The sequence below is a fragment of the Heteronotia binoei genome, chromosome 2 (genome assembly GCF_032191835.1).
Source record: "Heteronotia binoei isolate CCM8104 ecotype False Entrance Well chromosome 2, APGP_CSIRO_Hbin_v1, whole genome shotgun sequence".
Taxonomy (NCBI): domain Eukaryota; kingdom Metazoa; phylum Chordata; class Lepidosauria; order Squamata; family Gekkonidae; genus Heteronotia; species Heteronotia binoei.
In genome coordinates, this window is record NC_083224.1 from 76803251 (window position 1) to 77379966 (window position 576716).

Consider the following 576716-nt stretch of genomic DNA (forward strand, 5'->3'; position numbering starts at 1 on the left):
TCGATTTATATCCCGCCCTACCCCACCGAGGTGGGCTCAGGGCGGCTTGCAACATAAAAGCTAACAAAGTCAGTTTAAAATACATTAATAATTATACAATAAATACATAAAAACACATAAAACTCACTTCAATATGTACTATGCTACCTTTCCTTAAATCAGTTCTTCAATATTCCAGTATTCAATAATCTGTTGTTCGAGATTTGAATATTCAGGCATTCCGATAACAATTAATTATATGCCAACCGGAAGAGGGCTGTTTTGCAGGCCCTGCAGAACTGTTCAAGGTTCCGCAGGGCCCTCACCTCTTCGGGGAGCTGATTCCACCAACAGGGAGCTGCGATCGAAAAGGCCCTATCTCTGGTCGCTTTCAGACGGGCCTCCTTTGGCCCAGGGATTATAAGGAGGTTCTGAGACCCCGATCTCAGCACTCTCTGGGGAACATGTGGGGAGAGACGGTCCCTAAGGTAGGCAGGTCCCAGGCCATAAAGGGCTTTAAAGGTCATAACCAGCACCTTGTACCGAACTCGGTATGTTATCGGCAGCCAGTGCAGTCCCCGAAGCCCCGGCTGAATGTGCTCCCGTCTAGGGAGCCCTAACAACAGCCGGGCAGCGGCATTCTGCACTAGCTGCAATTTCCGGGTTCGGCACAGGGGCAGCCCCATGTAGAGGGCATTGCAGTAGTCCAGCCTCGAGGTGACTAGGGCTAGTTTTGACTTTTAAAGCCTTATGCAGCCTGGGACCAACATACCCACGGGACCGTCTCCTTCCATATACTCCTCGGAGGTTCCTTCGTTTGGTCTCCCAAGATCTTCTGATAGTTCCCGGCCCAAGGGATGCCCATCTTGCCTCTACCAGGGCCAGGGCTTTTTCGGTCCTGGCCCTGAGCAGAGCGGCCATCTAATCATGTATTAGATCGGCTGGCCTCCCCCTATACCCTTACGGCCCGCTGCACCACTGTATTGTGGTACTATACTATCTTGCTTCATATCATCATGTTGAACTAATCTATTGCACTTTGCTGATTGCTGAAGTTGATTTTATTATGATTTTTTTGTGATCTTAATTCAAATTGTTGTACTCCGCTCTGAGCCCCCCAAAAGGGGGAAGGGGCAGAATATAAATAAACTAATAATAATAACTCCAATGGTAAAAATATAAGTATAATTTTTGCAAAGTCCAGTAGACAATAAAGACTTCCATAATTTTTTCCAAAATCTTCCACATCGAGAACTGTAATATGGGTACTCCCCAATAAACATTGCTGATTGCAAATACGAGAGTCTGTCTCAGTTATTTCATCTGCTGTATGTGTATATCTCTCAACAAAGTTTGATATCCATTATTTCAGGTGTTCCTTTCTCAAGAGATGTAGGAATGATCAATTGACACGGGTATTGGGGGCGGAAAAAGTTCTGCTCTCTCTCTGAGCAAGGTTTATTATATCCATGTATCAGTTGTACCAAAAATACACCAGTTTACAGCATCGTAACGGTCAGGGCATAACAGGAAACATCTGCCCAGTTACAAGGAGGTCGTGTCTGCAGTGGTGGGATTATCCATTCACACTGGCACATCTCAGGATCGTTCCATCTGGAGAAAATGTGTGTGTGTGTGGAGGGGAAAAAGTCACTCAGAGGCATGCCTTGACTTTGCTTCCCAGCCTTCCAGAATGGAGTTTTCCTGGTCTCCATCATGGGGCCTTTCTGGGCACACAGACTAGCTTGAGAGGGCCCCCATGTCTTTCAGGGCTACCCTTTTTATTTGGCAGCGCTCTGGTATCAATTCCCCCCTTTTTTGTACTGCCTAATCCTTGGATGATGTGTGCCATTTTTCATGATACGCTGCCATTCAGATTTAAATGAATGAAAAACTGGGAAGCGGTTCAAAGTAAGATAGAAAACTGTGTTAAATGTAAAACTAATAGCCTTGACAGGAGACAAAATACATAAACACAAACAACAAAAAATCATTGTGAGCTGCAAAAACAGCAGCCACCAAATTCTCTGGAGAAGGCTCTTGCCCAGCCTCTTCCGTTTGTTGAGATTGATTAGTTAGACGCTTCACATCCCCCCATGTGATATCACGAGCTGTCTGGGTGTGTGGGCGTTGCACAATCTCTCATTTGAGGCTGAGATTGAAATTGGGAATCAGATTTGGGAGACCCTGATGCCATGCCATGTTTAGCCGGGTGAATGCAACGTGCCAGAACCCACAAAAGACCTGCAAGAGAAAACACAGCAGCATACCTGCACCCCCAGGTAATAAGGGGAACTGGACCATGCCAAGTTAATAAGCCGAAAGACCAAATTCAATTGTTCCTGAACCTGCATTTGGGTAGGAACCTTCATTTTCACTCCTTTTAATTGTTTCTGAAGAGTGGTTTTCAATGTCTGATTAGCATGTTCCACAATAGCTTGACCTGTGGAATTATATGCAATGCTATGCTGGATTGGAATGTTCCATTGTGTACAAAAATCAACAAATTCAGAAAAACTATATGCTAAGGCATTATCAGTTTTCAACAGTTGCAGACGACCCATTACCACAAAGGCAGAAATAAGGTGAACCATGACATGTTTTGTGGCTTCACCACAGTGAGCAGTAGCCCAAAGATATCCAGAGTACATGTCTATGCAAACATGGACACAGTACCAGGGTTTCAGGGAAACTATATGGTTAACATCCATTTCCCAAAGTTTGTTAGGGAACACTTTCCCATTGAAGGAAGGTTCGCACCGGTTCGCACCGGTTCTGCCGAACCGATACCTAATGTCTTATCAATTCGGCAGAACCGTTTGTTGGCCGGCGTCTGCTATTAATTTTTATCTAGAGCGTGCAGCCTGCAGCGGTAGATAGGAGGAGGAGGCGGAGTTTGCCGGTTTGGGCGCGCAAGCTTGGGGGCGGAGCAGAAAGTGCAGAAGCGCCGCTTGGCCCAGCCGGTCCCGCAGCTCCAGCTGCAGTCGGTCGTCCCACGAAGGGTCAGTTTCCAAGCCCAGAGCGGGAGACGCGGCCTCTCCTCCTCCTCGGTTTCGCCTTCCCTCTCCAGCAGCCACGGCCCCTGCTGAGCTCCAGCGCAGGCGACGATGCCGGTGAGTCCCGCTCCTTTCTTCGCGCCTGCCCAGCGGTGGGGGTGTGACTTGGCGGCTCTCTCGCCGTCCTGCCCTGCCCTTGCTCCCCCGGGAGGAATCGGCCGCAGAGCGCGGGGGAGGCACAGCGAGCTTTGCAAGGACTTGGCGACGACCGCCCTCCGTGGCTCAAAATGAGAATGTAATTTGCTTTCAAATCTCCCAGAAGAGATCACAATCCAAGAAGCAGACTGTCTGGCACCCTAGGTATGAAGGAGGGCAAAATAAACTGGGGACACTCAGTACCAGCTTCTTATCACTGAAGTATGTGTGTGTGTGTCGGTGTGTGTTTGGTATAGTGGTTAAGTGAGCTGGTTTGGTGTAGTGGTTAAGTGTGAGGACTCTTATCTGGGAGAACCGGGTTTGATTCCCCACTCCTTCACTTGCACCTGCTGGAATGGCCTTGGGTCAGCCAGAGAGCTCTCTTATCTGGGAGAACCGGGTTTGATTCCCCACTGCTCCACTTGCACCTGCTGGAATGGCCTTGGGTCAGCCATAGCTCTGGCAGAGGTTGTCCTTGAAAGGGCAGCTGCTCTGAGAGCCCTCTCCAGCCCCACCCACCTCACAGGGTGTCTGTTGTGGGGGAGGAAGGGAAAGGAGATTGTGAGCTGCTCTGACACTCTGTCCTTGAAAGGGCAGCTGCTGTGAGAGCCCTCTCCAGCCCCACCCACCTCACAGGGTGTCTGTTGTGGGGGAGGAGGGTAAAGGAGATTGTGAGCCACTCTGTGACTCTGAGTGGTGTAGAGCCAGTTTGGTGTAGTGGTTAAGTGTGCGGATTCTGATCTGGGAGAACCGGGTTTGATTCCCCACTCCTCCACTTGCACCTGCTAGCATGGCCTTGGGTCAGCTATAGCTCTGGCAGAGGTTGTCCTTGAAAGGGCAGCTGCTGTGAGAGCCCTCTCCAGCCCCACCCACCTCACAGGGTCACTGTTGTGGGGGAGGAAGGTAAAGGAGATTGTGAGCCGCTCTGAGACTCTTCGGAGTGGAGGGCGGGATATAAATCCAATATCATCATCATCTTCTTCTTCTTCTTCTAACACACACACCTATACACACATGCATAATTTTTTAATTTGGAAATTGAAGAGTTTGCTAGGTAGCTTTCCAGTTACCTGGAAAGACTATGAATGAGAACCCATAAACCAGTGTGTACCACTGAAGTGGCTGTTCCCCGCTGTGCTTAAGACCCTCTTTACTGTCTCTAATTGGCTATTTTCCCTTCTGCTCAGTCCCCTCCCTCCAAGTGTTGGTTGTTTCTGGCTTTCCATCCAAGTTGACAGGGTACAAAGAGAATTGGCAGGTTCAGGAAAAGGGAACTGTAACATTTTTCTCTTCTCTGTGTGACCCCTTTATGACTGATACCTCACTAGCAATTGCTCTGCCCCTGGGCTACTGCTTTCCCCAACATTAAGGGAGCTTGGATTCTTAAAAGCTTATACGTTAAAAAATCTTGTTGGTTTCTAAGGTGCTGCTGGATTCAAATGACTTTTGATAGACAGGGATAAGGAAGGACATAGCAGTAAATTATGTATTGGGGGATGAGTGTGGGAAGTTCACTAAACAGACAAGCTAGATGCAATGAAGATCTAGGTGGACTTCAGAAAATGGGGCCAACCATTTTCCAAAGGCCATTAACCATAATAGAAGAAGAAGAAGAAGAAGAAGAAGAAGAAGAAGAAGAAGAAGAAGAAGAAGAAGAAGAAGATATTGGATTTATATCCCGCCCTCCACTCCGAAGAGTCTCAGAGCGGCTCACAATCTCCTTTATCTTCCTCCCCCACAACAGACACCCTGTGAGGTGGGTGGGGCTGGAGAGGGCTCTCACAGCAGCTGCCCTTTCAAGGACAACCTCTGCCAGAGCTATGGCTGACCCAAGGCCATTTCAGCAGGTGCAAGTGGAGGAGTGGGGAATCAAACCCGGTTCTCCCAGATAAGAGTCCGCACACTTAACCACTACACCAAACTGGCTCTCCTAATAGCACCTTGGTGTTCAGAAGAGGAATCCCTCTGATAACCTACTCCTACAGTGCAAAGATGGTTAAGGGTAAATCACACAGCTGATGATGCTCGGATAAAAGCAAAGAAAATTGCAAGTGAGGATGCCAATCAAACAGCAATATGGAAATATCTTCAATAACTGTCAGGTATTTAATATTATAAATCTTTCTTTAAACATAATCTAGTTGTCTTTACCTCTTTTACTGTTCTTATTGCAGTATTTAATGCGTGAATTATTAAACTACCTTTTGGTATATCTTTTGGTATAGTTAAAATGGTCATTAGGACATAGAACCTGTTGTTAATTTATTTGAATCCCACCACTGGTTAAAATGCTTGGGGCTCTTTAGCTTGGAGAAACATTGACTGCAGGGTGACATGATAAGAGGTTTACAAGATTATGCATGGGATGGAGAAAGTAGAGAAAGAAGTACTTTTCTCCCTTTCTCACAATACAAAAACTTGTGAGCATTCAATGAAATTGCTGAGCAGTCAGGTTAAGATAAAAGGAAGTACTTCTTCACCCAAAGGGTGATTCACTGCTACAGGAGGTGGTGGCAGCTACAAGCATAGCCAGCCCCAAGAGTCTCAAAGCACCTCACCATCTCCTTTATCTCCCCCCCACCCCCCCACACAACAGACACCCTGTGAGGTGGGTGGGGCTGAGAGAGCACCGACAGAAACTGCTCTTAACCAGAACAACCTCTGAGAGGGTTATGACTGCCCAAGGTCACTCCAGCAGTTGTAAGTGGAGGAGTGGGGAATCAAACCTGGCTCTCCCAGATAACCACAACACCAAACTGACATATTGGTCACTGGATGACACAGAGTGCTGGACTGGATGGGCCACTGGTCTGATCCAACACAGCTTCTCTCATGTTCTTATGCTGGTTTGCAACCATGCAGGTTAACAGCATAATCAGGAGTATGATTAGTAGAGTCACAATGTGAGCACAAGTAAAGAATTTGCTGAGCCTGATCAAAGGCAACACAAACTGTCTGTCTAGTGCTTTGGCATTTTGGTGAAAATAGCTTCGACTGAGAAAGGGAAAGGAAATAGAGAAGTAACATCTTTCAAAGTCTTTTAGGTTAAAACTATTTTATTTGGTAATATATGGTAACAAATTATATTTCTTGCATCATTAATAACTTCTTTTATCTATCCCATATACTACTTTCTACCCACCCCTCCCCCCGTTACTTGACCCTCGCCGGTGTTATTTACTTAAAATACTAATATTTAAAGGTAACCTTAACTAATAAAAACAAAAATTAATATTCTTCTTTTTTCTAAAACTTAATCATTATCAAAAATTGTCCAATGTCTTTTTATTTTCCACTCTTTTTCTACATATCTTCTGAACTTTTTCCACTCCATCTTAAAAACTTCTAAATCATAGTCTCTTAAAATTCTTGTTAATTTGTCCATTTCACTCCATGTCATAACTTTTACAATCCAATCCCATTTCTCGGGTATTTTTTCTTGCTTCCACAACTGCGCATATAATGTCCTAGCAGTTGAAAGCAAGTACCAAATTATAGTTCTATCTTCTTTTGGAGATTTTTCCATTTATAATCCCAACAGAAAAGTCTCTGCAACTTTCTTAAAGTCATATCCCAAGATCCTAGAAATTTCTTGTTGAATCATCTGCCAATACTTTTTTGCTCTTTCACAAGTCCACCACATATGGTAGAAAGAACCTTCATGTTTTTTACATTTCCAACATCTATCATCTTTGCCAATTTTTTAGGAATCATATACCATCTATACATCATTTTAAAACAGTTCTCTTTAATACCATGACACGTCGAAAGCTTCATAGAATTCTTCCACAAGTATTCCCAAGTTTCCATCTGTATTTCTTTATTTACATTAATTGCCCATTTAATTATTTGAGATTTCACTACTTCATCCTCTGTAGACCATTTTAAAAGTAATTTATACATTTTTGAAATTAATTTTTCATTGTCTCCAAGCAGAACTTTTTTCCATTTCTGTTTGTTCTTTTCTTACTCCTTCAGTTTTGATATCATTATCCACCAAACTCTTTATTTGTTGCGTTTGGAACCAATCATATTTATTATTCAGCTCTTCAGCAGTTTTCAATTCTATTTTGCCACTTTGTATTTTTAATAATTGATTCTATGACAACCACTTTTCTTCACCTATCTCAGCCGTTATCTTTATTACTTCAGCAGGCACTATCTATAACGGTCTTCTCTCATCTCCATATTTCTTATATTTCATCCATGTATTTAGCAAATTATTTCTTATATAATGGTGAGAGAGAAAACCGTCCATCTTCTTTTTTCATAATACATATACGCGTGCCAGCCAAATTTATTTCTGTGACCTTCCAGCGCTAAGAGTTTTTTGTTTAACAGCATTATCCATTCTTTTATTCACACTAAACAAACTGCTTCCTGATATAATTTTAAATTCGGTAATTGAAATCCACTTCTCTCTTTTGCATCTGTCAAAATTTTCATTTTAATCCTTGGTTTCTTCTCAGCCCACACAAATTCTGAAATTTTTCTTCGCCATTTATCAGATTGTTTACTATCTTTCACAATAGGAATAGTTTGAAACAAATACATTATTCTTGGTAGAATATTCATTTTAATTGCAGCTATTCTACCCAGCAATGACAAATTAAGTTTATTCCATTTTAACATATCTTCATCCATTTTACGCCATAGCTTCTCATAGTTATTTTTGAACAAGTCAATATTCTTCATTGTTATCTCCACACCCAAATATTTTACCTTGGAGGTAACTTCACAGCCCGTCAGTCTCTGCAAGGCCTGTTGCTTGTTTGTTTGCATATTTTTACATAAAAAATTAGATTTTTCTTTGTTAATACAAAGTCCCGCTAACTCCCCATATTCTTGTATTTTGGCTAACAACAATGGTGTAACTTGTATGCGATTTTCATTTATAAACATTATATCATCAGCAAATGCTCTGTATTTGTGAGTAAATCCTTCTATTTTTAATCCTTCTATTTCTTTATCTTCTTGAATCTGCATCAGTAATATTTCAAGAGTCATTATAAACAACAATGGGGAAAGTGGACAGCCTTGTTTTGTACCTTTGCTAATTATCATATCTTCTATAAGATCTATGTTTATACATAGCCTTCCACGTTGTTCAGTATATATTGCTTTTATCATTCTTATAAAGCTTTCTCCTAGCTCCATTTTCTCCATTACTGCAAATTGTCAGTAAATGAATTGTCAAATGCTTTCTCTGCATCCGCAAAGAATAATGCTCCTTCCTTTTCTGGATGTCTTTCATAACATTCTACAAGATTTACAACAGTTCTAATATTGTCTCTTATTTGCCTTTTGGGAAGAAACCCCGCTTGATCTTACTTTATAAAATTTATCAAATGTTGTTTAAGCCGTTCTGCCAAGATTCTTGTATATATTTTATAATCATTATTTAATAGCGAAATTGGTCTGTAATTTTTTACATTCGTGACATCTCTGTCTTCATTTGGAATCAACGAAATAACAGCTTCCTTCCAAGTGTTTGGTATTTTCCCTTTTATTCTTATCAAGTTCATCAACTTCTGCAATTTCGGTATTAACTCCTCTTTAAAGGTTTTAAAATATTTAGCTGTATATCCATCTGGCCCAGGTTCCTTTCCATTTTTCATTGCATTAATTGCTGCTTCAATTTCTATTTTTTCAATTGAATCATTCAAAACTTTTCACATATTTTCTGTTAAAGGTTCTATTTTTATCTTTTGTAAATACTCATCCATTTTTTCTTTCTTTATTTTAACACCTTTAAACAACTTGGCTTAATACTTAAAAATTCTCTTTTTATTCCCTCTTGGGTAACCACCTCTCTTCCATCTACCACAATTTTATTAATAATTTTATTTTCTCTCTTTTTCTTCAGTTGCCAAGCCAAATATTTCCCAGGTTTATTTGCTCCCTCAAAAGATTTCTGCTGCAATCTTTTCAGATTCCATTCCGATTCTTTATTTAACAAATGTCTCATTTGAGTTTGTAGTATTGTAATTTCCCTTATAATTTTCTTTTCCCCTGGCCTTTTTCTCAACTCCCCTTCTTTTTTCTTTATTTCATTTTGAATGTCTGACAACTGTTTTTCTTTTTCTCTCTTATCTTTATTATTCAAAGTAATCAATATTCCTCTCATTACTGCTTTATAGGCATCCCAGACTGTCTGAAATTCTATATCCTCTTTGTCATTAATTTGAAAGAAAGCTTTAGTTTCATTTTCTAGGGATGTCACTATTTCTTTATTCTGTAGTAAATCTTCATTCAATCTCCATCTTCTCAACTTCTTAGACAATTTTGTAATCCACATTATTGGGTTATGGTCAGCCCCAATTTTAGGTAAAATCTCTATTTTCCTTGTTATAAGACCTAAATCTTTAGTGCCCCACAACATGTCAATTCTGGAAAAAGTTTTATGTCTTGCTGAAAAAAAGGTGTAGTCCTGCATTTCAGGATTGAATTTCCTCCATATATCCTCCAAATTTTCTTGTTTGACCAATTCAAAAAAAGACTTTGGCAATTTTCCTTCTTTATTATTATTTTTCCCCAAACCTATCCAGTGTATTCTTAATTGTTCTGTTAAAGTCCCCCATTATCAAAACTTGGTCATAGTCAGTTCATCAAATTGTTGTATAATATCTTTTTAAAAAGCAACCTTTGCACCATTAGGTGCATACAGTCCCAATAACAACATTTTTTTTCATTTAATATTATTTCTACTGCTACAAATCTTCCATCTTTATCTTTAAGCAATAATTTTGGCTCCAAATCTTGTTTAATATAAAAAGAATCACTCCCCTTTTCTTCTGTTCAGCCAATGAATAAAATTCTAGTCCCAATTGTTTATTCCATTAAAATTTGTAATCCTTTTCTTTAATATGTACTTCTTGTAAACAAACTATATTACAATTTTGCTTTTTAATTCAATGAAACGTTGCCCTTCTTTTTTGTGGTGAATTTAGTCCATTTACATTCCAAGACAATAATTTGTAATCCATCATGGTGCAAATTCTTTATGTTCTTCATAAAATCTACGCAGTTCCTGTGCATTTGTAATTGTGATTCTTTTCCCCTGAGCTCAAACCTTTAGGTATTATTCATCTAAACCTCATTTCATTGTCCTGTAATTTTTTCTTTCAATTTTTATATGTTCTTCTATCATTTATCACTTGCCTTGGCAACTCCTTCATAATTCTTACTCTGCTGCCTCCCACTATCAATGTCTTTTTAAAGTGTTTGTTCATGATCTTTCCCACCATTTCTTTTGTCATATACCTTATGACAACATCTCTTGGTAAATTATTTTTTTTTGCATAGAGTGAGTTCACTCTATACATATAATCATACATATTTTTAGTCCCTTCAGGATCTTCCTCTAAAAATTCTGCAATTATTTTTATTATATATTTGTCAGGCGATGGAGACTCAAGGCTGTATTCATTGAGACAATGTAATACTTTATTGGAAACTCATAGCTGGAAACAAAAGTTGAGACTAATACCTGGGAATGGGTGTCTCTTAGTCTTATGGAATCTACATCAAAGCGATATCTAAACAAAGACACTATTCTCAAAACAACAGGGAGTGAAGGTGCAAACTTTCACACGAGAGCTTCTGCTTATCTCGTTGCCTCTGGGAAGATGCTGGCCAGCGGTGGTATCTATTAACAGTCACATTCCTTTGCTCCTTTTACAACCTAAACAAAGTTAGCACTTCAGACGTCCCCCCCCTTTGATATGCATGCTAGCTACAATATAACAGTATAACAGAAGGCTGTTGTTAGTATGGAGAGTCCATTTGGTTAGTATTCTATAATTTCTGTATGATAAAGTTACAGAGCCTGACAATATTCTTTCAAGTCGCCATCTTCCTTTTCAGGTACTCCTCTTGGACGTATCTGAGTCTCCATCAATTCACAGTCATGGATTGTCCCTTTTTCTTGTATTTTCAACAAGGTGGAGTCATGTACTTTCATTCTCCCTTCTACCTTCTGCACTTTCTTAGATGTTTCCTCTGTCTCATTTCTGAGATCTTCCATATCTTTTTAAATCTCTTCTATAATTTCTTTTTTAGATGCAGTTATCATCTCTTTCATGCCTTTCATCATTCTGGCCTCCATTGCCTCTAATTGATCCTGCATTTTCTCCAATGAAGTAGCCCTTGCACAGGTTTGCTTGTGTTCTGTCATTTAAAAACACAGAAAATTTTGAACTGACCAATTTCAAATTTGACTATCAAATTCAAAAGATTAGAGCTTGCTTTTTACAACAAGCCTAATTTCACCATCCTTAGAGCTTCCCAAACCGAGATATTAATTTTTAAAGCTTTTAAATCCTTCAAAATGGCGGTCACAACTTTCTGCTCCTCTCTAAAAAAAATTTTTTCTTTTAAAGGCTTCTAAAGTCCATTATAAACAATATGTCCAATAGTATTTATCTTCTTATCATCACCTCAATTATTTCCAACAATTTTTAATGCCCCGAAAACTTTAAAAATATTATTTTAGTTTTAACCTTGCAATGGCCGCCGATGTTTCTTTATGGTATTATAGTCCTAAAGTAGGCTTTTCATCTGCTAGTTCCTGCTTTACTTGCCACCAACTCTTGTTTTCACCGGTAAAGAGATTCACGATACTTGACGTACTTCCTGTGTTGATTGTATATGCTGCAGGTCTGTGACGATGGTGCTCTTTTTTCAAAACCGCAAGTAGACCAAACAATAAATTCCTTCACACTTTTTAGCACTGCCCTTTAAATTTACAGAGTCCAAATTTCACATCTTCCTCCCTTCTTCTTCCAAGCTTTCTAGATTTCCATTTCCCACCTTCTGAATTTATTCTGTTTAACTGTAAATAGTCCTGGAATGAAAGATAGTAATCTATACCTTTTCTGCCAATTATCCAGATCCACACCAGTCTTGCGTAGCTTTAGATGTTTAACAATGTCTAAGAAGGTTAGGATTCTGTTGAGCTTATGTCAACTAAATGACTCTGACAACTTCTGCAGATGATGAAAATGCAACTCTTTTCTAGAGACCCCTCAAAGCCTCAAAGGAGCCCCCCCCCAGGACTCCCTTTTAGCCAAGGTAAATCTCCTCACAGTTTTCTGTGCATATCTTGGACTAATCTCTATCTGAGAAAAGTAGGCAGTAGGCATTAATTTGCCTTCCACTACCCCGAACCGAAGTTTCAGCCTGCTCCCGTTATGCAGCTCAGCTCAGCATTTTCCTCCCCCGGAAGTCCACATCTTTCAAAGTCTTATCAGCAAATGCATTGCCCTGAGCAATCACACCAGGAAGATTAGAATGGCTTCAAATAGTAACAGCAAGAAATTAAAAGCTGCAAGATTAAAAATATAGCCAATCCAATCAAGATTAAAAATATAGCCAATCCAATCAAGGACAATCTTCGGAGAGCTGGCTTGTGTTAGAAACGGGCATAAATTTCTCTACTGCATACCTGCATTGATGCCAGGCTTGAAGCAGTTCAACAGAAGCTCAGGGCTCTGTGTGAAAGGTCTTCCCTATCTTCTCCCAGTCCTGAAATTTAAGAGAACCTCCCTCTGGGTACCAGGGGCATTGCTTACTGATCTCTTGTAACAGAGTCTTAAGTTGGCTAGAAGTCACGGACCCACCGGACTTTTGGATCAAAAACTTTAACTCATCTAAATGTTTCTGCTCATCCTGTGATACCTGTCCTCCCATACTTACCAATGAAGGGGATGTGAACGACAGAGTGTGCACTTGGGGCCTGTGCCAGACGTTGATAATCAGGAGCTGAGTTGGCTGGGCTGTGCCAGGCGTTGATACCTGAAAGCAGGAGCTGTTCCTTGTTCCGGGAGCTGAGCAGTCCCTGTTCCGGGCACCAGTTGTAGGAATGAGCAATTGACACGGGTATTGGGAGAGGCAAAAATTCTGTTCTCTCTCTGAGCAAGGTTTATTATATCCATGTATCAGTTGTACCAAAAATACACCAGCTTACAGCATCGTAATGGACAGGGGATAACAGGAAACATCTGCCCAGTTACAAGGAGGTCGTGTCTGCATAGTCTACAGAAACTAATACCAACTCAGCAGTTGTCAGGAATGGATTTAGATGAGGAAGCAGAAATGCAATTGAACACGGGTGTAAGGATCTTGTGCTCTTGTGTTTGCAGAGTATAGCTGAACCAGGTGGCATGCTGAATGCATGATCCTCCCACAAAGAGATTATACAGTTTATCCATTTATTTCAGGTGTTCCTTTCTCAAGAGATTATACAGTTTATCCAAAAATGGAATCAGGGTTGTGGTCTTATGCAAATCACAGTAATAAAATGAAAACCCAGCAAACATACTCTAAATAATTACAGCTATTACAATCAGGGGTCTTTCTGTAGAAAAATAGGTGGTAGAGCTCATTAGCATAACTCATTAGCATATGCTGCCCCTGCTTCCCAGTCAAAAGCAACCCAATACGAGAAAGGAGAGCCCCAGGCACGAGAGGCATTCTTGGGCTGGCTAGAGATCCATCCAGCCCAAGCAGGCCTCACTCACCTGGGGTTCTCCTGGGTCACCCCCCTCCCCAGTCAAAAGGCCAGCAAGCCACCCACCACCAAAAATCGCATAAGTAGAGAAAGAGTGGTGCAGGCTTCTCCAGGGGTTAATGAGGGCTGCTGGGGACATGGCAAAGCTCCTGGTAGCTGGCTGACTGCCCACTCTCCTAATCCAGGGATTGTTATGCAGTTGCACCTACTATTCAATGGACAAGGTAGGTGAGGAGGAAGAGGGGGAACTCTCAGAAAGGCTCAGGAGCTGTGCTCCTGTGGGGTCCTGCTGAATACTTACTGTATCCATAGTCCAAAAAACTATATAGAAATTCATAGCAGAATGGCAAACAGTACATCAGGCTGAGTGCTCTAATAAGTATTATGACTAGCAAAGGAGCCCCTAAAGGTTCTGTGACTAAACCAGCCTCCAATATAATCAACACATTTTCATTGAAATTTATAAAGGAAACATAAACAACCACTTAAAGCAGTGAATTGTACATAAGGTGAAGTCATACAGTATGCACAGTCCTTTATAAGGACAAAATTAGGTGAAGTTATATAGTATGCACAGTCTTTCTTGGGCCCAATAGGCCTCCAAATGGTTTCAGCCAAAAGCTGGCAAAGTAGAGTCTTCTTCACAAGTCAAACTGCTGTAGGAAAAAAGCCAACAGTAGCAACCAGAACATGTAGTAATAGACCTCAACTTGATCTTAAATCCTGTTTGTGGATGCACAAATTCAGTGATGTTTAAAGACAAATAGCATACCAAACAGGTCCCACGTGGTCATCATGCACCATTATCAACTTTGTAATCTTTTGCATTAAGGTAAAATGGTTCATTTGTTTATTTGAAACTATTTTTGTATGGATTATTTGTATACTCAGTTTGTATTCTTCTTCACTCAGCCTGTGGAAGCTTCAGAGAAACGGAAGCAGAGAGGCGCCACCTTCGTAGCTGGTTGCTACTGTTGGCTTTTTTTCTACAGCAGTTTGACTTGTGAAGAAGACTCTACTTTGCCAGCTTTTGGCTGAAACCATTTGGAGGCCTATTGGGCCCAAGAAAGACTGTGCATACTATATAACTTCACCTAATTTTGTCCTTATAAAGGACTGTGCATACTGTATGACTTCATCTTATGTACAATTCACTGCTTTAAGTGGTTGTTTATGTTTCCTTTATAAATTTCAATGAAAATGTGTTGATTATATTGGAGGCTGGTTTAGTCACAGAACCCTTAGGAGCTCCTTTGCTAGTCATTTATCTGTGATTCTCTATTCATATTGGGTTACTTAATCTAATAAGTATTATGGCAACAAAAAAAGGCTTAGACGATCTTAGGGTGTATCAACAGAGGCATAACATCCAAATCACAAGAAATCATAATCCTGCTGTACACTACATTACACTGCTGTACACTGCACCTGGAGTATTGTGTGCAGTTCTGGAGACTTCACTTCAAGAAGGATGTGGACAGAATGGAGCAGCTCCAGAGGAGAGCGAAGAGGATCAGGGGCCTGGAGACCAAGCCCCATGAGGAAAGACTGAGGGACTTAGGAATGCTCAGTCTGGAGAAGAGGAGGTTGAGGGGAGATAGGATTGTTCTCTTTAAGTATATGAAGAGCCGTCACTTAGAGGAGTACAGGGAGCTGTTCCTGTTGGGCGCAGAGGAGAGGGCTCGCAATAATTAAGGGTGGGAGGGTACTGGCTGGGTATTAGGAAAAACTTTTTTATAGTAAGAGTTGTTCAATAGCGGAATCAGCTACCAAGGAAAGGTGGTGAGCTCCCCTTCACTGGGAGTCTTTAAGGAGTGGCTGAACAAACACTTGTCTGGGATGCTCCAGGCCAGGGATATTGAACTGGGCCAGGCTGGGCCATGTCGGGCCGGGACTTGTGTATACCTATTTAAAATTAGGAAGCAGAGATATAAACTTTATAAACACAATTAAAGAATTAAAAAACAAACAAACCTTAAAACATGCTTAAATTTTGGCACCCTTTGGTAATAAAGGTGTTTTCTTTATATTTCTCCCATGGGATCTAGGGAACTGGGCAAAAGAAGCTCTGACTCTTTGCTTCTTTCCCCAGACCAGGAGGGAGAGGAGCCTCAGGCAGTAGATGGAAGAAAGGCTTGGCTCAGTAGTTTTGCGATCGAGATAGCCTGGCAAAGCAAGCTCTGTCTCCCTCCCACACTTCCTCCCCAAGGGAGGAACCTTAGCCAATGGAGAAAATAGAGGTTTTGCTCTGTAGCTCCTGTAAGATTAAGCAAACCTTGCAAAGCAAGCTGTAATGCAGAAGGAAGCAAGAGAGCGGGAAAAGGAAGCAGACAGCCAGTAACTCGGAGGCCTGATAGCCCTCCAGGGGCTGGATTCGGCCCCTGGGCCACATGTTTGACACCCCTGCTCTAGGCTGATCCGAGATTGTGTTAGCCTTTTTTGCTGCTGTATCACACTGGCTGCTCATTTTTAACTTATGGTCCACTCATCCCTTCAAGATCTTGTTCACACAAACTGCTACCAAGGAGGGTATCCCCTTTTCAGTATGCATGTTCCTCATTTTTATTACCTAGATGTAGAACACAGCACTTATCCTTGTTAAATTGTATCTTGTTCACCTATAGAATCATAGAGTTGGAAGGGACCTCCAGGGTCATCTAGTCCAACCGCCTGCACAATGCAGGAAACCCACAAATACCTACCCCAAATTCACAGGATCTTCATCGCTGTCAGATGGCCATCTAGCCTCTGTTTAAAAACCTCCAAGGAAGGAGAGCCCACCACCTCTTGAGAAAGCCTATTCCACTGAGGAATCGCTCTAACGGTCAGGAAGTTCTTCCCAATGTTGAGCTGGAAATTCTTTGATTTAATTTCAGTGCATTGGTTCTGATCCTACCTTCTGGGGCCACAGAAAGCAATTCCACACCATCCTCTAGATGACAACCCTTCAACTACCTGAAGATGGTGATCATATCACCTCTCAGCCTCCTCTTCCCAGCACCTTCAACCTTTCCTCATAGGACTTGGTCTTCAGATCCCTCACCACCTTCGTCTTCTTAAAATGTGGTGCCCAAAACTGAACACAATACTCCAGATGAGGTCTTACCAGAGCAGAATAAAGTGATACTATCACATCACGTGATCTGGACACTATACTTCTGTTGATACACCCCAAAATTACATTTGCCTTTTTAGCCACCACATCACACTGTTGACTCATGTTCAGCATGAACACATACTACTGCTAAGACAAATCTCCCCCATCCTATAACCATGCATTGGATTTTTCCTACCTAAATGCAGAACTTTACATTTATCCCTGTTAAAATTCATTTTATTGGTTTTAGCTCAGTTTTCCAGCCTGTCAAGGTCATCCTGTATCCTGTTTCTGTCTTCTACTGTATTTGCATGATCAATGCCAGCAGATCCATCCACAAGTGTTAGCTCCAGTAGCTCTTTAAGGCAAAATAACCTTCCACATTCTCCTTTGACCTCAGTGTACTCCAGTGGGAGTTTGGATTGATTCCAGGTCTCCTTTTAATTGCTCTGGTACAAAATAAATAGGTTATTTGCCTTCATTCTCCAGTCACCCATAAGACTGTTCTCTTGAAGCTGCTCCTTGCCCCCATCTACCTTACTTTACAATCAGTAAATCATAGCATTAGATCTAAGATTGCAATTATTTGCACAACTATTTGAAGCAGTAAGGTTTTTGGTTCTGAACTGATGCTTTGAGGCTACCTGAGGTGGCTAAGACAGAACAAACTGAAGCTGAATCCAAACAGGACGGGGTAATGCCGGTCAGGAAGGTTGATATTCTAGAATCTAGAGGGACTGAATCCACTTGTCCTAAATAGAGTGACATTGGCTTTTTCAGAGCAGGTTAAGAGATTGTGGGCGGCCATGATCCCTGCCTTATTAATTGAAAAAGCAGATTGGCATGGTGGGCAGGAGTGCCTTCTATCAGCTGCACCTGATTCACCAAGTCTCTCAATACATAGACTTGGCTGATCTGGCTATGCTGATCCATACTTCTTTAACTTCATAGCTGGATTACTGCAACATGCTCTACATGGCATTGCATGCAAAGAAAACCCAGAAACTAAAACTGATTCAGAATGCAGCAGCCCAACTATTGACAGGAGTTAGCTGTCAAGAACATAATAATGCCCATTTTGAAGCAGCTACTATTGCTGTCAGTCTGTTTCTGAATTCAATTCAAGGTGCTGGTTATGACCTTTAAAAGCCTTTCACAACCTGGGACCTGCATATTTGAAGGACCATCTTGTCAGGTTCCACTGGGGTTGGGTTCAAGTCCAGGGAACTTGCCAAGTTCCGCAAGTCCTGCAAGATATTATTTCAGTTTTTAACTGAATGATGCCAACCGCCAAGATATTAGATCTAAATGGATGTTTAAGAACACTAATCGCTATCCTTAAACTGCATGGAAATTAGCACCAAATTGTTTTACAATTGTTTAATTCTAATATTTAGTTTTACTGTTTTTATTGATACTCTAAAGAGCCCCATGGCACAGAGTGGTAAAGCTGCAGTACTGCAGTCGTAGCCCTCTGCTCACGACCTGAGTTCGATCCCAGCGAAAGCTGGTTCAGGTAGCTGGCTCCAGGTTGATTCAGCCTTCCATCCTTCCGAGGTTGGTAAAATGAGTACCCAGCTTGTAGATGACTGGGGAAGGCAATGGCAAACCACCCCGTAAAAAGTCTGCCATGAAAAAGTTGTGAAAGCAACGTCACCCCAGAGTTGAAAACGATTGGTGCTTGCACCTTTACTTCTTTCCCTTTATTGTTACTCTATTATGTATTGTGAGCCACCCTGAGCCTGCTCGTTGGGGAGGGCGGGATATACAGTATTTTTTGCACCATAAGACTCACTTTTCCCCCCCAAAAAAGTGGAGGGAAAAGTGTGTGCGTCTTAAGGAGCGAATACTGCAAAAAATTCACACAAATGCCTCTAAATTCACACAAACGGCTCTAAAAACTAGGTGCGTCTTATGTTCAGGTGCGTCTTATGGAGCGAAAAATACGGTAAATCAAATAAACTAAACAGGCCTATTTTACCTTCCAGGGCTGCTTTTGTTGGGCAAGTGTCCCATGGTGCCTTCGGAGCATCTCCTTGTGCATTCTCCTTGCATTTCAGGCCATGGGTAAGACTTTAAGGGCAAGATATCACAGTGGGCCAATTTGCTGTTTGTATCCCTAGTCTAGAGAATTGCAGGAGACTGCAGATTTATATGTGCATGGCAAAAAATATAAATAAATAGTGGTGTATGAGGGGGTAAAAGCCTTTCTGGGACTGTAGGTAGAGACCTCCATGTTCAAATGTTTCTCATACAACTTACATACACACACAGAAATTTAGCAAGGTTAGCTAAAAATGTCTGCAGTGTCATTCTAGTTTTCCCTTTTATAGAGAGTGGTAAATCTAGTAATATATTAGAAAGGAAATCTCTTTAAGATGAAATCTTCTATTTTTTCATTCATAAATGACAATGTTTCTCCATACTATTCTTATTTTAAGCTACCAAAAAGTTATTTTGAAACCTATTCTGAAAATCATTGTAACATTCATCCTTTAAATATGGAAGATAGTTAAAACTGTAAATTAATCTGGTTAACAATGTCTTTAAAGATAATACAACTATGTAAATGTTGCCTTGTTTCTGATAAACTCCCTACTCAACACCATGAGTTGTCTTATAAAAACTGGGCTTCTTATTCCTCATAAATTTCAGCATCTGATGCTGAGCTACAATTTGCTACCCTGTATTCCAAAACTAAGCTAATTGGCTATGCCTTGTTCAGGACCTATGTGCTTAGTGCAATTGATCGTCTCTTTGAATCCAAATGGACTGACTTCCTTCCACTACATCATAGAACTTGCCAATAAGCAATCATCATTAACAATGATTAACCACTTGATCTTTCTATTCCAGTGGTCTTCAAACTATTTTATGGGAATCCTGGGGCTTATTGGAAGCTTTTCAGGGATCCTCAATGAGATCAGCAAAAGCTGATCAATTTCTGAAATACAGCTTTACCTACCACTATGAACCTCCCACTGTGAACTGCAGAAGAGCATTGGGTATACTCTACTCCAGGATGCATTCAGTTCACAAAGGACAGCTTTGAGGTTGAATAGATTTTACAAGTGCTCCCCATCCCCAATCTTCTGCAATATACAGGGGTTCCTCAGGAGAAATCAGTATGGAAAAAAAAATTGGAAGGTAAAAGCCTTGGGAAAAAATCCCTTGTGATCTGTACACAGGGACTATCTGTTACTTTCTGAGGGCTGCCAGCTTTCCTGAAGTCAGTGTTTGAAATTCAGAAAGCAGAGCCTGGTGGGTAACCTACTGATACCTTATAGGCAGAGGGTTGTTTTTGGTGGATTGGGGGAAGAATCTGACTGTGCCAGAAAAGAAATAGGGAGTGTGTGTGTGTGAGTGTGTAAGTGCCATCAAGTCACTTTCAGCTCTTTGGCGACCCTATGAATTAATGTCCTCCAAAACATTTTGTCATTAAGAGCTTTACTCTGGTCTTGCTAACAAAGGGCCATGGCTTGCTTTATAGAGTCAATCCATCTTGCATTGGGTCATCCTCATTTTGTTGATTATGGAGCCAAGGAATAGAAAATTTTGAACAATTTCAATTTCTTCATAATCAGCCTTAAAGCTGTCTCCTACAGTAGTCATTACTTTTATCTTGTTGATGTTCGGCTGTAATCTTGCTTTAATGTTCAGCAGTCATCTTGCTTTGGCACTTTCTGCTTTAATCTTCATCAGGAGTGGTCTCAAGTCTCACTGTTCCTATCTTTTATTCTGTCCTGTTCAGCTAATGTATTTCCATGCTGATCTTTCAGCATGTCTAACAGTGCTGTAAATTTCCTTTTTGTTTCTTGGATCTTGTGTAACAATTCTCTTACTCTTTCTTTTTTTGCTATTCTCTTCTATTTCTTTACATTGGTCATTATAATAGTTATTTTTGTCTCTAGAATGCTGCATTTAAACTTTTTATTCTGTTTCTGACACCTTTTACTACTTGCCTTCTTTAGCAATTTTAAGAGTTCATCAGTCACCCATCGAGGCTTTTCATTTCGTTCAGTTATAGGAATAATCTTTGCATATTCTTCCTTGATAATATCTCTCATTTCAATCAGTAGTTCTTCTGGTTCATGTTCACTTGAACTTAGTAATGTCAAATCTGTTTTTTACATGGTCTTTAAACTCTTAAAGAACGTTCCTTAGATTGTATTCTGGCACTATGAATATTTTGGTGTTCCGCCCCCCAGCTTTATTCTGATCTTTGATATCAATGTGGTCTGTACCACAACTGGCTCCTCTTCTTATTTTGGCAGAGTGAATAGAGCTTCTCCACCTTCTGCTTCTGATAATGAAATTTGATTTCTGTATTGGCTGTCTGGTGATGTCAACATATACAACTGCTTGGTTATTAGAAGAATATGTCTGCAATGAACAAATAACTGTCTTCACAGAATTCTGTGAGTCGCTGTCCTGCTTCCTTTTGTGCTCCTAGCCCAAATCTTCCACCTATATTTGATTCTGCTTTGTCTCCACTTTTGTGTTTCAGTCACCTATGATTATCAGCACATCTCATTTAGGTGTGTGATCAATTTCTTCCTGGATACATACATAAAAGCTTTTAATTTTTTCTACCTCAGCATCTGTAGTTGGTGCATAAAATTTTGAATAATGGTTATACTTATAGGCTTTCCAGGAAATCTTTCCAGGCTTTCCAGGAAATTCAGTTATAGCCCCTTGCTGCTTGCGCTACATCTAGCTTCACTATTAGAGCAATCCCATTTCTTCTGTGTTTGTCATTTCCTGGGTAACTTTTAGTGATTTTTTTGACTGAAAATGTCCTAACCCAGTCCACTTCAAGCATACCATGATTAATATTTTTCACATTCCATGGTTCTATTATATGCGATGAACAGCTTTGGTCAGTCTTTTTGCATCCATTCACATCCAACAGCTGAATGCTGTTGGAATTGCAATGTTCTAAGTTCCAGTCATTATAGGGTTAAATGTGTTTACCTGTTTCTGTATTGTCTGCCTGACCTAGGAAGAGGATCTTGGCTCCCTGCCAATAGAGAAGCAGCCCTGGAAAAGGACTGTTTGTTTGTGCTATTGTCAGTTAGTCAGGTGACTTCTTTGTCTAGATAGGCAGAGGTCAAGAAGAAAGAGGAAGTATCCTCACTCTTAGCCATGTGTCCTTCATAGAGATAGGATGTAGTTCTTAGTGTTTCTTGTTTTCCATCCCAGTTCCCCATCCCCGTAGAAATAAAATTATGATTTTGCTTTTATACTAAAAGGCTCTCAAATCTCATTTTGATCCAATGATCCATCAAACTGTTTGGGATATAAAGTTGACTTGCCAAGCAGAAACCTATAACAAATGTTAGTCCAGTTGTGTTATTAAGAATAGTGCTAGTTGTAATTGTCCTCATCTTTTCCCCAGTAGTTGATGGGGTGTCATCTGACCTGAGGGTTCTTCCACTACTATATCTGTCCTGGACCAGTGGTCTGCCCCCACATTTCTCTGCTGGTCCTGTCCTTGGCAAGCCTGCCTACTCCCCCATGACTCCGCAGACACCATCCTTGGTGAACTCACCAAGCCCAAGTCACAGGTCCTGGACACGTCTCAGCATAGAGAGCAGAGAGAAATGGTTAGGGCCCCCCAGAATTGTGTAACAGTGCAGACAGTGGCAGCCAAGAGGGACACCAGAGCAGAGATGTTGAGAGAGATGCCGCAGCAGGTAGCAGGCCGAAAACAGCCCATCGAGCAATCCAGCACCAGCACATTCACCTCAGCTGTGGAAGACTCTGACCAGAGCTGGTGCTATCAAAAAATGTTGGATGCAGTCTGGAATCAATAGTAATGTAATACTGCATAGTGCAAAATGTCAAACCCCTTATATGTCAGGCAAAAGGATAATGTAATCTGAATGGAAAAAATTACAGTGTGCATGTGCAGGTTTCAGGAGGGGTGGAGGGAGGGGAGAGATTTCAAATATATCAGGAAAACCAAATATTGCATCACAGAATTTATTAATTCTAGAAGGACAACATACTGTCAAACACATAACCAATCCACTTCTTCATTAAGGCCATGTGGGACAGAGTGTAAATCCAATAAGTATCTCTTGCTTTCAGACACTGTAGAAGTTGCAAGTTGGAAACTTGGATCTTTTAAAAAAAAACAGAAGTGCAGCTCTATCTGTATGTCCCAAGGTCTTGAAATGCTGTCAAAGCAGTGTTTCTTCTTTGTAACCTAATGCAGCTTCTGTGTTTACAGATCTATTTCTTAACAGCTCTCCTAGTGAAGACAACACACATCAGCTTGCAAGGACACTGGCTAACATAAATTACATATTTGGAATTGCAATTAACAAATAATTTTACCTATTCTTTCGGGATGAGTCATAACAAGTGTCACTGTGAAGGCAAAAAGAACAAACAGAGCAGTTCCCACAAGGGTAATTGCCAACTGGCTTAGTTTTGCTGTCAATCCCAATCTTATCTGCAGGGGAAGATTTCAATCTACTTCTAACCAGTAATATTGTTTAACCACTGAGGAAGGGCAATTGGCTGAAATGTGTTTGCTCAGGATCAATAATGGCCCATCTGTGGGATTAATATATGATTTTATTCTGAAATGAGACAATTACTAAGGCCTATATTTGTTTTTGATTTGTGATAAATACATGTATATTTTCATATATTTATAATCTTTTATGTTTTCAGTTTAGACAAAGAACTATTGGGTCCCTATATTTTGATGTCCTTAACCTTTTAAGTAATGTGAAGAAAGTTAAGTAAAAATTCATTTTTGTTAAGTTCCCCTCTCCCCTCTTTTGTTGCCTGGGTATTGCATAATCCTAGTATCATTGGGGTCATGCTGATACAGGCCTCTTGCCTTACAGTCCAGATGAGAAGAAGGCTGCCAATAATGATGGCTTCTGGGACATTCCTCTACTATCCAAAGCAAGCTCCCCAAAGATTCTCTGCCAGTGTCACCTTCTGCTACTGCTGCTGCCCCATCAAGGATTCCTCCACCCCTGGAGCTGTCCGTTCTCTTCTGCTGATGTAGCTGTTGATTCCTGAAGTAGAGTTCAGCATCTAGGCAGAGTCTAAACTCCCTACAGCAGGGATGTCAAATGTGCGGTCAGTGGGCTATATCTGGCACCTGCAGAGCTGGTATCTGGCCTGGGAGCAACTGAACATCTCCTGGGTCCTTCCTCCCAGCAGCTACTGTGCTGTGTGGAAAAGCCTCTCTGAGAGGGAAGGAAAAAGAGAGCACACACATGCACAGATAAAAGCTTCCCCAGTTCTCTTCCTCCTTCCTCCGCTGAGGCTGCTCCTGCCTTGCCAAACCTGTCTTCCCTTATTTGGAGAGGGAGGGAGGAAAATGGAAGAAAAGATGCAATAAAAGAGTCCCATGGCACTTTCAAGAACAACAAAGTTTGTATAAGCTTTCCTATGCATGTACACTTCGAGGGGGTGGGATTCTTCTGACAAACCCTGCTCTGCTGTTTTATTTGAGTCTTGATCACGCACACATGCCCATTAAAAACGGAAGGGGGTAGGAAAGAGATGCATTTGGGATAAAGGGGAATTTAAGGTAAGTTATTTTGGCTTAATCTGAAAATATTTTTTAAAAATATTAGATTTCTATGTACATAGCTGGGATATTATTTTCTTTCAAAAAGATCCTGTTTAGGAATTACAACATTTGGATTGGATTGTATGGTTTGATAACTGAAAGTACATAGCTAAATATTTAAAAATACACTTATAGTGCCATATATTCAATTTCAACAGGTGGTCTCCCTCTTTCCTCTCCCATCTCACTGGCTGCCTTTCTTCACATTAACTCCCCCCCTGACTTTTAAAACTTTTTATTATCATCACTAGCAGTGAGTGGGTTTTGTCCAATCTGAAAGCAACACATTATTTCACTTGGAGAGATCCCCCCTTCCAGTTCTAACAGATAAAAATAATAATAAAAGAAACCTTAGAATAAAGAAAGCTTGCAATCTTTATTAGTGAAAGGGACCAAGAGTCCAATAGCACCTTAATGACTAACAAAATTTGTCGCAGGGCATGAGCTTTCATGAGTTACTGCTCACTTCTTCAGATATAGCTAGAATGTGAACCTATCTGTCTTTATATATTGGAAAGTGAAGTGATTTCAGGTGCCAAATAACAATAGCAACCATTGGTAATATGAAAAGAAACTAGGTCTCCATTCAGTCCAGGAAGATGCATTTAGCTTTATTATCAGTTTCAATTCAGCAGTCTCTAATCTCCCCCTAAAATTCCTTTGTAAGAGAACTGCTACTCTTAGGTCAGCAACTGAATGTCCTGGAAGGTTAAAATGGTTTTTGAATGTTGTGGTTTCTTATAGCTGTAGAAAGAGTAAGAGGCTAGTAGCACCTTGAAAACTTAGACTTTTGTCCATTTATCCTTCACATCCTCCAGGACTAAACTGAGAACTAGGTTTCCTGTCTCATTACCAATGATATAGCCACGCGTACTGCCTCTTTGAATATCACACCTAATCCAATCAAACCTATTGCCATTTGGCACCTGAAATCATCTTTATAAAGTTTATATCTCCAGTACCTCATATTACATGTTATGGTATAATGGCCCAGCCCAACAAAGTGACATTTTTGTCAAGTCCAGCCCTCATAACAAATGAGTTTGACACCTCTGCTTTACAGTATTACTGTTAGCTTGATAAACATAAACCCTTTCACACCATATTAAGGTGTGCATCCAGGATAGTTTCCCTTACAAAGTACATTTTTTCTCAAGATTCAGATTTGTACCAAGGCTGTGACTTACATCATTTTTGTGACTTGAAATTACCCGTGGACTGTTTGTCCCAGTGGGGCAAACATGCTGGTCCATCAAGTACCTGATAGACATAAGGAATGAGGGAATAACAAAGGGTCCCCTATGAAGCAGGAAATAGCTCTGACCTCTTGACTCTGGCTCCTCATTCCTTAGATATGACTTTTCCTTGGCACCCTAAAAAAAAAGCAGTACCTCTGAAACTTCAGGCAAGACCCTAAGGCCTGGCAAAACTCTTTGCAAGGGTATCCAAAGAAGCATGTGTAGAATTTTAGAAGACAGCAATTAGCTTTTGGAGGAGAGTTTTTGCCTGGGCATCTGCAAGAACTGAACAGAGTGTAGGAGGCTCTGATATTTTCAATCCATTAGTAAGATTTGGAGCAATTATGACTTCATTAGCTAACAGGCTCTTCTGTTTTCAGCCCTCACCAAAGCTTTGCCCCAAAGGGATCCTACTACTAAGAGTTCTGTAGAGGGATGCCAGGGAGAATGAAAGTATTGTGTTGGCCAGGAGGGAAGAAGAAGAGGTATAGCTTGTTATTCATCTGCCTGAAAAGGGAAGAGGCTGGCTTTTTAAAAGACCCATTCCCCCCTTTAAAGTGTTAATAACAATGTGGGGTGGAAATGAATTTGAATGGGTGTTGAAAGATTAAACCTCCTTTTTACTGCCTGTGTAGATCCAAATTAGGACTATACATACCTACAGTTTTCCTTTTACAATTGAATGGAGTTTGTGAACTCTCACATCTATTTTGGCCCCAATCTGGATGGATGAGGTTAATGTGTACAAACTACGATAATAAAGGAGTGAAACTACCAGGATGTGGATCTTTCCCCTCATTTGGTACCTTTTTGTAGTAATTTTTTGAAATATGGTGTCACTGTGTAATTAAATACAAGACAAATTAAACTGTTTTAAAACATTATGCATATTTTAAACTAGTATTCCCCCTGCCCCAGCAGTTTACATTTCAATTAGCAGTTGTACGTTGGGTGCCAGTAGACAGAATTCAACCAATTCAGTCACTACTGCAACATTGACCTTGATAATAGTTTTTAAGGCTTTTTCTACAGGTTCCCCCCCTCCCTGGGAGTGATAAACACTTCTTGGTGGTGTTTGTTAGCCATTCTGGGAAATTTGCAATGAGAGCATATCATTAGTAAAATATAGCATCATATACAGGAATCAACTTGTCTGTTACTCCAAATTACTTTAAGCAGCCTACATTTTAGGGCTCCAGCTCATAATGGCAGATTACTCCTCACGTGCCAGGAGTGCAGAAGTCATATTTATGGCTGCTCTGAAATTTAAAATACTGACAGTCTGTTTGAAAAACACACTTTCTATACTCTCAGATCTTTGTACATAGGTAAGACAGTAGTGTAGCAAGCAGGAAGTCTGCTCTCCCTTCCCTACAAATTCTGCTTTTGTGTGATTGTGTAATAGCATAATGTGTGAAATGCCTGGACTATTGTGCCCAGCTATGGGGATATGATCCTTCTTCTCACTTTGTTTATCTTGTAGGTGATACTGGATCACTTGCTTTTTTTATTTCTGTAGGAAGTTGCTAGCTCTTAATCTGAGCAGAGATCTTCTGTTCCATAATGTTTTAAGTTGTTGGTCTCTTGATTTGTGAACTCAGATGTTAATTTCTGAAATGACACTAAACTGTTAAGCTACTCCCTAATTCATGTCAATGCTTTTAAGCATCCACCTGCCTGGCTCCTAAATGTAGTCTTTGAGTGTTAGAATTATAGCACTCAGGGACTGAGTTGCCTGATCATATATTATCATTTGATAATGGTAGCTATCAGGCAAGAGCTTCCTTTCATAAAACAGGTCTTATGGATCAGCTATCACAGCCAACTTTCTAATCACATGAGTGGGCTAATGGCCGTCCGTGGAGGCATGCTTACAGAATGACAGAATCATCCATTCAATTCAGTTATGGGCACTGGCTTCAGTCATCTGGAAAACTACCATTAGTTGGTAAAACCATTAGCTAATGTTGGGTGAATTGCATGCATTCCTGTATTAGAGAATAGCATATTTAGACAACTGACTCAATGGTTAATTTACCAATCACACAAAAGCCAGATTTAGTTTTTGGCTCTGGATGAACCTAAGCTAGCTGTGGGCAAGCCAATTCTGTCCTGTTTCGATCATGTCTTTACCAGAGAGAAGAGGCTGTTGTGCCTGCCCCTTTGCCTGAAAGATTGATCACTGGAGGCGAATGGTTTATACATGGTTTACTTTAACCTGCTTCCACCCAAGTGCAATTAGAATCAGTCTGTAGTCTGAAAGAGCCCTCAGAGAAGTACTTGTTATCTGGGGTGGCCAAATAAGAGCTGCCAGCTCTCCTTTGTTTTTCCTATTAGATTATTGGTATTAGCAGCAAAGGTAATAGGACAATATAATAGAATGGTTCAGTGAGATTCTTTAATAAAGGGGATGAGACTGTGGCCTATACTGCTATGTATAGTATGTATTATCTTGCTTCCCCTGCACTGTATTTCTGCTTAATACCATTTTCTGTTTTGTGTAACTTATGCTTTGTTTCAGATTTATGCAATTCTAGTCCTATTACACTGTTTATTAGATGTCTCATCCTTTTGATTGCATTGATTTGCATTGTGTAATCCACCTTGTGTCTCAGAGAGAAAGGCAGACTATAAAGAAAATAAATCAGCACTGGAATGGGAACAGTTGGCCTCTGCCTTTTTGGTGGCCAGTAATAAGAAAAGAATAGCCTGGTGGGATCAGATCAGCGGTCCATCTAGTCCAACATCCTGTCTCACACAGTAGCCAACCAGTTATTCTGGAGAAACAACAACAAGTTTTAGAGACCAAGGCCTTCCCCAGTCAATATGCAAGTTATCCACCAAAGTAACAAAATCATCAGAAGAAATCAATGGATTAAACCCTGTGGACCTGTTCAAGTAGTGGGTGCTCTTACTGCAGCACTAAGAGCCTTCACCTGATATATGAAGCCAACATTACCAGAAGGGATCCCCAGGAAGAGCCGATATAGCTTGATTTCTTCAGGAATTCGTGTTAAATAGATTGTATACTGATGCTCAGAGAAACAGAATTGTACACAATTTGTTGCATTTCTTACTGTTGTAAATTAACAAGTTCTGGTAACTACATGGTGTAACTCTGTTTTGGTATGGCAATATTAGGAAGGATAAAATCTCTCATGAGCAAATGCTCATTGGCCAAGCATAAGTCATCTGTGGCTGCAAGTGGGGATGCTCTCCAAATAGATCCATGAGCTTAGTGACTGAAAAGAAGCTGACAAAGGTTCACTGGAGCAGTCAAGAGATGGACAATTACATAAGTAATTATTCAAAACACTTATAACCTGCACTCCCGGTGCAATGCTTTTTGATCAAATTGTGCTGTTTCTGAAACTGAGACAAGCTGAAAGCTGCCTGAATTGTCTTGGGGAGCAAAATGATATTGAACTGTTATGGTAAGATGACACCTCTTGAATAAGTCATCATCAGCAGGGAATAGACTGGGGTTGGTGGATGGGGAAATGTCTCTGCTAACAAGTGCAGAAAGGAGCCTGCTCTTCTTGAAAACAGGTTCCATTCTGAGATCTTGACAAAAAACCTCCCCTCCATTTGCTTCCTATCTTCTAATAACCCATAACAAAGGATCACCATTCCCAGCCAGTTTTTCACAGAAAAAGGAACCTGTATTGGGAGCTGTAACAGCTGAATATTGAAAGCTCTAAAGAGAGCCACAGCATGGGAGGGGGCAGAAACCCCATCTACTATGACGCCAGGGACCTCTAATCTTTGGGCTGCTCCATCTGTTAATATAATTTTCCAGAAGGTGAAATTTAAATCAGACCTTTCCTTGTGCTTGCACATTTATTGCCTGCTGGGCTCACTTCTTCCTAACCAGCAATACATATGTATGCATGCATATGGATCATCCATGATTTCCCCTTGCTGTTATTTGTCAGGCAGCATAAGTCATTTTGAAATGGCAGAAGGGCTGTTATATGACTCAACTCATATAGATAATGGCACTTGGAAACAATTCTCACAATGTTACAGATAGAAGCAATGGGCTTGCCTAGCATCACCATTGCTTTGGATTTTCTATACAAATTTACTCCAAACCACCCAAAGGGCATCAGGAGACTGCCAGACTGGGTACATGCTGCAGAAAGCTGCAACCAAATGATTGTCTTACACAGACTATGCATTTAATGGTGGAGCTGTGAAGCAGGTATGGGACCCTATGAATTGGATTACAGTCATTATACCCTTTCCCTGCTTCATTTCCCCAAGTAAAACTGCCTCCTCAGCCATTTTGGGTCATGGCGAGACGAGAGAAAAATAGCTATTCATGCGCAACTTTTTCTTCTTCAGAAGCTAACAGCAGCTTTGTGTGTGTGAGAGGCAGGTTTTTTCAATGAGGAGACAGTGTCAGGGGATAGAGTTAATACGAGTCAATAGTGTCGATAACTGTTTTGATGCAGTCTGACTGTACAACTCTTGTTTAACTTATAGACTTCATGTTGTATTTTGTTGTCTATAATTCTGTGCCATTTTTGATGACCAAGGGTACAGGTTTACTGTAAGGATTACTAAGATAGTGGAAATGAAATACCTTGAATTCTTCAGCTTTTTAGTTTCAGTACCTAGACTGATTGAATAAAATTTTCCCGTATGGAGAGCCAGGGCAGAGGGTGCACTTTGCATGCAAAATGTCCTGGAGGAGATTTAAAAAGAAATACCACAAAATGAACTGGCAAAGAAAGCTTTTCTTAAAATAGATGCCAAAGTCCAACTAACTATTCTTATGTCTATTAGTGACAAAGATAGTCCCCCTTGTAGAGATAAACAAAACTGCAAAACAGTTTCTTGATGCTCTGAAGACTAAATATGAGCATTGTTTGCAAAAGATCATTCTTGTTCCTAAAACAGAGATTGTACCCAAAGAATGAGGGAGGCGGACAATGTTGGAAATCATCGCCACAGTATTACAGCATTAGTTTTAGAACTGGAACTTGCTAGTGAAGATGAAATGAACATGGCTATATTGATAAGTCTCCCAGCCTCATTTGCCACACATAAAGCCACTTTTGAACTGAGAGAAGCAGTCCCTTGAATTTGCACTCATTTCTGAGAGATGAGGGTCTGTAAAGGGCTGTTAATGATGCCACTAGAGCAATGTCTGTGCTGAAATTGAATTGTGCAAATGAAAAGCCATTTGCTTGTTTTTGCTGCAATAAAGCTGGGCATTCTATAGAGAGAGGAGGGGCATTGAGCAGCGTGGAGAGAGGCGTGCTCCACCAAGCAATGGGACTCAAAGCAACAGGAGAGATGAGAGGAAATAGAAACCATCAAAATAGTTTGCTTGTGCCATGTCTAATAAGGAATCTCTAAAGAAAAATATGTGGTTACTTGATTCTGGAAGTTTTTCTGTAATAGCAAAAGCTATTTTATTAAACTGGATGAAAGCAGAAGAGAGAATCTCCTGCAGGCAGACACAACTCTGTTAATTACTGTTGGTTCTGGAGTTGTATAACTCACAATGCTAGCTATGGATGGAGAGGCTGTTGAAATATTTATTAATGAATGTGCGTGTGCACCACAATCAGACCACAATATTTTATCTATTTCAAGGCTTGTAGAAGGGAAAAAATAAGTTTGTGATAAAAGAAGACACACATCATATCTTTAGTCCAGAATCTGATATTAAAATAGAGGCAAAAAGAATGGTAGGATTTTATCTGAGACATGATGGTGAACCTGTCACACAAGACAAGGGAAATGTGACCACTGAGATGGTCTTTTGGAATGGCATTCTAGGCTTGGGCACAGGTCATTTTGCTCTGTGAAAGAATTGTTGCAGGACCACGGCATTAAAGTGACAGAATGTGAGCAGATGGAAGCAGATTGTGAGATTTGTTTAAAGGCAAAATCAACTGCACCTAGCTATGGGAAGCAGTAGAACATTCCCAGTGAAGAGGTCTTAAAGTATATTGAGATTTGGTCTGGCTCTTCTGTCCTTCTCTTGGTGGAAATAAATATTTCTTGATGTTCCTAGATACTAGGACTCATTACAGTCATGTTTATTTAGTAAACTCCAAGATTCAAGTGCTGGAGAAATTTAAATGCTATGTTGCACTATGAAAAATAAATTCAATAAGGCTTCAGAGATTCTGTTTACAAACAATGGGACTGAGTACCGCAACAGTGAGTTCGAAAAGTTTCTGGAGCAAGAGGGGGCTGAGCAGAATAAAGTGTTATATATTCTCCTCAACAAAATGGTTCTGCTGAACGCCTTAACAAGACCATTCAAGAAACAGCACATTGCCTGCTCATGCAAGCCAGCCTGCCTGACCACTGGTGGGCAGAAGCTATAACCACAGCAACTTATCTGTACAATGGAATACCTTCCAAAGTGATTAGAAAAATCTCCTTTTGAACAGTGGTTTGGAAAGTAGCTGGGTCTAAAACATTTAAAGCTATTTGTTTCTAAAATTTTTGCTCGTTGTAAGGCAAGGGGGCTGCCAACTCTTTGGGTTACTCAGGGTAAGAGTGCACAAAATGACTAGACAGTTACTTTTTATATAAAGGATCTTTTTTATTTTAATCTAAGCTAATAAATACAATAGGCCAGTGAACATAAAGGCAGACAAGCAAAATACAAAACAAAAAAGATTAACTTCACTAGTCTTCAATCAAACCTATCTATGGGGTGGGGTAAGGGTCCATCATAGTTAACTTATTTACCTTTCTAAAGTCCACACACAAACAATATTCATTAGGAGCATCCTCAGATATTCTCTTGGAGACCATAACAATAGGCGCACCCCAATCTGAGTGAGACTCCCTAATGACTCCTCATTTAAGCATTTGCTGGATCTCTGCAGCCACAATTTCTGTCATGAGGCCATTTAAAGGATATGGACTGAATTTGATAGGCAGATGATCCCTAACATCAATACAATGTTATATCAAATCAGTAGTGCCTGGCTTACTGGTGAATAGAGGCTGAAAACATTGCAACACTCACCTCAATTCCTCCTGCTGCTGAACCATGAACATATGAAGCTACCTTATACTGAATCAGACCTTTGGTCCATCAAAGTCAGTATTGTCTTCTCAGACTGGCAGCGGCTCTCTAGAGTCTCAAGCTGAGGTTTTTCACGCCTATTTGCCTGGACCCTTTTTAGTTGGAGATGCCAGGGACTGAACCTGGGACCTTCTGCTTCCCAAGCAGATGCTCTACCACTGAGCCACCGTCCCTCCCCTAAACCATTAACATAGATTCCATTGATATTTGCTCCAAACCTTCCTCTCCTTCCACAGCCATATTTAGCTCTGGCAAACCGACTTCCCCTTCCTCCATAACTTTTACAGAAAATGACTGCACCTTTTTTGTATCATCCAGGGTATAAGGCTCTCCCTTATTTTCTACTGGATGTAACTTAAACAAGTTTTCAACCAAAACTGGGGGAGGGTTGACATTCCTCAAGGACTCAGCTGGCAATAACTCTTTCCCTGATAAGCTTCTCTGGTGCCTTTTTCTCCTGACTACAAGGATCTGGCACCCCCCCCCCCCCGCCCCCGCTTCTTCATAATGAATCAGAGTTGTTACTGGAGTTGTCACCTCCCAAACAGGAGATTTCTCCACAAGAGGGAAATCTATTAATTGGTGCAATAGATGTAAAATTATGATCCCCTCTAATTCCCATAAACCTTTTTCTTTCCTGCTCTATGGTCTGATTACACATAACAGCTTTCTGCTGACTTTGAGACTCCCCTTCTTCTGTTGTACCCAGTTGTTGCCTCTGACAACTGAGTCGGCTTTAATAAGGGCCCCTCCTGAGTCATTAATCTAGGGCAGGTTGTTTTTTTTATATATATAAAATGACCCTTCTTGTGACACCAAAAACATTTGCTTCTAGAAGTACATATAGTCCTCATACTACCATCCTGGAAGGGTGCCAAGTTCTGTCCTGCTGAAGCCACAAAAGCTTTAGTGCAATTACTCACATTTAAACCTTTAGGTTGTATTCCCTCCCGTCTATCAACCAATGGCCCTTGGGTCACCTCACCATGCCATCTAAAGAAGCCAGATTCGTGCTTGCACAAGAGCAGCAATATCATAATGCAAAGCTTGAAAAAATTGCTCCCTAATAAATAGTTCACTGAGTAACTGATGAGTATCAGCCTGAGTTGCTTCAATCTAAGAGGCTAAAAGTCTTTTCAGGTGAGCCATAAAAGCAGTGTTAAGTCTCTCTGGGCTTCAGGGCTTGCCTTCCAGAAGCGATATCTAAGCTGATCTTTTGATAGCCCAAAACACTGTCTCACCAATCTTTTGAATTGTTGATAGTCTTTTGATCCTGGGGTTAACTCCCCAATTAAATCACTTAATTCCCTCACACATGGGCCAAAAGAGCCCCCAAGTACTCATGTGGAGGCACTTGATAATCTTCACAAGCAGATTCAAAAGATGCAAAATACAACATTGGATCAAGGCCATCCCAGAACACTGGGGACTTTTTCCTCTCCCCGTTCCAACCTTGATTCTGACTCATTAGATTAATCTGCTGCATTTGTAAATCCACAAACACCTTAATCAGGTTTTGCAGATCTTCAGGCTGGACTCCACTGGCCACATTCCCATTGCTTGGACTGGTTTGTTGTGCCTGGTTCTCACCGCTATTCAGCTTCTGCTCCTGACCTTCCAGGATTTCTTGGCCACTGTCTCTCATCAGGATCCTGGGCTGCTTTTTATTCATACCAATACCCCTCTCTCCCTGGACTCTGCATTGACTTTTGTAATCTCTGGAAGCCAAGGAATGCCAACTGCTTTCACAGTCCATCCACTTGTCTTTCCCACCTCTGTCCTGCTGGAAGTATTTATAGCTGCTCCATTCCACTTCCACATCTGATTCCATAATGTCTACCTCTTAACATGCTAGGAGTCATAACAACTTCTGTTATGCTGATATCTGCTACCAACATCATCTGGTCTAATCTACATCTAATCCAGAAACATAAAGATGCAATTGGAAAACCAGAGCCAGTTCGGTGTAGTGGGAGAAACAGTTCGGTGTAGTGGTTAAGTGTGTGGACTCTTATCTGGGAGAACCAGGTTTGATTCCCCACTCCTCCACTTGCAGCTGCTGGAGCTAAGGGTTAGCTATAGCTCTCGTAGGAGTTGTCCTTGAAAGGGCAGCTGCTGTGAGAGCTTTCTCAGCCTCAAGCACCTCACAGGGTGTCTGTTGTGGGGGAAGATGATAAAGGAGATTATAAACCACTCTGAGACTCTGATTCAGAGAGAAGGGCGGGATATAAATCTGCAGTCATCATCTTCTTCTTCTTCTACTACTCATCCCTAACTAGCAAAATAATAAACACTTTGTTGTCTGTATTAATATGCTGGCCACTCTAGTCACTTGTACATTGGCCCTGATCCCACAAGCTACCACCATGTGAGGCAAGGGGGTTACTAACTTTTTGGGTTACTCAGGGTGAGAGTGCACAAAATGACTAGACCAAGTTACTTTTTATATAAAAATCTTTTTTATTTTAACCAAAGGTAAATGAATACAATAGGCCAGCAAACATAAAGGCAGACAAGCAAAATCCAAAACAAAAAATACTAACTTCACTAGGCTAAAACAATATCTCTATCTGTGCACAGACAACAAACTAACATTACTTCAAGTTTCAGAGTAGCATGGCCCTGCCACCATCAAATTACCTGGCATAAGTCCTAGGCATCAGCTCCTTGATGACTCCAGGAGGAAGCCCAGACTATGGAGGATTGTACCCAGATATACTTCTTGCCCCTCCCAATAATCTGACAACAATATCCAATCAGTCTATTCTCCTCCTTTGATCTTCTCAGGATCTCTCCCATTAACTAGATGCTCATGACTTTAATTCTGATGTCAATAAGTACAGTTGCAACCTGTGATTGACATCAGCTGGGCAGAACTCATACTTGATCTTACAGCTTCACCTTGTGTGGGCAAACTTGTGCTTTGCCTTATACTCGTGTACCCAAAAAAAGAAGGGGGAAATTGGAACCCAGAGCTGAAGTGCAAATTCTTGTTAGGCATGCTGGAGGTGGAAAAGTATACACAGTTATGAATCCAAAAATGTTTTGGGTTAAATAATGCAATGTGGTACATATTGGTAAAGGATATGTGTTGAACGCCACAAAGCAATCACGGTCCACTATAGAAATGAGCCAGGAAGCTGAGGATGGAGTCTCTTTTTGTGATATAACCATTTGGCTCCCTGCGGAGACCACCTGTCCACAGGCAAGTTAACCAGAGACTCCACTGTCAGAAGGGGAAGCTGGGCCAGAGAACTGCTGTGAGATGCTCACAGAAGAGCAACTGGGCCATACCTCCTCAAAAGTATACCTTGCATGTAAATGTGCAACCAGAGTGGAAACCTCTAAACTGCAAGGAAGTGATGGAACAGCCTACATGTGTTGTCAAATACATCACCCTCTGGACACTGCTGAATATAGCAGCATCAAGGAAAATGCATGTTCAACATCTGGCTATTGGGACAGTGGTTCTCAATGGAGATCTATCTGAGGAACAGAAAGCCACAGCATGGACAGAAATTAACTGTGCTGCTGAAAAAAAAATCAGAGCTCTCAACAAGCTGATTGTATATTTGCCAGATTTAAAAATGGACTCTAACAGTATGCAATAACATCATTAGATGGACTGTTATTTTGTTGCCAAACAAACCAAGAAATTGCTGATAGCCTGAACAAAGAAATCGAAATCAGGCAATTGGGAAAACCAAATCACTATTGTGGATACAAATCACTACCTTTAATGCAAATTAAAAGAACTGAGAATGGGGGGGGGTTTCTTCTGAATCAAAGGCACAAAAATTAAAGAGGTGTAGAATTCCTAGGCCTAGAGAAAGCCAAAGGAGTCAGTACTCTGCTTAAATCAGCTTACCTCAGACTTGAAGATGGAGTGTTATTAGAGAGCAACAAGAAATATGAAGAAGCGTAAGAACATAAGAAAAGCCATGTTGGATCAGGCCAATGGCCCATCCAGTCCAACACTCTGTGTCACACAGTGGCCAAAAAATTTTATACACACACACACACACACACACACATATACATACATACATACATACATATATATATATACATATATATATATATATATATATACACACACACACACACACACACACACACACTGTGGCTAATAGCCACTGATGGACTTCTGCTCCATATTTTTATCTAATCCCCTCTTGAAGCTGGCTATGCTTGTAGCTGCCACCACCTCCTGTGGCAGTGAATTCCACATGTTAATCACCCTTTGGGTGAAGAAGTACTTCCTTTTATCCATTTTAACCTGACTGCTCAGCAATTTCATTGAATGCCCACGAGTTCTTGTATTGTAAGAAAGGGAGAAAAGCACTTCTTTCTCTACTTTCTCCATCCCATGCATTATCTTGTAAACCTCTATCATGTCACCCCACAGTTGACGTTTCTCCAAGCTAAAGAGCCCCAAGCGTTTTAACCTTTCTTCATAGGGAAAGTGTTCCAACCCTTTAATCATTCTAGTTGCCCTTTTCTGCACTTTTTCCAGTGCTATAATATCCTTTTTGAGGTGCAGTGACCAGAATTGTACACAGTATTCCAAATGAGACCGCACCATCCATTTATACAGGGGCATGATGATACTGGCTGATTTGTTTTCAATTCCCTTCCTAATAATTCCCAGCATTGCGTTGGCCTTTTTTATTGCAATCGCACACTGTCTTGACATTTTCAGTGAGTTATCTACCACGACCCCAAGATCTTTCTCTTGGTTAGTCTCTGCCAGTTCACACCCCATCAACTTGTATTTGTAGCTGGGATTTTTGGCCCCAATGTGCATTACTTTGCACTTGGCCACATTGAACCTCATCTGCCACGTTGACGCCCACTCACCCAGCCTCAACAGATCCCTTTGGAGTGCCTCACAATCCTCTCTGGTTCTCACCACCCTGAACAATTTAATGTCATCTGCAAACGTGGCCACTTCACTGCTTACTCCCAACTCCAAATCATTTATGAATAAGTAAAAGAGCATGGGACCCAGTACTGAGCCCTGCGGCACCCCACTGCTTCCCGTCCTCCACAGCAAAGACTCCCATTTATACTCACTCTCTGCTTCCTATTAATTAGCCAGTTTTTGATCCACAAGAACCTGTCCTTTTACTCCATAACTCTCGAGCTTACTAAGGAGCCTTTGATGAGGAACTTTATCAAAAGCTTTCTGGAAGTCAAGGTAAACAACATCTATTGGGTCTCCTTTGTCCACATGCTTATTCACCCCCTCAAAGAAATGTAACAGGTTAGTGAGGCAAAATCTTCCCTTACAGAACCCATGCTGAGTCTTCCTCAATAACTCGTGTTCATCAATGTGCCTACTCATTCTGTCCTTGATAGTGGTTTCTACCAACTTTCCCGGTATTGAAGTCAGACTGACTGGCCTGGATCTCCTCTGGAACCCTTTTTAAAGATGGGGGTGACATTTGCTACCTTCCAGTCCTCAGGAACGGAGGCAGATGTCAATGAAAGATTACATATTTTTGTCAGAAGATCCACAAGTTCAACTTTAAGTCCTTTCAGAACTCTTGGATGTATGCCATCCGGACCTGGTGACTTATTAGTTTTTAATTTGTCTAGCGTAGGACCTCCTCTCTTGTCACCTCAATCTGACTCAGGTCTTTCAACACCCCTTCCAAAATAAGTGGTTCTGGAGCAGGCAAACACTTCTTATCTTCCACAGTGAAGACGGAGGCAAAAAATGCATTCAGCTTCTCAGCCATTCCCCTATCCTTCAGTAATCCTTTAACCCCTTGGTCATCCAAGGGCCCCACTGCCTCCCTGGCTGGTTTCCTGCTTCTAATATATTTGAAGAAATTTTTATTGTTGGTCTTTATGTTTTTTGCAATATGCTCCTCATAGTCCCTTTTTGCCTGCCTGATCACAGTCTTGCATTTGATTTGCCACAGCCTGTGTTCCCTTTTATTAATCTCACTTGGACTAGCTTTCCACCACTTAAAGGAGTCCTTCTTACCTTTTACATCTTCCATTACTTTGTTTGTTAAGCATGCAGGCCTTTTCTTATACCTGTTTGTGCCTTTCCTAACTTGTGGTATATATTTTACCTGAGCTTCTAGGATTGTAGTTTTAAATAGTCTCCAAGCTTCCCCAAGGGTTTTGACTGTATTTACCTTTCCTTTCAGTTTCCTCTTCACATGCCTCCTCATTTCAGAGAATTTACCCCTTTTAAAGTTAAATGTGGTTGTGCTGGTCTTTTGGGGCAACTCTCTATTTATACAAATGGTGAAATCAGTAACGTTATGGTCACTGCTCCCAAGCGGTGCGATCACTTTTACATCTCTCACCAAGTCTTGGGCATTACTTAGGACCAAATCCAGGATTGCCCCACCCCTGGTAGGTTCTGTTACCATCTGCTCCATAGCACAGTCATTGAGCGCATCTAGAAACTCAATCTCTTTCTCTCGATCTGAACACATATTGTCCCAATCAATCTGCGGGTCTGGAAGTCAAGGTAGTTACATTTCCTTTTGGGCCCTCTATTTCGACCCAAAGCATTTCTAGAAGGGAATCTAATTCTTTAACCCTTGAGAAACTTCTTTATCTAAGCACGGTATTGGAACCTGATATCTCTTCCACTGTTGAAATTCTCTGCAGAAAGACCAGGTCACCAAATCATCATGAACTGTGTTGAAAACAGACTGGCAAGATACCTCATAAAAGCTGCTGACCTGAAAATAAAGATCTCAGCTTGTGACAACCTGAGACTGGTTGGATACATAGGTGCTGTGTGGGCTGAAGACCTGACTGACTACAAGTGGCTATCTAGTCTTCTGTGGGAACAGCCTGGTCAGCTGGACTAGCAGGAAAGCCTTTGCTGGCTGCCATTATTAAGATCAGCTGCAGTGCAGAAAAGAAAAAGGATCTCACATGTTTAGTTTAGATGACAAATCAATAACTGAGACTGAATACATATCTTTTTCAAAAAAAAAAGCCCAGAGTATTTTAATTTGGTTTTAAATTGGGTAAATGGCTAAGTGCAATTTTTTTTTTTTTGCAAATGCCTGTAGTGAACTAGAATGGATCATCATCTGTCTACTAAGGCACTTTAGAGTAGATGAGCCAACACCCCTGCAAGTCTTTGAGGGTTCTCTACTGTGCAAGTGGGTCTGGAATGAACTTGCTTTATATAAGGCCACATAGTATAAGTGTCAGATGTTTGAGAGCCGGAAGGAAGCAAGCAAGCAAACAAATAGATGGGGGCAGGAGGAAGGAGAGGTATGAAAAAAAGCAACTTTAACTTTAAATGCATTCCCCAAGCCACTGGCCAGCTTGACTTGGTGAAGTGTTTTAAAGAGAGAAATGCCTTCTCCAAACTAGCTGACATAGTTGTGGAGATTTCAAGAGTCACACAGTATGTATGAAAGAGCCACATGTGGCTTCCGAGCTACAGTTTGGCCACCCCTGGTCTGGAACAACAGCCAGCATTCTACAACTGGGCCATAGCTTTCCTAGGTAGAGGCTGCTGGGGGAAGGGGAAGCTGAAGCCTGAGAGGCACATAAATATAGGTTTGCTATTGGGCAGAAAGGAGAAAAGAAGGCAGAAAAAGAGGAGAGGCTGGGGAGGAGGCTTTCTGTGAAGGAAAAAGTGGTTAATTGTTGACCAACTGGCTGATTGTTAACCAGTTAGAAGTAAATTCTGTAGTTTTCAGTCTTTAGCAAATCAGATGCATATTGCAGAACTAGCTGATGGCAAATGTATATCATTATACAGTTTTGTGTTCTGTTAGCATTTGGTTTAATAATTTGTTTCATACTTTACAAAAATTGACTGTATGTACTCATCAGTTATGCTAGTAATATGTAACAAAATGCAGGCAAATGGCAATCCAACTTAATCCAGTCCCTCTTCCTCTGCTATTTCACTGAGAATGCATTAATTATCCTTTCAACCATCTCTGGCAGATGTTTGCATTTGCTGTTCTTGTTTTTGTTTTTAAAAGTCCTTGGCAATTTCCAGTAATAGAAGAATTGTGGAAGCTGCTTTCTGAATTTCAAGAGCACTGCTGCAGAGTCATAAAGTAAATTAATCCAAACTTTACAACTTCCACCTACAATACTAGCTGTGGGTCCATTTCCTCTCTTTTGTGTAGGAGGACAATGACTGTCATAGTTAGCATCTTTTCTGAACGGTATTTTTATTATGTTTAGTGTTCTCCATACAAAAAAAATCAGGTTTTTTTATTTTTACAGTGATTCAAAAAGATTTCAGAATATTTTGGCCTTCTTTTTCAAATCGCTTATGCAATCCATATATTAAACATGTCTCCATAACCTGAAAATCTATTCACTGTAAATCCTTCTTTACAGCCTCAGATATGCATTCATCTATTGGAAAGCAAATTAACACAATATTTCCTCTCTTTCCTTTTTCCATAGAAGGCAAATAAATACACAGAATGTATTGGAACAACTGAGGAGCCATTAGGGAGATGGTCATATACGTGTGGATATTTACAAATTAAAAACAGACAAAACCAAAATCACTCCAATAATTTCTCCTGGCTTTTTTGATTCTACATGAGGGGTCCAAGACTGCCTTCTGACATGACTATCAAAGCATGATGCTTACCGGAAAGGGACATACTCTGAGACACAGGCACTCCTGGGCAACATGGAGAGCCAAATGGCATTCTGCAGTTTATATTAGCAGGAAAGCCTTTGCTGGCTCCCATTATTAAGATCAGTTGCAGTGCAGAAAAGAAAACAGATCTCAAATATTATTGCTTAGCTGATATCTTTTGATGCTAGTACAGAATTAAGATAAATGCAATGGACATTTATTTTGCAGATCAAAGTCATGATTCTGTTTGGACCCACCTTTTGTGTTCACAACCTTCCAGGAAATGAAAACAAGGATTTCTTTTTCCTTCAGCTGGAAGCTGGGATGGGGAAAGGCCACAGTAGGTCATATGAGTCAGGTAAAACACGCAAATAAGGGGATAAGTCCTATTGGAAATCAATAATGACCATCTCCTTTCTCACTCCCCTAAGATATTTCTGACAGGTAGTGCACAGCATCTTGTTTAGCTACATGAATCCAGGGTATTAAAAGCAGATCAATTGCCAGGGTCAGGACTTTGTTATGCCAGTTGACCTGTGAGTTATTTCTGCAGGGTAGAAATTGAGTGGAAGAGAAGGTAGTGTCAGGATGGTCCTGGTCTATATGCTTTTGCTCTTGGTTTCATCAAAGTGAGCTGCCTCTGTACAATCCAATCCATCACCCAGCCAACCACTGGAAAGGAAAATCAGTCATTCTCGCATCACAGGCGAGTAGGCAGACTCTTTCTTCCCACTATAACATTCCACAGAAGGAGAGGGAATGTGTGTCCCTTCCAAGCCCCAAAACACTAAACTAATCACAGTTTGTGGTATAGTGTCAGACTAAGTTGTGGGATACTCAGGTTCAAATCCCCATTATGCCATGGAAGCTTATTTAGTGACCTTGGGCCAGCTACTACTCTCTCTCTGCCTAATCTACCTGATAAGAGTTGTAAGGATAAAATGGAGGAGAGAACCATGGAAGTTACTTTGGATCCCTACTGGAGAGAAAGGTGTGACATAAATGCATTGAATGAATGAAGATGTCTTTCCTAGTTTGGGTCAGAGATTTTTGCCTCATGTTTGAACTCAGTGGCTCAGCTTGTTCACAGCAAAGGAGCCCAGTGATGTCTGAATCACTCTGCTTTCCCTAGAATATGGAGTACATGTTTGAGGTGCAGATCAGATATCTGTTATGTTTAAAAACATGGAATTAAACAGAGATGCTTATATGAGTTGGTATTTTAATTACTTCTGTAGTTCTGAACAGATAAAATGTAGAAAGTTAAGCCATTTGGTATGCCACAGCCATTGCACTGCAGATGGTACACACAGGGGATGAGCATAGGTGATCAGGGCCAGTATCTGTGCTTATAAGTTAACAGGTACATGAAGAGCACTTGAGCTATCCATGTGCAGCAGGGGCTAAAATCTCAACCGGCTTCTTAGTTGGTGGCCTGGACTTGGATTAGGGTTGCCAATCCCCAGTTGGGGGCAGGGGATCTCCCGGTTTGGAGGCCCTCCCTCAGCTTCAGGGTCATGAGAAAATGGGGGGAGGGGAGGGAAATGGCTTGCTGGGAACTTTATTATTCCCTATGGAGACTTATTCCCATAGAAAATAATGGAGAATTGATCAGCGGGTATCTGGGGCTCTGGGAGGGCTGTCTTTTGAGACAGAGACACCAGATTTTCAGTATAGCATCCACTGCCTCTCCCCAAAATACCACCCAAGTGTCAAAAGAATTGGACCAGGGGTCCAATTCTATGAACCCCCAAAGAAGGTGCCCCTAGCCTTCATTATTTCCTATGGAAGGAAGGCATTTAAAAGGTGTGTGGTTCCTTTATATGTGATGGCTAGAACTCCCTTTGGAGTTCAATTATGCTCATCACACCCTTGCTCCTGGCTCCACCCCCAAAGTCCCCAGATATTTCTTGAATTGGACTTGGCAACCCTAATTTGGATAGAGCCATGATGCATTGCTCAACAGTGGCTGATTGTTTTGCTTGCTCTGCATGCAAAGAAGACTTTTTCATACTCTTAGTTCTGTAACTGGTGTGATTAGTTAGTATATCCATTGGCAGAAGCCCTGTGTGGACAATTCGTTGTTAAAGGAAACCACTTATCTGCTAGTATCATGAGCATAGAGTTTATGACTGAGTTTATCAGTCATAATTTTGCAAAGTGGAATAGATCAATGTATGCCACCCGGAGCTCTTTGCAGGAAGGACATGATAATCTCACTCTTTGGAGTTATCCTGTTCTGTTTAGGTCAGGCACTCAATTCCTTGGCTATAATAAATAAGCTGAGTGATGCTAACATTACTGAGCATCTTGTTCTGTGTTGCTACAATCTAACATGCTACATCCTACCTAAAGATTTTTCCAATCTGGGTATTAACCAGGCCTCATTCTAATTAGCTTTCAAATTCAGGCAAGGTTGTTCATATCCAAAGTGATATGGCAAGAGATCTTTTAAAGCTTTGGTCATTGTCATCTGCAATAGAATTTGCATTGTATGATTGTTTCTTCAGATGGTGTTACATGAATTTTATTGTATAATAGTTTTGTTGTTGGAAGCCGCTCCAGACACTGCAGATGAGACAGGATATAAATATTTTAAATAAAATAAGTAAAATAAAGTCTACCTATGGCTGCCAACTTCCCTGTTATGTAAATGTTAGCTTCCAGTTCATAACACACCTTGCTATCTGCTTTGTTTCTTCAATACCCAATAAAAAGCATTTCCAGGTGTTTTGTTTTTGTGCAACAAAGACAATTCCTATTCATGTGTTGTCATATCCACATTTTTTCTTTGAAAGTGTTGGGACGTTGCATTTTACCTGGCAACTATAGTGTTTGAAATGTGGTTGTGCAAGAGTTGTAAATATTGACTAGATAGTGCCTGTAACAGGTTCTCTTCCTTTGCCCCATGGTCCCATCACTTTGTGGTCTTTAAGACATTTTAAAAAATAATTATTTCAGAGCTGAGCATTCCATGATAAGCATGTGACTGCTCATATTCCCTTTTAAAATACAGCCCATGCCAATGACATCACCTCTTTCTACTACTGTAATATATCATTCTGTGGAATTCTGGCTATTTCATTCTTTGAAAACTGTGGTGCTTCTGCTCTACTTTACAGAAAAGTTACACCCCCTATTTAAATAACAAAAGCACTGCATAGGGATTAGGCTACGCTTTGTAACTAAGGTCCTTTCCTATCCATTACATAAAGATGGAATATTGAACTATTGGCAGTGGATTACAACTAGGAAAAGTCCAGTTTTTTGAATAATTGGAAAATCTTCCTTGGTACTTTGCTGGCATATACTCAGGTGCTTTTTTAGTCAAATGCTTGAAGCAATTTCTCAAGGATGCACAACTCATTTTGTACTGGAACCTACATTGGCACCACACACCCAGACATACCAGTGCAAACATAAATGCACACATTTAAGTGAGTAGGATTTTATAAAAAGTTTGTTGGATGACCAGTGGTATTTGTCACTTACAGCCCAATTGTTTGCATATTTACCTGGCTGTAATTGACTTAGACCCAAAAGAGTGCACGCAGAATGACAGTACAAAGTCTTTAATATTTGATGCATATTAAAATAAGATGCTAGAGACTGCTGAGATTTAGTTTCATCTATATGACAAGGAATGAGTTAGCCACTGGAAATTTTGGGAGAACAACCTATTTTTTTGAGTTCATCCTTATCAGAGAGACCATGACAGTCGTACAGCAAAGTGTAACCTTCTCTAGAGCTTTTGTGCCTAGTAAAGAAATATCTTAGATGATTTTTGGTTTAACTGATCAGTATTACATAGGCTTGAGCCCTATGGATTGATGTAAAGATTCATGACAGACAAAACAAAGTACGTCTTGACTCAAAGAGTAATTTACTTATGGATTTCACTGGCACAGGCTGTAATGAAAGTTGCTAAATTAGTTGGCTTTAATCAAGGATTAGACCAGGGACCCCCAATGTAGTGCCTGTGGGTGCCATGGCACCTACCAAGACCCCTCCTGGTGTCCTCCAAGCACTTTAAAAAAGTGGGTAGGGCTAGATCAGGCTTTCGAACAGCAGGGCTTCTGATTGGCTCTGCATATTAAAAGACATTCTGTTAAACAGAGCTTCTGCCTAAAATGTTGAAGAAGTGCTATTAGAGTTCTATGTAACCTATTTTCCTGACATTTTCTCGTTGGCTCCACCTCCTGTGGCAGCCATTTTGTGATTGCATCCACTGCTGTGCATCAGAATTCCAAAGATACCTGTAGGCTTAAAAAGGTTGGGGACCCCTGGATTGGATAGATTAATGGAGGACAAGTTCATTGCTGGCTATTAGCTATGATAATTAAATTGAACTTTCATGTTCAATGGCAGTAATGTTTGGAATATCAGTGCTTCAAGGAGGATTTAGCTTCTGTGCCCCACTTGAAAGACTTCTGTGGGTATCTGGTTGGCTGCTGTGTGAAACAGGATGGTGGACTAGAAGGACCCTTTTTCTGATCCAGCACAGATGCTCTTGTATTCTTCATAGTAAGCTATGTTATCTCTTGAATTCAGATATTGTCTGTCAAACATAAATCCTAGGATAACTTCACTGACTGATATAACAGATGTCAACATTATTTTCTGAGACCTCACTTTCTTCTAAAATCACAACACAAACCTGGTGTCAGGGTCAGCTTTCTTAATAGTGTTACAGATCCCTACTGCCTGCTATAGTCTGAGAACCAAAGAATGCAGCAGCATCTAGTTTTTAAAAAGAGGTATTTTTCTAATCTTTATTAAGCTCCTGGAATGCATCCCCTACGTTATCTGAAGTCATCACTTAAAAGCAAGACACAAACCTCTTATTGCCAATCTTCTTCAGACAGATGGTAGGTCAATGGCTTGAGAGAGAAGAAAATAATGCATAGCTCTAGCACGATTAGGCTAGGTACAGCTGAAAGCCTAAATTGGGCTTTCAATAACACATCCTACATAAAAGTAGCTAACTGCTGAACCCTACACATCTTTACTTGGAAGTACATTTCACTTTGTACAGTGTAACTTACTTCCAAATAACTCTGCGTAGAATTGTAAATATAGGGTGTCTGGTTTTCTCTAATTAATTACTAAAAAGTCAAAGTTACATCATTCTATCAGTGAGAGTATTCCTTTACATTTAGTGACAGGAGCCTCTATACATAATACGGAATGATTCTTTGCTCTATTGACCTCATTTTAGGATTAATTACTGCCCTAGAATGCTGTCAAATTATTGTTTTGCTTCATGTTGTGGCTCATTTAGTATCATGCCTTGAACAATTCCACATTAGCTCATTATGGACCAGGTTCAATCCTAGATAGTTTATCCTGCTAAAGGGGAGGGGCAACATTGACAAATCCACCATGAGGGGTGACTTGTACTGCAGCTTGAAGCAATTAAGCATGTAACCACTCTGGGTTTATGAGATGTCTTGGCCATACTCTTAACAGACTATAGTCTGACGGGGGGTGGGGATCCAGTCCAGTCAATCAACACAACCATCCCATCTCCACATTCCTTTGTGTGGCTTCTGCAGAGGCTCCACTTGAGTAGTTTTGCAGTACAACATGGCTGCATTAAGGCTTTAGCTGAATTATTGAGCCTTACAGTAGCCCTGTTCACAAGTGACAATGAATGCATGTACAATCCATGTACAGTGTACACTTTTAAAAAAATATGCATTAATTCTCATGTAATTCAACCATGTATAGTTGAACATGTGATTTATCCAGGTACTGGTCCCCAGTTTCATTTGTACAGTGAATGTGCAATGGCTCTTTCTTACAATAAATGTACATATAGGGCGTACATGTGTTTACTGTTAACATGAGAAGGCTAGTTAGTGTTCAGACCTCTTACTTGTAGTGTTGAACTCCTTTACTGAACTAGTTTGTACTACCAGAAACACCCTAGTTAGCAAACCAGTTTGCAAGTTGTATCAAACCAGCTGTATCACTCCTAGCATACTAAAACAGATCTTTTGAAGTTTCTTGCAAAATGCCATCAGTTTACAGCTGTGAACCTGGCTATAGGCTTCCAAACTCTGTTTTGCTAACTTCAATGCAGTGAACAAAGAGAACATATACTGTAGTGCACTGAACACTGTGTAGTCTATAAAACTCTACCTTCTACTAGGATCCATGCTCTGTCTGCTTGGCAAGCTGCAGAAGCCTCCTTATGTGTACTACATGGACAGATTACAGATTATCACACCAGGGGCTTAAATCTATGGGTAAATATTCATAGTTTATTAAGCTTCAGGGAAAGCATGAAGCTGTTTAAGGCATATATGGAAGAACAGTGTAACAACAGAATCTGTATCTGAGGAAAACAGGTTTACTGGGTGTTAACATGTTAGCTTGACTTGAGTGCCTTGTGTGTGTAACTAACAAGATAGTGTGAGCTCCATGCTGCTGCTTATTTAGTACTGCAAAGGCCTTCTTTAGGCTAACTGACTGAAGTGAGTGGGTGTGCATGTTTGCAAGAGAATAAGAGGCCCCTGCAAACGGTGAAGTGTAGATTTTACCATAAAATGATAGAAAGATGGACTAGTTCAGATTGGTTCTGAGTGCACATGTACTTTTGCATTGAACATAGTTAAGGACAGGGAATCCCAGCTGTTTTCACAAAAACTACTGGCAGGGCCAATGTCAGGTTAGTGAATTCTTAGTAGGTACCATCTTTTTAGCAGTAGGAAACCACACATCCTCCCTTTCCTGAGACATAAAGGTTTATGGGATGGTAGTTAACACCATGTGTCTGTGGAGGGAGCACTGACTGCTTTTAGAAAAAAGAAAGAGATCAACCTCCCTGCCCACAGTGGTTATTCAGAATCCACCAATTCTGCCCTTGATTAGCAGTAAGATGCAACTGTTTCCATTCAGCTCTTTCTTTGAAAAACACAACGACAAGTAGCATGGGGAAAGTGAAACTTCACAATGGCACTTACATCAGAACCCATATTTGAATTATAGTGCTGAAATCCGAGACAATTTTGGTCAATGCACCATCCACCCTGCCACCCCATTGCCCTGCACATGGCTTCCATACTGAAGCCAAATGCAATACCATTTTTTCATATAAGAACAAGTGCCATACAACTTGCTTAGTGAGGTTTATAAGCTAAGGCTTGGTTGAAATGACATCCAACAGAAATGAATCACCAGAAGGTTTCCTGTTTATAAAACAGCTGGTCATTTTTACCAATAGCTAATTGCTTCTTCAATGTGGTTTCATGCTATTGTTAGCCTATGAGGCCCTGCTATCATCTCCCCCATCCTCACTTCAGATTTTCCCCATGTTTGGGTATCCTCCCCCCCTTTGACAGCAACTTTGAATCCTTTAAAAAAATCTCAGCCATGTGCATTATTAATGAAAGGAGTTGCATTATCTCACAAAGTAAATATGGGGGTATAGAGGGATGTTTATTTCAGTCCAAGTTCTGAAGCCTGGGGCATAGAATCTGTGCATCCTGCTCTCCTGCTGATTTCCTGTGGGTCAGCTCAGATTTCAGCTGCAGTACGATCACCTCAGCAGCTTGTCTTTTGATGTTATTTGCTTTGTTTCCTAAAGAGATCATGGCGCTGGTGACCACCTGGTCTGGTTTTGTGTTTGGTCTTTGTTGTCCTACTGTTACCATTGGTGACTTTGCTGACCCACATCAACTATGTATCATTAAGCTGTTCCTGTTTCAGTGATGTTGCATTATGCCAGGGAGTAGATAGCATTAACTGGTGATGTAGCTTCTGAGCTTTCATTGCCTTCTGTCTCTTCTTTGTCCTTCTTGACTGTGTACTGGCCAATAAAGGAGCCATCCTCATTGAACTGCCCTTCACCGCCTTCACCATAGTCCACCAAGCTGTCATCACTTTCTTGTTGCTTTATCGTGCCATCTAATGAGGTCTGACTGCCTTGTAATGGCTTGTTGTCTTCATCACTAGCATCAAAAGGAAAATAAGTGCCATCAGTAGAACGGCATGGATGGTTTCAAAGGAGCAGTATAAAACCTTAAACTTGTGAAAGGGGTCATCCACCTGCAATTTTATTCAAAAGTAGTTAAAACAGTGCTGGAGATTCTGAGGAAATAGAATTCCAGGTGTCTTATGGCACATTATCTGGTAAGATCTTTGCAGTAACTGCTTTAATATATTTAGGTATGGAACTTGATTATTTCCAAATTATCTAAATAAATTAGGAAGAATCAAATTCCTTCTTCAAAGCAGTGTTATGGTAGAAGCCGTACTGAAGTGCCTTTGCTGGCACCAAGTGCTCTTTTGGCAGGAGGCTAGAGAGATAGTAGTCACTGCTGAGTTAGATCCAAATGGGACATAGATGTTTAAATGCTGTTTTGACCTTTAAATTTATTCTTATACCTGTGCAACTTTTAAAAATGATATGGACCTGCTTACAAATTTGCAGGTTTACTAAACTGGTTATTTCAATATTCTTTCTGAAACATGGACTTTAAAAAACATGCAACTACACACATTGTATCACACCAATAACTCCATACATACTACTAGATATCTTCTTTTCAGTATTGTTGTTAACCCTCAAGATAGTTGGCAATATTGAATGCATACTTACTGAATTTAAGAGGCTAGGTTAACAATCCTGTAGCTTTTAAAAAGGCGAAGGCAAATTCAAGGTACAAGCTTATCAATGGTTATAGCCATTGTGGCTAAACTGTGACTTCCATGATCAGAGGCAATTAACAATACAAGGGATGACCATTTTCACCATATGCTCCTGTGAACTCCCCAAAGAAATCTAGCTAGCAAGAGAGATGGTCTAGGAAATGCTTTGGGTTAACCTAACAGGATTTTTTTTTGTCCGATAATTAAAGCAGGGGTATTTGTATGTGTATATAGATACAGATGGGTGCCCCTGGCTCAATGGTCGTCTTCCTTTTGCTCTACATTAATGTAGATATTTATCTTCCTTTGCCACTGCTATGAAGCTAACTTTTTATCCTAGTCAGCACTGAATAATATCATTACAGGATCTGTCCCGTCACCACCATTCCACAGAACAGTGTTTTGCCAAAAGAACAGACTTAGTAGATAAACAATCCCTTTATCTTGCCTGATAGTGGCCAATACAAGCATTATTAGGTGGTCACATACAGCAGGCATAGGAACAATGCCAGAGTGTTCAAACTGTGCCTCATTCCTTCCCTTATATTCCTTGGAAGGCCTGAACAACCAAAGACAAAAAGCTCACTAACTACATATGGTGGCCCTTTAGGTATTATACACATTGGAGATGTTCATGAACTTTTGTGTCCTCACATTCTTTCACCCATTAATATGCTTGGCAATCAGTGCCTCTTGTAATAGCAAGTGTCATAGAGCAGTTATGGACCATGTAAAAGAAGCATCCCCCTTTAACTCTTTCCAGCCAGCCATCTGTTGCTATCAGTGGGTGGCTGTTCCAGGTCACTTGTGTTACACAAGTTTCATTTATAATGTTACCTCCCTTGTTTTTTTGAAAGAGGTGGTGGTGATTACACCTCTAGAATTTTAGTTTGGTCTCTCCAGCAAAAACATAAAACTTATGTTTGGCAATCATGGTTTAACCTGGGTTCTTAATACAACCATGCATGTTAATTTCATAACCAGCGGCTTTTGTAAGGAATTCACTCAAAACTAAGAGGAACTATTAGGATAAAATAAATAGTTGCATTATTTGTTAGTGCAAAGAGGCACAAGACAAGAATGGCAAAACCAAGGAATGTTTGTCTGAAATCAATTTTTTTCAATATTTAGGGAGTCATAAAACCAGAATGTGCCCCCAATCCCCAATCCAGTTAGACTAGTAAATACTTCTGTTGGTGTTGATCTTCCACAGGCTACAGTCCAGAGAACCACATAACCATGGGACTTTAGAATTCATTTCCCCCCTCACTCCCCACCCCCCAAGCAGCAGCACCTCATACTGCTTTTCACAGAGAACCGCTGTTAAAAGTGTCAGAAGCTCTTTTCGGCATGTATAAGCCCATCACACCTAATGTTGCTCTCTGGATTGTGGACCAACCACTGGATTTTGGTGCAGTTAGTCCATTAGGTGAGTACATATGGTCTTTCACATACAAACATTGTTAAAATTGAATATTTGCTGCTTTTCTGAAAATATTAAATAAAGGAAGCTCAAGTTTAAACTGGTTTAGAGGCATCATGTTCAAGAGTTGCATATGTCAGAGCGGATATCTTGCCAGTGAAACGTTTGCACAGAACCTTCACTCTGAATTGACATAAAACCTTCCAGAACTGCCAGCTTTGCCCCCCACCCCCAATTTTGCAGCACAGCATCTGAAATCAGGTGAATCTAGTTTTTCAGGAGCGTAACATACAAGTAACTTACCTGAGAAACTGGAATGGATCAAAATCCCAATCCAGAAGTCCCCTTTTCATGTGAGTAATCCAACCTCAGTTGTGCAACTAGCAGATGGCAGTCATTGCATAATATAAGGATTAGTCACAGAAAAAAGGATGAAGTTGAAGGCCATGATAATTCAATTGGTTGTGGCAATGGTTCCCAATCTGCAGGCAGAATGCAACTCATTGGACAAAGGGTGCCCCAAATCTCAAGGTAAGGGATACAAAAATGATTATTTAATGGTGTTAGATGAAGGCTGGTGGTGAAGAGGCAGGGAAGGGGAGAGGGCAGAAAGTAAGGTGTGTTTTAGTGATGGAACTGCTGAAAGAAAAAAGCTGTGAGTGCCAGACTTTGGGGCAATCCACAGTCCTACCTTTCAAGAGACCTTCATGGTCCATGTAGAAAGACAAGGTGAAAAGGAGAAGGAAGAATGGGAATAAAACAGAGAGAGAAGCAGAAAGAGCCTGATCAGAGAGCAAAATGGTGAGGTATGCATTTCAGGGGGTAGTGTTCAAAAACACCACTTTTTTTTTTCCTAAGAGGACTACCACTTCATTATACCAAGGGAAGTCAGCACCTGAAGAATACTCACATATTGTTGTGTACACATAAAACCCCCTCATACATCAAAATATGTATATTATGAGTAAATTATTTCTGGATGAACCATTTAAAGGGAAAGTAGAGGTGATATCTTCTAAGCTATGCAGTGAAGGGCTCACAGGATAGTAGTAGCTGTTAAGCAGAGCTGCCAGCCTGCATTGCCTTGTACTATGTACCAGTGAAAGGCAGCTGAAAAGCCACTGGGTCTGAATGCCTGCGGGTCTGTCATGCTATTTTGGGAATTTGAAGCAAATTAAGCATTGATTTGAAAAACTGACTTCAGAGAAGGGAGGTGTTTGGTTCCCACTTAGCAAGGATTGCAAATGAACACCTGTGCACATGAGAGGGCTGCATTTTGTATTTCCCTACATGAGTGGGCTACATTTTTTTATTCACTTCATTTATAGCTCACCTTTGATAGGATGGGACACACACTCACTCTGCAGTGATATAATGATACATTAGTGCTATTATTCACAGATTATAACGGGCATATTTTCTGACAGAAAATTGCCTTACTATAGTAAAAAGGTATGAAACATGCTTTCACTCCTTCAGTACTGACTGTAATGAGTACAGAACAAAATCTGAGGTTGCTTAAGGTCACCATCATGAATAGGAATCCTATTATCAACTAGAAATATCAGAAAACTGGCTGAGAGCAGTTCTACCTTCAAAGTATTTTCTGGTATCATGAAATAGTAGCACAAATGGCCCCATGCAACAAAATCATCTGTGTTCATGTGAAGCTACTTTCCTGAGATCACTAGGTAATAGTGTTTTAGTTGTGAGCAAGTGCTCCTGATTTTTAGCAATCAATTGCCAACTTCCCAGTCAAACCTCCCACACTTATTATTGCCATGCTCTATAGAAACACCACTGATTTGTATTTTGGAAGTTTCGTCCTGCTGCCTCCTATATTAGGCTGATCTGGAGCCCAATAATGCAGGCAGCAGCAAATTTGAGTAGAACGATTATCTTAGTGTTTTAGTATTCTAGTTTTGTTTTATCCTGTTAGGCACCCTACCCTCCTCTTTCCCTCTGAAAACCAATCAGTCGGTACAGGAAGGCATAGTTATGGGAACAAAATGCTATCTAAGGATAATGGTTTCAAACTGACTTAGTTTAGCCTTTGCATGAGGACACCATTATTCTGTCAGCAGAAAAGAAAGAAGTGACAGCAACTCTTAATTATAGCTACAGAGATTGGAATTCTGCATGCACAGGGCACCAAGGATGTGAAGGGTATGATGAGAGCATATCAGGCATGCTTCTGTGAAGGAAGAAAGTAAACCAATAAAGAAAGCATGTCAGCTCAGATCCTGTTCACCTTTCAGATTACAACGGTCTGGTCTAACATCCAAGTTCTGGTTTACCCAGGCAGATTCCCTCCCCTCCTCACATATCCCAGTAAGCCAGTCAGACAGTTGGTACAGTAAAGCGTGGAGACTGGAAAGAAATAATATCAATGACTGCATATCTTAATCACCCTGCCCTATCTCTGTGTTAAGTATTCAAGTTCATCTTCATTTCTGGACACTTGAGGGATTTGTCATTTCTCTGTGTAAACTTGTACAGTAGCTCACAGAGGAAACACCAGGGCTTTTCTTGAGAGGAACTCACAGGAAGCTTGGCATCAGGGGCTGGCCTAATATGCAAACAAATTTCTGATGGGCCTTTTCTTTAAAAAAGCCCTGTGTGAAACAATGGTGACATCGGGGTGTGTGGCCTAATATGCAAATGAGTTCCTGCTGGGTTTTTTCTACTAAAGTAGTCAACAATATAGCTATATTATTTATTTTCATGAGCACTTAAGCAATCCTTTTGAAAAATAACAGAACCATTCGCAATGCTTCTGATGCTATACTGTTTGGAATTTAAATTAGTATATTTAACTCATTCTTTATAGATTATACTTCTTTTCTTCCCATCATGTACATAGATTAGAACTGGCCATTCACACATTTACTAAACAAGGACATAATGGAATAAAAGCCTGATAAAAGAGCATGCTGTTCTTTTAATCTTTGCTAATATCCAGGCAGCAGTATAGGATTGAACTGCAAGCACATGGCAGGTAGTCATGTGACATGAGGGGCCAGTTATGTAGTCATCAGTGGGAAGAGGCTCCATGCCACAAATGCATGTGGACCACTACATGACCATCTGATGGTGATGTTGGGTGACTGAGATGTAGGAAGAGGGAAACAGCAAAGGAACATTTTGCTTATATGTAGAAAATTGGAGGACTGACTGACAGAGCATATGGAATGGCCAGGGGAGGGAAGACAAGCAAGAAAAAGCTTGAGAGAAGTATCTCAGAATTTTCCCATAAAAAATGGAGTACCCTTCAATGCTAATTTTGCCTAGCCATCCGGTTGCTCTGCTTAGTGTGCACGCAAAAAACCCCAGAAGCTTGGTGCACCTTTGGTCTCTATGCTTGTGCATTAATAATAGGCCCTTCCAAAGAGCCTAAACATGGTGAATCTATAAGTGCTTGTGACCAAGCAAATGAGACCTTCCAATGTGCATGGGCCCATTTTAGGTTAGAACCATGACACATTTGGAAAAGAGGCTTCAGCCTCCTATCCTCAACATTTCAAGTTGGAAAAACAGTAGTGTGTATAGGAAGGAAGCTTAAGTCCCTTCTCCATGCTTGCCATGGTCCCAATGTAAATTGGAACCATGTGCACTTGGGAAACACAGAACTCCCAACACACATGTGATACTATGCCACAAGGATTTAGTATCATATGAAACAGCCCTAATGCTCTGCATCCCCTCTGAAAGTCATAAGCCATGTATTGAAGATCACTGCTTTAAAACATTTTAGAAGAGCATGAGAAAAGCACTTGCAATTCCTTATTTATGTGTGCACATAAGAGAATGATTACAGTTTACAGAGCAACAAATCAGAGTGTTAAAAAGTGTCCTAAATGGCTAATATATCCTTTTGAGGAAAACAGTCACTATTGGAATACAGTGATCACAAAAATGCTAAACAAGCTCAATCCTCAAACAATCCAGTCATTTAACTTTTGATCATATGGCTTTATGTTGCAAGACTTACATGTTGTGCTTCCTTCAAATTGCTGTAGGGAACTGTTTCAGCAACTTGGTATTCATGAGACCAGATCTCACTTGATGTTTAATTATATTTCTTTTGCTTACCTAGTAATTCTGTGAACACATGGCCCGAATTTAAATCCACAGTTAACTGAGCAAATTATCTTGTGAGTTTTGAATACCTTGGCTTTTTTGTGTGTGTAACACTGCAGAACAAGGTCCTGATGTACCAAAGAGCAGGTTTGCTCTAAGTCATTTATAGTAACAAAACACAATCAATTTAGCAAATGCTAACAGTGTTACCTGTTTCCATTCCTTGGAAGCAATGGGGAAACAAATGCAAACCATGAACGCAGGACCCATCTGTGAACAGCCAAAGAAAACAGCTTGCTTTGGGAAGCTAAGATAAAAGTGGCTGCTGTCCTTAAAAGGATATCATTAGGTCTGGGGGTAGTGGTAGCAATGAAACAAGGTCAACAATTATAAATGTCTATTAAGTGGGTTTGCTAGGCTGCATAGAGGCTATTGACAAAATCAGTTATGTTGCTTACAGTGCAACCCTATGCAGAGTTACTCCAGTAGACATCCAGAGAATTCAGTGGAGTAAATCTACACAGGAGTTGTCTGTTATGGTCCTTAGTGAGGAATGTCTGGAATTTTTCAGAATGCTTTTTGAAAGTACAGGATTTTTTAATTTTGTTTTTAGGTCTAATCAGAGAAATGTTGGGTTGCCCCTTTATTGAATATGGAGACAAATGTTACTGAACACTCTAATTTGGGTACACATGATAGACCCACAAAGTGTCAGTACCATAGCATTTGTATTGTGCTTTCTTATCTGATATTGTGGCTTCCACTGAAGCAAAATCCACTTTAAGAAAGAATTTAGTCCTCAGTAAAGACATGTTATCCTTTCAAATTTAAAGAGAATATTTAATTTTTAAGATAATTCAGTTGGTTTGTACATCTAAATAAATCATGTGATGTGGTCCCTGTGGTGATACTCTTGCAGGCTGCTGAGGAAGGACTTCTCATGCCTTCCCCCCCCCCCCCCATCTGCTCCAACAAGGTTAGAAACCTTTCTGTTGATATGCTATTTTTTCCATGGGCAGGGAGATTATAAAGGGAGGAAAAATTCTAAAATCGAAATTCTGTACCTACAGTCTGAAATCAAATAGGTCTAGGGAACAAGTCCTATGATTTAATAAGATTAGCCCTTTATGGTCCTTTGCAGACATCTTGAAGCAGTAGGGACAGGAGGCAGCTGAAAATGTAGATTTATGAGATGGTAGTATATGATGACTTTTGAATCAACAAAGGAGCAAGTGAGAGGTAGGACACACATGTTTGTTAAACATGCTAAGAAGGAACCTACCTGTAATCAAATGATCCGTTATCTACCTTCTGGTCATCAGGGTCCAGGGGCACATCTTTATTTTCTCGCACTGTGAAGACACAGGCAAACAATTACACACATAGAAAATGATTTTATAGGCCTTATTTTCAAGCTATGTATTTAATTGTTTTTGCATTTTTATGGAGGAAACCACATGAGAAGGATCTGAAGTAAGAACAGTAACTGATCTGGAAGTCTGAGCATGACTTATATAAAACAGAGCTGTGGCAAATATACTTGTAAAGCTACTGAATGGTTCATGTTTTTAAGTATTGATGCACATAACATGGAATGATTTTATTAAAGAGACAAGAAAAAAATTAACCATGGGCCAGTGGATAAATGCGATGCATATAAATCCCAGGTCAAGCAGAATTCTAGCTCAAGCCCATTTAAAGTCCTGCCTGCTGTCACTTCAATATTTATTACAACTTGTTTTTTTTCTGTGACTGTAAGACTCAAAATTGTTACGTTTGTTAAACATTGGAAATAAACTGGAATAAGCAAATGGTCATGTGATACAGTTGGCACTTGTACTTTAATTACTAGAAAACTGTTCCATGAGCTCAAAGAGTTATACAGCAAGTCCATTTGCCTTATTATAATCACTTTTATTCCAGTATTGTTTCAATGAAGTCCTTAAAAAGCCTATACTTTTACCTATTAACATTCCAGGGTTGGGGAGGGAAAGAGATTTGGTAGTACCAGAGGAAACTATAGCATGGAAGTTATAATTAAAGAGTGATTATTATAGATTATGAAGAGTAAACCTTGGTATTATTAATGGAGCTTCTAATAAACTGTTTAAAATGATATGCAAATTCTTTATCTTTGTAAAGGTATTTAAGCATTTCATTACAAAAATTCTCCAGTGTTTCCCTGAAACAGGTAACTGAAAAAACAAAGGTATTCCTATCTAAACATGGTGGCCAGATAGAGAATCTAATAGGTTCATCCTGGAACCATGTAGCACTTTTCTACTGTTGTACGTATTCCTTTTCAAATTACCCTTTCTCTAGGATATGTTCTGCATTGACACATAAATATGGTTGCAGTTTTGGCAAAAGGCTCAGTGAAAACAATACAAAAATGCCTTAAGCAAATGGACAAAATCAGAAAAGAGGTAAATTTCAAATGTCTCTTACAAAGAAAAGGCAAGTCTTGTTATTTCCTTCTAAACCATATGATTGCCAGTTACCTGCTCTTGTATTATGCATATACTGCTTGTCAAAGCAGGCAGAAACCCTCATATGTACTCTAGTGTCCCCACCCTTGATTTTTAGTTCTTCCTGTTGATGTTGTAAGGAGATGAAAGACTGGGAGAAGTCATGCCTTTGCCTTACATCCATCACAATGCTCTTTACAATGCATGTTCCTTTTTGTGTGTGTGTGTGTGGGGGGGGGAGAAGTTACATGAAGGACTTTTAAGTGTAACCATAGCTAGTGTATTGCAAAACACTGCCTTTCTAAAGAGGCAGAAAATGTACTCAGATAAATTCTTTCTTGAAAAAGTTCTATTGAATGCACTGAAGGAGCAAACATATTGAGCAAATGTGGGGTCAAGTCTTAACAAAGGTAATGGGATCTGTAGCATTACCTTCTATCTGGCAAGAAATCCTACTTGTCTTGCTTCTAATGAGATTATTTCTTTTTAGTGCCACAGATGTTCAAAACACAGAAGTATAAATCCTTCTAGTGGGAAGGCTACAGCTAAGATCTTAAGATCTAATTAGATGCAGAATTAAATACTTAAAACAAACACTTATCCTAAGAGACTGCTTTTCTCTTACCTGGATATTTCCCTCCTCTGCTTCTCTTAATGAAGCAAACTATCAGCAAAATCAGGACCAGAAGAGCGATGGCACACATCAGTCCAATAAACCAACCCTGAGTTGCAATGTCCCCTTGGTTCTTAGTATATGCTAGTAGGAGGAGTCAAAAGAGATAAGGTGAAAGTAGAATTGAACCATAAGTATAACAGAAATCTCAAACCGAGGCCAATAGATTCATTCTTTCCCATCCACTGGCATCCTTCAGGTTTCCAGTCTGCTTTATTGGTGCTCATATTCCTGCATTCTGTTATTGTGTGTCAACAAAAACCCTATTTTTAACTTGAAGCACAATGTTGAACCCCCCCCCCCCATTATAACCCAAGTTTCTAAAAGGGACAATGCAGATAAAACGGTTGCAGTAAACATTAAAGGATAGCAGTGGTGTGTGGAATGGAATGGGTGAACAAAACATTGCCTAACACAGGGGGGTATATAAAATGGGGAAAATAAAAGCAGAAGAAGCTGGGCAACAGATATGATCTCTTATTTACACTAATAGAAAATATGCAGCTCACATAGCAAAAGTCCTCCAAGAATCAGTTGAGGGCTTATATCTCTGTGGCACACAGTTCAAATATACTAATAAGGACAAATAATTTCCCAGGACATTATGCACTGCCTTCACAACTGTGTGTAGCAACAGAACTAAAAGCAATCCATATCAAAATGAAGAGTTTGGTGTGTACTTTATATTTTCAGTTTTTGCCCATTCTGAGTTGTTGGAGGGAATTAAACATATTTTCACTAAAATATAAGTAGCCATAAGAATAGCCTGTCAGCTTAACACTAGCCTATTAAGACACTAATAAATGATGCTAATGGTTTTAGAAGAACTCAGAAAGATGCTAGTGAAGCTCTGAAGGGATTTACAATTTAGGAATGATGACTAAGGTTGCTTTTCTCCCTTTTCATAAGGACCTGGTATATGGAAGACAAAAGGTTTCGTCCTTTCTCCACTGTTTTTGCTTTTTCCTTTGTCAAATAAATGACAGAGGATTCTTAGATTACTGGAAAATCACCCCCAAAAGGAAGAAAGATGGAAGGTGCCTGGGTGATTCAGTGCTTCATGAGGAGGGGGATAATTTTTAATACAATTTTAATTCAGCTACATATTTATGATGGGGAGAAAACACATTCAGCTTGAATCGTTTACTGTGATAGTTTCTTCTGAAAAGCAAAAAAGATCTGTTTTCCTATTTCACTATGAGAATACCAATGGCGTAATGGATTTGTGTAGAAGTTATTTTTCCCCACATCATGCATAAATAATAAAGTCTTATGTGACCAGAAACTTAAAGTCAGTCTGCAGCTTAAGTAGCTGTCAGGGGTAGACTGCAAGGCAAAAAAGGCCCTGGATAGGGCCCCAACCCTCCCCCCCCCCGGTGGAGGGGGAAAGGAAGGAGCAGACTTGTCACAGTTTCCACGTGGCTCAACTGCTTTTTGTAGGGCATGAGATGCTGGTTTGCAGTGGTCGGAATGCCTGCCCCCTTGCAGTACCCACCAACCCAAGGCTGGCAGTGGTTTTCGTCCATTTCAGTTGGGGTGGCCAGCCCCAAAAATGATCATCCCACTGGAACTTTGTCCGGTGGCCTTTATAGCCAAGCAGTACCCTACTAGTAGTTGATTTTAGTAGGCAAAGATCATTTCAGCTGACACAGACATTCCACAGCACTTTAAAAAAAACACTACTACATTTCAGAGTTCATAAAAAGCAAAGCTCTTCAAGACTGTGTTCCTTCCTCATTGTAGGAATAATTAACTTGGACTAATGTACAAAAGGATGTTGAATTTGTGACTACTTAATCAACGAGAGCCCCCCCCCCCCAAAAAAATCATGTGAATCATCACAGAGCTGTGCTATAGCCTAATGGTTTCATCAGATCAACGGTAGTGAGTACTTCATATAAGCACCTTTCAAGTTATCTATGATAAATATTTTTGAATAGCACTAATGGAAGATTATCACAGCCATACAGAGTTGAATTTCTGCCAAAATTATAATGAAGATACACTTTACAATAATGGCTAATAGACCTTTCCCAGTCTCTGTCTGGGTTTCTTCACATAGTAGCTTTAATGCTTCAGTCTGCAAAACTCTATATGGGAGGCTAGTGATTGGCTCTTACAACATTTGTTGCTAATGTTAAAAAGTAGTGGTAGGGTGAGGAGATATTTGGGTTTACAGCAATGGACTGGGGGAGGGTTAACCTTTCCTTCCATGCTGTTTCCCCAACAGAGGTTGCTGCGCTCTAAGCTACTGAGTTGCAGTATTCAGTATGTGTGAAGTACACATAGGCTGATAACAGATGGCCAGTTCGGGGCGGCTTGCAGCTGCCCCGAAGAAAGCTGCCTAGAAGAAGACTGCCCCGGAGCTTCCGGACGGCACTGGAGGAAGGGGTGGGTCTTGGGTGGCCGGGGAGTGTCTGGAATGCTCATATGTCCCGATCATGGCTCCCCAGACGCTCATAAGGCGCTCTCTGGCCTTCCAGATGGCCGGCCACCACCTCAGAGCCACCCCAGCGAAAAGGGACCACTTTCCAAGTGGTTCCTTTTTGAGGTGGTTGCAGCGTCTTTCAGGACGGGGTAAGTGCGGGATGGGGGCAGGTGGCAGATGTTGCCATCTGGCCGTTTTTTGGGGGTCGACTTCAGAGGCATCTCTGAGTCGACCCAAAGTGCTGGTCTGCAATCAGCCATATTGTACTTGTCTTTTTTATTTACAATCAGTAACAGCAGTTCAGTGGAGGAATTTCTATCAGGGAACAAGGATTAGCTTTTCAATCTACTCCTGCTCTGCAGCTCTAGTTTAAAGTTCCTTCTACCCAGTTCCTTTCTACTATGATAGAAAATGTCATGATATCCTACAACTAAGGTGTAGATTGGTCCTGAGTATCCATTATCAATCAGTCAATTAGAAAAGAAGGCTCAGTTTAAAATTCCCTGCATTAAGAGTTGTAATTGTTTCTCATGTCATCATCCTTTGTCTTCATTTCTTAATGAAATCAGGTTGAGGAAGTTAACTACTACTACTAATAACAACATGAGGCTAGAGTGATTTCCTTCCTGGCAGTCTGAAGAGTAGTTTACCATCATCACTAGATCTAATTTTTAACATGGCCAAATCTGTAAATATCTCATTCCAGAAACTGGAGACAGGAACTGCATTGGTCTCAGGTTTGCGGAAATATCTGAAATCTAAAGAAAAGGGGGGGGGACCCATAGTCATCACTGCTATTCAACCACAACAGTATCACCAGCCTTTAAACCTTGATTTCTGTCAGTAAAAGGCAGGAGAGGGGGCAGGGCTTTTTTGGCCTTTGAGGGAAATTTCCTGGAGCTGGGTACACTGTATGACTTGCTGACACAAGACTTGCATGACTCACCCAGGGATGGTTTCTTGCCACTGTTCAATAAGCAGCCACCCCACAAAAGCCAGTGTGATGTAGTGGTTAGAGCAGTAGTGTTGAACTCATTTGTTGTGAGGGCCAAATCTGACATAAATGAGACCTTTGTTATGAGGGCCAAATCTGACATAAATGAGGCTGGGCCATGTCGGGCTAAGATTAGGTAGCAGAGATATAAACTTTATAAAGGACACAGACAAACACAATTAAAGATTTTTTAAAACAAAACTTAAAACATGCTTAAAATATTAGCACTCATTGGTCTTAAAGGTGCTTTTTTTGTATCTCTCCTGTACAATCCACGGAACTGGGCAAAGGAAGCTCTGGCTCTTTCCTTCTTTCTCCAGGGAACTAGGAGGGAGAGGAGCCTCAGCCAACAGAAGGAAGAGAGGCTTGGCTCAGAAGCTCTGCTGTGTGATTGAGAGAGTTGGCAAAGCAAGCTATTCCCTCCCCCCTTTCTCCCCAAGGGAGGAGTCTCAGCCAATGGAGAAAACAGAGGCTTTGCTCTGTAGCTCTTGTGTGATTGAGCAAGCCCAGCAATGCAAGCTGTGATGCAGATGGAAGTAAAAGAGAGGGAAAAGGAAGCAGACAACAGCCAGTTGCTCAGGAGCCTGACAGAAGCCCTCTGGGGGCCTGATTTGGCCCCTGGGCTGCATGTTTGATACCCTGGGTTAAAGTTTCAGCCTAGGATCCAGGAGATGTAGGTTCAAATGCCTACTCTGCTATGGAAGTTCACCTAGTGACCTTGGGCCAGTCACACAAGGTTGTTTTGAAGATAAAATGGAGGAGAGGATGATGTAAGTTACTTGAGGAGAAATATGGGGTATAAACAAAGTAAATAACTATAAATGAAGATGGGGAGATAAAAAGTAGATCAGTCGGTGGGTAAGAAGGAGAGAAGGAAGGGAGAGGATGTGAGTGCTGTCAAGAAATAGAAAAGAGGAAATAATGTAGGGAGAAAGCTCCAGGGGAAAGTGGAGTTCTCCCCTCAAATCCTTGTTGGTTTCCCACTTGTTTTATATGATTGGAAGAATCTGCCATTGTATCTTTTTACATACTTTCCAAAAGATATAAGTGGCTTTAATTGACTGAAAGAGTGCAACCTGCCCCTTCTAGCCTTTGCACTTTAATTGTTCCCTTTTTTTCTAGATAGTTGATTTACAATGCATTTTCTTTTCCTGTTATAAAAACCTTGTGGGAGGTAAGCATATTTTGAAACTATGACATTCTTCTAATAGAAGGGGCAGGATACTAACTGCATGGACCTGAGAACTGCATTAAACAAAGAGAATTTACAAACCAGGGTTAGAGGGAACAGAATTATGAAAGAGGATTATTTGGATTGAATGGTCATTCTATTAGTGGCACTAACATGGAAAAGCTTTTTATTTGGATTGAATGGTCATTCTATTAGTGGCACTAACATGGAAAAGTTTTCAGTGGAAGAATAAAATCTCGAAAAAATGAATCTATGGAACTGTGAAAACGAATTCAAAACAATATAAATAAAAAGAAGTAAAATGGCAAGAGTGTTTTGGACACTATGATGTCCAAATAATTTCTTATAGCATCTTTCAGTTCTTAACATGGACCCAGAATGGGAGTGGGATGACTTCTACCCCCCCACTCCGGCTTGCAGAAAAATCTAAAAAGATGAAACTAATTATAAAAGGAGGGTAGGTTAAACCCCGCGCCCTCCCCCCCCACACAAAAAAACCACGCCAGTTGAGATCTTGAGAGATTCTGACTGCCTTCTGGGACTGCTTAGCAATTGAGATACTGGAACCCAGGCCTAGGCAACACTGGCAGAATGGAAGGCTTGGAGAAATCAGCAAGGGCCCAAGAGGGAAATTTTTGCCTTCTCTCTGGTGTACTGGCTGGTCACAAAATATAACTGTTTATCTACTATCTGATAAAGATAAATATTCCTTATAAGATTGCAATATTTGCAGTTACAGCAAAGAAAATTCAAACTAGGTTTCTGGGAGAAGAGCCCCCAAATGCTGTTTTTGTTTTAATGTGATACATCTGACTGATATGACTCATATATATGTACATAATTAATTTGTTTGTACCTGGAATGCTTAATTTTTACCATCAATTTTAGCATATTTTGTAATGATCTTTTACTATTGTGATACATTTTTACTAACTCCCTTATTTTTGTTGCAACAGACATAACATTGCTACAAGAGAATATACTGAGAATACGGAATCTAAAATAGGTGCCCAAATCAGTAGATTCATGGACTACTGAACAATGTTGGAAATTAATTGAAAACAAAATGTTCCAAACACTCTCCTCCCACCCGATATTGGAATTTCTAGACCAGTAATAGGGTTGCCAATTCCCAGTTGATGGCAGGGGATCCCTGGTGTGGAGATCCTCCCCCGACTTTGTAGTATCTCGTTGATTGTGATAAAAATGTGTGATAAAAATTGTTGAGTAGTCAGACATGACCACCAGACATGCAGGTAAGTAGCTATTTGACCACAATTTCTCAGGCAATATGGGGTTAACTAGATGAGTCAAAACGATGTTGTATAGATTTGGTTAAGTACCATTGTGTAATCAATTTTATTGATTGTAGTTTTACTTTTGTAATCTTTGATGTAAAGCTAGGTGATGACCAGATGTTAATCCAGTCTGCCTCAGTTAATTGATTTGCCAGATTTAAATTCTTTCTTGTCTAGTTCATTAAAGATATTGTAAAGCACCGTGATCAGTCATGGTTGTTGTTCTCTATCCTGTTGTAATACTTGCTTAAATGGGTTTAGGTCCCATTTATGTGTTTGTTTTATCTGCTCTGTGTTTAGGCAATATACCAATGGATGGGTGCTTTGAGAATTTGTTCTATCTTAGCTTTGTCTAGTATTTTGTCCTTTTCCCATAACTCAGCTAACCAAGTAATGTCAGCTGATTTCCACTTTTCAAATACACTAGAGTTGTGGCCTGGGGGAAACCACTTATGATAAGTAAATGAGGCTCGGCTTGAGATGTCTGGGGCTAATTTTGGCCTTCTACGATGCCATGTTCTAGTAGGTTAAATTTTTTGTTTGTTATATTTTTAATTAGATCTGTGTTCCACAACAGGTCATATAAAAGATTTCAATACCAATGGGCTGTTTCAATACCAGCCCATTCTGGAGGATTTGCAGCTGTTGCTGCTGTAATAAGATTCCCAAGAATTGCTGCTTCATAGTGTGTCTTTATATTTGGCAGATCTATTCCACCTCTGTGTGAAGTTCTGGTAAGTGTCTTGGAGTTAACTCTAGCTTTTTTGAATTGCCAGGAAAAGTGATTTAATTTACTTTGCCAATTCCATAGGCCATCATTTTTTATGTGTATTGGTAGGGCTCTAAATAGGAATAAATATTTAGGGAGAATAAAAGCTTTTATTATATGAATCTGTTCTAGCCACGGGTTTGTTTTAGCATTCTATTTATTGAGTTGTTTAAAAAATGTTTTTTGTAACTGCATATAATTTGCTGCCAGTAAGTCTGCTGATTTAGGTGTTATAAAAATTCCTAAATACCTCCATGGTTTAGTGGCCAGACTATATGGGTACTGAGCTATTATAATTTCTATAAGTGAGGGATCCAAGTTTATTGGATGCAGTATAGATTTTTGATTATTAAAAGACAGGCCAGAAATTTCAGTGAATTGCTGAAAATGATGTTGCAGTGCTGGAATTGATTCTGGTGGGTTAGTTAAAAATAAGTGTCCCGCCCAGCCCGGGCGAGGACTACGCAAGGGGGACCCCCCGGTGCCTGCCAGCCACTCCCGGCCCCCGCCCCGAGAACCTCCCACACCTTCCCAAGCCCCTGCAGTGGCCCCACCCCTCACCTGGGCTGACGGAGTGCCAACAGCCGCCCGAACGGCGCCTCTCAGCCAACGCGCCCGTCTCCGGGTCCGAGGAGCCTGGCCAGAGTGAGACGTCGGGGAGCAGGAGGGAGAAGCTGAGCCCAGCACTGGGCAGAGAGGAGGAGAGCCTCCTGACCCATGGTGGCGAGAGACGCCACACCCCAGAACGCTGCAGAAGTCCGAGACGCCCGAGGCACGCCCAGGCAGCCCAGCCCCGGCTCGCCTCTCCCGGGTGTCTGGGGCTTTGAAGGGGGGAGGAGCCAGAGAGGGGCAGAACCCAGGAAGGGGGAGGACTGAGACGGGGGGATAAAGGGAGGGAAGGAGGAGGTCGGGGAGGAAGCTGGCCGGTGCTTATTGAGGCTGCCTCGCGCGAGAGAGGGACAGGAGCTGCAGCACGGCCAGGAGGGGAACGGGGGCCTGCGGTGAAGTAACCTGGCTCCCACCCCTGTTTCTGAGACCTCCGGGGAATGCCCCAGAGTGCCCGGGAGGGGCGCCGGCGGCGCCGGGAGACCGGGAGAGGTACCCAGAGCGTGACAATAAGACTACATCATCTGCATACAGGCCTACCTTATGCTTTGTTTTTCCTACTTGTATTCCTTGAATTTCTTCCTGTAATCTTATTAATTCAGCTAATGGCTCCAGGGGGGTAATAAATAATAACGGGGATAATGGGCATCCCTGTCTTATTCCCCTTTGTAACGAAAGCCAATCTGAAGTTGAATTATTGATTTTTAATTTGGTTACTGGATTGGCATACAGAGCATTAACAGACTTTTAAAAATTGTTTCCAAAGCCCATCAGTTTGAATACTGCTTTCAGGTATGTAATATCTACGCTATCAAAAGCTTTATTGATATTTAATGATAATATCACAGCTTTTTAATTTTTTGCTTCACAATGGGTAATTAGACTGATTAATCATCTGGTATTATCAATTAGATTTCTATGAGACAAAAACCCTGTTTGGTCGGGCTTAATGTAGTCTTGTAGAATTAGTTTCAACGATTTGCTAAGATTTTTGTAAATAGCTTACCATCAGCATTAAGTAAAGTTATGGGTCTGTAGGATGAAGGTGAGCAAGAGTCTTTATTGGGTTTTGGAATTAAGATAGTTTTGGATTGTAACTATGATTTGTGGAGTTTCCTGTTTCGAAGATTTTTTTACATAATGTTTCAAAGGGGCCTGCCAGTTCATTTTTGAATAGTTTTAGGAATTTTGGTGGGAAACCATCTGTACCTTGTTTTAAAAATTGTGACATTGCCTCTAGTATTTCTTTTGAACTTACTCGATTTTCTAGTGCCTTTCTGTGTGTATTCGTAAAGTTACATATAATCTTATGTTTTTGAAAAAATTCTGCTATTTTTTCTTATGGCAAATTTTGAGAGGTATATAACTTAGTAAAAAATCGATGTAATTCTTGAATAATTTGACCTGTATTTGTGAGTTTTTCCTGTCTGTGTTTTGATAGCATGAATTAGCCTGGCATTTGATTTTTCTTTTATTTCCCAAGCTAATATTCAATTTGCCTAGGGGATTTAAGCCAATATAATTGTTTTGTGTATAATAAATCCTTTTGTATTTTGGAAGTTAGTAATGATTCTAAAATTTTTCTTTCAGCTTGTAGTTTCTTAAACATTTTTTTACTTCCTGATCTTTTGTGGGAAATTTCTAGTTTACTGATGTTTTCCTGCAGTAATTTGATTTTCTCATTTTTTTTCTTTTTTCAGGTAGGCCAAAATTGCCATTAGTGGCTCTCTAATAACCGCTTTCAAGTATTTTGGACTGATGTATCTTCAATTTTGTTATTTTTAAAATAATTTAAAATTTTTGCTATCTGTTCTTTAATATCCATTTTCAATAAAATTGATTTATCTAGAGATCATCTTTTTTCTTGGATTGTTTGAGTCGAAAAATGGAATGCACAAGAGAATGGGGAATGATCCGACCAGGATTTCTGCTCTATGTTAACCTCCTTGACTTGTTTGATAAGGGAAGCAGAAGTTAAAAAGTAGTCAATTCTTGTAAAGGAATTGAATCTATCCAAAAAATAAGAATAGTCCCTTTCTCTGGGATGTTTTAATCTCCATATACCATGTAAACCTGCTTTTTGAAATACATAAGATAGGTCAGTTGGGGAATCAGTCTGATTTTTTTTTTCCTTTTAAAATTGGATCTGTCCCAGAATTTGTTTAGGATGTAGCTGAAGTCCCCTCCCAGAAGTATTTCTCCTTCTTGGACGTTTTTCAATATGTCTAAAGTTTCTTTAAGAAATTGAACCTGATTCGTGTTTGGGACATAAACTGATTCAATTGTCATAAGTTCCCCTTCTAATTTACCCTTAATGAAATGAAATCTGCCTTAAGAATCAGTAAGCTCAGGTAATAGTTCAAATCTGATTGATTTGGCTATTAGTATAGCTGTGCCTCTGGATTTAGATGTACCTGGAGATGAATATTGTGATGTATACCAATTTGTGGAGAGTAATTTTTTGGAAGCATCCTTATGGTGAATTTCCTGCAAGAGGAGGATGTGTGGTTTATGTTTTAGTATGTATCCTGTAATTCTCCTTCTTTTAATACTGTTATTCAGTCCTCTAACGTTCCATGACCATACAGTAACCATTCTTACACTTTCAGACACTCTATGCACTTATAAGATACAACACTTTCTTATGAATTAAGTTAAAAACCTACTTTTCTAAGATGCATTTTTACCTCATGCTAATATTCTAAACACTAGCCTATGCTCTAATTTATTTACTACCTTATCCTACTTTGTTCACTATCCTAAGAGAAATTTAATGTAATAAATAAATAATTTACTGTTGCCTACACTACTCTAAATTACCTTTAACTGCCTTGTGCTCTTAACTAAACTACAAAACATATACTATAGACTGGCACTAAATATTATCTTTCTATGCAAACTTATAAAACTGATTTTCACACCCTACTTCCCCCTTACCCTCCCAATTGGCCTTCTCTGTGGCCTTTGTTTTTCAACCTAAATTGATTGCTTTAATTCTGTACCAACTTTTTGGTAGGAGCTTACTATCCCTTTCATGTCTCCCCTCCTTCCCCCTGCCCACAGTTGAATAACTCAAATGATTATAACAAAAATCTCAGACATTTCTAATCATAGCATACTTAACAATATTTTGCGGTTAGTGTTGTGACACTTTGCCAGCTTTTGCACATCGTTCTTATGTATGGTCTTTTTCTGGGGTTTCAGTTAGTGATAATTTTCTTTTAGCTGATTTTCTGCTCTGCTCTGTGACTTTCTCCAGCTTTAATGCTTGTAAGAGTCCGGTCCCAGAGTCTTCATCTGTTGTGAAATAGCGTACATTTCTGTACATCATCAACTTTGCGGGTATGGTCCATCTGTATGGGATGTGTGCTTCTCTCAGTTTTGTAGTGACATGTTTGAATTTTTTCCTTGTTGTCAATGCTTCAGTGGGTAAATTCAGAAATACTTGTATTCTGATAGCTTGGAAAAAGAGGTATCCCATCTCTCTTGACTTATTAAGAATCAGTGTTCTTTGTCTCGTATCTGCAAACACTACCAGAATGTCCCTGGGTAGCTCTCTCTGAGGGTTATTAGGTGCTCCTATATGATGGACTTTCAATAGGGTAGGGTATACATCCTGTTCCATATGAAGGATTTGAGCTAGCCAGATACTCATATTTTGCAATAATGTGTCTGCTTCTTTGAATTTCTAAACTTCAGGTGATGGGAACGAGCTTGCATTTCTAATATTATGACCCTGTCCCTTAGGTCCTGTATTTATTTTTGTAGTTGCTGGTTTTCCATTTGAAAAGTCATTCCTAGAGTCATTACTGCTTCACTTGAACCTCTTGCTTTTGTACTTTGATAGATTTTTGGTTGGTCTGTTATCGGTTGAATTTTTTTGTTGAGAGTAGTGTCGATTTTTGTCAGTATAGAGCTTTACATGTTCTGCAAAGAGTCTTTTATAATTTTTTGTAATACTTTGGTGGTTATAGGGTCGTCTTGAGCATCTTTCTTTTTGACAGAGTTTTCTGCCACCATTTTCTTTTGTGGTGTTGTTTTTGTGCCACTGCCAGGCTCTCCTACTGCGTTTGCTGGCATTATTTGTCGCTTGGTGCTGGGTCTGTGAGGTGAGTTCTGTGGGGTTTTGGTTCCTCCAGAGATTTTTTTTGCATAATCTCCAAATGCGAGTATGAGGGGAGCCCTGTCATTCAAAGTTATGCTGGTAGCAAAGCCTTATGGAGGACAAACTTTGAGGATACAGAGTTCTACCAAAAAAGAAAAGGGGGATGAAAATGTTATCTCCCATTTATTCCAAAATGATGTAATGCCTTTCTACAAAAAGCAGGTGAAACAGCTGACAGTACATCAGAAGTGGATGTTACACCATGAAAGGCAACCCCCAATTAAAAATAATAAAACTTGTGGGACTTCCGGGATTTGGAGAATGCTGAGCTGACCTGCCTCTCTAAGGGGGGCAGACTGGAGCTTCTGTTCGGGGTAGTAAGGGGCAAATTTTTGCCTTCTGCCTACTTTTCTCAGTGAGAGATTAGTCCAAGATATGCACAGGAAACTTTGAGGTGATTTACCTTGGCTAAAAGGGAGTCCCTGGGGGGGGGGGGGCTCCTTTGAGGGATCCCCGGAGAAGAGTTGCATATTCATCATCTGCAGAAGCTTACAGAGTCATTTATTTGGCATAAGCTTGACAAGATCCTAATCTTCAAGAATCCCAGCTACAAATACAAGTTGATGGGTGTGAACTGGCAAGAGACTGACCGAGATCTTGATCTTGGGGTCAAGGTAGATAACTCACTGAAAATGTCAAGACAGTGTGGGTTTGCAATAAAAAAGGCCAACGCCATGCTGCGAATTATTAGGAAGGGAATGGAAAACAAACCAGCCAGTATCATAATGCCCCTGTATAAATCGATGGTGCGGTTTCATTTGGAGTACTGTGTGCAGTTCTGGTTGCCGCACCTCAAAAAGGATATTATAGCATTGGAGAAAGTCCAGAAAAGGGCAACTAGAATGATTAAAGGGCTGGAACACTTTCCCTATGAAGAAAGGTTGAAACGCTTGGGGCTCTTTAGCTTGGAGAAACGTTAACTGCGGGGTGACATGATAGAGGTTTACAAGATAATGCATGGGATGGAGAAAGTAGAGAAAGAAGTACTTTTCTCCCTTTCTCACAACACAAGAACTCGTGGGCATTCAATGAAATTGCTGGGCAGACAGGTTAAAATGGATAAAAGGAAGTACTTCTTCACCCAAAGGGTGATTAACATGTGGAATTCACTGCCACAGGAGGTGGTGGTGGCCACAAGCATAGCCACCTTCAAGAGGGGGTTAGATAAAAATATGGAGCAGAGGTCCATTAGTGGCTATTAGCCACAGTGTGTGTGTGTGTGTGAAATTTTTTTTGGCCACTGTGTGTCAAGTCGGCAGATTCAATAACGAGTCCTTGTTGATAACAAAGTAACTAGTTTATTGATATCATGGCTCTCGACTACAGTGAGATTGAAAGACTAAAGATCATACAGTAGAATGCAATCATATAAGGTGTACTTCAAAGGGATTCTTGAGGGAGGGGTACTATGCAGGGCACATTCACACATTGATGTTACAATTTCTTTCTCAGGCCTGCTTTGGCCTTGAGCGTCTCTTGGCTCCAACCTCCCCCGATGCCCAGCCTGAGAAGGCCCGATAAACTCTTTCACATATTCCCATTTCAAAGCAAAACTACATAACAAAGGAAAGAAGGGGGGTGAGGAGAGTTCAAGCTAGCAGCATTGGAATACATTGGAATACAGTATGGCTTTACCCAGGATGCTTCTCTCCTGAACCAAAGATTGAGTGCAGACCTGACCAAAGTTAAAGCAGACTTGACACTGTGTGACAGTGTTGGACTGGATGGGCCATTGGCCTGATCTAACATGGCTTCTCTTATGTTCTTAGAGACTGCTAAACATCTGATGCTGTACGAGACCAGTGTTGATCTGGTTAACCTTAGAAAAAGGTACTGATTGCTATCTACCATTCTGGGACTATTTTAAAGGAAATAAAATAATATTAGAAGGTGGGAAAGAGAAAGTTTGAAAGCTTGGAAGAAGAGGAGGAGAAGAGGTGAATTTTGGACTTTGTTAAATTAAGAACAGTGCTAAAAATTGGAAAGGAATTTATTGTTTTGTCTACCTGCGGTCATGGAGTGAAAGCACCATCATCAGAGATCTGCAGTTTCTACAGTCAACACAGGAAATACGTCAAGTATCGTGAGACTTCGTTACCAGTGAGAACGTGACTTGGGGCAAGCAAAGCAGGAAGTAATTATTGAAGAAGTGGACCTACTCTAGGATTGTATTACCATAGAAAAACATCGGCGGCCATTACTGGGAGGCTAAATTTAAAAAAAATAATAATATCTGAGCCTGGGAAGGTCAGAGGACGGCGAAATTAGGCTCATTTGAAAGGGCAAGTTCTAATCTATCAAACCTGATAGTTGAAATTTAATTTGGTGATATCAAATTTTTTGCTGTTTTTTTAATGTCAGAGTCAAAGGTAACCCGTGCAAGGGCTGCCTCATTGGAGAAGATGCAAGATCAGTTGGAAGCAATGGAAGCTAGGATGATGAAAGGGGTGGAAAAGATGATAAATGCTTGCGAAAAAGAACTTAAAAAAGATATTGAGGACTTTAAAAAAGAGATGGAAGAGCTTAGAAATGAAACAGTGGTGGTGTCAAAAAAAATACAGGAGGTAGAAGGGAAAGTTAAACTCCAGGATTCCACCTTATTAAAAATGCAAGAAAAAATAACAATCCTGTAAAACAAAAATAACATGACTGTAAATTGATGGAGACACAAATACGCCTGAGAGGAGTACCTGAAAAAGAAGGGACAGACTTAAAAGAACATGTAATAAAAATAATTGCTGATTTCTTGGAGGAAGATCCTGAAGGGACTAGAAATATGTATGATTATATGTATAGAGTGAATTCATCATATGCCAAGAAAAATAACTTACCAAGAGATGTGGTTATAAGATATATGACAAAAGAAATGGTAGGGAAAATCTTGAATAAAAATTTTGAAAAGACATTGATAATGGGAGGAAGCAGAGTAAGAATAATGAAAGAATTGCCAAGGCAAGTGATAAATGACAGGAGAACATATAAGAAATTAACAGAAAACTACGTGACAATGGAATGAGATATAGATGGCTAATACCTGAAGGTTTGAGCTTCGAGCTACAAGGAAGAAGGATTACAATTACAAATACACAGGAGCTGCGTAAATTTTATGAAGAGAATAAAGAATTTGCACCATGATAGATTATAAATTACTATCTTGGAATGTAAATGGACTAAATTCACCACAAAAAAGAAAGGCAATATTTCATTGGATTAAAAAACAAAACTATAATATAATTTGCTTACAAAAAGTTCATATTAAACAAAAGGATTATAAATTTTTATGGAATAAACAATTGGGATTGGAATTTTTTTCATTGGCTGAACAGAAGGGGTGTGATTTTTTATATTAAACAAGAATTGGACCCAAAAATAATATTTAAAGATAAAGATGGAAGATTTGTGGCAGTAGAAGTAATAATAAATGCGAAAAACCTTATTATTATTACCTTATAAATGGTGCAAAAGATTTTTTTAAAAGACATTATAAAACAACTTGATGAAGTGACATATGAACATATGAACCTGCCTTATACTGAATCAGACACTTGGTCCATCAAAGTCAGTATTGTCTTCTCAGACTGGCAGCGGCTCTCCAGGGTCTCAAACTGAGGTTTTTCACACCTATTTGCCTGGACCCTTTTTTTGGAGATGCCAGGGATTGAACCTGGGACCTTCTGCTTCCCAAGCAGATGCTCTACCACTGAGCTACCATCCCTCCCCTATGACATATGACCAGGTCATGATTATGGGAGACTTTAACGGAACAATTCAGAATACATTGGACAGATCTGGGGGGAAAAAAATAACAATAAAGAAGGAAAATTGCCAAAATCCTTCTTTGAATTAGTTAAACAAGAAAACCTGGAAGATATATGGAGAAAATTTAATCGTGAAGTATGAGATTATACATTTTTTCAGCAAGACATAATACTTTTTCCAGGATTGACATGTTATGGGGTACAAAGGACTTAGGCCTTATAACTAAGAAAATAGAGATCTTACCGAAGATAGGTACAGATCATAACCCAATATTATGGATTACAAAATTGTCTAAAAAAGTGAGAACATCTTAAATGAAGATTTACATCTTAAATGAAGATTTACTACAAAATAAAGAATTAGTGACATCTCTAGAAAATGAAACTAAAGCTTCCTTCCAAATAAATGATAAAGATGGTGTAGGATGCTTATAAAGCCGTAATAAGAGGAATATTGATTACATTAAATAATAAGGGCAAAAGGGCAAAAGAAAAACAGATGTTGGACATTCAAAATGAAATAAAGAAAAAAGAAGGGGAACTGAGGAAAAGGCCAGGGAAAAAGAAAATCATAAGGGAGATTACAATACTACAAGCACAAATGAGACATTTGTTAAATAAGGAATTGAAATGGAATTTGAAAACATTACAACAGAAGTCCTTTGAGGGAGCGAATAAACCTGGAAAGTATTTGACCTGACAACTGAAGAAAAAGAGAGGAAGTAAAATTATTAATAAAACTGTGGTTGATGGAAGAGAGATGGTAGATCAAGAAGGAATAAAGAGAGAATTTTTCAAGTACTATGCTAAATTATTAAAGGTGTTAAAGTAAATAAGGAAAGGATGGAAGCGTATTTGCAAAAGATTAAAATAGCACCCTTAACTGAATATATGAAAAAAATTTTTGAATGATCCAACTGAAAAAATAGAAATTGAAGCAGCGATTAATGCAATGAAAATTGGAAAAGCACCTGGCCAAATGGATATATGGCAATTTTTTTTAAAATTTTTAAAGAAGAATTAGTACCGAAACTTCAAAAAATTGATGAATATGATAAGAATAAAAGGGAAAATACCAAATACATGGAAGGAAGCTGTAATTTCTTTGATTCCTAAGGAAGATAGAGATGTCATGAATGTAAAGAACTATAGACCAATTTCATTACTAAATAATGACTATAAGATATATACAAGAATTTTGGCAGAACGACTTAAACAACATTTGATAAATTTCATAAAGGAAGACCAAGTGGGATTTCTCCCTAAAAGGCAAATAAGAGACAATATTAGAACTGTTGCAAATATTGTAGAATATTATGAAAGACATCCAGAGAAGGAAGTAGCATTATTCTTTGCGGATGCAGAGAAAGCTTTTGACAATTTGAACTGGGACTTTATGTTTGCAATAATGGAGAAAATAGAGTTGGGGGAAAACTTTATAAGAATGATAAAGGCAATATATACTGAACATTGTGCAAGGTTATGTAAAAATGCAGATCTTACAGATGAAATGATAATGAGCAAAGGTACAAGACAAGGTTGTCCGCTTTCACCTTTGCTGTTTATAATGACTCTTGAAATTTTATTGATGCAAATACAAGATGATAAAGAAATAGAAGGGTTGAGAGTTAAAGGATTTATTTACAAATATAGAGCATTTGCAGATGATATAATGTTTATAAATGAAAATTCTACACAAGTAACATTTTTGTTGTTAGCTAAAATACAAGAATATGGAGAACTGGCGGGATTTTATGTTAATAAAGAAAAATCAAAATTTTTATGTAAAAATATGCAAGTAAATAAACAAAAGGAGTTGCAGAGACTAAGAGGATGTGAAGTCACCTCTAAATTAAAATATTTGAGTGTGGATATAACAATGAAGAATATTGACCTGTTCAAAAATAACTATGAAAAGCTATGGCGTAAAATGGATGAAGATATGATAAAATGGAATAAGCTTAACTTGTCATTGCTTGGAAGAATAGCTGCAATTAAGATGAATATTTTGCCAAGAATAATGTATTTGTTTCAAACTATTCTGATCGTGAAAGACAGTAAACAACTTAACAAATGACAAAGCAAGATCTGGAATTTGTGTGGGCTGGGAAGAAACCAAGGATTAAAATGAAAGTTTTAATAGATGCTAAAGAAAGAGGAGGATTCCAATTACCAGATTTAAGATTATATCATGAAGCAGTTTGTTTAGTGTGGATAAAAGATTGGGTGACGCTGTTGAATAAAAAACTTTTAGCGTTGGAAGGTCATGGAAATAAATTCGGCTGGCACGCTTATATGTATTATGGGAAGAAAAAGATGGATAGTTTTTTCTCTCACCATTATATAAGAAATAATTTGTTGAATACATGGATGAAGTATAAGAAATATGGTGATGAAAGAAAACCATTATGGATAGTGCTAGCAGAAGTGATAAAAATAACAGCTGAGACAGGTGAGGAAAAATGGCTGTCATACAATCAACTATTAAAATACAAAGTGGCAAAATAGAATTGAAAACTCCTGTGGAGTTGAATAAAAAATACGATTGGTTTCAAATGCAACAAATAAAGAGTTTGGTAGAAAACGATATTAAAACTGAAGGAATAAGACGGGAGCAAACAGAAATGGAAAAAGTTCTGCTTGAAGATAATGAAAAATTAATTTCATAAACTTATAAGTTACTTTTAAAATGGTCTACAGAAGATGAAGTAGTGAAATCTCAAATGATTAAATGGGCAATAAATGTAAATAAAGAAATACAGATAGATACATGGGAATATTTATGGAAGAACTCTATGAAACTTTCAGCATGTCAGAATATTAAAGAGAACTGTTTTAAAATGATGTATAGATGGTATTTGACTCCTAAAAAATTGGCAAAGATGAATAACAAGATGCCAGACAGATGCTGGAAATGTAAAAAACATGAAGGTTCTTTCTACCATATGTGGTGGACTTGTGAAAGAGCGAAAAAGTATTGGCAGATGATTCAAAAAGAAATTTCTAGGATCTTGGGATATGAATTCAAGAAAGCTGCAGAGACTTTTCTGTTGGGATTACAAATGGAAAAATTTCCAAAAGAAGATAGAACTATAATTTGGTACTTGCTTTCAGCTGCTAGGACACTATATGTGCAGTTATGGAAGCAAGAAAAAATACCAGAAAAATGGGATTGGATTGTAAAAGTTATGACATGGAGTGAGATGGGAAAAATTAACAAGAACTTTAAGAGATTATGATTTAGAAGATTTTAAAAGGGAGTGGAAAAAATTTAGAAGTTATGTACAAGACGAGTGGAAAGTAAAAGGACATTGGACAATTTTTGGTAATGATTAAATTTTAAAAGAAAGAAGAATATTAATTTTAGTTCTTAGGAATTAAAGGTACCTTTTATTGTTAGTATTTTGAGTAAATAACACTGGCGGGGGTCAAGTAATGGGGGGAGGGGTGATTAGACAGAAGCATATGGGATAGATGAAAAGAAGTTATTAATGGAAATTGTTACCATATGTTATCAATAAAATTGTTTAAAACAAAAATAATAAAACTTGCAGTTCAAATCCAAGATACAAAAACATAATTAAAGCAGATAAAAATCGCACATCAGCATACACCACCCAAACATACAGGATACAACTCAAAAGGACAAAACTGCCTTTTGCTTTGGGCAAGCAATACACAAACAGCAGCATAAAACAACTCATTTAGAGGACAGTGTAATCCTCACCTTCCTGGAATGCAGGAAGATGGTAAGATGACCACAAACCATTTAATGTGAGAAGTGAAAGTAGGCTGCTGATGGCAAATGCTTGAGGCATGACCTAGAACATGTGGACAGCAGCTGTGGTTTGGTGCCAATCTGTCCTCTAATCAAGCTAATGCATATACTGCCATACACAAAATGTCTAAAAATGGATTTGCAAAGACATGAAGCTATGATCAATAATGCCCTGCTCCTGGCCAACATAAAAGGCATGTTCCTCCAGTAATGTCTGGAACAGCTGGTAAGGCCCACTGTGAGCCCTTGCACAAGCTGCACGGGGTAAAAGACATCTTTTATTATCCTTCACCTCCGCCCCCCAGTCTCTCGTTGTACAAATGCCAGCCATGTGTAGTTTAGGACTAAACCAGAGTGTGGCCTGGAATTGTACAGTAAAAACCAAGATGGAACAAATCTGACTTGTTATTTTGGGAGGTAGTTTAAGGGCATCTGTCAGGCTAATGGTTTCCACCCCCCCCCCCCCCATCTAAAGCAAACATATATTTCTCTGCATTGTGGAGCTCACAGGAAAAACATCCTCCACCCTATTGCAAAACCTGACACCACTCAAACAACTGAGTAGCCTTTTCTCTCCATCCATCTAGGATCATCAGCAAACATTAGGATCCTTACCTTCGTGGCTAGATTGCATCAAGACATGGTAGCAGTTCCTGTTTACACCCAGAAACCCATCCCTGCACATAGATGCAAATATGACATAATCTTTGCCTTTTCCTGGGAACCCCATTCAGCAGTTTCCAGCACATTGTTTTAATCCCAGCTAATCCCATCACTGCATTGTTCCAAGGAGCAATCATTTCACCTGCCCCAAGACTCATTTTTTCCGATAAAAATAGCACCCCAAAATAGTCTCTCGGTGTGTGTTTTCCTGGATCCAAACTGCACACCCAAGATGCTGGACATCTCGCCCTTCTCCTGAATAGGTAGCTATAATTCCCTCAAACCCCTACTGTATTCCATCTAACCCCTGTATTTCTGCTAAACTTGTGTATTTGTCTCCAGTGTGCATTTATTCTCTGTATAGTTGCTTAGTATTTCCCCTTTTCCATAAAACAACCTCTTTTGATTAAGCAACAATCTGGTTAATTTTTGAGAGTTCTCTATGGAAAAATTCTGGTATACAATTTGTGGAAAGATCTCACTGTTGCCCACTCTCACTAGGCTTAAGGTCTCCTTCAAGAGCTAATATTCCCCCAAATATTAGGAGACCACCCCTCTGGGTAACATAGCTGGCTATCTCCTGCTAAAATGCACAACATCCAAGAATGAAAAATTATCCAATTTATAATTTGCCACACATATTCTAGATTCAGACAGTGCTAGTTTGCACAAAATAAATTATGGTTGATGGTTACGGTTGCAACATTACAAGGAAAAAAGTGAACTTAAATATGTATGCTAGAAGATTATATTATTCCAAACATGCGAATGCCATAAGGAATAAAACCAACAAAATAGGATCACAGTTTACATAACAGGCAAAAAGAGAAACAAACACTGTGATGTACTGGCTGAGAATGTTTAGTAAAAATTTTTAGAAAAACCTTTTTAGAATCATATAATCTTTTGTACATTATAACAGCACAAGAAAGGTCCATTTTCATTACAATTTTAGGTCCATTCTCACATTACAATAAAACAAGGTCCAATGAGCTTCTGGATATAGGCTCATTTTGTCAGTGAACTTCTTCAGGAGTAATCCTTCCTATTTCTTTCAGGGTTGTCAGCCTCTTGTAACAAATTCAGTGTAAATGCTCTTCTGCAACATCTTTTTCTTCAAGTACTTTTATCCTGGAACAAACCATGGTAACAGCAACAAAACACACCTCAAAGCTGAATGGAAATAAATAATTCTGTTTTTTAAAATTTAAAGATATTATTGTTAAAAACTTATCTCTGAATATATATAGCTTAAGCCAGTCCTGAATGACTTCTTTAACCAGATGCAAAATCGTTCTGGAGTTTGCTGGCTAATAGCTCTCTACAATATTTTTATAGAAGCTGTTCTTTTGAAGGAGGCAGGTAAGTTTTTAACAATATCTTTACATTTTAAAAAATTGAGAGTTATTTATTTCCATTCAGCTTTGAGATGTGTTTTGTTGTTGTTACCATGGTTAGTTCCAGGATAAGAATACTTGAAGAAAAAAATGTTGCGGAAGAGCATTTACACTGAATTTGTTACAAGAGGCTGACAACCCTGAAAGAAATAGAAAGGATTAATCCTGAGGAAGTTCACTGATGAAATGAGCCTATATCCGGGTGCTCACCTTTCTTGATTTATTGTAATGTGAGAATGGACATTAAGTAGTAGAACTGTAATGAGAACGGACATTTCTTGTGCTGCTATAATGTACAAAAGATTATATGATTCTACAAAGGTTTTTTCTAAAAATGCCATAAGGAAGGCATACATACTAGAACCTGCAGGTTCTTTGGGGAGGGCGTACAGCAAAAATACCTAACCGATAGCATTCAATTGATAAAGTATGCATCTCCAATACATGTTAGACAAGAAGAATTCTAATTTTAGCCTGGTGTACCCAAATGCAGTAAGGAGGAAGAACTTTGCCATGTTTTTCAGTTGTACATTTCTTGCCCATCCAATAGAACAACAACAAAAATCACAGTACAATCTACAGTTTTTGTCTACATTATAATTTGTAAACCTCCTGAAAGGTAAAACCAGGGTCATAGTAATGGACCTTATCAGCTGCAGTAGAGAGATATTCACCATGCATTTCCAAATGTGAAGGATTTCACTTGACAAGAGGAAGGAGAAAACCATATCACACACTACTCAATAATACAGACAAACTGATATCTAGGGACAGCATAAATGAAACTCGCCCAAGTCAAGCGCTTGCGGTTTTCTTGCCTCCATCTATTAGCAGGAAGGATGTCACTCTTACCAAAGATTGCTAAAACTGTATCAAATCTGTGCCACTATTTACAGCTACAACAAAAGCCCTGTATCTTTCAGCTATCAAAGTGTATTTTTGTTATTAGTGTCTTTATTCATTCATGAATAAATTCCCTGTACCTTTCCCTTGTGGCTCAAAGTGTCTTATAATTCCAAGATTAAGAACATATAAAATACAATAGAATACATGAACCCCAGCCCTGCCAAAGTATAGCAAGAACAGTATATGTACTAGTGATTTCAGCTTCACGATAGTGTAGTTCAGATCTTAGTCACAAACAGAAATATAGGCACAAGGAGCTTCATACTATTTTAGTCTGAAGGGTAATAGAGGGTTAGTGGGTATGGATCATGTTTTCACTAGTTCTTATTCTTCTCTTGGTCTCTTCTCTCCCCATTAGCTCAGTCTCATTATTGTCAGTTAAAAAATATCACTAACTTTGTTCTCTTCTTTCTTAATTCTACCCATACTTTGGTTCATTCTTTAGTATCTCTTATTTATCATTATAAATAGCTAACATAGCTGGTGGAATGAGTTGCCAGAGGAGGTTAGGGCGCTGCGAGAGCTTTCACAGTTCTGCAGGGCCTGCAAGATGGCATTCTTCTGCCAGGCATTTACATGATGGTACCATCTGCAGCAACGGGACTGACTCATAAGAACACCACCAATGGCCTACCTCATCACACTGTGGCAATCTTGAGACCTCTGAGTACAGCTAACCACCAGAATTTAATCGTTGCCTGAAATCATGACAGTAGCACATGCAAATGTTTTAAAATTGTTTTTATGTCTTATGTTTTTATTGTTGTTTATTTTATTCAGTCACACTAGTGTGCTTGTGTTGACCCTTGGTCTGTGAACCGCCCTGAGCCTGCCTTCGGCAGGGAGGGCAGAATATAAATTAAATAAATAATAATAATACATTGAGCAAGGGTGTATTTTATTAGTGTTTTTTGTATAGTGTTTTGTTTTTAGGCACTTTACTCACAATAAATGTCATTGCATTTTCTTTCACAAGGCTTCATATTAGAAATCAGAGCGGTATAGAGAGTCCATATGTTTTAGCATTTTATATTTATAAAACTCCCTTGATATAATTTAGCTTACAGCTTGCTAAATAACGTTTGTCCCATTCCTCTTGTCGGGCTTTTATTGAGTGGGTTTCAGACATTTCTTACACAAAAACTGTACATAACTGCTGACTTTCTTCTACAAAAAGAGCCACCATTATGGATAACATACCCACCAAAAGAAAGTCAACTGGGATATTATAATGTATGATTAACTACTTCTTGAGCTAGCGTCTTGAATATTTCAGTACAATCCTAACCAAAGTTATACCCTTCTAAGGTATAAGAGTTATACCCACCTAAGTGTAGATGACTGGGGAAGGCAATGGCAAACCACCCTGTAAAAAAGTCTGCCATGAAAATGTAATGATGCAACATCACCCCAAAGTCTAAAACTACAGGTGCTTGCACGGGGGACTACCTTTACCTTTTCAAGACTCTTAAAGTCAATGGGCTTACAAGGGTATAACTATGCTTAGGACTATACTGTTTATTGAATATTTCTTAAAATATGGAAATGGAAATTCAGAAACATGAATGTTAACTTAGCAGTTGCTGAATTTAGGGTCCCTTAAGGATGATACACAGCAACATTCTGATAACTTTTCCCAGATTGCTATATATCACTTCATTTATTGGTATAAGCTTGACACATCTCTTCATATTATTTTCTGCTGTTTAAAAAAATCCTTCACATTTCCCCACAAATGCTCAGATATGAAACTTTTCATATGATTACGTGTCCATGCATCAACTGGCAACATGACAACGAGAATAAATGGTGGCAATATGACAATGGTTACCATTAAGCAGGTGGACACAAATACAATCCTTCTCCTCAACACATAAACATAACACTTAGCAACAGGATTGCAGATTTCTTGACTGGAGGGTTGATCTTCAGGTCTAAACAAAAAACCATTGTTCTCTGCCTTTGTTGTAAGCATCATGATGCAAAATCATGCTGGTTTGCTAAAAGGCCATGCCAAACATCTTCAGCAAATAGCGCATAAAATGAAGGAGGGGAGAACATGCACACCACCCTAAGCTTCTTAGGAGGAGGATGGGATAACAGTGAGATAGATATGTATTCAGGTAACTTCAATAGAGACAAAACATTTCCATTTGTTAGCTTTATAAGAAGGGCAGCATGTGTAATGTCAGCAAAAGAGTGGATGAAGTTTGTTCCATGCATGGCTTAATTCCTCCATCCAAAGAAATGGCAAAAAAAAGCAATAAAATCTGGGACAAAATGTTTCCAAGATGTTATCACACAGTGGGGCTGAACCCCATCTCACCTGCACTTGTGTTAAAGGTTATGTTCGAGCTGGTGATGGTATCATTCCCTTTGAGAAAAACCCGTACTATATACTTCTCCCCAGGAGTCAGGTTAATCAGCTCCATAAAGGGTTTATCAGTGGCAGATTTCATTGTTTTGTTACCTAAGAAACAGAAACCTCACATCAAAGGCAGCTATAAGAAAAATCAGAGATTGCCATACTGGCAAATTCCACCAAAGACATATTGGTCTACTAAAAAAGACACATGTTCCTGATGGGTTAGAGAGATGTTTCATAGAGTTAATATCCATGGTTTCAATACTATCAATTCAGAGTTCAAGAATTAGTGTACAAAAATCATGTCATAAATTCATGCTACCCGTATGTATAAAAATGAATGTTCAAACCAGCATTTAGTCTAATGAAGCACCTATTTCAATATCCTTACACTGTATCCAATTTAACCTTCTCACACAGTTTCAATAATTTAGCATAAATTCAGGAGTACAAGACAAAAAAATAAGAAGGCCCTCACACAATCTTCTTTGAATACCTCTTGTTTGGACTGGAAGCAACTGGCATCACTACTTAGGTTAGTGGTGTTGTATTGAATCTGAAGGGTACATCACATCTGAGCAATCCTCCCTCTGGAAGCAACCTGACACTATATTAACAGGACTATCCTCAGCAGAGTTACACCCTTCTAAGCCCATGGACTTCAATGCACTTGGAAGGGTATAACTTTGCTTAGGACTGCAGTGTAAAAATACATTTTCTGAGCTAATTGCTGAACAGCATTAAAGAGAATTCACTTACAATCTTTTATAAGTAACATGCGTGTGGATTAAAATAATAAGGTTATATTAAATTTAAATAAATAATAATTATTTAATTATTTTAAAAAATTTAAAATAATAAGGTTATATTAAATTTATGAGGTTAAAATAAACATACATTAAAGAGATACAACCAACTTTGTTACAAACCCTAATATAGGTAAATCCTATGAAACTAGAAGCATTCTTTGTATAAGAGTTTTAATAATCCTGTCTGGATGGTGAATTTACATGTTAGCAAATCAATGGCAAAAATATCCCCAACTGATGTTACAAAACTGCTGAAATCCAGAGTAACCCTTTTGCTGGTAGTGGCTGGATTTATCAGCGCATTATTGGCATCCCTTAAAGACACATTCAAGAAAGATGTTTTTACACTTCTGGCTTATCAATGGAGCACCCAACAAGACACATGAAAAGCATCTCATACAAGATAGATACTGCAGAGACTAACTTAATGGCTGCATAGGGATCCTGAATATTTTTTTGGCTACTGTGTGACAGAGTGTTAGACTGAATGGGCCACTGGCCTGATCCAATATGACTTTTCTTATGTTCTTAATATTAAGCCATGAGCTTAATAAGCCATTTGCACAAGGCTGTTGACTGATATTTCTGTGAAGTGATAGGCATTGTATCAAATACTTTTTATTCTGTTATGGCTAGGTAAAAGTCTCACAAGGGTTACTTATTATTGTGAGTAATGCAAATGTTGAAAAACTAACCTCATCTGCTACAAGCAACCCCAAGAATAAAATATGGAGGTTGTCCCAGCAAATTAAAACAGTGAAAAGCAAAGCTGTAAATATACAGTTTGAATCAGAGAAAGGCAGATGATATTTGAGTTTAACTGCCAAACACATACTTTATTATACACTTCATATAATGTCTGTTTAATGTGCTCAGTAAGTTAGGAGAAAACAGTGTGGGACTGCAATGGATTGTGAATGAAGGATATGTTGGTTACTTTGATAGCTACTTACTAAAACAAATGTTCAGAACAGAAAAATTGGAACAGACCTGGAATTTTAGAGATTCTAAACCAAAATGTGGTTTTATTATTGATTCCCAAAGTTCTTCTGTTATCAGTTGGACCAGTTGCAGACTCCAAATGCTCTTTTCTGATGGTTGTGTGTTTTAAACCTATATCTCTCTTCACTCATAATTGGTCTCATTTTCCAAACCTCGCCTAAGAATTTGCTGCCAGTGTAACATGAATAGATTTCTATAATTGTTTTATTCTAATGTGCAAATACCTGCACATTAAAGTTTATACCTTGAATAAAATTTTGTTGGTCTTAAAGGTGCCACTGGACTCAAACTTTGGTCTGCTGCTTCAGACGAACACAGCTACCCACCTGAATCTCTTTTATTCTATGAAATCTTGTAGCGACCTCAAACAACTTGGATCCATTTTTAAAAGCAATTGAATCAGGATGCGTTGTTCTGAATCCACCAGCAAAGGGATGGGAGGGAATTAAATTCCATAGGATACCAGCATAAAAAGCACATTTGCTCTATAATCTGATTTACAAATTAAATACTATGCCTTCTCCTTGCCTTTCCTCTCCTCTAGATTAAGCAACAGAGGTAAAACGCGTTGAGAACCATGAAGATCTGAACAGCTCTCTAGAATGTTTCTAAATTTTAAATAGCAGTTGCAGGATCTGTGGCAGAGGGTCCTCTATAGCTGCTGTTCACCTCACCAAGGGAAATATTCAGGTAGCCTATATGGTTACTTAATGGGACAGTTCTAGGAGGGCCATTTGAGGCTGGGAAAGGGAGGAGGGAGGAGTTAAGCCCCTCTTCCTGTTTCAGATCCAGGACCCAGCAGCTTTTAACAATAAAAACATGCAGTAAATGCATTCATGGATCAACCTGTATTTAGTCTAGTTTGAGCCTCAATTACACTGTAGTTAACATCATATAACAATCCATTAACCCCCTGAGAGAATGCCAGGATCTCTGGTGGCATCAAGGACCCTGAAGTATTCCCATGCCCCAATGCTTACTGTTGATATATTCAACCACAAACTCAGTTTCAGGATCAAACTTGTGGTTCCAGGTGATGTTTGCCCAGTTACTGGTAGGTGAAGCTTTTACATCCCAGATGGGCTTTCCATCGCCAGCTAGTGAACAGGTTAGAACAGAAGTTAGTATACTGGGTTGTAGACAAATGTGCATTCTAATTTCTCTTCTAAATTAACTAATCACTTTAATATTAGGAAAAACTTAAAAACATAGTGTACAACAGGATTTGGATGCTAGAGCACTATTTCATACAGGAAATCCATGAGAAGGTTTTGCATTTCCATTTCAAATGATATGTCAAATACTGATAAGCAACTTTTCTGTAAACACATTTTTTGAAATGTTGAAGTTATATATAAATCTCTATCACACCAGATAAAATCACTCACTGAAACGTGAGACTATGCTAAAACTCTGATCAACTCAACCCCTAATTATTCTGTAGTGAGCAGTTTGGAAGATGTAAGCTTCCTTTTTTAAAAGAAAAAAATATAGAGAGCAGCATTTTCAGAATATCCAAAGAGGAAGTCATTTTCTGTGAAAGCTTATGTTGTTCCCATCCATTCTTATAAGCAGAATAGTGAACCAAGGCACACTGATCTCAACTTTTAGGCCTTGTAAGGGTAAATTTTATTAAAAATTAATGTATCTGCAATTTCTGGTTCACTTGACTGTCAAAAACTAAAAGACCCCTCTAATGTTTACTTTCCTAGAATTCAGGAAATTCAAATGTTTCTGCTCCATACATTTGACTTGTTCATTTGCAGAGTATCGAATAAATGCAAATATTGTTAATGCATAGATGACCCTAATTTTGGAGGATCAAGGGAATTAAATCAGTGTTTCCATGGCGAACCAGCAAAGAACATATGTGGAGTCTGTATAATTGACTTCTTGAACTGAAAGGTACTTTTTTGGGGGGATAGCTTGGCTTGGGAGACTTAATTCACAGCTAAACACTGCAGAGGCTGATTGAGAGAGCTGGAAGCTGTTGTGTGGTTGGGTCTTAAATTATCTTGAGACTCCTCCCAAAGACTCTGAACAACCTAGCAAGACTTGATGCATGAACCAACAGGAAAGGCTCTTCACTGAATTGCTAGCTTGTAGTGAAAGGCTAATGGATAGCATGCACAGTTTGATTTTTTTTCAGGTAAACTGATTACTGAAGCTTGAGCCTGAATGGCTTGGCCTTTTAGGGTCTGAAAACTCACTTTGGCTTTGTGCATCAAAGGTGAAATTCAGTCCACAAGGTTTTTAATATTAAACAGCCTGGGAAAGAATTTTGTCCATTATCTGCAAACATTACGCTAGGTAAGAAAATAAGTTATCTTTTATGCAATTGTTTAATTGGCCTGAAATTTTTATATCAGAAACTTTAGCTATTGCTTTGGTTATCAAACAAAAACAGTTACTTGGAAATGAGAGCACATTCTTCAACAATAAGCTACTATAGAGTGCAATTTTGAATTCTGCATTTCAGAGTAGTAGTTCAGTACTCAACAAAACCAGTATCATATAAAAATGCATATAGTGCGGGGCCTTCTTCTACCAGCCACTTATCACTGTGAGGGGCATCTGATTCCACTGCATGATTATCCATGAGGCATTTAGCTTTGGGCAGTTACTGAGAAATCCTTCCTTAAATAAATATATTACAAGCAGAGCACCTAGTTTGTATACCTACAATGAGCATTGCTAGTGATGCCAATGAGATTCTGTATGTGGAAGAGTTTTTAAGCCAAGTTCAAAAAAGAACTACAATGATCTGCTTTAACTTTGATGTATGTTAACAAGAAACTGAAAACCACGAAATGGCTGCCTTATTAAATGGCTACTTTAAAAATTAAAAACAAGGGGCTGTGGCCAAAAACATCAGAGGTGACTTTTTCTTCAAGAATCAAGATTTATCACATCACACATTCAGATACACTTTGAATTCTCTGTACAGTGTATCAACATCCAGCATCTTAGTTTTGAATTTTAAAAACAAATTTGAAGGAAAATAATTTTATGCGGAGGATGTTTTAGAAAATGATTTCCCTTGACCAAAGTGAACATTTGGATTTACACAAGGTCAGGTACTGGGAGCCTGGCAAAACTGATCCATACTATGAAAAGTAGTTCTCTTAACTGGACTAACTGAGGGATTCTTGTTACTTAGAAACTTAGACAGCTGGCTTCACAAAGCCAGAAAGACCATGGTTCAAAGTTTTCCTTTGCCATAATCTCACTTGACAGCATCTCTCAGCCTCCTAGCCAGCATCTCCTCAGCCTCAACTGCCCTTCCTTATCTACAATGGCTGCATTCCAATGCCATGATAAAGCACAGATTGCACAGTAAATGATGGTTGAGCCATTGGATGTAAATAACAAAAATTCTGTTTGTACATAAACGTCTTGCCTCTGTCCTCCATGCCAAAGAAGATATTCTCCTTATATTGTCATCTCTGCAGCATGATGGTGCTATAAAAACAACAACTGTGGTGTGAAAATTCAGACAAACCACAATTAGCACTCAGCAGCTACAAATTCTTGGTTGAATTCCTAGTATGGTGATAATTAACCATCTCCATTTGATTAAACCAAGGTTTATTGTGATATCTGAATGCAACCAATATGAGGATAGTAACCCACTAACTTCCTTTACAGGGCTGTTGTAAGGATTATTGAAATCAGGTATGTGAAGTTATTTGAACTCTCTACAGTGCTATGCAAATACAACAACAACAACAACAAAATATTGTATACAGTGGGCAAGAATATCAGGTCAATCTCTTTAACCCTCTGTGGCTATAGACCACCCCCAACTACAGTCCCCCCTCCCATGTGCTAAATCAACAGCTGCAGTATCTAGTGCTGGGTAGCCCAGTTTATTAGCCAGAGAGCTCCCCAGGGTACACGTGTAACAAGTAATCTTCAGAACGTCTTTTCTATTCATTATGAAAAATCCACAGCTGTCTCTTGTTAGCAAAGATCTTAGCCTTTCCCCTGGAATTTTTAGCATGAAGGGCATTATGCCCTATAATGAATCAGATCCATAATGGAGTTAATCACATTACTGATTCTGTCACATTCACATTAAGAATTTTGCTGACCAGAGCTTCTTTAATCCACTAAAATCATCTGTTCTAGTCTGTTTTTAGGCTCTGCAAGGGAATAGAATTCTCCAGATCTGAATCCGAAAACCCTGTTTTCTTTTCTTAGTGAAAGATGCAGTATTTTCAATTGGTATTTCACTTGATTTTTGATTAAAGGTTATTTTTTCTTCTGAATGTTGCAGTCTGATAAGGTGCTACTGCCATTGCTGTATTTTAAGTGTTTTATTATGACTGATCCATCCTGAGCCCGTATGGAAAGGGCGGAATATAAATCAACCAAATAAATAAATAAAATACTGCTAAGTTTTCTGTGCTCTAATGAATGCAAATAAAAACTGGAATCCAAATAATTGAATTCCCAGTTCCTTCTTCTTGGTCACAGTACGTCATGCTCTGTGTTATTAGCTATGCAATCTGGGACAGCTGGAAGCTCTTGAGGGGCTGATCTATGTTAAATGTGCCCTGAAGAAAGAAAAGTAATTTGGAAACTGCAGATAATCATGAACTGCATCTATATAACAAAGCTGATACTATTTTGACATTCATTTCATTATAATTTATGAGACTGATACCATTAACAAAATACCATTTGTGGTGCTCAATATTCAGTGATTGGTGATGTATACAGGACATCTTGGAAAAGGGGATCTATGCATTTATCTAAATACTCTGGGTCAATCTTATAGGTGCTGATACTAATGTCCTCTACAACTAACTTCAATATAGTTATATAGGGCAGTGGTTAGTTTTTGAGGCAGATGGGTCTTTCTGAAGAGTCACTCTAAAGCAACTTTATCACAACTACCTTGGGAGTACACAGCCTAAGTACTTCATTTACTGTTAACTAATTTCCATATTACTGAAAAAATCTCTATGGCTGTATGGCTTAAAAAGGCATTCATATTTTAATGTTAGGCCTTAATTAATTGCATAAAGTGTTTTAAAAAATCTAGTTAAGGTTTAGATAGCTAATAGAAAGGAAAGCGTAGTACCAGAATCATCTGTTGCAATAGCTATCGTGCTAGCAACAATTGTGGTGATGGTAGTTGCTTCCGTAGTAGTTGTAGCTTCTGTGGTAGTAGTTGCTTCTGTAGTGGTGGTTGTAGCTTCAGTGGTGGTGGTAGTGGTGGTTGTGGCCTCTGTGGTGCTGGCTACAGTTGCAATGGTAGTGAGATCAATTGTTGTTGAAGGCCACCATGTTGGAGCTAGGAGGGAGATGCAAAGACTGCATTTTGAGAGGTATTTGCATGTTTAGTCCTTTGGATTTGCCATTCCCTGAAGTGAAACGTGCATGCGAGAGAAGGCAAAGTGGATCAAGACACATGCACAGAAAATTCCAGGATTAAACCAACCAAGCACACTGCAAAAAGAACAAAGCTCCACTTTCACTTTCTTTCCTTTGTAGATCTTCACTATAAATAGCTATGCCATTCAGCTACAGAGTGGGCAGGTGTGGGAGAGGTTTGGAATCTCTCAAATAAAAGGGTCATGCAAAAAGCCTGGTAGGCAAGCACAAACATGCAGAAAAGCAGCAGGAAGTGGGAGACCTTAGCCAAAGACAGATAAGTGCCTACAAGCATGCTGTTTGTTTTTAGACTCCATTCACTGACTCAACAGATAATGTTGGTTCTTGTAAGAGAAATATGCTACTCAAAGTTCTTGTGACTGTGAACCACAAAGGTAAATATAACCAGACTAAAAAAACAAAAGGAACAAGAATGCTCTGCAGGAAGATATTAGAAGTCTTACTTCTCAAAATGAAGCCACTTGTTAATATAGCAAGTAAACCTTATGATCAACTCACTGAAATAGGAAGCTCCAAGAATGTGGAATAATTCATAGCACAACAGTGTGGAATGCTATGAAAAAATCCCAATTTAGCTATTTACTGTTTTGAGAAAGGCAAGTGCAATGTGTGAATCCTTAAGAGGCTTGAAAACTACCATATTTAACAAACATCTGTATTTTAGAAGACTGAGATGCTAGTCAAAAGTTTGAAAAGTCATATATACCTGCACGTCTGGATATATGTTTATAGTTTCTTGTGTGATTTCATTCACGTAATGCAGGGGTGTCAAACTCATTTGTTATGAGGGCTGGATTTTACATAAATGAGACCTTGTCAGGCTGGGCCATGTGTAATAAAATGTAATGTCAGGTAGCACAGATATGAACTTTATAAAGGACGGAGACAAATGCAATTAAAGATTTTTTTGCTTTAAAAATGCTTAAAACATTAGCACACTTGCAATATTTTATTTAACAGTCTCTGATAACTGACACCTCTTGCTCTGAATTATTACATCAAAACCTGGAGACAATGCCTGTGCTTTATCAATCCTGAGTATGCTGTTCAGGTGTGCATCTGTAAGTTGCAAACCTATTTTTGATTTATTGAAATTCATTACAGAAATCTTATGGTCAATGCTTTGAGCCTAAGACCCAGAGGAAAACATGAAATGGCTGGGTACTGTGAGCTTTTGCTTCATGTACTGTCAAGAAAATACGAAGGCACCATGACACAGACTGAAGGCTATGTGTTTGTCTGCAAAACTATAGTCTTCCCCAGAAAAATGACAACTCCTATGTGGCAGTGCAAGAACACAAAGACAGCCATGTATAGTTGTGGAAGAATCACGTGCTCGGCACACCAACCTGATTCTCCATGCTCCACAAAGTCTGATGACACATAAAGTGCAGGCTGCTTGCACTCGTGTTTAACCACATCCCTGTTCCCACAAGGTCCAGACAAATATATCCCTGGCAACTGCTAGCTTGCATTAATTCTTGTAGACTATGTAAATGCCACTGCCTTGTGCTGGGCAGATGTTTCCTGTTATGCTTTGAACTTGGTTAACTGCAGTGTAACTTGAGCATGTATAAATAAAGACAGCTTGCACAGAAGGCAGGTTCTTCTACCCAGTACACATGTCGAATGATCATTCCTACAATAGTGGTCAGTATCAGCCTACTATCTGTGAAGTCTAAATTCAAAATCCCTAGTCAATCAAAGAAAATCAAAGGAAACTGTGAAATGAGAATCAAAAATAAAAGGAAATGTGCTAGGTAAATTTGGCCTGGACAGTCTCAGCCTAATCCTGGTTGCTCTTATTCCCCTTCTGGATCATGAATAGTTAAAAAGAGGGAGGCAAATCCATTTGCACTCAGGAGTGCCCTGGCATAATGAGCCAACAAAACACACACATACAAACACTGTGTGTGTGTGTGTAGCAAGGCAAAAAGCTCATACCTTGAATAAAATGTTGTTGGTCTTAAAAGTGCTTTCTTTGTATCTCTCCCATGCAATCATTGGAGGGAACTGGGCAAAAGAAGCTCTGGCTCTTTCCCTCCCTTCCTAGGGTATGAGGAGGGGGAGGAGCCTCAACCAACAGAAGGAAGAGAGGCTTGGCTCAGTAGCTCTGCAGAGTGACTGAGAGAACCTGGCAACCCAGGCACTCTCAATCATACAGCAGAGTTACAGAGCCAAGCTCGTCTATTGGCTGAGGCTCCCCCTCCCTTTGGGAAGAGGGAGGGGGGAAGAGGAAAAGAGCGAAGGGCTGCTTTGCTCCGCTGCCTCATCAATTAAATTAAAAATGGCTACCAAAGCAAGCAAGCAAGGGAGAAGTAAGCAGGCGATGGCCAGTTGCTGGCAGACCTGATTGGAGCCCTCTGAAGGCCTGATTAGGCCCGTAGGACAGACGTTTGTCACCCCTGACTTAATGGGCATGTGAATATTTTCAGACATATCAGAAATACTGTACTTAGAACACCCTTAAGGATAATGCAAAACAGTATAAATTAACTTCTAAAATATTCTCATATTAGTAAACTGAGAATTCTCTTAAAACAAAGCACTTCCTTTCATTTATCACATCTGGCAGGTGAAAGCCAGGGTCTTCTATTTTTACGTATGTTAGCTGGGATGGAGAGGGGGCAAATGCAATCCCCATCCTGCCAGCTACATGACTGGAACAGATGGAAGAGGAAGAAGGGCATAATTTTTCCACCTCTCCCTACTGACTCATTTGGCTATTACTTCACACATATGTCCTGTGACCCTAGAAATCAATTTTCCTTGAGTTAGAAATGGCTGGGGTGGGGGGGAGGGACTCAAGGATCTGTGCACAGACTTTGTATGATCCCTGAGCTGGATTCAACTCATATGATGGCCTTGAGAGACCCTCACAGAAGAAAGCATCAACATGGGTGGGGTCTGCAAAAATGAGAAAGGCAGCATGCTGCTAATGCGCTTGGACTGCATTATTTCTTCAAAGATTGTAGCAAAACGGGAAAATCTGGAAACTGGATTATATCATAGAAAAAGTTGTCATATGGAAGTTAACCCCCCCCCCCCCCAACAACTCTCTCCAGTTTAGAAACCAAGACAGAGCAAAACATCTGTGTGGCTGGAGCTGTAATGTAGCATACTTTGCCTTCTATGCACAACATTGCAAATGTGACATTCTTATTGCCTTGCTGATCTTTCTACACATGCCTAGTATATTGCTGAGGAATGGAGTATGCTGAACTACCGGCAATGCTGAACAGAAGCCGTTTAGTTTAGAGTTCAAACAGTGGCAAGATGGGAAGAGAAGGAATGTATCTCATCTCTACCCACCCGTATTTTTGTAGGAAAGATATTTGCTAAATGGGCAAATGGTAATGATAAAGCCTATGCCTTTAAACAGACAGAATTTTCCTTAAGTAACCAAGTCTCCTTTAAATTCACAATTAGATTTAAAAACTTTTAACAAATAGAATGATCCAATTTGCCATGGAGCAGGCAAAGCAAAATTAAATTAAACGGTTGCATACTCTGAACTGTAGCTAGAACATTTCTCAGTGAACAGTTCTCTGCCAGCAAAGTTTTCTGCAAATCACACATTAATTTGTTTTAAGAGCTGCAGAAATAGGAAGTGCTCATGACACCACTTCTCAGACCTTGCAGTTTCCAAACTATTTCACACAAATGAGATTTGCATTGCATGAATTAAAAAAAAGAACAAAAACATTGAAGCCTGCTTCTCCCCATCTCTTGCTTTATGTTAGTTATAAAAGTAAACAGGAAGAAAGGGTGTATAGGGGTCTCTTCTAAGAAATTTTTGATACTTTTCTGAGGCAAATATGCAGGGGATTTAACAGTTTAAATTCATTGTTCTGCCATGAAATTGGGCTGCATGTTTTGCTTGGAAAATATGAACAAAATTTGTTCTTGCCAAACAAACCCCACATTCTTCAGCCCGTAAAGTCTACTCTTTCATTAAAAATAAAATTAAACATAATCAGAATACTGACAGTTTCTCAGAAGTACCAGAGATATGCCTCATTTGGAGCCCAACTAAATGTGACCGCAAACTTACGGTGCCCATGAATTGTCATTACATTTAATTGGGCTCTTGGTGATCCAGTATTGTAGCATTTTATAGTTTTGAAAAACTATGCTAGTGTCTTAAGGCTCATAATGTGATGAAATTAGGACTCCAGACTTCAAGATGCAATTCTAAGGACACCCAGCAGATAAAATGGGATTTACTTCTGTACAGACTTGCTTAGAATTACTTTTTTGACAATTAATAATAGAAGATGAATAAACAAGTTTTAATTACAGACTTTACAAACTGAAAAATGTTTACTTGGTACAATTGACAAGTAAAACTTTTTGAGCAATCCTCAGAGGGACATCAACTCTCTTTCCTTCCTGCAACAAACTCATGAAACAAAGGCTTGCTTTTTCTTCTGGTTTGTATACAAAGCTAGCAGGCAACCAACCTTAACAGGTGTCTACTTTTTTTTATAACAATGGGAACAGACAACTGAAGCTGATAGGTCTCTCCCAAAATCTGCATGCATTTTACAACTGGATCTTACACAGACCTTGGTCTTGTTTCCCTCACTCCCTTTTCAAAGCTATTTTGGGTCTGGTGTCTTATTACAGGGAACAATCTACACTTCCAAATTTAATGAAAAAGGAGTGATTAAAGGCAGCCTTTCACAGTAATGATTTATGGACACTTTCATTTATTAAATAGGAGACCACTAATCAGCACAGATTCTGCCTCAAGTGTGGAGGGCAATTTCTTCAGTCTTGCCACCATCAATTATATCTATATAATGAGCTGTCTTAAAACTATTGTGTCCTTTTTATTTTCCATCTTCCTTTATAAAAAAAAAATTATCTGGGAGAGAGAGGTCTGAAAAATGGCTGCTCCATTATATGAAAGCACCCCCTCCCCCAATTCCTATCACAACTAAGGATTTGGTTGAAGGATTAATTAAATACACTTATGATAATCACAAAAGCTGGCTTGACTACAGATGGGTCTCCTGCTGCTGAAGACTCACAAGGTCCCCCAGCAGTACCTACAGGTTCACAGAAGCAGACATACATATGGCAGTTTGCCTTTGAAATGGCCTGAACTATATATATATATAACAGTTTATGATAAAGGACAGAAAAGCAAACAAGCATAAGAATCTGGACTGGTATTCTTTGGGAAGCACCGACATCAGAGATGGATGAAAATTGTCAAGCTACACAGCTTGTCTTCCTGCTGCTTTTCTCTGACAACAATAAGTATTTCAATGGGCATGGAAAAACAGCAAAACACAGAGGCCAGCAGTATCATCCTAATTTCAATATTTTAACAACAAAATGTATATTCACTTTAGCATAGCACAGCAGACACAGTGGCACAGCAATAGCATTCCATAACATCATGCAGTCACAATAAAGCTGTCATGTATTCTAAATTGTGTAGGTGATACATGATGACACTAGGAATTTGAGACAACACTAATGTAAAACCCTGAGAAAGTGCAATGTATATTCAAAGATCATATGTGGATGAATCCCAGCATGTAAATTTCACAGACAATCACTAAATATGACTGGGGGGCTGGGAACTTTTTAAAATTTGATTTTTCAGTCAATAACTGCAGCAGTGTGCTCAGGCACTTTAAAGTCTAAATGGTCACAGTGCCATGAGCTGGCATAGATAAAAGCTTTTTATATTTGATACAATTTATTTTCTATACTGAAAGAATCACCCAAAATCCTTTTCTGGGCCTTGGGAAATAGTCAGTTTGTTAAGAGATTCTGATACTGAAGTTCACAAGTCTAATTGATGCTTAAAATTTTGTTTAAATACCTGGACAAAACACTTATCATGGAATTCCTTAAATGATCAATCAATGTTTCTTTTAATTTGTGTTATTCCAAGATCAGGAAAGGTTTCTATTCCCTGTGAGTTAAAACTAACATAACAGACTAATAAGTATTGAGAAAAGTTGGACTTCAATACCCTCTCAATCCTTCCACTCTTTGTAGGCTAAGGGATCATCATGCTTATTAGCATCAACAATTGGGTTAATCTAGCTCTAGCTCTGTTTACCAAGTGAAAGATGAAAAAAAATCAAGTCACATATGTTCATCTATTGGTCAGTACATATCTTGTGCATAACTGCAACTAGACTATGGGTTATAAATATGTTTTCATGTGCACCATTCACAGTCAGTCATGTTTAAACGCAGCAGATGGGTGTATTTTGAGGCATATAAAACTAGTTGATCCCAGGTACAGAACACAATACTGTTGATGAGTGGCCCTAAGAAGCTGTGGAACATTCTGCCAAAGGACAATCAAGAAGCAAGTCTGCCTTGAGCAAGTCTCTGGAGAGGTGGCATATATGTTCCCAAATAAATACGATATTATAAAATTGCAGCATACAATACGTGATTTGCAAGATCACACATCCATGTGTTTGCTGCAGAAATGGCACTATGAAACTGGTTTAGTTTCAATACAATAGTAAACAGCTCATTTCTAGTAATCTTATGATGTTTCAAAGTGCAAGTAACACGTTATTAAAGAAGGGCATCTGCACATCTGAAAAAAAGATGTAAAATCAACTATATTTACTTCATGTGTGAGTTAATCCACACTTTTCTCTTAAACAAAGGCTCTGATACAAACAGCTATAGCACCAAATTATCAGTGCTAATACTGCATAAAGCACTTACTAAGTCTGCTTCTGCTCAGAAAAATGGATAAGCAAGGAACCAAATCATTTTGCACAAAGGGAGTTTGGAAGTATGGGAAAGGGAACTCTGAATAACAGACGAGAGAAGACAGGTAAGCAATAGCTTTCTGCATTATGATCAATTTAGTCTTTCTCCAGCATGAGTCTTTTCAAGCACTGATTCTGAATTCTTCTTTCAAGGTATCAGTTATAATAGAATTTTGCATAAAGAATTGCTGTTCTCTCAAAAAGGAATCCTTCTTCTGAAAGACAATTCTAGGGAAAACCTACTGGTTCTAAAAGGGGCAAGCCAGGCCAACTGCTGATTATGATATCTATATACAGGGAGCCTACAATATTTTATGAAGAAGTTGAAATGGTTAATTGTCAATCAATAAAATTTCCACACACAGAAGGTGTTTTTAGTTCAGGCCAAAGTCCAAAATCCCTCTGATTTGGTAAAATGCAAAGCCAATATTCTTTTTTTTTTTAAAGTAGAAAAGAATATAGAACAAGATCATGGTGGGATTAACTATAGGATAGCATCCTTGAGAGTCCCACCTTTCTTCTACAAGTTGTTCTTTTAACAGCTGTACAAATGCCAGATGAGACTTCTTCATCACTGCACATCCATTACAGGAAAAGAGATTCACCTGGAGAGCTGCCACATTTTTTCTAGCGAGAATTTTTTTTTTTTTTTTTAAAAGCTGCATAAAAGGCAGAAATTAAATAGGTGAAGTTTCTCCATCACTACATCCAGGGGCGACTCTAGGGCGAATAGTACCCTAGGCAGGCAGACCCCCCCCTAGCGCCCCCTGTGCTCTGCTCACCCCCACCTCCTGCCACTGCGGCGCTCCGCTCGCTCACCCCTCCCCCCACTCTCTGTGACTAAAACTAAGCCCTGCCACTTTGCAGCCTGCACGTTTTGTTAAGAGTCTCTTAAAAAAACGTGCGGCCATGGGATGTGAAGCCAGCAGAGCTTAGTTTTAATCTCAGCAAGTGGGGGGAGAGGAGCGAACGAGCAGAGCATGGGGGCAATGGTGGCAGGCCGAAGGGAGCTAGTGGTGGTTGTGACAGTGGCGGGGGGGAGGGAGGCAAACTAAGTGCTTGCCTGGGGCACTGGGGGAGGGAGAGTCCAATTTGACACCCCCACATCTCAGCACCCTAGGCAACCACCTAGTTTATCTAGTGGGCAAGCTGGACCTGACTACATCTCCACACTAGCAAAATCTGAGCCTACTGAATTTCAGTCCATTATAGGCAAGACACTTGCTGGACTGGACCAAAGCTACAACTAGTCCATTCCGTTTTCCACGTTGGCCAGCTGAATGCTTCTAGGACGCCTACAAGCTGTGCACGAAGGCAGCAAGATTCATATAAGCACTTTACAAAGGGCACAAGTTTATGGTCCAGAAAAAAGAAGCAATTATATACATACAGGCAACTGTTCAATTCTACTGCCTCCTCCCTCTGCAATTTGCCCAGGGCTGTTTGCCCCGCTCAGTCAGGTGGAAATTTGTGGGGTGTTTTGGTCGGCAATTGGGGCTCTCCTGCGTTGGAGGCCTTCACCGCTCACTCCCCCCTTTTTCTTCTTTGCCTCATGGCTTGGCGGCCATTTTAATTAATTTTCCCAGGTGGCCATTTTAGGTGGTTGGGAGGCCATTTTAGGAGTGTGTATATTTGGCAGCCATTTTGTGGTTGAGGGTGCAGGTGTCTAATTCATTGGCCCTATAAGAGTTTTAGGTTGTTTGGGCTTTGGGTACCCCCTTTTGGTTTTGGAGAATGTCGGGGCGGAAGGGTACAGGGAAGTCAAAGGGCAAACAGCTGGCACGTAAGGCTCCCAAACCCCCACAGAAGCATCCTCCGCCGCCTTCATTGTCTGATGAGGAGGGGGAGGATGAAGTGAATGAGGCTATTCTTTTAAGGCTGCAGGCCCTTGAGCAGGCGTCTGGGTTGCCACCTTCGTTGGTTTCTAAAAATGGGCTGGTTTCCATGATGGCTTTTCAGGCCGACATTTTAACAAGATTATCTATTCTTGAGGGCAGGTCTGCTGCTGCCACTGGAGGAGTCGTGGGTCTTGGCGCTCCGGATGCCGGATCGAGCCCTTCTTCTGGTGTGGTGGGTGCAGGTACTGCCTTGGTACCTGCTGGATTGCCAGGTAAGTCGGGTGATGGTTCTGCTGCCCTCTTGGGGCTTGTCTGGCCATGGGGTCCTTGGGGACCCGCTGCAGTTAATGGTGCGGGTGTGGTTCCCAGGGGGGTCAAACACTCCTTATACTTCGGGTGTGGGACCTCAGGCTAGCTGGGTGTGGCTGCAGAGCCAGTTTGGACCATTTGGGAGTTGGCCAGGGGCTGGGCAGCAGGGGGTTGCACCTTCCTTAACTGGGGGTTGGGGTTTACCCTCCCCATATGGTGCAGTCCCTTTTGGTGCCATGCCCTTTGGTGATGTCACCTTACCTTTGGGTGACCACCTGTTGCCGGCCACAAAAGACAAGATCCTTAAGGGAGAATATGTGGATATATTCTCCCTTTTATTTAGGGAGCTAAAAAAAAAAAAAAAAGACAAGGAGCATCTTGAAGAGAAGGAGAAGGAGAAGTTAAAAAAGCGGAAAGTGGATCGGACCTGGGCTAATTGGCTGCCAGGGTTTTTTGTGTATGCTGGAGTGATAGTGCGTGCTCAGCCCTGGCGGGCGGCAGAGCTGATTCAGTACATGGACATTATATACAAAGGGTACACAATGTTTAGCGGCCCGACCTGGATTCAGTATGAGGAATTCAGGATGAGGGCCGCTTTGTACCCTTCCCTCCCATGGGATCGTATCCATCAGCAATTGTGGCTGCAAGTTCTGTCACCGGCTCGGCCCAATTTGGGCGACCGCTCTGACAGCGGTCATTTAGTTGCTAAGGTTTCCTCTTCTCCTTCTGCTTCGTCATCATCTTCCCACAGTTCAGCGGGGCAGGCGGTTCAACCCTGCTTGCTTTGTTGGGAGTTTGGTTCATAGGGGGTATGTAATTGGAAAGCTTGCCAGTTCAAGCATGAATGCCCCATATGTGCCGGTCCGCACTCCTTCAGCAACTGTCCCAGAGTTCGGCTACGTAAGGGCCAGAAGAGACAGGGAGGGAGTGGGGGCTCTTCCCAAACTGGAAAAGGGCCCCAGCCCGATAAAGGTGGGACCTCTTAAGCGGTGGCTACGCAGGTACCCACGCAGGGCTGATAGTTTATATTTGTTAAACAGTTTTACATTAGGTTTTAGAATTCCTTTTCAGGGTTCTCGGGTGCCAACTTGGTCTCGGAACCTTAGTTCTGTTAATGGTTTAGAACATGTAGTGGAGGCCAAGATCGCCAAGGAGCTGGTGGAGGGCAGGATTTTGGGTCCATTTCCTAATCCTCCGGTGGCTAACTTTAGTGTTTTCCCTTTGGGCGTGGTACCAAAGAAGGCGCCTGGTAAATTTCGTTTGATTCACCACCTTTCTTACCCCAAGGGTTCTTCTGTTAATGACGGGATTCCTGAGGAACTATGTTCAGTTAGGTATACTACCTTTGATCAGGTCGTGGGCATCGTTCAACGCTGTGGTCAGGGGGCTGAGCTGGCCAAATGCGATAACAAATCTGCATTTCGTCTTCTCCCTGTCCATCCGGATGATTTTGAGCTTTTGGGTTTTTCTTTTGCAGGTCAATTTTATATGGTCAGGGCTTTGCCTATGGGCTTCTCTGTATCATGTGCAGCTTTTGAGTGTTTCAGCACATTCCTTGAATGGGCTGTCCGCGAAAAAGTGGGTTTACAGCAGGGGTCCTCAAACTACGGCCCGCGGGCCAGATGCGGCCCGCTGAGGATGTTTATGCGGCCCACCGGGTTATGGCAAAATCAGACCAGAAGTGACGTTCGACCTAAACTCACGTTAGCAACGCACACTTCCGGCACTGGGCTGAGGCGGCGGAGACAGAGTGTGAGGTGATACCGAGGTGAGGTGAGTTCCCAGGCCGGGGTGTGTGGTGTGGGGAAGGGAGAGAGATGCAGAAGACGGAGAACTGACGGCCCGCGGCCTTGTACAGTAACGGCAGTCCGGCCCTCCAACAGTCTGAGGGACAGTGAACTGGCCCCCTATTTAAAAAGTTTGAGGACCCCTGGTTTACAGGATATTGTCCATTATTTGGATGACTACTGTTTGTGAGTCCTGCGGGTACTGGGCATTGCGCTCAGTTACTGTCCGGCTTTATTGAGCTGGCCGCTGAGTTGGGTGTGCCATTGGCCGAGGAAAAAACTGAGGGCCTGGCCCAATGCCTTGTCTTTTTGGGAATTGAATTGGACACCTTAGCGCAATCGTCCAGAATACCTTTTCAGAAGCTGGAGGATTTAAGGAATAGGATTAGCACTTTCCTCCTCAAGAAGAAGGTCACACTGCTTGAGCTTCAGCAGTTGGTTGGGCATCTTGACTTTGCTTGCAAAGTGGTTGCCCCGGGAAGGGCCTTTCTTCGCAGATTCTTCGCAGATTCTGTGATGCTATGGCGGGCCTTCGCTTGCCTCAGCACAGGACTAGGGTTACCAGCAGCATGAAGGATGACCTGCGGGTGTGGCAGGAATTTTTGGAATCTTTTAATGGGATTTCTTTCTGGAGAGAGGACATGAGACGTGAGGCGGAGCTTCAGGTCATGTCTGATGCTGCTGGGTCGTTGGGCTTTGGGGTTTACTTCTGTGGACACTGGTGCGCAGACGTTTGGCCGGGTTCATGGGTGCAGGCTGGTGTGAGCCGGGATCTCACTTTTTTAGAGTGCTTCCCCATTTTGGTTGAGTTTGGTTGTGGGGGAGTGATATGGCCGATCGCACCATACATTTTTGGTGCGATAACATGGCTGTGGTTCATGTTATTAATTCCTTTTCATCCAAATCACAATGGGTTATGAGGTTGGTGAAGGCCTTCACTCTGCGTTGTCTGCAGCTTATCATTGTTTTTGGCCAAGCATGTTGCTGGGGTGAATAACGGGGTGGCTGACGCTCTCTCTCGTAAACAGATGGAGAGGTTTCGACAGCTAGCCCCGTATGCCAATCAGGAGGCAGCGCCAATGCCCTAGGAGCTATGGCTGATTGGAGAGCCGAGGCCTGCAGAGCGATAGGCCTAGCCATTGCGCCTAGCACCAGGAAGTCTTACAAATGTGCTGTGCGGCAGTTTGAAGACTTTAGGGGCGAGGTAGGGTATCGCATTGTTTGGCCCCTCCTGGTGGAGCCTGGTTTCTGCATTGGCTGATTATTTGGTGGTACGGGGAGGCTGTGAAGGGTTGTTGTTTTGTCATTCTAGAGGCAGCCCTCTGACAAAACATCAGTTTTGGGCGGTGACGCCTAGGGCCTTAGCTCTGTTGGGGTTGTCTGGAGTGAGGTTTGGTACCCACTGATTTAGAATTGGGGCGGCCTCTACGGCCGCAGCCTTGGGATATTCTGCTTTGTCCATTCACCGCCTTGGCCGTTGGCGGTCTCGGGCTTATAAATGTTATATTCGCCCTTTGCTCCACTCTTAGCTTTGTTTTCCGGAGCTGGGGTAGTTATGGTTTGGTTTTATAACTTGTCTGTTTCTCTTTTTAGATGCTGTTGTTCCTGGCCGGAGGAGCCGAGTTTTCATCTGCAGGCACAGATATGTGTTTTGGGCAGCACATCAGGCTCGGAGAACTTCTGTGGGCTCTCAGCCAATATGTTACTGTTGAATGGCGGGGGCACCAGGGTCTTCAGTGGCCTGGTTTGCTTATGCTGTTATTTCTTGGGAATGTTGTCCCTCCTCCTCAAGTTTTAATCATTCACCTGGGGGGGAATAATCTCGGGCTGATTAAGGGCAAGGCTTTGATCTTGCAGGCTCGAGATGATTTTAAGTACATTAGGAAGAGATGGCCCGGTACCATTATAGTTTGGTTGGCCATGATTCCACGCTTGGTGTGGTGCAGTGCTTCGAATCCAGCAGGGATAGAGAGGGCTCATTATAGAGCAAATAAGGAGATTCGTAAGGCATTGGAGGGTGGTTTGAGCCACTATTTGCCCCATCCGGATATTTCTACAAAATATCCTGACCTCTTCAGAGGGGATGGGGTGCATCTCTCTGAAAAGGGTAATATACTTTTCTTGAGGGATATTCGGCAAGGGCTGGGGTTGGCTCTGGGCCTTCCGGTGGGTGCTAAGCCCTAAGCACAGACTTGGCCTTAGTTGTGGCAGGTTTTACTGGGTTTATGGTTATATGCAGACTGGGGAGGACCGGTAAGCCTCCTCCTTTTGGGGAGTTAGGGGTCTGGCAGGATAAACCTTTGGGTAGTTGTGACCTGAGGTGGGAGAATGCAGACTGTCCTGGAGACTCGATTGGAGGGTGCCTTTCACCGAGACGCGCGTCTGGTGGCTGGGCCCTCTGGTGCGTGCCTTCCTGCTGGGCCTGCCTGACGGGAGTTGTGACACACAGCTCCGGCTGGGGGGCCGGGTCTCTCGCCCACTAAAGGCAGGGGAGTGGTCTGTGAGACCCCTAGCCCTGACCTGGCCGCAGCTCTGGTTGCCCTTGCCGATTCTGTTTAATTTAATAAAGTGGCCCATAGTTTTACCAATTCATTGTGTCCGCCTCTTTATTCCGACTTGGAGGGCAATGGAATCTCTGGCAGCCGGTTGCATTGCGGCTTGGCTGTCAGGAAAATTTTGCTGCCCTGGAGGTGAAGAGCGGACCTTGCGTGCCCGCTTGCACGTGCTTTTGTGGGGGCGGGGCTTGAGCGTGCTAACAGACAAGCCTCCACCCCCTCTCTTCAGTCCCTTGGTGATGCTTGGCCCTCTCGCCTGCCCTGTTTGTTATGTAGACAAGTACTGGTCGCCTCATTTATTGAGGGGCCGGGTAGGAATTTTTTACTCCCCAGCTGTTTGGCTTATGACTGGGGAGTGTTTTTTGCCTACCCTGCATAGCATATCAGTGGATTGTGGAACTGGCTACGGGTAGGTGCCTTTATACAGGTTGGTCACATTTGTGGGAAGGTTTTACTGAGTTTATGGTTATATGCGGCCTGGGGAGGACCGGTAAGCCTCCCCCTTTTGGGGAGTTAGGGGTCTGGCAGGATCAACTTTTGGGTAGTTGTGACCCGAGGTGGGAGAATGCAAACTGTCCTGGAGACTTGAGTGGAGGGTGCCTTTCACTGAGACGCGCGTCTGGTGGCTGGGCCCTCTGGTGCGTGCCTTCCTGCTGGGCCTGCCTGACGGGAGCTGTGACACACAGCTCCGGCTGGGGGGCCGGGTCTCTCGCCTGCTAAAGGCAGGGGAGTGGTCTGTGAGACCCCTGGCCCCAACCTGGCTGCAGTTCTGGTTGCCCTTGCCGATTCTGTTTAATTTAATAAAGTGGCCCATAGTTTTACCAATTCATTGTGTTCGCCTCTTTATTCCGACTTGGGGGGCAAATGGATGAATCTGAGATGGAGAGGCCATGGCAAATGTAATCTATAGACCAGCCTGTAGAACTGAGTTTGAAGATCGTGACATATTTCTTCACAGCTAAATTGTTTTTCCAAAGGAGGAACTAATTAAAGAAACCTCTTTTCTTAAGATACAAAGAGAATGCATAATGAAGTTAGGGTCTGTGAATTCTTGTCTGGGTGGGTTTGCCTTCAAATCTATCTCAGCGGTCCTCGGATCTGGTGTGTAAATAATGCTAATTTAACGGCAGTGGTTTGAACTGCAAAACTGGTATCATTAGAAGGGCCTTGCTGTTGAAACACGGTTAACTCTGTACCTTGAAGTGCTGCTGTGTATTTGATGCCAACCTGAGTTGCATGTCTCAACAGCAGTGACACAAAAAGCAAAAAGAAAACAGGATCCATTAGAATGATCTCAGGAAAGCATAATTACATTGCATGAGAATACTGCAGACATAGTAGTTAAATTAAAAGTCAAAAGAATCAATCCATCCTGCTTTAACATTAGATAAATATAGAATCCTGTTACTTCATGACTGGAAGAATATAAATTTGTATTAGCAAATGCTGGCAAATTCCCCACTGTGGCAATAGTAAAATAGAGAAATAAATTAAAGGTCCAGATGGAGGAGAACAGGACCACAGAGTAGAGGGTACACCACACATTTGGTGTGCTTAGACCTAATCCTCCTCTGATGTCTGTTGTGGCATAAAGGTATATCCTCATTTGTATCTGAATACAAAATGTGCTATTAGAGACAAGCTCAGCTGCTAGATTCAGAAGGAAGAAGGGGAATATTTTCTCATTTGAAATCTAACCCCATAATGAGAGAACACTGCAGGCCTAAAGATAAAGGGAGTCTTTGATTTGGAGGCAGAGCCTCATTGCCTATCAGGAGTGACAAAGGCACACTGTGAGGGTTGATGGACCCTTGGACATCTATCAAATGTGTTGTGCAGATGAGGCATATGCAGTGCTGGAAACAGCAGCACTTAAATAATAAGCCATGCTATGTCATGAGGATTCTGAAGTACTGTGCCTCTTGAAATTATCTCAACCCATTTGAGTGATGTGGCAGTAAATTTTATCTACACTGGAAAGCTATAAACGTATTAAAATGGAAGAGCTGATTTTTAACTTGATCCCAATAAGGGCTCTGTTTTGCACACATTACATAAAGGACTGTAGCATAGTTATTGAGGTCATTTTGTCATGTAAGATTCCAATTGACAAGCACAACCAATCTATCAGTTGAACTCAGACTAAATTTTCCATCAGCAGAACAGAACTTTCCTGCCTCCCATTTCACTGTAGCCCAGAGAAAGCCTCAAAATGTTAATCATGGAGGACAGGGGACCCTAAACAAGGACATGGGGGTGGGGTGGGGAGGCTGAAGCAAGAAAGAGGCAGATTGGAGGAAACTGCCCATTTAATCTGGATCCATCTTTATATCAGTAAGCAGTCTGATTACAGGACACCATTGTGCCTCTGGAATTGTAGAAGCCTGAATATCTCTCTCAATGACTTGTTAAAGGATCAATTGATTATAAAGAAAGAACACTGTCCCTTTGTCCTAACTGTTACTGTGCACAACATACACTTCAGCAAGGACTAATATTGTTGGGAAGCTAGTACTTTTATCTGAAATTGCATGTGCTCTGATTTTAGGCAACAGAAGAAAGCTTAGCCACAGGCTCTTCTCACAGCAATGAAATAAGATGGCTGAGGTTTATTGCTGTGGCCAACAGCTAGAACACCAGAGCTCAGCCAAAACAGATTGAGGCACACAACAGATGTGCTGCTCACTAGATGATTAGCCAAAAGTAAATACGACTGCAGGAGCCTCTAAGTAATTATCTTCCCCAGGGTAAAGCCTTCCACTTGCACTCATTGTCATACACAGATACAAATGGTATCTATTTTCATTAACTGAGAGAAGCACAGAGTAGTGGTACTTTCACTAAATGGAATATTCTGTAACTGGGATATTAAGAAAATTCCGAAACAATGCAATAAAGTAAAATTTAAAATATATGCAAGCATTTAGATTTTAGTTTCATTTTGACCATGTATAAGTGACATTAGGGCATTAATGTCATTTCGAAATTTCTCCATCATTGGAAGTTTGTTTTCTCCATCACTGGAAGTTTTTTTTTTTTTTAAGCAGCCATGCAGGTCTGAAATGCCAGACCTTTCCTGGGCTATGGAACCACACATCACATTGCACTCATTCTATTATTTTTAATTATTCAAAGAAAATTCTAATGGGTTGCTAGATTACAACAACTGCTTTCCTTTAGTGTGCCTACAGTGCAAGTAGTCTTTGGAAGGACTGGGTTAATATTTTATGAACCCTGATGGAGAGCCAAACCTATTTTCAAGAGGTTTATTCCTTTGACAACAGGAGGAAATTGAATGAGAAACAGTCCACTAATTTGATCCAAATCTAATGACTGCAAAAGATGCATTTATACAGTCATTCAATAAGTGATATGATACTGCCAAATTGAATGAACCACAAATATGAACAATGAAATATGGTCCTGAAGAAGAACTAATCATCTTAATTTTCTTTCCTTGTCAAGTTGTACTATGAATGCTAAAGCAATTTCTCTCTCTTTTTTTGGTGTATAATTTATGGGGAAAGAGACAAAATATATCATCTATCAATGGACATCTAATCCTTTTCTTCCCAACAAGACTTCTTGTTTTAATAGACAGACATAGTCTGTAGTTTATATAGCAATATCCAAAGTATTTTCTGGCCCAGTCCCACTTCGTGGAAATAACCAGATGCTTTTTCTAGGACACAGATTGTGCAAAAGTTGCTTGGTGAATGCTGTAAGCCTCTCCTAAGGTTTTAGGATAACAGTCAAATATTCACTAGCTTTTCCTCAGAAGAAGAGCTAAGAGCCTGGAACTGACCAATGTTATGGACTAGTTTTACTGTGAAGCAAGAAATGTATAGAACTTTGCCCTTAGGAGGAACATCAAGCATGTTATAACTTATACCATTGCTCGATGTCCCTCCTAAGGGTAAAGTTGTATACATTTCTTGCTTCACAGTAGATCTACTCCATAACATTGGTCAGCTCCAGGCTCCCAGCTCCTCTTCTGAGGAAAAGCTAGTGAATATTTGACTTGGTATAACATAAAGAGACATAACAGTAATAAGCTTTTTAAAAGAAGCATTCTGCTAATTCCTAAACATACATGATAAGGACATACTTTATCTGGCTCTAATGCAAATCATAGGTTTTGCACATGCAGTAGCAAACTCTGCATCCTAAAGAATGGCGTAAAGGATCCTTTGAAAATGGTACATGTGTCAATAGTTGTTGACCATGAGCATGCATATGTTGCCTGTTCACACACTTATCCATTAGGAGTTGCAACACATTCATAAACACATGTTAGTTTGACATCCTTCCAGGTCAGCTATGGTCAAATTAGACAGGACAATTTATTTTTTGCCATGTAAGTTCTCATAGTTGGTTCAATAAAGTCTGACTTTTTAGTTATCACTCTTTTCAGAGGACAACCATGGGAAGGGACCCAGGTTGTACCTGCTGTTCCTGCTCCTCTTGATGTTGAAACATCCACCTTAAGCATATTGATTCTTGTTATAAATGACTGGGGACTCTGCCTGCGGTAGGGTTCTTAGTGGCTCAGAGAAAGCCTATGCCCATACAAAGGCAAAGACTCTTTCTACCTGCAGCATAGCAATCAGGAATGGGGACAGCTGGTGCAGATCTGCTCCCCTCCCTCCATATGCTCCACTGAAGATGTATTAAAGAATAAAAAGCTTTGTTCTACTGTGTTCTACATCAGTAGAAGATGGGCTAGATTAGAAAAGGTAAAAGTAGTCCCTTTTGAAAGCACCAGTCGTTTCCGACTCTGCGGTGATGTTGCTTTCATGACAACGTTCTCAAGGCAGACTTTTTACGAGGTGGTTTGCCATTGTCTTCCCCAGTCATCTACATTTCCCCCCAGCAAGTTGGGCACTCATTTTACCGACCTCAGAAGGATGGAAGGCTGAGTCAACCTCGAACCAGCTATCTGAGCCCAGCTTCTGCCGGAATCAAACTCAGGTTGTGAGCAGAATTTAGGACTGCAATACTGCAGCTTTACCACTCTGAGCCATGAGGCTCTTACTACTAGAGATTAGAAGGTAATGCTAAGATCTGCAATATATGAGAAAAATATTTTTATGTCTAGAAATATCAGACATGAGTTTTTAAAAATACTTCCCAGTTTGCACTTGTTAGCATTATTAAACCCAGTATTCCTTTTCTTAATCCCTCTACACTGTACAAATCAATCCACAACTTTTTGGTGTGTTTTCAAGATCTCCCATGGGTGCAACTAAACAGCACATTATTCAGTTTTTATTAAAAAAAAAAAAAGCTATTTATGTGTCTCTTCTGGAGGGGAAAAAATCCTATGACGATTCTTTTTTCTACTGATGAATGCACCTGACTTTAAACAACAAACATCAGCTGCAAAATAGTGCTGGAACTGATTATGACTGAAATAATTAAGTTGGGTAATACCATAATTGTTAAAAGGCCTGTATGATCTGCAGCCACAAATAAAACTGGCCAAGCTGAAACTGAGACAGAATCAGTTTACATAGACAGCATTTGTGTTTTGAATGGAGATATACAGAGGCACCTATGAAACTTGCTGGTTAGTCAACAATCTCCCAGTCTTCACCTGGTGACTCGAACCTACACATAGTTGTTCACAGATGCTAAATATCAGATGATAGTGTCCCATTCAGTTCTTGGAAATACAGAGTGATATTGTCACTCTATTCAGCAGACAATGTGAGGGCCTTAAAGAACAAAATTCACCTACAGTGCCAAAACATCTTAGGAAATTCTGGTAAGCCAAAATGTGTGGACCCATGGTTACTACGCATCATAAATCATAAATTCTTTAAGACTAAAAGCAGATCAATCTGCTACCCTTTATACTTTAGGAGATAAAAATACAGTAAATACACAAAATTAGACTTGCAAAGTAATATCAATAAACAAATAGCTGCAAAAATATGGTGAGGAAAAGCATTTGTAAGTAAAAGGAAATCCTATTTACAAAATGCTCAAACTCAGTAAGAATGATATTCTAGAAGACCAGGTAGCATGGAAAGGAAATCCTTTGTTCCTTCAGTGTGTGCAACAGACCTCTAAGCTCAACAGGAGAAGACTTCCTTTGCTGGCCAGGAGACAGCCAACCCAGAGCAGCAAAGACTAGAAAATACATTCTCATTCTTCAGTGCTCTCTGTGTTGTATCACTGGTCAAGGGACCTTGCTCTGTCTTGCCTCATGAACAGCAATTCCAGAACATGAGAAGCACACATCATAAGGAAAGATATTCTCACTGTCCATTGCTTTCTGGTTTGGGAAAGGGAAGGTTCTTGACTGATATGCACAAAGCAGTACGCAATTACATTTTCTGAAAGTTTAGACAACATCATTAGGCACAATTCCTTTGCTAAGAGGTACTAGGGAATGGTGGGTTTCATTCACAAATCTGCATTCTGTTCTTTCCCACCTGTCCCATTGCGCTTAAACAGATGAGACATCTAAGTGTTGTTAAGAAACAGCAATAGCAAAATATCATCAGAAGCCCATCATGCACACATGCACAGCAGCAGTTCAAGCAATATGTACAACCATCTCAATGAGCCAGTTCTCCTCCACAGAAGATACTGAACAATTCACCCCCCCCCATTTCCCATTGAAAGGGTTCACATGGTGCATGCCTCTAAAGTGCCAATATGCCCCAGGAGACAAGCTGAATGGTCAATATTGCTGCATGCCTGTTATCTCTGCCAGTTGGTACAGTACCTGAGGTTGGAGAAACTTCAGAGAGTGCAGCGCCGGATACAGGGAAGGGAAACATGAGACGCACATAGGAAAGAAAGGAAAGAGAACACAGGAATATATAAAACCACAAGCAAATATGGCACATAAATATGGCAGGCTGAAGCTGTGACCTAAAATAAGATGCATTCACACTCAGTCTCCCACTGCCACTCCCAGGCAGCTCCACAACAATAGCAATTCAAACCCACAGGAAATGAAAACACATAAAATCATAAAGTTGGAAGGGACCTACAGGGTCATTTAGTCCAACTGTGTGCACAGTTCAGGAAATTCACAAGTGCCCCCCCCACCCCAATGACCCCTGCTCTATGTCCAGAAGATGACAAAAATCCTCCAGCATCCCTGGCCAGACTAGCCTGGAGAAAAAAATGCTGCCTGACTCCAAAGTGGCAATCAGCATTTCCTGGTCTTGTAGAAAAGGGCCACGAGAACTAAGCAGTGATGCAACACTTCCTGCCCTCCTTCCCATGATCTTGCTGTCAGATGGCCATCTAGCCTCTGGTTAAAACCGCTGAAGAAGGAGAGCCCACCACCTTTTGAGGAAGCCTGTTCCACTCAGGTAGTTCTTCTTAATGTTTAGTCAGAAACTCTTTTGATTTAATTTCAACCTGTTGTTTCTGGTCTGACCTTTGGGGTAACAGAAAACAACTCCACACCATCCTCTATATGGTAGATTCTTTTATCTTCATTGTGGGGGTAAATAATCTGCAAGTTTTAGTTAAGCAAAATACAATTTTTAACATCTTGTTGATTTCACCAAACCCAAATCAAAACACCTTCTTATTTATTTATTTATTTAGTTAGTTAGTTATATCCCGCCCTCTCCGCAAGCGGACTCAGGGCAGCTCACAACATTATACAATACAATCCTCATTCTAAGGAAAGGAAAGGAAAGGTCCCCTGTGCAAGCACCAATCGTTTCTGACTCTGGGGTGACGTTTTCACAGCAGACTTTTTATGGGGTGGTTTGCCATTGCCTTCCCCAGTCATCTACACTTTCCCCCCAGCAAGCTGGGTACTCATTTTACCGACCTCGGAAGGATGGAAGGCTGAGTCAACCTCGAGCTGGCTACCTGAAAACCCAGCTTCCACCAGGGATCGAACTAAGGTCGTGAGCAGAGCTTAGGACTGCAGTACTGCAGCTTTAACGCTCTGCACCATGGGGCTCTTTCTTCATTCTAAAAGGCAGGGCAAAAAATACCCCTAGTTCAACTTTTTTTCATACCCTTGTATACGATAAATAACATCCAAGGCAGAGCAACAAAGATGATGTTTTATTTCATTCAGATCCTTTGGCACAAATGGTGTTTGTGAGAAATTGAAGCTGCAACTTGGATACTTCTATCTCTGTTTAGAAATACCTCTCCTTCATGTGTAGGGGTGGGGGGAAAAAGCCTGGTGGGGGGAAAAAGCCTGGCGTACCAGTCATTAATAACCTGAGTGATGAACACCTCAGCTTTTATTTGAAAAGCCTGCAAAACCTTACTCAGGAGACTCCATTGAGAGCTATTCCCTTGGGCTTCTTGGTACATGGCAACAGCAGGGCTTGCAAAATCCTTGTCAATTTCCAGCTATGTTGCTATACTCTGAGGCATTCATAGAAATGCAAGAATTCAAACAGTGAGCAGAAAGCAGCATAATATGGCTTTTGCACACAGCTGTGAACACCTGCATAGCTATGCTCATGAAGCTGTGCAAAATGTTTTCCATGATGTCAACATAAATGCAGCCACATCAACTCATGACAGCTGACTGCTTCCACACAGGGATTTGTGTGTGTGTGGACAGCATGAAGTCACCTTTATATTTAGGAGAATCCACACAACATTTTGCCTAACCCAGGCACAACTCATATAGCTCTTGTATTTTTCACTGATCAGCTGGATTTTTTTTTTTAAAGATCTCATTTAATCTGACTCATTTAAGAAACTGGGGCTGCTGCAGATTGAGCATCCATGATGTGGTGCTCACAGCCAGTACAGGATGGATGTGGAGTTAAGCTTCACTTTCAAGATGGTGGAGCTAAGCTCTGCCTTTCTTCTCCCCCCCCCCCCTTTCAGCCATTTAAAGGGCATTTTTACTTTCCTAGGTGAGCTGTGGTACACCATTATAACAAGGCACAGCTTGAAAGAGGAAAGGGAGGCAAGAAAGGGTTGCCAGGCTGTGATGGGCACTAGTGCAAGTGACATAGAAGGAAAGGAGAAAAGAGGCAGTGACCACAGGGTGTGGTGTAGGAATAGGTTGTATGGATACTATGCCTGCCTGTTTCCTGCTTTAGCTGGGTGGAAGGAGGGCAACAGCCCCATAGCCAGAAAATTTTGGTGGGGGGGCCCAGGGGATAAAATTTTGGGTGAGGGGGCTGTGGGGCTTGGCTGCTTCTTCCAGCATCACAATTAGGTACAAGGGAAAGCCCCATTCCCTTGGCTGCTTCTTCCAGTGGCCAGCCACACGACCCCAGCTCTCTCTCTTGCATACAGAAACTCTCTCTCTCTCTCTGTCTCTCTCTTGTGCTCTCTCTCTGTCGCTCTCTTGTGTTCTCTCTCACACTTGCTGTCTCTCTCTCCTGCTCGCTCTCACTTTTGCTCTCTCTCTCTGTCTTGCATGCTCTCTGTTGCTCTTGCTGTTGCGCTCTCTCACTCGTTGTCACTCTCTCTTGCTCTCTCTCTGACCTTGTCACTTTTGCTGTCACTCTCTCATGCTCTCTCTCACTCACTCTTGCTGTCGCTCTCTCCTCTCACACTTTCTCTCTCACTGTCGCTGTTGCTCTCTTGTGCTCTGTCTTGTGTTCGTTCTCTCTCTCTCTCATGTCCTCTCACTCGCTGTCACTCTGTCCCTTGTACTCTGTCTCTCTTGCTCTCTCTCTTGCTTTTGCTGCCTCCTCTTGCTCTCCTGCTCTCTCTCTCACTGTCACTCTCTTGCTCTTGTTCTCTCTTGTACTTTTCACATGGGGGGGGGAGAAATAGCATGGGAATGGAGGGGACCTACAGAGGGAAGGGGGGTTTACATAGAGCGGCCTGCCCACCCTCCTCCCCAGCTCTGGGCCTAAAGGGCAAGTGTTTTCACAATGCAATGCAGAAACAGCCAAAGTAACACCTTACAGATAACAAAAAGAATTTTTAGCAGAGGCCTATTTCAGCAACTTGCTATGCAAATTTTCACATACATTTGCAGGTAATCCTAAATCACTGATGCAGTGCTGGTATGGTGCTGCTAGTTGTTATCTGATGCTCATTTAGCGGACTAGAAATACAGGATGAAATGAGCTGCAGAGAGGACAGCAATTGCCCCACAGTCCATACCAATCTTATGGCAATCCAATCATGGAGTGGTGTGCTACTGCCATCACCATGTGACAACAACACGGGGAAATGTTGCAATATCAAATATGAAGAATCCTCCATGCGTAACTTTCACAGAAAAAAGTTAATGCCTGAAAGACTTTCCACAATGAATCTCTATTAAATATGCAAAAATATGTCTCAGTTATGAACAGTTAATCACAATACTATACCATAACATCAACATTACCAAATGGTAATATAAATTCATCAAAATGTATACAAATTTAAATTATTATGAACCTGGAAGACTATGAAGTTGAGAATGAGACAACTGAATGATAACAGTTACTATTCACAGACAGAGGCAAATCCTATGGACTGCATTAAATATACTCTAAGAATCCCTTTACAAGATGCCTTGAGCCAAAGATACATTGGCTCTTCATTGTTTAAATTCCATTATGATGAGTACCCTAGAGTCCTGATTTTTTTATACAGTCCCCAAAATCCATAAATCTATCAGATTCCCTCCAGGTCGACCAATACTACTGGGATATGGCTTGATTCTGGAAGGTCCAGCTAAATATTTAGATACTATTTTGAAACAATTTGTGGAAGGTATGGCTTCATACCTGTGTGATACTATGTGATAGGTATGGCTTCATACCTGTGTGATATCTCAAAGTTAGAAGGTCTACCCCTCCCCAAGGGGGCTATGCGGATGACCATGGTAGCTCTCTAACCTAACATCTAGGCTTCCCAAACCTCCCGCTCTGGCGGGAGACTTCTGGGTTCACAGCCTCATCTCCCGCTCTTCAAAACTCTGGAAGCGGGGGTGGGGGGTGGAGGGGGGGGAGAACATACCTTTAGGCTTCATGTTGTAGAGCTCCTGAGCCGTTTGCAAAATGTCTGCCCCTTTAAGGCTGGGCAGGAAGCAGAAAGGGCTTCTGAGAACGGCCCCTCCCTTTCTTTTGCTTTCGTTTTCACAGGAAGTAGAGTTGTCCGGAGGAAGATCTGGTAAGTGTGTGTGTGTGAGAGGGAGGGGGCAGGGGATTCCCTAGTTTGGAGGCCCTCCCCCCCTTTAGAAAGCGTGGGGGGGAGAGAAATGTCTACTAGGCACTCTATTATTCCCTATGGAGAACGATTCCCATAGGGAATAATAGGAAATTGATCCGTGGGTACTGGGGGCCCCGGGGGGGCTATTTTTTGAGGTAGAGGCACCAAATTTTTAGTATAGCATCTAGTGCCTCTCTCCAAAATACCCCCCAAGTTTCAAAACGATTGGACCAGAGGGTCCAATTCTATGAGCCCCAAAATATGGTGTCCCTATTCTTAATTATTTCCTATGGAAGAAAGGCATTTTAAAAGGTGTGCTGTCTCTTTAAATGTGATGGCAAGAACTCCCTTGGAGTTCAATTATGCTTGTCACATCCTTGTTCTTGGCTCCACCCCCAATGTCTCCTGGCTCCACCCCCAAAGTCTCCTGGCTCCACCCCCAAAGTCCCCAGATTGTTCTTTAATTGGACTTGGCAACCCTACTAATATCCCACATATTGAGGCAAGATCAGTTTTGGAAAATGTTTTTTTATAAGAGAACTAATCAACATCCACCTATTCATTTCTTATTCTATGTTAATTTTGGAGAACAATTATTTTATTTGAGTCAAAGGCAATGCTAATTAGCTTATAATATTTCAAATTCACCAGTTGATCAATATGAAAATAAAGTGATAGCAACATGGTGTCCACTTTTAAATTATATGATATAGTTAAAAAAAACCCCAACCCATATTATACAACCTTAATATATTTTAAATATATTGTTGTAACCAAAACTGTAATGTAAAAGTACCAGATTTCTTTTTTTATTGTATTATTTTAGCTGTTTCAATTAAAATATATATTATTTTTAAAAAGTGAAAGGCATTGCTATGGGGAGCCCTTGTGCCCCTATCATAGCCAATTTATATGTGAACTGTGAGACAATCTGGATACTAGACCCTAATATAAATATGTTCTTTGAACAAATTTTGCACTAGGAGGTTTATAGATGATCTGATTATAATTTTTTGGGATGGGCCCAAGATTGAGGACTTTGTCACATGGCTAAATCACGTCCATAATAGTATAACATTCACAAAACACTGGGACCCCCAAGAAATCCCATATTAAGCCACAATTACTTATAAATCTGCACAGAATACTATTGCCTTTAAATTATACAGGAAAAAGACTGACTGTAATACCTATCTGCATTTTTATTCATTCAATCCAGTACATTTAAACAATAATTAGCCCTTTGGACAATTTCTAAGACTAAAAAAGAATTGTACTTTTGCACAAGATTGTGATAGGAAAAGGGAACTGTTGGAAGATCAGCTAAGAAACAGGATATCCTAGGAAAGTACTCACACAGTATAGAGATAAAGCACATCAGGTAGCAAGAGAGACACCACATAAACAGACAACCAGAACCAAGAAGAACCATTTGCACTGGAGTTTAGATTTTTCTATTCAAAAATTGGTAAACAGGCATTGGCATTTGGTGTCAGAGCTACCAGGACGTGAACAACCACCATTAATTTAATTTAGAAAAACCAAGAATCTTAAAGAAATAATCTCAATGTTAGATATATTTCCTATGGGATTGAAATCACATGTTAAACATACATTGGGACAATTTAAATATTTTAAATATGCAGCTTGTAGGTTTGTATGCGAGACCAATCAGGTACAATTCACAAACGGGAGACAGTTTAACATCAGAGGATTTTATAACTGCAACAGCAAGAGGGTCCTATATGTTCTAAGGTGCCCATGTCCAAAATATTATATCAGGTGCACCACCAGAATGATTAAAACTCGCATTTTGGAACACATTGCGTAAATTAGGACGGGCATTTCTGAAGCTCCACTGGTAAATAATTTTCAGACCCATAATAATCTCCCTGAACAACTGCAATTTGTAGTTTTATGCAAGATAGTGAAACACCCATATAACAGGATGGATTCTCTGCAAATATTATTATGGCAGGAAGCACACTATTTTTTAAATATAATACTCTAGAACCTGAGGGGCTTAATCAGAGCTTAGAATTGGGCTCATATAAGAAACTTTCAGGTGGCTATTTCTGTTCCTTTGAAGGTAGAATATTTTGTAATAAAAGTTTTTATTATCTCTATTATATAGGTATTGGGTTACAGGGGAAAGGGGGATATTATAATCAGCAAATCATTTCTCATCAACAGCTGTTACATTCAATTTCTTATCAAGAATTTCTCAGTGTCAATATTCTATTTTTATTTTTTAAAGGAACAAGGCAAAAAAAAAACAAACAACCACCACCAAGCAAGGGAAATTATAGACAGATTAAGTAAGAATTTCAAAGTAACATATATTATTCTTTTTTTGTAAAATATACCCTACACATTGCTTATTTGATATTATTAAACATAGATGTGTAACATTTATACATAATTATTAAATGAACATTTTACATTAATAGTGAGTATGATTTCTCCCTCTCTATATAATTTTTCCAGGAGGTGTTTTTTTTTGGGGGGGGGGGGGATAGATAATACAGGTTAGTAAATCAATTATTAATCTTGACCATAATATGCACAATATGCTTCCCACTTCTGCTGGAATTCTTCAATTAGTTTGCTTTGCCATTTCAGCATATTCAGCTAATTTATCACTCCAGACTTTTTCATTAGGCAATCTTCTGTCTTTCAAATAGATGTAAACTATGTTCTTGCTGCTGTTAACGTGTATCTAAGTAATTCTTGTTTTGTTTTTTTCAACATTATCTGGAATCATTCCCAATAATATTGTCTCTGGGTTCAATGGGAATTTAAAATTTTTCTGAATCTCTGCATGAATTTCAATCCAATATTTCTGCAGTTTTTTGCAGGACCACCACATGTGGTAGAATGTGCCTTCTGCTTCTTTACATTTCCAGCAAAATCTTTTATAATTCTTGTCTATTTTGTCTATGTCCATTGGAGTAAAATACCATCAAAAGAACATCTTGTACCAATTTTCTCTTAAGGCCTGACAGGCTGTAAATTTAATACCTTTCATCAATAGATTTTCCCAGTGTGAGAGGGGTATCTCTGTCAACATTGTGCATCCATTTTATCATGCATAGTTTAATTTGCTCCATTCTATCATATTGATGTAAAAATTTGTAAAGCTTTTATATTATGTAATTATTTTTCAAACTCAGTCAAATTCCTTACTCCTCTTACTTCAGACAGTTCACTTCAGACTTGGGGGTTGTTAAGAAAAAGGATATCTCCTATGATGTCACCACTATATGTACAATATGATAAATGTGAGAGAAGAAATAATGATTTCTTAACCTACAAAGACATGATAAATGCCAAAGGTGAAATCAAATCTTGGCAAAAGATTTAAAAAAGGAAAGATGATACAATGACTAGTTTACCTTCAGTTAATCTCCAGACTGGAATATTTTGTGGGTCTGTGTAGGTACCTTTAAGACAGCTGGGTGCAATCTGTGGAGTATGCTATTTTAACTGTAGACCAGAGACAGCTACTAAGAATGCCGTGCCTGCTGGAAATTGACCAGAGAATTTCACAGGGAAGGCAGGAGGCTTGGGTGTTTCATTAAGAAAGTTTTCTCCTCGACTAAAGACAGTGTGAGCATATGGTCTTCTTATGAGGATCACATAGGCAGGAAAGCTTGCAATAGAATTGTACTAGTGTTGTATTTTATAATATTCAGTTGCAGATGAGGATATTGCTCTTCTATAGAATCATCTGTTGAACAAGACACTGAAACTAGCTCCAGTACTGATCAACCGATATCATTGCGATAATTAGTCCTCCAGTAGCATTAGACTGGAACTGTATTTTATCAGGTACAAAGGAGGACAGTTGAATTTTTTTGAGCAGCTCTGATATTGTATCTCAATGTGTGTATGTTTTGATGAATTTATATTACTACGACGAATAAGGCCCATTGTGAGGAAAAATACAATGGGCTTTAGAAAGAGGCTCTGGGTGAGTGTTCTCTCACCCTTGCTGTCTTCCCATCCACCCACCCAAGTGAAGGCATTCACTCCACCCCACCCTTGGTGTCTTCCCATCCACCCCCCCCCCCAAACACCTCTTCCTCTCAACGCCTCTTCCTTGCAAACACCCCACAAATACCTCTTCATCTCAACTACCACTGTACCCTTGCCATGTGACACCACTGCTGTCTTCCCAACCACCCACCCACAGCAGAAACAGATGCTGGCTCCCCCCCTCCATGTGTGTGTCCCCTTGTCTGTGGTGGCTGAAAGCCCTGAAAGAGGCCCAGAATGGGGATAAGGAATAATAATTATGGGAGGTGTGAGGGGGCATGATGACAATTGTACAGATGTGGAGCTCAGCATTTCTTGCATTTGCAGTGCATTTTTGCTGCCTTTTCCTGTCATATTCAGCCTTGCAGTGTTTAGCATCAGCGTGAGCTTGTGGTGTGACCTGGGTTTTTTTGCATGGCTTGGTTGTGTTATGGTATACCATGGAGTATGTACCTCAAGGTGACTTCAGCTTTCCATCTCCCCGTCCCCTGCAACCTCTACCTAGGAAAAGTATAGTCTTTATTCACAGTATGGACCAAAGCATGAGGGAAGCAACTTCAGCAGGGTGTAATGACACAGAGTCCACCCTGCAAAGCAGCTGTTTTCTCCAGGGGAACTGATCTTTGCCATCTGGAGAGCAGTTGTAATTCTGAGTGGTCTCCAGCCCTCACCTGAAGATGGGCAATAGTGGTTCCCCAGGAGGAAATGACTGGTTTGGAGGGTGCACTCTATGGCATTGTTCTTGTCTGAGGTCCCCCCTCTCAAACCCACCCTCTCCGGGCTCCACCCCTTAAATATCCAGGAATTTCCCAACCTGGAGTTGGCTACCCTATCTCCTTCCCAGCAGTAGTAGCCAGGCCTAGGGTAGCCAGCCTCCAGGTAGAGCCTGAAGATCTCATGGGATCACACAACTGAACTTCAGGCAACAGATATCTCTCCCCCTGGAGAAAATAACTGTTTTGGAGGGTGGGCTCTATAGCATTTTATGTAGCTGAGGCCTTTCCCTTTACTGACTGATGCAAGCTTTTAATGTTTTTAATTGTTTTACTGTTATTTTATTGATTTTAATTGTTTAATCTTATCGTACTCCACCCTGAGCCCATTCGTGGGCTCTGAGTAGGGCAGAATAAAAATCAATAAAACCTTTTTTTAAAGGGGAAATTTTTTAAAAAAAATTATATCTGGGCCTGGGAAGCTCAGAAGAAGATAGAATAAAGTTTAATTAAAAGAGTAAATTTAGATCTTTTGAATTTGGTAGTTAAACTTGTAATTCGTGAGACTGAAATTTTTGGTGGTATTATTATTATTATTATTCCTTCTATCCCTTTGTTGTTTTTTTTGCCTAAATGTCTGAACCCAAGCAGACCCGACAAAGGGCTCTTTCACTAGAGAAAATGCAGGATCAAATGGATGCCATGGAAGTTAGAATAATAAAAGGAGTTAAGAGAATGATAGATGATTTAAAGGAAGAAATTATTACAGAGATTAAAAAAGAAGTGGATGATCTCAAAATAAAAACTGAGGAAACAGATAAGAAAGTGCAGGGGATGGAAGAGAAAGTTAAAGTACATGATACCACCTTGTTGAAAATTCAAGAAAAAGTGACAATCCATGACTGCAAATTAATGGAAACTCAGATACGTCTGAGAGGAGTACCTGAAGCAGAGAAGGGAGATTTGAAAGGATATATAATAAAATAATTGCAGAATTTTTAGATGAAGACCCTGATGAGACCAAAAACATGTATGATTACATGTATAGAGTTAATTCACTCTATGCCAAGAAAAACAATTTACCAAGAGATGTTGTTATAAGATATATGACAAAGGAAATGGTAGGAAGGATCATGAACAAAAATTTTGAAAAGTCACTGATAGTAGGAGGCAGTAAAGTGAGAATCATGAAGGAGCTGCCAAGACAAGTGATAAACGACAGGAGAACTTACAAAAAGTTGACAGAAAAACTGAAAGACAATGGCACAAGGTTCAGATGGATAATACCCGAAGGTTTGAGCTTTGAACTTCAGGGGAAGAGAGTTACAATTACAAATGCTCGGTAGTTGAGTAGATTTTTTGAAGAAAATAAAGAATTTGCACCATGATGGATTACAAATTACTGTCTTGGAATGTTAATGGTCTAAATACACCACAAAAAAGAAGGGCAACATTTCATTGGATCAAGAAGCAAAATTGTAACATGATTTGTTTGCAAGAAGTACACATTAAACAAAAGGATTATAAATTTCTATGGAACAAACAATTGGGAATGGAATTTTTTTCATTAGCTGAACAGAAGAAAAGGGGAGTAATTTTCTATATTAAACAAGAATTGGAGCCAAAGTTAGTATTTAAAGATAAAGATGGAAGATTTGTAGCAGTTGAGATAATATTAAGTGGGGAAAAAACGTTGTTATTGGGACTATATGCACCTAACGGTGCAAAGGATGCTTTTATAAAAGACATTATACAACAGTTAGATGAGTTGACTTACGATCAAATACTCTTAATGGGAGATTTTAACGGAACAGTCGAGAACTCATTGGATAGATCTGGAGGGAAAAAAAATGATGGGAAAGAAGGGAAACTGCCAAAGTCTTTCTTCGAATTAGTTAAACAAGAAAATTTAGAAGATATATGGAGGAAGTTCAATCCTGAAGTGTGGGACTATACTTTTTTTTCTGCAAGACATAAGACTTTTTCCAGAATTGACATGCTGTGGGGAACTAGAGACTTAGGCCTCATAACAAGGAAGATAGAGATTCTACCTAAAATTGGGGCTGATCATAACCCAATAATGTGGATTACAAAATTGTCCAAAAGATTGAGAAGATGGAGACTGAATGAAGATTTGCTACAGAGCAAAGAAACAGTGACATTTCTAGGAAAAGAAACTAAGGAATTTTTCCAAGTGAATGACAAAGAAGGTATTGACTTTCAGATGGTCTGGGATGCTTATAAAGCAGTAATGAGAGGGTTGTTGATTACTCTGAACAATAAAGACAAAAGGAAAAAAGAAAAACAATTATTGGACATTCAAAATGAAAAAAAGAAAAAAGAAGGGGAGCTGAGGAAAAGACCAGGGAAAAAGAAAATTCTAAGGGAAATTTCAATATTACAAACTCAATTAAGACATTTGTTAAACAAAGAAGTGGAATGGAAACTGAAAAGGCTTCAGCAGAAATCGTTTGAAGGGGCAAATAAGATGGGAAAGTATTTGGCGTGGCAACTGAAGAAAAAGAGAGAAAACAAAATAATTAGTAGAATTGTGATAGATGGAAGAGAAGTAGTTACTCAAGAGGGAATAAAAAGAGAATTTTTAAGTACTATGCCAAGCTGTTTAAAGGTGCTGAAGTAAAGAGAGAAAAGATAGATGAATATCTACAAAAAATAAAAATTGAGCCCCTAACTGAAAATATGAGAAAAGTTTTGAATGATCCAATTGAAAAAATAGAAATTGAAGCAGCAATCAACGCGATGAAAAATGACAAAGCTCCCGGGCCAGATGGATATACAGCTAAATATTTTAAAACTTTTAAGGATGAATTAATACCAAAATTGTAGAAGCTGATGAATGTAATAAGAACCAAAGGGAATGTACCAAATACATGGAAAGAAGCCGTTATTTCTTTGATACCTAAAGAAGATAGAGATGCCACAAATGTGAAAAATTACAGACCAATTTCGCTTTTGGATAATGATTATAAAATATTTACAAGAATTCTGGCAGAACGACTTAAGCAACATTTGATAAATTTTATAAAGGAAGATCAAGCTGGTTTTCTTCCCAAAAGACAAATAAGAGACAATATTAGAACTGTTGTAAATATTGTAGAATATTATGAAAGACATCCAGAAAAAGAAGTAGCATTATTCTTTGCGGATGCAGAGAAAGCATTTGATAATTTAAACTAGGACTTTATGTTTGCAGTGATGGAAAAAATGGAGCTTGGAGAAAGTTTTATAAGAATGATAAAGGCAATATATTCTGAACAAAGGGCAAGGTTGTGTGTTAATGCAGATCTTACAGATGAAATGAAAATCAGCAAAGGTACTAGACAAGGTTGCCCGCTTTCACCATTGTTGTTCATAATGACTCTTGAAATTTTATTGATGCAGATCCAAGAAGAAAAAGATTTAGAAGGGTTACAAATAAAAGGATATATTTATAAGTACAGAGCATTTGCTGATGATATAATGTTTATAAATGAAAATCCCATACAAGTTACACCTTTGTTATTAATGAGAATACAAGAGTTTGGGGAGTTGGCGGGACTTTATATAAATAAAGAAAAATCAAAAATTTTGTGCAAGAATATGCAGGTAAACAGACAACAAGAATTACGAAGACTAACGGGGTGTGAAGTTACCTCTAAGGTAAAATACCTAGGGGTAGAGATAACAATGAAAAATATTGATTTGTTCAAGAATAATTATGAGAAGCTATGGCGTAGAATAGAGGAAGATATGCTAAAGTGGAACAAGCTCAATTTGTCATTGTTGGGCAGAATAGCTGCAATAAAAATGAACATTCTACCAAGGATTATGTATCTGTTTCAAACTATTCCTATTGTGAAAGATGCTAAACAGTTTGATAAATGGCGAAGGAAAATTTCAGAATTTGTGTGGGCCGGGAAGAAACCAAGAATTAAAATGAAAATTTTGACAGATGCAAAAGAGAGAGGTGGATTCCAATTACCAGATTTGAAATTGTATCATGAAGCAGTTTGTTTAGTATGGATGAAAGAATGGATAACGTTGTTAAAGGAAAAACTTTTAGTGCTGGAAAGCCATGGAAAAAAATTCGGCTGGCATGCATACTTGTATTACGGAAAAAAGAAGATGGATGGCCTTTTCTCTCACCATTATATAAGAAGTAATCTACTAAATGTATGGATAAAGTATAAGAAATATGGTGATGAGAGGAGACCTTTGTGGATAGTGCCAGCTGAAGTGATAAAGATAATGGCTAAAACAGCCAAAGAAAAACGGCTATCATACAACCAGTTACTAAAAATACAAAGTGGAAAAACAGAACTGAAAACTGCAGAAGAACTGAGTTACAAATATGATTGGTTTCAAATGCAACAAATAAAAAGTTTGGTGGAGAATGATATTAAAACTGAAGGAATAAGGAAAGAGCAAACAGAAATGGAAAGAGTTCTGCTTGGAGATAATGAGAAATTAATTTCAAAAGTATATAAATTACTTTTACAATGGTCTACAGAAGATGAAGTAGTGAAATCTCAAATGATAAAATGGGCAATTAATGTAAACAAAGAAATAAAGATGGAATCTTGGGAATATCTGTGGAAGAATTCTATGAAACTCGCAACATGTCATAGTATTAAAGAAAACTGTTTTAAGATGATGTATAGATGGTATATGACTCCAAAAAAAATTAGCAAAGATGAACAACCAGATGCCAGATAGGTGTTGGAAATGTAAAAAGCACGAAGGCTCTTTCTACCATATGTGGTGGACTTGTGAAAGGGCTAAAATGTTTTGGCAGATGATTCAGCAAGAGATTTCTAAGATTTTGGGATATGAATTCAACAAAGTGGCAGAGACTTTTCTGCTGGGATTACAAATGGAAAAATTTCCAAAAGAAGATAGAACTTTAATATGGTACTTGTTCTCAGCTGCTAGGACATTGTATGCGCAGCTGTGGAAGCAAGAAAAATACCAGAGAAATGGGATTGGATTACAAAAGTTATGTCATGGAGTGAAATGGACAAATTAACAAGAAAACTAAGAGACTATGATTTGGAACTTTTTAAGTTGGAGTGGAAGAAATTCAGAAGATACGTAGAAAAAGAGTGGAAAATAAAAGGACATTGGACAATCTTTGATGATGATTAAGATTTTTAAAATAAGAATATAACTTTTGGGGTTTTTTTGTTTTTTCTTAATAGTTAAGGGTACCTTTAATATTTGCTTTCTTTAAGAAAATAACACTGGTGGGGGAAAAGTAAGATATGGGGTAGAAAGATCTTTCTTTTATTTTAAGCTTTTATAAGTTGTAGATATAGTTCTGCTACCATATGTTACTAAAATTGTTTATACCAAAAAAATATCCAGGAATTTCCCAACCTGGAGTTGGCTACCCTATCTCCTTCCCAGCAGCAGTAGCCAGGCCTAGGGTAGCCAGCCTCCAGGTAGAGCCTGAAGATCTCATGGGATCACACAACTGAACTTCAGACAACAGATATCTCTCCCCCTGGAGAAAATAACTGTTTTGGAGGGTGGGCTCTATAGCATTTTATGTAGCTGAGGCCTTTCCCTTTACTGACTGATGCAAGCTTTTAATGTTTTTAATTGTTTTACTGTTATTTTATTGATTTTAATTGTTTAATCTTGTCGTACTCCACCCTGAGCCCATTCGTGGAGCAGGGCAGAATAAAAATCAATAAAACCTTGGTTACCTAGCAACAGCCTCTGACTAGCAGCTTTCCCAGTGGGCCAATCCTCAACAGTCCTGGGGCAAGGTTGAGGGGAGAATGGAGGGAGTGACAGGAAAGAGGTAGCTGTCATGGCCTCTGATGAAATGCTCCTGGGGTGGGCCAGGCCTTGCCATCCAGCTATTTCAGCAGCCTTTGGAGGCTGCGTGTGCTGGGAGGCTGTCTGTGTGGGCTGTTGATGGAGCGGCAGAGGTCTGTTGCAACTGCAAAGCAGCCGGTAGCAATCACAACGCCTTTCATGAGGCCACAGTAGAGCAGCAGCCCTTTCTGAGGCTGGTTGACAGAGTGGATACAGAGAAGTACTGGAGATGTGTTTGTCTGTTTTGGTGATTTGTTCAACATTCCTGGGCCTGCAGTAGGTGGGGGCAGGGGAGTCAGCCAATGGGAGGCCAGAGATGCTGACTGAGCTGTGATGGACCTATGGTTTATGGAGTTCAGGGAATGCACCCCTAAGCCAATGGGAGAACTCTATTTGGCCACCACCACAAGGCTTTTATTAGAGAAAGAATTTGGCTACTTTGATGTATGGAGGGTATAGTATTGTGATTGTTTATAACTGAGACAAATTTTTGAATATTTAAGAGAGATTCATTGCTGAAAGTCTTTCAGGAATTGACTTTTTTCTGTGAAAGTTACACACAGGGGATTCCTCATATTTGATATCACCATGTGACAGGCAGAAGCAACTAACCAGTGCATGCTGACATGGTCATGCTTCCCTGGCATCAGGGCTGCTTCTGCTCATGCAGAATACAGCAAAGGAGGAAACAAAGGGAACACAGCACCCACCACTGGAAGAAGGATCATGGCATGACCCAGAGCACTCCTGGACTGAACACACTCCAAGGAGCTCTGTAGATGCTGATTCGAGTCCCCTCCTGCAACCACACACTCTTTTCCAGGTGCACACATGTCGAAGGAAACAGGGCCACTTCAGACAAAACACTCACATTCTTCTGTAGTTCACTCAGAAGAGGCCTAATAGAATTCCCAAGATCTCCCCAACAAAGGGGTTTTGGGGGGGGGGACAGCATCATCATCTAAGGAGTACCAGCCTTTTGCTTGGCACGAGGGAGACAACAGCAGTAACAAGGGAACACATAACTGTGTTCACAAAAGGCATTCCTGTCAGTTTGCCAACAGCTTTTAGGGAAAGGCATCTATGTGTCAAATTTTAGGGATCTGCAGCAAAGACAGCAACAGCCCTGGGAGGAGTCCCAGTATATCTGGGATTTTGCAACATCATATGCAGCCACTGGGTATGGACTGGTCAGCTGATTGGCTGCCTCACATGTCAATAATTTTGACAAGTGATCCCCGATGTATCATCCCTCCTGTTGCACTCAGAAAGCAACACAATTCCCCCAGCAATCTTTGTGCTCTGTCCTTCCCTGCCCCATCATAGAGGCTACTTATCAAAGGTGGCAATAATCTGGATGAGTACAGAATATGAGGAACCCTTCCTTTCCCTGTGCAAACACTGGATGACTCCTTCAGCCCTTTCCTAGTGAAAGCTGCCTGTTGAAGTAAAGAGGCTAGTAAAGATCAAAGGGTGAGGGATCTCTGTCTACCAAACCCCAAAACAGATACACAGCTGAAAAGCAGTCCACTCATTTATTGAACAGCATCAGGCATATTGGAAGCAAGGCAGGTGAATGGATTTGCCAAACTCTTGTTACAGCAAGGCCCTTGTGACTTTGCAAGTTGCACTGACAGGTAGAGCCGCATGCCTATGAAGAGGACAACTGTGGGGACAACTGCGCCAGTGAAACAACTGTTAAGCAGCTTGCAGTGGTGGAGGAGCTAGGTCAGAACAAGAAGCTGGCAACCCCACAGCAAGACAGCTGGAAGAACACTGGTCACTGCAGCCACTGGATGTCCTATAGGCTTGATAGATGGCTGGCACTGTGCTATAAATGGAGTACTTCCTCCTGTTAAAGAGACACAAGGACAGTTATGAGTCATGTTCCATAGCAGCAGCAAAGAACAAATGGTTCTCATAATCCTGCATGGTGGTGCCCCCTCAGCCTCCCTTTCCCCTATGGAGGTTTCCTCATGAGAAACACAGAGCAAACACTTACATTCTGTTTAAAGTTTCACATTGGAACTGTGTCCGCACTTTCTGCAGCTCCAACGAATGATTCTCCAATGATTCTGCAAGGAAACAGGTTCTGTAACTGTTTGGGCAATAGCAACAAAAGGCAGAGTAGAAAGGCTGGTAGCTATCCAGCACTTTAGCTAGGTTTTTTTTGTTCTCATTTCAGCTGAAAGCATTGTGAAGTAATGCCAGCATCTCTGCAATCCGCCCCCCTCCTATCTGTATTGTATATACCAGGGGTGGCCAACGGTAGCTCTCCAGATGTTTTTTGCCTACAACTTCCATTAGTCCCAGCCATCAGCCATGCTGGCTGGGGCTGATGGGAGTTGTAGGCAAAAAACATCTGGAGAGCTACTGTTGGCCACCCCTGGTATATACTTATTTCTAGCCATTTTGGCTTATTAGGGCAATACAGAGAATAGGTACATATTGGGGCAGGGAAGAATATTTGCAATAATCACAGTTTGAGGCAGAGATTCTCCTTCCCTTGCTTACCTGTGTCATGTGCATTGTCCTTGAAGCCCTAGTTGGGAGAAGCAGAAGGTCCAGTTTGGTGTCTGTGCTTAAGGTGGAGTATCTGTAAGTGATCTGAGCACAGCAGGATTAGCAAAGTGCAGTTTCTATGGGGTTACCATCACCAAAGCCCAGTGTGTGTGCGCTATTTCTACTTGCCATGAGGCCAGATAGATATGAACCCATTTTGTGTGCCATATGCTCTGACCTATGGGTGTCCTGTTTGGGCTTTATATATTGCTTTGGAGAGCTGTGACTGGCTGCAGACTTAAGCTGTTCCAAAACATTGTAGTGGAATGAGAGGAAACAGTTTCATCCTCAGTGTGTCGAATGGGACTTTGAAATGGTACTCCAAGGATTTCATTGGTGTAACATTGTGCTGGTGCTGGGATGGGATACAGATTGGGGAGGCTCTGATGCCAACTAAGCCCTTCTCCACCACTGATGCTGCCCATTTTTATGTTGGCATCATGATTACATTGACCTGATGTTGGCTTAGTGGCAGACATCATAAAGATATGTAAGAACATAAGAAAAGCCATGTTGGATCTGGCCAATGGCCCATCCAGTCCAACACTCTGTGTCACACAGTGGCCAAAAAACCAGGAGCCATCACGAGGTCCATCAGTGGGGTTAGGACACTAGAATCCCTCCCACTGTTCCTCCCTCCTCCAAAGCACCAAGAATACAGAGCAACACTGCCCCAGACAAAGAGCTTCATCCGTACCCTGTGGCTAATAGCCACTGATGGACCTCTGCTTCATATATTTATCTAATCCCCTCTTGAAGCTGTCTATGCTTGTAGCTGCTAACACCTCCTGCGGCAGTGAATTCCATGTGTTAATCACCCATTGGGTGAAGAAGTACTTCCTTTTATCCATTCTAATGATTGCTCAGCAATTTTATGGAGTGTCCACAAGTTCTTGTATTGTAAGAAAGGGAGAAAAATACTTCTTTCTCTGCCTTCTCTATTCCATGCATAATCTTGTAAACATCTATCATGTCACCCTATCATACACCATCAGTTGTCATCCTAAGCCACTCAGAGCAGGTCTGAGGAAGCACCAATTAATATAGCAGGACTGCAAAGAGTTTTGGTTAATTGTTGCATTATGAGAGCAAGGTCTTGGGAAAGGGGGGTGGGTGGAAAGTACTCAGCAACAGAACCACTGTAGTTTTCACTAGCTGAGAATTATTTTCTACTCCATATGGTTGGTTTCAAGAGAGGCATTTTAGAGGGCTTATTGTCAAGGTATAGTACAGATTATTAGAAACTATTACAAAAGCACAGTGGGTGACATCTAAAAAAATTGGTTAACTTTTTTTTACAAACAGCATTCAGAACTAATAATTACAACTGTCCACCTGTTTTCTGTACTGTTCTGCACATTCTCAACAAAACCCAAATTTGGAGCTGCTTGTAGCTTTAGAAATCAAGCTACATCAAGGTGATTTAGACATTTCTCTTGCCAGACAATCCTCAGCCATAGCCAACCTGAATGTACGTTCATTTCTTTGTACGGCATGGGAAGAGATACATGCTAATGTTGTTGCCAACTGCCATGAAACATACCCAGAGTTTGCCTACTTAAAAATGCAGGAAGAGCAATTCAGTTTTTGAAATGTATACACAAGTAAATGTTTTCCCACGTTTTACAGTACAGAGGATGCAAAGTAAAAGCCTATTTACTGAAGTAAGAGACTGAACTGAATTCAGGATTTCTTTTTTTTTAAATTACAGCATATAAAGAGCAAGCTTTGTTTCCATCATTCTTCCCTGAGGGCTACTGAACTTTCACTTAGTTTGATGGATCTTTCTCAGAGAGTATTTTTATCCTTTTAAGTTGTGGCTCCCCCACCCCACCCCCAGTCCTTTGTTGATTTCAAAGGGGATGGGAAAAGTGCCCATCACACATCCCCAACTTGTCTTTTGCACTCTAGTGGGGCATGGGGGCTACAGGAAACAGTTGTTTTATACCTCTCCATGCACCAATAAAAATAATTGTAAACTTGCTTGATAATATATGGGCATTGTAGAGATGCTTTAGAATGGGGAAGTCAATTGCCTTCAATGCCTACTTCATATAAGGATGACAGCCACTAAGATATTTTATTAGGATCCACTTTTGGGATCAGAAATGGTTCATCCAATATCTTAATGTGTACATATTATTTTTGCTTCTAGTTTAAATAGATATTCCTTTAACACTCTTTCTTATTGTTAGTGCCAAAAGTTCTATAGCCGCTATGGATAATAAAGCCACCAAAAGGGCAGCCTTGTTCAGCAGATATTTTGCTACTCTTACGAAAACTTTCCCCCCTCCTCTTGAAATTGTTCAGAAACTTTAAACTAGATCCAAATACTGGATAACATTATGTGAAAAGGTTACAGATCTATGTCAGCAACAGTGCAGTAAAGACAGAAATATCTCAGTCCCAAATAACACGATTGTCCTATTTACAAGGACAACACAGAATATTTACTGCTAATACTTCTAAACCATGTTTTGCAAAAATGTCCCTTATTTTCAAGCATTATGGCCACATCCATCATTATTACCATCATTATTACAACCCTCATCTACGGCTCCGAATCGTGGGTTTTATACCGTCATCACCTGCGACTCCTTGAGCGCTTTCATCAGCGCTGCCTTCACACCATCCTCAACATCCACTGGAGTGACCTTGTGACCAACACTGAAGTCCTCAAGCGGGCGGAGGTTACAAGCATCGAGGCATTGCTGTTGAAGACGCAGTTGCACTGGGCAGGGCATATCTCCAGAATAGAAAACCACCGCCTTCCCAAGATTGCCCTGTATGGCAAACTTTCCATCAGCCATCGAAATAGAGGGGCACCAAAGAAGAGGTACAAGGACTCCTTGGAGAAATCCCTTGGTACCTGTTGCATTAACCATCACCAGTGGTCTGACCTAGCCTCAGATCGCAAAGCATGGAGGCACACCATCCACCAGGCTGTCTCTTCCTTTGAGAACGCACGCATAGCTGGTCTTGAGGACAAAAGGAGACTGAGGAAGAATCGTACTGCTACAGCACCAACCCCAAATCAGACTTTTCCCTGCAGCCACTGTGGCCGGACCTGCCTGTCCCGCATTGGTCTTGTCAGCCACCAGCGAGCCTGCAGCAGACGTGGACTACTGCACCTTTCTTAAATCTTCGTTCACGAAGTCAAGCCGAGAGAGAGAGATTACATACTAATACTGAATGTATTATAAAAGCCCTGGTACTTGGAGCTGGTTTTATAATTCTGAAATTTTGCCAAGTGTTAAAAAAACCCTTTAAAAAATTAATTTAGAAGACATTCATTGAATAAGCTAATTGCCTTTGTTTGTCATGTTTTTTTCCATTATTTTCAATGAGACAATACTTGCATTAAATGTTGGGTAAAGAAAAGCAGATTAATGCAGAACAGGGACAGAACGGAAGTGTCCTGTGAGTTTTATGTCTGAAGCTTCCAACGATTAACCCCCCCCCTAAATAATGACACCATTTTTAAAAATCCAGATATGTTTGGATGCCACAGGAATTTCAACACACACTGCAGTATTTTACATCTGCTCTACAGAGCACACATGCCTCTCTCACGTCCAAATTGCACTGGCACCATGTTTCCACTTACCTTCATTCAATGGAGACGGTGACTCTCCTTTGGCAGGCTCCCCTTCCCCAATCTGTGTCCTGCCACGCAGGTCAAATCTATAGCGCGATATAGGATCTGTCCGCTGGAGTAAAAACTTTGTCTGATTAGGAGAGAAGTTCTCTAGAATTGTTCTGCCAGCTTTGGATCCGTTAACTGGGGAGAAAGGCAGTCTGTGTAGGCTTAAGTCTTGTTTTGAGAAAAACACTCAGCTAGACATTTCACCACCTCTCATCCTTGCACAGAACCTGACCAAAGCACGAGCTTCATTAAAATGAGACATCTTAGTTTTAAGGGATCATTTTAAAAATCAGCTAGGAAAACTAAACACATGTCTGCTAAAATTTAACTCCCCTGCATCCTACAGGCTACGCACCATGTTAGTCCTAGAGACACTTTCATGTAAGGGACATAGCCAGTGGAGAGCCTAACTCAAATTCTTTCAGCAAACACATTTTCTGTCCGTGTGGTGACAGTTATTGATAAGACTGCATTGGGTCCCATCAGAGAGAAATGCAGATTATAGATGTATTTTTTTAAAAAAATGAAGGCTGGAGGTTTTAACAAGTAATGGAGTGTGGGCAAATTGATCTTTTCCACTACACTCAAATGTAATGTTCCAAAATTATTTTTTTTTTCAGTTGCCCATGTCCACATTCTTGCAAACCTCTCTCTAAAGAACACACATTGCACACTTAAATGTAAATTTATAGTGAGCAAATGCCCCATATTTAATTAGGAACATATGTTTTAGCGACTTTTAAGAAATACCACTGCACTAGGATAGGCTATTCAACTCTCTGATTACATTCAGATTAAAGATCATAAAAACAAAACAAAAATGACAAAATAACAAACAAAATTTCCATAAAATGAGTATGGAACATACAGGCTTGGTATCTAAGGGTGTATCCAATAAGAATGCCATTAGGATGTTCAGGATGTTCCCATTCCAAAGTGATGGTATCCACGTTTGGCTGGCGGATTTTGAAATACCTTGGGGCACTGGGTACTTAGGGGAAAGGTAAGGGCAAGAAAGAAAAAGGAGAAGAAATCATAAGATAACATTGCTTATATGCACACTGTTCAAAATGATATGCACACAGAAAGTTTGGAGTTGGCAGAATGGGAAGCCACGTGGTTTAACACAGTCATGATCATATGCAGTAATAGACATGTATGCCAATTTTTGATAGCTCTGTGTTTGCATAGAAATCCCTTGGATTTAATCTATGTGAAGAGAGGATGTGTTGCTGCCCTCTGTTGGCTAAACGACTTAACTGTATCAGATAGTTTATGCCAGAGCTCTCTCAGTTCCGCAGGGCCTGCAAAACAGCACTCTTCAGGCATGCATTTTCATAATAGCAACACCTGCAGCAACAGGACAGGCCCATAAACTACTACCAATGGTTCTATCTCATCATGCTATGGTGGTCCAGGGACCTCTTAGAACATCTAATATTGACCATCTAGCTACTTACCACCATTAGAATTCTAATCGTTGTCTAAAACTACTGTACTAGCACTCGTGGATGTTTTAATAATTGTTCTTATGTTTTTACTGTTGTTTTATCTTGTTTGGTCATGTTAATCTGATTGCGTGACCCTTAATCTGTGAGCTGCCCTTTGCCTGCCTTTGGCGGGGAGGGCGGGATATAAAATAAATAAAGGAAATAGTTTATCATTTGATGTAGTAGTTTACATGAGAATCAAAAGCTTTTTAGTGCATTTTGCAAAACTATTCAGATAAGGTACTGTGTAGATGGATTTTATCACACCATCCTTAAAGGTGGCACCCCAATCTTCCATTTCCTTTCATCAAAGAAAATGCTGCATGTGTCTCATAACCAACAATGTTCCCTAGCCTCACAATACAGAAATATACTGGAACACCTTTCACAGTATTCTTAATTTTCATCAACAGAGATTGCATTATTTTCACGATATGTTTGCTGCAATCAAAGCTAGTCACTTGAAGTCCCAATTGTTTTGATGAGAGTGATAAGCCTGAGTGGCACACAAGGTAGTGTAACATAACAGAGGAGACTGCAGCTGCTGAGTGGGGAAGGGTTCCATATGCAATGATGCTGGATCAGTATCATGTCAGTACAGAACAGACTGACCACACAGTGCACACTGTTAAGGGGCATGGAATGGACTTCTTTCTCCTTATACCCTCAACCAGGGGCTGCAGCCTTTTCCCCATCCATCACATATTTATCCTGCCTTTCTTCCGAGATGCTCAAGGTGGTATTACATTTTTTCAGCAACCCAGTGAGGTGGTGTAGATTGAAAGAGAATGACTAGGTCACCCAGTGAGCTTCAAGACTGACCAGGGATTTGAGCCCAGGCCTCCTCACTTCTAGTATGACCTGCACTACTTTTACCTGTTGTATGCTTTTGTGAGCTGCTACAGGATCCAAGTGTTTGCTTTAATACTATCCTATTAAAATCAACAAAGCTTAAAAGTACTGAATTTTGGCTTGGATAGCAAGTGTTTTTAGGGGGGGAAGGGTTCAGAAATTGAAAGGAGACCCAGGACTGCTTTGTCAAAAGTCGTTACATTACTGATATGTCCTCCGAAGTTTTTCTTCCCAGAATCTGGGTGGTTTTCTATATCTGCAAGCAGTACACAGAGTGCTGTACTCATCCTGTAATATGCACTTAAGAAACAAACTGGTTCTGATTGTGTTGCTGCCCTGGGATTTACAGCAGTAACTGGTTCTTTATACTCATCACAATTAAGCAGACATAGTTTAAAATCCCTCCAGAAGCTGTTGCTGGCCACTTTCACACTGAAACTGAAAGAACCCACTAGTTCATCTGTGCATAGGACTAGGATACAGTAGAAAAGAAAAGTAACAACAGACTCGGTTTAAACTTTTGTCAAACAGGAGTGATGCAAGAATCGACTCAGTGGCTGTGGAAAAATCAAACAATTCAATTTAGGGCATGAACATGTCTGTTGGTCTGTAATTAAGATCAGAACTCTGCAAGGAGGAGAGGGGATGTAATCCTTCAGCCCCCCCACCCCCAGTTTTGCTAGTCAAAACCAAGCTCTACATGCCATTATTAGCATTTTAGCTTCAAAAAGAAGATGAAGCCAAACCAGGATTTCACTGTTTGGAAGATAAAATCTAGAAGAAATTCCTGGTAAGAAGGTACTAGTATGAAAACTACGGTATGTCTATTGCGCAATTCTGTCATTTCTCAATTCCCTACAACCATTATAGACCCTGTTGTTCATCAGCTTAGTACAATCCATTAAAATGATACAGCGACCAGAAACACTAAAGAAGCTTTAATTGCCGGTTATGAGAAATGATGAAAAGCTATTGATCCAGCTATCAAAGCAACCGGAAGTGGTAGTCTCCACTCTACAATAAAATCCAGAGTTCATCCTTTAACATGTTAAGACTAAGTTGGATCATGAAGAGATTTAGGCAACAATTTCAATACAGAGTACTTCTTGGATACGGGGATGGTATTCATTTCATAGAAAGGAGAACACATGCAAAATGATTTGTCAGAGAGAAGATAAAGAGAACAAGCAATAGCAACAAATAAATAAAAATCTGCTACCAAAGGGTCATTCTGCCTTTCCTAGGCTGATAGCAGACGGCCGCTTTGGGGTTGCTTGAAGCCGCCCCAATTACAGTTGGCTGGAAATAGAGCACCCTGGAGCTTCTGGATGGCGTTTGCAGAAAGGTGCGGGCTGTGGGTGCCACGGGAGCATCTGTAACGCTCATGTGGAACTGTTTGCGGCTCCCTGGGCCCTCTTCAGGCACCTCCGAGCCTTCCAGATGGTCGGAAGCCGCCTTGGAGGTGCCCCAGCAAAAAGGTACCACTTCTGACGTGGTGCCTTTTTGAGGCGGTTGGAGCGGCTCAGAGGATGGGGTGAATATGGGATTGGGACGCCCCCCCAGATGTTTGCGTGCAGAGGGGTTTTTTGGGGTCGCCTCCTGAGGCATCCCTGGGTCAGCCCGAAGTGGCGGTCTGTTAGCAACCCTAGTGTATTTTCAGTTATTTCCATTTCTAATGAATTCATTTACCTATTACAATCCATTATCCCTTATGGTGAGTGTCTGTGTAGCCTGATCTATGAAGTTTTATGCTATATCCTCTTTGTATAATCCACTCTTTATGCTCATTCATAACTCAGAAGGACATAGAACACTGGCAGGAGAAGACAAACTAGGCATTTCTAGTGCATTAGGAAACTAGGACACCTATGCCAAAATGCTGGAAATTTTAAAGAGGTCTTTATCATAATCAGCAGCCCTCTCCTCAGAGTCCAGGGAAATTTAAAACTCTAAGGGTCAAGAGAGCTCTAGTACAACTTTGTGTTTCACACACAATGTAAACTGTGCAAAACCTTCAAAAAGTTATGCAGAAACCTACCTCCTTCAGGCGTTGTGAACTCCTTAATTTCACTCCGAGGCCCATCTCCTCTCCCGTTGACTACAACCATCTCCAGTTTGTAGTTGCTGTAAGGAAACAGCCGGGACACTATGCCCCGAGTTCGGTCTCCAATAAAACTCTCAGACTGCCTTTTCTTGGAGACCCACAGATTCTTCAGCAAACTACTGTCTCTCCAGAAATAGGCCTTCAAGAAACATGTAAGGCAAGTGAAACTTTTCCCTGTTTGAATGTTACTGGATTTCAAGAACAAATTCACTGCATGCATTTGCTTCTTTTACACAAGGAATGTTAGTTCACACTTGCCAACTATTCCATGAAGTGAGGTGGAAGTCAGTATTGTTTATTATTTTACAGATGGGAAAACTGAGGTAATGCAGGGGGTTAATGAGCTGGCCAAAACCAAACCGGCCAGAAGGGACCAGGCTCTCACGATTCACACTGTACTTTTCCAGCTCCGTGACCATTAAGAGACTTCATTCCAGAGATGTTTAAGACCAATTGGTGTCTAAGAACAGGCAAACAGGGAGCTTTATATCCTATGAAACAAAGTTGGCATATCTCAGAAACATGAACACTTGTCAGATGGGATGTTCCCTCTAACCTGCAGAGCCTTGTGAGCAAAAATTCTACTTTGTGAGCTACTGGTATTAAAGTTGTGAGCTACTGGCGTTAAAGTTGTGAGCTACAATATAAACTATTGCGCTCTGGGGCCATTTTCCTGAGTTAAGACAAAAATGTGTGAGCTGGAGTCTAAAAATCTGTGAGCTAGCTCACACTAACTTAGCTTAGAGGGAAAACTGGGTAGAATACATTTTTGCTGAAGTGTTAACTATTTGCTGCTTGTTTGTTTGTTTTTCTTATGAACATATGAAGCTGCCTTATACTGAATCAGACCTTTGGTCCATCCAAGTCAGTATTGTCTTCTCAGACTGGCAGCGGCTCTCCAGGGTCTCAAGCTGAGGTTTTTCATGCCTATTTGCCTGGACCCTTTTTTAGTTGGAGATGCCGGGTATTGAACCTGGGACCTTCTGCTCACCAAGCAGATGCTCTACCACTGAGCCACCGTCCCTCCTTTAGTAACAATTTTCTTTTTAGTAACAATTTCTAGACTTTGGTATCTATCCTGCAACAACATTTTTGGAAAGGGATGGGAGAAAGAGAGAGAGAGCATGATCTCAAGCACAGAAAATACTTAGTGTTCTTTCGTTGTTGTTTTTAAACTACCTTTTTAAAATGTAACAAGGCAATAACGGAACAGTGGTACACAGATTAATAAAAATGACAAATATACACTAGGAATGACGCAGTAGTCAGGGGAAGTGTCTGAAAAGTTACTTTTCTTATCCACAGTGAAAATTTGTGATGGAGGAAACCAGCTTAATACTGATAGAAAGACGGGCTTTATAAATCAGCAACTACTCAGAACTGCCCTTGGCAAGTGACTTATCATTGACTAGATGAAGTCACAACCAAGCAATGTTATATGTATTTCAATATGATTGCTCTGAATATTATAGGGGTTTTTTTCTAAGAGAAAGAAAAATTTTAAAGGTTGCGTAAAAAACTTCAGCCCCATAAAATCTAAATTACAATTAACATGGAGAGATGAGTATTATACTTTATGAAACAAAGAAAATTTTGAGCTATCTATTCCAGAATAAATTAAAGCTAATCATTTTGAATCAGTAAGAAATCAAGTATCATTCAAAATACTGAACAGAGAAAAAATGAGACCAAACTGTTTCATTAGAAATTTTTGAGTAAAAATGCTATAATTGATAAAGATTTGCCCCTGTAGTGAAAAACAGCATTTTACAAGCTGGTTTGCCTGTCATGACTTTCCTTCCAAAACCTCAACATAGAGAATTTACAATGAAGAAGTTACCAAAAGCACAACAGTTTAAAATTGTCTACAACAGGAACTGACCTCCTTTGAACTCCAGTGGGAGAAAATATATGCCCTGTTCACAAGAAACTTTGTTTTATCCAGATCTTAAAAATACAAGGTTCAGATATTTATGGAGGTTTTTCTGCAGCTGTAAATATTTGGCTGTATAATATGGGTCTTCAGCTTCGTGTAGCAGTTTCTGGATTTTTTGTGTCATCCCCATTGTATAAAGCCCATGTGACTAGTTATCATTAGTGTCAGGGTTAGCCATATTAATAATCAAAATTATCTAGTTTGAACTGTGCTCACTCTGTACTCCTTAAGCTGTCCCTGGATGGTATCCGGGTACACTCTAGTCCACTGCAGGCTGATTGCCGTACTGTTTAAAACTCTGAGTCTAACATCTGTGGGAGCAGCCTTGGGATCTAATTCATCAGGAATAAAGTAAAGCAGAGATTAAGAAAACACATACATTTGAAGAAAGGCTTCATTCCATCTTGAAAATATCATAGGGTTTGGCCTAAAGCAAAAAATAGCTTGCTCCTAATGTTGTCCCAGCATCTCAAGAAACTATATGCGAAAGTACATCTGCTGCCATCTTGTGGAAAGAAGAAGCAATCTCACCTACACAAATATTGCATGTCAACATCTACCCTACACTACTGTCATTCCTGTCTTTCTCTTCTTCCCACCCTGTTCCAAATTAAAGATACAATGTCCTCAGCAGATTTTCACAGCTAACCCAACAGGCACTACAGACAGATAAGACTAGCAGCCTAAAAAAGAAAGAAAAAACACTCATAACTCAGCTATGTTTAATCCCTAACACGTTCCTGCTATATTCTTAACACCATTTCCATGATATCATGCAAGTATTTTACAATTCAAAGTCCTCAGTAAGAGGACCAGAAGAATGAGAAACATCCACCCTTTTTAAAAATTCACAACAGACCCATGCAGCAGAAATTTAGCTGAATTGCCTCCTAGTGATATGCTCATTAATTAATAATTATAACTATTAACACAGATCAGGGCTTTTTTTGTAGAAAAAAACCCAGCAGGAACACATTTGCATATTAGGCCACACCACTTGACATTAAGCCAGCTTGAACTGCATTCCTGTGTGTTCCTGCTAACCCCCCCCCCTCCACACCCGCTGACAGAGTAAAGTAGCATTTTCCCCACAAAATGAAGCAACACATTTATTCACACAGTTGCTTTTAACTTAAGAGTACAAATGGAAATACGAGCTGTATGATTTTGTTACTTTTGCCCCAGGGAAAGAGTTTCTATTGCCAGTTAACAGGAAAAGAGGCCCTCAAAGCATTTTAAAGTGCCATTGGACTCATATTCTCCTGCTACAGTAAGGAATGATCAAGCATCCCAGTGTCTTAACAGTAAGGCAGAACATAACACTGTGGATTACCTTGGGAAGCCATTTCCTCATTTTGCACTGTGACTCAGATAGAGTCAGATAGAAATTTTGAGAGGGTAGTGTGAAAGAGGCATCATTGTCTATTATATATACCCTCATTTCTTTGGGAACTTGTTGCCTTTTGTCTATCAGAGATGTCAGCAGGATGAATGTCCAGGCCATGAGCAACAAAGTCAGTTCTAGACTACTCCCTAGTAGCAAACTCTCCCTAGTGGAAGAAAGAGGAAAGGTGATTTCAGCCCCATCACCATGCATTTTGACTATGAGACTCCCATGAACCCCAGCATCAGTTTTTTTGAGGTTTCAGAAGAATGCTTGGGGAAAAGGGATTCAAGAAAAATCTACTCTCTGATGGGTGCTTCAGTGCCCCCATTGTGTGCTTCCAGTCTAAATAATGCATGAAGTCATTAATATGGCTTGAGAAGAGGGAGGGTTTTACTTATGAAAATTTGAATGCCTCATTATCTTCTATGCTGCAAGGCTCAGTGGTGTTATCCATGCTGAAATGTCTTGAAGTCTAACTTTGACTATTGTAAATTATTGGAAAGAATCATTGCATTTTGACTTCATTTTGTTGTTGTTCTAAGAACATAAGAGAAGCCATGTTGGATCAGGCCAACGGCCCATCCAGTCCAACACTCTGTGTCACACAGTGGCAAAAATTTTTATATATACACACACACTGTGGCTAATAGCCACTGATGGACCTCTGCTCCATATTTTTATCTAACCCCCTCTTGAAGGTGGCCATGCTTGTGGCCGCCACCACCTCCTGTGGCAGTGAATTCCACATGTTAATCACCCTTTGGGTGAAGAAGTACTTCCTTTTATCCGTTTTAACCTGTCTGAATATATCCTCCTTTAAATCAGAAACAGCAAGAAGCCACCAAGATTTGGCTGCCGACAACCAGACTGTTCTTGAGAACTGAGTCTTGCAGAATGACATGCATATCTGGGTGGTCAGGAAAAACTGACATGTATGCAATTTCCCAGGGGATGAGCTACAGTGCTTGGGATGGTGGCGTTAGCAACAGCAATGGGTGCAAAGAATTTCCTATGATCGTGCCCCATGTGATGCAGATACGTAAGGGAAGACTGAGAAATTTCTTTGCAGTTACATTCCCTGCATCCAGGGCTCAATGGGAGGTGAAGGGTGAGAACAGCAAAGGGTAGAAAAATTAAAAATATATATAAAATTTGCAAAATGTAGGAACTGGATCATTGCGTGAATAATACTTCACAGGGAACACATATAAGACGTTTTTATTTTTAAAAACCAGAAGACATGATGCTGTATTGTATTATACAAAAGGTGTTCTTCAGTCTAAGACGGGACAAGTTTGCTGTTCATTCCATCAAACTAACTAACAACAAATTTTATCAATTAGGCAAAATTTCACCAAGATTCACCAAAATTCCAGTGTCCATACTGATTTCCTAGAACCTCTGGAACACCATTCAAGGAGTTGCTTTTGACATACTCATGTTTAAGAAATGTTCTGCTTTTTTACATCTTGCTGCAATCTCTAAATTCCCTGAAGAATATCACAGGAAAAAAAATCATTCATGTACCAGGTTCCTATTGCACTGATGGGCAAAATAACGTTTTCAATTACTCCTTTATAAGTGAGCCCTCCAGCAGAGTTCCTGTCTATTGGACCTTATTCAAATCTCACCAATGTACAAACATCTTTCAGAAGCATTCATGATCCTTCATCTCAGCTGCCATTCAATGGCCAAGCTACCCACTGTGTCCTTAGTCTGGTGATGAGAGGAGGAGAAATGGAGGAGGCTGGAGAACTCGGCAGTACTCTCACAATTTTCTGTCCTTACGGCCCCAAGATCAGACTACAGACACCATCACCATTCTTCCTCATTGGAATAGCTACAATGACCATGCTTATCATCACAGAATCATATAGATTAACAGTATATAACTAATACTTTTTCTTGAGAATGCAGCAAAATAAATAATGCCTTACAAATCTCATACCACTGGATTAAGTGAACAAGAATACAGACTGAGGAAAATGAATGACCTCTTGCTATTCACAATTTAGCCAAAACAAAATGCTGTTATGTCCCACTGATTTCTAAGAAAAGATTTAAGAACATGCTTGCTTCTCTCATTGAAATCAATGGAACTTAAAAGTGCTTTAATTTGCAGCCTAACGATAACCAAAGGACTAAGAGCAACAGAAAGAAGTTACACACTAACACACATATGCAAACTATGGGAAAGTGGCACATGTACTTGTATTCCAGAAGGAGTATAAATTTTAAGTGCCAAAGTATTAAAAATTATGCAGCCTTGGTCTTGCAGAGCCATTCATCAACAGGCAGGCTGTGGATCACTGGTCAACCTGGGGGTCCATGCAGATGGACCAATCAGGTCATTTGTTTTCATATGATTTGGGGGTTGGACCTGGATAGTGGGAGAGGGGGGCAGAGGGAGTCTTTGTTTGGGAGCTCCTGGGGCTTGTGGCAGCCCAGAATTTAATGCTGTCTCCCAAAATGACAGGCAGAAAACTAGATTAATTAATTTGGCAATTAAGCTTGTGCTAAAATTTAGATGGTAAAGAAAAATTGTCCAAACATTTTGAATTCTCAAAGACTGTGGATCAAAGATACTGGGTTTATTGCATTTGTGTTCCACCCTTCCTCCAAGGGGCTCAGGAAGTCTTTCCATGTTATCCTTAAAACAACTGGGCTGAGTAAAAAACCGAAAGCCACCCCATTTGTCCATTAATTTATCTGTGTACTGATACTGGTTGTTCAAGTACCTACTTATCTGTGTAAGTTACACAGGCAGTGAAACCAAAGACCATGGCTAACTCATTAGATGTCTCTGAGGTTCAGTGCTATATTCATAGGGTGGACATAGTTCTTTTGCTTAGCCTTAATATCGGCATTATTCTACAAAATGTATTTCTTTATCCAATCTCAACATGCTGCCCCAGTGGTATAGGAACATTTACTACAGAAGAAAAACGACACTGGAATTCAATGCTTTGCTGAAAAATGAGCTGGTTATGAAAAAACTTGAATGGCAAGGAAGCCCCTTAACACTGGCAAACGTGAAGAAGTGACGCAGACCCGTCTGTGTACCCAAATCTCTTTAACTAAGAGAATACTCACAATCTTCCCCTGAGTAGCCAATGACAACATCAGGTTCTGGAGCCCTTCCAAACTCATTTTCTGCCTGCACTTTGATCTCGTAGGGCACATAGGTAGGTGTCTGGGTAACAGTGTACTTGCTGACATCACCGTTGACAGTTACATTGCTCCAGCTCTCTCGTGTGTCCTTTCTCCTCCATTTCACAATATATTTGAGTTTGGGGCCATAAGCTTGAGTTGCATTTAGTGGCTTAATGAATTTTTAAAAAGAAAATGAAGAGAAAATGGTTACCTTTGTCAACTTCATAGTACAGCAGCTATATAACACCCCATCTCTCCCCTTTGCCGTTTAAAACTGGACAAGAAGTTGCAAGATCCACCATCAGATCTTCTCACTGTTTTTAAAGCTAAGCCATCTCCACAGGCAAAAATGCAAAACTACATGCTGAATATCACTATCTTCTTTCTGTCCTTCCACGGCCAACAGTAGTGCATGCCAGACCATATCAAAAGGCATAAACCATGCAGGGGTAGAACATTAAAGCCCCTCTCCCTGATCCAAGTTGGGAACATCTAGGGCTGCAATTTACCCTTAAAATGCTGGGAAGGCCTCATTGCAGCTCTCCTGGTGTCATGTTCAGTTTCACCTTAGCACTCCCACACATTCATGAACAGAGAACACAGAAACAACCAAGAGTCCTATCGCATCTCAGAGATAAACAAGCATATTGTGGCTTAAGCTTTTCTGGACCAGGTTAAACTTAGGTAGACAAATAAAACATTATCTTCATATGGCTGCTATATGCACGCACATGGATACTGAAAAAAAATGACAAACAAGCTTTCAAGATCCTCAGAACTCTTCTTCTATACAAAAAGCGAAACTGGAGTGCAGGGAGGGGAGAATAATGTTTTAGGACATGATGGAAAAGGCCCAAGTCTGCAGCAGGTAGCAGTTTTACAAAAGAACACAAGACGACTTACAGTTCTAAGTAAATTAAAGGTGCTAACACCATCTAACCTGCTGTTGTTCCACTGAAACACTATTATGAGTTTTGGGGCTTTTCCACCACATTTTAAGCGATCTCTCATAATCACATTCCTTTCCCCTTTTGCTTTTTGTATTCACTCAAAAGCATTTCATGACATTTTCATTTATCCTAAGAAATTTTTGTATGTTACTGCTATTTTGGATTAACAACAGATCTGTCAGATGCCTAAAGATGTCCTAACTTAAGATAAATGCTCTACAGAGAAAAAGGTTTAAGGGCCAGATCAAGATATTTTTTGAGTGGGGACAAACCCAAAAAAATGGCTTCCCAACTCAAAAAATGGGAGGCAGGCAATCTCCCTCCCCCCAGTGGGGTGTTTTTATGGGAAGAGAAGCCAGGGGCTGCCTTTGCAGCCTCCGTGCCTTGTGAGGAGACTGCAAAGGCAGGCAATCTGCCTCCCCCTCCCCATTTCAACACCCCGTCGAGGTGTTTATATGGGAAGGGAAGCCGCAGGGCTTGCCTTTGATGCTGCCCCGCCTCAAGGAGAGACAGCAAAGGCAAGCAAGCTGCTTCCCCCTCCCCATTTAAACACACCATCTGCCAACCCCCCATCCCATTTAAACACCCCATTTAAACACACCGCCCCGCCTTGCGGGGAGACAGTAAAGGCAAGTGATCTGCCTCCCCCCATTTAAGTACATCAGCGGGGTGTTTAAACTGGAGGAGCCACAGGGCTGCTTTTGCTGCCTCTCCACCTTGCTGAGAGGTGACAAAATCTGCAGATCTTTCTCCCTGCTCCAGCCTGCCCTGGGGGAGGGTGCCCAATACAGTGCCCCCCACCCCCAGCAGCACCTGGGGCTAGTGCTCCCTCTGACCCCCCCCCCCCCCCCCGATCTGGCCCTTGTTTAAGTAGAGTATGCTTGAAAATGTCAAAAGTGTAAGCCAGTATATAGGTCACATATCTAGGTGGAGAAAAATATATACAAGATTATGGGTGTGCAACTTTTTTTCTCAGTAGCTTTTTGTTTGGGTCTATTGGACCTGAAAAAAATTAGGGATTCCTCAGGAAAAAAACTTGGATCCCCATACCCATTAAGTATTTGGATCTGGATTTTTTCCCACACCCAGGTCCAGTAGACCCAAATTGAAAAATACAGAGGAAAAAAGCAGCAGAAAAACCTGCAAAAAACCAGCAGAGAGGTGGCTCAGCTGGGGCTCTTTTGGGCTGTCTCTTTTAACTGGAATGCCGAAAAGAGCTCACAAAGGAGCTGATCCTGTGGGGAGAACTCTCCCCACAGGCTCAGCTGGGACACTGCTGGGCATCCCAGTTTAAATCAGGCTGCCCAAAAGGGCCAGGAAGGGAGCTGATCCTGCAGAGAGAACTCTCCTCACAGGCTTGACAGCCCAGTTTAAACTGGACTCCCAACAGAGCTTGCCAAGCAACAAATCCTGCAGGAAGAGTTCTTCCTGCAGGCTTGGCTGGGGCTTTCTTTGGCTGTTCAGTCAAATGGCTCACAAATGACCCAATCCTGCAGGGAGAACTCTCCTCAGGCTCTGCTGAGGCTCTCTTCAGCTGTTCAGTCCGACAGCCCAAAAGATCCCCAGCTGAACTGGTAGAATGTCCCCATTTGATTGTTTTGTGCAGTCCCTTTAAACAACCCTGTTTAAAGGGATGGCAGAATAAAACACAAAAACAGCTGAGTGGCAGAAACAATCTGCTCTAGCCCCTCAGTTTGCTGGTAATTCACAAATATATCTGGGATTTTTTGGGGGGGATTTTTTCCAGTTCTCCCACAAAATCCTGTATACATTTGGGATGCCAAAATATACTCAAAAATATTGATAAGGTGTTTTTCAGGAGCGATATACCTGAATGCACATCCTTAAACAAGATGAGAATAAACTGATCAATTTTATAGACTTACTGTAGTGCTTTGCATTCCATGACATTTCTGTTTGTTTGAAACACTGCCCACCCCATACATACAGAATAACTCTTTGTACATCAGATAAAGTAGACTCTAGTCCATCACAGCATAGGCCACAATGTTTATTTTGTTTTGTGTCCCATGAGAGATCCTATGTTGTTCTTGCTATACTTATGAGAGAAAAGTATGCATCATAATTGAGGAGACACTACAATGTTGGCTCACCATCCATGATATAACCATGTTATTTTTTGATGTTCCTGCTCCTTGAATACCCGTGGGGTTAATTTCTGGACCTGAAATCAATAAACACAAATTTTGTTTTAGATCACTGATTTCAAGAAGTATACCATGCTGCATCACTAAAAACCTGTGTCTCCTTTATTATAGAAAGGAAATCAAAAGCAGAAAAGTGACACAAGAGTCCTTCTGGAAGACTGCAGAATCTACATAAGTGATGAACAAAAAGACCCCAAATTGAATGGCAGAATTATTCAGAGGCCAGAAACAAATCTATGGATATGGTTTCTAAAGAAAGAAAAGATAACAAGGGCATTTTTGTATGGCTAAAGGCTATTTGTAAAGTAAATCTTTTAATTAGCAATGGCACTCACATCAATAATATCCAGATGCAAAGCAGATAAGACTACCCATAGTGCAAGATGGTTTATGAATCAACCAAATTAAAATATTTATAAAATAGATTTTACAATGTTTGTGCAGCTACAAAAGAGTAACAGTAGCATTAAAGGTTCAGGATGAAAGAAAGAAATAAGGTCACTTGAAATGTGCAAGAGCCTTCTTGAAGCTGACATTTCACCCTTGAGGTTCTGCAGAAGAATAACTGCATCTACCGAAAAGTGAAATGATAACTTCAACACTTTATTAATTTGGGAAAAGAAGAATATTGCTTCAATATCATCTGTACCCCTCCCCCTGGCACCAGCCTGCCATTCCTAAACCTCAAACTCCAAAACCACTCTCAGATATCATAATCATGCTCTCAAGAAATCCTGTCTTTGAAGGCTAGTTTTAGACATAAAGCAAAAAAAAATAATTTGGCATTATGTGAATGAGCCTTGGTTCTCACATTGCCTCCTTACCCCATTCTACCTATACTCATTATTTAAGACTAGCAAGCTGTGGTTTGCTTTGGTTCTCCAAAGTAGAAATCAGAAGTTCTGGCTTGACTGCGGTCTCCAATTACGGTTTCAGGGCAAATAAAACCTATAATTTGCCAGATTAGGAGTGTTGCAAACTATGGTCTGCTTTGAAAGTGAATGCTTGGAAGAAAGAGAAAGTGGGAGAACACAAATCCAAGGTTCAGTTGTGGTTTGGCTTTTCATATCAACAGAGCCTGAAATTTCTTTGATTTACAAAATGGGGCGGTTCAGAGATAATATTGCTTCTGCATCTTGTTCTGTGAACTCTTTACATACACATTAAATCTCAACTTTGTATTAATAGGCATTATTAATAAATGAAAATGGAAATCTTGATTCTTGTGAAGTTGCAACCTAGATTTCCATTTATCCTGAAGATGCACTGTCATTTTGCTATAAAAATAATTACACACATAAATATTTACACTGGCATCAGATTACATCATTTGCAAAACATAATGCTCAAGCGAGGTAGAAATTCCAAGGCAACTAATCAGTGTAGTCCTAATGCCTGTTAGTAAACTGCTTAGGATAACAACTAAGCCTTACACCAGTGTAACTCAGATACAAGAGTTTATTTGTAGGTACACTAGTGTAAGGACCAGAAATGGGAAGTGCTGGGGGCAGTCAGTATCTTCCCTCAGTGCAGCAGCTGTTGGGCAACAGTTTTTTAAACACACACACACACAAGGAGAGCACAAACTGGCTTAGAATAATGCCATGGGGGTGGTGGGAGGAAGGGCTCCTGCTACTCCCAAGCCATTTTCCTACATGAAAACCATGCTGTGGGGAGTTACTTCCCCTATTTTACTGGCCCAGGTGAAGGGATACCTCACATGGAGCAGCAAAATCTGTGAAATAAATTCCCCCTCTGCACAGCTTTTTGTGTAGGAAAATAGCTTGGGGGGAGGGCAGGGAGCTATGCACACTGTGTAGTATTCCACTGATGGGTTAATACTATCCCCACATGCCCCAACATTACACCTTTACATCTAGAAGATTCTAAATATTGCTCTGTATGCCTGCAGGAGCCTTATGTGCCTGCCCAGAGACCATAAAGAAGGGGATCTTTGTGCTCCAAATGCATCCTGGACAGCACTTACGTGCTCCGTTTGTTTGGTATCGCTCAGAAGGCAAGCTGGGATAACTGCTTCCTACTTCATTCACAGCTATTACTCGAAACTGGTAATTGACATAAGGTGCAAGGCGCAGGACAGCAGAGTTCACACTTCCTGGATAACGGGAATGGTTGTGCCAAACTCCTGGTTGGAATTTATCCTCTTCAAATTCCACAATGTAATCTAGAGGACAAAATTAGGGAGGGCTAGTGAGACATAGCTTCTTAGACACTGTCTAGTAGGCTTAAGAAGATTAGTAACAGTAATAATCCTCAGGATTTCAAGGTAGAGGAGCATGCCCTGACCTGTGATGGGGCTGTTGTTGTCATCACCGGGTATCCATGTCAAACGTACACTCCTTTCAGCAAGATCTGTTAGCTCAAGGTCACGAGGACGGTCTGGCCGTGCTACCAGCAAAGAGAGAGACATAAGGTCTGGGGTTCTCTAATTAACACTGAATACTGAATTTAGATCTGCCTAAAAGCTAGCTATTAATGGATCTGAGATGGAAATGAGAATAAGGGCTGGCCTGCACATGCAGCAGAATGTGGAGCATCCTCACAGAATGAAAAAAAAAAATGCAAAGTCCTGAGGTGGAAGAATAGACTTCAGACTTCAGGAGAAAGATCACAATTTTGAATGTGAAAACTATCAATCAGATTATGTGTTAGGTCTCTCCGCCTAACTTCCTAGGTTTTTGTTTTACGTGAGAGAGCTTTTAATGTGGGGGAGCATTATAACACACACACCCCGCCACAAGTAATCTGAAGAAGTACAGGCCATTCTACCACCTCATTCTGACGTATGTGTAGACCAAGCATAAAGCTCCTAGCCATCGAAGAGTAAAATTTTGAAAAGTTTCCTTGGAGTAGTTGCAAGAACAAATATCCCCATTGGATTCCAAATGTAGTGAGATAATAAGACTACCTTAAAATTGCAATTCTAGTGCTTAGAAGTACTGGTGAAATTATTTAAAAATAGACAAGTCAGCATGGCAGTAGTGATATGAGCACAATAAATTAAGAGGCATCAGAAGATTAAAATACAAAATTCATGATAGAGTGAACACAAGGCCCAGAAAGAAAAATGTAGATATCCTGGCTTTTAAAGAGGGGTGTAGAAATACTGATGATCTATTTTCAAATAAGACTTTTATATGTTTAAAAATAAGAATCACTTCACAAGATATGTTTTCAAATTATCAATATGAATTTTTGGACACCTCCCTACAATATGAGAACCCTGCAATTCCAGCCATGGCCACCGATTGCAGCAGCTACTGCTGGCTGTAACTGTTTGCTCAGTTCATAATGCTTCTTCACATCTGGGGACAGAGGATAAAGTATTGTGCAAACTGACTTTAAGCCTGCACAGAACTGGCGTCAAATTGAATAGCAGAGGTGTGAGGCAAAGCACCTCTGGCCTCCCCTCAAGGGTTAATGTGAACAGTAATGGGCCTGGCCCATCCTGAAGGTGTTACTAATTGGTCTCTTGGCCAGCACAGTTCTTCTCATCTTCAAGGTCAGAGATAAGAGTGCAGTGATCAGCTTCTCATGAGAACCTGCAGTCCATGTGATGGGAGGGAAAGAATAGGTGATAAAGGCCTGAATTATGATGTGCTTGAATTGCAATTGCTATCAGCATAGAGAACACCTGTGCTTTGGTCTTTGACTCTTGAATTTAAGGTTTGTGCCATGTAACACAAATTCTAAAACATGTAGATAGGTAGCTTGTCTTTTTGGTTTCTTCCTGCATGATTTCAGAGTAATATGATGGCTATAGAATACAAAAGTAAATGGCACAATGAATATTAGCCATCTCAGTTTTACAAGCAAGGAAGCATAAATACTGCAATTTTTAACACCTGGACTCGTCTGTGCATCCTAATTCTACTACTTTTCATCTTCAGGAAGGGGCAATATCATTCCTACACCACATGGAGCATGTGATATGTCTAACAGAAACCTATCTCACAGATTTGTTATGAGGATAGAATGATGCATACCACGTTGGGTCCCCACTGGGGTGAAACAAAGGATATAAATAAAGGAAAGAAGTAAATAAATAATAACAGAGCCTATCCCATTGTGGTCCTGATGCTCAAGACTATTCAACATATTTTGGGCCATCATATGTCTGCAAACTTCTAATGGTACTTTAATTCCACACCAAAGTTAATGCAGTGATCAAACAAAAGCTGGCAATTTTAAAAAAATCAAACAGGTAAAATGGATTAGTAGTGATTACCTTTGGGGAAAGTTGTCATACGGTTAACAGGAGAAGCTGAGACAGCTGCAAGGTAAGATATTAGTTATTTAGAGGGTTAGTTCAATTCTAAATCACAGCTTGTTGAAGAGAAACAGGAAATGGTAGGATACCAGCCCTTATAACATTTAAAAGATACTTTTTGCCAGCATTCTAGGTATGTTTCTTAAAGTGTTTCAGTTGCCTTCAGGGTTCCCAGTCCTATTGTCAGCCAGTCACCTTTACTGGTATGTAACCCAATTCTATTGAGCCAATGGGCATTCTGGGAATTTTGAGAATGAGGAGTGGTGTCACCACAAAATGGCTGCCATGGAGGCCAGACCCAATCATAAAGTGGCTGCCATGGGGTACTGAAACTAATCACAAAACGTTGGAAGGTTGCAAGCCAAGCATTCCTCCACAAAGATAGCAATTGTTTCTGAATTTGTGCTCCCTGAGGATGCAAATGTGATGCCTTCTGGGGATTCCCAAAGCATCCCCTGCTCTAGTAAGCTGAAGGAAAGCCAGGACTGGTTATTTACTTTGGGCAATACGTATATTGGGGGGGGGGGACCTATTGGTGGCCATGGATGCCATGTTGGGTATCAATGTGCTAGGTACTAGAATGTGCAAAATAAATTGGTATTTTTTGGGTTTGTGTACATTGAACCCTTTTTTTTTTTTAACATTTCTGGATATTTCCAAATCCTAATACCAGTATGTTATTCAGATGTGGTAAATATCCAGGATTGCTGGATTTTTCCAGCTCTATTATACCCTATGAGGACAATTACAGTCAATGGTCCCCATAGGCTATAATGGGGAATCGATCTAGGAGCTCTGGGAGGGCTGTTTTTGAGACATAGGCACCAAATTTGCAGCCAAATCTGCAGCATAGGTGCTGATTCCTCTCTTTTCCTTTATACAAGATCACACCCCTATTAGGTACTCTTCAAATAGGACTGGCAAACAGAAGGGTTGCTCATTGTGTGGTTAGTCTTGGGGAGTTAAGAACAAAAATTTCTTTAATTCTGGATTAAGGAAAAGTTTGTTAGTGACAATCTCATGCTATTTCCTCCAAATTATGCTAAAATCTGGCTAGAAGCACTAATCCAGATGAAAGCATCAGTGCAGTACACCTGCCGCTAGAACTCACTGAGGAAAGGAAAACTTTGTTTTACAATCATCATCATCTCCATGTGCCAGGAGAATGCTGGGTACATAGTGGTGACAGCAATAGACATGAACATTTCCTCCCCAAGGTGTTAAGGTCTGTTCAGATATTTATGCTCAAACAGAAAGGTTTTTAGAGATAGACCACTTAAATGATCTTGGCTGACCTTCTAATGACAATCAGGCAGTTACAAATTCAAATTGTTAATAGTAACATGTCAGCTTCAAACCATTAGATGGTTAATTAAGACATGTGGCACTCCATATTTCTTTCCAGATAGAACAATTTGTTGAAATAAGCTAACCAGTATTAGCCCTGTGGACCAAAACTCATAAATTGAGTAAACTTGAGAGGAAGATGAAGTTACCTAGAACAGTAAGATGGGCTCTGGCAGTGTCTCTATCTAGCTCAGTGCTGGCTACACAAGTGTAATACCCTTGATCTTTCTCAGACACTCCATATATTGTCAAGCCATCTTCATCCTTCTTCATCCTTTCAAAACAGAAGCATTGGAATTAAAAGCACAAAGTTTGCTGCAAAACATAAGGCCTGCTTAACCCCAATCGCAGTTCAAGCTATAATGCCTCCTCAAATCTACTGAAACAGTTTCAAGTATGTGCAACAAGTGCAAATATTAGAACAAAATAGGAGTCGATTGCACCTTTAAGACCAACTTAGTTTTTATTCAGAACATAAGCTTTCATGTGCTCTTAAGCACGCTTCATCAGACAAGGAATCCGGCAAAGTGAGTAGAGCCATACATAGCTGGTAGGCAGTGGCCCAGAATGCAAAATGGTACAGATTAAGAACCAATGACAGAATAATAAAATTATCTGGTAGGCAGTGGTTTAGAATGTAAAATGGTACAAATATAAGATCCAATGACAGCTCCACCCTCCACTCCCTTCCTTTGATCCTTGTTAGCCCCAATCATTTGTCAAGCTATAAAATGGCTTAGGTTTGTCAAGCTATAAAACTGCTTAGATTTTAAAGCCCAGTCTATTCCTTGTAGCTTTTAGGATGCACTTCAGAAATCAACATGCATACATATAGAAAATTTCCAATGTTTTTCAGTAGCTAGTTCAGAATGAAAATGGTTTAAATAGATCTGTTCCCCATTTAAGTAAATGGATCAAAATTCACAACATTTAAACAAAGTCAATAATAATAATAATTTTTAATTTAAATCCCGCCCTCCCCGCCGAAACAGGCTCAGGGCAGCTTACATGGCATAAAATGCAGACATTACAATAATACAATAATAAAAATATACTAGTTACATAGCAATTACATCACTCAATTAAAATGTACTATTACATTAAAACCATCTAATTAAAACTATCCAATTTTAAATCAACAAATTAATTCGGTGCTACAATCTTGATGTTACTCACCTTGACACAATTTTACGTGACGACGGTACAATAAATTCCACATTAAGAAAAAGCCAGCTGAAAGAGGGTAGTCTCGCAGGCCCTGTGCAACTGGTTAAGGCTCCGCAAGGCTCGCACCTCTTCTGGGCGAGGCAGTTGGCTCCTTTCCTGGAGCATGACGATCTAGCAACGGTGATTCATGCAACGGTCACCTCAAGGTTGGACTACTGTAATGCCCTCTACATGGGGTTGCCCCTGTGCCGAACCCGGAAGTTGCAGTTAGCCTAGGACCTACCTTAGGTACCTACCTTAGGGACTGTCTCTCCCCACATGTTCCCCAGAGAGTACTGAGTTCGGGCTCCCAAAATCTGCTTGTTATCCCTGGGCCAAAGGAGGCCCGTCTGAAATCCACCAGGGACAGGGCCTTTTCTGTAACGGCTCCTTACTGGTGGAACCAGCTGCCGGGAGAGATGAGGGCCCTGCGGGACCTTGGCCAGTTCCGCAGGGCCTGTAAGACAGCCCTCTTTCGGCTGGCCTATAACTAACTGGCATTGGAAACTCTATAGAAGGTTGTAGTGTAGTATTCTGATAGATCGCTTCTTTTTTATGTGTTTTATTATTTTACTGTTTTAACTGCTGTAACTTGATGTATTTTAAATGTAAAATTTATGTTAGATCTTATATGTTGTGAGCGCCCTGAGCCACTTCGGTGGGAAGGGCGGGATATAAATTGAAATAAACTGAAACTGGTAATTGGTTTCACCAGTGGGAAACTGTGATCGAAAAGACCTTTTCTCTCATAACTTTCAGTTTGGCCTCCTTCGGCCCAGGGATTGTCAATAGATTTTGCGAACTAGATCTCAGTACCCTCTAGGGAATATATGGGGAGAGATGGTCCCTAAGGTAGGCAGGTCCTCGGCCATATAGGGCTTTAACGGTAATAATCAGCACCTTGTAACGAATCCGGTACACAATTGGCAGCCAGTGCCGTTCCCGTAGCCTAGGCTGTATATGGTCCTGTCTAGGGAGTCCCATTAACAGCCTGGCTGCCGCGTTCTGCACTAGCTGCAGTTTCCGGGTTTGGCACAGGTGCAGCCCCATGTAAAGGGCATTACAGCAGTCTAACCTCGAGGTGACCATTGCAAGGATCACTGTTGCCAGGTCATCATACTCCAGGAAGGGAGCCAACTGCTTCACCCGCCTAAGATGAAAAAAGGAGGATTTAGCAGTGGCTGCTATCTGGGCCTCCACTGACAAAGAAGGCTCCAGTAGCACCCCCAAACTCTTGACCTTGCATGCCGTTTCCAATGGTGCACCATCAAAAACTGGTAGGTGGATCTCCCTTCCCAGGCCGCCACGGCTCAGGCAAAAGACCTCTGTCTTCACTGGATTCAACTTCAACCTACTCAGCCTGAGCCAACCTGCCACGACTTGCAGCTCTAGGTCCAGATTTTCTGGGACACCGCCAGGCCGGCTGGCCGTCCATCAGTAGATAGACCTGGGTGTCATCAGCATACTGGTGACAACTCAGCCCATACCTCCGAGCAATCTGGGCAAGGGGGTGCATGTAGATGTTGAACAACATCAGGGAGAGGACTGCCCCCCGAGGCATCCCACAATTAAGTGGACACCTCTGGGACAGTTCTCCCCCAATCGCCACCCTTTGTCCCCGACCATCAAGGAAAGAGGAAAGCCATTGCAAGGCCAGCCCCTGAATCCCTGCGTCAGCGAGGCGGCAGGTCAGTAACTGATGGTCAACTGTATCGAACGCAGCCGATAGGTCTAACAACATCAGCACTTTCTTGATCCAAATGCCGCTGGAGATCATCCACCAGGGCGACCAGCACTGTCTCCGTCCTATGGCCCGGGTGGAAGCCGGACTGATGAGGATCTAGGATGGGAGCATCATCCAGAAAACTCTGCAATTGTAACGCCACTGCCCTCTCAATAATTTTGCCCAAAAAGGGCAAATTTGAGACTGGCCAGTAATGTGCCAATTCGGTCGGGTCTGATGTAACCTTTTTCAGGAGGGGGTGGACCACAGCCTCTTTAAGAGGCATTGGAAAAAGTCCCTCCGAGAGGGATCTATTTACAATGTCCCATATAGGACACCTAAGCTCCCTCTGGCAAGCTTTAATTAGCCAGGAGGGGCACGGGTCCAGATCACAAATTGTTGGACATACAATAGAGAGGATTCTGTCAACTTCCTCCAAGCTGAGTGTGTCGAAGTAATCCAGGACTGAACCAGAAGACAGGCATGGGGCCTCGAGTTCACATACTGTATCCAATGTGGCAGGTAGGTCGTGGCGGAGCGACGCGACCTTGTCTGCAAAAAATTTCACAAAAGCCTCACAGCCTATCTCTAATTTCTTAGCATTTGGCCTGCCTTGCGGCAGTGTTGTAAGATTCCAAATTGTCCTAAACAACTGCACCGGGCGCAAATTTGCAGACACAATCTTGGCCGCAAAGTAAGTCTTCTTTGTGGCTTTGACTGCCATCTCATAGGACTCCATAAACTCTCTATAAGATGTGCTAGTCGCTTTGTCTCGAGTACGCCGCCATTGCCTCTCTAACCGTCTGAGTCCTCGTTTCAGCTGTAGCAGCTCCGGGGTATACCACGGGGCCAGCTTAACGCGAGGGCACAGAGGGCGTCGAGGTGCTATCTCATCAATGTCTCTGGAGAGCCAGCCATGCCAGGACTCAACCAGATCATCGAGAGAATCTCCAGGGGGCCAGGGATCCCGTAGAGCTATTTGGAACCGCTCAGGATCCATCAGACTCTGCAGGCGAGCCAAAATAAGCTTGCCGCCCAAATGGGCTTGGAGTGGAGCATCCTCACGAGCCTTAAGGGCAAAGTGCTCCGACCATGGCACCACCTCTGCAGTTATATCGTCCACCATAACCTCGGCTGCAAAGATCAAATCTAACATGTGCCTTGCCTGGTGAGTGGGCGATGTAACAAATTGGGAGAGTCCCAGTGTTGCCATGGATGGCACTAGGTCCATCGCCTGACTAGAGGCCGTGTCATCAGCATGGACATTGAAGTCACCCAGGATCACAAGCCTTGGGTACTCCAATGCCCAGCCTGTTACGGCCTTGATCAGGGATAGCAAGGTGATGGCTGGTGTGTTAGGCGGACAGTACACCAGCCAAATCACCAACCCCTCCCCAACGTCCCATGCCAGACCGGCATATTTAATGCCATTGATCTCCGGGGTCGGGAGAGCCCTAAAGGAATAAGACTCTCATATGAATAGAGCCACCTCTCCCCACCGCCCACTAGTCTGTGATTGGTGAAAGACTGAGTAACCCAGGGGAGCCATTTGGGAGAGGGCCACTGTGTCTCCCTCTCGCACTCAGGTCTCAGTCATGCAAGTCAGGTCCACATCCTGCTCGAGCAGAAACTCTCAGAGGACGGAGGTCTTATTATTTATGGACCTGGCATTGCATAACACCAATGACAAAGGCGAGTAATTCAACCTGGTCCTACTACCTGTCACTGTCGGGATGGGACACAGACTGGAAGGTGGTTGAGCACTACCTTGTCTCAGTCTCCTTCCCTTATATCGTTGTCTGTTTCCACCGTCATACCTTCCCCTCCCCAGGAGTACTGGAATCCCCAGGCCTGTCATCTCCCACTGGTCTCTACTTCAGCCGGAGCCAATGCAGAAAGCACAACTCACACCCTACAATTAATTAACTCTCTGATCCTCTCCAACCTTGCCAGTCAATTCCCTTAATTTACCAACCTGCCAATTCTAAAAGTTAACCAACCAAATTAAACCCAACCCACAATCTCCCTTATAAATTAATTAGCTAAAATACTTAAATTAATTCTGATGGCATTATTAATTATAAAAAAATCCCCAACAGTAAAACACCCTTAATTAATTTGCCAAAAATATATATACTGTCTAAAGCCAATCAATCCAACAATAAGTTTCTCTATAAATTAGTTAACTAAAACAATTAGTCAATTAACAGTTTAAAAATTCAATCATTAAAAACTAGCAGCTCGGAGATAATTGAAGGTAGTTGTTGTAGCAAATAAAGTGCTGCTGTGCTTCTATAGGGCAGATGTTGTGCAAAATATCCTCAAAGTGCGGTTGTGTGAAGGCAGGGTCCCCAGTTTCTCAAAGTGCGGTCGTGCAATAAGGTGCAGAGCTAGGTGCAGCAGTCGTACAGCGAGGTACAGAGTGAGGTCTCCAATTTTTGTCCTTTCGAGCAGAGGCTTTAGCCCGTTGACCCCTCTGCACAGCCTGGCAGACCCGGGGGGGTAAAGTCCCCCCCTCGCACCTCCCTGCCACGCAACCAAGGACTCCAGAGCTCCAATAGCTTCGCTCGTGGGGCCGTGTACCGCCCAGGACGGCTGCCGTAGCACTCCGCTCTGCTCGTGGGCTTGTTGGCACCCAGGACGGCTGTTTCAAAGCACTCCTCGCTCAAGTCAGAAGCACAGCAGCTGCAGCAGACCACCACCGCCAATGCCCCGCTCTCTGGCATCCGACTCTGCCGGAGCCCAGTGCTTCGCTCGTCGCACGGGCCCACCCGGTTCCGCTCGCCACTCAACTCTGCCCAGCCTCGTCCACACACCAGACCACGGTCACAGCGGCCCTCGACGTCAACACCAGGCCCGACTTGCCGAAACAGTAGGCAATTATAATTCATTTGACTCTCTGAAGAACCCTTCAGGTTCTTAAACTTTCGCTCCTCACCTTTCCCTAGAAACAAGTTACTAGGTCCGCCCTTAGAAGCAGCTATTGCAGGCATGTGGTAGGCATAAGGTTTCAGTTTTTCAGCAGCCCTAGCACCAGAGCTAGGTTTCTAATGATTTGTTTTTAAACTGCAGATTAAAAGTTTTGTGAATGCAAAGTCTTACTGAATAATCAATAGCACATTTTGGAATTTTTAATTTCATCTAAGAGATTACATATGTCAACTGTTTCTAACTGGTCACATCCCTTATTATCTGAGAATGATACAGCAACAGTTTCCAGAGCAAGTTTATTTCCACTACAAAAAATTTAGTTCATTAATATGATCCAGAATGGTGGGTGCTTCTTTCTGGCTAGCCTTGCTCATCTAATCTTCTTTAAACTCTAAGAGGCCAGCAAAGGCTACTATAATGGCAAACTGATTTATTCATTCCTTGCATTCCTAGATGTGGAGTAAAATGTTAGGCTTTCCATTTGTTAAGGCTGCAGGATAAGAAAGGTAAAGGTGGCACAAACCTGTTTCCTATATATAGGGTGCTATCATCCTTGAGCCAGGAGACTGTAAGTTTCAGTGTAGGATCATATTTTACTCTGCATGATAAATGAATTGTAGAACCCTTCTTTGGCACTGCATCAGTTGGTCCAGTGATTATTCTAGTTTTATCTGTAAAGAATTGTAAAAGTACAACCTTTTGAGGTATCAGGGCGGGAACTGAAAGAGAAAACTACTGTCTTTGTGTGAACAGAAATAAATTAACAGTGTGTTAAAGTCCAGAATTTTTCCAGATTTCTAGCACTCACAAAGCCAGTGGGTATAAAAGAGGGTAGTTTTGTTTAAGATTGCACTGTAATTCTCAACAATACTTACAGTCACATGAAGAATAATGAAAAACTTTGCAGTCATTCTTATATTCACAAATTGGGTCTAATTCCCACGCACACTGAAGTTCTTTCACAAAATACTTTTGTGGCTGTGTGAGGGTGATAGTGTATGCCAAGTCATAAAAACATAAGGACCATTTTGCTAGAGAAGACCAGTAGTCCATATAGTCCAGCATCCTGTCTCACATAGTAAACAACCAGTTAATCCGGAGGGACAACAAACAGGGCATAGAGGCTGAGGCCTGCCCCTAACGCTGCCTCTTGGTACTGGTATTTAGAAGTTTACTGTCTTTGAATGTGGAGGTTCCCTTTAGTCATTATGGCTAATAGTCACTGATAGAGTTATCTTCTATACATATGTCTAATTCTCTTTTAAAGCAATCTGTGGTCATGAGTTCATTCTCTGAGAGTGAATGAACTCACATCTGCTGGTTGCACCCAGTGCCAGGAGGCAATCAGCAGCATGGTTAGACTTAAATCTGTATTTTTTCTTTATTTGATTCACTTTTTTGGGGGGGGAAGCAGGGGTGGATTTCATTGGGGAGAGCTTTGCAAATATGAGTTTTTGCAAATACGAGATCAGTTTGGTGTAGTGGTTAAGTGCGCAGACTCTTATCTGGGAGAACCGGGTTTGATTCTCCACTTGCAGCTGCTGGAATGGCCTTGGGTCAGTCATAGCTCTTGCAGTGTTGTCCTTGAAAAGAGCAGCTGTTGTAAGAGCTCTCTAAGCCCCACCTACCTCACAGGGTGTCTGTTGTAGGGGGGGGAGGTCAAGGAGATTGTGACCGCTCTGAGACTCTGAGATTAAGATTATAGGTTGGGATATAAATCCAATTTCATCTTCTTCTTTTTTGCACCAGCAATGCCGGTTCCCACTGCTGGGAGCTGCTGCCTGCCCCCCTCCCCCCAAAAATATGGTTCAATGCAGAGCTAGAGGCAGAAGGAGGAGGGAGTGAAACATCTACTTTTTATTGTACTCTTCCTGCAATTTGAAAATCTCTGCTCTCCATAAGTGCTTCTGCTGGAAAGATTTTTTCCCAACCTCCAAGCTTGTGTCCTTCTATGGGTCACCCAGGCCTGGAGAAGCTCAGGGGGTGGGATCAAACCGAAGGGGGTGGGATCAAAGATAAAAGGGGAGGCTGTGATGTGCCCCATTACTCATACACTGGCTCAGCCAAGTCAGTGGCTGTTTCCCTGTGTCAGTTTCGTTCACAGAACTGAATAAGGAGGAATAAATGAAAGGCACTTATGTGTGCTTACTGGAGGCTAATGCACAGCTGCTGCAATAGGGCAACTGGACTCTTTCACACATGTGGCAAGAGTTGTGTCCACCTTAATTAAGCAATTAAACAAATACCACAAGCTTTGGTTGGTAGATGCAGATAAATAAACTGGAGAAAAAGAGTGGTGCAGCATGCAGTCACACAAATGTGAAGTCAACTTAAAGAATCAACTGCTCTGATTCTCTGGAGTAAGCAGTGAGCTGTGCATGCAGAAAGGGCCTAACTGGCCTGTAATTTCCAGGTCCTTTTGAGTAACATTTGCCACTTCTGGTACAGTGGCTTATTTTAGTGACAAATTACCTATATGAGGTGTATGCCATCAGGACCTGGAGACTTACTGGTTATTAATTTCCTCAATAGGTCTAGAACTTCATCTCTTGTCACCTCAATATGATCCAGTTCAGACTCCCTTGCTGAAATTTGTGGCTGTGTAGCAGGTACATGACCCACACTTTCCATAATGAAAACAGATGCAAAAAATTAATTTAGCTTCTCTGCCATCTCTCCATCTTCCTTTAAGCAAGCCTTTTATTCCTTGGTCATCCAAATGTCCAACTGCATTTCTGGCTGGTTTCCTGCTATGCATATATTTAAAGAAATTCTTGTTGTTTGTCTTGATGCTTTTAACAATCTACTCCCTATATTCTATTTTGCATGCCTAATTATTAACTTATACTTTTTGCCAGATCCTGTGCTACCTTCTATTCATTTTATCAGTGTAGACCTTCCACTTTTCAAAAGAAGCTTTTGGTTTTTTATGGCTTTGTTGACTTGGGTTATTAACCATGCAGGCATCTGTTTAGACTTTCCTAAACTGAGGAATGCATTCTATCTGGGCTTAAATTAGTGTAGTTTTAAATAGCTTGGAAGCATACTTCTCTGGGGTTGGTCTCCCCCCCCCCCAACTTACTACTGCTGGGATCCCAGGGGCACCTGTCTTGAGCTGAGGAGGTCAGCCAGCAGTTCTGCCTTGGGAGAGGGCTGCAGTGTGGCAGAGCTGAGTGACTGTGAGAAGACACTGGAGCAGTAGTTATCACAGGAAGTAGCAAGGTGGGAGGTGCTTGCAATGGTGGTGACAATGAACTCAGTGCCAGGGACTCCTGTGGAACTTTATTATTGAATCTTAGTACTCTATTTGGAAAATTAAGAGACTGTGAGGAGTCCTCCTTGAAACACTGTATTTGAGACTCTTGTTTGGCTTTAATTTCTGATTGTATGAATGTATGCCTACTTTTGTAGGCTGTTCATTATATGACACAATACAATTTACTTAATTTTGTATAAACTATTCAAGAGTGTGTGTCTTGCACAATATTTTTGATATTTTTGCAGCACACTGGAAAAGCTGGGAGTGCAGGTGGTGGTGTGAGGGGAAGAACAGCTGAGCATGGAAGGTAGGGAGGGCTTCTTTCATAGCCTTCAAGAAGATGGGGAAGGTGTCAATCAGGGAGATCTTGACTCTCATGAAAAGAGTAGCAAGTGAATCCAGGGAGGCTCTGCTCCAGGGAGAAACTTTAAAAGGTAGTTTTCAGGTGGTCTGGGGAGGCAGATCATGGGCACAGACCAGAGTGGACTGGGTTGTTCTGGAGTGAGCAGAGGAGAAAGAACTGGGTGTGGTTGAACCCCCCACCCCCTGGCGTTCTGAGGCCAGCCAAGGAGTCCATTGGAGGAAAGGAAAACCCTGGAGTGCCCAACCCCAACAGATTCACCCTGGAAGCCTCCAACCCCTGATAATCCTCTAGGGCAGGATTATCAAACATGTGGCCTAGGGGCCACATTAGGCCCCCAGAGGGGTCCTATCAGGCCCATGAGCAAATCAAAATTAGGTTTGCAACTTACAGATACACACCTGAACATCTGAACAGCATACTTAAAGATTGCTGTAACACAGGCATTGTCTCCAGTTTTTGATACAGTAATTCAGAACCAGAGGTGCCAGTTATCAGAAACTGTTAAATATTGCAAGAATGCTAACATTTTAAGCATGTTTTAAGTTTTTTTAAAAACTTTGTTTGTCTGCATCTGCTACCTGGCATTGCATTTTATGACACGCATGGTCTGGCCCAACAAGGTCTTATTTATGTCAGATCTGGCCCTCATAACAAATTAGTTTGACACCCCTGCTTTAGGGATTTGACTCTCTTGTGTTTCCATTTCAGCTTCCTTTAACTATTCCCCTCATTTTTATAAAGTTTCCCATTTTGGACTTCAGGGGTAATTTTCCATTGACAAGAATGTAGAATAGTGTTGTAGTCACTGTTCCCAGTTGGTGCAACAGCATCTACTTCTCTCACCAAGTTTTGAGCCCTGCTCAGAACCAAGTCTAGGACCACTACCCCTCTGATCGGCTCTATGACCAACTGTTCCAGTGCACAGTCATTTACGATGTCTAGGAATTTTATTTTTACAGCGTAACTTAAGCACATGTTTACCCAATCAATGTGAGGGAAGGTGAAGTGACTCAGTATCACAGCATTATTTTCTTCTGCATCTCAAGATCAACCTCAAGGGTTTGATCAGGTAGGTGACAGTATGCTCCACTTTTAAGTAACCTTTAGGGCTCAGTATTTCTTCCTATATTGCTTCTGTTGGGTAGTTAGTTCACCTAATGTCTTCTAAAGTATTTGATTCCATGTCCTCTTTGATATATAAAGCAACTCCTCCCCTTGCCCATCCCTTTAATGGATTTTCCCCATTCCATCATGCTTCTAAGACACCCACTACATTTAAATTGTCACTGAGCACCAAGCACTCCATCTCCTCCATCATGGCTTGGAGGCTTCTAGGTTTGGTATACAGAAACCTCCAGCAACCCTTACCTCCTTTTGTGAAAACACCAGCCATCTTACCTTTGATTTCCAGGCGAACCTGGATCTCTGCTTTGCCCAGAATATTCGTGGCCACACAGGTGTATGTTCCTTGGTCTTCTCTTCGAGCCATAATAATTTCCAAAGTTCCATTCTCATACATCTTATAGTTGCCACCATCCAGAGTGTTTCCCTGGCCATTCTTGAACCTCACAACAACACAAGAAAGCATTTGTAAGAGACAGAAACACAAGGCATGTTTTGCTGGAAACAATGCTGCAGAAATTAGTTACAGCTCTTACCACCGTGCTGTAGGGATTGGGGACCCAAAGAATGGACAGTCCAGAAGAGTCCTGTTGTTTTGAATCACTTTCATCAGCTGGTTACGAGGAGCAAGAATACGAGGAGAAACATCTTAAAAAGACAACAAAATGTTGTTTATAAAGCCAGTCAGAAGTTATATGTTTACAAAATAACACTGCAAAATTACACACTGCTATTTTCACATCTAGGGTTGCAATCCAATTTTGGCATGCGTATTTGCGTTTGTGGGATAGTTTTCAATAATAGATTTTCTTCCAAAAAGCAAATTTAGAAGTGGAGCTAGTAGAAATTAAGAAAAAATGCAGGACAGATGAGGTTTCATATTTTCAAAAGCTGTTTTGAATCATGCATTGCTTTCTCTGCCCCAGCATTCATTCATTTTTGCCAGACGTTCAAGCAGCTTTTGGACTCCCTTGAACTTCTAAACCTTATAAACTGATTCCCTCACCTCCACTGAGTTTAACTTCTACTATATTTCTCAGCTTTTAGTTCAGCACCTATTCTCATAAGCTTGGTCACCTATCATTGCAACCTGTATCTTCATTATGCATACAGCAGGTATTCTTTGTCTTTTACAATATGGATAGAAGGCTGGCTCAAGGTTGACTCAGACTTCCATCCTTCCGTGGTTGGCAAAATGAATACCCAGCTTGCTGCGGGTAAAGTGTAGATGACTGGGGAAGGCAATGGCAAACCACCCTGCAAAAGTCTGCCAAGAAAACGTCATGATGTGACGTCACCCCATGGGTCAGTAACAACTTGGTGCTTGCACAGGAGACTACCTTTACCTTTTTATTTCTTTATTGATTAGGCATTCACTACTTTATGAAGTCATCCTATACAAGGAAGACAAGTGCCTCTGTTGTTGCCTATCTACATAAACAGCCAGATGCTGGAAATTTAAGGAAAAAGAAATCTTAGTTTATCACCTTTCATAATTACTGGGTTAATTTTCAAATCAAACGGGCATACATACACATTATTATTATTAAACACTTGCAGCAAATAAGTTTATAAGAAACATTTACACATGGTATACTCCTCTACGCAATCATAGCAGAATAAACATGGGTAGGGTGGGTTACTTTGTCATGAATAATAAAAGAGGAAATTCTGATGTGGAAGCTAAATGCTCTGCAATTGTTGCTCCTTTGTTCATTAGGATGTGGGTAAAGGAGGAGAGTGGGCCAAAGTAGACTTGCTGTCTTTTAAAGAGTTGGGTCCAAGTTCCCAAGACCCAACTCTATTTCCCTGTAGTCACACAGCAGCTGTGGGGAATGTCTGTTAAAAAATAAACAAGAGCCCCTTTGGGCTTGAAACACCACTATGCGTGCGTGAGTGGTGGAACAATGGTTCCTGACCGTCTCCCCCACCATTTCCCCATCAAATGTTCCTGGGTGGGGGAATTATTTCTCCATTTTTGTTTCTTCATGTATACAAAAGAACAGCAAAACCAGAGAAATATCCCCTGCCCCCAGCACCTGTACCACAAAAGCATGTTTGAATTGTGTGTTGACTCTTTGAGATTGAAATAAAAATGTTACTTTTGCATAGGGGAGAAATGCATGAATTAATACATATTTCCTTTCCCCCCTGAATTTAACCAGTGAGTGATCAAGAAGAAGCAGCAATTAGATTTATACCCCGCCCTTCACTATCTGAATGCATCTCAGAGCGGCTTACAATCTTCTTTCCCTTCTCCTCCTCACAACAGACACACTGTGAGGTGGGTGGGGGTGAGAGAGCTCTCCCAGAACTGCTCTTGTTCTCAAAGATTTTTATTTTTGTTTTATAGGATACAAAAATAAAAAGAGGGAAAAGGAGAAGATAAATGAAAAAAAATAACAAAAGACATGTATACATAAAAGTCCACCTCCCCTACAATCTCTAAACAGCTCATACTTAACCCTAACAATAGATTCAACTAAGATTTTCACATCAACCCCAGTCTTCTAACACATTAATTTCTTTTAAATACAGTTATTCCCTTAATTCTTATCAAAATTTTCTTCTACTATTACTATTTATCCCCAAATCCAGCATGCATTAACTGCTTAAATTTGAATAAATTTAAAGAAAAAGGATATACTAAAATACATTCATTTAAACAAACATACTATCAAAATTACATCTCTTATATAGGAATAATGGTATTTCAGAAAATAATCATGAAATAATTAAATTTCTATAATTACTTTCAGAGGAGACATCATTGTGTTCATTTTATATTTTCCCTCTTTACTTGTAGTAAGCATAATAATTTTTCTATTTTTCTCATATTCTTTAATCTGCCTTTTATTTATGTAGGTAGTTAATTTCGCCATAGTCGCGTATTCTGCCATTCTGTCTTTCCAACTTTCTTTATTTGGGCATTCCTCAGCTTTCCACTATTCTGGCTGCAGTCAAAATATATCTGAACAATTCTTGGAGTGTTCATCCATCATATCTGGTGGAATTCCCAGTTGCATAGTCTCTGGCTTCATTTCAAAATTGATTTTTAAAAATGTTCTGCATCTCCTCTTGTTTTTTTTGCAAGTTCACCACATGTGACTAAAGGAGCCTTCCGCCTCTTTACATTTCCAACAGACTCCTAAATAATTCTGGTCCATCTACTTAATGTCTTTGGGAGTTATATACCAATGAAAAAACATTTTGTACCAATTTTCCCTTAATGCCTGACAAACAGTAAATGTAATAGCGCTCATCTACAAATTTTTCCATTGTTGGAATGTTTTTTCTAATCCTCAATTCTGGGACCAATTCACCATACATGATTTAACTTGTTCCGTTTCTATATCATATTGGCGTAAAAGTTTGTAGATTTGTCCCAGCAAACGATCCTTGCACTGAGTTATTATCTTTTCAAAGTCAGTTAAGTCTCTCATTCAGCCTCTATAGTCATACATAGCTTCCTTGAGTCTTGAAATTAGTTGAAGATATATCAGTCATTTAATTTTTTTCCCTTCTATTTTTTGCCATGATTTAATCTCCCCTTGGGAATTCAACATCCCTTGGTAAATTATGAAGTCATTAAGTCTTCTCTCATATTTGCCATCAAATGCGTTTATTGGAGACATGACTGGTGAAGTTAACGGACTGATCCAAATTTTTAAAGAGTCCCAAGTCTTAAGTAAACTGTCTCTGGTAACATACTGAACTTTTGAAATGTGTGTTCTTATTTATTTATTTTATTTATTCATTTATTTATTACGTGAGATTTATATCCCACCCATTCTACAAAGATTCAGGCATCTAACAACATAAAACAAACAATATTAAAACATTTTAACCCATAAAATATGATGTATCCCTTCTGTCAGATCTTCCACTTCCCATTTCATAAGTCTATCATTTGGGTTTTTAATCCAGTCAGAAATCCAAATTAAACATGCTGCTTGATTATATAACTTTACATTAGGTACTGCTAGACATCTCTTTTCTTCTCATCTTGTAGCACTTTGAACCTAATTCTTGTTTTTTTGCAATTCTATATAAATGTATTGATTTGTTTTTGCCAGTCTTTCAAAGTTTGCTCTTGTATGCTGATTGGCATCATCTGAAATAAAAGGTTTACTTTCGGCAATTATATTCATTTAACTGTAGAGATGCTTCCCAACCAAGATAAATTTAATTTTGACCACTTTGCTATATCTCTTTGTGCTTTCTTCCAGACTGCCTCATAATTAAGTTCAAATAATGTTTCATTTTGTCCAGTTAAATTTATTCCCAAGTACTTGACTGGAGCTGTTAATGTTTCACATCCTGTAGTCTCCTTAATATCATCTTCCTGCTTTGTTAAAAATTTAGAAATTATTTTTGTCTTTTTCAGGATTTAAAATCAGCAATAAAAGGTGAATATCATTATTTGTTCCATCACATGGGAGACCGCTGAGGATTAGAAATGGTCATAACAATATCAGCAGAACATTTCCGTTTAAATTCTTCTCCATCTGCTTTCAGTCCTCTTATATACGGGTCCTGACTCTCCTTAGCAGCAAAAACTTCCATTGCAAGAATAGTGGAGACAAAGGCCAGCCTTGTTTAGTCCCCTTTTCAATTTGAAATCCATCTGTTAGTACTCCATTAATTAAAATTTTCGCATTCTGTTTAGAGTATATTCCATGTATCCAGTTTCCACATTTAAGTCCAGAATCCAAATACTGCACAACATTTTTGGAGAAAATTCCAAGAAATATTATCAAATACTTTTTCAGCAAGAAGGACAAATGCAGTTTTTTGTTGTTTCCCCCCCACAAGTTCTATTGCATCAGTTACAAAACGAACATTATCTTTCATGAACCACTTAGGTACAAAATCCATCTGATCTGGATGCACTATTCTTGCTATGCACTTTTTAAACCTATTTGCCATTACTTAAATAAAAAAAATACAGTCCACATTTAACAGGGAAATTGGCCTATAAGATTGAGGTAGTGATGGATCTTTCCCTTCTTTGTAAATCAAAGTTATATGGGCCTCTTGCCAGGTCTGAGGCAGTAACTTATCTTCAGATATTCTATTAATTACCTTTTGCAATGGTATTGTTATTTCTTCTTCTAAACATTTACAATACACTAGGAATAAGGACTGTTGTGAAGGAAAATACAACGGGCTGTAGAAAAATGATCTGGGCAATTGCCCCACTTTGCTGTCTTCCCACCCACCCAAGTCAAGGCATTCACTCCCCCCCCCCCCAACTTGGTGTCTTCCCACCCCCACTCCTTGTTCTAATACCACCCACCCCAACCACCTCTTTCTCTCAACTACCCACACCCATAACATTTAGTCACCTGCACCCTTGATGTCTTCCCCCTCCCTCAGCCATGACATTCATTCAACACCCCTCCCCTGCTGCCTTCCTACTCATACCACAGCTGAAATGGATGCTGGCTTCCTCACCCCTATGTGGTGAGGTCTGTGGTGGCTCAAAGAATAATTATGGGGGATGGGCGGGCATGATGACATCACACAGATGCTGAAGCTCATAATTCCTTTTGTTTGTAGTGAATTTTTTTACCCTTTTCTTGTCATATTCAGCCTTGTGGCATTTAGCATCAGTATGAGACTGTGGCATGGTCTAGGGTTTTTTGCATGGCTTGGTTGTATTAAGCTATACCATAGACTAGAGAATGCACCTTGAGGTGGTGTTTTCTGAAAGGGAATTGATCTGACTTCAGTTTTCCATCCACCTCTCTGCAGCCTCTATATAGGAAAAGAACAGTCCTTCTCCAGAGTGGAGACCAAAGCAGGAGGGAAGAGACCTCAGCAGGTTATAATGACGCAGAGTCCACCCTGCAAAGCAGCCATTTTTCTCCAGAGGAGCTGATCTCTGCCATCTGGAGAGCAGTTGTATTTCTGACTGATATCCAGCCCTCACCTGGAGATTGGAAAAATGGTTCCTCATGAGGACATGGCATTGTACCTGTCTGAGGTCCCACCCCTCCTCAAACCCCACCCTCTTCACGCCCCACCCCTTAAATCTATCTTTATCTTCCCCTCTGACTTCAGCTGATTATCACCTTCCCCTTCCCTGCAGCCTCTATGTAAGAAAAAGGCAGTCTTTCTCCACAGTGGGAGAGGGGACCAAAGCAGCTCATATCATTCTCCTCCCACACAACCATGGGCGGTGGGTTAGGCTGGAAGTCTGTGACTGTTCCAAAATCAACCAGTCAGCTTCCACAGCAAGAATCTGTGTCTGGCAGGCCCCGGTCTGAAGCCCTGACTCCTTTGCCCTCCTCAAAACTCCACTACAAAATGTCCACCAACCTGGAACTGGCAGCCATAGTCAGGACTCATAGTCCAATGAGTGCACCCTCAGAGGCCTATAGTGATACCTTTTAGACCAAGACTCTTTCTGATAACATTTTTCCCCTTCCAGAGGAGGGCAATCAAGAAAAGTGTCTCTCTGGTTGTTTCCCTCCTCCTCCCTCTTTCAGTAAATCTAGGTCAGGGTTTCTTTCTCTGCTCTGTGAATCAGTGCAACAGGTGGTTCAGCCAATGGAGGAGTAGTGAGAGCCAGTAACTGCCAGAACTAAGGTTGGTTGCGTTTCACTGACAGAATCAGCTTTGCTGGCTAGCAACAGCCACTCAGGCAGGAGAGAGGAGCAGACTGAACCATTGGCATGCAAGTACTCTTGATTAATTGTTTGATGGTCCAAAGGCTGATACCGTACAGTCCCATCAAGCTCCAACCAATCAGGATAGTCAGATTTGTCACCACGTCAAGAGAATTATTATTAAAAGATTGCTGTTAGTCTATCTGGTCCTGGAGCTTTGTTCTTTTTTAGTTTTGATACTGCTTGTGAAATCTCTTGTACTTCTAGAACTGTTCTTGAGCAGAACAGCTCTGAGAGAATTTGTGGCAAACCCAAGGTCACATTAGCAGGTCTATGTGGAGGAGTGCAGAATCAAACCCGGTTCTCCCAGATAAGAGTCCGTGCACTTAACCACTACACCAAACTGGTTCTCAAGGATGTTAGTTTTGCAGGGGAAGGGAAATAATGGATTTATGACCACTTCAAAGCAAGGATAATTAGAAATGCTATGAAATAATTGTAATGCTTCCTAAAAACTGTATATAATGTACAGAAATCAGAAGTTTAAGTACTCCATGTGATGCTCACCTAATACACTGACAAAGGCATTGGCCAACAGGTACCCATGTTCATTGGAAGCGTTGCACTGGTACACAGCACTGCTGCCAATCTGGGCATCCCGGAACATAACAGTGTCTCCATTTACTTCACGGCTTGGATTAGGAAGAGAACCTTTAAGACAGACAATTTATTTAACAAACATGTTATCCTGTACTCTATTCCAAAAGGAATAATCAAGGCACCTCACACTGACACAGCTGAAGTACGATCCCTATAAAAACAAATTAATCCATACAACCATCATTAAAAGCAGCAGATACTTAAGAACGATTAAAACCAACAATGCTGGCTAAAAATATAAAATCACATATATAGAGAGAAGCAGCATAAAACAAGGTAAAATAAACAATATAGAAACTACAAAAATAAAAACATGATCTAAATAATCAACGTAGTCTAAAAATCTACAGAAACTCAGGACACTAAAATATAAAATTAAAAAGCCTCTCAGAAATGGGAAATCTTCAGATTCTGCAGGAAGAGCAACTAAAAGGGATATGTACCTCTGAAAGGAGGGAATTCTATAATGGGGGGGGGGGGGAGGCACTGCTGAGAAAGCCCTGAAAAGGCTGCTCACCAAATCTCATTGTTGATAGTGCTGACTTCTGCAGCAGAGTCTTACTGGCCAATCTCATGTACCAAACAAACATATTTTAAATGGAAACTTATATCCCTCATTTTTGTCTTCTGTCTCTCAAAACGGTCACCAAGGTGGTTAACAATCAAAGCATACATAATAAAATCGCATTTTGAAACCACTACCCTCCAGTCATTAAAACAATTAAAAACAGAGCTAAACTAGAAGACATAAAAACAATAATTGAAACAGTGGTCAAGAAGGAAGGATCACTGAGGGAATGCTGAATGAAACAGAAGTCTTTACCCACTTGGTGGCAACAGAAGGGAATAGACAAATCTCTCTGGAGAGACAATTCCAGGTTTTGGTGCCATGACTGAGAAGGCTGTCTCCCGGGTGCTACCTGCCTAATCACAAAGGCAGGGGCATCAGAAGCAGGGTCCCCAGAGATTACTAGTGGTAGGGCAAGTTCATAAGGGAGTAGGCAGTCTTTCATATACTTATGGAAGAAGGTCATCAGTCTTTCAATATTTTTTTATTTAGGTTTTTAAAGATCAACATCAGTACTTCAAATTGAGCTACTAGCAAATGTCATCAAGCCCACTTTAAGAGACAACACTACCACCTCATTGCTGTGATTTATGAAGATGTTATATGTTTAGGAAAAAATGTCACTAGAATTCTCACTGTATGACTCATGATCCTGGACAAGCCCTTTGTAGAATTCAGAATACTGTACTGAACACAAAAGATGCATGGGAAGGTAAGGAATTGAGAGAAGGCCTGGAAGAAAAGCTACACAATAGACTATGCAACAGAATATTTAATTTTTCTCAGTAACACTTGAAATTCTAATGGTCAGATTCTGTAACACATTCTTCAATATACGGCAACTATTCTTCAAGGGTAGCAATTGTTACAAACTAATCCATATGCCAACATGGAGGCATCAAGTTAACATGAAAAACAAAATCCAAATGTCTTACATAGGATATGAGAAATAAACTACAAGAGAAAAGGGAACTGAATCTAGTGCTCAAGGGCTCTCTTTTTACTGCGAACTGGTGTGAGAAATTAACAGAATAATCCTTCATATATGTTTGTCTATCTGCCAAGTGGGGATCCTTTTAGAAGAAACAGGGGTCTATGTCTATCCTAAGGACACTGCAGATATGAATAAAAATATCATGTTGTAAATTAAGAAGAAGCAAAACACCCCACAAAACAGCCTGATGAGAAATGAGCATGTTCATTACCTTGGAGGGAAAAAAAGAAGGAAGTGGAGAGGACAGAATGAAAAGACTGCTAAACCTTCTAAGCAGTTACAATATCCTGGAGAGGAAACTGTAGATAAGGGGGACATTTCCCAATCACTTATCCCTCTGTGACTTCTCATGGGCCTCCAACTTGTTCATGAAAAATCCCATGTTTCTTTTATCATACCTCATGCACACAGTGTGATCATTGTTAATACCATCATTACTGAAAATATTTGTGTATTCTTATCTAGAATCATAAATTCAAGAAACACATTGTTAGGGTTGTGAGACATTATTGTCTGTTCATAATAGAAATGCTTACTTTCTATAGGTTCTCCATTCACCAGCCACTGGATTGAAGGCTTGGGGTTACCATTGGCTCGGCAAATAAGTCTCCCACCCTCACCGGGAGCCAAAACAAGATTCTCTGGTTCATCTAACCAGTAAGGAGCAGCTTTAAAGAAAGACAAAGGGATATTAGAGCTAATAGGACTGCTTGCTCTCCTTTCACAGTATATTTATTTAAATTCAGTTTACAGACTGCTCTTCCCTGTAATACAGGGCTCAGGATGGTGTACAACAGTAAAAACAAAATTCATACATAATTTCACAATTATGAGCAGCAAATACATTAGTTAAAAGCAAAAGCACATCAGTTATACTAACTAGATTGAACTAGACTTCAGTTTTGTTACTGCCTCATGGCGGAGGCAGAGGATAAGAATACCAGCCAGGTAAAAGACAGGAGTGCTAGCCAGATGGAAACCATCGCTGTCCCCAACCAAATGCCTGGCAAAACAATTCTGCCTTACAAGCCCTGCAAAACTGCACTAAGTCCTGCAGGGCACAGATGTTGTTCGGCAGAAAAGTACCTGGCTCTGATCAAGGACAGCCAGATGTCTCTCAGGCCGGAGACCACCAGTAAGTTCTTATCTGCTTAGTGCAGGATTTTATAGGGGGTATACCAGGGGAGACGGTCCCAAGGATACATGGGCCCCAAACCATTTAGAGCCTTAAAGGTTAACACAGAATCCTGAACCTAATCCAGTACTCCACTGGAAGCCAGCGCAGCTCACACAGCACAGGTTGAACATATGCTGTTCGTGGGGGTCCCCGTAAGGACCTACACACTGCCACATTCTAGACCAATTGGTGTTTCCAGGTCAACCTCAAGGATAGCCCTATGCAGAGTGAGTTACAGTAGCTCAATCTGGAGATGGCTGTTGCATGGATTACTGTGACTAGGTCAGGATGGGACAGGTATGGAGCCAGTTTCCTGACATGGCACAGCTGGGAAAACGCCAGTCTGGCAGCATTTGTGATCTGGGTCTCCAATGATAAGGACACATCCAAGATCACACCAAGCTCCTGACTGTTAGTGCTGGTAACAAGGGCATGCCATCAAGAGACAAACCTGAGCCCCCCTTCATCCAGCCACAGAACCTCAGTCTCAGATGACTCTTTTTCAACCATCCCATCATGGCCTTCAGTCCCTCAACCAAATTTACTGGGTTGGAATCTGCTTGCCCGCCCATCAACAGATAAAGCTGTGTGTCATCAGTATACTGGTGACACCCCAACCCCAAAACTATTCACCAGTTGGGCAAGGGGGCTTACAATGCCAAGACCACAGCCATACAGCCTGAAAAATCTACAGCCACCAATGGCTCCGGTCATGAAAGCCTTTGACAACAACAATCTGATTGCCTTTTCGTTGAGTAAAACCTACCTTCATGCTAACAAGAAAATGAATATTTTCATTTATATATTTAAAATATTCAAATACGGCAGAAGATTAAACTGGTCTTGCTAGGATGGGTTATTGAAAAGTGGTTCTCTTCAGCTGCAACAATGGAATTTTCACCTCATTCATTACACGACAAAGACACTAACGGACAAGGGAATAAGGAAATTATAGTAAATAAGACATACCCTTTACTCTCACTGAGACTGTGTGGCGGCTACTGCCCACTTTGTTGGATGCTAAGCAGAAGTATTCACCAGAATCTTCCTCGGAGACGTTAGCAATTCGAAGTGCTTTTCTGAAGTTCTCATAACTGATCCTGCCTACTGGAAGCTCCCCTCCCCTCTTGTGCCATATGATGTCTGGTGTCGGACTACAGGAAGAAAGAGAACAGGATTTGGCCACTTGAGATGAGGACTGTTGTAACACAAGATGTACTTTAGAAAAGGAAAGGCAGTAGTTCCCCAAGAGGTGGCTTGTTAATAAGAATAGGAATCTCACTGCATAGACTCAAGATCTCAGACAAACCTGCCCAAGGAAACAGAAGGCTTCACTGACAAGGGGGCAATAACTTTATGATAAAGTATTTTCTTAGAAAAGTATAAGCTTCTGTTTGATATACCAGGCTTCTGTAGTAAACAAATTTCAAGTAGCAATGCAAGATTCCCTGTCCTTCCCGCTTATGATGCACCTTATTTTGTTCTATTAGTTTGCTAATTTTATTGTATTGTTTCAAAATTTAAATTGTAGGTTTTTATTGTTGTTCAGTTTACGTTGTGTTCTGCCCTGAGCCCATTATGGGAAAGGGCAGAATATAAATAATTAAATAAAGATATTTGAGCCACTGCCAGAATAAGCAATAGTAAACTACTAAACAGTAAACTAGACAGATGAAAATATATGCCATGGGCTATGCAAAAACCTGTGCATGACTGGCTTCCACATTCCACATGCAGTAATAACAATTCTGAAGTTACTTGCATGTTGTGGATATAAAGTAGTTGCTTAGTAAAGGCAAATCATGCCTGTTACATGACCTAAGAGAACAAACCTGGGAGAAACATGAGGCTTGCTTCCCTCTCCCTCATGCATGGCTGGAGTGAATTAGTAACTTCCACTCTTGTAGCAAACCGCAGTTTTGCCATTATGTCAAACCCCATCTGGAACATTTAGTTTATATAGAAAGCACAAAGCCTAGTTTGGGTGCAACATCACATTACAGTCTGCTGTGAATGTGGCTGCTATTATCCCCCGTGAGAAAGGTGGGAGAAGGGACAGGAATTGCTCAGGGAGGGATGAGGCTCCTTCTAGTCTTCTCTTCATAGCAGCAGCTATTACATCTGAACCATGGTAACTGAGATCTATAAATTATATGCACGTTATATCATTCTTGTATGATACATTGAGTATACATGCAAGTAACTGCAAAATGAGACTGAAACATTGCCATAACCACAGTAGTTATCACTTATTAATAATAACAGTGTTGGATCCTCTATGAACTGGTGGCTGAGTCTCCAATCACCCTAAGGGAGACACTGTTTTATTTACTAACATTGCTCTCAAGAGGAATATTTAATGAGATTTCATTTTAATCCTATTAAAATCAGCAATAAAATAAAATCAGTAGTACATAAAATGGAACTGGGTGGGAAAGTATTCAAGTACTTAACATTACAAGAGTCCACCCTTTTCCTGACACCCTGCGGTACGTACACTCCTGAGGCAATACATTCCAGCAAGAGATCCTCCCCTCTCAGAACCATCTGACTGCTTGAGGTCCCAGTAGGATACATGAAGCTGGGGTGCCTTTCCGTAACACCTCGGGCTGAAATCAGGACATAAGGGAAAGAACACAGAGATTTGTAAATCTTTTTATCTACAGGGTTTTCAGCTGTAAAAAACTGAACTTTTGGAAATGAAAAACAGCCAACAGCAGAAAAAATGCAAATATTTCACAAGACGCAGTAACTCTGAATGTCTTCCCAAAGTCTGATGTAGAAATCATCAGACAGGTTGAGGGCAGATGCTTAAATGATGCAGGGCTTAATCAGAAAAACGAGACGAGGAACAGAAGTCATATAGCATGGAACAACAGAAAAGTAATGTTTGAGATGGATAAGTTTATTTAAAGTGAGAACAGATTACATTATTATAATTCTTAGTGTTTAACAATGTATAAGTTCTAACTTTGAGAAGGCATTCAAGATTTAAATTCCTAAATTTCTTGTTTTTTCAAAATAAAATATTTTTGTTTATCTCTGTACACTTTTTGTACTCTTATTAGAGGTAAAAATTCTGTCTTTAATTTGAACACAGTCTACTGACATTAAAACTCTCCTTTGACTTTTCACAGTATGTAATGAAGAAGAAAAAGAAATTGGGAAAGGGAAGCTATCTTTGCCAGACAGAGAGAAATTGTTCCATTAACTTCTACTTGTTGTACAAACGTATCAAAAACCTTCTTACTCTGGGAACAGCCCAGCCAGAATTATCACAATAGTAAAACATTTTGGTACCTAGAGGGAAATAAGGGATTGTACTACAGACAACAATAATTTAATAAATTCAAGTAACCAAAGTGAGGGTGCACTTGAGACCCAATTCAACAATGCACTGAAGGACTCCAACTTACTTTCAGCTGCACTGCATGCAAAACAAAATTATGTACTAAGGCCTCTGTTAACCCTGCTATTTCACCATTGTGAATGGAGATAGCGCTATTTGTAAACAAGTGCAGAACTCAACACAAAACAAGACAAAATATGAAACTTGCAGGAATCCTGATGTACCTATTGAGCTCTCTCACGTGGAAGAGCTGTCCCACTGCCTTCAATAGTACAAACAGCTCCAGGGCTGGGTTCAGGGACGAGCAACCCAAGAGGCTACCTTGAGTGCTAGACTTGGAGGGTATCAGGCTTGAGGAGTGCTTGTAATAAGCTACATTCAATATTGAATAAACAAAAGGGGACATCAAAGATGCTCTCTACCCAAGTCATCATTTGGATCAGGACCAGCACTAGCTTCAGATGTCTTTCTCTATTGTGCAGGTAGGGCTGCTGGTAACATATAGTTCACTGGAGAAAGTCTGGCACAAAAAAGAAGAGTTCCACAAATACGCTGCTGAGCATTCAGACGTCTGGACTGTAATATGTACCAGTGATATCAAAACAGTAATCTGAACCCCTCCACCCTTCCACAAAGAGCATCTTGTGTATCATTTTATGACTATAAAGAGGTGAAGCAGCAGTGAAAATAGAGAACTTGGCAATGATTTGTTCAGCAAGTCTTGAAATACCACCTACATTCTTATAAGGGCTTTTTTTGTCAAGAAAAAGCCTAGCAGGAATTCATTTGCATATTACGCCACATCTCTGACACCAAGTTAGCCAGAACTGCGTTCCTGTGTATCGTGCTCCAAAAAAGCCCTGATTCTTGCTGTCCGTTCTTGGTGTTCCAAAGGCAAGGGAGGGAGAGAGGGCAAGGAGGGATTTGAATTAGAGTGGGGAAAAATAGGCCACAGCTTTTATTGAATACAGCTGAAAGAGCGATGGTGGCAATTGACCTGCCTGCTGCCCAGGCCCGTAGCCACGGGGGGTCCGAGGGGGGAAGCCCCTCCATTCAACCCCCCTTAGTGCTCTGTGGCCCCTCCATTGGGCGAGACCTCCCCTTCCCTATGTAGGCCCCTCTATTGGAGGGCCTCTAGGACCTATGGGAAAGGGTGGGCTGTAGAGGGCTTCCTGGAAGCACCCCCCCGAGGGTGACATGGGTGCACAGTCCCACCAAGGCAAGCCCTCTCTTCTTTGTCGGACCAGGCCGTCCCTCTGCCTGCAGCAGCAGCGGGGCCTTTCCCTCACAGTGCTCCTTCCTGTTTGCCAGTTGCAGCAGCCCCTCACCTCTGCCTTTCCTTCCTCCCTCTCAACGTGGGCCTCGACAGGGTGGACAGGGCCGGCAGTGCAGGTGAGGAGGTGCGCCTGGCTGGGTTGGGCCTTATCATGCAACTTGGGCCAAGTTCGTGCATTACACCAGCGGGGTCCCTGCCGGATAGGGTTTTGGAGGGGAAGAGCAACTGAGGGTTGCGGGAGGGTGAACGTCTCTCTCTGGGAGCCTTTGTGCCCCAGGGAATTGGGTAGCACGAAGGGGTAGAAAGTGGAGGTGACTGCCTCGGGTTCAAAAGGGGGTACAAGCAAGTAGGAGAGGGAAGGCAGGGGGAGAAGGTGTGGGTAGCTCGATGGGGCAGACCAGAGCAGGGTTCTCTCTGCAGCTGGTGTTGCTGCTGCTGCTGGTTGGAGGGCTGGAAAGGCTGGCTCAAGATGCTCTCAATGGCGAAGGAGCTGCTGAATTTGGAGCCGGAAGGCGGGGCAGACGAGGTTTCTGCCTCCCCCGATCCGCCTCTCCAAGTGAGGCAGTTTCCAGTAGCGCAGCATGCCTCCACGGTGCTGTAAAAGGACATTTGGGGTGGAGAGGGCCATCAAATCGTAGAGGACCCCCACTGAGTTTTCAAGGCAACAGACAAGAAGGAGCAGCAGGGGAGCTGGCTGGAGGTGGGTGGCTACAGTGGTTCCTATTAACACCTGAGTGTTTGTTGCAGTTGCCCCTCCCCCCCTTTGGTGGCCCCCTCATCTGAACTTTTATCGCTTGGGCCCCTCCATCCAAGATTTTCTGGCTACGGCCCTGCAGCTGCCCTATATATGCACACACACACCCAGCCGCTGGAAGGGGGAACCCCCATGGAACAGCAAAAGCTTAGATGCCACATGGGTGCAAGTTGTTGAGTGGTTCCCTTGTCACCTGGTGGTAAGAGCCACTGGACAGCTCCTGACCTGTACATGCCACTAAGTGGCTCTACCCTCAAGACCCCTTTAGGGAGTCCACAAAATGGGGGACAGGGAATGTAGGCACAGCCTTCCCCCCAATGGATCCACTCCAATGCTCAAACCACCAACCAGTGCTGTGACAAATGCAGAGACACAAATGCAGCTGAATACAAGGAAGGGCAGGTGGGAGAGCTGGAAGAAACTGAGAGCAAGGGGGCAGACACAGCATGTCAAAATAGCAACGGCAAAATGCAAGAGCTCCAGGGTTGCCCAGAACATGCCCTAGCCAGCCCACAGAAAGATGAGATGCCCAGCTGACTGTTTTCTTTTGAGAGAAATGTGCCTTCCCTGACATTGTTGCAGCAGGCACTGTGGTTAGAATGGGTAAGCTGCCATCAGATATTTTAACTGATCTGTTTATATGATTTGGTTGTTGTTTTTATGAATTATTACTTATTGTTTTACCATATGTTGTGAGCTGCCCTGAGCCCACTTGCAGGGTAGGACATGATACAAATTGAATAAAATAAATAAATAAATGAAACATGAGCCCTGACTCCTGGGCTCCATGCCACAACTGAGCCGCCAGGATGGCCTCCTTGGCTTGCCCCCAGCTCTGAGGCATCAAATACAGCCTCAGATAAGTCCGGGGCCATGGCTTCTTCGACCACTTACATTCTCCTAAATCTGGAGGTTTATTAAACTCAAAGGCCACAGTAAATTTACACCATTATCTGAAGCTGCAGCTAATTTAGGCTGGGATCCAAAGGCCTAGTCCCATGTGCCTAAGGGAGCCTGAGTGTGTTCAACAGCAGTCTTCCATTCTACCCTGCAACAAAACACTTTGAAAACTTAGGGATTTTCAAAGACGTGACATGTTGAGTCTGTTGTTCAAATAAAGTAACCAAAGTAACCAACCAATTAGATCCAGTCCTTACAACTTGAATAGCTAGATGGTAATCTGATAGCAATTACTTTGCACTTGGCCACAATGAACCTCATCGGCTGCATTGATGCCCACTCACCCAGCCTTAACCCTTTGGAGTGCCTCACACTCCTCTCTGGTTCTCACCACCCTGAACAATTTAGTGTCATCCGCAAATGCAGCCACTTCGCTGCTTACTCCCAACTCCAAATTATTACTGAACAAGTTAAAAAGCATCAAACCCAGTACTGAGCCCTGCGGCAACCCACTGCTTACCATCCGCCACTGCGAAAATTGCCCATTTATACGCACTGTTCCCTATAAATTAGCCAGTTTTTGATCCACAAGAGGACTTGTCCTTTTATTCCATGACTCTCGAGCTTACTAAGGAGTCTTTGATGAGGAACTTTATCAAAAGCTTTCTGGAAATCAAGGTAAACAACATCTATTGGGTCCCCTTTGTCCACATGTTTGTTCACCCCCTCAAAGAACTCTAACAGGTTAGTGAGACAAGATCTTCCCTTACAGAACCCATACTGAGTCTTCCTCAATAACTTTTGTTCATCCATGTGCCTACTCATTCTCTCTTTGATAATGGTTTCCACCAACTTTCCTGGTATTGAAGTCAGACTGACTGGCCTGTAATAGTACCCCAGCTTTGGAGGCTTAGCTCAAAGGGGCAACCATGCACTGAGAGGTGAAGAGAGGCAGGAATCCAGCTGTACTGACCCATCATTCCTTACCTGTCTCCTTGTTCCTCTCACACAAGGCTGGGTGCTGCCTCAATAGTGTTGGCTCCCACACTGGAGGTCAATGGGTGTATGCATACAGGGATGATCCAAGCCAAGCCCTTCCAGCAGCACACCCCCATGTCATGGAATAGGACATACTCCCAGGAAAGTATATTCAGGACATTCACTTATGATTGTAGCAGGGATCCTTGCAGCCCCAGACGAACTGCTAGCACACTTCCTTGTTAGGGTGTCCCCACCTATCAGGAGGTGGACACGAGAAAACTGTGGTTTGGGATGAATGGCAGCTGTCCCACTGTGTTCCATGGATCAGTTGGCCAAGCAACCATAGGACACACTGCCTTTCAGGATTGAAGCCCTATGCAGCAGTGGCAATAGCAAAGCACTTCCTCATGGGATCAGTAAGTGTCATCTGAATGGCTACTACATGTGCCCTGCAGGTGGTTTTCTCTGGCAACTGGAGCCCCTCTTGGGGATGGGATCACGGATCCTGCCAGAGTCTCATAGGCATAGCTGTAGTTGGGACAGCATTTGTTCTGTTTGCTGCACGTTTCTGTATAGCATCTGTGCAGGTGTTGATTCAACAGGGAGACCCGGGAGCAAGACTAATGCAGTTCCTACCAGTTCCAGCACAGCTCCTGGAGCAACCTGCCTCAGGCATTTCCAACCAGCAAGTGCAACCAGCAAGTCTGCCTCATTCACATTTATGGTTTGCTAGGAACAACTCAGCTAGTATCTCCATGGCTCCCAGGAGCAGTTCACAAAGGCAGAGGAGTTATACAGGACAGTTGGCAAACCCAATAATTGGACTTCATGATTTGTTGCTCAATAAAGTCAGAAATGTTCTGCATCTCTGTCCCTGTCTGTCTGTGAAAGGATGAGATTAACTCCATGCCCCTCTCTGCCCCACTCCCTCCACCCTCATCTGTGACTTCCTTCCCGTGAGAGACTGCAGCAATGGTGGCACTGCACACATCTGAGAGGGTGGTCTTCTTGGTGCCATTCGACTTCTGCTTTGTTCAGCTCTTTTAAAAGGTAAGATCTACTATTTTGGTGCATCATCCAAGATGATGCGTGGCTCCTTTAGTACAGGGGGCATCTCTGAGTTCCACGCTCTTCCATAGCACTGGCCTCTGACTTTTTTACTTTTTCGTAGGAGGGGCATTTGGCTCAGAGCAAAGTTGGTTGTACTGTTGCTGGGTCTTTCCTCCCATCCACTGGCTCTCTATGGGGAAAATGACATTGAGAGACTGTGGCCAGATCAGCAGGTGATATTGGCTGCATCTGTGTCTACCACTCACTGGGGCATCATCAACTGCCATTAGTTACTTATTTAATTCTATTTTTAGCCCACCTTCTCGTAGAACAAGTTCAGAGCAGGTTACAAAAGATCAATTTAAATATATATCAAATCTATATATAGATTGCACCCCCTGCCAGAGCGTAGCAGGGGGTGCAATGGACTGTGGCGCTGCATTGCAGAGCTGGGGGGGCAACATGCCTGCCTGGAGCGACATGTGCCCTTGGGCCAGCGCTGTTTGTAAGAGTACAGTTACTCTTAGGTCAACAACTGAATGTTGTAGTTTCTAATGTAAGACTTATGTCCATTTACTCTTTGCATCCTCCTGGACTGAATCCTCCTGGATGGAACTGAGACCTAGGTTTCCTGTCCCATTACCAACACTGGTATCTCCACATCTTCTACCCCTCTGCATATCACACCTAATCCAATGAAGCCTGCCATTGTCATTCAACTGCTTTTGACATTTGACATCTAAAATCACCTTTATAAAGTTTATATATCTGATACCTCATGTTACATTGTATGGCATACACAGCCTAGCCCAAGAAAGTGGCATTTATGTCAGATGTGGCCCTGACAAATGAGCTCAGCATTTTTTTCCATAGACAGTGATCACGAAAGATATGGATGAGGGGCACAGATGCAAACATCTGAGATAATCATCCGAAGAAGTAATTATAATGACTATAATTAAGAAATACAAGAGTATTCCACAGGTACACAAAAGCTGCTTGCAGGGAAAGCAGACCAGTCACATACATGAAAAACAACTAACAGTGAACAAGTAAGATGCAACTGGCTCAGATCAGCAAAAATAAACAAAACAATATTATTTTTTTAGCACCTGAAGGCCATGTTAGCAACACTGCTAACTTCGATAAACATCTGGCATTAAAAGACATTCAGTGCCAAAACAAAAAGAAAATTGACTTAAGCCTATTGCCCCTCAAGCAGAATACTCTATTAATCATCAGGTCAAAGATTTCTACACTATGGTTGTATCATCCTGAATCAGCAGTTCAGTAACAAGGCTTTGTTCTGTTTATGGGCATGGATAATGAAGCACCTTTTGATGTGCATATGCACAAAAGGAAGATAAGAGAATAAACAAAACATTAAGCTAATTTCAGGACTGCCAAAAGACACATACTAAGTGATCAAGAACCTCTTTAGGAAAACCTAGAGATGAAACTTTTAGACTTGTTCTAAAGGTTATGGCAGCATTAAGTGGGATGACAATACATTTGTAAAAATTTGGTTAGTTAATTATTTAATTAATGGATTACCATTATAAGTCCACGTGTGAGTACCTGGAAGATATGTTCACCACATTATTGAAAAAGTTCCTCCATTTTTAATGAAAGTCTCTATTAACATAGTTTGCTCTCTCATGGCCACAAGTCCATGACAGCTTACATAACATGGAGACACTTCACCAAGAACGTCTTGGGCACAAATGCATCAGAGAATACTTCTGCATTTGTACAACTCCTGTTTACTTCAATAGAACTTATACACCAGATGTTATCAGTTGATTATGCTGACTTTGATATAATCAGTCTTAATGTGATTTCTTCCTATAGCACATCTGTGAATCTATTGCTACTTGTTCTTGGAAAGTAGGCAATGCAACTTCTTCAGGCTTTTTAATAGATAAATTACAGATCTAAGTCCGGTGAATTTGGCAGTGACCAACCAGCTGCCCTGAGCCTGCCTTTGGCGGGGGAGGGCGGGATATAAAAATAAACTTACTTACTTACTACTTACTAATGGTAAACTACTAGTAGGCTTAAGTTAATTAAAAATGTATTGGTGAACTTTTAAAAAATAAATAAATTTGTAAAGCTTTTCTAGAAGGATCCACACTCTTAAAGGTTCCACACATACTCACAGTAATGTCAACTATAGGGTTTACCTTAACAGAAAAGACAAACACATTGCTATTTACATGTCCGCCAGTGTATCTATAATTAACGGAATGAAACAAATATAGGAAGGCAGAGATGTCAACATGGATTTGATTTACAACAAATCCATGCTCTGAAATCATATGTTAACATAACTCTATGTCAGAACAACCAGGACAACTTATTTCACCTAAGTATATTAGATCAGTAAAAAGACAGTCTTTCATATCTATTTTACCCAACAAAACTGTCCTACTTTAATACCTCTGAAGTTGGCTATGTGAGCCAGCTGTGTTTTAACTGTTTTTAAGCCTGTGTTGTGTAATCCCAATATGTAAGTAACAGCACCTCTTGTAGCAGTATAGTTCTGTTCAATTTTCTACCTGTTCAATCAACAACAGGTCAGCTGTTAGAGCTGTACTATAGCCAACTGGTCATCACAGAATGTTAATGCAAAGTGCCACTTAGCTCCATGGACAACTAGTTGTGGTAACAAGTCCCATCACTGGCTTGTTTGAGGACAGGCGATACCCATTTGTCCTGGAATGTATCTGTGCACCCAGAGTCAATGTGTTGCAGTGACTAGAATATTGCAACAATGACTAGGGAGGCCTGGACTCAAATATTCACTTTGTCATGAAGTTTACTTAGGTGTCTTGGTAGTCAGTCTAACCTACATCACAGGGCCATTGTGAGGATAAAATGGGCAGGAATTACCTACACTGATTTGTACTCCTTAGAAGGACAGGATAAAAATATAATAAAAATAAATAAATGGCTGGTATAATGCCAGTGTCTCTACTAATCTCTTATGTACTCTATGTACACAAAACTTTATCCCTCTTGCTAAAGCAAACCCTGTGACATTGGAATAATGAAGCTTAGCCAGATGTTAGCTACTCATCTATCACAGCATGCAAGAGATGAAGAGTTGACCATTTGGCAAAAATCCTCTTAATGGGATTTACAAATGCATAACGGGAAAAGGTTATATGTTACTAAATTTCAAGGGAGGGAGGCAGACGCGTAGTCTTTTAGCTCCGATATGATAAGTCTCTTTTAACTTGGTTTTATCGGTTTTAAATCAGTTTTTAAGGCGCATACTGGCTCTCCCTAGGGGAACACCGGCTGCCCTGATGAGAGCAGAAACTGGCCTTCCTTCCCTAAGGGCACGGGTACATCTTGCTGTTCTAAAAACCTGGAAAAATAACAGATCGCTCAGATCTGATTTGTTTAGTCAACTGGCTTTTAACTCAATGTTATCTAAAGATCCAGAGTGCCTTAGCTTTTTCAACAACTTACTTGTAAAATATTCCATTCCTGATGACCTTCTTGCTGTCTCAGTAGACAACAGACATCTCAGAGATTGGGTATTCAAGTGCGATGCCACGTTAGACAACTAATTTTAAAATGTCAGTCAGCACTATGGTTTAAATTATTTATCATTCTAGGTCTCCCTACCTGGTTGGTATAGCTAACCATAACCTCAGAGTTGCCTTCACATCCTTGCGATTTGAAACAATGCCAATGGCAGTGCTCGCTGGCCATTACAGTAAAATACCTAAGGAACAGCATGTCTGTATCTGTAGCATTTCTGTTAGTGAAGATTTACCTCATTACATTCTTAACTGTCCATTGTACGCTCAACCCAGGGCAAAAATTCTCTCCAGGAAATTAACTAATCTACACGCCTATTCAGATTCTGAGAAGATTGTATTTCTGTTAGCTGATTTTGATGCCAATATATCTCATAGTATGGCATTGTATGCCTTAGCAGCGAAGAAATTACGAGCCAAAGCTGTTTGTACTGGTGCTAATTAACTACTGTTTTTGTGGTTATTCTGTGATCGCAATATTTGTTCTTATTTTATGGTGTATTTTGCCCTGGTTTGTTTCACATGCGGTTTTTTGTATTCGGTTATATCTTTTGATGTCTCAATTTGTCTCATTTATATATATATATATATATATTGTTCCACCTGAACATTTTATCTGTGTGATTTTCTTTTTGTTTGTAATGGCCTATGGCTTAACACAAATAAATTACTATTACTTACTTATTTACTAAATTTTATGGTTCTGTGCCATAAGAAATCATGCATATACTTCTGCGAAGAAAATATTCCCAGAGAACGCCCAAAGAGTGTGGAATAAGGCACCTACAGTATTTATATCATCCTGTAAACACAGAATCTCAGTTCCAGAATAACTTTTAGTTTAATTTAAAAGAGTGTTATCCAAATTTTTGATACTAGAATCAAACTTAATTCTACATTCTATAAAGATCATATCTTTTTTTCCTATCAGCTTCTAGAACAATTGGCAGGTATCCTCCTTGTGATGGTGGATAGCTAGTTAATATTCTTGCATGAATACCTGTTAGCTGCTGCAGAGGTTGCATCAGAGAACCCCAGTGCATTCTTTCTTATTTTAGGATAACTACAGAGCCCATATACTGCTGCCTCCACATTTCCATGGTAAGTGGGGAAGATGGCTTAATTTTTCAGAACAATGTCTACCTCTTTTGTAGAATACCAATGTGCATTAGCACACATTTTTGAAATCACTCAGCATTCTCATAATTTAGGGCCAAATGACACAATATACAGGGCATACCACAAGATGCTCTAACTCTGTTTAGATCAGTAGTGCTGGGAGAGGAGTGTTCTCCCATCTAAATCACCTCTCTGAAGCTGCATCCAATCAACTGGAACCCCTCTTTGAAGTATTAGTCTCTGCTTCCTTTCCTGAAGAGATGCTATAGTTGATGTCCTGTACTCATTGATACCATTTGTAAAACATATTTCTCCTTCTACATTTGGCAATCTTTTCTACCTTGTTAGCACATCTTGGCAGTACCAGGCAGTTTTTATAACAGACCGCAGTGGTGTGAACTTGTATGCCATTTGAAGGGCATCAGTAGATTCAGAACAGGCAAAAGGAAATATTTCAAGAGACTAAAATGTGGAATTCACTGCCAGACGATGTAGTGAAGGTCACAAGCACAGATGGCTGTAAAAGGGGATTAGACAAATTCATGATGGAAATGTTCATCAGTGACTATTAGCCATGGTGACTAAAGGGGTTAGTAAGCCTCTGAATACTAGTGCCTGGGCCTCTATGTTCTACTGTTGGCTCTCACACTTGTCACTGTGTGAGACAGGATGCTAGATCAGATGGACCACCAGTCTGATCCAGCAGGATTCTTCTTATGTTCTTATGAGGGTCAACAGAGCTTCACAGAAAATGATGTACAATCACTTTATCCATATCCTAATCCCTCTCCTCATGCTTCTACATGACCTAGTTCTAATCTCTGAACTTCCATAGCCACTCACTTTCAGTATGTGGCTTTCAGCTTGTTCTAATTTTATTTGGTATCAGTTTCTATAAATAAGGATAGGCCTGTACATCAGTGTTTCATCCAGCAATGAACAGAAAGCATGGGAAATGTGCTTGGAAGCTGGAAGTATGTTATTCCTCTCCAGAATAACCCTCCTTCCTAAATTTGAGAGACTCAGATAATGAACATTCCCTTCCAATGTAGGGTTTGTATTAACTGAAAGCAGGATATCTGACCCCCCATTCCAAGTTAGAGATATGTATAATCACCTTTATTGCCTTGTTAGAGTATCTGAAATTGATAAACATGTTAACCATTAAATTGTAGAAGAGGGAAGACAAATTTGAGATAGGGGGCATAGTTCACTCATAGAGTGCAAGCAGACACTCTCTTGTTCAATTCCTGCCACCTCCAGCTGGAATTGGTAATACTAGGCTAGATGGTGCAAAGGTAAGTGCCTAAGTATAAGGCAACTATAAATTCTAATATGTTTATGAAGAAAAATGAGGTCAGTCCTTGCCCACTGCCCAGTGAAAAGTTTCTCTTTAACAAAATTATTTCAATCTACAGTTCTTTGCCTATGTCTGATCAGTAAGAATCTGGGTCTGACCAGCATGCAAAATGGACAGTTGATTGATCCATCACTGAGGTCTCAAGATTCACTGCAGAACTCCCACTAGAGCTGTTGAAAATAGATAATGTAATAAACATTATCAGATAAAATAAGCCAGTAAAACACTATTCCTATACACTTTAAATCACAATAAAACATGTTAGGCACATAGGAAATGTGTTTAAAATTAAGTCATTTGGACATTTTTTTTTGCCTGAGACAACAGAGACATTGTCTTGCCTGAGACATTAGACCATTCCACCAACATGGTGGAATGAGCTCCCCCATTGAGATCAGGACCCTGTGGGATTTGCTGCAATTCCACAGGGCCTGTAAAATGGAGCTCTTCCACCAGGCTTTCAGTTGAGGCAGCGGACATCTGCTAGGATCAGCCCCTCCCTGTCTACACTGGCTCAGACCTGCTTAAAGTTCCTCACAATGCTTAAACTGTCCACTTGAACTGTGCAGACTATTTGGTAATTCATCTCATTAGATCCAGGAAATAAATTGATATATTGTGGTTTAACGATATAATTTTAATGTTGTAACTGATTTAATCGATATAATTTTAATGAATTTTAAAGAGATAATTATTGTACTACATGTTTTTATGTTGTAACCCACCCTGAGCCTGCCTTGGCAGGAAGGGCAGGATAGAAATCCCAAAAATAAGATATAAAATAAATCTTAAAAAGACATGTCTTCTTTTAGCATAATGTGCTCCTTGTAAGAACAGAACTCTTTTCTAGATGCATCATCCAGACACTTACAGTCTATGTTCCAAAACAAACACTTCTAGTTAGATTAAGTGTCTGGATTATGTGCTGCCTCCCCTTCAATATCACAAGGGCATCTCCTGATTCTAATTAAAGAGAGGGGTACTGGTTAAAAATTCTAAAGAAAACACTTATAACCCCATTGATTTCAATCGAACTTGTTTACAAGTATATAAAACATCAAGCAATCCACTAACCTCCTCCTGCAGTAGCTTAACCATGCAAAGTCATTGCCTGATTTGACATTTGTATTTGTGAGAGCTTCCACAAATAGAATTGTAGAATCACAATTCTACCATACATAATGGATGTCCTCTTATTCACATATCAGACCTCTGTAGTCTCTCACCATCTATGACTTGGCCATTACATTCAGACAACCTGACTTGAAACCCAACCCCACTCTAGCATGGAAGCTTGCTGGATGATCCTGGGCCAGTGACATACTAACCACCTGACAGGATTGTTGTGAAGTTAAAATGAAGGAGATCAGAATAATGTAAGCCACTTTGAAGATAGTTTCAGAGGGTACCCATGTTGGTGTCCAGAAGAGCAGCTAGATTTGAGTCCAGTAGCACCTGAGAAACAGGTCTGCCAGATCCCCTCATCAATCTGATGGGGAGATTTGGGGGGCATTCCAGGGGTGGACAAAGACATTGCATGGGGAACACTCTTGTTTTTGGGGGCAAACTCTGTGGTAAAATTTAGCTTAAACCATAGAGTTTTGTCCAAAAACCAGAGTGTCCCTGTGCACTGTCCCTGACACAATGATGTCACTTCCAGGTGAGATCATTGCATCTGGGAAATCACTGTAGTTAGGTGCATGGTTTCTCCTGTTGACCAGCTGGTCCATGACAAGGAGATGCCCCTGAAACTGGGGGATCCCCTGCCGGGACCTGGAGGCAACAACTCCCCGCCCCCACACAAAACCCACTGCTCCAGGCACAACAAGAACTGTTCAACAAGAAACAATGTAGTAATTGCCAGTCATTTGTGTATGTGTATGTACACATACACACAAACACCATACAAATCTCAGATATAAAGTATGGACTATGGTAGTTTGATCCAATACACCATTTCAAATCTTCCTCAGGTTCAAGGATGAATAAATTAAATCAAAATAAGTATAGTCTTGTTTGTTTCTATCACTTTGAAATGAGACCAAACTGGACTCCAAAGAGCTTACGATCTTAATAATTGTTATCACTTTTGGAATGGAGCCAAACCAGACTCCAAGGAATTTACAGTCTTATTTGAAAGAATTTGTGTTTATGTGGAAATCACCGCAAACATTCACCAGTAGCTGGAGCCTACAATGATTATACAAGTTCCTTGGAGTCTGATTTGGCTCCATTACAAAAGTGATAACAATTGTTAAGATTGTAAGATCTTTGGAGTCCGATTTGGTCCCACTTCAAAGTGATAGCAACAAACAAGAGTATAAGTTTTTTGGAATAAGTTTATTCATCCTTGGACCTGAGAAAGATTTGAAATGGTGTACTGGATTGACCTACCATAGTCCATACTTTATATCTGGAATGTGTATGTTGTGTTTGTGTGTATATATATTTGTACACAAATGACTGGTAATTACTTGTTGCTCTTGTTGTGCCTGCAGCAATGTATTTTTTTAATTTGTATTCTCGACACTACAGTCCTTTGACTACTTACCCTTGGGACCTGGGGGCTGGCAACCCTATTTAGAGACCAACGAGATTTTTTGGGTGTAAGCTTCTGAGAGTGAGTCGAAGCTCTCTTTGACAGATAGCTTGTATCTGATGAAGGGAGCTTTTGGACTCTCAAAACTTTATGCCTCAAAAACCTTCTTGGTCTCTAGGGTCTTACTGGATTTGAATCCAGCTGTAAGCCACTTTGGGTTCCCACTGGGGAGAAAGGTGGGGTATACATGAAGTAAATAAATAAATGCAGAAGGAGAGTTGGTGAACAATGAGAGCAATGTCTTACATCTCAGCTGAGCTAAACCCAACTCATATTATTAATTACTATCTAATAAATTTAGATAATTGGAGAAAATGACATTAAATTATTATGGAACATCTAGTTAGTGCTTCTTAGTGGCATCTTTCTACATGACATGCCACGAAGGAGAAAAATGCAGATGTTCATTTCAGAAAATACTGCAATGCAAGAATACTTGTCTCCTCACAGTGGGAACGTTGGTCCCAGAAACTACAGAGTTGGACTAATGATAATTGAATTAAAAATAGAATTGGAATATAATGTGTATATGTTGTGCAACAAACTGATTGCATGCATCCTTTATTAAGAGCATAGTACAACTTGCTGAATTTGTGTTAGAGAGATCAGCAGGAGTCTTTTGGTTTATGCCCCCATCCAAGATTTTTAAAACAGTCTGATTTTATTTTCTGAAAACTCTCCTCCATCTCATTTTCCCTTGGAATCAATCCCCCTTGCCACAATTACATTATCACACAATTTTCACACCACTTTCAACCGACTGCAAAGAATGATTGTGCCCCAGGGGAGCTAAGTGACTGTATATCTGAAGCATAATTTCTAATGCACGCTTTCTTCCCATGTTGTATTCTCTAGAGGGAGTCAGATGAAAAGGAAAGAATGGAGAATCTTTTGAAACATTTACCAACCTGAGAAGAAAAATCAAGCATTGTTTTCCTTTATACATGCCAGTATTCAATCATTATTATAGGATATATCCTTTAAATGGAACCACAAAACATATATAGCATTTTTCTTTGTATTAAGTGATCTTATTGTCAGTGAGGATTTCATAAACCCTTGTGGGACAGTTTTGCTACTGTCATTTAGATTGTTGCTATGAAAACATGACCATCAGATAACATGTTTCCATGACATTAAAAAATCTAGCTACTGTGTCATGTTGGACAGACTAATTGTTTTTGTTTTATACACACACAAACCCCCCATTCAACACTGCATGAATAAAGTGCAAATTCAGAGGCATGAATTGCTTTAAGGATATTAATTCAAAAGTTCCAGTCACATCTGCTGTTAAAAAAAGACAAACTGCATGTTCTGAAGACTAAGAAAATGTGTTTGGTGAATTCTGCATTATCAAGATCCAGATGTATAGTCTCAACAGGCCATTCAAAACTGCCTTGCCAGGTTTCACTGACTGACCAACAAGTGATGTTAACACAATAGTAAGTCAGGTTAGATACAGAGGAGTTAGAACATGAAGTTCTCCCGAAGTCAGTGTTGACTCACCACTGTATATGTCAGTGTGATTTCGAAAGGACGTTTCATTATGGGGATACTCTGTAATAAACAAAAGAACATGAGCGTACCAAAGGTAACAAAGCATGCACTGAGTAACAAAAAGTATAATGAGGAGAGGGACACAAAAGGAAATACGAACACACACAACAGAAAATTCTAATAAAATGAAATCAAAGCCAAAGGCAACATAACACACAAATCATTCCAAAAAAACTTCAACACAATTTGGAAAAAACAACAAAGCAGCAACAGAAAACAGCAGGAGGAAAGAGCTTATTCCTCTAAAACAAAGACATGTGGTTTCTTTTTTAAAAAAACTCATAAATTATCAGCTGACATTTTCAAACATATTGGATTGTTGAACTGGACTTCCAAATAACTGGAAATTCTCATAATTATGTAACATCCAACACACTATTCTTATTTTCTAGAAGAGCAATAATTTTGTCATTAGACCTTCTAAAGTAGGTGATGAAGCAGAGAAATAACGAGGTCTGCACACATTACTGGTATGAAACGAGATTTACATTGGTACCAAAGCAGAACTTAGCCAGCCATAAGCCCCAAAATGACTAATTTAAAAATATCCCATACAGCCAGTTTTATCCACATTCAAAACAAGCAGGCCCCCCAGGCTTATCTGATTCAACATTCTTCACCCTCCTGTAACTTCTAGTACTTTTCCATACCTCCTGTCTCCATGCGTTATCAGCTCCAGCAAGAAGCTTCTCTGAGGCCCCTTTGTTATCTAATACATATCCAGAGGCCTCAATGAGATCACTGTCTCTTTATCTAATATACAACCTTGAATTCACACTCACTTGGGGCTGTGTGGCCTCTAACAAAGGGTTGCATCAGACATCTTCTTTTTGAAGGCATAAGCATGCTTTTATTCATTATTATAGGGGTATTCATTAATTATTCAGGGGTCCCCCTTCAGTGAGAGAAACAAAGTCAAACTTCTACTTTGCCCTAAGTATAAAATGATAGATAAGGCTCAGCCAAGGGATAGCTTTAAAACAAAAAGCATACCAGGATCTATATTAATAGTATAAATAGTATTGAATTGTGCTTCACTTAAAAACTTAATATTTCCAAAGAGAGATGCCTACATGCTATGAACTTAAATCTGTACTAAATGTCTAAGAAGTGTGGTGGGAGGGGGGGGGCAGATCAAGAATCTCAAAGTTTGCTCCACAGGCCTATCCAGGCATGTTTCCAGTGTTGGTTTTTCATTCAATCTTCTTCCAATCTGTAAATGTCACTTTCAGGAATTCTGTGACATGGCTACTGTATTGGCTGAAAGCTCATAGTTCAGAAATTGTCATGAGATAATAGGCACTATACTTCACATTGGTACATTCAACAAAATAACCCATGGCCTCAAATCATTCTGGATTTCACTCAGGCCTCAGTGTGTATGGAATCAATAAGTACAACCAGAATTTTGATAGATGTGAACATTTTCAAGAGTGTGTGAATTTTATATTAATTTAATAGAAAACTGGTGCTGAAGAGAGACAAAAAAGTTAACTAAATGCAACTGTTGAAATTATTTTGTTACTAAGGAAGGGGATAATACAGACTGCTAATATTAATTGTTCAAAGATAAATGCATAATTATATCCTAACTGGAATGTCATGTATCCTGACCCTTTGCACTACTCTAAGCTAGGATCATTCAGAAGAAGGATTAAAGAATAACTTTGGAAGTTAATTTATTGAAGCTTTTAAAATGCTACATGTATGGTGAGTAGTGACAAGAGGTGTGGGACAGGGAAGTGAGCTGAACTGGGAAGGGGAAGAGAGCTGAACTGGGAAGACACAGATGGGAACATCACTGTTATCTTCAAGCACAATGACCATGTTTTGTACCTGCCTCCTAAATCAAAGGGGCTTACTATATACATAGAAGGATGTCAAGGATCTTATGAAAAAACCTAATACTAGAACTCTACCAAACGCAGCATGATACCCAATGTCCTTTGGTTTACAAGCAAAACTCACTGATCAACTAAATTCATTTCCAAGTTAGCTTGCGAAAGATCACAACTTTTCTCCTGTGTCATTGTACATTTTTAAAATATATATTATTTTATTACATGTATCCTGCCTTTTTTCATCCTGTAACTTAAGGTGGCATACATAAATTTCCAGAAACTCTTTCATCCAGGCACTCATCAGACACAGACCTGCTTAGCTTCAGCAACCTTGCTATATTATTATTATTATTTTCTCTTCCACCCTTCCCACACGCGGGCACAGGGTGGGTTACAACATAAAATTCACATTAAAACCAACTCTACTGCTATAAAAAATGACCCTTTGTACTGTATCTTGCACCAAAACTATGCCTTTTGTTTTCTTTTCACTATGAATAGTGGGTCAGAATAATGGAGCAATAATCTGCAAGGGATGGACAAATTTGCAATGCAAAATTGCCTCTCTTCAAATAATTTTTCTATATCATGAGCTAGTGGGAGGACACTGTTCTGTCTTGGGGAGGGACGGTGGCTCAGTGGTAGAGCATCTGCTTGGTAAGCAGAAGGTCCCGGGTTCAATCCCTGGCATCTCCACTAAAAAAGGGTCCAGGCAAATAGGTGTGAAAAACCTCAGCTTGAGACCCTGGAGAGCCGCTGCCAGTCTGAGTAGACAATACTGACTTTGATGGACCAAGGGTCTGATTCAGGGTAAGGCAGCTTCATATGTTCAATACAGGTAATGAACTCTGATTTTAAAAAAAGAGTTCAAACTATTTGAGATACAGAGGGTATTTCATTTCCTTTGAATGCAAGAGACATGAAGAATCGATTTAATATCCAAAAAGTCATCCTTCCACATAAAGGGCCTCCAGGGAATGTATTTGCATGCTATTATAAAGCAGAGATGTCTAAGAGAATACTTAAGAACAAGTATAGGTAATCAGATTCAGGTGGGAAGCTGTGTTGGTCTAGAGGCAGTAGAATAAAATTTTAGTCCAGTGGAACCTTTAAGACCAACAAAGTTTTATTCAAGGTATAAGCTTCTGTGTGCATATATTTAGAGAAGCGTGCATGCACACAAAAGCATGTACCTTGAATAAAACTTTGTTGGTCTTAAAGGTGCCAATGGACTCAAACTTTGTTCTACAGGTAATTAGAGTATGACATACAGTAGTCTTAATGAGCCTTTCAAACACCATTGCTAACCAAGAGATCATGTCTCAGTGTGAAGAGCAACCATAGCATATGTATCAAGGTTTACACATCTGCACATACAATTTACTACTCATATTCTTCCAGTTGCTCAGTTTAACATTTTTCTACAGACAGAGATTCTCATCTGACAGAGCTATAGTAAACTTTTTTGGAACTAAAGTACCCACCTAATGAAGTCAAGGAACAGATTAACCAAGCCAGAATGGTACCCAGACAAAACCCATTGTAAGAGCGGCCCCAAAGAGACAATAGCCAAACACCACTAGTGGTCACATACAGCTCTCAACTCAAATCAATTATATGAATCAGCAACTTACAACTTCTAGTGGATAATGACAATTCTCTTTTGCACAGACAGACACCCAATCTCAAACAATGCCTCACCCACAATAATGTAACATCTAATTTGAACATGGATACCAGTACCAGAGCTTGTAGTAGACCCACATGCTAACTTTGCTGCCAAGTACACCCAGATGGCACAATCAACAGACCTAACAACATCAGCTTCACCATCTCAGGCTTATTCACTTTCTCATCTTCTGACACTGTATATGTCATTAAATGCCAACAATGCCCTTCAGTTCTCTACACAGAACAAACAGGTCAAACCTTACATCAAAGGACAAATGGACACAAATCTTACATCAAGAATTACAAGGCTGATAAACTTGTAGGAGAATACTTCAACATTCCACGACATTCAATGGGTGACCTCAAAGTACCTTGTTTTATTGCAAAGGAACTTCAGGAACAGACTAGAAAGGGAAATTGCTGAGTTACAAGTTATTACAACATTCAGAACAATGGAATCCACAGAACTTAACAGGGATATTGGTTTCTTATCTCACTACATATGCTACCCTCATTCTGTCCTGACATGTTTTCTCACCAACCCCCAGAAGGGCCATATGTCCTCTTTATTTCTTTTCTCTTTTTTTGTATTTTAAGAGAGTGTGTGTGTGCACATGCATCTGAAAGTCACGCAGCTTCTGGTGACTGACCCCCTACTAGGGGCCTGGAGGATATTCAGAGAGGTGGCTGAATAAAGCCTGCCCCGTCCTCCTGACTGCTAGTATTTTGAGATCTGACAAGATTGGGCTGGCCTGGGCTATCCAGGTGAGGGCTATTTTATTTTATTCCTTATTTGAAATAACAAATCAGAATAGTAGATTGTAATGCAACATAATGAATAGTAGAATACAATGTAATTTGGAATGATAGAATGGAATGTATTTCTTTGGTCTGGGGACAGGGAAGATAACTCTACACAGCTAATTGCCCCTCTTCAAATAATAAGATGCTGTAAGGTTGCCTCCATGCTTGAGAGGAGGTGGATGGAGCATAATGGCAGGGTCTCAGTTAAATACTCTCAGCATTTCTGCTCACCAGTCTCCAGTTTTGACATATTTATTTCACTGTTTTCCCCTAGAATTAAATCCAAACAAATAGTAACCATATAAAGTAAGCTTATTATTCCTGTTTGGTTCTTGCATCTGTTAAATATCCTCATTATGTTGTATGCTAATTTACTGCTCTCTACATGTATGGACTGATAATTTCCATTTCACTGTATCTGAAGAAGTGTGCATGCACACAGAAGCTTATACCTTGAATAAAACTTTGTTGGTCTTAATGATGCCACTGGACTCAAACTTTATTCTGCAATATTCTTCTATGACATCTGACAGATCAATAGTTTCACCTGGAATAAATAAGCTTGCCTGCAGTGACATCACAAAGCATGGACCATAAACAGGGAAGGTTTTTTCCTGAGAACTTAACAAAGTTATGCAGTGTTTGACTGAACACACAAGTGTTGGGTGGCTGGACCAGTAGACAAAATCCCGCTTCTTTTGAAACATATTCAGTGAACATGAAGCCAAAGTGGCCTGAGAAAGCTCACATTCCTAACGTAGCTATAGTTTGCTCTACAGATCATTCGCACACATTTTGGGGTTCATGGCAATATTTTCATACACTGCTTGCTGGATTCAAAACCATTCAAATGCAGCCCACTGTTAAAATGAAAGGTAATTTACATCTGAGCTAAACACCACTGACAGCAAGGCAGCCTTTTATAATGATACTGAGCACCACCACATTGCATTCAAACATGTCAAAGTCATACTGTAACCCACACCTATCTTTCCCAGATTATACTCTTTCTGCTGTTGCTACTTTCACACACAGAATATGCTGGCAGCAGAGATGCCCAACTGCTGGATGCCTGTAGGGCTGGCATCCATGGCATCAGTATACTCATACTTCAGCTGGCCTTGAATGGAGATTTTATGAATGTTTCAAGAGTCTATAATTCCATGACCAACAGCTGCCAAAAATGTACCACTAACATTTGAATGCAACATTTTCAAAATAAATGGAGGCTGAGACCTTATGCTCTACTTTCAAACAGAGCCCAGTGAGCAGACAGAGACAAACTATTTGCACTTAGTTTAATTTCAATTGACATTCCCTGGGAATCAGGTAAATAAGGCCTCATTCTCATAAAAAGCTGGTACAAATTAATTCAGTAATTAAAACATTTATATCCCACCTTTCCTCTTGGTTCAAGGTAAATCATGGAATCATAGAGTTAGAAGGGACCTCCAGGTCATCTACTGCAACCACCTACATAATGCAGGAAATTCACAATACCTCCCTTTCTGGGGCCATAGAAAATAACTCTGCACCATCGTCTATACGACAACCCTTCAAGTACTCAGTCATCTCCTCTCCAGGCTACATATACCCAGCTCCTTCAGCCTTTCCTTGTAGGACTTTGTCTCCAGACTCCTCATCATCTTCATTGCCCTCCTCTGGACATGTTCCAGTTTGTCTATATCCTTCTTAAATTGTGGTGCCCAAGAATAAACACAATACTCTAGGTGAAATCTAAACACAGCAGAGTAAAGCAATAACATCACTTTACGTGATATGGACACTAAAACTCTGTAGATACAGACTAAAACTACATTGGCCTTTTTCACCACTGCAACATTCTGCTGACGCATCTTCAGTGTATGGTCCCAGATCCTTTTCGCACATACTACTGCTAAGACAAGTCTCCCCCCATCCTATAATTATTCATTGCATTTTTCCTACCTAAGTGAAGAACTTTACATTTATCCCAGCTAAAATTCATTTTATTTATTTTAGCCCAGTTTCCCAGCCTGTGAAGATCATCCTGTATCCTGACTCTGTCTTCTACTGTAATTGCGATCCCTCCCAATTTAGTATCATCTGCAAAGTTAATTATTCCCTCTATTCCTTCATCCAGATCATTTATAAAGTTATTAAACAAAACATGTCCCAGGACAGATCCCTGAGGCACTCAATTTGTCACTCTTCTCCAAGAGGATGAGGAACCATTCACAAGCACACTTTGGGTGAGATCTGTCAACTAGTTACAGATCCACCTAACAGTAATAGGATCCAAACCACATTTTATCAATTTGTCAACAAGAATATTATGTGGAATCCTATCAAAAGTCTTAGTCAAATCAAGATAAACAATGTCTAAAGCATTCCCCTGATCCAGCAAGCTAGTCACTTTCTCAAAAAAAGAGATAAGATTGGGCTGACATTTGTTCTTGAGAAACCCATGCTGGCTCTTAGTAATCATAGGCAACTTTTCTAAATGTTCCAGGACTGACTGTTTGATTATTTGTTGTAAAACTTTTCCAGGTTGGTAGTTACCCAGATCCTCCTTTTCCCCCTTCTGGAAGAGGCCCACTTCCAATTTTCCGGCATCTCACCTGTTCTCCAAGAATTCTCAAAAATAATGGTGGCTTACCAGAATAGTTAAAACATCCCCAGCTAAAACCAAAGACAAAATGGTGAGCCCCAAATCTCCCCTCCCTCCCTTAAAAGATGGCAGTCATTTAAACATCCTCAAAAAATCTGACAAACAGGCAGGCCTTTCAGTATCTCCTCAAGATCACCAGGAAGGAGATTCCTTCAGGGAGACTATAACACAGAACTGGAGCCCTAATGGAAAAGGCCCAATCTTTGGTCAATGACAGATGGGCAACCCTAAGTGGTGGGTAGCCAACACATAGCTGCCTGATGACCACAGTTGCTATACAGGGGCACTTAGAGGAGATGGTCCTTCAAATATGTGGGTCCCAGGATGTGAAGAGTTTTGTTGCCACATTCTGGACCAGTTGTAGTTTTTGTTTTCTTCAAGGGCAGCCCCCCACATACAGCATGTTGCAGTAATCAAACCATGAATTAACAGAAGGATAGATTAGTGTGGGCAGATCAGATCAGTAATTAATACTGTACAGTTTCCAAAGGCTTCTTTCTGAATGTTCCTGCAAACAGTAGATGATATCTGGTAGTAAGGACTGGGCTTCTGAATACCAGTGGAAACTGCCACTGAACTGAAATATCCAAAGTGAATTCAATATATGTTCCTCTGGTAATAGTTAATAAAAATAGAAAAATAATCATGGTCCTGAAAAATAGGTTCATCATTATGTTAGCAGTGATGTCCTATGTCCTTTGACTCTTGGCATGTATCAGTAACATCATGAGTGCACCAGAAAGAACTGACATGCTTCTAATAGCACTAGAAAATACCACTGAGCACAAAGAAGGGGTAAACAGAAAAAAGTAATGAATTAGATGAGCAGACTCAGGTGAAACACAAGAGTTTATACAATACCAAACACATGGGCATAACTATTGGATATGTAGAAATGTATAACATGCAGAAAAATTGGGAAATATTGAAAATATGTTGCTATTTTAACAAGCTATAATAACAATTTCAGAATGATCATTGTGCCATAAATACTTCATTAATGTGAACAGTAGCTCAAATAACTTTTTGAGAATGGTGTGGACCACAGGACTCAAGTCTGTACATGCAATGAGAAATGGAGTGCAAATATTTGCAACGAGTCCTGGGAGTGCTCTGATATTAATGCCAACTGTAGAAATATTAATGTGTCACATCCAACGTTTTTATTAGGTTAATGGAGATGTTTTCCTCTAGCACCTTCTTCGTGTTGGAGGAAGTGGCCTGCATTAGCTGAACTGAATAGCAGCACAGAATCCCATAGATTTAACTTTTTTTTTAAAAAAAGGAAGGTAGATATGTAGAAACTAGCCAGCATGGATATGTGCTAGAAACTTGTTCTGTAGATACATCTTATGTACTTCCAAGTCCCTAAATTTTTTTCAAGTTAATGTTGAAACTATAAATTAAAGAAAACTTCAGAGATTTTGCTGTCCATCAAATACACATATAAACAGAGCTTCTAGCATGTGGCCAGTATCCATATATCTATCAAGTGTCTTCACAACAATATAGCATATTGCAAACACATTTTGGCCATCACAACTACATTATAATGCCTGGCTCCTTAGAGGAAGGACACAGCACCTACATGACAAATAAAGTAAATAAATACAATTTCATGTCTCTCCAAACATGTAGCTAGAAAACAACATCACTGGGGCAACACAACCCCACCCCCCCTTAAGTCTCATGTTTGTAAGGAGACTTTTTCCTCTGAATATAGCCAAAATAGTAAGCTACAGAGGAGATCTTGCTTCAGCATTTCTAATCCAGCAGGTCAACATAAATACTTACTGGTCAAGACCTTGAGGGTGTAAGGATTTTTCTGCTGAATGGTGTGGGTGAAGGCAAAGCGAGCATTACAGCTGTAGTCAGTCAGGGCATCCTCCTGCATGACATTGGAGAAATACAAGTCACCATTCTGTCCCTGGGAGACACGTTTGTCTTGGTGGATTGGCTCCATGGCTGTAAGAAAGAACAATAATTCTTGTTGGAACAAATGGTCTTCCACCCTTCCATTGGAAACTAAGGGCATGTATACTGGCTAAATACCTGAAAAAGGCATACAGTGATTAATCCCAGCTGGAAATGCTATATCACTAAATTCAAAACATGACTGTTAAAGCCAAGCTAATTACCATAATTATTGCTAGAGATAAAAAAATTCCAGAGAAAGCACATTTGAGTAACATCTAACACAATGATTCTTAATGGGAGGGGGTCACACAGCCCCGGTAGGGGCAATCTACAAATCTTGCAGGAGCATTCAAAACTTTTGGGGGATAGATTTGGGCAGGACTTTTTTTGAGCAGAACACACAGGAATGCAGTTCTGGCTGGCTTAGTGTAAGGGGGTGTGATCTAATATGCAAATAAGTTCCTGCTGGGAACTTTTTAATAGAAAAAGTCCTGCACAAAAAGATGGTGGTGTCAGGGGGTGTGGCCCAATATGCAAATGAGTTCCTGCTGGGATTTTTCTACGAAAAGGCCCTGGATTTGGGATTTTAGGCAGCCAGTTCTCCTCATTTTCAATGTCTTGTGACAGCTACTGGAGAGAGTTGTTTTATTCTGCTTAGCCTGCGATGAAACCCCAGATTGTAGATTTCTCTTCCAGTTTCTTAAAGAAGCAACAGACAGCAAACACAAAATTAAGGAGCATACATCTATTGTATATCTGATATCTACATACTTACTGCGTGCATATCATAAATACACCTGTACAAATGAAGGACCCACAAGGACTTGTGAGCGGCATATCATTTTCTTTTGACTATGGTGTCTCCTCTTTTCTTTCTACCTTTTTTCCTTCCCATCCACTAGCCAACTATTTTTTTTTCTCTCTCCCACCCCTGTCTTCAGTTTTCCCTCCTTACCTTCACCTAGCAGTCTCTCCTTGTAAAAAGTTGCATGATGAGGAAATTGCAAGAACTTGCACAGGGCATCTCCTTTTCCTCTGTAACCCCACTCTACTCTCCCTGGGTGAGTTATGCTATTCAGTGGTTGTTGCTGGGCCTCCCCTTGAAGAGTGCTCCCTCAAAGGCCAAAACACTCCTGGAAAAGGCCCTGCTTTTTCCCTGCCTCTTACTGACAGAAACCGACACTTCAACTGGCAATACTGCTGTGATTGCCTAGCAATGTCCACAGAGGGCATTTGTTTCTTAAGACTACAAACTTTACTTCTATTATTAAAATCCCCCACCCCTGATTTTTCTGCAAATCTGTTGGTTTTTTCCCCTTAGATTTGTAGAAAGATTTGTCTGTTATGGCTCCAAAGTCCAGATTTAAGAATCCATAAATTTGGCCAAGTTGAGAATTAGATATATTGATGATGATCAACCAAGCTGTCCTGTTTGGAAAGTAATTTTGATTTTCTACTTGTGACTTCAAGACACTCAATATTAATACTGCATATTAAGGGGAACTAGTGGATTAAAGGTGATGAACCACTGATCTAACAAGTTCTCTCCCTGCATTTCCCACCACTTACAGTTTTCTTAGTACCTGATGTAGTGGATGATGTACTTGGAGCCAACTAGAATTTAAAGACCCATGAATATAATTCAACAATTTCCCCATCTGTTTTAAAGGCCATATACGTATTGGTTTAGCTTACTGTAGTATCACTTAGAACTGCATGCAGAGCACAGAAAGGCCCTCAGACATACTAGTTTTGTACATATAGGGAGGGTTATTTGGACAGACAGACAGAGAGGGGTGTGTGCTGGACAAACATTTGACCCCATACCTATAGCCTGAAGTGGTACAGCCCAACAAAAGATGCACCATATTGATTTACTGACAGTGTTGAGGACAAAGACAGACAAGATATCTGGCCACTGAATAGTTTTGCGCAGCCTCACAATGGGTCCCCCACTCCAATCATTTCAACTTAGGAAATCATTATGAGCAGAAGGCTAATGCCATTTCTCCACCCATGCTGTATGATATGAATCAGGCCTGGGGCACTTGGAAACTTTGGTTGGGGGAACCTAACCTGACTTATAACCAACTATCTTGTCTAGATTGGCTCTTGGCCAGTGGTATGAGGGATAGAATTAGCCAATTAAGGTTATTATTTGTCTCCAGACAACAAGTCAAATACTGAGGACTCCTGAAAGAATGATGATCATGAGATTCAAACCCAAGAAATGGGTAGGGGGACAGAATTAAATGTTTCAACAGAAGAAAGAAATGTATCTTCTGATACCAAAAATAATGAAGAAATTGCTTGTTGGATTTTGGAGAAACCATTTTTCCATACCCTACAACCTTCACTATCCCCCACCCCATTAACTTGTCATTTCAACTCACTGTAATGAATGCATAATAAGCTTTGAGAAAATGCACATAATTTGTGTACATGGTATTTTTTGTGTGACTGATTAACACAATCATTTTACCTAACTAGTTCACGTGGAAAGGAAAATCTTTATAGACCAAAAAGGAAGATTCCAGTTTTGTTGTGTGGAGCACCTCTCACTGGCACCTGCCACGAGGGCCAACTATAAAGTAACCCAGTAACTTCTTCTGGTGGAATTTGTTCAGGGCATAAATGTAACAGCATGTGATCTAAATGCTTCTTAGTAATCTAGATCCTCTTTGACACTGCAAGAGAACTCAGGGGTGTACTTTTGGAATAGTGCAATACTGCTGAAGTCTATTAGCCTCCATCTCTTTTATCTGATTAGTAGCAGATCTATTCATTTATTATGACTAGATTTTCCCCATTTCAGTGTCGAGAACATGAGAGATGGTGAACAATAAATAATCTGCACCTTTGTTATGCCACAATTGATGGTATGAGCTATATGGCCTATTAGTGGCTGACACACACTTGAGAATCATCAAAGAAAATGGCAACACTGTGAATTTTATTAAGGAACACTCCTAGTATTCAAATGCTACTCTGTCCACCTAACCAACATGCAAACTCACAGCTGCTCATCCAGAAAATGGCAGGAGGTGGCAGTCCAGGAGGAGGGTTGCATGCCAAGATAAGTGGAGCACCTTCATGAACCTCTTGAATGTCCAGGTTTTCTTTTGGCCACAAAGGTGACTCTGCAATAAACAAGAAGTTTCAAGAGAAAATATACATCAGCAGGCACTAAACTGCTTTCAATACTGCACCCTTCTTCCAGGTAAGAGATATTCACCAATATGCATCTTGCTTTACATGCCTTATTGACTCTACACCCTTGTGGCTCATAGCCTTTTCTCTTTAACCTACACCTAAGCACTACTGCCACCCTCCCACCATCCTCAAGAAGCCCTAGATTAAAATTCTGGTCCAGTCAGCATCTATAGCTGCTGCAAAAACAGAAGGCCTGGGAGTCCTGCATTTGAAGGTAATGGCACAAGCAGTACAGTTACTCAGAACATTACTGCTCACAACAGTGGCTTCTTAATTCAGCTACATGGTGAGGGAAGATGGGAATTGCTGTATTTCATACTAAGAGAGATCAATGAAAGTTACAACCAAGACTTTTTTTGTAGCAGGAACTCCTTTGCATTTTAAGCCACACACCCCTGATTTAGCCAATCCTCCAAGAGCTAACAGGTAGAGATGTAACGTTTCTGGAAATTTTGAAACTCGGAAAAAAACCCAGTTTTTTTCGGGGGCTGGGGGGGGGGGGGAATGGAAATTTTTGGAAAAATTGAAAAAAATACTACATTAGCACTTTTTTTGTCTTTTCCAGATTGAAAGTCATTCTGTTATTTTAGGAACATAAAATATGACTATGGACAATTTTACATGGCATGAAATTATCACAACTAGAACGACCCTTGGCACTTACCGTGAGGGGTCCTTCTCCTAGGAGGAAAGGAGGACATCTTGGGTGCTTTCCCACCGTCCTATCAGGGAGGCAGGAATCAAAACTTCCTCTTCCTGTGGCTGTGGGGAACCACCCATCTTCAGTTCGGGTGACTCCGAGCAGCAGTATAACAATAACTATATCTATAAAACAAAAAACTTCTAACAAGAAACAACAACTATTAGTCCGTCGGTATCCATAAGGGAGTTGGACGCCCGACGAGAGAATAAACTTTATAGATAAGAAACTAAAGACAGGCCCGAAGGCAATCAGATATTGGTAGAGGTGTTGGTAGACGACCATGGAGAGATAAGCTGCTCAAGGTAGGGCGATAGATGGGAGGGCAAGATGTCCTCCTTTCCTCCTAGGAGAAGGACCCCTCATGGTAAGTGCCAAGGGTCGTTCTCCCTAGGAGGCGGAGGACATCTTGGGTGCTCCCAGAGCAGTAGGTTACTTAGGGAGGGATCGCCCTACTCAGGTAGTACATGTTGTAAGATTCGTCTACCGAAGGCCGCGTCCGCCGACGCGTAAGAGTTCAGCTTGTAGTGTCGCACGAAGGTGGAGACTGATGACCACGTAGCTGCCTTGCACACTTCCTCGACCGAGGCGTTCTTGCTGAAGGCTGCATTAGCGGCTGCGCTTCTGGTCGAGTGTGCCGTGATCCCAGGTGGAACCTCGAGGTGCAAGGCCTTGTACGCCTCTGCTATGCACTGCTTGATGGCATAACTAATGGCCGACTTGGACATCTTTTGCCCCATTCTGGGTGCAGAAATATTGATGAACATGGACTCTGACTTACGCAGTGGCTCTTTTCTAACCAGGTAGATTTTGATCGCCCTGCGCACGTCCAGGGTGTGCCAGGTTCGTTCCTTGGGGTGTCTGGGATCTGGGCAAAAGGATGGTAAGTTGATTTCTTGATTTTGGTGGAATCTGGATGACACCTTTGGTTGGAAGGTAGGATCCGGGTAGAGGACCACTTTATCCTTGTGGAACACACATAGCTCCTTCTTGGTCGATAGGGCTTTGATCTCGGATACCCTTCTGGCCGAGGTTATTGCTACCAGGAATATCGTCTTCATGCGAAGCATCTTTAAGGGCACGTGCATGAGCGGTTCGAAGGGTGGGCCTGTTAGGGCTGACAGCACTGGGTTCAGCCTCCAGGTCGGGAACCGATGAGACTGTGGTGGAGAGCTTAAGGAAGCTCCTCTAAGGAACCGGCGAATGTGTGGGTGAGACGACAAGGATACGCCATCCACCTGCTGAAGTACTGACGACAGTGCTGCGATCTGACGTTTGAGTGTGGCTGGCTTCAGGCCGGACTGCAGACCATCCTGAAGGAACTGTAGCACTCTGGGGACAGTAGGATGTAACGGATCCACACTCTTTCTCCGGCACCACCTGTGGAAGGCTTTCCAAGACATGTTGTAGATCCGCGTAGTGGATTCTTTTCTGGATGCCAAGATGGTATTTGTCACTTCGCTGGTATATCCTAGGCCTAGTAGCGATCTCCTCTCAACCTCCACGCGGTCAATCTCAGCCATTCTGGGTGGGGGTGCCACACCGGTCCCTGCAGCAGCATGTCCGGCCAGGTTGGTAGGTAAAGGGGTTCCTCCGCCGACATCTGCTGGATTGAAGAGAACCAGGGACGCCGAGGCCACCAGGGTGTAACCAGGATGACCTCTGCCCCCAGCGTCCTGATCTTTCTGAGTAATTTCGGGATGACCGGGATTGGAGGGAAGGCATACAGGAGTCCTTGTGGCCACGGGGATGTTAGAGCGTCTGTGGCCTCCGCCTGACTGTGAAAGTATCTTGTGAAGAACCGGGGCAGCTGGTGATTCTGGTGAGATGCGAAGAGATCCAGGGTTGGCGGGCCAAACTGATCCACTATCTTTAGAAATATAGCTCTGTTGAGAGACCACTCCCCTGCCTGGATGCTCTCCCGACTGAGCCAGTCCGTCTGCACGTTGTGCGCCCCCTTGATGTGCTCTGCTCTTATTGACTTCAGGTGAAGTTCTGCCCAGGCGAACAGTTTTCCGGCCTCCCTGTAGAGGGAGCTGGACCTGGACCCCCCTTGATTGTTTAGGTAGGCCTTCGCTGCTATGTTGTCCGTTCGCACTAGGACGTGTTGGCCTGAGACTTGGTCCTGGAAGTGTAGGAGAGCTAGGCGAACTGCCCGAAGCTCTAGGAGGTTGATTGGGAGGCTCGATTCCTTGGCCATCCACTGGCCCTGTGTGGGGATCTCGTTGAGAGTTGCCCCCCAACCGGAGAGACTGGCATCCGAAAACAGCTGCAGCTCCCCCTCTATGAGGAAGACTCTCCCCTGACGCAAGTTGCTGGCCTTGGTTCACCACCCGAGGCTCTCCTTCACCGCCGGGGGCAGTGTTAGGGATATGGAGCGTCTCTCCATGATCTGTAGTTGATGGGGACGAAGGAACATCTGGAGTTGTCTGGTGTGGTGTCGACACCACTGTAGTGCCTCGAGGTTTGAGATGAGGAGGCCCATGAGCCTTGCTAGAGTCAGGAGTGTTGATGATGACGCCTGGATCACCTGTTGCGCCAGCGCCATTGTCTTTAAGATCTTGTCCTCTGGGAGAAAGATGGCTTTGAGGTTTGTGTCCACTATCATGCCCAGGTGTTCTAGTCTCTGAGTCGGGTGAAGGTGACTCTTGGCTGTATTGATCAGGAAGCCGTGTCTTTGGAGGCAGCTGACTGTGCTCTGTAAGTCCTGTTCTGCTTTCTCCCTTGACGATGACCTTAGCAACAGGTCGTCGAGATACGGGTGCACGTGTATGCCCCTCTGTCTGAGGTGTGCAATCAGATTCACCAACACCTTGGTGAACACCCGTGGAGCTGTTGCAAGTCCGAAAGGTAGGGCTCTGAATTGGTAGTGAGAGCCATTTACGCAGAAATGCAGGAACTTGCGGTGTGAGGGTAGGATCGGGATATGTAGGTAAGCCTTTGTCAGGTCCAGCGATGACATGTAGTCCCTGTGGTTCAGGGCCTCTGTTATGGACTTGATGGATTCCATTCTGAAGTGTCGTAGTTTGATGTTTCTGTTCAGGAATTTTAAGTCCAAAATTGCTCTCCAGTCCCCGTTCCTCTTGGGAACTGTGAAGAAGATGGAGTAGACACCTTGATATTTCTGCTTCGGAGGGACTTGTTCTATTACCGCTGAATCCAGAAGGTGGCATATTGCCTTGAGGGTGATGTCCCTCCGCTCCGGGTTTGAGCGGAGTGGGGAAATAATGAAACGATCTGGGGGTGTACGCCTGAACTCAATCGGGTAACCCCGGGAGACAATCTCTAGAGTCCAAGAGTCCGCCTGCGATTCCACCCAAGCCTGATGAAAGTGCAGCAGGCGGCCCCCTACTGGGATGTGGTCCCAGTCATGCCTGGTTGGGCTTGGGGCCCTTCTGGAATTTGCCCGATCTGTCGGGCTGGTTCCTCTGAAATCGGTTGTTGGAGTGGTTCTTATGGAAGCCCTGCTTAGGTTGGTTCCAGGTTGATTTCTTGTACTCTTGCTTCGGTTTGTGGAAGTTGGAGGAGGTCCGAAAGGAATTGGAGCCAAACCCTTGCCTGTCGGTGCGCCTCAGGAACTTAGGCATGGCCTTCTTCTTATCTCGCGTCTCCACAAGGATCTTTTCCAGTGTGTCACCGAATAACTTCTCACCCTGAAAGGGATATCCTGAGACGATTGACTTGGAATGGACGTCGGCTGGCCAGGCTCTAAGCCAGAGCCCCCTTCTGGCTACCGCGTTAGCCACCATCGCCCTAGCGGAGAAGGTAAGGGCATCTAAGGAGGCATCCGCTGAGAACTCAGCCGCCCGCATGATTCTGCTGGTGCCCTCCAGGGTCCTTCTATCTGCCTCCGGCAATAGCTGAGACAGACGTCTGATCCACACTATCGCCGCCCTAGAGACTATAGAGTTGGCGGCAGCAGCTTTGATGGCCAGGGCCATAGCCTCATGGCTCCTCTTCAGGGCCAGGTCAATCTTCCTGTCCCAGTTGTCCCTAATCGACCCTTGGCCATCTTCTGCTAGTAGGCCATGGGACTGTAGAGCTGCCACAGGTGCATCTACTAAGGGGACCTGCAGCATGTCATTAGTGAAGGCAGGTAGCTCATATAGCTTCTTAATAGAGTTGGGAACCTGCCTGCTGGTACTTGGTTTTGCCCATTCGGATCTTAGCTGGCGCTCGAAGAACTCTGGGAAAGGGAAGATCCTGTCAGAGGATCGGTGCCTCGGGAAGAACTCTGAGTTCCCCTTGGGTATGTTCCTGGGGCTAGTCAGGGGGTTGGCAACCTCCTGGTCCTCTGGCGACCCTTGGAGGTCCAGTGCAGCCAGCACCTTGGGTAAGAGGGATTGAAACTCCTCTGCCCTGAAGAAGCGTGAGGAGGGTTCTGGTACAGGCGTACCCTCTATCTCCTCATCCGAGAGGAATTCGCCCTCCTCCCTTTCCCCCTCTTCTGACTCTTCTGACTGATCCCCATACTGGGATCTCTCGCCCTCCAGGAAGTCACTGACTAGGGAGTCTCTAGTGGCCCTGGAGTGGGAGCCCCGTTCCCTAGACCTTTTGGGTGAAGGTGACCTGGGGGGAGGGGGTGGGCTAGAGGGCCTTGGCCTCTTGAGGGTGGCCACCTCAACTGCAGCTCCTACAGTCTGTCTGATTGACTCTAGAAATTCAGTAAATAGAGAAGGTCCCATCATGGGTACATTACCCAAGCCCGTCTGGGGCTGGAGGGTCTGCGTGGCCTCCTGCTGTGGCTGCACCTCGAAGGTGTCGAAGTCTCCCGCCTGGAGGTTGGCATGGGGGGGGTCCCGCCCCTGGAGGCTGCTAAGCTGCTGGTCCCCGTCCTTTCGCGCGCGTTTGCGCTTTTCAAAATGGCCCTCATGGCCAGGACGGCGCTCTGAGGAGGAAGCCTCCTCCGCTGCTGAGGACGACCAGCGCCGCTTCCGTTCCGATCTGCGATCCTCTTCCCTCCTTGTTCTGCCCCTACAGGGCACGTTGCCGGCAGCCGCGGCAAGCCCCGTGGTCATGCCGGCTCCGGGAAGTGGCCTCTCGGCCCCGCGCGATGTGCAGGCGGCCGAGTCCTCGTTGGGGCAGGCGTCCTTTGCCCTGCGCGCCATCTGTTTCGCGCCGCGGCTTGTAAACGCAGCCCGAGCCGCCGGCGCGCCGCTTCTCTTCGGGGGGGGGGGGGAGGATTCGAGAATCCACAGAAGAGAGGCGAGGTTAAAAGCAGCAGAAAAGGCTGGAAGGATTGAAAAGTTGAATAAAGAAGAAGGTAAGAGCGAAAGAGGAAGAAAGATTTTTTTGAAGAAGAAGAAGAAGAAAGGCACTTAAAGGGATAGGACCTATCCTAAGCACATCTCTCCCTGTCGAGGCAGGAAAGGAACTGAAGATGGGTGGTTCCCCACAGCCACAGGAAGAGGAAGTTTTGATTCCTGCCTCCCTGATAGGACGGTGGGAAAGCACCCAAGATGTCCTCCGCCTCCTAGGGAGAACGGGCAGTTCTCTCCCCGATGCTGTTTAACATCTATATGCGCCCCCTTGCCCAGATTGCCCGGAGGTTTGGGCTTGGGTGCCATCAATATGCTGATGACACCCAGCTCTATCTACTAATGGATGGCCGGCCTGACTCCATCCCAGAAAACCTGGACCTAGCACTGCAAGCCGTGGCAGGTTGGCTCAGACTGAGCGGGCTGAAGTTGAATCCAACGAAGACAGAGGTCCTTTGCTTGGGTCGCGGTGCCCTGGGAAGGGAAATCCCCTTGCTGGTTTTTGACGGTGTGCTGCTGAAAGCAGCCCATAGGGTCAAGAGCCTGGGGGTTCTTCTGGAGCCTTCATTATCAATGGAGGCACAGATAGCGGCCGCTGCCAAGTCCGCGTTCTTTCATCTTCGACGGGCGAAGCAGTTGGCCCCCTTCCTGGAGCGCCGTGACCTAGCAATGGTGATCCATGCTACGGTCACCTCGAGACTGGACTACTGCAACGCCCTCTACATGGGGCTGCCCCTGTGCCGAACTCGGCGGCTGCAGCTGGTGCAGAATGCAGCGGCTAGGCTGTTGCTGGGGCTCCCAAGGTGCACATACAGCCGGGGCTACGCGGACTGCACTGGCTGCCAGTGGCATACCGAGTTCGCTACAAAGTGCTGGTCATCACCTTTAAAGCCCTATATGGCCAAGGACCTACCTACCTGAGGGACCGTCTCTCCCCATATGAGCCCCAGAGAGCGCTGAGGTCAGCTGGAAAAAACCAGCTGAATGTCCCTGGGCCAAGGGAGGCCAGTTTGAAGGCCACCCAGGATCGGGCCTTCTCTGTCGCAGCTCCACTGCTGTGGAATCAACTCCCTGAGGAGGTGCAGGCCCTACGATGCTTAGATCAATTCCGTAGGGCCTGTAAGACCCACCTTTTCAAGATGGCCTTCAACCAGTGACAAAGCTAGGAAATGCTGCTGAAAATGCTTCTAGTCACTGAATTCCACTGAAGATCTAATGTTTATATCGCCACATTGTTAAATGTTAATTTTAATAATCTATAATTTGTTTTAACCATGTTTTTTATAACTATAACTGATGTACAGTGCATTTTATGTTGTGAGCTGCCCTGAGCCTGCTTCGGCGGGGAGGGCGGGATAGAAATAAAAAATTATTATTATTATTATTATAACTAGCATATTAAAAATATAGTGTATCCAAACAATTATTACAAACAGAATTTACTTTTTAGATAATATTTATTTGTAATTGTAACAAATGGAGCAACAATCTCCTGAACTGTTTACTAGTTTATGGGGAACAGACTAAAAAACCTCCACAAAACAGTTTTTAAAAATCCAGAAATAACAATTATTCGTACTTCCTCTCCATAGTATTAAATAAAAATAAAAAACTCATTCTCATAAAAAGAATTGAAGAGGGGGGAAGTGTATAGAAAGGAGTGTAGGACTAAGTTTAAATGAATGGGCATGACCTAGAACTTTCTTGTCCTCAGTGCACAGAAATTAGAATAATCTGATACCATACTTATTTTTTAGAAATGATTTGGAAAATATTTGAACACCTTGTCTTAAAATATTTTATTCATCATGTTAAAATAAAACGTTCCATAATCATTTTTTTTCTTTTTTTCCATTTTTCCAATTTTTCAGAAAAAAACACAAAAAAGGCTTCAAGAAAAAAAAAATGGGGGGGGGAAGGTTTTTCCTCGGATTTTTCTGGGCCTTCACATCTCTACTTATAGGGCTCTTAGTACAGGGCCTACTGTAAGCTCCAGAAAGATTGGCTGCATCAGGGGTGTGTGGCCTATTATGCAAAGGAGTTCCTGCTACAAAAGAAGCCCTGCTTACAACCATGTTGCTTTACATCTTGTAAATGAAGGTGTTCTGCTTAAAGTTATTTCTTTCCTTATTGGCAGTTTACTCATTAGGAATTTCTTGAGAAAGTCTCTTCTTCCAAGACAAAAGCTAAAGCCAAAAACTACCAAAAGGCTATAAAAAGCAAGGTTGATGGGCCAAGATCAAAGTGTCCTGGCAGCAACTTCTATTGAATATCCACAACTTTTGTTCATAGAGTAAAGCAAATCCATGCTGCACTTCAAAAGTGAGGGAGTATATGGATTTTCTTATAAAGAGGTCTTCTTCATGTAGAGAATTGAGTCCAAGCAAAAGCCCAGAAGAGCTGGACTGATAGGCCTATCACACTCTCCCCACCACCTTGGAAACCCCCAGGAGGCTCAGAAATTGTAACTTTTTTTGCCATCCTGTAATAGGGACTTTTTTTTACCTGGGCTTGGTTTTTAATTTATTTTATTTTTTATTTATTCTATGACTTATATCCCGCCCTTCCCATAAAATGGAAAAAACATAATGTAGGTTTTAATTGAAATTATCTACTCTGTGTGTGTGTGTCTGTATGCTGTCCTGAGCTCTGCTCACAGGGAAGGGTGGTTAATACATTTAATGAAATAATCAACAAACAAACAATATCTTTCTGCCAAGTCATGGGCCAAATCCTCAGTAATCAGACAGCCTAGGAGTAGAGGCAGCTAGAGATATGTGTCATAAAGACAAACTGCAAACATATAATGAAATCTAAAAGCTTCTGCTAGGGAAGATGACTGTTAGTATTAGTTTTGAAAATGTGTATATTGTTGAAACTAAGTTCTAACAACACCTGAGTTAATAAACAACACTAAATTAAGCCATACTCTCTCTAAAGCTACAATCCTTAGTGTTATAAACCCTGTAGTTATCCTACTTACTTGAAACCTGCAGGATGATTTTGTTTGAAATGGCTGTCCCAAAGTCATTCCGAGCAAAACACTGATATTCCCCCTCGTAGTCCTCTGGCCTACCACCACTGCGGAAGTCAATGCTAAGTGTACCCGATCTGCGTCTCATGCTTACTCTTGGGTCTTTTGCAACATTGAAGAACTTCCCATTTCGTGTCCATGTAAATCTGTAAATAGAAACATAACATGAATATATGAAGCTGCTTCAAACCAAGTTAGTCCACTGGTTCACGTGGCTTAGCATTATATACTCTTGACTGGAATTGGCTTTGCAAGGTCTCAGGTATTTCCAGTCCTCTTACTCAGTTGGAAATGTCAGGGGCTAAACCTGGAACTTCTTGCATTCAGACCATGGGCTTTGCACAGAAACTCTGCCCTTCCTGCAGTTAGCCTAGAGTTGTCCACACAGGAAGACTTTTGTCACCTGTTATATAGTTTACAGATTTGTGAGCTGTTCTCTCTCACAATACTATCAGAATCGATTGTTTACTCTAGCAGAAGTACAATCTGAAAACAGAGTCTTATATTTAAGATTTTACCACTCACAGTATGAAAGAGTAGAGAAAATAAAAAGGGTCAAAATCTTTACATACATTTCACTGGAATGACTGTCACATGGCAAGTATAAGTCACACTGCGATATCTTTCTGTGAAGCATTCAGCTTCAATAGAAGTTTTGTGACACAGACGCCCTCAAATTTCCCTCAGGGACAATTTGAGTTTGGCACATTTGTTTTGAAATGCTTCTACCCTTCCTGTTCTCATCAGTGGCCAAGGCAATTAACAATGATCCCACTATACATATTAAAACCACAACAGAAGCAATCAGACATGCTAAATAATGCAGTTTCAAGCCACTTTCAATGCACATTCCAACTGGATTTTACTGTGTGCACGGGCAAAATCCAGTTTGAAAATGCACTGAAAGTGGATTGAAACTGCATTATTTAACATGTCTGATTGACTGCTTGATCTACAAGAGAAATCAATATTAACATTTTATTAAAAATGGTTTTCTTGGCCCTCCTAAAAACCAGCAATGAAGAGCTCTTGAACAAAGCAGGAATCAAGTTTCACCTTTAAGACCAACCAAATTTTATTGAGAACGTAAGCTTTCGTGCGCTCTCTAAGCTCACTTCATCAGATGAGGGGATCAGTTTGGTTGGTCTTAAAGGTGAAACTTGACTCCTGCTTTGCTCAACTGCTTCAGACCAACATGGCTGCCCTCTTGGATCTACCTCAATGAAGGGCTCTCTTAGATATACAAAGGAAGTTCTCCCTTTAACTGACAGGTGGCCATGAAGAAGGTATGAGAACAGGCTATGGTCAAAAATGGCACTCTACATGAGGGTACAACTTGAAGAAACTTATCTGCCAAACACCCTTGGCATGCAGGCTCATAAGGGAAGATATCTTACAGGCATTTAATATACTTAGACTAATTCCTTGATACCTGAGCCGTTTAACAAATACACTTGCAAGTTGAAGGAATAGCACATATTTCCTTCTGTCCCATGAGAAAGCTATGATACACTGACCCATAGGATATACAGGGCCAGTGTGTGGGAGCTGGCCAAGTAGGTGGTGGTCTAGGGAGCCACCTGGCCTAGGGGCGCCAGGAGACACCCCCTCTCCTCACGTTCTGCCCGTGCCCACTGCATTCCCAATCTTGCCAAGGCTGCTTGAGCCTTGGCAAAGTTGGGGGGGGGGGCCTGGCAGCAAGCATGCTCAAAGCCCAGCCCTCTCCCGCTTCAGAGGAAGCTGGGAAGAGGTCTTTCCAGCTCCCTTTGAAGCGGGAGAGGGCCAGGCACAGGGCTTTGTGCCCCAATTATGTCACTTTTGTGGGGGGGGGGTACAGGGGCGGCCTGGGGTGTTAGAAACCCTAGTACTGGGCCTGAAGATATATTACATCATTTCTAGTCTACCTTTTCTAATCACGATTAGAAAGTGAAGTACATGGAGCTGCAATCAGTAGCTACAAGAAAGGGCAATCAGTAACCAGTGTTCCCTCTAAGCTGAGTTAGAGCGAGCTAGCTCACAGAGTTTTAGCCTCCAGCTCACACATTTTTGTCTTAGCTCAGGAAGATGATCCCAGAGGACAATAATTTATGCAGTAGCTCACAATTTTAATGCCAGTAGCTCACAACTTTAATACCAGTAGCTCACAAAGTAGAATTTTTGCTCACAAGGCTCTGCAGCTTAGAGGTAACCATTTTTTAAAAAAAAAACTTTACTCACATGGGGAAGGGGTTGCCTTTGGCTTCACATTCAATGATTATGTTGTCTCTTGGATCTACAATATAATTCTTCACAGACTGCTTTGTAATAGTGGGGGGCTGAGATACTGAAATGAATACACAGGAGAGAGACAGAGAGAAAGACAGAGAGAATAGATGGGGAAAAGGTAAAAATAAAGAATGACCATTTGTTTACCATGTGGAGTAAAATATTGTTGTGCATTGAAAAACTTTCCTGATTATATAAATGGCTCTTATTATATACCCACTGCACATTCTAGGAACAAAACAATTAACTGCACAAACCCCACATTCTATGATATTTTAAAGTAATTACTTTATATTACTGATGCGGGACTTATAGCTTCCCTGGCATCCAATAACCCAAACAATCACAGACAAACCATGCAGATAAACTTTATTGTACTTGGGCATTCAGAAGGCATAACATAAGCTATCAGCAGTTGAATTACACATCGTAATAATCAAATGTACTTTACGCACACTCCCACAACTACAACAGAAGACCCCAAACAGAAGATGTTTTCAATCAGCCAAGGCTGTTTTCTCTCTTAGGCTGTTCAGCAGAAGAAACTGTCTCTGCAGAGCGGTCCAAGATTCTAAGTCCCAATTAGTGTGGCATAATCTGACACAGAAGGAGTCTCTAGTTACCCCCTGGTTCAGATCAGCAGCGTGGGCGGAAAAATCCACAGTTTATATAGGCAGTAATGACATCACACACCCGGCTACTTGTGTCATTCAGTTGTGCTTCTGATGTCACCAATTTTGCAGCCAAATGTAAATAATAAACAATAATGGCTGGGAACGCCTCAGGCAACCAGTTCCCTAAATCTAGTTGCTGGGTTCATGCCAATGGCTGCCATAGTGGTTGCCCTCGTGCCCAGTAACCTAATTTGAAGCCGTTAGTGTAGTTCTATGGTTCTGAAAGACTGAGACACTGAGACCTCTGGTGGACAAATGCTATAACTGCATCTACAATAATTCTAATAGCCAAATTCAAAGAGAATTATAGAAACGTAAGATGTTCGTAGATGTTTGAGAAACTTAATGCCCATTTCATAAGAAACCCAACCCAAAATTCTGCGCCAATCACATCATAAATTCTCTATATTTTGTTTTAGATTTCATGATTACTGGAGACAAAAAATCACAATTCTACAGGAAGTTTTCTTGTATAAGCCCTTCTAAAATGAATATGAGCTTGGCAAAATGAACAAATTTCCAAGCAGATTACACTCACTGTCCAGATTCAAAGCCATATTTTGCCCAGCATTTCACAGATCAAAATAGAGATATGCTTGTCTATAACTGGATGGACCTTTTCTTGGAATGGGGCCTTCCGTTAAAGCCATTTTCTTTGTGAAAAAATGTATTTATCATGGTCTCACATATAAAACTAAACATTTATGAACTCTCTAGAAAACAGACAATATGCACCACATCTTGTTCTAATGAAGTGAAACATATAATTAAAAGACCAGAACAAAATTGAGTGAAAAGTTTTAAAAATATATTGGGGAATACAAAATAAATATCCAACAGATGAAAACAAGTGCCCTGTCAATGAAACATTTTTCTGGAAACAGTCATAAACCTGCAGTTGTCATATATGAACTACAGAAAGAAAAGACAACCTATTACTAAAATCAGAAGCACAGTGAACTTTGAGGCTACAAACCAGGAACCCGTAAGGAATAAATGAAGACTTAGAGCTATATTACTATTGATTTAACCTTGAAGGGATGCCAGATGTACTTATTTCTTTGCCTTTATATATAGTGAATATAGTGACAAACAGATTCACTGGTCATGTCTTAGGAGTCAGAATGTGTGTCTATTAAAACCACTCAATGAATTAGTTCAGCCATGAAGGAAGGGTTCATTTCTAGATTCCTCCCACTCCTTCAAAATCTTACTGATTTTGCAGGCAGTTCTTCAGACTGTCACCAATTCTTTTGCAGTGGTTTGTCACATGTTTTAGTATGGCGTATATTGGAACAGAATACTATTTTTAAAAGGTTTTAACCCTATCATTATATTTGATTTTTTTTGGGGGGGGGGACTTGGCTTTTCTTTAAAAAATTGAATTTTAGGGTTATATGTGTATAAGCAGCATTTATCATGCTGTACCTTTTATTGAGTTGGATCCCAAGTTGTTTTTCCATAAGCAGGACACTTCTTGGGCAAATGAAGGGTGGAATGGGGGAATTTTCCCTGATTGCATTGCAGAGCCTCAAGCTGCACCTTGAGTTACCAACAGGCTCCTATCCCTTTAATAGAAGTAGCACTGCCAGGCTTCCTGCTATGGTGGGAGCCCTCCCACTGGCAGCACCCTTTGCCCAATACCAATCTGAGTGGCAGCAAGAGAAAAGAAAACAAAAAATAGTGACATTGGTGACATCTCTGTGTCACTTCTGGAACAACCCAGAGGTGAAATGGGACGTCCAAGTTTTCTCTGGAAGTGATGTAGAGGTGCTGACATCATGCCCCATGTCTCCCCCTGCCCCTCCCACCAGTTGCCTGGCAACCCTTTCCATCTTCAGCTTTCCATCCTTCCCTCCCTGGCAACCTTTCACAAAGAAAAGTTGGCCTGAGTTGCAGAGTGGTTGCTGGCATCAGGCTCTGCTGCCCAGTTGTGCGATGAATTCTCATCCAGTGTCAGATTTTGGATTATTCTGTACTCCTAGGATTTCTTTCAGGGTTGTAGAGAAATACTTCCTATCTTTCTCTAGCTCCATTTTGTGGCTGTATTGAGCCACACTATGGACCAATTTGGAATTAGTTACACATTTTCAGATTCCCATACAGAAAAAAATTAAACATACTTTATAAATAAACTTCTTGTTGCATTTTAGTGGTTTTGCTCTCAGGTTTTTTTCCAAATGATCAAAGCAATAAAGCAAGGCATATGCTCCAAGGCACCTCAAATACATATAGAACATGCATATGGGCATGTTTTGTATCTATACTGCTTAGAAGACATTGACCACATTTTACAAACGAGGGATACTATTGGTGAGATACATTAATATATACATCTGCTCTGAATTTATGTAGAATTTTTTTCTCTACTGCTACAAGACTCGCACCTTTTCCCTGTCCACAAACTTTGAAAACAGGGTTTAAAGAACATATCAACCATGCACTTTCCTCTTTAGAAAGGGAGTACTGACCCCACTTCTGTTGTCAAACTACAACCAGAAAGCCCATACCTTATGTTTCTTTCCATGCCCCAATTAGGGCTGCCAGGTTCAATTCAAGACATATCTCGGGATTATGGGGGTGGAGCCAAGAGACTTTGGAGGTGGAACCAGGAGCAAGGTTGTGACAAGCAAAACTGAACTCCAAAGGCAGTTCTGGCCATCACATTTAAAGGGACTGAGAAGTCTGAGAAGCCATTTTGAACAAAAGCTTCACATGCATCCTTGTCTCTTGATGTACTTGGAAGAGGAACATTCATGTCATTTGCTGCTAACTGACAGATGTCACAATATGCTTTTTCCATTGCCACATCGTAAGAGAGCCATTCATAGGTTTTTTTCCCAAGTATCCTGCTACTGTTGTCCTGGCTTTTGCTTCCCATTACTCCAGAATGTTGTAGGTAGGGATAGGCATGAACCATGGAAATAGAAGTTTGTCCCGGATTGTGAGGTCACATAACCACAAACCTCCCCATTTACCAAACTGGTTCAGTTTGTGAGGTCCAGGGAAAGAGCTGTGATCTTCTCTCCCTCCTTTCTGCTGGCAGCAGCTCCCCAAGACCAGCAGAATGGAAGGGTTGAGGGGATCTTACAAAACCAATTGAAGGGAATGCTCCCTTTAAATGGATTTTGCAAGTGGGTGCTGAGTGTGAGTGAAGTCTAATAAGCACTAGTTCATTCATGGGTGGCACCCAATTGCAAAAGCCATTTAAATGGAACTTTTGCAAGCTGATGCACCCTATGCTGTTTTAGCACATGTACCGAATTTTGTTATGTGTTTAGAAAAAGCTTTATTCTACATGGAACTTTTAGTTTTCCTCTGAGGATTTCTGCCCCACTTCCTTCTGATCTTTTTTTCTCCTTCATGTAAGTGGTTAAATGTGTCACAGTGGTTTGAGACTGAGGTAAAAAGGTCATCCACATCAGGTCAAAAGGACAACAGAAGGCATACAACTGTTGAGAAGCAATGAAAACCTTGCACGTTCCCCTCATGAAGGTTCAGTATCCTTCTAGGTGCAGAAATGCATAAGCATTGCCCGTGATATGACAACATCACTTCAGGTTGCAGTAGAAGTAACATTATAGTGTCAGTAAGATGGCAATTATTCTCCCTCCCATTTTTCTCCTGTTGAAGGGTGGCAGGAAGGGTTGGCCAGGGTGGGAGATCCCCTTTCTGAAGTGGTAACCTGGTAAGCCTAGAACTGATGGAAGGCTAAACTAAACTCTGCCCTTTTGCAAATTCTCTTGCCTTCATCACCCCAGCCAGGGCCAGATTAACAATTAAGACAAATAGGCACTGGCCTATGGGCCCCACACCTTTAGGGGCCTGGGCTGGTTCCCCCCCCCCCCATTTCCTCCCCTGCTTGCAGCCCTCCCAGCCTGTACACACAGCCAGCAACTGAGCCACTCTTTGCTCGACTTGCCTGGTGTGGCTGCTGCTGGCAGAACTGTCGTTTGCCCCTCTCTGCCTCTCCCCCATAGCTTTGTCAAAGGTGCTTTTGAGAAGGTGCCTGCAGGCTGCAGCAGGGGGCACAGGCAGCAGGGTGGGCGCTCCTACTCTGAGATAATTTGCAACCCCCCCCCTCAGATTTTGACTGCCTAGGGCCTCCACAGGGTTTAATCTGACACTGCCCCCAGCCTTTCAACTGCAGCTTTGGCTGGCTTTTCCCAATCTTGATAGTCCAAGAGAAGTAAAGAGAACAAGCACACAGTAAGATCTGCAGTTTGCAATAAGGCTTTTGGAAGAAAGATTATTGGGGGGGGGGGATTGGGGGTGGCTCAGTGAGTACTTCTAAAATACTACGTATTGTTTCTTCATTTGTCTCAGATGACCACCTTAAGAAATGCAGCTTTCATGCTCAAAGCATTTCAGTAGCACTGTACAATATTCAGAGTGGCTGTTGCCAACCTCCAGGTTGAGCCTGGAGGTTTTTTTTTCAAATTACAATAGATCTCCAGGTTTCAGAGATCAGCTTTCACAAAGAAAATGGCAGCTTTGAGGGGCAGACTGTATGTCATCACATCCAGCTGAGCTCTTCCATTTTCCCAAAAAACTTTACCCTCCCCAAGCACCACCATCAAATCTCCAGAGCTGGCAACCGATATAAGACTTGAAAATAAGCTTTCAGAGAGTTTTTCCTCTTTACCGGATGAAAAATGAGTATCAAGTTTATGTAACCTCAAACACAGAAAGAATGCAATTTATAATTAGTTATTATGAGATCTGGGGACGCAAGAGTGGATTTGTAGTTTAAAATAAGATTGACCTTTGCTGGCCTCCATTTCCTCTACTGTGTGCCCTTTCCTGAGACCTGCTGAGTTGCATCAGCAACAGTGAAGACATGCCAAGTGCAACAACAGTGGCATGCAGACATCAGCAGAACAAGACCTCTGGCAATGACAGTGGCAGTGGGAAGGCATGTATGCATCAGTAGTGCAAGAGCACTGCCATGTAATATCTGCAAAATGACAAACCAAGATAGCAAATTCAAGCACAACAAGGTCATCATGACTGAGATTGTGTCACCCTAAAAACTGATATCTGGACCTATAAACTTGTCTATGCCAATCAGAAGAAGAAAATATTGGATTAATATCCTGCCCTCCACTCCGAATCTCAGAGGGGTTCACAATCGGCTTTATCTTCCTCCCCCACAACAGACACCCTGTGAGGTGGGTGGGGCTGAGAGGGCTCTCACAGCAGCTGCCATTTCAAGGACAACTTCTGCCAGAGCTATGGCTAACCCAAGACCATTCCAGCAGGTGCAAGTGGAGGAGTGGGGAATCAAACCCAGTTCTCCCAGATAAGAGTCCACACACTTAACCACTACACCAAACTGGTAATCAGCACATGGGCAGCAAAGGAACTTCCACAGAAGGCCAAGTATGTGCTGCACCTGTTTGTGAATGCACATGCATTTGAAAATATGTATTCTGTGCCACAAAGCCACTGAACAAGATCAGAGCATGCTGTGTCACATGTGCTTGAAGAGTAGCAAACACTTAATGAAATGACTCAAGCAAGCAAACAGTGGAAGGTTAAACCTCTCACAATTACTGAGCTAGCAGGGAACTCCACGGAACTGGATCTACATGTTTTTTTTTTGGGGGGGGGCAAAATTAAAAAATGGTGCCCCCTTAAGGGCCATTCTATCTTACAGTCCCATATAGGCTTCCTGTCAAGTCTGTATGTAACTCTGGCTCAGTCAGAGAGCATTCTGGGTAGAACCAAAGTATATTAAATTGCTGCTAGCTCGTACCTTCCCTACCCCTCCCTTCCTGTAGTGAGTGTCCTTGCTTTAAAATTGAAAGATGTGAAAGTCTCCTGATCCGAAGCTCAACCGTCCTGGCAACTTTGTAACCAGATGGCCGAAGAGATTCCGGGAGACGGGGAGCTTCCCTATGAGGAAGGGGAGCAAGAGGTGCCCTGGCACGTCTTGGACACCAGGAGAGCGGCTGCCTCCCCTCCGCAATTCCAGCTGGTGATCACCCCTCGGCAATACCACCAGCGGACCTCAACCACCACCATGGACGAGGCGCCGGTCCGCCGGGATGCCATCATGACTCGCCACATGAGGAGGGTGCAGATGGCCGAACCAGAACCCCCCAAACCGAACACCCGCGAGCCGGTTGAGGTGGACAGCATCATCGTCGTCCAAGTACCCGAGGACGACCCCAAGTGTGCCGGAGGGGGGAGAAGAAGAACCACTGCCTACAGACATGTCCAAGGAGGACGCTCGCATGTTCCGAACAATGGTTCGAAAAGAGGTCGAGGGGGCGATCAAGGGGCTGAGAGGCGAGATACAAGCAATGACTGCTCAACTTCCCCGCGCCTTGGGATTGGGCGGACCCAGGAGACCCCAGCCGGCCCCACAACCTCAAACTCCTATCACCCCGCTGCCGGCAGCGCCCCACGTGAGAGGGCCGGGGCCGAGACCGGTGGGCCCTGCCGCCCCGAGGGACGGGGGGCGAGGGAGAGAGCTGGAAGCCACCTTTGACGGGGACCTGGAGGAGGTGGACTACTTTGCTATCCAAGCGAACAGCTACATGTACTACTGGGGAAATACCTTCCCTGACGAGTTCAGCAGAGTGGACTACTTGGGCTCGAAGCTGAGAGGGGCTGCGAAGCGATGGTACGCGAGTCTGTACGAGGCCATGAGCCCCGAACTGGACTATGTGCAAACCTTTCTCCAGGCTCTGATGGCTTAGTACAAAGACCCCCTCCAAGAGACGCGCACACTGGCGGCTCTCCGAGACATGCAGCAAGGGTCCCGATCCATCTGGGAGTATGCTGCAGAGTTCCGGGCAAACGCGGCGAAGGTCTGGGGGTGGAGTGAGCTGATGAAGATCGAACACTTCACTCAGGGCCTGAACGCCAGCATCCTGGATCGAGCCCTTACCCAAGCCAGGCCCACCACCCTAGTGGGATGGATACAACTGGCGGGGGGAGTCGAAACCAACATGAAGCGGGTGGCGATGCAGCACCAGCACCAGTCGGGGAAGAGCCAGCAGAAACTGCCCCCCCCAAACCCAAGCCAAAGAAGCCGGCCGGGGGAGGAGGAGCGGCCGCGGGGCCCCGCAAATGCTTCAGGTGCGGCGATTCAAACCACCTGGCCTCCAGCTGCCCAAACCCCCCTCCTCCTAAGGTCCCGCAAGGGGGGGCGAAGACCAACGCTCCAACCCTCAGGAAGCTGACCAGCCACCCTAAGGAAGTGGTGAAAACCAGCGTCGCCATGGCTGAGGAGCCAGACGAGGAGGTGCTGCTGTCAGCGGAACTGGGAGATCTGGCCTGGGCGGCTGAGCCAGTGGGAAACGAGACCGACCTGCTTTGAAGGGTGCCAGCCAGCAGGTCGAGCCGGAAGAGGCACCAGTGAGGGTGAGAGTAATGGGACGTTTGTATTTTGTAACAGTGAAACTGCTGAACACTAACCTGGAAAGGTTCATGCAGGTCTGAGCCTTAGTAGACTCGGGGTGCAATCGAGAACTGATATCCCCCCAAATAGTCAAAGCACTGGGGCTCGAGAGCGCACCACTACCTTGCCCCATGCAGTTTGAACAAATGGACGGGTCAGTGATGCGGGGGGAACCCTATAAACTAGAGACCCAGCCCTGCCCAATGGGGATCGAGCATTGGGACCAGGAATCTTTCGTTATTGCTGCATCCTGCTACTACCCAGTGGTCCTGGGGGTGGGCTGGCTAGAGAAGCACGAGCCCCACATTAGGTGGGGAGTGCAGACCATCAGGTTCATAGACCCCCTTTGCGTGAATCACCTGTGGAATCCAGCCTGGGGCCCACGAGCTCCAGTAGCCAAGGAACGGGCGTGCCTGTCTGTAGAGGAGGTCCACGCTGTCCCGAAAGCCTACCGGGACCTGATGGGGATGTTTAGTGAGCAGGGAGCCAACCAACTGCCCCCCATCAGGACACGGACTGCGCCATAGAACTAATCCCAGGGGAGACCCTACCACGAGCAAAACTGTACCCTACGGGGTGGGCGGAGAAGAAGGAGCTCCGTAAGTTCCTAGACCAGAACTTGGAGAGGGATTTCATTAGACCGGCTACGGCTCCACACACTGCCCCAGTCCTGTTTAGGAAGAAGAAGGATGGCTCGTTTAGATTTTGCACAGACTTTCGCAGGATAAACGCAATTTCCACCTCTAACACCTATCCCATCCCCCTCATCCGGGACTTGTTGAGCACTGTGTCGGGGGGGGGGAAGATCTTTACCAAATTGGACTTGAGGGACACGTACTTCCGAGTGCGCATCAAGGAGGGAGACGAGTGGAAAACAGCATTCAATACGCCCATGGGACAGTTTGAGTACCTGGTCATGCCCTTCGGACTGCAGGGGGGGCCCGGGAGTGTTTATGAACTTTATAAATGATGTGCTCAGAAAGTTTCTGTACCGGGGGGGGGGGTGTACCTGGATGACATCATTATTTAGAAGAAGATGAAGAAGAAGATATTGGATTTATATCCCGCCCTCCACTCCGAAGAGTCTCAGAGCGGCTCACAATCTCCTTTACCTTCCTCCCCCACAACAGACACCCTGTGAGGTGGGTGGGGCTGGAGAGGGCTCTCAAAGCAGCTGCCCTTTCAAGGACAACCTCTGCCAGAGCTATGGCTGACCCAAGGCTATGCCAGCAGGTGCAAGTGGAGGAGTGGGGAATCAAAACCCGGTTCTCCCAGATAAGAGTCCGCACACTTAACCACTACACCAAACTGGCTCTCCAGTTTACTCACAGGACGAACAGTCCCATGTGAAACTTGTGAGAGAGGTGCTCAGCACCTTGCTGGAGCACCAGCTCTAAGCTAAGCTATCCAAATGCGAGTTCCACCAGACTGAGCTAGACTATTTGGGGTTCCGTGTGTCAGAAAAGGGGTTGGCAATGGACCTGGCCAAGGTACAGGCGGTATTGGAATGGGCTCCCCCGAGGACACGTAGACAGCTCCAATCATTCCTCGGGTTCGCAAATTTTTATAGGACCTTCATAGAGGGGTTCACCCAGATCGCCCTTCCTTTGACAGAGCTCGTAAAGACAAAAGGGAAGGGGCCCGATGCCAAGCAGCCGGGAGCCCGTCTAAATTGGACTCCGAAGTGCCAAGCGGCCTTCGACAAATTGAAACACCTGTTCACTAGCGAGCCGTTTCTGAGCCACCCCGATGAGCAGCGGGCCTTCATTGTGCAATGCGATGCCTCCGATGTAGCCGTTGGCACCATTCTCATGCAGAAAGACGAAGGGGGGAAGTTGAGACCATGCGCCTATATCTCCAGAAAATTCTCAGGGGAGCAGAGAAATTGGTCGGTGTGGGATAAAGAGGCATTTGCAGTAATGTTCGCCCTCAAAACATGGCGGTCCTGGTTGGAGGGGGCAAAAGTGCCATTTGAAATCTGGACCGATCACAAAAACTTGGAAGCTCTCACGGGGAAACGAAAATTGAGTGAGAAGCAAATCCGGTGGGCGGGGTTCTTTTCCAAATTCGATTTTACTCTGCGATACATCCCAGGGGCAAAAAATTTCTTGGCGGACGCCCTCTCGTGGCTTCCCCAGCACGAGACCCAGAGGGAGGACGTAGTAGACTTCTTTATTCTGCCCTCCCAAGTAGCGGCCATGGTCACTACCCGATTGCAAAAGAGGAGGGAGCTGGAAGGGCTGGGCAAGGAGAAGTTGGCTGTGGAAACAGAAAGGGAAGGGGAGGAACGGCCCGATGGAGTGCAGAAAGGACAAGATGGATTATGGTACAAAGGGAAAAAACTGTACGTCCCAAAAAGCTTAAAAGCAGAGGTGTTACAGTTCTGTCACTCAAATAAGCTAGCGGGGCACTTCGGTAAAGACCCTGCATCTGATTAGTAGGCAGTTCTGGTGGCCATCCCTAAAAAAGGACGTGTCCGAGTACGTGGCTTCTTGCCCCATCTGCATCATGGCTAAAAGAAGGGGGGGGACTCTGGGGCTTCTCCAGCCCTTGGAAACAGCGAAGCGTCCCTGGTCAGTGGTATCGATGGATTTCATTGTGGAATTACCCCTCTCTCATGGGAAGACAGTGATCCTGGTGGTGGTAGATACTTTTTCCAAACAAGCTCACTTTATTCCTTGCGTGCAATTGCCCACTGCAAGGAAATTGGCCACGCTATTCTTTAACCACATGGTTAGACTCCACTCATTCCCAGACAAGGTCATTAGCGACCACGGGCCGCAGTTCTTTGCCACCTTCTGGCGAGAGTTCTGTAACTTGGTAGGGATTGAGCAAGGCTTGAGCTCTGCCTACCACCCCCAGACGGACGGACAGACTGAGAGAGTGAACGGGGTTCTAGAACAGTACCTACGCTATCAAAGAATTCAGGTTTTCACGGCTGGTAACATCATTAGGGTTTGTAGAATCTTTCGGGATCAAGTGCCGTGTTCTACTGGAGAAAGTTTTCCTTTCAGACGTTTCGTTCTCAGCTGCGGAGAACATCCTCAGTGGCGTTGCAGCCGGAGCAGGCGCTCAGACCTTCTTGGCTGCTGTGCATTGAGTGGGGCCAGGGCTGCTGGAGAGCTGCTATTTCTAGGCTGGAGGGGGTGTGATGAAAGGGCAATTGTTTTGTGGATGTGCCCATTGTTTGGTGGGGCTTCCTGGAAGGGTAGTGATAAGGAAACTGGCTGTTGAATGTGACCATTGTTCTGTGTTAATTGCTGGGAAGGTTGGAAGGGGTTTGAAGATAAGGAAGATGGTTGTTGACTGTGCTGATTGTTCTGTGGAATTTGCTGGTTGTTCTGAGACTTTCTGCAATTTATAGTCTGTAGGGTACCAAGATTGGTGGATGAAAATGCCTTCTTCCTTTCTGTTAAAATTGTGCTGGTGTTTGTAAATCTCAATAGCTTCTCTGTTCAGGCGAGTATGATAATGTGAGACCATAGAAAGGACTTCAGTTCTTTCAAAGTGGATGACGTGGTCTCCTTCTTGAAGTGCATGTTCAGCTACAGCTGATTTTTCTGGCTGAAAAGGGGTCTGGTATTATTTGGTGAAATGGAAACACTTCCCAGTCAGCGAAAATGAATGGGTGGCTCAGGGTGACATCTTAGCACCGGACCTGATCAAAAGATTCCAACAAAAGCATTCCACCAGGGCTGTGGAGGCGGCTTAGGGGGGGCAGTATGTCAAGTCTGTATGTAACTCTGGCTCAGTCAGAGAGCATTCTGGGTAGAACCAAAGTATATTCAATTGCTGCTAGCTCATACCTTCCCTACCCCTCCCTTCCTGTAGTGAGTGTCCTTGCTTTGAAATGGAAAGATGTGAAAGTCTTATCTGCGCGTTCTCAGGCCTGGCTCTCAGAAGGGAGTCAGGAGCCTGCTACGATCAAGGCCACTCAAGCCTGAGAACGAATTGGTAACATCAATGTGTGAATGTGCCCTGCATAATCCTCCCCCCTTAGGAATCCCTTTGAAGTGTCCCATATATGCAATGCATTTACAGGTTATTCTTTAGTCTTTCAATGCTGGCCTAGCCTCAAGTATCAGTATCAATAAAGTCATTTCTTTGTATCAACAACGACTCGTTATTGAATCTGCCAGCTTGACACTTCCCAATCCCCAGGCCCCAGCGGGGGATCCCCCATTTTGACAGGTTTCTCCCCGCCCCCAGCCAGCTGGCTGGTGGGGGAAGCCCTGCCACCACAGTCATCCTGTAGTTTTAGAGCTCCTGCAGGTTTAGAAACGTGCAAACAGTTTTTAAAATGTGTGACTTTAAGGCTGAGCAGGAAGCAGGAAACAGGAAGGGCTTCATGGGAAAGGATCAGTAACAGTTTCCTCAGAGAACGGCCCCTCCCTTTCTTTTGCTTTCGTTTTCAGAGGAAGTAAAGTTCTGTAGGAACAAGACCCAGTAAGTATTTGTGTGTTATGGCAATGGTGAGCAGTGAATATTACACAGTGCTGTCGCCTTTTCTGAAAGAGGAAAGTTATCTGTACAGGAAGTCAGGTTCCAATGCATCAAAATGATTCTTCAGTTAAGATTCATTGGGACAATAAGTTGCTGGCCAAACTCACATGTTTCACAGAATTTTTCTAAAGGTAAGAATGACTGGGTATGTGACAAAGGGCACTGCTAGTAAGTTCATATGATAGGACTGATAAAAGGCACTGAACAGTTTATATCTTACCAATGTCACACATTCCATTTTTCTTAACAATATAAATGCATCTAGGCTTCTACTGTAATTGGAACATTTTACTATACATTACCCCTGAGTTATATGCTTAAACTCTATAGTTCAGGCTGCAGAAACTCAAGCTTTCAGCTCTGAAGTCTGTATGTCAGTTTCCAGTCCCAGAAACCACACAGGTAATGCTAATCCTGGAGCCGCTTCCACTTTGGGCTCTTCAGTTCCCTTACAAGCTTACTGGTAAATGCAGATTTCTTCTGCTCTTTTTCCAGACACGAACAGACAGCTACTTCAGAGAAAAATAAGCCAGAAAGTAGGACTTACATTCATCTTGAATACTTGCTGTTAGTTCCAAAGTGTAAGCATAGTAAAAGAGAAAGAAAACACAGAAAGGGTTAATCTAAATTATTTTAGTTTTGAAACATTATCTGAATGGTTAATTCTATAATTTTAATAGTTATTAATATTATTAACCTAGGTGCACCACTACATTTTGTTAGTCTTTAAAGTGACTACTGGACTCCTTATTTGTCTTAATTCTTATAGCCAGATTAACACAATGTATTCCAGCATAAACTTTTGTGAGTCAGAGCTCATGTCATCAGATGCATCAGAACTACAACTACAGATTTCTTATAGGCCCTGTTCCAAAACCCTGTTCCAAAATTTTTTACTGGCCTGCAAAAATCGGGTAGGTGAGGTTTCCCCATAGTTACATAGAGATTTCATATCCTTTTAAATCTAATGCTTCTCTGTCAGGGTATCCAACATATTTGAATAATCAAGTAGTGCACATGCATGTACAAACCAGCTGCTAGTATGCCATTCTAGCATTGCTAAGTGATTTCCCATACATGGGTTTTAATATCTATCTTAGCTCTTTTTTAAAATCTCATCTGACCCTTGTTATAGGATAAGTTATAAATGTTATTGGCACATCATTTACATGATTACAAACATTTTAGCATTGCAGGCTGTTTATTAGGAATGAATATTCAGTGTAGAAATAAAATAATGATGTTGCATATCCAACAAAAACTTCCTACATGGCATTTGTCACTTGTTAGCAGCCTTTGTAAACACAGCTGAAGTCAGCATCATGATCATAACAACTTCCAATCTAAATTACAGGTTCATTATGTCAAAGATTGCAGCAACTATTGGACCATCAAATTAATTTCCAACACAAAGAAAGTGATGTTCAAAATTTTACAGCAAAGACTTACTATATATGGAATGAGAAATGTCAGGCGTTCAAGCTAGAGTCAGAAAAAAAGGAGGCACTAGCGATTATACTGTAAATTTACAAGGTTACTGGAGCATACTAGATAATTTCACAAGAAAATCAGTTTGTGCTTTACACATTACAGCAAAGCTGTGTAGATTGTGAAAAGCTATGGATGGTTTTAAAAGAAATGGGTATGCCACAAATTCTGATTGGTTTCATGTACAACCTGTACTCTGGTCAAGAGGCTATTGTTAGGACAGAATATACAGACACAGAATGTTTTCCAGTTGGCAAAGATGTCAGACAAGAATGCATTTTATTTCTCTGTCTCTTCAGTGTACATGCAAAACATATCATAAGGAAAACTGGATTAGATTTAGAGGAAGGTGGAATGAAAATTGGTGGAAAGACCATTAACAACTTGAGATATGTAGATGACACCATACTACTGATAAAAAACAGTAGAGACTTGAAACGACTACTGATTAAGGTTAACGCAGAAAGTGCCAAAGTAGGATTACAGCTGAGCATCAAGATGACAAAAGTAGTGGCTATACAATTTTAAGGCTGATGATGAAGAAATTGAAAAGATTGGCTCCATCATCAACCATAAGGTAGACTGTAACCAAGAAATCAGGAGATTCAGACTGGGAATGGTAGCCATGGAGGAGCTAGAAAAGATCATCAAGTGTTAAGGACATGTTGCTGCTGACCAAGACTAAGATTACTCATGCTATAGTATTCTCCATTACCATTTATGGGTGTGACATTTGGACAATGAAGAAAGTTCCTTTAAAATATAGTGCTGGAGCAGAGTTTTGTGAATACAATGGACCACCAAAAAGGCAAATAAATACTAGATCAAATAAGTCTGAATTCTCCCTAGAAACTAAAATTACTAAACTGATGCTATTGTTCTTTGGTCACATCATGAGAAGACAAAACTCAAGGGAAAGACAATAATGCTAGGAAAAAGTGAAGGAACATAGGAGAAGATGTATTGAGATGTACTGACTCCATAAAAGAAGCTACAATCTTCTCTTTGCAAGATCTGAGTGAGGTTGTTTATGATAGAATGTTCTAGAGGTTATTAATTTAAAGGGTTGACATTAAATTGGAAGCCATATTTAAAGAGACATAGTCTAATAAAGCTAAAATGATTATAAAATGTCTCAATTTATTTCATTCAATGTCGTATCTCCAAAAAAGCGTGGAAATATGTAGACTTGTTTTGAATGTGAAAGTGAAGCAATGTCAATTTTCTGAATGGGCAAGCAGGTGCTTAGATAAAGCACTAGAGCGAAACCAAGAGTTAAACCAGTTAATCCTGTTGTACTATTAGTTTTCGCTGCCAAAAATAAAAAAAATTGTCAGAGGCAGCTATTAATGTGGAAATCTGCAAGTCTACATATTTCCACACTTTTTTGGAGATATGACATTGAATGAAATAAATAAAGACATTTTGACTTCCGGGGTTGGATCATGGAGAGTTGAGTCACTTCTCAAAGAGGAGCTGACTGGAGCCTCTGTTCTGGGCAGAGAAGGCAACTTTAATGCCTGCTGCCTACTTTTCTCAGTTAGGGAAAAGGCCAAGACATGCTAAGGAAATTTTGAGGGGGTTTACTTTGGCTGACGAGGAGTCCCAGTGGGGTTCCTTTTAGGCTTTGAAGAGCCCCCGGTGAAGAATTGCATTTCAGCATCTACAGAGGGTCTCCGTGGTCATTAAATTGACTTAAACTCATCATGATTCAAGCTTTCTTTGGACTATTCTAACATCTTAAATTTATCTTTGGAAAGAACAGTGTAAAGAAGGATATATTTGGTTTCAAGGTAAGAAGATCTTTATCTATCATTCTGCGATTAAAATAAACTTTATATAAGATAAGGCTTGAAATTCGGACTTAATTACAACATCCTAAAGTTAAGAAGAAGGAAAGGGGGTAATTTCAGGACTTTTTAAATTCAAGAAACAAAGTTATAAGCTGAAAAACAACTTATGTTTGGAATACTTGCGGTTTCTGCATCGTCAATCTCTAGAAAACGAAACTAAAGCTTTCTTTCAAATAAATGAAAATGAGGACATTCAATTTCAGATAGTGTGGGATGCATATAAAGCTGTAATAGGTATTTTAATTACAATGAACAATAAAGACAAAAGAGCAAAAGAGAAACAAATGCAGGACATACAAAAAGAGATTGCAAAGAGAGAAAAGGAACTCAAAAAGAAACCGGGAAAAAGGAAATTTATAAGGGAGATTACAATATTACAGAATCAACTGAGATATTTGTTAAACAAAGAGGTTGAATGGAATCTTAAAAGACTGCAGCAGAAATCTTTTGAAGGAGCAAATAAGCCTGGAAAATACTTGGCTTGGCAAATGAAAAAGAAAAGGGAGAACAAATGTATTATTAAAATTGTATCAGGAGGTAAAGAAATTGTAGACCAAGCAGGAATTAAAAGAGAATTCTATAAGTATTATACTAAGTTATTTCAAGGCCAAAAAGTGGAGAAAAGAAAAATAGATGCATATTTACAGAAAATTCAGGTAAATCCCTTGACAGAAAATATGCAAAAGGTTTTAAATGAACCAATTGAAAAAACAGAAATTGAAGCAGCAATAAATTCAATGAAATTGGGAAAGGCACCGGGTCCAGATGGTTTACAACAAAATTTTATAAAGTCCTAGCAGAGACATTAGTACCAAAATTTCAGAAATTGATGAATATCATAAGGATTGATGGGAAAATACCAAACACATGGAAGGAAGCAGTAATTTTGTTGATACTGAAAGAAGACAGAGACAACACAAATGTAAAAAATTACAGACCAATTTCACTACTTAATAATGACTATAAAATATATGCTAGGATATTAGCAAAACGACTCAAACAGCATTTGAATAATTTTATTAAAGATGAGCAAGCAGGATTTCTTCCCAGGAGCCAAATCAGAGATAATATCAGAACTGTTATAGACATTATTGAATACTATGAGAAGCATTCTGAAAAAGAAGTGGCATTATTCTTTGCAGACGCAGAGAAGGCCTTTGATAATGTGAATTGGGATTTTATGTTTGCAGTTATGGAGAAATTGGGACTAGGAGAAGATTTTATAAAAATGGTATATACTGAACTTAAATTAAGCCTAAATGAACTAGGTAGGTTGCTCTTCTGCCCCGCCCTGCAGAATAGCCGAAGAAGCTGTTGTTTGATGAACAGATGGGTGTGGTGAAGACGGAGTCCCTCAGCCACAACAACCAGCCTTCTTGGAAGTATCTTTGTATTGGAACTTTGATTTCAAGTTGTTACCTTTAAGTTAGTGTTATAAAACTGTTTTCTGTTCTTAAATTAGTGAATAAACTGCTTTCTGTTTACAAACTACATTGATCTGAAATCAATTAAAGAACATGGATATTACAGATGCAATAACCCAAATGTACTTTCCTTCAACATTCTGCAGTCACAAACTCCATGTAACTTGTCAAGACTAGCATCCATGGACAGGCTTACTTTCTACGCATTTATCTACCCCTCAACCATCACCACATGCTGTGAAAATGAACTCTGACATTAATTATACATTTGTGAAAGAGTACTTTTGTCCTGAATTTACCCCCTACTGAATACTCAGTGTTTATTCAGGATTCACATATTCTACCACTGTTGTGCATAAGAGTACAGAAAATGGTTCCTACTTTCTCCCTTCACATTCATTTTATTTCCAATCTTTTTGGGATTTCATTATTGGTGTCAATGCATGCTTTACTACAGCATTGTCCATCCCTGATTCCGCATCATTTATAATCAAATTAAGACTGGTACTATTTAATGCAAGTCCTTGGGGGATTTAAGTACTCACTTCCAATCACTGTGGTCATTTAATCTTCCCTCTGTTTCCTATTGTTTAATCATTTAACTTTAAGAGGATCTGTCCACTTAACCCATGACTACTAAATTTCCTTTGGCCTGCAGTTTTTGAAAATATTTATCTAGCTGGTTGCTCCCATCACAACATTCTTTTAAAAAAAATGTTGAGGCAGAACATCCCTTTTCAGAATGCAGATAATCTCTGGACACCTACCTTACTATTCTTTTCACAAGTCAACCCCTATTTTTCCATTTTTCTCTAAAATAATGTATGTGTATCAGTCTAAAACCTATTTTGTCTGACTACAGCTGATGCTCAGATTTGTTTAGCCATATTAGCAGCTGCACCTATAAGAACTTCCAGGGGACATTTGCTAGCTAAATGACACAACATTCAACACTGGCCTGACTGGTAGAGATTTGCTCTAACATGCATCCTTGCACCTGTAGGAAACACTAATCTCCATGAAGAAGAGAAGTTTTGTGGAGGCCTGTGGTTTGGTGGAATACAGCTCATTTATTCACAGAATCAGCAATTTGCACACTTATCATAAACCCAGAGCAGCTGTAGCTATTTATGTACCACCTGCTCGACTTAGTAAAACCTGAAGCCTTTCAAGTTCAAAAATGAGAGTGATGAATTAATTAATTGAGTCTCTGCCACAAACAATGGGCAGGCACCGGAGGGCTAGAGAGGCTGAGCACTTTCTGGGTTAAATAAAAGGAAGATTAAAAATCCAATTCCCTGGCAGCTTGTAGAAAGGAGAAAGGAACTCCAGAGCTGGTTGCCTTTTTAAAAAAAAAGAAAAAAGAAAAACCTTTGAAATGGACCCAGCTGGGTAAGGCAGATGTTTGCCTTCTATTGATTTGGGATGTACCACTTTTACAAGCTCCTGAGATGAGCAACAGAACTCTGAAGTAGGCAGTGCTTCATATGATTTATCAAACCACCATAACAAAATAACATACAGAGAATCTAATCTACTTTTTCAGCAGCCTCTCTCAAAAGAAGACTCAGAATTGGAAAGGTTCCAGTGAATCATCTTGGAAAATGGTTGGACACATCTGTGTGTGTGTGTGTGTGTGCGTATATATATAATCACAACTGATACCAAACAAAGTACTGAGTGTGGTTTGTTTGTTTTTTAACTTTTCTAAGGTCTGATTACACTTGGTTAGACAAAATGATTCATTTTTTCATTCCAATGGAAGAAAAAACCACTAACAGGAAGCTCCTTTTTTAGAAATCACTCGTGTTGAACTTCACTGCCCCTGTTTTTATTTCAGGAGGCTTACATATCAGAACAAGTGCCAAATTCTTAAAGTAGAAGCAGAAGCAATCAATCAAAACCTCTGTGCACAAAGTAAAATTCTTGATGTCCCTATAAATAAAGCTCAGTATTAGTAAGGAAAGACAAAGAGACCCTTCAATAAAATCCACAGAATAGAAAAACTGTGAGAGGCTGGCAATACAATACTAAGCAGATCTACAGTAGCCTAAGTTCATTCATGTCAATGAGCTTAGAAAGGTGTAACTGTTTAGGATTGCACTCTCTCTCCACTGAACTCTAGATACCACCAGTCATGGTGTTGTGATTGATGAGGAACCAATATTTGTATCGAAGCCCCAAGTGTACCATTTGGCAAGCATAAACACATTTCACATAAATACATTTTGCATAAATACATTTCACAAAGAAATAAAAAACAGGTTGCACCATTTGTTGTACACACAATCTCAAAAACTGGTGCTGTTGGACTCTGAGGTTTATTTAATCCAAGCCGCTTCAGCAGGGATAACTGACTTTTTAATTGGACATCCGCCACCTCAGCCAGAGGCCTGGCAGAACAGCTCCATTTTACAGGCCCTGCAGAGGATCCATGTGGTGATGAGAATACATGTGGTGAAACATGCTGCACATCATGACTACAGCATGAAGCAGTTTTTACACAGAAGCTGCTTCAGTTCCTTTTCTTATGGTGTTGTATTTATGCCAACTTTACAACACTATCCCTGACAAAAAAGCTTAATTCTCTGCTAAATCATGGTTCATTCCAAAGTCTTGTACATGTGACAGAATAACCCAGTATCAGTGACTGTGTTTGTGTCCACTAATTCAAGCTGGGGAATCCTGGCCTACAATATGTTGTTATGGCTATTATTAGGACAAATTAACCAAGACATCCTTCATCTTCTTTGATATAAATGCCTACTGAATTATTAATCTTCAGAAAAGGTATGATAGATAACAATTATAAGTTGTACTACACCACATTTTTTCTAACAGTAAGCCAGTATTATTTTTTCCCTGGAGTCAACGCCTACATGTTTCTCAATGACAGTATCTGCCTGAGAAGACAGTTAATGAGTCTCTCTTGTCTACTATGGAGCACCTCCTTATATAGTCTCCATGGCAATCATTGACAGCACATATATTCAAGACTTCTAATTATCAGTGGTAGATCAGTCAGTCCTGATCGGGCAGTCTATAGAATAGAAAAGAGCTTCATATTTAAGTAAAACCAGATAGGATGAATCCAAATTTTGGTGGCAATTAAAAGTGGATTATAATTACATAGCACTTCATAGTGTGAGGTAAACCAGTCCATACAGGGGAAGTAACTTCATTGGTGCTGTAGTGTTTCCCAAACCTAAGGCTGCAATCCAATGAATCCTCTCACTGCTGAGTAAATGCCCATATATTTCACATGTATGTCTATACGCAGATCTTGCATGATTTTTTTTATTAAAATGAACAGTAAGAAGTCATCAAGTATAACAAATTTTATCTTGTGACAACATATGCTTCATGTATCCAGAGTGGTCATTGCATGCCACTACATTTGTCTATGGAACTACATCTATATATAAAAAAGATTAAACAAAATATATCTTTAATAATACAGTGCACTTAAATAGTTAAATAAAACAAAACAGGCTTTTAGGCCATACAAGTAACACACGGTGCAGTACACATTACATCCATATATTCTTAGTGGCACACTTTGTAGTATGCACTGATTGGAACCAATAAAATTGGACGACATGTTTCAGCCACAAAGGCCTTCTTAAGTGATCCCAATTTAATACCACACTCACTATATGAAGGAGTCTGCATTGTAGTTAGCTGTGTAAGGTACTGGTGTGGGCATTCCAAATAATTACCGTGGCACAAAAATGCTCTGTGGGAGTATTACATTTGATCTTTAAAGCCACGCCTAGCAGAGTGAGAGATGGTGTACCGATTACAGCAGTTCCTTCACTTACATATACAGTGTGTACATGTATGATGCAACTGAATTTTTCCAGTCTCTTCTGTTAAGAGTATAAAAAGGTAAAGGTAGTCCCCTGTGCAAACACCAGTCGTTTCCAGTACAATGTATATGTACTGCAAAGCGCGCTACTAAGAATATACTGAATGTAATATGTACTGCACAGTGTGTTTGTTAGCCGTAGGGCTTAATGACCTATTTCAGGGGTGGCCAACAGCAGCTCTCCAGATGTTTTTTGCCTACAACTTCCATCAGCCGCAGCCAACATGGCCAATGGCTGGGGCTGATGGGAGTTGTAGGCAAAAAACATCTGGAGAGCTACTGTTGGCCACCCCTACCTATTTTGTTTTTTAATTAACTATTTAAGTGCACTGTAACAACAAAGATATATTTTGTTTAATCTTCTTATATATATGCTTGTGACCTCCACATTTTCAGTTCAGTCCAATTTTATTGCAGTCAACAACCAGATCTAACAGACACATTTTAGGTGTCCAAATTCCATTTTTAGTTGGGTTTTTTGCCCCTTACTTTGTTTTGCTTATGGAACTATATCCACCAGATTAAAAACACAATTATAATAAAAAGAAAGGAGTATTTATCAAGTGGCAATGTCATCACAGTGCAAATTTCAGAGGGCAAGCCATGTATTGCATCCAAACAAAGTCATGTTGTATCTTATGGGCTAAAAAAAAAAAAAAAAAGATTGTGGCATAAGCTTTCATGAGATAGAGTTCAAAAGATGAGGTTATGCTCACAAAAACCTGTGCCACAATAATTTTTTAAGTTATAAAAATTGCTTTAAAGGCTTTGTTGAGTGGCCACATTGTACATCAAAGCATTTAGTAAAATGGCTCTGTACTGCCTAGTGGCAGGATCTGAGAGCCAAACTAGACATGATGGCATCCTCATGGCTGCCATGAGGATGCCATCACCATTTTAAAATACTGTGAGGGCCCAGTTCTGATAAGGATCACAGTGCAGCAGGCTGAAGCATTCTTGTCCCCCACCCCAACCTTTGCACTTACCAAATGCTGATACAGCCTCCCTGTGACTTGGGCACTTGAAGAGGCAAGAAGGGGGAAGGGACAGGACAAGAGTGCTAAAGGTTCAATCAGGATTGAGCCCTTGCAGCATTTTTAGATGACTTTTAAAAATGATTGGCATTCTCCTGGAAGTTTGGCACTGACAGTGTAAAAGTCAAGGGCAAGAACAGGAAGCATTTCATACGATCACCATCTTCAAGCACTTGAAGGGCTGTCATAGAAGATGGTGTGGAATTGCTTTCTGTGGCCTCAGAAGGTAGGACCAGAACCAGTGGGTTGAAATTAAATCAGAAGAGTTTCCAGCTCAACATTAGGAAGAATTTCCTGACAGAGTGGTCCTCAGTGAAACAAGCTTCCTCAGGAGGTGGTGGGCTCTCCTTCCTTGGAGGTTTTAAAACAGAAGCTAGATGGTCATCTGACAGCAATGCAGATCCTGTGAATTTAGGGGGAGGTATTTGTGAATTTCCTGCATTGTGCAGGGGGTTGGACTAGATGACCCTGGAGGTTCCTTCCAACTCTATTATTCTGTGATTCTATGAATCTATGACTTGGAGAAACAGATCTATATGACTTGGAGAAACAGATCAGCACATAGGGGTTGTACATTAATCTGCAAACTGGTTCAGTTTTGCACTGGAAGTTTGCTTTGATGCTGTCTTCTGGAACCATTTGCTAGTCACTCCACTAGTAAGTTCATTAAAAGCCACAGGAGTTCAGTCATTTTATGCTTGCTAATAAAGAATCGGTGAAGGCTTATTTACACGACCCTGAACAAACTGTACATTACAGTCAGACACACAATTAAATTGTGTCTGGAATATGACCAGCAAACACATTAAATTGTTACAGATCCAATTACACAGGTAAAATTGTTCAATTTTATGGCAAAATCAACCAGATGACGCTACATAGACATTTATATTGCCGTTTGCATTTCCTGTGTTCTTTAGTTCATGTGAATTGTCTTTCATACCTTTTAACTTGTTACCTCTTTGCCCATGAACAACTGAATTCAAAGACACCCTCTGGATGCAATTATTGTTTCTGATTAATTCTGGGGTTTCACCTAAATGGATTTCACAGACATCGGCCATGACATTTGGGCAACTTCCACAAGGATACACAAAACCCCCAGAGCTGCTAAGTAGTCTTCACAAAAATGTTTTCTGACAAGTTAATAACATTACTCCCTAGATATATGAACGAACAAATGTGAAAATAAATCAGTGGACTTACGATCCCGAGGGACTTCAATGGCTCTGATGAAGTGATGAAGATATAAAGCAAGCACCACTCCCACATATGTTAGGAGATACCTTTGCATTACCATTTTGAATATTTGGCTAAGGTCCAACGTTCCCAGATTCCTTCAACAAGGCAAAGTGGTGTCTTACTGTAGTGCAGCAGGATGTTTTGATTTACTGCAGAAAACAACAAGAAACACATACAGAGGAATAAGTTATTGACCTACATTTAGATCAATATATTTATCTTTCTCATTTATGGAAGACAGCTTTCACAGGAACAGAAGATGCACAATCAAACCAATTCTTTTTATTCTGATGAAACAAACCTGGTCTACATATGCACTTGAATGAATAAAAAGAATGTGGAATGAGTAAGAATACAAGTGAAGCACTGTATATTTTCACAGTTCCACGACATTAATTAACTGTAACAAGTAAACTAGCTCAGCATTCTAAGGCATAGGTTGGAACTGGGATTGCCAATTTCCAGGTGAGGCCTGGAGATTTCCCAGAATTACAACTGATCTCCAGACTACAGAGATCAGCTATCCTGAGAAAATGGCTGCTCTGAAGGGTGGACTATGCAGCAATATACACTGCAGGGGTCCCTCTTCTTTCCAAACGCTGCCCTTGCCATGCTCCAGTCCTAAATCTCCAGGAATTTTCTAACCCAGAATTGGCAACTATAACTAGAATCCTTCTCCAAACTGTGCTAATTATTGTTTTTATTTGCAGGAAGGTTTTGGTTTTGTGTTTTTTTACACAAGGGAGCAATTAAATTTTGACAGCTCTACCTGTGGTCTGAAATAGGGCTGTCAATCTAATACAAGAAATATCTGGGGACTTTGGGGGTGAAGCCAGGAGCAAGATTGTGACAAACACAACTGGACTCCAAAGGGAGTTCTGGCCATCACATTTAAAAGGACCGCACACTTTTTAAATGCCTTCCCTCCATTAGAAATAATGAAGGATAGGGACACCTTCGTTTGGAGCTCATAGAATTGGACCCCATGATTGATCCATTTGAAACTTGATGGGTGTTTTGAGGAGAGGTATTGGATGCTATGCTGCAAATTTCGTGCCTTTACCTAAAAAAAAACAGCCCCCAGCGAGCCCCAGATACCCACAGATCAATTCTCTGTATGGGAGAATTCTCCCATCAAATTTCCCTATGGAAATTGGTCTCCATAGGGAATAATGGAGCGCCCAGGAGACATTTCCCTCCCCTCGCCGCGCTCTCTGATGACCCTAAAGTTGGGAGGAGGGCCTCCAAACCGGGGGATCCTCTGCCCCCACCTGGGGATTAGCAGCCCTAGTCTGAAAAGCTACAGCCAATTCTATCACCTCAGAAATGCAGTTTTTACCCATTAATTGGAGTTGGGAAAAACACCAGCATGATTAGGCCTCAGAGAGACCAGACCTCAGACAGGCTAACATTAAGTACTGGGGTTCTTCCTTCAGTCTTCTTCACACAAAAAAGTCTCATCAGGTCTAATTTTAAAAATAACAATTCTAAGAAATACTTTAAAAGGAAAAGGGGATTCAAGTTCTTAACATTTCATTTGGTTTCTCTCCTGGAAGATAGCATTTGTGGTTCAGCGTAGCCCTAGTGACATATCCACTTCACTGTGGCTAGGCAGAGTCTGACTTGACACAATGTTTAAATACTTACCTGTTTGCCATGATTCTATTGGCTGTTCTGGTGCCAAGCGGCGTTTTTCACCTTTAGGGCAAACTCTGACTGAGATTTGTTTCTCATTATGCAGAGCATACAGGTAAAAATCCTCAAGAAAAAAATATGTATATTGTCTTCTTGTCAAGTTAAGGGGAGGCACAAACAGATTTCAGTGTATTTGCTTTTAAAACAAATTGCTATTTCCACACATTTTCAAGGAATAAGCACATCATGATGTTTTCAATAAAGATAAAAGGATCAAACTTGCAATGTGTAAAACTGCAAACATTTCCTGTTCCCCAGGTTTGCAAAAATTCTGATTGGCCTACCTTGTCAATATTTTTGATCCACCTAATGGGATCACCTTCACCCTTCGATGTGTAATAATTACTCCTGCATTTCACAACAGGACATGCTACCAGTTAAATTAGATATCACCAATTCATGTAGTCTCCAGATGACAGAGGTTAGTTCCCCTGGAATCTATGGCACCAGGGCCCTCCCCTCCTCAAGCCCCACCCTCCCTACTTTCCAGACCACATGTCCAGGAATTTCCCAACCTGGAGCTGGCAACCCTAACCTAAAGGTCAAAAAAGTTGTTACTTAAAAATTACAAGAAATAGAAAGAGTACCTTAGGCATTTATAATCATATGCATCTTTTTTTAAATGATCATAATTAACCTATGACACCCCACATACACACACATTCAAAAGCAGTAATAGGAACACTTCTAACAAACACCTTATGTGTTTATCAGTGCTGGCAACAAACTAATTTAAATACATTAAGGATTGTACCTCTAAAATAAAAAGAACAAAAGCTGAAAATAAGCCCTTTATAATACAAAAAGAGAGAAGAAACAGAAACTCAGGTATTCAGAAGTTAGACATACATTACATCGTGTTTTGATAACACATTGCAAAGGAGCTCTCTCTGCACATGATTGATGCCAGTGACGTACTGAGTTTCTACACATATTAAAATAAGAAAGCAAACAGTAATACCTCAAAGATCAAATCCCCTTACACAATCTTATGATCTAGTGAGCTTCTTTTCTTAAAAGTAACATAATTTGGGCATTCAAATATTTGGAAAGCTCAGGAAATAATTATGGCTCTGGATCTCTGATGGTTATTAGGGGTGTGTGTTCAGATCTACCAGAGTAAAAAATATACCTGAAAAATACCTTATTGGTATTTTTCAGTTATATTTCAGCATCTCAAATGCATGTATCTGGGTTTTCTCAGGAAACCCTGCGGGAAAGCCCCTAAAAAACTGGATCTGAATACCATACTGGTATTGGGATTTTTCAGAAATCCTATTTCCCCCCCACGTCCAATGGACCCGAACTGGAAAATACCGGTTAAAAAATTGCACACCCCTAATGGTTATCAGAGTAGCCTTTTATTAGTGGTACAAAAGCTTTCTTTGGTTGACTATTAATTGCGTATTCTCTGATTTCTTTTTAAGGCTTATTTTTAAATGTACAATAAATGCATTTTTATTGAGTTGCCAGAAGTAGACAAAATGAGACTGAAGTGTACATTGTGGCTTGTTTTGTATATAAAGCAGACAAACTATAGCTTGTTGCATGCAATGACTAAACTCAGCCATTATATCAGTGCTTGTCTTTCATAATTGAGAAAATTATCCTCTAAACCTGTGACAAACAGCATGCAGGTCAGATTCACCACCCACATCTGTCCCCTACATGCCCTGTGAATTAATTTACTACCAAATGACCTATGAATTTATTTACTACCATTGTACTCTCCACAATGAACATGGCAGGTGCAAAATGTTAGGTGAAGACAAAACCCCAGGAACCTGACAAAGGGACCATGGGCTGTTTTCTTTTAGCAACAGAAGTGGTATTTATTATTGGTTTAAATGACAACCAGGGGGATGGGAACAGTTTGCTTATAATTTCAATTTATGAATAGTTTTATCCCTGAGTACTCAGAACTCTGAGCAATTAACAACAATAAAATACCGCAAAAAAACAGTTCCCAACAGTTTAAGTAAAAAAACAATTCATGTTGCTGCTTCCTAGAAGAGGTAAGGGATACAAGGAGGAAAGAGAGAGAGAGTGCCAGTCAAGATGGTACCTGTCGCTCTCCTCAACCAAGGGATTGGTGGAACATCTCTGCCTTATAAACCCTGCAGAATTACATCAGGTCCCGCAGGACACAGATGTTATTTGGCAGAAAGTTCCACCAGGCAGGGGAAGTTCTCAATGAAGCATAATGCTTTTCAGGGGACATACTGGAGGCGGTGGTCCTGGAGGTGCATAGATCCCAGATTGCTCAAGGTCTTGAAGGTCAGTGGCAAATCTTGAACCTGACCTGGTATTCCACTGGAAGACAGTGCAGTTGACACAGCATGGGTTAAATATGTGCAGTCTGTGATATTCCAATCAGGACTCGCACTGCTGCATTCTGGATCAGCTGGAGTTTCCAGATCAGTCTCAAGGGCTGGCCAGTATATAGCAAGTTACAGTAATCCAATCTAGAGGTGACTGTTCTGTGGATTATTGTGGCCAGGTCACGCAACAAAGGAAGGGGGTCAATTGCTGTGTTTGGTGCAGATTAAAAAAACCCACCAGCTTGGCAATGTTCATGATCTGAGCCTCCGTAGATAGAAAGCGGAAAAAATAATTTTGGTGGTTTTAATTGTATTGCAGTCAGTTTGTCAAATGTTGCAGCACAGAACTGAAGTGCCTTCCTTTCAATGAAAACAAAATAGATCCTAAGCAAAGGAAACAAAGATGGAGTGGAGAAAGAAGTTGGTCTATTTATGGAAGAAGCTTATTACTTGTACAAAGTGTGTTTGGAACATTTGCAGAAACTGACTGCTTCTTTTAATGAATGTGACTGTTTTCATGGGGTGACCGTAACTGATACCCAGGGCTTTTTTTTTAAAGCCGGAACGCACCAGAACACAGTTCTGGCTGGCCTTGGCAGCGTTCCGGCTGGTCTTGGCAGCATAATGGCTGCCTTTGCTAGTGTTCCGGCTCCGCCCTTGCTCCTTTTGCCTACTGTGCTTGGGGATGTGCCGAGCTCGCGGGGCAGCCTCCCAGTGCCAGAGTTGCCTTCTGCCTTTCGAGGGGCCCAGCCACGCTCCTGCCACTGCCTCCTGGCGCCCAGGCCGCCTGCAGCCTTCGGGGGGGCACAGCCTCATTTCTGCTGCTACCTCCCAGTGCTCAGGTCGCCTGCAGCCTTTGGGGGGCCCAGCTGCGCTGGAGTGGCTGCCTCCCAGTGCCCATGTCACCTGTGGCCTTCAGAGGGCCCAGCCTCGTTCCTGCCATTGCCTCCCAGTGCCCAGGTCACCTATAGTCTTTGGGGGGCCCCAGTCACGCTGGAGTGGCTGCCTCCTGATGCTGGTGTCACCTGGAGTGGCTGCCTCCCAGCGTCTGGGTCTCCTGTGGACTTCGGAGGACCCAGCCTCGTTCCTGCTGCTGCCTCCCGGCACCCAGGTCACCTGCGCCCTTCGGGGGCCCAGCCAGCTCATGCTCCCAGACCGTACAGTCAACAGTATGTGATGGTAAGTAAGACAGTTCTTTTTTTTCTTTTTCTTTCCTTTCCTCCTCATTCCATTTCTTTATCCCTTTGTTCCAATTCTTAACCACCTTGTTCCATTTCTCCCCCTCTTCGTTCTTTCCCCTGTTCTTTCTATTTCTTTCAATTTCTTTCCGCTCCTGGTTCCATTTCTCCTCGTTCCATTTCTCTCACCCTTCGTTCTATTCCTCCCCTTCTTCGTTCTCCCCTCTTCACTTATTTCCATTCCTTACTTTCAATTTCTTTCGCCTCCTGGTTCCATTTCTTCCCCGTTTTATTTCTCCCACCCCTCATTCTATTTCTCCCCCTCTTCGTTCTCCCCCCCCCCCCCATTATGGCATTCAAAGTCAAGAAAGCTATGTTGGTGGAACTGTAGCAGCTGGTAGGCCATCTTAATTTCACCTGTAAGGCAGTCATGCCAGGCAAGGCATTCCTCAGGTGGCTGTGTAATGCAATGGTGGGACTCAGGTTACCATACCACAAGGTGCAAACCATCAGTAGCATGAGAGCTGATCTGGAGGTTTTGGAGGAGTTTCTGGCCAGGTTCAGTGGGGTTTCCTTCTGGCAAGAAGACATGCGGATTGAGCTAGAGCTGCAGATTACGTCTGACACAGCAGGATTCAAGGTTATATTTTTGGGGCAGTGGCATGTGGAGGAGTGGCCAGTCAAGTGGGCTGAGGAAGGCATGACCAGGAATCTGACATTCCGAGATTTCACTCCCCCCCCCCCAATGGTGTGGTTGTGGTCTGGGCAGCTTGCTAAACAAGATGGCGCCGACCGGCATGGAGCGCCGGTGCTAGGCTCCTGCAAATTAAGAACCTTGCAGTTCAGCTCTGCTCTAGAAAAGGAGTGAAGTGGTTGCTATAGTGGGCAGCCTGCTGTGACTGTGCAGAGACTACCATCAGTGAGACACAGAGGGAAAATAGAAAGAGACACCTACAACTGCTTTGGTCGGCCTGGCAGAGTGGAGACGAGCCTCGGACTGGAGTGAGTGGCTGCTGGGCAACGAGCAGGAGGCGCCGACCCGAGCGGGGAGCCAAACAGGGAGGAATGGAGCTGTGAGCGGCAGGGAGTCGAGTGAGGAGGTGTGGAACGGCGAGTGGCGGAGCCGACGTTAGTCGTGACGGTGGAGCACTAACAGTGGTCGGGAGGGGCTTTCAGTCCCCCCTTCCCTCCCTCCCTCTTCTGGTGATGAGGAATCATCTTTGACCCTGCAGCTGCCCCGGCTTGCCCCACCAGCTTGACTGAGCCACAGCTTGGCGCGCCTCGGACTCTGATGGTGAAGATCTTGCGGTGGTCGGGAGGGGGTTTTCAATCCCCCTTCTCCCCCCCTTCAGCTGACGAGGAATCATCTTCGACCCTGCAGCGCCCCGGCTTGCTTCCCCAGCTTGGCTGAGCCACAGCTTGGCGCACCTCGGACTCTGATGGTGAAGAGTTTGCAGTGGTTGGGAGGGGCTTTTAATCCCCCTTCCCCCCCCCCTTCAGCTGACGAGGAATCATCCTCTATCCTGTAGCTGCCCCGGCTTGCTTTCCAGCTTGGATGGGGTTGGCTTGGACTGGTGGTGTGTGCTCCTGCCAAGACTGCATGCACACAAGCATATACTGTAGCACTTTAACTATAATGCACTTTATTCCCATTTCTATTTTACACTATTGCCTATTGCTGATAATGTGCTATTAATTAATTATCTATTTATGGTTTAGCTGCTAAATTTAATGGAACCTAATTTATTAGTGGTTGATTGATGTGGGATGAATGAAATTGGGAGATGTATTAATCTGGGAGAATTAAAGGTGGGTTTAATTATTAATTATTATTAATTAGCTATTAGGAAATTGATTTACTGGCTATTTGAGTTGGAGTATGAATTGGAGTAAAAGAGAGTTTAGAACTTAACTAGCTTAAGGGATCATTATAAGCTGATTGATTGAGGGACCAGGTTAAGGGTTTAGTATTAATCAGCCATTTAGGGTAGGTTAAATTGGCAGGGTTGATAAAGTGATTGGGGGAGGGCTCTTAGTTAGCAGTGGTGACAGAGATAGAACTAGCATAGGACTACTACAGGCTATCTGACACTGGTTGGAGGTGATTGTGGAGACCAGTGGGGGGATGACCGACCTGAGGATTCCAGAACTCCTGGGAAGATATGACCGTGGGAACAGACAGAAATGTAATGAAAGGTGGCGGAGACGTGTGGGTGCTTGGCCCCTTCTAGTCTGTGTCCCATCCCAAGGGTGACAGGGGGTGGGGACAGGTTGAACTATCCACCTTCGTCACTGGTGTTATGCAATGCCAGGTCCATAAATAATAAGACCGCGATCCTTCAGGACTTTCTGTGTGAACAGGATATGGACCTGGCATGCGTGACTGAGACCTGGATACGCAAAGGGGAGACGGTAACCCTCTCCCAGGTAGCCCCCCCCCCGGATACTCAGTCTTTCACCAGTCACAGACTAGTGGATGGGGGGAGGGAGGAGTGGCATTATTCATACAGGAGGCTTACTCCTTCAGGGCGCTACTGGCACCAGAGATCGACGGCATTGAATGTGCAGGTCTGAAGTGGGATGTGGGAGAGGGGTTGGTGATCTGGCTGGTGTACCGGTCGCCTAGCGCACCAGCCAGCGCCTTACCATCCCTGATGGAGGCTGCGATAGGCTGGGAGTTGGAACACCCAAGGCTTTTAATCCGGAGTGATTTCAACGTCCATGCCAATGATGCAGACTCCAATCGGGCAATGGACCTAGTATCATCCATGGCTACGCTAGGACTCTCTCAATTTGTAGCCACACCCACTCACCAGGCCGGGCACATGTGGATTTGATCTTTCCATCAGCGGTTACAGAGACCCGAATTACTGCTGATGCGGTGCCATGGTCCGACCACTATGCCCTGAAGGCCTGCATGGATGTGCCACCCCAAACCTGTCTAGGCAACGAGCGTATTTTAGCTCGCCCAAGGAACCTAATGGACCCACTATGGTTCCAGAGGGAACTGAGGGATCCCTGGCCCCCTGGCAACTTGCTCGATGACATGGTTGAGCTATGGCAAAATTGGCTCACCATGGCCATTGATGAGATCGTTCCTCGGCATCCTCTGCGCCCCTGTGAAAAGATGGCGCCGTGGTATAATGCAGATTTGCGATCGATGAAACAGAGGCTCAGACGACTAGAGAGGCAATGGCAGACTCACGACGAAGCAAGCAGAGCATCTTATAAAGAGTATATGAGATCCTATGAGATGGCAGTCAAGGCCACAAAGAAAACTTACTTTGTGGCCAAGATTGCATCCATGAATTCACACCCAGCACAATTATTTAGTATCATTCGGACTCTTACAACTCTGCCACAAGGCAGACCAAACTATAGGGAATTGGAAATAGGCTGTGAGGCTTTCACGGATAAAGTCTCGTTGCTCCGCCGTGACCTCCCTGCCACAATTGAAACAGTAAGTGAACTCGAGGCTCCGTGCCTGTTTTCAGGGTCGGTTTTAGACAGTTTTGCAACACTCAGCTTGGAGGAAGTTGACAGAATCCTTGCAACTGTACGCCCAACAACTTGCGATTTGGACCCTTGCCCTTCCTGACTGATTAAAGCTTGCCGGATGGAGCTTCAATATCCTGTACGGGATATCATAAATAGGTCCCTCTCGGATGGGCTTTTTCCAACACCTCTTAAAGAGGCGATAGTCCATCCCCTCCTGAAAAAACCAACATTAGACCCGGCCGAATTGGTGCATTATTGGCCGGTTTCAAATTTACCCTTTTTGGGTAAAATTATCAAGAGGGCAGTAGCGTTACAGTTGCAGAGCTTCCTGGAGGATGCTTCTGTCCTAGACCCACACCAGTCCGGCTTTCACCCTGGCCATGGGACAGAGACGGTGCTGGTTGCCTTAGCAGATGATCTCCAGCAACAACTGGATCGAGGCAGGTAAGCAGTGCTGTTGTTGTTGGACCTGTTGGCGGCGTTCGATGTGGTCAACCATCAGTTGCTGGTTCACCGCCTCGCCGATGCGGGGATTCAGGGGTTAGCCTTACAATGGCTTTCCTCCTTTCTCTGTGATAGGGGACAAAGGGTGGCGATCGGGGGACAATTGTTCCAGAGCGCTTAATTGTGGGGTGCCTCAGGGGGCGGTGCTTTCCCTGATGTTGTTTAGTATCTACATGCGCCCCCTTGCCCAGATTGTCAGGAGATTTGGGCTGGGTTGCCATCAGTATGCAGATGACACTCAGCTTTATCTGCTGATGGATGGCCGGCCTGCCTCCGCCCCAGAAAAACTGGCCCCGGCGTTACAAGCTGTGGCGGGGTGGCTCAGGCTGAGTCGTCTGAAGCTGAACCCTTTGTCTGAGTCGTGGTGGCCTGGGAAGGGAAATCCCTTTACCAGCCTTTGATGGGGCGCCACTGATATCGGCGCCTAAAGTCAAGAGCTTGGGGGTGCTACTGGAGCCCACATTGGCTATAGAGGCCCAGATAGCAGCCACTGTGAGATCCGCCTTTTTCCATCTTAGGCGGGCACGACAGCTGGCAACCTTCCTAGAGCACAGCGACTTAGCAACAGTGATTCATGCTACGGTCACCTCGAGACTAGACTACTGTAATGCCCTCTACATGGGGATGCCCATGTCTCAAATCCAGAAGCGGCAGCTGGTGCAGAATGCTGCAGCCAGGCTGTTACTGGGTTTATCTATTCGGGATCATGTGCAGCCGGGGCTGCAGAGACTGCACTGGCTACCAATAGTATTCCGGATTCGCTACAAGGTGCTGGTTATTACCTTTAAAGCCCTATATGGCTGAGGTCCTGTCTACTTTAGGGACCGTCTCTCCCCACATATTCCCCAGAGGGAACTGAGATCTGGATCACAAAATCTATTAGAAATCCCCAGGCTGAGGGAGGCGAGATTGAAGGCTACCAGAGAACCAGCCTTCTCTATTGCTGCCCCCCACTGGTGGAATCAACTCCCTGATGATGTTAGAGCCTTGCGGGACCTTGCCCAATTCCGCAAGGCTTGTAAAACAACACTTTTTCAAATGGCCTTCAACTAAAGTACAGCGCGGCTTAACATCATGGTATGGAACTTAGCACCAAAACTGTTTTTAAAATCTGTTCAATATTTAAAGTGTAATTGTTAATTTTAATTGATCTTACTGTAATCATTTTTATTGTTTTATTGTGGCTACTTAATGATGTTGTTAGCCGCCCTGAGCCTGCTTTGGTGGGGAGGGCGGGATATAAATGCGAAAAATAAATAATAATAATAATAATAATAATAATAATAATAATAATAATAATAATAATAATAATAATAATAATAATAATAATAATTTCATGGTGCACTTTTTTTTAACTTTTAATTTTTATTAAATAATTAATGAAGATATACCATACATCAAATCCTTACATACCCTAGAATACAACACATCTTCAGAATAACAATACTTCCCCCTTTTGTATTTATATTATGGATAATTGTTTTATAAGTATATGCATTAAACCAAAAATAAAATGTTGTTACATGGAGTTCAAATTAATTAATATTAAAATTAATATTAAAAAGTCAACCATATTACCTTTTGATATTGCAGTTTTAACTTGGTGGTGAGCATTCCCAACTAAATTAGTTAATTTAAGAAATTACAGTATGATTATTCAGTGGTGTACATATAAATCAAGTGAATTAATTAATGATACTTTATTCACAGTATTATCCTGTTCTGTAAACATTTGTAACCATATTGACTATTTATTCATAATGCTTATAGAGGTATTTTGTTTATCCTGTTGTACAATCCACTCTGAAGTTTTGTCCAAGAGAAATTAATCCCATATTTTTGGTATCAATGACATATCACTGGGAGATTAAGAGACTTCCAATTTAAGGCCAGAACATGTTTTGCTGCTGTCAAGAAGCTGGAAATGAGGTCTTTAACATCCTAAGGAATCTTTATTTTGGGCCATAAATCAAGAAGGATCTTTTGGAAAACAATATCCTGTAATTAGGTTGACATGTGCTAGAATTTCACTCCAATATCAGCTGACTTTTCTACACAACCACCAACAATGGTAAAATGAACTTTAGATCTGCATAATTTCCAGCAGTGTGCTGGCATTTTTGGATTGTAATAAGAAAGCTCTACTGGTGTGAGATACCACTATAATAGGATCTTTTTTTGCTAGTTGTTGTATAGGAATTGAGTGAGAAGTATAGGCTATTGAAGACCAGATCTTATTCCATTGATGATCAGTAACAATAATGTCCAGATCTATGTGCCATGCTTTCTGAGATGGTATTAATGAAGGATATGCATCTAACAACAGAGCTTTGTAATAATAATGAAAGTAACCCTTTAAAGTTTAGAGATTTTGAATTCATAGCACACCCCAGACACATAAGAGGTTGGTTTAATTATTTCTTTAAATTGGGGGACTGAAATAGAAGAGAGATTTGTAGGTATTCAAACCAAGGTATAATTGAGCCACACTCTTGTGCTATAGATATTTTCTCTTTAAGCCAACCATTAGAAGAAATGTCAATAAATTGCTCAAGATTGGCTGAACACCATTTAGCAAATGTATGTGGCAACAATCCTGGTTGAAACTGTGACTGACCAAGAAAGATATTGTCTCATAATACATTTTAAAGTCTGGGATTGCTAAACCATTTTACTAAGCCACGCTGTTTTGTCGGCCATTGTATGATTTGAAAACCAACTCTTAATTTTTGAAGGACCATATAACTCTGTTTAAGTTACTTTGCCAAACTCTCAGAAAAGCAGCAGGAAGGTAAATTGGAAGAGCTCTAAAGTAAAAAAGAAATAGATGGACCCTGTGCGGTTTCAGATGGCCTTGCAGGATCTCTGGCCCTCGGGTGACTCAGAGCTTGCATAGACTTGGAATAACCGATTCTCTGCAGCTATTGACAAGACTGCTCCCCAGCGTTCTTTTCATCCCCGTTCTCAATTGGCACCATGGTACACCCCGGAGCTACGATCGATGAAACAGCGACTAAGACTAGAGAGGCGGTGGCAGCGTACTCATGACAAAACAGCGAGAATATTCTATAGATCATTTATGTGGACCTATGAGATGGCAGTCCGGGCCACAAAGAAGGCTTACTTTGCGACCCGGATTGCATCTGCAACCTCACTCCTGGCACAATTAACAACCTTGTCACAAGGTAAACCAAACGCTAGGGAATTGGAAATAGGCTGTGAGGCTTTTGCGAGTTTTTTGACAGATAAGGTCTCGTCGTTCTGACATGACCTCCCCACCACACTTCAGTGAGTGAGTGAACGTGAGGCATCAAGCATGTCTTCTGGTCCTTTTCTGGATCCTTCACTCGACTCAGCCTGGAGGAAGTCACAGAATCATAGAGTTGGAAGGGACCTCTAGGGCCATCTAGTCCAACCCCCTGCACAATGCAGGAAACTCACAAATACCTCCCCCTAAATTCACAGGATCTTCATTGCTGTCAGATGGCCATCTAGTCTCTGTTTAAAATCCTCCAAGGAAGGAGAGCCCACCACCTCCCGAGGAAGCCTGTACCACTGAGGAATCGCTCGAATAGTCAGAAAGTTCTTCCTAATGTTGAGCCAGAAACTCTTTTGATTTAATTTCAACCCACTGGTTCTGGTCCTACCTTCCGGTGCCACAGAAAACAATTGCACACCATCCTCTATATGGCAGCCCTTCAAGTACTTGAAGATGATGATCATATCACCTCTCAGCCACCTCCTCGCCAGGCTAAACATCCCCAGTTCTTTCAACCTTTCTTCATAGAACTTGGTCTCCAGACCCCTCATCATCTTCATCACCCTCCTCTGGACCCGTTCCAGCTTGTCTATATCCTTCTTAAAATGTGGTGCTCAAAACTGAACACAATACTCCAGGTGAGGTCTTACCAGAGCAGAGTAAAGCAATACCATCACATCACGTGATGTGGACACTATACTTCTGTTGATACAGTCCAAAATTGCATTTGCCTTTTTAGCCACCGCAAAAGTTGACAGGATCCTTGCTACTGTGTGCCCTAGCATCTGTGGGTTGGATCCATGCCCATCTTGGCTAGTGAAAGCTAGCCAGACGACACTATGTGAACCATTACAGGTGATTATCTTTGAATGGATCTTTCCCACGCCCCTTAAAGAGGCTGTGGTTCACCCTCATCTGCAGACCTGACCAAATTGGCGAAATATCAGCCAGTGTCGAACCTACACTTTTTGGGTAAGGTCATAGAATGGGTTGCTGTGACTCAGCGGTGCTGCTCTTATTAGATCTGTCAGCCATATTTGATAGTTGACCACCAGCTACTGACTAGCCGCCTCACTGACATGCGGATTCAGGGGTCCACCCTGCAATGGCTGGTTTCTTTCCTCCAAGGTCAGGGACAAAGGGTGGTGATAGGCGATTGGCCAGAGAGCTTTAGATGCATTGGAATTGGTGCACTTTAGGTTCAGGACCCATTCCTTTCATATTGGGGCAGCCTCTACTGCAGCTACCATGGGATACTTCGTGCCAGACATACAATGGCTGCATTGTTGGAGGTCAGGGTATTACAAGTTGTACATTTGCCTGTTGGCAGCACCATGAAGGTTCTGCTGTTAATTCTGCTTTCTTTCCAAGTCAGCATACATCAAACAGAATCACTGTGAAAAAACTGATTTTTATAAAATGCTTTTACTGCTATTTATCCAAACATTAACCCAATATTCTCTCATTTCAAGCACTTCACCAATAGGGAAAATGCTTTTTCTCTATACAGCTACTGAATTATACAAACATTAAATCATTTGATTAGTAAATGCACATTCAATAATACTTCATTCCATCTGCTTGCAACTCCAAGAGTTATCAGTGCATTAAGACAACAATTCCAAGTCCATAAATACACTTGTAGTAAAGTCTCTTTTCTCTTCTTTGCAGAACCCCCAGAGACCACCAGTGACCTGATTGCTATCTGGAATATAAGACATGTTTTTTATTATCTTCCTCAGAGTCACCACCATCAACAGCCACGGTAAATCCGGAACAATAGGTGAAGAGTTGCCATTTGTGGTCAGTGTATGGTCTTCTGGGTGGCCTACCAGGTTAGAAGGAAGCACATCAGCTCACAAGTGGGGCTCAGCAAGTTTACTTCAACTGAACAGTTGGGGAGATGAGGATTGAGGTGGTGCAGCCTTCTCCCATTGCTATTTGAGGGGAGGAATGGCCACTGCCTCATATACTGTTGATCAACTTGGGTGGAAATGATCTTGGCCTTGTCAAAGGGACAGCACTGATGATTCAGGAAAAGGCCAGCCTAAGGTTCATTAGGAGCAAGTGGCCTGGTATGTAGATTGTGTCGTCTACCATTCTGCCATGCCACATGTGGTATGATGAAGGGGACCCCAGATGCTTGGAAAAGGGTTGCCAGGAGGTGAACAGGAAGCTGGGGAAGATTGTGATGGGTGGGTGGACACACCTTGTTCCACCCTGGAATATGGGCCAACTTAGTAGACCTCTACAGAGAGGACAGGATACATTTGTCAGACAAGGGCAACAATACCTTTCTGAGAATGGATCTGGCGAGCACAATATGGCATCTTTTGAGGGTCAAGGGCTCTGTCAGGCACAGCCTTCAGGTTTTGCAGCCTAGGGAGGGAATGAGGACTGCCTTTGGGATAGGCTTCCCAACCCTCCTGTCGTGCCTGCCCCAGACCCAGCCCTTGCTAACTCAGAGCAGGAGCCACCTGAAACTGATCAGGCCACACCGGGCCCTAGCTCAGCCCCCGCCCTTGCTAACTCAGAGCAGGAGCCACCTGAAACTGATCAGGCCACACCAGGATTCCCAGCCTCTTCCCCCGCTCCCCCAAAAAACGGAAGCGGGGGGAGGGGGGGCTCTTCGCCGTAGCTGCTCCTCCAAGATGGGTTCAGGCTGGGATGGGGCAGGGAGGGGGCGGCGCGGCGGCATCGCCTGCTCCGCTCCGCCTCTGGGTGGACCCCAGGGGCCGGTGGGAGTGGCCGGGAAGGGGAGCTTCCGAGCGGGCCGCATCCAGTCTTGGCCCAGCCCCGCTGGGGGGGGGGGTGTTCCACTGGAGAGGCTGCCGGAGGAGCACAGTGAGCTGGAGTGTGCCGCGCCGAACGACCCAGCAGCCAGGCGTCATGGGGGAGTGTTGAGGAGGAAGAGGCGGCGGCGCAGTGGGGGCCCTGCGGCAGCGGGCAGCCAGCCGGCGGGACCGCGGAGAAGGCAGGAGCTGCAGCAAGCGCCGGCCCGGGTCTCTCGCCTCCCCGCGCCTTCGCTGCTGCCCGAGCCCATGAGCCTCAACGAGCACTCCATGCAGGCGCTGTCCTGGCGGAAGCTCTACCTCAGCCAGGCCAAGCTGAAAGCCTCCAACCGCACCTCGGCGCTGCTGTCCGACTTCGCTATGGCTGTTCCGTGGCTGCTCCTCCGAGATGGGCTCAGGCTGGGCCCATCTCGGAGGAGCGGCTGCGGTGGGGCGGGGAAGAGGCGGCAGCAGCGCGGCGGCGTCGCCCGCTCCGCCTCTGGGGTGGAATCAGAGAAGGGGAGGGTGGAGGGAAGGAATTCAATTGTGCTTGTCACACCCTTGCTCCTAGCTCCACCCCAGTGTCTCCTGGTTCCACCCCCAAAGTCCCCAGATATTTCTGGAAGTGGACTTGGCAACCCTACTTTGGGACTGCTTGTGTAGGTCCTCCTGTTCAGGTTGTGCAGCCTGGGGCTGGGAGTTCCTAGGCAGCAGCCAGAGGGATGGCTCATGCTGGGGGCTAAGGTGGCTCACCCAGCATATGGCAAGGAGGAAGGTCTGGAGTGACCCCTGGCCTTGTCTTAGTTCCACACTGGGCGGTTTGGCCCTTGCCGCAAAAGTTGTAAGTATCAATAAAGGGGCCCATAGTTAATCCTAATTTGCATCTGTCTCTTTCTTCCAACTGGGAGGGCAATGTGCCTTCACTAAATTATGCCAGCAGTGTAGAAGAAGAGTGCATTAAAAGCTTTACATTGTTTTCTTTGCCCATTTCCTGCATCATTAATGCAGTAAATTTTGCCTCTTGCACTGGAAATATAACTATATGCATTGGTAAATCCCCTGTGTGTGTCCCAATTCCACCAGTCAGATTAGAGATTAAGAGCGGGTTTTTTAGATTGTGATTTTATTTTAGTCATTCTAAAGATTTTTTTTATCCAGCTGTTACACACACACACACACAAAGAGAGAGAGAGCACAAGAGCAGTATAAGAGAATAACCAAGCAGGACGAGAAATTAAAAGTCTCAAAGATTTACAGTGTACTCAGAGGTTAACGTAAATGGAATGAAAACTTCACAGGTATAAAACTCTATTATCCTCTGCACTGGGTATGATTGTTATGCATTGCAGCTCAAATAGTACAGCCATGGGTGGGGACCAGCACAGAACCTTTCTAGATGAAAAGCTAAAGCTATAACTAACCACAGCAAGCAATACCTGTTCATACACAATGAAAGGGCCAAGGTTAACCTTGCTATTGGCAAATAAATGCTTTGTGTATAATGCGGGAGAGTAGAAAATATGTCATAAGGAGGGCATCCAAAATAGCATGGATAGATAGGCAGAAGAGGGACACATCTTACTATGATAGTGCTGGTAGAATTCAATATGTACTTCTGGCAATAGTACAAGATGCTTATTTTATTTTATTGGACATAACTTACTTTTCTTCCATCATAAAAAAATTATTGACATAGGATTACTAGGAGGTCATCCATCCAGGTATTAACAGACCTTTCAGCAAGGCTGTTGTATCATTGGCCTTCTAACTGTACTCTGGCACCTATGTGTAAACAAATGATACAGCAGAAACTCTGTGAATGATAATAAAATCCTAAGGAAAGTTACACCCTTCTAAGTCTTTTGAGGACAACAGGTTTAGAAAGGTGCAATTCTGTTTAGGTATGCTCTGTATACCTCCCACCTTAAAAGAAGATCAATAGCAGCTGTTGAATAGAAACTACCTGTTTCCCTTATGGAGCAGAATATATAAGAATATACATATTCTAGTTGCCCTTTTCTGGACTTTTTCCAATGCTAAAAAGAATATTATAGCATTGGAAAAAGTCCAGAAAAGGGCAACTAGAATTATTAAAGGGTTGGAACACTTTCCCTATGAAGAAAGGTTAAAACGCTTGGGGCTCTTTAGCTTGGAGAAACGTCGACTGCAGGGTGACATGATAGAGGTTTACAAGATAATGCATGGGATGGAGAAAGTAGAGAAAGTAGTACTTGCCCCCCCCAGTCGGAAAGAAGAGACAGACACAAAGTGTTGGGTTTAAAACCGGGCCGCTTTATTGAATAATTAATTAACCTGTAAACTAGCAGGGATGAGACCTAACCAGGACAAGCCCTGGGGTCACCCCCGGACCCCACCTTGTCCAAAGGGCGAGCCACCCTGCCCCCAGCACAAACCCGCCGTATTCGGGTTGTAACTGAGCGGCCAGGCCCCAGCCATTCTCCACCTGGGCTAGCATCAATCCCCCATGGAAAGATCTGCCCAGGTGAGGCTCTCCGTGATCTGCATTCCCCGCACTGAGCCGTGTAGCCCATCTGCGGTTCCTACAGACCACCCACACCAATGGTGCAAGGCCATAGGTGCTCCCCTGCAAACCCTGTGGCCAAAACATCCTCCAGCCTGCGACCAAATAAAAAACTCCCTCAAATGAACACCTATCACTATAAGGCAGTACAAGGTAGGCGAAAAACAACTTCACATGGGCCAATTGTGTGAAGATGAAAAAATTCCTACCTGGCCCCTAACAAGGCGACCGGTTGAAACCTGTACTGCCAAGGGAGGGCGGGCAGGCAGAGAGCCAAAGGAGACCGCCGGAGCTCTGGGCGGGGCTCCCAGAAAGAGACCCGGATGCCCGGGGCCGAGCGGTCTGTTGCTCCCTCCTTCCGAGGGGGCAAAGACGGCCCCCAGCCTGAACGCCGGTAATGCCGGCTTGGCTGGGAAGGGCCGGACCTTTTCTCCATTTCTCACAATACAAGAACTCGTGGGCATTCGATGAAATTGCTGAGCAGTCAGGTTAAAACAGATAAAAGGAAGTACTTCTTCACCCAAAGGGTGATTAACATGTGGAATTCACTGCCACAGGAGGTGGTGGAAGCTACAAGCATAGACAGCTTGGCCTGATCCATCATGGCTTCTCTTATGTTCTTATTGCTTACTGATGATGGCTTTTGGGCATTCAGGTCCTATGACCCTCAGTACAGCTTTTTTCTTGATGATCAAAAGTGATAGAACGACTAGTTGGAACCAATTCACTATTATAAATTCAATACAAATGTATGGTTTTATAATTCAGATTTTTCCAGTTTGGGGATATAAAAGTTCAAATGCTCCACTTTTTTCTTAGAAACATTGTGCATGGTATATATGTAAACTTCAGTGTGGGGGAGCCAGTTTGGTGTAGTGGTTAAGTGTGCGGACTCTTATCTGGGAGAACCGGGTTTGATTCCCCACTCCTCCACTTGCACCTGCTGGAATGGCCTTGGGTCAGCCATAGCTCTGGCAGAGGTTGTCCTTGAAAGAGCAGCTGCTGCGAGAGCCCTCTCCAGCCCCACCCACCTCACAGGGTGTCTGTTGTGGGGGAGGAAGATAAAGGAGATTGTGAGCCGCTCTGAGACTCTTCGGAGTGGAGGGCAGGATATAAATCCAATATCTTCTTCTTCTTCTTGCTACTTAGTTAGTGCTTAGGGGAGTTAACATATTGATAGATGTAGAAGTTCTAATCAGGGGTGTCAAACATGCAGTTTGGGGGCCGAATTAGACCCCTGGAGGGCTCCTGTCAGGCCCCTGAGCAACTGGCTGTCATCTGCTTCCTTCTCCCTCTCTCTTGCTTCTTTCTGCATAACAGGCTTGCTCAATTGTACAGGAGATACAGAGCAAAACCTCTATTTTCTCCATTGGGGAGGAAGAGCTTGCTTTGCCAGACTCTCTCAATTGCACAGCAGAGCTACTGAGCCAAACCTCTCTTCCTTCTATTGACTGAGGCTCCCCCCCACCTAGTCCCTGGGGAAGGAAGGAAAGAGCCAGAGCTTCCTTTGCCCAGTGCCCTGGATCCCATGGGAGAAATACAAAGACCTTTAAGACCAATGAGTGCTAACGTTTTAAGCATGATTTAAGTTTTTTAAAAATATATATTTGTGTTTGTCTGTGTTCTTTATAAAATTTATATCTCTGCTACGTAATCTTAAATAGGTACACTCATGGCCTGGCTCGACATGGCTCGGCCCAACCTGATATAGGCCAGCCTCTCAAGGTCTCATTTATGTCAGATTCGGCTCTCATAACAACTGAGTTCAACACCATTGTTCTAGGTAACACAGGGGATAGGCAATAGTAATTTGTATGCTTTCTAGAGATTAGGAAGCACAGTGAGATGGCATCACAGGTCTGTAATGAATAGTATTGGCAGTATAAGCAAATGAAAAAACAGAAGTGTCCACCAGATAGTACCATAAATATTTTTTCTGGCGTATTAACAGAGCAAAGAAGATCCAAATTCAGATTATCAAAATCTGAGAAACGTCAGTGTTTAGCAGCAGCCCTCTCATCTTTTCATGGGCAGGCAACTTACCGTGTTCCTAGAAGCAATGTGTTACAATGCCTGTGCAAGTGGGTGGCTTGCAGTCAGGAGACACATAGAGTGCTGTTTGCCCACAGTTGTACATCAGAGTAGAACATGGCCCACGCTGTCCCGACCTTTCCTGTCACTGAGACCAAAATCCCACCCACACTCTCACTAATGCAAAAACAGTAATGTTTAACAGAGAGAAGCATACAGAGATGCTAGCAGTGGGATAACTATGATTTATCCACCTCTTGACAGGAATAAAAGCCAGTAAATTAATGTTGCTTCTTGGTCTTTATTAAGCTGGTACTGCAGATAAGGGGAGTGCTGTGACAGTCTCTCTCTCTCTCTCTCTCTGGTTCCAGGTAATAGTCCTGCACTAGTTTCTGAATCAGATCTGGTAATAAACTGTCCGTAACAGTTTCCTTCTTTCAGATTTATTTTTAAAAACATAAACTTTTAAAGAAAGAAATGAAAAGATGGCTTTTAAACCATCTTTAAAAACTTACAACTATTTTAATCTCACATTTGTGAGATTGTGGTTGTACTTATTAAAAAATAATTATAAATTTAAATATCTACAGCAAAATTTACTATCTGGATAGGCAGTTACAGGAAAGGATAGAAGCAAAGTTAGTGTACTTTAGTGTACATTCATGCACAGTGGGCGAACTTGGGCCAGTCATGCTCTTTTAACCTAAACTACCTTCCTAGGTTGTTGAGAAGATAACATGGAGGAGGGAAAAATCACGCAGCCATCTAAAGCTCCTTGGAGGAGAGGTGTCAGGTCTTACTGCTTCCAGTGGGGGGCTCCTGGGTCTGCCCAGGATCTTCTTAAACACGCATTTTGCAAGTGTGGCGCAATACCATCACCCAGAAGTGATGTCATCACACCAAGCATGTCAATAAAAAATGCCAGAGCATTGACATGCAGCATGCTTGGTGTAATGACATCACATCTGGGTGATGTCATCATGCCAATGATGTCAATGTGGGAGGGGGCTGTTCCGGGGTCGAGCTTCCCCTGATTGCCAGATGGCTGGTGGTGGATTGGAGCCCCCAAAATTGGGGGAAACCCTGCCCCAGCCAGTGTCATGCCCTAGGGTGCAGGCAGGGGAAGAGACCAAGTCTAAACTGGGGCCTAGGTCAGAAGGCAGAGAGGGCAAGTCCAAAACACAGAGTCCAAGTCCAATCCGAGGTCAGAATCAAAAGAACAGAACAGGAACTGAGAGAGCAATGTCCAAAACACAAACCAAAAGCAGGGTTATTCGAAGCCAGGAGTCAAGAAGTTGAAGGATCAGGTTGCAAAGGCAAACCGGGGTGGAGGCACCTCACAAGATAGACTAGTTGCTTCCACGGAGGCCCCAGCCCTGAGCAGGGGCTAAATGGGCCTCCAGTGGTGTTCCAATTAATAGCAGGGAAGCTCCTGCTAATATTCAGGGCTTATTGAACACCTTCCCCTTTGGTATGCATCCCTTCTCCAAGCTGCTAAATCATGGCATAGCCTTAATTGAACTACTGGTGGTGGAGAGTCAAGCGGGTTCCCTGCTTGCAGCTGTGCTTGCCCTTCCTCCTCCTCTGCTGCTGGGGGGGGGGGGGGGGGGCGGCAGGCTGTCAACTTCCTGAGCACTAGAGAGGCCTAATGTAAACTCTAATGCCAGCTTGTCCTCATCACCCATGAAAGCCAGGGGGTTGGCAACCCTACCTTGCAGAAAGGATTAAGATGTATTAAATAAATGGCATTCTTAAAATCACCAAGGAGGTAAAACAGAGGAAATGGTTTACCAGGAAAAGAGGAAAGCAGATTGTTCCTGCTATATAAGAGCAATTGGAGTTTGTATTTTCTTTTTAATCCCAGTATTGTTCATCCCAATATAAGGATCTTGTGAACAACTTCTATTTGCTACCAAATACAACAGAAGTGCACTTTACATTTCTGTCCAACAAAAATATTAGAATCAAGGCATCCTAACTTGTTTTTTCTCAGCTTTTGATTTAGTATCTGATTTGGAGACACAGAATCCTGGACACCAACCATCTGTCTTGTGTATGGCAAGGAAACAGCAAAACAAAACAAAACAAAACCAGCAGTTGATTTCATTATATCAACCAAGTTTTTTCCTAGTATTCAGAGGCCTGAGGAAAATTTACAGAATACCATTTCCTCTAAACCTATGTACCTTTATACAAGATTTTAAAAATGAGAACACAGAATACTTTTACTCCCCCCTCCCTGTTCAAATAAGAGTTATTATTGTCTCTTCCAACTACAAATGATCAATGAACCCCACAAATGTTCAGTACAAAATGGACAGCATAATCCAGTTAGCCAAAATCTTTCCTAAACAAGGAATTCCTTCCAACATGTACATTTAAGCCCTCCACATACATTCTTCTGCAAACTTATTGTCCATCAATATTATTATGGTTGGGAATTTTTGGAAAAACAGCACAAACAAAATGGAAAAAACAGGTATGAAAGGAAAGGAATTGGCCATTGTCTCTTCTCAAACTGTGCTATACCACTGCCCTTGATTTAAGCCTACTCCTGACAGGATGCCACTTAAGAGCACAGAAAGATCTTGAAGACAAGCAGGTACATTTCTTCTTGGGATATTAAGTGCAGAAAGCTAACCTGATGGGCTCATAACTGGCATCATGCCTGTCTTTGTCAGCTCTGAGGACCAGTGGAGGCTGAATAATCCTGACAATAGTCATTGCTAAGCACGGAACCTTAGTGCTCTTGTCCTAAAATTAAACCTTCTGGGATGTATAGATTTCAGGTCCATCTGACAGCAGGGTTGCCAACAACTTGGAGGATAAAAATGTCCTGCTCTTGTAATAAAGGCTTAATGAAATGTTATTTACCTGGAGATATTATCTACCTCTGTGTTATGAAAAGTTTCAGCTGCCCATTTTCCAACATCAAACTTCTGTTAAAGGGGAACAATATTTTTCTCCAGTTTGTTGGCAACCTTGCTGTGACAATACTCTGAACTACATATGGTGTTTGTGTCATACAAAAATAGATGGGGCCACACAGAGCTCTAAAGGCGATGCAGTGGATGAGTGGAACAGACAGGAGACCAGTACAATCTAATACAATTTAAAGGCTAGGTTTCCTCATCACTGGCTGTCCTTTTCATTCTCTTTGCTGATGGACTAGGTATCCTTCTTTAGCCCAAGTCCCTAGCACCATCCCTTTGACATTAAAAATATAAAATCCCTTTAAAAGACTACTTATACAGATGGTGCTTCAGCACCAACATACACTAAACCTATTTATAATCAATAGGCTAAATGACTACCTTCATACTACCTTGAGTTAGTGGAAGCATGAAAGAAAAATGGGCAATTTCACACAGCAGGAAAGCAAGCTGCTTACAGCAAGTGTGGCAGCTACATACCAGATGCAGAAATAAAGAAAACCTGAGCAGAAATTTCTCTGTGATGTTTATGCCTTGTGAAGATGGACATTACATGCTTCTTTGTATTTAGATTGCATACTGCAGGGTTTAATAGCTTGTAATACTCCAGGATGAGAATTCAATCTTACATCCATGTCTGATTGAAAACGGAAGATAAAGAAGGATTAAGTATCACCAGTTTGAAAGGACTACCGAATATATCTAGAGCCAAGATCATTGTATGAATAGCACTGACATACAGATTTCAAGGGTTTTTACTTTCTTTTCCGCATCTCATGCAGGATTGATTTAATTTGAAAAACAAGTGATTGGAAAGGGAAAAACGTAAAATATATATCCACTTCTACAGAAAAATCCAGCAGTATGGATTCTTAATTTAACTCCTTCAAAAGAAGTTTTGGCGCTGAAGTCAAAAGGCAAATGTACCTTCTCTATATAGAACTGTAATGTGATGTGGAAAGCTGCTACGTGGCTGTGTCTCCATCACTGAGCTCAACCAATGGTCAACATCCCAATACTACCAAACATGTTTTCTAGCAGATTTCCAGGAACTCAAGTGTAGGTAAACATTTCCATCTCCAGGAACTCAACTCCAGGTAAGCATTCCCATTTCCAGTAACTCAAGTGTAGGTAAGCATTCCCAGAAGGGGAGCCACATAAACAAACAGCATTTAAAGAGGACTGTATATTTAATATATATATATATATATATATATATATATATATATATATATATATATATATATATATATATATATATATATATATATATAAGATAGAATGCCAGCAGGGGGGTGGGGGCTTTCCAGTGTTTTGCACTGAGTGTCACATGTACGACTATCTGCCCAAAGGACAGAAGTCTTGGGTGTGTGCTCGATGCAAGGAGCTCCTGGTCCTCAGGGAACGAGTTCGTACCCTTGACGGTCAGTTAGGCACTTAGTGAAGAATCTCGGGGTGTATTAGATGAGCCCCGCTCTGAACGTAGCAGCTCCGTTGCTGCCAGAGAGCATGAGGGTCGAGAGGGAACGGGGCACCATGCTGAGGATAAGGGGAATGCGCCCTCAGAAGGGACCTCTTCTTCAGTTGGTGAGCAGGAATCCTTTCGTGCCAAGGAACCATCCCTGGGCAGGGGGAGAGGGGTTTTTTTTTGGTAGTTGGTGATTCGATCCTTAGGCAAGTAGACAGCTGGGTGGCGAAACCGCATACTGACCGTATGGTGACTTGCCTGCCTGGTGTGAAGGTAGCGGACATTACGCGTGTAGTAGATAGGCTGATAGACAGTGCTGGGGAGGAGCCTGTGGTGGTGGTGCATGTTGGCACCAACGATGTGGGGAAATGCAGTCGTGAGGTCCTGGAGGAAAAATTTAGGCTGCTAGGCAGGAGACTTAAGGCCAGGACCTCCAAGGTAGCCTTCTCAGAAGTGCTACCTGTTCCACGTGCAGGGCAGGAGAGACAGGCACAAATTAGAAGTCTCAATGTATGGATGAGACGATGGTGTAAGGAGGAAGGGTTTAAGTTTGTTAGGCACTGGGATGCTTTCTGGAACAAGCAGGAGCTGTACAAAAGACACGGTCTCCACTTGTCCCCGGATGGAACCAGGCTGCTGGCGCTTAAAATCAAAAAGGTGGCAGAGCAGTTTTTAAACTAAATCTTGGGGGAAAGCCAACAGGAGATGAAATGTCTCTGGTTTGGGAGGACTCGTCTCAAAGAGATGAAGGATTGGCTGCTATTTTTCTACCAGGTAACAGATCAGAGTTGTCCACTGTGATAGTGACAAACAGTATGGACTGTCTGCCAGAGTCTCGAGACGGCAGGAGGAAGGTGGCGGGCCTAGCTTGCCTGGGAAATTATAGATGTTTGTATGCAAATGCTAGAAGTGTTCGAAGTAAAATTGGTGAATTGGAATGTTTAGTGTTGGGAGAAAATACAGATATTGTGGGAATTTCAGAAATGTGGTGGAATGAGGAGAATCAGTGGGACACGGTGATTCCTGGATATGTTATATCGGAAGGCTAGGGAGGGAAGGGTTGGAGGTGGGGTGGCTCTGTATGTCCGAGAGGATATACGGTCCAGTAAGACTGAGGTCAGAGAATTAGATTCCCTTTTAGAAATGCTTTGGGTTGAAATAGAGGGCCCAAAAGGAAATTTAACTATGGGAGTTTGTTATCGCCCACCAAATCAAAAGAGAGAGGACGATTATAATATGATGGAAGGCTTAAAGATAGTGGCTAAACGTAAAAACTGTGTCGTAATAGGTGATTTTAACTACCCGCAGATTGATTGGGTCAATATGTGTTCTGGTCGAGAGAAAGAGATTGAGTTTCTTGATGCTCTCAATGACTGTGCTATGGAGCAGATGGTCTCAGAACCTCAGGGGTGGGGCGATCCTGGATTTGGTCCTAAGTAATGCCCAAGACTTGGTGAGAGATGTAAAAGTGATTGCACCACTTGAGAGCAGTGACCATAATGTTATTGATTTCACTGTTTGTATAAATAGGAAGTTGCCCAAAAAGACCGCCACAACCACGTTTAACTTTAAAAGGGGTAAATTCACCAAGATGAGGAGGCATGTGAGGAGGAAACTGAAAGGAAAGGTAAATACGGTCAAAACCCTTGGGGAAGCTTGGAGACTATTAAAACTATAATCCTAGAAGCTCAGATAAAATACATACCACAAGTTAGGAAAGGCACAAACAGGCGTAAGAAAAGGCCTGCAAACAAAGTAATGGAAGCTGTTAAAGCTAAGAAGGACTTCTTTAAGCGGTGGAAAACCAGTCCAAGTAAGATTAGTAAAAGGAAACGCAAGTTTGCGGATGACACTAAATTGTTCAGGGTGGTGAGAACCAGAGAGGATTGTGAGGAACTCCAAAGGGATCTGTTGAGGCTGGGTGAGTGGGCGTCAACGTGGCAGATGCGGTTCAATGTGGCCAAGTGCAAAGTAATGCACATTGGGGCCAAGAATCCCAGCGACAAATACAAGTTGATGGGGTGTGAATTGGCGGAGACTGACCAAGAGAGAGATCTTGGGGTCATGGTAGATAACTCACTGAAAATGTCAAGACAGTGTGCGTTTGCAATAAAAAAGGCCAACGCCATGCTGGGAATTATTAGGAAGGGAATTGAAAACAAATCAGCCAGTATCATAATGCCCCTGTATGAATCAATGGTGCGGTCTCATTTGGAGTACTGTGTGCAGTTCTGGTCGCCGCACCTCAAAAAGGATATTATAGCACTGGAGAAAGTCCAGAAAAGGGCAACTAGAATGATTAAAGGGCTGGAACACTTTCCCTATGAAGAACGGTTGAAACGCTTGGGACTCTGTAGCTTGGAGAAACGTCGACTGCGGGGTGACATGATAGAGGTTTACAAGATAATGCATGGGATGGAGAAAGTAGAGAAAGAAGTACTTTTCTCCCTTTCTCACAACACAAGAACTCGTGGGCATTCGATGAAATTGCTGAGCAGACAGGTTAAAATGGATAAAAGGAAGTACTTCTTCACCCAAAGGGTGATTAACATGTGGAATTTACTGCCACAGGAGGTGGTGGCGGCCACAAGCATAGCCACTTTCAAGAGGGGTTTAGATAAAAATATGGAGCAGAGGTCCATCAGTGGCTATTAGCCACAGTGTGTCCTGCATTACTGCATCCGTAGCAACACCTTCTCGCTGGTCCCCCCCGTTTTTCACAGAGTTTGCTACGTCATGGTGCGACCGAATTGTCCGGCGGTATAACCGGATAGGCAGGCTGGGCCCACCAACCTTGCCAGCCTAAGAGAAGGAAAACTCTAACATCAAACCCGGGCAGATAGAGCTCGTTAATGTAACACCTACCACCTGGAGGACTCGCTGCCGGCGTCCCGGCTTACTGGGCCATGGCAGATGACCCCCAGGTGAAAGGGTGGAGCCAGTACCGCGCACACTGGGCTTCACCTAAAAAATTCCTCTGCGCAGGCCTGAAGGGCATATCCACATACACAACCCACAACGCATCAAGTCCTGCAGCGATGGGCAAGGGGCGAAACGGCAGGTGGAAGGTGCCACTGGAAGCCACAGTCCCGATCCTGCATGTAGGCGGTTCAGGGTATTGGTCGCCTGATGCTAACCCGGAGACGAAAGCATTTTTCGGCAGCACCCTGAACGACCAAGCAGCCTTATCTAGGGACAGCACTGCTTGCTCCACACGGAGAGGGGCCTAGAAAAGGTGGCCTAAACAAAGCTCGTCTCCTCCACCCCAGTTGGCTAGCCGCGGTCAACGGGCATCCTTACTTGCGGTCAAAAAATAACAACAAAGAAAAGGCATGCACCTGCCTCACAAAGTGTGCAAAGACTAAAGCTTGCGTGTTGGAACATCAGAACCATGCTTGACACAGTAGACAGTGGTCGCCCTGAACGACGCTCTGCTCTAGTTGCCCACGAACTTCTCAGGTTGAATATCGACATAGCAGCTCTCAGTGAGGTCCATTTCCCTGAGGAAGGTAGTCTTCAAGAACACGGTGCTGGCTATACCCTCTACTGGTCAGGTAAGTCAAAGGCTGAGAGCTGCCTTTCTGGCGTTGGCTTCATGGTCAGGAACTCCATTGCCTCCAAACTCGAAAACCTGCCAACAGGTCACTCAGATCGCATCATGTCCATGCGCCTCCCACTTCAAAACAAGCAGCATGCAACACTCTTCAGTGTGTATGCCCCAACCCTTCAAGCAGATCCTGCAGAAAAGAACAAGTTCTATGCTGATCTACACAACCTCGTACGGAAGACCCCTACAGAGGACAAGGTGATCATCCTTGGCGACTTCAATGCCAGAGTAGGTAAAGACTCGGAAGCCTGGAAAGGAGTACTTGGCAAACACGGCATTGGCAACTGCAATGACAACGGGCGCCTCCTGCTAGAATTCTGCATGGAGCACCAGCTCACCATCACCAACACTATCTTCCAGCAGAAGAACAGTCTGAAGACAACCTGGATGCACCCACAGTCCAAGCACTGGCACCTTATCGACTACATTCTGGTGCACCAGAGAGACCTTCAAGATGTCTTACACACCCGAGTAATGCCCAGTGCAGAATGTCATACGGATCATCGTCTTGTACGCAGCAATCTCCGTCTTCACTTTAAACCCACACCCGGGAGAGGAGGTATCCCTCGGAGGAAGTTTCAGGTTGGCAGTCTCCAGTCAGCCGAAGTTAAAGCTGCCTTCCAGGCAAAACTCCAGTCAAGAATTGAGGACCCCAGTTGCCCCACAGACCCTTCTCCAGAAGCACTCTGGGAACACCTAAAAACTACCGTCCTGCAGATCTCTGAAGAAGTCCTCGGGTTCTCCACAAGGAAGAACAAGGACTGGTTTGATGAGAACAATCAAGAGATCCAAGATTTACTGGCGAAAAAGAGATCTGCCTACCAAGCACATCTTGCTCAGCCCTCCTGTCCTGGGAAAAAAGCAACCTTTCGCGCTGCATGTAGCAACCTCCAGTGCAAGCTTCGAGACATTCAGAACGAGTGGTGGACCAAGCTTGCTGAGAGAACCCAGCTGTGTGCAGACACTGGTGATTTAAGAGGGTTCTACGAAGCCCTGAAGGCAGTATATGGTCCATCATATCAGACTCAGAGTCCCTTGCGTAGTGCAGACGGCCAAGTGCTCCTCACAGACAAGGCATCCATATTGAACCGGTGGTCGGAGTATTTTCAGGTTCTCTTCAGTGCCAACCGCGTAGTTCAAGATTCAGCAATTCACCTCACCCCACTTCAACCAGTGAAAACAGAGTTGGATGAGATCCCCACTCTAGAAGAGACTGTTAAAGCCATCAAGCAACTGAAAAGTGGCAAGGCAGCAGGAGTTGATGGAATTCCACCAGAGATCTGGAAGCATGGGGGCACAGTACTACATAGCTCACTTCACAAAGTACTTGTCACCTGCTGGGAACAAGGCAAATTACCACAGGACTTTTGCGATGCAATCATCATCACCCTATACAAGAACAAAGGGGAAAAGTCAGACTGCTCCAACTACCGGGGGATAACCCTGCTCTCCATCGCAGGCAAAATCCTTGCCAGAATACTCCTGAACAGACTGGTGCCCGCCATTGCAGAAGAACTCCTCCCAGAGAGCCAGTGCGGCTTCAGAGCTAACAGGAGCACCACCGACATGGTATTTGTTCTCAGGCAGCTCCAAGAGAAATGCAGGGAACAGAACAAGGCTCTGTATGTGACTTTTGTCGACCTTACCAAAGCTTTCGATACCGTTAGCAGGAAAGGCCTGTGGCAAATCTTGGAACGTTTAGGATGTCCCCCAAGGTTCCTCAGCATGATCATCCAGCTACACGAAGACCAGCGAGGCCAAGTCAGACACTGCAACGACCTCTCGGAGACCTTCCCAATGGGCACAGGTGTAAAGCAAGGCTGCGTTCTCGCGCCAACTCTCTTTACGATCTTCTTTAGCATGATGCTTCAAAGAGCCGCAGTAGATCTAGATGATGACGATGGTGTCTACATCTGCTATCGCACCGATGGCAGCCTGTTCAACCTGAGGCGACTAAAGGCCCACTCCAAGACAATGGAAAAACTCATCCGAGAGCTACTGTTTGCTGATGATGCTGCACTCGTCTCCCACTCGGTATCAGCTCTGCAGCATATGACGTCCTGCTTTGCAGAGGCTGCCAAGCTATTCGGCCTAGAAGTTAGTCTGAAGAAGACAGAAGTTCTCCACCAGCCTGCACCCCAGGAAGATTATCACCCTCCCTGCATCACTGTGGGTGAATCAATTCTGAAGACAGTCCAGCAGTTCAGCTACCTGGGGTGCATCATCTCCTCAGATGCTAAGATTAACAAGGAGATTGACAACAGGCTGGCAAAGGCAAACCGTGCCTTTGGCCGACTGCACAAAAGAGTGTGGAGCAACAAGCATCTGAAAAAAGGCACAAAGATCAATGTTTACAAAGCGGTTGTGATGACAACCCTCATCTATGGCTCCGAAGCGTGGGTTTTATACCGTCATCACCTGCGACTCCTTGAGCGCTTTCATCAGCGCTGCCTTCGCACCATCCTCAACATCCACTGGAGTGACTTTGTGACCAACACTGAAGTACTCAAGCGGGCGGAGGTTACCAGCATCGAGGCACTGCTGTTGAAGACGCAGCTGCGCTGGGCAGGGCATATTTCTAGGATGGAAAACCACCGCCTTCCCAAGGTTGCTCTGTATGGCGAACTCTCCACCGGTCATCGAAATAGAGGGGCACCAAATAAGAGGTACAAGGACTCCTTGAAGAAATCCCTTGGCACCTGTCGCATCAACCATCACCAGTGGTCTGACCTAGCCTCAGATCGCAAAGCATGGAGGCACACCATCCACCAGGCTGTCTCTTCTTTTGAGAACGCACGCATAGCTGGTCTTGAGGACAAAAGGAGATTGAGGAAGAATCGCACTGCTACAGCACCAACCCTAAATCAGACTTTTCCCTGCAGCCACTGTGGCCGGACCTGCCTGTCCCGCATTGGTCTTGTCAGCCACCAGCGAGCCTGCAGCAGACGTGGACTATTGCACCCTTCTTAAATCTTCGTTCGCGAAGCCAAGCCGAGAGTGTGTGTGTGTTTGTGTGTGTGTATATATAAAAAATTTCCACTTTGTGACACAGAGTGTTGGACTGGATGGGCCATTAGCCTGATCTAACATGGCTTCTCTTATGTTCTTATCTCTGATCATTATGATGGCTGAACTATAGATAGTAGAGACTGAAGTCAAAGATTTTCTATCAACTATTATTGTGTTCTCTATTAAATCTCTCCAAACACTCAGAATACCCAGTCTTTGGAACTCAGAAATTATGTGGGAAACTACCAGTGGGATGATGCCACACCAGATGTAGGTCCATTTTTTTAATCATTGTGATGCAACCTTGTTTTGTCAGATTCTGTGGGTGGCATTTGCCAGCGGAAGCAATAGGATCTCAGTCAAATCTCTATTTTGGCTAGCACAGAGCAGACTTCTGCTAAGAACAAATATTTGGGCAGGAGATTGATTTAAGTGGATGATGGGGTTAGAGAAAACATTTATGAAACATAACATTGTTCAAGCAACAAGTTAAAGGCTTCAAGTAATATTGCATAAACTACTCTATTTTCTCATGTTAGGAGAACATTTACTTAACATTATTAAAATGTCAATATTATGCTAACAGAATCAAGTTGGGTTATTTCCTGATCTTCTGGATGGCACTCTTGGTGAGGACACGGTTTTAGACAGGGGGGTGTTTTTCCTTCTTTCAATTTTATTGTGCATGTGCAATAAAGCACTTCTGTCTACAAGCTTAATGAATCACTACAGCAAGCTACCATCAAGCTGACTCTGCACACATGAAGCAAGTAACATGGTTTAATCCACATTCAGAATCCTGATTTATTAAACGGAAACCAACTCTGGTTAACCTATGCATCTGCACTTGTGCGTCACAGGAACTAGAATTCATCTTAATTCTGCACAAGAAGGGAGGGAGCAAGAGACATATTGTCAGAGAACAAACCATTCTAGAGTTGCAAAACTGTAGAAGTAGTTCTCAAAGGATAAGTCTTATTTCTAACCTTGCACTGAATATATGAAATGCACATAGTTTTAAAAATCCCACATTAAGGTATAACTGCCAACAAAATCCAACCTCCAACAGATCTTGAAAAGACAAGACCAAACTAAATACAGACAGGGCTTTTTTTGTAGCAAGAACTTTGCATATTAGGCCACACTCCCTGATGTAGTCAATCCTCCTGAACTAAGAGCCCTGTAAACTCTTGGAGGATTGGCTTCATCAGGGGTGTGTGCCCTAATATGCAAAGGAGTTCCTGCTACAAAAAAAGCCCTGAATATAGATACCTAGCTGTTCAAATGTAGCCAGTGAACAAGATATAAATTATATAACATATAAATTGGAGGTATGGAAGAGAAACATTTTTAAAGTGGGACAATTTTATGCAGGTTAGTACAACAGTAAAACACCATATTGATAGGGTTGCCAACCTCCACGTAGTGACTACAGATCTCCTGGGATTATGTCTCCAGGTGACAGAGGTCCATTTCCCAGAAGAAAATGGCCACTTTGTAAGGTGGACTCTATGGCATTATACCCCACTCAAGTCAGGGCTGGCTGCCCACTAGGCAAATTAGGCATTTCCCTAGGGCACCATGTGAGGGGGATGCCGAATTGGGCTCTCCCCCCCTTCCCGGCACCCAAGACAAATGGGTGCCACCTCTCCCCCCACCCTGGCGTGCTCAGATGCCAGCCTCGTGCTTACCCGCTTCAGCGGGCAACGGAATAGACCTCTCTCTTAATAGAGAGCAGAACAAATGTTCCAAAAGGGAGGAGTGAAAACGAAGCCTCTTCCTGCTTTCTATTAAGAGAAGAGTCTATTGCGATGCTGGCCAAAGTGGGTAAGCATGAGACTAGTGTTGCTACATTGAGTATGTCGAGGGGCGGGGGCATGGTGGAAGGCGGCTATAATTTCCTTGTAGTGAAACACTAACATAATAAGGTTTATCTGTTAGTTAACAATTGAGCTCAACAACACCAAGTTGAGACATTCTCCACCCTTTTTCATTTATTTCATATTTTTAAACATTTGACATAGGAAAAACACTGGCCCCCACATTTTATGAAAAATCATTATACTTAGCTCCAAATTAATTCATTTCATGCATTTGTGTGTATAATTACTACTATATGTAAATAAGACTCTAAAAGAAAATTTCATCTGATCCAAGTACTAATTATAATCAAAAGGAAAGCTCACACACTAGTTGACTACACTTCACAAAAATAGCCTCAGCTATTGTGTATTATAGCAGCATTAAGATTAAGTAGTTTTTAATGCTGACGGTGAACAAGGCTGGTTCAAGGCATTTTGTTGAGACCAAGCAAAGTACACTTGTTGCCTCCTTTTACACTGCCACTAGCTGAATCCACAATGAGTCTAAATTCATACTGGAATTGCCCACTAGTGGCACAGACTCCTGCACTGATGCCTCTTTTGCTGCTGATGGCCATGAACAAGCCAAGCTCTTCATCTGCATCTGTGCACACTTCATAGTTCTACCCCAAGAAGCCACTTGGGTAGTTGGTCAGAGAATCAATACAGACAGTGAGGTCCAGAAACCAAGTTGGACTTCCTAATCATAGTTCACCCTATCCTGCGGCAATCAACTGTATACATGAATGAATACAATCACTGCTACAGATTTTTAAAGGACATAAATATTCTGAGGCAAAACAAATGTGACTTTAGGTAGAGATGTATTATTTCCACCAGATTCTAACCATTCTATTCAGAAATAACTTCAGTGGTATCAATGGTTAGTAGGTGTGCATCAGATTGCAATCCTAGACTCATTACTCAACTTATCCAGACATCATTATGAAAAGACCAGCACCTTCATTTTTCAGTTGTGCCTAATATTCACAAAAGTACAATGCCCAACAAAAATATTACATAATCCCCCATTTATGCAGAAATGATATAAATTTCTGAATTGAGAAATCATGTTGTCCTTTTTCTTTTGTGACCAATGACCAAACTTTATAGATAGGGCCAGCACATAGGAGTAGGCCAGGTAGGCAGCCACCTAGGACACCACCTGGCCTACAGGGGCGCTACTGGGTGCCCCCTCCCCCCGCCCCACTGCTCTTGCCTTCCTGGGTCTGCAAAGACCCTGGAAAGCTAGAGTGGAGGGGGCAGTGGCATGTGCTCTCCTCAGAGCTTGCCTTCCCTTGCAAGGAGAGCACTGTCACGTGCTGGGGTGCAGGCAGGGGAAGAATCCAACTCCAAAGCACAGAGTCCAAGTCCAATCCAGGATCTGAGTCAAAAGAGCAGCACAGGAACCAAAAGAGCCAAGTCCAGAGCACAAACCAAGAGTGGGGTTGTTTGAAGCCAGAAGTCAAGAAGCCAATGGATCAGTTTCAAAGCCAAGCTGATGTGGACGCAAGTTGCAAGATAGACGTTGTTTCCACAGGGGGTTTAGCCCAGAGTAAGAAGTTAAATGGCCCACCACCACTGTTTCCAATTAGCGAGCAGGTAGGCTCCTATTAGAACTCTGGGTTGAGTGAGCGCCTAGCTGTGCTTCTCAGTGCTGGGTTGCCAAATCTTGGCGGAGTCACGCCCTTACACGAGCCATCCATGGGGGCAAGTCAAGAGGGCTTTCTGCTTACAGGTGCTCAGGTGCAGGGAATGTGAGCAGCAGCAGCCAATTGTCAGTTTCTGTGCCTTCAGAGGGGCCAGCTGCAGGTTCTGCTGCGACCAGCAGCTCCCCTTCATCATCGCCCATGACAAGCACGTGCTGCCTTGCCACTCTCGCAAGGGTGGGGTCTAGGGCACCAGGAACCCTGGCATCAGCCTGTTTATAGACTGCTAACCAAGATGGAAAACACCAGAAAAAACATTTGGGAGAGGGAGCAGAGATTGAATATGCTTCTGGCCTTTGTTATTCATACTGTCCAACTTTCCAATCTGTGCTGTTCTCCCTCTTGTAGGCACTGGTGTAGTTTGCTTTACAGAATGAATAGTATCATTATGAAGTTCTTCCTCACCACATCATCTCTCTGTTTAGAGGAATCAGTTATTCATCCCACTCCCTTTTAGCATTCAGTTATTTGAACCGTGAGACAGAGGGAAAAAATCCTTTCCATACAGATGTGTTCTCTGTATCAGAGGGCCTCTGTCAAAATAGACAGCACTTTACTTTGTTTGACTGAACATAAATCTTCTTCAAGTATTGAACACAGGTGGGGGAAGGAAGGAGCACACCTATTGGTGCTGCTTCCTAGTATCCACACATTCAGCTGAACATCTGAGACAAGTCCCTGTGACCCTATAAGGGAGAAAAGGAGAAACCTAAAGCTCAGTGGGAAACCTAGGCATGTTAGCTGAATGCACCACTGCCAGGGAGGTGGAAGTCAGCAAACACTACCCTCTATGTGTGTTCAAAAGAATGTCAGAAGAGGACTCAAATTATCGGCTATAATCCAAACAAGATTATTGGTCACTGTTCCCTGACCCCATCCCAATATTCCATGTTTTGTCAGAGAATTATGGGTTTAGGCAAGGGTTTAGGAGAGGAATTATGGATTTAGGAAAGGAATTGTCAGAGAATTATGAGCTTAGGAGAGGAATGCATCCAAAGCTAACCTTCCCATGAGGTCCAAAAGCTTGGGGTAAGAAAGAAAGTGCCTCTTTAGCTCAGTGTTTATTTACCTTTCTCCCCAATGATGACCCAAGTTGACTCTCTCCTCCACGTTATTCTCACAACAACCCTGTGAGGTAAATTAGGCTAAGAGTCTTCCATGGCACAGGTAAGCGCTTTCATGGCACAATGGGGATTTGAACCTGATTCTCTCAGATCTCTACCCATCACAGTATACAACTCCATTGCTGCCTATGCTACACTTTGAATGAAATATATAGCTTTGTCCAGAATGGATCCCCCCCAGTCAGTAGCTCCTCTCTCTGTAAAGTGCTAGGCTGCATCGTGATACTGCATCAGTAATAACTGTTTGCCTTATCTTTGTGTAAAGGTGCAAAGTCTCCCAATAACCGCTCCCTATCATTTGAAGAATCTTCTTTCAAACTTCACTGGCTCTGAGGTAAACAAACTGAACAAAGTGGTCATGACAGAAGTGGCAAGGCCTGGCTATAACACATATGAATCTACCTGAAGCAAAGCACAAGAACAGCATGGTAATAAATAACTTTGTTGAGGCTGCCTGGATGCAAGTTTTGACCCTTCTAGTTCTCTCAGCTTATTTACAAGAGATTACTTACCAAAGAAGCTGACAAAGTAGAAAAGATTAATGTAATCTGGAGACAGATTTGGAAGGTGGACTTCCTCACATGTGTATATATCATATAAAATGCTCAATGCATAGTGTGCTTAGAAGAGTCACTCTTGGTAAAGTATTCCTTCAGCGCCTGTCAGCCACTAAGTGTAACATAACCTTTCAAAACACTTCCCCCCATCTTTCAAACTCCACTCAGAGGGGGACAGGAGCTGGGATCTCCATCTGTTGTAGCAAAGAACAAATTTTGTGGCTGGTTTTTATTCATACAGAAGCACAAAGCAGGGGAGGGGGTGGAGAATATGCTAAATGCCCTTTGTTATCTAATCTCAAGAGCAGAGAGTCACAGGATCAGGCAAGAAGTCTTGGTTGACACACTTTGATCATTAATAGAACATGAACTGCATGCTAAACAACTGGCTTGCATTTTCCCTCAGCTCAACTTCTCCATGCAAACTAAAAGCCAGCACAGAGAAAAGCACCATTAAGTATTGCCAGTTGCTCCTTGGAAGGGTGCAGCTGCTCTCAATAATGAAAATGAGTACAGGGCACAATCTGTAAACTTTAGAACAACATCTGGCTTGAATCAGGGATACATTTTGGACTCAGGGGGCAAAGATTTAAAATAGGGAAGGGTTGTTCCAAAGGACTACTGAAACCTGGGACTTTTCAGATTAGAAAAGATATGATTAAGGGCATGAAAGAAGCTTATACAATTATGCATGGTGGAGAGAGTTGACAAAGAGAACTTTTCTTCCCACTCTCCAACTACTAGAACTTGAGGGCATCCAGTAAAGCTGATGGACAGTGGATTCGGGATGGACAAAAGGGGGGGGAAACTTCTTTACACAGAGAGTGAATATAGTGTGGAATTCATTGTCAGGGATGACTCGTGATGGCCACAGGAACAGACAGCTTTAAAAGGGGATTAGACAGATTCATGGAGGAGAAGTCTATTGGTGGCTACTAGCAATGCTACCTATAGAGAACCTCTGCATTCAGAGGCAGTCAACTGCTGAATACCTATGCCAGAACACATCAGGGGAAGATCTTGGCCTCTATGCCCTGTTGTAGGTCTTCGAGAGGAACTGGTTGACCATTGTGAGAGACAGGATGCTGGACTATATGAACTACTGGTCTGATCCAGCAGGGCTCTTCTTATGTTCTCAAGGCACAAAAATATGTTGTAAAGAGGGCCAAATTATCAGGGTAAAATGGGAGTACTAACAAAAAAACCTAACTATAATCTGTTTCATTTATTGTCATTCACATTGGAAGATGAAGGGAGACTGTACATATCATAGGAAGACAAGGAAACTTTCCTTGTGGCCCAAGCAACATAAAGATGCTACCTTATCTTCTGGCACTGTATAGCAAAATTGCCTAGGCATTTACGGGCATGTATCTCCCCAACCCCCTTTCCAGCATGAAGGACAAATCTCCAAATCCACTTCTCCCAAAGCTTCTCAAAGTATGAATGAGGCATCAAAGCTATCAGTTAGTTTAGTCCTAATTTTAAAAAGGTTTTGTTTACTTCATAAGAACATAAGAGAAGCCATGTTGGATCAGGCCAACGACCCATCCAGTCCAACACTCTGTGTCACACAGTGGCAAAAAATTTTATATACACACACACACTGTGGCTAATAGCCACTGATGGACCTCTGCTCCATATTTTTATCTAAACCCCTCTTGAAGGTAGCTATGCTTGTGGCCGCCACCACCTCCTGTGGCAGTGAATTCCACATGTTAATCACCCTTTGGGTGAAGAAGTACTTCCTTTTATCAGTTTTAACCTGTCTGCTCAGCAATTTCATCGAATGCCCATGAGTTCTTGTATTGTGAGAAAGGGAGAAAAGTACTTCTTTCTCTACTTTCTCCATCCCATGCATTATCTTGTAAACCTCTATCATGTCACCCCGCAGTCGACGTTTCTCCAAGCTACAGAGTCCCAAGCGTTTCAACCGTTCTTCATAGGGAAAGTGTTGCAGCCCCTTAATCATTCTAGTTGCCCTTTTCTGGACTTTCTCCAATGCTATAATATTCTTTTTGAGGTGCGGCGACCAGAACTGCACACAGTACTCCAAATGAGACCGCATCATCGATTTATACAGGGGCATTATGATACTGGCTGATTTGTTTTCAATTCCCTTCCTAATAATTCCCAGCATGGCGTTGGCCTTTTTTATTGCAAACGCACACTGTCTTGACATTTTCAGTGAGTTATCTACCACAACCCCAAGATCTCTCTCTTGGTCAGTCTCTGCCAGTTCACACCCCATCAACTTGTATTTGTAGCTGGGATTCTTGGCCCCAATGTGCATTACTTTGCACTTGGCCACATTGAACCGCATCTGCCACGTTGACACCCACTCACCCAGCCTCAACAGATCCCTTTGGAGTTCCTCACAATCCTCTCTGGTTCTCACCACCCTGAACAATTTAGTGTCATCCGCAAACTTGGCCACTTCACTGCTCTCTCCCAACTCTAAATCATTTATGAACAAGTTAAAGAGCATGGGACCCAGTACCGAGCCCTGCGGCACCCCACTGCTTACCGTCCTCCACTGCGAAGACTGCGCATTTATACTCACTCTCTGCTTCCTATTACTCAGCCAGTTTTTGATCCACAAGAGGACCTGTCCTTTTACTCCATGACTCTCAAGCTTTCTAAGGAGCCTTTGATGAGGAACTTTATCAAAAGCTTTCTGAAAGTCAAGGTAAACAACATCTATCGGGTCTCCTTTGTCCATATGTTTGTTCACCCCCTCAAACAAATGTAACAGGTTAGTGAGGCAAGATCTTCCCTTGCAGAACCCATGCTGAGTCTTCCTCAATAACCCGTGTCCATCAATGTGCCTACTCATTCTGTCCTTGATAATGGTTTCTACCAACTTTCCCGGTATTGAAGTCAGACTGACTGGCCTGTAATTTCCCGGATCTCCTCTGGAACCCTTTTTAAAGATGGGGGTGACATTTGCTACCTTCCAGTCCTCAGGAACGGAGGCAGATTTCAATGAAAGATTACAGATTTTTGTTAGAAGATCCACAAGTTCAACTTTGAGTTCTTTCAGAACTCTCGGATGTATGCCATCTGGACCCGGTGACTTATTAATTTTTAATTTGTCTATCAGTTGTAGGACATCCTCTTTTGTCACCCCAATCTGACTCAGGTCTTTCAACACCCCTTCCAAAATTAGTGGTTCTGGGGCGGGCAAAATACCCTCTTCCCCCTAACAATGCCCCAGGTTTAAATTCTTGCAAGAAGCAGGGATGCCAGCATCCAGGTGGGACCTGGGGATGCCCTGGAATTACAGCTAATTTCCAGACTACAGAGATCAGTTCCCCAGGAGAAAACGGATGCTCTGGTGAGCAGACTCTATGATATTGTATCCCACTGAGGTCCCTGTCCTCTCCAGGCTCCACTCCCAAATCTACAGGAGTTTCCCAACCTGGAAGTGTCAACCCTATGCCCCCACCCCACTAGTGACTGGGAGAGGGAAACCTGGCAACTCTAGGTGGTAATGCTGTATTTTATACTCACGTAATGGAACAGCAACTGAGGACTGTCATGATTCAGGCCTTCCCATGCAACCTAGAAGCAGTTAATTTCCCATGTCTGCATATGTGTGGACTTCTTGTCAGACAATGGAACTTCAAATCAACCAGACTTCATTCGATACAAACTTTAAGGCTTTATTTGAGAGTTCATAGTTTCTGAGAGTGGAAAGATTGGAACTGATACAATTTTGCAGGCGAGGAATTACTTTAAGGAATTGCACATCAAAGGTTTCTAAACAACCCTGCATTCCCAGGCATTCTAAGCATAAAGTGATACATTTCACACAGTCACTTTCTCTTATCTCCTAGTGGTCCTTGATCTCACAGGGATGGCCAAACTGCCTTCCCCCGAGGCATTTTATCTTCAAAGGGAAGTTGCTTTTGTTAGTTCCAGGGATAGGAATTCACACCAATGTTAGTAACCTATGCTTCTACTTTGATATGCAAGGTCTCTTCACATGGTTAGTAACAGAGGCTAGAAAATGGAGTCAGTTAAGCTAAGCATTTCATTTCATTTGACTAAGCTAAATATTTCTCAGAGTAATTTTCCAGTGTCTGACACTTGTACTTACACAATGACAAAAGGACTGGGACTTGGCATGTACCTAGAACGCTCTTCTTTTTTTATTATATTTCATATTTCAGGATCATGAGAACTGATTAAGTCCTAGCATATCCCTTGGAAGTTTCTAGTAATTAATGATTTTTTTAAAAATCAAGGAATTCATATAAGGATGGAAAAGGCATAAAAAGAAAGGAAGAAGAAAGGAAGAAAAGAGAGAAAAGAAAAATCCTTTGGCAACACTCAACAAGTGAAATACCCCTCAGGAGAGAATAGTTTTTAATCAGCCTTGGAGAACCTCTGGGGCATTCTGGATAGCAATTAGGCATTCAATCTTTATTTACATGTTACAGGAGGAACAGCAAAATGCCAGTTGCTAATGTTCCCAGGAAGATACTCACTGTTCTTGCTTTATGGCTTTCATTCACATAATTAAAAGTGATTTGATAACAATTAACAGAGATTTTCTGCAGGGGGCTCTGAATCACATTTCAAATAAGGCAACAAAAACATGTTAATGGTTCATACCATAAGGTAAAATAGGACATTTAAATGAATACTAAACACTAATTTTCTAGGAAGAATAACATTTTAAGGTCCTCTAAGGATCACTTATGTCATCTTCATTCCTTCTACACTAATCTAATTTCCACCACCTTTGATAATATAAATCATGGCCTTTGGCCCATGTCATCCATACTAAGAAATGTTACATGTTTTTGTTTTTAAAAACAACCACCTGGATAGTCATACCTGGCAACAGACTGGCAGGCAGAGAGCGCAATCTTAAACATGTTTATTCAGAAGTAAGTTTCACATTATTCAAAAGAGATTACTCCCAGGAAATGTTTTTAGGATTGCAGCCAAAGTCTCCCAATAATCTCAATAGCAGAGCAGATACATTGCATGCAGAAAGTCCTATGTTTGAATCAGTCCAGTTAAAACAATCTCAGGTAGCAGGTGTTAGAAAAGACCTTTATCTGCTTGAAGGGGCACTGTCAAAATAAACAGCACTGAGCTAGAGGAAAAATGGTCAGAACTGGTAGAAGGTGGGTGGCTTTAGATCCACCTTTGCCTAACTGTAGTTCAAATGGTGAGTTACCATCCTTCACACATTTGTACTTAATGTTTATCAGGAACTGACTAGCTTCAAATGTAGAGCACGCAGGAGCTTGTTATTATCAGGAGTTTGGTAGAGTTTGCATATGACATCTCTTTGACAGTCATTCCACTATCAATCAATTGCCTTAACCTGGATGAACCAGGCTAGATCAATCTTGTCAGCTCTCAGAAACTAAGCAGGGTCAGCTCTTGTTAATATACTTGGATGGAAGACCACCAAGGAAGTCCAAGTTGCTATGCAGAGGTAGGGAATAGTAAACTACCTCTTGCCTTGTAAACCATATGGGGTGACCATAGATTGGCTGCAACTTGATGGCACTTTCCACCACCACATCAGTTACCAGATTCAATTCAAGGTACTTATCTGAGGGAATGCTCTCTTGATATGACACAGCTTCTCTTATCTGAGTAAAACCTTCTGAACCAGCAAATGCATAAACAGAGTGCCCCCTGCCTAGGGTTTTTTGGTTGCAGCTCCCTTTCTTGTGGAACAGCCTGCCTAAGGAGGCCAGGAAGGTTCCAATGCTTCCATTGGAAATGTGCAGGAGGGCATTTTAATAAAAGTAATAGCGTTGTAGTACAATGGAATGGTTCAGAAGGGTGTTTTTATAAGCATATAGGATTGTAGTCTGTTGTGCATTTACTGCATGTGTGTATTCTCTTGCTTTGGCTGCTTTGTCTTTTATTTCTGCCACCTATTTATTTGTTGTTTACAGAATACCATGTTTTACGATGCTTTTTTTTTTTTTTGCTGCAATGCCTTCTAATTTTGCATTCCTACCTAATCCTTTTGCTTTGTTCACTGGATGTCTTCTGCTGTCTGATTGAATTATTTTAATAGCTTGTAATCTGTCTCGAGTTTAGCAAGAAAAACTGATGATAAATAAATAAAATACATTATTTTGCTTCCTATGCTACAGAGTGGCGAACTTTTGCCATTATATTCAAACAGTTTCAGAATGTGATCAAGTAATTTTAATAGTCTCACAAGGAAACCAAAGACGTTTTGTAACATAAAGTTATTCCCCTACTGTCAGAAAGGCTCAAAGTTAAAAAAAGGATTCTCTTACACTGCAAAACAATAAACATTTCAAAAGAAGGAAATTCTGTGCTAAGCGACCTGACCACCATTATTCCAGATGCCCTAAACAGCATGCCAGCCTCTTGGGAGAAATTGTCAATTAACTCTTCATTAAAATTTCATGCCTCAGCTCTCCACTGCTCTCACTTGTCCCCTTCTACCAGCTCATGGGGCTGATGAAAGGACCAAGGTAGCTCACCTCACGGCCCATCTGCAAAATGGGGAGATGCTTAATCAACGGCTATTTCACAGAACCTTTGCGTGTAGAACTCTGCATCTCCCACTGACAGCTATTGTTTCTTCTCCTCAAGGCTCTCCATCTGCTTCATTGTGAAAGTGCCTCCTATAGTAACCCATATGTTGTAGCTGTCCATCAGGGTATCCATTCGAATCATGAGGTCAGGGGGGAGACAGGGCTTAGGAAGTCACAGGTCAAACAAAAAAAAATTCCATACACTTGCTTTCTGAAAGTGAGAATAAGTTATGATCACTGAAACCTTCTATTAGCTTTCATTGCTTAACAGATGTTGGGATTGCCTTGGATAGTACTATTTCTGTTCTACAAACTGGGATTTGAAGGAAGCCATAGAGGGTGCTGTAGAGAATTTGTGTTCTGCTTCAAAGATAAACTGCCTATCTGTGGAGGCCCTTACTGATGTTAAGAAGACTATTTCATGGGAAGAAAAAACCTTCTGTGGATATTGTTCAACCACCAAGGCTCTGATTATTGATTAGGAACTGAGCTTTCTAAAGCATGGCGTCAAAATATGATGTCAATCAGCAGAGGGGAAATGCAACAGAATCACAGAATATAAACAACCCCCCAAAATCCCCAAATCGGTCTAAGTATAGAACCTCTTCTTTCCAGTCAGCCACATATATTCTGATAAATAGAGAATTCAAATAGGCTTCAGTGTGAGTAATACAGGAATAAACTATGCACCAAAAAATTACAAAATGTATAGTTTGTTTACTTTCTAAATAAAGCAATGTAGCATATGTATAACGTCTATTTCTAAGTTCTTTCTACAATATATTGTCATATATAGTGAATATTGTCTACAATATTTATAACAAATACTACACATTACGATAGCCACATTTTCTAAATCTGTGTAGACAACGTCTCCTTAAGTCCTCGTGCTGTGACACTCCTTTTCCAACTTCAATAGAAATATCCACAAATACATTTCAAAAAGTGCTGAGCCAGAGCTGTGCACCTTGGGGAATTCAATAGAAACCCACAAGAGAGAAAGAGGCCTCTTCTGGAATTAAAGAGGGTTTCGATGCCCTTCTGCTCAGTCTCGCATACAAATAATTTCTAACAGAGCCACAGAGTACATCTCTTATACATGTCTCCATTAAAAATGTCCTCAATGTGCACAGCTCCAGATCAGCACTTACTTAAATGTATTTGTGGATATTTCTATTGAAGTTGGAAAAGGAGTGACACAGCATGAGGACTTAAGGAGACATTGCCTACACAGATTTTGGAAATGTGGCTATTGTATGGTATTTGTTATAAATTTTGTAGACAATATTTATTATATGTGACATTATATTGTATAAAGAATTGAGAAATAGATATTATACATGAGCTACATTGCTGTATTTAGAAAATAAACAAACTATACATTTTGTATTTGTTTGGTGTATAGTTTATTCCTATGCATATATTTAGATGTCTGCACTTATAAAGTGAATCTAATAATTAGATACATTTAAAAAATTAGATACACACAATGTGAAGATTCCTCAGTATAGAATTCTGATGACCTTTGGCAGGTATTGAGCACCAGAACACAAAGGACCTCCCTTTTCCCACCTTATCTCACTGCTGTCGCAGTAAACCCTCTTCTTTCTAATCAGGCTGTTATTAGAAGTGTAGCAGGTGAGAAAGGAAAGTGCTTCAAACAATGGAAAGTGAAAACATGAAGCATAGCAGGGGGCAAGGGTTAGTTTCCTTCACAAGAATACTCCATACCCGGCCTCCTATACATGCTTCATATGTGAATTTGCCAGGCACTTGAACAAACACAAGTGACCATCCCATTACTGTTACTGACAGTTAACCAAACACTGGATTATGTTTTATTATCAGTTTCACAGAAATCAGTAGATTCCACATATTACATTTAATATTTTTATTAATTTTGAAGTATATAAATATAAATATGAATACGCATCTAAAATCTTATGGAAACAAGCTAAAACAATAGATTTCACATATCACCAGTTTCTCTGATCTTCCTTGAACTGAAATCCTTTGTTCACACATGTTTGCTGTATACCTTGGATGGGTTCAGGAGCCAGTAAAGAAGCCAAGTACTAGCTTCACCGAATGTATAACTAAAAGGCATGGGGACAAGGGGGTTGTTAAGACTTTCCCTTTAAATGCTAGCCTGTCCCCCCACCCTTTGGGGAGGGAAGCAGTCATTTCTCACAGTCACCAATTCCATGTGCCACTTCTCCCTGCTATTTTCACAGTACATTGCATCCTCCACACCCCTGCTTATTCTCTTTCTTGCCTTATATGTAACAGATCCATGGGGAGAGCTCTGAGTCATTTGCAAACCACAAGCCATAAGAATAAAAAACCACAAATACCAAAATGGATGTTACCCAAAATGAACAAATGGCTGATTCCTAAAATTGCTCAGAAGCCAAATGATGGGAGAGGTGCAAGTATATCATGCATTCTGAAGCAAAACATGAAAAAACAACATGAACCAGCCAATTTCCAAAACTCAATATTTATTGAGTCTGCCCTCCCTCACACCATTACCCAGTAGCTTTAGGAACAAGACTGGTGAGTAGATCTTCTCAGGACATTTTCCCATCCTTTCCACCTAAAGTGCTGGTTATCACACAAAACGTATGAAACATTTTTTTTTTTTTTGCTATAGCCACAGAAAGATCAAGTGCAGTGAATACCTGACATTCCCAAAGCTCATTCCTGCAGAATTCAACAATGAGAATAAGATGCGGTCACAGTAAGTAAGTTTCACTGTAAAAAAATCAAGGTGTATTCACATGAGTGCAGCTGCAGCATGTTGTGGTCTTTATTTTGCCCACCATCATGGTACAAACCTACAAGGTCATCTGAATAAATACAATTATAAGATGCACTTTAGTCACACCACTATTTGACCTGACCTGTACTTGGAAAGCTTGCAGTGGCATAAAAAACTGCCATCCCCTTAAAAAACTGCAACATGCCCAGTGCAATTATATCACTTAGAATCATAGAATCATAGAGTTGGAAGGGACCTCCAGGGTCATCTAGTCCAACCCCCTGCACAATGCAGGAAACTCACAAACACCTCCCCCTAAATTCACAGGATCTTCATTGCTGTCAGATGGCCATCTAGCCTCTGTTTAAAAACCTCCAAGGAAAGAGAGCCCACCACGTCCCGAGGAAGCCTGTTCCACTGAGGAATCACTCTTATGGGTGATGTTATCACAATGGGAACATTGGGTGCCAATGGAGCTCTTTGGAGGTGGGGCTCCCCTTGCCAGTCAATCCTATACCGGTGGGTTGGAGGCCCTGGAATCATTTTATTTATTTATTTATTTGATTTATAGCCTGCCCTCCCCCACCGAAGCAGGCTCAGGGCGGCTCACAGTATAAAATCACAGCAACAATTAAAACAATACATAGTATAAAATTACAGATTCTACAATTTAAAACAATCAAAATTTGTTTGGTGCTAATCTCATTAGATGTTGTATATTTTCAGTGGCGACAGCATTTCTCCAGTTTCCTATGATATAGGCTCCGCGTCAGTTAAAAGTCAGTGGGTTGGAGGCCCTGGAATCATTTTATTTATTTATTTGATTTCTATCCCGCCCTCCCCACCGAAGCAGGCTCAGGGCGGCTCACAGTATAAAATCACAGCAATAATTAAAACAATACATATTATACAATTACAGATTCTACGATTTAAAACAATCAAAATTTGTTTGGTGCTAATCTCATTAGATGTTGTATATTTTCAGTGGCAACGGCATTTCTCCAGTTTCCTACAATGTAGGCTGCGTGTCAGTTAAAAGCCAATCGGAAGAGAGCGGTCTTGCAGGCCTTGCGGAACTGAACAAGGGAACTCCTGCTCCCAGAGGGAGGCTGGGAACCCTAGTGCAGAGTGATCTTCAGACTGAGTAACATGACTATTTCCCACAACTACAAACCTGAGTTACTTCAGTTCCAATGCCTTTTTCGTATCTGTGGAGTTCATGATTAATGATTTATTCCTAGCAAGCAATAACCCTGAGAAGCAGCAATAGTATATTCAGAATCAGAAGCTATTTGGCTAGGGGGGGGGGAGGTCTTCCCAAAGCCCACTAGAATGCAGTGGTTTTCAGGAATGTATCCAAGTTATATTGGATACACCTGGAAATTGGAAGGGGGGGGAAAAAGCACAAGCTGGATGTAACATCTGAGCTTCCTTCAGTCATGAATCCTTCAGTATGAGTGGAGGAAAAGACCCAAAGGCTCAGCACAGGGGCTGTGGCCTTGAACAAGCTGGCCCATTGAATTAATGAGTGGCCCAAGATATAGCTGGCTTGTTTATTCTTTCCCCTATTGTTGTATAGCACTTCAGGTCCATTTTGGGATATAGAATAATAAAATCATAGAGTTGGAAGGGACCTCCAGGGTCATCTAGTCCAGTAGTCCCCAACCTTTTTGGCACCAGGGACCGGTTTCGTGGAAGACATTTTTTTCACGGACTGGTGGCGGGGCCAGCACTAGGTTTTTGCCCCCAGCTGCCCACCACCTGCACTCTGCCCTGGCCCCCCACTGGGGTCTTTAAATGGGGAGGGGGAGATTGGGGCTGTTTCTGCCACCTCCCCACTAGATGGCCAAGTGGCAGAAGGCCAATCTGCCCCTCCCTCGCATTTAAAGACCCTCGCTGATCACTTGATCAGTAGGGGCCTATAAATAAGGCGGTAGGCTAAGGTCACAGCAGCACTGCTCCTTCTGCCAGCCCGGGACCCAGGCAGACGAAAGAGATGGTGTGGTCTCACTCTGCGACCCGGTTGCTAGTAGGCCATGGACCAGTACCAATCCACAGACCGATGGTTGGGGACCCCATATCTAGTCCAACCCCCTACACAATGCAGGAAACTCACAAACACCTCCCCCTAAATTCACAGGATCATTGCTGTCAGATGGCCATCTAGCCTCTGTTTAAAAACCTCCAAGGAAGGAGAGCCCACCACCTCCCGAGGAAGCCTGTTCCAATGGGGAACCACTCTAATGGTCAGGAAGTTCTTCCTAATGTGGAGCCGGAAACTCTTTTGATTTAATTTCAACCCATTGGTTTTGGTCCTACCTTCTGGGCCACAGAAAACAATTGCACACCATCCTCTATATGACAGCGCTTCAAGTACTTAAAGATGGGTTAAACATGCCCAGCTCCTTCAACCTTTCTTCATAGGACTTTGTCTCCAGACCCCTCATCATCTTCGTTGCCCTCTTCTGAACCCATTCCAGCTTGTCTATATCCTTCTTAAAATGTGGTGCCCAAAACTGAACACAATACTCCAGGTTAGGTCTTACCAGAGCAGAGTAAAGCAATACCATCACTCCATGTGATCTGGACACTATACTTCTGTTGATACAGCCCAAAATTGCATTTGCCTTTTTAGCCACCACATCACACTGTTGGCTCATGTTCAGCATATGGTCCACTAAGACCCCTAGATCCTTTTCGTGCATACTACTGCTAGAAGATCAGTGCTCTTCTTACAATTGAGAGTGCCACTGAAGGGCATTCCAGTGGCACTTTAAAGACTAAAATCTATTTCAGCATAAGCTTCTGTGAGTCAGAGTTCACTTGCATCTCTCAAATTTGAAAATTCAGTGGCCAGAATACCTCCCCCCTATCTCCATCTTTAAAAACTCAAACTACAAATGACACATAAAGCTTTGCAAGAGCAGAGCTGGCACTCCACTATATGGCAGATGAGCAGCAGATGTCTAGGGCCATTGCCTGTAGCAGCTGGGGTTCCATGTTGACACAGCTCTTCAGTTAAGAAGAGCAGCCCAGCCCTTTTCCCATTCTTTATGGCCAAAACATTCCCTGCCTGCTTTCTTGGGTAACACTGACAAAAGGAAATGAACTAGGAATTATGCTTAAAGGGGGAGGGGGAGGGGGACTTCCAACAGCCTGAGATGAGAAAAGTCACTGCTTCCCTCAAGAAATAACTGCCACTGAGGAATTCAAGATGGCTGAGAAAAACAGTGGCTCTTCAGTATATGATTGAAGCATTGTGAAGATTGTAAACTGGTGGCCCGAAAATTAATGGCAACGAAACAAGTAGGCTATGGGAAATGATTTCTTATTTTGTTGCTTGGAAAAGGTTCTTTTAAAAACTGCAGCATTCACATCTTTCTCCTGCCCTGTGGGCAGACACAGGCCTTTCAATACTTCTTTTCTAAGGACTGCAGAATAAAGAGGCGATTCCACCCACAACAAGCAAAGCAAATGGCAATGTTCACCACTAACGCTGCTCAACACAGCAGATCTAACTTCACAGCAAAACAGATTGTAGGAAACAGCAAAAAATAATTCTGTGGCGCCATGATGACTAACAGAGTATAGAGTTCTGATGCATTGTGTATTTTATGCATTAAAGCACAACTGAGATGTTGGTCTCTCCAAAATGTGAAAAGTGGAATAAAAAGGCAAGAGGATGCAGGACAGACCATGAGGGTCTTCTGCATGGGTCATCTGCCCCATGTTTAATGCTTTTGGGAAGTGGGTTTTCTTCCCTGCTTCCCCACAGCATTGTAGTACACTTGTGCATCTCAGGGAATTTTCCCCTGGCTTTTTTCCAATACTTCTCAAACTTGCTTTGCTCTGAAGTTTTGGGAAAGATCACACAAAAACTGGCTGGCTGCTGTGTGGAAAATTCAGATTTTTTAATCTATATTGCAATCATTTTCCCTGACCCTCTCCCCATGACAGCCATTTCTACCCCCTTCCCGGAAGCTTTTTTTTTTTTTTTAAATCAGCACTAGAATACTGTTGTTTTCCTAAGCTGCAAAAGTCCTGGTAGCCCATGGAAGGGGGTGGCCACTTCTGGAGGATTGGGACAGGAAAACCTGCCATGTTGAAGCCCCAGTGCTGCTCCATCTGCAGTTGCACCAGCAATGGGGAGACAACAAAATCCTGTCTCCATGTGACACTTCGTGCATATATGTGCTCAGAGGTTTTTTGTAGAAAAAGCCCAGCAGAAACTCATTTGCATATTAGGCCACACCCTCTGATCCCAAGCCAGCTGGAACAGTGTTCCTGTGCATTCCTGCTAAGAAAAAGCCCTGTATGTGCCCCTTTGACCCCACTGTTTGCATTTTTATCTACCCCATCTATATATTTATCCATGACCTGTTTTAAGGGTTAGGAATCTCTTGGGGAAATGCTTCTGATAGGCTCCCTGATAAATGTCCATGAGTTTCTTCCTGCCACAAACAGCTAACTTCTAACTCCAAGTCACCAACAGCCCAATCTCTTGGGAAGTGAAAAATGGCTAAGGGCTGCCACCTGGAGGAAAAATATGCAGTAAAAGAGCTACTACTGCATCCAGTAGCATTACCAATTCCCAGCTGGGGGCAGGGGATCCCCTGGTTTGGAGGCCCTCCCCCCGCTTCAGGGTTATCAGAAAGCGGGGTGGGGGGAGGAAATGTCTGCTGGGCACTCCATTATACTCTATGGTGACCAATTCCCAAAGGGTAAATGGAGAATTGATCTGGTGCCTCTCCTCAAAACACCCCTCCCCAAGTTTCAGAAAGTCTGGACCAGGGGGTCAAATTCTATGAACCCCAAAAGACGGTGCCCCTATCCTTAACTATTTCCAAATGGAGGGAAGGCATTTAAAAGGCATGTGGTCCCTTTAAATGTGATTGCCAGAACTTCCTTTAGAGTTCAGTTGTGCTTGGATGGGCTGGATGGGCCTGATCCAATATGGCTTGGGAGGGCTTCTGGAGTTCTTGCCTCCTGATGGCCCCTGGGTTTTGGCCACCGTGTGACACAGAGTGTTGGACAGAATGGGATGTTAGACTGATCCAGCATGGTTTATCTTGCTTCTGGCTCCACCCCCAAAGTCTTCTGGCTCCATTTTCAAAGTCCTCAGATATTTCTTGAGTTGGACCTGGCAACACTAGCATCCAGCCACCCCACACCCACCAGGAGGGCAACTGAACGGCTGGCAAAGGTGAAGAGTATCAACCAGCACCAACACCCACTCTGGAGGTATGAGGAAAAGCTGCTCAGTCAAATGAGCACTAGAAATACTTACGGAAAAAATTCAAAATGTTATAACACACAACACTGTTGCCAATAAATACAATGGTCAGAATGACAAAAAACAAACCACCAAGTTCCAATACAATCCCAGGCTTCCAAGGAATATGTAAAGTATGTCAATACTCCAGAGTAGTGTGAATGTAAATTCTCCGAATGTGCATAAAGTGGGTTCTCAAGAGAATTTCAATAGTTATACTTCCCATTTCGATAAATGTCTTTATCAAGAGATAAATAAACAACACATATAAACAACTTAAGCCTTTATACTGAAGCTCTTAAAACTATATATCAAGTTCACAATATATTATTTGAATGCTTCTTATCTTAGTAGTAGTAGTAGAGCTACTAGCCCAGCAGGAAGCATGTACCACTGAATCGTGAATGTTACAGAGGCTGTATGGCTCCAGAGATAAGAAGCATTCAAATAATATATTGTGGAGCTGATGGTGAGGGGCTGAATGGTAACCACCCAGGGCCAGGGACTAATAGAAGCAGCTTGTTGCTATGACTTTCATTTTTTCTTCACATAATCTCTCCCTCAAGGCAGGTGGCATGGAGAAATACAAGAATTTTGATCACAGTATTCCACCTATCTAATGAGCAGCATGAACTAGCACCCAAATAAGGGAAAGTCTGTTGCATGTAAAAAAACTAATGGTGCATTTAATGAAATTAATACATAAGCAAAATGCCTCCAATTTTGTCTGGCTTCCTCAAACAACTCAGACAAGACATTAAGAAACTTTCCCCAGAGTTACACAAGGTAATAAAATTCAAATCCCAATCTTTGCTTAAGCTCCCCACACTTAGAAGCCTATATCAGATCCAAAGCGGTGATCTAATCCACTCATACATTTCAGTCTGAATAAATGGGAGAGCATGGAAACAAAAGAAATATAAGTGTTGTAGCGTCAATGCATTTGCAGAAATCATAACTTAGTGTCTTCAGTGCCCTTACAGACACAAAGCTTTCCTCCCTTCACTCACGCATTTCCCATAAACAATACTTGCAGTTTTACTGTTCAATCAATCCATATCAAAACCAAAACCATTAGTTAAACAAAAGAAAATTGGAAACTAGGTAGACAGATGGTAGAAAATTTCACCATCCATCATATATACAGAGATAAGTGAAATCTAATAACACAACTTCATTACTACAACATGTTAAAACATGGACAGGTATGATGCTTTTGAAAAACACTGTAGACACTGGTCTGTAATTAAAATGTGCAAATCTTAAAAGATTTTATGATTTCCAGCACAAATCATTCTACTAAGAAACACACAGCTAAAAAGCCATGCTCTGTTAATACTTAATAGGGTCAAAAAACTCAAGCAGTAATTGCATGGTAAAGAGAAGAAAAAAGATAAACACTGTGTTACAAATTCTGTTGCTTTCTCTGAGATAAGAAAATAAGACTTCTCATTTCTTCACAGGACAAGCTGCCAGATGGTATATGGAACAGATATCCTGTGTTTACAGAAGCAAGCGTTTCAGCAGATGTAGCTTTTCACACACTATGATACCAATTCTGGGAGAAGATGTACTGCTGAAATTCTCCCCTTTACAAAGGTGCTAAAAGGCACAAGAGTGCATAAGGACTCTACCTCACCCATAATCCTCTTTTCTTTCAGTTCTACTCACTATCAGTTTCCCTTGAATAGGGGATTTCACAGTTGGTTCGGCAGTTTTTCCTCTTGAATCCTGAAAGCTTCTGTACTTCTGCCATTGCTTGGCTGTCTTTTCAGGCTTATCTACTTGAAAATGCTGAGCACATGGAACACTGGCTCAGGTTAACATATGCAAAGAAAGCACCCGCCTTGAAAGGATGCAGATGGAATACTCTCTAGTGTCCATTTGGCTGAATCCAGCAAAGTAAACTGGGTCAGTCTTCTCCCTTCCGTTTGTTGTTTGTGATGCTAAATAATGGTGACCTGAGCTTGGGCTACATTTCAATTTGTGTCTCAGCAGAAGCCAGGGGGTGGCAGAAGGGGGTGGGGGGCGAATGACATAGCCACAGCTGAATAGCTGTGAACCAACTCAGCATCTCAGACACACGTGGCTGTCTGCAACTAATCCCTGAAGCGAAACACTCAGAAGCAGCACAGAACAGCATTTCACAAAGCTCCATAACCTTTCACTGCATCCAATTAGAAACTGGGAAGTATACTACACAGACTGTGCAGCAAGTCAAGAAGAAACTGATGAGGAATAAGGGTATTTAAGGACATGTCCTGTTCTCAAACAGTGAACCCAAGAGCAAAAATCACAATCTGTAATCAAGGGGACAGGAAGAAATATTCTGCAGAGGCCCTTTGATTTTCAAATTCAACAGATAAAATGATTTTCTTTGCTTCAAGGAACTAAAATGAGCAAAAATGTGAAACAATTAAATATGGAATACCAAAATTCTCCTTTCAACCATTTTTTTGCCGTTTTTCATAGTGGCATCTTAAGCGGAATTACACCCTGATAATCTCATTGATTTAAAGGGACGTAGAAGGGAATAAATTGATTTAGGATTGAGTCAGGTGGGTAGCCATGTTGGTCTGAAGCAGCAGAACAAAGTTTGAGTCCAGTGGCACTTTTATTCAAGGTATAAGTTTTTTTGTGCACACACACTTTTTCAGATACAATGAAATGGACGTTACCTGTCCATACATATAGAGGGTGAGCACAGTAAAATATGGACTGGTAACGTCCATTTCATTGTATCTGAAGAAATGTGCATGCACACAAAAACTTATACCATGAGTAAAGTTGCTGATCTCAAAGGTACCACTAGATTCAAACTTTGTTCTTCAGTTTAGGATGATAGTGTTCCAGCGACTGTTGCGTTGACTCCATGCAGATGTGTATGTTAGTGGAAACCCTGCACCAGGTTTTCTGCTGGTATAAGAGGGGTGGAGAGTGCTTTGCCTCTTGAAAATGCTATTCTGGGTAGGAATGCTCATTCTGAAAATTCTGAGGTCAAAATGTACCCCTCCCAAATGCCTTTTCAGGTCAGTCTGCATAATTTACAAAATGAAATTACAGAACTGTTCTGACTTTACAAAAAATAATCAGGTGGAATAGGGGATCTTTCCAGGGGTCTGGAGCAGGTGTTCCAGGTATATAGTTTGGGTGTGTTCCCGGAAAACACTGCATTCTAGTGGGATTTGGGAAGACCAGATTGCTTGTTCTGCCTCTCTGAGTTAAGCAGTAAAAATAAAAAAAATGTGAACTTTTCATAGTTCTTCATTAGTTCCAACTTCCATAGAAAATTAATCCTTCAAGTGAAAACACATAAATTTCAAGTGATGAAAAATCACCTGAAGTTTTCAGTTTGGACGACTGGTTGAGAAAATCTATTTAAATAGTGATAGATTATTCAAGATTTAGCCGGAACTCAGATACAGATCTCAAACCCAGACTTGCCAGCCTCCAGATCCAGGCGAGGAATTCCTTAATTTTGCAGGCTCCTCTCTGCCCCTGGCCAACTGGCTGGCAGGGAGAAGGCCCACCCCAACAACCATAATATACCTTTAAATCTGGGAACGACATTTTAGGAGAAGCTTGCAAACTGTTTGTGTTTAATGTGCATGTAATGTAATGTAATGTAAAATTTTATTTGTATCCCGCCCTCCCCCGCCGAAGCAGGCTCAGGGCGGCTAACAACATTTAAGGTGAACAACACAATAATAAAACAATAAATTCATATTAAATTCACATTAAAACCAATCAATGATTAAAACATTCCATGTGCCTTTAAATCTCAGCAGGAGAAAACTGCATGTGAGGGGGACAAGCCATTTGGCTCTTCCCAGTTTGTGTGTGAATCAGGAAGACAGCACAGTTCTTCTGCTTGTTTTGTATTTGTTTTAGAAGTCATGTGGGTAAAATAAAATAAAATAGTGAACTAGAACCTGATTATGCGATGGAGGAAAACTCCACCCTCTAGATTGCTCTCTTCCTTACTTTCATTTTTCTGTGTTAGTCTGAGGAAGTTGGTTGCAATAAAGCAAATTATTACATTCAGCAACTCCCATGAGTAAAGTGATTTATACCATTGTGCCAGTGAGATCACAGAAGTGTGGGCTTGTAAACTTTGTGTTTGAGAAAGGATTAATCGTTTATTTTGGCTGCTTTGTGAGTGCTTCTGTGTGTCCCTTAATAAAGCCATGCTTGGAAATGCTACCAAAGCCTGACAAGGGACTTGTGGGGGGTATGACAAAATAGACTTCCATTAAGTGGAAGTGTAGCTGCTGGAGAACCCTTCGAAGGCAAAAAAAGAGGACAAGGAAATGAAGACTGTATTCAGGGGCACTGCACTGCTGTACTTTTATTTATCTTTTTAGATTTAGAGAATGGGAAAGTCTCCAGACTCCATCCCCAAAGTCCCCATGTATTTCTTGAGTTGGACTTAGAAACCCTACTCAGGCCTAACCTTTTCCCAGAATTGCTTGTATAATTTTATTTCTGTCAAAGGCAAATTGATAGTCCTGAAGTTGATTTACTGTGCAGAGCCTCTGCTAGGGGCTAAAGTCACTACACAGACACTGAAACTGATGCAGTGGAGTATGATACCTACTTAGGCTTCCCAACCCTCCCGCCCTGGCGGGGGACCCCAGGATTTCCACCCTCTTCCCCCGCTCCCCCAAAAAACGAAAGCGGGGGGAGGGGGGAAACGGCGCTGGGAAGCATGGCGAGCCGCCCCATCCCCGCCCACTGCAGCTGCTCCTCCGAGATGGGCCCAGGCTGAGCCCATCTTGGAGGAGCAGCCAAGAGGCGGCATCAGCGCAGGCAAAACCAGAGAAGGGAAGAGCGGAGGCAGGCCAGGAGCATGGCGAGCCGCGAATCCGGGCCCTTCTAGGACCCGGACTCGCGGCTCGCCACGCCTCTGGCCCGCCTCCACCCCCCTCCGATTCCACCCCAGAGGCGGAGCGGGCGAGGCCGCCGCTGCCCCCCCCGCCCCACTGCAGCTGCTCCTCTGAGATGGGCTCAGCCTGAGCCCATCTCGGAGGAGCAGCCACAGCGAGTGGAGAAGAGGCGGCAGCTGTGCAGCGGTGTCGCCCGCTCCGAGACGGCTCGCCACGCTCCCCAGCGCCGTTTCCCCCCCCAGCTCCACCCCAGTGTCTCCTGGCTCCACCCCCAAAGTCCCCAGATATTTCTGGGATTGGACTTGGCAACCCTATACCTGCTGAATCTGTGGTGTTTACTGTCTGGACTTTTCTCTCAGGAATCTCTGGAAGCAACCAAGCATCAAGGGAAGCTCAGGAGGAGGACCTCTAGCTAGTACTGGCACTCAGCAAAGCTGACTGCCCCCAAACTGCTGTGCCTGTGCCATCTACAAAAGTACCAAATAAACTTTCAGGAAAGAAGCCCAGTCAGGAAGCAAATAAGAAAGATATTGCAATTCAATTAAGTGGACTTTTCTAGCAGGCAGAAAACATTAAATATCTATCAGAAACATAGCTGAACGAGCCTATATTAACATAACACAACCATTTATGTGCCCTTTTCAGTAACCAAAAGAAACAGGAAGCAAAAACCTCAATGTGAACCGATGTCTAATTCACAGTACTTTCAGGGGGGGAAGTCTACACTCCTCTCTTTCAATTTTTATTTTCCAGCAACCCTTTGCTATGAACCATTGTGTTGAATCAAGCACTCGTAACCCAAAGCAATAGGAAGATACAACCCCATCTGACTTTCATTGCCAGTAGTCAGTAGTCCACCATGGCTTTTGTAAAGTGGAAGAGATAATCTCCCCACACCCTTCTTCAGGCCATAAATGTTCCACAAAGTAAAGCCATTCTTCCAATTTATAGAAAACTCGCCTGCTTCTCCCTTCCCTCCCCCATCAACATGTGTAAGCACCTGCTTACTTCTATAGAGGCCAGTAAACCAGAAGAAGTATTAGCAGGCTTATTGCCAAAACCAGTTTGGTCCTCTGAACAAGATATCAGCACACTACTATTTAGCTTTTCAGCACTTTATGAACTAGCATTTTTCAAGTCCAATGTCAAGATGTTCACATGGCTTACAGAGCTAGTCTTATAGAGAACAAAGTTACATTTTTGCTCAACCACAACCTAAAGGGACATGACCATCATGAATAAAATGAAATTGCCATGCTTCCATCCACCTCCCCACCTCTAAATTTTGGAGGGAAAGGAAAGGTCTCATGTACAAGCACCGGTCGTTTCCGACTCTGGGGTGACGTTGCTTTTACAACGTTTTCACGACAGACTTTTTACGGGGTGGTTTGCCATTGCTTTCCCCAGTCATCTACACTTTCCCCCCCCAGCAAGCTGGGTACTCATTTTACCGACCTCGGAAGGATGGAAGGCTGAGTCAACCTTGGGCCGGCTACCTGAATCCAGCTTCCACCAGAATCGAACTCAGGTCGTGAGCAGAGAGTTCAAACCACAGCACTGCAGTACTGCTGCTTTACCACTCTGCGCCATGGGGCCGCTAAATTTTGGAGGAGCAGGATGTAAATACACTTATAGCATGGTTCCAATTATAAATTCAGAGAATAGTTTCATAACCTTACCTTAATACTGTGGTTTCAGCTGTTTGTTTAAATACTCTGGTCTTAATCCTGGATTAATACTGAACAGCCTATGGAGCAAGAGAGAAAGGCAAAGACAAGAGTCAGTGACACGTTTGTAGAATTATGTTCAACAAACTGAGTTCCCAAGTAGTTGCTAGGAGTTCTTCAGGTTCTAGCCAAGATTCTTTGTTAAAAAGTCTTATGTTTTAAGCTTCCAGATTCAGACACCGTAAAAAGTCTTCAGAAATACAGACCTCAAATTCTAGCAGCCATTTCCTGTTTGGTTACCTAAACAATGCTAGATACCATTTTGAATTTTGACTGCAACTTATTAAAGGCTCAGGTATATGGATATGAAATACAATCTAGATATTTTCATTCCTAAATCAACAAGCAAGTGATTTACAGAGATCATATTTTATCTATAAATGTAACTCAACTTCAATCTAGTCTCAGGGCACATATTTTATTCTCTACAACTCTAGAGCGATACAAGAATAATAGCGTTAAGTAGTGCAAAACTTTCCTTCTCATCTCTGTGAGAAAATCTATCATCACGGCTTATGTCTAACACTTAGCTGTCTACAGTAATAATTAATGCTCACCACCTTCTTTGACATTCATGCAACAGCAAATCCTTTAACTCATGGATAACTGCATAACTAAGGGCATCGCTTTTACACTATATTTATCTATTTTTTCATCTAAAAGTACAAAATTCCTTGAGGATCACAATTCTGTACCCTGTGTCTGAATTATACTGCAGGCACCATTAGACTTTGAGCAAAATCCTAAGCATGTCTACTCAGACTTTAACCCTATGTTACATAATTGAGTTTGCTCACAGGAAAGTGTCCTTAGGGTTGGAGCCTCTGGCATTCAAAGTTCATAGAATATGAGAAATAACACTATTCACCAACCAGTCAAAGTTGAGCTGAAGATATAAGATTTAACTAAGTATGTAGACATGGCGTTCTTCAAAGGAAAGGGCAAGAGGAATAAAAGATTCCACCATTGTAGTTTAATCATAGAATCATGGAGTTGGAAGGGGCCATACAAGTCATCTAGCCCAATCTCCTGTTCAATGCAGGATCAGCTTAGAGCAGGGGTGGCCAAACTTGCTTAACATAAGAGCCACATAGAGTAAACTTCAGATATTTGAGAGCCGCAAAACATGAGCATTAGATGTTTGAGAGCCGCAAGATATGAATGTCAGATGTTTGAGAGCCGCAAGGAAGGAAAGGTAGAAAGAAAAGTGGAAAGAAAGCAAATAGATGGGGGGAAGGAAGAAGTGGAAAGAAAGCAACTTGAGCCATAAATGCATTCTCCAAGTTGCCAGGTGACCTGGTTTGGAGAAGCGATTCAAAGAGACAAATGCCCTCTCCAAGCCAACTGACAGAGTGGTGGGGGCTGCAAGAGCCATACAATATCTCTGAAAGATCCACACATGGCTCCCGAGCCACAGTTTGGCCACCCCTCGCCTAGAGTATCCCTGACAAGTGAAAATCACTTCCTATCTTGAACCCCTCTGTTTTCCCTGATGAAGAGGAGTTTATTCTGGCTCCTTGTACAAAATCATAAAAAGGATAATATATGCAGGCCTCTGAATCCATTTTGAGTGCTCATTCCTATGTTGGAGCAAACAAATGTACTCGGTTTTCTTGTAAGCTTCCTACTATCCAAGAAAGGAAGCTGATGCAAAGCATCTATAAAATCCTTTCAACTGACAATGCCTCTCCCACCATGTATGGTTTCTTTCAATGACCCACCCAGTACTTCTGGCCATGGAACTCTTTGTAGGCTTGTACTATTTGATTTTAGATGACATTAAAACTCTCTTTTCATAGTGTTAAGTCTACACATCAATTTTACTTTACTTATTATTTATGCTTCAAATTGAAGAATTATGTCTTTGTTGATATCTTTTCTCTATAGCAGAGGTCACCAATGTGGTGCCCAACACCTTTCCTGGTGCCCACCAATTGTTCTTATAAAATGGAAGGAGTCAGATGGGATTTTGGCCCAACAAGACTTCTGGTTGGCGACTGGAGATCTGATCATCTGTACAGAAATATTAAAAGTTGCTTCAGCCAGTTGCTGTCACCACAACACACAGATCTTCACTGTGTTATTGTGTGCATGGAAGAAAACATTTTTAAACAAGATGTTAATTTTAAAAGGCATTTTGTTAAATAGAGCTTCTACCTGAAATACTAGAGTTATGCATAACCTCCTTCTCTGACATGTAGTAGTTGGCTCCACCTCCTGCAGCAGCTATTTTGTAGCTGCAACCACTGCTTTGTGCCAGAATTTAAAGCAAAGGTGTCAAACATGTGGCCCGGGGGCCGGATGAGGCCCCCAAAGGGCTTCTATCAGGCCTGCAAGCAAGTCTGCTTCCTTCTCTCTCTCTCTTGCTTCTTCCTGTATCACAGCTTGCTTTGCCAGGGTTTCTCAATTGCACAGAAGCTACAGAGCAAAGCCTCTATTTTCCCCATTGGCTGAGGGTCCTCTCTTGGGGAGGAAGTGGGGGAGGGAGAGTTTGCTTTGATACTGACCACAATATTGCGAGAGTGCTAATACTTTAAACATGTTTTAAGGGTTTTTAAAAAAATCTTTAATTGTGTTTGACTGGCTGCTTACAGACCAGCACTTTGGGTCGACTCAGAGACGCCTCTGAAGTTGACTCAAAAAATCTGTGCAGACAGCAACATCTGCCAGCCATCCTCCTCCCGTCCTCACTCCATCCTCCAGGCTCCTTTAACCGGCTCAAAAAGCTACCATTTTGGAAGTGGTAGCAAATATTTGAGCCAGCCGTCAGCTGCCTCCCTACCGTCTGGACGCGGAAGGGCGCAAGCAAGGTGATTTGGTGGTCTGGAGCTGCAAAGCCATTCCAAGCCATTCCGGATTTTTTTAAAAAGGAAACCAGAGCGTTGGTGCACTTGTGCGCACGAGCGCTTGCCCCACATGGGGGAAAAAGGGGAATTCAGCTTCTAGTGCACCTTCCCATGTGGAGGCGCCCAGCTGCCTCACAGACGGGATGGGGCCACGTCGCTGGGGACCATCTGGAGGCTCCAGGATGGCTCTTTTTGAGCCATCCTGATTAGGGACGCCTCCCAGCTGCCCCAGAATGCCCATCTGTTTTCAGCCACTGTGTCCTTTATAAAGTTTATATCTCCACTACCTGGCATTACATTTTATGACACACATGGCCCGGCCTTACAAGGTCTCATTTATTTCAGATCTGGCCCTCATAGCAAATGAGTTTGACACACCTGATTTAAAAGGTTCCTACAGGATCACAAAGGTTAGGAACCCCTGTCCTACACTCTTTCAAATCATCCTTTTGTTTCACTTGCTGACTTAACAAGCTATTTTCTATTTGACTTTTATGTGGGATTCTTTCCTTCCTTTTTGTTAAATCTTTACCATATATCTCACTTTTTTTGATTTGCCACCTGGATGTTAGCAACCTTACTATAAACCCAATGTCAAGTCTGCTATAACTCTCTGTGTAGTTAGATCATTTCTTTGGTTCAGGAAAAGGATCCTGGGTAAAAACCATACTGTATGCCAATGCTGCTAGCTCGAACTTTCCTCTCCCCCCTCCCTCCCTTTGTTATGTAGCAATGCTTTGAAATGGGAATATGGGAACAAGATTGTGGAGCCTTCTCAGAGGAGCGTGGGGGGAAAGTGGTGCCAAGCAGACGCTCAAGGACGACCTAGGCCTGAGAACTAAAAAGTAACATCAATGTGTGAATGTGCCCTGCATAGTGTGCCCCTCCCTTAAGAATTCCTTTGATGTATACCTTATATGATTGCTTTGTTTGTATACTCGCCAGTCTCTCAACCTCGTTCTATAGTCTAACAACATGTTACAATAAACTAGAAACTTTTCTCAAAAAGGTCTCGTTATTGAAACATCAGACTTGACATTTTGAGAGACTCCCTTTTTTTTGGAGTTCAACCTTTCCGGCTACTTGAAAGCCCAATGGCTGACCAGATTCCGGACAACGGAGAACTCCCACCCGATGCGGGACTGGAGGGGACTGCCGCGCCGTGGCACATTTTAGACCCGAGGAGAGCAGTGGAGTCCCCCCCCCCCCCGAGTTCCAACTAGTGCTTTCACCCCGGCAGTATCAACCGAGGACCTTGACCACCATCATGGATCAGGCCCCACTCTGCCGGGATGCCATTCTGAAATGCCACATCAGGCCGATCCAGATGGCGGGAGTAGAAGTTGCCAACCCAGGCTCTGGGGAGACGGGGGAGGCGGACAGCATCATCGTCGTCCAAGTCGGTAAGGACGAGAGTGCTGGGCGCAAGGGGATCGAGAGCGGGGAGCCGAAGTCCCGGGACGCTTATGATGAGGATTACCAGATGATCCGTTCGATGGTCCGCCGGGAGATCGACGGAGCAATCCAGAGCCTACGAGATGAGGTCCACATCCTGACGACACAACTGGGGGGTGCGCTAGGAGGAGCGGTGTCCCGAAGGCCCCTGGCTTCCCAACCAGGAGCCCGTAGCCGCCTGAGTCAACCGGCCCAGGCGGCCGCCCGCCGAGAGCAGGCACCACCCTGGCACCAGTACCGGAGCCCCAAGCTCCAGCTCCCCCGGCAGCCCCGCGGAACGTGGGAAGGGAACTGGATGCAACCTTTGATGGGGATCTGGAGGAAGTGAATTACTTCGGGATCCAAGCGAACAGCTACCTGCACTACTGAGGGCATTCCTTCCCAGATGAGTTCAGCCGAGTCGACTACCTGGGCTCGAAGCTGAGAGGGGCCGCCAAACGTTGGTACGTGAGCCTGTGCAAGACCAGGAGCCCAGTACTGGATGACGTGCACACCTTCCTACAAGCCCTGCTGACCCAGTATGAAGACCCGTTGCAGGAGTCTCGAGCGTTGGCGGCCTTACAAGACATGCAGCAAGGGGCCCGACCCATCCGCGAGTACACAGCCGACTTCCAGGCCAACGTGGCCAGGGTCAGAGGGTGGAACGAGGTGATGGAGATCGAGCAGTTCACCAATGGGCTGAACGCGAGCATCCTGGATTGGGCCCTCACCCAAGCCCGCCCGACCACCCTAGTGGGATGGATCCAGCTGGCGGGGGAGGTGGAAAACAACCTAAAACGAGTGGCCATGCTACGCCAGTGTCACGGCCCGAGTCTCTGACACGAAGCTGCGGCTGCTATCGTCCTGGCAACGAGCCAGGACCTCTCGCAGACAGCCCAGGCGAAGCACAGGGAGTGGTCGTAAAACAGTCCAGTTGATTGATAACGTAAACAGGCAGGCTGGAGGGTGAGACGGAAGCTTGGTCAGGGAAGCCGAGAGTCAGGAGCCGGGGAGCCGAGCCGAAAGTCAGAAGCCGGGAAACAGAGCCGAGAGTCAGAAGCCGGGAAGCAAAGCCGAGATCAAACGATACCTAAGCCAGTCCGATAAGCAAAGCCAGAGTCCAGAATACCAGTCTATGGGTCAGGCCGGGTCAGGAATGCACAGGTTCTTTCCGAAGCAAGGGGTGCGAGACGCAGACACATCCAAGGGTGTTCGCTTGTTGCCAGCACAGTTTGGCCTGAGGCCAGGATCCCAGATATACTGCTGGCTAATTGGCTCGTTAGAACTCTGGGCTCAGATCTCTTCTAGCCCGCATGCGCGCCTCTCTACGCCTGTTCCTGAATTCCAGGCGTCTCCTCTCGCGCAGGCGGGCCCCAGGTGTTGGTGAGTCTGGGGGAGATGAGCTAGTACCTGGTGTGGCCAGATTGGTTTCAGGTGGCCCCTGCTGCTGGCTGGCTCCTTCAGGACTTACGTCCTCTGTTGCTGAAGGCATCTGCACAGCAGGGGCGGGGTCAGCAGCAGGCACCTGCTCTGAGTCAGCAGGGGCAGGCACGACACTATCCCCCCCCTCAGGCCCCCCCTCATCCAAGCCGCCTGGCTTATCTGGGTAGGCCTCATGAAACTGCCGGAGCAGGTCAGGGGTATGCAGGTGGGCAGCCGGTTCCCAGGAGCGATCCTCGGGAGGGTAGCCTTCCCAGTCCACCAGGTACTGGAGTTGACCTCGGTGCAGCCGGGAGTCTAGGATCTGGTGGACTTCAAACTCTTCCTCATCGTCCACCAGCACCGGTGGCGGAGGCGGTGGTGGAACGTCCCTGTTTGGGTCCGGCGCTGCCGCTGGTTGGAGGAGGGAGCGGTGGAATACGGGGTGTATCCGGAGGTGGGCCGGAAGGCGTAGGCGGAATGCCACGGGGTTGACTTGCGCCTCTATGGGGAAGGGCCCGATGAACCGATCGGTTAGCTTGGAGGACCGGCCAGGAGTCCGGAGGTACCGGGTCGAGAGCCAGACAGAATCTCCGACCTTGAGGGGGGCTCCGTCCTGGCGATGTCGGTCCGCGGCCAGTTTGTAAGCGTCCTTGGCGCGCTGGAGCTGAGTGCGCAGGAGGGCGTGGAGCGCGTGGAGTTCCTCAAGTCGGTCGGTGGCTGCGGGAACGTTGGCGGAGGGGCCGAGCGGAGGGAAGAATCGGGGGTGCAGTCCATAGTTGGCGGCAAACGGCGTGGTCCGCGTAGAGCTGTGGACTGCGTTGTTATACGCGAACTCTGCCAGGGGTAGCAGAGTGGCCCAGTTGTCTTGCTGATAGCTGGTATAGCAGCGCAAGTACTGCTCCAAGGTGGCGTTGGTCCGCTCGGTCTGCCCGTCGGTCTGGGGATGGTAGGCGGAAGACAGGTGTAGTTCTGTCCCCAAACCGTGCTGGAAGGCCTGCCAAAAGCGGGATGTGAATTGTGGGCCCCGATCCGAGATGACCTGCGTGGGTAACCCGTGCAGGCGGAAGACGTGGTTTAGGTACAGCTGGGCAGTCTCCGGCCCGGATGGTACTCTGGCACAGGGGACGAAGTGGGCCATTTTGGTGAACAGGTCCACCACAACGAAAATGCAGGTGTGGCCCTGGGATCGTGGCAGGTCTACGATAAAGTCCATGGACACCACGTCCCAGGGACCGGCGGGAGTCGGCAGGGGTTGCAGGAGACCGGAGGGCTTGGCCGGTACGTTCTTGGCTCGGCGGCAGACCTCGCAAGAAGCCACGTAGCGACTAACGTCCGCTCGGACGCGAGGCCACCAGAAGTCCCGGGTCAACAGATGGGCGGTCTTGTGCTGCCCGAAGTGCCCAGCCGGGGGGGCATCGTGGGCCAGCCGGAGGATGCGGGATCGGAGAGGCCCGGGAGGGACGTACAACTGCTCCCGATGGTAGAGCAGCCCATCCCGGGTGGATAGTTCTCCGGCAGGGTCTTGCTGCGGTTCCTGCAGGTGTTTCTGCGCCCACGGGTCGGTGTCTTGGCTGGCCTGTATCTCGGCCACCAGGGCGGGTGCGGTCAGAGTGGCGGCAAAGACCGAGGGTGGCAGAATACTAGCCCTGGGGGCTTCGGTGGCACTAGAGGTGTTATAGTCCGGCCGGCGGGACAGAGCGTCGGCTCTCTGGTTCTGGGAGTGCGGGACGTAGGTGATGGTAAAGTCAAATCGTGAGAAGAACAGGGACCACCGGATCTGCCGCTGGTTCAGCCGGCGGGTGGTCTGCAAATGTTCCAGGTTACGATGGTCGGTGAAGACTTGGACCGGATGTCTGGCCCCCTCAAGGTGGTGGCGCCAGACCTCAAAGGCCACCTTGATAGCCAGGAGCTCTCTCTCCCAAATGGTGTAATTGCGTTCGGCAGCCGAGAGCTGCCGGGAGTAGTAGGCGCAGGGCTGCCATGGCTGGCTAGGCTCGTCCCGCTGGGAGAGCACGGCTCCGAGGGCCACATTGGAGGCGTCCGCTTCCACCATGAAGGGCAAGCTCGGGTCAGGGTACCGCAGAAGGGGACTGGAGGAAAAACTCTGCTTGAGCTGGCGGAAGGCCCGGTCGGCTTCGGGGGTCCACTGAAAGGGCTCCTTCGGTCGGAGGAGTCTGGTCAAGGGCTTGGTGAGGTCGGCGTAGCCCGCGATGAATTGCCTGTAATAATTGGCGAAGCCCAGGAGGCGCTGGATGTCCTTCCGACTTTGAGGGGCCTGCCATTGAAGGATGGCGTCGACCTTCCGCGGATCCATCTGGGTTCCCTGGGGGGAAATGATGTGCCCCAGGAACTCAACGGACTGGAGGTGGAAAGCACATTTCTCCAGCTTGGCATACAGGCGATTGGCTCGGAGTCGCTGTAGCACCTGGCGGACGTGGTGGATGTGCTCCTGTTCGGATGCAGAGTAGACCAAAATGTCATCTAAATAAATGATCAGGAACCGGTCTAGCAGGTCACGGAAAACGTCATTCATAAAATGTTGGAAGACGGCGGGGGCATTGGTGAGCCCAAAGGGCATGACCAGATGTTCGTATTGGCCATACCTGGTGCCAAAAGCGGTCTTCCACTCATCCCCGGCTTTGATACGAACCAAGTTGTAGGCCCCGCGAAGGTCGAGCTTGGTGTAGATCGTGGCCCCTTTGACGCGGTCGAGGAGCTCAGGGATCAGTGGGAGCGGGTAGCGGTTCCGAATGGTAATCTTATTGAGGGCCCGGTAGTCGTTGCAGAGTCGCAGGTCCCCGGTCTTCTTCTTCACGAACAGGACAGGTGAAGACAGGGGCGAGGTGGAGGGTCTAATGAACCCTCGGGCCAAGTTCTTGTCCAAGTACTCCCGGAGGGCAGCCAGTTCCGGGTCTGCCATGGGGTACAGGCGGCCCGCGGGTAGCGGAGCGCCGGGCACCAGGTCGATGGCGCAATCGTAGGGCCGATGTGGGGGAAGCTGGTCTGCTTCCTTCTCATTGAAGACGTCCGCGAACTCCTGGTAGGGAGTTGGGAGTGTGGTGGCGGCCCCCAGGAGGCTGGTGGTGCGTGGGGAACCGGGTTGGTTGACAGGCGGCACCTGAGTCGAGTCGGGTGGTAGCGGGGAACAGGGTGCGAGGGTACTCGAAAAGCTCAGTTCACGTTGCACCCAGTCCACATGGGGGTTGTGGGCTTGCAGCCAGGACAGGCCCAAGATAACAGGGAAGCGTGGCATGCGGGCCAAATCGAAGGTCTGCTTCCCTTGGCGCTGTTGGACCCACAAAACGAGTGGTAGAGTTTCGTGGCGGACCGGCCCCGAGCGCAGCAGACGACCATCCACTGCCTCGACCAGTGTAGGAGTTCCCTTTTCCCGAACGGGGACGCCATGCTCCTTGGCAAAGTGGCTGTCCATGTAGCAGCAGGCAGCCCCTGAGTCCAACATGGCATGGACGAAGATCCACCGGTCGTCGGGAAGCTGCAGGCGGATCGGGACCAGGAACGGGGTGGGTGGTGGATGGACGGAGCTAGAGGACCTCAAGGAGTGCCCCAGGCCAGGAGATCCGGCTAGACCTGGGGCTGGCCTTTTACCGAGGCAGCGGAGCTCGGGGTGCGCTTTGATTTGGCCGGGCAGGAGCTTGCAAAATGCCCGTCCCCTCCACAATACAGGCACAGGTTGTGGGTGCGCCGTCGGTTCTTCTCCTCAGGGGTCAGGCGAGGGCGGGCGCCGCCCAGCTGCATGGGTTCTACAGCCGGCGGTAAAGCTGGGGTACCTGGAACGGGAGCCGCCGGGGGGGGCCTTGTTGGAGTAGTGCCCCTCTTCTGCCTCTGGCGCCGACCTTGCAGTCGCCCATCAATGCGTAGACACAGCAGGATCAGGTCCTGGAGGGCGGCTGGGCGGTCGGTGCGTGCCAGTTCGTCCAGGACGGCATCGGAGAGGCCTTCAGTGTACTGGTCCACCAAGGCAGCTTCATTCCAGGCCAGGTCTTGAGCCAGCAGCTGGAACTCTGTGGTATACTGAGACACAGAGTTCTGGCCTTGGTGCAGAGCCCGTATCTTGCGATTAGCTGTCTCAGCACGCACAGGGTTGGCATAGGCGGCCTGGAAGTGTGCCTTGAACCGTGTGTAGTCTGCTAGCAGCGGCGAGGGCTCTAGCAGCAGAGGAGTGGCCCACTTGGCCGCTGGCCCTTTAAGCAGGCTCAGGATAAAACAGACTTTTGTTTTGTCTGTAGGGAAGTCGCCCTGCCTTATCTCCATGTATAGTTCACACTGGGCGAGGAAGGCAGGGAACTCTTCCAAGTTTCCTGCGAATTTCTCAGGAATGCTCACCGGGCAGCGAGAGCGGGGAGCAGCGGCGGCAGCCAAGGCCACGGCATTGGACGCAGTCTGCTGCTGCAGAGTAATCACCGCTTGGGTTAATTGCTGCACCTGGTCTAGGAGCCCCGGCAAGGGGTCCATGCCTCCTGCCGCTTGGTCCGTCATGAGCGTGCCTGGTGAGTTTTGGGTGCTGGCAAGCTGTCACGGCCCGAGTCTCTGACACGAAGCTGCGGCTGCTATCGTCCTGGCAACGAGCCAGGACCTCTCGCAGACAGCCCAGGCGAAGCACAGGGAGTGGTCGTAAAACAGTCCAGTTGATTGATAACGTAAACAGGCAGGCTGGAGGGTGAGACGGAAGCTTGGTCAGGGAAGCCGAGAGTCAGGAGCCGGGGAGCCGAGCCGAAAGTCAGAAGCCGGGAAACAGAGCCGAGAGTCAGAAGCCGGGAAGCAAAGCCGAGATCAAACGATACCTAAGCCAGTCCGATAAGCAAAGCCAGAGTCCAGAATACCAGTCTATGGGTCAGGCCGGGTCAGGAATGCACAGGTTCTTTCCGAAGCAAGGGGTGCGAGACGCAGACACATCCAAGGGTGTTCGCTTGTTGCCAGCACAGTTTGGCCTGAGGCCAGGATCCCAGATATACTGCTGGCTAATTGGCTCGTTAGAACTCTGGGCTCAGATCTCTTCTAGCCCGCATGCGCGCCTCTCTACGCCTGTTCCTGAATTCCAGGCGTCTCCTCTCGCGCAGGCGGGCCCCAGGTGTTGGTGAGTCTGGGGGAGATGAGCTAGTACCTGGTGTGGCCAGATTGGTTTCAGGTGGCCCCTGCTGCTGGCTGGCTCCTTCAGGACTTACGTCCTCTGTTGCTGAAGGCATCTGCACAGCAGGGGCGGGGTCAGCAGCAGGCACCTGCTCTGAGTCAGCAGGGGCAGGCACGACAGCCAGCACCAGTCGGGCAAGACCCAGGTGAAGCTCGGATCCGGGAAGGCGGAACCCCCGAAGGGGAAGAAGCAAGCTGTAGCGGTACCGGTGGGGCCACGCAGGTGCTTCCGATGCGGGGACCCGAACCACCTCGCGTCCAACTGCCCTCACCCCCCCGCCTCTCCACGCCCTGCCGGCTCCGCCAAAGCCGACCACCCCTGGGCCCAAGAAGACACCCAGCCGCCCTAAGGATGCGGCGAAGAGCAGCGCAGTGGCCGTGCAAGAGGAGCTCCTGGAAGAAGAGGTGCTCCTGTCCGCGGAACTGGCCGATCTCGCCTGGGTGGAGGAGCCAGTGGGAAACGAGCCCGACCTGCTCTGAAGGGTGCCCACCAGCAGGTCGATCGAGATGAGGCGCCGCTGACGGTGAGAGTGACGGGGAGATTGTATTTTGTGACTGTGAAGCTGCTGAACCCCAAGTTGCGGAGGTTCCTGCAGATACGGGCCTTAATAGACTCGGGGTGCAACTGGGAGCTAATGTCCCCCAAAGTAGTAGAGGCCTTGGGACTGGAAAGCTCGCAGCTTCCCCACCCCATGCTGTTTGAGCAGATGGACGGGTCCGTGATGTGTGGGGAACCCTGCACGCGCGAGACGCAACCCTGCCCCATGGGATTGAGGAACATTGGGACCAGGAATTTTTCGTGATTGCCCCTTCGTGCTCGTACCCGGTGGTACTGGGGGTGGGGTGGTTAGAGAAGCACAAGCTCCTGATTCGCTGGAGGGCGCAGACCATTCGATTCTTGGACCCCGGGTGCAAAGAACATTTGTGGAACGCGGCGTGAGGCCCCAGAGCGCCCGTTGCCAAGGAGAGGGCGTGTGTGTCAGTAGAAGAAGTGCACACGGTCCCCCGCGCGTACCGAGACCTAATGGAAGTGTTTAGCAAGAGGGAGGCCAATCAGTTACCCCCCACCCATCGGAGCACGGACTGCGCCATAGAACTGATCCCGGGGGAAACTCTGCCCCGAGCTAAGCTATACCAAATGGGGTGGGCGGAAAAGAAGGAGCTCCACAAATTTCTGGACCAGAACCTGGCGTGGGGGTTCATCCGACCCGCCACGGCACCCCACGCCGCCCCCGTGCTCTTTCGGAAGAAGAAGGATGGCTCGCTTAGGCTTTGTACAGATTTTCGCGGGATAAACGCGATATCCATGTCGAACGCCTACCCCATCCCCCTCATCCGAGACTTGCTAAGTACAGTGGCGGGAGGGAAGATTTTCACCAAGCTGGACTTGCGGGATGCTTACTTTCGAGTTCGCATCAAGGAGGGGGATGTGTGGAAGACAGCGTTCAATACCCCAATGGGACAATTTGAGTACTTGGTCATGCCTTTTGGGCTGCAGGGGGCACCCGGGGTGTTTATGAACTTTATCAATGATGTGCTAAGGAAATACCTGTACAAGGGGGTGGTGGTGTACCTGGATGACATCATTATTTACTCTCAGGACGAGCAGTCGCATGTGAAACTAGTGAGAGAGGTGCTGAGCACATTGCTGAAGCACCAGCTGTATGCCAAACTGTCTAAATGTGAATTCCACTGAACGGAGCTAGACTACTTAGGTTTCTGGGTGTCTGAGCGGGGGCTGGCCATGGACCCAGCAAAAGTTCAAGCAGTGCTAGAATGGCCCCCCCCCCCCGAGGACAGGTAGACAGCTCCAATAATTTCTCGGGTTCGCAAATTTTTACAGGCAATTCATAGAGGGGTTCGCCCGGATTGCCCTGCCCCTGACCGACCTTTTAAAAATGAAGGGGAGAGGTCCGGGGGCCAAATGGCCGGGGGCTGCCCTAAAATGGACACCAGAGTGTCAAAGCGCATTTGACCAGCTGAAGCGCCTGTTCACTAGCGAGCCGGTACTAAGTCACCCAGACGAACAAAGGGCCTTCGTGGTCCAATGCGACGCCTCCGATGTAGCCGTAGGAGCCATTCTCATGCAGAGGGATGGGGAGGGGAAGCTACGACCCTGCGCCTGTATCTCCCGGAAATTCTCAGACAAACAGCGGAATTGGTCGGTCTGGGACAAGGAGGCGTTCGCTGTCATGTTCGCTCTGAAAACCTGGAGATCTTGGTTAGAGGGGGCAAAAGTGCCATTCGAGGTGTGGACCGACCACAAAAATTTAGAAGCATTGACAGGGAAGCGCAAGCTCAGTGAAAAGCAGATTAGATGGGCTGGATTCTTCTCAAAATTTGACTTTACCCTGAGACACATCCCAGGGACGAAAAACTTCTTGGCCGATGCACTCTCGCGGCTCCCACAACACGAGAGTCAAAAGGAGGAGGTGGTGGACTCCCTAATCCCGCCGTCCCAAGTGGCGGCCATGGTCACCACCCGTTCCCAAAAGAAAAAAGAGCTGGAAGGGATCAGCCGAGAGCGCCTCGCCCTAGAAACCGAAAGGGAGGGAGAAAACCGCCCCGAAGGGGTGCAGAAAGGGAAGGACGGACTGTGGTACAAGGGAGAAAAACTGTACGTCCCCGAATGCTTGAGGAGGGAAATATTGCAGCTTTGTCATTCCTCCAAACTGGCGGGGCATTTTGGCTATGTAAAAACCCTGCACCTGATAAACCGGCAATTCTGGTGGCCGTCCCTGCGAAAAGACGTGTCGGGGTTCGTCACACTGCCCCGTGTGCATAATGGCCAAACGGAGGGGAGGGAAACCGCCCGGGGTCCTGCAGCCGCTAGAAACGGCAAAATGGCCCTGGGCGGTGGTGTCTATGGACTTCATAGTGGAACTTCCCCCCTCCCGGGGGAAAACAGTCATCTTTGTGGTAGTGGACACCTTCTCCAAACAAGCACATTTTATCTCCTGCCCCCAACTGCCCACGGCGAAGAAACTAGCGCCCCTGTTCTTTGATCACGTGATAAAATTACACTCATTCCCCGATAAGGTCATTAGCGACCGCGGGCCGCAGTTCGTTGCCACCTTCTGGCGGGAGTTCTGCAAATTAGTAGGAATTGAGCAGGGGTTGAGCTCAGCGTATCACCCCCAAACGGACGGGCAGACGGAGAGGGTGAACGGGGTGCTGGAGCAATATCTCAGGTGTTTTGTGAACCAGCACCAGTCCGATTGGGTAGACTTGCTCTCCTTTGCCGAGTACTGCTATAACAACAGCATGCAGAGCTCCACTAAAGCCTCCCCCTTCTCCACGGTGTTCGGCTATGAGGGGAAGCCGATCCCTTTATTACCAGGGGGAAACAGCCAGGGGGCCCCTTCAGCCTTTGAACAATGGTGGCAGGGGCCGAGTAGCAGCTGGCCCACCATCAAGGAAAATTTGGAGGCAGCAAAAGAATCTTACAAAAAACAGTATGACAAATCTCACATCCCCGCAGGGGAGTTCAAGGTGGGGGACTCCGTGTTCCTGTCAACCAAGAATCTGCCCCTCAACCAACCCTCTAGGAAACTGGCTTACAAATTCTTGGGACCCTTCGGAATTAAAAGGGTGATCAATCCAGTAACTGTGGAACTAGACTTGCCACCCGCTTTGGGTAAAATCCACCCTGTGTTTCATTGCAGTCTGCTCCGCCGGGACCCCGGGCCATCGAGTTGGCATCCTCCCCCATCGGGGGCCCTCGCTGCCCCACCGATCGACCGCTGCCTCACCAGTCAAGAAACCCCGGACAGTAAAACAACTCGGTCTCCTCCGCAGCTGCGCGCTGTGGAGGGGGCTTGGGGGGGCAGTATGTCAAGTCTGCTGTAACTCTCTGTGTAGTTAGATCATTTCTTTGGTTCAGGAAAAGGATCCTGGGTAAAAACCACACTGTATGCCAATGCTGCTAGCTCGAACTTTCCTCTCCCCCCTCCCTCCCTTTGTTATGTAGCAATGCTTTGAAATGGGAATATGGGAACAAGATTGTGGAGCCTTCTCAGAGGAGCGTGGGGGGAAAGTGGTGCCAAGCAGATGCTCAAGGACGACCTAGGCCTGAGAACTAAAAAGTAACATCAATGTGTGAATGTGCCCTGCATAGTGTGCCCCTCCCTTAAGAATTCCTTTGATGTATACCTTATATGATTGCTTTGTTTGTATACTCACCAGTCTCTCAACCTCGTTCTATAGTCTAACAATATGTTACAATAAACTAGAAACTTTTATCAAAAAGGTCTCGTTATTGAAACATCAGACTTGACACCCAATTCATTAAAAGAAGACTACTGATAACTGCTTGATACCAGACCTGAACATCTCACATGGCTACCCAGAACAAATCCATAAATTTATTATGCATCCAATGAACCTCAAAATATTTTAATACAGAACAATTAAGTTGCCTTTCTCTTTCCAAAATTAATTTCCAAGCATATCTGGTTTCCATGTGTATAAAAATGCCTTTGACATTTTGTTACAAACCTCAGGCCCTTCAAAACAGCTGTGACAGACCAAAGGAGCATTGACTCTGACAGTCTATCCTTCAGCTATCCGACATGCAACCTTTAGATAACATTGCAATAGGCAGAAGGTGAAATGAAACAATTGAGTGGAGACAAGCAGAACTGAAAGAGAAGGCTAAAAGAGCTAGGCCCTTTTACATTAAATTCTGCTCCAGATTTTGTGAACACTCGATGCCGTCTGCTACAGATCTGCATCATCTAAACTGATTTTGCATTTAAAATATTGCTTCGCTCCTTCCCACAGGAAACAGCTTTATCTGTAGATTTTTACTTATGCATTGCATTGTTTAATGCACTTCTGAGATTGTGAGAGTGGGGGCAGCCCACAAAAGTCCTTTCCCCGTTAAGCAAGTAGCCAGTCAGTGCTGTCAGGAGAAGATGTATGTGTGTGTGAATGAATGCAAGAGTGTAAGCGAGGGGGTGCCTGCATGAGTCCTCTCCCCCCTCAGAAATTGGCATCCAGCCAGTGCCATCAGGAGAAGAGGTGTGTGTATCTGAATAATTGGGAGCAAGGCTCCCTTATTACAGGGCCTACTTAAACTCTTGGAGGATTGGATACATCAGGGGTGTGTATCCCAATATGTAAAGGAGTTCCTGCTACCAAAAAAAGCCCTGATTGAGAGAGTGGAAGCAGTGGGGAGCCTGTGTGAGTCCTTTTTCCCATCAGAAACTGGCATGCCAGCCAATGCCATCAGGAAATGTGTGTGTGTGTGAGATGTGTGTATATGAATGAGCTGGAGAGTGGGAGTAGTGGCTACACTGGTCTTAATAATGTCTCAAGGTTCCACTCCAAGCAATAAGGAAAAAGCATATAATTCTGTCTAGAAAAAGTCTGCAATGCAAAAATAGTAAAAACGAGTCAGAAAGTGACTCTCAAATAAAGAAAACTATGGAAAGTTGGAGCAAATCAACAGGAGGTGGAAGGGCAAAAAGACAACAAAAAGTGGGACGGAGTTTTGAGGAGGAGTTTGAAAAAGTGAAGGAACAGTTCTCCAGTTCAGACTTCAATCCGGATTTGGAAAAAGGTCCAGACCAAAACTAGTTTTGAGAACCCTGTGGGGCAACAGCAAGGTGGAAACGGTGTACGTACACATTAACAGAGAACAAATATGGAAGCTAGAAGAAACTATGAGGGAAGACAGAGCAGAAGGTGGCAGGTAATGTAGAAGGTCACTTTTGAATGCACACGAAGAAAGGATCAAACAACAAGTATAGGACTACAGTAGAAGTCTCTCTAGTGGGTTAACACAAAACCTCTGTAGTGCTTCCTGTTTTCTTCTTAGGACTGTCTTCACATGGTCACAGGCACAAGATATCACAGAACAGCAGTAATATAATTTCTAGCATTCAACCCATTTCTTAAGTCTTAATGGTACAAACTTCTTCATTATTGTTAGTATTATTAATATGCAGCCTCTCACCATCAAGCAGACTCAAGGTGGCTAACAACAGCTGAAATATTAACAGACAGCAATTAAAAACACAATACAAATAAAACTCGTCTCCCACTCGTCTCCCACTCGGTATCAGCTCTGCAGCATATGACGTCCTGCTTTGCAGAGGCTGCCAAGCTATTCGGCCTAGAAGTTAGTCTGAAGAAGACAGAAGTTCTCCACCAGCCTGCACCCCAGGAAGATTATCACCCTCCCTGCATCACTGTGGGTGAATCAGTTCTGAAGACAGTCCAGCAGTTCAGCTACCTGGGGTGCATCATCTCCTCAGATGCCAAGATCGACAAGGAGATTGACAACAGGCTGGCAAAGGCAAACCGTGCATTTGGCCGACTGCACAAAAGAGTGTGGAGCAACAAGCATCTGAAAAAAGGCACAAAGATCAATGTTTACAAAGCGGTTGTGATGACAACCCTCATCTATGGCTCCGAATCGTGGGTTTTATACCGTCATCACCTGCGACTCCTTGAGCGCTTTCATCAGCGCTGCCTTCGCACCATCCTCAACATCCACTGGAGTGACTTTGTGACCAACACTGAAGTCCTCAAGCGGGCAGAGGTTACCAGCATCGAGGCACTGCTGTTGAAGACGCAGCTGCGCTGGGCAGGGCATATTTCTAGGATGGAAAACCACCGCCTTCCCAAGATTGCCCTGTATGGCGAACTCTCCACCGGCCATCGAAATAGAGGGGCACCAAAGAAGAGGTACAAGGACTTCTTGAAGAAATCCCTTAGCACCTGTCACATCAACCATCACCAGTGGTCTGACCTAGCCTCAGATCGCAAAGCATGGAGGCACACCATCCACCAGGCTGTCTCTTCCTTTGAGAACGCACGCATAGCTGGTCTTGAGGACAAAAGGAGATTGAGGAAGAATCGCACTGCTACAGGACCAACCCTAAATCAGACTTTTCCCTGCAGCCGCTGTGGCCGGACCTGCCTGTCCCACATTGGTCTTGTCAGCCACCAGCGAGCCTGCAGCAAACGTGGACTATTGCACCCTTCTTAAATCTTCGTTCGCGAAGCCAAGCCGAGAGAGAGAGAGAGACAAATAAAACTAAAAGGCAGCCCACATAAACAGACCCAACTAATGAAAAGCTAAATGAAAGAGCTTTGCAGGCTTTGTAAAATTAAGTTAAGTTCCTCAGGGCCTGCACACTATCTGACAGCTGGTTCCACCAGGATGGGGCCACCATAAAGATGGCCCTCATCCTGGTAGATGCCAGGCAAACGTCCTGGGGACCAGGCACAACTAGCAGGTGGTGGATTGAAGAATGCAATTTTTTTGGGGGGGGGGGACAGGTCAGAAGAGATGGTTCACCAGGTACGAAGGTCTCAGACCATTTACTTTCAAATACTTACATTGTATCTTTCCATCTAGCTCAAGGCAGTCTACAAACAACCTCAAAAACTGATTCATTACAACATTAAAAATAACATCACAATACAGAATACTAGTACAAGAGGAAATTACTATAAAATATCAGATCAAGAATGAAATCAATCCAGACTTCCGGTGGAGGAAAATGTCGAGCTGAGCTGCTTCTCATAATGGGAGCAGGCTGCAGCTTCTGTTCGGGGTAGTGGAAAGCAATTTAATGCCTACTGCCTACTTTTCTCAGTTAGAGATTAGTCCAAGATATGCACAGGAAACTTTGAGGAGATATACCTTGGCTAAAAGGGAGTCCCGGGGGGGCCTTCTTTGAGGCTTTGAGGGGTCTCCGGGAAGAGTTGCATTTTCATCATCTGCAGAAGCTTTCAAAGTCATTTATTTGACATAAGCTCGACAGGATCCTAACCTTCTTGGACTTTGCTAAACATTTAAAGCTTTGGAAGACCGGTGAGAACTTGGATAATTGGAAGAGAAGGTACAAATTACTATCTTTCATTCTGGAACTTTTTACAGCTTAATGGAATAAATTTAAAAGGTGGGAAAGAAAAATCTAGAAAGTCTGGAAGAAGAGGAGAGGAAGAGATGAAATTTGGACTTTATAATATAAAGGACAGTGTTAAAAAGAGCTAAAAAGTGGAAAGGAATTTATTGTTTAGTCTACTTGCGGTTTTGAAAAAAGAGCACCATCGTCACATCATCACAGTCCTGCAGCACATTCAAGCAAGACAGGAAGTACGTCAAGTATCGTGAGATCTCCTTACCAGTGTGAGTGAGATTTCGTGGCAACAAAAGCAGGAAGTAGCAGAAGGATAACCTACTCTAGAAATTGAGAAGCATCGGTGGCCATTGCTGGGATGTCAAAATAAAAACAATGTTTTTAAAGAATTCGAGAAATTAAAAATTGTTGGAGTTAAATGAGAAGAGGGTAAGAAGATAAATACTATTGGTCATATTATTTGTGTGGGCCTTGGATGTTTTTAAAAGGGGAAAAAATATAGGGAGTAGTAAAAAGTTGCGGCCGCCATTTTGGAAGATTTAAAAACTTTAAAAATAAATATCTTGACTTTGGGAGCTCCAAGGATGGCGAAATTGGGCTTGTTGTGAAGGGCAAGTCCTACTCTTTTGAACCTGAGAGTCCAATTGTAAATTGGTGAAGTCCAGATTTTCGTGTTTTTTTTTAAATGTCTGAACACAAGCAACCCCGTACAAGGGCTACTTCATTGGAAAAAATGCAGGACCAACTGGAGGCAATGGAGGCCAGAATGATGAAAGGGGTGAGAGAGATGATAAATGATTTTGGGAAAAAAATTATTGCAGAGATTAAAAAAGATATGGAAGATCTCAGAAAGGAAACTGAGGAAACATCTAAGAAAGCGCAGGAGGTAGAAGGCAGAATGAATGTATATGATTCCCCCTTGTTGAAAATGCAAGAAAAAGTGACAATCCATGACTGCAAATTGATGGAGACTCAGATACGTCTGAGAGGAGTACCTGAAAAGGTGGATGGTGATTTAAAAGAATTTATAATAAAAATAATTGCAGAATTTTTAGAGGAAAACCCTGAAGAGACTAAACACATGTATGATTATATGTAGAGTGAACTCATTTTATGCCAAGAAAAATAACTTACCAAGATATGTTGTCATAAGATTTATGACAAAGGAAATGGTGTGAAGAATCATGAATAAAAATTTTGAAAAGACATTGACAGTGGGAGGCAGTAGAGTGAGAATCATGAAGGAGCTGCCAAAGCAAGTGATAAATGATAGAAGAACATATAAAAAGTTGACAGAAAAATTGAGAGACAAGGGAATGAGGTTTAGATGGATAATACCTGAAGGTTTGAGCTTTGAACTTCAGGGGGAAAAAATCACAATTACAAATGCACAGGATCTGCGTAGATTTTTTGAAGAAAATAAAGAATTTGCACCATGATGGATTACAAATTATTGTCTTGGAATGTTAATGGACTAAATTTGCCACAAAAAAGAAGGGGAACCTTTCATTGGATTAAGAAACAAAATTGTAATATAATTTGTTTGCAAGAAGTGCATATTAAACAAAAGGATTATAAATTTTTATGGAACAAACAATTGGGAGTGGAATTTTTTTCATTAGCTGAACAAAAGAAAAGGGGAGTATTTTTTAATATTAAACAAGAATTGGAGCCAAAATTAGTATTTAAAGATAAAGATGGAAGATTTGTAGCAGTAGAGACAATATTAAATGGGAAAAAATGTTATTGGGATTGTATGTGCCTAATGGTGCAAAGGATGCTTTTTAAAAAGATATTATACAACAGCTTGATGAACTGACTTATGGCCAAGTTTTGATAATGGGAGATTTTAATGGAACAGTTAAGACTCATTGGACAGGTCTGGAGGGGAAAAAAATAACAGCAAAGAAGGAAAATTGCCAAAGTATTTTTTTTGAATTGGTCAAACAAGAAAATTTGGAAGATATATGGAGGAAATTTAACCCTGAAGTTCGGGACTATACTTTTTTTCCAGCAAGACACAAAACTTTTTCCAGAATTGACATGTTGTGGGGCACTAAAGATTTAGGTCTTATAACAAGGAAAATAGAGATTTTACCTAAAATTGGGGCTGACCATAAACCAATAATGTGGATTACAAAATTGTCTAAGAAGTTGAGAAGATGGAGATTGAATGAAGATTTGCTACAGAATAAAGAAATAGTGACATATCTAGAAAATGAAAACTAAAGCTTTCTTTCAAATGAATGACAAAGAGGATATAGAATTTCAGACTGTCTGGGATGCCTATAAAGCAGTAATGAGAGGAATATTGATTACTCTGAATAATAAAGATAAGAGAGCAAAAGAAAAACAGTTGTTGGACATTCAAAATGAAATAAAGAATAAAGAAGGGGAGTTGAGAAAAAAGGCCAGGGAAAAAGAAACTTATAAGGGAAATTACAATATTACAAATGCAAATGAGACATTTGTTAAATAAAGAATTGGAATGGAATTTGAAAAGACTGCAGCAAAAATCTTTTGAGGGAGCAAATAAACCTGGAAAGTATTTGGCTTGGCAACTGAAGAAAAAGAGAGAAAATAAAATTATTAATAATATTGTGGTAGATTGAAGAGAGGTGGTTACCCAAGAGGGAATAAAAAGAGAATTTTTTAAGTACTATGCCAAATTGTTTAAAGGTGTTAATATACAGAAAGAAAAGATGGATGAGTATTTACAAAAGATAAAAATAGAACCCTTAACTGAAAATATGCGAAAAGTTTTGAATGATCCAATTGAAAAAATAGAAGTTGAAGCAGCAATTAACGCAATGAAAAATGGAAAAGCACCTGGGCCAGATGGATATACAGCTAAATATTTTAAAACCTTTAAAGATCAGTTAACACCGAAATTGCAGAAGTTGATGAACATGATAAGAACAAAAGGGAAAATACCAAACACATGGAAGGAAGCTGTTATTTCGTTGATACCTAAAGAAGATAGAGATGTCACGAATGTAAAAAATTACAGACCAATTTCGCTATTAAATAATGACTATAAACTATATACAAGAATCTTGGCAGAACGGTTTAAACAACATTTGGTAAATTTTATAAAGGAAGATCAAGCGGGGTTTCTTCCCAAAAGGCAAATAAGAGACAACATCAGAACTGTTGTAAATATTGTAGAATATTATGAAAGACATCCAGAAAAGGAGGTAACATTATTCTTTGCGAATGCAGAGAAAGCATTTGACAATTTAAACTGGGACTTTATGTTTGCAGTAATGGAGAAAATGGAGCTGGGAGAAAGCTTTATAAGAATGATAAAAGCAATATACACTGAACAATGTGCAAGGCTATGTATAAATGCAGATCTTACAGAAGATATGATATCTTACAGAAGATATGATAATCAGCAAAGGTACAAGGCAAGGTTGTCCGATTTCCCCATTGTTGTTTATAATGACTCTTGAAATATTACTGATGCAGATCGAAGAAGAAAAATAAATAGAAGGATTAAAAATAAAAGGATTTAATTATAAATATAGAGCATTTGCAGATGATATAATGCTTATAAATGAAAACCCCATACAAGTTACACCTTTGTTGTTAGCCAAAATACAAGAATATGGGGAGTTGGCGGGACTTTGTATTAATAAAGAAAAATCAAAACTTCTATTCAAAAATATGCAAATAAATAAGCAACAAGAATTGCAGAGACTAACGAGCTGTAAAGTCACCTCCAAGGTAAAATATTTAGGTGTGGAGATAACAATGAAGAATATTGATCTGTTTAAAAATAATTATGAGAAGTTATGGCGTAAAATGTATGAAGATATGTTAAAATGGAATAAACTTAATTTGTCACTGCTGGGTAGAATAGCTGCAATTAAAATGAATATTCTACCAAGAATAATGTATTTGTTTCAAACTATTTCTATTGTGAAAGACAGTAAACAATTTGATAAATGGCGAAGGAAAATTTCAGAATTTGTGTGGGCTGGGAAGAAACCAAGGATCAAAATGAAAATTTTGACAGATGCAAAAGAGAGAGGTGGATTTCAACTATCAAATTTAAAATTATATCAGGAAGCAGTTTGTTTAGTGTGGATAAAAGAATGGATAACGCTGTTAAACAAAAAACTTAGTGTTCAAAGGTCACAGAAATAAATTTGGCTGGCACACGTATTTGTATTATGGAAAAAAGAAGATGGACATTTTTTTCTCTCATCATTACATAAGAAATAATTTGCTAAATACATGGATGAAATACAAGAAATATGAAGATGAGAAAAGACCGTTATGGATAGTGCCAGCTGAGGTAATAAAAATAACGGCTGAGATAGGTGAAGAAAAGTGGCTGTCATATAATCAATTATTAAAAATACAAAGTGGCAAAATAGAATTGAAACTGCTGAAGAGTTGAAGCAGAGTAAGAATCAGGAAAGAATTGCCAAGAAAAGTTATAAACGACAGAAGACTACATAAAAAGCTAACAGACAAGTTGCGGGATATGGATGTGAGATACAGATGGATACTGCCAGAAGGTCTAAGTTTTGAACATGGAGGAAAAAGGATTACAATTACAAATGTACTGGAACTGCGGAAGTTTTTTTGAAGAAAATAGGGGATTTGGGGATACAGAATAAAAGGAAGAACCATTATGGATTACAAATTAATACCTTGGAATGTAAATGGATTAAATTCACCGCAAAAAAAAGGGGGGGCTACATTTCAGTGGATAAAAAAACAAAAATGTAATATAATTTGTCTACAAGAAGTACATATTAAACAATTAGTTTACAATTTTTTATGGAATAAACAATTGGGAAAAGAATTTTTTTCTTTGGCTAAGGAGAAAAAAGGGGTGTGATTTTTTATATTAAACAAGAATTAGATCCAAAATTGATTTTTAAGGACAGTGAAGGCAGATATCTAGCTGTGGAAGTGACAATGAATGATAAAAAGACATTGTTGTTGGGATTGTATGCCCCAAATGGGGCAAAAGACTCTTTTTAAAAAGATATCACGCAAAAATTAGACCAAGTGACTTATGATCAAATAATGATAATGGGAAACTTCAATGGAACAATTATAAATGATTTGGACAGATCAGGAAGAAGAAGTAAGGAGGGGAAATTACCAAAGTCATTTTTTGATTCAGTGAAGCAAAAAAATTTGGAAGATACATGGAGGAAATTTAATCCCAAGGTGCGTGATTATACTTTTTTTTTCAGCAAGGCATAACTCTTTCTCAAGAATTGATATGTTATGGACTACAAAAGATCTTGGACTTATGACGAAAAAATAGAGATTCTTCCTAAAGTTGGGGCCAACCACAATCCACTAATGTGGGTGGCAAAAAGTGTGAAAAAAACTAGGAGATGGAGAATAAATGAAGATTTGCTACAGAAAACAGAGATAGTGGTGTCTCTAGAAAAAGAAACTAAAGCTTTCTTGCAAATAAATGAAAATGAGGACATTCATTTCCAAACTGTGTGGGATGCGTACAAAGCTGTAACTAGAGGTCTTTTAATTACAATGAATAATAAAGACAAAAGAGATAAAGAGAAACAACTGTTGGATATTCATAAAGAGATTGGAAAAAAAGAAAAGGAACTTAAAAAAAGACCAGGAAAAAAGAAAATAATAAAGGAAATCACAATATTGCAGAATTGAGACATTTGTTAAATAAAGAGGTAGAATGGAACCTTAAGAGATTACAACAGAAATCCTTTGAAGGAGCAAATAAACCCAGAAAATACCCGGTTTGGCAAATGAAAAAAAAAAAAAACGGAAAGTAAATTTGTTGCTAAAATTGTATCAGCAGGTAAAGAAATAGTTGACCAAGCAGGAATTAAAAGGGAATTTTTTAAATACTATGCTAAGCTATTTCAAGGTCAAAAGGAGGATAAAAATAAAACAGATGCATATTTACAGAAAATTCAGGTAAGCCCCTTAACAGAAAATATGGAAAAAGTCCTAAATGAACCCATTGAAAAAATTGAAGTTGAAGCAGCAATAAATTCAATGAAATTGGGAAAGGCACCAGGTCCAGACGGTTTCACAGCTAAATTTTATAAAGTCCTCGCAGAAGTACCAAAACTCCAAAAATTGATGAATATTGTAAGGATTGATGGGAAAATACCAAACACATGGAAGGAAGCAATAATTTCGTTGATACCAAAAGAAGATAGAGACATCACAAATGTTAAAAACTATAGACCAATTTCATTACTTAACAACGATTATAAAATATATGCTAGGATACTTGCAGAACGACTCAAACAGCATTTGAATAATTTTGTTAAAGAGGAACAAGCAGGAGACAAATTAGAGATAATATCAGAACTGTCATAGACATTGTTGAATATTATGAGAAGCATCCTGAAAAAGAAGTGGCATTATTCTTTGCAGATGCAGAGAAGGCCTTTGACAATGTGAATTGGGACTTTATGTTTGCAGTGATGGAGAAATTGGGACTTGGAGAAGCTTTTATAAGAACGGTTAAGGTGATATATACCGAGCAACAAGCAAGACTCTGTATAAATGCAGATTTGATGGAGAAAATGATAATCAGCAAAGGTACAAGGCAAAGTTGCCCTCTATCTCCATTGATATTCATAATGATGTTAAGAGATATTGCTTATGCAAATACAAGAAGATAAAGGAATAGAGGGGTTGAGACTGAAGGATTTTTCTTATAAATATTGAATGTTTGCTGATGATGAAATGTTTATTAATGAGAATCCTCTATCTGTGACACCATTGCTGCTTCATAAAATTAAAGACTATGGAGAATTGGCAGGCTTCTATATAAATAAAGAAAAATCGAAAATTTTGTGTAAAAACATGACAAAGAGTCAATAGGAAGAACTGCAAAGAGTAACAGAGTGTGAAGTTGACTCAAAAGTAAGATATTTAGGCGTGGAAATTACTATGAAAAATATAGATTTGTATAAAAATAATTATGAAAAGCTTTGGCGGAAAATTGATGAAGATTTGATAAAATGGAATAAATTGAACTTGTCTATGCTGGGCAGAATTGCTGCAATCAAAATGAATGTTCTACCAAGAATTATGTTTTTATTTCAAACAATTCCATTTGTGAAGGCCAATAAACAATTTAGTAAATGGCAACAAAAAGTTTCCAAATTTGTATGGGTGGGCAAGAAACCAAGAATTAAAATGAAAATTTTAACTGATGCAAAAGAAAGAGGAGGTTTCCAATTGCCGGATTTAAAATTGTATCATGATGCAGTATGTTTGGTATGGATTAAAGATTGGATGACGTTATTAAACAAGAAACTGCTGGCGCTAGAAGGTCATGGAAATATTTTTGGTTGCATGCATGTTTTATGGGAAAAATAAGATAGATGGCTTTTTCTCACATCATTATATACGAAAAAACTTGCTAAATACTTGGGTAAAATATAAAAAAATATGGTGTTGAGAGAAAGCCGCTAAGGATTGTGCCAACAGAAGTATGAAAATTATCTTCAGAAATTTATGCAGGGATGTGTTTAACGTACAATCAACTATTAAAAATACATGGAGGAAAGGTGGAACTAAATCATCTGAAGAATTACAATATAAATATAATTGGTTTCAACTACAACAAATTAAGAGCTTGGTGGAACAGGACATTAAAAATGAAGGCATAAGACAAGAGCAAATAGAATTGGAAAAAATGCTGTTGGGTGATAATGAAAAGTTGATTTCAAGGATTTATTAATTATTATTGAAGTGGTCAACAGAAGAGGAAGTAGTCAAATCTCAAATGATAAAATGGGCAATTCATTTTAACAAAGAAATTCAAATGGAATCTTGGGAGTATCTATGGAAGAACTCTATAACGATTTCAACATGTTATAACATTAAAGAAAACTGTTTTAAAATGCTGTATATATGGTACATGACACCTAAGAAACCGGCACAAATGAATAATCAGGTGTCAGACAGATGTTGGAAATGTAAAAAACATGAAGGATCTTTCTACCATATGTGGTGGAATTGTGAAAAAGCAAAACAATTTTGGCAAATGATTCAGAAAGAAGTGTCAAGAATTTTAGGTTATGGCATTAAGAGGTCTCCAGGCTCTTTTTTGTTGGGATTACAAATGGAAAGTTTTCCAAAACAAGACAGAACGATGGTGTGATATCAGCTTTCAGCTGCAAGGACATTGTATGCGCAGTTATGGAAGCAAGACAAAATACCAGAAAAATGGGACTGGATTTTAAAAATTTTGTCAAAGAGTGAAATGGATAAATTTACAAGAATCTTACAAAGACTATGATTTGGAGAAGTTTAGGAAGGAATGGGAGAAATTTTAAAACTACGTTGAAAAACATTGGAAAGTAAGGGGACACTTAGTGATTTTTGATAAAAGCTGAAGGAGATGGAATAATGGACTAGAATTTATAAAGTGGAATTTTTTTTTACTGAAAAATGAAGATAAACTTATAGAGTTAACCTTTCTTATTCTATGTTTTTATTTCTTCCGTATTGATATAAGGTTCTAAAATGGAGATTCTTGATTTGTTAAGTTACCTTGTTTCTTTTTTTTTAATTTTAAAACACCGGCGGGGGTCAATAAAAAGGGAGGGAGGAAGGGGGGGAAAGTGATGTGTTGTTTTTATTTTATATTATTTTAAAAATTTATATAGATTTCTATAACAATATATTGCTAATTAATAAAAATTGTTTTAAAAAAATGAAATCAATCCACTTCACAGCACAGAGCCTAGATATAAAGAATGCAGTCTGCAAAATAAATAAATAATCCGGTTTATGGGCTTTTCTAAATACAGCAACGATACCTTGGCTGATAACAGACGGGCAGTTTGGGGCAGTTGGGAGGTGTTCCAGATCAGGCCAGCTCAAAAAGAGCCGTCCTGAAGCCTCCACACACTCACCCCAAGCCATCCCCATCCTGTCCACAGCGCGACATGGGCGTGATCAGACAGGTGTCATACACCATTCCTGTTGCTCGGTTCGGGTTCCCCCCCCCCCCGATACGTTTTTAGTGGTCATGTGCATGTGCACGTGTGCTCATCCACATGCACACATGCACTCTGAATAGTTTTTTTTGGGGGGGAGGGGAAGCCAGATGCGGCTTGGGGCGGCTTAGCAGTTTCACATGCCAAGCCGCCTTGCTTCCACCTTTCTGCTTCCAAATGTGACTGGTTGTTGGCTCAAAAATTTGCTACCACTTCAGAAATGGCAGCTTTTTGAGTCGGCCTGTGGAGGCCGGAGGATGGGGTGAGTATGGGATGGGCAGCAGATGTTTGTGCATGGAGAGATCTTTTCAGCTGATTTCAGAGCCATCTCTGAGTCAGTCCAAAGTGCCGGTCTGTAATTACCCCCTTATGACCAGATTCAGACTTCGCAGTTCAGAGAAGAAAGTCCACAAGTCCAATATTATACATTTGTTTGTTTGTTAAGATACAAAGTAGTTCCTTAAAAGTCAGAAAAAATCAGCTGTCAGTGTCACAGCCAAAATCACATAAATTAATGGGGTTGAAAAGTGCCTGATTTAAAGAAACTGTGCCCATAGTTATTTTGGAGTAATATTGGTTGAAGTTTTCAAATAGAATTCCCCACTAGTTACCAAAAAACAGCTGTTCTTTCCTGGTGGCAAAGGGTTTCTGCAAAGTCTTTGACTTCTGGAAGCTGAAAATTTTCTATTTATTTGCATCCTGGTAACATATTAAAGATTTTCAGCTGGTTGTTTTTTTCTCATCATACTGATTTAATTACTGTTAATTGGTTCAAGCAGTGGGCATTAATTTAATGAAGCAGACACAAATTGCATCTCTCTTCTATCATGGGATCCAAGAAGTGCTGCATCCAAACAAAGCCAGAGTGAAGTAGATCAAGATGGGTAGCCATGTTAATCTGTCTCTAGTAAAGAGTAAGAGTCCAGAAGCACCTCAAAAACTAACAAATTTTGACGGTCTGGGGTGTAGTAGCTAAAGAGTCAGACTACGGAGACCCAGATTTAAATCCTTGTTCTCAGAGCGTTTTTTGGTAGAAAAAGCCCAGCAGGAACTAATTTGCATATCTGGTCACACCCCCTGACATCACCACTGTTTCACACAGGACTTTTTTTGTAGAAGCCCAGCAGGAACTTATTTGCATATTAGGCCACAGCCCCTGATACCAAGCCAGCCGGAACTGCATTCCTGCTCAAAGAAAGCCCTGCTTGTTAACTGCCATGGAATCTTGCTGGGTAACCTTGGCCAGTCATACACTCTCAACCTAATCTACCTCAAATGGCTGTTGTGGGGAAATGGAAGAGAGGAGAATAATGTAGGCTGTTTTGTGTCTTCACTGAGGAGAAAGGTGGGTTATAAATTAAGTAAATAAACAGAATATGGGGGTTAGCTAGGACTGGGAGAAGTGATAGAAACCCTCTTACTGTACTACATATAGAAGAATGTGTTTACTGGGAGGATGCAATCTTTGGGTGCCAGGCCCAGCCTGGCAACCTTTGAGAGGGTTTGGGATGGGGACATGGGGGGACATCAGCTGTGATGCTATGTCAGTTCTGGGAAAACCTGATTTTACCAGAGTGTTTCTGGTGATTCCTAAAGCTACCATATGTCACTTCCAGAGGCCTGGTAGTCCTAATGGGCTCTTTGGCACATGGTTCTGCATTCCTCTTTGATGGAAGACTCCAGATGCTTCTGAGAAGATCCAGAAGATCCAATAATAGCACATTCACATTCCATTTATTTTTGTTTTGCCCAGCGAACAATGAATGTTGAACATACTCTTCTAATGCCCCTGAAGAGAAAGATGAGCCAGATTTCATAACTATTCTTTTGGAAGATCATTCTTCTTGCAGGTTACAAATTTCATTTCTAAACACAGGTTCTCTCATTTAAATTTTGCCTTGCAATGCTTGCTCTGAAGAGAACATTCCGTGTCAAGGCTACTCAGTACATCTGCCATCATTATCATCAAGCCTGACAAACTCCTGGGAGAGATTTTTCTGGAACACAGAAGTGTGAAGTTAACGAGAAAAGCAACTGACTTGCATGGCAAGAGAGACAGTATACTGGTGCCAGCTCCAAACAACAGATAAATGAGTTACTGAATAATGACCATGGGGAGTGGGAGTGGGCGGGCTCCTGCAGTTTTTACATTCATTGATGCAGAATCTTGACATTCACAGGTTTTCTCAGAATTTTCAAGCAATCTACTTCCTTATTCAGTAAAAGACACTGTGTCAGAACTGGATGCTGGTACCACAGCATTACTCTCATCTGGATAGCCCAAGCTAGCCCAATCTTGGCAGATCTTGAAAGTTAAGCAGGGTTGGCCCTGGCTAGTATTTGGATGAGAGACCTCCGAGGAATACCAGAGTCATGACATGGAGGCAAGCAATGGTAAACCACCTCTGAACATCTCTTTTCTTGAAAACCCCATGGAGTGGTCATAAGTCAGCTTGACAGCAGTTTCCATTACACCACAGCACTATAGAAGGACAGGCCTCTTACTGGAAAATACAAAGCAGCAATTTGCTCCACAGTACTTACCATGGATTGCTGCCTTGACATGGCAAGAGGGCTTGCGCGGTTCAGTGAGGCTGTGGGCTATGCCACGCAGGGCCACCCAAGACAGACAGGCCACAGCTAACAACTCAGACAAAATGTGATCCACTGGAGAAGGAAATGGCAACCCACTCCAGTATCCTTGCCAAGAAAACCCCATGGACAATAACAAAAGACTAAAAACTAAGGTGCTGAAAGATAAGCCCCTCAGGTCAGAAGGTACCCAATATGCTACTGGGGAAGAGCAAAGGGCAAGTCCAAGTAACCACAGAAAGAGTGAAGTGGCTGGGCCAAAACTGAAAGGACGCTCAGTTGTGGATGTGTCTGATGGTGAAAGAACAGTCCGATGCTGCAAAGAACAATACTGCATTGGAATGTGGAATGTAAGATCTATGAATCAAGGTAAGCTGGATGTAGTCAAACAAGAGATGGCAAGACTGAACATTGACATCTTGGGAATAAGTGAACTAAAATGGATGGGAATGGGTGAATTTAACTCAGAGGATCACTACATCTATTATTGTGGCCAAGAGTCCCGTAGAATAAATGGTGTGGCCTTGATAGTTAACAAGAGAATGAGGAAGGCAGCAATGGGATACAATCTCAAAAATGACAGAATGATCTCAGTCCGTATCCAAGGCAAACCATTCAATATCACAGCAATCCAAGTCTATGCCCCAACAACTGATGCAGAAGAGGCTGAAGTGGACCAGTTCTATGAAGATCTACACCACCTTCAAGAATTAACACCAAACAAAGATGTCCTTCTCATCATAGGGGACTGGAATGCTGAAGTAGGAAGTCAAAAGGTAAATGGAACAATGGACAAGTTTGGCCTTGGAGAACAAAATGAATCCGGGCAAAGGCTAATAGAGTTTTCTCAAGAGAACAAGCTGGTCATAGAAAAACCCTCTTCCAACAACCTAAAAGGTGACTCTACACATGGACATCACCTGATGGGCAACACAGAAATCCGATTGATTATATACTCTGTAGTCAAAGGAAAGATGGAGAAGCTCCTTACAGTCAGCAAAAACGAGACCTGGAGCTGACTGCGGCTCAGATCATGAGCTACTCATTGCAAAATTCAGGCTTAAACTGAAGAAAACTAGGGAAGCCATGAGGCCATTCAGGTTTGACCTTGATCACATCCCTTATGAATATAAAGTGTAGGTGAAGAATAGGTTTAAGGAACTAGAGTTGATAGACAGAGTGCCTGAAGAACTATGGACGGAGGTTCATGACACTGTACAGAAGGCAGCAATCAGCACCATTCCAAAGAAAAAGAAATGCAAGAAAGCAAAGTGGCTGTCTGATGAGGCTTTACAAATAGCTGAGGGAAGAAGGAAAGTGAAAGGCAAAGGTGAAAAGGAAAAATTCACCCAACTGAATGCAGATTTCCAGAGAACATCAAGGAGAGATAAGGAGGCCCTCCTGAAGGACAATGCAAAGCAATAGAGGAAAATAACAGAATGGGAAGGACAAGAGATCTCTTCAAGAAAACAGGAGAAATGAAGGGAATGTTTCGTGCAAAGATGGCCATGATAAAGAACAAAAACGGTAGGGACCTAACAGAAGCAGAAGAGATCAGGAAGAGCTGGCAAGAATACACAGAAGAATTATACAAGAAGGATCTCAATGTCCTGGACAACCATGACAATGAAATCGCTGACCTTGAGCCAGACATCCTGGAGTGTGAAGTCAAATGGGCCTTAGAAAGCATTACTAATAACAATGTGAGCGGAGATGATGGTATCCCAGTTGAGCAATTCAAAGTCCTAAAAGATGATGCTGTTAAAGTGATGCACACATTATGTCAACAAATTTGGAAAACGCAACAGTGGCCACAGAATTGGAAAAAATCAGTTTATATTCCAATCCCAAAGAAGGGTAACGCCAAAGAATGTTCAAACTATCATACCATTGCACTCATTTCACATGCCAGCAAGATCATGTTAAAGATCCTACAAGTTAGGCTTCAGCAGTATGTATACTGGGAACTACCAGAAGTTCAAGCTGGGTTTTGGAGAGGTAGAGGAACTAGAGATCCAATTGCCAACATTCGCTGGATTATGGAGAAAGCACGGGAGTATCAGAAAAAGGTCTATTTCTGTTTCATTGACTACCCTAAAGCCTTTGATTGTGTGGATCACAACAAACTGTGGCAAGTCCTTAAAGAGATGGGAGTAGCAGACCACCTCACATGTCTCCTGAGAAACCTGTATAAGGGTCAAGAAGCGACTGTCAGAACAGGATATGGAACAACCGATTGGTTTAGAATAGGAAAAGGAGTTCAACAAGGATGTATATTGTCACCTTGCTTATTTAATTTATATGCAGAGTACATCATGCGGAACGCTTGCCTGGATGAAGTAGAAATCAGAATTAAGATTGCAGGGAAAAACATCAACAACCTCAGATATGCAGATGATACCACTCTAATGGCAGAAAGTGAGGAGGACCTAAAGAATCTCTTGTTGAGGGTGAAAGAGAAGAGCACAAAAGTAGGCTTGAAACTCAACATCCGGCCCCATCACACCTTGGCAGATAGAAGGGGAAGACATGGAAGTAGTGACAGACTTCACATTTCTGGGATCCAAGATTACTGCAGATGGTGACTGTAGCCATGAAATTAAAAGACGTTTGCTCCTTGGGAGGACAGCTATGGTGAACCTGGGCAGTATAATAAAAAGTACAGAAATCACCCTGCCAACAAATGTCCGTATATTCAAGGCGCTGGTATTCCCAGTAGTAATGTATGGCTGTGAGTACTGGACCATAAGGAAGGCCAAGTGCAGAAGAATAGATGCTTTTGAGATGTGGTGCTGGAGAAGACTCTTGAGAGTCCCTTGGACAGCAAGAAGCTCAAATCAGTCAGTCCTAAGGGAAATCAACCTAGACTGTTCCCTGGAAGGCCAGATGCTGAAACTCAAATACTTTGGCCACCAAATGATAAGGGAGCACTCACTGGAGAAAATCCTGATGCTGGGAAAGACAGAAGGCAAAAGAAGAAGGGGATGGCAAAAGATGAGATGGCTGGATAGCATTACTGATATAACAAAACACGAATTTGAGCAGACTTGGGAGGATGGTGGAAGACAGGAGGGCCTGGCGTGACTTTGTCCATGGGGTCGCAAAGAGTTGGACTCGACTGTGCGACTGAACAACAACTTACCAGGCAAGCCTGATCTTGTCAGATTGTGGAAGCTAAGCAGGGTCAACTTTGGTAAGTAAATTGAATTGGAGGCCTCCCTGAAATACTAGCATTCGAGAGGACAGGAGGCTTTATTCAGTCACATCTCTGAATACACTCCAGGCCCCCAGTAGGAGTCAGTCACCAGAGATCACCATGACTTCCAGGTACACACACACACATACACAAAAGGAAGAAAAGTTCTGCAGAGGGCAGAATGTCATCAGGTGCAACTTTTCTCACTCTGCATCATCTTCATCTCGAGAACTTTAGAGCTTTTTCACAGGAGAAACACATTGATTCAACACCCTACTACATTAAAGCATCTACTCCCATTAAGCAGAACTTTGGAATAAATTCAAATCAAATATCCAAAGCAAGTCTACATTCCCCATATTGGGATTCTGTATAACAGAACCCCAATCCAAATATTATTGCAAAATGCAGAAACTTTGTATAGCAGATGAGGACCATGAACTTAGATTCTGCAAACCTCAAACCAACCTAATAAACAACCCCTTAAAAACCCAATGCAAGTCACTTGTGGCAAGTTAGTTGCCCCAAAGAGAAAAGAAGAATCGCCACCAACTCCCTTACTTTTTTAGGAAGACTCCCCTATCTAATAAAGAGCTATTAACACATGAGGAGATGTTTAGTTCTGACCTGCATGGCCCAGGGCTAGCCCAATCTCATCAGATCTTGGAAGTTAGTGTTTGGATGGGAGGCCACCAAGGAACTCCAGGGGCATGATGTGGAGGCAGACAATGGTAAACCACCTTTACATGTCTCATGCCTTGAAAACTCTATGGGGTAGCCATAAATCAGCTGTGACTTGACAGCAGCAACAATAACAATGTAAGTTTGCATCTGTGGTGAAAAGTCAGAATGATGCCCCTTCCCTTTTCATTCCAAAACTACAAAGAGAAATTAGAGATGGGAAAATGGTGACCTTCTGAAGTCTGTTGTCTGAACTGCTTGCTTCATACTGCTTTAGGGTAAGGCTGACTGTTGTATTAGACTTGGAACACTGCAACAAATCCTGGAAGCACACCCCAAACCAACTAAGAACTCACCTTGAAATGCTGGACTAATCACTGTCTTGCAGCCTCAGCCTTTCATTGAGATAGTGAACTGGCTAAGAAAATGAGCCTTTTGTGCCATCTAGCATGGTAGTACAATGAAAATTCCTAGATTGGAACAGTAAATTATAGAAATTACTTCTTTCCTGCAGGGCATTTTCTTCACTGAGGAGATCCTCCCTCACTGCCATCATTTGTTTAAAAACATGTGGAAAAGGGATTGCCATGTCTACTCAGGGTCTTTCCCACAGTCACCTTGCAAACAGGAAAAGATAAATAACAATTAGGCCCAGTTCCTTACCCAACTTCAAGAGCTTATTACAGGAGAAAATCCTTTTAGAAAGACCTGAAAACATTTTATTCAAAGTAATCAAGCTTTCAAGTTGGAGAAATAAATCACCAGTGAAATTCCACCAAGGGTTTGTCCTGAGATCCATTCAATTTGAGGTTTTTATTAGTAACTGGGAGTGGGAGAATACAGGCATATATTACCCAGGATATTTAATCAAGCTGGAAGGATTATCAATATAAATGAGAAAAGAAAAGTGAAGTGCACAGAACTACTGGACATACAATTTTTTTGCGGAAAAAATTATACAAGTCACAGAGCTGAAGAATTTGATTGTCATTATACTGCAAACTGTAAACCACAGTAACCTTATAACAGCATGCCCCTTTCTTATCTTGACAATGCTCACTCAATATATTCGTTCCCCTTCACCTTCAAAACAATCCCCACTAATATTTATTGGTCAGTGGCCTTAATTAATGAATTCTTGGACAAGTGAATATAAGAAGCTTCCTGAGTCCCTACAAAATGACAACTCTCCTTAAGCAGGTCCAGATGAACCATGTTTGGGAGCTGAGAGTTTCCAAAGAAAACTCTTCACTGGCTGTTTAGTTACAGATGTTCAAATGCAACCAATGAACAGGCTTAAAGTCTGATTGTTTTCATTCTTGGAGATGGGGGGGTGGGGGTGGCAACAGCTTTATACTCCAACCTCCAACATGCCAAGTTTTTCTGATAATTTGCCCAGGCACACTCTGGGGTGTGTGGGAGAAGAGAAATCTGACCTTTATTTTAGTGCCAAAATGGAAACAGCTTTCTTCTGAAAGACCGGCTTTTTCTGAAGTGTTACATTTTTAAAGGTTTAAAAACCACCATCCCTCCACCCAAATATTATTGAATTCTGCTAAAATCTTTGCAATACACTTCATCCCATCACCGTGGCGTGCATATTAACTCCCACATCAAAAAGCCTGGTAGATGACAAATGGTTTTTTAAAATCACCATTCTCCTTTAGCTAATCAACTTGACATAGATAATACAAGTAATTTCCATATTATGAGGGGAAGGTAAATGGTAGCAGAAAGGCACAGTCAGTAGTAGAATGTCCTGAAACTTTTTCCTAGTAAGTATTCATATTCATAAGAATGTGAAAATCAATTAGGATAGAGTAGCTACAGCTTAATATGCTTTAACTACACTTAGTATCTGAGGAATTAGGGTTGCCAATCCCTAGTTGGGGGAAGGGGATTCCCCAGCTTGGAGGCCCTCTCCCCACTTCGGGGTCAAAAGAGTGGTGGTGGGAATTGCTGCTGGGCATTATATCCTATGGAGATTGATTCCTATAAGGTATAATGAAAAATTTATCCATGGGTATCTGAAGCTCCAGATGGGCTGTTTTTTGTTTTTAGACAGAGGCACCAAAATTTCAGTATAGCATACGATGTCTCTCCTCAAAATATCCCCAAGTTTCAAAAAGACTGGACCAGAGGGATCTTCGGGTGTGGGGCTCCCCCACTGGCCAGTTCTGTGGCGGCAGATTGGAGGTCCCGTAATCAGGGGGACCCCTGCCCCCAGCAGGAAGCTGGAAATCCTGTATCCCTGCAACATACAAGCATTCCCTCAAAATTCTATTTATTTAATTAAACATTTATATCCTGCATTTCCTCATGGTCCAATAATTGCTAAAATATTTTGCCAGGTTAAAATAAAATAAAAATTTCTTCTCCCTCCATCCTGAAGCTCCCTCAAAAGCCCTGGCAAACAGGTAGCCTTGCAGTGCCTCCTGAATATCTCCAAAGCAAAGAAAATTAGGGCGAAGCCCTCTACGTCCTCACCTCTTCAGGGAGCCACTGAGCCAGGGCTGTCAGGCAGACTTTGCTCCTGATGGATACAGAAGTTTCCATTGACTCATTCACTAGCTTAAAGGTTACCTATACTTAAAACACCCGTAACTCTGATGATTTGAATTCTGCCACAACTGCCTAATTCACATACTACAAATCAGCATATAGGGCTCTCTCCATCCAAGTTCAGTGAGCCCTGGCAGCCCTTTGCAGATGTTCCATTTTGGTAAACTGGGAGCTCACAGGCACCTGCAGGCTCCTAGTTTGTGTGAATCAAACAACTTCAGAAGGCTCCTGTTAAATGCTAATTGAACAGGCATAGCTGATTCCAGTGGAACCAGCAAATATTAAGTGGCAGAATCCAGCTGTTGAGAAACAATAGTGCGCCTTAAAAAGGGGGGGGGGTTATATTCAAAACTAGGAGGATTAAAACATCTAATTTCCCCCCACAAATATTTTTAGAACTTTTTTACAGAATGTCTGCAGAATGCATAACAGTTTCAGTCCAGTTAGAGCAATTCTTGAGGGTGGGACTTCAAGAATTATGTATCAAGCTTTCAGATGTGGGTCACACGACAGCTAGATGCCAAACCGTTGCAAAGACTCCTTCATTCTCAAACATGCATAAAATTCTAATAATATTTGGAAGCAAAGAGCATGAGTAAGGCTGAAAAGCCAAGGAACAATTCAAGTATTCATATTATCACTTGTTATTGCTCTGCCTGGTTGGCTGGAGGTGCTTGTTATATTTCCAAATCTCACGCAGCAGGATCCAATTCGCCTTTACTTGGAGACAAGTGCCGCCCTGCTAATTTCATATGGGGACCTGCATTCTAGTTAAGCATGCTTAGGATTTCACAATTAATGCTACTCCTAGATACCAGATAATACACAGCACACTTTCCAAGCAAATACAGTCATCACATTTTGCATTTTGTTTTCATTTTATCAGAACTAAAACAAAGCTGCAGAGGATATATGACTATCCGAACTGTGTAAGATTTCTCCTTCGCAAATGTTAGAATTAAAGTAGCCCCTTAAAAGGGAAAACGTAGCATGTTTATGGACCTGTTGTACAAAAAGGTGCTTCCAGATGACCAGATGTTTTAAAACAGCAATACTAGCACTAGCTCTGTGCAGCAGGAATGGAGCACTATCTAGCTTCCATGCCACAAGAGAGGAAGTTTTTTGAGAGGGAAGCTGGCTTTGAACATATGAACAAGCCTTATACTGAATCAGACCCTTGGTCCATCAAAGTCAGTATTGTCTAAGACTGGCAGCGGCTCTCCAGGGTCAAGCTGCTGTTTTTCACACCTATTTGCCTGGACCCTTTTTTTGGAGATGCCAGGGATTGAACCTGGGACCTTCTGCTTACCAAGCAGATGCTCTAGCCCTGAGCCGCCATCCCTCCCCTTTCCCCAGCTCCAACAGCCTCCCCTTTTAAAGGAAGCACTACAATACAGCAGGTGTTGCTGGAGCTGAAGAAGTGGGGGAATTACATAAAGCTAACATCACCACCAATGTCTGTTCTGACCTCAGCTCTCATTCATTTAATTTATTTATTTATTTATTTATTTATTTATTTAATTTTTAAATTTATATCCTGCCCTATCCCACAAGACAAAACCCCTGTTCACATGTTACAGTGAATATGCATATAACCTGTATACACTAGTTTGTAAGAAAGAGCCAACACCCATTCACTTTACAAATGAAACCAGTGTCTGGATAAATGTGGAGTTTTGATCATACTTTTTATACATGCATTTAATGTAATTTGAGAACAAGTGTATTAAAAAAAAAAGTGTACAGTATAAAAACTGCACACATAGGATTGTCAACCTCCAGGTGGTGGCTGGAGATCTGCTATTATAACTGATCTTCAAGCAATAGACATCAGTTCACCTGGAGAAAATGGCCATTTTGGAACTGGACAATATGACATCATGATGTAACCTGCCCTGAGCCTGTTCTACAGGAAGGGCAGGCTAAAAATCGAATAAAATAAAAAATAAATAAAATAAATAAATGCCCCAAACCCTGCCCTTCTCAGGCTCCATCCTCAAAATCTCCAGGTATTTCCCAAACCAGAGCTGGCAACCCTAGTGGTTAATGTAGCTTGTGAGCAGGGCTTCTATGTCCTGGCAACTAAACTCATTTCCAATCTCAACACTTTCCTGTTCAAACACATTTAACTTCATTAGAGGTACAAATTGAATATCGACAGCTTATAAATACAAATATTTAGCTGCTGAGGAAGTATAATGAGATGCTGAATGAGAAGTAAACAAATAAATGGGATAGCAGAGGTGAAAAGAAAATGCAAGCCTGGGCCTTCTCCCCCTCGGAGAAAACTAACAGGAATAATTCTGTCAATGAGAAACCAATCCCTTGAGACAGATAAAAAGGTCTGATCAGTTGTAATAGTTCCTCTGAAGGAAATTAAGCCATTCTAAATGTCAGGAACTATGGGTCAAGAAAACAAATACCGCTACCCAACTGGGGTAAAACAATGTCAATGATCTCTCTTCTACTCTAGACAGGCCTCATTTTGGGCGTGAGCACACAGTAGTGGAGTTCCAGAAACTCTAAATTTTATTGTGCTTTTTCTTTCTTTAAACCCTGCCCCCCCCCCCAAAAAAACCCAGCTTGCTTCTGGGCTCCATTGTTCAAACCCCCTGTGAGAATTTTGCTGATTTGACCAACTTTCTAATATTCCCACCCACTCCAAATGGGAAAATAACCAAAACATATAAAGCAAGACAGATGGAAATCTTCATCAAGTCACTGTGGCCACATAGGAGAAAGTAATTTTAAAAGTATGATGGGAGGAACGTTTTATTATGACAATAACAATTCAAGAAGCATTTAAAGGTAGATGCTGAGGGAGTTCTGGTCATCACATTTAAACAGACTGTGTGCCTTTTAAATGTCTTGCTTTGGACTCCCTGGTCCAATCATTTTGAAACTTAGGTTGAGTGGGGTGAAGGAGAGTCACCAGATGCTATGCTGGAAAAAATCCCAGCCCCCCCAAGCCCCAGATACTCACAGATACAGTACAGTAAACATTTATTGCGTAAAACCATTGGGCATTGCAATTACTACAATTTACAAGTTAAAAGCAGTCAAGGACTCTAAGATTAACATATTGGATTATTCAAAACCTTAGTTACATACAGCAACCCCATGATTCCATAATCAGGCTCTAATAGTCTCCCCCCCCCCCAGCATTTTTTGATAACCCTGAATCGGGGGGAGGGCCTCCAAATCAGGGGATCTCCTGCCCCCACCTGGGGATTGGAAGCCTAATTCCTTTACACTAAACAATCAACTGTGACAGGGTATAGGGCAAACCACACAGCTCTTGACCTTGCAGAAAGTCTTTTTAGACTCGTTTTCAGTTAGTGTCCAGAGTCGACTAGTTATTCAGTTTTTGTCGCATGCATACCAAACATGCTGCACATGTTACAAAGTGCACCAGTCCAGGTCTGCCTGCCCAATCTTCTATATGCATTCATAACCGCCTGTGAAAGACAAAGGCTGTCTCCATGCAGTTAGAAAACCTACATAAGGCCATGGGCTCTTCCATAAATTAGGAAAGGTTTGCGTGGGAGCCAGAACAGGGCCCACAGGCAGGATCCCTCTGCTTAAGCAGATGTACACACTTTATTATTTGTGTCCACTTCAGAGAACTTTTTCTCTTAAATCATACTTCAGAGAACTTTTTGTTTTCAAGCTAAATTATAACCCAAGCATTTGGCAAACTAAGTATGCACTTAGTTCAGTTGCCATCTTTTTCAATAGTAACTCTAACCTCATGGAATGGGCTCCCTGATGGGGTTAGTGGGGAATCATCCTTAGAAGTCTTCAGAAGATGCCTTATTTGCCAGGCCTTTTAATGGGCTTTTTGTTGGAAAAAGGCTTAACGGGGTTTATTGTATGTAAATGATTTTAACTGGCAATTATAAGCTGTCTTGAACTGCAAGGGTATAAACATTTTAATAAATAAATAGAAGCAGTTAGCTGAAAGCTTTCATTAGTTAATGTTACCTTAGAGCAAAAATACTATAACAGCAATTGCAGTATTCTACAAACTGTGCATTTAATAGCCTTTTTCTTACCAATTTTATCATCTCTATATAAGATTTTTTTTGTAAGTCTTTAACATTGGTAATCACATGTTTTGAAATTGGGAGCGGGGTGGGGGGGGAGGTTGGCAAAAGCTTTGCATCATCCTTTGCAAAACGTACAGTCCTGAATCCCAGCAACAACAGCCTTTAGTTATTTGTTACAAGCCACTGGAAACAAGGCAGTTTCTTGTAACCATAACAACCTGCATTTATGCACAGGAATTCCCCTGTGAATGGAGAGATCAAAAATTATTCATGAAAAATAAGTGTGACTTTTGCCTATGGCAATGTGTGGAAATTACCAAGCAAGGCTCCCATCTCTTCTCACACACTTTTTTTTCTCTCCCACTCATCAAAACACAAAGTGCTGTTTTTCTCAATAGCACTAAGAACCACTAAGCAACACTGTTCTTCTCCCTCAAGCTAAACAGAGACATGCAGTGCTTGAAGCTAACATGAAAGGCTGGGTTTGAAACGACATAAATGGCTCACATCTGAATTTGTTAAAAAGCCACTGCTTCTGAATTTGGTCACTCCCTCAGACAAGACGAACAAGTCAAAATACAAACCCAGATAGCAATAACCAGCTTAACTTCACTTAATAACTACTTCAGTCACTGCTTACCTTCTATCACCTTCCAAGCTTTGATTGAACTATTGATCTTAAATGCAGTAAAACTATCCACTTGCCATCTTTCTCCATTAGGCATACAGTACCTTTATCTTTTTTTCAGGAACTCCACTTCACATTTCATACCGTCAGATAGTACAAGTAGGTACTACAGGAGAGATGCACATAGTGACTCTGAGCACCATACAGATTTCCCAGTGATCTCATTATGCTCTTTTGGAAGCTTTAATCAATCTTAATTCTTCCATTTTCACATAGATTAAATCTATGGAGTTCTATTTACCAAGAGAAAGTAAACTTTGGACTCCCAGGGGTACGCAATAACACGGTGACAAGAAGACCTACCTTTGCATCTCAGACCTGAAATGTTATAGTACTTTTGTAATTGGAAGTTCCCATAACCAATATTCTAACATTCAAGTGTCTTATTAGGAGAGTGTGATACACTAATTACCTGATGTTCCTGGCAGAGGGTGGAAAGCACTGGCCCATAGCATTACTATTGACCACAATTAGGATGCATTATGTGCTGAACACCCTCAGACATGTAAGTCAGACTAAAGCAATGCATTTGCCCACATGTATGTGTTGTCCTAAAGTTAATTCAACCATATCTATACTACCCAGATGCAGATAGCCTGTTCTGTTAAACTGCCACTGCTAGCCCGATCCTCCTTCTAGACTGCAGTCCTCCATGATCTATTGTTCATAAGAGGAGGCCCCCTCAGTGCTCGGCAATGGCTTTTTGGGTGTCACAGGGTAAGATGCAGAGAAAGATGAAGATCCCCCTTTGCAACTCCTTGCACTGGCCGTTTGCAGGACCCAACACTGGCCTTGCATAGATTTCCAATGATATCAACTCAGTAAATATGTTTGGAGCTCAAACTGAGAATGTATGGGTAGTGGTTATATTTCAAACAGTAGCGCATTTAAGGTTTCAGGCTTAAATGGAGTTCCATGATTCTTTCTACAAAAAACAAAAAGAAAAAGTAGCAGAGATAAGCTATAAATTGGGGCAAAGAGAAAGTACATGGTGAGAGGCTGCTGAACTTTCTGACAGTCCTCCTCTTCAGCTAAACAAACCCAAACAAGGTGAGGCTCTTCCAGATCAGAAGCTGGGATTTTCAGATTAAAACAGCAAGTTCACAAATTTTTAAATAATTACGGTATTTCTCGTTACTGGGCATGGCAAAAGTATCTTAAGGCTTTTTAAAGAAGTAGTAGCTAAAATCCTTTATGGATGACACCTGTTAAAAGCATTTAGCTCAAACAATCAATGGAATATTAATGTGCAGCGAGAGAGAGAGACAGCATCCTTTGAAATCCTGGGAGCTAACCGGAAAAGCTAGATATCTGGCTGGCTAATGCCAGTGATTGAAAGCTTGAAAATCCAGGAAAGTTGATGCAGCATCACTAATTAGATTCTAACCCTACAGGCAAGGAACATATATATAGCATCCACTATAAAAGTAACAAATTATTATGACGGCTAGCAAAACTACATCCCCTTTATTGTTCCTATGATTGAACAGCACATACTTGTAATGGGCTCCATGCTTCTCATACTCCTGAAGGGTACAAAGAGTGCCATGTCAAGGGACTGGAATACACCTTCCTCCCAATCCTAATTATATGGACACTTCCATGGCATAGTTAGCTGTGCTGCTAGAAGCAGAGCTGTGACTATGTTCCAGTGTTAGCCTAGGGATATCTCACCTCTCACCTAATCCTTGAGCTGCTGTACTCAGGCAGTGGGTAATGAGATCAGACCTTAAGACACAAGCATCAAATTGCTGAAGTATAATTATCAGCAGAACTCTTTTGTACTAATTTACAAAATGTGCTTGCAGCACCTCTCATCCCAGTGGTCCAATCAGCACTTTTTATTAACACCTTCTGAAAATTCTATTTCCTCTCCTTCCGTATTTGCACATAACGCATGAATGGTTCATTTATGAAACTGACAAGAAGATCACCCAGTACTTTCCCTCACTCTCCCTCAATATCCAGTCCTTGAAGTTCAGCATGACTAATTGCACTTGTTACCTCTGCTTCATTGGCAGCAAAATATAAACGAAGGCTGTTCTCAAGACAATAACACTAAAACACGCAGATAGATCCAAGTGGGCAGCCGTGTTGGTCTGAAGCAATAGAACAAAGCAGTAGACAAGTAGCATGCAATTAGAATTGAATATACTGAATTGTAGCAGATAGAAATGGGATATAAAGCTTCTTCTTTGCGCAGGTGAAATCATAAAGTAGCAACTTTAAAATGGCATTGATCTGTTATTTTATTAAATAATATGTGTTTATAATCAAAATTTCTCCCCAGTGTGGACCCAAAGCAACTTACTACATTGCTCTCAGCTCTACCACTTTATCTGTTTGTATACCCTCTCTCCTGAAAGAAAGATTATCATCTATGGCAATTTATAAAAAAGTCATAGTGTCAACACTTTACAATAAAAAGCAGTAAGATTTTTTAAAAGCTGGAGCAGAAACATTTTAGAATTTAAACAAATGAGAAAGGAAGCAAAAAAGAAAAAAGTCTTTGATTTGCACAAAAAGTCTGAGAACTAGGCAAACTGAAAAGTGTGTTCCAGGGAGGCAGAGCAGCTACTGAAAGAAGCCTGGCAATCTTTTGCCTGTATACTTCGAAGTACATCCCATTGTATTCAATTACACTTAATTAGCTCAGTTCTTGTCTACTAGGACTTCACAAATTCAGAAAGATGATGGTAATATCATGGGATTACATGCTTTCCCATGAAAATTGCTTGACTGTGGAAGCTAAAAAGGCATGCACGGACACAAACACACACTCACATGCATACATCCTTGTGTTTTCCCTGTTATACTATGTTTCTACATGCTGGGCATTTTTGATGGAAATGAGCATTCTCCTGAATTCTGAAGTAGGTAGGAGGAAGACTGGGTCACAAACTTTTCCAGACCATGCCAGTTGGCTTTTACTGAACTTGGCAAATGGGATGCCTAAATGTGCTGCTCTTCTGATTCTATGAGATCTCAGAAGTCTTTATGCTGACACAAGAAGCTGCCAGTCAAGCTATGGGTGTTTTTAGGGCTCACAGAAGTCCACTCCCAGAGTTGCCTTAGTGCCAGGCTGTCTGGAAAAAAATGAACTGCAATAATGAACCAAACGATTCACCAAGAGTCAAACTGGTTTGAAAAGAACCATGAATCAACCTGATTTGTTGGTTTGTGCCCATCTCTAAAGATGACTCATGGACAGGGAGCCACTATTTTGTACTAGTTAAACATTAACTTAAACTAGAGTTCCTTTTGGCCCTTACTAGTGTATGTTCTTCTAAAAATGAGAAATATACGCCAAGAAGCTCATGAATATTCCCCAACCAACACTTTCCCTAAATTAAAATAGTAAAGCATATGGGATGCCAGCAGAGTGTACACCAGAGGCATCCTTATTCAAATATCAGTTTCTTTTGACTGCTGTTAGTTGGCATTTGTAACTCATGCCGTTATAAATATTATAGAAGCCTGCTTTGTTTGCCTAGTATCAGTTGAATTCTATACTATTAAAGCTAATGTCTTGCCTTGAGCAGCTTTGATTTAGATTAAAAAGCTGTGATTCCAGTTTTGTGGACTATTGTAAGTTAATGTTTAACTAGTGCATTTTTTTCTCACCCTTCTTCTAAACTGCTCAAGATGGTGGCTCCCTTTCCATGCACCATCTTTAGAGATGGGCATGAACCAATCCACGAATCGGGTCAATTCATGCTTCGTTTCAAACCAGTTCAGCCCTTGGGGATTCATTTGATTCATTTTTTGGTTTGTTTTTCCAGACAGCCTGGCATTGATTCAATCCATTCCTAGGAAATGCTGCAGGTGGACTTTCTGGATCCCTAGAAACATCCATAGCAGTTGTCCATAGTTTGACTGAAAGCTCCGGGAGCCAATTACAGAGTTCCCATTCTGCAGCACAAAGTTCTCTCTTAATTGTTGTGAGAGCTGAAGCTGAGCTTTCCTAGGAACACCTACTTTGTGGGAGCTATAACTCAGATATTTCAAATCAAATCTTCACCAAACTTGGATGGTGGGTGGAAGAGAGTCTGCTGAACACACCTGGTGAGTTTTAGACCTCCCAAACCAAACAAACCATGAACTGGTTAGGGCAAGCATACAAACCAGGAACCAACATGAACCACCATTTCCCCAGTTCATGTCCATCCGTAGTCATCAGCCGTGTTTCAGTTTATTACGGTCAATTGACCAGCAATAACAATATACAAAATCTTATAGTCATAATTTCTGACTACATAAAAGCATTGTCATATTCCACCAACATTAAACCTTAAAAATGGCATTAACCATCTCTACTTTGTTAAAAACTTCCGCTTATTTATGGCTAAAACAATATTTTGCTACTGCCTGAGTTAGACTTCTTAGTATCTTCCAATAAGTATTTCAGTAGCACAACACCTGCAAATTCCAGATAATTATCCAGAGGTTTAAATTTAGAGAGTAATGGAAATATTAACTGATGTCTCTCTCTGGAATAGAGCTCACAATGTAAAAGAATGTGAGTGACAGTTTTAACTTCCTTTTCTGAGCATAGACAGCATCTTTGGTGGATAAGCCAGTGAAGAAACCTTCCTTGCAATACATTAGAAGGAAGGGCATCAAAACGTGCCCTGGAAAAGGCCCATCTATACTTTTCATACGTGATGTTAGATAAATATGGAGCTAGTCAGCCTTGTGAAGTTAGGCTGACAGTATATGATTGACCCAAAGTCACTCAGTAAGCTTCATGTCAGCTTAGAGAAGTGAACCCAGATCTCTCAGTCAGCATGGTATAGTGGCTAGAGTGTCAGGGTCAAACAAGATGAGATGGATGCTCCACCATTTTGTAAGAGTGGGCTCCCACCATGAAGGACTACTGCATTGCAGGGAGAAGGGAGCTCCCCCTATTTTCCTGACCTGAAATGGTGCCCCATGAGGATGTGTACAGGTAAATGGACTTAGAAAGGTACAACTGTACTTGAGATTGCAGTGTGAAACACTGGAATAAGCTACAATCCTATTTCATTTATAAAAATGCTCTCCTAAAGAATTATGTTGTGACCATGAAGATGTATATATTCTCCAAAGTACTCTTTTTGGTTTGAAAATGTTCCTGTCTTTATTCCACTGCAGAGAATGGGTCAAATCCAGCACAAAATTTCCCCTTGTGCTAGAGCACTTGCTGAAACAGAAATGCAAGAATACGACCATGATAGTCTTTTGCATAAAGTCAAACTTATGATGTTGCCACTTGAGTTTCCATTTTCACAAGATTTGGCCCCTATAAAATACAGAGAGGAAAGCACTAGGTGTTACACCAAATCTTGAGCCAGAACCCATTTGCATTTCTGTTTATGCCCTGTTAGATCCAAGCCAAAAATTAAACTTCAATATAAGAAAATAAACCTCCAAGAGCAGCACTAACAACTTCACAGTAATAAAGGAATAGCATGTTAGAAGTTCCTCTTAGAATACAATGAGACCTACGACAATGTATAAATGCAATAAGACACTCCTGCAGAATTATATTGAGTACACTAACTGCAATATTCCATTACCATATTTAATCATGATCCTACATTGGCAATAATGAAAACAAAGACATCTAATCTTTTATTTTTTTCAACACTTCACATTTGGGACAAATTTATGAAATGTCTGAGCCCTGAAGTATTACTATTAGCCTAATTTATTTCTAGTCAATGATTCAAAACAGCAAATAAATAATCACTAAATATTGGAGATGTAATTACAAATCTACAGTTGTCTTCTTCCCGTGGTAAAGTTGTCCAAAATTATGGGTATCAGAGTTAGATACTGAAACAAATTAAACAGATAACAAAATAAGATTTACTAACAATAAAGCTGTTGGAACTGAATACACATTATTCATTTCACAGACCCTGACAACATGAAAGACTACTGCCAAAGAGGGGAAATTACTAAAACGTTCACAATTAAAGTTACAGAGGTATGGCATGCTGTTCCAAGCAATAATTACACCAAATAAATTAGATCTGAGATTTGAAAAATAATCTTTAGACAATGGATATTCACATTATTGATATTCAAATTTATACATATTTATATTTTTCAGATAGTAACAATTCATACCTCTGTAAGTGAAAAATTTGAACACATGCAGCTACTTTATATAGAGACAACTGTAGGGTTGCCTACTGTAGCTTGGGAAATAACTGGAGATTTGAAGTGGAATCCAGGGAGGGCAGGATTTTAGGAAAGAGGGAGTCCTCAGTAGGTATAATCCCATTAAATCCATCCTCTGAAGCAACCAATTCCCCAGGGGAACTGATCTCTGAAGTCTGGAAATAAATTGTGATTCTGGGAGTTCTCCAGCCCCCTCCTGGAGGTTGGTAACCCTAGTTAAATCATTGGTCTATCAAGGTCAGCACTTCTGCTTTGACTGGATCTCCAGGGTCTCACACCAAGGTCCTTAACATCACCTACTACGTGATGCTTTTAAGTGGTAATACCAGGGGCCTAGGGACTTCTGCATGCAAAGGCAGACACTCTATTAATGACCCAAACCTCTACTCAAAAGTATTATTGCTGTTACTAGAGTATTTGATAACATTGGAACCTATTTTAATTCTAACAAATATGAGACAGAGAAAGATCATACAGTCATTTTATTCTTTCTATGAGTATTTTTAAGGTACCCTCTCCTTGGAACATTTCCATTGGCAGTTTCATGCAACAGGAAACAACTACCGTTTGTTAAGTGTGGGGGGGGCAGAAAATGGATTTTAAAGAAGCCTTTGCAAAACACTGAATTATACTTCTCTTTTGCAACACAGACATCATCATAGTAAGAGATCCACAAACATAATATGCTCATCTTGCTGAAGTCTGTCCTACTGAACAGCTTTATATTTAATGCAGCTCTGGGTTTCACATGTCTTTGTGAAACACTGCACAACTTTGTCTTCATAGAATTTGGCCCAAATAAATGAAAAGAGAGTCTCAACATAAAACATTCCAGATCATTTCTATGGCCCCTCTACCTGAAGCCTCCTTTATATTACAAAGCAGAAGAGAGACCAAAATTTACTGTATGAAAAACAATTTTCCATCTTCCTGAAACAGGTTGTCCCAAAAGCAGTTTAACTGGTATTTTAAAACAGAACTTGCCATATACAAATGAAGAACAACAATAATTTTAGGAAGGATAATGATATACAAAGCTGAATTTAACACTACCTCCCTCTAAGGGCAAAACAAAAAACAACAACCCCTCCCTATACTATTTTTTAAAGTTTGTATTTTTAAAAGAAAAATAATGCATTCAAGAGAATTTTTGACAAAATATATTTTCATCTCACCCTATATTCAGAAGCAAAAGTGTGTATAAAAACATTCTAAGTATGAAGTATCAAAGCAATCTTAACTATTAACCACAATGCCTTTACATATACATTTCTACCAGGTACTGATAATCCAACAGCCCAAGAATCAAATTATTTCCATCTTCCGTTGTCAGACAGAAAGCACAGTTGCATTCTGCTCTTTCTGCCTAAAGAGCTATGAATTCAAGTAAGTGAAATCTCTGTGAACTGGGCAACACACAAATCAAAAAGAGACTCAAAAACAAACACATGAGGGACACAGATAATTAATTTTGTTTATAATACTAGAGCACAATGCAAAGACAGCAATTGCAAACAAAGCCAAGAAGGTAAAACAGAGATACCAGTTTGGAGGGGGGGGGGGGGGGAGAGAAAGAGAGAAGAATCCAAACTGTCTTTCACGTTATTCAGAGTTTCCAAAACAGCTGCATATGGAGTCTCCAGCTCTATAGTTCAGCTACAGCTGGCCCAGAAGTCAGCTCTTGGCCCTTCTAGATGATAGGAGCATAGAGATGCTGGACTTTAAGCTCCCCTCCTCTCTGTTCTAAGGGATTTCAAACTACAAAATACAGTCTACATATTTCCATACCTCAAAGTTTGGTATAAAATAAGCAGAACAGCCTACCTTTGCCACCTTTCACATTTAAGCCATTTCCCCCTCTCTTGCCAATTGTCAATTCAATTGTCTTTCCATCTCCTCTATCTCATATAAGAAGGTCCTCCATACAAGACAAGGAATACTTTGGTCATGTTTTCAAAGGCCAAGGCAACATCCAGGTAGCTCAACTGGGTGCAGAATATTGTCCCTTACACTTTCCAAGGAAGCAGACCTCTGGCCTTCAGCTACTAAGAAAACTGAACATACCTTTCCCAAGGTCAAGTATAAATGTGAATTTAGGTGCAGCAGAAAAAAAAATCATTTTCTTTTTGCCATCCCTCTTCTTCTTCCTCCTCTGTGGCTCAGATAGAGAGGTTCATTCTCTCAAGCCTACTAAGCCTCCAAGTACCACAGCAGATGAGAGAATGAACAACAACCATGTATTAACAGCTATTCCACACACTCCTTGTTTATTCTTCCTGCCTCTCTGTGGATTTCCCTCGTGAATAATGCAGAAGCTGTAGTCCAAGACACTACCTACTCTATGCTTCTCTCAGTCAGCTGAAAACAGGCTCAAGTGCCAGCCGGGGCCAGTCCCCATGTTCTACACAGTGCAAGCTAGCGTCACTTGTCTGACAGCCTTCCCCCAACCCCCTTGTTCCAAAAGATGCTGTCTCCTCTTATATCATTCCTGCTTATGAATCTGAGCAGTTATTTAGGACAGATAACATGATGTGGAAAAAAGAGGCCTTCCTCCTGTAACCTTCAAGGCAGCTCCTCAAAAGCAAGCACAGTTTTAATAAGGGAACAGAGCACTTAGGTCCTCAGTAGACATCATCATTCTATCAAGCGCTAGGAAGCCCCCATCTATTTTCTACTGGAAAGTTAAACCTACCTGAGGTTTAATGGACTGATTTCTTCTCCAGGCCTTTTCATGTTCTTGCCTGTTCTCCTGGTACAGGGAAGCAGTTGTTGGACTACTAAACAAAGAGGTTCATCTGTCCACCTTTACACATCTGTTTCCAGCTCATGTAGTTTCTGATTGTAGCTACTTCAGAATCTTTAGCCCTGAATTTTCAGCACCTGACTTCTGCTTGCCTTAAACCTTTCCTTTTCCAGTCTTGCACTATACTGGAGCTGGTACTTCCCTGCAGGATGGAAATTCACAAACACACTGGGTGGGGGTACTAATTTACATAGGGACAAGGCTCACGCCAGGCCAACAGGTGATTCCAAATAAACAACTAATCAGCCTTTGGCAATTCACCCACAGAAGCAAATGTACCTGGAAATTCAGGTCAAAGCAGACCTGAAAGTGCAATCCTAAACAGAATGACGTTCCTTTAAACCCTTTGACCTCAGTGGACTTAGAAGCCTAACTCTGCTTAGAAGTGCATTGTTCTAAAGAACATTGGTAGCCATGACAACTTTTGTTGTGCCTAATTAGTTCTTCTGTTTTGATGCCTCTTCGGTAGCATTTATTATGAAATGGTACATGAGCTCACAATGCAAGAAGGGGGCATGACTCAATGATAGAGCATCTGTGTGGCATGCAGAAGGTCCCAGGTTCAGGTTCAGTTTCTGACATCTTCAGTTAAAGGGATCAGATGTGCAGGTCTTCCACCAGAGACCCTGAAGAGCCCAATGCCAATCTAACTACACAATACTGAACTTTGAGTACCAATAGTCCGATTCACTATAAGGCAGTCTCAAGGGAGAGACGAGAACAATTTACAGTGACAGATTTCTGACCGATTTCTACCTACTGAAGTGAAATACAGGAAGTGTGCTGCAGTTGCACTTCTCATTTACTTCTGGAGCTGCTGACAAGCTCAAAATAGCTCTTATAGCTGCCTGATTTCTTATTACCTCACAGATGTATTCTACTGACCATGCTGGAATTAGTGGAAGTCAAGCAAAAGTGCCAGACTAGCAATGGTTTTATATTCAGGTGGGCAGTCATGTTGGTCTGAAGCAGCAGAAGTTTGAGTCCAGTGGCACCTTTAAGACCAACAAACGTTTATTCAGTTTATAAGCTTTTGAAGAGTTATGTCCCCTGTCCCCAGCCCAGAGAAATGCATTCCAATCTACCAGGCCTCAGATTCAGTGGGAGCGCACAGGAGCACAGCTCCTGCACCTTTCTGAGAGTTCCACCTCCTCTTTATAAGAGTTCCACCTCCTTGTCCATTTAATAGTATGTGCAGCTGCATAACAATCCCTGGATGAGCTCCACCACCTATTTTTCTACAAAACAATCCCTGCAATCTACCATTCCAAATTACATTACATTCTACTATTCATTACAATCTACTGTTCTAATCTATTATTCCAAATAAGAAACAAAATAAAATAAAGAGGATGTTCTGGGGGTTGGTGAGAAAACAGATGTCAGAGTGGAATGAGGTTAGCATATGTAGTGAGATAAGAAACCAATAACCCTGCTAAGTCTGGGGATTCCATTGTATTAACTTACAACTCAGCAATATTCCTTTCAAGTCGGTTTCTGAAGCTCCTTTGCAATAAAACAGTTATTGCAGGTCACTCACTGAATGTCTTGGAAGGTTGAAGTGTTCTCCTACAGGTTTCTCAGTCTTGTTATTCTTGATGTCAGATTTGTGCCCATTTATCCTTTGGCATTTGAGCTATTTGCCCTATGTAAAGGGCACTGTTGGCATTTAATGGCATATATAATGTTAAAATATGAGGATGTCAATAAACCTAAAATGGTGTAGTTGATGTTGTCAGGTCCAGTGATTGTGTTGTCTGGGTGTATGTAGCAGCAAAGTTGGCATGTGGGTTTATTGCAAGCCCTGGTACCATGTTCAAATTAGATTTTGTATTATTGTGCATGAGGAGTTGTTTGAGATTGGGGAGGGGGCTGTCTCTGCATAAGAAAGTGTACATGAACATGAAAGGTTATACCCTGAATTAAACTTTGTTGTTCCTAAAGGTGCCACTGAATTCAAACTTTGTTCTTCTAGCTATGGTTTTGCAACTCCTATGTTTGTGTTACAGAATTACTGCAAATGTCCCCTAGGGAATAGCTCACAGATTTCCTTAGACACACTGGTTTATAACTCCCAGCTCTAGGCACATTATGAAAATACACATCAAATGAGCAAGGATACCAGATGGCCAAGAAAAAATGTCCTGTTCCTTTAACAGAGGTTTAATATTCAGAAATGGGGAAATTGAAGTGTTTTATGGACATGGAGGTAAATGGCATCACCTGACTGCTGCAGATCAAAGTGATACTAAAGGGACACAAAGGGGTCAGTTTAAAAGTTGGCAAACCTAATCATGGAGCATTAAGGTGGGTCTTTATAATATGCATGACAACCAGTTGTTGTCTCTTGCTCATTCAGATGAAATCTGTCCTTTAGTTCCCCAAACAAGTTTAATAGAGATAAAGGATGTAAGTATTGAATTATCTAACAGCCCATTCCAAAGCACTGGACTCAGAAATTAAACCAGATTGTGTTCAATAGTTTATTCCCAAGAAGGTTTGCATGCACTGCAGCCTCAGACTTGAATTTTGTTAACCAGGTGCAGACAAAATGCTGGCTTCCAAGACACCTTGCAAAGGACTCACCAACTTCCTGCAGTGCCTCTCTGCACCGTAGCTGTTCTGCTGAATCACTTAACTGCATTGCTGGCAAGCCTGCTGGGGAATATTTTGAGAGGTTTGCAGAGCTTCAGCTCTAGGACACTCTGCAGAGCCAAGCTAGCTAAGTGTTTAACTTATACAGCATTGCAGAATAGTGAAAGCATTAAGAGACAATGAAAGGATAATTGCTTCACAGCGGGAGCTTATACAGCCTGAACAGGGCTGCCCCTGGGTATAACTGGTTGTTTTTCATACAGTTAACACATTTGTGCACTGACCCAGGACTAGCTGCCAAAGAAAAAAATTTCTTCTGGCTCTGAGATACAATGTAATGTAATGCTGAATGTAGTTCAATTTGGAATAGACTGGACCTTTCCAAACCTTTTGGGAGAATTCTAAGAAAGAGATCAGAGTCAGTTTGTTTTTGCAAGAATCCTCCCAAGTCCAGTGTGAAAGTCTGCAGGAGGCTTATCAGTCAGGTTTTTTTTCTTCCTGTATAAACTTTCAGATTACAGTCATGGTAGTGGGAACAAGCAAGAAAGCAAGGGTGGCTAAACTTGCATAACATAAGCGCCACATAATGCAAGGGGAAGGAAGAGAGGAAGGGAGAGAGGGATGGAAAGAAAGCAACTTTAAAGTTAGAGAGCCACACAATATTTGTGAAAGAGCCACATGTGGCTGTGGAGCCACAGTTTGGCCACCCCTGCAATAGAGCCTTCAAAAGCCTAAGTTCTCCATTCTCTTCAAATAAGGCTCCTCAAGAAAACCCGAAGTCTACTTTGTTGATATGAACTCTGGAGTTGTATCCAGGTGGATAGCTGTGTTGGTCTGAAACAGTAGAGTGAATTTTGAGTCCAGTGGAACCCTTAAGAACAACAAAAGTCTGTGACTGGTCCAAAATTACCTAGTCAACTTCCATAGCACACCCTGCTCTGAATCACTAATCGCTATGCTTCACTGCTGTCATGGGGGGGAGGGGGGTGCTGCTGCTGAACAGTAGCAAGCAAGCAGGCCTAGTTAAGTCATGCCAAATAAGTCAGGTGGCATCAAGTCACATAGAAGGTGCTGCCAGGCCTCCATGTGGAGCCTGAAGATCTCCTGGTATCACAACTGAACTCCAGGCAATGGATTTCTCTCCCCCTGAAGAAAGTAACTGCTTTGGAGGGTGGACTCTATGGCATTATATTCAGCTGCAACTTACCACATTTTTCTATTTGTCAAAATTGTTGAACAGATCTTGCTTTTATACATACAAATTACTTACATACTTTTAATTTAGTCTGTATTCTATCATTTTTTTCATTCTTAACATTTGATCATTATAGATATATATCATTGTAGACCAGGGGTGGCCAAACTGTGGCTTGGGAACCACATGCAGCTCTTTCATACATGTTGCGTGGCTCCCAGAGGACAAGGAGGAACTTAATGCAGGCTTACTCTAACGTAAGTGTGCTTAGCATTGGGACCTCAGTCAGTCTGACCAATAGGTAGGTGACTATTTCCATCATGTGCAAAGTAGGGAAAGAGGAGGAAATAGTTCTTTTCCTCCACCACAGAGGTCATTCAAAGACCTAGAGCGGAAAAAGAGAGTGCAAGAGCTGAGGGAGCCACTGGAAGGAGTTGAAGAGGGCTGCACAGGGAGGGTTCCCCTTAGTTTCATAGCTCTTGTAGGAGCTGTATTTACTAACCTTGGTTTCACGGCAAAGAGAAATGCATAATGATGCAAATGGTGGTCAGTGATTTATATGGTACGTGTATGTTTCCTTCCCCCACTGGTGCCAAAAATAATTCCCTAACCTTTCCCTATGCTAGTCTTGTGGGAACTGTTATTCCCAACTTTTTTTTTTTAAAGTCTCCTAGCATGGTCATGTTTGCATTTTATTTATTTTATCTTGTATATATTTTATCTTTCTGTGCAAAGAAAGTATTAAAAGTTTTAATAAAGGTGTGCATGTAATATTCATTCATGTCTTGCTTTTCTCAAATATCTGGTGTTTATTCTATGTAGCTCTTACACTAAGCAACTTTGGCCACCACTGGTATAGACATATATTGCTTAATTCTGCCTCTTAATCATTCTGGACTTTAAAGATTACAACAAGAACAAAATGATAAAATATTCCGTCCTTTATGTATTAAAAAAACGTGTTCCATTTTCTTGGAATTCTGAATCTGATCTGCTATGCAATTAAAATGCTGTTTTTGCTATTGTAGCATGTTTAGTTAGTTTATTTTTCCAATCAATCAATTCTAGGCATTTTAAAGCTTTCCATTTAGATGCAAATGCCACTCTTGCCACCGTTACCATATATTTAAATAGTTCACTGTGGATTCTTAATATATTACATGGTAATATATATTACATATATTTTTTTGTTGTTCAGTTGCACAGTCAAGTCTGACTCTTTGCAACCCCATGGACAAAGTCACGCCAGGTCCTCCTGTCTTCCACCATCCTCCAAAGTCTGCTCAAATTTGTGTTAGTTACATCAGTAACGCTGTCCAGCCATCTCATCTTTTGCTGTCCCCTTCTTCTTTTGCCTTCTGTCTTTCCCAGCATCAGGGGCTTCTCCAGTGAGTGCTCCCTTCTCATTTGGTGGCCAAAGTATTTGAGCTTCAGCTTCAGCATCTGACCTTCCAGGTTCATCAAAAAGTTGGCTTATGCCCTCATTCTTGTGACTCCCTAAGGAGTCAGTCACAAGAGTTGTCTCTTCAGTGTTGTTCTTCAGGGTGTCCTGCTGGTTGGTGACTCACTATTCTTGGTGGGTGCCAGACTAAGCCCTGCATGCAGGAGTATAAAACATTCCCTCACCTTTTGGATTGCTTAATTTTAAACTCCAGTCCAACTAACATCTCAGGCACTTTATATTTGTGGAAAAGTTATTAGGCACACAAAAGCATTGCAATCAGTGGAAGTACGGATCATTGTTGGGAATCTTTCAGCATGCAAATACACCATCTGAGTATCAGCAGTGAAGAGATACAGGCTTGCCTCTTTACTGCACTTGCAGTGTGAGACTTTGAACAGTTCAACTATAATAAGTTAAGTTTGGCAAATCAGCAGAGTTACTGCAGCAAACATGCAAAATTGCATTTCCCAATCCCACTATTTTTATCCTCAAGGAATGTAAAGACAGATCAAAATAAACATAGTATAAATGGGGGGAAAGAAATCCAGACATGAGTTTAAGTATATTCTGCAATAAGGAAGTCCAGGAGCAAAAGGTTACAAGAGGGTCAACACAGACAATGAGAACCTGTCACTTCCCATCTGTATCTATGGAAACCAGCAAGAGGCTGGGAACAGAACTGTCAAAAATTATTGATTGTGCAAAATTATACTCAGTCGCATGTGATATTTAAACCTTGGGGCATAGGTGCCTAGTACAAAGTAGGTAAGAATGTGTCATTTTAACAGCATCCAATTTGTATATTTTACCCTATTAGTTCAAAGCCACATAGTCAACAGAGGTGGAGAGAATGAAGTTGCAAGCTGCACTGGGTCTACATTTAACAAGCTTTTAATTTTTTAAAAAAAGATCTACTGCTGGTGAACAGGGGAGCATACACAGTGCTACACAACAACAAAAAATAGTATATTTATTTATTTGAGATTTATATCCTGCCCTTCCCACCAGGTGGCTCAGGGCGGCTTACAACATATAAAAACTGACATAAAAATAAAATTATGCATAAAAATTAGACATTCCATAATTTACATAATAAAATCTAAACATTCACATAGTTATGTACTTAAAACATTCAAGACATACGGCGGTCTTGCAACTACACTCAGTTTCAATGTTTCAGTGTATATTGCTTGCTTTTAGTAAATTAGCTAAAACAGTTGCCATATTCATTAGCTAACTAAAAAAAACCAGGTACTTCGGAGAGGATTAACATGGGACCACAGCAATGTGGTTGCATTCCATACTGAAGAACCAGCAAGTTCAGCATGGATAACAACTACAGGACTGGAAAAATATACTGACCTCTCAGGTGACACCAGAAATTATTGGCAGGAATCAGCATCTAATGACTAGGTCCCAATTTTGCACAGAGCTAATCAAGTTTAAATTCTGAAGCACTGGTATCATCAAGGAGCAATTGGCTTTGACTAGAGGTGGCCCCACTGTGCTACTCCAGTCCTGCGAAAGTTTACCAAAGTTCTGGAATAGTGTCTCTGCATCATTTTGCTGATTGTCTTTGCACAGAAAGCAACTCCAAGTTGACAGCTACAGCAGATTGTGGTGGAGGTTTAACAGCATTACAAAGCTCCTGGTGTTCAGTTAATGGTCTGATAAAACCAACTCTGACCTGCCAGTTTTCAAAACGTATTAACAAAATAGATTTAACAGCACAGAACAGTACCTCTCATAGAATCATAGAGTTGGAAGGACCTCCAGGGTTATCTAGTCCAACCCCCTGCACAATGCAAGAAATTCACAAATACCTCCCCCCCACACACCCAGTGACCTCTGTTCCATATAAGAGATATATCTCCCATATCTTGTTTCATTAACATTGATGGGGGGAAAGCGTCAGAACTATCCAGGAATGCTTAGAGGATACAGAGAAGGCTGTGTTATTCTAAGAGAACTGGAATCAAGTCATCAATCTTATACAGACCAACATGAGTTAATATGCATATGGTAGGGTTGTAGGTTCCATTGTGTTCGCTGGGGCTTATTGTCTAGCAAGAAAGCATAAAATTGCTGTCTTAGTCTAGTCATCTTCCTTGATATGCTTATGTAGGCTTGCCAGCAGGGAAAAAAACCTGTCTTCCTTCTTCTACAGAAACCAGCAAATGAAGATTGCCACAACAAAACATATGCAGATAATACTGCTATGAAATTGATAATCCTATGATGTTCATATACCTTGGTGGTAGATTCCATGTAATTGCCTGCAAGGACAAAAAGCCACCAGGGGCTTCCAAACCAGGCCCACCAAAGGGATTTTGGTACTCTAAACAACCCATGACTCCCAGCCCCCTCCCCCCAAGACAGGTTCTTTTGACCTGTAAGCACATAGATCTGTTGTGACGCCACAATCCATACTGATGAAAAGCTGAATTACTACACATCAAGTTGTGTGTTATATAAGTAAGTGGCAATTCAAATGGTCTGCCACAATGTGCATCAAGCAATGTGGAGAAAGGAAGATTATATGTCAGACATCTGTAGAACTGCAGCCTACAATAGTTTAGCATACCACTTTGTAAATGGTCCAGTGTCATAATCAATCCCTTGAAGCCTACTTAAATGCATGCCTGGTCCCTACCCTCCACTCTTCAAGATCCTACTGCCACAATTCCTGAGAGACAGTTTCAGGAAGACAGCCATGTTGGTCTATAGTAGAAGACCTCCTTAAAGACTCATGAGGTTTCCAGGGTGTAAGCTTTTGAGAGTCAAAACTCTCTATGTCAAATGTATCATGAAGGATTACACCCTGGAAATCTTGTTGGTCTTTAAGGTGCTATTGGATTCAAATCTTACAATTCCTAGTCAAATTCTAACCCAGTTTTCAATGGTATCATCTCAAATTGTTTGTTAATATATCCAAATAGATTAGATTGACCTCCTCTCCCTTGTGCAAAGTATATTTTCACAATGGTATTTTCAGATTAGCCTGTCATGTTCTATCTCTGATAAATTCTTGGTATATTACATTCAGCATCACAGGATATATTTTCTCACAGCTTTAATGTCTCCTTATGCTGACTGTCCCTGAGGCAGGGGAGGAATAGAGGAGGAAGGGAGGGGGGAAGCACTGGAACAACAAATGCATTAATTAACCACAATTCATTTGCTCTGCATTTTGAAGTATCTTTTTAGAATGTGCCAAAATCTGCATTATTTAGTAAAGGTAAGAGTACACACACAAGCTGACCCCATGTCAGACCCATCGGCTCTGCATGCGGTGCTCAGAGCTGAAAGGTTGCTTCCTTAAAAGTCACTGGCAGCTGGTAAAATGCTGCTAAGAAGAGTATGCTGAAGTCCTTAGGTATCAATCTTCTTAATGTAGTAAGCTCAGCACAAGAGGATTCTGCAAAGACTAATGGTGTCATAGTCTGTACTAAACAGGGAACCAAACGTTAGGGCTAACCACAGCATCTGAATTCCACAGTGCTGTCAGTCTCCAGATATTTAAGAAACTAGCAGAAAATGAACAAGGTATTTATAGACTTCCCTAACTGTGTGTCCTGTAAATTGCCTTGAATGGTAGTAAAACAAGATATAATTTCTAAACAGCTACTCCAAAGTTGGGTTCTTCAAACTTCTACGGCATCAGCACAAGCAGCAGGTCCCTATACCTATGCAATTTGTTAAATACATTTTTTTTTTACAAGATACACAAAGCCCAGATTTTTCTAGTTGGAACTACCAACATGACTCACACAACTAGAAATGGGCATGAAACAAACTATGAACTGCAATTTGTGAACAAATTGGGCCAATTCATGGTTCATTCCGAACCAATTTAGTGATCCAGCCATGCCTGAACTGAAAAACAAACTGCCTTTTTTCCTTGATGGTAAATTTGGTTCATTTTTGTAGTTCATTTTCCCAGACAGCCTGGTGCTCATTCAATCAATTCTTACACAACGCTATGGTGGACTTCTGGGAACCCTAGAAACACCATAGCTTGATTGACAGCTCTGAGAGCCAATTACAATCTGACAGAGCCATTCTGCTCTGTCAGAGCAGACACCCTGACTCTGCTGCTTCCACTTTGCAGCACAAAGAGAAAAGAGTTAGTTGTCATGTGTCAGGTGAGTTTTCCTGGGGGCACCTACTTTGGGGGACTGTAACTTGGACATTCCAAACTTGAAGAGAAGGTGGAGGAGAGTCTGCTGAAGATTCCCAGTGTGTTTTATATTTCCTAAGCCAAACTAACCAAACAGGTTTAGTCAACCGTGCAAATCAATTTTAGAACCACTGTACTATTTGGGACAGGGACCCAGCCTGAGATGGGGAAGTGGGGTCAGATTGAATGGAACTATTCCTCATCCCCAAAGAAAAGAAAGCCTAATTTTTATTCATATAAATAGTATTGTAAACATTGCACAAAGCTACAATAAGTTAAACTTATTGCAGAATTATGGGGACACATCTGTAAGCTTGTCATGGGGCTTCTAACTAAATGCCTTCTTTATTGAATATGTTAATTACTTTATGATCCACCCTTCTTCCTAGAATCTCCAAAAAGCACAGATGGGGTTCCAAGCACTTCTCCAACCCAGGATAAATCTAGGGAAGAGCTGTGGCTCAGTGGTAAAGCACATGCTTCATTTGCCTTTGAAAGTATCTCAGAAGCTTTAATTAGTGCAAAATGGGGCAGCAAGACTCCTGCCTAGCATCAGCCTCTCAGGACATAGCTGTAGTGGTAAATTAACTGCATTGGTTACCTATTTACTTTCAGGCCCAATTCAAAGTGCTGATTTAAAGCCCTTCATAGCCTAGGGCCCTCATACTCTTCAAATTGTAACTCTTGGTATATTCCCATATGCAAACAGGATTCCTCAGACAGCTTTCTTGTGGTATTGTATGACCATCCTTATGACAAGTAGGTCACAGGCTTTCTCAGTAGTAGGTCCTGTCCTCTGGAATGGTTTATCATAGTGGGTGCAGTGGCTATCCGCACCGGCTGCCTTTGGGAAGCCAGGCAAGCCAATTCTATTTCACAGGGCATTTGGTTGAGAGCAAACTGTCTGGCAGATTTACTTGCATTTTTCATCTGTTTATTATTTTTATTTTGTTAACAGATTCACTGTTTGCATTGTTAGCAGCCTGCAGTCTAAGGAAATAAAGTGGGGTATAAATAACTAAATAACAGAAATTTTATGGAAGTCCCAGTTTCAGTCTCTGGCATCTCCACTTAAAGCTTAGCTTTGCAAGCCAAGTTACAAGGAGTGCCTGATTGTTCTCTTAGAACATTTTTATCAGTTATTTGCGTACCAGCATTCCAAAAGTGGCAGCAGCTGTTGACACAGATTAAAGTGTCATTTTTGCATTCATAATCCAGAACACTGAATTGTGTCTTTCTTTGAATATTTGGGTCAATTAAATGCACTTTCCAGGAAACATACTGTTATAAAAAGATCAGGAAAAATCCCTTAACATCGTGGCATTTAAAAAAAAAAAAAAAAACTTCAAAGGGTATAATCCTGTCTTGAATCTCCTGCCTTTCCTGAACGGAACCTCCTGCAGCCCGTCGCATCGCGGCGTAGCTGCAGGGGAGATTTTGCCCACCCGGAGGGAGAGCGGACTCTTCGGCGCGCTTTCGAGCGCGTCTTGAGGGGGCGGGGCTTCAATGCTGTTATTGAAGCCCCGTTTGCCGGCTCAGCAGTCCTGTCGGCGTTTTTGGAGTGCAGGGAGTGTGCTCGCACACTCTTGGTATGAGCGGGGGTTGTGTGGGCCGGGAGGCTGGTGCGTCGCGGATCGGAGCGTCGTGGGACGTCTGTTGGTTTGCTGCAGGGTTTCTACGAAGAATGTTGTTCCTGGGGCATTACTAAAAATTTTTGGTGTCCCTTCACGTCCAGTCTGCTTTATAGGGGGCCATTTGGGCGGTGGGAGGCTTCTTTCTTTTTTAGGGGCCCCTGTTTGCTGGAGCTTCTTTGCCCCCCCCACCCCCTTTTTGGGATGTAGATCGTTGTTAGACATATACTGTTAGTGTTTTTTGGTGGCTGTTGGAGCAGGGCTGGGTGACTAGCAGGGTGGGTCGGCCATTTTTATAGTTGGCCATTTGTATAAGCACTGGGGAGGTTGTGCTTTTGCTTCCCTCTGGTGCTTGGCAGCCATTTTGGACTCTCTTCTTCTTCATTACTCCTTGCTCTTTGGCGGCCATTTTCTGAGGTGTGAGGTGGTGGCCATTTTAGAGTGCTGTGGGGTGGCGGACATTTTAGAGGCAGGCTTTGGCCCTTCCACCCTCCACCCCCCCTTTTTTGTCTTGTTAAGCTATTAAAGAATTTGGGGTTCTGGTGACTGGCCTGTTGGTTTTGAAGGGCTAGCTGCCTTAAAGTAGTCCATTTCCCCTTTTAATTTTGATTTGTGCTGCACTCTTTAGCGAGCATGTCGGGCCGTAAAGGTGCTGGAAAATCAAAGGGGAAGCAGCCTGCCCCTAAGCCGCCACCGAAGCGTCCACCGCCTCCCTCATCTTCTGATGAGGAGGGGGACGATGACATCAATGCAGTCATTTTTCAGCGACTGCAGGCATTGGAGCGGGCATCGGGGTTTCCGCCTTCTCAGATGCCCAAGAAGGGGCGGGTTTCTAAGCGGGCTTTGCAGGCTGATATACTGACCTGCTTGTCTCTTTTAGAGGGCAGATCTACAGCTGCTGCTGGAAGAGCTGTGGGACTTGTTGGCTCGGATGTTGGTGCTGGCCCGTCATCCAGTGCAGTTTGTGCCGGGTCAGCATTGGTGCCTGCTTTACCTTCCGGTAAGTCTGGGGATGGCTCATTGCCTCACACTGGGCCGGTATGGCCTTGAGGGGCTTGGGGGTCTGCTGGCCCTAGTGGGGCTGGTGCTCCGTTAGGGGCTTCTTCAACTTTGGGCTTAGAGCAGCCGGGCAATTGGATGTGGCCGCAGGGTCAATGCGGTACATTGGGACATTGGTCTGGGGTAGGGCAGCAGGGGTCAGCAGCTGCTTAGCCTGGTGGCTGGGGTTTCCCTTCTCCTTACGGGGTGGTCCCCTTTGGCACTATGCCTTTTGGTGAGGTTGCCTTACCTTTGGGCGATCACCTGCTGCCTGCCACAAGGGAGAAAATCTTAAAAGGAGAATATGTGGATGTATTTTCCCTTTTATATAGAGAATTGGAAAAGAAGGACAAGGAGGAACTGGATGAAAAAGAGAAAGAGAAGCTTAGAAAGAGGAAGGTTGACCGGACCTGGGCCAATTGGCTTCCGGGGTTTTTTATATATGCGGGAGTGATAGCGCGTGCGCAGCCCTGGCGGGTCGCCGCCTTAATTCAATATATGGACATCATATACGAGGGGTATACGATGTTCAGCGGCCCAGCCTGGATCCAATACAACCAGGAGTTCAGGATGAGGGCCGCTTTGTACCCTTCACTCCCGTGGGATCGGATTCACCAACAGTTGTGGCTGCAGGTGATGTCACAGGCGCGGCCCAATTTGGGGGATTGATCCGACAGTGGTCACCTTGTATCTAAGGGTTTCGCTTCTCCTTCTAGTGCGTCCTCCTTCTCCCGCAGTGTTGCGGGGCAGGCGGTTCAACCCCGCTTGCTTTGCTGGGAGTTTGGGTTGCAGGGGGCGTGCAGTCGGAAAGACTGCCATTTTAAGCATGAATGCCCCCTGTGTGCGGGCCCACATTCCTTCAACCACTGCCCGAGAGTTCGGCCGCACAAGGGTCAGAAAAGATCAGGTGGGGGTCCTTTTCAAACTGGAAAAGGGTCCCAGCCCGATAAAGGTGGGGCCTCTTAAAGAATGGCTTCGCAGGTACCCACGTAGGGAAGACAGTTTATATTTGTTGAACGGTTTTACGTTGGGTTTTAGAATTCCTTTTCAAGGTTCTCCAGTACCAACTTGGTTCAGAAACCTTAATTCAGTTGTGGATTTAGAGCACATAGTTGAGTCAAAAATTGCTAAAGAGTTGATGGAGGGCAGGATTTTGGGCCCATTCGCCAGTCCTCCTGTGGTTAATCTCAGGGTTTCCCCGTTGGGGGTTGTGCCAAAGAAGGCACCTGGTGAATTTCGTTTGATTCACCATCTTTCTTACCCCAAGGGTTCCTCTGGCAATGATGGCATACCTGAGGAGCTGCCTTCCGTTAGGTACACCTCATTTGATCAGGCCATGGGCGTCGTTCGACGCTGTGGTCAGGGGGCTGAGTTGGCAAAATGCGATATCAAATCGGCATTTCACCTTCTCCCTGTCCACTCGGATGATTTTGAGCTGCTGGGCTTTTAGTTTGCAGGGCAATTTTACATGGACAGGGCATTGCCTATGGGTTGCTCTGTATCATGTGCCGCTTTCGAGTGTTTCAGCACCTTTTTGGAATGGGCTGTGCACAAGAAAGTGGGCTTGCAGGATGTCGTTCATTATCGGGACGACTACCTGTTTGTGGGCCCTGCTGGGTTGGGTCGTTGCGCTCAGTAGTTAGCCGGCTTTATTGAGTTGGCCACTGAGTTGGGTGTGCCATTGGCTGAGGAAAAAACTGAGGGCCCGGCCCATTGCCTGGTGTTTTTGGGGATCGAGCTAGATACTTTAGAGCAGTCATCTAGGATTCCTGATCAGAAGCTGCAGGACTTGAGGGAAAGGATTAATTCCTTCCTGCGCAAAAAGAAGGTTACTTTGCTTGAGCTGCAGCAGTTGGTGGGGCATATTAACTTTGCCTGCAAAGTGGTTGCCCCAGGTAGGCCTTTACTTCGCAGGTTCTGGTGAGGGCCTTCACTCTGCGTTGCCTGCGGCTTAATATTTTGTTTTTGGCCAAGCACGTTCCTGGGGTGAATAACAGGGTGGCTGACGCTCTCTCTCGTAAACAGATGGAGAGGTTTCATCAGCTGGCCCCGGACGCCGATCTGGATGCGGCGCCAATGCCCCAGGAGCTATGGCTGATTGGAGAGCCAAGGTCTGCAGAGCGATAGGCTTAGCCATTGCACCTAGCACCAGGAAGTCTTATGAGCATGCTGTGCGGCAGTTTGAGGACTTTAGGGCTGAGGTAGGGTATCGCATTGTTTGGTCCATCCCAGTGGAGCAGTTGCTCTATTATTGTGTTTCCTTAAGAGGTAAGGGATTGGCTGTGCGATCGATTCGGGGACGCATGTCAGCGCTGGCCTTCGCTAGCAAGGCCTTGGGGTTTAAAGAGGAAACAGCAGATTTTCGTATTTGAAAGATGCTGGAAGGGTGGTCCAGGGAGGCTGGGCCTAAGCCTGATACTAGGACCCCTATGTCTCCTGTGATTCTTTGGGGTTTGAAAGGGGTTTGGAGCGCAGTTTGTGCATCTCATTTTGAGGCAGTTTTGTTCCACGCAGCCTCTTTAGTGGCCTTTTTTGGGGCGCTGAGGGTTAGTGAACTGGTGGCATGCTCCAAGAGTGATGTTTCAGGTAGGGCGTTGTTATTGCGGGATATTAAGTTGCTGGGGAGTAAGGCGGTTCTTACTATCCGGCGATCCAAAACTGATCAAGAGGGCATGGGGACTGTGCTAGAGCTGGGTCCGTGTTCGGAAGTGGAGCTTTGCCCAGTTTCCACATTGGCCGACTATTTGGCTGTGCGGGGAGGCTGTGAAGGGTTGCTGTTTTGTCATGCCGGAGGCAGTCCTCTGACAAAGCATCAATTTTGGGCCGTGACGTCAAAGGCTTTAGTCTTGTTGGGGTTGTCTGGAGTGAGGTTTGGGACCCATTCCTTTAGAATCGGCGCGGCCTCTACGGCTGCTGCCTTGGGTTATCCTACTTCATCCATTCAGCGCCTTGGCCGTTGGCAGTCTCAGGCTTACAAAGGTTATATTCGCCCTTTGCTCCGCTAATAAGTTTGTGGTTAGGAGCCGGGGTAGTTTAAGGTTTGGGTTTTATAACTTGTCTGTTTTTCCTTTTAGATGCTGTTGTTCCTGGCCGGAGGAGCAGAGTTCTCATCTGCAGGCACAGTTATGTGTTTTGGGCGGCACATCAAGCTCGGAGAACTGCTGTTGGCTCTCAGCTGGGGCTCAGCAAACATGTTACGATAGAATGGAGGGGCCGCTGGGGTCTTCAGTGGTCTGGCTTGCTTCCCCTTTTGTTTCACGGGTGTGTGGGCCCTCCTCCACAGGTATTAATTATTCACCTGGGAGGGAATGATCTCGGGCTGATTAAGGGCAAGGTGTTGATCTTGCAGGCCCGAGATGATTTCAAGTACATAAGGAACAGATGGCCTGGTACCATTATAGTTTGGTCGGCCATGATTCCGCGCTTGGTGTGGCGCAGTGCTTGGAATCCAGCTGAGTTAGAAAGGGCTTGTTACAGAGCGAATAAGGAGATTTGCAAGGTTTTGGAGGGTGGTTTGGGCCACTACTTGCCCCATCCGGATATTTCTAGGGAATGTCCTGACCTCTACAGAGGGGATGGGGTGCATCTCTCGGAAAAGGGTAATATGCTTTTCCTGAGGGATTTGCGGCAAGGGCTTGCGTTGGCTTTGGGCCTTTCTGTGGGTGCTAAGCCCTAAGTAGAGACTTGGCCTTAGTTGTGGCAGGTTTTACGGGGTTTATGACACCATGTGGCCTGGGAAGGACCAGTTAGCCTCCCCCTTTTGGGGAGTTAGGGGTCTGGCAGGATCAACCTTTGGTGTGGCCCGAGGTGTGTGAATGCAGACCGTCCTGGAGACTCGATTGGATGGGTGCCTTTCGCTGAGGCTCGCGTCTGGTGTTTGGGCCCTCCGGTGCAAGCCTCCCTGCTGGGCCTGCCTAACGGGAGCTGTGGGCTCACAGCTCCGGCTGGGGGGCCGGGTCTTTCGCCCACTTGAAAAGGCAGGGGAGCGGTCTGAGGAGACCCCTGGCCCTGACCTGGCCACAGTCCGGTTGCCCTTGCTGTTGCTGTATTATTTAATAAAGTGGCCCATAGTTCCATCAATCTAATTGTGTCCGTCTCTTTATTCTGACTTGGGGGGGCAAATACAATAAAACATGGAGTTTCTACAATTGACAGCTAGTATGATATGTGAGAAACAGGAAAGAAAGGTGGAATCTTGTCTGTTATTTGGCTTAAGTGGGGGAGAGCCTGAGGAACAGACAAAAAAAAGAAAAAGGGACAAAAATGAGTTATTTTTTAAAAGGTAAACACATTTTCTCCAGGTTGTAACCTGTGAATCTCAGTCATGCCTCTCATCTCAGAAGTACCCTCAGATCACCACCCCCTCCATGCAAAAGTTCCCTATAATCCTCTAAAATTTCTATGACCAATAAAGCTGCCCTGTATGTAGTCAGACCATCAGTTTATTAAGCTTAGCGGTAGCTCTCCAAGATCTCAGGCAATCCTTTCTAGTACCTGGCACCTGTATGTGTCAAAAGGATAAAATGGGCAATTAGGGTCTAATTTTATTTTGCAATGAGTAATATGCTTAAGATGGCAATAGATTTTAAAAGTAAATACAAATGATGTCACAAAAATGTAACTGATTAACAAAAAATACATATACATTTCTATTCACTCCTCCAAAATCAGCCCAAGTAAAATAGAAATCCTCACAAGAGTCCCAGTTTTTAGAAAATTTTCAAAGAATTTTAGGTTAGGATTCATAAATCTCAGATTATGCTACAAAGATTCTGCTTCACAACCACAGGTAAAAGATTTTCACAACAACAACAACATTTATTTATTTAAGATAATTTATAGTTCGCCCTTTCCCAGATGGGCTCAGGGCAGATAACAACATTTTAAAAACAGTAAAATAACAATTAAAACCAATAAGAGTAAACAATACAATTTGGCAGCTCAGTTGGGCACATCATAATATACTGACAGTCTCAAACATTTGTCTTAAATTGAAAATAAAAGAGCCACTTCAAGACAATGTTAATTCTCCTGGTTTTGTAAATTACTGAAAAGCATATCATTTCACCTTAGTAGACCCACCCAAGACACTTGAATCTATAGCAGTTTTCTGCCTCACTGCTTCAGCCTCTTAGTTCAAGATAATGTTGAAGCAACTTGAAATATTGTGACATCACAGAAATGACTTCAGCTAAGGTTATACCACAGCCATGAAAAGGTCATTTAGTTGGCACATAAATTTGCCTCTCCTTAATCTCTATTATTAGAAAAGAATGAAGAGACAGAGGGGGGATTTATGTGGACCTTCTGTGAAGAGAAATCCCAATCCATCTATCCACACTCACCACCAGTTCCTCTCCATCTCAGCTCTGGGTTCTTTCTGTAGCTGCAGGCTCATTTGCCCTTCTCCCTCTTCTCTCCCCCCCCCCCCCCACGCACTCTTATTTTTCCACTTCTCTACCCCAAAGTAATGTGACTTCTCTTACCGTAACAAAATGGGTTGCTTGTGTTAGGTGACCAGAAGAACTGGCAAGAAGCCACAGAGCCCATCTTCCATAGTTCTAACCCCAGTGCAAGTCAGCAGAGCTCAGAAGTTCTTTAGGGTATATGCTGGACAGTTGTTTCTGCCCAAGAATTTGCTGAGCTCAGCCTAGTGATGGTGAACAGGGATCTACATCATAAGATGTGTTGTCACAATTGGTGCTGTAGTTAGTGTTCTCAGAGTCCAAGAACTCAGATATATCTCTCCATGAGGCAGAAAGCTATCTACACTTTGGTTATGGAAACAGCCATTATACATCTGTTTCAGGTAGCTTATATGGGATCAATATTAATAATGTAAACTGTAAACTCCTTATTCACATCTCAAAAGTCATGCACTCACTTGGGAGCCTAAAGTCAGCAACTGTTTTCTTAGCCTCTGTCCTACATACTGTCCTGCCTTACAGGGTGATTTCTCTGAAATATGAGTTCAATAATAAAAACTGCTTTTCCCCAGCACTATATCAATAATATTATGTTTATAATATAATTGAAAGAACATCATAAAGGTGTTATTGGGCTTAGACTTAGTGGTTTGAATCAACATGAAGTAGCCTTGCCCTGACTTAGACCACTTGTCTATTAAGGTCAGCAAAGGCAGCAGTTCACCAGGGTCTCAGGTGCTGCTCTTTCACTTCATCTGTTCACTAATCCTTTCTACTGGAGACGGAGGGACTGAATTTAGAATCTTCTGCCTGCAAGGAAGATGATCTTTCACAGAACAGAGCCATAGTCCTCTCCAGGGCTTTTTTCTTTTTGTAGAAAAAGTCCAACAGGAACTCATTTACATATTAGGCCACACGCCCTGACTCCAAGCCAGATGGAATTGCATTTCTGTGTGTTCCTGCTAAAAAAAAAAAAAGCCCTGGTCCTATCCAAGCAATAGTCTATGAAAAACACCAGCAAATATGGACTCCTGTCCCTGCATTCTCTTCTGACTCCAAGAAAGTTGATCCTTGAGGCTGTTGAACTTGCATAGATTTAGAGCCATGCAGGTCTCTAGGCTGTGTCTCTTTTGTCTGTGGAGCTGTTTTTTGCAGAAGAAAAGTGTATAGACAATTGCACCTTTCCTCTTTCTTGCTGCAGTCTCCTAACCAACACAGTACATGTGGGTTCCACTACCTGAGAGCCAAGGTTCCTGAGTCAAAAAGCAACACTGGGAGGAGGAGAACATAGCTAAGACTCATGTCCCTTCTCTGGGCTGGCCATCAACAGCTCCTTGTGGGACCTTGGTGACCGGTCCAGAATGTTCTGTATTTCTAAACCTCTTAGATTCATATACGTGCAACTAAGTCAAGTACTGGGGTTTTATGAAATTATATGCTGAATATGAGATGTTGAATATTGAAATATTATGGTACCTGTCTTCAGGATTTTAAAATTATGTTCTTTCTGTCTTAAAAGCTTATAATGGAATAAACAAGTTTTGTTTTAGAGCCATAGTCTCTCTTTTTACTAAATTCAGCCCCTTGTCAGTCTCCACCCAACCAATAAAAGAACTCAGGGGAAATTGGGGGGGGGGGTGTCCCAGGAACAGTCCTGGGCTCCAAAATCCTGTAACAGATTTCAAGGGCACCAATTCAAGATTTCTGGTGCAGTGGCAGAGATAGATGGTTACACTTGAAGACACAATTATTACGGAACACAAGCATATTGCCACTTTAACAGTCAACATTATTGATCATCGTTCCAAGCTTCTACAGAAAGAATACTGCATATTGTTGCTCACCTCTCTGCCCCTACAAGAGCATCAATGAAACTTCAAAACACTTAATACTTAAGCTAAAGTCTACTGTTTCATAAAGCACAACAACATGATTTTGGCCCAAGTTTTAAACAAGGCTTTGCAACCCATTTCCAGAAAGTGCCCATTATTGTGAAATGGGAAGAATATTTGGCTGCTCAAGAAGGAAGGAAGAAAGGAAGGAAAGAAAGAAAGTCATTTTCTCCTCAGAAGCTTTTGTTATGTAATCTTCTGTACTTCCTCCATGGGCTTTCTTTAAAATTAAAAGACAAAGCTACATTTGAGGTGAAATCAAATGGCAGTCATCATGACAAACCACCCAAGTGATTATACAATACTTCAATTTTCTCAAGAAAGAACACTTGCCATTGAAGCCAATGCAGTTCTCCAAAGGCTGAGCAACCAAATATGAACTGACAGGATGGTATTTGCAATGCAATTAGATGCCCTCAAGAATGTGCCACCTTATTGTTAATTACATATTTGTGAAATAGTACAGCCATACTTTAAGGATGACTTTCACCTTTAGATAATTGTCTGACATGTCCAGTAAGCTGTGACCCTAAGCAACACATCTCATAATGAACAACCATTTTGAAATTCTGAAGGAGAACCGGGTTATAATGTTTCACTGTTTATGGTAGGAACAAATCTTTCCCTTCTGCAAAACACATCATCAATGGGCAAAGATAATAGCCACAGACTTTTAAAAGACCAGAAGGGGCCACATTTTGTGTTCACTCTCTCCTTCCGCATAATAATACAGGAAAATTCAGCAGGCAGTGCTTGTTTCCATTTCAGAACATTGGCAGTGGGGGAAGGGGGAAGAGCACAGCTGAGTTGACTGCATTACACCAGGCAGTCTTAGAGGATATCTAGAACATTTGAATGGTTGGCTGTTTCTACATTGCCATTCACAAAAAAATTACAATTTGATCAGAGCACAGAAAATCTGGAAACACAGAATCCTACAATCTAAATTTAGCTCAGACTAATGCACTTGAGTTTTGTGAGGTGCCTTGAAGTGCTCCTGCCTTATCCTGAAATGATAAGCATTAAGCTGGAAAAAGCATTTGTGAAATGGGGAACTGGTATTGACCCATCACACAAGGATGAATCATGCATCGCTGCACATCTGAATATTGGACATTTTCTACGCACCTGAAGAAATTTGCACTTTATGAGGGCTTTCTAAGACTTTGTTATGATTGTTCCTTTGGATGTGTGCCATCCAGGGAGTCCTTCTTGTGGCTTTCTTTTTTAATGTTTTGAGGCTTTCTTCAAAATGTCTTGTAGCTTTCTTTGAATATTTTTAGGCTTTCTTTAGAATATTTGTGATTTAAATAATTTTTGGGAACTTTTGTGAGGCTTGGTTCCACAGAGCTTTGGCTTTTCCCTGCTTCATCTTATCCATGGTTTCTCTTGGGTTGCTTTTAATCGCAAGGTTTGGAGGCCCTCCCCCCACTTCAGGATCATCAGCAAGGCGGGGGGGGGGGATGTCTGCTGGCACTTCATTATTCCCTATGGAAGCTGATTCCTATCAGGGGTGTCAAACTCACTTGTTATGAGGACCGTATCTGACATAAATGAGACCTTGTTGGGCTGGGCCATGTCGGGTTGGGCCAAGCCATGTCGAGCCATGTGTGTACCTATTTAAGATTAGGTAGCAGAGATACTGGAGTTTTTCACTCTAAAGTGTGATTTTTTATACATTTTTTAAAAAAACTATTGTTTTATTTAGGTATATTATTTTAATATGTTTATTGTCATTATTATAATATAAGCAGCCTTGAGTTCCTCGAGAGAGTTAGATAATATTTTAAATAAACCAATCAACAAAATATTAATATTTATAATATTACTAGTGTTGATGAAAAATAAAAAAAGCCAAGCTGCAATTTGAAATATTCATTGTATGCAATATGAGCAGTATGTTAGAATCAAGCATTCAAAAATATCCTGCCTTTCTCCCCAGTGGGGACTAGGCTCGCCCCAGGACTCAGTGGGGAATCCCCTGGTTTTGCAGGCTTCTCCCCACCCTAACAACACTATGTGCCTTTAAATCTCATCAGGCTTAGAAGACGTTGCAAAGAACTGCTTGTGTTTTGGAAGGTGTGTGTGCATTTAAATCTCAGCAGGACAAAACTGCAGGGGGGCAGGGTGAGCATGCAAAGCCACATGGCTCTTTCCACCGAGTGTGCAAGACAGGGTTGCTAAATCTTACCTGGCTGCCAGGTAACTTTTTTCATGTGCATGTAGCACCATAGAGGGTTGTTTTTTTTCTCAAATGCTAGAGCATCCCCCACATAATGTGCCCAGTGCAATGACATAACTTCCAGGTAATGTCATCATTGCTGGCACGTCAGGCAGTGATGGAGCTCTTTGGGGTTGGGCTCCCCCATCAGCCATCTTCAGGCCAGTGGGTTGGAGCTCCAAAATCAGGAGAACCCCCACTGTGGATGGGGGAATGGGAACTCTAGTATGAGAGAGGAAGCCAGCACAGTTCCTCTGTTTGTTTGGCATTCATTTCAGAAGTTATTTATATGGATAGTAAACCAGAAATCAGAACCCACTTATATGTATGGATAGTAAAAAGTTAACCAGAACCTAGACTGCTCTGTTCAGTACTTTCATTTTCCTGTGTTAGTCTGAAGAATGTGGTTGAAATACAGCAGACTGCTACATCCAACAACTCCTGTGAGTAATTGCTCCAGTGAGATCACAAAAGTATGGGCTGCTTTGTGAGTGTGTATGTTCACTTTCATTTAGTGGAAGTGCAGCTGCTAAGGGAACCCTTTGAAGGCAGAAATGAGGATGAGAAAATTAAGACTGTATTAAAGGGAACTGCATATACATATGAATAACTTTTTCCTTGCATCCCTATCCATTAACCTTCATAAATCCAAATATACTGTCTATCAATGCAGTAGTAATACAGAACAAGGAAGGCAAAAGGACAATGAAGGGATTTCTGCATACTTGAAGGTTCCCCAGATATTATTTTGTAAATTAACCCTCCCCCACAAGCAAACCCAATGAAGATTAAGTATGCATAAGAATTAAAAAAGAATAAAAGCAGTTGGGGCAGGGGGGGTGAGGGGTGAGATTGGCCTGTCCAAACCCCAAAGAGCTTAAGTAGGAGGCAGTTTCCCAATGATTATATGATTCCTCATATAATAAGTTACCCAGCTTGTTCTTCTAAAATGGCAAATGTACACAATTACACAAAGCAGGAGTCAAGCTGCACCTTTAAGATCAACCAATTTTTATTTAGAACATAAGCTTTCGTGTGCTCTTAAGCACACTTCATCAGACGAGGAATGCAGCACAGTGAGCAAAGCCATACACAATTACACACTTTTTTGCACTGACTTCCTGAAAAAAATTCCCAGTTGGAAAGCACATAGAAGCTAGGAAACATGGAAAAGTACAACTCTCAAAGCAGTAGTACAAATCATACCTTGGTAAAATGTAAACAAATCTAAGCAATGAACCTGCTTTACAACTGCAAGAAGAAAAGTGATATACATCATGGTAGAGACACATTAAAATCTTTGCAATGCCACATCACAAAGAACTTGTGCAGTATACACTATAAGTATCAGCCTGTGGGAATCACTGGAATTCTGACACAGCATGGTGGGCACAGCCACAAAAATGATTGCCACTAAGTGACTGCCACATGAGGAAAAGCCAGCCATAAATGGCTGCCCTGGCTTGCCTTTGGTTACACAGTGAAAATCATTACGGTGTGGCGGCAGCTGCTGCCAAAGCAACTTTCTAAAAAAAATTGCACAACCAATCTTAGGGTTGCTAGCCTCCAGGTGGAACCTGAAGGTCTCCCACTTTGACAACTGATCTCCAGCTGGCAGAGATCAGCTCCTCTGCAGAACATAGATGCTTTGAAGGGTGGACTCTATGTCACTGTACCTTACTGAGACCCCTCCCCTCCCGAAACTATCAGTTGCTGACCCACCGTCTCACAAATGCAGGGATTCAGGGGTTGGCCTTGCAATGGCTCTCCTCTTTCCTTTCTAGTCAGGGACAAAGGGTGGCGATTGGGGGACAGTCATCCTGGAGACACCTGCTTAATTGTAGTGTGCCTCAGGGGGTGTTGCTCTCCCCGATGTTGTTTAACATCCATATGCACCCCCTTGCTCAGATTGCCCGGAGGTATGGGCTGGGTTGTCATCAGTACGCTGATGACACCCAGCTCTATCTACTGATGGATGACCAGTCTGGCTGTGTCCCAGATAATTTGGACCTGGCGCTGCAAGCTGTGGCAGGATGGCTTAGGCTGAGCTAACTGAAGCTGGATCTGACAAAGCCAGAGGTCCTTTGCCTGTGTCGTGGCGGTCCAGGCAGGGAAATTCCCCTACCAGCTTTTGATGGTGCACCACTGATAGCAGCTCCTAGGGTCAGAAGCTTGGGGATGCTACTGGAGTCTTCCTTAACAATGGAGGCCCAGATAGCAGCCACTGCCAAATCTGCCTTTTTTCATCTTAGGTGGGTAAGACAGTTGGTTCCCTTCCTAGAGCGCAGTGACTTGGCAACTGTGATCCATGCAACAGTCACCTTGAGTTTGGACTACTGTAATGCCCTCTACATAGGGCTGCCCCTGTCTCGAACCCGGAAACTACAGCTAGTGCAGAACGCAGTGGCCATGCTGTTATTGGGGCTCCCCAGGTGGGAGCACATTCTGCCAGGGCTGCGGGAGCTGCACTAGCTGCCAATAGTATACCGGATTCACTACAAGGTGCTGGTTATTACCTTTAAAGCCCTAAATGGCCGAGGATCTGTTTACCTTAGGGACTGTCTCTCCCCACACGTTCCCCAGAGGGCACTTAGATCTGGAACGTAAAATCTATTAGCAATCCCCGGGCCGAGGGAGGCAAGATTGAAATCCACCAGAGAGAGTCTCTTCTCGATTGCTGCCCCCTATTGGTGGAACCAGTTGCCAAAGGAAGTTAAGGCCGTGTAGGACCACACCCAGTTCCACAAGGCCTGCAAGGCAACACTATTCTGGCTAGCCTTTAATTGATTCTGGAGTACTGATATAGTAGTAAGGAATGATACCTAATAAATACTGAATACCATCGGAAATGAAATGACATCAAACCATATTAGCACCTGACTGTTTTAATGTTTGATTTAAATATGATGAAATTAATGTGTTGAATTAATGTGTTGAAATGTTTTTGTGATTTTATTGGTGAGCTGCTTTGAGCCTGCTTCAGCGGGGAGGGCGGGATATGTCTAATATACCATAAACCAAACCCCACCCTCTCCCAGATCTACCCCCAAAGTCTCCAGGTATTTTCCAACACAGACTTGGCAACGCTATCTCCATGGTCAATCCGCAGCCTTGCTGGGGGGGAAAGCTCTGCTTAGCCCCTCCCACTTTCTAAAAAAATGTTTGAAGGCACCAGGAAAATTGTCAGTGGGCACCATTTTGAGGAACCCTGCTCTAGTATATGAAGATTTAAGAGAGAACTTCAGAGATTTCATGTGTGCCATTATGCATGCCTATTACAAAGCCTCATTTCTCTCTGACTGCCATACACATCTGTGTACACATCACAAGAATTAAGCCAATGAGCTCACAACAAGCACTCTGTCTCCGAGCCTGTTGCAAATCTGACAGCAAGGCAATTTAAGCAACAGCAAGAGTACAGTTCACTATACAGAAATAGCTTTATAATGTCAGCGACATGCTGCACTGCTGAGAACATTAGCAGTTCTCCTGACTTTTCACAAAGACAACAGTGTAACTAAACATTAGGAGATGGTGGTACCATACATAACAGAGAGGTATGGTGTGACATAGTGCCAGACGTCTCTGTTACTATCTTCAGAATGAAGTCAACACTCTTCCCAGACTACATTAGTATTAGCTACATCATAAAACCAGCAGGACCACATTACTAGTTTAGGCCTCTAGATTACAAAGTTTTAAACCTGAGCTAGTACTATTTAAAGCTGTTGCATTCATATATTCTGACATAAAGGGTTTATAATACATAATGTGCACAAACGCAGCTTGCTTCTGGGCTTCGGTGCTTCCTTCTCTCATCCCCTTGCAGGTGTAGCTTTTGTTTCAAACAATTTTATTAGTAACATATTCAATTTCTTACATCATTAATAACTACTTTTTTTTCACTATCCCATACATTACTTTCTACCTACCCCTACCCCCGTTACTTGACCCCCGCCGGTGTACTATACTTAAAATATTGTTATTAAAGGTACCCTTAATTAATAAGAACCAAAATTCATATCCTCATCCCTCTTATACTTAGTCATTATTAAAAATTGTCCAATGTCCTTTTATTTTCCACTCTTTTTTTACGTATCTCCTGAACTTATTTATTTATTTATTTATATTAAGATTTATACCCCGCCCTTCTCACCTAAGTGTCTCAGGGCGGCTTACAACATGATAATTCAACAACTTCAGCTTAAAACATTTAAAAATACAATCAAACCATAAATTAATAAAAACAAGATAAAATAAGATAAAATAGAACCGGCGGCCTATAAATACATTTTGTTCCATCGAAGATGTTTCCATTGTCAGTTGATGTCATAGGCCTGCCGGAAGAGGACTGTCTTACAGGCCCTGCGGAATTGCCCTAGATCCCGCAGGGCCCGCACCTCTTCCGGCAGCTGGTTCCACCAATAAGGTGCCGTTGTTGAGAAGGCCCGGTCCCTGGTGGATTTTAGGCGGGCCTCCTTTGGCCCGGGGACTACCAACAGGTTTTGGCTTCTTCCGCTCCATCTTAAATACTTCTAAATCATAGTCTCTTAAGGTTCTTGTTAACTTGTCTATTTCACTCCATGTCATAACTTTTACAATCCAATCCCATTTCTCTGGTATTTTTTTCTTGCTTCCACAACTGCGCATAGAATGTCCTAGCAGCTGAGAGCAAGTACCAGATTAAAGTCCTATCTTCCTTTGGAAATTTTTCCATTTGTAATCCCAACAGAAAAGTCTCTGCAACTTTAAATTCGTAACCCAAGATCTTAGAAATCTCTTGTTGAATCATCTGCCAATACATTTTCGCTCTTTCACAAGTCCACCACATATGGTAGAAAGAACCCTTCATGTTTTCAACATTTCCAGCACCTGTCCGGCATCTTGTTATTCATCTTTGCCAACTTTTTAGGAGTTATATACCATCTATACATCATCTTAAAACAGTTTTCTTTAATACTCTGACATGTTGAGAGTTTCATAGAGTTCTTCCACAAATATTCCCATGTATCCATCTGTATTTCTTTATTTACATTAATTGCCCACTTAATCATTTGAGATTTCCTACTTCATTTTCCGTAGACCATTTTAAGAGTACATATAAATTTTTGAAATTAATTTTTCATTATCTCCAAGCAGAACTTTTTCCATTGTTCTCGTCTTATTCCTTCAGTTTTAATATCACTTTCCACCAAACTCTTTATTTTTTTGCATTTGAAACCAATCATACTTATAATTCAGCTCCTCAGCAGTTTTCAACTCTATTTTACCGCTTTGTATTTTTAATAATTGATTGTATTACATCCATTTTCCTTCACCTAATTCAGCTGTTATTTTAATTACTTCTGCAGACACTATCCATAGTGGTTTTCTCTCATCGCCATATTTTTTATACTTCATCCAGATATTTAACAAATTACTTCTTATGTAATGGTGAAAGAAAAAACCATCCATCTTTTTCTTCCCATAGTACATATAAGCGTGCCAACTGAATTTATTTCCATGGCCTTCTAGCGTTAAAAGTTTTTTATTCAATAACGTCACCCAGTCTTTTATCCACACCAAACAAACTGCTTCATGATATAGTCTTAAATCTGGTAATTGGAATCCTCCTCTTTCTTTAGCGTCTGTTAAAACTTTCATTTTAATCCTTGGTTTCTTTCCAGTCCATACAAATTCTGAAATCTATCTTTGCCATTTATTAAATTGTTTACTGTCTTTCACAATCGGGATAGTTTGGAATAAAAACAGTATTCTCGGCAAAATGTTCATCTTAATTGCAGCTATTCTCCCAAGCAATGACAAATTAAGCTTGTTCCATTTTATTATATCTTCATCCATTTTACGCCATAACTTTTCATAAAAGTTTTGATTTTTCCATATTAACATAAAGTCCTGCCAATTCTCCAAAATTTTGTATTTTAGCTAACAACAAAGGAGTTACTTGTGTAGGATTTTCATTTATAAACATTCTATCATCTGCAAATGCTCTATATTTATAGGGAAAACCTTTAATTCTCATTCCTTCTATTTCTTCATCATCTTGTATTTGCATCAATAAAATTTCAAGAGACATTATAAACAACAATGGCGAAAGAGGACAACCTTGTCTTGTACCTTTACTAATTTTCATTTCATCAGCGAGATCTGCATTTATACATAACCTTGCACGTTGTTCAGTATATATTGCCTTTGTTCTTATAAAGTTTTCCCCCAACTTATTACTGCAAACATAAAGTCCCAGTTCAGATTATCAAAAGCTTTCTCTGCATCCACAAAAAATAATGCAACTTCTTTCTCTGGATTGCTTTTATAATATTCTACAATATTTACAACAGTTCTAATATTGTCTCTTATTTGCCTTTTGGGAAGAAAACCCGCCTGATCTTCCTTTATAAAATTTATTAAATATTGTTTAAGCCGTTCTGCCAGGATTCTTGTATATATCTTATAGTCATTATTTAACAATGAAATTGGTCTATAATTCTTTACATTCGTGACATCTCTAACTTCCTTTGGAATCAACGAAATTACAGCTTCTTTCCATGTATTAGGTATTTTCCCATTTGATCTTATCACATTCATCAATTTTTGAAGTTTCGGTACTAATTCTTCTTTAAGCATTTTAAAAATTTTGCCGTATAACCATCTGGTCCAGGTGCCTTTCCAGATTTCATTGCATTAATCGCTGCTTCAATTTCTATTTTTTTCAATTGGATCATTCAAAAATGTTTCCATATATTCAGTTAAGCGTGCTATTTTAATTTTTTGCAAATATGTTTCAATCCTTTTTTTCTTTACTTTAACACCCTTAAATAACTTAGCATAATACTTTAAAAATTCTCTCTTTATTCCTCCTTGGTCCACCATCTCTTTCCCATTAGCCACAACTTTGTTGATAATTTTACTTTCTCTCTTTTTCTTCAGTTGCCAAGCCAAGTACTTCCCAGGCTTGTTTGCTCCCTCAAAAGATTTCTGTTGTAATTTTTTCAAATTCCATTCCATTTCCTTTTTTAACAAATGTCTCATTTGTATTTGCAATATTGTAATTTCCCTTATAATTTTCTTTTTCCCTGGCCTTTTTCTTAATTCACCTTTTTTCTTAATTTCATTTTGAATGTCCAAGATCTGTTTCTTATGCTCTGTTATCTTTATTATTCAAAGCTATTAATATTCCTCTCATTACTGCCTTATAGGCATCCCATACCGTCTGAAATTCTATATCTTCTCTATCATTAACTTGGAAGTAAGCTTTAGTTTCATTTTCTAGAGTTGTCACTATTTCTTTTATTTTGTAGGAAATCTTCATTTATTCTCCATCTTCTCAACTTTTTAGACAATTTTGTAATCCACATTATTAGGTTATGATCAGCTCCTATTTTGGGTAAGATCTCTATCTTTTTTGTTATAACTCCCAGATCTTTGGTACCCCACAACATGTCAATTCTAGTAAAAGAATTATATCTGGCTGAAAAAAAGGTGTAGTCCCGTACTTCAGGATTGAACTTCCTCCATATATCCTCCAAACTCTCTTGTTTAACCAGTTCAAAAAAAGATTTTGGCAATTTCTCTTCTTTATCAGTTTTTTTCTTCCCAGATCTATCTATTGTGTTTTGCATTGTTCCATTAAAGTCCCCCATCAACAAAATTTGCTCATAAGTCACTTCATCAAGATGTTGCATATTCAATAAAATTTCCACTGCGATGTACTTTCCATCTTTATCTTTAAAAGCCAATTTTGGATCTAATTCTTTTTTAATATGAAAAATTACTCCTCTCTTCTTCTGTTCAGCCAATGTATAAAATTCTAGTCCCAACTGCTTATTCCATAAAAATTTATAATCCTTTTGTCTAATATGCACTTCTTGTAAACAAACTATATTACAATTTTGTTTTTTTATCCAATGAAATGTTGCCCTTCTTTTTTGTGGTGAGTTTAGTCCATTTACATTCCAAGATATTAATTTGTAATCCATCATGGTGCAAATTCTTTATTTTCTCCATAAAATCTACGCAGTTCCTGTGTGTTTGTAATTGTAATCCTTTTCCCTTGAAGTACAAAGCTCAAACCTTCAGGTATTATCCATCTATATCTCATTCCGTTGTCACGTAGTTTTTCTGTCAGTTTTTTATATGCATTCCTGTCATTTAACAATTGTCTTGGCAACTCTTTCATAATTCTTATCCTACTACCTCCCACTATCAATGGTTTTTCAAAATTTTTGTTCATGATTTTTCCCACCATTTCTTTTGTCATAAATCTTATGACCACATCTTTGGCAGATTGTTCTTTTTTGCATAGAGTGAATTTACTCTATACATATAATCATACATATTTCTATTCCCTGCAGGATCTTCCTCCAAAAATTCTGCAATTATTTTTATTATGTATTCTTTCAAGTCAGATTCTTTGTCTTCTGGTACACCTCTCAGACGAATCTGTGTCTCCATCAACTTGCAGTCATGTATTATCACCTTTTCTTGTAATTTTAATAAGGTGGAATCATGTGTTTTCACTCTCTCTTCCACCTCCTGTACTTTTTTGTTATTACTACAGTCTCATTTTTGAGATTCTCTCTTTTTTAAATTCTTTTTTTGAGTCTTCAATATCTTTTCTTATTTTTTTTAGAGGCAGTTATTATTTCTTTCACCCCCTTCATTATCCTGGCTTCCATTGCATCTAATTTGGCTTGCATTTTCTCCAGCGAAGCAGACCTAGTACGAATTTGCTTTGGATCTGACATGTAAAAAAGATCGAGAATCTCGCCAAATTAAATTTGGACCATCAGGTTTAATAGAGTGAAGCTTGCCCTTTCCAATAAACCCAATTTCGCCGTCCTCTGAGCCTCCCAGGCTCAGATATTAATGTTTAAAGTTTTTAATTTTCCCAAAATGGCGGACGCAACTTTTGCTTCACTTTAAAAATTTTCCTTCTTTTCCCTTAATCCAATTTAGATCTTCTTCACCACTGTCCAATAGTCCTTGTTTTAAAATTACCGACTCAATTAACTCCACCAATTTTTAATGTCCCAGTCACTTTAAAAATGTTGTTAAAACTTTGTCCTCCCAACAATGGCCGCCAATGTTTCTCTCTGATATTATAATCCTAGAGTAGGCTATTTACTTCTCTTGCTTCCTTCTTCTTCCTCTGGTATTTCCTGCTTTTCCTGCCACCAAGTCTCGTTTTGCTGGTAGAGAAATCTCACGATGTCTGACGTACTTCCTGTGTTGACTGTGAGTGCTGCAGATCTATGACGATGGGGCTACTTCCTCAACTGCAGACAGACAAAACAATAAATTCCTTTCTTCTTTTAGCACTGTCTTTTAAATTTACAAAGTTCAAATTTAGCCCCTTTTCTTCTCCTCCTTTCAGGCTTCCATTATATCCAACTCCCACCTTTTAATTTTATTTTGTTTAGCTTTAATTAGTCCTGGAGTGAAAAGATCGTGATCAATACCTTTTTTTGTACTTTACCCAAATCGACAACAGTCTTTTGTAGATTAGATGTTTAAAGTTGTAAAAGAAGACTCGGATCCTGTCGAGCTTAAGCCAAATAAATAACTCTGGAAACTTCTGTAGATGATGAATATGCAACTTCTCTCCAGAGATCCCTCAAAGGAGCCCCCTCCGGAACTCCTTTTCAGACAAGGTAAGTCTCCTCAAAGTATCTGTGCATATCTTGGATGATTCTCTAGCTTAGAAAAGTAGGCAGAAGGCATTAGTTTGCCTTTTACTACCCCGAACAGAAGTGCCAGCCTGCCCCCATTAAGGAAAACAGCTCAGCTCACCATTTCCCGATCCCGGAAGTCCCCTTGCAGGTGTAGCTCGATTGAAAACAACTGTGTACAATACTGTGTACAATTCTGGTCACCGCATCTCAAGAAAGATATTATAGCATTGAAAAAGATGCAGAAAGGGGCAACTAAAATGATTAAAGTGTTGGAACACTTTCCCTATGAAGAAAGGTTAAAACATTTGGGGCTCTTTAGCTTGGAGAAACGTCAACTGAGGGGTGACATGATAGAGGTTTACAAGATTATGCATGGGATAGAGAAGGTAGAGAAAGAAGTACTTTTCTTCCTTTCTCACAAAATGAGAACTCGTGGACATTTAATGAAATTGCTGAGCAGTCAGGTTAAAATGGATAAAAGGAAGTACTTCTTCACCCAAAGGGTGGTTAACACATGGAATTCACTGCCACAGGAGGTGGCAACAGCTGCAAACTAGCCAGCTTCAAGAGGAGATTGGATAAACATATGGAGCAGAGGTCCATCAGTGGCTATTAGCCACAGCATATTGTTGGAACTCTCTGTCAGGGGCAGTGATGCTCTGTATTCTTTGTGCTTGGAGGGGGACACAGTGGGAGAGCTTCTAGTTTCCTGGCCCCACTGTTGGACCTCCTGATGGCGCCTGGTTATTTGGCCACAATGTGACACAGAGTGTTGGACTGGATGGGCCATTGGCCTGATCCAACATGGCTTCTCTTACGTTCTTAACTAGGTTTGAGGAATCTTGAATTTACTTTACTTTTCACTTTTGTACAATTTGTACCCTTTCCTTTCCCACGAGTGGGCTCAAGGTGGCTTACAACATAAAACCTGTCAATAGTTTGAAACCAATATGCCATCATGTCTGAATGTGGATATCTGGGCAAACAAGTCCCCCTCAATAGGATTCTAAACTGCATTAAACGAAGGTTTGAAATCCCAGTTTATTATTTAATTCATTGTATGTATCAAGAACACATTGAGTCCCTTAATATCCAAGCTTGCCCTCCTCCCTTTATATATAGACATTTCTCTAAAAACAGCATTCCCTAATATGTTAAGAAACAGGATCCTTTAACCTACAATGAAAAGCAGAGCATCAGCTCTCTATAAAATCAACATTATCCTTGGTAGCACTAGGCTATGTTTGGTATCAATGCTCTGCGTGTTGCTGCCTAGAGTGTTCTGGCAGATGGGTGGGATGTAAATGATGAAAATATGTAAGATTGCCTGCAGGCACATTTGAGCTTCATTCAGTCATACAATGAGACTGAAAGATTTACAGACACAGGGATTGATCCAGTTGAGACAAAACACTAGATCAGAGCAAAATGATACAATGAATATTAAATACCTTGAATTTACATCAGTAGCTGTCTGGATATATACTCATGATGGCCAGAATATGGCTAATGCAATACAATCCAAGCATATTTTTTTTTATCATTGATAACCACACCTCTCCTACTATTATTTTGCAGTTTTCTTTTAGATTTTAGGTATTTTTGCAAACCTGGAGTTTTCCACAGGTTTATAGAAATATCTGTGTTGTCTGTTTATGACTTAACTCTCTAGATTTAAGTATCCACAGACCTGTCCATGCTGAGAATTTGATATATGGAAGATGCCAGTTTGGTGTAGTGGTTAAGTGTGCGGACTCTTATCTGGGAGAACCGGGTTTGATTCCCCACTCCTCCACTTGCACCTGCTGGAATGGCCTTGGGTCAGCCGTAGCTCTGGCAGAGGTTGTCCTTGAAAGGGCAGCTGCTGTGAGAGCCCTCTCCAGCCCCACCCACCTCACAGGGTGTCTGTTGTGGGGGAGGAAGGTAAAGGAGATTGTGAGCCGCTGTAAGACTCTTCGGAGTGGAGGGCGGGATATAAATCCAATATCTTCTTCTTCTTCTTCCCATGCAACCATAAGGTGCTCAACTGTCATTCCACTATATGCAACACTCTTAACATTCAGCAAACAGCACTGTAATCACACCGGTATTATTGGCATTACAAACTGGTAATAGTTTCTTCAAGGTACATTGGAAATTGAAGTTATACAAGGAATTGCCAATTGAATTCTCGGCACCATTTTTAAAAAAACAACAACTATCATTCACAGTGTTTTAGGGGAAGCCATAATAATTCTACCAAGTTGAAACCAACTGAATTGTGCAGTGATGCAGTTGAAAGCACATGCTGCAAGTAAAATGCTTTAGTCTGTAAACACAGACAGCATACAAAAGAGGTCTTTAAATGCCATTCATAAACATGGAAGATTATAAGCATGGGCTAAACTTTGCAGTTGTACCATATACAAACCTGACCATTTATGAAATGATCTTCAGGACAGATGCCAGAAAACTCACTCTTCTTCCATCGCACAGACACAGGATCCAAATCAGTTCAGGTAAGTCCTGAAATAGGTTTTGTACACAACCTAACCTACTTTAAATGCCAGTACAAGGTGTTTAAAGAACAAAAATTAGGAATGGACAGCAAGTCAAGTAAATGTTTGCAAAAACATAGAACTGACAGTGGGGTAGGGCTGCGGGAACTAATGTTTCATACAAGACATTTTCTCTGCAAAGGGAGGTTAGGAAAGGAAATAATCCCCTTATGGCATTAACACACATGTACAGATATCATGCAAGATGGAAGGCAGTTTTTATCAGGTCCCTTTGATAATCACTGAAGAGTTATTATACATCATCTTGCTTGCTCCCACCATGTTCTGAGTTATGCCTCCCTAAGACATTTCAGCAGGATATTAACAGGATTCCTTGCACAGCACTTAATATTTTAAACACTTAGCAGTCAAACACAAATAATAACAGTAAGGTGTTAAGTGGCCCTCCATCTGCAATCAAATAAGCAAAATTTTAAAGCAATCTGCTAAAATGGATCTGAAAGTCCCACTATAATGCAGAGCTACAAGAGTATGGAAGGTTATCATGCCCACTATATCTGGTCCCTGAGACCCTCATTCATCCTCTATAAATACGGAGAATGGCTGACTCTCAAGAAAAGCATTTTGTAACAGGCCAATTTATTGAGTTTCTTCCCTTCACAGTAAGCACTTGGGGGAGTTTTAGTAGAGGCAGTCACTAAGGTTGTCAGTCACCAGCTGGAAGCAGGGGATCCCCCAATTTGTAGCCTCTCCCCTCAGTTCAGGGCTATCAGAAACCAGGGAAAATTATGCCCTCAAACAGACAAGAAATGGAAAGTAAATGCAACATGCCTACATCACCCAGAAGTGACATAGGCACGTTGGTGACATTAGGAGGGACACTCTGGTTTTTGGGCAAAACTCTGTTTTGAAGTTAATTCTGCTATAGAGTTTCACCCACAAACTAGAACATAACACCTGATGTGCCTATATCACCTGGAAGTGATGTAGGCAGGTTACATTTTATTTCCCGCTTCTTCCTTCCTTCCTGGTAAGTGTACCCCCCCCCCCCATCTCCTGCTTGCTCAGCCGAGGTACCTAGCAACCCTAGTTTAGGCCCAGTGTATGTCTTACTGGGGTGGCATTCACACAGCATTGTATTCATAGGTTCCCAGCAAACATTCCGACTGGCTATACAAGGAACAGAATGAGAGCTGATAGAATCCTGAGCTCTCAGAAAGGGCTATACTTGCAGGTGGGGAGAACCTAGGGTTCCCAACCCTCCTGCCCTAGCGGGGGACCCCAGGTTTTCCAGCCTCTTCCCCCGCTCCCCAAAAAAATGGAAGCAGGGGGAGAAACGGCACCAAGGAGCGTGGCGAGCCGCCCCTTCTCCGCTTCACCATGGCTGCTCCTCCGAGATGGGCTCAGGCTGGGCCCATCTCGGAGGAGCAGCTGGGATGAGGCGGGGAGGGGGCGGCGGCGGTGCAGCGGCATCGCCCGCTCCGCCTCTGAGGTGGAGTCAGGGGGGGGCGAGGCAGGAGCATGGCGGGGGTTGGGGTGGGAGAGAGAGTGTGCCGCTTTAGGCTGCGCTGGGAAGTGCCTCCTCCTCTTCCTACTTGGTCTCTGGGGCAACCCAAGTCAGACGGCTTACCTGCCCACCCACCACCTTCTGGCGCAGCCTCCTGGGGTGGAGGGGGGAGGAAAAGTGAGAGGGCCGCTCCAGGCCGCGCCCAGAAGTGCCTCCCCTTCCTGCTTGGTCTCCGGGGCAACGCCAAGCAGAGGCCTTCGCTACCCGCTCGCTCGCCCGCCACCCGGCAGCTGCTGGCTTGGCCTCCTGGGGGGTGGGGGCATGGCTCCCAGAGAGGGCGGGTGGGGGTGGCTCCTTGCCTGCCCCCCGGGTCCACTTGGGGTGGGGGTGGGTGGGCTGCTGCCATGGCTGGTCCTGCCGCTGCCATCTGGATCGGGGACCAGTGCATCTTGGAGGAAGACTACGATGAGACCTACATCCCCAGCGAGCAAGGTATCCCCTCCTCGCCCTGCCCGGGCGGTGGGGGTCGCCCGAGAGGGGTCCGGGCCCTCCTCCTCCCGCTGTAGGGTTGCCAATCCCCAGGTGGGGGCAGGGGATCCCCTGGTTTGGAGGCCCTCCCCCCACTTCAGGGTTGTCAGAAAGCGGAGGGAGGGGAGGGGAATGTCTGCCTGGAACTTTATTATTCCCTATGGAGATGTATTCCCATAGGAAATAATGGAGAATTGATCTGCGGGTATCTGGGGCTCTGGGGAGGGTCTGTTTTTTGAAGTAGAGGCACCAAATGTTCAGTACAGCATCTAGTGCCTCTCCCCAAAATACCCCCCAAGTTTCAAAACGATTGGACCAGGGGGTCCAATTCTATGAGCCCCAAAAGAAGGTGCCCCTATCCTTCATTACTTCCTATGGGAGGAAGGAATTGAAAAGGTGTCCCTTTAAATGTGATGGACAGAACTCCCTTTGGAGTTCAATGATGCTTGTCACAGCCTTGATCTTGGCTCCGCCCCAATGTCTCCTGGCTCCACCCCCAAAGTCCCCAGATATTTCTTAAATTGGACTTGGCAACCCTAGGAGAACCACATGTTTGGCAAAGTGTTGTGGCGGTAAAATAAGTCCTATATTAGACTGAAGTAAACAACTGCATTTTCCACAGTTCCCCTATATTTGTACAAGAAAAACTAGAATAGCATGCAAAGGGTTAGGCTAGAACCTTTATCGCTAATGCATGCTTTGTAAAAAAAAAAAAAGTTTGCCAGCAGTTTTCACATGTGGTTAAATATATTATTTCCCCCACCTGCAATCTGAAGTGGTATAACCCTTTCTGACACTTCAGGATTCCATCAATTCACATTCTATTGCTCATACAGACTAGGTCTCACTATATTTAACTAGCCAATCAAAATGTTTGCTGGTTAGACCTGTTGAGAGCCTAGCTATACAATGGTGTGAATGCCTGAGGACAAGGTTTCTTCCACCAAGTCGCCCTTGAAAGCATTCACCTGAGCCAGCTATGCTACAGTACATCCCCCAATATCACATTAACTATATGTAGTAAAAAATAAAGGAAAGGAGAACTATGTGTAGTGATCCATACAAAAGGGCTAAAACTTTAAACTTCTCATGAATTTTCTCCATCACATGATGATTTTAACCTCTGTAAAAAGTAAACAACCTAATTAACACACTTATGACAGTAAACAAAGGCACTTCTAGGAGGGATTTTCCAAATGACTATAAAAAGAAAAGAAGCAAAAGCCTGAACTTTTAAAATGTGATTTGCTAAAAGAGTGAGAAAATATACTCCATACTGGAGTGCCAGTTTGGTGTAGTGGTTAAGTGTGCGGACTCTTATCTGGGAGAACCGGGTTTGATTCCCCACTCCTCCACGTGCAGCTGCTGGAATGGCCTTGGGTCAGCCATAGCTCTGGCAGAGGTTGTCCTTGAAAGGGCAGCTGCTGTGAGAGCCCTCTCCAGCCCCACCCACCTCACAGGGTGTCTGTTGTGGGAGAGGAAGGGAAGATGTTATTTAACATCTATATGCGCCCCCTTGCCCAGATGGCCCGAGGGTATGGGCTGGGTTGCCATCAATATGCTGATGACACCCAGCTCTATCTGCTTATGGACGGCCGGCCCGCCTGCGCCCCAGAAAATCTGGACCGGGCGTTACAGGCAGTGGCTAGGTGGCTTAGGCTGAGTGGGCTGAAGCTGAACCCGGCGAAGACAGAGGTCCTTTGCTTGGGTCGCTGCGGCCCGGGAAGGGAACTCCCCCTGCCAGTTTTTGACGGCGCTCCATTAACAGCGTCGGGCAGGGTTAAGAGCCTGGGAGTGCTGTTGGAGCCTTCATTGACGATGGAGGCTCAGATAGCAGCCACTGCCAAGTCCGCTTTTTTTCATCTTAGGCGGGCGAGGCAGTTGGCCCCCTTCCTGGAACGTGACGACCTGGCAACAGTGATTCATGCTACGGTCACCTCGAGGCTGGACTACTGTAATGCCCTCTACATGGGGCTACCCTTGTGCCGGACCCGGAAACTGCAGTTAGTGCAGAACGCTGCTGCCCGGCTGTTATTAGGGCTCCCAAGATGGGAGCACATTCGGCCGGGGCTCCAGGGTCTGCACTGGCTGCCAGTAATATTCCGAGTCCGGTACAAGGTGTTGGTTATTACCTTTAAAGCCCTATATGGCCTAGGACCTGCCTACCTTAGGGACCGTCTCTCCCCACACGTTCCCCAGAGAGTACTACGCTCAGGTTCACAAAACCTGTTGGTAGTCCCCGGGCCAAAGGAGGCCCGTCTAAAATCCACCAGGGATCGGGCCTACTCAATAACGGCACCTTATTGGTGGAACCAGCTGCCGGAAGAGGTGCGGGCCCTGCGGGATCTAGGGCAATTCCGCAGGGCCTGCAAGACAGTCCTCTTCCGGCAGGCCTATGACATTAGCTGACAATGTAAAACATCTTGGATGGAACAAAATGTATCTATAGGCCGCCGGTTTTATTCTATCTTGTTTTTTACTAATTTATGGTTTAATTGTATTTTTAAATGTTTTAAACTGAAGTTGTTTTAATTATTATGTTGTAAGCCGCCCTGAGACATTTGGGTGAGAAGGGCGGGGTATAAATCTTAATATAAATAAATAAATAAAGGAGATTGTGAGCCGCTCGGAGACTCTTCGGAGTGGAGGGCGGGATATAAATCCAATATCTTCTTCTATCTTCTATAACATTTAAGACTGTAGATACTGATTGTTAAACATTATTTCTAAGCTGTTATTGGCAAACAGAGGCAAACTGTAATGTTTAGATGCAATATGATAAGAGTCATATGTGGGGGGGGGGGTTATAAAGAGAGATATTTGAACCAGATTTGACATGCTGCTCTGATCAGAAATATTATTTTGTCTTTTCACAGTGGTAGGCTCAAATAAAATACCCAACAAGACTGAAGGAGAAACATAGGCCAAATAAGAACAAGCACCTAGAGAATGAGACAAAGTTAAATTATGTCCATATCTGCTGATGGTTCTGAATATCAGAATTAAACTAAGGGAGCACTTTTTTCTGATACTTGGCACTGGCATTTGCATTCATTTTATTTCATCCCCACTCCACCCTGCACAGAAGCAGAACAAATCAAGATTAGCCTACTTTCAGAAAAGTGAGTGCAAAACAAAAGATAACAGGTGGATATGACAGACAGACAGGCGGAGTAGAAGACAATGCTGGTCAGAACACTAGGCAATGATCTCAGCACCACAGCTGCGTAACTGCTGTCAAGTGAACAGATCCTCTGCAGGGGATCTGTTAAGCAAGAATGGATGGGAAACTCTTTAATTAAAGCTTAGACCCTGTAATCTGACCTGCCAGTCAGCTCCTGTACGCATGTGCAAACAACTCCCCCCCCCCCCCCGTGGTAGTAATGGATATTCTACCCAAGAGAAGGGTTTAGCCATCAGAAGACAGTAATATTCCTCTATACTCAGATAAACAGAAATTGTCATTAAGCTTTGACAGCATCCTTTAAAGTATATCTTAGGAACCAGGTCTAAGACAACAGAGTTGATTAAGCAAAGCAAAGCCTCCTTTGCTTGGATGACAGGAACATGGGAGAAACATCAAGGTGGGAAAAGAAAGGGTACAAAAGTCAGTTATCAGAAAAAGAAACATGCTTGTGACCAACTGACACACTGGGAATAGGAACATGTGGCAATGACTGAGTCAGGTGATCTAAACTATGATCCAGGCAGTGATGGTGAAAGCAGTATATGCAGAATTGTCCCCATGCTATTTTAACACAGCGTTAAAGCCAAGAAAGAGGAAAGAAGAGGCTAGCTGGAAATACTTTGCTTGGCTTCTCCAAAACAGAAAAATCTTTTACTCCTTATGAAGAAAAGGGACAGGGGCTTGAAGTGCATGGGAACTTCAAACAGAATGTCTCCCTTGTTCCCCAGTAGAGTTCCACATCTACAGTGACCAAGATTCTGTTAAAAAGAAAAGAAAAGTAGACCCCTGTGCAAGCAACAGTCATTTCTGACTCTGGGGTGACATCGCATCACGACATTGTCACAGCAGACTTTTTACGGGGTGGTTTGCCATTGCCTTCCCCAATCATCTACACTTTCCCCTCAGCAAGCTGGGTACTCATTTTACCAACCTTGGAAGAATGGAAGGCTGAGTCAACCTTGAGCTGGCTACCTGAACCCAGCTTCCACTGGGATCAAACTCAGGTCATGAGCAGAGCGCTTGGACTGCAGTACTGCAGCTTTAACACTCTGCCCCACAGGGCTCTTTCTAAGACTGTTAGCAACTGCAAATAACTGAATATAAAATGTAAATATTTATCACATATATGAAAAATACATGTATTTATTACAAAATGAATAAAAACAATGATAGGTCCAAATATAGCCTCAATTCTGATTAAACTCATATGCGACCCTGACCCAATGTGTTTCAGCCTTATGGCCCTCTTCAGTGGTCAAGCATAGTTATTATACGTTGGCTCCAGACACTGCAATAGTATTACAATAATTACTTAATACAGGACCAAGTTCCTGTTCCTTCCTGTTCTGGTCCAAGAAAAACCTACTACAAGTGCAATATGGAGCCAATGTAATGTAATAATGTATAATTCATTTTTGGGTTGTTTTTTCTCTCCCTTCCCTCCCCCCCTTTGTCTTTCACAGGTAGAATCAGACCGGACCATCACCACCGGTAGTGATTCCAACTGTGCACAAAATTTGTCTATTGAATCAACAAAAGAGATATGGGAAGTACAAAAGTTCACACATATTTTCTCTGTGTATAGCCCTGATAACCATCCCTAACATTAATGCCAATTACGTACTGTGTGTGTATGTTTTAAGTGCCATCAAGTAACTTCTGCTTTATGGCAACCCTATGAATTAACATTCTTCAAATGTCTTGTAATTGCTCACGTCCTGCTAACTGAGGGCTGTGGCTTCTTTGAGTGAGTCAATGTCAATTCTGCTGCAATGCCTAGTTAGTTTAGTCACAAACTCTGGTTCAGGAAAAGGATCCTGGGTAAAAACCACTCTGTATTCAGATGCTGCTAGCTTAAACTCTCCTTCCCCCACCTCCCTTTTGTTATGTAGCAATGCTTAGAAATGGGAATATGGGAACAAGATTGTGGTGCCTTCTCAGAGATAGCCGGTGCTAAGGAAGCGCCCAAGGCCAGCCAAAGCTTGAGAACGATAAAGCAACAATAATGTGTGAATGTGCCCTGCATAGAGTGCCCCCCCTTAGGAATTCCTTTGATGTATACCTTAAATGTTTGCTCTTTGTGTATGCTTGCCAGTCTCTCAATCGTCTTCTACAGTCTAACAATATGTTACAATAAACTAAAAACTTTTTATCAAGAAGGTCTCGTTATTGAACATCAGACTAGACAGTCAATCCATCTCATGTTGGGTCTTCCTCTTATCCTAGCATTATTGTCTTTTCCAGTGACTCTTGTCTTCTCACAATGTGACCAAAGTACAATAGCCTCAGTGTAGTCATTTTAGCTTCTAGGGAGAATTCAGGCTTAATTTGATCTAGAAACCACTTATTTGTCTTACAGTTATCTCAAACAAAGACCATATGAGACCCTGACCCAATGTGTTTCAGCCTTATGGCCATCTTCAGTAGTCAAGCATAGCGGCCCCAACTATCTAAATTTCTGCTCAGCTAATCCATAAAACTGTCCTTCAACACTACATAAAGCTGATTTTTCTGAAGGGCTGAAGTACATGATACACTGGAGTTCCACATTTGGAATTCTAGACAGGTAATTTGATCTCTAAAAAACAGTTGAGTGTTGAGGGGAGAATCTGATCTGCAGTAATGGGAGAGGATAGGTTAACTCTTCTTTCCTCACCCTCTCCTTCACTATCTTCCCAGTCCACTTAAAGATCTGGTAAGGAAAAGAACCAAATGCAATATTGGTATGAAGACCATTTTTGATCAAGGAACTGGAGAGGGGTAAAGACAACCCTTCCCTAGTCCAGATCAATCCAGCATCACATGTAGTTAGGCCTTAACTGAGAGCAAAATTTGGACAGTGAAGTGGTTCACATTGAAGACCAGTTGATTTGGAATACCTCTTCATTCAAAGAGTTCCAGTTCTGTAAGGTCTAAAAAGTCTTTAGAATCCTAAGGTCATTTCTATATCCATTAAAAACAAGTTCAGATAGACAGCTTTTCAGGAGGAATTAGTAACAAACTTGGGAGGGTAGCTTAGGGCCAGGCATCCAAGAACCTAGTAACTCAAGGACACTGCCTATTTCCCTTAAAGTTACCCCAACTATCTAAATTTCTGCCTAGCTAATGTTCTTGTTCTCCAGGTCATGAGGACAAAGAAAGAGGCTGCCTTGTACCAATTCATAATAAAGTAGTATCTACTGAAATTACTTCAGATAAATATAGCATGACAGAGTTCCACATTCCAGAATCTAGAGCAAGAGAAAGCTCTACAATAACATACATTTTTCCTATCAAATTCAAAGAACACAAAATGCAATCAGCCCCCTTAAACTTTGGAGGTGATCAGCATTCACTGCAAGAGATGCTCAGTGGAAGTGGTTTGTAGTGTACCTCCTGTTCTAAAATTTGTTTTTATAGGAACATGAAAAGATTGCAAAGAGCATTTATTTTGAAAGGATTAGCATGAACTTAGTTTTAAGTAACATCAAGCCATTTTGGAGAAACTAATAATAATAACAACAATAATAACAATAATATTTAATTTGTATCCCGCCCTCCCCACCGAAGTAGGCTCAGGGCAGCTCACATAACATAACATAATATACAAACATTACAATAGCTAAAAAGCAAACTGTTTACATAACATATTACAATTTATATATACTATTATCATACATTAAAACCATCTAATTAAAACCATCAAATTCAGTTCCATCAAATTAGTTTGGTGCTACAGTATCGATAATTGATTCCACCAGTGGAGAGCTGTAATCGAGAAGGCCCTTTCTCTTGTAACTTTCAGTTTGGCCTCCTTCGGCCCAGGGATTGTCAACAGATTTTGCGAACCAGATCTCAGTACCCTCTGGGGAATATATGGGGAGAGACGGTCCCTAAGGTAGGCAGGTCCTCGGCCACATAGGGCTTTAAAGGTAATAACCAGCACCTTGTAACGAATTAGGGACGGGACGGTGGCTCAGTGGTAGAGCATCTGCTTGGTAAGCAGAAGGTCCCAGGTTTAATCCCTGGCATCTCCAAAAAGGGTCCAGGCAAGTAGGCATGAAAATCCTCAGCTTGAGACCCTGGAGAGCCGCTGCCAGTCTGAGAATACTGACTTTGATGGACCAAGGGTCTTATTCAGTATAAGGCAGCTTCATATGTTCATATGAATCCGGTACACTATTGGCAGCCAGTGCAGTTCCCGCAGCCTCGGCTGTATGTGCTCCCACTTAGGGAGCCCCAATAACAGCCTGGCTGCCACGTTCTGCACTAGCTGCAGTTTCTGGGTTCGGCACAGGGGCAGCCCCATGTAAAAGGCATTACAGTAGTCCAACCTCAAGGTGACCGTTGCATGGATCACTGTTGCCAGGCCGTCGTGCTCCAGGAAGGAGGCCATCTGCCTTGCCCCCTAAGATGAAAAAAGGTGGATTTAGCAGTGGCTGCTATCTGGGCCTCCATTGACAAGGAAGGCTCCAGTAGCACCCCCAAGCTTTTGACCTTGCGTGCCATTTCCAATGGTGCACTGTCAGAAGCTGGTAGGGCGATTTCCCTTCCCAGGCCGCCACGGCTCAGGCCTCTGTCTTCGCTGGGTTCATCTTCAACCTACTCAGCCTGAGCCATCCAGCCACAGCTTTCAACGCCAGGTCCAAATTTTCTGGGGCGCAGTCAGGCTGGCCGTCCATCAGTAGATAGAGCTGGGTGTCATCAGCCTATTGATGACGACCCAGCCCATACCTCCGGGCAATCTGGGCAAGGGGGTGCATGTAGATGTTAAACAACATCGGGGAGAGCACCGCCCCCTATGCCCCTGGGACAGTTCTCCCCCAATTGCCACCCTTTGTCCCTGACCGTCAAGGAAAGAGGAAAGCCACTGCAAGGCCAACCCATGAATCCCCGGCATCAGCGAGGCGACAGGTCAGTAACTGATGATCGACTGTACTGAACGCGGCCGATTGGTCTGACAACATCAGCACCGCCGAGTTGCCTCGATCCAGATACCGCTGGAGGTCATCCACAAGGGCGACCAGCACTGTCCCCATCCCATGACCCAGACAAAACCCAGACTGGTGAGGATCTAGGAACGAAGCGTTATCCAGAAAACTCTGCAACTGTAACGCTACTGCCCTCTCAATAATTTTGCCCACGTAAAGGCCAGGGACTTTCCAAGGGGGAAAACCCTGCTCCTAAGGCACCTCCAAAGAGGCCAGCTCTACAGCCTGCACCTTCAGATGACGATGATGATGGCCACAGATAAGGAAGCAAGACGTATTGCCAAATTACATTTTTGGGAGTCTGTGCTCAGCAGGTTGTCTTGTCTTGAAGGCAGGTCTGCCCAAGGCAGTTCAATTTCTCAGCCTGCTGGTCCTGATGGGGGAAGTGCAGCTGGCCTGACTGACTCACTGGATGATAACGCTCAAGTGGATCAACCTGGGTTGTTGAGTACGTTTGGCCTATCCAGTGGTTTGGCCTTGTGCCCCTTGGGGTCAGTCGGCCACCTTTGGACCCTCTGCTACCTGTCAGACTCATTCTTCCAGTTCAGCTTTTGGTACACAGCAGTTTTGGGCATTGGGCTTCTAATTATGCTACACCCCAGGTAGGTTGGGGTGGGCGTTGCATCAGGTCAGCCCTTTGGACTTTCCCCTGCAAATTGGAATGGATGGGGGTACTCTTAATTATGGAGTAACGCCTATACAGGGGTGCCACCCAGGGCATTGCCTTTCGGTGACCTGGCCTTGCCCTTAGGAGATCATTTGCTACAGGCCACAAAGGATAAAATATTGAGGGGGGAGTTTGTGGACCTTTTTTCTTTGCTCTACAGAGAGCTTGAAAAAAAGACAAGGAGGATCTTGATGACAGGGAGAAGGAGAAGATTAAATGACGTAAGGTCGACGGAACCTGGGCCAACTGGGTTCCAGAATTCATAATCTTTGTGGGACTCATTTCTAGATCTCACCCCTGGAGGGCTGCATCATTGTTTCAGTACTTTGACATTATTTATAAGAGTTATACAAGTTTCAGTGGTCCGGCCTGCCTCCAATATGACAAGGCGTTCCATATGAGGGCTGCTATGAATCCTTTACAGTGGGACTAGATCCATCCACAATTGTGGCTGCAAGCAATATCTCTGGCTAGGCCAAATTTGGGGGACCAGTCGGACAGTGGTCACGTAGTTCAGCGTTCAGCTGCTGCTTCCGGGTTCCGCAATACTGTGGGGTAGGGGGCTTAACCCTGCTTACTCTGCTGGGAGTTCAGTTCTCAGGGGGTATGCAATAGGAAGTTGTGCCCTTATAAGCACAAGTGCCCTCTCTGCGGGAGGTCTCATTCCTTCACAGCATGCTCCAGGGGGGAAGCCAAGGCGGGGGCAGCACAGACGGCGGGAGGGGACACAGCCAGCCTGCTGGTAAAGGGTCCCAGTCCAATAAGGGTGCAAGTTCTTGAAGCCTGGCTTCATCGGTATCCAAAACCGGCCGACAGCGTTTTTTTGTTAGATGGGTTCATGTTTGGTTTTCGAATACCATTTCAAGGCATTTAGGACTCCTTTCATGGCCAATAATTTGCAATCTGTGAAAGGTATGGAAGCGGTTATTAGGCCCTAAGGTAGGGTTTTGGGTCCATTCCCTTCCCCTCCTGTAAAAAAATTGCAGGTTTCCCCTTTGGGCATTGTGCCCAAAAAAGCGCCTGGTGAATTCCGGCTGATTCACCACCTGCCTTATCCTCGTGGCTGGTCAATTAATGATGCCATTTCTGAATTTTTGTGTACTGTAAAGTACACCTCCTTTGATCAAGCAGTGCACATAGTATGACACTGTTGGCCTTTCGCCTTCTTCCTGTGCACCCACTAGATTTTGAATTGCTGGGATTCTCCTTGAGGGCCAATTATATATGGATAGGGCAGTGCCCATGGGGTGTTCAGTTTCTTGCATTGCTTTTGAGCACTTCAGCTCATTTTTGGAGTGGGTGGTGCATGTCAAGACTGGTTTGAGTAATGTCACGCATTACCTTGATGATTTTTTTTGTTTTGTGGGCCCCCAGGGCACCGACCAATAAGGTTGCTTACTGTCAGCCTTCATGGAGCTCTTAGAGGAACTTGGTGTTCCTTTGGCTCATGAGAAGACTGAGGGCCCTAGCCAGCAATAGACCTTTTTAGGTGTGGAATTAGATACTGTCCAGCAGACATCACGCTTGCCTGTGGAAAAAATTTCAAATTTGCAGGCTAGGGTGGGCCAAAGTTGTGGCTCCTGGCCACGCCTTCTTGAGAAGGTTTTGTGATGCTATGGCCAATGTACACCTCCTTCATCATAGTTTTTTGAGCTCCTTTAATGGAGTCTCTTTCTGGAGAGAAGATTTGAAGCTTGAAGCAGAGCTTCAAATCGCATGTGATGCTGCTGTATCACTAGGTTTTGGAGTCTATTTCCGTGGACATTAGTGCATGGAGGATTGGCCTAACAATTGGGTGGCTGCAGGATGGACTAGGGATTTGACTTTCTTAGAGTTTTTCCCCATAGTAGTAGCTGTTTGGCTGTGGGGTGATGAGCTGGCTGACCACTCGGTCCACTTTTGGTGTGACAATCTTGCAGTGGTTCATGTCATTAATTTCCTCACATCCAAATCTCCAAGGGTCATGAAACTGGTTCACGCTTTCATTCTGTGTTGCCTTCAGCTTAACATATTTTTTGACAAGCATGTGCCTCGGGTGAACAACGGGGCGGCTGTCACAAACAGATGCAGAGGCTTCGTCAGTTCACCCCAGACGCCAATCATCATCCAGTAAGGATGCCCCCAGAGCTTTGGCTGATTGGAGGGTCAAGGCCGGCAGAGCGATAAGACTTGCAGTTTGTCAGTTTGAATTATTTAGGGGTGAAATGGGTTATCAGGACAGGCCCCTTCCAGTGGAGCATTTGCTCCACTACTATGTTTATCTAAAAGGTAAGGGCCTAGTGGTGCGGTCTATTAGGGGTAGGCTCTCAGCATTTGCCTTTACCAGTAAAGCTATGGGGTATCTGGAGTATACCAGTGACTTCCGTGTGCGGAAGATGCTGGAAGGCTGAACCAGGGAAGCTGGCCCGAGATTGGATGTTAGACAGCCAATTTCTTCAACTATTCTTCGGGGATTGAGATCAGTTTGGGGTCAGGTTTGTGCATCAGGATTTGAGGTGTTACCGTTCCATGCAGCCTCCCTGGTCGCCTTTTTGGGGGCTCTCCGTGTGAGTGAACTGGTGGCTCAGTCTAAGGGAGATACTTACTGTCACGTTCTCAGGGCACAGGCAGGCAGCAGTCTAAAGCCGGTCCAAAGTCAAAGTTCAGTAAGTCAAGCAGGAGCCGAGTCAACACAGTAAAATTGCAAACCAGAAGGAGAAGTCAGTGTCCAAAGCCAAAGGGTCAGGGTGCCAAGGAATTCAAACCGGTCAGGAACTGGAATCAGGAAGGAGCGTGGATGCAAGCCAGGGAATCGACTTGTTGCTTCCACAAGGTTGCCAAGTCCTGGGTGTGAGTTATATGGGAACCTCAATCAGCCTGCTCCCTGGGTGGCCATAATTCTCCTAGAACTCAGGCTAAGAGAAAGAGCTAAGCATTGGCGCGCCTCATGTCTGCATTCTGAGAGTGTTTTCCAATGACGGCTCCACATTCTTGAGATGGGAGGGGGAGAGCTTGGAGGAGACTGATTGTCAACAGCCGGCGCTGGTGCCTGGAATGTGGGGAGAGTGATTGATGGGCCAGCTGTTGGTTCTTCGGCTGAGGCGCTGGAAGGCTGTTCTTCCTGATCTGTTAATCCTTCCAGCTCCTCCTCTTCAGGGCTCATGACACTTACGACCAGGCTCTTTTAGGCCCAGGACATTCATGTTGCTGGTGGAATGGCATACATTACAATCCATCGCTCCAAAACTGACCAACGCCAGCACGGAAACATCGGTAGGTTAGGCTCCTGTTCGGAAAGTGAGTTATGTCCAGTGTCAGCTTTGGCTGGCCACTTGGCTGCTTGTGGTCTGAGTGCTGGTTTGCTGTTTCAGTGATGGCCAAGGCGCTCGCTAAGCTCGGTTTGAGTGGGGTACATTTTGGCACCCATTCCTTCCATATAGGGGCAGCGCCACTGTGGCAGCTTAGGGTTACTCTGCACCCGCTATTCAGCACTTAGGCAGGTGGCGTTCTGCTGCCTATAGGAGTCATGTGCGTCCTCTTCCATTGCCATAATGCCTAATGTTATTGATGTTTAGTTGTTTGTTTCCTTAGGTGCTGTTGTCCGTGGTGAGAGACGTCGCGTCCTCAGCTGCGGGCACAGTTATATATTTTGGGCCGCCCATCAGACCAGAAGGACTGCCGCTGGGTCACAGCTGGGTCTTAGCAAGTGGGCCACTCTAGAGTGGCACGGATGGCGGGATCTCCGTATTTTAAGTTCCACCACATGTTCTCATTATTCACCTAGGGGGGAATGATTTGGGCCTAATTAAAGGGAAGGCCCTCATTTTACAGGCTAAGGATGACTTTCAAGTCATCAAGAGTTGTTGGCCACAGACCCATCTGGTGTGGTCAGCCATGATGCCATGTCTGGAGTGGCATGGGGTATGGGACCCACGGGATATTGAGAGGGCATGGCGGAAGGCTAATCTTGAGCTTAAGAAAGCCCTGAAAGGTGGGCTGGGTCACTATTTACCTCACCCTGGGATCCATGCAGACCATTTGGAGTTTTACAGGGTGGATGGCATGTATCTTTTGGATGAAGGAAATGATGTCTTCCTAAAGGATCTTTGACAAGGGCTGAGGGAGCTTTTAGACCTATAGATGTGTGCAACAGCCTAAGCTAAGGCTTAGCCTTACAATGGCAGGTTTTGGTTGTGTTATTGTTATGCGGCTTGGTGAGCACCATAAGTACCCCTCCCTTTTGGGAGGCATGGGGGTCTTGCTGATCCATTCTTGGACTGTGTGGCCTGTTGAATGAGGATGCAGACTGCCTTGGGCCTGCCTGGATTGATTCTCCTCTGCAGCCATGTGGCTGGGGTTGAAACTCCAGGGCATGGCCCTTTGCTGTGCCGGCTGGGTATGAGCCATTGACAGATGGCTCTACCTAAGGGCTAAGGTGGCTCGCCCATTGAGCGGCAGGGGAGAAGATGTTTGATCTCTGGCCCTGTCCGTGCCACTAGTTAGGTTACTGCCCTTGCTGATAAAAAATGTTGTTACTGAATAAAGTGGCTCTTAGTTACCCAGACCTTTGTGTTCGCCTCTTTGTTCCGACTATGTGAGCAATGTGGTTCATAATAAAAAGACTAGCTTCTCTATCAAGCTCCTTGGATTTTTATTCATGTCTTCAGTATAGCTCAGAAGAACCTAAGAGTCCAAAGAAGTCTTTGCTACATTTCACCAAGGGAAGAAGGGAAAGGAAGTACACCCCATTTCCCAGTTGGTCTGTGGTACGCCAGCCCTGTAATCTTTAAAGAGACATTATTTTCTATGGATACTACTGTTGCCTGCCTGGTTAATACCATAAAGTAGACACCAAGGTGGAGAAGGAAATAAGGAAGGTGATTAAAGCATAAAACATTGTAATGCTAGATTACTTTGACTACCCTATTGTTAACTGTGCAAATGTGAGCTCAAATCATACTATAAAAATGAGATTCCTAGATATCATAAATCACTGTGTGTTGAAACAGTTGATCACAGACAGGGCCAGATTAAATCCTGTGGAGGCCCTTAGGCAGTCAAAATCTTGCAAATTATCTCATAGTTGGAGCATCTTCACTGCTGCCCGTGGCCCCTGCTGCCACCTGCAGGCACCTTCTCAAAATCCCCTTTGACAAAGCTGGGGGGGGGGGGGGAAGCAGAGAGAGGCAAACTTGGTGACAGTGCCAGAAGCAGCCGCACCAGGCAAGTTAGGCAAAGAACGGCTTAGTTGCTGGCTGTGCGTGCAAGCCGGGAGGGCTACAAACAGGGGGGAAACCGGAGGGGGAGCCATCCTGGGGCCTCTGAAGGTGTGGAGGCCCATAGGCCAGGGCCTACTTGGCCTAATTGTTAATCTGGTCCTGGTCACAGAGTCAACCAGAAGGGTAGTGACCCTGGAGTTCTTTCCAAATGGGGCTCAAGATCTGGTTTGAGAAGTAGATTTTGTTAAACCAGTTGAACACAGTGACCACAATGCTATTAAGCTCAGCACGCATATTATAGAGACTATTACACATGACTTCAAATACATATATGCATAGAGACTATTACACATGACTTCAAATAAACAAAGCTTACAAAAATGAGAGGATTAGTTAGACAGATGTTAAAAGGGAAAAGTAAAAGTCACTCTCCAGGATGCTTGGAAAGTATTTTCAACCACACAGATTGAGATCCATCTGAAATTCCTAGCTCAAGTTACTAGAACTTAAGGGCATCCAATGAAGCAGATGGGCAATAGATTCAGGACGGACAAACGGAGGAACTGGTTAGCCACTGTATGAGACAGATGGATGGACTACTAGATGGACCACTGGTGTGATCCAGTAGGGCTCTTCTTATGTTCTTAAATTAGGAAAATACCTCCAAGACTAAAACCATGCCCATATGGTTAAATACCTATGCCAAGAAAGCCATAAAATGCTTCATTTGCAAAGTGGAAGGATTTCCCAAATGAAATTAACAGAGAGGAGCACAGTTTGTGGGGAAAAAATCAAGCAAAAAGAAAAACATCAAGATAAACAAAAAGCACTGCTCCAAATCTGTTAGGAGCAGGAAACCATCTAGGGCAGGGGTGTCAAACTCATTTGTTATGAGGGCTGGATCTGACATAAAAGAAACTTTGTTGGGCCAGGACATGTCTGGTTGGGCCAAGGCATGTTAGGTCAGGCTATGTGTGTACCTATTTAAGATTAGGTAGCTGAAATATAAATTTTTATAAAGAACACAAACAAAAATATATATGTTTTAAAACTTAAAATGTTAGCACTCATTGGTCTTAAAGGTGCTTTCTTTGAATTTCTCCCATGGGATCCAGGGAACTGGACAAAAGAAGCTCTGGCTCTTTCCTTCCTTCCCCAGGGACTGGGTGGGAAAGGAGCCTCAGTCAATAGAAGGACAAGAGACATGACTCAGTAGCTCTGCTATTCGATTGAGAGAACCTGGCAAAGCAAGCTATTCCTCCCCAAGGGAGGAACCTCAGCCAATGGAGAAAACAGAGGTTTTGTTCTGTAGCTCCTGTGCAGTTGCACAAGCCTTGCAAAGCAAAATGTGATGCAGAAGGAAGCAAGATACAGGAAGAAGGAAGCAGATGGAAGCCAGTTGCTTGGGGGCCTGATAGTAACCCTCTGGGGGCCTGATAGGAACCCTCTGGGGGCCTGATTCGGCCCCCAAAGTGCATGTTTGACACCCCTGATCCAGGGCCATTAGATAGCAAGGGAATGGAAGGATGGCTTAAGGATGGAGAGATGGCAAAAAACTTTGTATCTGTTTTCACTGTGGTCGTTTTCGCACTCACCTTCCGCCGGCGCGACCCCCCTCTTCACCACGCAGGATCTGCGCGGATTTCGCACTAAACGCTGCAGAGCAGCCAGAAAAGCCGGAAGCTCCCGGCGCAAAAGCCGCTCAAACTGAAACCGCCAAAAAGCAGTTTGGCGTTTGCGCGGCTTTTGCGACGGGAGCTTCCGGCTTTTCTGGCTCCTCCGCAGCGTTTAGTGCGAAATCCGCGCAGATCCTGCGTGGTGAAGAGGGGGGTCGCGCCGGCGGAAGGTGAGTGCGAAAACGACCTGTGGAAAATATGGGCCTTGTACCCACACTGGAGTCACTGTTTTCAGGAACAGTGTCTGAAGATGTGAGTCAATTTGAGATGACAGCGCAGGCAAATGAGAAGTGATATACGTTGAAGCAAGAAATCCTGACTTTAAATATATGCTGATGGGCTCAGAACTGGCTGAGACTAAGAGGGAAAGAGATTTGGAGTTGTAGTGGATAGCTTGAAGAAAAAGTACAGCAGCAGTGAAAAGGGCATACTCCATGCTTGAGATTATTAGGAAAGGAATTGAAAATAAAATGGCCAATATTATTATACACCAAAACTGAGGCCTCATTTGAAGCACTATGTGCAGTGCTTGTCACCATATCAAAAAGGATATCACAGAGCTGGAAAAGGTACAGAATAGTGAAACCAAGTTAATCAAGAAGCTGGAGTACCTTTCCCATGAGAAAAGGCTAAAGTGTCTGGGACTACTCAATTTAGGAAAAAGACAACATATAGATGTTTTATAAAACTGTATATGGGGTAGAAAGACCAGATAGAGAAAAAGACCAGATAGAGAAAAAGACCAGATAGAGAAAAGTTTTTCTCTTTCTAGCCTTTGGGGGCGCCCAATGATATTGATGGGCAACAGATGCAAAACAGATAAAAAGACTTCTTTACTCAATGAGCAAATGGTGGAATTCACCGCCAATGGACAGTGATGGCCATGAGCATTGCATTACAAAGGGATTAGACAGATTTGTGGAGGATAAGTCTAGCAAAGGTTACTAGCGATGGTAACTAAAGGAAAAGATGGTGAGATGAACTTTAATAAGTTCATTTATATTTTGCCTTTCTCCCCAATGGAGGCCAGAGGAGCTTACATTGTCCTCTTCTTTGTTTTATCCTCACAACAACCTGTGAGGTCAGTTAAACTGAGAGCGTGTAACTGCCCCAAGATCACCCAGCAAGCTTCCATTGCAGAACTGGGATTTGAACCTGGATGTGTAACAGTACAATCCTAAAGAGACTTCCTCCAGTCTAAGCTCATTAAAATGAATAGGCTTAGACTGGTGTAACTCTCTTCAGGATTGCACTGTTAATCTGAAACTCTAACCGCTACACCACACTGACTCTTAATAGTTGTCCGCTCGCTTCCAAGAACATTCCTACCACCAGACCAGTGCTGCTTAAATGAAAGAAGAGACTGAAGACCAATATTCTACAACTAGAATCTTGCCTGTTAACTGAAGACCATAATGGAACTGAAGCACAAAACATACTGAGAGAAGAGTACAAATGATTCAGCAGTTTCACCCCCTTAATCAATACTAGCTGACTGGAATTGCATATGCAAAGAGTGCTTCTTTCTACAGAGAGCCACAGATCTGCTCTTACCCGCTGATGATTAACATGGCCTCTAACAAGATTATTGCTCTGTGTATCATATCATCCCCCCCCTCCCATGTTGTTTTAACTGCCACACTGGAGGGACTCCTATATACCAGCATCCTGTTTCTATCAGGGATTAGTACCAGATGCTTCAGAAAGACATCCTGCCCTCCCATCCCAAAAGCAATTAAGACAGGCTAGCTTTTCATAAGCACCCCAGAGACCCCTTTATGTCCCAAACCATGGCAGTTGAGATTCCATCTTTTCTTCCTGTGCATTCAAGCTCTTAAAAAAAAAACCCCAAACAAACATAGGTCATTTAGCTGCACAACATTCTACACTCAAGCCTTTAGGGAAAAAAAATGAATTGTTTTCCAGTGCTGGCCTTGCTACTCCCTTTCCCATGCCATTGGCTAGATTTAAAAAGGGAGAGAATTAATGGGGGCCCTCAGAGTCATTCACTAAGCAATGGCTTTTAGTCAGCTTCACTTGTAGTGCAAACCCTTTCCAAAGGCATAACATCAGGATAAGGCCATTCAACTGAGCATTGCCCTAGTAGGTGGAATCAACGTTTGTAGCAAAGGAATCTCCAAATGGAGAGGCCCCTAAAGAGGATCAAACAATAACTCAGTACAGGAACTTCCCCGGGCCTGAGGGGTGAGGGCTGTGCTCAAAAACCATATTTCCTTTCCTCCCTAAACCAGGAGGCTCTGCCACCAACCCTTCCCTAAGAACAGAAAGCCGGCCAAATCTCAAGTCTTCCCCTTCCAGGATAATAATGCTGACGCAGCAACCGCCACCGACGGCACCTCCAGGGGGAACTCTGGATGCCCAGCTGACAAGCAAGGGAGCTCGTAAGGAACAGTAGCTGCTTGGTAAGCGCAAAGCAGGTAAGGCTACAAAGAGGCCAACAGCGGAGGCCAAGGAAAGCCTTCGGAGGGCGGGGAGGGGGGGGAATGGAGATCAGGACGTTGCTGGGGCAAGGGAAGGGAACAAGGCGAAAGAGGCAGCCCGGGTTCTGCCAGCGCCACAGACCTCCCTTGTCCACCCGCAGAGGTCCGAGCCCGGCTACCAAGGAGGCGTTTGTCTGTCGCCCTGGATTTCGCAGATGCAAACACCTCCATGCTGCTGCTGCAGCAGCAGCAGCATCCTTACCTGGTCAGCAGCCGCCACCGCCCCGGCTGAGTCCCGTTTCCTCCGGCGAGGCCAGGCTCACAGCAGCAGTCTCATCCCGCCCGGCTTCCCCGAAGACTCTACTGAGGATCTGTGCCAGCCGCCAAGCTGCTAGACCTCCCTGCTGCCCCCGCCACCGCCTCCCCGCACAGCTCCCATCCTTGTGCAGCGCCTTCTCTCGCCGACTCCCGCATTAGGGCAGAGACCATCGAGCGCGCCGCCGTGTGCCCGCGTGCGCGCCGCCGTGAAACTGCTCGGGAAGCGCGCGCTAGGCGGCCAAAGGCGGCAGCCCGCTTCCTCTGGCTCGCCCCTCAGCCGCCGTGCCACGTGAAGACGCTCCTGCGGCCAGATCGAGACAAGAAGACGCGGGACGGTCTATAAGAGGGATCCGGGGCTGGGGGAGCCGAGTGATCGGGAAGCGGTGATGTATCACCCGGCGGAGGAAACGATCGGAGTAATTGGGGGAAGCCATTTAGCCGGTCGCTTAGTAACCAAGGTGGATTAATAGAAGGGTAATGTAATGTAAAATTTTATTTATACCCCGCCCTCCCCTGCCAGAGCAGGCTCAGGGCGGCTTACAACATTTAAAATGAACAATACAATAATAAAACATTAAGAACACATTAAAACCAATCAGTGATTAAAACATTCCTAGACTAATAGTGGCCGTAAGCATTATTAATTTAGCAGTAAACATTGGTGAGGAGGCATGCGGGAAAAGTGAGGAAAATGTAAAGAGTAATTGGAGAAGCCAAGGAAGAGTGTAATTTCAGCCTCGCAATAGTAGAGTAGCTGGTGGGGTCCTGGGGAAAAGAGAAATTGGACAAAACTAAATGGATGGGGCACTGGTTGAATTCGGCTTTCTCTCTTTTTCATCAAAACAAGGCATGTTCAGCTGTGATTTTTGAAACCCCTTTGAGCCTGTGTTGCTCTGCTTGCACATCTGAACAATTTGGCTATGCAGGATAGACAGTAAACAAAAGCTACTTTCAAAGGGAGAATTATGCTGCAGCCTGGTGGTGTTCGAGTAGTGGACTGTGCACTGATCACATTGGTGGTTCCACCACCATTTTAAAAGTCAGGGCAGAGAAAAAACAAGATATGAGAGTCATGGCGAAATGTAAAATGAACACAAGAAGGGACCTGCTGGATCAGACCAGTGGTTCATCTAGTTCAGCATCTTATCTGAGGCAGTGACCAACCAAAGAAGTGAGCAGTGACTCACAAAAGCTCATACCCTGCTACAAGTTTTGTTAGTCTTTAAGATGTTACTGGGCTCTTACTCTTTTCTGCTGCTACAGATAAACAGGGCTGCCCAACTTGATCAGTGACCACCAGTTCCTTTGGAGGGCCAATAACAAGGCATAGAGATCACAGGCTTCACCTGTGGTTGTCTCCTAGTACTGGGATTCAGAGATTTATTGCCTGTGAATGCAGAAGTTCCCTTTAGTAATCATGGCCTGTATCCTCCATTAATCTAGCCATCCTTTTTCAAAGCCATTTCTGCTTGTGATTATCACTACTTGCAGTGGCAGCAAATTCCACAATTTAATCACTCATTGAGTAAAGAAGTACTTCCTTTTATCTGCTCTGAATCTATTCCCATCAGCTTTATTGGATGTTCCCACACTGAAGTATTATAACCGAGAGATTAAAAATTATCTCTATCTACCTTCTCAACTCCATGCATAATTTTATAAACCTCCATCATGTCTGCCTCCAACTGAAAAGTTGCAGACTCTTTATTTTTATTATTAAAATAATAATAATACTTTTATTAGTATCAGTTTCGTTGATGCTAAATTGGGAAGGGTAAATACAGTAGAAGACAGAGTCAGAGGCTGGAAAACTGGGCTAAAACAAATAAAAATTAATTTTAACAGGGATAAGTGTAAAGTTTTTCATTTAGGTAGGAAAAATAAAAAGCGTAACTATAGGATGGGGGAGACTTGACTTAGCAGTGGGGAGACTTGACTTAGCAGTAGCATGTGTGAACAGGATCTAGGGTTCTTAGTAGGCCCTACACCAAACACGAGTCAGCAGTGTGATGCAGTAGCTAAAAGGACCAATGCAATTTTGGGCTGTATCAACAGTAATATAGTGCCCAGATCACACAAAGTAATGGTATTGTGGTTCCTCAGTGGAACAGGCTTCCTCAAGAGGTAGTGAGCTCTCCATTGGAGGTTTTCAAATAGAGGCTAGAGGGACATCTGACAGCAATGCTGATTCTATGAACTTAGGCAGACCATGAGAGGGAGGGCAGGAAGGGTTGCATCAGTGCTCAATTCTCAAGGCCCCTTCTTACATGCCCAGGGAAATGCTGATTGCCACTTTGGGGTCAAGCATCAATTTTTCTCTAGGCCAATTTGGCCAGGGATCCTGGAGGTTTTTTGCCATCTTCTGGGCATGGAGCAGGAGTCACTGGGTGTGGTCACACTCACCATTAAATCCATCTGCAACGCACTTGTATTATAATCCGCACAACCAATTTTCCGATCAGACAACAGCCAGGCTCCCGTTCTATCCCATGTGGATCCCGTCGCTGGTCGATCAGATTGCTCTACTGGACCTCATTTCATGAGACGTCAATCTGCATTAGCGCAGGCACAGTGATGCCCACTATCTGCAGCGCGTCACTTTTAAACGGGTCAGATCACTAAAGTTTTGCCAGTCCGTTGGCACTACTTTTCCAGCACGAGCACTACGCATGCAGAAAAGAACCCAGTAATTCAAATCAGTTCACATCTAGTTCACATCTACTTTCAAAAGTGATTTTTGTTTCCGAACATAAGGGCGGGTAAATGATTTATCGAGCCAGCATTCGCTCGCTCATTCACTGGCGCAGTCATATCACTTGCAGGGGCTTTGGGAGGGAAGCGGTGGTGCGCTTCCGACGAGTCACCAACGATGGGGCGTTCAAACAGAGAAACTCCGCTCAGGAACCGTCAGAAGGATTTTGTTCCTGATTTAAAGCAGTATCAAATTAGTCCGCACCCCAGTCGTCTCAACGCGGGACTCGAACGAGCTAACCACCATTCGCAGATGCTGACGTTTGGACAACCGCTTAAAATCCAACCTGCTTCCGGACTCCACTCATGCTCGTAGCGGGATTTTATGAACGTCTGACCTCACCCTGTGTTTGGGAGGGGGAGGTATTTGTGAATTTCCTGCATTGTGCAGGGTGTTGGACTAGATGACCCAGGTCATCCTTTCCAACTCTATGATTCTATTATTCAATCTTTCCTCACAGGAAAAGGTATACTAGGCTCTTAATAAACTTGGATTGAGCAGAGCTCCTTGGCAGTTCATGTAATGGAGGACAGATTTTCCTGTATGCATAATAGTTCTATATTATTCTTATTTATTTATTTAAGATATTTTATGCCACCTTTCTACCCAGTCAGGGTCTACAAGGTGGCAATCATTAAAACAACTAAAAAACAGAATTAAAAACACACAAATAACACCAAAGGCCCAAAACTGTTATTGTGGGTATATCTTCATCTGTTTGCAAAAGACACCAATAGAAGGAGACAGACTAATCTTCTTGGGGAGGGAGTTCCAAAGTTTTGGTGCCATAACTGAGAAGGCCCTTTCTTGGATTGCCACCTTTCTAGTCTCAGATAGTGGGAGCATCAGAAGCAGGGCCTCTGCGGATGACTGGACTGAGCAAGTGGGTTGGTATGGGAAAAGGCAGTCCTTAAGGTATGTTGATCCCAGGCTATAAAAGGCTTTAGTGATCAATAACAGCACCTTGAATTGAGCCCAGAAGCAACCCGGAAGCCTGTGTAGGTGGAGGATGACTGGAGTGATATGGTTTGTATGGCCCACTCCTGTCAACATTCAGACTGCAGCATTCTGTACCAACTGTAGCTTCCAGACAATCTATAAAAGAGGGAATGTTGACACATGTGGCTTGTCAAGCAGGAATGAGAAATTGCATCTGTGAAGTGACCCTTTTCTTCACAAGAGGTACATTCAGCCAATGAAATTTCTCACCTCTTCCTGACAAGCTGTGTCTGTCAAAAATCCCTTTTATGTAACTTTCTATGGCAAAAATGGGCAGAAAGAGTGTGTGTATCTTTTGGGAAGAAAGAATACTCACTGCTCTTTCTTTCAAGCTCCAGCTCCACGTGTAGCACTTATTTCCAGTTCCACAAAAATAGTCTCTCCCTATTCATCTACATAGAATTTAATTTAGTGGCCATATTTTTTTATTGGAAGGTCTTCACAGGGAGCTCAATATGCAGTTTCAGGCAAGGGAATTCAAGCCTTGTTTGTATGCTCTAGACCAAGGGTCCCCAACCCCTGGACCAGGGACCAGTACCGGGCTGCAGCCTGTTTGAAATGGGCCGCGCAGCCTCGCCACCCCCCCGCAGCCTTGCTGCCCCTCCCCAAGTAGTGCCTCTTCTTCCCCCTATTTTCACTATTTTAAGGCTGGGGAAGGAAAGGAGGCAAGGGCAGCGTTGCTTGCTGCTGCTGTGGCAGCGGCTTTCCCGCCCATCAGCTGATTGGCGGGGGGATGTCAGCCTGGGAGGCACTTCACAGCCCCTTCCCCAACCTTAAAATGGTGAAAATGGGGGGGAGGCCATGAGGCTGCGTGGGGGGGCGAAGGAGGGAGGAGGAAACGGGGAGGAAAACGGGAGGTGGAGGTGGCGAGGCTGCTCAAGGGGTGAAGGAGGGAGGAGGAAATGCCGTTGGGGGAGAGTCTGAATTGGGTACCACCACCCTGCTGACCCTGGAGCCGTGGTCGGCAGGCCCACCCTGGGGCTGGTCCTGGGACCAAAAAGGTTGGGGATCACTGCTCTAGACTAGGGGCAGATAAAAAAATCATCACATACATGGTGCTGTAGACCAATTCTTTCTAGTCATATAAGTACAACTACCTTCCAACAGAGAGAAAAAAGAGAGAGTGAAGCAAGAAAAAACTCCCATCACATTCCCACTGTTGGATCAGTTTACCCATAAAGTTCTCTTGGCGGGGGGGGGGGGGGGAGCTGCTCCCCTGGGGCTCTCTAGGTTGCCTTTCCCTGCATATCACATGCCTGATCTGAATTGTTCTCCCATAACCTGAGAATTAAATTTTAACATGAAACTTCCAGCACATGTCTGTTTTAACAGGACCCTGGGACAGACTCAAAAACAATATAATGTGTGGTGGGATCCTCATCAGATTCGCTTCTCTTCTCCCTCATGGTCTCTGTATCTTGGAGGTTCCTTTACTGGTTTAGTCTGTTCTTCCCTCTGTCTCCCCCTGACACTTCAGCTCCATCTATAGCACAATTCATTTTATGATTACATTTTTTTGAACTGAATAATATTTTTATTTTTTATGTGGAATCTTGCATTTTGTGAAGATTGTGAGCCATTTTGGTGGCTCCATTCAAAAATCAGGAATCAAATCCAATAAATAATAAACCATGTATTGTAGTGGTCTGTGCAGATATTGGTGCTTCTGTTCATAACTACCATACTGCTGCAGAGTTGCTCAAAGATGAAATGTAAGCACAGAAGAAGAATTACAGATTTATACCCCACCCTTCTCTCTGAATCAGAAACTCAGAACAGCTCACAATCTCCCTTATCTTCTCCCCCACAACAGACACCCTGTGAGATGGGTGGGGCTGAGAGCGTTCTCACAGCAACTGCCCTTTCAAGCACAACCTCTGCCAAAGCTATTGCTAACCCAAGACCATTCTAGCAGGTGCAAGTGGGGAATCAAACCCGGTTCTCCCAAATAAGAGTGGATGCACTTTTTTAAATCAAGAAGTTTCTCATGTGCTAACAATAACCATTTTCATTTGAGACAAAATTCAAATCAATTTTCAACTATCCATCTGGGAAGGGGTTGGGAATCATATATTTGTTTGTAATAATTCAGCCCTGTCTATGCCTAGGGACAGATTTCCTTGTATAAAATTTACACATTTAGTATACATGCTCCCTCTAAGCTGTTGAGTCTTGTGAGCAAAATTTCTACTTTGTGAACTTACTGGCATTAAAGTTATGAGCTATTGCATTAGTTTGTTCTCGGGCTATCCTTCCTCAGCTGAAACAAAAATGTGTGAGCCAGAGACTAAAAAATTGTGAGCTAGTTCACACTAGCTCAGCTTAGAGGGAACACTGCCCCTGATATAGATCATAGCTCAAAATGCTAGCTAGTTACAAGATGATACAAAATAAATAAAAATGTTTGCTTTTATTAACAAGCTTCAAATGTTTTTTAAACATTCAGTTCATTGCTTGAACTGAAGCACTGAGTGATCACCGTATGAAAAAGTCAACACAGACCAAGTAATAGGCTTTTATAATAATTCTCATAAACGACAATACTTTTCAGGGTGTGTGTATCAACTTTAGTGCCTTCAAACATGATGAAAGGAGAGAAGCCAGCCAGATTTCTTTGCATTCACAGCATAGCTTTCCTCTTTGACCAATACTATTGGCCCATTGTAGAGTTCTGCTTACATCAAGTGGGCTGTGCTCTGATAAACCCATCCAAAGAAGTCCTAAAAATCTTTTTTTTTACCTGCATGTGCAAAATCAATCCTCAGATTGGTATATAATTATTACCAAAGGTGTCTCTTTTCCTGTCACCAAACACGCTTGGGATGTTTCCCTCATATAGTGAGATCTGAGATTCATCATACCCTAAGAGATTTTCAGCTGTTTTCCAGAGTTAAAAAAGCAGAGCCTACTATATAAGACATTCCAAAGAGTCATTTTGCAGAAATAACTAGGGAAAAATCATCTAGTGGTGACTTTACTGCATCAAAATGAATGCTAATTTGAATCAGACCAGCTAAAGAAAAGTGAGGGAATAAAAAGGAAATGGATTTTAAAAATACTTCCGAAATAGGAGTAATCCCACATTAATGATAATAATATCACCTTCTTATGACAGCAGAGCATGAAGACTGATAAATTACAGATTTACCCATAATCCAATTAAACCAAAGAGTTTGGATTTAAGCCCATTTAGTTCCACTGATCTCAGTGGGACTAAATCAGCTTAAATTCAAGTACTTTCAGTTTAGCTTGGATGTGGTTTGCATTGTTTGTTGCCAACAGTGTCAGAACAGATTTTTTAAAAATGAGACACAAACTCCTCCCAAATCACCATTTGCCTGATTTAAAATATGTTTAATTTGTTGGAACATGATTGTGTGTCAATATAACTTGCTCCCTGGTGAAATACTTAGGACTGCAGTCTCAAGTGGCTTTAATAGTTTAAGCTGTTGAAATCATTCAAGCAAGGGATGAGGTTAGTTACCTTGCCATATATGTTAATGCTTCAGAAGATCAACATATAGAAATTTGATTTTATTATTATGGTTAACTATTAGTGTATGCTAACAAGATTTTAAAAGATCTTTGATACCACACATCAAGTTATCCATTTTCTAAAGCATTTGTTCATGTTCCAAATGAGATATAGTTAACCACATCTGCTGACATTAGTAATAATTTCCTTGAAGTTCCTAGCATGACTTCATTAAACTGTGACCCATAAATCCCCTTATTGATCAAAGTTTAGTCGATCATCAAATCATTTTAAGACAGCAAATTAATCATGGTCATCTATGATCTGTTTGAGAGGGCATGAAGTGGTGTGATTATCTTTGTGTCCCTTTCAACTATGCTCTATCCATGACCTTTCATCTCATCACTGGTATGGTATAGCCAGGAATCTATATTAGGTAGCAGGATGCACTAGGCTTGCCTGCAGCAGCAGCTTCTCAATACTGTGTGTGCTAGCAGAGTTAGAGTTACACCAAGCCTTTTGTCAGTTTCAAACTAACAAGAGTCCTTTATTTAGGGAACTCCATTCTAGACAGTATAGGTGAGAGATAGGGATAGAAAACAGGCAAGTAAGCATTAATAGTAGCTCTGTGGTGTCCAGGTAATGAAATTACACCCCCGCATTGGTTCATTTGGTACCGAAGCTATTCAAGGTTAGTCCTGACCTGGATAGTCCAGGCTAGCCCAATCCCATCAGATCTTGGAAGCTAAGCAGGGTCAGCCCTGGCTAATATTTGGATGGGCAACCACCAAGGAATACCAGGGTCATCGCATGGAGGAAGGCAATGGCAAACCATCTCTAAACATCTATTTCCATGAAAATGCTATGGGATCACCATAAATCAGTTATGACATGATGGCAAAACAAACAAACTACACAGAGTTAAACATCAAATGAAAACTTCCCTTTTTCTAGACTTTTTGTTGAGTTGGTTTTATGTGTGTGGTTAGAAGAAGAAGAAGAAGATATTGGATTTATATCCCGCCCTCCACTCCGAAGAGTCTCAGAGCGGCTCACAATCTCCTCTACCTTCCTCCCCCACAACAGACACCCTGTGAGGTGGGTGGGGCTGGAGAGGGCTCTCACAGCAGCTGCCCTTTCAAGGACAACCTCTGCCAGAGCTATTGCTGACCCAAGGCCATTCCAGCAGGTGCAAGTGGAGGAGTGGGGAATCAAACCCGGTTCTCCCAGATAAGAGTCCGCACACTTAACCACTACACCAAACTGGCTCTCAGTGAATGGTCCCCATATTTGTGTGTTTTGGTTTAGTTTCCTGGGGTGAAGTCTCTGCTCAGTTAGTTCTGTTTATTGTGGATTGCAGAGCTCCCTTACCTGAAACCAGTTCCCTATATCTCCTTGCTAATAAATGGATGTTGTTTTAAAAATACCCATTTCTGCTGTGTGATCCTAAGAGCAGGAACATTAGTGAGATCCTAGGAGCAGAAACCTGAATGAGAAACCTATTCTTGATTTGGATGTAAAAGTGCGCATTGTATGGTGCCAGAAACAGTCCTGTTTCTTCATTGGGTTCCCAGCACTGTATAAGAAGATTCCAGATCATACCCTTTATTTAGGGTTGCCATGCTCTAGGTAGTAAGGCAACCAAATAGAGTAATGCAGAAAATGGAGCAGGGGAAAAAAGGTAAATAAACCTCGAAAACCCAGCCTCAATAATAATACAAAACTTATCAGTGCTTTATCAGTGACTCCCACCAGTCCAGCTTCTGTCCAGGCCACAGGACGGAGACAGTTTTGGTTGCCCTGGTAGATGACCTCCAGCGGCATCTGGATTGAGGCGCTTTGGCAGTACTGATGTTGTTAGACCTATCAGTTGCCTTCAACACGGTCGACCATCAGTTGCTGACCCACTGTCTCACCGATGCAGGGATCCAGGGGTTGGCCTTACAGTGGCTTTCTCTTTCCTTTGTGGTCGGGGACAAAAGGTGTCAATTGGGGGAGAATCATCTCGGAGACACACGCTTAATTGTGGTGTGCCTCGGGGCGGTTCTATCCCCGATGTTGTTTAACATCTACATGCAACCCCTTGCCCAGATTGCCTGGAGGTGTGGACTGGGTTGCCACCAGTATGAGGATGACACCCAGCTCTATCTACTGATGGATGGCCGATCTGAGGATGTCCCAGAAAACCTGGACCAGGCATTGCAAGCTGTGTCTGGATGGCTTAAACTGAGCCGACTGAAGCTGAATCCGATGAAGACAGAGTGCCTGAGTTGCGGCAGTCTGGGTAGGGGAATTTCCCTACCAACTTTTGACTGTGTGCCACTGACAACGGCTCACAAGGTCAGAAGTTTGGGGGTGCTACTGGAGTCCTCCCTGACAATGGAGGCCCAGATAGCAGCAACTGCAAAATCCGCCTTTTTCCACCTTAGGTGGATGAAACAGTTGGCTCCTTTCCTTGACCGTAATGACCTGGCAACTGTGATCCATGCAATAGTCACCTCAGGACTGGACTACTGTAATGCCCTCTATATGGGGCTGCTTTTGTCTCAAACCCGGAAACTGCAGCTAGTGCAGTACGCGGCGGCCAGGCTGTTAATGGGGCTGCCCAGGTGGGAGCACATACAGCTGGCACTGCAAGAACTGCACCGGCTGCCAATAGTATACCGGATTCGCTACAAGGTGCTGGTTATTACCTTCAAAGCCCTTTATGTCCGAGGACCTGCATACCTGAGGGACCGTCTGTCCCCACACATTCCTCAGAATGTTACTAGTGCCAACTGTTTTTAAATTTTTAATTGTTTTAAATTTAATTGATTGTAATATGATGATTGCTGTAAACTGCCCTGAGCCTGCCTCGGCAGGAAGAGCGAGGTATAAATTTAATAAAACCTAAACCTAACGTAAGCCTTTATAAATATAGAACCGAATTCAAAAATATAAAGTGAAATTAATCACATAGACAGAAAAAGAACACTGACAATGCCCTCACCCCAAAGTCTTACAAATGGCAAATTAATGCCGAGTTCTCCAAAAGGAAAGATCCAGGCTGTGGCAAAGGTCGATTCTTAATTGGAGCCAAGGCTCCAATCCTTCTTTCACAGTTGTGAGGTGAAGTAATCCCATGCAGCAAGGTATGTATGAAATGCAACAGGGTTGTATGTAATGCCCTGTTTCACTCAAAGCTTCTACAAGCTTTACCATGCTGTTATACAATTTTCAGAGAGAGCAAAGTTTCAGAATTCTTAGCATTAAGTGAAGGCACTCGATAGGTTTTGTACTATAGCACCTTAATTGTAAGTGTAATGGTTTTAATTTATTTATTTATTTAATGGATTTTAATGGATTTTACTGTATAATGTATTGTTGTAATCATGGTATTCTCCATGTCTGTGAGCCGCCCTGAGCCTGCTTCGGCGGGGAGGGCGGGATACAAATGAAATTATTCCAATTCCACTCTATTTATCTATTAGGTTCCATTTTTATACCACCCTTCCCTGTAAAGAGAGAGGGGCAGCATACAATGATAGATTTTGTTGTTGTTCAGTCGCACAGTCAAGTCCGACTCTTTGCGACCACATGGGCAAAGTCACGCCAGGCCGTCCTGTCTTCCTCCATCCTCCAAAGTCTGCTCAAATTCATGTTAGTTACATCAGTAACACTGTCCAGCCATCTCATCTTTTGCTGTCCCCTTCTTCTTTTGCCTTCTGTCTTTCCAGCATCAGGATCTTCTCCAGTGATTGCTCCCTTCTCATTTGGTGGCCAAAGTATTTGAGCTTCAGCATCTGATTTTCCAGGGACCAATCTGGGTTGATTTCCCTTAGGACTGACTGATTTGATCTTCTTGCAGTGCAAGGGACTCTCAAGAGTCTTCTAGAGCACCACATCTCAAAAGCATCTATTCTTCTGCGCTCGGCCTTCCTTATGGTCCAGCTCTCACAGCCATACATCACTACTGGGAATACCATCGCTTTGACTATACAGACTTTTGTTGGCAGGGTGATGTCTCTACTTTTTATTATACTACCTAGGTTCACCATAGCTGTCCTCCCAAGGAGCAAACATCTTTTAATTTCAATTTTAAAAGTTTTATTAGTTTCAAGAAATTAGGAATAAAGAACAAGGGGGGATAGAAAATAAAAGTACATATTTATCTTTTTCTGTATAGAAAATACTTTCAAAGAATACAAGTCTGCATCTACAATATATTCTTAAAATACACAAATTGTCAGTTATTATTTCTAAACTATAAATCATCAACATTATAGTATTTTATACTATAAATCTTTTAGTTATAATGTCTATTAATTTTGACAAATCCAATATAGGCAATCATATAGTATAGCACATAGGAAAAAAGGAGATATAAGTTCACACCAAAGAATCTTAAAAGTCTTGCATATCTAGCCAGGCATAAAATTTCATCCAATATTTTCTTGCTTCTTCCTTAGATTTCCCAGCCATCAGCTGGGACAAAAAAATCCAGCTCAACTGTTTCCAAAATTTTTCCCACCAAGTCTCTTCTCGTGGGAATTTCCTGAGATTTCCATCTCTGCGCCAGAAGCATCCTGGCTGCTGTATTGAAATCCGCCAACAAATGTCTCATTTCTTGGGAATAATCACCAGGAAATATATTCAATAAAAACAATTCTGGTTTGAATTGAATCTGTGTCTTCATGATTTTCTGAACTAGTTCATGCACCATTTTCCAATAGTTCTTCACCATCTCACATGTCCACCACATATGATAAAAAGAATCAACTTGTTTAGTACATTTCCAACATTTGTTAGACATGTTCATATAAATCTTACACAATTTCTGTGGAGTCAGGTACCATCTATAAAACATCTTATACACATTTTCTTTGAAGGTTACCGACCTAGTTAATTTGACATTAAACTTCCAGAGTCTCTCCCATTCTTCTAGAGTAATGCTATGGCCCAAATTTTTCACCCATTGGACCATGCAATCTTTTACAACTTTATCTTGCGTCTTCATCTGCAATAGATATGCATATAGTTTAGAGATTAATTTTTCTTGAGGGCCTAGAAGAATTTTATCAAATGGGTACTGTTCAATATTGAAGCCTATCATCTTGTCTTTGGCATACCTAGATTCAACTTGCATTCTCAACCACCAATTCATTTTAATATTCATACTTTCTAACTCTTCTTTAGTTTTCAATTGATTGTCTTTTCCCAACAGATCATCATATCTATAACTTTGATTAGATTTTAGAAGATTTGGGTGAGTAAATGCTTCCACTGGGGAAACCCATCTTGGAATTTTTTGGTAAATTCTTGTTTTTAACCATGACCATGTATGATACAAAGATTTTTGAAACCAATGGTTCTTAAAATAAGAGTGTCCTTCAAGCCTTTGATACCATAGGTATGCATGCCACCCCATAGTGAGGTCATGTCCCTCTAGCAACAATTGTCTCTTATCATTCAATAGTACCCAGTCTCTTACCCACAAGAGCATAGAAGCCTTATAGTACAGTTGCCAGTCTGGTAGGCCCATGCCTGCTCTTAATTTGGAGTCTTACAAAGACTTTAATTTAATTCTCGGTTTCTTGCCTTGCCAAACATATTTGGAGACCATCTTGTTCAATTCTTGAAAAAAACGACTATTTAGAAATACTGGAATAGTTTGGTACAAAAACAGTAACCTTGGAAGGATGTTCATTTTTATTGAGGCTATTCTTCCCATTAGGGATAAGTTCAAGTCATGACATTTTTCCAAATCTTTTTAAATTTCTTTAAGAAGTTTGTCATAATTGTCTATTTTTAGATTGCTGCACTTATTTGAGATTACACCTAGATATTTAATTTTTTTCTCATACAAAACCCCTGATTTTTGCTGGAGAATTTGAATTTGATCCATCGTCATGTTCCGGTTTCGGCAATACGATGGTAGAAGCGGCTCAGACCGGCGCGTCCTGAGCTGCTTCTAAATCGGGCACCCAAGGGGTCTCCCACAAAGGGGGACTCGACTCTGGGACCCAGGAAGGGTCCCAGAAGGCAGGGAGCTCGAGTGGTCAAACGGGGGATGAAGCGGAGGCAGCTGCACCCTGATCCCGCTCACTTCTAGCCTCGCTGCTCTGATCATCATTTTTAAATGGCTAGAAGGTCGACTGCCGGCTTCTTTTTCCCCATTCTGACTTCAGAGATTCTTCAATAGCAACACAAGCTGCATTGCTATTATCAGAACTGTCTTTTTTTTCTTATGCTGATTTATAAGGCATCTTCACTGACAAGCAGGAAAAGGGAAAACTGAGTCTGAAGCAGAACTCAAGTGGAGGCAAAAGTTAAAGGGGGAGGAACCCTCTCTTCCTCTCCTTCAAAGCTTTCAAAAGTTCCTGCTATTTGGTGATCTTATAATACTTGCATGAGGAGCACACCAATTTCTAGATACAGAAGAGACTTGATTGCTGAACTTAATTAAGCTGTTTTAAACTTATGTCTGGGGGGAAAGATTTGACTTTGGAAAAGTTGTGTATAAACATATGTGGATGTGAAGGGCAGTTGGCTTAAGAAGTAATTTGCAGCCAAATTGAAGTGTTCTGAATAAACTTATATGAGCCCCAATTTGCCTCTTAAACTCTAGTGGGTATTGTATATTAATCTATAAAACATAAAAGGATTCTTGGTTGAAAGAAGAACATCTGTACCATTTTTAAAGTGGATTATAATTCCTTGCTCTTGGATCTTATGGATATAACCTTTTAATTTTGTTGGGGGTTTTTTCTTTCTTCTTAATTTTTGGTTTGAATGTTTTTTGTTATGGTTTGAATATCTTTGGTCTTGGATTTAATTTTTCATTTTCCCTTTTTTTGCCCATCAAAGTTGGAGTTTTTTTATTTTTACTTTTTTCCCCTCCTTTTTTGCTGGGACTGTTTGGTTTTACCTTCCCCTTGGATTACTGGTTTAAATTTTAACCTTTGATCTTATTTTTGGAATTACAAATAGGGCATTCAGCCCTGGATTATAAATTTATACTCTGAAGCTGCTGAAAGACTGCGAGTGTACTGCCATTGGCAGAGGACTGGCTATAGTGAAGTGTGTTTGTTGTAGCGAACTGAATTGCTGTGGTTTGGTGGTATTAACTGTGTTTTCCTAAAAAGTCATCATTTCAGTCTTTGTTTATTATCAGTTAGACTATTGTTTGGGGTATGACAAACTGTTTATAGAAACTAGAAGGCTGTTTACCTTTCAAAACTATTTCATAATAAGGACACTGTCTGGCAGAGTTTAGCTTATCTGTTATAAACAGGACCACTGTGTTCCAAAACAAATTTTGAAGAGGCAGCACATACATCAGGTGGCTGTGAGTGCATTTAATTTAATAAGAATGGAAAATAAAACTGTGATTGGTTTTAAAGAAACAGTAAAGAAAAAAGAAAATCAAGAAGGAAAGTCACCAATACCTTCACCTAGCACTCCATCCGGATCAGGGAAATTTACAACTATGCAAGGAGACATGAAAGAGATGCAAAATACCTTATTGACTGCCATTGCACAACTGATTAGTAAAGTAGAAAATATTGGTGGACAGATGGCAGAGATCAAACAAGAAAAAGAAAGATTATGAAGAAGAGCAAGAAAGTTCTGGTGAAGAGATTCCAAATGAACCACGTAGATATCGGACAAGGCAGCATACCAAAAAATATGAAAAAAGATAGTGATAAGGAAAACCCATAATGGCTTCAATAGTCTCTATTAATGTGAATGGACTCAACTGCCAAAAGGAGAAAGACTTTCAGATATATGACAACATTAGAAATGGATATAATTTGTTTGCAAGAAACCCATATTTTGACTAAAGATCAACATCTTTTGAAAAATAAGAAATTTGGTAGCCTATTTACAGCAACAGACAAGAATTAAAAAAAGGGGTGTGACAATACATATTAAGGATAAATTCAACCCCCAACTGCAGTACGCTTCTGAAGATGGAAGAATTCTATTAGTGGAAATTATAGTGGATAATAAAAAAAAATCATTGGCAAATATTTATGCACCAAATGATCAACAGGAGAAATTTTTTCAAGACCTGCATTTTAAATTATCAAATTTGGAATATGCAGACTACTGTTTGATAGGAGATTTTAATGCAGTCTCTGATAGACAAATGGACAAAAAAACGCACAAACAGATGAAAAGCAAAAGCCCTCAGTTGCCAATAAGTTTTTGGAAACTAGCAGAAGAATTGGATCTGGTTGATGTATGGAGAACAAGATATCCAAATTCTAAAGACTTTACCTACTATTCCCTTAGCCACCAAACTTGGTCAAGAATTGATATGTGTTGGCTTTCTACAAATCTGGTTAAAGATTTAATTAAGACAGAAATTCAAACAAGAGTCATTTCAGATCATAGCCCTATAACGATAAAGTTCAAAGGTACACAAACGAGACGATCATGGAAGTTAAACACCTCAATTTTGAAAGATAAAGATTTTCTTAAGGAATCTAAGGCTGAAATGGAGTTCTTCTTTAAGCAAAACATAACGCAAGATGTAAAGATGCAAGTGGTTTGGGATACTGCTAAAGCCTATTTTAGAGGCTTTGCAATTAGATATAGTGCCAAGAAAAAGAAAGAAAGAATTGAAAATTTTCAAAAACTATGTCACAAGCTGGAGAAGCTGAAAAGAATTTAAAAAAACAACCAACAAGATATGAGTTTCAAAAGAAGGTGAAAGGAATTCAATATCAATTGAACTTGTTACTCATGGAGGAGATGGAGATAAAACTGAGGTATGCCAGACACATTTTTTTTGAACATGCCAATAAGTCGGGAAGGTGGTTGGCCTGCAGGATGAGAAAATAAAAAGCCAAAAGAATAATTTTGGTTTTGAAAGATGAGAATAATAATAAATAATTTTTATTTATACCCCGCCCTTCCCGCTGAAGCAGGCTCAGGGCGGCTTACAGGACATGGTGGGTCACATCATGATGTAACAATAAATACAACATAACCATTAAAATACATTTCTTAAACCAGCGATTAGATTAAAATTTAAATAATAATAAAGAGAAATAATAATAAAGAGAAAGCTCAAAAACAAGAGATATGTCAAATTGTGGAACAGTTTTATAAAAAATTATATGAAGATTAGCAAGTCCATAAAGCAGACTTAGAAGATTACATTAAGCAAAACAACCGTAACAAATTTACAGAGGAACAGCAAAAAGTTTTAAATGAAGCAATAACAATAAGAGAACTTGGAGATATAATGGCATCCCCAAAAGAATGTCAAGGCCCTGGGTCCAGATGGTCTACCTGCGGAATTTTATAAAGCTTATGAGGAATCTTTATTGTTACCATTTACGTGTCTTTTGGAAAAGATTCAAGATGAAGGCCAGATACCAGCTTCATGGCAGGAAGCTACAATATCTCTAATCCCTAAAGAAGGTGCAGATTTGAAAGATATTAAAAACTATCGTCAAAATTCTCTTTTAAATGTGGATTATAACATTTTTGCTGCAATATTGGCTCAACGTTTGAAGAAAGTTCTAGTCTATAATACATCAAGATCAAGCTGGGTTTCTTCCTAGAAGATATTTGAAAGACAATGTTAGAACAGTTTGTAATCTTTTGGAATACTATGAAACTCATCCAGAGAAACAATTGGCCTTAAGTTGTTTGGATGCCGAGAAGGCCTTCGATAATGTTCATTGGCAATTTATGTTACAGCAACTGAAAGACTTGGAATGTGGTGAAAACTTTCTGAGAGCAGTAGAAGCAATATACTCTCTCCAAAGAGCAAGGGTGACAGTGAACGGTGATTTAACAGAAGCAATTAATATTCAAAAAGGTACAAGACAAGACTTTCTGCTGTCACCACTACTTTTCATTCTATCTCTAGAGATACTGAACAACCAGATAAGAGAAGATGCAAGCATCAAGGGAGCAGTGATAAAAGGTGAACAATATAAATTGAGAGCTTTTGCAGACGACCTAGTTTTTATATTAGGACAACCAATAGACTCAATAGACTGTCTTATAAATAAGATCATGCAGTTTGGGTACTGGGCAGGACTGAAGATCAATTATCATAAAACTAAATTCCTGACAAAGAACGTTTTTTAATTTCATGGCTACAGTCACCATCTGTAGTAATCTTGGATCCCAGAAATGTGAAGTCTGTCACTACTTCCATGTCTTCCCCTTCTATTTGCCAAGGTGTGATGGGGCCGGATGCCATGAACTTAGTTTTTTTTTTTATGTTGAGTTTCAAGCCTATTTTTGTGCTCTCCTCTTTCAACCTCAACAAGAGGTTCTTTAGGTCCTCCTCACTTTCTGCCATTAGAGTGGTGTCATCTGCATATCTGAGGTTGTCAATGTTTTTCCCGGCAATCTTAATTCTGGCTTCTGCTTCATCCAGGCCAGCATTCCGCATGATGTACTCTGCATATAAATGAAATAGGCAGGGTGACAATATACATCCTTGTCAAACTCCTTTTCCTATTCTAAACCAATCAGTTGTTCCATATCCTATTCTGACAGTTGCTTCTTGACCCTTATACAGGTTTCTCAGGAGACATGTGAGGTGGTCTGGTATTCCCATCTCTTTAAGGACTTGCCACAGTTTGTTGTGATCCACACAATCAAAGGCTTTGGCATAGTCAATGAAACAGAAATAGACCTTTTTTCTGATACTCCTGTGCCTTCTCCAAAATCCAGCAAATGTTGGCAATTTGATCTCTAGATCCTCTACCTCTCCGAAACCCAGCTTGAACTTCTGGTAGTTCCCGATCTACATACTGCTGAAGCCTAGCTTGTAGGATCTTTAACATGACCTTGCTGGCATGTGAAATGAGTGCAATGGTGCGATAGTTTGAACATTCTTTGGCATTACCCTTCTTTGGGATAGGAATATAAACTGTCTTTTTCCAATCCTGTGGCCACTGTTGCATTTGCCAATTGACATAATGTGTGCATCACTTTAACAACATCATCTTTTGGAACTTTGAATAGCTCAACTGGGATACCGTCATCTCTGCTCGCTTTGTTGTTAGTAATGCTTTCTAAGGCCCATTTGACTTCACACTCCAGGATGTCTGGCTCAGGGTCAGCGATTGCCATGGTTGTCAAGGACATTGAGATCCTTCTTGTATAATTCTTCTATGTATTCTTGCCAGCTCTTCCTGATCTCTTCTGCTTCTGTTAGGTCCCTACCGTTTTTGTCCTTTATCATGGCTATCTTTGCACAAAACATTCCCTTGATTTTTCCAATTTTCTTAAAGAGATCTCTTGTCCTTCCCATTCTTTTATTTTCCTCTATTGCTTTGCATTGTTCCTTCAGGAAGGCCTTCTTATCTCTCCTTGCTGTTCTCTGGAAATCTGCATTCAGTTGCGTGAATCTTTCCTTTTCACCTTTGCCTTTCGCTTTCCTTCTTTCCTCAGCTATTTGTAAAGCCTCATCAGACAGCACTTTGCTTTTTTGCATTTCTTTTTCTTTGGGATGGTGCTGATTGCTGCATTCTGTACAATGTCATGAACCTCTGTCCATAGTTCTTCAGACACTCTGTCTATCAACTCTAGTTCCTTAAACCTATTCTTCACCTCCACTGTATATTCATAAGGGATGTGATGTGATCAAGGTCAAACCCTAATGGCCTTATGGCTTCCCCAGTTTTCTTCAATTTAAGCCTGAATTTTGCAATGAGTAGCTCATGATCTGAGCCGCAGGCAGCTCCAGGTCTTGTTTTTGCTGACCGTAAGGAGCTTCTCCATTTTTGACTGCGGAGTATATAATCAATCTGATTTCTGTGTTGTGCATCAGGTGATGTTCATGTGTAGAGTCACCTTTTAGGTTGCTGGAAGAGGGTGTTCGTTATGACCAGTTTGTTCTCTTGACAAAACTCTATTAGCCTTTGCCCGGCTTCATTTTGTTCTCCAAGGCCAAACTTGTCAGTTATTCTGGTTACCGTTTGACTTTCTGCTTTGGCATTCCAGGCCCCTATGATGAGGAAGACATCTTTTTTTGGTGTTAATTCTAGAAGGTGTTGTAGATCTTAATAAAACTGGTCCACTTCACTGAAAAACCTCTGCTTGAGACCCTGGAGAGCCGCTGCCAGTCTGAGTAGACAATACTGACTTTGATGGACCGAGGGTCTGATTCAGTATAAGGCAGCTTCATATGTTCATTACTGCCTTCCTCACTCTCTTGGAGAGCCAGTTTGGTGTAGTGTTTAAGTGTGCGGACTCTTATCTGGAAGAACCGGGTTTGATTCCCCACTCCTCCACTTGCACCTGCTAGCATGGCCTTGGGTCAGCCATAGCTCTGGCAGAGGTTGTCCTTGAAAGGGCAGCTGCTGTGAGAGCCCTCTCCAGCCCCACCCACCTCACAGGGTGTCTGTTGTGGGGGAGGAAGGTAAAGGAGATTGTGAGCCGCTGTAAGACTCTTCGGAGTGGAGGGCGGGATATAAATCCAATTTCTTCTTCCTCTTGTTAATTATAAAGGCCACACCCTTTCTTTTACGGAACTCTTGCCCACAATAATAGATGTAGTGATCCTCTGAGTTAAATTCACCCATTCCCATCCATTTCAGTTCACTGATTCCCAAGATGTTGATGTTCAGTCTTGCCATCTCTTGTTTGACTACATGATTAATAGATCTTTCATTCCACATTCCAATGCGGTATTGTTCTTTACAGCATCAGACTTTCCTTTCACCATTGGACACATCCACAACTGAGCATCCTTTTCAAAGCTATTAATAAAAGGGAGGACGGTTTGTGCAGTGCAAGCCAACAACTCCATGCCATTAGTTTAGAATTCCAGACTTCCGTCCACAACTTTCATTCCACCTTGCCCATCTCCCCCATGGTCTGTTGTTTTCAAGGCCAGGATTCCATCTTCACTGGCAGACCCACCTGGGAATCCTGGCAGCTTCTGCTTGGATTTTGGCAGTATGCACTGCCTCCCCCCAGCAGAACTCTTGCTGGCTTTACGGCATGTCTCTGCATGCACTGGCTCATGCCTCCATCCCTGCTCATTTGTGCACCAAGCTGCTAAGCATCGCATGCTGGCTCAGGCAGTCTTGGAGCCCCAAAGCAAATGATATCCTGAAGTGGAGGAGTGGAAGGGAAGAAAATAAACCTAATGAGCACAGAACCATCAAACATGACTTTTGTACTGAGATGAGGCCACCTGCAGCTTGACTTCTAGTTCCTTTTCTTTGGAGGGGGAGCGTGTCTGTGGACAAATGAAAAGAGGAGCGATTGTCCCATATGAGCTGAAAAAGAACCAGGAGGTTTAGGGAGAGGGGTAAGTATGCCATCATACGCCATGTCAAATCAGGGGGATTCTGCTTGGCAGTAGATGCAAGGCAGCACAACAGCTTTGCTAACTCTTGTCTGGCCACTGGTCCTCTCCAGTCTTCGTTCAAAAATAATTATTTTTGCATGCAAAAGGGTGCTCGGAGGGGAATTTGAAAGCATTGCAGCTTTGTGTCTAGAGTAGCCAATGAGGTTAGCTCCTGCAGATGGCATTTGGCAATTCGACGCAGCCAGAGCCCTGCCCTGCCCAGGTGGAGCCCTGCTCTGGTGGGCTTCAGCAGAAAAAAAGCCCTGATCTTAGCCAAAAGGCTGAGAAGTGATTAGGAGAATGTATATTGAAGGAATAGGAGGCATATAAGAAAAGACTTTCCCCCCAGGTATCCTTCCCAGACTTGTTAACACTCTAGCTGGAAGGGGGTGGTTGAGTTGCCTGCTAAGTTCAAGGACTGTGTGATGGGTTAGTAGTAAAGGCAAAGTCCAATGATGAGTCAAGTGCTAGTAACCTCTGGCTCCCTGGGAACGGGAGGAAGGAAAATTGCACCATGTGAGTAGAAATCCTTGTGTCTATGAAAACATCTAATCTGTATCCAAGTCTAAGAATAGAATTTTTCAAGACCCGTATGGACTATACTGTTATCTAGGTACTAACTTAGAAAAGAGTTTATAACCAAGACATGTTGGCAAGACAAAGTCTATACTGATGTTCTAGAAACCTCACTTTTGATTTCTCATCACTATATCCATAGTTAGCTAATTGTGTATTTATGTAGAAAATATGTACCCATCTCTGCACACATGATTCAGGTGGCTCCAGGGCTGCCCCTAGACTGTCTGGCACCCTAGGCAAGGCTAGCTTCTGATGCCCCCCCACTGCACTGATAATGTCATCGAGTCATGGGGGGCACCCAATTTGTCACCCCCAGAAGGCTGGTGCCCTAGGTAATTGTCTAGTGGCAGGGCCAGCCCTGGGTGGCTCACAACAATCAAACAAAGCCAGCCTATACATCAAAACAGTCTAAAACATAACAAATAACAATAATATTAAAAATCCAACTAAAAATCTACCTCTAAAAGCCATCCAAGGCATAAAATCGCAGAGAACAACAGAATAGTTTAAAATTGTATTAATAAAACAGTCTTAAGGCTAGAAGTAGTCCTTAAAACATTAAAAAAAAATCTGAAGCCATTTAGTTAAAAGCCTGGGTAAAGAGAATTTTGGCCTTGCCAGGAAAGGAAAGGAATGTAGGCACTAGTGAACCTCAAAGGACATTCTAAAGATGAGGAGCTACCAGTAAATAGCTGCTAAATATTGATTACCAAGAACTGGAAAAATAACAGAGCCTTATTCCAAGACAGCAGTGCAGATGTTACATTTTTCAAAGGATAAAAATGGACACTTGCACCAGTTAACGCATCTACCAGATAATTTCAATGAAAATCTACATTTTCAGCCATGGAAATTTCAATAGAGTTGCTTCCTGTGTTACATTATTCTTTTGGGAAAAAATCTTAGACCCCTAAATGTGTCCTTTGTCTCTCTTCCATGAGGCAGTGGCTGTTGTCCTGTCATGTTCAAGCTATAGCTTGCATTAAGCAACAAAAAACAGAAGCCTCTCCCCAAGCTATAGCCTCTCCCCAAGCAACAACCCTCCTCTTTGCACCTAGCATCAGAATAGGGGAAAGCTAGCAATCTAGAAAGCTAGTTTAACAGAGAAAATACTAATTTGGGGCTCTTTTCCCTGACATCTAGATTTCTATATGCAGAAGGGTTTATTTTATCAATTTATTTATAAAATGGTGACCCAAATTTATTCATAAAATGGTCCCCCCAATGGTGACCCAAAGCAGCTTATATTATTCTGTATGTATCAATTTATCCTCATAACAACCCTGTGATGTAGAGTAGGCTGAAAGCTTGTGACTGGCCTAAGGTCACCCAGGAAATTTTCTTTAAATTGTGAGGGAGAATGACATATCATGTATGTTGTGTTTATATGTGTTTAGGCAGGGGAGAATTTGGCCTCAGAGAATGTACATACTCAGGAACTGGAGGTAAGTAAAATGGGCACCCAAATCTGCATCCAGGTGTAGATGCCAACTATCTGCATTATGTTTGCTTTCAATGAGATGCACATTCATATATCTGATAGTATACCCCATTGAAACCAATGCATTGTGGACAGATAGCTTCTGCATCTAGATGGACATTTAGAGGCTCCTTTGATTTCACTCATGTTTCCCAGTCTGGGTCTTTAGACTTCCTATTTGGCTTGTTCAGCTGAGAAACCCAGCCAACTCTGTTTCTGGTCTGCAAAAACATTCTTCTCCATGATTAGCAACTGTTCCCCTGTATTCGTGGCCATATCCATGACAACAGCCATAAAAACTGAAGAACAAGGCAGAGGTAAAATACACAAACCTGACATTTTGTCATATTCTATTAGCAATGTTTTCTATCAGATACACACTCCTCTGTTTATCCACTGAACAACTTCAGAGTAATTGAAGCATGTTACTCGCAGAGCAAAGATAGAATTAGCTAAAACAGTTTCAATTTAATCAGGTGCTTAAGTGCTTTGTTGGTTTGCTGGCAGCTGCTAGGTTGATAGAACTAAGCCTGGGATTTTGAACAGCTCATTTTCAAGGCCCTGCCTTTGAATTATCTTTCCACCCATATAACCTTTTGCTTCATAAATATTCATGTGTTCATTATTATCCTAAATGCCACTTTTTGAAAATAAAATGCAAGAAATACTAGCAAGTCAACAGCATGCTTATCCTTAATGAACCAGGGATCTAGATTTTTTTGTTTAAACTCTGAGTTTTGTCACAAATGCTTTGGAGAGCCAGTTTGGTGTAGTGGTTAAGTGTGCGGACTCTTATCTGGGAGAACTGGGTTTGATTTCCCACTCCTCCATTTGTACCTGCTAGCATGGCCTTGGGTCAGCCATAGCTCTGGCAGAGGTTGTCCTTGAAAGGGCAGCTGCTGTGAGAGCCCTCTCCAGCCCCACCCACCTCACAGGGTGTCTGTTGTGGGGGAGGAAGGTAAAGGAGATTGTGAGCTGCTCTGAACCTCTTCAGAGTGGAGGGCGGGATATAAATCCAATATCATCATCTTCTTCTTTCCCCTCCCAGTCAGCACTAAGTGCTGTGGGAGGAGGAGGAGGAGGAGGAAAGCTGTGTGCATGCAATGGGAATGAAAACAAATACATTAATGGAAATGAACACAGAGAATCACAACTATAATGAAATCAAACAAAGCTTTTGAAATGAAAATGGAAAACCATTGCATGTCTTTATCACAGATCAGGTGTATGATATTCTAAACAAACAGAAATAAATGTAGCCACATTTGTTGATCTACATAATTTATTCTGGATGGAATATTTTGTATTTCCCCCATGCAGACTTAGGATGGGTTTTCCTTTGTGCACAATTATCCTTTACCCATTGTTGCCAGATTCAGAGCCTGGTGTGCATCTCAGAAAATACAATCTATATCACCTTTGTCTCACAGTGGTTTCCTCCCTGTCCCATTGTGAGGTCCCATTCAAGTCCATGTATGAAGGAAGACTAAACTTAAATGCATCTATTGTTTGTGCTAATGGAAGACAATGCACTTTGAATTCCATAATGTAGTGAGAAAACATGAGCAGCTGTACTGTGCAATGTCAGCATGACAGAAGTATGGATATGATATATCTGTAAGAAATAAAAGTGAATGGAATTATTTTTCCAAATAAATCTTCCATTCATGTCCCTATGTATTTTCTTCATAGTTTGCCTTATACCCAAGTGTACAGGAAAATTTGGTTCCCAAAAGTTTCCTTCTATGAAGTCTAGATTTTTCCTGCAGGCCTCCCTCCCATTGCATGACATCACCTTCAATTCCCTTAAGTGTCATCTTTTAAGGCTAGAAAGGAAATTCCCCATGAACATTAAAGGGACTTCAATCAACTTTATTAGCCAGGTAAGCAGGCATTGGAGGATAGCATCCTTCTTTGATAGAAATATTGATTGGAAAAGAAAATATTTTATGGGACAGATGTGGCAACTTGCCCCCTCTTAGAGACCAACTAGCTGCTTGTAAATAATATGACTGACATATAGCCCTGACTGTTTGCCCCAGTGTAACATTAGTTTCTTTCAGCTACTTAGGGAACCTCCATAAAAAGTCATGCATCAAGAACAGGTCAGGCAAGCAAAGTTCTGAGAAACAAAGATTGGTAATTGATTAATAGTACAATCCTAAACATGTTTATTCAGAAGGAAGTTCTGCTGAGTCGCATGAGACTTCCTGGTAACATGCCTGAGATTCTGGGTTAAAATAGAGCAAAGTGTGATGAAAAAAAGGAATGGTTAAAAAGTGCTTTGAAAAGTGAAATATACTTCTTGCATTCTCCACCCCCGTAAATTACCACTTGCTATCCTCTCTCCACCAAAAAGGTTCCCCCCAAAATGATGAATGGCCAACAGAACTGTAGGTACAATTGAATTTTGAACTTTAAAAACTTGTATCATGAGGAAGTGTGCTTGACACACAAAAGCTCATAACTTGAATAAAACTTTGTTGGTCTTAAAGGTGCCACTGGACTCAAACGTTGTTTTTAAAAGATTGTATGTAAATGAAACATAGCAGGACAAAACTAATTTCAGATATATCTGCTGGGATCTAAACAGGGCTTGTGGTGGGCTTTGGGGACTCTAGGCAAGATTCCCTACAGTAGACCACTCTTTCTCCATGTGTATGCACATACAAGCAGCCTTTTAGCAAAAGGAAGAGGAACCTGGCTTTTTCTAGCCCTGCCAACATTGAAGTATCCCAGAGATGTCCAGATGAGTCACATCCCACTGCATTTAGCTGTTGGAAAAGACACCTCTTTTAGCAGCTGGAGAGAGCAGTACTCCATTGCCATCTCCAGGATTCTCTCTGTATGGCCTGGGATCGTGTCCCATTTCCTGTCTGAGGATGCCACAGAAGGTGGCTAATAATCCATTAACCAAGATGATAAAAGGAGCACAGACCTAATCTATATGTGGGTAAAAATATGGGAATTTTGAAATGTGACAGTGTGACCAGAAATAAATTGGGAGCCAGGAAATATCCTTTAATGCCTGGGAAATATATATCTTACAGATAGCTCCAGTTAACAGTCTGGCAGCTATAATCTGAGCCAGCTGCTGTTTCTAAATATTTTTTTTAAATAGTCTTAATATGGTATTCCCATATACAGTAATTGAGCATTGGAAATCCTGGTAAGAAAATTCCTATCCCACGAGGACTGCATTTTTTGCATTAACTGAAGCTGATGAAAGGTACTTTGTGGTACAGACTATCTAAACATGCAGCCATAAAGTTTCATCTAAATGCCCCCCCCCCAAATGTAAACCTGTCCAGAACAGCACCACCATCTTGTTGAGATCAATGACTTGCCAACCACATCTTCATTTCATCTGGATTAATGTTTATGTTACAAGCACTTATAACAATTCATTGCTGACTCCAGCACCAGAACATCTCAGAGAAAGAGAGGCTGATTCCACATTAACCATTTAGCTTGGAATTGCCACAATTAATTTATTCATTTTTTAAAAAAAACAAAAACCCAGACAATTCAGATGACACTGGTACCAACACACTGGACTATACTATTTTCTGAATATTTTTTCTATATCTCCCTCCCCCCCACAATGTCTGTGGCATTTGGGAAGGGGTTACAACACAAGATTGTCTTTTGTGGACAAGTTAGAGTGCTATTATAGCTCCCCTGGGCGCTAATAACCTTTCCCCTTCCATCCTAATGAATTATGTCTTGTTTGCTGGCTGGCCCTTTTTCTCTTGGCACTACTGAATATATAGTGGATTATCAGCAGGTGCGGGGGGTGGTGCGGGGTGCGGTCAGCATCACTTGAAGGAGGCAGCAGTCTATGTGCAAGTTAGCAAAGTCAAGAGTTCCATCCAAAAGCCAAAAAGTCATTTCCAAAGCATTGTTAGAGGAGCACAGTTAGGAGTTCAGTCCAGCAGTCATAATCCAAAGGATCATTACAGAGAAGCTATCCAAGAGGCATAGTCAAGAGGTCTGAGGGTCATACTAGCTGGAGTTACACAGAGCTAAGGCAGAATCCAACAAAGAGTCAGTAGTAGAGTAACTTGTTGCTTCCATGCCTAACAGCCTCCACTGGCCAGTTTTTAGGTCATGTGCCTAAGAGTCAAATTTGCAGCCAGCTGCTTAGGAGTAATTCTGCAACTACTCAAGCAGCTGCCATTAGGCCAGGAGGTGAGCAGTCTATTGTCTCGTAGTTCTGCTTGTAGCCTCTGTCTATAGTGTTCAAGAAGTGTTGGTGATACTCGAGGCCTGGGAATGATCCATCCAGTTTCACCTGTTGAATCAGGGCTGGGGACTGTTGGTGGTTCTGTACCAGCTGTTGGCTGTGAATCCTGACTAGTCTGCAGTTGGTCTTCCTGCTTGCTGGCTACACCTGGGCCCTCTTATCCTAAGGAACCCTCTTCTTCTGATGAGCCCTTCCTAAGCCCTGGCTGACCCACAACACATCTTCAGATTGGTGATGCCTCATTTCAAATATCTGAATGTTCAGAGCTGTTAGGATAGAGGGCTGAAACTAAAACAGGAAATGTTATTACACCAGTTATTTGGTTCAACCACATTTAGAATTTCATCTACAGTTCATGTCCATGGAAATGGCTTGGAAAATAAGAACTGAGTAAGTGTTGGAGCATTTTCTACATGAAGAATGACAATAACATCTTTGAGGTTTTGAATTTAGAACCCAAAAAGATGTTGGTTACAGAGTTATGAATAGTACTAGGGAGGGGAGAGAGAGATGAAGACGGAAACCCATGGTGCTGATTTCATTTAGATAAATCCAGGTGGGCAGCCATGTTGGTCTGAAGCAATAGAACAAAGTAGGAGTCCAGTAGCACCTTTAAGACCAACAAAGTTTTATTCAGAATGTAAGCTTTCATGTACATGCACACTTCTTCAGATGAGGAATGAGGTACAGTGAACAGAGCTACATATAGCTGGTGGGCAGTGGTTTAGAATACAAAATGGTACAAAGTTAAAATAGCAAAATTAACAAATTAAGCAAACCCAGATAAAAGGTTTGATTAATTTGTTAATTTTGCTATTCTGTCATTGGATTTTAACTTTGTACCATTTTGTATTCTAAACCCCACAAGCTATATGTAGCTCTGCTCATTGTACCTCATTCCTCATCTGAAGAAGTGTGCAGGCACATGAAAGCTTACATTCTGAATAAACTTTGTTGGTCTTAAAGGTGCTACTGGAGTCCTACTTTGCTGAATTCATTTGCTAGGCTCTGTTGCCATCTGCTGCTAGGATTTGAAAACCTTACACAATTATAAGAAACAACAAATAGGTAACACATGAGTAATCATATAAAGGGAGAACTATTTGGATCCCCCCTCCCAAGACTGCCTCCTTCATGACTCATTAGGCTCGTAGGGATTTGAATGTGTCTGGCCCCCTTTTTCCCTTTAACTGACTCTCAAGTGTACCCAACAATCTATGCTTCTTGGAACATACTGAGAACTCATCCAAAAAACCCATTTTTTCCCCCTTTTGGAATGGTAGATTGGAATGTAATTCTCTGGTCTTGGGACATGGGAGATAACTCTACAAAGCCCATAACCCCACTTCAAAGGAGAAGATTCTGTAAGGTCACATCCATGCTTGAGAGGAGATGGATGGAGCATAATGGCAGGTTCTCAATTAATCTCAGCATTCTGCAGGTAAGGATACATCTGCCCATCAATCTCCAATTCTGAAATATTTATTTCCTTCAGTGTATTTCCCCCAGGAATTAAATCCAAACAAATGGTAAACATATAAATTAAGCTTGTTATTCTTGAATCTTGAGAGCCAGTTTGGTGTAGCGGTTAAGTGTGTGGACTCTTATCTGGGAGAACCAGGTTTGATTCCCCACTCTTCCACTTCCACCTGCTGGAATGGCCTTGGGTCAGCCATAGCACTTGCTGGAGTTGTCCTTGAAAGGGCAGCTGCTGTAAGAGCTCTCTTATCTCACAGGGTGTCTGTTGGGGGGCGGGGAAGGTAAAGGAGGTTGTGACTGCTCTGAGATTCAGAGTATGGGGCGGGGATATAAAGCCAATATCTTCAATCTGTTCAACATCTTCATTATACTATATGCTAATTTACTGCTTACCCTCTACCTATCTGTATGGACTGGTAATTTACATTTTATTGTATCTGAATAAGTGTGCATGCACATGAAAGATCATACTTTGAATTTGCTGGTCTTAAAGGTGCCACTGGACTCAAATTTTGTTCTGCTTCTTCACATGAACACTCACCTGGATCTATTCTTTTGGTTAGTTTACAAAGTCATGTTTTGTTGCATATCTTGGGAGTCCCATGGGAAGTAGCCACCCTTTCTTTATCTGGTGCTGGCCTGGTTTTGCTGTTCCTGAGATTGCCACATTACTGTTAGTTATACTGACAATTTCTTCTGGTACACACACTCACACCCACACACACACACAGAGCCATTTCTTTCTTTCTTTCTTTCTTTCTTTCTTTCTTTCTTTCTTTCTTTCTTTCTTTCTTTCTTTCTTTCTTTCTTTCTTTCTTTCTTTCTTTCTTTCTTTCTTTCTTTCTTTCTTTCTTTCTTTCTTTCTTTCTTTCTTCTTCATTTTGCCTTTTGTCATCTATTTCTCCGGAGTAAAATGAGTGCTGGAGTGTTGTAAATACAACTTCTTCATTTTTATATGATGCCACCAAGGGTAATAAATGGAGCTTTCCCTCCTTCCTCTAACCTCCATTGTTTGTCCATGCAGTTGTATGATCAAGAATTTGTCCGAAACTTGACTCCGTTCCATATGTTTGCAAAAGATTTGCTTGCTCGTGCATCAAGATCAGATTTCTGGGAAGTGACAGAGCAATCGGGGGGGGGGGGGGGAGAAAGTCTTTTGGAAGCAGACAAGCCGGTACGTGGACGTAGGAAAGATTTGCACCAACGTATGACCAGTGCCGACACAGCAAAGGAGAGGTATGCAGGCGGGGGGGCCGCCTGAGGGCAGTGGCGCCTGAGGGCTGCACCCGAGCGTGGGTAGAAGTGAGGTGGAGCATGGGGTTCAGGCAGAGGGGGTAGAGTTGGGGGCGTGGCCAGGCTTAGGCAGCTTCCTGAGCAGTTTGGCCCATGACGCAGCCCCCCCGAGAGGTGCAACTTTACGCCTGCAAAAATGGTGGCGTGCCCCATAGGCACTCGTTGAAACTCGCGAAAGCTCGGAAACCCCTTAGGGAGCGGCGTGATTGCCCCGCCAATCCCCTCGTGCCTCGGACTGATGAGCCCCCTCCCCAGCACCCAATAATGGTCTCCTCCCTCCTAGAAATACTTCCACTCTGGCCTTGCACAACTCAGTTGTTAGGAAGAGAAACGCGTGGCAGGAAGATCTGCTGGCGAGTTCCCGGCCATATGGACTTAGAGTGAGGGACAGGCAGGCACGTTGGTGACGGGTTTTGCACCTTGCAGTTGCGTTGACAGTATCTTTGACTTGTGAGGGGGAGAGAGAGGTCTCTCCCCTGGGGCTAACTGCTCTTGTTTCCAGGTCTCCACAGGTTCTGGGCTTCCAGAGGCTCTGCATGCGAGGACTGTTGCCCATGACTGGGTAAGTTCCACTGCCCTCTTGCAGCCTCCCACTCTCCTTGCTCTCGACCGCTCGATGTGCAAGTGTCTCTGGCACTTGAACCAGGCAGTGGGCTCCGGCAGGGGGCATCTGCTGACCTCGCTCCCCTGTGCTGCCGCCTGCTCCCTTCCCTTGGTCTGCCCTCTGCCATGTTCCCAACCCCTGGTGGGGCATGGGGCATGTGTGTGTGGCAGCTGCCCCGTTGCGGGAAGATGGGTCAGAGACTGTCCCTTTAAGAGAGCGCCCAGCTGAAACGCAGCCTGCTCTTCCAGCTGCCGCCCCTGCAGGTGCTCTTGATCTCTGTCTCCATGTTGCAGGTGGGGCTCCAACACAGAAGCTTCTGCATGTGCCACTCCACCACCCCCCAACTCCCTCAGCTGCTTTTGCCCACTGCTCGGAGCAGAGCAGAGCCCACGGCAAGACTGCCAAGCATGCACCAGGGAAACTGTTGCACTCTGTTCCGTAAAAATAAAGTCTGAGTTGTGCCCTCTTTTGTCTTTTCTGCTTGGCATATGCTGCACATTCCGGGGCAACCCCCCCCCCGTCAGTGGCCTCTCCAAGGGAGTGCCTGGGAGGGTGGGCAGACTTGGTTCTTGGGGGCAGGGAATGGGCTATGAGCAACAACGCTGCCCCCCGCGTGGCTGGACAGGGAAGGGAGGGGTGCCGCCCCTCAGCCTGCCTAGGCTGATGGCCTACCTGACCACACAGGGCTGCTGTGCACTGGGCACTTTGGGGGGGGTTGCTGAAGTGGATGCATGCCTGACGGCTCGCACTCTGAGTTCTGCAACCCTCAGGGGAGGTGTTCCTTGCACATTGCGGGTGGCAGCAGGGCAACACTGGGTGGGGGCTCCAGTTGGTGGTGGTGTCTTTTGGACTTGGTCTGGCCACTTCCAGACACACATTCCAGCCGTTGTCTAGGACAGGGAACTCCTGCACTTGGCACTTCCTGCTTGTCTGCACATGTACCTGGCCACCAGCCTACCATCGGCAGAGTCTCTGACGGAGGGAGTGGGGGGATTGATGGCCTCTCAGGCATGGGCTTTCCGCCCCCCTTGCCCGGTCACGTGCAACGGGCTGGCCAATCTCATGCTCCCACGTGAGCCTGCGCCTTCTCCACCCCTGCCTCAGCAGTGTTTCAATGACGCTCCTGGGCAGAATCACCATGGCGACCTGTTCTCTCTCGCTTCTCAGGCCGCTCTTCCCTCTCCCAGCATGGCATACCATCTCCCCTTTGGAAGCCAATGAGCGGCGCCGTAGATCCGCCCACACTCGAGCATCCGCCCACCACATATGTCTGGATTGGGCTGCCCATGTCTGTCAGTAAGGGTGCGGTCAGACGTCCAAAAAACCCCGCTACGGGCATGAGTTGAGCCCGCAAGCATGTCGGATTTTACCCTGACGTTCACACATCCACATCTGTGAAGCGTGCTTAGCCCGTGCCCGTTCCACGCTGATGCGCCTTGCTCGCGGATTAATTTGCTACTGCATTTAATCCGGAACAAGACGCTTCCTGAGCGCTTCCTGAGCGCTCTGGAGCATCTGAACGGGCAATCGTTGCTGAGTCGCAGCAGCGCTTCCCGCTTCCAGCTTCCCACCACAAACAAAATGCATATCACTGCGCCATCGAGGGAAGGAACTCGAAAAAATTGCTTATTAGCGGCTGTATTCCTAAACTTAATAAGGGGGGGGCCTTCCGAAACGTGCGTGCCCTGCCTTTTTTTAAAATATTTTTAGTTTATTGCGTAATAGCGATATATCGAAATCTCGATATGTGAGCATATATGTGAGGCGATCTTTTCCGAAAAGTAGTGCAAACGGAGAAACACATCTCTAGTCTCCGCTGCTGCATTTGTAAGGCGACAGAATTGGGCTTTAAGGAGCTCGGATGGGAAGGAGAGGAACGGATCCATCGCAGCAGCGCAGCAGCTAACAGGACTTGCCCTCCGAGGTGAAGAAAGGCGGGAGGGGGGGCACAGTGCGGGCTCTGTCTCCAGTGATCTGCCTCTCCCGTGACCGCCGGTAGTCACGACACAGTCGCCGCGATGGAGCAAAAGGAAACCAGGGGAGTTCAGAGCGATTTTGCCGCTCTAAAGACCAGAACACTGGAAGAATTCGAAAGGATAGAACTAAGGACCCTGGAAGATGAGCGGCATGGAAGAGATCTAGTGGGAAGGAGCCGGGAGGGGGGGGAGGGAACCTAGATGTGTGGGGAAGGATCAGGATTCAGAAGGGAAAGATCGGGGCAGGTCGAGACAGCCAAGGCACAGAGCCCCAAACCAACCAACCCCCCCCCCAATAATCACACAGGAAAGAAAGGCAACCAAATGAAAACAGTCTCAGGCGGGGGGGGGGGAGGTCCGTTCTGAAGAGAGATCTGGGGTCGCCCCTGCCCCCGCTTGCTCCGTAGCCCTGGTGGCCCCGATCCGGCCCCCCGACTCCACCACAGCGACCACCCCACTCCGCTGAACGCTGCCTTCTCCAACCGGCAGTCAGTCCTGAATCTTTTCTTTTCTTTCTTCCCCTTCCTTCTCCGGAATCGGGTCCTGCCGCTCACACAGACGTGGGTGACACCCCCCCCCCGCCGCCACGAGAAAGGACGGGGCGCACGCAGAACTCTCTCCCTCCCCGCTTTCTCGAGGATTCGCCATCCCCAATGCGCCACCTAAAAAAAAACCCCAGACAAGCGGAATCCCCGACGGCAAAAAAACCCCTCAAGTTGACATCCTATGGACCGGATCGGGATGGAGCGGGGGGGGGGGGGTAAAGACAAACAAAGCCTCTTCTCTCCCCCCCCCCTCAAATCACACACACAAACACCTCAAGCACCAAAGCGAAACCACGCTAATGTGACAAGGCTATCAGATTTCATTTCGACACAACGATATATCGATATATTGATATATCGATAGAGCAGCGGGGGAAACAAAAAAAAAAGGTTTAAATAGCCGGAAACCCCTCTACTGCAAACGCGCATGCGCTCAGCAGAAACACACCCTCTGCAGCACGCAAACCCTCCTGTTAGCACCCAGCACTGCGCCTGCGCTAATGCGGATTGCCGCCATCTGAAAGAAGTTCTGGCGGGCACTGTGTGATCGAGCAGGGGACGGGATCAACACGGCATGCCATAGGAACAGCATCTGTCTGATCGGGAAACAGGATGCGGCGGATTATCTGACATACGAAATAACGGCGCTTTAAAGATGGGTTGCTGATGGATTTAATGTAAGTGTGACCGCACCCTAAGAGACTCCAGAGGCTGATGGTTGTCTTAAGTAGAACACTGATGACAGCCATAAATATTGTAAAATTGAAAAGTTGTTATTTAAAGCTGCATAAATATCAGACAGTATCCTTGGATTGTTTCCTTGTAATGTTTCAGTCCCACCAGGGAAGTCTTGATTTATAAAGAATTTTTACAGTTATAGTTAGATGGCTCATCTGCCTTTTGATGCTTACCCGAAAGGGCTGTTTTTAAAAGACCGTTGTTGAGATCAAAAGCAAAAATGGATTTTCAAACAAGTTTGCAGATTCTACTTCAGGATTAGAGTTAAGGTGTTTGCAGTTGCTAGAGCTTTAGGAAGATCTGCACCAGTGCTCTGCAGTTCAACAGGAAAACACATTTCCTAGGTCTGCATATATTGTCCTCAACAAAATGGTCAGGTTTCAGTAAGCCAGTATTTGAGGTATTGACATTGTTTTAGCTTTTCCAGAGGCCAATTTAAAAGCAATGCTAAGAGGCAAGAAGGTTTAGGGAGCAATCTTAGGTACACTCAGAAGTAAGCCCTACTTTATTCAACAGAGCTTCCTTCCAGTAAGGTGAGGATTGCAGCCACACTCTTACAACATTGCATGCACAACCAGCATCTCATTTAAACTGGTCCCTCAGAGACTTGGCATAGAATATTATCACATGAGCCCTGTATATGTGTGAGTGTGAGATTATGATTGCGCTGCAGTTTGCATTGTATGTGTAGTGGGATTCCATGCACAGTGGTCCATTTTAGATGAGAATTTGGGTGCATGTAATGTCTCATTGGTAAGATTTTCTTACCATGAGTATCTTATGTAAATCAGACTAAAATGGAAGGTTAAAGGGGGGTGGAGTAGGTGGGATGATCCTGACCTGCTGAGCAGGACTACCATCTTTGACAATCTTCAGGCACAATCTTGGGAGTTAGCTGTCTGCCATGTACTGTGAGTGATTTCATATTCTGTTTGTTATTAGACTCCCTAGTTTGGTGAGCCAGTTTGGTGTAGTGGTTAAGTGTGCAGACTCTTATCTGGGAGAACTGGGTTTGATTCCCCTCCACTTGCACCTGCTGGATCAGCCATAGTTATCATAGAGCTTGCCTTTGAAAGGGCAGCTGCTTGAGAGCCCTCTCAGCCCCACCCACCTCACAGGGTGTCTGTTTTGGGGCGGCAGGGGGGAGATGATATAGGAGATAGTGAGCCACTCTGAGACTCGGAGATTCGGAGTGGAGGATGGGATATAAATCCAATATTTTCTTCTTCCCTGGTCATATATTCTGGTATTCTGTGTAGGTACTCTTTCTGGTTTTCTGTCTAGACTGATTTTTCCTCCTGGGATTTTCAGTACATATGAAAATAAGCCTTGCTATCTAGCACAGAAGTGACTGCTTGGGTCCAATGCCTGAAGCCATTGAAGACTTGCTTAGCTCTTATTGGCCAAGAGACAAGGACATATGGAGATATAATATTGTTATCATGTTGGGATGGCTTAGCTTATAAGGATGCAAGAACAATAGCTTATTTTCCCTTCTTCTGTCTTTAATGCCTGCAGCTGGCTAGAACTATTCAAAGACCAATGTTGTAAAAAAACCAAATGGTCAGTGTAATCTTGGACTCTTTGGAATGGCTTGAATGAAGGACTTTCAGAACTTGTATCTTTGAGCCTTGCTTGATAATTCCATCTTAATCAGCCAATAAACCAAGTAATCATGTATTTACTATTTTTGCTACAGCTTTTACTTCTTTTTCAGTAATCAATGATTTACTTAAGAGTTTCACCCACATTTTATATCAGAGATAGTGTATTTATTGAAAACTTTTAAAAGAAAAAGTCCAGTTTTAAGACTCTGCCTAATGCAATGCATGCACAAAACAACCTACCATATCTAGGCCAGGCAGTAATTATTAAGCATTCTAATATCGAATAAAGGTATTGTTGTGTTTATGGAGTAGCTCACAACTTTAATTTTAGTAGCTCACAAAGTAGAATTTTTGTTCACAAGACTCCACAGTTTAGAGGAAGTATTGGTGTTGTGTAGCCTGGGGCCAAGTGCATTGTGAAATTTAAAGGTAGTAAAAAGAAGGACTGACCTGGCCTGTATGGTCCAAGCTAGTCTGATCTCATCAGATGTCAAAAGCTAAGCAGAGCCAACCTTGGTTAATAATTTGAATGAGACACCACCAAGGAAGTCCAGGGTTGCTATGCAGAAGAAGGCAATGACAAACCACCTCTGTTCATTTTTTCTTGGAAACTCTAGGGGTTATCATCAGTTGACAGCAAATTACACACACACACACACAAAGGACTAGAAAAATATTGTCACTTAGTGATTGAGAAAAGAGGGTGATACACAAATGCATGGCCTTCCTCTGCCATGTCCTGTAAGCTAAATGCTGTCACAAACTCCCCAAACCATGGAGCTTGTTTTAGGGGTGTGACTGCTCAAGACAAAAGGAAGAAGTGTGATTCCACACACCTCAGGATAACACCAATTACTTTGGTCACTGTAGCCAACCTTGGTTATAGTACTGGATTCAGACTGAACCCCCAGAATTCAAGAACACACCAAATGTAATGTTTGGGATATTCCAGCATATAGAGGTAAGTGAGTGGAGCGAAGTTTTGATTGCAATTCCTCACTGCTGGGACAAGATGTACTTTAAATCTGTCAAATTGGAGGGAGGTATCCATAATCTTTGTTTAATTATAGTTTTAGATCCTTGATAGCCAGGATTCAAGAAAGGTATGCTGGAAAAGCCTAAGCATTGATTTTTTTCCTCTATTGCATCTGACCAGAGCTGATACCGAGTGGGAGACGAGTGCAGCATCATCAGCAAACAGTAGCTCTCGGATGAGTTTTTCCATTGTCTTGGAGTGGGCCTTTAGTCGCCTCAGGTTGAACAGGCTGCCATCGGTGCGATAGCGGATGTAGACACCATTGTCATCATCTAGATCTACTGCGGCTCTTTGAAGCATCCTGGGGTGCATCATCTCCTCAGATGCCAAGATCGACAAGGAGATTGACAACAGGCTGGCAAAGGCAAACCGTGCCTTTGGCCGACTGCACAAAAGAGTGTGGAGCAACAAGCATCTGAAAAAAGGCACAAAGATCAATGTTTACAAAGCGGTTGTGATGACAACCCTCATCTACAGCTCCGAATCGTGGGTTTTATACCGTCATCACCTGCGACTCCTTGAACACTTTCATCAGCGCTGCCTTCGCACCATCCTCAACATCCACTGGAGTGACTTTGTGACCAACACTGAAGTCCTCAAGAGGGCGGAGGTTACCAGCATCGAGGCACTGCTGTTGAAGACGCAGCTGCGCTGGGCAGGGCATATTTCTAGGATGGAAAACCACCGCCTTCCCAAGATTGCCCTGTATGGCGAACTCTCCACCGGCCATCGAAATAGAGGGGCACCAAAGAAGAGGTACAAGGACTCCTTGAAGAAATCCCTTAGCACCTGTCACATCAACCATCACCAGTGGTCTGACCTAGCCTCAGATCGCAAAGCATGGAGGCACACCATCCACCAGGCTGTCTCTTCCTTTGAGAACGCACGCATAGCTGGTCTTGAGGACAAAAGGAGATTGAGGAAGAATCGCACTGCTACAGGACCAACCCTAAATCAGACTTTTCCCTGCAGCCGCTGTGGCCGGACCTGCCTGTCCCACATTGGTCTTGTCAGCCATCAGCGAGCCTGCAGCAAACGTGGACTATTGCACCCTTCTTAAATCTTCGTTCGCGAAGCCAAGCCGAGAGAGAGAGAGCATCTGACCACCATGAATTAAAACTGTCTACCAGAATTAGGGAAGGAAAGATTTGATTTCAGTCAAAACCATACAGTTTGCAACCAAACTCTATGACTCTATGGTTACCAAGGCTGCCTCTAATCTATGCACACCAAGGTACTCCAAATAAGGATCCTAAACATTCAGATTAAATGGCTTTCAGGTTTGTTTGTTTTTTGGTAATCCCTATGTAAACAGACTTAAGATCCATACATAAGTTGGGGCACAACCTTGCCCTGACAAACTTTCATTTCATGAGGGATACGAGAACCTCCTTTCATGCTGAAAAATCATAAGGTTGCTAGGGCTGATTTTTGAGCAGATTCCAAAACCTGAGAAAGTTGAGCAGCTCAAGTGCCAGAGGACTGAAAGGCAATACTTAGATAGTCAAGTGTGTCCCAAAGTTAGTTGTATTCCAAGCAAAAGGAAAAACTAGAATGAAGAGTCTTTCCTTTATGCCCTGTGGTCTATGCTGGCATTTTTCTGGCTAGCCAATCAGATGTAGGCTCAATGATGTAATTCAACTAACCACTGATGTTACTGACCAGGTGATGCAACCAATCAGGTAGGATTGCCAGTTAGTCTCTGATAAGTGGGGCCCTGCAAAACTCACGTGGGGAAGTTGCCCCCCCCCCGGATGAGCCTTGGAGCCTGGCAGGGGCTGTGTCTGGGAGCCACTCCAAGCCTGGAGCAGTTCCCAGTGCCTGCTGCTGTTGGGCCCAGAACACCTCTCAGTGTTCTCTGATCATACATGTATCTACAAATCAGACTGGGCACCTGTGACCTGCCTCATGTCATAACTATCATGTATTTTGACCCTGAGGTGCTGAGATGAATACAGATCCCTGTGGAAGCAACATCTTTCCCTGGGAGCTGTCCCAGGTCCTGCTGACAGAGTTGCCTATCTGTTTCTTATACTGGAAAACTCAGGCATACAGCTTAGCCAGAACAGAAAATTATTATGGTGTGTGGGAGGAAGGCAGCTACACTTTGGTAAGGAATATTACCTCGACAGCAATGAATTATGAGAATGGGAAGGAAGGTTGTCCATTATAGTTTCTCCAATTCCAATGGTGGCACAACATACCTGATAATTATTCAGCTAAGCAGAGATCAGTCTAAACCAGATAGAATGTATGCATCTGCCTTATGCTGAGACCATAGGTCTATCAAAATCAGTATTGTCTATTCTGATTGGAAGTGGTCCTCCAATGTTTTGGGTATAGGTCTTTCTCATCAGCTTACTTGCTTATTCTAATTTGGAGACACAAGAAATTGAACCTGGTACCTTCTGCATGTAAAACAAAGAAGGTCTGATGCTTTCATGAAAATTCAGATCACCAAACGTAGAGGAAATTTATCCAGTGATAAAAATTGCTATTGCACTGGTGCATATAGACTGATGAAGATTTTTAAAATATACTATTGACCAAGTCTTATGGTTTGGAATACAATCCCTGGCATGCATGCTTTTTACTTTTCCAGGTTCTATGAAACATGATTAAGTTGGTGGAAAATGTTCATGCTGCATATTTAATACTGTGGGGACACCCTGCCCCCTCTGAATTTTAAAAGTGTGGATTTTTTCCTCTCTGGAAGTGGCAGGGAGCCAGCTCAACAGCCTGCTAGATTACATCTGTACATATGCTAATAGCTCTAGTAGGAAAACCAACTAAGAAATTTGGTGCTAGGAAGTCTCCAGGTGGGGCCACACATTGGGAAGGGGAACTAGGAGCCCTGTCCCTCCTAGCAGGAGATCTCCTTAAAAGGGCAAGTGGTGGCAATGAGTTACCCTAGTGGAAGGAGGAAGTAACCTTCTCCAGGAGTTAGCAGTGCCAAGAAGGGGTGGGCAGAGCAGGGTCTACAAGTCAAAGCAGGCCTGTTCCATCACAAAAGCAAAGGACAAGCTGCATCTTTATAGCCTTAACTTCTTTGAAGATGTCATCAGGGTAAGTGGAGTGGGATTCACTTATCTATTTCAGGTTTTGCAAACTTCTACCACACAGAAATTGATCTGGAAGTACAAAAGTGTGGATTTGATCAGTACTCGGACAAGAGACAATGGGTAGGTAAGCCAGGCTGGTTCCTAAAGGAAGAGCAGGAGATATTATATAGATGAAATTAAAATCTTTTGTGCACCGTCTAAGCTTTTGAGTACAACAGCTGAAGGGAAGCTTTCCATTTTGTAAAGAACATTATGAAATAGTGATATAGGATCTAGCCACTAGGTAGCAGTAGAACATCATTATCTCAGGTAACAATTGCAAAGTTAGTTTAATATTTTAAAAAAGTTTTTATTTCATACAAAAGTACAAAATCACATTAATACAAACATACATAGAAAACAGACAAAGAAGAAGTTACACTAATCTGAATTCCTATCATGTACATACATACATGCTCTCAGGTCTTTCCGTTTCATTTATGACAATTGCAATAATCTTGTGCTTATTCAATAATAATCTTGTGCTTATCCAATAATAATCTTGTGCTTATTCTAGAAAGTAATAAAAGAAAACCAACTTTTAACCAGCTTAGTCCACACCCATTCTTTCTCTCCCATATATACTTATATGTTGAAACTTCTTCCATGTTCAATACACACCATACACTGTTTAACCAATCCTTTACACCTAGAGCTGCTTGCTGTTTTGAGACCTGAGCTATAGCTATATATACAATATAGCTACAGTATATATACATTAATTATATTCTTATCAAAGATTTCAGGTTTTCACGGCTGGTAACATCATTAGAGTTTGTAGAATCTTTCGGGCTCAAGTGCCGTGTTCTACTGGAGAAAGTTTTTCTTCCAGACGTTTCGTTCTCGGCTGCGGAGAACATCTTCAGTGGCGTTGCAACCGGAGCAGGCGCTCTGACCTTCTTGGCTGCTGTGCATTGAGAGAGGCCAGGGCTGCTGGAGAGCTGCTATTTCTAGGCTGGAGGGGGTGTGGTGAAAGGGCAATAGGTTTGTGGATGTGCCCATTGTTTGGTGGGGCTTCCTGGAGGGGTAGTGATAAGGAAACTGGCTGTTGAATTTGACCATTGTTCCGTGTTAATTGCTGGGAGGGTTGAAAGGGGTGTGAAGAAAAGGAAGATGGTTGTTGACTGTGCTGATTGTTCTGTGGAATGTACTGGTTGTTCTGTGAATTTCTGCAATTTATAGTCTGCAGGGTGTTTTGCAAAGCTGGATACCAAGATTGGTGGATGGAAATGCCTTCTTCCGTTCTGTTAAAGTTGTGCTGCACAACTTTAACAGAAAGGAAGAAGGCATTTCCATCCTTCCTTATGCTTTCTACATTAATAGACAAATCTCCCAATAGGCAGGTCACATGTGAAAGAGCAAAGTTGCATTTGACAATCTCTTGTATGTTATGTTCTCTCACCCCAAATTTCCTGACTGGTTTGTACTCCCAATCAGAGAGTTCTCATATTATGCTCATTTCCAGTACACAGCAGAACTTCCAAAGAATTAAGACATTGTTACTGGAGAGTAGGGCAACCAAAAGTGTAATTTCTGGCAGTTCTCTCTAATCCCTATATTCTTAGAGAGCGTTTAGATAGTTCACTAAGTAGCTTCTCCTACCTTCCTAATGAAATTCCATGTTTTGTAATGATAATGAACTCAAGGTTTTGGGGGAAGTGAAGAACAATAAATGTATAGAACTAGCTGAACCTCAGCTCTCTGTGTGGTTGAGATGTATGTGGAAAAAACAAGGAACATCATAATTTCATCCCAGATGCTTTGTACACTATTATAGGGTTTCTGATCTGGCACAAGGAGGCATTTTAAAAATATATATTATCATTAAAATTTCATATTCAGGGCCAGTCCAAATAATGAATTTGACATGGTGGTGATGTGATAAAACATAATAGCAATAGTATCAAAGATTCATATGGTTGTAGCATATTCATTCATGTTCTGGTCCTGGTAGTAGAAGTTGAGAGAACTGCAGTTGCCATCCTAATAGTTAGAAGACACCAACCTGTACTGGTGATGTACTGAATCATTTCCTTGGCTTTATATTTTCTCAGATGGTGGATTTTTATGGAGATGCAGTTGTTTCCCACCCTTGTTTGTGATATGTTGGAATGCTCTTCAATCAGAAAGTCCTCACATAAATCTTTTGATACAAATTTGATGAAAATATGCAATGAGCATCTATTCTGAGTCACATTATTTGGATCTGTTTATATTTGTGTCTACTAACAGTTAATTATTCTTTATACATGCAGCATTGTTGGCTCTATACTGGTAATACAAGTATAATACTTTGCAGACCTGTGCTTTACCTTTTCATTGTCTAGTTTCAGGACTTTTCCTTAATGTTTTTTTTTTTCTTTTACTGTTGGTGGGGACATCAGTCCTGTGTATTGTCCATTATGTTTCAAGAATACAGCTCTTTATTGTATGGGAAAATTGCTGAAATGTGAGCCTGTACTAAGCCAGGATGGGGCAGGTACATAGTGGAGAATTTGCAAGACTGGTCACCATGCTCAAAATAGTGACATGTGGCTTCATGAACCAACACATTGAACAGGTATGATTGATTGATTTCTTTTACATTATTGTATTCTAAAACTGGTGCTCCTCTTCAGACTTCCTAAATTTTGTTATACTAAGGCTGCTCTAATACTTACATCAGTCTAGTATTTTTGTCAGGATGCTTTCACAATACAGATGTATCATTACATGCTGTTCTATTCATGCCTTTGCCAATTGACTATTAAAGGGAATCAGCTTCTGGGTACTTGCACCAACAACCTTGCCATCATGAGCATGAGAATTTCCTAAGCATTTCCAATGTGAAAACAATTATGATTTCCAGAGCTGCCAACAGTGGGGGACTGGGGGGACAAAATTCAGGGTCCCCAGTTCAGCTGGAGTGCCCCTGAAACTGGCATCACACTGCATCCAGTGGAATGCCCTTCCAACTATTTTCTTTTTAGTGCAGTTCTGACTATAGCCATTAGGGGCACAGGGAAGTCTGAGCAGAATAAGAGGAAGACAATAAAGAACATCCAAGAAGCCATGTTGGACCAGTCCAACGGCCCATCCAGTCCAACACTGTGTCACACAGTGGCCAAAATCCAGGTGCCTTCATGAGGCTCACCAGTGGAGTCAGAACTCCAGAAGCACTCCCAATGTTGCCCCCAAGCACCAAGAATACAGAGCATCACTACGCCAGACATAGTGTTCCACCTATACACACACACACACACACACACACACACACACACACACACACACATATATATATATATATATATATATATATATATATATATATATATATATATATATATATATATATATATATATAGTTTCCCCTCTTGAAGTAGTCTATACTTGTAGTTGCCACCACTTCTTGTGGAAGTGAATTCCATGTGTAAATTACTCTTTGGGTGAAGGAGTACTTCTTTCTATCTGTTCTAGGCTTACTACTCATTAATTTCATTGAGTGTCCATGAGTTCATGTACTGTGAGAATGGGATAAAACACTTCTTTCTCTACCTTCTCTATCCAATGCATAATTTTGTAAACTTCTATCATGTCACCCAACAATTGTCATTACTCCAAGCCATGAAAGGAAAGGTCCCCTGTGCAGTCGTTTCCGACTTTGGGGTGACATTGCTTTCACAACATTTTCACGACAGACGTTTTACGGGGTGGATTGCCATTGCCTTCCCCAGTCAACTACACTTTCCCCCCAGCTAGCTGGGTACTCATTTTACCGACCTTGGAAGGATGGAAGGCTGAGTCAATCTCGAGCCGGCTACCTGAAAACCCAGCTTCCGCCAGGGATTGAACTCAGGTCATGAGCAGAGCTTAGGACTGCAGTACTGCAGCTTTAACACTCTGCGCAAAGCCATGAGCCTTAACCTATTCAGGGATGATGCAACTTTTCTCAGTGTATTGAGCATGGGATTTAGGGCAGACTTAGATTTTTTGCAAAACATTCCTTTTCAAGAAATCATTCTAGGAGGCCAGTGGCAACTAAATGACAAATACTGATACGGGAGTCTGAGCAAAATCCATGCAGGCAATTTTAGAAGTTGGTCTTAGAAGCACACATAAAACTTCATATTACTTGTATAGTAACTATCCCTGTAGTTTGGGGCTAATTATCTTCCTAGCTAAAAAGTTCTCAGTCACTACCCACTACTCAATTTATCTACAAAATCAATGTTTAGGCAATGGGCCTATATATCATGAATACTTGGACAATACTGGCCAATGATCTGACACAGTACATAAGGCAGCACCATGTGCTTTGACTTGGGGGGGGGGAGTTCTGGGTCATCAAGGGGGTGCACGAAGGCAAATGTGACATAGAAAACAGTCCACCAGGTAAAACTGTGGCAGGGCTGCCATTCCAGGCTATAGGTGTGTTCTCACTTACCTGAATGCTCCTTCGTATGAAAACAATCCCTCCCACAGAAAACAAAATCATGGAATCAGGAAGGCGATAACTCTCCACCGGACAATTTGTTTGCTATGTGGAGTTCTTTTTTAAGTTTGGAAAACATTCAGTTTTGTGAATCCCCCATGTGGAGACTGAAATGGTACAGCCCAGAGACAAGTTTATCATCTCAGCGAGGATGAGATGGAGAATGTCAATAAACATGAGACAAAAATGGTAGGGAATGGGAAAGATGTAAGAGAGCTCTTCTAATTTATGACTCCATCTTGTTCTCTGCTACTCAATAATACTGGCCAAGGAGACTGCCTTGCCCTGGTATTACAACTGGGGCAACAGCAGCCATCAACACTGCTGTTCTTTGCTCCATAAATGTCCTGGTCAAGAGATTTGGGCAAGGCTGGATTGGGAAGTTTAAATGGGCCAGGGACAAGGCAAGCTGAACCACCATTGTGTCTGGGAGTCAGCACTTAGCTCTGGCCTTTCCAACAGCTTTCTTTGCTTCTGACCATCACTACTGGCCCACCAGGACAGCCTACTGGGAACTTTCCTGGTTAAATTAAATGACCAATCTAACTTTAAGGAGCATTGTTATTGTTACTCAGTCTGAAAATTCTAACTATAAATACAGAGATTGACCAAGAGAGAGATCTTGGGGTTGTGGTAGATAACTCACTGAAAATGTCGAGACAGTGTGCAACTGCAATTAAAAAGGCCAAAACCATGCTGGGAATTATTAGGAAGGGAATTCAAAACAAATCAGCCAGTATCATAATGCCCCTGTATAAATCAATGGTGCGGCATCATTTGGAATACCATGTACAATTCTGGTCATCACACCTCAAAAAAGATATTATAGCATTGAGAAAAGTGCAGAAAAGGGCAACTAGAATGATTAAAGGGTTGGAACACTTCCCCTATGAAGAAAGGTTAAAATGCTGGGGCTCTTTAGCTTGGAGAAACATTGACTGCGGCGTGACATGATAGAGGTTTACAAAATTATGCATGGGATAAAGTAGAGAAAGAAGTACTTTTCTCCCTTTCTTACAATATAAGAACTTGTGGACATTCAATGAAATTGCTGAGCAGTCAGGTTAGAACTGATAAAAGGAAGTACTTCTTAACCCAAAGGGTGATTAACATGTGGAATTCACTACCACAGGAGGTGGTGGTGGCTACAAGTATAGACAGCTTCAAGAGTGGATTAGATAAACATACGGAGCAGAGGCCAATCAGTGGCTATTAGCCACAGTTTATCGTTAAAACTCTCTGTCTGGGGCAGTGATGCTCTGTATTCTTGGTGCTTGGGAGGGTGGACACAGTGGGAGGGCTTCTAGTGTCCTGGCCCCACTGGTGGACCTCCTGATGCCACTGGGGGGGGGTTGCCACTGTGCGACACAGAGTGTTGGACTGGATGGGCCACTGGCCTGATCCAACATGGCTTCTCTTATGTTTTTATGAGCCCTCATGGTGGGGCAAATTAGAATTGAATATGAACAAGATTTCCTGTAAAGTATTATCTTTTGAGTGTTAAAGAGGAGAAAATTGTTGATCTGAGATTTAGAGGGCCTGGGATTGACACCTACCTTCTGGCAGGGCTCCTCTATCAGGAAGAAATTCTGCAGTTAGTGCTTCATCTAATTTGGATATATCACAATAGGGAAAGCTTAACCTATTAAATTTTGTATGATAATCAATTGCTAAAGGAAGGGAAACTTTCCAGGAAAAATGGTATTATCCCTAATTGAGCCATCTTCCTAATAGGATTGATTCCAGAACAAGCATATTCCAGAATGAGCCATTCATGCCAAGTTCCTTGCTTAGGTATCAGAGAACACTATGTGAGGTGCAATGTTGTGAAAGCTAACCAACATTTAGGTGCTTAATGTGGAGTAGAAAGCAGGTAATTAGGCAAAAAGCTCCTTTGGCCATCTGTGGGAAAAATGTAGATAGTACATTCTCATGACTGGCATTAGCATTTGGCAGGTTTGAACCACTGCCTGGGTGATGAATGGCTAGAAGCCCACCAAAACAGACTGGCTGCAAAGCCTGCCCCACACACTTTACTGCCTTTTGACTCTCAGATGACCTGCAGGAAGGGTGGATTAATAATTGCACTAGCTTTTGTGATAACTTGGCCATTCCAGTTGTACTCACTTGGGGTATGACTACATCCTTAAGGAAGATTCAAGTGTCCCATGCTATCATTTGAAAGCTCATGTTATAGCAACTTTGCTGAAGCTAAGCAAGAATACATGAACACATATGAAGCTGCCTTATACTAAGTCAGACCACTGAGACACATCACAGCCAGTATTGTCTACTTTGACTGGCAGCCGATCTCTAAGGTCTCAGATAGAGGTATTTCACCTTACCTACTGTCCCATTCTTTAACTAGAGATGCCAGGGATTGAACATGGGACCTGCATACCAAGCAGATGCTCTGTTACTGAGACGTTGTGTGTGTGTGAAATATTGTCAAGATGCTTCCAACTTATTGCAATCCTATAAAACAATGACCTCCAAAAAGTCCTAACATTAACAGCCTTGCTCAAGTCCTGCAAACTGACAGCATTGTGTTTTTAGCTTCTAGCCTCATTTTTGTCAATTTAGCTTCTAGGAAGAGTTCAGGCTTGATTTGATCTAGAACCCACTTATTTGTCTTTTCAGCAGACCATGGTATCTCTAAAACTCTGCTCCAATATCACTAAGCCACAGCCCATCCCCACAAAATGAGTTTGGTCAGTCCCTGGATGAAAGATCTGAAAATTCTATGGAAGCTTCTTCCAGTTTCATGTAACTTGGCTCTATATTCTAGAGCATATTGTCTACAGCAAAGTCCCCAACCTTTTTTAGTTTGTTGGCACCTTTGGAATTCTGACACATCATGATGAGTGCAGCCACAAAATGGTTGCCATAGAAGTTGGAACTAACCACTAACCCAGTTTTTCTTCAGTCACACCTTGAAGATCCTTGTGCTGTCGTGTCAGATGCTGCCAAAACAGTGGTCTTAAATATTTTTACAGCCAATCTAATCTCCAATGACCAATCAAAAGCCTTGCTGGGCAAAAGTCTTACAGGGCATTGCACCTGTAAACTGCCTTGGAAGCACATCTGGCATGGCCCACTTTCTAAAGACATTTGAATGTCAAAAGACTTTGGGAGTCAAAAAAGGTGTCATTGGGAGTTATGGTGCTCTCGAACACTGCATTGGGGACTGGTCTACAGATTAAAAAAAAACATTACACTGCTTCCTTGTTTAAACTCAGATACACATTTTATTTTGCCATGATGACTGCAAACTTCACACCTTAATGTGAAGGTCTGCTTAAAAAAATGTAATGTTTCCTGTTCACAGCTTCTATATTAATTTCTTTTTTATTCTGCAGGACTGTCAACTTGATTAAACCTGTATTAGTTGATCCTAGCATGAGCAATATTACTAAGCATTGAATGTAATTAGAACATATTGTATAAATGCATCCTAAATGAACCATAAATGTATTTAATAAATATTGAGTACTCATCAGTCAAGATGTCCTGACTTTCAATTAATTTTATCTATTAATGATGGATCTCAATTATATAGGCTTAGTTTTTTTCAAAACTGAATAAAGTATTTGGAGTCATGTAGCAAGTCACTTCTTTTGGAGGTATAGATAGCACAGGTCAATCACCAAAACGAAGTCTGTAGCAGAAGCATATTTTCAAAGTCTCAAAGAAGAAAAACAAGAAGTATAACAACACAACTTGCTTATTTGGACCCCAAATTGCTATGGCAAACAGATTTTAAAGTCATTATTCTCTCTCCTCCCCGCACTCACCCAATCATTGCTCATTATGGTCTCTAGGTGGCAGAAACGTGCTGCAATCATGGTTTTGAGATGTTGTTGAAAAGCCTTCTGGTACTACCATTTTGATACACTTGCTGTGTAGACAATAACACTGACCCTTGAATTTCCATGACAAGAGGGCTGATGGTGACTATTATTTGCCCTCATCTTCAAAACCTTCCATAGCTTTGCACCTCTCCATTCTCTGCTCTAATATATCAGAACACCTTAGTTCCTCCATCTCCACCACCACTTCCACCCTTTCTTGTTTGCTGAGCCTTATGTCTGGAACTGCCCCCAGGAGTCCCAGAAAAATTTCACTTATTTCAAATCCTTCTTCAAAGGTTTTGACAGCCTCCACTCTCTCTTGTCTAAGAATGTGTAAATTGACGCATGTTCTTCCCATGTTTATCCCTACGTCTGTCTTCCTCTCCTCCCTTTATTATGACCCTTTTGTCAAATTTTAGATTGGGAGCTCCTTGAACTAGTGACCTAGCTCATTGTATCCTGTAAACTGCCTTGCAAGCTGATCTTGCTAAGGGGCAATGAGTCAGATGAAGCTCCAGTTGTTCTGAAATGCTGTTTGGAGGCAATAATAAGCAGCCTGGAGGCCAATAGACTGGAGTCAATGAGCAAGCCACAGCTGCTCCTAGATTGACAAGTTTTAGTCACAGTTGTCCACACTCTAATCTAGTGTTGGTTCAGCAAGTAGTGCCACCTGACTGCCCCGCCTTGCTGCTGCAGGACTTCTTTTCCCTCTCCAGTACTGTACTGCATGCTGATTTTTTTGGTATTATTTATTTATTTCTACTTTTAGCCCGCCTTTCCCTTAGAACGGGCTAAGGGTAGATTACATCATAAAAACAATCAACAGTTAAAATGATTAAAATATATAAAAATCTAAAATTACAGAATAACAATAGAGACTAAAACGGCAAATTCTGTCTCACTTATGCCCCCTCTTACAATTCCATCTTATTTTCATCTACCCCAAAACATCAGAAGGCTTTTCTTTTGGCTTGGCTAAATGCTTTCCCCTCTGCAGTTTTGGTGGGTAGATTCCAGGGATTACCCTATTCAGATAGATTATGTGGATCTTGGATAACTGCAACTTTGTATTTTATTTGATTGTCTGCTGACTACTCCTTTTGAGAGATCTGTGGGTATAGCCAGAGATAGTTTCTAATGTTTCCCTTGTTTTGATACCTTTCCTGCTTTATTTATTTATTTGATTTTTAAAGTTGCTGCTTACCTAAAGGGTCTTGTGGCAATTTACAATATTAAAACCAATAAGGTAAATACAATATAAAAACAAATAACATATGTAAAATATTAACATTAAAAAGTGTGGCTATCACCAAATGTTCCATATGGTCCCCTGTACCAGACAGGCGCTCCCTATGAATTTTCAGATCTCCATCTGCTAACCATGTAGTCTGTAGGTAGCATGTGACTCTTTTGATGTGGTAAATAAGCTTTGGTTAGGATTGGTAGAGAGAAGTTTAAAGATATATCAAAACCTGCTTTTGTCAACACTAGAGATATTTAGAGAGGTTTTTATTTCTTGGTGTACTTTGGCTTGCTGTTGTTATAGATGTTTCATTGCTTATATTCTGATACAGATACTACTAGAGTTCCTTATTCCTTCTTTTGAACTAGTTACTGGCACAGACTTGAAATCTTATTATACTTTATCCTTTGTTTATCAACCAGGGGCTTTTCTATCTGCCCCCTCTTCCTCTGGCAAGATTATTATTCTCTTCTCCTTAAGAGCAATAACTTCCTTTGACTTACTTGAGGGACCTCTATGCATCCTCAAATCTTTTGTCAAATCCCTATCTTATAATGCCACTGTTCCACCTTAATGCTGTTTTGATATTTGGTAGGCTTACACCCCAAATAAGGAACTGTAATTGAGGGCCTGTTCCTCTTATAGTCTCTGTAAACTGATTAATGAGTTCCTCTTATAGTCTCTGTAAACTGATTAATACATGCTGAGAATGAATATTCAAGTAGTATTTTGGGTTTTCACTCAAGGAGATTTCTTTTACTCCTTGAATGTGTGAGGTTCTGAATCACTGTCACCACCCCAAGTCTGTCATTTGCAGACGACACATCTCCTCTCCTAGAGACGGGGCTTATATCCTTTTAGGTATTGTCTGTCAACTCTGTCCCCTAGCTCCAACTTTTCACTGTTTTTCACCAACTGGCTAACTCCTTCCCACTTGAATTTTTTTAACAGCTCCCTGTTCCAATCCACAGTAAGCTGCCTTCACCCAATCAGAATGAGCTCTGTGAATGGTCAAACATTTTCCAGCTAGCTCACCCTTTCTCAGTTATCATTGCTTATAAGCTTGCAATTGCTTGCTGTCCACTCCTCTGACAAATGTACTTCCCTTATTTATCCCTATCTCTGCATTCCTCTCCTCCCTGTCTTATAGCCCTTTTGTCAAATTTTAGATTGGGAGCTCTTTGAAGCAGTGACCTAAGAGGCCATTAGAGGATGACCAAAGGGATCATGGGGGGTGACGTTGTAACAGGAGAGGTGGTCCTGTAGGTATGAGGGTCCCAGACTGCTAAGGGCTTTAAAGGTTAGCACCAACACTTTGAATTGGATCTATAGACTAATTGGTAGCTAGTGCAGCTGCCGCAGAATTGGAGCAATAGGAACTGACCATGGTGTTCCAGTCAGCTACCTGGGAGCTGTATTCTGGACCACCTGCAGTCTCTGGAGCATTTTCAGGGGTAACCCTACATGGAGAGAATTGCAGTAGTCCAGTCTGGAGGTGACTGTTGCATGGATCAATGTGGTAAGGTCTGACCCAGACAAATAAGGAGTCAGTTGGCAGACCTGGCATAGGTGAAAAAACATCGACCATGCTACAATGGACACTCGTTTATGCACAGAATCCAACCACACCGAAGGCTGTTTATAGAGTCTATAGCTGTCAGCTGGACACCACTGAGTCTCAGGAATGACCCTGCCGCTACATCTCAGTCTTTCTTGGCCACATGACCGCCATCTTGGATGGATTTAACTTCAGCTAGCTCCCCTTTAACCACTGGATTACCATATCCAGGAACTGGGATAGTGCTAAGAGCCCTGCTGCCAGCTGCTTAGGAAGACTGAGTGTCATCAGCATATTGATGGCACCCAACTCCAATCCTCTGGTCAATCTTGGCAAAAGGGTGCATGTATATGTTAAATAATATTGGAGAGAGGATCAAACCCTGTGGGACCCCACAATTCAGGTGTTGTCTGGAAGACCTCTCCTCCCTGATAGCAACCCTCCTGGAGGAAAAAGGAGAATTAACTAGAAGAAGAAGATGAAGAAGATATTGGATTTATATCCCGCCCTCCACTCCGAAGAGTCTCAGAGCGGCTCACAATCTCCTTTACCTTCCTCCCCCACAACAAACACCCTGTGAGGTGGGTGGGGCAGGAGAGGGCTCTCACAGCAGCTGCCCTTTCAAGGACAACCTCTGCCAGAGCTATGGCTGACCCAAGGCCATGCCAGCAGGTGCAAGTGGAGGAGTGGGGAATCAAACCCGGTTCTCCCAGATAAGAGTCCGCACACTTAACCACTACACCAAACTGGCTCTCCTAGTCACCCTGAGTCATTTGTGGGAAGGGCAGGGTATAAATCAATGGAAATAAATAAATAAATAAATAAATAAAACTAAGGGCAGTGCCCTTTACCCCCAGACAGGCAAGGCTATCAATCAGGACCAAAAGGTTAACTGTATCAAAGGCTACTGATATATCCAGAATAATTAACAGTGCCTGCATGCCTTTATCCAGATGTAAACAGAGATCACCAGCCAAAGTGATTAATGTTGTTTCAGTGTTTGCTGGTATCACTAAATCCTGGTATTACTTTGACTGTGGCTAAATTTCTGGCAGTAGCTTCACTGAGGGGATGGAAATAGAACATGGTATTTGTAAGTCTGGTTCTGTTCAAGACAGCTGGGTCAGTGGACTGTTAAATAAAGAAAATAAAAAACAGACTGTACCACTTAGGAGCTGGAGCCAATAATGCTCCTTCCTCCACATTCCTTAGTGATTCCCTTGAATCCACCACCAGATACCATTGGCTCACCTTGCATTATGTAGAGCCAGCCATATGAAATCTAGAGTGCCCCATTGCAAGCACTACATATAGGACTGCCTTTGAAAACTTTATGGAAGCTCAATTTGTTCAGAACGTAGAAGCAAAACCACTGACCCAGGTACTGGTTGATGGCAATATATTTTGTATTCAAAGGACCGCTCAGTTCCTACTTTTCCTCAGACTTTTCTTGTGAGGGAAACGGTGTTCAACATGGCAACAACAGAACACATAATGAGGAAACCTGGAGTATTGTGTTCAGTTTTGGGCACCACATTTTAAGAAGGATATAGACAAGCTGGAATGGGTTCAGAGGAGGGTGACAAAGATGGTGAGGGGTCTGGAGACCAAGTCCTATGAAGAAAAGTTGAAGGAGCTGGGCATGTTTAGCCTGGAGAGGAGGTGGCTGAGAGGTGATACGATCACCATCTTCAAGTACTTGAAGGGCTGTCATATAGAGGATGGTGTGGAACTGTTTTCTTTGGCCCCAGAAGGTAGGACCAGAACCAGTGGGTTGAAATTAGATCAAAAAAGTTTTTGACTCAACAACAGGAAGAACTTCCTTACCATTAGAGCAATTCCTCAGTGGAACAGGCTTCCTCGGGCGGTGGTGAGCTCTCCTTCCTTGGAGGTTTTTAAACAGAGGCTAGATGGTCATCTGACAGCAATGAAGATCCTGTGAATTTAGGGGGAAGTATTCGTGAGTTTCCTGCATTGTGCAGAGGGTTGGACTAAATGACCCTGGAAGTCCCTTCTAACTCTATGTTTCTATGATTCTATGAGGAAAGAGACTTGAAGCCTAGGATTGGCACAGGGATAGTACATAAATGCCTAGTTTCTTTAAAAGAAATTCAGTCCTTGGGGACAGATGAATTGCATCCAAGGTTAATAAATGAACTTGGGGACATAATTTCTGAGCCTCTGTCCATTATTTTTGAAAATTCTTGGAGAACAGGTGGGGTGCCAGAGGATTGGAGACAGGTAAATGTCCCCATCTTCAAGAAGGAGAAAAAGGAGGTTCCAGGTAACTACTGACCTATTAGCTTGACATCTATTCCTGGGAAAGTTTCAGAACAAATAAATCAAACAATCACTCCTGGAACATTTAGAAATGATGACTGTGAATACTAAGAGCCAGCATGGGTTTCTCAAGAACAAGTCCTGTCAGACTAACCTGATCTCTCTCTCTCTCTCTCTCTCTGTTTTTTAAAGTTACTATCTTGCTGGATCAGGGGAATGCTGTAGACATAGTTTATCTTGATTTTAGTAAGGCTTTTGATAAGGTTCTACATACTATTATTGTTGATGCTAGTAAAATGTGGTTTGGATTCTATTACTGTCAGATGGATCTGTAACTGGTTGATGGATTACACCCTAAGAGGAGTGAGAAATAGAGTGTCTTAGAGATCTGTCCTAGGACTTGTTTTCTTTAATATCTTTATAAGTGATTTGAATGATGGAATAGAGGGAATGCTAATTAAATTTGCAGATGATACTAAATTGGTAGGGGTTGCAAATATAGTAGAAGACAGAGCCAAGATACAGGATGATCTTTACAGGCTGGAAAACTGGGCTAAAACCAATAAAATGAATTTTAACAGGGATAAATATAAAATCCCATGCATAATGATAGAGGAGACTTCTTGGTGGTAGTATATGCAAAAAGGATCTAGGGGTCTTAGTGGACCATAACACTGAACATGAGTCAGCAGTGTGATGTGGTAGCTAAAAAGGTAAATGCAATTTTGAGCTGTATCAACAAAAGTATAGTGTCCAGTTCAAGTGAAGTGATGGTATCGCTTTACTCTGCTCTGGTTAGACCTCACCCAGAGTATTGTGTTCAGTTTTGGGCACCACAATTTAAGGATATAGAAAAGCTGGAACATGTCCAGAGGAGAGCAACGAATATGATGAGGGGTCTGGAGACCAAGACCTGTGAGGAAAGGTTGAAGGAGCTGGGTATGTTCAGCCTAGAGAGGAGATGACTGAGAGGTGATATGATCACCATCTTCAAGTACTTGAAGGGCTGTCATATAGATGATGGTGCAGAGTTGATTTCTGTTGCCCCGGAAGGTCAGACCAGAACTAAAAGGTCAAAATTAAACCAGAAGGGTTTTTGAGTAACAGTTGGAAGAATTTCCTGATAGTTAGAGCAGTTCCTCAGTGGAACAGGCTTCCTCAAGACATGATGGGCTCTCCTTCTTTGGAGGTTATCAAACTGAGGCTAGATTCTGTGAATTTAGGCAGATCATGAGAGGGAAGGCAGGAAGGGTTGCACCAATGCTTAGTTCTTGTGGCCACTTCTTACATACTGTTTGCCACTTATGGCCAGGCAGCAGTTTTTCTCCAGGCCAGTTTGGCAAGGGATCCTGGGAAGGTTGGGGGTTTTTTTTGCCATCTTCAGGGCTTGGAGCAGGAGTCACTGCATGTGCATGGGGAAAATTCATATTTGTGAATTTCCTGCATTGTGCAAGGGGTTGGACTTGATGAGCCTGCAGGTCCCTTCCAACTCTATGATTCTATGACTTCACCAGTTACCTGTTGCACAATTTAAAATGTTGGTTCTTTTCTTGGAAGCATTATGTGATTTGGGTGCAATATACTTTAAGGAGCACCTTCTGACCAAAAACTCAGAGTCATAGGCTGAAGTCTTATGTGCCCTTGCCTTCAGAAGAAAGGTGGATGACCACCAGAGAGAGGGCCTTTTCTACAGTGGTTCCTTACAGTGACTTTGTCTATCTGCTAGCCAGCTGATCTTGCTTTCATGCACTGACTTCAAACTTTTTTTATTTACCCAGGTTGTTTGGCTATTATTGTGGCATTTCCCCCTCATTGTGCCTTTCCACCTCCCCACAGATTAACGTGTCTTACCCTGTCGCATTGTTTTGGCTGCTGAGTCATTTTTGCATGCTGTGGGTATTTTATATGAACATCTCCATATTGTTTGAGTCAATAAATTGTTTGATTTGAAAGGCTTCTGCCTATCATGGTATGTGTTTACATATGTGTGGCTGTGTATGACAGAGACCAGGGTCAATAAGAGAGGCCTCTGACATATATACTTCCCATATTTATCCATAAGGCCTGAAAGGCCATAGTGATAAATATGGGAAGTACATATGCCAGAGGCATCTCTTATTGACCCTGGTCTCTGTCATGCAGAGGCACACACATGTAAACACATACCATGATATACAGGAGCCTGTCAAATCAAACAATTTATTGACTCAAACAATATAGGGCCTTGGCCTCCAGCTCAAGTTTATTCAAATTATGATGCGCTGCCTGTTTTCATCTGTTGCTTATTTGTATTATTCTAGTATATTGTTTTAATGTATGTTGCAAACTGTTATGAGCTTGGCATAAACTGTGATAGAAAAAAAAGCTGTGATAGGGCAATTCAATAATAATAATAATAATAATAATAATAATAATAATAATAATAATAATAATAATAATAATAATAATAATAATAATAATTGTTACTACTACTACTTCTGGAGCCCTGGCCACATCTAGCTTTTGAAGTCCATCCCTTCCACAAGCTCTACCCTTCCCAGGGCAACCCCCAAATCTCCAGATATTTCCCAATGTAGAGTTGGCTACTCTGCCCCCGAGGGACCTAAAACAAAAGAGATACAAATATGAGGATTTTTAGCCCCTTATTAGGGCCAACTCTGCGAGTTAACATCAGTGCAGTGATAGAGAGCTTAGAATAATTTTTTATCCTTTTATTTTTCCTTATGAGTTGCCAATTGGATTGGTGTCTAAATCTCTGCTTTAATAAAAAAAGGGGGGAAAGCATTTTTTTTGTTCAGCTGTTCAAACATGAGTATTAAACTGCCCTCACCAATAACCTCACTCTGCAGTGTGAGGATTTTGATGACAATGGATGCTAGGGAGGAAAAAAAAGTCCAGCGCTCTGAGACAATGGGAGTCATAGGTCTATGTTATACATTCTGGAGCCACTTTCCCCTGATATCCAGAAAGACACCCCTGTACTGATTCCCAAGCCATGCACCCCTGGAATGTGATATTGCAATGTAACCCTAGAATATTAATATGACACAGCAATGCCCATTTGAATTCGAATGGTCTTTCTTGCACATAAGGGAGAAAAATCCAGTTCCTTCTAGGCCCCAGGCAGGCTGGAATGATGTCAAGGCTGGACAGACATGGTGGCCAATGAGGAAAGCTTAAGAAGCATCCATCTTTCTGCTCCTGGAAATGAAGAATTCCAGGCCCAGAGAGGGACAAATGGTGGGCAGAGCTGTAAAAGTTCATTCACTTCTTTTGGCAACCTTTTAAGTCCTGTTATCAAAACATAAAAAACACAACACAAATAAATGGCTTGTATATATATGTTCTGTTATTCTTCAGGGCAAGACAGCAGAAACACAAAGGCTAAAGGTTAAGTGGCCATCTTGTTGTGAATGTGTGGTATACCTGTAAACTGGTCTCGCATTTCTGCCAGGGAACAAAGTTTCTATTTTTCTTTAATTATTGCTAAGTCTATCAAAGTCAACCAATCTCCTGAACACTTCATGGATGCCTATCCATGTTTGACACTAAGGGAGAGATCTATCACTTTTCGGGAGCTTCAAAGGAATCAGTTTGGAAAAAACAGGGCCATAAAACGTCACTTGACCAGTGTAATTAAAATTCCTCTATTGGGGTATGGATTTATGACACAGTGATCTCTGATTCGATATTCCACATATGACACTCTGATTTTCCATTGGTGTGACACTCTGCTTCCTCATTGGGTAACTGAATCGCTTGATGTGACATAGTTTACCCTAGAAAACAGGCAATCCCACCTGTCAAGATTAGAGTCGGAAAGAAAAGGGAATTCCTCCCTCCTCTCCTCCCTCCCTCCATCCCTTCCTACCCTCACCCCCTTCTTCTCAAGAGAAATCTCCCTCCAGAGGCCTTGTGTTTCCTCTGACTGAGCCTACCCTGCAAGATCTAGGTATTGTATAACTTTCCCCCCCCATCCATACTTATTCAGCTAACCACTGTATTCCTCTTGTATGCTTGAAATTGTTTGATTGAGATGTAACTATTTGAAAACTTATACCTATAATAAAATCCATTATTAAACAAAGGATTTTCAGTGGTCTATCTCCGTAAACATAGACAGAGATCCCTACTCACCTCACCTCTTGTAGACTCACCATTTTGAGCTAAGAAATGTTAATATTCCCCAATAAAAAGTTAGTTGAGGTGTAACACCCCTACATTGGGGGAGAAAAATGGACCATCGAGGGCTAGTGTCAGTGACCTCTAGCTGACACACAGGTTAGAAGTAGGGTCTCAGAATATGTAAAGGGAGTGCCCAAATTCTTGAGGTGAGTGGTTCTTGACAGATGCTTCTTCATCTACTGAAGGGTTTTTATAAATAGGAAATACATGCTTTCCCCCCACAAACCATCATAATGGACAGAAAAGTGAAATGACGATAATTGTCAGTTTTCTAAGCATATATCGTATCAAGTGAAACCACTGATATAACACACTTTAGATGAAATAAAATAATCCAGTAAAATGGTATTTAGGAAGTGAGTTTACTGGATTTCAGATGTATAAGAATGATGCCTTATATTAGTAGCACTTCACCTAGAAATTATGCTTTTTACAAGTTCTGGTTAGCATTCTGATATAGTGTAATTTTCAATACAATTAGCACTAACTATTCACAAAAGTCAAAAATCAGTGTCAGTGCAGAGAAAGAACAGAAGGTGATTGATGCCAATCAGAACACAGAAACATTCAGAATTATGATCAGTATTTATTTATATTCAAGTTCTAGTTTATTTTTTAAAAAAATAAAATACAGACTGCTTTAATTCCAATTCCATGTGAAAATAGAATTATAACAAGGAATCAAACAGGCTTTCTTACTAGGTTCTAGGCCCAATACATTTCAAAGGAGAACTCTATTTATCAGGAGAAAAATTAATAAAGCTGAACCCATTGATTCCTGCTTAGAACTGCAGCCATGTATCTACCAGCAGGATAGGAGAGCAGAAACAAAGAGTAATTGGACATTAAGAACCCCTGTTTTAAAATACAACATGATTTGTAAAGCACAACATTACAGAGATCTTGCTTCAAATATATGTCATTACAATATATTTTACAGCTCTCTGTTTTGACATTTTAACTTGGTGTTTGAATTTCAAACAGAGAATTTTGTTCTGAACATGCATACCAATTTTCATTCTGATATCTCAGTCTTCAACACATTGGCTTGTATCCTGTACACACATATATATACATATGAAGCTGCCTTATACTGAATCAGACCCTTGGTCCATCAAAGTCAGTATTGTCTTCTCAGACTGGCAGCGGCTCGCCAGGGTCTCAAGCTGAGGTTTTTCACACCTATTTGCCTGGGCCCTTTTTTGGAGATGCCGGGGATTGAACCTGGGACCTTCTGTTTCCCAAGAAGATGCTCTACCACTGAGCCACTGTCCCTCCCATGTCCCTGTGACATCATTTCCCTCATGCTTCTCTTGGGCTGCTACAGAGGCTTTTCTCCACCATGGCACTCACTTCCTCTGACACTTGCACTTTAATGTGCACACAGGTTCCTTGAAAAACATTGGCCTTGTGCACAGATCCTCTAGCGGCAGAAGAAGCAAGTGCCACACAGTAGAGGAAAGCCTCCTCAGTGGCTGGAGAGAAGTGCAAGGGGCAAACAGTTCAAAGGATTCAAGTCATTGTTTTATGATACATTTTATATTCATTCTCTTCTTGAACAAGAATTCAAAGTTCAGATGAAGATGTATATTGTATTCTAGGTGTCTGTGATCTTTCACTGTTCATGGGAAATACTACATTATAGTGTGTTCTACTTTTTTTCTTGGCTACCTTAGAAATGAGGACTGAGAGAGAGCTGAGGCTTAACATATAATGGGATATTTTCAAGCTGAATCTTCCAGCTAGGTGGAAATTGGGAGTGTTTGGATGTCCTGTTTCCAAGTCATAATAATAACTAACCTTATATAACCTTATACTGAATGTTATGTGACACCCTAAAAGAGCCTGCAGGAGTAGGATGGGAGGGATTCAGGAGGTTAACAAAATTCAGGAGGTTAACAAAAACATGAAAAGCAAAAGAAAAGGGATAGTAAGAAAAAGGGAATATCTGGTTGAAAACAAGGACTTCAGGTGAAGGAGAAATAAGATTTCATTGCTTACATCCATCTCTTGAAATGATGATTGATTGTGGAGCACTTTTGCTTAATGTTCCATCTGGCACTATGGGACTAAATGTTGGCAGCAATCAATACCCGCATGCCTGGTGAATGCCAATCCCTAGACCCAGCTTCTCTTTAACAATCAGAGATATTCAAATCTCAGACCTAACTGAACAACTTCAGAAAAGGTAAGGATTTCTGGGGTGGGGGTAGAGAAACAACACATAAAGCAGTGAGATGAAGACTAGGACTGAAGGAAAGCACTTCCTGCACTAAAACAGAAAGCCATCATTTCAAAGCCTGTTCCTTGTTTTCTATTTTGGAAAATACACATCCTTAAGGAGCAGAGGCAGCAGGTTGGAAAAATACTGACTGAAATTGCAACATCAAACAGCTTCCACATTGTGTGTTATGTGCATGTGTGAAGATGCGTGCATGGTCTAAATGAGAATGGCAAAGTGCCATTTCACAACTCAAAGAACATCCCCATTCAGGCATCTAAAAGTCAAGGGCCAGATCATGATGGCAGACCACATTCCTTAACCCATGAACACTCAGTGGATTGTGCAAGCATGTGAAAAATGTATGCATGTAGGTGCTGTATGGGCAGTCTGGAACACTGCAAAACACATAGTCTCTGTTTATGTAAGCACAACTACACACACGTGTGTGTATACATAGGGTATAAACTAGAAAATTCAGGAAGTTTAGGGGAAGGACCTGCTGCTGCAGTCCTCCTCCTTTACACATGTCTAGTTTCCATATACTGAGAAACTGAACAAAACTCTTGTAGTGGTCTGTTAATACCACAGAGCTTTGTCATTCTGAAGTGAGGAGATCCCATTATGTCCTGTGGCAACCCAGGGATCCCTTTTGGATTGATATTTTTTCACAGACTCCCAAGTTTTCTCCTCTTCATTCAATGTTCTGGACATTTTTCTTGGCTCCCTTAGAAATGGATGCTGGACTTTCAAAGTGCATGGCAAGCCACATATCTTGGATGGCCAGAAGGTTTGGTCTCAGAGGGTAGTTCATTCCGTAGGGCCACAATTAAAAAAAAAATCATCTTTTAATTGGAAATAACCTGGAGCCAAAGACAGCAAGAAACTTCCTTATTGGTTAATAACTTCTAGCCACAGGTTGACTGAACAGAAGGTAGGAAAGCATCTGGAAAAACAATTCTTCTCTTAAAAACAGAAAAAGGCCAGTTACACAAACCTGTACTTACTGTCATCAAATCATCACCCACAACTTCCCCATCATCAATTTTAGTATTCAAGGATGGGCCAATCTACAGATATCTATACACATAGATTGGGCCTAAACTCATAGAAAGGAGATTTTTCTCCATGCTGGGGGACTCACAATCCCCAGGTGTGTAGAAAATTTGGAAAATGTAGTACAAATACATGAGGTCATTTTCCACTCCCTCCAAAACAAAAGCATTGTCTGTGCATGTGCAAACAATGCACCTAGCTCCTCCTCTGTCAGAGGATCCAGTGGGACAGACCAGGAAGTGGCAACAACAATGGCAATGGTAATGGGGGCAAGGAGCCTTGGTTGACATGGCTGGTGCAGCTGCTCATAGCTGCTGCCAGACACAGCTCTTCTTATAATCAGTTATATAAATAAAAACCCAACTGTGGTGGCAATTCTGAGGATTTTAATTCATTAGATGTGGCTTGCACAGGATTGGCTCACACTGTCTCTGCCGTGCCATTGGCTGATTCTGCTCTCCCCTGCCCACCACCAACCCCATCATGCAAGAACCTCAGCAGAAGGCCACTGACCTTCGAGGGGGACAGTTCTCTGCTGACAGGGAGCTTACTGAGCAGTACTGCTTCTCATCAGGACCTGTTGTAGGACGTCCAGGACAATTCATCTGAGAGCGGGCAAGGAGGTGTGAGGGTGTAAAACAGGGGAAGTATTTGTGGTGACTGGCCCCCCAGCCTCCCCTCCCCCAGCTATAGGCCTGTGTTCATGAGAAAACAGTAGGGTTCCTTCTCTTCAACTGAGGCAAAAGGAATGTTCATTCACAGCAGGGAGGGGCCATTTTCACCTGCCAATACTCTTCACTCTTTCTATTCCAATTAGGCTACAGTGGGCTCATATGACAGAATGGACTCTGAGGGAGAGGCCTTTCCTCCTGGAGAACCACTGTTGCCAATCTCCAGGTGAGGGCTGTGGAAGCTGACTGGGTGATTTTAAACCAGCCTAAACTGCCTCACAGGGTTGTTGCCATTCAGATCAAAGGGAGGAGAGGAGAGGGGAATGCTGTAAGCTGATGTAATGGCTGACGACTCCTCACTATTAACCAGTTTGTCAGAGACAGACTGTTGGTCTGAAAGGTCTCACTACAGACCTCTGAGGCAGAACTCACTGGGCCCAGTGCTGACTACGGCTGCCAGTTCCAGGTTGGTGAGAAATTCCAGGTTGCTAGCCTTTCGTAGGGTCTGTAAAACAGAGCTGTTCCACCAGGCTTTTGGGTGAGGCGGCAGGTATCTATTCACTAGATTGGTTGGCCTCTCCTACTGAATTTGATTCTTATGGAGGAGATGGAGATTAAGTTCAGGTATGCTAGACACAATTTTTTTGAACATGCTAATAAGCCTGGAAGGTGGTTGGCTTATAGGATGAGAAAAGAAAAGGCCAAAAGAAAAATTTCGACATTGGAAGATGAGAACAACAAAGAGAAAAATCAAAAGCAAGAAATACGTCAAATTGTGGAACAGTTTTATAAAAAATTATATGAAAACAAGCAAGTTCATAAAATAAATTTAGAAGAATATGTCAATCAAAATAATCTCAATAAATTTACAGAAGAACAACAAAAAACTTTTAATTTGTTTAGATGCTGAGAAGGCCTTCGACAATGTTCGTTGGCACTTCATGCTACAACAATGAAAGGCATGGAATGTGGTGAAAACTTTTTGAGAGCAGTAGAAGCAATTTATTCTTCACAAACTGCAAGGGTGACAGTGAACAGCAAACTAACAGATCTAATCAACATTCAAAAAGGTACAAGTCAAGGCTGTCCATTGTCACCCTTACTTTTTATCTTATCATTAGAAGTACTGAATAATCAAATAAGACAAGATTCAAATATAAAGGGAGCTGTGATAAAAGATGAACGATACAAACTCAGAGCCTTTGCAGATGATCTAGTTTTTATACTAGAACAACCGATTGACTCAACAGACTGTCTTATAAATACGATTAAACAATTTGGTTACTGAGCAGGACTAAAGAATAATTATCATAAAACAAAATTTTTGACAAAGAATATCACGATGGAACGAGCTCAATCCTTTCAGCAAAAATCAGGGTTTTTACATGAAAAACGAATAAAATATTTAGGTGTTGTTATTTCAAATAAATGTAGCAACTTAAAAACAGATAATTATAACAAACTACTTAAAGAAATTAAAAAGGATTTAGAAAAATGGCACGATTTGAATCTATCTTTAATGGGAAGAATAGCCTTGATAAAGATGAATATCCTTCCAAGGTTACTTTTTTTGTTTCAAACTATTCCAATATTTTTAAATAGTGGATTTTTTCAAGAACTGAACAAGATGGTCGCCAAATATGTTTGGCAAGGTAAAAAACTAGAATTAAATTAAAGACACTGCAAGATTCTAAATTAAGAGCAGGTATGGGCCTCCAAGACTGGCAATTGTATTATAAAGCCTCTGCACTTCTATGGGTAAGAGATTGGATACTACTGAATGACAAGAGACAATTGTTGTTAGAAGGACATGACCTTACTATGGGGTGGCATGCATATTTATGGTATCAAAGACTCGAAGGCCACTCCTATTTTAAGAACCATTGGTTTAGAAAATCCTTGTATCATACGTGGTCATGGCTAAAGACCAGAATTTATAAAAAAATTCCAAGATGAGTCTCCCCAGTAGAAGCATTTATGCATCCAAATCCCCTAAAATCAAATCAGAATTATAGGTATGATGACTTGTTGGGAAAAGATAATCAATTGAAAACCAGAGGAGAGCTGGAAAATATGGATATCAAAATGAATTGGTGGCTGAGAATGCAACTTGAATCCAGATATGCCAAAGACAAGGCGATAGGTTTCAATATAGAACAATATCTATTTGATAAAATTCTTTTAGGTCCACAGGAAAAGTTAATTTCTTCAAATGAAGACACAAGACGAAGTGGTAAAGGATTGCATGGTCCAATGGGCAAAATTTTTTGGTTGTAATATTACATTAGAAGACTGTGGAAGTTTAATGTCAAATTAACTAGGTCAGCGACTTTTAAAGAAAATTTGTATAAGATGTTTTACAGATGGTACTTGACCCCACAGAAATTGTGTAAGATTTATACTAATATGTCTAACAAATGTTGGAATTGTACTAAGCAGGTGGGTTCTTTTTACCATATGTGGTGGACATGTGAGACGGTGAAGGGTTATTGGAAAATGGTGCATGAAATATTACAGAAGATTACGAAGACAGATTCATTTCAAACCAGAACTATTTTTCTTGACTATATTTCCTAAGGATTATTCCAAAGAAATGAGACATTTGTGGGCACACTTTAACACAGCAGCTAGAATTCTTTTGGCAGAGATGGAAATCTCAGCAAATTCCAGTGACAATGGACTTTATGGGAAAAATTCTGGAAACAACAGAGCTGGACTTTCTATCCCAGCTGTTGGCTGGGAGATCTAAAGAAGAAGCAAGAAAACACTGGATGAAATTTTATGCCTGGTTAGATATTCAAGACTCTTAAGATTTTCTGATGTGAACTTATTTCTCCCTTCTTTCTTTCCTGCATTTTATATTATAAAATTGCCTTTACTGGAATTGTCAAATCAATTGATAACTTTAACAAAGGATTTAAACTATAAAATTTTAAAATGTGGAGGAGCTTCAGTATAGATATAATAATATGGAACAATTTATGTAAGGAAAGCATTGTAGAAGTAAGCTTGTATTTTTGAAAGTATTTTTGTGCAGAATAAGGACCAAATGTAGTGTGCTTTCTATCTCCCCTATCCCTTACCCTTACTATTTTTGAAAATAATAAAACTTTCTGAAATTGGAATAATAATAATAACAATAAAAAAATTCCTGGAGATTCTGTGATGGACTTTGAGGAGGGCATAGGAGTTAGGGCTTCAGAGTGGGGTCTGCCAGACCCAGGTCCTTGCGGTGGAAGCTGACTGACTGATTTCAGACCTGTCACAGACTTCCAGCCTATCCTGCCTCACAGGGTCATTATTCAGATCACATGGGGGGGAGAGAATGATGTAAATTGCTTTGGTTCCCCACCCCCCATTGTGAAGAAAGACTAATTTTCCTATATAAAGGCTGCAGGGAGGGCACAGGTGATGAACATAGGAAGCTGCCTTATACTGAATCAGACCTTTGATCCATCAAAGTCAGTATTGTCTTCTCAGACTGGCAGTGGCTGGAAAGCTGAAGTCAGAGGGGCAGATAAAGGGAAGGAGATAGGGTTGCCAACACCAGGTTAAGAAATTCCTGGAGATTTAAGTTGCCGGGCCTGGAGAGGTCAGGGTTTGAGAAGGGGTGAGACCTCAGAGATGTAGAATGCCATAGACTCCAAACCAAGAATTTCCTCTTGGGAACCACTTTTGCCAATCTCCAGGTGAGGACTAAAGATCACTCAGAATTACAACTGTTCTCCAGATGTCAGAGATCAGCTCCCCTTGAGGTGGTGGTGGGGGGGATGAATGCTTTCACTTGGGTGTGTGGAAAGACAGCAAGGATGGCAGAAACTCACCCAGAGCCTTTCAGTGGTATCTTTCCATGTTGATGGGAAATTCCTGGCGATTCTGTGGTGGACTTTGAAGAGGGTATAGGAGTTAAGGCTTCTGAGTGGGGTCTGCTGGACCCAGGTCCTTGCTGTGGAAGCTGACTGACTGATTTCAGACCAGTCACAGACTTCCAGCCTAACCTGCCTCACAGGGTTGTTGTTCAGATTAAAGGGGGCAGAAGAGAATGATGTAAACTGCTTTGGTTCCCTGGTTCACTGTGGAGAAAGACAGCCTATGTAGAAGCTGCAGGAAGGGGGAAGGAGATGGAAAGCTGAAGTCAGAGCGGGAGATAAAGGAAAAGAGATAGGTTGCCAACTCCAGGTTAGGGAATTCATAGATATTTAAGGGGTGGGGTTTGAGGAGGGTACAATGCCATTTCCTCCTAGGGAACCACTGGAGATCACTCAGATTTACTACGCTCTCTAGATAGCAGAGATAAGCTCCCCTTGAGGTGGGGGGAAGTTAATGCCTTCACTTGGGTGGGTGGGAAAACAGCAAAGGTGGCAGGCACTTGCCCAGAGCCTTTTTCTAGAGCCCATTGTATTTTTTCCCCACAATGGGCCTTACTCCTTGTATATTATAATTCTCTTGTGGGGTGGCCAAATGGAGCTCTCCCATTCATTTTGGGGTGCATTCCATGCACTCCAGAAACCATTGGCTGATATTGGCTGGTCACAGCTCAGTCACAGCTCCAGATATTGGCTGATCACAGCTCAGTCAGAGACCGTTTTCACACACAGCTGACCTCGCAGTCACAATTGGATTTCCCACCATCTGCACCGAAGTTACAGGAAGTGCCGCAGCTTTTGCGTAGCAAACGTAAACCACTAAAACCCAGTTTATGTTTACTACGCAAAAGCCGCAGCACTTCCTGTAACTCCGGCGCAGATGGTGGGAAATCTGACAGATGCTGCAGAGGGAACAGGATTGTGACTGTGAGGTAAGCTGTGTGCGAAAACGGTAAGAGTCTCTCACCTCCCACTAGCTGACTCCCCTGTCCCCTCCTACTCTGGGCCAAGAATGTTGAACAAACTGCCAAAAGCAGTCTTACCTCAAAGAAAGAAACATCTCCCACTCTCCTCTGTGTCCTCTCTGTCAATTTGCCTCAGAAAGGACTGTTGCTGTACTGCAGCTTCACAAAAGGTGTTGTGGCCACCACCTAGGGTAGCCAAGACACCTCTGGCAGGGGACTTGTTTTGCATGCACGAAGCGCACATGGTGTGATGATGTCACCCACAAGTGATGTCATCACACCAGCAATGTCATGTGCAAGTTGCTCTTGGCGTTTCTGGGGAAACTCTATGGTTTTCCCAGACGCTCTAGCAATTTGGGAGGGAAAAACTCTATGGTACACAATGTGGGCTGGCAGGTTGGGAACCTCCAGGGCAGGAGAAGCCCCGCCCGGCCCTGGGGGCTTGGCAGCCCTACCACCACTAGCCACAGACCTCTGCTGCCCTATCAATGGCCCACACAGACAGCCTGCCAATACAGGCAACCTCTGAAGGCCTCCAAAATAAACAAGTATTGATAAAAGACTCCTTATGCTCATTTAAAAATTATATACTTTCAACTTTTGTCAAGTCAAATGCTCTTTATCAGGCAATCTTACGTCAAAAATCCCATTAAGAAAGGGGGTTAAACAAGGTTGTGTGTTGGCCCCCTTTTTTGTTTAACCTCTTTCTTAATGATCTTTCTCCCTTTTTGTCAGATACTGATCATCATAGTCCAAAACTTGGTGCCAGACATGTTCCCTTACTGTTATATGCAGACGATACAGTCTTACTATCTTGTTCCAGAATTGGATTAAAGCGTTTGCTTGTTCGCTGTATCACCTTCCTTAACAACAATAAGCTCCTATTGAACTATGACAAATCTAAAATTGTTGTTTTTTCCAAATCTTGGAAACCAACTAAATGGTCAATAGGTGGCAAAGAGAAAGAACAAGTAAAATACTACAAATACCTAGGAATTCATTTTCAATATAACACACTTTGGACTAATCATCGTAACTGTATAATTAAGTCAGTCAATGTTAGCTTTGCAGCTATCCAGTGCTTCTTTTACAGCAGAGGCAATCCGTTTATCCCAGCTGCGCTAAAAATCTTTAAGGCTAAAGTGATACCGCAGCTTTTATATGGGGTCCCAGTGTGGATCACAGCCTTGGATAATAACATTGAAAGTGTCCAATCAAAATTCCTACGGAAAACCCTGGGATTCCCAAAGTGCGTACCATATGCAGTTTTGTTTTTAGAAACAGGGACGAATCTTGTGGAAACACAAGCATGGCTAATGTCACTTAAATACTGGCTATGGCTACATTTCCACTCTGACTCAGAGAGCCTTTTATATCAACTGCTCTCAGAATCTAATTTGTCAAATTGGCTAGTATTTATTGAGAGGAAAATTAAATCTATGGGCATTGATTTAGATTAACTTCTTATGCTATCTTTAAAAGATGCATTTTTGAAACTTAAGCTCAGAATTCAAGATATTGAAATGCAAACGTTATATAGCCTGGCCAACAAGTCTTGCTCCCCGCTGAATTTCGAACTTCCTCTCTCAGTAGGGAAATTAGCGTTATATTTCTTCTCTTTACAAGCTCCACAGCAACGGTGTGTGTTCTCGTTAATGAGATGTAATGCATTACCATCTGCTATCCTATTTGGTAGATTTAACAGGACCGAGTACTCTAATAGACACTGTCTTTGTAATCCCAAGTGTATTGAAACTATTTCCCATGTATTATTGAACTGTCCTCTTTATGATATTTCTTGTATATACCTGAAAGATATCTTAGCAGATATGTTGGGCTGTGCTGATTCAGGCAAAGTCCACAAACTTTTAAATGACACTTGCTCTGAGGTAACTTTAATGGTGGCTAGATTTCTTCAACAGGCCATGGAAATACGACAGAATGGTTCTGGAATGACCACATTTTATTTGTTTTAATTATTTAATTTGGCTAAACTCGACTCATATATATTTTACTTATATTATGTATATTAGCTCCCTAAGTACTCTATAATCTAGGATTTTATATTATTTATATTGCTATTTTACTGCTAAATCTGTTTTATGCCAATAAAGGCTTGCTGTTGCTGTTGTAATAACTATATACAATTTTACAAGTGGCCCAAAAAACAGCCAATCCAAATGTTCATTTAAGGCCCAGTCAGGACGGTTCCCTCCAAAACAATTCCTTCCTCTTTCCTGATTGGGCAAAGCTTAGAGTTCTTAGTAGCCAAGCTGAAGACTCAAGCTCTGGCAAGACAGAGTTCAATATACAACACTGTCTTTCTTGCCTTTTTCCTGTCACTCTCTGTCTGCCTCCACCCTTCAGCTTCATCCCAGTATGGTTGGCTGAGAAGAAGAAAGGGTTGCCAACTCCAGGTTGGGAAATTCTTGGAGAGGATTGGGTGTAAGGAAGGGTGGGGCCTCATACAGGTACAAGGCCACCCTCAAAACCAGCCATTTCCTCCTGGGGAACCACAGTTGCCAATCTTCAAGTGAGGGCTGAAGAGCACTCAGAATTACAACTGCTCTTCAGATGGCAGAGATCAGCTCCCCTTGAGGTGGGGGAGGGGAGTGAATGCCTTACTTGGGTGGGTGGGAAGACAGCAAGGGTGGGGGGCACTCACCCAGAATCTCCTTCTAGAGCCCATTGTATCCACAACAGGCCTTACTCCTAGTAAGAACATACTCTGCTTGTGGAGAGGGTGGGATAGAAATTTAAAGTAATAAATAAATAATAAAATAATGTAGGATCAGGTGAGTGGCCCATTCAGTCCAACACTCTGTGCCACACAGTGGCAAAAACCCAGGTGCCATGAGGAGGTCCTCCAACAGGGCCTCTACTGCCAGATGGAGCATGATTCCTGGCCTCTTGGCCTTCACTGACAGTCCCAGTGTTGCTCCCAGCCTCAATCACTGGGCCATGTTTGGCACTCCAGCTTTCCTGTGATGATTAAACTGGAGATGCTGGAATGGGAAGGAATATGCATTTACAATTTCTGCTGCTGAAGGTGTAAAGCTGGAGTATGGCAGAAGGGGGGAGTGTTGCTGCCCAGGTGAAGCAGCTAGATAAGGGGGGATCCGCCTCCACCCTGGCAAAGCAGCTGGAATTGTGGGGGAGCTGCTGCCAAAGTAGAAAAGAAGTGAGTGGGCTGCTGGGTGAGTAAGAATGCAAATTTTTGCTGCCATCGCCAAGGCAGCAAATAGGGAGGATGAGCAGCTGTGTGAGCAACTGGGTTTGCAAGGGAGCAGCTGTCAAGGTGAGTAGAATGACAAGGATGGTAGGTTAGGTAGGGGAGGTTGAAATGTGAAGGATGGGAGTAGGTGGAAAGAGCAGTGAACATGTATGAGATTAGGTAGGCAGATCACTGAAGGAGGGGGAGGTGGGCTAAGCAGTGAGGGAAGGCAGATAGGTTGACATACCAGTGAGGGTCGGATGGTGGGTAGAGAGCCAAGGATGGGGGGTAGGTAGACAGAGCAATGAGGATGGGTGAGTGAACTTCCAAGGATGGGGATTAATTAGGCAGAGCCTCAAGGCTGGGGGTGGGTAGGGTAGGGTGGTGAGTAGTGTGCCAAGGAAAGAAGAGGCTGGTAGGCAGAGCAGCAAGGTGGCACTGAAAGGGTAGAGAAAGATGGCTGGGGGTTTCCAAAACAAGAGAACTAAGGAACCAGTGAGGGAATTTTCCCATGAGTTTCTCATGGGTCCCCACTTGTATATTCTAATAGTTATGTATTGGCCATTCCACAGATAACTAAATCTGTAGATTGGGCCTTCACTGCCAGAAAGGAAAATTTTCTCCAAACTTGGGGGACCTTCTCTAGGTTTGCAGAAAAATCTAAAAACTTTTCTAAAAACAACATTTTTGGGTGTGTGTGTGTGTGTGCAAATTCTCTAACAAACAATACTGTTGCCTGCACATGAGCTGCTGCCTGGATCTTCATCACTGTTGCAGCTCCTAATCATTCAGGCAACGGTGGCTGGCACAGCTGCTGGGGGCCTTGCTGACTGCCTGGGGTCCTGCCAGCAATATGGTGGCTGTCGGGGGGGGGTGTCCCTGCTGCTGAAGTGGTGGCTCATGGGAGCCCTGCCACCATAGTGGGAAGATAAGTTGGGGGAAGGCTTACAGAAAAGAAGTGGTGGGAGAGAGTGGGTAAGGGGTTGAGAGACGGGATGAGGGAAGTCAGAGTGAAGGGGTGGGGGAGAAAAAGGAGAGATTGTCAGAGAAGGGGGAAGGGGAGAAAAAAGGGGGATGAGAGAAGACTGACAGAAAAGTGGTGAGGGAGAAAGACATGGGAACATTGATAGAGATGGGGGAGGTGGAAGAAAGCAAAGCGGGGTGGGATGTCCCATCCCTACAAGTTCCTTGCAGGTCCCTACTTGTCTATATTCTAATAGCCAAGTTGGTCAAATTAAGGATACTTAAATTCAGAGACTGGATCTGTGAACAGACAAGGTAGATCTAACTGTGGAGAAAGGCAGAGTATAAATGAAGTAAATAAATAATAACTATGGCTGAAGATGAGAAGCAGATAAGAGATAGGTTGGTAAATGGTGGAGAAGGAGAGAATGAGGCTGGCAAAAGAGAGAGTATATGGGACTTCACAGGAAGAGAGAAAAGGAAATAACGTTGAAAGGGGAATACAGGGAAAAGTGAGATGCCTGCCACAAAGACTTGAGGGTTTGCTTACATGCATGTGGGCCTGGTCCAGTGGCTGGACCCACACCTGGACCATGGTTTTCCCAGGTAGAGGCTGTCAGAGAGAGGAAAAGCTAAAGACAGGAGCAGATAGAGGTAGGTTGGCTATTGGATCAGAAGGAGAGAAGGAAGAGGAGAAGGAAGGGGAGAGGCTATGGGGGCTTTTGGGGAAGAGACAGAGAAAATAGTGCAGGAGGGAAAACAATATATAGTGCAGGAGGGAGAAAAATTCTTTAATGGATATTGACTTTTCATGTAAAGTGGGCAGTAGTATACAGATGGGAGGCCAGGATTGCAGGGTAACTCTTTTTTCTTTGAGTTTTTGGCTTTTTAGTGCAAACTAGCAGTGTAAGAGCCACTATGCTAAAAATATTGTATGTGGGTAGATCTTTTTCTTGTGTGTGACATCTGTGTGCATCACCCAAGGCTAATGTCAAGGCTCAACACAGTGGAACATTTGCTGTGGCCCATGGCCTGGTAGACAGCCCCCTGCCAACAAGAGACACTTGGTTCCCATTTCATTCTGGAAAAGATGTGCAAAGGAATGGAGACTATACTTTCACACTTCTTTGAGTCATGCAAGCTCCATAGCTAAAAGGACTGTAAAAAGGTCGTGCTCTGCTCCCTCCTTCAGGAAGGGTCTATATGTGTATGCATGCATGAACACATGTGCACATGATGGTGCAGGATGGTTTGTGGTGGGGATACTGGAAGATTCCCTCACACTCCCCCCCGCAACTGGAAGCATTACTGCAGATCCCCATTTGTCAAGGACTATACAGCTCTGGCACTTATGGGCAAATACACTGAATCAGCAACACATCAGAGTCCCGGCACAACCTTTGCCAACACCCATTCTGGCACTCATAGTCTCTGAATTGATTAAAGGTGGCAGGCTGATTGTCTCTGGGCAAAGTGTACCGTTTCCTTTCTCCTTGCACAAATAGGCGCTTTCACACCTCATTGAATTAGTGGCTGTTGTTTGATGGCAGAGCTCCAGAGCCAGAAGAGCCCTTGATGGATTAGATACTGCCAGAGACAATGCTGACAATCAGGTCCTGAGCTTTATTTTATTTCTTATCTCCCCTCATTTTTTATTTCTTATCTTAACGACTAATGTGGCCTTAACGGTTTCTAAATTCCAGCTTGCACAAGATTTGTTAAACTGCCCAGGCTTCCATTATTATTGCTTATTATTCACAACAGAACAAGACCCAGACAGCAAATTGCTTTGTTGATCCTGTGAAGAGAATCGATTCTCATATTCTTAGTATACCTGACATATCTATCCCTGGATTGGAGTAATGGGAAGGATCAGACTGGCTGTTAGTAATATAGGACATTAACCAGTATGGGAGAACAACTTGGGTTGTTCTGAAGAGATGCCAGACCCCTGGTGGGGGTGGAGTTCCCTCACTCCCAGGCACCACCTTTCCACCACCAATCAACTGGCTGGTGGTGGGGGGGGACATCGCAAAAAAAAAGGGAGGAACACCTGACATATTAGCAATGTGCCTATGTGACTTCAACATGACCTGGAAGTGGCATAGCCATGTTGGGGACGTCAGGTTGATGCTCTGGTTTTTAGGCAAAATATGGTAGAAGCTAATTCTATCATAGAGTTTTTGCCCCCAAAACAGATTGTCATCTTAATGTCCATGATGTTCCTATGTCACTTCTGGTTCATGTTGGAAGTTGCATGGGCACTGAAACATCAGATGAAACTCATTGCTTCCAGTAAGCACATGCCCCATCTCCTGCTGGTTGCCAGGACAGACCTGGCAACCCTTGATCTTTCCTTAGTGAGCCTGATGCAGACTTTAAAAAGTGATCATTCAGTCCAACCCTTGATACAAGACCAGATATTAATGAAGAATTAGCAGCTATGGATGGTCCAGATAGCCTGGTTGAACCAGCAACTCTTTCCTGAGGCCTGTTTTGTTCAACATCTTTATAAATTATTTGGGTGAAGGAATAGAGGGAATGCTTATTAAATTTGCAGATGATACTAAATTGAGAGGGGTTGATGAGGGCCAAGCACTGGCTTATCTCTTCTTGCCCTGCCTCTCATGATTTACCTAAAATCACAGAATTAGCATTGCTGTCAGATGGCCACCTAGCCTCTGCTTAAAAACCTCCAAAAAAGGAGAGCCCACCACCTCCTGAGGAAACCGGTTCCACTGAGAAACTTATCTGTCAGGAAGTTCTTCCTAATGTTTAGCTGAAAACTCTTTTGATTTGATTTCAACTCGTTGGTTCTGGTCTGACCTTCTGAGGCAACAGAAAACAGCTCTGCTCCATCCTCTATATGGCATGTAAAAATACAGACTGCTCCAGTCCAAATAAGTGTTTTTAATTATGATTGATTTTAATACAAACAATTTATATTCATCTCCACATCTGCAGCAACAACTTTCCTAAACATTCTTATAGTCTGAACAGCATGCTTTGCACTATGTGGACAAATGTGTGCCAAACTCCATCTATTAGATTTACAGTGCTGTCTTAAACAGAGTTACACCCTTCTATGCCCATTAACTTCAGTGGATTTAGAGCAGGAGTGTCAAACATGTGGCCCGGGGGCCAAATTGAGCAACTGGCTCTTGTCTGCTTCCCTCTCTCTTGCTTCCTTCTGCATTGCTGCTTGCTTTGCAAGGCTTGTTCAATAGCACAGGAACTACAGAGAAAAACCTCTTTTTTCTCCATTTATTTATTTATTTTATGACTTCTATCCCGCCCTTCCCAACAAGTGGCTCAGGGCGGCTTACAACACAGGAATCTGACATAAATAGGCGTTAAACATAGAGCATTAAATTTAAACATTAAACCATTTAAAACATTGAACCATTTAAAACATTTAAAACATTGGGGGCAGCAGACATCCAGTATAACTACGCTCAGTTTCTTGTACCAGCTAGTCATAGGCCAGCCGGAAGAGGGTTGTCTTACAGGCCCTGCGGAACTGGGCGAGGTCCCGCAGGGCCCTCACCTCTTCCGGCAGCTGGTTCCACCAGGAGGGGGCCATAATAGAAAAGGCCCGGTCCCTTGTCGATTTTAAGCGGGCTTCCTTTGGCCCAGGGATTTCTAGGAGATTTTGAGTTCCCGATCTCAGTACTCTCTGGGGAACATGCGGGGAGAGATGGTCCTTCACGTAGGCAGGTCCTAGGCCATATAGGGCTTTAAAGGTAATAACCAGCATCTTGTACCGGACTCGGTAAGCTATCGGCAGCCAGTGCAGGTCCTGGAGCCCCGGCCGGATGTGCTCCCTTCTTGGGAGCCCTAACAACAGCCGGGCCACGGCATTCTGCACTAGCTGCAGCTTTCGGGTTCGGCACAAAGGCAGCCCCATGTAGAGAGCATTGCAGTAGTCCAACCTCGAGGTAACTGTGGCATGGATCACTGTTGCTAGATCGTCACGTTCCAGGAAGGGGGCCAACTGCCTTGCCCGCCTAAGGTGAAAAAATGCAGACTTGGCAGTGGCTGCTATCTGAGCCTCCATCAATAAGGAGGGCTCCAATAGTACCCCCAGGCTTTTGACCTTGTCTGCCACTATCAGCGGCGCACCCTCAAAAGCTGGTAGGGGGATTTCCCTCCCTGGGCCCCGACGACCCAAGCAAAGGACCTCTGTCTTCGCTGGATTTAGCCTCAGCCCACTCAATCTGAGCCACCCAGCCACTTCCTGTAATGCCCGGTCTAGATTTTTTGGGGCGGAGACTGGTCGGCCGTCCATAAGTAGATAGAGCTGGGTGTCATCAGCATACTGGTGACAACCCAGCCCGTACCTTCGAGCAATCTGTGCAAGGGGACACATATAAATGTTGAATAACATCGGGGAGAGAACCGCCCCCTGAGGCACTCCGCAATCAAGCGTTCACCTCTGGGATAGCTCACCCCCAATCGCGACCCTTTGTCCCCGACCTTCGAGGAAAGAGGAAAGCCACTGTAAAGCCAACCCCTGAATCCCCGCGTCGGCGAGGCGGCAGGTCAGTAACCGATGGTCGACCGTGTCGAACGCCGCCAACAGGTCCAACAACATCAGCACCGCCGAGCCGCCCCGATCCAGATGCCATTGGAGGTCATCCACCAGGGCGACCAACACCGTCTCCATCCCGTGACCCGTGCGAAAGCCGGACTGGAGTGGGTCAAGGACGGAAGCATCCTCCAGGAAAGTCTGTAACTGCATCGCCACTGCCCTCTTGATAAGCTTGCCCAAAAAGGGCAAGTTTGAGACCGGCCGATAGTGCGCCAATTGGGCCGGGTCTAAAGTTGGTTTTTTTAAGAGGGGGCGGACCACTGCCTCTTTGAGCGGCGTTGGAAAATGCCCTTCCATCAGGGATCTATTTATGATATCCCGTATAGGATATCTAAGCTCCCTCCGGCAAGATTTAATAAGCCAGGAAGGACAAGGGTCCAGATTACAGGTTGCTGGGCGTGCAGATAAGAGAATCCTGTCAACTTCCTCCAGGCTGAGGGGGCCGAAGCCATCCAGAACACAATCCGAAGACAGGCCCGGAGCCTCGGTTTCACTAACTGTCTCAAATATGGCCGGGGGGTTGGGGCGGAGTAACGCGATCTTGTCCGCAAAGAATTTCGCAAAAGCCTCACAGCCAATCTCCAATTCAATAGAATTTGGTCTGCCTTGTGGCAGTGTCGTAAGGTTCCGAATTATATCAAACAATTGTGCCGGGCGCGAAGTTGCGGACGCAATCTTAGTCGCAAAGTATGTTTTCTTTGCGGCTTTGATTGCCATCTCATAGGATTTCAAACTCTCTCTATAGGATGTTCGAGTCGCTTCGTCTCGAGTACGCCGCCATTTTCTCTCTAGTCGTCTGAGCCCCCGTTTTTGTTGCCGCAACCCCTGGTTAAACCAGGGTGATTGAGGCTCCTCCACCTCCTGGTACCCTGTGGAAGGAGGGAAAGAGCCAGAGTTTCCTTTGCCCAGTTCCCCAGATCCCATGGGAGAAATACAAAGAAAGCACCTTTAAGATCAATGAGTACTAATGTTTTAAGGATGTTTTATTTTATGTTTTTAAAAAATCTTTATGTATCTGCGTCCATTATAAAGTTTATATCTCTGCTACATTACCTTGAATAGGTACACACAAGGCCCAGCCCGACACGGCCTGGCCCGACTGACACCCCTGATTTAGAGGGTGTAATCCTATTTAGAATTGCTGTGTTACCATCTACATTAGAAGTACATGGTAATGTTATTAAAGTGACAACTGAGAAGCAGGTGAGGTAAGTGCAGTGACCTGGATGTGAAACTTCCTTGTATTTGTATTTGTAGAGGGGTAGTCATGTTATTTTGTTGTAGTAAAACAAAAGTCATGTGTTACCTTAAAAGATTAATAATATTTATTTCAATATGAGCACTTTTGAGCCAGAGCTTACTTCTCTAGATATGTTGAAAGAAAACCATTTTGGGAATTCTTTTAGGGAAAATTTTGGAAGGGGGATGGAGGAGTTGAGACAGAGAATCACACCAAACCTCCTTCCCCACTTCTGTAATTTTCTCTAAAGGAATTCCCCAATGATTTTCTCTTCACATATATGGAGAAGTAAGCTCTGATTAATGAAAGCTCATATTGAAATAAATGTTGTTAGTCTTTAAGGTGCCACTGGACTTTTGTTTTATGCATTTGTGTGCCACAGCTATCTGACTCTTGTCCATGCCAGGTTCTGCATAACATAAGCAACAATCATAAGTGAGTCTCCTTGGAAATTAACCAGTGGGGTTTACGGTAAGGAAAGCACCCTTAGGATCATAGTTTCTTCCAAGCCATTGTGATGGTGCTATAAAGTCTTCTTTGGATTTTGTACAGCAGTGGCATTAGCATTTCATGCCAGCAACGTACAAAACAGAGTCATTCTAAATGAGAAAGAAAAGGAAGAGTAAGTAAGCATTTCAGGTCAGCTGCCACTCTTCTTCTGTTGAAAGGTTCAAAACAAGGTCAATATTTTATTAATCTGAAAAGGATGTACAGACACCTTGCTCTTGTCTCCCTGGTTCTTTTCAGTGCTGTGCCACAGGAGAGTTCAAAGCACCTTGAGAGCTAGAGAAAAGTAGAGGAGAGAAGCAACACAAAAGGGAAGCTGGTCTGGAAAGCAGAAAGGAAGACAATTATTTGTTAATGGATCAGATTGTTAATGGGAACACAGCTGTCCCAACACTACAGTTCAGTCAGTGTAACCAACCCATTGGGAACTTTGGCTACAAACTCTTAATGAAACATTACAGAGAATAATAGATGATAAAGCTGTAGTGAACACACAGATCATTAATGCATAAAGACAGCTGATGCATACACAAAGATACTAACAAACACAGGGTGAGGACAGCTTCACTTGCTTGGGCAAGACATTACTCTGTCCCCAAGGTTAGTACTAGTGGTAATAATAATAGGTGCAAAACATTAATCAATTATGCATAGCCATAGAATCTAAATCTTACTAATTAAGAACTGAGCCAGGCATTCATGTTATTTTTGAACTCATATGCACAGATTGTACAAAGCCATCTTTCACCGATCTCCAGTTATGTGCTACATAATCTAGTACTTAGCATTGCTTTCAGTCTTCTATGTGCTTCACATAATTACTTTGTAATTCCTTACAACAGATCTATAAAGCAAGCCAATATTATTATCCCCCAGATGCTGATTGGCTGAAAGCTGGTGGCATTACTAAAGGCCACCTAATACATTTGTGGTAGAGGCAAGATTTTAACTGGGGATCTCTAGCATCATATTTCTTTCTCTTAGCCACTGTAATACAACAGTTCATATACTTACATGCCTTGTGATGATCTATCCAGCAAAGCAGACAATTGCCTTTCCCTATCCCAATGTTGCAAAAGTAGTGTTGGCAATCATTAGGATGGCCACACACTTCAATAGGATTTGTACTCTGTGAAAAAGTGACTGCTTTATTAATCACCCCACTAAAAATATCACCCTGTTGTTGCTTCAGTTGTCAAATATTTCCCTTCAGAAAGTTGGCATGATAGGCATGGGTAAAGCTTTAAACAGTTTTTAGTTTCTTGAACAATCTGGTAGAGAAGGAAATCAATATTTACATAGGGATTTGGATTTGGAATAGAGAGACAGAAAGTTAAATATAAACACAGGTTGCTATGTTAGGTCATTGAATAGTTTTATACTTAAAAGTTGTTTGGCTTTCACTATAGGTATTGCAAATGTTAAACGGCTTATTCTTTGAGGTTACTTGTTCTAGATTTCTTTTTAAACTTCACACTTTAAAAACACACTGTTCTCAAAATGTCCTCTGCTTTGTCCCTTTGTTACAGACTAAAGTCTCTCTCCTAGACCACTTTCCCTGGCAAGATCATTATTATCTCCTCTTTAAGATAAATGACCTGGACCTTTGGCCTGTTCAGGGACTTTTATCCACCTCTAAACCATGTGCCAAATCCTTATTTCCCAGACTGGCAGTCTTTTCACACTGGCCTTTAACCTTAGACTGGAGAACTCTCAAGATGTGTTTCTTTGGTTTACATACACAGAGAAACTGTTCAACTTTTTGGAACAGACTCCTCCAGAGCCTCTCCAGTATTCAAAGCCATACCACACTGGCTCTGAACACACTTTGCTTTTTGGGACTTTCCTCACACCCGAGAGTCTCTCTAAAGCAACCACTTGCTTCTTCATCCACTCTCCAACTCATCCACTCTTCAACTCCTCCTCCAACTGCCTGTCACCAGTTAGCTGCAGTTCCCCAATCAAAATGAGTTCCAGCAGCTGTCAATCATATCAGGTAATTCTCTCTCTTCCCAGCAGCTCTGCCTCAAAGCATGTAGATGCCTGCTGTCTATCACACACTCAGTTACACATACTGCCTTACCTTATGAGTGAACGTGGTAATATGCAATCTGCCTTTCAATAGACCACACTCTGGTATGTGAGAGCTGGACAATACTCCTGCTGTAATAAGCATAACCCCCAAGAGGCAGCAAATAATTAGACTAGCATCTAAGAGGAGGTGAAGTACAGCAGACCGAGGAATAAAACTGGTGAGGAGGGTGGCTTTAGTCATGGAGTGTGTACTAAAATGAAGCCCAGGGTACATAATCTTGTTGTTTATTTCTGAAGCACCTAAATTAACTAGACTCTGTAGATAAATCAAAATAAGACAGCGGTCCTGCCCTCAGGCTTACAATCTTAAAAACAAGAAACAAAAGGAAGGAGAGTACAGGGAAAAGCTAGAGGTGTGCAATCAAAGTCAGGAAACAGGCATTAATATCTAGTTGGGGCCAGATTGGTCTTCCTGCTGGGATGAGAGGGAGCTATTACCCAGTTGCCCTTATTCTTCTGGCCAATACCAGTGGTGATCAGAGTGCCCTTCTGTAGTTGCAAAGCAATTGACCACTGGAGCAGAGTTCTTTCTGGCTGGGAGAGGAAAAGTAATCTACTTGCAGCTTCTCATAAAATATATATTTAAGTTTGCCCCAGACCTAAACAATGTTAAGAATTATTCACTATCTCCTTTTCAAGTGTTTTTAAAGCCTGTGGTGGCTTTCTTTGGAAATTGTTCTGAACAGATATTTGGAAGACAGCAAGTAAGCTAAAGCTCAACCAAGAAAAACCTGAGAGATGCTGGCAATGAATAAACAGGTGGCATCATAAAAATGAATAATTTGGTCAACCACAGATTTGTGATATCGGTTTGTATTAGAGAGGGCTATACTTCCACTAAAGGAACATGTTTGCAATTTGAGTGCTATCAGATTCAGCCCTGAAGATGTAGAGTTAATTTGTACCCTCAAACAACTTCAGGTGGTTTACCAGTTGTGTCCTTTTCTGGGCAAGCAAGATGTTACACTGATCCATGCACTGATCGCAGCCAAGATAGGCTACTATAATGTGCTTTATATGGGGCTGTGTCATTGAACACAGTTTGGAAGCCTGAGTTGGTCCAGAATGCAGCACCAAGACTGTTCCTTAGGGTTGGTCTTTGGGAACACAACTAGCTTATACTGAAGGAACTTCACTAGCTCCAAATCCATTTCTTGGCATAATACAAAAAGCTAGTGCTTATTTTAAATCTCTGGATGGCCTGAGAGCCAAATATTTGAGGGACTCCCTGTTCCTATATAAGCCTGCCAAGCTGTTAAAATCTTCTGCAGAAGTCTTCCTCTGTATCCTCATATAAGTGGCTGGCTAATATACATGGGGTTTCTATTGTTATAGTGCCAAATTTGTTGAATTCTACCCTTCCCCCAATCTTCTATTCACCCAATTCCAATTTGAGCTTTAGGCATCAGGTAAAGACATTTTGTATTTGGTGTTTTCCACAGTGTCATATCTTCTGCAGTCAAAGATGGAGAAGCTCCTTACGATCAGCAAAAACAAGACCTGGAGCTGACTGTGGCTCAGATCATGAGCTACTCATTGCAAAATTCAGGCTTAAATTGAAGAAAACTGGGGAAGCCATTAGGCCATTCAGGTTTGACCTTGATCACATCCCTTATGAATAAACAGTGGAGGTGAAGAATAGGTTTAAGGAACTAAAGTTGATAGACAGAGTGCCTGAAGGACTATGGACAGAGGTTCATGACATTGTACAGAATTCAGCAATAATAATAATAATAATAATAATAATAATAATAATAATGGCTCAGCACCATCCCAAAGAAAAAGAAATGCAAGAAAGCAAAGTGCTGTCTGATCAGGCTTTACAAATAGCTGAGGAAAGAAGGAAAGTGAAAGGCAAAGGTGAAAAGGAAAGATTCACCCAACTGAATGCAGATTTCCAGAGAACAGCAAGGAGAGATAAGGAGGCCTTTCTGAAGGAATATTGCAAAGCAATAGAGGAAAATAAAAGAATGGGAAGGACAAGAGATCTCTTCAAGAAAATTGGAAAAATCAAGGGAACGTTTTGTGCAAAGATAGCCATGATAAAGGACAAAAACGGTAGGGACCTAACAGAAGCAGAAGAGATCAGGAAGAGCTGGCAAGAATACATAGAAGAATTATACAAGAAGGATCTCAATGCCCTTGACAACCATGACAGTGAAATCGCTGACCTTGAGCCAGACATCCTGGAGTGTGAAGTCAAATGGGCCTTAGAAAGCATTGCTAACAACAAAATGAGCAGAGATGACGGTATCACAGTTGAGCTATTCAAAGTCCTAAAAGATGATGCTGTTAAAGTGATGCACACATTATGTCAACAAATTTGGAAAACACAACAGTGGCCACAGGATTGGAAAAGATCAGTTTATATTCCAATCCCAAAGAAGGGTAATGCCAAAGAATGTTCAAACTATTGCACCATTGCATTCATTTCACATGCCAGCAAGGTCATGTTAAAGATCCTGCAAGCTAGGCTTCAGCAATATGTAGATCAGGAACTACCAGAAGTTCAAGCTGGGTTTTGGAGAGGTAGAGAAACTAGAGATCAAATTGCCAACATTCGCTGGATTATGGAGAAAGCATGAGAGTATCAGAAAAAGGTCTATTTCTGTTTCATTGACTATGCTAAAGCCTTTGATTGTGTGGATCACAACAAACTGTGGCAAGTCCTTAAAGAGATGGGAGTACCAGACCACCTCAGATGTCTCCTGAGAAACCTGTGTAAGGGTCAAGAAGCAACTGTCAGAACGGGATATGGAACAACTGATTGGTTCCCGTCCTCACCCCGTCCTCTGGCTTCCACAGTGCAACTCAAAAAGCAACCACTTCCAAAGTGGTAGCAAATTTTTGAGCCACACGCCAGTCACCTCTTTGGCATCTGGAAGTGGAAGGGTGCAAGTGAGGCACATGTCCATTTGCATGTGCATGACTACTGAAAATGTATGGGGAAGCTGAGTGATGGGAACAGTGTGCAACAGCTGTCTGAACATGCCCATGTCACCCCATGGACGGGATGGGGACAGCTTGTGGGGAAGTATGTGGAGGCTTTAGGATGACTCTTTTTGAGCTGGCCCAATTCAAGACACCTTCCAACCATCCCCAAATGCCAGTCTGTTATCACCCAATGCATACCTGTGCTCTGACAGACTATGAGTTGAACTAGGTTTTATTCTTGGCTGAGCTACTGGAATTTTGGTTACTGGTACATAATGGTTGTGATATGATATGGGTGGAAAAATCCACCCTGGCTTCAAAAGTGGCCAGCATTATTACCAAAATCATTTATTTCAAAATACATGTCCAACTGTTCTATTAAGCCCCATCTCCCTCCTCTCATGCACTGCTAATTCAGTGAAGGGCTTAGTTGATGCTTCTCAGCAACAAATGCACCACTCCAACCTACTCAGCCTCTCTCGCCAGTGATGTGGTGAGTTGGGAATAGTCCTTCAGCTGTAGATGCCTCATGGATTCGCTAAACAACCCTACATAGGATCTTGTACCATGCTGGCCAACCTATGCTATAGCCTATCCAGTCTAAGGTCAGGCTTCATTTAGCATTGATGTAAATAAGGAGTTGCTCCCAAAGATAACCATATTTAACTTTAGAAGGGGTAACTTCTCTCAAATGAGGGGGCTTTTGAAGAAGAAACTGAAAGGAAAGGTAAGGAGGCTCAAATCCCTTCCGGAAGCCTGGAGAGTATTTAAAACAACAAACCTGGAAGCTCAGATACAATGTATATCACAGGTTAGGAAGGGTATGGATGGCTGAGTTCAGGCTGCTGGCTCAGGGTGGCAGCATGCCGCCCTGGGAATGAGCCAGCAGAAACTGGAGCACCCTGGGGTGCCCAGATGGCCCATGGAACAGGGATGGGCCATGGGTGCCCCGAGGCAGTGGACAGAGTGCTCATGTGTGTACCATCTGCAGCTCCCCAGGTGCTTTCCAGGTGCTTCCTGGCTGTCCAGATAACCAGGGAGGTGCCTCAGAGGTGCCCCAGCAATTTAATACCACTTTGCAAGTGGTATCTTTTAGAACCAGCTTCTGGTAAGTTGGGGATGGGTTGAGGGCAGGAGTGGGATAGCAGGCAGATGTGCGCATTTGAACACACTTTTTGAGGGCACTTGCCTGCTGTTCCTGGGGCACCTTAAACTGCCTGTCTGAACCCAGCTGAGAAGTATAAGGAAGGGTCTGCATGGTTAGCAAACAAAGTAATGGAAGCAGAAAAAGGTAAGGATTCCTTTAAGCTGTGGAAGGCCGTGAGGTAAATAAAAGAAAGCACACACTTTGGCAAATAAAATGCAAGTCAGTAAACAACAGGCAAAAAGGGACTATGAGGAACATATTGCAAAAAAAAAAAAATTACAATAACATTTTCTTCTAGTACATTAGAAGCAGAAAACCAGCCAGGGAGGCAGTGGGGCCCTTGGATGACCTAGAAGTGAAATGATTACTACAGGATGAAAGGGAAATGGCAAAGAAGCAGAATTCATTTTTGCCTCTGTCTTCACTGTGGAAGATGGGATATGCTCGCTCACTCCAGAACCACTAATTTCAGGAGGAGTTTGAAAGACCTGAGTTGGACTGTGGGGATGAGAGAGGAGATCCTATGACTAATGAAAAAATTAAAAACTGACAAGACTTGTGGATCTTCTGACAAAAAAATATGCAATATAACGCTGAAACCTGTCTCCATTCCTGAGGTCTGGAAGGTAGCTAATGTAACCCCCATCTTTAAAAAAATGTTCCAGAGAGATAGCCCTGACCTGGATAGCCTAGGCAAGCCTAGTCTCTTAAGAGCTCAGGAGCTAAGCAGGGTCAGCTCTGGCAAGTACTTGGATTGGAGACCTCATTGGAATACCAGGAGTCTGGAGGTGGTTGCAGGCTTTATTCAGCCACCTCTCTGAATGTCCTCCAGGCTCCCAGTAGGGGTCACTCACCAGAGGTTATCATGACTTCCAGGTGTGCACACCCACCCACACACTTACACATGCACACACACACACACACACACAACAAAAAAAGTTCTAGAGAAGCTCTGGGAAATTACAGGCCAGTCAGTCTAACACCAATTATTATAATTAATCCATTATTAAAGATTAATCCATTATCAAAGAATCCATTATTAAGGACAGAATTAGTACACACATACACAGTGATAAACAAAAGCATGGATGCTGTAAGGGAAGATCTTGTTTCACTAACTTTTTAGAGTTTAGGGGGTAAACATACATGTGGACAAGGGTGACTCAATAAATGTTGTTTACCTAGACTTCCAGAAAGCTTTTGATAAAGTTCCTCATCAAAAACTCCTAAGTAAACTCAGTCAAGATCTCTTGTGAATTAAAAACTGGTTAACTAGCAGGAAACAGAGATTGAGTATAAATGAGCAGTTTTCCCAATGGAAGGTTGGGGTACCACAGGGCTTGGTTCTATGACTGTATTAGAAGCAGTGGGGTACTGCAGGGCTTGGTACTAGGTCTGGTGCTTTTAAAATTGTTCATTAATGATTTGGAGTTGAGAGTAAGCAGTGAAGTAGTTATGTTTGCTGATGCACTAAGACGTACAGAGTGGTGAGAACCAGGGACTGTGAGGCATTCCAGATTAGGGATGGGCACAAACCAGCTAATGAACCAAAGTTTATCTCGAATTATGGAATTCAAATTCAGAGTTTGTGCAGAGCAGTTTATAAACTGAAGAACTGGGATGAACTACCATGAATTAGATGCAATTTGTGGTGGGTTTTGATGGTTCGTGAAGAGAAATAGGAGCTGGGAGCTCCTTGCCACTCTGTTTGGTTTAAATGGCTCAGAGCCATTTAAAATTGGCTTAGCTTCCTGTGGTTTTTCACAGTAACAAAAGCAAGACTATTTAAAAGGATTAAGAGGTGGCACTTCATCCCCACCTTTCTGCTGGCTGCAGTTTGCGATAGCCAGGAGAAAGCGAGAAGGGAAGTCTCTTCCCCAGTGATCCCCCCTCCCTCCTGGCTGTGCAGCCAGAAGAAAGGGCAAAGGGAAGCCTCTGCTTTGGTGATTCCCCCCTTTCTCCTTGCTGTGCAGCCTGTGGCCAGGAGAAGGGGTAAAGGGAGGCCTCTTCCTGGGCAATTCCTTCTCCCTTTCTCTTGACTGCATTTTTCCCATTGGAAAAGGTGCAGAAAGCTGCCGTAAAGGGAACGGAGGAAGCGTGTTTTTGGGTGTCTTTTGCAGTCCTTTTAAAGTTTAAAGCAGCTGCTGAAGATAGCCCAAGACAACTGTGCAGTGGGGAGCACCTTCCCACCACACAGCTGTTTCTGATTGTCTTGTGCAATCCCTTTGAAAATTAAAGAGACTGCACTTGACAGCTTGAAACAGCTGTTTTTCAGGCTTTACACAAACCCTGTTTAATGGGACTGGATCCCATTCAATGGGGTTTGCAGGGCCACAAAGCACACTAACTGGTCCAATTAATAAACAGTTGGGTTTGGGGTTTGGTCTGGCTCAGTTGGGTTTGGGGTTTGGTCTGTGGACAGTCATAGACCCTAATCTTCCTTTTTCCAGTCTGTGCCTGTCCCTACTCTAGAGGGATCTGTTGAGGCTGGATGAGTGGGCATCAATGTGGCAAATGAGGTTTTAATGTGGGCATGTGCAAAATAATGCACATTGGAACAAAAAAAAATTAGTTGTAAATATATGTTGATGGGGTCCAAACTGGCGGCAACTGACCAGGGCAAAGATTTTGGAGTCAAGGTAGATAATTCACTGAATATGTTGACTTAGTGTGCGACGGCAAATATTATGCTGGGGATTATTAGGAAGGGAATTGAAAACAAATCTGCCAGTATCATAATGCTCCCGTATAAGAAGAAGACTGCAGATTTATACCTCGCCCTTCTCTTTGAATCAGAGACTCAGAGAGGCTTACCATCTCCTTTATCTTCTCCTCCCACAACAGACACCCTGTGAGGTGGGTGGGGCTGAGAGGGCTCTCCCAGAAGCTGCCCTTTCAAGGACAACTCCTGCGATAACTATGGCTAACCCATAACTCCTGCAATAACTATGGCTAATGGCTATTCCAGCAGGTGCAAGTGGAGGAGTGGGGAATCAAACCCGTTCTCCCAGATATGAGCCCGCACACTTAACCACTACACCAAACTGGTACTACACCAAATGATGGGATGGCCCCATTTGGAATACTGTGTACAGTTCTGGTCACCACATCTCAAAAAAAGATACAGCATAGGAAAAGATGCAACTGGAAAAGGGCAACTAAAATGATTAAGAGGATGAGACACCTTCCTCATGAAAAAGGTTAAAGTGGTTTAACTTGGAGAAACCACAGTTAAATGGTGACATGAAAGAAGTTTACAAAATTATGCATGAGATAGAGAAGATAGAAAAAGAACTACTTTTCTCCCTTTCTCCCAATGCAAGAACTCATGGGCACTCAATGAAATTAATGAGCAGTAGGCTTAAAACAGATAAAATGAAGTATTCTTCACCCAAAGAATAATTTAACATGTGGAATTCACTTTTGCAAGAAGTGGTGGCAGCTACAAGCATAGACAACTTCAAGAGGGAATTGGATAAGCATATGAAGCATAGGTCCACCAGTGGCTATTAGCCACAACATATAGATTGAACACTACATCTGGGGCAGTGATGCTCTGTATTCTTGTTGCTTGGAGCAACATTGGGAGGGTTTCTGGGGCTCTCTCCCAGATAGCCCTTGGGTTTTTTGCCATTGTGTGACACAGTGTGTTGGACTGGATGGGCCACTGACCTGATCCAACATGGCTTCTCTTATGTATTTATGTTCTTGTGACTGAAGTGCCATGAGTTTACTGTATCATGTCATTTATTTTCTTGCTGATCATAGCAAATTAATTGCATGCTTACTGCTGTCAGTGTCAGCTTCATTGGACTTTGTGTGTGTGTGTCACTCATTACAAGGCAGTTTAAAGGAATGTTGCTTTGTGGCTGAGCCTGAGAAAGCTTGAAATCCATTATACAAGATTTTTATTTTATTTTGCCTTATTTCACCCAATACCTTCAGGGTTTAGAGGTTCATCTGCGTGTTACTTCTCCAAATGGAAAAACAGAATAAATGCATATTTGAAGTAATAAAAGCCCTTTCGTACCCAAATCGAGTACAAATTAACAATTACTAGTGCTGTATAATGCCTTTCTGCCTGAACATTTTCATTTAACGGCTGTACTTTTATCTTCAATGCTCCAGTTATTTTTCCCCTCCAAGATATTTATTGTTAGGCTGCTGCTGTTGTTTTCTTTTTCTTTTTTTCCAAGTTAGCAGCAGGAGGAAAAGATTTCATCCTGTTTGCTGTGAAGGCAGTCAGAGATTGCGGGAGAGAAAGAGAAAAAAACCCAATTTTATCTTGATGCAGAGGCTGTGTTGCACTGCATCTCTAGCCAAGAACAGGTTCTGGACTCCATTTGCCTTTAGGTATCTCAGAGATTGCTTTGCTGCTCTGATTAACAAGGCCTTTGGGCCAAGTTGCCATGAGGGTTGCCAGTGGAGCTAGCAGGTAGAGGCCAGCAGACTCTGGGAGTTCAGGCTGCAGAAGTCTCACATGCATGATAGTAATTTTAATTGCCTCCATCTTCCAGTCTTCAGCTACTTTTTTAAAAAGCCATGTAATACACTTTTAGAGAGCCAGTTTGGTGTAGTGGTTAAGTGAGTGGACTCTTATCTGAGAGAACCAGGTTTGATTCCCCACTCCTCCACTTGCAGCTGCTGGAATGGCCTTGGGTTAGCCACAGCTATCGCAGAGGTTGTCCTTGAAAGGGCAGCTGCTGTGAGAGCCCTCTCAGCCCCACCCACCTCAGAGGGTGTTTGTTGTGGGGGGAGAAGATAAAGGAGATTCTAAGCCGCTCTGAGTCTCTGATTCAGAGAGAAGGGCAGGGTATAAATCTGCAATTCTTCTTCTTTTAGAAGCACTAATCAAAACAACACAAAGCAGTGTGTAAGGGTTTGTCTTCTCCAGAACCCTTCTAAGATGGGGGTGGGTGGAAATGTTTCAGGCTCTGAATTTGAGGCCTTTTGTCTGCATCCTTTGTAGAATGCCAGATGGATTTATCAGATAATGTGGCAATAGGTGGAGCTGATAATTATGTTGTAGCTTGGGCCTCCTAAGAATGGGGAAGGGGAATAAGAATTTAAGATAAGCCCTGTTGGACCAGGCCAATGTCCTATCCAGTCCAACACTCTGTGTCACACAGCGGCCAAAAAAACCAGGTGCCTCAGGAGGTCCATCAGTGGGGCCAGGACACTAGAAAGCCATCCCACTGTCCCCCCCCCCCCCATCACCAAGAATACAGAGCATCACTGCACCAGACAGAGTTCCATCAATATGCTGTGGAAGGACGATGGCAGCTTCCAAATGAAAGGTATGAAAAACAATAATTGATTAAATTTCTCTTTGGCTGCAGGCTTAATAACAATTTTATCTGGGTATGTACCATTGAATAAAACAGGACTTAATTCTGAATAGATGTGCTTAGGATTTCCCCCTGTAAAATCATCTTACTTTAAAAGATGGTGCTGTGGCAGGAACACTGAATCAGAACTCCGATCTATAGTGATTTTTTATCTCCAATTCAAATAGTGATTAATGATTGAATTTTACCACAAGTTGGAAAATTAAATTTGGGAAGAGTACTATTCAGACCCTGAGATAGCCCAGAAGTTGAGAGTTGGAAACATGGAAGTTTAGAGTTTAGAAGCAGCACAAAACCAGCATGAAAACAACTGCTGAATTACCAAATTGCTGAACCACCAGAATTGACAACTATTGTCCAACCTTCGCTGAGCCCATGAGGTGGAGTATCTGCAGAGTGAGATACCTACAGTGGGTTCAATTGGTTTCAGTGTGGCTGCAGTGAAGCACTGGAGAGGAGGACCCATTGTGGAGTTTGTTCCAAGGGATGGCTGTTATTCCCACCATTGCACCTCTTCTTGTTTTAGCCATGGGGTTGCTTGTGTTGTTGGCCTGGTTTGTGTGCCCTCAGGTGGGCTTTGGCTGGTTATTTGTGCAGATGGCCCTAGATAGTCTTGGGAGGACTTGAGCAGTCTCAGGCTGCCCTGAAGGCAACCTTACAGGTGACTCTGAGGCTGACCCAAGGAAGCTGGCTTTCGGGGTCGTATGGTTTTGGAGCAAGTCCAGGCAGATTCTGTTGGCCTGGTTGACCTCAGTTGGCTCATAGTGGGGCTATGGAAGTTTGGACATGCTTGGATGGCCTCAGAGTCTGGGGCCTCCCCTTTATGTGGCCAAGTTACCATCCCAAGCCCACTAGCAGAGTTGTGGCTCTGTGCCCATCTCTACTCTAAATGCTGCCTCCTTAGAGGTGATCGTCCTGTTGTCTTCCATGGCAGTACTGGGATTCTCCCTGATCGTATCAGGTCCCACACATCAAGCAGGCCACACACTGGATCTGATCTTCAGTATGGGGATAGATATAGATCTAATTGCTATTGATGAACGGCCATGGTCATATAATTTTGCACTGAAGGCTCGCTGGGTTTCCCAGCCCTGTTCTGTCTAGGTGGCAAGTCTATGCTTACCTACAGAGACTAATTAACCCAACTAAGTTCCAGAATGCTCTCTGGGATCTGATGTCCCCCTGGTGATTCATTAGATACTCTGATAGAGGACTGGCCAACACATCTTTCTGAAGCCATCAATGAAATCACTCTGTGATGTCCTCTTCACTCATGCCCCAAATTAGCCCTATGGCATACCATGGATCTCCAGAGGATGAAGTGGGAGCTTAGATTACTAGAGCAAGCTTGGTGATGGTCTTGTAATGAAGCTGCAAGAACATCCTGTAGGATGTTCATGAAATTCTATGAGATAGAAGTGAAAAAAGAGAATTTTATACAGCCTCCGCTCCATCAGATCCACTAGTTCTCACCTGGCACAATTATTTAGGGTAATTAGGATATTAACTTCTCTTACAGAGAGAACTCAAAATGTTAGTAATACGGCCATTAGCTGTGAAGCTTTTGAGAGCTTTTTTGTGGGTAAAATCTTGTTACTCTGCCACGACCTGCTGGCCAACAATCACATTGATACAGTACATGAACTGGAGGACCCTTGACCATCTTTGGATTCAGTATTAGACAACTTTAGCTGACTCTCCTGGGCTGATGTTGACAAGATTCTGGGTGCTGTTAAACTGACCACTTGCCTCTTAGACTTGTGTTTATCATGGCTAGTGAAAGCCAGTGGTGAGGGAATATGTCTCTGCAGTGGACATTATAAATCTTTCCCTGAGTTCAGGGGTCTATCCAGTGGGGACTTAAAGAGGCCATGGTAACTTTGCTCTTAAAGAAACCATCTCGGATCCTACTGATCAGCCCAAATACTGCCTAGTATTGAACCTTTTTGTTTCTGGGTAAGGTAATTAGAGCACAGTGGCAGAGCAGCTTCAGAGCTTCGTGGAGAACACATCAACTCTAGACCCATGCTAATTTGATTTCCACCCTGGCCATGAGATGGAGACAGCACTCGTCTCTCTCATATACAATCTTCATAGGCAGCTGTATCTAGGCAGGTCAGTGCTGCTGTTATTGCTTGATCTGAAAGCAGTGTTTGATACAGTAGAACATGATTTGTTGACCCACTGCCTAGCCAACATAGGAATTCATGGGATGAAGTGGCTTACTTCATTTTCCCAGGGACAGATGGTGGCATTTGGAGAGAGGGCTTTGCCACAATCATGCAATGGGCAATCCTCTCTCCAATGTTAACATGTGCCCTCTTGTCCAGCTGGTACAGAGTTTTGGGCTGGGTTGTTAGATTACACCCAGCTGTATCTGGACAGTGGGCCAGACATCACCCCAGCCATTCTGGCTAAGGGGCATGAGATCGTGGTTGCATGGTTGAAATAGAGTCAGCTGAGACTGAAACCATCTAAGATAGAGGTTTTGTGGCTGAGAAGGCAGGGTTTAGGGTCGGGATGCCAATTCCTGACTCTTGATGGTGTGCCTGTAACACCAGTGCCAACTGACAAGAGGCCTCCGTTGAGTCAGGGTATGCCCAGGGCATGTTTCAGGATGCCTCATTATCAATGGAGGCCCAGATCATGAATGTTGCTAGGCTGGCATTCCTTCAGCTAAACCAGATTAGGCAACTGGTTCCCTTCCTATCTCGCCCTGACTTAGCCACAATGATCGATGCAATGGTCACCTCCAGGTTAGATTACTATAACTTGGTCTATGGAGAGCTACCCTTGAGACTTACCCAGAAACTACAACTGGTCCAGAATGCAGTGGTGTGGGTTCTTACAGAAACTCCTTTAACATCCCATATACCATCAGTGCTTCACCAGCTGCACTGGCTCCAGGCTGAATATTGGACATGTTCAAGGTTTTGGTATTAACCTTTAAGGTCCTATCTGTGTGAGCATGCAGACTCTATAGTTAACTAAAAATGTTGATGGGCTTTAAATATACACAAATTCAGCTCCTGGCAACCAGCCACAATGCCTGGGCTTCAACATGAAAACTTCTGGCAACTGATGCAAGTAATCAGCAGGGCTGGTGGCAGCCCAGGATGACATGACATCAGAATCCTTCAGAGTGACAGTACAATGCCCTTAAACACAATCCTGTGGCTCACACTGCTGGCAAAGAAGCCCATAAGATTAGGCACAACATCAATAGTCCAACACAGAGTTAAACAGACTTGCACCCACTGACATCAATGGGCTTAAGCTAAACATACCTAACCCTGCCTTGGACTGTGCCCAAAAAATGACTGAGCTTGGGAACAGTGTGCTGATGCTGTTTGCCAAGTCAGGGCATCTTACCTCATTTGACAGCCCTGCTATGCTATCAATGATTTCTGCCAAGGGATGTGATGGAGTGTCTGTGCACAAAGGTTGTATGTTGGTAGAATATGAATGAGGGGAGGGCAGGGGGCCGGATTCAGGATTGATTACTTAATGTACCATCCTAAAAGCCTTTAGGGGTTTCCCATGGCCAGTTATGATGCCTCCATTATAATTTCTGGAGGTCTTTGTCTCTGTTATAATATCTGCTCCATTCCACGGTGGTGAAGCATCCAATTCAGTGCCTTATTGTTTGAATAACAGGCATGACTTGGATTGCCAGTATGGGGAGACGGGGGTGCAGTGGGTAAATTTGAAATTTATTTATTTATAATTTATTTAAACATTTTTAGGCCATTTTTCTCCACAGAGAAACCTAAAGCAGCTTACAAAAAATCCAAATTCCAAACAAAAACACCGCTACATGCTTATTTAAAAAATTGCTAAGGTATACAAATGACCATATTGTAGACACTGATAAGTGCATTGGAGCTGTGATTGGGGGTAAGTGCATGAATCTACAGTGAAGCTCCAGCTCAGGGATCTTGGTCAGTCTCTACAAAGTAAACTGTGTGCATTTGTAGCAGTCCCAATTTGAATCAGGGCCATTTTTAATTATTTTTTTTAAAAAAAACAACAACTAATTATTAGTTTGGATCAGGTCATGAGGGAAGGGGAAGGAAGACTAACTGAAGGAGAGGTAACTAACATTAGCCTTCTCACGCCTTGTATTAGAAGTTTAAAGGATGAAATAAAATGTACTTTTAGGATATGTCTTTTTCCTTTGAAATGCTAGTAGTAACAGGGTAAGAAGCCAGGCTGATTAGCAAAACTGAGTAGGAGTTGAAGGGTTAAATTCCCGTTTCCCTTCCCACACAGCCCCTGTTTCATTTATGTCTGTGCATGCACACAGAATTCACCTTTTACAGATGGAGAAAGATCTTTGTGCACATGCTTCTGAGAGATCTAAGCCTATTTGCAAGGGGCTGGAACATAGACCTATCAATGACCCTCTTTGCAAAAAGAGCAGGTGAGAACAACTAAGATGCTCTGAGTCTCAGATACTTTTCAAAGAGTGAAAACATTATATACAAAAAACCATTATAAATTATGCGAGGCAGCCCTTAGGTTGGCTCTTTCCCCTTTGCCACTAGGTGGCAAAATGAGATAAGAGACTAATCAAAATCTGTTGGCACAGCCAGCACTGTGTTAAAGCACTGTGTTACGGGTGAAATGATTGGAGGGAAATTCTCTTCACCTTTTATATATCTTAAAAGCCATGGGGAAAATACATTTCATAAACATAAATAGAGAGAGAGGATAGCAAATTCTTGACATCCACTAGGAAAAGTAGAGAAATACAGCCTATCTGAAATCATTGATGCAGTGGTGTTTTTTGTTACCTTTATCACATTCTTTTTTTCCTAGAGCCCATTTATACATTATGGTCACCACATGATGACCACTGGAATTGTTCAATGTGGTGGCTCTGATCCCGCATGCATGAAAATGTATGAAGCTGCCTTATACTGCATTAGACCATTGGTCCAGCAGGGTCAGTGTTGGCTACTCAAACTGGCAATGGTTCTCTGAGGTCTCAGTAATCCACCTATCACCTGATTCTTATTTAACTGATAATGCCAGAGGTGTAAACTGGGATCTTCTACTTGCCAAGTAGATGCCGTACTACTGAGCCTTGGCTTCTCATGTGATAAGATATGCAACTGCTCTGGCTCATTATATAGTGGGGCTGATATACTGAAGCTAACACAAGCTTTCCACTTTGAATGTTTGTGGTGGTCTGAACAATACCAGCCTGCATATATTACAAATGGATTACCACATTCAGTACCTGACTGATTCTGATTAGCATCAGGATGCTGTCCAGCGGCATGTTAACAAGAAATCATAGGCACAGTACAGTGGTTAAGAGTTGAACAACAGATGGTGGAACTAAGCTGATCTGAGGCTCAGCTCTTGACCAATTGTAGCTATGAAAATGGCATATTTGCCTGCAGAACATGAGTGCTGAGAAGTTCTCAGCATGCAGGTTTGCAATGCTGTCATAGTTTGTCTACTCTTTGTTTATGCTGCATGGAAACTTGTCTTGTGTAAAGGGCAGGATAACTTGGTAATATGTTCTTGTTTGAGATTATTCTGACACACACTGTATAACAGCACCCGCCTCATGGTCCCACTGGATCGCTTCTATGTGCTGTTTATGCCTACCCCAGCCCCTCAGCTTCTCCTCAGTTCTTACTTTTAAAACTTTTGCCTCAGGAATATATAACTCGAGGGGTGGGAAAGATATGGATTTCTCTGTACAAGTTGCTTTGGGGGTTTTGCTTTCAGATGCTTTCAGATCAGTCACCATCTCTTTTGGGAAACCCAATCTTGCAAACACATTTAGCAGGGCTTCCGCCACTTTCTTAGCCTCAATGTCCTTAAGTGGAACCGCTTCTGGAAACTTGGTGGCATAGTCTACGATGGTAAGGATGTACTTGTTTCCCCTTCTGGTTACTCTGGAGATAGGACCAACAATATCTACTCCTATCTTCCCAAAGGCTTCTGTGACTATAGGGACTGGCTGTAATAGACCTTTGGTTTTATCTAGGGCTTTCCCCACCAATTGGCAGGCCTGACACGATTTACAAAAAGCCCTTATGTCCTTGCCCATATTTGGCCAAAAGAACCGTTCTTGCACTCGATCCCTTGTCTTATTGATGCCAAGGTGAGAGGCCATGGGTGATGCATGAACCAAATCCAACACTTGCATCCTATACTTTCTTGGCAGGACTAATTGCTTCTTTCTTTTCCATACTATGCTATGTTTTCTTTTTAATGCGACCCGGTATAGTTTTTGGTCTATCACTTTAAATTGGCACGGGTGTTCAATTGTGATCTCAGTATCACTCACCCCATCTCTCTACCATAGTTCTTTCAGGCTGTCATCCTGTTGCTGTTCTCTGAGGAATTCTGCAGCAGGGATGGTCTGCAACACTGTTTCCTCTTCTTCTGGTTGCTGTACCAACACATCAGCTGCTGGTTCTGGCTTGCTTCTCGTAACAATGTTTACTGGATTAGCTTGCTGTCTCTTTAATTCAGAAGCTAAATCATTGCCCACTAAAAGCGAGGTTCCTATGTCATTTAGGACTCCTACAATCCAATCACCTTGGAACTCTCTGTACTTGATAGGAACTTCTGCTAGGGCCACTTCAAATGCAGGTCCTCTAATGCCTTTTATGGTGTAGGATTTTCCAGGCAAATACTGATGACTTTGTACTAAGCTTGGCTGTATCAGGGAAACCTGCGCCCCTGTGTCTCTATAAGCCTTGACTTCCTTGTCATTTACTGTCACAGTTGTAATGTATTGGCTGAAATACGCGCCCACGCGCAGAGGCGGCTGGGTAATCCCAGGCATCTCTAGCGCGGGGCGCGGAATCCCTGCCTCCCACATCTGCGGCGGGAAGTTTAACAGGTCAGGATTGGCCTGACCTGTACAGGAGGCTGAACCGGGAAATGTACATAAGCGGGGCCCGGCCCGCGTGTTCTCTCTCTTGCAACGTGCTCCTAATAAACTATGTTGCCCTACTCTCGTCTCCGCTTCGAGTACGTTACAGTGGCGACGAAGGTGGGATCCTAGCCTCATCGGCTACAACGGAGATCTAGGGCAACCACCGGCCACTACCGCTGACGCCGCCATGACAAGCCAGAGCGGAACCACCGGGTCCATCGAGACCTTCGACCCAGCGAATCCAGAGGGCTGGGAGTCCTACTCGGAAAGGGTCGAGTTCTACCTCAGGGCCAACAAGATCACCGACGCCGGCACAAAGAGGGACGTTCTCCTGAGCGTTTGCGGGGCAGCCACGTTCGAGATCGCCAAGGGTCTCTCGGCGCCCGCCCGCCTCACGGAGAAGTCCTACGAGGAGATCATCAGGCTCCTCACCGGCCACTTCTTGCCTCAGCCGTCACGGGTGGCCCGCCGGTTCCTGTTCCACAGGAGGGACCAGGCGGTAGGAGAATCGGCCGCCGACTATCTGGCAGCCCTCCGCAAAATCGCCGGGAGCTGCAACTTTCCCCAACTGGAAGAAACCCTGGCCGACCGATTCACGTGGGGCCTCCGCGACGAGAGGCTCCAACAGAAGCTCTTCGCCAAGGAAGAGCTCACCCTCCAGAGTGCTTTCAGCGAAGCGGTGGCGTTCGAGGACGGCCCGGACCTTCCCCAAGGGCCGGACAGACGCCGTCCACCACGAGGAGCTGGATGACGACCGCCAGGAGGAGGGGGAGGCCCACCAGCTGCGCCGCCCAGCGGGGCCACCTAGCAGAGCGGCACCACGGCAGCGAGCGCCCGAGCGACCCCCAGCGGCAGAGAGAGCCCCGGCAACCAAGTGCGCCAGCTGTGGCGACCCCCACGACAGAAGAAACTGCCAGTATCGGACCTGGGACTGCCGGAGCTGCGGGAAGACCGGCCACATTGCTCGGGCTTGCCGAGCCAAGGACAACCGCCGGAGGCCGACCACGCACCATGAGTCGGCGGACTCAACAACCCCCCAGGTACTGAACTTGCCCCTCAACAGCCCCGGCAAAATCAAAGTGGCGGTCCTCATAGAGGGAAGCCCCTGCCAAATGAAAGTGGACTCAGGGTCCTCCCTTTCCATAATAGCCGAGGACACCCTGAGGGGGCTGTGCCCCGGCCGGCGGCTGCAACTCAGGCCGGCGGACCTAATACTCAGGGACTTCCAGAGAAACCCAGTACAAATCGCGGGGTGGGCCCGGGTGCAAGTCGAGCGGGGCCCCTTCCGCGGGCCGCTGGACATCCTGGTGGTGAAGCGCCAGCTGACTACCCTGTTGGGACTAGCATGGTTCAAGCCCCTGGGAATCCGCGTGGAGGGGGTGGAGCAAACCCTAGCGCCCAAGGGGTTCGGGGAGATTTGCCAAGAGTTCCCGGACGTGTTCGATGGGTCCCTGGGGAGCTACAAAGGGCCGGCAATTTCCCTACCACTAGACCCCACGGTCAGGCCGATTCGGCTCAAGGCGAGGAGGGTCCCTTTCGCCTTAAAACCGAAGATAGAGGCGGAACTAGACCGCCTCACGGCCCAGGGCGTCCTGGAGCCGGTGGACTACGCCCCCTGGGAAACCCCCATAGTAACCCCAATCAAGCCAAACGGGGACGTGCGAATCTGTGCCGACTATAAGTGCACGATAAACAAGGCACTACAGGACAACCCCTACCCAGTGCCGGTGGTGAGCCACGTCCTGGCTGCTCTAGCGGGGTCTAAGGTCTTTGGGAAGCTGGACCTGGCCCAGGCCTACCAACAGCTCCCAGTAGACGCCAAGACGGCGGAAGCCCAAACCATAGTGACACACAGGGGGGCCTTCCGGGTGAAGAGGCTACAGTTCGGGGTAAGCGTCGCTCCGGGGATTTTTCAGAGTATAATGGACGCTCTCCTTAAAGGGATCCCCGGAGTGCAGCCGTTTTTCGACGACGTTTTAATCGCCGCCCCCGGCCCCGAAGAGTTCGGAAATCGCTTGAGAGAGGTGCTCCGCCGGTTCCAGACAGCGGGGCTCAAGGTCAAACGGGAGAAATGCTTGTTGGGGGTCCCACGGGTGGAGTTCCTGGGTTTCGCCGTAGACTCCGCGGGAATCCACCCAACAGAAGAAAAAACTCGAGCCATCCTGCAGGCCCTGGCTCCCACCTGCAAGGCGGAGCTCCAAAGCTTCTTGGGGGTGCTGAACTTTTATCATTCGTTCCTCCCCCACAAGGCAGCCCTCGCTGAGCCCTTCCACAGGTTACTGGACAAAAAGGCCCTGTGGGTGTGGGGAAAAAGGCAAGCCGCCGCATTCCAGGCGGTCAAGGACATCTTAGTATCTAATGCGGTGCTCCACCATTTTGACGAGGGTCTCCCCGTCATCGTGGCATGCGATGCGTCGCCCTACGGAGTGGGGGCAGTCCTGGGGCACCAACTCCCGGACGGGAGAGAGGTCCCGGTGGCATACTACTCCCGCACGCTTACTCCAGCCGAGCGCAATTACGCGCAGATAGACAAAGAGGCACTGGCAATCGTGGCGGGGGTCCGCAAGTTCCACGAATATCTGTATGGGCGGAGGTTCACGATCGCCACCGACCACAAGCCTCTCCTAGGCCTGTTGGCCCCTGACCGGCAAACCCCCCAAATTCTCTCACAGCGCGTGTTGAGGTGGAACCAATTCCTCAACTCTTACACATACACACTGGTGCACCGGGCAGGCAAGGCCATGGGCCACGCGGATGCGCTCAGCCGTTTGCCGCTCCCAGAAGTAGGCCCAGACCCCGCCCCCGCACACCAGGTCATGATGATTGAGAGCCTCCCGGAGCAGCCCCTTCATGCCGCGGAGGTCGCCAAGGCAACACAGAAACACAAAACACTGGCGAGGGTGCTCGACTGGGTGATGAGGGGCTGGCCGGAGGGGAACATGGGGGAAGAATTCAAACCATACACGACCAGGAGGGAGGAACTAGCCGCACACAAGGGGTGCCTATTATGGGGAAGCAGGGTGGTGGTCCCGCCTCCGCTGCAAAAACGAGTCCTGGAATCCCTACACGAGACCCATCCCGGCATAGTCAGAATGAAGGCGTTAGCCAGGAGCTACGTCTGGTGGCCGGGAATGGACGGGGAGATTGAGACGTGGGTTCGCAGGTGTCACACGTGTCAGGAGTCAAGGCCTGAGCCTCCCAGAGCCCCCGCCACACGGTGGGAGTCCACCCGGAAGCCCTGGTCGAGGCTCCACATCGATTTTGCGGGGCCATTCCAGGGTCAAATCTTCATGATCATTGTGGACGCCCACTCCAAATGGCTAGAGGTCATTCCAGTAGGGTCCACCTCAGCGGCCGCCGCCATCAAAGCGCTGCGCAGGGTCTTGTGCACACACGGTATTCCGGATACCATAGTCTCTGACAACGGGGCAGCATTCACATCGGCGGACTTCCAAGTGTTCCTCAATGGATACCTGATTAAACACATTCGCTCCGCCCCCTTTCACCGGGCCACCAACGGCCAGGTGGAGCGGATGGTCCGCACAACCAAGGAAGCCTTAAGCCGCATCGTTCAGGGAGACTGGGACCACAGACTAGCTGCGTTCCTTTTCGATAACCGGGTCACTCCCAACCCGGCCACCGGGGTTAGTCCGGCCGAGCTCCTCATGGGGCGCAAACTCATAACACGGCTGGACAGACTACACCCCAACAGGACCGCTGACTCCAGCGGAAGTCCCGAGGTCCGGGACGCGGCAAGGGGGTTCTTCGCAGGCGACCCAGTTTATGCCCGGAACTACGCTAGGGGGCCCGAATGGGTGGCGGGCAGAGTGTTACGAGTAACGGGGTCCCGCCACTACGACATATCAACCGAGGGGGGCCAGGTCCTACGGCGGCACATCGACCAGCTACGCCGCCAGACGCTGCCCGAGGACCCGGCGGACATAGAGGAGGCGGAGCCAGCCAGAGGCCGACCAGACGACGCGCCCCCAACGACGGCAGTGCCGACGCCCGAAGTGCAGGGACCCACCGAGTCCGACCGACCCGAGGAACCAGCCCCGCCGCCTCTGGCGGCACCACAACCCCCAGACGTGCCCGCCAGGGAAGCAGCGCCCCCCCCCCACAGGACCTTCCCAGACGGTCCACCAGGGAGAGCCGACCGCCCGCGCATCTCAAAGACTATATTCGTTAACCGGGGGGGGGGGAGGAGTGTAATGTATTGGCTGAAATACGCGCCCACGCGCAGAGGCGGCTGGGTAATCCCAGGCATCTCTAGCGCGGGGCGCGGAATCCCCGCCTCCCACATCTGCGGCGGGAAGTTTAACAGGTCAGGATTGGCCTGACCTGTACAGGAGGCTGAACCGGGAAATGTACATAAGCGGGGCCCGGCCCGCGTGTTCTCTCTCTTGCAACGTGCTCCTAATAAACTATGTTGCCCTGCTCTCGTCTCCGCTTCGAGTACGTTACAACAGTCTCAGTATACTCCTCACTCAAGCCTTCCTGCACCTTCCATTCTTTCAGAACACTAGTGGGTCTTTCTGGTGGTGTGTTCTCTGGAAGTGAGGGGTTTGTATCTGCTTCTTGCTTTTGACATTGCACCACTTTAACTGTCTTAGCTGGTGGTGTCTTTTTCCCTTTTTCATTTCTTGGGCAAGATCTAGCATAATGCCCTATTTCTCTGCATTGGAAACAAGCAGCCTGAGTCTTTCTGTATGGAGGTGGACTGTACCGCCTTGCAGGGTTGTTGTTACCTGCCCCAGACTTCTCTGGAGAGTTCCAGACTCGGAGGTTTTTATTTGGAGCAGTCCACATTGATCTCCCTAGATCTGATTCAATCTCATCTAGAATTACAGCTGCCTCTTCTACTGTTTTCAGTCTCTTATCTCTCAGAACCCACCTATACTGACAGGGGACTTGGTTATAGAACTGCTCCAAGCCCACTAAATTTTTCAAGTCTTCTAATGTGGAAACTTTACTCCCTTCTACCCATCTGTTAAGGGCTCTGTCTAACCGACAACCTAGTTGGGAGTATGTTTCTCCAGGCTTTCTTCTGATTTCTCTGAATTTTTTTCTACTTTGCTCTGCTGTTAAGCCAAGGCGGACTGTGATTCTTTCCTTGTACAATTGATAGTCAGAGGTCTCCTCATCCCTCAGTTCAGAGTATATTTCACTCAACTCTCCACAAATCTGAGGTCTCAAATAAATCATTCTGACCTCATCAGCAACTTTTAAATCTTTACAGGTTCTTTCAAAATTAAATAAAAAAGCTTCTATATCATCTCCTTTCTGGTACTTGGGGAATTTCTTTTGTTCTACTGTGAGGCACCTTTCACTTCTAGTGTCATGTTGAAACTCTGGCCTCAGCTGAATCTCCTGGAGTTTCCAACTGTACATTTTTTCCTCATGCTCTCTCTTTTTCCCTTTCTCTGCGTTCTCTGTCTTCTCTTTCTGCTTCTAGTCTAGCCATTTGTATTTCTCTCTCTGCTTCTCTTTCCCTGTGTTCTCTCTCTGATTCCAGCCTAACCATTTGTATTTCTCTTTCTCTCTCTGCTTCTCTTTCTCTGTGTTCTCCCTCTGATTCCAGCCTAGCCATTTGTATTTCTCTCTCTCTTTCTGCTTCCCTTTCTCTGTGTTCTGCTTGAATTTTGGCCATTTGAATTTCTTTTTCTGATTTTATTCTGGCCAATTCTGACCGCATTTTCATAGCCTCTATGCTCTGACTAGGATTCTCCTCAGGAATCTCTTCTTGTGTCTGCCCATCCCCCGTCGCTGTGGTAGTTCTCTTAGGAAGAGCCATTTCTGACAGGAATTTTTCAAAAAACTGTTTTAATTCCTTTACTGCACTGTCCCTCTACTTTCTGTGTGTCCTAATGACACTTATTTTTTGGTTTTTCTTCGAAATCCCGATGCTGGCAACCAATTATCACAGCACCCGCCTCATGGTCCCACTGGATCGCTTCTATGTGCTGTTTATGGCTACCCCAGCCCCTCAGCTTCTCCTCAGTTCTTACTTTTAAAACTTTTGCCTCAGGAATATATAACTCGAGGGGTGGGTAAGATATGGATTTCTCTGTATGTCTCTTCGGGGTTTTTGCTTTCAGATGGATATATACATTCACTTTGTAGGGGACCACAGCAGCTTTGTCAGCTTTCCCAAATTATAGGCACCAGAGAACTTTAACGTAAACCACAGATATTTATTTTAAACACAAAGTCTTAAACTGGGGATATGGGTGATATATACACAGGCTATAAAGTATCTCACTCAGTTAACAAGTTGCTCAGTTGTTTCAGTCTTTCTAATATAACTTTTTCTTTCTCTTAGGTCTCTCAGGTTTTCAGTTCACATATAATACACTCTCCAACACTAGCAAAGGCTGGCCTCTTGGGTGTAATGTGCCAAGTCTCTCACAAGTCGACTGGAGCCTCTACTCCCAGCTCTTCAGACTTCTAGACCCACATATGTTCCCTCAACCACCTCTCTAGCTCTTAAGAGATATGTACATGTGTCTGTGACTGTTCAGGTCTTCACAGTGACTCTTCCTTTTAGTCACACACAGCCCCTTTCTGGTTTTATAGAGCTAGCAGTCAGCTTTTCTTCTCACGAAGACTCTTCTTAGCTACTGCCCCAGCTCCTTCTCAAAGACCAACTCTCTCTGACTCTGTCAGGCGCTAACTCTCTTCAGCCTCTGTCAGACACTAACCGACTGCCTCCGCCGTTAGCTGTCAATCTCACACCGAGAGTTCTGAGCACTTTGGCCCCCACCCTCAGGTCACCTGATGCAGGCTCTGTGCATCTTCAGTTTTCTGTTTAACCCATACCTTACTGTCACACACTGTATCAAGAAAAGTCTAATTAGTTTTCCCCCCCTCCTTGGACTGCCTGAGAAGTAGGCCTGGGTTTCTAACCACTGTTCTGATTTTAACCCCAGTGTAGTCATGATACTGGACATATTCAAAAAGCTTTCCTGTATGGGATTATATGTTGTTGTTGTTGTCATGTTTGCAATGGTTCACTAGTTCTTGCACATGTGACATTAACAAGCCAGTGCAATGAATACCAGAACCAAGGATTCATGATATAGTAATAATGCACATATAGGAACCAGCAGACTGATTTAAATGTGATGACAAGTACACAAAACTCCCTTTGGATGAGTTTCTTTGACATGTCTAGTGTTTAAATCATACTTAAGGGATCAATAGTTTGGCTTTACTGGAACCTTCCTTGTAGCTGTCTTCTAGCTATGCTAGTGAATAATTACATGCCTTGTTTGTGACTTTGTGGACAATACCACAAAGACAGGAAACATGAATTAATTTAAAAAAAAAGAAATATGCTTTAAAAAACTCCTGCTGGGGCTAATATGTTGCTCTCACAAAAGGCCAGATCTCAGAGTTCTAATAGTTAAAGCTGTGCTGTACACAGACCCCTTACTGACAATCTAGAAAAACTCTTCAGCTTTCCTGTTGGGCATGGCATTGAAACCAGACATGAATAGCTCTTGCTGCTCCTCTGACAACTGACATCTCTGAATCAAACATCAACAGCAAGTGGTTGTGTGAGTGTCTTCTGAGCATTCACTCCCATCAGAAACAGCAAACAGTTGCTGAGCTGCAAATCCATTCTGATCTTTCAATGAAAGAAAGCTATTCTTGTGAGAGGAGGAAGGGGACTGGGGAAGAAAGGAAAGGCAATATTAGTCTTTCTTTTATGAAAAGAATCTTTCTATGCAAATGTCAGGCATATGCTTCAACCTGCCAAAGTCCTAGCCAAGAATGATGGCCTTTACAGCTTGGGAGCAGATCCAAGAGACCTGCTGCAAAGGCAAGGGAACCCAGAAATTTTGCAGCAGCTATTTTCTTAGTAGTTGTTGAAGTGGTGATTTTATAAGGATGACTGGAGGTACAGGGTGGAAAATGAGGGATATAAGAGTTGTAAGCTCACAAGACAAGAATGAATTAGCAAGATCAAAATGTAATAGATTGGGAGAACTCAGTTGGTCTTTGATGGATGCAATTGTCATGGATGTAATTGTCCATGATTAAAAACCTCCTAATGAGAGGGAAACATTCAAAGAACAGCATTTAAGACTAGACATGACACTAAGTCTCTCAAATTTCACAGCCTATAGCATACTGTCTTGCAGAATTCATGACAGGAATGGATATGAAACTAAGCTGGTCCCAGTGAACTGCATTTTGGCGTTCCCTGGCCATACAGCACCAAAAGGAAATTAAAAGCTTTATAATTGTTATAGATTTGTTCCACCTTCACTGGGGCTGAGGCTGTGGATTTGCTTGCTGTGGTGCCATACCTCTGAACAGGGTCAGATATGGAGGCAATAGTGGCCGTGGTATAGGTTCCCAATCCCTGGACTGCCCACATCCCCATCCCTGACAGAGCAGGAAAGGGGAGGAGGAGGAAGGTTCACCCCTGCCTCCCCAGCTGAGGGAGGCAAGGAAAAAGCTTGCCATCAGCTAGGGCCAGGGGCTGTGCCTGGGACTTCTGCTTGCCTCAGAAGACACTGCCAGAATGGTGGCAACAGAGTGTAAAGGCACCTCTTTACCTTTAGTGCCATAGGTGATTTCCTAGGCACACTTAATAGGCAGGCTGGCTCTGAGTGAGCCAGAGTCTTGCAAACAGACCATCAACATTTCTCCCCCTTCTTGCTAAAGGTTCCAATGAACTCACATGGCATGCAAAGGAACCAGAAATGGATGCTATGGCATGATATGGATGGTGCATGAAAACCCAGTAGCCAAAAAAACCAGTAGCTAGAACCCGGTATATGGGCCAGAACTTCATGAACTGGAGCTCCATGAGCCGCCAATAAATGTTTACCTCTTGCAACCAAACCTTTAAAAACTTTGATCCTGTGCAAAGTATGTCAATAGGCATTCAGGAAACAATGGAAATGTTGACAGTGTGTAAGGCTTTAGATGAAGGTGCTGCCCATTCTCTTTTCAGAGAGGAGAAGCACCATGACAGACAGTAGAGCCAAGATGGAGTTATAAATCTCTGTTTGGTTTTGAAACTTTCAACTTGTCTGACCCCTGGGTGCAGTAGACCCTGCTTGTGATATTGCCTTTCTGTCTGTTGAATCCAGACCTCATTAGGGATACCTCCTCCTTATTGGATAATCTGTCTGCCCTTGCTTGTGACATCCAAGGCTACCTACTCAGGGGTAGTCAGTCTGAGCTCCCTTTGGGTTCTGATTCAGAAGTTCTTTTACATTAGATTATATTCTAGTGTTTGCAGTTATTACCCACTGCCAGTGAAAAGGCAATTCCAACCCCAAGCAAGAATCGCACATTAAAGGTGGACAGGTCCATTAGTGGCTATTTGCCATGAAGGCAAAATGGGAACCTCTATGTGCAAGAACACTATGCCAATTGCTGAGGGGTGGGGGGAGCAACATGGAGGCAGTTGAGTCTTCATGCTCTACTTGTTAGCTCTAGGGCACTGTGGAATTAGGATGGTGGGATAAGCATTGTTCTGGTAGGGCTTTACTTGATTTCTACTATTTTGATTTGTTTCTATTGTATACAGATGTTTCTTACTCTAACCCCCATACAATGAAGACTAGACATTACAGAGCTATAACTAGCAGATCCCATCCTTAGCACATAGTTTTTTAGGGAACGGAGGAGATGGTGGCTCAATTCTACCTTGCCTGCCTATCTTCTTGGGCTTGCGATGCTGCCCATCCTTACTGATGGCAGGCTATTGAATAACTGCATGAATCTGAGTCATGTATTTTCTGGAATTAACTTGCAGCTACTTAAAAAACTCCTGAATGTTTGTAAAGCCTGGGGAGAGACAGGCATGAAATAAGCTTTCAAATACAAAGAAAAGAAAGCATCCTATTTGCATTTTTGCATAAGTTAGCTGAAGATGTTCACTGTGCGCGCTTTTCTTCTCCTAGCAGGAACACAATCCACATTCTCTTTGATCAGATCCTTTAGATTGTCAATACAGCACAGCATCAAGGTGTCAGTGCCGAGGGAATTGTGGCACAGAGGAACACCTGTGCTTGAATAAATATTGTTTCACAGACCCCCTGCAAGGTCTCATATCCTCTCACAGTCAAATTAGCACAAAATCTGCGACACCACCTGTTGTCTCATGGCACCTGCCACAAACTGCATTCTTAGGCTCTGGCATATAAAGATTGTGGGTTGGATCCAGAGGCCTTCTCAGTCTCAACCAATTCCCCACCTTATGATAATCCCCACCCCACATGGCTTTTTACATGCATGACCCATTGTCCCCAGGATAGCCTTTCTTAGTGGTCAAAGGGGACCTCATCCTCCTTTTTTTTTGCCAGTAGAAAAACTGGTTGGATCTAACCCTGTGATTTCAAGCGTATGATCTCTATAAAGATACTAACCTGGAATATCCCCCCCATCCATCAACTGGAGGTGATAAACCAATTTTGCATGCAGTGAGAAAGGGAAGTGTCATGGAATGTAGAGCCAGCTGACACTATTGATGGAACTGGGGGCAAGCTCCACTTCAAACTGACTCCACTTCAATTCACTTCAAACTGCTTCCTGAAGACACAAAGGCTTATGTTCTGAATAAAACTTTGTTGGTCTTAGAGGTGCACTCGACTCCTACTTTGTTCTACTGCTTCAGACCAACATGGCTACCCACTTGGATCTGCTTCCTGAAGAGTTTGAGATGCAGGAATAACAAATATGCATACTTTTTATGGGTATCAATTTCTTTGCTCCCTGAATTCTTTCTTTCTTTCTTTCTTTCTTTCTTTCTTTCTTTCTTTCTTTCTTTCTTTCTTTCTTTCTTTCTTTCTTTCTTTCTTTCTTTCTTTCTTTCTTTCTTTCTTTCTTTCTTTCTTTCTTTCTTTCTTTCTTTCTTTCTTTCTTTCTTTCTTTCCAGAATTTTATTGTCAGGAGTTATTTTCAGAATTTAAAAATCTCTAGCATTGTTTTCTGATACAGTTGCAAAGTAAAGCAGGCAGAATGGACTGATTCACATATGTACATAACTTAATATCTCTTCCTGAGATATAAAGTTCTTTCCCTCAAGAAAGGGAGGGATAGTGCACATTAAGTCAGTGCACTGACTATATTACATTTTATTTTAGATACGTGGGTCTGGGAGGGTTCCTGGTTAGGTCCCCAACACAGAAGTTGACTTGCTGCTCAGAAAAGTGTATGAACCAAGTCCCTATGTTCAGCAGAAGGATTTTACTCATGTGGAGTGTCTTGATACTTATCTTCATTCAAATCAGGAAAGAGTTTTCTTCTTGATCAAAGTGGTTAATTAGCCAGACAGTTCTGGTCTTTCTTCTGCTTTCTAATGTCTGGCTTGGCTTGCTTGCTTGAGACATTTGGAGATATTGTTTCTGTTGTATATATTTTGCTGCTTGTTTTGCTCTGGTCAACACAAAATGATTTTGCAGGGCTGGAGGAGGTGAGCTATCCTATCTTTGTGGTAAGTGCTAAAGCTAGGTGATCTTTTAGATAATGTCTAACTTCTTGGTTCATATTTCTGCTATAATCATGAAAGACTCATATTTTATCGGGGTGTCAAACTCATTCGTTATGAGGGCTGGATCAGACCTAAATGAGACCTTGTTGGGCCAGGCCGGGCCATGTTGAGCTGGGCCATGTGTGTACCTGTTTAAGATTAGGCAGCAGAGATATAAACTTTATAAAGGACACAGACAAACACAACTAAAGATTTTTTTTTAAAAAAAAAAACTTAAAATAAAACATGCTTATAACATTAGCATTTGTTGGTTTTAAAGATGCTTTCTTTGTATTTCTCCCATGGGATCCAGGGAACTGGGCAAAGGAAGCTCTTGTTCTTTCCCTCCCTCCCCAGGGCATCAGGAGGGGGAGGAGCCTCAACCAATGGAAATAACCGAGGTTTTGCTCTGTAGCTCCTGTACGATTGAGCAAGCCTTGCAAAGCAAGCTGTGATGCAGAACATAAGAACATAAGAGAAGCCATGTTGGATCAGGCCAATGGCCCATCCAGTCCAACACTCTGTGTCACACAGTGGCAAAAAATTTTATATATACACACACACTGTGGCTAATAGCCACTGATGGACCTGTGCTCCATATTTTTATCTAAACCCCTCTTGAAGGTGGCTATACTTGTGGCCACCACCACCTCCTGTGGCAGTGAATTCCACATGTTAATCACCCTTTGGGTGAAGAAGTACTTCCTTTTATCCGTTTTAACCTGTCTGCTCAGCAATTTCATCGAATGCCCACGAGTTCTTGTATTGTGAGAAAGGGAGAAAAGTACTTCTTTCTCTACTTTCTCCAACCTAGATCTGGCAACACTACCCTCCATCTCCCCCCCCCCCCCCACTGGTGTGGTGGCTGGGAGGGACATGGCAACCCTAGTCACAGGCCATTCAGAAGCAGAAAAGAACATTATTATAAAGATTATTATAAAGCAGAAAGCAAGAGAGAGGAAGAAGGAAGCAGCCAAGAGCCAATTGCTTGGGGGTCTCATAGGAGCCCTCCTGGGACCTGATTCGGCCCCTAAGCCGCATGTTTGACTCCCCTGTTCTAGATGCAGTGTGTCCATGTGACTAAATGTTGCAGAGTAACTGAGTTCATTACTTCTGTGAGCATTTGATGCTCTATTTCTCACACACCTTTATGGTAGACATCCTGATTTTCACTTATAGTATCTTTATAATAATGTTCTTTTCTGCTTCTGAATGGCCTGTGACTAGGGTTGCCATGTCCCTCCCAGCCACCACACCAGTGGGGGCAGGGAGGTGGAGGGTAGTGTTGCCAGATCTAGGTTGGGAAACTCCTGGAGATTTGGGGATGGAGCCTGGGGAGGTCAGGGACCTCAGTGGGATATGGTGCCATAGAGTCTCCCCTCCAAAGTATCTATTTTCTCCAGGGGAGCTGATCTCTGTAGTCTGGAGCGGAGCTGTGATTTTGGAGGATTGGCATCATCTATGACTATTACTGTATATTGCAGCTATTAACTGTGCTAGAAGAAAAAGATGAAGAGAGAAAGTCTGTCTTTTTTCCCTTTCAGAGCTAATCAGTTTTGATAATCGAAACCACATGTGAAGAGACAGGTTAAAAATCCTCCCTCCCTGCCCTGTGAGATTGATCTGATTTGGGATCCCACACAGCTTCTCTTGCCCTAAAAACACTGGGGCACTCCTTTCCTGGGCTTCCCAGCATCAAAGGCTACAAATGACTGGCTGAAGTGAGTAATTGGCTATGAATCCAGCCTGCAAATTCTCTACAGCAAAAGGCAAAATGTCCTTGAGACATGATTTGTTCTTGGAATGGCTTGTTCATAAATGGCAGTACATAAATGGTTCTTTTTGACCTGCCATCATGAACTTTAATTGTTGAAAACAGAGTTAAGTTACAGCTTAAGACTGCATGAACCACCGAGCCATAATATATGCCAATATTAATTGAATGGTGCCATAGGAAACAGGTGTCCAGTGCCTAGCCCTGTCCCTAGGGTACATTTGATGCCCTCAGCAATGCCAAGGCACAAGTGGAAAGCAATGGAGTGCAATCAGCAGCAGGGCTGGAAGCAAATGGACTCTGTTGAGAAAGCAGAGATGTTGTCTCAGTTAATAAGATAACAATTTAATATATTTCCTTTCCCCCTTTCTCCTTACTCCCCATTTTAAACAGACTAGCAAATGTTCAGAGTTGCCTTTAAGTAATTTAGTGGAAAGGCTGCTATGATTTCAAATTCCCATCTGCCCTGCTTCCCATCCAGCGATGTTTCTTGTCACCAGCTAACAGCATTTAAAATATTTACAGCCCTGCCTTTGCCCTGGGGAAGGATCCGAATAAATCATCTTTGCCAACGATAAATCAAAAATTAATCTCCCGAAAGCACGATGCCTGTCCGATCTCTCAAATAACAAGCAGCAGAATTTATCAAGTAAATTGGTGCTGGTGTCTCTCTGGTGCCACTGTGGGGTGTAATGGATGGGGCGGAAGGGCAGGCGGTACAGCCAAACCAAGGTGCTTAGTTGGTAAGAGAAAAATGGCCAGGCATGGAAATTAGCATCATTAAAACGCCACCTTACATCTCTGCCAACGTAACCTTCATTCATCTACCTCATTTCACAGAGTCGTTTTTCACCATTCTCCATTCCCATTCCCAATCCCTTTTTTATGAAATATTCGTCTTTGCTTTGGGTTAAAGGACAGCTGCTTAGCAAACAAAATTTTTCTCTCCCACACATTCTGGCAATTTTCAATATGAATTACCGTATTTTTTGCACCATAAGACTCACTTTTCCCCCAAAAAAATGTGGAGGGAAAAGTGTGTGCGTCTTAAGGAGCGAATACTGCAAAAAATTCACACAAATGCCTCTAAATTCACACAAACAGCTCTAAAAACTAGGTGCGTCTTATGCTCAGGTGCGTCTTATGGAGCGAAAAATACGGTAGGTATAGGGGGATTATTCCAGCTGAACTGAATTTGTTTTGAAATTCTTTAATTCAAGCCACTTCAGTGCACTGTGGGACACGTAGTTCCAGTGTCATTTCCCCTTTCAAAGTCTTAAAACCTGGCAAACTACTACTACCATTACGTACTATGGAAACTCAGCAACATGTCCAAAATGGGGGAAAAAAATGTAATTTGGCAAAAGCCAAACATTTTCTGATACACAATTCCCACTTAAAAACCACTTTTCTCCACAGAAATGTTGCATTTACAATAACTAATTTTTTTTTCCTGTTGGATGGGCATATTGAAAGATTACTGTAACTAGTTTTATTTTAAAAGTAAACAGGTATAATTTAATATTTTAGTCAATGTAAAACATTGGTGGACCTGCTGAGTTTGAGGTATTTTTTTTCTCATGGATCCTAGGCTGCTGAAAAATACTGAGAGAAAAAGTGCATATAATCTTGGGAAGCTAAGGTATTAAGAAATGTAGGATAGTTGTAAAAGCCACATAGGTGTGTATTTTTAACTAACTTCTCAGCTACATTCTCACCAGAGGCTTCCTGAGCAGGTTGCCAAATTAATTAAAATAACAAAACAATTAAAAATGGCACTGTTGAAATATGCATTTATTTATCCATGTATATTAGGCTTGCCAGCCCCAGGTCTGGGTGGGGGGATCCCCCAGTTATGCAGGCTCCTCCCCGCAGCCAGCCAACTGGCTGGCATGGAGAAGCCCCACCCCAACAGCTACTAGGTGTCTTTAGATCTCAGGCAGGGTTAGAAGTCTGCAAACTGCTTGTGTTTTGGAAGGTGTATGTGTGCCTTTAAATCTGTGAGACTGAAGCCGCAGGGGGCAGGGCAAGGAGGCTGTAATGTACTGGGAGACGAGACGGTTTGAAGGCAACATGCTTTATTCGATGGTACATTACAAGAGAGAGAACATGCAGGCCAGGTCCCACTTATATACATTCCCTGGAACTGCCCCCAGTCTGACCAGTCCAATCCTGGCCAGTTAAACTTCCCGCCACAGATCTTGATGGGTGGGGCGTCTAGTGAGCTACATCTGGGGACCAGTGGGTTTCCCCTGGTCACCTCTGTAGCGATCGCCACATGGTACATTAGCTTACGTTTCAAGACATAACAGAGGCAGAGCCACATGTTTGTGAGAGGAAGCAAGAGAGCCCAGACGCTCTGTTCCTTTTGCATCCCTTTCAGAAGCTATTTGGGATAGTAAAGAGATACTTAAAAAAAAAGGATAGCAATGAGTTAACTAGAACCTGATTATGAGATAGATGAAAACTCCACCCCCTAGATCTCCCTCTCCTTAAGTTGGTTGAAATACAGCAGATTGTTACATTCAGCAACTCTGGTGAATAAAGCTATCTACACCATTGCTTCAGGGAGATCACAAAAGTGTGGGCATGCAATTTTTTTAGTTTGGCTGCTTTGTGTGTGTGTATTTACTTTCATTTAGCAGTTGCTGGGGAACAAAAAAAAGGCAAAAAATAGGAGGAGGAAATGAAGACTGTATTCAGGGGAACTTCACTGTTGTATATTTATTTATTTATTTGGAATGAAAAAGTCTTCTGGCTCCACCCCCAAAGTCCCCAGATATTTCCTGATTTGGACCTGGCAACCCTAATGTATATCCTGCCTTTCTCCCTAATGGGAGCCCAAAGTGGCGTATGTTGTTCTCTCCTCCTTTTTATCTTCAACAACCCTGTCAGGTAGGTTTGGCTGAGAGTGTGTGACTGGCCCAGGGTCACTCATCAAACTTCTGTGGCAGAGTGCAGATTCAAACCTGGGTCTTCCAAATCCTAGTCTGGCTCTCTGACTGCTACACCATGCTGGCTTGATTTACCATGTAATCTTATGTACAGTTAGATTGATCCCATTGAAATTGATGAGTTTAGACTGGAGTAATACTGAGTAGAATTGCATTGTAAATGTAAAAGTCCACAGGGAGGTAAATGCAGGTATTTGGAATGTACATATCCAGCCTGGTGACTCCTGTGTATCCCACTAGATTTCCTGCTGATGAAAATGCAAATAACACTTTCAAGTTTCACTTTTACTTATTAAGACTTAACAAAATTGCATATCAAATGAAACAGAATGCCTCTTATTTCTACTTTTACAGAAGGAAAACCAAAACGTGAAGTCACAACAGATGTGGTTAGGGGTGGCAGGTTCCCAGTAGGGGAGGGGGGACACCCACTGCCAGCTGCTGTTGCTCACCTCTACTTCTGTGGCAGGCAGGAGAAAAAAAAATAAAAATCAGAGTTGGTGTTACAGAACAAAGTTTGAGTTCAGTGGCACCTTTAAGACCAACAAAGTTTTATTCAAGGTCTAAGCTTTTGTGTGCATGCATACATCTTCATCATCTTATGTCACTTCCAGGAAAAACCTAGAAGAGGCATCACTTTAAAAATCACCTGAAACTCTATGATTTTTTTATGGAAGGGTCATAACACAGTTGTGCCAATGGTTCACCCATGTCCCATTGCCTCCAGACTCTCTCTGGTTGCTGGCCATTGGCCTGCAACCCTAGATGTGATAATGATCACAGAACTCCAGTGGTCTTTTCTATTTGAATCAGGGCTAGGGAGGAAGGGGGAAGAGAGTTTGCTAATCAAAACTGTGTTCACAATCTTATTAACTATTCACGGTAGGGTTGCCAATCCCCAGTTGGGGGCAGGGGATCCCCTGGTTTGGAGGCCCTCCCCCCGCTTTAGGGTCATCAGAAATTGAGGGGGGATGTCTGCTGGGCACTCCATTATACACAAGGAGACTGAGTCCTATAGAATATAATGGAGGATTGATATGTGGGAATCTGGGGCTCTTGGGGAGATGTTTTTTTTTTAAATAAAAGGTAAAGAGGCAAGCATCAAGTCATTACCAACCCATTGGGTGACATCACTTCTTGATGTTTTCTTGGCAGACTTTTTATGGAGTGGTTTGCCTTCCCCAGTCATCTACATTTTACCCCCAGCAAGCTGGGTTCTTGTTTTACTGACCTTGGAAGGATAAAAAGCTAAGTCAACCTTGAACTGGCTTTCTGAACCCAGCTTTCTCTGGGATCAAACTCAGGTCATAAGCAGAGCTTGGACTGCAGTACTGCAGCATACCACTCTGCCCCATGGGGCTCCTCAGGCCCATAGCTATGGTGGGGCCCCAGGGGTCCAGGTCCCACCAGTCAAACCCCTGTGTAACCTTTCTAGCTCCACCAATCAGACCCCCCTCACTTGCCGCTTCTCCATTTAAACAGCACCCACTGTCACCACTGCCACTTTCTCACCCTTTGTGCCACCACCCAACTTCCACTGCAGCTGAGAGGCCCTCTCCTCCCTGCCACAGGCCTACTTTTGGAGAGAAGAAGCTTGAGGTGGGTGCATGGGAGGAGGCAGTGGGCCATGGAGCTTGACCAGGAAGCAATAACCTGCCCATCACAGCTCAGCTGCCTGAGAAGATCCATGGGCAATCCATGGAGCTGGAGCCAGGTCTGTGGGCAGGCAGTGAGGGGGTTCTGGGCTGACCTTTCCAGGCAGGTGTCTCGCAGGAGAGGGGCAGATAAGAAAGGGACAATGGGGGAACAGTGGAGCTGCTGTGACTGCCCTGTGAGTCCTTCTGTCCAGCATTTGGGGAGAATGAATTACTTTTGAAAAAGGTGGTTGTTGCTTTATTTGAGAAGCAGAGAAAGTGTTTAGGGCCAAACTGGGTGGCCCCCTAGCCCCCCAAACAAAAAAATCCTGGTTTGGGCCTCACCAAACTTAAAATTCTGACTACAGTTCTAGGGGCTCGTCTTTTTTGTTTTTTTTTTTTAGATAAAGGCACCAAATTTTCAGCATAGCATCTGGTGCCTCTTCCTAAAACACTCACCAATTTAAAAAAAGAGTGGGCCAGGGGGTCCAATTCTGTGAGACCAAAAAGAAGGTACCCCTATCCTTCATTATTTCCAAATGGAGGGAAGTCATTTAAAAGACATTTGGTCCCTTTAAATGTGATTGCCAGAACTCCCTTCAGAGTTCAGTTGTGGTTGTCACTCCCTTGCTCCTGGCTCCACCCCCAAAGTCCCCAGATATTTCTCGAGTCAGACCTGGCAACCCTAATTTAAGGGAGGGGAGAGACAGCAATCAATTTTTTATTGTCTGCTTTTCTTTAAGGAGCTATAGCAGAAAGGGGAGTTGAGTTTTGAATTGCAATTAAAAGGTTATTTTAGGATTACCAGCCCCCAGGTCCTTTAGGGGGTTCTCCCATTTTGCGGGGCTTTAGCCCACTGCCAGCCCTCTAATCAACAGGGGAACCACATCCCAAATAGTGATGTTGTTGTGCAATGTCTCCCGGTGTGATGGTATCACTTCTGGGTGATGTCATTTTGCTGGGGACTTTGAGCAGTGACACTCTGGTTTTTGGGCACACTCTACTGTTTCGAGCAAACCCCCCTCCCCATAGAGTTTTGCCTGAAAACCTTTGATGTTGCCGACATGATGGCATCATTTCTGGGTTTCTCTCTAATCCCCCTGCCATGATTAAGAGGGGACATGGCAACCCTGTTTAATCTACCTTTCCTTCCCACATGACTCTAATCTAAACCAGGTGCCTGAACAGCTGTAATTTCCTTTTAAGGGAGGATCTGACCATAGGTCTTCCAGTTTTTCATCTGTTTTGATCCTCAGAAATAGTGAAGCACGCAACCATCCGCTGAACCTTGGTTTCCCCCTGAGCATTCCAGCATTCTGTCCACAGTTACTGTAACATGCATGTTGGAAACTGTAGTCTTCCTCTGCAGTATGTGTTCATTCTCTCTCTCTCACTCACACACACACACACACACCCTATGGTGGGCTAGGAGAGATCATGGAGCATTAATGGGTACTTGATAAATGGTTTACGCAAGTTAAAGGCTAGCAGAAATCATTATGATCAACACATTTACCTTTCATTAACACTACATCTGCCAAATTTTTGCATCAAGCTCTACATTATATGGACCTTAATCAAACCTGCATCTAATCATTCTCAAGCTACCATAGGAATCTAGGTCTACATCAGCGCTCTGAGAACAGTCTTTAATGAGTGATGGAGGGGGGCAACCCTTGTCTAGTGCTTGCCTTAACAATAATCACTTCCTGGAACCAGGGCCATTTATCTTTCAATTGATTTACTCACACAGAGCACCCCTTGATTGCATGACCCTGCTGTGTCAGTCAGAGTTGGCTAGTTTATAAGCCTTGTAACCTTAAATGTGTCTCTTATAGCTGTTGAACCCATTTGATTCAGCCAGCATTTCTCCGTGCTGCCTTGGTAAAAAGAATGGGCATATTCCAGATTTAGAGACAAAAACGGATTGTATGCCAAGGGTATCCTAGGTTGACATATCTCCAGGCAAGTGGCACATTGTTCCAAAGTATTTGTCCATTTCTGGCTCAGATAACCTGCTTAAGAAATGGCAGCCAGTGAACTCTTAAAACAAGTCATTAGTCTGTTCAAAGAACTGGAACATTCCTTCCAGTTTTACAACTTGCACCTTTTCTGCTCTTTTTTGTAATATTGATTCTTACTTGATATTCAGTATTTGTGGCAGGTCATCCTTAACCATTTTAATTTCTCTTGAATCACTGAGCACCTCTACATTCCATGCAACTCTATGGCATCCAGTTGTTGAGCTGAATGAAAGGCAACAATATGAAACACACTCATTGTCATAACTCTTCAATATGCAGATGTAAATTATTCACCTATTGCTATTAGCTTTTGCTATTGTAAACCTACCCCAGGCCTGTGTGTGTTTACATGTATGTAGTGCATATGTCCACAGGTAAAGCATGTTTCTCTTCTTTGTGCTACTACCAGAAGTTCAAATTCGACCTCCCATGTTACAAGTAACCTGGGGAACACTAGTAAAGGCTATCTTTGAGCAAGCAGAAGGATCAGAGTTTTGCAGTTGCATTTGCCTGTTCCCTTTGTGTCCATATTTAGTGTGAGCAAGTGGCTAAGGTTGTGCAGGGGTGAGTTTGAAACACAGTATCTCTCTCTCTTAAACAGGAAATTTGATTGCTGTAGGTAAAGCTAGAATGCAAGACAGGGACTTCTGACTTGTGCCAGATAAATATTTCCTCACATACTCATTCACTAGCATACAGGACTCACACCTTTTGAGTGCTATTACTAGCCCTTCAATCCTGTGTGTCCCACCCAGCTAGAATCCTAGTCTGACTCTTGGGATTCCTTCTTAGTCACAAACATCCAGTCTTTCTTTCAGCATCTTTGAGTGTTCTAAATTGGACCAGGAGTCTGCTGTGATGTGCTGACAGATCTCCTAAGAGAGTTTTTTCTCACGGAAGGTGCCTGGTTATTCCCCTTTCTTCCCAGTAACTCTCTCACTGATAGAAAATTTAACTCCATTCTGTCTCTCAAGGAACTCAGCTCACAGGCTGTTCTCAGCTCCTTTCCAGTTGCTCTCACAACTGAACAGCTTTAGTACCAAGACTTAGCTCCTCCAGCACTCAAATTGAACTGAACGCTGAGGTATTTTTCCCCTGCAAGTCTCTTTGAAGAAGAAGACATTGGATTTATATTTCGCCCTCCACTCAAGAGTCTCAGAGTGGCTCACAATCTCCTTTATCTCCCTCCCCCACAACAGACACCCTGTGAGGACTCTCACAGCAGCTGCTCTTTCAAGGACAATCTCTGCCAGAGCTATGGCTGACCCAAGGCCATGCCAGCAGGTGCAAGTGGAGGAGTGGGGAATCAAACCTGGTTCTCCCAGATAAAAATCCGCACACTTAACCACTACACCAAGCTGGCTTTGCAATTCTATACATTCTTGTAACCATGGCGGTGGCCCAGCCAATCAGTGCAAGCTGTTCCCAGCTACCAGGCTAACTGCCTGAGACCATTACAGCAGACTTAAGAAATACAGTCATCTTGTGTTTTAGTTAAATGTAGATTTATAATATAGTGGGTTCAACACATAGAAGAGATGAGGTTGCTGTGATCATAGCTTTTTATTGAGTTACAACATGGTAACTAGCAAAACCCCTGGCAACAGATTATGTCTTCTTTGGATGTCAGCTCACATCTACCTGAAGGGAAGTCATGAAATTGATTTTCCTTATAGGATTACCAATCCCAGATGGGAGACTAAGAGAAAACCGTGTTTCTCTTAGTCTTCAACCTTCCATGCCCCCCTCTTTTGCTAATCCCCAAATGGGGCAGGAGATCCCCCAGTTTAGAGGCCCTTCCTCCACTTCAGGGTAATCAGAAAGTGGGTGGGGGAAGGAAATGTATGCTGGGCACTCCATTATTCCCTATGGAGACCGATTCCTAGAGGGTACAATGGAGAGTTGATCCACGGGTATCTAGGGCTCTGGGAAGGGCTGTTCTTTGAGAACCAAATTTGCAGCATAGCATCCAGTGCTTCTTCTTAAAATACCTTCCAAGTTTCAAAAAGATTGGACTAGGGGGTCAAATTCTATGAGCCCCCCCAAAAGGTGTTCCTATCCATCATTATTTCCAGTGGAGAGAAGGCATTTAAAAGGTGTGCGGTCCCTTTAAATGTAATAGCCAGAACTCCCTTGGGAGTTCAATTATGCTTGTCACAACCTTGCTCCTGGCTCCACCCCAATGTCTCCTGGCTGCACCCCCAAAATCTCTTTGCTCTACCCCCAAAGTCCCCAGCTATTTCTTGAATTGGACTTGGCAACCCTATTTCCTTATGAGTATGGAGGTATACGTCAAGAAATATACCATGTGATCATAACAGAGTTAAACCTATTGTGCACGTCTGAGGGTATTTTGCCATTTAGTTTGAATTGTTTGGCCCTTTTCAGCCCTTGTAGTTTTGGGGAATGGCTGAAAAGGGTGGAGTTCAATTTGGTGCAGGTTCTGAGAGACAGTAAGCTGAGTCAGGGGCAGGCTCGATGCTAGCTGCACTGGCTGACTCCCTTTGAAGCAGGGGCAGACTGGGCCAGGCTGAGCGCTTACACACAAGTGTCATCGGCTGGCGCTGTGTGCATTGCAGGTGCGGGGAGGTGGGTGTGGGGAGATGGAGGGCAGCAGGCATGCAGGGAGACAGATGGCAGTGGGGGGAGATGGAGGGCAGCGGGCATGGGGAGAGGGGGTGCCTCATGGTGCCCCTAAGCCAAGTGGTGCCCAAAGTGGCCGCCTACTTGGCCTACTTCCATGCACCAGCTCTGGTCAGGGGTGGCCAAACTTGCTTAACATAAGACCACATAGAATAAATGTCAGATGTTTGAGAACTGCAAGACATGAATGTCAGATGTTTGAAAGCCACAAGGAAGGAAGGAAGGAAGGAAGGTAAATAGATGAGGGGAAGGAGGAGGGAGGGAGAGGTGGAAATAAAGCAACTTTAATTTTAAATGCATTCTCCAAGCAGTCTGACAGGGTGCTGGGGGCTTCAAGAGCCACACGATATGAATTGGTTTTTATAAAGAGAATTTTGATAAATTATTAATGGGTAAGGAGGATAAGCTTATAACCATCTTATGCAATTGAAACTGGAGGATGAGACCATGAAAGATGTGATGATAAAATGGTCACAAAACGTGGGACAGAACATAGAGTTAGAACAATGGACACAACTATGGCAGGTTAACTATAAATGACTAAATCGGTGAACTATAGAGAAAATCTATTTAAGATGTTCCACAGATGGTACATAACACCAGCACGGCTAGCCAAGATATATTCAGGAGTATCACCAAAGTGTTGGAAATGTGGTGTGAACATAGGTACGTTCTATCATTTGTGGTGGATGTGTAAAAGGGCGAAAAAATACTGGGCTAAAGTTCACAAACTTCTACAAATTATGCTTAAAATGGTAATTCCGTTTAATCCTGAAATCTTTTTACTAAGTCTAGTAAAGAAAGAAGTGGAGAAGGGGAACACCCATCTGGTGATCCATGTTGTCACTGCTTCTAGGATACTGTATGCAAAGTATTGGAGACAGGAAAAAACCTCGAAGATGGGAGACGTAGTAGAAAAAGTCTTCTGAGTCGCAGAATTAGACATACCCATGGCATTATTGTATGGGAAACCAAAACAATCAGCCACAGAAAAATGGGTTAAATATATTGGATACAGGAAGGAGTAAATAGTGAGGAACAGCCATATTAGTAAGGGTTAAACTTGGAATAATAATAATTAATATGGTAAATAAATTAATAAATGTGAAATGATGGCATAAGTTTAATAAGTATTATAAGTGAAATAGCTACCGCTGTTCTCTATTTTTAATTACGGTAACTACTGTTTTTTTTGAATGGATTATGAATTACAATGTAATGTATATGGTAATGTATGTATAATTTATAACTCAATAAACCATAAAGACCTGTTGAACCTAAATTCTTACCACTCCCAGATCTAGCAAAACCCTCAAGGAAGAGAGAGGTGGAAGTAAAGCAACTTTAATTTTAAATACATTCTCCAAGCAGGCTAACAGGGTGCTGGGAGCTTCAAGAGCCACACAATATATGCGAAAGAGCCACATGTGGCTTCCAAGTCACAGTTTGGCCATTCCTGAGCCATTCCTTATGTTTAAGACCTGTTGAACCTAAATTCTTACCACTCCCAGATCTAGCAAAACCCTCATAAGTACACTAAAGTCAGTGGGCTTAGAAGGTTATAACTTTGTGTAGAACTATACTGTAAAAAAAGGAAACCACTCAGCCAATTTAGGTGGGCAGCATATCAATTAACATTTATATATGGTAGTATTCAAAGGTGCACAGGTTCTTTCTCCTTACAGCAAGGATCTTAGAAAACTCCAATGGTGAGTTTTCTGAGCTCCACTCCCATGGCAAAAGTTTTTGTTTTTCTCTTTACATTCCTATCAGGTCTTGAATACTGGTCATCATTACATTCATAAGCAATTTTACCACCAGTTTTGCTAAAGCATAGTGCACATTTTTAAATATGTAAATTATGCAAATGGAAGATAAGAGAATAAATATGGGCATCTATGCCAGCACTAAAACATATGAAGGCTAGCAATTGATAGTTAGCAGTCAGAACTACTCTTAGTTTTGTTTAGTTTATTCAATTTATATCCTGCCCTCCTCACCAAAGCAGGCTCAGGGCGGCTCAGAGTACACAGTAAATCACAATAAAACAGTTTAGATAAACATTAAGTTAAAACAGTTAAAACAATTTAAACAATTTGGTGCTAATTTCCATTTAGCTACAGATGGCATTCGATGTTCTTAGACATCCTATTAGATCTTATATCTCAGAAGGTTCAGTTAAAAGCTAGCTGGAATAGTATCATCTCGCAGGCCTTGCGGAACTGGACAAGGTCCCACAAGGTTCTGACCTCCTCAAGCAGTTGGGTTCCCCCAATGGGGGGCAGCGATTGAGAAGGCTCTTTCTCTGGTTGATTTCAGTCTTGCCTCCCTTGGCTGGGGATTGATAGTAGGTTTTGCATTCCCGATCTAAGTACCCTCTGGGAAACATGTGGGGAGAGATGGTCCCTAAGGTAGGCAAGTCCTCGGCCATATAGAGCTTTAAAAGTAATAACCAGCACCTTGTAGGGAATCCAGTATACCACTGGCAGCCAGTACAGCTTCTGCAGCTCCAGCTGTATGTGCTCCCACATGGAGAGCCCCAGTAATAGCCTGGCTGCCTCATTCTGCACCAGCTGTAGTTTCCAGATATGGGACAGGGGCAGCCCCATGTAGAGGGCAATATAGTAGTCCAATCCCGAGGTGACCGTAGCATCGATTGCAGCTGCCAGGTAATCGCGCTCAAGGACGGGAACTAACTGTCTTACCCGCTTGAGATGATAGGTGGATTTGGCAGTGGCTGCTATCTGGGCCTCCATTGTCAAAGAAGGCTCCAGTAGTACCCCCAAGCTTCTGACCCTGGGAGCTGTTGTAAGTGGTGCACCATCAAAAGCTGGTAGGGGGTTTCCCTGCCAGGACTGCTGCAACTCAGGCAAAGGATTCAGCTTCAGTTGACTCAGTCTGAGCCATCCCGCCATGGCTTGCAGTGCCAGGTACAAATGTTCTGGGACACAGTCACACTGGCCATCCATTAATAGATAGAGCTGGGTGTAGGCCAGGCCCCGCTTCGGCGGGGGAGGGCGGGATATAAAAATAAAGTTATTATTATTATTATTATTATTATTATTAGGCCCATAGCCACAGGGGCAGGGGGGTCAAGCCTCCCCACCAAACCCCCCCCCCGGCAGCCCTGCTCTCTTTTATAGCCCCTCCTGGCAGCCCTGTTCTCCCTGCCGCTCTCACGGCCCCTGTTTTCTCTGCTGCTGCTGCTCTTGCAAGCCCGATCTCCATGCTGCTCTGGTGGCCCCCATCCCCCTCCATGGTGCCTCCCTCCCTTCCACTCACCTGGTGAAGTGTCAGCTCCTCGGGCTCTTTCAAGGTCCCCCCCCCCCAATCAGCTGATTGGTGGGGAAAGCCCTGCTAAGGCTGGCACTCCTATGCCGGCCTTCGGGCGCTCTCCAGACCAGCAAGCCACTAAAAAAGTTCCCCGCTGCCTCTGCTGCTTCCTCCCCACTTCCCCCCCCAGGAGGGAGTGGAGGAGGTGGGCGCTTTTTCAGTGGCTTGCTGACCTGGAGAGCGCCCAAAGGCTGGCATAGGAGCACAGGCATCGGCATGGCTTTTCCCGCCAATCAGCTGATCGGTGGGGGAGGACCCTTGAAAGAGTCCCAGGAGCCAGCGCTTCACTGGGTGGGTGGGAGGGAGGGAGAGAGGTGCTGCGGAGGGGACTGCCAGAGTGGCGGGGAGATCGGCCCACAAGAGCGGCGGTGGTAGAGAGAGTGGGGACCACCAGAGTGGGGGGCCCCTCCATTGGAAATTTTATTCCCTGCCCCCCCCACCTAAAATTTTCTGGCCATGGGCCTGGCTGGGTGTCATCTGCATACTGATGACAACCCAGCCCATACCTCTGGGCAATCTGGGCAAAGGGGCGCATGTAGATGTCAAACAACGTCGGGGAGGGCACCAATCCCTGAGGCACACCATAGTTAAGTGGGTGTCTGGGATGACTGTCTTAGTATGAGTCAGGCTGAGGTGGCTGCCTCAAGAGGCAGATCTTGGATGCCATTAAAGGATGGCAAATCGTGATTTTTAAAACAACGAAATTTTGTTTATCCAGGAGAGGCATTACTTGACATTTCTTACTCAGGTGACAAAATGTCTTGGGCTCTCATGACTGACTGAGATGTATAGCAAGTATGGACTTTAACTTCTCCATTAAACTGCCAGGTTTGGAGTCCTTGGGGAGTACTGTGAAATTCAGCAATCTCCTGCCTAAACAGAATTGTCAGAGCTGAAACAGATTCAGCGATAATGTAGTGGTATGCCATTATGTGATGGCACTGGGAACATGAAAAAAAGATTGGCCTGCTTCAAAAGAATCTGCCAGGTTTGATTGTTAAAATTGATTTGAACTGTTAAGCTGATTTATTTTATACAATTTGCTAAATAAGTATATATGGGAGTACGTGTTGATGTGGTTTTTTTTTCTTGTCACTCTGAAAGTGAAGAGTTTTTCTTTACTACCACAGTCCTTCCCTCCTCCATAATATTTTTATGGCCTATCTATTTATTAGTCCAGTTGTACAGTCTCTCTTCCCCCCTTTACCCATAATGCTTGCAGGCTCCCCTCATCTCTAACTGAAATTCACATAACTAAACCAGTTGTAATTCATAAACTTAATTTGTCTGACTCTGGGTTGTGTGTGAACACACTTACTGCAGATTAAGAGCATCATATTTTGATTTATTTTAATAGTCTGAAGGAATTGCTTGTAATTAACTTGAAAGGGATTCTTCATTGAAGCTGCTGGGTTCAGGCAGTCTTTGTGGTTTTCTCTGTCTGTACAGCTCTGAAAATGTTATGATGCTGTTAAATATCCTAACAAAGAACCTTCTCTTCCATATGTACAAGGTAATGACTGTGGGTTTGTTTGGATACCCATGAAATACAAGCCAATAGTGCCTATTTTATTCAACCAGAAAATCTAAATGCTTTATTCGGTATAATTATGGCAACAAGAAATCAATATTCTGTTTAAGGAATCTGTTAGCAATGGTTAAAAGTTTATTTATTTAAGCATTTATTTAATAGGAGCAAGGCTACATTATCAGTTATTTTATTTTTATTTTGTTTATAGCCCAACTTTCTCACAGAGAGTTGGCACATTACGCAGTTTAAGTATATATGATCAGTAGACATCTAATAAAAAATTTACTAGGACTATGGAAATCTGAAAGAAACATAGAATGTTAGATATGATTCAGCATGCAGATACAATACAGAATAATGGTATTGCATCATTAGATCATCATTAGATCATTAGAAGAAGAGTCCCATGGTGCAGAGTGGTAAAGCTGCAGTACTGCAATCCGAGCTCTCTGCTCACGACCTGAGTTTGATCTCGGCGGAAGCTGGGTTCAGGTAGCTGGCTCAAGGTTGACTCATCCTTCCATCCTTCTGAGGTCAGTAAAATGAGTACCCAGCTTGCTGGGGGGAAAGTGTAGATGACTGGGGAAGGCAGCGTATAATTTTTTTTGACCCGGTATGCATATATTTTTCAGCAAGGAAGGCCAGAGTGCAGCAGTGATCCATAGCAGATTCGCCTTTGGAGAAACCAATCTGTTCAGGACCTATGATGTTGCCTAGGCGCATCCAGTCAGTTAATCGGAGTTCTAAATGTTTTGCATACAGTTTGCCCACTATAGATAATAAACTAATGGGGCGGAAATTTTCTGGTAACTCCAACCCCCCCTTTTTGTATATTGGAATAATTATAGAGTCAAGCCAAGAGTCAGGGATGGAGCCATGCAGATGGATAAAAGAGAACAATTTTGCAAGGGGCAAGAGCCACCAATCGGCAAACTTTGTGAATACCTCAGTGGGAAGGCCATCAGGGCCAGGTGCTTTATCCGCTTTTAAATCCTTCAATAGCTCACTGATTTCCTCTAGAGTTACTGGAGGCCAGACCGGCATATCAGTAACTGAGAGGTTTGCTAAGATAGGAGGGGATACACATGGAGCAGCAAAAATGTTAGAGAAGTAATCAACCCATGTTTGCTCAGAGATATTTGGGTCAGTAACAGAATTGTTTTTTAGATTACCTGAAATGATTTTCCAGAAAGCCTTATTATCGTTAGATTTTATCGAATGGTAAAGTTGGTCCCATTTATTCTGAAAGAAAACTTTCTTTTTGGATGTAGTAAGCTCCAGGTAGGCTGTTTTGTAAGCAATGTAGGCCTTAATTTTTGATTGGTCTTTGGAGTGACAAGCCTCTTTAAAATGAGCTCTCAGTTCTTGTTTCCAAGCTAAACAATCTGTATCGAACCAGCTGGAGAAACTAGACCTAGACAAGATCACAGGTTTAGCTTTGGCACTACAATAATCAATTAATAATGAGAATCCAGAAAGGATTGAATCGTCTGAATTGGAATTTATGATTGAATCCCTTAATCTGCGTAGCGCTTCAGAGCCAAAGAGGAAAGAAAACTCCCTTTCTAGGGCCGGGGACCACTTGATTTTTTTTAGAACATTCTCAGGGGCCTTCACGGATTGGGAAGGTGATACCATATTAACCTCCAGATCCAATCTTAGGGATAGAGTTAGGGGCAGGTGGTCATCGATTTGAAGGGTGCTTTTGATTCAATAGATAGAGCCCAACTATGGATCAAGCTACGTCACCTGGGAATGGACCCTCGTCTGCTGTTTCTCTTGAGGAAACTTCATTCTAATACCTTTTGCCAAGTGAAATTTTCTTCTAGTGGTGACTTGACTAGTAAAATCCCAGTGTTAAAGGGGGTTAAACAAGGTTGCGTGCTGGCCCCGCATCTTTTAAATCTATTTTTAACTGACCTGGCACAATTTTTGAACCCTGTCAACGGTCATCCGCCTAAACTTGCAGGCCGAGCGGTCCCCTTATTATTTTATGCCAATGACACTACCATCCTCTCTTGTACAAGAGTGGGCCAGCAAAGGTATTTGAATGCCTTTTATGACTACTGTAATTGTAATTCACTTACTATCAATTACACCAAATCTAAAGTAGTTGTCTTTTCAAACTGCTGGCGCCCACAGAGATGGTTTATTGGCAATTCAACAATCGAGCAAACAAAATTTTTTAAATACTTGGGGATCACTTTTAACCACAAGTTAAGCTGGGTTTCACATCGTAACAACACCGTCAACTTGGCTAAATGTTCAGCTGCTCAAATTAAACAGTTTTTCTTTGCAAGGGGCAACCAATTAGTTCCAGCAGCTATTAAAGTGTTCAAAGCCAAACGCTTGCCCAAATCCTCTATGGTATCCCTATTTGGATCTCAGCTTTTACCAGGAAAGTGGAGGGCATTCAAGCCTCATTCTTTAGACAAATTCTTGGTTTGCCAAAATGTGTGTCCTACTTTGCTCTCTGCTCTGAAGTGGGTCAGTCTTTGGTGGAGACAAAAGCCTGGATTGCAGTGTTTAAATTCTGGCTCAAAATTCATTTTAGAACAGATCCCAACAGCCTTCTTGATTGTATGAAAAGAGACCCATATATTTCATCCTGGACAGCAGTGCTTCTGTCTAAACTCAATCAATTGGGGTTAGAGGTAGATGATTTTTCTACCGCTGATGAGTCATATATCTTCAGATGTATTAAACTGAGACTATGGGAATCGGAGGAAACGAAATTACGGCCAACTGACCCTTATATTTGCTCTCCAGCTTCCTTAGGTCTTTATGCTTTTTGTGGCAAAATGCCCAATTATCTATCAGACCTAACCACTCCAAGTCATCGCAGGGCATTTATGTTGGCTAGACTAAACGCGTTTCCCTCCAAAGTTTTACAAGGGAGATATCAGCGAGTCCCTTTAGCCGACAGACTTTGCTCCTGTGGAGCAAATACCCCTGACTCAATCCAGCATATATTGCTTGATTGTTCTTTATACCTTAACCTCCGTAAAGATTTATTTGGCAAGCTTTCTTTTTCTCCAGATTTGTCTATTCTGCCACCCTGTTATTATTTATTGAGTGATACTGAGGGGGTGGTTAGTGAGGCTGTGGCAAAATTTCTGGCTGACATCCTTAAATTTAATTCTGACCATGTTTGAATGCATCTGTAAGCTCGGTTTTATTTTGATTTTATCTCCAATGTTTAAATTTTTATATTCTGTGTATTTTTATCTGATTCTATTATGCCATTAAAGGTTTGGTATGGTATGGACTGGGGAAGGCAATGGCAAACCACCCCATAAAAAGACTGCTGTGAAAATGTTGTAATGTGACATCAGCCCAGAATCGGAAATGACTGCTGCTTGCACAGGGGACTACCTTTATCTTTTAATCATTAGATCCACTGTATTAAAATAGTATTATATCAGTAGAATATAATATAGTGGCAGTAGGGTAATGCATACAGTAAACATAAATTTTATGCTAAACATTCAATTTCTCCTTATAAGCATCCTGTTAAACCATTTCATTCTGGTATAGCCCAATTATTTTATTAGTTTTTATATAGATCCAACTCCAGACTTTGCAACCTCCTTCTTTAATCCAGGAATAAACAACAACAGCCAGATACTGGAAGTTTGGGAAATACTGGGATAAAGACTCATCCAAGGCAGAGCACTTTGTGAAGTTAAGGACTGAATCTTCATGTTCATACCTTGGCATCTGCAGCTGAAGGGCAGGGGTTGATAGGTTCTCTTCCCCTGAGATTCTGGTTCAACATAAACTGTCAGTCAGAGTTGACAGTGCTGGGCTGAGTATTACAAGACTGGTTTTCACTCATCTGAGTGCTTACAAGTAAAACAAGGGTCAGTAATAAATAATATATGTGTGCAAGTAAGTATGTCATGCTGGGCTTAGGTAGCAGAAGTTGTAGGTGCATTGTGAGTAGACCTGCTTTCACTTGATTATAATTAGGAGGCTTCTTCTCTGGTTTGTTCTAGGCACACCCTGGCTCAATAGACATTCTGTCAGTCAGTCAGCATAGTTTTTAAGGACCATCTGCTAGGCTTAGTCTCCAAGGTACTGCCTGAAGTAAGGCTCAATTTCTGGGAGATGGGGAGGGGGGATGTCACAGAGAATATAGTTTGGTTCAGGAAGGACTAATGGTGTGGCAAGTATATTTCAATACACCTGCTTTTTTTTAATAAAACAAATCCATAATCATAATTCTAGAAATGCATTTGTAGGACTGTGATGCAGGGGAAAGGGGTTTAACCATTTTCCCTATACCATTTTCATGATCTCAGGTGTCCTTCCTATTTGTTATCTGAGGGAAAATAGCCCATAGTGGTCTGCATTTATTATTTATTTATTTATTACATTCAATTTCTATCCTGCCCTCTCTGCAAGTGGACTCAGGGCTGCTTTCCTTTGGGTAGCCCGAAAAAGATGATTAAGTTTGCAAAATGACATAGGAATGGTCTAGGGTCACTCAGCAGGCTTCATATGGATGACAGGAAATCAAACTCAGTTATCCAGATTGGAGTCCGTCACTCTCAACCACCACACCATGCTGGAAGAAGAAGCGAAGTACACAGAGAAAGAGTAAGGCAGAAGTGGAGTCAATGCCTGTCCCATGAGAAACAAAAGAGCTGCTTGCCAACTCTCTCCAAGAACCAGGGGTCATTTTGTAAAAAAATAGGTGGTGGAGCTCATCCATGGATTATTATGCAGCTGCACCTACTATTCATTGAACAAGGTAGATAGGTGGGGAGGAGGAGGGGGGACCCTCAGAAAGGTTCAGGAGCTGTGCTCCTGGGAGCTCCTGCTGAATTCAAGGCTGGCCGAGAACCCTTGTTCCCCCTGGCTTGCAGAGCCAATTCATATCTGCTATTTGCAGTTTTAAAAAATATCAAAGGAATTATTCACAGATCACCTGTTGTCATGTCTAGTAAAGCCCTACGATTTTAAGGATCATGTTTAAACCTCCAATCCATTGTAGAAAATAAAATCTTGCAATACATCAATGATCCTTTCCTGCTTCCAGGCCCTTTCACTATAAGGCCTCCATTAAGAAAAAAACGCTGCACTTCCTTCTGATAATCAGGGCCAAATCATACATTATATGGGATATAAGGTCTTTCAATCTTCTTTACTTTTTAAAAGCAGCTAGAATATAATTTGGATTAGGACCATGGTGCTGGTGATAGGGAAAGTAGGAATTTGACCTTCCTTCCTCATTCTGATTTCCCAACAGAAATCACCCCCTCAGATTTGCCTTAATAGTAAAGATAAAAGACCGGATGCTATATTGTTATGTGAAGTATCCAGTCACACTGTTAGGGTGTGACAGGATACAAAGACAATCCCAGAAAATAATCTTCACCGTGAGAGGGAGATACATTCCATGGATTGTGTGAAGGGGGCTGAAGTGGAAAGATGTGGAAAATGATCTACAGTGCGGGACCGTCATACGGGACCTGATCATACCTGCCGGACTGTCTCTTTCCATATATGCCCAGGAGGTCGTTACGTTCGGCCTCCCAACATCTGTTGGCCATCCCTGGCCAAAGAGACACCCACCTTGCCTCAACTGGGGCCAGGGCTTTTTCAGTCCTCGCCCCAACCTGGTGGAATCAGCTTCCTATTGAGATCTGGGCCGTACGTGGCTTATTAGCCTTCCATAGGGCCTGTAAAACGGAGCTGTTCTGCCAGGCTTTTAGCTGAGGCTGCAGGCGTCTATTCTTGATCTGGTTGGCCTCCCTGGCCAGCACTGTCATCTGTGCTAGGAAATGGAATAAAAACTGCCATCCCTATGACATATCATGATGTGAGATGGCTAGGCTGGGCAATATGTGATGTCATGGTAATCTGAGTGCTGTTGAGTTGTCTGTTTATAAAATGTTTTTATTGTATTTTATTGTTTTATCATATGTTGTACTCTGCCCCGAGCCCTACGGGAAATGAGAGGAATAAAAATTTACTAAAATAAATAAAATAAAAACAATACAGTGGCAGGTGCACCTTTTGTTGTCATTGTCATCATCTTCATCATCATCAGATTTAGGACCCACTGTCCTGGAGCCAGATCAGAGCAGGCAACATCAATTTATAAATAAGAACATAAGAGAAGCCATGTTGGATCAGGCCAATGGCCCATTCAGTCCAACACTCTGTGTCACACAGTGGTCAAAAAACCAAGTGCCATCAGGAGGTCCACCAGTGGGGCCAGGACACTAGAAGCCCTCCCCAAGCACCAAGAATACAGAGCATCACTGCCCCAGACAGAGAGCTCCAACAATATGCTGTGGCATAAGAACATTACGCTGTGGCATTATTTCATGTTATTCTAAAGCATCATCAGATACAATAAATACAATAAAATCCATAACATACCTCCAGTATACAGCTAAAAGATGGTGTAATCCTATGGAGGGGTAATATATAGCCGTCTGATAAGATGGAAAGTGGAGGAGGAGGGAAGAGAGGAGATGGAGGGGGAGACCAACCCAGATGAAACCCATCAAAATAGAGCCTGATGCTGCCCTCAATGATAGGCCTGGCAGAACAACTGCTTTGCAGGCCCTGCAGAACTTTAATAAGTCTCACAGGGCCCTGATTTCTCTTGGAAGAGTATTCCACCAGCTCTGGCTGAGGACAGCTGGATGCTCTTGGGGCCAGGGACCACCAGCAGATTTTGATCCCTAGAGCATAATGCTCTTTGGGGAGCATACCAGAAAAGGTGGTCCCGAATGTATGCTGGTTCCAGACTGTTTAGGACTTCAAAGTCAGCACCAAAACCATGAACATGATCTGGTCTTCAATCTGAAGCCAGTGCAGTTGGTACAGCACCAGTTAGATGCATCCTCTAAATGATGTTCCTGTTAGAACCCTTGCAGCTGCATTCTGGACCAGTTGCAGTTTCTGGGTCAGTTTCAAGAGAAGCCGTGCATAGAGTTACTTACAGTTGTCCATCCTGGAGGTGATCACTGTGGGGAGCCTGCGTTTCATCACCACCAGTTTTAACCAGCTATGATGGCTTTCATGGGCTGAGGTTGACAAGATCCTGGATACTGTGAAGCCAACTACCCAGGCCCATTAAAAAAACCCTTCCCCCTGTCAGGTGCCTCCATTGGAGGGCCTCCAGGGCTGCTGCTGCTCAGCAGGGGTGAAGTTTGCAGGAAGGGCTCCAGAGGAGCCCTCAGTGCAAATGGAGCAATCTGGCCTCACTGGCCTTTCCCACACTGCGAGAAAGTTTGGGGAGCCTAGCGGGGGCGGAGTTTGCACAAAGGGCTCTTCAAGAGGAGCTGTCAGTGTAAACAGAGCAATCTGACCCTGCTTGTCTTCCCCACACTGTGGGAAAGCCCAGCGGGGGTGGAGTCTGCAAAAAAAGTGCAGTGAGGGTGGAGTCTGCACAAAGGAGCCCTCAGTGTAAATGGGGCAATCTGGCCCCTCTGACCTTTCCCGCGCTGTTGGGGGGGCTGTGGGGCCAGATGGCCCCCCCAACAAATTTCTTACCTCGGGGGCCCCTCCATCCAAAATTTTCTGGCTATGGGCTTGCACCTATCACCAGCCTCTTTGATCCATGTCCATCATGGGTCTTTGCTGCCTTCGCTGCCATTTCATTTGCTTTCATAAGCATCCAATAAGATGATCTTGTAGCTTCATCATGAGTCTGCTGCCAAACTCGCTCAATCTGTCTAAGCCCCCATTTTATTTTCCATAGCTCCTCAGAATACGAAGGGGCTATTTTGGCACAGGACCAAAGAGGTCATAGTCAGGCGGGGGGCAATTTTGTCGATGGCTTCAGAGAGACAGCTATGCCAGTCCTCTACCAGCTCATCTAACAAATTGTCAGGTGGAATTGGATCCTGCAGAGCATTCTGGAACCCAGTTGGGTCCATCAGTTTCCACAGGTGAGCATAAATCAGCTCATCATCTAAGCAAGGAGAATTTGGGATACTCTGGTGGGTCTTCAGGGCAAAGGGGTCTGACGTTGGCACTATATTTGTATGAATTGGAATCACAGCTTACCCCATGGTAAAGATCAAATCCATTGTGTGACCTGCTTGATGTGTGGAGCCTGATACAAATTGAGAATCGGTGCTGCCATGGAAGACAGAAAGTCTGTAGCCTGTGAAGAGGTGGCCACATCAGCATGGATCCATAGAGTATAGTGCTCTTTAGTCTTCCAGTACTAAAAGTCTGAGGAACTCCAAGGCCCAGCTAGCTACTGCCTCCAACAGGCTTGGCAGGGTATCTGCTGGTGTGCTAGATGATCAGTACACCAGCCAAAGGGCCAAACTGTCTTCAGCATCCCACATTAGGGCAACACAGTCAATATTGGAGATCTTTGGCACCTTGAAGGAGAAAGACTTTTAGGAATCTATCCTATTCACAGTTTTAGGGGGTGTTGTTTTCTGAGTTTCTTCCATTCAAGTCATTGCCCATCCTATGACAATCTTTAAATTCTCATGGGAATCACTAGGGCTTAATTCAGGCCCTGTTTAAAGTATTCCTTTGATGTTGCAGTGATGCAAGATTAATTTTACTGCTTCCTACATAGGACTAGGCAGAGTGTGTGGAACTTACATATATTTGCCTGCATGTATGTTCCTTGCTACATCTATGAAAACATAAATCTCTCTGTGGCTCATTTATACTCGCAACTATGTGATCTGAAGAAATTCAGGGGTAAAATGAGTGCACCAGCTTCTTTCATACCCATTTAGTACTCAGAACTAGGGAAGATTTTATGTCAAAACATAAAACCTGGCAATGCTTCTTATGCTGGAAACCTCTATAATCAGGTCTCAAAGCTATAAAATTAGTTAAGGGAGAGATTTTACTAGTGTACTTACCTTCAAAGGGCTTCCTTATTTTGTTAAGATGTCCTTCATCAAACCTCTCCTTTATGAGAAAAAAATGCTTCTCTATGAATATAAAATGTGCACAAAGCTAGGCCATTTCCACTGTCTTCAAAGAGTTTCAACAGCATGAGACAATGCTTATTATTCCATATGGGCCCATCTCTTTGATGAAGTTAGGTGCTGTATGGATTGAAAGACCCATTTGCAATGTGGTTGCCATTTCTAAGTTCACTGCTAGGCATCTGTGGCATATGATTTTACTGTGCTCCTGCAACCATCCATTCCCATTTGTTTGTGAAGGCATAGTAAATTACTTGGGGGTGGGGGGTGGGGTTTGTAGCAAGAACTCCTTTGCATATTTGGCCACACACCTCTGATGTAGCCAATCCCGCAAGAGCTTACAATAGGCCCTGTAATAAGAGCCATGTAAGTTCTTGGAGGAGTAGATACATCAAAGGTGTGTATGTGCAAAGGTGTTCCTGCTACAAAAAGGCCTGAAATTACTTATTTATTAGTTTCACAACCATTGCTTCTCCCCAGACCAATGATTCTGATACCCATTTTTAAGTAGGATGAACAGGATTGAGGATTGACTTTTTTGCAATGAAATGGAGACAAATTTTGCCTTAGGACTTTGAGGAAGGTATCTGAGTGCTGTAGTGCTTGATGAAATCAAATGATGACTGATACTGGGCACTCTGAATAAAGCCTGAGGTGAAGTTGCACATACATGAAACATATGATGAACAGTAACATCAATGTTGGACAAGGATGCTTCAGATCCTCATCCTGGATACCTTTTACATAGATCCTCATAGCATTCAAACCAATGTTCTGTGGCAAATGCCATCCTTGTGCATTATGTTGTTTAGGGAACTACCAAAGAAAGACCAATTTCTCACTAGCATTGCTCCACCCCCAGGTTTCTGTCCCCCCCCTCCCCCGGTGCAGGTGATCAATTCCCCACCAGTTGCTCCACAGGCACATTTTGACACGCGGCTCCCTCCACTTCCCCTCACAGCTTTGTGATGCTGTCTTTTAAGAATTAAGAAACCACGGGGGGGGGGGGGGACTGGAGGGAGCTGTGCATCAAAATGCACCCGCAGAGCAACTGATGGGAAATTGTTTGCTTGCACTGGGGGTGGGGTGGGGGGGCTGACAGAAGCCTGGGGGTTGAGCAATGCTAGTGAAAAATCGGTAAAAGACTGTCTAGATGGAGTAAAGATGCAGGATTAATAAATAAGAGGAAAAGAAAAATGAAATAGATTTACAAATTCCTTAGCTTGTCAGAAAGCAAGGACCTGAAATTGGTGTTTACTTGATGTGCAGCAAGGATTCTGAGGCTGCAGCACAATTACTCTTTAAAATACATTGATGTTTATCCTGTAGCAATTTTCTATAATTACTCTGACAGTACCTGACAGCCCCATGTCATCAGCAGAAGGAACAAAGTCAGAGCTAGCTGATGTGTTGCTGTTTCTGTGCTTTGCTTATTGCTTTTTTCCTCTTCCAAAAAGGTCTTTCTACAGATTTCTAGTTATTTTTATGCTTTTTGTCTGAGTGGAGATTTTGATTTTATGAGTTTCTTTCAGCATGTGGATTTAGAAGTAGTTTCCAATTTTCTGAAGATTTCAACATTCACTAAAGGGGCTGGATTTTCCAGCTCACTGCTCATGTAGGTATGGAATGCAATTATCACACAGATGCTAGAGTTGGCTTACTCCAGCCTTTCTAAAAACTATACAGCAAGACAGCCAGTTAAGTATCCATCTTACCAAGTGTCTGGTCTCCAATAATGATTTATATGGAGTGTGCGACAAGCAGAAAAGCTGTATGCAGTTCCATTCACCCCTATGTCATCCACTTGCATTTTCCAGCGAAGGTTTAAGTACATTGTTGCATATGGAGCTGACATAAAAGATCAGTATGATACTAGCAGATATTGAACAGACTGAAAAGTCTTTGGTGCAAAACCAGTGCAGTGTAGTGGTTAGAGTGTTGATAGGGATCTGCAGCAGCCAGGTTCAAACCCCCATTCTGCCATGAAAGCTTGCTGGGTTACCTCGGGCCAATCACAAACTCATAGCTTCGGTACCTCATAGAATTGTTATGAGGAAAAAATGGAGGAGAGAAGAATGATATAAAATACTTTTGGTCTCCACTGGAGAGAATATTCCTGTGGCAGTGGATTCCACATGTTAATTCACCCAAAGAGTAATTAGCATGCAGAATTCACTGCATGTAGTGGCAGCTACAAGCATAGACCAGTTCAAGAGGGGATTGGATAAACATATGAAGCAGAGGTCCATCAGTGGCTACTAGCCACAAGGTATAGATGGAACACTGTGTCTGGGGCAGTGATGTTCTGTATTCTTTGTGCTTGGGAGGCAACTATGGGAGGGCTTCTGGAGTTCTGGCCTCACTGGTGGACCTCCTGATGGCACCTGGGTTTTGGCCTCTGTGTGACATAGAGTGTTGTACGGGATGGACCACTGGTCTTATCCAGCATGGCTTCTCTTATGCCCGTGGGCAAGCCAATAGGACCCCCCCTGCACATTTTATTTATTTATTTATTTATTTATTTATTTATTTATTTATTTATTTATTTATTTATTTATTTATTTATTTATTTATTTATATCTAGACTTATATCCCGCCCTTCCCACCGAAGTGGCTCAGAGACCCATTACACCCAGCTCTATCTGCTTATGGACGGCCGGCCTGTTGTTGGTGTACATGTAAGGAGAATGGAGCCACTTATATTGATATGCTGTGTGCACATTATCTGAAAACTTTTTCTGTGGGTTTCCTGATTTCATGCACAGATCCCTCATGTGTACTTTTTGTATGTGCATTAGTTCTTTCACAAGATATGTTCAATATGCATAGGGGCATATTGATGTTGATTTTACATCAATGGAATGTATATACAGTTTATGCACTTAACCTAGCTCACAGGGTTATTGTGAAGATAAAGTAGGACAATCCCAAGTATACCATTTGTGCTCCTTGGAGAAAGGGAAGAATATAAAGTACTTTTTTTTTAAAGGCAAATAGCTACTAATATATTTTTCTTCTATGAATTAGTGCTCACATTATCATATGGCAGTGAATTGCAAAGGTTCCTTTGAATTATGCATTAAAAGTTTGGTACCATAGTGGGAGACTTGAACATGCAAAATATACAGTGCTATCCTAAGCAGAGTTATACCTTTCTAATCCATTTGACTTCAATGAATATAGGTAGATGTAACTCTTCACTGGATGTCATTATTAGAATATAACATTCTAGTCATATGGGACAATCCTCAGTCTCTCCAGTGGAAAGATCAAGTAGTAGGTGATGTGAAAGGCCTCTACTTGAGACTCTAGAATCACTGCCAGTCAGATTAGACAATATTGACCTTGATAGATCAATGGTCTGGCTTAGTCTAAAGCAGCTTCATGTGTTAGTTCGCAAGGACATTCTCTAGCTTTTCAAATCCAGATCCCAGACTGATTTCGGAATTCTTAAACATTCATGGTTCTGCTGGTGAAGCCCACAGTCAGACTCAGAGCTGGTGTCTGTCAACTTATCTCTCCTGGTGTTGATAGATCTAGGTTGTAGAGACCAGTTAAACATATGCCCCTGTTTCCTGCTCCATCCCCAGTTTTAAATGCCTTGAATATGAGTGTGTGTGCATGACTATTTGCTATGCCTGTCAAATGTCAGCTACAGTAGCTTTTCAGAAAATGCATTCTATATTCAGTAACACTAATGCCTCTGCTAAAGGAAGCTTAAGTGGGCTGGGTAGTTAGAGCTTCATGCAGTGCAGGCAGGCCAGCTAAATGAGCGGTGGGCAGAGACAGCCTCTAAAATGCAGCTCTCTACATTAGGCTGACCTTCACTTCCACGTCTTTCTCCCACATGGGCAGTGAAGTGCAAATGCATCACCTGACCTAGCCCCAGCCTCCATCTCCAAACTGGTTTGAGATATGACATTTTAACTTTTCCCCTTCTTTCTACAGAACTACCTTGCCCTGATTTATGGATGAGGTTTCTTTTCCCTACACTCCCTTCTTCTGTTATTCATTTACCATCACCCCTGTTCTTCTGCAAATAATATGGTGTTGTTTCCACAGGATCAACTGGAATTCTATTACTTGGACAACTCTCTCATTGTCAGTGTGGATTTTGACAGTCTTTTCACCTTTGTAAGCTCAGTTAACTGATCTGGGAAAACCATAGTCATTTTTTCCCCCTGGTCATATAGTAACTTTTAAACTAGAGTGATAGCTTAAATTAGAGAGTCAGTATAATGGTAAAGAATGGTGGGATTTCACATAGATGCAGGGATGGGGGAGGGAGTGACAAGTTCAACCCTCACCCACTTGCTTAGTCACCTTCAGCCAGTCATTATCAGTCCCTTGCTTTCCATGGCTCTTCTGAAGATAAAGAGATAACCTCATGTACTGAGCATTTCGGAGGAATTACAGGGTCCCAACAAAATAATTTTTAAATAATTGCTTTATTTTTTGGAAGGGAGGGAAGAACTAGTTGCTGCAGAGGATTCAAAATATCTCCTTAGTACAGCACCGTTTTTTTCCCATTTATTGTGTATAAGCCATATATAATTCCCAGAACCCAACCAGACCTCAAATACTGTTGCTTGGAAAATGCACCTCCCTAGTCACTATTGCCACTGAACAGTTCCTTTCCCCTGTGTGCCATGTAAATTTTGACTGTCTTTAAAAAAATTTCACCTCACTTTCTTCCCTTGATAGTTATTGTCTGACGACATCTGAGCAACATTAATCTGTGCACACAAATAGCATGAGATGTTCAAAAGTATTTGTCATGTTGTATAGAAAGTAAATATCCTAAGTTCTGCATCTGGCATGTCCTGTGGGACTGGAGAAAACCTTGTATGAATGGAAAGGTGATCTATGTTAATTAAATACAATGCAGAAAACTGTGGATGCAACCAAATAAAACTTGTGTTTCTCTTGAGGGATGGGATGCCTGACTAGCTCATTAAATAATTGCAATACACAGCAGCAAGCACAAGTAGAACCACTTCCTCCTATCACACATTTCAGGGACCATTCCTACCACTTGAGAGACCACTTCATCTCTTTGTTTCTTTTAACAACGTCATCCTTTCCTGTCTATATTCCAACCTGTAGGGACTAGGCTTGGTGTGGAGAGATTTAATATTGGTATATGCACCAAAGGAACATTTAGATTCAGTGCAGAAAAGCAACTTGAACAGTATGAAGAATCCACTTTGGATACCACAAAAAATTGGATAATTGCACTTCCTTCTCTCCTCCCTTATTAGCTAGTCAATATTACTGAGGAAACTCAGAGATTCTGGAGCACATTATGCTGAAGTTACACGTCACAGATGTCTCAGGCGTCAACGTTGTGCCATGTGAACTGAGAGTGCATTCCAGAACATATGCAGCATTTCCTCTAACTGTGCAGTGCACAACAGAGGTGGTCAAGCTGTTCATTAATGTGAGTTTGATCATGTTTTCAACTAGAAACTGCTACATATTTAGAACCCTCTAAGAAGCTTCCAAAGAACCCTAAAATTCTGCATATCACAGTCTGAAAATCATGGGACTGCATGAAACTGCAGGCTCATGATCCTTCTTTTAAAACTGGTAATACACAAGCCATTCTCAGTGTTTCCAATTATGAGAAAGAAAATCTCATTCCAAACTTTAATTCTGGATGGCCCCACAAAGGGCATTTCATCTGTTTTGTGCTCAAAAAATTTATTAGTGAATAATGTCAGGCACTGAGAGACTCACTGATATACCTAAATGAATTCAAATTTAATGGAAATGTATATTTAAAACTGAAGGAAACCAATATGTGGGTACTTTGATTTTTGAGTAGGAGTGCCAGTCTTCTTAGGAGGAATGCTAAGCTTGAGCCACAAAGACTCACTTGATTTCACTTGTGTATGTGCCAATTAGCTTAAATTAATAAACTAAATCAATTAATAATACATTTGATACATAGCATCTCTCCTAGCAGAAATATTCATTCTCTCAGGACATAGAGGACACATGCCTTCAAATGCTTACTTTCCATGCATGACATATCAAGAACCTTGTACATGTACATATTAATGTTGTTAATACAAAATGAAAAGCAAAAGAAAGGCATTTTAAAATCAAATGTATATTCTAGCCAGTGTCGGTTTGATTGCATTTATTTATTTTTATATATTTATATGACTCCTCTTCAGAGTCCTACTTAAGGTTGTTTACAATGTTTAAAAGTTACAATATAAAGACATTGTACATAAAAATTAAACGTAAAACAGAAGCAGACATTAAATAACTATGTTCTTAAATACTCTGGTCAGGCCTGACTCAGGTGCAAGTCAGACCTGAATATTAAGAAACCCTGGGCATTTAGTTACTCTTTCCTGTGCCAGATCATCTATCTCCTGGCCACAGGTACACCTCAGTAATGTTATAGGTTTGTTCTGTGTCTAGTATACAAATAAATACTATTAGAAAATATCTGCTTAGATTCTAAGCTTGTTTTATTAAAGCATGCTATTGCATTCTTAACACAGACTAAATCAACAAAGCATTATATTGTCCATCCATCATTGTTACATAGCTAATTAAAGGAGAGCAATTACATGAGTCTGGAAGAGTTTCTTACCCCCAAAGTAAGCAGGTCACAGGCAAAGAGCCCCTTCTGAGAAGAAGCACTCGATCATTACAGCTTCCCATGTTAATCGGATTTTAGAATCATTGCCTAACAATAGCTAACTGCCCTGTTTGATAAGGGTGTACATTTTTGGCTAATTCATTATCTTACAACTTCAAACACTATACAAAGTTATCTTTACTTAAAATAACTTCTTAGAATAATCAAAATTTTTAGTCCATTCTCGCTGTTTTATCTTAGCAAAGTCTATTTAAAAACATGATTACAAGATTCTACTACGTATGGATATCTTCTGGCTCTCAATCAATACTCCCATTCTTGGATCAACTAATGTGAAGTTGCACATTCTTGCAGTTCTCAGATGCTTCTGCTCCTGGGTCTCAACAAATTGTAACTATTGATAATGAGTTATGGCTCCTGTCTTTATAAATCCATGTAATTGTTGCCACTGTGTAGTCTTCTTTCTGATCTTCAAGATATTCCTATTCTGCCTTCCTTCTTGGCAGGCTTCCCTGAGAGGCCAGATTTGTTCTTCTGACTTTATCTGCCATGACATCTTCAATGATCTTTTTTGGGCAAGTCTACCAACTGTTTTTCTTTATTTTTGGCCATACATGTAACAACTGGTAAGGTAAAACCCCTAGTTAAAACCCTGGGTAAAAAGAGATGTTTTGGCTTACACCTAAAAGAAAGTAAAGTAGGTGTCAGATGAGTTTCCAGGGGGAGGGCATTGAAAAGGTGAGGTACCACCACAGAAAATGCCCTTTGTCATCTTTGAAAGCAGTGACATAGAGAGCAGGGCTTAGCAGACAGGTCTCAACTGACAGGATGAACAGTGTGGGAGGAGATGGTCCTTCAAGTACATTTATTTACATTATAGACAAGGGAACAGCCTGGCCTGGCTGGAATTGTTTGTTTTAATCACTTTATAATTTTATTACATTGCCTAGCTTGTTAGAATTATTTTTGCTCTGCTCTGCTGTTATGGGCCTCTGGTAGTCTGCTTTGGTTCCTTGGCACAGACCATTTTTCTGTGGCCTGAGTGCCTGCCTACCTGGTCTGGGTGCTGTGCTTTGTGCTTGTGGGTGGGTTTGGACGGGGGGGGGGGGGGCTGATTACCCTTCCTGGTCTGCTCTGCTGTTTTGGGCCTCTGGTAGCCTGGTTTGGTCTCTTGGCAAAGGCCATTTTTCTGTGCCATTTTCCTGTTGCCTGGGAGGAGGGCTTGGTTTGCCTGCTGTTTTTTGGCTTTTGTCTTTCTGTGGCCTGCTCCTGCAGTGGCAGACATTTTATTTTGGTCTTCTGGAACTCTTGGAGTTGTTGATTTTTTGGCAGGGCATTTAAATAGGATCCTGTGATAACTGTTAGGCTAGTGTTAAGAGGTACTGTCTGATACATGTGTTTCCTTTAACTTGACTTAGTGTAGGGCTGCGGTTTGGCATTTGAATAGGAAGTGTCAGGAGCGTTAAAAAGAGTGAAGGCTTTACTTTATAAAGGCAACTTAAGTAGGCTAGCTTAAGTAGCACAGCGAAACAGTGCACTTCACCTTCAGTGACTGAAGGTTAGTGCCAGCCTCTTTGATTTAGTTAGGGTTACAACAGATTTTCCTTCATTTAGGAGACACTTGCATTTCTTGTTTAAATGGAAATCAGGTTTGTCCCAGTAGATTCCAGTTAGGAGAAGCTTTTAAGTCCCAGTAAAAAGGTCCGGTCCATCTCGAGGAAGCCTTTTAAAACATTCAGACAGGTATGGTCAGGTTTCCCTAGTTTAAGCCACTATTACCAGTTCAAACATAAGAAAGGAAATTTTTAACAAGATAGGTTAGGGACCTCTTTAAAAAAAGCTTTGGTGGAAGGAGGGTAATTAAAAAGGAGTCAAGTTCTAATTGGTCAGGTTGCATAGTGTAGCAGGTGGCTAGGCGATCTAAACACCCCAAACACTGTTCCTCAGTCTAGACAGAGCTTGGCCAAGGGGAGAGATGAGTGGCAGGAAGGGAACTCAGAGGAGCCTTGGGGGCAAAGCGATGGAGAAGACCAGTGGGGCAGAGGGGAGGGGAAGGAGGAGGACCCCCACACCTGTGTGCGGGACTGTTCCAGAGGGCCCTTTCACCACTCCACCCTCGAGGTTCAGTGGTGTGAGGAAGAGGCCCCGCCTCTTTCCTGTGGCTGCCTCTGGGGTTGCCCCAGCAGAGGTGCCTGTAGGTGCTGGCACTGGGCAGCTGCTCAGGCACTCACTCTTCCAGCTGTTGTTGCTCAGTCTCAGCAGCGGGAGGAGGGGGAGCAAGAGCAGTCACCTTTGGGGCTGGGGCTGAGTGACAGTTTCTGTCTCCCAGCATCACCCCAAGGATGCGGAGGGTTATGGCGGAGCTGGAGGAGGCAGTGGCCATTGACCAACCCACTTCTCCTGTTCCTCTGGACTCCAGCAGGCCTTCTGGAGATGGACAAGAGGAGATGCTGCCAAAGGAGGTGGAGGAGGAAGAGATGGAGAGGCACCCCCTCCTCCCCGATGGCCATCTCCTCCTGCCACCCCAAGGCACATCATGCCTTCCCTGAGTCCCTCACAGGAGAAGTCTCCAGTGACCCCACCTTCCCGTAAGTGTGGGCACCCATTCTCCTCTGATATCTGGAAGCACTTCCAGATCATGGAAAATCCCCAGTTTGCCAGCTCTGTAGGGACTGCATCAGTCATGGAAGGAATCTTGCCCATCTCTCGACTGTGGGGATGCGGAACTTCTTGAAGAAGCACCATGCGGCAGAGCTTCTTTGAGGGGAGAGACATGCTGCCAGTGGGGTGCCCATGCAGGCCATGCCACCCAGTATGGAGGTGGGTCCTCCTGCTGCATCCACCTCCAGAGCTCTCCCAGGGAGTTCCATGATAAGGAGGGAGTGTCAGGCAACTGTGACCGAGATGCTTGGTGGGGGTGGCTTTAGCATGCCAACAAGGGCGGTGAGGAAGTGCATTAGTGTGGAGGTCACTTGGCACATTGCCAAGATGATCGCCGAGGGATGTCCCTTCTCCTTAGTGGAGAGAAATGGCTTGCGGGGGATGCTCCATTCACTTGCCCCCTGGTACAAGGTTCCTTGCCGCACCACGACGAGAGGGAGCATTGTGCCAAAACTTGTCAGGGCAATGAAGTCTGGGGTGAGGGAGCGTTTGTCCCATGCTGCCGGGGCAACTGTTCACTTCACCTCAGATCTGTGGACTCCCCACAGTTCACATGAAGGGTATCTGTTCCTGACTGCACACTGGTGTCAAGCCAGGGAGGTGGGTGGGGGTGGTGGAAGCGGCAGGCAGGGTCAGGACCCCCAGGCCAGCTATCACAAGGCCTTGCTGCATGCCGAACCAATTGACAGGCCACACATGGGGGACAACATCAGTGCTGTCATCACTAGGTCGATAGGGGATTGGGTAGGCAGTGGGGTCACCACAGGCTACATGGTGACAGATGGTGGCATGAACATGATTGTGATGATTGAGCGTGTGGGCATTACACACATTCCCTGTGCAGCCCACCTGATCCACAACATGGTGATGGACACCTTGGGTCAGTCATCCTGAAAGGATACTGATTACATCGCAGCAACCCACAAGTGTTGGCTTCTGCTCCAGAAATGCTCACACATCGTGAGTCACTTCTCCCACAGCAATACCAATGCTTGTTTGCTGGAGGAGAAACAAGTGCTGATCGGCATGCCAGATCACCACCTGATGGGGGATGTAAGTACTTGCTGGAACTCCACATGTGGCATGCTGGAGTGCTTGGTGGAGTTGAGAGCAGCCCTGGATGTCCTGATCGATGAGAGCGGGGTTATTTCAGAGGAGAGCCGGCTCAGGCAGGAGGACTGGTTGACCATCTCTCAGACTGTGGAGGTTCTTGAGCACTTCAAGGCCTTCACAGAGATGCTCTCGTCTGACATGGCAAGCATCACACTGGTCATTCCCATGGTCCACATGGTCCATGAGATACTGGCCCAGTTTCTGGTGTGACACGAAGACTGTGCAGACTTCCTTCCAGCAGTGCATGCACTCGTGAGATGTCTGCAAAGCGGGCTTGAGCAATGTTTTGGGGCAAACACAAAGCAGAAGGTCTACATGCTGGCGGCCATGTGTGACCCATGCGGTAAGGGCAAGATTGCTGAGCGGGTCTGCGAGCTCAATCGATCGTGAGATGAGCTCTCCCAGGAGGTTGAGCAGAGGTGGGCCAAAAGGGCATGGTCAGTAGGAGCTGAGGAAGCGAGGGGTGAAAGCAGCTCCTCTGCTTTGGCAGCTGCTGCTCATCCCCCACCTCCCCCGCTAGGCGGTGTTTCCCACAAGGCTCCCACCATGAAGATTGCAGAGATGGCACTCTATGGGTGGTTCGCTGGCCCCTCCAGGTGTGTTGGGCCTGTGAGAGCGGACATGGGTGCTGCGCAGGTGAGGGTGTACCTCGAGGAGCTCTGCGAGCCGCAGCACACTTGTCCATTGGACTACTGGGTCTCGGAGGAGATGGTCTGGCTGGACCTCTCTGCCATGGCCCAGGCGTTCCTCTCATGCCCACCAATGAGTGTTGAGAGTGAGCGTGTTTTTTCCCATGTGGGTGACATTGTCCGCCTGCATCACAGCAAGCCTCAATTCCAAGACAGTGGCGATGCTGGTCTTCTTGAAGGTCAACATACCACTGTTTGGCTGCCCAGACATGGACTCGGAGGGTGTATGAAGTGAGCACCTGGTTGTGCCTACATCCTCTCTCAGTCTGGTCTGAGAAGTCAGGAAAACACTCCTCCCTAAATTAAAATTAGAGAGAGTCCAGAAAGAGCCCAAGCATAGAGCCCAATAATTGGTCTATTGATTGGTGGGAAAATGCCCCAACCCCAACATTTCTCCCATCATGCTGCCTGCCTGACTCAGAAAGAATGCTGCATGAAGTCAGCAGAGCAGTAAGAAAATTTTCCCAATCCCCAACTCATCATAGCCAATAGAATTTTTGAAAGGGCTAAGAAAAAACAGCAGCTCCAGTGCCATATTGTATTTGTGGGTTTCCTGGCTGTAATGGTTAAGTGTATGGACTGTTATCTTTTTTGGGCCTGTGATGAGGAGGGCAGTCACACCTTGACTAAAATTCCCCCAATGGGACAGTGATGGCTGGTGTGTGCTGCTGCTGAGAGCGAGGGAATGGTTCTCTCCCTCTCACTCTCTGATGCCCTCCCAGACATCTACCTCATTTGGGGTGCAACTCTGGCTTGCCTTCTTGTGGTGCACCCTGTGTAATGCCAAAGAGCCTAGACCAGCCAACTGTCCATCACTCAAGGTAAGTTTAAATGTTTTGTGTCAGATACAGGTGTGGAGCTAGGTGTGGTCCACTGCTTCTGTTGTTTGAGAATTGTGTTGTTTGGGGCAGGGCTGGAGAGCTGGCATCTGTAGATTGAGTGTTCTGTGGCAGGGAAGCTGTCATCTGGGTGAGAGACCCAGAACGGTTGGTGTGCTTGGCCAGCTCTCCCCGTGTTGTTTGGGGCAGGGCTGGAGAGCTGGCATCTGGGTTTGCTCAAGATTGTGTTTTATGTTGCACTGAAGTTGGCAACAAGGTTTATATTGGTGCCAGGGTGCATAGAGTAGTTAGATAGATTTATCTATATGGAGCCTATAGAGATTTTCTGATTTGAAGTTAGGTTTGGCTTTGAGTGCCCCAGGAATTGGACCCCCTGATTCAATTTTTTTTGGCTTTGTGGGTTTTGTGTGGAACAGTGCCCTGAAGCTGCACAGCAGTTTTGGGGGCTCTCCCCAAAACCCCCTGCTTCCCAGAGCCACTTTTTCCACGATAATTACAGTGGACGAAGTGGCTAATTTGTTTTTTTTCCTCACCAATGGGAACAGTGTTCCTTTTGGGGTACCCACAGTTGGGTGCAGTCTTTTTGGGCCAGGGGGATCACATGTGGAGGTGTCCCCTGAAGCTGCCCTGAAGTTTTGGGGGCTCTCCCTCAAACCCCGTTCTGGCCAGAGTCACTTTTCCCACAGCAATTATAGTGGAGGAAGTGGCTAATTCCCCAGCATTGGTAGCAATGGGCCTTTTGGGGAGCCCACAGACAGAGACCCCCAGCCCAATCTTTTTGGGACTTGGGAGTTTTGTAGGGGAGAATCCCCTGCAGGTTCTCTGCAGTGTTGGGGGCTCTTATTCAAACCCACTGTCCTCCAGCAGCCTTTGATTATGCCCTATGTTGCCATTGAGTTCAATGGCCCACAGGGTATAATGGTGGGATAGGAGTACACTCTTTGGGTGCCCTTGGAATGGGACCCCCTGGCCCAATCTTTTTGGACTTGGTGGTTTTGTAGGGGAGAATCCCCTGCAGGTTCTCTGCAGTGTTGGGGGCTCTTATTCAAACCCACTGTCCTCCAGCAGCCTTTGATTATGCCCTATGTTGCCATTGAGTTCAATGGCCCACAGGGTATAATGGTGGGATAGGAGTACCCTCTTTGGGTGCCCTTGGAATGGGACCCCCTGGCCCAATCTTTTTGGACTTGGTGGTTTTGTAGGGGAGAGTCCCCTGCAGGTTCCCTGCAAATGTGTGGGCTCCCCCTCAAACCGCCTCCCTTGCAGGTGGCTTTCAATATACCCTATTTTGCCATTGACTTTAATGGCCCATAGGGTATAATGGGAGCTGAATATCGTATATATCCAAATATATCTGCATATTTGGATATATCCGAATACCACTATTTGGTAATATCTGGAATACCGAAAAAATTATTACTGAATATTTCCAAATCCGGATATTACCAAATTTTATTTTTGTTGTCAGCCCTAGTTACAAGTCAGCTTGCAACATAAATACTTGGGATATGATATTCAGGGAGATGATACCATCATGACCACAAAGCCATAAAACTAATATCCAGAAATGCTGGGTGTTTTTTTTTTCTCAGAATACTCACTGTACTGAATGAATGGAGGTCACAGTTTCTTGAAACGAGGTCTCTAGGGCCAGTTCAGAAATTACATGGCAGCAAAACTGGATTTGCCATATAGAAGGAAATTACCGCCAATCTGGCCTTCAAAGGTACCAGATTTCCTACAGTGCCAGCATGCTAGTGGATAAAAAAGCATGGAAGCCACACAAGATTGTCAGGAGTAGCAACCATATAGACACTTATTTAGCTGTGTGTACACATGAAGGGAAGCCGTGACCAATTGCACTCAGCCATGACCTTAGACTTGAAACAAAGACTTTGGCCCATAAGGATAATAATTTCCTGGGATGGACAGATAATTTGACAGGTGCCGCTTCTTACAGACTGGAAATAGAGTTCCATGGTGGCATCTGTTGAATTTTGTGCATAGCAAGAGACAAGAAACATAATAATTGCTTCTTGGTAGCTAAGCTGGGGAGGGCATGGTCATGAGCAAGGTTCCTGAATGCATGGAGAACCTGCAAAAATAGCCTAGGAACTTGAAAGACGTATCATTCTTTTCTGTTTCACAAGCCAGGAGCCCAGAATATGTACCAGTATGGAAAATCCATGTGTTGCCCAGGGTATTTGGGGGCAATGTTCCCCATGGATGAGCACTGCCCCCACAGATTTTTTTAATTCTATTTTTTTTAAATGTAAGATGCACATGGGGTTTCCAAAATTACCCTGGGCACAGTCAGGGAAGCTTCAGTCTCATTTTCTTTTTCTCTGGGCTGAAAAATGAATAGGGTTTTAAAAATGCAAAATAAAATTGCAAAATGCAAAAGAGAGAGAGATTCCCCCTCCCTGACTCATGAAGATGGGGAAGCTAGTAGAGTCACAAGGGTGGGGGGGGGGAGGAGGAATGGATGGCAGCCTTTCATTCCCTTGAAACCGAGTCTTCTTCCTCTTCTGTTGCCTGCAGGTGGGCAGTTTCCAACTCTGTCTCTTCTCCCCGGCTCCCCTGCCCCACAGGATTTCCCAGTGCCCCACCACCCAACATTTTTTGGCCACACCCCTGGTGTCACCCAATTTACACAAGGAGGTGACTGCACATATCTGATGCATCATTGGGACCAACTCTATTTCAATACATGTGGTTGGTAGACTCCCAGTTCACATGAGTACATAGGAAAGGAACAGAACACCTGCAGAAGGCTAGAGGCTAACTTTTTTTCAAATGTAGGTCAAGAGGCAACTTGCTTTTGTGATCTTACTCTTCCTCATATATTTTCATTCTTCTGCTGGAGAAGTCTAGAATTATCTCTGGGAAATTTGGTACCTTGTCTCCAGCCATTCACTTGCACTCCATTTAACACGGCTTTTGTTCTAGTCTTCATGCTCCTTTGCTGTGAAAGAACACATTTTTTTAAAAAAATACCCTGCATATTCTGTTGATAACTTTTATTTTTAATTTTTTTCTCTTTATACCTAAGCCTACTGAAGAGTTTGCAGTAAAAAATGGCCCAATAAAACAGAGACTCCCTTGCTCTGTTTTCTTAGTGTTCAAGAAGAAAGTGAGATTAAGGAGCTCAGGGACTTTAGGTTCCTTGTATTCAGATACAAAGGAATAGAGAGATCTTGATAGCTACTCTCTCTGGCAAGTTGGTCACATGGTATAGTGAGATACAAAGCAATCAGATGCGCAAGATGTGACGGGCTAAAGTTACCCGGAGGCTTTTTTCCATCAAATTGTTTCAAATTTGGGGCTAGTTTGTTTGCTGCAGAAATGGGAGACACAAATGCAAACCGAAGGGGCATCATGTCTGAGATTATTAACACAAGCACAGAAAGCTTACAACTGAACTTGAACCTAGAGATCAAACTGGCAACTAGCTTAAGGCTATTCCATTTGTTGTCTTTGATGTATAGCATATTTCTTAAACTAAGAAGGGCCAAGCTTCATTGCTGCTAGTCAAGAAAACCTGGAGTGTCATAACAAGAAACTGTTGGGTAAACTGGCAGGCCCAGCTACGCCAGACCTCCACTGCTGCCCCCAGAAATAGAACATGTAGGAAGTGAAGGGGGGCTTTGGAGAAAGCAAGTTACTAGCAACTATTAATACATATTCTGATTTACTAACTAAATTCTTGAGCATGTGATGTAACATGCCTAAAGGCATCTAATTTCTTCACTAAATCACGGGTTTATCTGAGTGTAAATGCCACTTTGGTCCAGCTCAGCTTTTGCAGAAGTACATTTTGATCTAGTGAAGGACTGTTCTGGATCTGTTTTTTTCCTGCAATCTGATTACTGTTTGGGTCTCACTAAAATAGTGTAGCCCAATATTCTTTGATATGTGGTGCTTTACTGCAAAAACAAGAGACTGTAGAACACTACTTCCTGTGTGCAGATCCAAAGCAGAAAGGAATGCAAAAGCTATGAGTCAGGCCCCTAGTCCATCTATTTCAGTATCACCCTATACCATTGTCAGGTGCTCATAAAGAAGCCATTGAGCAAACTGTTAATAAACCAGCCATCCTCATCATGTACTCCCAGATTCTCTACCTGCAATATCCTTAGTGCATAGGTTTTTAAATTCCCAGGAGGCTGCGAGACACCTGCAGCATGATCATGAAAGATAGGACTAGGACTATAGGTATGAGCTACAGCTGATGAAATCTAAGGAACCATCCAGCAGTCCCTTCTCTTTCTCTCATACTTTAGGATCCTAAGTAGTAATATACTGTTGAGGAATCCTTTCTCCATTATGTGTGTTGTGGAGGAAGGAGTAGATTTCAATTCATTCATGTTCCTTTTAGTGCTTTTGACTCCAGAATGGCAAATAGGAGCTCAGAAGATCCTCTCCCTCCCTCCTCCTCCTCCAGCATGAAATCAAAGATTGCATCAGAGGCTCTGGAGATATCTGCTTCCTGGTAGGAGTGAAACAGTCAATCATCTGTGGTAAGTGGAGAGTACTATGTCAGGATGTAGACCTTGGTTGGCAGATGCCCAAGACACATTAACTTTTGCTGCCCGTCTTGCAGGTAGATCTTGTTGCCAAGCAATAGAGAGGCTGATGGAGATGTGAATAGAATTCCTTAAAAAAAATGGAATTCCTGCTAAAATATCTTAACAATAGTCATCCCAAGATTCTCATGCACAGCAGAAGATTAAATATGATAATCTATACCACCTGCCTATTAGATGGTTATTGTCACAGGGTTAGATAAGGAACTGTAAACATTACAGCTAAGCAGGACTTCATTACGTTACAGCTGGTGGTTGGAGAACATACTGATGGAAGTGCCATGTGTTATGTACCAGTCTGAGAGACGCGAGTCGGGCAACATAGTTTATTGCATGGTACAAACACGAGGTAAGAGGGAGAACACGCGGGCCGGGTCCCGCATATATACAGCTCCGGAACTATTCACCCTGCTGGCCAGTCCAATGCTGGCCAGCCGTATTTCCCGCCACTCACTGTGATTGGCGGATGACCAGCGCTCTTCGCGGAGGCATCTGGTTGTCACCTATGCCTCCGCGGCTTTAGCGGACTAACGCTTTATCGATGGTACGTTATAACGAAATGGTCGCGCTGTCTTGAATGATGGCGTTCTACGAACGCCATACACTACACTCCTCCCCCCTTAGTTAGTAACATAGTCCTGGAGGTAGGCGGGAGGCCGGCGCTCTCGAGTCGAACGTCGGGGGGTGGCCTGCGGAGTCGTGGTGGCTTCGGGCCCCGGCGTCTCCTCGGGAGCCTGAGCATCCGAGGGTTGCTGGCCGAGTTCGGGGGCTTGGTTTGGCCCTGCGGGAGGGGGCAGCGTCATGGATGGTGGCAGGGTTGTGGTAGGCTCCTCGGGTTGGGCTGCCCCCCTTGCTTCTGTGGGTGCTTCAGGTAGGGTCCTGTGGCGCATCTGGTCGATGTGCCGGCGTAGGATCTGGCCCCCCTCAGTGGATACTTCATAGTGACGGGAGCCCACGACCCGTAGCACCCGCCCAGCCACCCACTCGGGTCCCGAGGCGTAGTTGTGGGCGAACACTGGATCCCCGGCAAAGAACCCCTGGCTGCCTCGCGGACCTCTGGGGACCCTCGTGTGTCAGAGGCTCGGTCGGGGTGTAGTCTGTCTAGCCTTGTGGTGAGCTTGCGCCCCATGAGGAGCTCTGCTGGACTGATCCCTGTGACAGGGTTTGGGATGACCCTGTTGTCGAATAGGAATGCGGCCAGCCTGTGATCCCAGTCGCCCTGCACGATCCTGCCCAGGGCCTCTTTGGTGGTGCGGACCATCCGCTCGGCTTGGCCGTTGGTGGCGGGGTGAAAGGGGGCCGACCTGATGTGCCTTATGAGGTACCTCTGTAGGAAGGCCTGGAACTCTCCCGAGGTGAAGGCGGCCCCGTTGTCCGAGACCAGGGTGTCTGGGATGCCGTGGGTGCACAGGACCCGGCGCAGGGCTCGGATGGCGGCTGCTGAGGAGGTGGATGCTACAGGGAGGACCTCTAACCATTTTGTGTAGGCGTCCACGATTATAAGGAATATCTGCCCCTGGAACGGCCCCGCGAAGTCTATGTGGAGCCTGGACCAGGGTTTCCTTGTGGTTTCCCACCTTGTGGCCGGGGCGCTGGGTGGGTCCGGCCACGATTCCTGGCACGCACTGCATCTCCGGACCCAGTCCTCCGGACACTGTGTACCAGTGTGTAGGTGTATGAATTTAGGAATTGGTTTCATCTCAACACCCTCTGGGACAAGATTTGGGGGGTTTGATGGTCTGGGGCTAGCAGACCCAAGAGAGGCTTGTGGTCAGTCGCTATCGTGAACTTGCGACCGTACAAATAATCGTTAAATTTGTGAACCCCTGCTACGATCGCCAGGGCTTCCTTGTCTATTTGAGCGTAATTACGCTCCGCTGACGTTAAGGTGCGGGAATAGTAGGAGACCGGTACCTCCCGGCCGTCCGATAGTTGGTGCCCCAGAACAGCGCCCACCCCGTACGGCGATGCATCGCATGCCAGAATGACCGGAAGGCGCTCGTCGAAGTGGTGAAGCACCGCGTTAGAGACCAGGACGTCCTTCACTGCCTGGAACGCAGCGGCTTGCTTCTTCCCCCACACCCAAGGAGCTTTTTTGTCCAGTAACCGGTGTAGGGGTTCCGCGATGGCCGCTTTGTGGGGTATGAACGTGTGATAAAAGTTGAGCACCCCCAGGAAGCTCTGTAGCTCCGCTTTACACGTGGGGGCCGGGGATTGTACGATGGCCCTGGTTTTCTCCTCGGTCGGGTGGATTCCCTCTGCGTCCACGGCGAATCCTAGGAACTCCACCCGCGGTACCCCCAGCAAACACTTCTCCCTCTTCACCTTAAGTCCAGCGGTTTGGAAACGACGGAGCACCTTGTCGGAGCGGGAGTAGCAGAGTGAGGGAGATGACTTGCCCGACACAGGGCTTCAGGAAAGAAAATCAGGCAGACGCGTGCAACTAGTGCCAAAAGGTGTATTAACATATATACACGACAAGTGCTCTCTTGTGCAGTCTATACAATATCACCTCCACGGACAAAGTGCTTCGCCTAACCACCATCTCACAGGGAGAGACCTGTGTGATGCACACACAGATCATATATAGTCCAAGCAGCCAATCCTGGCCGTGCTGACTCAGCAGATTGCATCACTTGGCTTCTGCCGGCTCAAGCCGGTCTGCTGATCAGGTCACTGTGACCTAGCCTGGCAGCTAGATCACCAGCTGTCATACTGTAGCTGTCAGACTGGGTTTATGTAGATTCTTGCTCCAACACACCTCCTAATCTATTTAAACCCAGTGCACCAAAACACTTTACACAGTTTACATACATGTCCACCAGCAACATTACAGTTCATATTTACGTAGCTCGGAACCCTTTCCGGAATTCGTTCAGGAACTCATCATGATTGTAAAACACATCATCGTGTTCCTGTTCAGCCAGCTCTTTCAGACGCTTGGCTTCAGCCTCCTTCTCCCTTGCCTCGCATTCTGCCACCCAGGCTTTCCATTTCTTAGCCTTTTCTTTTAACATTTCCTCAAATCCGGGTGGGTCTGGATTGACAGTCAGAGTGACATAGGGACACTTGTACCTAGCGGGACGTTGGCCTTTGGTGGACCTGGCAGACACCCGTGGCCCTGTGCTTGGACCAGCTTTGTCTTCTTCGGGTTGCTCTGTTCCCACCTCCTGGGCTGGTTGCTCTGCCCCTGTAATTGGGTGTTGAACCTCCTGACTCTCACACTTTACCTCCAGTTCCTGCATTTGAGGCTCTGCCTCCTGACTCTGCTCGTCAGGCTCTGTGCCAGCATTCGGCTCACCTTCTCCAGCCCCACTGGGTGCCACCTCCTGGGCTGGAGTTCTGGGCTGCGCTCCAACATCGTTATCGCTACTTGGCAGCAGGACAAATTGTTTCTGCAAGGAGTGCAACCTTGGCCAGCTGCTTTCTTCATTGAACTGGGCACTCTTACTAAGTGTTATCTTGCTTTTGCTATTGCAGAAACGATAACACCTGGCCCTTGGCTTGTAGCCCAGAAAAATTAGGCTCTCTGCCCGGACATCCCCCTCCCCGCTACTCGTGGAGTGGATGCCAACCCGAGCCCGTGACCCAAAGACTTTTAAAGAACTCAAATCTGGGGTCTTGTTCAACAGTAACCTGTAAGGCACATTTTTCACAGTATTACACCAAACCCTATTTTGCAAAAAAACAGCTGCATGTATGGTTTCTGCCCAATAGGTCATTGGCAGTTGTGCATCCTCTAACATGCAATACATCACATTCTGCAATACAGCCCCATGCCCATTTTCTCGGGGCGTTGCCGGGTTCGTCAGACGGTGGGCGATGCCCTTGTTCTCCAGCCAACGTTTCATCTGGTTAGATAAGAATTCCCCCCCTCTGTCGGTTTGTACAGCCAGGAGATTAACCCCTAATTGTCTCTCCACTGCTTTGACCCACTTGGTGAATGTCTTATACACCTCAGACTTATGCACCATGGTGAAAACCCACGCGTACCTCGTGTGGTCGTCGGTGGCCACCAAGCAGTATCTCCTCCCCGACAGACTCTTTGGCAATGGGCCAATAACGTCTAAATGGACTAGTTCCAGGGCTCGTGTGCTTTCCCTTGAGCTTTCTTTAGCAACAGCACACGCCTTGCTTTTGGTCTTCTTGCAGACCTGGCAATCCAAGTAACATTTGCAAGGATTTACTTTCAAACTAGGCACAAGCTCCAGGGTTTTCTTTAACGCCCTAAATCCGCAGTGCCCGAGTCTCCTATGGAGCAAATGTATACAATTATTGTGCACAGGCTCATTCGACACCTGAGCCACCTGGGCACAATCACTCTGGACCACATACAGTTTACCTTCCCTCTTTCCTGTCACAAGCAACTTTCCCCCACCTCCCAGGATTTTGCAGCAGGTTTTCTCAAATCTCACCTGGTATCCCTGGTCAAACAGTGTGCTAACACTCAACAGGTTAGACTGCAGTGAGGGTACATACAACACATTTTGCAACATACATTTCAGTGCAGGAAATTCCACATTGCCTGAGCAAACAGAATTGGCAGTGGTCCCATCAGCCAATCTCACATACTTATGCTCAGGACTGTCAATGTTTTTCAACAACTCCTTCTCGCAGCAGAGATGGCTCGTTGCCCCGGAGTCTAAAATCCAAGCAGACCCTGTGCTCTCTACTGCAGACGTGACCAGCCGGGTTGCTTCCTCACACGGGCTGGCGGTCCTCCGCTCTCGCCGCACACGCCCCCGCCTCTTCTCCCTCTCAGGGCAAGCTCGGAGCAGGTGCTGCGACGACCCGCATCCATAGCAGCGACGGACTGCAAACGCAGTCGGCTCCACTTCCTCCACCTTCGGACGCCTGCCAGCAGCAAAAGCTGGCTCATTCTTGGCTGTCTTCCCGGACACACCGATAACAGCACGCTGCCTGGCCGACACCCCCGGACAGCTCACGGCCGCAATTCTCTCTTGGAAGTCAAGCAGGTGGGCACAGACGTATTCCATGGTCAGGGTCGCTACGTCCACCGTCTCCAGAGAAGTTATCAGGGGAGTGTACTCAGGTGGCAACGACGACAGCAAAATGTACACTCTGTCGTCTGGAGCTACAGTCTTGCCTCTTGCCTCCAGCTCAACGAAACAGTCCGTTAGCCGTTTGATGTGATCTTTCACACACCCTCCAGCCGGCATAACGGTGCGGAACATCCTCCTTGTCAAGGCCATGAGGGAACCAGCAGTGGTGCTAACATGCACCGCACTCAACGCGTCCCAGGCAGCCTTGGGAGTGTCCTTCCCTCGCACATAAACCAGCTGGTCATCTCCTATAGATAGCACTATGTTGGCCAGTGCCTTATCCGATAACACAGTCTCGGCAGGAGATAAGTCAGCAGGGGGGTTACTCACGAACAGCCATTGCCCTTCACGCTTGAGGTAGTGTTGCATTCTCAGGCTCCACACCGCGTAGTTGGCTGAGGTGAGCTTCTCAACGGCTACTCCAAGCTGTTGCTGAGCCATCGTGCCGACTCCTCCTCACAGCTGGCTGCCGACGTCCCTCTGGCTCTCAAACAGAGAACGGTGGTGCTTCTGTGTCCTTCACCGGCGTTCCTCGCCTCCGGCTCTTTCCAAACTCACAGTCAGCTCAACTCTCAACTCTCTCCTCCGCGCAGCGGAACCGCCCTGGGCCCATAACCCTGTCGGAGCGGGAGTAGCAGAGTGAGGGAGATGACTTGCCCGACACAGGGCTTCAGGAAAGAAAATCAGGCAGACGCGTGCAACTAGTGCCAAAAGGTGTATTAACATATATACACGACAAGTGCTCTCTTGTGCAGTCTATACAATATCACCTCCACGGACAAAGTGCTTCGCCTAACCACCATCTCACAGGGAGAGACCTGTGTGATGCACACACAGATCATATATAGTCCAAGCAGCCAATCCTGGCCGTGCTGACTCAGCAGATTGCATCACTTGGCTTCTGCCGGCTCAAGCCGGTCTGCTGATCAGGTCACTGTGACCTAGCCTGGCAGCTAGATCACCAGCTGTCATACTGTAGCTGTCAGACTGGGTTTATGTAGATTCTTGCTCCAACACACCTCCCTGAGACGGTTGCTGAACTCCTCAGGGTTCGGGGCGGCGATTAAAACGTCGTCGAAAAAGGGCTGGACTCCTGGGATCCCTTTGAGGAGAGCGTCCATTATACTCTGGAGGATCCCCGGAGCTACGCTGACCCCAAACTGTAGCCGGTTCACCTTGAACGCCCCCCTATGGGTCACAATCGTCTGTGCCTCGGCCGTTTTGGCGTCCACCGGAAGCTGCTGGTAGGCTTGTGCCAAGTCCAGCTTCCCGAAAATTTTGGACCCCGCAAGGGCGGCCAGGACGTGACTGACAACCGGCACTGGGTAGGGATTATCCTGGAGCGCCTTGTTGATTGTGCACTTGTAGTCGGCACAAATCCTCACGTCCCCATTCGGTTTGACCGGAGTCACTATGGGGGTTTCCCACATGGCGTAATCGACCGGCTCTAGGACCCCTTGTGCTACTAGGCGGTCCAGCTCAGCCTCGATTTTTGGTTTTAGGGCGAAGGGGACTCTCCTTGCCTTAAGCCGGGTTGGTCTGACCGTAGGGTCGAGCGGCAGGGAGATGGCCGGGCCCTTGTAGCTACCCAACGACCCGTCAAAAACCTCTGGGAATTCTCGGCACACTTCCCCGAACCTCAACTCTGATTCCTAAGGGGCCGAACCACGTGAGGCCCAACAAGGTCGCCAGTGGTCGCTTGACTACCAGGATATCTAGCGGGCCTCTGAAGGACCCTCGCTCCACGTGCACCCTCGCCCACCCCGCGATCTGGACCGGGTTTTTCTGAAAGTCCCGCAGTACAAAGTCGGCCGGCCGCAGCTGTCCTTTGTAGCCAGGGTGTAACTGCCTCAGGGTCTCCTCCGCAATTATGGAGATGGAGGAGCCCGAGTCCACCTCCATGAGGCAGGGGGCCCCCTCTATGCGGACCGACACCTTAATCTTGTTGGGGGTGGCCAGGGGCAGGTTCAGTACCTGTAGCGTGGTGGAGGCCGTGGAGTGGGACTCGGCGGCCTCGTGGTGCGTGGTTGGCCGCGGGCGGTGGGACTTGGCTCGGCAAGCCCGCGCTATGTGACCGGTCTTCCCGCAGCTCCTGCAGCCCCAGGTCCTGTACTTGCAGTCCCGCCGGTCGTGGGGGTCGCCGCAACTGGCGCAGTTCGCTCCTTCGTTGTTGCGTTGGTTCGATCTTTCATTCGCCCGGGGCCGCTGTGGGGCTCGGGAGGCTGGTCTTGTAGAGTGGTGCAGCTGGAGCGCTTCTCCTTCGTCCTGGTGATGGGGGTCCAGCTCCTCGTGGTGGACGGCTTCCGACTTGGCCCTGGGGAACGTCCGGGAGGCGCGCTCGAAGGCCACGGCCTCGCTGAAGGCGCCCTGAAGCGTGAGCTCTTCCTTTGCGAAGAGCTTTTGCTGGAGCCTCTCGTCGCGGAGGCCCCAAGCGAACCGGTCGGCCAAGGTCTCTTCCAAATTCGGGAAGTTGCAGCTTCCGGCGATCTGGCGCAGGGCGGCCAGGTAGTCTGCAGCGGATTCTCCCTGGGCCTGGTCCCTCTTGTGGAAGAGGAACCGTCGGGCCACCCGCGACGGCTGCGGCAGGAAATGGCCCGTGAGGAGGCGGACGACCTCCGTGTACGTTTTCTCCGTGAGGCGGGCGGGCGCCGAGAGACCCTTTGCGATCTCGAAGGTGGCGGCCCCGCAGACGCTCAGGAGCACGTCCCGCTTCATGCCGTCCTCGGTTACTCGATTCGCCCTCAGGTAGCAATCGACCCTCTCCGAATAGGATTCCCATCCCTCGGGATTCGTGTGGTCGAAAGCTTCGATGTGACCGGTGTTCCCGCTGGGACTGGCCATGGCGGCGGTCGTTGCGAAGTAGCGATTCAGCGATGAAACGACGGGACGACGAGTTGCCCGTGAGTCTCCTTCGTAGCCCTTGCCGAAGGGCTAAGATCCCATCCTCGTCGCCACTGTTATGTACCAGTCTGAGAGACGCGCGTCGGGCAACATAGTTTATTGCATGGTACAAACACGAGGTAAGAGGGAGAACACGCGGGCCGGGTCCCGCATATATATAGCTCCGGAACTATTCACCCTGCTGGCCAGTCCAATGCTGGCCAGCTGTATTTCCCGCCACTCACTGTGATTGGCGGATGACCAGCGCTCTTCGCGGAGGCATCTGGTTGTCACCTATGCCTCCGCGGCTTTAGCGGACTAACGCTTTATCGATGGTACGTTATAACGAAATGGTCGCGCTGTCTTGAATGATGGCGTTCTACGAACGCCATACACTACACCATGTCAATGGTATCTCTGCAGTGAATGCAATGTATCATCCAGTTCTTGGATTTCAGCTCATTTTTAAAATATTAATTACAAATAGATTATTGCACTTAATTCAGTTTTCCTTCACCCATGACATCATAATTATAAAATCAGGTGGGGTAGCCATGTTGGTCTGAAGCAGCAGAATAAAGTTTGAGTCCAGTGGCACCTTTAAGACCAATGAAGTTTTATTCAAGGTATGAGCTTTCATGTGCATGCATACTTCTGCAGATACCATAATTATTATAATTATAGAAAGTCAACCTTCCCAACATAGGGTAATATTTTCTGAAAAGTAAGTTTAGAAGTTTAGAAACCCTTCCTTTGCCCTAGCAAGTTTTTTTTTAAATAATACTGTTAAGAGCTAGAATATACAGTGAACTTACAATGGGGATGTCTCCCCAAACGGTATCCCTGTGATGACCTCTTCATACACCCACACATAGCGGTAACATATGGAACGTCTTACTAAATGGTAAGATCCTGGCAGTCATGGATAAGAGCCTAGGGACTGAAATGTGATGGCAGATATCCATGCGGTAGCTGCTCTAAATGTTACAGCTGGAGGTTGGAGAATGCACTACAGGGATGCCATTTTCGATGTAACATGCTCTGGTACTTGGACTTTCTGAGTGTGGAATAACAGTCACAAATGGATGCATTTCCATACCTTACTCCTCCATTCTACAGAAATCACAGTTATAGAATATCAACAGTCTTCATAACATAGTGGTAATGTATTCTGCAGGTTAATTAACTCTCTTTGGGAAAAATCCTTCCTTTCAATCTCTTCTGCTTAATCACGTGCATCAAGGAAACCTTGTTGTATCTGTGTAGAAATTATTTGTTTGCTACATTGTGAGCAAAATTGTAACCACTCAGTGCAATCAGTGATCTGTCAGAAAGCACTGACCATTATGTATCTCTCTGAGTTTTTGCTGCTCTAAGGCAATCTCTTCTCTTCCCAGGAATGTTGATTCTGTGCATTATGGAACTTGCATGGACAAGATAGGGTGAGAAGTTGCCCTTCCTACTTGTTCTGATGGCAGAACTCCACAGATGGAAGAAGGGGTTATTTTGCCTCCTTTCTCCCTTTACTGCTACCCCTTACTCCATGTGAGTCCTGTGATCCCCAAGAATCAACTTTTCCAGGGTCAGAAAGGGCTGCTGGGGGAGAAGAAAACAGAGTAAATCTGCAATCCTTGGAGACAGCTAGCTCTAACTCACTATCTTGTTCTGCTCAAATTCAGTTTAGAGGATGATGGGAACTGGTTTGGTCTAGTGGGAGCATAAGTCTGAATCAATCAAATTGGAGATGCAAATTTCTTTATCTTTTTTACCTTCTGATCAGGTCTCTGACTGCTAAGTATAACAAGGTTTCTGCATTCATTAGCTTTATTCCTTTACTGATTCTGCTGTTTTGAAATAAAAAGATCAAAAATAAATCAATATAAACAAGAAACTGGTGATAACATTTGTAAATCCATTTGAGTATTTGGTGAGAAGGAAGGAAGGAAGGTCTGCTCCATTATAAAAATAACCACTTCATTTCCAGCAATGATAAAGTCCATTTTAAGTTTATTTGTCCAGTTCATTCTTCTTCAACTGTATCTTCTCACAATAGTAGTGTAATTGCCATAAATTAATGCATATTATATATAAAAAACAAATAGATATATCTATCTTTCTCTTTCCCTGTCACTCTGCACTGGGTGTTCTTAAACACTCCATCTTTTAAAATATCACTTGTTTAAAATACTTGGCACCCTTATTAAAGGGTGATTTGCTGAAAGAGCAATGGAGACACTGTTCTGATAGTTAACCTTTGTGAAAATATGTTCTCTAGACTTAATTGTTCTTAATTTGGGTTTGTCAAACTCTGGTTCTTTGTTAAGGGGGTGGGAAGGGGTGGTTCACAGATGGGATGGGCCACATGATCATTCACAAAGTACTATGTCACATAGAATCTGATCCTTTTCCTTCCAAAGAAATGCAAATATAACTCCATTAGAGTGAGCAATTCCAGTACTTTGGATTTCCCCTGCACTGTGAAAGGTAGCAGAGAATTGTACTGCAATTAATGAATTAATTTCAAGTTATATGAAGTTTATACAAGCGTTTCTGCAGTTATCCCAAAAAGGGTATTTATGAGGGGCTTGCAGCTTTTTACTAGCTGTGTTTCCCATGCCTTTAAAAGCAACCTGTTGTGCAGATATTTTGCCAGTGAACTTCTTTCATCTTTTTAAAATATCTATAGGAAGAGTTTAATTTTGGTGTCAGACAGCTGTTAAAAGCATGACCAGTAACATGGTGCCAAGTTCATGGTACTATCACTTCCAGTGCTGTTGAGATATACAGCAGTAATCTCCAATAATCTCTTTCTGCCCCACACCTCTCACTCTCATTCACTCACACAGAAATCTCATAGAAAGGCCAGCTGGCTACAACTGGGGGTGCCAGCTTTTAATTGACAGAGCTCCTATGTCTGCAACAACAGTATAATGAACAGAAAAGTTTCATTCAGTAAAAATGGAAGGAAAGAAAGAAAGAGAAAGGGAAAGAATGAAATGGAAGGAAAGGAAAGGAAAGGAAAAGAAAAGAAAATAAAGACATGGAAAGAAAGAACATAAGAGAAGCCATGTTGAATCAGGCCTGTGGACCATCCAGTCCAAAATTCTCTCACACAGTGCCCCAAAAGCACCAGAATGTCCACCAGTGGAGCCAGGGCACTAGAAGCCCTCCCACTGTTGCTCCCCACCCAAGCACCAAGAATACAGATGGAGCATCACTTGCAGGAAAAGAAAGAAAGAAGGGGGGATTAAGAGGGGGGAAAGCCTTACTCACCATCAGATGACCCCAGCCAGCAACAATTCTGCCCAGGGTAAAAAAATAGCTACTGGAATACCCAGTCCTCTTCTCCTGGCTGAAAAAAACATCCCCCCCTTTCTTTGCCACCCAGGCCTCCCAGGGAAATCTCCCCCCCCAAAACTGCAAGGCACATGAAAGCTCATACCTTGAAGAACACTTCATGGGTCTAATGTGCCAGCAGACTCCAGCTTTTTTCTCAAACACAGGGAGGTGGGAGAAGGAAGGAGAGGCAGCTCAGCTAAACACAGAGACATTAAAGGATGGAAGGAAGCAAAATGGTGCTTAGGCTTTGCAGCCTGTGTCAGTCTTCAAGCCTAGCTTTTCTTTGCACAACAGAGAGATGGGAAAGGAAGGAAGCAGAGCAGAGCTCATGCTTTGCTGGGGGCAGGGCTAGCTTTGGCTTTTCTTGTGACCCAGTATTGTGGCTTCCGTGGCCCGGTACCAGGTCACAATCCTGCAAATGGAAGAGGAAGGCTTCAGATTGTACTGAATGCAGTGATAGGATACAAGCAGTCACCTGTTTGGATTGCAAATTTAATCAGCATTTATTAAAAAGAGCTGGATTATTCTTGTAATCCACCTGAGTAGAGGGTATAAAGGCTTTAAAGGAGGGAAGGAGGCTGGTGGCAGTAGACTACCATAGGATTAATGACAAGTCAGAGCTACCTATTTCTGCTCTCTTGGAAATAACCCATGGTCTAGAATATCTAGAACTGATGTAGATACTACATTTGCCATGGGGATTGTTACCTCCACTGATGTGGATTGGTAGCAGGGAACCCACCATGTGATGGCTTCAGCATTATGGTGAATGCACCATTTAGATTCACAATCGGGGAGGATAAAAAGAACACTAGTAGAGCAGCCTGGTTCTGTCATAATCCATATATATATATATATATGGAAAGAGATTCTACAAAAAAAAGGAATGCTAATGGTTCTTCATGACTGTAGGTATTTTTTCTTTTTTTCCCCAGAAAAATAAGTTGTTTTATTATATTATACATGCAACATATAACATAGCCAAACATACATACTCAGAGAATTCAACATACTCACCACCATTTACAAAGGAACGTATAGATAACTTTCTAACACTTATATCTTATTCTATCTATTCAAATCTTAAATGTTCCACCCATTCGTACACAGATTTCTAAGTATCATTACATTCCGTAATATTACCATCTCTCAACCTCGTGGTTAAGAGATCCATTTCTACAGTCTCCATTAATTTAACTATAAACTCATTCCTATTTGGAATATTATAGGTCTTCCAATATCTGGCGTACAGAATTCTGGCAATAGTTAGTATATGGAGCAGAACTTTTTTTCCGATTTGGACACATCAATTTTACAGACATTTAATAAGTAAAGTTCGGGTAGATTGGGGGGATTTGTTTTTTTAATATCTTTTGAATCCATATGGACACCTGAATCCAATATTTCTTTGCCCTATCACAGAGCCACCATATGTGGAAGAGAGAACCTTTTGTTTTGTTACCCTTCCAACATTTATTTGAAACCTCTGGATATGCTCTGGACAGTTTATCTGGGGTATAATACCAGCGATAAATCAATTTGTACAAATTTTCTTTAAATAAAGCAGATTTCGTCAATTTCAAATTTTCTTTCCAAATCTTTTCCCATTCGGTAATTTCAATACTGCATCCGAAATCTTTCATCCATCGTACCCAGGCTTCTTTTACCACTTCATCCTGCATTTTATATTCTAGTAACCAGTTATAAATTCTAGAGACTAATTTCCGATCTGACTCAAAAATAATTGCATCAAATTCGTTTACTCTGTTCGAGAAGCCTTTTTCTTTATCGGATTTATACCTGGATCTTATTTGTACCTTTAACCACCAGTCTAATTTAGAATATTCCTCAATTTTTAATTCTCCTTTCGAGTCTAATAAACATTCATATGTATAGCTTTTCTCCCAAAAGTAAAGATTTGGGTGTAAAGCCGCTTCCACCGGCAAGAGCCATTTAGGTGTATATCTATATATCAACATTTTTATTTCCCACCAAGCTTTAAAAAGCGCTCTTCTTATTTCATGTCTGAGAAATTTGCTATTCTTTGCTGGAGGGCTATACCAAATGTAAGAGTGCCATCCTCTTGTCAAGTCAGCACCTTCCAAAATTAACACTTTTTAATTTTTTAATAGTAGCCAATCTCTCACCCAAGTCAAGGCACACGCTTTGTAATACATCTGCTAGTTCGGAAGCGCAAATCCTCCTCTTAGCTTAGAATCTTGCATAACCTTTAATTTGATCCTTGGTTTTTTATTCTGCCAAATGAATTTTGTCACTAATTTGTTAAGTTGTTGGAAAAAGCTCTGGGGAATTGAGATTGGAATCATTTGAAACAGAAATAATACCCTAGGTAGGATGTTCATTTTTACCAAGGCGACTCTTCCTAATAACGAGATTTGCATATCGCACCACCTTTCTAAATCAGCTCTTATATCTTTTAATATTTTTTCATAGTTATCTCTTAATAAAGTTTTCAAATCCGCAGTTAGGTGAATGCCAAGATATCTAACTGTCTTCTCGTAGGAAAATCCCGATTTTGTTGCCAATTCCGCAATCTGATCTTTTGTCATATTTTTAGTAATAAATTTAGTTTTCTGATAATTTACTTTAAACCCCGCCACTTCCCTGTATTGTTCTAATCTTCTTTTAAAATTTTCAAGGGCACTAAAATTAAGAACGAAGAATACAAGATACAAGCCTTCGCAGATGACCTACTCTGTATTTTGGAAGAACCAATGTCATCGATAGAACATCTGAAGGAAAGGCTACGACAATATAGTGACGCTTCGGGCTTCAAAGTTAATATGCAAAAAACGAATTTTTTGACCAAAAATTTGAACAAAGCGCAAATCACACAATTAGAAGAAAAATCTGAGTTCAAAACTGAAAAGAAAATAAGGTACCTAGGAATCCAATTTACAAATGATATAAAAGACCTTTATCGTAACAACTATGAAAAAATACTAAAAGAAATCCGATCTGATCTTGGAAGATGGACAGGTCTACAGATTTCGCTCTTGGGCAGAATTGCAACAATCAAAATGAATGTGCTACCCAGAATCTTGTTTCTCTTTCAGATGGCCCCAATTATCCTACCTAAGACCTTTTTTCGTGATCTTAATAAAATGATCTCGGAATTTATATGGCAAGGCAAGAAGCCTAGAATCAGGCTTAAAATACTGCAGGAGAGTAAATCGAGAGGAGGCTTCTCACTCCCAGACTGGATTTTATACCACAAAGCATGCTGCATTGTCTGGCTAAAAGATTGGCTAACTCTAGAAAATAAGAGACTGCTGGCTATTGAAGGAGCAGGACTAGAGAGAGGCTGGCATAATTACCTTTGGTATCAAAATCCAACTAAGGCTAGTCTATTTTTAAGGCATGAGATAAGAAAATCTCTATTTAGAGTATGGCTGGAGATCAAAAGCAAGTACACATACACGCCTCCATAGTTGTCACCTATAGAAGCCTCCACACACCCGAATTTGTTTAAATGGGGAAGTATGAGTTCATATGGAGACTTGTTAGATAATCAAAATAATCTGAAAATGGAAGAAATTAGTAACTTAGATTGGTGGTTGCAATGCCAGGTAAAATCCAAATATCACAACGATAAAGAGAAAGGTTTCCCAAAGAAATCGAAGTTAATTGAGATGGACCGACTCTTACAAATAAAAACAAAACTTATTTCCAACGTATATAAATGGTTGCTCCAGGAAAAAATGCAGGGGGAACTAGTAAAAGAGGCCTGGATTAATTGGTTGAAGGATTTTGGTTATAATATAGAATTAGAGGAGTGGGATAAATTGTGGAAACATAACCTCAAATTGACAAGATCTGCTGTTTACAAGGAGAATTTGTATAAAATGGTATATCGTTCGTACCTTACTCCGGTACGATTGGCAAAGATATATCCGGAGTATAGTAATAGATGCTGGAAATGTAAAAAAACTAAAGGAACCATGTACCATATATGGTGGCAATGTGATCAGGCAAAAAAATATTGGGCTCTGATTGGTACATGGATCAAAAAGATTCTTAAAATTGATTTACCCCACGTACCGGAGCTATATTTGTTAAGTATCTGTACAAGTAATCCTTCTAAATCCATCATGAAGCTGTTATTACACATCGTAACTATAGCGAGAATTCTCTACGCCAAATACTGGAATACACCTATAATACCTAATAGAGAAGAATTCATTGTTAAGCTATTAGAAGCTGCAGAAATGGATATCCTGACTACTAGACTAAGAGAAGGGAACATCCAGAGATGTAATGAAACGTGGAACCCAGTATATCGATGGGTTAAAGAAAAAGGTGTTGATTTGGAATAATAGAACTTATAATTTAACAACCTCAACCGCTCCTCGTATGAATGGGGAGTTAGTATGATGTTAATCTGTTGGTATGCTTTTAGAGTGTGGTAGGTAACATATTGTATGTTATCAGGTTAGTATGCTGAATTTTGTATTTTATGTTGTGGTTGTTGATTGGTTTTTGTGTGTTCTTTTTTATTATGTAATAAAACTATTTAAAATTTGAAAAAAAAATTTCAATCGAATTGTTAGGATCTTCAAGAGTAAGCAAAACATCATCTGCGAACGCTTGTGTTTTATAAATTTCTTTTTTCACTTTAACTCCCGTGATCTCCTGATCTTCTCTTATCACATTTAAGAAAGGTTCTAATGATAATATGAAGAGCAAAGGAGAAAGCAGACAGCCTTGCCTCGTGCCTTGTTCTATTCTTATCTGTTTTGAAACGGATCCATTAATATTAATCCTTGCTTTTTGGTTAGTATATATAGTCTTTATTACTTTCACAAATCCATCTCCACATCCAATTGACTTTAAGGTCTTTAAGATAAATTTCCAATTTACATTATCAAATGCTTTTTCAGCATCCAAAGTAAACGCTGCAAATTGTTTTTCTGGATGCTCTTTATAGTATTCCAACACATTCAGTATAATTCTTAAATTTTGTCTCATCACTCTTCTGGGAATGAAGCCTGTCTGATCTTCTTCTATAATATCTGGTATAATTTTTTTCAATCTGTTTGACAAAATAGTCGCATAAATTTTGTAATCTATATTTAGTAAGGAAATTGGTCTATAATTTCTTATTTCTGTTGAGTCTGATCCTTCTTTATGAATTAATGATATTAATGCTTCCTCCCATGATGCAGGGATCCTTGATTTCTCTGATATTTCATCCAAGACTCTTTTATATGGCTCCATCAATAGTTCTTCAAAACATGTATAGAATTCGATAGGTAGGCCATCTAAACCTGGAGCTTTATTTTTCTTCTGCTTCTTCATTGCCTCAACTATCTCGAGCATAGATATTGAGTTTTCTAATGAGTTTTTCTGCTCTTCTGATATCTGTTTCATTTTACTTTGTTCTAGATATTCTCTTTGCAGATGTTCTGATAATTCTTGTCCTTTATAGAGCCTCTGAAAAAATTTCTTAACGATTTCTTCTATTTGCTCCCTCTGCGTCACTTCCACCTGGTTTTCATCTTTCAGAGATCCAATTATTTTCTTCTCTCTTTGCTTTCTCAATTTATATGCTAGCCATCTGCTAGTCTTATTTGCATTTTCAAAGTAATTTTGCTTGGTCCACTTTAGTTTCTTCTCCAATTCTTCCACCAAAAGCAAATTATTTTGATGTTGTGTCCTCTGAATCTTCATTTTAATTTCTTCCGTACTTCTTTCCTTCTGCACTTTTTCCTGTTTATCTAATTTCTCCAATAATTCATTATACTTTCGTAATCTTTCTTTTTTCCTTCTGGCAGAATAACTAATGGCAATACCTCTGAAAAAGGCTTTAAAAGCGTCCCATATTACTTGTATTGGTGAGTCTTCTTTTCGGTTAAGATCAAAAAACATCTTAATCTTTTCTTTCGCCTCTTTTAGGAATTCTTGCTCTTTCAATATTTGGGTATTTAATGTCCAATGTGATCTGGTTACTGTTTTATGTAAAATAATCTGTATTGGGCTGTGATCTGAATAAGTTCCTGGTAAAAAGTCTGCTTGGTTCAATAATGTGGCTAAGGGTGTTGACAACCAACACATGTCTATCCTGGACCAGGAGTTATGCACATGCGAAAAATAAGTAAAATCCATCGTCGTAGGGTTTTTTGTTCTCCATGCATCCACCAGACTTAACTCTTCCATCATATTAAAGAAGGATTTTGGTAAGACACCTCTTGTCTTTTTAACCTTTTTCTTCCCAGATTTCCTATCTTTATGTGCATTGTAAACCGCATTGAAGTCACCTAAAATACAATAGTTTGCAGTCCCAAATTCCAGCAATTTCTTATGCAATGTGTCGAAGAATTTTTCTTGGCCATTGTTAGGAGCATACACATTCCCTATTATTATTTTTCTGTCGTCAACCTCTATTTCTACCAAAACGATCCTTCCAAATTCCTCACTATAGAGTAATTTCGATTTTATATGCTCCTTAATGTAAATAGCGACCCCTCTCTTTCTCTTCAGGTCTGCAGATAGATATACCTGTCCCAAATTTTTGTTTTGTAGATATTTTGAGTCATCTTTTTTAATATGTGTTTCTTGTATGCAAATAATGTCCGAATGTGTTTTCTTGAGTTGGAGGAAAGTCTTTCTTCTTTTTTTCGGTTCATTAAGTCCATTGATGTTTATCAATGTAATTTTTAAGCCTGATTTACTCATTTTCCTTCGCCTTATTACTATCTAGTATTCTTTTTTTTCCCTTGGATACTTGTGATCTAGTCTTTACCCTATCTTCTTTCCTTCTTGGGGCTTCCTCTTCTTCAGTTCTATTCAAGTCCTCTTCTTCTTTATTATCTTCCAATTCAGATTCCTGACTATCCAGTTCAACATGTCTGCTCCAAAACTCTTGCACTTTTTCTAATGATGTTAAATTGAACCTTTTACTTTGGTAGGTAAAGAAGACCCCCTCCGGGACTAGCCATTTAAATGGAATAGATTGCTCCATTAGCCAAGCCTTTAGCTTCTTGTATCCTGTTCTCCTGCGCCTCACACTCCATGGAACATCCTTCAACACTTTTATTTTATGTCCTTTCCATATCAGCTCCTCCTCTCTTGTGACCTTCAAAATTCTCTCACTCGTGGATGCTCTCATAAATTTAATGTGTACTTCTCGAGGTAAATTGAATTTTTTCATGTACGTGGATGTCACTCTTCTAAACCAGTCTATTTCTAATTCCATTTCCTTTACATCTGTTTGTTCCTCACCTGACGTTAGAATTTCTATGACTTTTTTGTAAATGCCTTCCCCTTTTTCTTCTGGTATATTTTGCAGCCTTAAATTATATAATGCTTTGTCCCATTCTATCTTGATTATTCTATCTTCTAATTGCGAGGCTTGAATTTTAGATTCTCTCAAACTAGAAGCAGCCACTTTCCCTTGTTCTTCCACTACTCCAACTTTTGCAGCTAGTTTGTGTATTTGTTGTGTATTGGCCAGTAGTTGTTGCTGGAAATTTTCTACTTTGTCATTTGTTTTTCTTATTTCTTCTTTCAACTCCATCTTTAATTCATCAAGTGCTTCTTGGTTTTGTTTAAAACCAGCAACCATGATGTTTTGTAATTTTTCTATTGCATCTTGATTTATAGTTGCAGTAACTGATTTCCCTAAACCTGGGGATGTGCCTTGGGCTATCTTTTTAGCTTTAGTCCCCATTTTCTAGTCGGGTTAAACTAACTTATTCCTTCTAAACCTATCTTATTTCTAGCCCTAAACTCTGAATTTAATCTCAGTGTTATTTCCACTATACTCAAAACTTCTCACCACAGTACCCTCAACATTTCACCTGTTAATGCAATTCAACTTTTACCTCTAAATTCATACTTAATCACACTACAGAAATACTTAACAGTCAAAAAACAGTCAAAAAAGGAAATAGAAGCATATATCTCTAACAGTCACCTTTTTACCTCCCCCCCATTACTTAATACACCAGTACCTTTAAATAGTTGTAACCAAATATAATTCGCCCCTTTAAGACTTCACCTGACCCCTCCTTCTTCTTCCCAGCAAGCTCAAGCAAGTATTATACAACCAGAGCCTCCTCCATTTTCTCTTGAAAATAGCCCATCTAAGTCCAGAGTGTTGAACTCATTTATTAAACGTCTTATGTCTTAAGGTCCAAACCACGTCTCACGAACAAAATTTCTTCCTGTAGTATTTCCAAACCCCTCTTCAAGAAGGAGACAGCTGCAGCAGAGAAACTGCTGCTAAAAACTGTCTCCTCCTCCTCTTCAGACTCAGTCCTTGCTTTCCTCTTTTGACGTCACAGTCTTGCACTTTCCCCTTTCTTCACTCTTCTTCTTCTTCTTCTTCTTCTTCTTCTTCTTCTTCTTCTTCTTCTTCTCCCTCTCCTTCTCCCTTCTTCCGTCTCTCTTCTCATGCTTTATTAAAAGTTTAGCTTTTGTCCATTCAAACTCAGTCAATGAATAACTCCCCCCCGCTCCTTCCACTTCTTCTTCCCCCAGCCCCCAATCACTTCCATTCAATCCTTCAATGACTTCCATTCAATCCTTCAATGACTTTCCTGTCCCCTCTTCCTTTTATCTCTGTCTCGCACCACCTCTTGACTGTCTCTTTAGCACATCCAAGCCTTCCGTTTTATTCTCCGTCACTCAGTCTCGCCCAATAAACTCCACACCGCCATGCACCTCATCTCCTTCCTCTCCGCCATTCTCTCCGCTCTCCCCGTCCGCCGCTCCGCCGCTCCTCCATGCCAACTTCTCCGTTGATCACCAGTAAGCGTTTCCTTTGTTTTTGTTTTTTCTCCGCCACTCTTCTGAATATGGGTAGCTTTTTGAGTGATAGATAGTCGCTTAAATCTTCTTACGTCCCTTAATCCGGCAGCCCAGTTGGTGCTATAAGCACTTGCAGCCTCGGCCCAGAGATAAGCAGAGCTCGGAGAAAGAGGCTTCCGCCGCTCTCCCCGTGTCTCCACTCGCTCTCCTGGCTTTGGGGTGTCTTCCGACACTCCTTTAAGGGGCACCCCCAAATGCGGGCCCCCTCTAAGACCTGCAAACTCGGAGCGTCTCCACTAGCTATGGGAATCTGCTCCGTTCACTGCGCCATCTTCCGGTCTTCCTGTAGGTATTTTTTCAATAGGCTTAAGTTTAGTTTAGTGCTCAAGAAATCACTTCTTCACAGATCCAATCACTGGATTTAAGTATCCAGATTGGCCAGTTTTGCTATTAGAAGATACTTCTAGACAGAGAAGCGTCTAAGACATAACACACCATAAACAATATAGAATATGGATCACCAAGGATAGAAGGTAGAGCAGTAAAAGCTAGATGATGGAATAAACATTGCAATAGATTACAATACTATGTCCTAAAAAAAAAACACCCTCTTGGACTGTTCCAGGATACTGCAATTCTAATCCCATTGCACAAATGAGCATTTGATGGTCTTACCCCATTAGCAGGGTGACACACTTAGAAGGCTTTGGTCAGAGAAGCAAAACAGTCATGGCAGAGCATCATGGGAGATGTGGTCTTGTAAGTATGTGGGTCCAAAGCTATTAAGGGTTTTATTGATTGTAACCAATACCTTGAACTGAACCTGGTCACTAATCAGTAACTCAGGGAGTGACTACAGAATAGATATCCCCTCAATCTCTTAATTATGGGAAGCCAGCTATCATGATGAGTACCCAGTTGGTAGTCACTTTACCTTCCTCTCTATAGAATAACATAATATGAACCGATGGGATTAGTTGGACCAAAATGTCACTTTTAATCCTTGAAATTCAAGTCCTAGGAACTGCTTCACACATGCATATGCTTTCCTTGAAACTGTACCATCAAGGGATACTTTATCTGTGTGAATGAGTGGTCCCATATATGACAGAGCATATCTTCTCAAATTCAATGATTTTTAGTGCAATCAGTTCAGATGTTCACCTGACATTCATCAACTGATATAAATGTAAGTGTGCATCAGTCCTAAGAAAGTTCTTTTTCTCTCCTTCCATTTCTGTATCTTCATATAGAGTCAGAGTGAGGGAATTAAACATGGTGTGGTTCTGTGTCCAGGTGAAACAGACAACCCATGTGAAAATGAGGGATGCCTTATTACATATCAGACCTAGCAAATGAAGATGAACCTAAATACATTTAGGTCAAACTATAATGCTAATGAAGCCTATCCAGGGACACTAATGTTATGGTTTGGTTGTTTGTATCACTTGTCCCACTCCCTCCCAAATAAAAAAGTACTTTGAAGGAAAAAGCTGTTCCTGCAGTTTCTGCCTAAGGACCTGACTATGTGTGCATCATTACAAAAACCAGACAAGAGTTTGCATTTAATTTTTAATTGGGGACGGGAAGACAATGCCAAATGACTAGTTACTGTTAATTAAGGAATTAAAAGGCTTTGTTTTTGAAGTGTAGATAAGCACATATTTGTTGCATTTGGCCTGAGTAGCAGGAACATGGGAGCAAATGAAGCTATATAAAGCAAATCATAAGGTGTCTTCTCTCAGGTTGAAACTGCAAGTTCAGCAGAGATCCAAGTCTTCACTGAACAGGTGTGAAATGCTAGGGGTTAGTTTGGGAATACTTAACCCTTCCATGCTTTTTCTTTCAGTGCCTTCTCCTTGGCCAAAGATTAAATTGTCTCCTCCCACTCACCAATTCTGCTTCAGACTGCACCTTCTCCATGCCAGTTTGCAGCTCATGGGCAGAAAATCAGGTTCCAATCCTCTGTGTCTCTAAATCATGTTGTTCCACACTCACACAGGGTATAATTGGACCAAGGACTGCACTGAGATAGTATGTGATTAAACTGAAGTATTTAACCAGATCCAACAAGAGAACACAATTCTATCTAAATCAGAAGACCCTTAGGAAATGAACAACAAAAAAGCTATTTCCAAGTTTCTGGGAAAGAGTATGTCTCATTCTTCTGGGCTAAAGTCAATCTACAGTTTAGAGATTTTAATGCAATTTCCACAAGACAGTGCATCCCTCTTTTCCATAATGCAATGATCATGTCAATTTCTGGATAAAGCAGCACTGCGTCATCCGTTTTGATCCATTTTGATTTTATCTAACCATTCCTATGCCCTGTATTGACTCACACTGAATACATAACTGAAAACCTATTTTGCAGACCACAAAAGAAAATTCAGCCCCATGCCATTATGATTAAAGGAGGATGATTAAAGGTGGATGGTGACTTCTGCTTTTGAAATTAGTGGATTGTATCATTTCCTACTACCAACAAGCCAGGATTCATGTTTAGGATTGCCAGGTCCTTCCTGGCCACCAGCAGGGAATAGGGGAGTAGGTTGCCAGGCTGGGAAACTCATGAAGATTTGGGGGTGGAGCCTGGAGAGGACAGAGGCCCCTCAGTAGAGTACAGTGCCATAGAGTTCATTCCCCATAACATCCATTTTCTCAATGGGAACTGATCTCTGCAGTCTGGAGATGAGCCGTAATTCTGGAGGATCCCCAGGTCCTCCCACCTGGAGGCTGACATTCCTATCTCCTGTTCATCTACCATTTTTCTGTTCTGAGAAGTGGTGTCCACAGTCTTCTTTACCCTGGAAGATAAGTTGAAGCCACACAATGTCTCTGAAGAAATGACAGTTACTCTTAATTAGTATTCACAAAGGACAAGCTGTTATATTCCCATGTCAATGGCTGAGACACTGATTTGAGTCATGTACATAATAACCAAGTGCTTATTATTGCTTAACAATCCAGTTTATTCCATCTTCAATCATGTATGCAAAATGACTTCCGGAGTAGTTTTTCACTGGGAAAAAAATAATGGGAAATGCTCTGAGGAAGAATAAGGATGCTATGTCCAGATTCCAGTTTTCCTCACAGAAGGTTTGGATCAGAATCAATATACTTTGAACATCACCACCAGAATTAATCAGACTGGATCTTGTATCTTTTTGTAACAATGAACAATAATATGTATGCATATTAGAATTGTCAAACTTCAAATATATTTTCAAATATATTGAAATTAGGACTTGAATTGTTTTAATCTAATGTTTTAACTAATGTTTTATGGTTGTTTTACTGTGGATTGTGAGCTACCCTGACCCTACCCTGGTGGGGAGGGCAGGATAAAAATATAATAATCCTAACCTAAACTAACCAAACCTACTAACACGAATTATGTAACTAACACAAATTTGAGCAGACTTCAGAGGATGGTGGAAGACAGGAGGGCCTGGCGTCACTTTGTCCATGGGGTTGCAAAGAGTCGGACTCAACTGTGCAACTGAATAACAACAAAACCTAAACTTCAGGTGGAGCCTGGAGTTCTCTTAGAATTATAAGGCATCTCCAGACTATAAGATCAGCTCTGCTGGAGCGAATGGCTGTTTTGGATGGTGGTTTTATGGCATTATACCTAGCTAAGATTGCTCCCCTCTCCTAACTCTGTCCTCTCCAGGTTTCACCCCCAAATCCCCAGGAATTTCCTAACCTGGAGTTGGCAACCATATCTATATTGCATAAATTCGCACAATGAATTTACATCAGTTCCATATAGAAGTGACTTTGTAACATTTTGAATTTATATATGTGTGTTCCTTTAACTGTTGGTAAATTGCAGTAGAGAAAGGGGGGGGGTGAAAGAAGGAGAACAAGTAAGGCGATTAGTTGGTGATTGAGAGTATGTGTGGAGAGAGCAAGAGAAGTCAATCAGCAGTGAACTCCAGAAGAGTGACAGCAGTTAACAGCCAGTTGTGGTCCATTAGCAGTCTACAGAGTGTGAGAAGCAGTCTTCTGATTAGAATCCCATACTAGTGCTGTGAAAGGCATTAAAATTCTAGGGAAGAAAAATAGAATACTTTAGAGGACATATTAGGGATTAGATAGAGAGCCAAAACTTAATATTGTCAGAGTATTATAGGTGTCAGGTTCCCTGATAATATATTATTATTTCCATGTATTCACAAATCTATCCAACAGCTGTTGTAGTGTCTACCTTGCGTCTTTGCTTGTAACCATACATTTCCAAGCTGTGCAGGAGGGTGGCTATTGTGGGGAGCTGGCTTATCTGGTAATTATGGCAACGCCTTAGAATAGCAAAAGAGGGAAAGCATTGTAACTTTGAAGACCCAGAGAAGATGTCTTGTGTTTACACCAAAGCCTGGGAACTCTAACAGATACTGGGGGGAGCTTAACTTTTGTGCACTTTTTTGTTTCCTATAATAATCACCATTGTTTGTATTCAGACCAGTTTCGACAATAGTCTTCCAGCAGAGGGTCATTGCTATACATCTGATTTCCAATAAACCTTGACCATATTCACATGTGCTTGGATACTTTGAGTCAGCAATTGGCAAAACCTTACAATAATAAGAGTATGAGAGTTGAAAGCTGTCAGAAAGTTGAGTTTGGAAGAGAAAGGAGGATTTAGGAGTGATGAGTGTGTGAAATAAAAGAGTGTGATACTTCAGTCAGAAATTATTCTTATTTACTGAAAAAGTAAGCTATAAATATCTTGAAACCAATATGCTTACTGTACAAATAAAGTTTCATTTTGTTTTATATTAACCTGGAGTCCTATGATATTAAATTATAAGAGTCTCATCCTCAATACATCTCATGCTAGGTCCTCCTCTTTTCCTCCCCCCTTCAACTTTTCCTAGCATTATTGTCCTTTCCAGTGATTCTTGTCTTCTCTTAATGTGACCAAAGTTTGATAACCTCAGGTTAGTCATCTTAAGTTCTAAGGTCCTCAACTCTTCCCCAGTAGCTGATTATGGTTGCCAAGTCTAACTCAGAAAATACCTGGGGACTTTGGTGGTGGGTCTGAGAGACTTTGGAGGTGGGGCCAGGAGACTTTCCCATTCCCTAAAATTAAATGCAGTGGACTCTGGCTGAGTATTGCAATGCAGAGGGATATGAAATAATTGTGCACACTAGACTTTCCAACAAGCCAGGAGAAAAATGTCCTCTCCCTTTAATAGAGGCTAGGTGGGAAGTCGTTTTCCAGGTGATGTTATTTGCCTCAATGCCATGAGAAGTTTCACCTGCCCATTTCCACACATAAAGCCTCTGTTAAAAAGATCAGGATATTTTTCTCCAGGTGTGCACAGATTCCTGCCTCTAAATGTTGAAAAAGATAATGAGATGAAATTCTCCTGTTCATTATCATTAAACAGTTTGTTAAAGGGGCTCTGTCTTCCTCTGCAGTGATTACCTCAGCATAATGTTGCCAACCACCAGATGGGACCTGGAGATCTCCTAGAATTACAGTCGATCTCCAGACTACAGAGATTAGTTCCCCTGGAGAAAACAGCTGCTTTGGAGGGTGCACTCTATGGCATTATACCCTGCTGAAGTCCCTCCCATCCCCATATCCCACACTTCTCAGGTTCTACCACTAAAATGTCCAGGAATTTCCCAGCCCAGAGTTGGCAATAGGAAACCCCACTCCCAAACAGGGACATCACTGCAGCGAAGTCACTTCCAGGTGATGTCATTGTGCTGGGGATGCTGTGCAGTGGCACACTAGTTTCTGGACAAATGCTATGATTTGAAGGCAAAACCCCATAGATCTTTGCCCAGAAACCGGAGTGTCATATGTGGCATCACCAATGTGAAGATGTCACTTCTGGGTGATGTCATCACATTGGGGACATTATGCATGATGCCCTGCCCGCCCTTTGAACACCCTCCCAAATTACCCCACCATGACAGCAAGAGGACCCTGGTAACCCTAGCTGGCAATCCTATCTCAGCAGCATGTGATTCATGACTTTTTGACATTCATGGCAAACATATTCATAGTAACATTCCTTAACTGTACTCATTTGAAGATTAGTCTGTTCCTTGACCTCTTACAAGGGTATATTTCCATCTCACAGAGCACTAGAGAAAGGACCAGACTCTGGGAGAGAGGAAACGAGCACACTGAATAGCAAATCAGGTTCCTGTACCTATAAGATATTGTACAGAAGCCAGGGCCCAGACTCACCCAGAGTTCTGTTTGGGCTCCAAAGTATTTGGGATGCCCTGTGCATTTGGCTACAGCTGTAGGTACATTGGCAGGAGCTGGGCATCTGAGGCCTGGCTCTTCTGACTATCAGCATGGGGCTGGATTCAAATTCATGAAAGATGGCTTGTGTTTGGGGATCCCCTTAAGGGATTTTGGTGGGAGGGTCAAGTGGTACGCCTAGCCCAGGGGCATGGCCAGGGATTATCCTCATGCTCAGGTGGCAGGGGAGACCACCTTGGGGTGTCTGCCCTTCTGGGATCCAGAGACCTTTCATCCCAAGATGTTCAATGGATTATCAACTGGCAGGGGGTCTGGCAGTGGAGAAGATCCAGTACCCCATACTGTGCCAAAATGTACTATGGCTGTAACCAATAAAGTTGTGGCCAATTTTATCCCATTTTTCTGAAAACTGCATGTGCAAGTGTGCTATTTCAACTGAAGCCAAGAATGGGGTTCGTATTTAGTTGGGGTATAGAGGAACTTTTTGCCTTGGGTGCCCATCTCACCCCCTCCCCTTGTTGCTGGGGCCGCAAGAAGAAATGCTAGTTTTGTAACTGCAGCTTCTCATGCAGAGGTCTGGAAAGTTCTACTTGCTAAAATCCCCTTTTAATGGAATTATTGAAGGTAAAGGATTCTGGTCTACTATTGAATGTGATAATCCTATACCCCAGATCTTGTCCCTTTCTCCAGTATTTTGTGATTCTTGGAGATAGAAAGAGACCAGGCTAGATGGGCCAGGAGACCTCTCTTCTATTCCTAGATGGAGTTTCACACACACAGCCCTTAAGCCTTCCTCTCCCTGGTGAAGGTGTCAGTGTCCATTAATAATACTCTGAGCTCCTGCTGCACTGCATATATATTGTTGGTGAGCACAAGCTCAAGCTAATTAGCAAAGTTAATTAGTGCTGTACTGCAAAGCACAGAATAGGAGGGAAAGGATGTGCATCTGAGAAAGAGAATGCAAGACGGGGAGACTGGAAGATAAAAGGCATTTAAAAATAGGAACTGGCTTGTTCTCCCTTATTTATGTGCGACACAGAATTGAATATCAGCAGCCAGAGACAGGCTCCCTACCTGGGGATCTGACGCAGACCTTCAGGGGAAACATCTATTACACAGACAAATCCTTTCACACTCTCCCGTCTCCATCAAAGAAATGAGCATTCCTGCTGGGAAACCAGAATACTTCATTCCTCTCCATATTAACCAGCATGCATGCTCAGGATGCTCTTTTCCAGGGATAATTGCTAAAATTGTAAGCATCAGGGCACAACACTTGCTGGAAAACATACTCCTTGGCAGCCTTTTCCTAACTGAGGCAGGGGGAACTATTGGCTCACCTCTTAGTGTGGTAAAGGGCAGCACTCTGCATTTGCTCAGAGGGATGATTCTTACTACTGCAGAAATTCCTAGATCGAGTTCTGGCACTGAAATAAGCAGTGAAGCCCTATCCTTTGCTCCTTTTTATTTCCTACTAAATCAGTACTGCATGTACAAATTAGTGGATACACAAGTCAAACGACTTGCAGGTTAAAATCAAAAGGTGATGTATGTTGATGGCTGATTCTACCAAGTACAATGGGACCTTCAAAATCTCATTCACTGCTCCTGATTCAGTGATGCTGGTGTTTAGTCAATGTTTTGTGTAACAGGTAACCCACACCAGAAGTATTAGCTAGAATTTGAGGTGCTTTAAAGAGGTTTATATAACACAGGCACACAGACACTTAGTTAAAGTAGAGGAAGTGTTACATTTTCCCCCAACATCTTTAACTGGTGCAAGATTGAGCAGGGGAAACCTTTTCTCTGTAGAAAGGTGCAGTGAAGAGGGAAGTCTCTATTAATTAAATATGTGCCAGCATCAAGTGGCTGCTAAAGGCATAGCACTCTTATCAGAAAGAAGGTAGCTAGAAGTTATGTTTATTAGTTCCTAATCCAGAGAAGCTCTCTATGCTTTTATACTGTGTTCAGGTAGATATTTGACAGTCAGATTCTATAGTGGCAAGAGAAGCTATATTTCTTGACTGTCAATCAAGTCTCTGTGACAAGGTGAAAGGGGCAGAAGTGCTTTTTGGTGGTTTGTGTTGCTGTGGTAACACCTCAGTGATCTCTTGGGCTTCAAAATGGATTGTGGAATGTTCCCTGAAATGTCCCCTGATAGATTAACACATATTTAGCACTCAGAGTGGCTTCCTTCTCATAGCTGGGAGAAGTTCAAATTATGTTTGGTTGCTACTGAGAGGAGTTGAAGCTACTCATTTTAATGCCAAGGTAAGTATGTGAGGCTTTCTTGTGTAAGTTTCAGTGAGTAGAAGGGTCATACAGAGCAATTCATCTAAAATTGCTCACACTCCCTTATACATAAATACAAAAACCCAGGGATTATTTATTCACAGAAAAACATTTATTCTTAAACACTAAAAGCATGAAACTGAGGGATAGTTCACCCATACAAGTGGATGGTTATCGTGGTTAGAATAGACCAGAAAGACCTGAGTTCAGATCCTAGCTTAACCCACTGGGTGACCTGTGGACCAGTCATGCTCTCAGCCTAACCTATCTCATAGAGAAGTTGTGGAGATAGAGTGTTGTCATAGCGATTTTGGTGGGGAAAGGTTGGGTGATAGGTACAAAGTCAGCTTATTTGCTTCCCATTATTGTAGAAGCAAAATCAAAACTGAAAGAAGAATTGTAAATGTACATCAATGTTATATGGAGATAGCCAGGAAGTGAGAAAAGACTCAACAAAGTCACAACAAATAACATACCCGTATTTTTCGCTCCATAAGACGCACCTGAGCATAAGACGCACCTAGTTTTTAGAGCCGTTTGTGTGAATTTAGAGGCATTTGTGTGAATTTTTTGCAGTATTCACTCCTTAAGACGCACACACTTTTCCCTCCACTTTTTTTGGGGGGAAAAGTGAGTCTTATGGTGCAAAAAATACTGTAATATCAAACAAGAAAAGGTGTAATGAACAAACAACATTTGATCATAAATGTGACTGACAGACATGCAATAATTATTGGCAAAGGTTAGGCACAAGAAATAAAGTTGAGATCCTAGAAAATAAATTTCATGACATAAAAGTTTGTTTTATGGGAAATAAAATGGCAAAACTCCATTTCACTTCCTAGTTTCTCTTCTAACTGCAAAACCTCTGGATACCTGCAAACAGCTTAAAGTGGTGCTGGTCCCATGACCAATTTTAAAGACATATTAATTTTAAAGACAATTTTAAAGACATATTATCAGAAGAGTGCAGCACTTCCTGTGACTGAACACCCCCTGCAGGAACCTCTGTTCTACCAAAGACATGTAAAGTTTATATAGCTGGCCTAGGCATCAAGGTTCTAGCCCCTGGAGCAGCCCCGTAGCTAGGATTTGAAGAATTGGGGGGGCCCTGATTTTTTTTCAGGGGGCACATAGTGGCCCCAACCTCCATGGCCTACCACCGCTGAGGAGGAAAGCTGCCAGCTTGCTGCCATACAGCCTCCCCCCTCCCCACAGCTGCCACAAGGTGATCCCTTTCCACCCCTCTTCCAGCAGCTCTGGTGGGGAGCCACTCAGAGGTTTAGATACGTGCTGCACGGTCTCCTGCCCTTACCTGTAGCATGATCCAGCTAGGCAAGCCCGGGAAGACAGGGGGTGAGGGTGGAAGGTGCCACCAAGTCGCATCTGACTTCTGGGGCTACAAGACCTCCAATTCGGATTTCTTCCTGTCAGAGAGCAAGCCGGGGCTGCCCAAGCACAGCTCCCACCCTCGCTCGGGTGGCCAGCGAGACCAGGCCAGAAAACCCCTGCAGGTGAACATCACTTCTAGCCCAACGTCAGCCCAACGTGGAGCTTAACTTTCAGTCCTGGGTTCTGAAAGTGCCCCATTGTTTCTGCTTGCTGGGGGGTCAGAGATTTCTTCCAGCCCCTAAGCAAACAGAAGCAACATGGAGCTTAACTTTCAGTCCTTGGCTCCGAAAGTGCCCTGTTGTTTCTGCTTGCTAAGGGGTCAGAGAATTCTTCCAGCCCCTAAGCAAGCAGAAGCAAGGTGGAGCTTAACTTTCAGTTTTGGGCGCTGAAAGTGCCCAGTTGTTTCTGCTTGCTGAGGGGTCAGAGATTACTTTCAGCCCCTAAGCAAGCAGAAGCAACACCCAGCTTAACTTTCAGTCCTGGGCTCCGAAA

At 42.8% G+C, this 576716-nt stretch overlaps 1 protein-coding gene across 26 annotated transcripts; it reads right to left on the reverse strand.

Annotated features, from left to right (window-relative positions):
* Positions 1–47529: 47529 nt before the first annotated feature.
* NFASC (neurofascin) lies at positions 47530–399059 on the reverse strand. 26 transcript variants are annotated; one of them, XM_060231334.1, is made up of 33 exons: positions 398841–399058; positions 294119–294186; positions 236869–237053; positions 226543–226560; positions 213360–213465; positions 211092–211288; positions 201955–202077; positions 198815–198985; positions 190004–190054; positions 174053–174164; positions 172525–172709; positions 170915–171046; positions 168724–168867; positions 162079–162190; positions 161819–161985; positions 157321–157468; positions 151087–151211; positions 149549–149593; positions 147607–147708; positions 147287–147484; positions 145246–145316; positions 142122–142350; positions 137858–137973; positions 135640–135844; positions 132128–132250; positions 131221–131394; positions 110102–110116; positions 89802–90014; positions 85693–85809; positions 82863–83006; positions 58535–58666; positions 56724–56793; positions 47530–49238 (listed from the first exon to the last, which is right to left on the reverse strand). In XM_060231334.1, the coding sequence occupies exons 3-33, from the start codon at positions 236960–236962 to the stop codon at positions 49007–49009; spliced, it is 4071 nt and encodes a 1356-aa protein (XP_060087317.1). In that variant the 5' UTR covers positions 236963–237053; positions 294119–294186; positions 398841–399058; the 3' UTR covers positions 47530–49006. The 26 variants fall into 26 exon arrangements, with proteins under 26 accessions (XP_060087317.1, XP_060087319.1, XP_060087323.1 ...); XM_060231336.1 differs by lacking the exon at positions 398841–399058 and adding an exon at positions 343875–344065; XM_060231340.1 differs by lacking the exon at positions 149549–149593 and having other exon boundaries at positions 398841–399059.
* Positions 399060–576716: the final 177657 nt, after the last annotated feature.

Excerpts from the sequence above, each read along its gene's own strand:
- NFASC (XM_060231335.1), bottom strand. The coding sequence starts at position 236,962 with ATGGTAATGCAAAGGTATCTCCTAACATATGTGGGAGTGGTGCTTGCT. Across the intron at positions 172,710-174,052 it reads GAATGTATTGCCTCAGGAGT|TCCGACACCAGACATCATAT; the intron begins GTACGTACCGCA and ends TTCTTCCTGTAG. Across the intron at positions 142,351-145,245 it reads ACATGGTTATATCATGGATG|CCACTAAATGCAACTCAAGC; the intron begins GTGAGCCAACAT and ends AAATTCATTAAG.